We start from the raw sequence: 549,770 nt of genomic DNA, 5'->3' as shown, positions 1-549,770 counted from the left end.
TAGCAGCATTTTGTCCCTGCCCTAGAGATTTGTGGAACTTGGAACTTGAGAGAGATGATTTAGGGTATCTGGTGGAAGAAATTTCTAAGCAGCGAAGCATTCAAGAGGTGACCTGGGTGTTGTTAAAAGCACTAAGTTTTAAAAGAGAAACAGAGCATAAAAGTTGGGAAAATTTGCAGCCTGACACTGCCATAGAAAAAATATCCCATTTTCTGAGGAGAAATTCAAGCCAGCTGCAGAAATTTGCATAAGTAACAAGGAGCCAAATGTTAATCACCAAGACAATGAGGAAAATGTCCCCAGCGCATGTCAGAGGTCTTCATGGCAGCCCCTCCCATCACAGGCTCAGAGGCCTAATAGCAAAATATGGTTTCGTCCGCAGCCTGGCCCAGGGTCCCCATGCTGTGTGCAGCCTAGGGACTTGGTGCCCTGCTTCCCAGCCACTCCATCCATGGATGAAAGGGGACAACATGGAGCTCAAGCCGTGACTTCAGAGGGGTCAAGCCCCAAACCTTGGCAGCTTCCACATGGTATTGAGCCTGCGGGTGCACAGAAGTCAAGAATTGAGGTTTGGGAACACCAGTGTATGGAAATGCCTGGATGCCCAGGCAGAAGTTTGATGCAGAGGCAGGCGCCTCATGGAGAATCTCTGCTAGAGCAGTGCAGAAGGGAAATGTGGAGTTGGAGCCTCCACACAGAGTCCCTCCTGGGGCACTGCCTAGTGGAGCTGTGAGAAGAGGGTCACTGTCCTCCTGACTCCAGAATGGTAGATCCACCAACAGTTTGCACCATGCACCTGGAAAAGCCACAGATACTCAGTGCTAGCCCATGAAAGCAGCCAGGAAGGAAGCTGCACCCTGCAAAGCCACAGGGACAGAGCTGCCCAAGACTATGGGAACCCATTTCTTACATAGGCATGACCTGGATGTGAGACATGGAATCAAAAGAGATCATTTTGAAGCCTGAAGATTTGACTGCCCCACTGGATTTCAGACTTGCCCAGGGCCTGTAGCCCCTTTGTTTTGGCCAATTTCTCCCATTTGGAATGGCTGTATTTACCCAATGCCTGTACCCCCATTGTATCTAGGAAGTAACTAACTTGCTTTTGATTTTACAGGCTCATAGGCAAAAGGGACTTGCCTTATCTTGGATGAGACTTTGGACTGTGGACTTTTGAGTTAATGCTGAAATGAGTTAAAACTTTGGGGGATAGTTGGGAACTGTAAGACCAATAAGTTTGTTTTGTAAATTGTCCAGTCTTGGGTATGTCTTTATCAGCAGTGTGAAAACGGACAAATATAGCTACTAACACTTTTAAGAGTTAGCAATGAGTGGGAGAGGCCAAAAAGAGAGTTACAAAGCTAGAGAGGAGGCAAGGGCAGCCTTTATGTGCTTTATGTAAGGTAAAATGAGAATTCCATCCAGCAGCGAGAGAGCAGAGTCGTGCAGTCAAAGAAAAACAGAAAGGTAATGGTCCTAGTCCATGAGAAGGAAATACAGCATCCTTAGCTTTTCAGAACTGCTGTATTAAAGCCCTCTGTCTCTTCAAAATAACCCTAATTTTTTGAGCTAGCGAGTTGGAACTCTGTGCCATGATTTAGGTATAACCTGAGTGCCAGTGAGCTCAGAGTACAGAGCAGTGAACACTGCTATAGAGCCCCTCCTACAAAGGGTGCTGACTAAATAACTCAGAAGCCACTATCAGTGGGGCTTTACTGAGGTAGGAGCAGGGAATTTGTGCAGGACATACAATTAGTCTGAAATATTGGGTCCTTTCTTCATCACGCCCCTCTTGGGATATTCCTTTAAACTATTACTTACTGTTAAGCTCATCTGTATAAGAGACCACCTGAGCAGGCTTAGTGTGAGCAACAAGGCTGTTTATTCACTTGGGTGCAAGTGGGCTGAGTCCGAGAAAGGAGTCAGCGAAGGGTGGTGGGAGTGGAACTGGTTTCATTGGTTTGGGGTAGGTAGTGGAAAGTTACAGTTAGGGGCAGTTTTTTTGGGCAGGGGAAGAATGTCACAAGGTGCATAGTCACGAGGTGGGGGGAGGTCACAAGGCACGATATCACAAGGTCGATCGATTACTTAGGGTAGGGCAGGAGCATATCACAATGGTGGAATGTTGCAAGGTTGGTTAATCAGTTAAGACAGGAACCAGCTGTTTCTTCTTCTTTAGTGGATCTCCTGTTGCTCCAGGCTTTGTGACTCCAGGAAGCCTATACGTGTGGGTCACAGGGGTCACAATGGCTCGACCACAGTGTAGCCTGTTCAGAGGACCTTACACTTAGTCCCTCGATATTTTTAGGAAGTATCATATTAAATATCTCAACCTGTTGTTCAGCTCTATTGCTAACATAAAACTGTGTTTACATCTGTACTAAAATATTAATTGGCAAGTTAAATTGTGATTTGTGTATGTATTTGTCTCTCCACTAGACTGTGACCTCCAGAACATAAGGCTAGTTTACTTGTCTTTAAATATACTATGCCTAAGACTACCTCTTGCCTGCCATAGGGACCCAGTAAATATGGGAGGAATGAGTGAATGAATAAATGAATGTATTACCAAAGACAGTGTAGCTCAGTAAATGGCACTAAAATGTACTATTAAAGCAAGAATAATGTGAAAATTTCTTCTTACTGATCTAAAGTCACATTCTCTACCTATACTCCCATGAAGAGAATAGGATAAATAAATAGTATATCATACAATGAATACATATCACATCCTCTTTAAGTTGAATTTTGGGGCTGACTTATTGAACCTGTATTGTATAATTTACATGTCATCTCATGGTGCAACATCACTGCTTGCTGGGCCATTGCCATAGAAGCCAATGTGGGTGGTGAGACCTGCCCAATACCTCCCCAACACTTTGCCCAGGTGGTCTGCCCTTTGAATCATGACTGCCTCTACTGACTTTGCTTTATTGAGTGCCTCCAGTAAACGAAAGCAGCTTTCCAGAAACTGGATGCAGGGATTTTTTCCCCTAAGAGTCAGAAGCATTGTGAAAGTAGTCATTTACACAGGAGAAAGGTCACTTAGATCAGACAAAGCCTGCTGGGATTGGTTGGTCAGACCCAATTGTTAAGTTTCCAAGAATTTGTCAAGGCAGTTGCTCAATTCTTAAATGATATAAACTTACGAACCAATTCTATGAAAACCAAAGACAAGAAAAACTCAAAACCATTACTTCCTAATTACTACATGTTGCTATTATCAACACTTATAAAGTTACTTCTATGTATTGTATTTGCACGATGAAACTACTGCATAATGATGTGCTACTGTGCATCTCTTCCTAACTCTGTGTTCAATGAGTCATTTGGTAGCTTGAAATTGGCCTTGGTGGGAGTATTTACACCTTAGAACTCAGCAAACACTACAAATCAGGGCTATCCTCTGCCCCCAGAGCCTGTTATTCATCATTTGCCAGCACACCACAGATGTGCCCTTGAATAAACTCAGCAATATGAGCCATGCCTTTCAATGAGAACTAAACATTCAAATGAGGACAATGCTTTAGAATGCACAGTGGAGGATGCAGTAAACATCTGCTCAACATTCTCTAATCCTTGAGAAAAAAATTTCATAAAACTGCTGGAGCGGAAGCTCCCCTTCTTTGTATTATGAAAGCTAGCATGTGTAGACCCTTACTGCCAGCGACCCTCTCTCTCCCTGGGAAGCACTTTATGGGAACCAAGCTCAAAAGAGATTATGTCTCAACTGCATTTTAATACTCTGGCTACAAACCTTTAATGAAAAAGGCAGAAAAAGTACATTAAAAGCCTCATATTGATCCGTCAGGCTTTTTATGATCATAGACAACAAAAATGAAGTGGTAAAGCAAAGGCTATTAACTTACTATGATAACAACAGGACAAATAAACATAAAAATGTTTTTTTTTAAAAAAGTGTAGGTATGAGCTTACAAAAGCAGATTGCAAGAAAGTCACCACCCTTAAAAGGCCGTCATTTATCAAAGCAATAAAAAAGTCACAATGATTTCAACCAGTATCTAGTGGTTGTAAAATATACAGCCTTACAAATCAGATACTTCATACCCCAATACAATTGCTAACATCTAATTCTCTTGAGACAGTTTGCATGTTTTGAACTTAAACCAAGAAATCATTGCCAGAATTGTATGAGGTAATAAGATTTGTTTTTTGCCCAAAGTTAGGTCACAGTCCAACATATCAAGCCACAGATTACTTTTCTTCAGTCTGGGAGACTATATTGTAAAGAGCCACATTAAAATAAGACAGTAAATGCTTGCTTTTAAAAAAAGTACATTTGCCAATAGCTACAATAATGAAATAAATGCTCACTCAGGTACTATATTAAGTTCAATTGCAGCCATCAGGTCAAACAGATACACACCTTAGCAGGTAATTCTTTCCTCTGGCCAACAACTTTCTCAGTTTTAATGATGCTCTGGGCTCTGAAACTCAGCATCCTTACTTCTATGGATGCTCAAAAAAGTTGTTTTAGGTATTTCTTTGCAGACAGCAAGTCTTGTTTTCTTCAATCAGTTTCCTCTATTTTTGCTAAAGCAATTTTCTTATGAGTTACTGTTAAGTTGCTTATAAAACATTTATGAGGAAATAACGTCACTAATTCACATTAAAAAGAAAAACAATTCGCTAAGAGAAGAGCTGTGGTAAAACAAACAAACACACAAATTTTTTCAATCTCAAAAGAAAGTGTGCTGGTCACTTTGCTCTTCTCTGTTTTTATCTCCCTTTAGTAGCAGCCTGGGAGAAAAATGTTGTATGGTTGAGGGTTGCTTCTGGGTCAACCTGATTATTTAAAAAAAAACAAAGGAAGGTTGTTTCCCCTTTGCTCATGTTGATACTATTCCTGCCCTCATTTCTAAAAAAGAGAGTAAACTCTTTCCTTACCTCCACTTTGGAAAAATATTTGCACAGAAATTTATCTTACCTGATGAGCCTTTAGTCTTAGCTAGTGTGACATTTCTACATTATATGAATTTCCACTGCTGAATCATTTTAGGAAAAATTAAAATATTTTCCTCAGTAACTACATCTAGTCATAGCCTCTTTGCAACATGCTAAATCAGCCTTTGATTCATTTTGATTTAAATTATAACATTTGTGAATGAATGAAAGTATAAGGTACATTCACAGGCTCTCAGAAAAATTTACATGCACCTTAGTAAGGAAATTTGACAACCTTCTAACTGGTCAATTGCTCCCTATCTCTCTACATATACCGTGTTTGGAGGTATTTCTCTTGTTACTGCCTGTTCAGTAACCCTTTGATGGGTCCCTGTGGCCTGCAGAACAAAGTTGAAAATCTTCAATATGGCATTCAAGGCCTTCCAAGACTTGCTTCCAACTTTCTGGCTTTCTTTCCCCTACATTTACCCACAGGTGACCTATGGTACTTTCTGTAAGCTAAGAACTGTGTTCAGCACTTCAAATTCATTAACTCATTTATATCTCATAAGAGCCCTAGGAAGTAGATGCTATTATCACCATTTTACAGAATAAGAAACTGAGGCCCAGCAACAGTAAATAACTTGCCCAAGGTCACACAAGAGGTCAACGGTAGAACCTAAAACTGCAGTATTCTTGTGGCAGTGTTCATGCTCTAACCACTACTCCTTACCTCTCCTGTGTTCCAGATACCTGCAGATCCCTCTTTGCTCTTGCTCAAGCTATCGCTTTGGTTTGAAATGCCACTTCTCCTGCAACTACCACCCTGCCTTCAGGAGCCAGCTCAAATGCTACTGCCTCCCACAGGTCTTCCCCAATCCCTGCCAGCCCCACCTCCTATCAGAATTTTCCTCCCTCCTCTGCCTCTTAAAGCATTTTACTCCTCTGCTCAGAAAATTTTTTTAAAGAGTCATTCACTTCCACAGTGTCTTGAGGGCAGTGCCTATTTCCTATTTTTAATATTCCCCCCAGAGACCTTCCACAGAATCAACGTAATCAATAGATTACATTGTGTCCAATAGATTTTGTTGAGTTTAATTGAACATGGCAGCTTCCTGAATAGTAATCCCTTTCTTAACTACATTGAGCAGGGGGCAGAAAAATCCAGGAAAAATATGTACACAGGATGAAGGCCTTGGGGAAAAACTGGTTCATGCTGGGAGTCTGTGTGGTTAATGATAGAAGATCTTTTTAGTTGGACAATCTGCATTCTGATCCAGGCTCCTCCTCTTCTTAGCTGAATGGTTTTGGGCACATTCTTTAATGTCTCTTAGCCTCACTAAGGTCATTAATAAAATATGGGTACTCATACATGACCCCATTCTAGGAAAATGGCAACCATTGTCATTATGTACACATTCAGTCTCTGGTGACATCTACCATCTTCTCCACCTCATCGAATAGCACTATCGTCCCCCCAAGTGCTTCACCCAAAACTAGAAGCCTTCCAGGATTCCTTTGACTCCTTCATCCCTCATAACCAATATGACAGGAAATCATATTGACTCTGCCTCCTGAAAATATCTAACATTTTTCCATTTCTCTATATCAGATGCTGCCATCACCCTAGTCTAAACCACCACTATCATCTTCTTGCCTGGGTTTCTGTGATGACTTCTAAACAGTTCTTCCTGATCCACTTTATTTCCTTCAGTCTATTCTTCACACAGTATCTAGTCATCTTTTAAAAATGTAATTTAGATCACATCTCTTCCTGCTTGAAACCACCCAATGGTTTCACATCATCCACAGAATAAAATCCAGCCCCTGCATGATCTGGCCCCTACTATCACTCTGACCCCTCATGCCACTCTTCTCATCCTTCTTTCTAGCCTGCTTGCTTTCTTACTCTTCCTCAAACATACTGGGCTTATTTCCATTTTCAAAAGCCTACTGGCTTTCTTACTGTTCCTCAAGCACACCTTCATACAATCTTGCCTAGAAAGCTTTTCCTTCTGGATTTGACATAGCCATCTCCTATTTATTCAGCCTTCAACTTAAATGTCTATCTTCCAATCTATCTCTATATATGTATATATTTGTGGATATAACACACAGGGACACGTGCACACACACACACACGCACGCACACAGTTTTTTTTTATCTGCCCACTAAAATTTAAGTTCTATAAGAGCAGGAACTTGGTTTTCCTCCTTAAAAACTATAATCCTACAAGGTAAACTATTATGTGGCACATAGCATATGCTAAATACATGCTGAATAAATGAATATTTGTTTACCTGAATAATAAGAAACCACATTAATATATAACAACTATAAAATGTCATATTCATATATTAAACAAACATTTATAAAGCACCTATGATATACCAGATATTGTGTTAAGTAATGAGGAATCAAAAGTAAAGCACAATTTCATCCTTTCATGGGGTGAGCTTACAGTCTGATATTAAGTTTTATTATGTTATTGGGACCTTTGTATAATAAGGAAAAAAATATTTATATTACTTTCATGTTTCTTCATCTTTCCGGTTCTTATTGTCCACATGGCCTAGTGAGAAGGTGGGTACTTTAACAGGATACGTGCAGTCTTTAGACTTTTATGGGCCTGGGTTCAAATCTCAATCTTCCCCCAACCAGCTGTATGTATATTAAAAACTCATATAACCTCTTTGGGTCTCCTCACTTCATCTACAAGAAAAGAAATGGAGATTTCAACAAGATGGAAGAATAGAAAGCCCTTGACTCTTCTTCCTCCCACAGACACACCAATTCAACAGCAACACAAGGATCAATTCCCTTTAAGGAAATCTAAAAACTAGTTGAGAGGCTACTGTACTCTGGGCAAGTGAAAAATCAGTCACAATAAAACTGATAGGAAAAGTGGAGACACCTTGTTGCCAAATCCCTATCTCCATCACAGTTCCATATGATCTGGAGGGAACCTCTAGTTCCCAGCTCTTCCCTGAGCAGCAAAGGAGATGCACCACGTATTTAGCATCCAATTTTTTTCTGGTGCTACCAAAGGAATTGGATTTTATCTTGCCTGTTTCAGAATGCTGATGAGTCCTAGTATATGCTAGACTCTTGGGCACTATGAGGAACAAAGTGGAGGTTTGAACAAGTGTGTAGGCATTCACTGCAGCTCCTCCTCACAGCACAGAGAAAGCAAATTAGAACACAACCTCACATCTTCTTCCTGGGGAGAGAAAGAGTTAGACTATGCATCCAGCATTCCAACTTTTTAAGGGCCTAGCCAAAGGATTGGTTTTTGTCCCACCTGTCTCAGAGTGCTGATGGGACTTGGCACTCTGTACACACAGAGTGTGTTTTCTTAGCCACTGCTAAGAAAAAAGATGTCAGTTTGGACTAGCATGAAAATTTGAGAGGCCCATAGAAGCTGTGGCCAGGTTGACTGGTGAACGTGTTCTCCAAATAAGGTCAATTTGTAAAGACTGTAAGAGGTGGCAGGTTTTTTTTCTTTAATGTGTAGTTTCAACACAAAAAATTAAGGAAAATAAAGAAACAAGGAAGCACAATCCAAACAAATGAGCAAGATAAAACTGCAAAACCTAATGAAATGGAGATATATAAATTACCTGACAGAGAATTCAAAATAACCATAATAAAAATGCTCAATGAGCTCAGGAGAACAAAGCACAAAGACAGAATTTAAAATAAAGTGATGGAAAAATTTTAAAATAATCAGGCAGAAATATTGGAGCTGAATAACATAATAACTGAACTGAAATATTCAAAAGAGGGACTCAACAGCAGACAAGAGCAAGCAGAAAAAGGAATCAGCAAACAGGTCAGTTGAAATTATCCACTCAGAGGGGCAAAAAGAAAAAAAGAATCAAAACAGTGAAGATAGCTTAAGGGATTTATGGGGCACCATCAAGCAGACCAAATACACATTATGGGAATCTCAGAAGAAAGAGAGAAAACACCCAAGAGTTTATTCAAAGAAATAGTAGCTGAAAACATTCCAAATCTGAGGAAGGAAATGAATATCCAGATCAAGGAACCCAAAGAAATCCACACTGATACATTTTGATTACACATAAGGAAAAATTAAGAAGAAAAAACCATCCACACTAAGGTATTCAAATTGACATAAATCAAAGACTAAGAAAGAATTTTGAAAGCAGCAGGAGAAAAGTGATTTGTCGCACACAAGGGAACCCTTACAAGACTATCAGTAAATTTTTGCAGCAGAAACCTTGCAGGTCAGAAGGGCATGAAATGACATTAAAAATGCTGAAAGATTAAAATTCCTATCAAAAAATACTATAATGGCAAAACTATCCTTCAAAAATGAAGACTAGGTAAAGACTTTCTCAGATAAACAAAGGTTGAGGGAATTTGTTATTACTAGATTTGCCTTATAAGAAATGCTAGATGGAGTTCTTTGACTTGAAAGAATGCTAAACAGAAACACAATAACATAAGAAAGTGTAAAACTCATTGGTAAACGCAAATACATAGACAAATAAAATACTATATTACTGTAATGGTGGTGGATAAATCACTTTTAATTCTAAAATATAATTTAAAAGAAAAATATATACTATATTATATAATATATAACTATATTATGTATACTATATATAATATAGTATAGTATATATACTATATGATATATACTATTATATATACTATATGATATATACTATTATATATACTATATGATATATACTATATAATATATACTATATGATATATACTATATAATATATACTATATGATATATACTATATAATATATACTATATGATATATACTATATAATATATACTATATGATATATACTATTACGTATACTATATGATATATACTATTACGTATACTATATGATATATACTATTACGTATACTATATGATATATACTATTACGTATACTATATGATATATACTATTACGTATACTATATGATATATACTATTACGTATACTATATGATATATACTATTACGTATACTATATGATATATACTATTACGTATACTATATGATATATACTATTACGTATACTATATGATATATACTATAATGTATACTATATGATATATACTATAATGTATACTATATGATATATACTATATAATGTATACTATATGATATATACTATAATGTATACTATATGATATATACTATAATGTATACTATATGATATATACAATTATGTATATTATAATATATACTATTATGTATACTATATAATATATACTATTATGTATACTATATAATATATACTATTATATATACTATATAATATATACTATACTATAACTTAAAAATATGTGAATAGATACACAATATAAGTAGCTATAAATGACTGCATCAGTAACATAAAGCATAGAGACGGAGTAAAAGTGTCAAGTGTTTGTATGTAATTGAAGTTTACATGTTATAAACTTCAAATAGACTATTATAAGATATTTTAGGTAAGCCCCATAGTAACCACAAAGAAAATATCTGTAGAAGTTACAGAAAAGTAAATGATAACAGAATCAAAGTATATCAATACAAAAACATCAATAAAACACAAAGAAAAATGGCAAGAAGAAAAGAGAGGCAAAAGAACTACAAGACAAATAGAAAATAATAAGCAAAACAGCAATCATAAAACTAACCATATCAATAATTGCTTTAGATGTAGATGGATTAAACTCCCCAACCAAAAGACAGAGAGTGGCTAAATAGATTAACAAAAAACAAAATCAACTATGTGTTGTCTATAAGAGACTCACTTTAGATTTAAGGACACACATACACTGAAAGTAAAGGGATGGAAAAAGTTATTCCAATGTGAATGATAACCAAAAAAGAACAGGGATGGTCTTACTTATTTAAGAAAAGACAGACTTTAAGTAAAAAACTGTCACAAGAGAAAAAGAGAATATTATGTAGTAATAAAAGAATTAATCCACCGGAAAGGTATAACAATTATAAATATATATGCTACAAAATCAGAGCACCTAAATAGATAAAGCAAACACTGACAGACCTGAAGGGTAAAATAGACAGCAATACAATGATATTAAGAGACTTTAATACCCCACTTTCAATAATAAATAGAACAAGCAGACAGAAAAGCAACAAAGGAACAATGATTGAACAACACAGTAGACAAAAGTGGACCTAATAGATATTTATGGACCATTTAACCCAACAATGTAGAATATACATTTTTCTAAAGTGCACACAGAAAATTCTCCAAGATAGATCAAGCTAGGTCATAAAACAAGTCTTAACAAATTTAAGAAACTTCAAGTCACACAAAGTATATTTTCCAACCACAATGAAATGAAACTAGAAATCAATAGCTGAAGAAAAATTGAAAAAAAAATCACAAAAATGTGGAAATGAAACAACAGTTTTTAAAATAACCAATATGTCAAAGAAGAAATCAAAGGGAAATCAGAAAATACCTTGAGACAAATGAAAATAAGCATACAATATACAATAACTTATGGGATACAGCAAAAGCAGTACTACAAGGAAATTTTACAGTGACAAATGCCTACATTAAAAGAGAAGGATCTCCAAAAAACAACTTAACTTTTTACCTTAAGGAATTAGAAAAAGAACAAACTAAACCAAAAGTTAACAGAAAGAAGTAAATAATAAAGATTAGAATAGAAGTAAACAAAATAGAAAACAGAAAAACAGAAAAAGAAACAATGAAACAAACAGATTTTTGAAAAGTTAAAAACATTAACAAACCTATAGCTAGACTAACTAAGAAAAAGTGAGGTGACTCAATAAATAAAATAAGTAATGAAAGAGAAGGCATTACAATGAAAGCCACAGAAATAAAAAGGATCATAATATTCTACTATGAGCAATTATATATCAATGAACTTGTTAACCTAAAAGAAATGGATAAATTCCTAGAATCATACAACCTAATAAGACTTAATCATGAAGAAACAGAAAGTCTGAACAGAGTTTGAATCATTAATAAAAAACCTCCCAAGATGGAAAAGCCCAAGACCAAATGACTTCTTTGGCAAGTTCTATCAAACATTTGAAGAATTAAAGCCAATTCATCTCAAACTCTTTCAAAAGACCAAAGAGAAAGGAATATTTATTACTACAGTTTTATGAACTCAGCGTTACCCCAATACCAAAGCCAGGCAAAGACACTATGAGGTAAGAAGAGTACAGTCCAATATCTCTGATTAATATGCATGCAAAAATCCTCAACAAAATACTAGCAAGCTGAATTCAACGACATATTAAGAGGACCATTCACCATAATCAAGTGGGATTCAAGGATGGATGGTTCAACATATGCAAATCAATTAATATAATATACCACATAAAGAGAATGAAGAATAAGAGCCATATGATCACACAATGAGGAAAAGTCTGTCTCTTCAATAAATGGTATTGGGAAAACTGGAAATCCACATGTGGAAGACTGAAAATGGACCCTTATCTCACCCTTTATACAAGAAACAACTCAAAATGGATTAAAGAGTTAAATGTATGACCTGAAATTAAACTACTAGGAGAAAACATAAGGGAAAAGCTCCATGACATTGGTCTAGATAGTGATTTTTTGGATAAAACCCTGAAGTACAGACAATAAAAGCAAAAATAGATAATTGGGATTATATCAAACTATTAAATTTCTGCACAGCAGAAGAAAGAATTAATAGAGTGAAGAGACAACACACAGATTGGGAGAAGATATCTGCAAATCATACATCAGATAAAGGGCTAATATCCAAAATATACAAGGAACTCAAATTATTCAATAACAGGAAAACAACCCTATTTTAAAAGAGGCAAAGGACCTGAATAGATATATGAAAAACTACTTAACAACTCAAATTATCAGAGAAATGCAAATTAAAACCACAATGAGAGATCACCTCACACCTGTTTGATTGGCTATGAGTATCATTAAAAAGATAAAAGATAAGTATTGGCAAGGATGTGAAGACAAGAGAATCCTTGTACACTGTTGGTGGAAATGTAAATTAGTGCAGCCATTTTGGAAAACAGTATGGAGTTTCCTCAAAAAACTAAAAATAGAATTACCCAATGATCCAGCAATTTCACTTCTAGAGCATATGCCCAAAGGAACTGAAATCAGTATGTTGAAGAGATGCCTGCACTCTCATGTTTATTGCAGCATTACTCACAATAGCCACGATACGGGAACAACAAAAGTGCCCACAACAGATGAATGGATTTAAAAAGTGTGCTATACGGCCAGGCATGGTGGCTCATGCCTGTAATTCCAGTACTCTGGGAGGCCGAGGCAGGTGGATCACTTGAGGTCAGGAGTTAGAGACTGGCCTGGCCAACATGGTAAAACCCCGTCTCTACTAAAAATACAAAAATTAGCCGGCTGTGGTGGCATGTGCCTGTAGTCTCAGCTACTAGGGAGGCTGAGGCAGGAGGATCACCTGAACCTGGAAGGCAGAGATTGTAGTGAGCTGAAATCATACCACTGCACTCCAGCCTAAGTGACAAGAGCAAAACTTCGTCTTAAAAAAAAATGTGTGCTATAAATACATAATGAAATACTATTGGGCCTTAAGAAGCAGGAAATCCTGTCATTTGCATTTGCAACAACACGGATGAACCTAGAAGACATTATGCTAAGTGAAATAAGCCAGGCACAGACAGACAAGTATTGCATGATCTCACTTATATGTGGAATCTAAAAAGACTGAATACATAGAAGTAGAGAGTAAAATACTGGTAACCAGAGCCTGGTGGGAGTGTGGGAGTAGACAGGGAAAGGGGAAATGTGGGTCAATGAGTACAAAATTTCAGCTAGGTAGGAGGAATAAGTTCTGGTGATCTATTGGTGATGATAATTATGATTAATAGTGTATATTTCAATAAATAATTATTGGTCAATTAAAAATAAAAAAATTAAAAATGTATCTTCTCAAAAGTCTTATTTTCGAGTAGCATTATAGCATACTGGTTAAGTATGCAGGACCCCAAGTCCAGACTACCTCTGTTGGATTACCAAATGTGTAAATATGAATAAACTATTTAACTTCCCTGTGCCTCAGTTTCCCCTCAGCAAATGATGAGACCAATAGTATCTCATAAAATTATTCTGAATGTTAAATGAGCATGCTGACATAGTTTGCATGTTTCTAAACTATGTCATGTTGAAATGTGACCCACATTGTTGAAGGCGAGGCCTAGTGGGAGGTGTTTTGGTCATGGGGTTGGGTTCCTCATGAATGGCTTGGTGCCACCAACTTGGTGATGAGTGAGTTCTTGATCTGTGAGTTCACACAAGAACCAGTTGTTTAAAAGAGCCTGGTATCTCTCTTGCTCCCCTTCTCACCATGTGACACACCTTCTCCCCCTTCACCTTCCTCTATGATTGGAAGCCTCCTTTGGCCCACATCAGAAGCAGATGCTGGTGCCATGCTTCTTGTACAGCCTGCAGAACCATGAGTCAAATAGAACTCTTTTTAAAATAAATTACCCCACCTCAGACATTCCTTTATAACAACAAAAAAGGACTACTATACATGCGAATCATTTAGAACAGTATTAAGCACACAGTAAGCACTCAATAAAGGTTAGCTATTCCTCCTGTTACTCTTTGCTCTCCTAACAAATCACTCAAACTTAATAACATAAAGCAGTAATCATTCAGTTATGCTTTCAGGTCTATGAATCAGGGACTTGCAAAGTGAATAATAGGGAAGGCTGATCTCTGCTCCACAGAGAAGGCTCAGCTGGGAAGGCCTAGGCTTAGAGCCTAGGAGCGACTCTACGGCTGTGTGCTCGGATCCTTTGAGGGCTTCTTTCACAGTTCTGGGGGTTGAAGATGGCTGTTGACTGGGAGCTCCACAGAGGCTATTGACCCAAATACCTATATGGAGCCTCTCCATATGGCTTCATGGCTTTCTCCCAGCATGGGAGAAAGTTGCCACAAATCAGTGTCCCAAAAGTCAGGAATCAGAGGCTGTGAGTTTCCTGAGGCCTGGGCCCAGAATTTGGCCCAGGGTCACTTACTGTGTATTCTTCTGGTCAAAGGAGTCACAAAGTCCTCCCAAGTTCAAGGGGAAGGAACACAGATCTCACTACCTAATGGAACATATGTCAATGCCATGTTGTATAAGAGCATATGGGTTGGGTGTATTGTTATGGCCATCTCTGGAAAATACAATCTGTTACAGCTATTACTGTTAATATGATGCCCTACTAGTCATGAAAAATATTTTAGCTCTAAGAGATGCCCTCTCCAGTGCCTAAAAATTGAGATAAAATATAGGAGAAGAAGGCAAGAGAGGAGAGGCATTAACCATTTATATATCATCACAACTTAGAAATTATTCAGTCAAATGCTCTTGTTTAACAAGTGACAAAATGAGGTTAAGAGAAGTGAAGTGAGTTGCCCAAAATCATCCTGCTGGCAGAAGCACTGGGATATTTTGTTTCTGATACACCACAATACCTAGAAGAGCAAAAAAATTTAGTTGGAAGGGGAATACATGGGGAGATGATGAAGAGAGAAAAGGTGAACTAGAGAAGGAAATGAGCAGGAAGACAGAGAAAGAATTGCCAACAGCTTCTTCTGAGACTCCAGTAGTCTTTGGATGCATTCCCATACTTGATTTTAAACTGCAGAGCTGCTTCAGGCCTTGAATAATGTTGGCAAAACCCCTTGGATCTTTTGGATGATTTCTGCTCCTCCCTAACCCTGAGGATAAACTCTGGGCTGGAGAATAAGAGGTGACTGGAAATCTACCAAGTCCTAACTACAGCAGATACCTCTTTCTCCCTGTTATCTTGTTTACTTGGTTGCTTGGGACCAAACTTCCATCTCTCATGTCATTTAAACTCTCCTCTAAATTCAGTCCCCACTTCACCCTCCTCCAAGTGGATTTCTTCCCACGCCTCTCAGTGTGGCTCTGGTCATGTAGTATGACATTGCTTTGATGTCCCATTTAACCTGGTGTTTGGGCTCAGATTAGAACTCTAGGAACAAAGAGCTCATTTTGAAGTTTGGTGTTTTTCAAAGACCCTGCGTGTGGTGGAAACAACACCCACTGGAATCTCGAGGCTGGAGAGCCCTTCACCAGCCTGGCTCCCCTGCCTTGATATAGTTCTGCCCAACCACAGAGAACAGCACCACTCTAAAGGCAACCTCGGGAAGTTCACCTTTCTTTTACAGTCACTTAATGTGAAACCCCTAACCTTCCTACTGGGAAGGCCTTCTTTGTATCTAGCTCAATTATGTCCAGTTACTAAGTAATCCTATTTCCCCTTTTGGTATACTCAATGGCGCTCGAGACCAGCAGCCATAACAGCTAAATGCAATAGACATTCTTGTAATGAATAGAGCAGGTCTTTCCTCATTTTTCTTGAAAATATAATAATTGTTCAAATTTCTTATTTTTATTAGTTCATCAAGCATTTACCAAGCATTGCCATGTTCATTGGGAATACAAATATATATAAGGTACAATCTCTGCCCTCACAGAGTTTACAGTGTAGTACAGAGATTATAAGCTTAGAATCCATGGACTGGACTGAAGGAGTCTATAAACCCCCAAAATTATATGCAAAGCTTTGAGGGGTATGTGCATTTTTCTGATATAAAATAAATCTCTTTTACCAGATTCTGTTCAGGAACCATGACACAAAAGATGAAAAACTACTGAGATGCAGACATTCAAGCAAATGTCACATTCCTGATCACAGACTAAGGGAGATGGGAAGAGGGCTACTGTGTATCATCTCAATAGAGATGAGGTTAGTATCCAGTCCAGGTGGGACTGTACAGGGGAGGTATTATTGTTCACAACCAGCTGGTGGGTGCCTGGTCATGGCTACTGGGATAGGGAGGGAGGTCAGACAGGAAGGTGCTATGTTGAAGGCCCTGCTGCAAAGGAAACCCTCTCACTGTTATGAATATTTTTCACCACCTTATCATTTTCATTATTCTCAGAACATATTTCAAGTTCTTTATATGCCTGTTTATCCATAAGCCCAGGAACAGCCAGGGTTTTCTGGTGATTTACATAACACAAGGAAATTGCAGGTACAGAAGGACCTATAAGAAGAAAGATCTTGGCTCAGTCTGGCACACTTTGGCCAAAGGACTGTAGGTTAATTTTATAAATTATTTGCATATCACTTACACATTCACTTTAAGATCACTATCCACTTAAAATGGTATTACTAGCTTCCAAAGATTGCCATTCTTTGGAGATTTTTTCCCACTGCTGATACATATATATGTATGATATATATATGTAATGATAAATATATATTATATACCACTATATATGTGTGTGTATATATATATATATTCCATGCCTCCTGTAAAGTCTGCAGAACCATGAGCCAATTAAGCCTCTTTTCTTTATGTGTGTATGTGTGTGTGTATATATATAGAGTGGTATATAACATATATCTATCATTACATATATATCATTTTATATAATATATAATATACAATAATATATACCTATAATATATACCTATCATTATACCACTATATATAGTAGTATATAATATATATCATATGATATATGTATATATGTTATATGAAACATTAATATTTATATTTCTATGTATAATAATAATATATTTATATCTTTTCTCATTCAAGCAAGCTTTCTTATAACTAGACGTGGAAAATGGAAAGAAAGAAGAAAATCTGGAGGAAGGCAAAGGGTGAATATTGAATCAATTGAATGGATTCAATTCAAGGGGGAATCAATTTTGTGAAATGAATTTTATCTTAGTGACACTTTAGAGAACAACTCAGTTTCTACAAGCCAAAAGATCATAACAAAGCATTAGAATGGACTTTATTCAGGTTATTTAAGGCAAGTTAGTTTGCTTTTATTCAAAGGATGCTGAAATACTTATCAAGCAAGCAGACAAAGTGTGACATCTAGAATAAGGAGAAGATTGCTGTGAGTTCCTTTGCATGAGCTATTTGGTGTTTCAGAAGAAATTACATTAAAGAAAGCATCTGATCAAACATACAATTCTGTCAGTACAACAGAAGAATCTAAAAATAATTTTGCTCTTACTTCTTAAACAGCCAGTTTTGATGATTTTATAACCTTTGTCACACAGTCAGAAACTAACTTTATTGGAATATATTTAAGTTGTCAAACATTTACTGAATACCTATTATTAGCAAGGTGCTGTACTAAGCTTTGCAGGGGATACAACTATGAATAAGAAATAATCCTTCCTTTAAAGAAGTCACAGAATGGTGAGACTGACTCATATTTATAAACAACTATAAGTCAAGACAGAAACTATTAAATACTATAATAGTAAAAAAAAAAAAATCCAGAATGCTATGGAAATAGAGATGAAGACACCATGTGGACTTGTAAAGCCTGAGAAAGGTCTCATGAAGGAGGCAGAATCTTAGCTGGGTTACAAAGAAGGTATAGATGTTACCAGGTACAGAGACAGGACAAGGTCATTAGAGACCCAGCATATGCCAAGAGGGTGAGAGAAGGGAATTATAAAATATGTCCTGGGAATGGCAGGGACTAGTTTGGTTACAACAAATATCTTGAGATGGAGTAGAAGGCAATACATCCAGAAAATTATATTAGTGTAAGAATCTCATGAGTTTGCAATAGATAGTAAGAAATTTAGACTATTCCAAAGGCATAGTCTATGGGGGAAGGGATTCTATTATTAAAAGTAATAGCACAAAAGGATAGAAATTGGAGGCACAGAGGCCACTTATGAAGTTACTACGATAGTCCAAGTAGTAGAAATCTGGCACTGCGTGAAGATAAACAGCATGAGACTGAACTAGGAAGAATATCTATAAAGGCCAGGTATCAGCATTATTGGCAAGGTAATGGTCTCCAAAGAAAGCTAGTTAGCATCATCCTCAAAGATCTTCTTGGCACAAATCCCAATATACAAAGTAGAAAAAAAATACAAGATCGATGATCCTGTAGATGAGGAGCTCAGCAATATGGACTGTAAACCAGAGCAGCCCAGTGGTGTTGCACTTAATCATGGGGGTCAGTTTGATGTACAGAGTGTTACACAAAAGCTTATCTGAAATTGGAAAGGATAAGATTAATCAGGTAGATTATCCACTGATTATATTTGATTAGTCTAACCTTCATGGAGAATAATTGTTTTTTCAAAAAAGGTATTTAATTGAAGAGCATTTACAGTAAAATCAATTGCAGTTTGAAACTTCCTTGAACAATTACTTGTGAATTCAAGAGATTGCTATAATGAAGGTTGATATAGTTTGGATATTTGCCCCTGCCCCAATCTCATTGAATTGTAATCCCCATTTTTGGAGTTGGGGCCTGGTGGGAGGTGTTTGGATCATGGGGGCAGACCTCTCATGGCTTTGGTCTATCTTTGTGATACTGACTTCTTAGGAGATCTGGTCATTTAAAAGTGTGTAGCACCTCCTCCCCACCTCTCGCTCCCCCTTCACCTTTTGACATGATTGTAAGCTTCCTGAGTCCTCCCTAGAAGCTGAGCAGATGCCAGTACCATGCTTTTTGTAACGCCTGCAGAACTGTGAGCCAATTAAACCTCTTTTCTTTATAAATTCCTCAGTCTCTGGTAATTCTTTATAGCAATGTGAGAACAGCCTAATACAAAGGTCAAAAACCCAGGTACAAATCTTGCCTGTCATCAGTTAACAGTGTAACCCTGAATGGCTACTTAAACTTGATAATTGTTACTTTTCTTATCTGTAAAACATTGATAATAATACCTAACTAATTTGATCATTAGGAGGATAGAGGAGACAATGTATATAGAAATGCCCAGAACAAAGAAGTAGAGTCATATAGGATTGGTATTCTGATTTTGTGTTTCTTTTCTCTTTAATGCATTTGCATTGGAGTGGCCTAAGCCAATTGTAAATCCAATCCATTCAATTCTATGCTTAGGCATTGTGCAGTTTTGTTGGATTCTGAGATGGTGGCCATATGATTGTGTTTTCCAAGTGAGGGATTCTCACTACTACTCCATTCAAAGTTGTCAAATTAGAAGAGGAAAAATTTAGAATATGATTTAAAATCTATTTGACCCACAGTTTTATGTACCTCTTACTGGTCTATTCTGAATATCAGGAATTTTCTGCACCAGTGGGCTTGGCTATGCATCCTGAGATCTTAAAGATGGAGAGGCGGCCTGGTGTGGTGGCTCACGCCTGTAATCCCAGCACTTTGGGAGACTGAGGCAGGTAGATCACGAGGTCAGGAGATCAAGACCATCCTGGCTAACACGATGAAACTCTGTCTCTACCAAAAATACAAAAAATTAGCCAGGCATGGTGGCAGATGCCTGTAGTCCCAGCTACTCGGGAGGCTGAGGCAGGAGACTCACTTGAACCTGGCAGGTGGAGGTTGCAGTGAGCCAAGATTGTGCCACTGCACTCCAGCCTGGGCGACAGATGGAGACTCTGTCTCAAAAACAAAACAAAACAAAACAAACGACGGAAAGGCCAGAGCTGCCTGGTGAGGAGTTTCTTTGAGCAGGGGTCTGCTGGCAACCACAGTGAAGCAGAGAGAAGTATTCCAAACAGAATGAGAGTCACCCTGGCCAGAAAGGGCAAGAACCTCACTTCTCACTTGTAAAGGCTGACTTGATTCCAATAAAAAGAGAGATTGGGAAAAGAAGGGGTTGACTAGCAATTCGTCAATGGTGAAGGAAAGCAGGCAGCAGGTTTGAACATAATTGGATCTACCTTTTTTTTCTTCCTGAAAATAAATCCAGAACCACAGAATTGAGATACTTAGTCATATGTCTCTCTGTCTGTGGCTGCTGGCATTATACTAAGTACAATCAACTATTCTGCCAGATCAGCTAACCAAGGGAAGGGTTTCACACCTCGTAGTAGATTTACTTGGATACGCATTTTAAATGCTATAATCAAACTCTCATTGCAGCTTGCCTAACTCAGAGGAGAAGATTGCGGACTATTGCAAAGAAAAGTCATAAATGGCTATGGTTTTAGGGATGTGTATAAATATGAGATAGAACCAAACTTTTCATCATCTCTCAAAAAGGCAGCATGTCATGGAGGTTAAAAGCAAAGGTTCTAGAACTAGTCTACCTGTATTCAAATTCCAATTCTATCACTAGCTATGTGACCACTGAAAAGTTGTTTAATCTCTCTGTGCCTGGGTTTCTGCATTTGTAAAACAGAGGTGATAATAATAGTATGTATACATAATCGAGTTTTTATGACAAATAAAAGAATTAACATGCATAAATTGCTTAGTAAGTGGTAACTACTATTGAGGTAGGATAAAGAAGTATGTGTAATGAGCATCTCCAAACTAATTGTGGTACAACCCCTTCTTCCCACACAGAATTTTAGGCAGAGTTTCAAGAAAGTAGTTGATACCTCTGTCTCTGAAGACAGTTGCTGAGCAAAAAGAAGGGAAAAAACAAGACTTGGGGTGGAGGGATCAGAGGTAAGAGAACCTGAATAACTGCCCTCTGGAAAATCCCAGATGGCCTTGTCACCCTTCTGTGGTTCTGTGGATGACACCAGAAGTGTTGAGAAGGACAAAAGCAGGTTCAAAGAATAGACACCAGAACTCCTTGATTCACATCATCTGCAGGGGCACTTCCACAGGTATCAGTACATGAGTACAGAACAGCAGACTTAGAGGAGTGAGCACCAATCCCAGCTCACTTGCTGTTAGTAACCACTGGATTCAAAGCAAAGCACTGTCTTTCTTGACAGGATGTTTTTGCATGGGCTTTGTCTTAACTAGATGAGCACTTGTAAACTTGATAAAAAAATAAATAAAAGGCAACTGGAAAACTAGAAGCACATTCTGTACCATAAGAAACAGAAACTGTCCACCGAGCTGCCTGTGATCCTGGCTATGGCCTATGTGAAGAAGTGAAGAAGTATATGCAACTTTGTATAGTCATGCATTATTCTTTCATTTTCTCAACACACAGTTTTGAGTTTCTACTATGCCCCGCACATATTAGGTTCTTATATTGATAATACTTGGCTAAGAATTATGTAGCTCAGTGGTCTGCTGAGCAAAGCAAATACTGCATTCTGTGAGCAAACATGAAGATGACACCTGGAGTAGCAACTCTTCTAGAATTCAAGATAAATGATCAGAATAGATGTATATGTCTATAACATGAGAAAAATAGCAGTAATCATCCATTCTCCCTAGGCTTCCAGGAAGAATAATTTTCATTATCATTAAAAATATTTATAAGCCCATAAATACTCACAGATAAATATTCTTAATAACTTTTCTAAAGACTTCATATGTAGGCAGTACTTTTCCAGCCACATCTAAGACATTTTTACCCACTAAAGTCACATGTTGAGGCCTTGTAGCCTAATTCTGGAGCCATGTTTACATTTGCTATTTAATTTAAACTAAGCTTCTTTCTATGGAGAACTCTTTGTGGTTGCTAAAGTCCTGCCTACCCTTGTAGAGCTCTGTCAGTGATATCAGGGACTTTGATGTGATCAGGGTCTAAACTCAGATCACAAGGAAGCTGAATGATAACTTAAGAATGTCATCAGGCTTGCTGTCCCAGCACAAAGAGAGGCAGAGAGAGAGACAGACAGAAAGAGAAAAAGAGAGAGGGGAAGAGGAGGGGAAAGAGTAAGGGATGAGGAGGCCAAGACAATAGGGGAGGAGAGAAGTACAGTTTGGTAAGTAGGGAAGGGATTGATAACTAGAAAGAAGGAAGCTGATAGGTTATTGACTAAAACCAGTAGCTCCCTACTCAAAAGCTCATATTGTGCAGCATGAGTGTCCACCTTTAGTGAACTGGAATACAGTTCATCTTTCAAAGTAAAAAATTCAGCACAGACTGTAAGGTATTCTAATTCAGTTTAAAAATATGCCATTTTAATCTCAAGCATTGTATTTTGTTTATTGCCATGGACAAACAGCAGGTTTTGGTCAAAGATGGGCTACCTCAGGAAGTAGAGAATTTCCTCTCATTGGAGAGTACTGATTAGAAAGAACAGTCATCCAGCAGGTTCCATAGCATGAGGTGAGAAACCAAATTAGACCCCCTTGACATTTCCTCTCAACCCTGGGATCCTGCCTGTTCTACCATTGGTAGAGTTGCTTTCATTTTCAGACACATCTTTTGCTTGTTTGTTTGTTTTTCAAAAACAGTTCTGGAGGCAGTGTGGAGGATAGATGGGAGGACAGTGTGACCATTTTCTTGGATACCAGTAAGAGGCTCTTTTGATAATCCAGATACAAGCATAAAGACCTAGTTTATACAATACTATAGGGATTTAGCCACCCTAAGGTTAATTAGTAGGTAGTGGAATGGATTTTCAGCTAATATTCTTCTCAGGAATGCAATGCATTTAGTAGGAAGATTTCTTCTTTCATAAAAGCAATGCTGCAAGTCCATCATCTGTGGCATATACATTTGGGCATATCATTTTCCTGTCTGAACCCTTTGTAATAGGGTTCTGCATTTAGAAGGTAAGCTGGCTATGGCTGGTGGTTCAGTTTCTGGCCATGGAACAGAGCCAGGCCAAGTGCTCTTACTGAACCAGTGTCATGAATTTGTCTTTATTAGCATTATTCTTTGTGTCGTTGAGCTAAATAAATGCTTGCTGAACTAAAGGATCCTGAGAGGAGGAGATGTGAATTAGAAGCTAAACTACACACAAGAAGTTCAGCTTCTGTTTGCCAGTGGGGGACTCCAGGCAACTTTCTTGACACTTGTGTGATTCATTATCTATTTATCAGCACAGAATATTTGCCGAGCTCTTCCTGTGCTAGAACCATGCTAGACATTCTCAGATGTCAGGCTGGCAAACAGATCAAAGATGCTGCTGATAGGTACAATAAAAATTCATGTAGAAATAGTACGGGGTTCTTCAGGTTCTACTTCTAAGAAGCCAGAAAAGAGAGAAAATGAGAGTGGGAATTTATTTTAATGCAACAAATGTTTATCAAACACCTACCACAGTCAATGAGCAAGGCACCATTGATGGTGGTAAGGAGGGTGTATTAATAAGCATTTTCCAGAGAAACAGAACCAGTAGGATATAGATAGTTAGATATATGAGAGGGGGTTTATTAAGGGAATTGGCTCCCATGATTATGGATGATGAGAAGTCCCACAAGAGGCCGTATGCAAGCTGAAGTTTCTGGAAGGCATGGCTCAGTCCAAGTCCAAAGGCCTCAGAACCAAGGAAGGCAATTGTGTAACTCTCAGTTCAAGGCCAAAGGCCTGAGTGTCCTGAAGGATACTGGTGCAAGTACCAGAATCCAAAAGCCAAAGAACCTGGAGTTCTGATGTCCAAGGGCAGGAGGACAAGGGTATCCTACCCCAAGAGTGAGAGAGAATTCCCCCTTCTTCTGCCCGTTTGTTCCATCTGCCCTTAGCCAATTGGATGGTGCCTGCCCACATCGAAAGCAGATCTTCCTCACTCACTCTATCAACTCACATGTCAATCTCCTCTGGAAACACCCACACAGACACACTCAGAAACAATGCTTTACTAGCTATTGAGGCTTCCCTCAATCCAGTCAAGTTGACACCTAAAATTAACCATTACAGAGGGGGAGGGATATACAGGGTGAATAATACAGGGATCTGCCCTCTGTGACTAGTTGAGGAAACAGTCATAGAAACAATTAGGTCAAGGTAGAATGAGATAAGTGTTGTCACACTAGTTGTTTTGCATTTTTCATTCTAACTGAGGAGATCATGGAAGAAGTACCGATTGAGCCAGGCTTGGAAGGAAAAGTCTGAAAGATGCACTGGAGAGGAGAGCGAAGGATGGAGGTCAAGAACAGCTGCCTGGCATAGACCCAACTCCATTCTGAAGGGAAAGTATAGCTCTCCTTTTCTGTACTAGGCAATATGCTAGTCACTAGGGATATAATATGAGGAAAACAGACTCAATCATTCTCCTCGTGTACCTCATTACCTAGTGGTGAATATAACATTAATAAAATAATTACACATATAAACACATAGTGGAAACATGGATAAGGTATTTCTGTTTTCCCTTATCAAAAGCCAGTTTTTCTCCCTGTGCTCACCCTTATGGCCCAGGGGAAGAGAGCAAAACAAAAGTCTCCTTAGAAAAAACAAGAATGTAACATAGGGAAATCTGCTACACAGGAAGAGAAGGTGGAAACTCATTTTTTCTATCTTGGTTGGTATAAAGAGAAGGAGACAAAGATAGTGTGAAAAGGTTAGACATTCATGTCCTAGCTTTTCCTCCACTCAGAGTAGAACTCAGATGAAAGATGAGGAAGTGTGATAGACTCATACAGAGAGTGGGGCATTTGGACATTAGAAACCATAGGAGATAGTTAATGACATGTTTCTCTGGGTATAATGCTAGAAGTCCCATTGAAGTCATTTTCCAGCATAGCAAAGAAGACAGGGCAACATTTGCAGAGATAAAATTGGTGTCAAAATTTGTATAAACTGCCAAGACATGGAATCAACCTAAATGTCCATCAATGGCAGACTGGATAAAGAAAATGTGGTATAGTCAAGCCAAGAGCCAAATCAGGAACACAATCCCATTCACAATTGCCACAAAAAGAATAAAATACCTAGGCATACAGCTAACCAGCGATATGATAGATCTCTGCAATGAGAATTACAAAACACTGCTCAAAAATCAGAGATGACACAAATAGAAAAACATTTCATGCTTATGAATAGGAAGAATTGATATCATTAAAATGGCCATATTGCCCAAAGCAATTTATAGATTCACTGTTATTCCTATCAAGCTGTCAATGATATTCTTCACAGAACTAGAAAAAACTATTTTAAAATTTACGTGGAGTCCAAAAAGAGCCCAAATAGCCAAGGCAATCCTAAGCAAAAAGGATAAAGCTGGAGGCATCATGCCACCTGACTTCAAACTATACCATGGGGATATAGTAACCAAAACAGCACGATACTGGTACAAAAAACAGACATGTAGACCAATGAAACAGAATAGAGAGCCAAGAAATAAGTCCACATACCTACAACTGGTTGATCTTCAACAAAGTCGACAAGAACAAGCAATGGGGAAAGGACTCCCTGTTCAAAAAATTGTGCTGGGATAAGTGGCTAGCCATATACAGAAGATAGAAACTGGACCCCTTCCTTATACTACTTACAAAAGCAGATTAAAGACTTAAATGTAAAACCCAAAACTATAAAAACCCTGGAAGACAACTTAGACAATGCCCTTCTAGACATAGGAACAAGCAAAGATTTCATGACCAACATGCTAAAAGCAATGACAACAAAAGCAAAAATAGACGAACGGAATCTAATTAAACTAAAGAGTTTCTGCAAAGCAAAAGAAACTATCAAGACAGTGAATAGGCAGCCTACAGAATGGAAGAAAATTTTTGCAAACTATGCATCTGACAAAGGTCTAATATCCAGTAAACAAAACAAATTTACAAGAAAAACAAACAACCCTATTAAAAAGTGGTCAAAGGACATGAACAGACACTTTCCAAAAGAAGATATACATGTGGCCAAACAAGCATACGAAGAAAAGCTCAGTATCAATGATCATTAAAGAAATGCAAATTAAAACCACAATGTGATACCATCGCACACCAGTCAGAATGGCTGTTATTAAAAAGTAAAAAAATAACAGATGCTGATGAGGTTGTGGAGAAAAGAGAATGTTTACATACTGTTGGTGGGAGTGTATAAGGGAATGCTCATACACTGTTGGTGAGAATTCAACTATTGTGGAAAGCCGTATGGCGATTTCTCTAAGAACTAAAAACAGAACTACCATTTGACCCAGCAATTCCATTACTGAGTATATACCCAGAAGAATATAAATCATTGTGTCATAAAGACACATGCACACATATATTCATTGCAGCACTATTCACAATAGCAAGACATGGAATCACTCTAAATGCCCATCAACAGTAGACTGAATAAAGAAAATGTGATACACATACACATAGGGTACTACACAGCCATAAAAAAAATAAGTTAATGTCCTTTGCAGCAACATAGTTGGAGCTGGAGGCCATTATCCTAAGCTAACACAGGAACAGAAAATCAAATACTGCATGTTCTCATTTACAAGTGAGGGCTAAACATTGAATACACATGGACACAAAGAAGGGAATAATAAACACTGGGACCTATTTGAGGGTGGAGGGTGGGAGGAGGGAGAGGACTGAAAAACTACCTGTTGGGTACTATGACTATTACCTGTGTGAAAAAAAATAATCTGTACACCAAACCTCCATGACATGCAATTTACCCATGTAACAGGCCTGAACATGTACCCCTGAACCCAAAAGTTAAAAAAGAGTATGAATCCTCGTTAGGGGTTATGAAGATGCTAAAACATCCCTTAATCATTACTTAATTAACCAGGATTGCCATGTACTGAATTGTGTTCCCACCACTCCTCCCTTCTGCCTCAAGAATCATGTTTTGAAGCCCTAATCCCAAATGTGATGATATTTAGATACGGGGCTTTTGGGAGATATTGGGATAAGATGATTGGGTTCAGATGAAGGTGGGATCCTGATTATAGGATTAATGCTCTTATAGGAAGAGGACCAGACACCAGAGTTCTCCATTTGCCAAGTGAAGACAGAGGGAGAAGGTGACCACCTAACAGGAACCGAATTAGCCAGCAGTTTGATCTTGGACTTCCCGGCATCCAGAATTGTGGGAAAATAAATTTCTGTTGTTTTAGCCACCCAGTCTATGATATTTTGCTATGGCAGCCAAGCTGAATAATGTGGTTATGGTGCTATAACAAACAACCTCTCAAAACTCAGATGCTAACACAAAAATATTTCTGCTGCTTGTGCAAAGGTAAGCCGCAGTACTAGGCAACTCTACAGAACAACTGCCCTCCCTAGGAAGACTCAGTGATCTAGGGTGCCTTTATATGGTTGCTCCACCGTCTCAGCATGGGAAGCTACTGAGAGGTTTAATCATCTCTGAAGGCAGCTCCTATCAGAGTCTATTCTGGGAAGCACTTCAGTTGATTTAAGTTTTAGGAAGGCCAAGTGTAGTCTACAATAGTCATAAGTTGCAATGACCAAAGTGAACCTCCACCTCCCCAATGAACTTTTATTCATAGAAGGAATATATGGTAGAATCTCTTTTTTCACTTTTACTCTCATGAATTCCTCTGCCACTTTCCTGACTGTCAAAATAATCAAATCGGAAAGAGTCAGATAAATATTCCTCCTTCCTTCTTCTTCTTCTAGTGACCACGTGGGTATGGTGGACCTTCTAAAAAATACCATATCTCTTATTAAGATTTATTTGTTATCTACATACCAATAATTGCTCCAACTCTGCAAATCAGATTACAAAATAATTATCAACACCAAATGTGGTTCAAATTGCCTCTTACAGTTTCAGGCAAGCAGGATGATGGCATTAATTTGCTGCACTATTGAGCAGTGCATTTCTGGGGCCATTAAAATAAATGTTACATCACAGCAGCACACAGCATCCTAAAACATAAGGAATTCATGGCCCTGAAAGTTTCAAATAATATAATTTACCAGTCACATCACATAAACCTCATTCTGAGTCTCTCCTATTATGGATACCAGGAAGCCTGTGTTAATGAGTGTTTGGGCTGTCAAGGGAAGGATATGACACTAAGGATAAGGACATTCCTCTTACTATGGGGTAACTAAGTCTCTGCTCTCTAACAAGCAAAATTAAATACAAAATAGAACTTCCCTTTTTTCCTTTCCCCAGGACTATGCTGTTTAAAATTAAAATTCAAACTTTAATATAATGAATAGCCTTGACTGGAAATAAAACAGGAAGATTAAGATTAGAATTCCTAGTGCTCCCTTTTCCTCTCAGCTATAATCACTCTTTTTCCCAGCAAGTGATGAAGACAGAAGTGATAGTGAAGGACCTAGGGTATGGTGGGAAAAACATGCACATACCTCATGAATTTCTAAAAAAAAAAAAAAAAATAGGTAATACAGATAGAGTTTTCTCTGTTTTTCAAATGGGGAAACTAAAGTCCAATGGAAAGAAGTGACTGACCCAAGATCATATCACTAATGAGAAGAAGAGCCGAGACTAGACTCAAGCTTCATGATGCCTAAGCCAGTGCTGTTGCCACTGTGTTACCCTCCCATGTCTGTTCCGGATTCTAGCAAAGGATTCTGTTTCCAATACTGGTTTCCAAAATATCAAATGAGAGACCAAAAAAAATTTTCATTCATTGAATTAAATTCATTAAAAGAACAAGCATGTTTTTTTTAAAAAAAATCCCCAGCTTTCTTGACTGTGCATGGAAGAGAAACATAAAAGATATGATGGATATCACAGAAAATCAGTGGTGGGACTGGGAGGTTAGATTGATGGGTAAGTAATAAGAATGCTTAGGAAGGAATATTGCAGGTATGATGGTACCTATGTGATTTTTTTTCAAGTCAGGTGCATTTGAGAACATCCTTTCATATGAAAAATGCTAATCATCTTCTTCTTCTTCTTCCTTTCTTCTTCTTCTTCTCCTTCTTCTGCTTTTCCTTCTCCTCTTTCTCCTTCTTCTTTTTTCCTCCTCTTCCCTCTTCTTCTCCTTTCTCCTTCTCCTTCTCTCTCCTTCTCCTTCTCCTTCTTCGCTTCATTAGGAATATGCTCTAGTGGATAACCTTTTAAGATGGTTGCTCTTGTGAAATCCAGTAGGGTCATGGAGCCACTAATGACACTGTGCTGAAAGAATCTTTTAGAGATATACTTTTCAGAAATAAACTATTAAAATAATCAATATCATTGGTCACATCCATGAAGATAATATAAATAAATATATGGGTGATGTCCACATCAGCTGTGGCAGCAGAAGGTACACTGTAGCTATTTGAAAATACAGTCAGATGAGACAAAAGAAAAAAGAGTAAAGAATAAAGTATGCCTGACCAATTTAGAAAATAGCCTCAAAAGGGCAAATCTAAGAGTTAGTGGCCTTAAAGAGGAGGCAGAGGAAAATATAGGGGTAGAAAGTTTATTAAATGAGATAATAACTTCCTAAACCTAGAGAAAGATATCAATATTCATGTACAAGAAGGTTATAGAACACCAAGCAGATTAAATCCAAAGAAGACTACCTCAAGGCATTTAATAATCAAACTCCCTAAGGTCAGGAATAAAGAAAGAATCCTAAAAGCAGCAAGAGAAAAAAAAGAAATACAATGGAACTCCAATACATCTGGCAACAGATTTTTTAGTGGAAACCTAACAGGCCAGGAGAGAGTGGCATGACATATTTAAAGGGCTGAAAGAAAAATATTTTTATCCCAGAATAGTACATCTGGCAAAAAATCCCTCTGACCTGAAAGAGAAATAAAGACTTTCCCAGACAAACAAAAGCGAGGGACTTTATCAACACCAGACCTGTCCTCCAAGAAATGCTAAGGAGAGTTCTTCTATCTGAAAGAAAAGGACATTAATGCATAATAAAAAATCATATGAAGGCACAAAACTCACTGGTAATAGTAAGTAAACAGAAAAACACAGAATATTATAACACTGTAATTGTGGCATGTAAACTATATATCTTAAGTAGAAAGATGAAAAGATAAACTAATACTAATAAAAAATAAGAACTACAACAACTTTTCCAGATAAAGTACAATAAGGTATAAATAGAAACAAACAAAAAGTTTAAAAATGGGGGCACAAAGTTGAAGTGCAGTGTTTAATTAGCTTTCTTTTTGCTTGTTTATTTATTTATGCAATCAGTGTTAAGTTGTCATCAGTTCAAAAGAAGGGGTTATAAGATAGTACTTGCAAGTCTCATGGTAATCTCAAAAAAATATATAAAATGGATACAAAAAATATAAAAAGTAAGAAACTAAATCATAAGACCAGAGAAAATCACCTTCACTAAAGGAAGACAGGAAGGAAAGAAAGAAGTAAGAGAAGGCTACAAAACACCCAGAAAACAAATAACAAAATGGCAGGTGTAAGTCTTCACTTATCAATAACATTGACTGTAACTGCATTAAACTTCCCAGTCAAAAGACATAGGGTGGCTGAATAAATGAAAAAAATCAAAACCCAAAAATCTGTTGCCTCCAAGAAACACACTTCAACTATAAGGACACACATAGACTAAAAATAAATGAATGTAAAAAGATATTCCAAGTGAATAAAAAGAAAAAAGAACAGGAGTATCTATACTTATATCAGACAAAACATATTTCAAGACAAAAACTATAAATAGAGACAAAGAATGCCATTATATAATAATAAAGGGGTCAATTAGCAAGAGGGTATAAAAATTGTAAATATATATGCACCCAACACTGGAGCACCCAGATATGTAAAGCAAATATTATTAGAAGTAAAGAAAGAAATAGACCCCAATACAATAATAGCTGGAGACTTCAGCATCCCACTCTCAGCATTGAATAGATCATTCAGGCAGAAAATCAACAAAGAAACATTGGACTTAACCTGCGCTATAGACCAGATGGACCTAATAGATATTTATGGAACACTTCATCCAACGGCTGCAGAATACACATTTTTTTTCCTTAGCACATGGATCATTCTCAAGGATAGACCATATGTTAGGTCACAAAATAAGTCTTAAAACATTCAAAAATTGAAATCATATTACATATCTTCTCTGACCACAATGGAATAAAGCTAGAAATCAAATAACAAGAGGGATTTTAGAAACTATACAAACACATGGAAATTAAACAATGTGCTTCCAAATGACCAGTGGGTCAATTAAGAGATTAAGAAGAAAATTGAAAAACTTATTGAAACAAACGATAATGGAAGCACAACATACCAAAACCTATGGGATACAGCAAAAGCAGTACTAAGAAGGAAATTTATAGCTGTAAGTGCCTACATCAAAAAATTTAAAAATTTTCATAGGTGGGAATTGAACAATGAGAACACATGGACACAGGAAGGGGAACATCACACTCTGGGGACTGTTGTGGGGTGGGGGGAAGGGGGAGGGATAGCATTAGGAGATATACCTAACACTAAATGACGAGTTAATGGGTGCAGCACACCAGCATGGCACATGTATACATATGTAACTAATCTGCACATTGTGCACATGTACCCTAAAACTTAAAGTATAATAATAATAAAAAAAATTAAAAATTTCAAACAAACAACCTAACAATGCATCTTAAAGAACTAGAAAAGCAAAAGCAAACCAAACCCAAAGTTAGTAGAAGAAAAGAAATAATAATAATCAGAACATAAATAAATGAAACTGAAATGCAGAAAACAATACAAAAGATCAATGAAACAAAATGTTGGTTTTTTGAAAAATTGAACAAAATTGACAAACCTTTAGCCTAAGACAAAAAGAGAGAAAGACCCAAATAAATAAAATCAGGATGAAAAGGGAGACATTACAACCAATACCACAGAAATTCAAAGGGTTATTAGAGGCTACTATAAGCAACTATATGCCAATGAGTTAGAAAACTTAGAAGAAATGGATAAATTCCTAGACATATACAACCCAACAAGATTGAACCATGAAGAAATCCAAAGCCTGAACAGATCAATAACAAATAATGAGATCAAAGCCATCATAAAATGTCTCCCAGCAAAGAAAAGCCCAGGACCCAGTGGCTTCACTGCTAAATTCTACCAAACATTTGAAGAACTAATATCAATCCTATTCCAACTATTCCAAAAAACAGAGACAGGAATGCTTTCAAATTAATTCTATGAGCCCAGTATTATCCTGCTACCAAAACCAGAGCAAGACAGATCAAAAAAAGAAAACCACAGGTCAATATTCCTGATGAACATTCATGCAAAAATTCACAACAAAATACTAGCAAACTAAATTCAGTAATACATTAAAAATATTCATCATGACCAAGTGGGATTTATCCCAGGGATGCAAAGATGGTTCAACATACATAAATCAATCAATATAATACATCATATCAACAGAATGAAGGACAAAGCTATATGACCATTTCAATTGATGTTGAAAAAGCATTGTATAAAATTCAGCATCCCAGGCAACAGAGTGAGACTCCGTCTCAAAAAAAAAAAAAAAAAATCACCATCCCTTCATGATAAAAACCCCAAAAAACACTGGGTCTAGAAGGAACATACTTCAGCATTAAAAAAAGTCATGCACAACAGACCCACAGCTAGCATCATACTAAGTGGGGAAAAACTGAAAGCCTTTCCTCTAAGATCTGGAACACAACAAGGATGCCAACTGTCACCACTGTTATTCAACATAGTACTGTAAGTCCTAGCTAGAGCAGTAAGACAAGCAAAAGAAATAACAGACATCAAAAGTGGAAAGCAAGAAAAGAAATTATCCTTGTTTGCAGATGATAAGATCTCATATTTGGAAAAACCTAAAGACTCCACCAAAAAACTATTAGAACTGATAAACAATTCAGTACAATTGCAAGATACAAAATCAACATAGAAAAATCAGTAGCATTTGTAGATGTCAACAGTGAACAATCTGAAAGAGAAATCAAGAAAGTAATCCTATTTGCAATAGCTACAAATAAAATAAAATACCTAGGAATTAACAAAAAAGTGACATCTCTACAATGAAAACTATAAAACATTGATGCAAGAAATTGAAGAGGACACACACAAAAATATGGAAATATATTCCATGTTCATGGATTGGAAGAATCAGTGTTGTTAAAACGATCACACTACCCAAAGCAATCTACAGATTCAATGCAGTCTCTATCAAAATACTAATAACAATCTTCACAGAAATAGAAAAAACAATCCTAAAATTTAAATGGAACCACAAAAGACCCAGAATAGCCAAAGCAATTCTGAGCAAGAACAACAAAACTGGAGAAATCATATTACCTGACATTAAGTGATACTACAGAGCTACAGTAACCAAAACAGCATGGTACTGGCATAATTGACACATAGACCAATGGATCAGAATAGACAACCGAGAAATAAATCCATACAGCCCTAGTGAACTCATTTTTGAAAAAGGTTCCAAGAACATATATTGGGAAAGGGCAACCTGTTCAATAAATGGTGCTGGGAAAACTGGATACCCATATGCAGAAGAATGAAGTTAGACCCCCTGCTATCTCTCACCATATACAAAAATCAAATTACAATGCATCAAATACTTAAGTCGAATACCTCAAACTATGAAACTACTACAAGAAAACACTGAGGAAACTCTCTAGGACATTGGACTGAGCAAAGATTTCTTGAATAAACCCCACAAGCACAGACAACCAAAGCAAAAATGGACAAATGGGATCACATTAAGTTAAAAAGCTTCTTCACAGCAAAGAAAACAATTAACAAAGTGAAGAAACAACCCACAAATGGGAGAAAATATTTTCAAAAGACTTCATATGACAAGCGATTAATAACTAGCATACATAAGGAATTCAAACAACTCTATAGGAAAAAACCCAATAATCCAATCCAAAATGAGCAAAAGATCTGAACAGACATTTATCAAAAGAAGATATAGAAGTGATAAATAGATATATGAAAAGGTGCCCAATATTGTTGATCATCAGAGAAATGCAAATCAAAACTACAATGAGATATCATCTTACCCCAATTAAAATGGCTTTTATCCAAAAGACAGGCAATAATGAATGCTGGTGAGGATGTTGAGAAAAGGGAATACTGTTGGTGGGAATGTAAATTAGTACAACCATTATGGAGAACAGTTTGGAGGTTCCCCAAAAAATTCAAAATACAGCTATTATATAATCTAGCAAACCCACTGGTGGGCATATACCCAAAAGAAAGGAAATCAGTATGTTGATGAGGTTATCTGCACTGCTATTGCAGTGAAGAGATTATTGCAATACTATTCAAAATAGCCAAATTTTGGAACAACCTAAATGTCCATCAACAGACGAATGGATAAAGAAATGTGGTACATTTACATAGTTGAGTACTCTTCAGCCATAAAAAACAGTGAGATTCTGTCATTTGCAACAACATGGGTGGAACTGGAGGTTATTATGTTAAGTGAAATAAGTCAGGCACAGAAAGGCAAACTTTGCATGTTCTCACTTATTTGTGAGAGCTAAAAATTAAAACAATTGAACTCATAGAGATAGAGAGTAGAAGGATGGTTACCAGAGGCTGGGAAAGATAGTAGGGAATTGGGAGGAAGTGGGGATGGTTAATGGGTACTTATTATGTTCCTACTATATATACCTACTACCTACTATGTACCCACAGAAATTAAAAAGAAATTATTTAAACAAAAAAGAAACTGGAGTTAGAGAAAGCAGAAATCTTCAGATAGGGAGGAAAAATAGTAGTAGCCAGTTCTTGGTGGGACAATAGCTACGAATGTCTGACATAGGCTCCTGACAAGTAAAAACGGTAAAAAGGGGACAGTAAAAAAGGGAAAGAGGGTCTACCACAGTAGCAGTCATCTCCAAGGGACACCTTCTCTAGGTATTTCTCCCTTCCCCAACTCACATTCAAGCCTAGTATATAATTTGCCTCATCAACATGCTGTCATTGTCAACATCATCCACACTCTCAAGCTTCAAATGTCAATAAAAATAAATTGCTGCTCATAATTCAGCTTTGTTAACACATTTGGGAAACTGGGGAAAAGTTTTTAGCCTATTTGCATATGTCAATGACATCAGCCAAAATAAGTCTTGACTTGGTGCCCCAGGGGCTAGAGAGGGCCTAACAAATGTGAACAAATCACTGGGTTCAAACACAAATTCAAAATCTTCCCTTCAACTCTCTATTTCTTTTATCTGATTCTCCCTTCACCCCCACCAACCTCTTTGGCCTCTTCCTTTGGCAATGGTGATGATGATGATGATACTTAAGATAATTCAGCTCCTCCTTGCTTCTGCAAGGTATGAGCCTCCTAGAAGCCAAAGAAATATAGTTTGCTAGTTATGTATGTATAAGTGATATATTTTTAACTATTTATTAAAGCCTAAATATATGCATAAAAGTACACAAAGGTATAAAATTCAATGAATTTTTATAAAATAATCGTATCCATGTAACCAACACCCAGAACAAAAAGTAGAACATTACTAGCACACAGAAGTCAATACTTTGCCCAAAGGTTGCCAGTATTGCACTTCTAATAGCATAGATTAATTTTGTCAGATATGTCCTTTATAAAAATTAAATCCTACAGTATGTATGTTTTGTCTTATTTTTTCTCTCAATATTAAGTTTATGAGATTCATTCCTTTATGTAGTTATTGGTTATTCATTCTCATTACTGTATAGTATTTATTGTGTAATTATACCACAATGTGTTTACTCATTCCAACATCGATGGGTAGTTAGCCAATTTTCATTTTTTACATTGTCTATTATACATAGTGCTGCTATGGCTATTCTTAAATATTTTGGGTGAAAATATGTATGCAATTCTTTGGGTATATTCCTAAGGGTAGAACTGCTGGGTGTTTGGGAATGCACACGCCCAGCTTAAGTAGAATCCACCAGATTTCCAAAATGAATACGCTATATATACTGTTTCAAAATATATATTTTTTGAAACAGGGTCTTGCTGTCACCCAGGCTGCAGTGGCGTGATCATGGCTCAGTGCAGCCTTGAACTCCTGAACTCTGGTGATCCTCCTGCCTCATCCTCCCAAGTAGCTGGGACTACAGGCACGCACCACCTGGCTATTAATTTTTTTTTTTTTTTTTTGTAGAGCTAGGTCTGCTTATATTGCCTAGGCTGATTTCAGACTCCTGGCCTCAAACAATCTTCTTGCCTCAGCCTCCCAAAGTATTGGGATTACGGGCGTGAGCCACTGCACCTGGTCAAAATGAATATACTATTTTGTGTTAACACCAGCAGTATAGAGAGTTCCAGTTCCTCCGCATCCTCCCAACACTTGGCAACTCCCCTTTTAGCCTTTCCAGCAGGTATGTTTGGTTCAGGACTTTTGCCCACTTTTCTGTTGAGTTGACTGGGGTTTTTAATTATTAATGTGTAAGAGTTTTTTATATATTGTGATATGAGATCTTTGTCAAGTGCAAGTATTGTAAATATTTTCTCTCACCCTGTAGCCTGACTTTTCACTATCTTACTGGAGTCTTTTGACAAAATTAGAATTTTAAAAATACATTTAGAATACTTTCCTGCAACCTCACTAATGAGAGGATTAAGAAACCTCAATCTATTCTGCAGGGAAATACATTGGACTCTGCCTGGGTCAGCTGGTAGAAGTAAGGAGGTAATTCTTTGCCCTAGAATTAAGAAAGAATAGCTGATAATAATACCAACCATAAATGGATTGCCTACTATATGTCTAGAGATTATTATATATATTATATAATATCAAAGTTAAAACTTACAACCTTCCTATGACATAAAAGCATTATTATCAACCTCATTTTCAGATGAAGAAACTCTGGCATAGACAAGTAAAGCAGCCATTTCTAAATTTCTACTCTTGACCTTTACTATATACTTTCTTTTTGTCACCTCACACTAAAGTCAAAAATTCACAATATCTCCTGTTTAATAGGAACTTAGTCTAGCTAAATATGGCCTCCAGAGATTACATGCAATGAGCAGTCATTGCAGGCAGCCTGACCTTTAGAGGCAAGGAGGCTTCTGTCTCCACCTGAGGGCAAGGCCTCAAGAGGAGCTCAGGTGAAAACTATTGGCCACTCTCATTCCAAGCAGCTGGGAGAATGCATGCTTTAGTCCTATAGGAAAGAGCTGAGAAGTACGTATATGACTATATGGCATCCACTGTAGTCTATTCCTTGTACTGTCTGTATCTGCTTGCTCCATGTAATAAGTTCTGATAAAATCTCCTCCAGGATTTTGTTGGGCCTTTTTCTGGTAGGAACATATGATGGGAAGGTTAGTGGCATAAACTACAGTCCTTGCCATTGCAGTTGTGCTTCAGGCAACAATTGATATTATCTCCCTCTTCCATGCCTCCTAACCTCCATTCTAGAGTCCCTTCACTATTTGTACCTCTGCTAGTGAAGAAGCTTACATGGTATAGTGACTCAGACCTTCATCCTATTGCTGGTCCACCAGCAGGTGATGAAGCTCCAAAACCCCATATTAGAGTTTCTTGGGATGCTCCTGGTACCAGTTGCTTCAGGTTAACTTGCTCGAGAAGCAGGCTTTAGGATGGAGCTGTGTATGCAGGAAAAGTAAAGGAAGCATAATTGGCAAAGGGAGAAGTTGAAATAAAAATCAGTGTAACAAAGGCCTCAGCCAATCCTACCGGAAGCTCTGGAATTGGATGGCCTTCTATAGTTATCCCAAATGGGGAAAGGAGGCAAGCCTTCACATCTCCACATAAACCAATCATTGGATGTGGCCTGACCCCAAGATGGGGATGAGGTTTGAGGGAGGGGCAGTTCTCTTCATCTGAAAGCTATTGACCAACAACAATTCCAGTCCTAGGTGGGGGTATTCTGGGAAGATCACCATGGCATCCACTGCAAATATTTATGCCTTAGATCTGAGTTGCAATAATTCAGAAGAATAAATTTTGCATTTGAAATATTTGGGGTATTATTGGGCAAGGCAGACTTCTGGAAGGGATTTAGGTAACATGCTTCATACTACCAGATTTCATCAGTTATCATCATCAAGATAGATATCAACAATTTGGAAGATGAATTCCAATTTTATTATTACTTTATATATTATGAAAAAATAAAAATTGCCACCAATTAAATTATGATGCACCATATTATATGTAAGAGGTATCTCAATTTCAGAGATAGGAAAGTGTAAATAAAGCCCCCCTGGATCTTAGAATTGATATGTAGTAAGTTTTAACACCCCTCCTTGCCATACACACACACACACACACACACACACAGAAGAAAATGGTGTTTTTCGTGGTGTTAGTGAATGTTGCCAAAATGGAAGTAAAGTAGGGTAGATTTATTGGCAAGATCATCCTCAGTCCAGGTGTCCAGATAAAGTAAAAGTTGTTCACTGCTTTACTTCCCTACATCGTACCTATGTCATGGTATATGTAGGGTAGGGAGCACATCCCAGTGGATAAATGGCATTTGGCATTCACAGAAAAGAGGACCCAGGGAAGACGTCCAGACCAGAAGGGACTTACTAACCCACTCACTTACTCAGGAGTCCTTCTCAGCTCAGGACACATGTGCCTGGGGTTGGCCATTCTGTCTCTCTCATCCTTTAATCCTAAGACTATAATAAAGGGAAAGGGGCCCTCACTCTTTCCCTAACCCACCCCAACTTTTCCTTTGACAAGAAAGATGTAGAAACAGTGTTCAGGAGTGAGGATACTCACCACTATGCAAGGCACAGTTCATTCTCTCTCAGTCCACGCACACCTCAGGCTCTGCCTTCTCTGTCCCACCTACTCTGTGGCAAACAATTCTTCTCTCTTCAGTCATAGCAAAAACTCTTGACATGTTCCCTCCTTCGTGTAATGTTTTATGATGACCTGAATGAGAATCAATCTTCTTGGTCTCTTCCTTTCTAAACTCCCACAGAGGCCTCTTCACTCATGTTTCTCACTTTAAATGTACTTACATCTTTGCTTGAACAGCATTCAGACTTGGTTTAATTGCAGCATTTTTCTGGGATGTGGCTGTCAGCATATCCTTCACAGGCTGACACATGACCACAATGTCTCTCCCACATTTTCAGCAACACAGATAATGGACTTGGCGGTGAATGCTGATTAAAGTCATGGAGCCTCTTGCTAGCTTCTGTTGCTGCTGCTGATGCAGAGTCAGGATCTTAAATGTACATCAAGATCTCCCAGTTGATCCTACAAGGTCTATCCTGGACAAGGGTGCAGGGTTTTCCCAGCAGCCCTCTACAATGGGATGATTTGCTGCTCGGGGTTGCTCTGATTTTCTAAGATGCTGGGGGGAACTGGAAAGCATCAACATTTATCATGCACTAGAGGGTGCCAAAGTCCTGGGTAACTGAGTCCATCTAGGAAGAGTGTGTCTCACCTTGAAGCCCCAGGAAAGAGAAGCAGCGTCCAAATTTCTAAAGTTCTTAAAAAATGACGAGTTCATGTCCTTTGTAGGGACATGGATGAAGCTGGAAACCATCATTCTCAGCAAACTATCGCAAGGACAAAAAACCAAACACCACATGTTCTCACTCATAGGTGGGAATTGAACAATGAGAACACATGGACACAGGAAAGGGAACATCACATACCAGGGACTGTTGTGGGGTGTGGGGAGGGGGGAGGGATAGCATTAGGAGATATACCTAACTGCTAAATGACGAGTTAATGGGTGCAGCACACCAACATGGCACATGTATACATATGTAACAAACCTGCACGTTGTGCACATGTATCCTAAAACTTAAAGTATAATAATAATAAATTTAAAAAAAGAAAAAAAAGAAATTCAAATAACCAAAAAATAAAAAATAAATAAATAAGTAAAGTTCTGCAGCTGGACTGGGCATGAGGACATCTGCTGGAACACATGCCTGCATTATCAGAGAGACTATTCTAAAACATTCAGTAGATCAGGATCTATACCACTGCTGAAGGTTTTTCAAAGGCAACACCACTGTGATTGAAAAAATATATATTTTAACAGTAGTAATAGCTACCTATTTGCATACTATTTATTGTATGCCATACACTGTTGTAAGCACCTTATATACATTAGATCCTGTCAACAATGCTAAAACATTATCTTCAAGTTATAGATGAGAAAACTAAGGCAGAGCGCTTAAGAAATTTGCCCAAGATCACGTAGCTTGTAAGTGGCAGGACCAGGATTCAAATCCAGGAGTCCAGGTACAAGGCCTTCAACACTCTGCTTCACTCACATGTCAACACAAGTATCAGGCACTCTATAGCCACATTTCTTGTCAGAAGTAAACATAAATTTCCTCCAGCTTCCCTGGTTAGGCAACTACCACGTTCAGTACCCTTACTAGTAGAAAGTTCTTTCTTAACAGTCCCATGAATCCAGTTCCTCTTTTTTACTTCCACCCTAGATTTTTTTTTAATCTATCTATATATATTTTTGCACTCTAGACTTTTTGACCATATTATGGAGTATTTACTGACTGCCCAGCCTCAACAAATGGGGATTTTTTTTTTTTAAGATGAGGTTTCGCTATGGTGCTCAGGCTGGTCTCAAACTCCTTGGCTCAAGGGATCCTCCCACCTCAGCCTTCCAAAGTACTAGAATTACAGATGTAAGCCACCGTGCCCAGCCAATAAATGGCTTCTGACTGCCATGCTTCTAAACACAACTGATAAAATCTTTCTTGGATTCCAACAAGCTGTTGGCCACATTTGTTTAACTCCTATTCCAAAATAATGCTGAAAGTACCCAAGTGAAACGTGACAAACTAGGTCCAATGACTTGGCATTGCATTTGAACTAAATAATTTCACAAAACTCTGAGCTAATGTACATGTAATATTTTTAAAAGGAAGAATTTTTTTTCCTGTTTTTTTTTTATACTTTAAGTTCTAGGGTACATGTGCACAACGTACAGATTTGTTACATATGTATACATGTGCCATGTTGGTGTGCTGCACCTGTTAACTCGTCACTTACATTAGGTATGTCTCCTAATGCTATCCCTCCCCCTCCCCCCACCCCACAACAGGCCTTGGTGTGTGATGTTCCCCACCCTGTGTCCAAGTGTTCTTATTGTTGAGTTCCCACCTATGAGTGAGAACATGCAGTGCTTGGTTTTCTGTCCTTGTGATAGTTTGCTCAGAATGATGGTTTCTAGCTTCATCCATGTCCCTACAAAGGACATGAACTCATCATTTTTTATGGCTGCATAGTATTTCATGGTGTATATGTGCCACATTTTCTTAATCCAGTCTATCATTGTTGGACATTTGGGTTGGTTCCAAGTCTTTGCTATTGTGAATAGTGCCACAATAAATATACGTGTGCATGTGTCTTTATAGCTGCATGATTTATAATCCTTTGGGTATATGCCCAGTAATGGGATGGCTGGGTCAAATGGTATTTCTAGTTCTAGATCCTTGAGGAATCGCCACACTGTCTTCCATGATGGTTGAACTAGTTTACAGTCCCACAAACAGTGAAGAAGTGTTCCTATTTCTCCACATCCTCTCCAGCACCTGTTGTTTCCTGACTTTTTAATGATTGCCATTCTAACTGGTGTGAGATGGTATCTCATTGTGGTTTTGATTTGCATTTCTCTGATCACCAGTGATGATGAGCATTTTTTCATGTGTCTGTTGGCTGCATAAATGTCTTCTTTTGAGAAATGTCTGTTCATATCCTTTGCCCACTTGTTGATGGGGTTGTTTGATTTTTTCTTGTAAATTTGTTTAAGTTCTTGTAGATTCTGGATATTAGCCCTTTGTCAGATGGGTAGATTGTAAAAATTTTCTCCCATTCTGTAGGTTGCCTGTTCACCCTGATGGTAATTTCTTTTGATGTGCAGAAGCTCTTTAGTTTAATTAGATCCCATTTGTCAATTTTGGCTTTTGTTGCCATTGCTTTTGGTGTTTTAGTCATGAAGTCCTTGCCCATGCCTATGTCCTGAATGGTATTGCCTAGGTTTTCTTCTAGGGTTTTTATGGTTTTAGGTCTAACATTTAAGTCTTTAATCCATCTTGAATTAATTTTTCTATAAGGTGTAAGGAAGGGATCCAGTTTCAGCTTTCTACATATGGCTAGCCAGTTTTCCCAGCACCATTTATTAAATAGGGAATCCTTTCCCTGTTTCTTGTTTTTGTCATGTTTGTCAAAGATCAGATGGTTGTAGATATGTGGTATTATTTCTGAGGGCTCTGCTCTGTTCCATTGGTCTATATCTCTGTTTTGGTGCCAGTACCATGCTGTTTTCGTTACTGCAGCCTTGTAGTGTAGTTTGAAGTCAGGTAACATGATGCCTCCAGCTTCATTCTTTTGGCTTAGGGTTGTCTTGGCAATGTGGGCTCTTTTTTGGTTCCATATGAACTTTATAGTATTTTTTTCCAATTCTGTGAAGAAAGTCATTGGCAGCTTGATGGAGATGGCATTGAATCTATAAATTACCTTTGGCAGTATGGCCATTTTCACGATATTGATTCTTCCTATCCATGAGCATGGAATGTTCTTTAAAAGGAAGAATTTTGGAAGAACTGGACAACACAATGTTCTGAACAAAACAAAAAAAAAATTTGAGATGGAGTTTCACTCTTGTTGCCCAGGCTGGAGTGCAATGACACGATCTCCATTCACTGCAACCTCCACCTCCCAGGTTCAAGTGATTCTTCAGCCTCAGCCTCCCGAGAAGCAGGAATTACAGGTGCCCACCACCACACCTGGCACCCCGCTAATTTTTATATTTTTAGTAGAGATGGGGTTTCATCATGCTGGCCAGGCTGGCCCCGAACTCCTGACCTCAGGTCATCCACTTGCCTCGGCCTTCCAAAGTGCCGGGATTACAGGCATGCGCCACGGCCAGCCTGAAATTTTTTTCTTTATCAAAACATTAAATGTATTCTCTCCTGTCTTACATGATTGGCTGAAATTTCTTAAATGCACCCACAATTAATTGAACTTGGATTGTCTCTAAACTTTATTCCCCTCTTGTTCCAATAGCAACTTGCTGTGGGACCTTACCCCAGAGTTTTCTCATTCTGTGGAAAGAGACAGAACTTCTGTCTAAGAGACCCTTCCTGGAAAAGTTGTGGGCCAATAAGATTATGGTGAATTAAATCACATTTTCAGTGCATTTGGAGGAATTTTTTTTATATCATACAAACACTATGATTATAAAATGAGGAAGACTTGTTTTATTCTTATTGATAAATTTCAGTTGATCCATACGGGCTTTTTGAAGATATTTAGGCCAAGCAGATTCTCCTGTAGACACCCTAGCTTAAAAAAAAAAAAAAGGCTAGTTAGGAGGTGGATGGCAAGATGGCCGAATAGGAACAGCTCCAGTCTGCAGCTCCCAGCAAGATCATCGCAGAAGGCGGGTGATTTCTACATTTCCATCTGAGATATCCCGCTCTTCTCATTGGGAGTGGTTAGACAGTAGATGCAGCCCACAGAGGGCAAGCAGAAGCAGGGTAGGGTGTCACCTCATCAGGGAAGTACGAAGCATTGGGGAACTCCCTCTCCTAGGCAATGGAAGCCTGGAGGGACGGTGCCGTGAGGAACGGTGCATTCTGGCCCAGATACTATGCTTTCCCCACGGTCTTCACAACCCACAGACCAGGAGATTCCCTTGGGTGCCTACACCACCAGGGCTCTGGGTTTCAAGTACAAAACTGGGGGGCCATTTGGGCAGGCATCAAGCTCACTGCAGGAGTTACTTTTCATAACCCAGTGGCTCCTGGAACCCTAGTGAGACAGAACCATTCATTCCCTTGGAAAGGGGGCTGAAGCCAGGGACCCAAGTGGTCTAGCCCAGTGGATGCCATCCCTCAGAGCCCAGCAAGCTAATATCCACTGGCTTGAAATTCTCACTGCCAGCACAGCAGTCTGAAGTTGACCTGGGACACTTGAACTCGGTCGGGGGAGGGATGTCCACCATTACTGAGGCTTGAGTAGGCGGTTTTCCCCTCACAGTGTAAAAGCCACCAGGAAGTTCAAACTGGGCAGAGCCCACCACAGCTCTGCAAAGCCACGAGTACCCAGACCGCCTCTCTAGATTCCTCCTCTCTGGGCAGGGCATCTCTGAAAAAAAGGCAGCAGTCAGGGGCTTATAGATAAAACTCCTATCTCCCTGGGACAGAGCACCTGGGGGAAGAAGTGGAGGTGGGCAAAGCTTCAGCAGACTTAAACATTCCTGTCTGCCAGCTCTGAAGAGAGCAGCAGATCTCTCAGCACAGCGCTCGAGCTCTGCTAAGGGACAGACTGCCTCCTCAAGTGGGTCCCTGACCCCCGTGCCTCCTGACTGGGAGACATCTCCCAGTAGGGGTCAACAGACACTTCATACAGGAGAGCTCTGGCTGGCGTCTGGTGGGTGCCCCTCTGGAATGAAGCTTCCAGGCAAAAGAACAGGCAGCAATCTTTGCTCTTCTGCAGCCTCTGCTGGTGATACCCAGGCAAACAGGGTCTGCAGTGGACCTCCAGCAAACTCCAGCAGACCTGCAGCAGAGGGGCCTGTTAGAAGGAAAACTAACAAACAGAAAGGAATAGCAACAACATCAATAAAAAAGACGTCCACACAAACCCCATCTGAAGGTCAACAACATCAAAGACCAAAGGTAGATAAATCCACGAAGATGAGGAAAAACCAGCTCATAAAGGTTGAAAATTCCAAAAACCAGAATGCCTCTTCTCCTCCAAAGGATCACAACTCCTTTCCAGCAAGGGAACAAAACTGAACAGAGAATGAGTTTGATGAATTGACAGAAGTAGGCTTCAGAAGGTGGGTAATAACAAACTCCTCTGAGCTAAAGGAGCATGTTCTAACCCAATTCAAGGAAGCTAAGAACCTTGACAAAAGGTTACAGGGACTGTTAACTAGAATAACCAGTTTAAAGAAGGACATAAATAAGCTGATGGAGCTGCAAAACACAGCACGAGAACTCCATGAAGCATACACAAGTATCAATAGCCGAAGCAATCAAGCGGAAGAAAGGATATCAAGGATTGAAGATCAACTTAATGAAATAAAGTGTGAAGACAAGATTAGAGAAAAGAGAATGAAAAGGAACAAACAAAGCCTTCAAGAAATATGAGACTACGTGAAAAGACCAAACCTACATTTGACCGGCATACCTGAAAATGATGGGGAGAATGGAACCAAGTTGGAAAACACTCTTCAGGATATTATCCAGGAGAACTTCCCCAATGTAACAAGACAGGCTAACATCCAAATTCAGGAAATACAGAGAACACCACCAAGATATTCCTTGAGAAGAGCAACCCCAAGACACATGATCATGAGAATCACCAAAATTGAAATGAAGGAAAAAATGTTAAGGACAGCCAGGGAGAAAGGCCAGGTTAACCACAAAGGGAAGCCCATCAGACTAATAGCAGATCTCTCTACAGAAATCCTACAAGCCAACAGAGAATGGGAGCCAATATTCAACATTCTTAAAGAAAAGAACTTTCAACTCAGAATTTCATATCCAGTCAAACTAAGCTTCATAAGCAAAGGAGAAATAAAATCCTTTACAGACAAGCAAATGCTGAGAAATTTTCTCACCATTAGGCCTGCTTTACAAGAGCTCCTGAAAGAAGCACTAAATATGGAAAGGAAAAACTGGTACCAGCCCCTGCAAAAACATACCAAACTGTAAAGACCATCGACACTATGAAGAAACTGCATTAACTAACGGGCAAAATAATCAGCTAGCATCATGAGGACAGGATTGAATTCACACACAACAATATTAATGTTAAATGTAAATAGGCTAAATGCCCCAATTAAAAGACACAGACTGGCAGATTGGATAGAGTCAAGACCTATCAGTGTGCAGAATTAAGGAGACCCATCTCATGAGCAAAGACACACATAGGCTAAAAATAAATGGATGGAGGAGTATTTACCAAGCAAATGGAAAGGAAAAAAAAAGAAGAAAGCAGGGGTTGCAATCCTAGTCTCTGATAAAACAGACTTAAACCAACAAAGATAAAAAAAGACAAAGAATGACATTACATAATGGCAAAGGGATCAACGCAACAAGAAGAGCTAACTATCTTAAATATATATGCACCCAATATGGGAGCACCCAGATTCATCAAGCAAGTTCTTAGAGACCTACAAACAGACTTAATTTCCCACACAATAATAATGGGAGACTTTCACACCCCCCTGTCAATATTAGACAGACCAATGAGACAGAAAATTAACAAGGATATTCAGGACTTGCACTCAGCTCTGGACCAAGCAGACCTAATAGACATCTACAGAACTCTCCACCTCAAATCAACAGAATATACATTTTTCTCAACACCACATTGCACTTATGCTAAAATTGACCACATAATTGGAGGTAAAACACTCCTCAGCAAATGCACAAGAACGGAAATCATAACGAACAGTCTCTCAGATCACAGAGCAATCAAATTAGAACTCAGGGTTAAGAAACTCACTCCAAACTGCACAACTAAATGGAAACTGAACAATCTGCTCCTAAACGACTACTGAGTAAATAACAAAATTAAGGCAGAAATAAATAAACTCTTTGAAACGAACAAGAACAAAGGCACAATGAACTAGAATCACTGGGACACAGCAAAAGCAGTGTTTAGAGGGAAATTTATAGCACTAAATGCCCACATGAGAAAGCAGGAAAGATGTAAAATTGACACCCTAATATCACAATTAAAAGAACTAGAGAAACAAGAACAAACAAACTTAAAAGCTAGCAAAAGAGAAGAAATAACTAAGATCAGAGCAGAACTGAAGGAGAAAGAGACATGAAAAACCCTTCAAAAATCAATGAATCCAGGAGTTGATTTTTTTACAATATTAACAAAATAGACCGCTAGCCAGACTAATAAAGAAGAAAAGAGAGGAGAATCAAATAGACACAATAACAAATGATAAAGGGGATATCACCACTGATCCTACAGAAATACAAACTACCATCAGAGAATACTATAAACACCTCTAGCAAATAAACTAGAAAATCTAGAAGAAATGGATAAATTCCTGGACACATACACCCTCCCAAGACTAAACAAGGAAGAAGTCGAATCCCTGAATAGACCAATAACAAGTTCTGAAATTGACGCTGTAATTAATAGCCTACCAACCAAAAAAAAACCCAGGGCCAGGGGGATTCACAGCCGGATTCTACCAGAGGTACAAAAAGGAGCTGGTACCATTCCTTCTGAATCTATTCCAAACAATACAAAAAGAGGGACTCCTCCCTAACTCATTATATGAGGCCAGCATCATCCTGATAGCAAAACCTGGCAGAGACAAAACAAAAAAGAAAATTTCAGGCCAATATCCCTGATGAACATCAATGCAAAGATCCTCAATAAAATACTGGCAAACCAAATCCAGCAGCACGTCAAAAAGCTTACGCACCACGATCAAGTCAGCTTCATCCCTGGGATGTAGGGCTAGTTTAACATATGCAAATCAATAAACGTAATCCTTCACATAAGTAGAACAAATGACAAAACCACATGGTTATCTTAATACATGCAGAAAAGGTCTTTGATATAATTCAACACCCCTTCATGTTAAAAACTCTCAATAAACTACATATTCATGGAACATATCTCAAAATAATAAGAGCTATTTATGACAAACCTACAGCCAATATCATACTGAATGTGCAAAAGCTGGAAGCATTCCCTTTGAAAACCAGCACAAGACAAGGATGCCCTCTCTTATCACTCCTATTCAACATAGCATTGCAAGTTCTGTCTAGGGCAATCAGGCAAGAGAAAGAAATAAAACGTATTCAAATAGGAAGACAGAAAGTCAAATTATCTCTGTTTGCAGATGACATGATTGTATGTTTAGAAAACCCCATCATCTCAGCCCAAAGTCTCCTTAAGCTGATAAGCAACTTCAGCAAAATCTCAGGATACAAAATCAATATGCAAACATCACAGGCATTCCTATACACCCATAATAGACAAACAGAGACCCAAATCATGAGTGAACTCCCATTCACATTTGCTACAAAGAGAATAAAGTACCTAGGAATACAACTTCCGAGGGATGTGAAAGACCTCTTCAAGGAGAACTACAAACCACTGCTCAAGGAAATAAGAGAGGACATAAACAAATGGAAAAACATTCCATGCTCATGGATAGGAAGAATCAATATCATGACAATGGCCATAGTGCCCAAGGTAATTTATAGATTCAGTGCTATTCCCATCAAGCTACCATTGACTTTCTTCACCAAATTAGAAAAAAAATACTTTAAATTCCATATGGAACCAAAAAAGATCCTGGATAGCAAGACAATCCTCAGCAAAAAGAACAAAGCTGGAGGCATCAGGCTACCTGACTTCAAACTATACTACAAGGCTACTGTAACTAAAACATCATGGTACTGGTACCAAAACAGATATATAGACCAATGGAACAGAACAGAGGCCTCAGAAATAATGCCATACTTCTACCACCATCTGATCTTTGACAAAACTGACAAAAACAAGAAATGGGGAAAGGATTCCCTGTTTAATAAATGGTGTTGGGAAAACTGGCTAGCCATATGCAGAAAACTGAAACTGGATCCCTTCCTTACACCTTATACAAATGAACTCAAGATAGATTAAAGACTTAAATGTAAGACCTAAAACCATAAAAACTCTAGAAGAAAACAGAGGCAATACCATTCAGAACATAGGCATGGGCAAAGACTTCATGACTAAAACACCAAAAGCAATTGCAACAAAAGCCAAAATTGACAAATGGGATCTTATTAAACTAAAGAGCTTCTGCACAACAAAAGAAACTATCATCAGAGGGAACAGGCAACCTACAGAATGGGAGAAAATTTTTGCAATCTATTCATCTGAAAAAGGGCTAATATCCAGAATCTACAAGGAACTTAAACAAATTTACAAGAAAGAAATGAACAACCCCATCAAAAAATGGGCCAAGTATATGAACAGACACTTCTCAAAAGAAGACATTTATGTGGCCAGCAAACATGAAAAAAAAAGCTCATTATCACTGGTCATTAGAGAAATGCAAATCAAAACCACAATGAAATACCATCTCATGCCAGTTAGAATGGCGATCACTAAAAAGTTAGGAAATAACAGATGCTGGAGAGGATGTGGAGAAATAGGAATGCTTTTACACTGTTGGTGGGAATATAAATTAGTTCAACCATTGTGGGAGGCAGTGTGGTGATTCCTCTAGGATGTAGAACCAGAAATACCATTTGACCCAGCAATCCCATTACTGGGTATATACCCAAAGGATTATAAATCATTCTGCTATAAAGATACATGCACACTTATGTTTATTCAAGCGCTATTCACAATAGGAAAGACCTGGAGCCAACCCAAATGCCCATCAGTGATAGACTGGATAAAGAAAATGTGGCACATATACAACATGGAATAATATGCCCCCATAAAAAAGGATGAGTTCATATCCTTTGCAGGAACATGGATGGATCTGGAAACCATCATTCTCAGCAAACTAACACAGCAACAGAAAACCAAGCACTGCATGTTCTCACTCATAAGTGGGAGTTGAATAATGAGAACATATGGACACAGGGAGGGGAACGTCACACATCGGGACCTGTCAGGGGGTGGAGGGCTAGGGGAGGGATAGCATTAGGAGAAATACCTAATGTAGATGATGGGTTGATGGGTGCAGCAAACCACCATGGCGTGTGTATACCTATGTAACAAACCTGCACATTCTGCACATGTATCCCAGAACTTAAAGTATAATTTTTTTTAAAAAAAGGCCAATTATGTCTGAAACTTGGATATAGTATATTGACAAGGTAGGCAGACTGCTGGATGTAGGTGATACAGTAGAGTCAGAGTGCTTGGATTCTAGTTCTGGCTTTTCCACTTACCGGCTGTGAGAACTTAGCCAAATTACTCTCTCTGTGCCTCAGTTTCTTCATCCACAAAATAGGAATAATAACAGTGAATCAGGAAAAGTTCCTTTATCTCCCACACAGGGCATCCAATGGGAGTGTAGCTCACTTCTTCGGTGCCCGGCTGCTCATATCCCTAGAGGGAGCATGCAGACTGGCAGGCTGTGGGGTTCCAACTCCATGGCAGTGTCTAGGGGTGAATGTTTATAGCTCCTGAAGCCCCCAGTGCGTGTGTGTTACAGGGCACTCATTCAGTTTAGCCATACATAGGTGGCTTGTGTTAGTCAGCTCTATTACACTGCCTGCCTTATTGCTAGGACAGAGGGCTTTCTGTATCCTGGGGTTTCTTGCCTTGGTGTACTGGAAGAATCAGATCACACATGGGCTTGGAGAATGAGTGCAAGGTTTTATTGAGTGGAAATAGCTCTCAGCAGATGGGGGAGCCAGAAGGGGATGGAGTGGGAGGGTGGTTTTCCTCTGGAGTCAGGCTGCTGAGAGGCCAGGCTCTCTTCTGACTGCCCCCGCCAAACTCTACACTGTTTCATCTGTCCATGGCCTGCCAGCTTGCTGGCGTCTGTCAGCATGCTCTTATGCTGGTGCATTCCTCTAGACATCCAGCCACTTGTGTCTTCTTCTGCTTGTGTGTTCCTCTCAACGTCCAGCCCTGTGTGTGTGTGTGTGCCTGCTAGGGTCTTGGGGTTTTTATAGGCACGGGATGGGGGCATGGTGGATTAGTGTGGTCTTGGGAAATGCAACATTTGATCAGGGAAAACAGAAATGCCTGTCCTCACCTAGGACCGTGGGCACAGGTCTGGGAGTGGAGCCCCAGCCAGGGACCTGCCCTTCTCTGCTCAGCACTTCCGTGCCCACCTCCCATATCAATAGTACCTACCTCATGGACTGGTTGTGAGAACTGAATGAGTTAACACATGCAAAGCACTTATAACACTAGCACTAAGTGCTCAATAAATATATTTGTTATTAGTTGCTGTTTTCATTCCCAGTAATACCTAATTGTCTTGGAGGGAGAAGAGGGTGGGAAGCGTACTAAAGTCATTGCCCTTAGAAGGTACAAACAGAATCTGAAATAAAAAGAAAGCAGCTTTCTCAGAATCCCTGTGCATAACATCATCACACAGATATCCTGCTGTCACTCTGAACTCAGGCGAGGACTGGTAAAAACAACAGAATGTTGTTCAGAAACAACAGCAGGTTTAAACTGTTTCTTCGGAGTGGTAGGCAATTCCAGGAATGCTTCACAAAGAAGTCTTGCTGTTTGTACCTGAGTATATCCGGCAAGCAAATCTCCTTTCAGAGTTCAAACAGTAGATGTGGCCATCCATGAGCCCCCAAAGCCTGTGTGGTCTAATTAGGTGGTCAGTGATATCTATGATTTTATTTAATGGAAACACTCTAGGTTTTCAAGAAACAAATCAGCAGTCCTTGGAAAGATCAGAATTGGACCTCACATGTCATCTCATTCTCCTGCCTATAATACTGATTGAAGATAAGAGCTGAGGATGTGAACTCAGTTATAGGATACTAATGGGGATGTTTCATGCTGCTCAAGGAATTGGCAACCAGATCTCGAGAGTGTAGACAAAAAAAGGTGCATTGTAAAATGGCCTCCAGCAATGGCTAGATACCTTTCTCAGACTAAGAGAGAGCCAAAACTGTTTGCTAACACAAACCAACAATTCAGCACCCAACCCACCCACTCTAGTTATTTTAAAACCTGGAGGATTATAGACAGAGATTGAGGGAATCATTGAAACCACAAGTCATAAGCTTGTGAGACATTTTCCCTATCACCAAACTAAATTAAGAAGCCCCAAGAAAATTACTTGTTGAAATCTCAGGTAACTGTGGGAAGGGTGGAGTGATATCTCATTCCCAAATTGTATGTCTGCTCAAGTGGAAGACTTGCTGGTGTACCCCTTCTATTTGAGAAGAAGAGACTAATGAAGATGAAGGTAGGGCAAGGTGGTGGTGGAACACTTTGTGCTCCCACCATTGATCACAGCAAGGGTGCATGAATTTCCTGTGGGCTATACAGACACTACAGAAGGAGCAAAATGGGAGGCACCTTGCTCTCACCCCAACTGAGAGGGCTGGGCTGCAGGGGGAGCAACCCCAACTACCAGAAGTTGCAGGAAGTTTTTGGAAGAGATCAAGTCAGAGGTGGCAGTCCTATGTTGGAGAGCAAAGGAGTGGGGAGCCCCTTCATCTATCCCTACTCCCACCCAGGGTCCCCAAAGTACTGCATTCAGAGGCCTGCCATACAGAGGACTTTTGGAACTGTGAGTGTGAGCTAAGGAGGAGCAGCAGCCAAAAGAGAACCCTGACAGGTGGCTCCCAAGGACAGATTGGGTGCACAGAAAGGATTATTCAGAGATTACCTTAATTTTGAAATTAATATTCCATTTATCAAAAAATCTAGTTCTTTCTGAAGCTTTTAAATTCAGCCTACAGATCTTATTATGCCATTTATAGTTCTAGCAATCATTAAAATTTGCCTTTTATGAGGTCGTTGATTAACATTTAGTCTAATTTACAAATTTAGTTCAACTCCTTTAAATATTTTGTTGCAGTAAATTATTAAATATATTTAATTTCCCTTTTAAGTTCCCCAGTTGTCTGACTTAGCAAAAAGGCCTTCCTAAATGCTTGAATAACTCTTATAAATCTAATAAATTAAACTTATAAATAAGGTAAAACTTAAGACTTCTTAAGTGTGCTAATGCAAATATATACATTTAGTAAGAATTCTACTTAAAGTCAAAAGCTCAAACCAAATACTCAACAATTTTGAATTAGAGTCACAAGATTTACCTGCTACTCTAATATGCCCAATTCTCCTAAACAATGCAAACACCTAAGATAAAAATTTGAAGGGATTCCTTATTTAAAAAATTATACTATGAGTTTAATGTTCATAAATATCTGTATACCTAATTCTAAATCATATTTGGGCTAAAAAGTACTTCCTCACTAATAAAACAACTAGGTCATCCAATAGCTTTGAAGGATATCTTCTCAATTGTTGAATTTGAATCATGATCAGAGAGGAGCAAGGACATGTAGCCCACCAAGCCCACACCATTCAGGTCCCAGTCCACTCATGGAAGTCCAAATGCCTGACCTAGCCATTTCTTCACATGACTGGATTTTGCATTTATTTGGCATCCTATAACTGGGTTAAATTATTTATATACACTCCTGCCTCATTCCTCCTATCTCTTAGGCCACAAAACTCTTACATCTGTAAGAGCCAGTCAAATGAGTTAATTAATTGATATCCAATTAAATTGTGAATATCTCTTGTGGCTCAGGCTGTCCATAAACTTACCACCTTCAAGGTTATTCCATGTACAGGGGCCACTACCTATGATGACCCCTGCCCTCTCTCCTATTTCTACTTCTTAATCCCCAATTCCAAGTAAGCTAGAACTAGGAGGGTAGGAAGAGAGAAAAAGGTTGTTCCCTCTATAGGTTATTGAGGCCACTAGTCAAACCTGAGATGGGAAGACGGAAGGAGATGAGATGGACATCTTAAATTGTACTGGCTTGGACTTTTTAATAACTAGAAATGAGTGGAAAACTGTGGAATTTGCCTGAGATGTCAACAAAGAGAAGGAAAGGGAGATTAACAGAGAAAATATTTCTTTGATGTTTACATGTCATTGAATTCAAACTGTTCAATAAACATGTAACGTTTAAGCAAGGATATTTTACCTCTTATTAAGCCCTAAGAGGTGTCTGGTTCTAATTTTTTTGCTATTTTTAGAATATGTGACACTAGATCTCCCTTATCATCTTCTTTGAATCCCAGTTGCTAATTCTAGAATGAAAAGGAAAAATATCTTTCAGCATCCTGTTATGCTTATCTCCCAAGTGACAATTGACCCCCTTTATAAAAACCTGTAAGTCTCTATCCAGACTTCTGTATTTCTCATGTCATCCCCAAACCATTCTTACCTCTTCATGGTGGTTTTCATGTTGACAATCCCTCATGAGACCAGCATCATTCTTAACTGGTGAACAAAAATTCAGAAAATGTCCTGGATATGGGCCCCTTGCTAAGGCTACCAGAAAGATTGTAGCTACCATCCTGTACTCCCCTTTCTAAGAGCTTTCTTCTTCATTTAGAATCTAGCCCCCCTTGGAGAGAACAGGTGCTGTAATGGGAAAACCAGCTGGCCAAAATCTGGGCAAACCACACAGGCCTAGAGTTGAAGGCTCCTTCAATGAACTATGCCCCAGGATCCAGAGCTTGAATAGGCCCTCTCAGGGCTGTAGGCTCAAGTGTGGTCCCACCCACCCCGCACCACAGCTGTGCATCCAAAATAAGAGGGAAACTTAGGCAAGAACCAAAGTGAGGAGACCAGGAGAGGAAATTAAAATCCTTTAGTTATAGTGTATTAAGTCATTGCAGCACTCAAAGGCAGCCATTCATATCATTCAGGAAGCTCTGAATAAATGTTTCAGTAATGAGACATGCAGAAAGGAGCTTGTCACCCTGTGATAGTCTCTCTGCAAAGAATTTGATTTAAGGTTGGTATCAGAGCATGAACCATGCTGAAATACAATTACAAAAGAAACAGGAATTTCATTAGTGGATTGCAAGGAACAGCTTGGAACTGGGGAGGCTGGTGAGAGCTGATAGGTGTTGGCAGGAAGAAAGAGGGGAAAAGAAGATGTAGTGTGTGATGGGAGAAGCCACCCGTCCCTCTAGTGCCACACTGGGAAGGAAGATGGCGATGTCGGTTTCAGGAAAAGGAAAGGAGAAGATGACTTCCTCTTTTGGGTTGAGAAATTACAACTCTCTTGATATGTAGTTTTTACCTTAAAAAAATAATAAAATTAAGCTTTATTCATATTTATTTGGTAGATTTACAGTAGCTAATTAAGTAAAGTGCTTAGAAAACTGACTAGCACATAAGTAAGTATTATAGATGGGTTTGCTATGACTTTATAAATCACACATGTGTGTTTATGTATGTATGAGATGATGGCTCAAAATTATTTGTAATTATAGATAACATACAATTAAAAATGTTGACACTACTGTTAAGCAATTAGTGATTTAGAGGGACAAGGGGAGAGAAAGAGGGAAAGAAGAATGAAAGAATGAATAAAAAGAAGAGCTCTCACTGGGAATAGGATATCTATAGGTGTACAGTGTTTGCTCAGAAGAACTTCTTACTCTTCTGTCTTCACTGGGCAAAGCTTCTCAAATGTGATCTCTACAGAGCAGAGTTCAGCTTTTGATTATTCTAATCTAAAGTGGTCAGGGAATTTCTATTCCCTTGGAAAGCATGAGTGGCAGGTGCTTTCCTTTAGGAACAGAAGGCATATTCTGAGTCTCATTTTTGTCCCTTATCTCAGGTGGTGGCTATAGGGACAGGTAAACCAAACCTTTAACTGTTTAACTCATCAGGATGAGTGCTATCTTTCAACACACAACTCTTCAGTAGGTCTCTGATGGAATCTCAGAACTAAATAGGATTTCAGGTGCTGGCCAAGATGCAGTAAGCCTACCACAGTTCATCTGTCCCACTGATTACAATAAAAAACTCTAGAACACAATAGAAAAACAACCACACAAGGGCTCTGAAAAGTAGACATTAGCATCCAGATTGGGTTGGGAAGTCAAAACCTGATGAACAACCAGTAAACAATTGGGGAAGCCTTTTGGATATTTGCTCTTTATTGTCATTCATCTTTGACTTGAGTGTACTGCCCCTTTTACCCAGCAATTGTGTAACTGGGTAGCAATGATGAAAGCGAAAACAGTAAGAGAAAACAACACATCACAATGTGTGGGATGTGTCTAGAGCAGTGCTCAAAGTGGAATTTAAAGCATTAAATATTTATGGGGGGCAGTTCCAAGATGGCCGAATAGGAACAGCTCCAGTCTACAGCTCCCAGCGTGAGCGATGCAGAAGATGGATGATTTCTGCATTTCCAACTGAGGTACTGGGTTCATCTCACTGGGGATTGTTGGACAGTGGGTGCAGGACAGTGGGTGCAGCCCACCGAGTGTAAGCTGAAGCAGGGCGAGGCATTGCCTCAGTCAGGAAGTGCAAGGGGTCAGGGAATTCCCTTTCCTAGCCAAGGAAAGGTGTGACAGATGGCACCTGGAAAATCAGGTGACTCCCACCCTAACACTGCGCTTTACCAACAGTCTTAGCAAACAGCAAGGAGAGTATATCCCACGCTTGGCTCCAGAGGGTTCTACGCCCACAGAGCCTCACTCATTGCTAGCAGAATAGTCTGAGATCAAACTGCAAGGTGGCAGCGAGGCTGGGGGGAGGGGTGCCCGCCATTGCTGAGGCTTAAGCATGTAAACAAAGCAGCCAGAAAGCTCGAACTGGGTGGAGCCCATCGCAGCTCAAGGAGGCCTGCCTGCCTCTGTAGATTCCACCTCTGGGGGCAGGGCATAGCCAAACAAAAGGCAGCAGAAACCTCTGCAGACTTAAATTTCCCTGTCTGATAGTTTGGAAGACAGTAGTGGTTCTCCCAGCATGCAGCTTGAGATCTGAGAATGGACAGACTGCCTCCTCAAGTGGGTCCCTGACCCCCGAGTGCCTAACTGGGAGGCACCCCCCAGTAGGGGCAGACTGACACCTCACATGGCCGGGTACCCCTCTGAGACAAAAGTTCCAGAGGAACGATCAGGCAGCAACATTTGCTGTTCACCAATATTCGCTGTTCTACAGCCTCCACTGCTGATACCCAGGCAAACAGGGTGTGGAGTGGACTTCCAAAAAACTCCAACAGACCTGCAGCTGAGGGTCCTGACTATTATAAGGAAAACTAACAAACAGAAAGGATGTCCACACCAAAACCCCATCTGTACATCACCATCATCAAAGACCAAAGGTAGATAAAACCACAAAGATGGGGAAGAAACAGAGCAGAAAAACTGAAAATTCTAAAAATTAGAGCACCTGTCCTCCTCCAAAGGAACACAGCTCCTCACCAGCAATGGAACAAAGCTGGATGGAGAATGACTTTCACAAGTTGAAGAAGAAGGCTTCAGATGATCAAACTTCTCCGAGCTAAAGGAGGAAGTTCCAACCAATGGCAAAGAAGTTAAAAACCTTGAAAAAAGATTAGATGAATGGCTAACTAGAATAACCAATGCACAGAAGTCCTTAAAGGACCTGATGGAGCTGAAAACCATGGCACGAGAACTACGTGATGAATGCACAAGTGTCATAGCCGATTTGATCAACTGGAAGAAAGGGTATCAGTGATGGAAGATCAAATGAATGAAATGAAGTGAGAAGAGAAGATTAGAGAAAAAATAATAAAAAGAAATGAACGAAGCCTCCAGGAAATATGGGACTATGTGAAAAGACCAAATCTACATCTGATTGGTGTACCTGAAAGTGACGGGGAGAATGGAACTAAGTTGGAAAACACTCTGCAGGATGTTATCCAGGAGAACTTCCCCAATCTAGTGAGGCAGGCCAACATTCAAATTCAGGAAATACAGAAAACGCTACAAAGATACTCCTCAAGAAGAGCAACTCCAAGACACATAATTGTCAGATTCACCAAAGTTGAAATGAAGGAAAAAATGTTAAGGGCAGCCAGAGAGAAAGGTCGGGTTACCCACAGAGGGAAGCCCATCAGACTAACAGCTGATATCTCAGCAGAAACTCTACAAGCCAGAAGAGAGTGGGGGCCAATATTCAACATTCTTAAAGATAAGAATTTTCAACCCAGAATTTCATATCCAGCCAAACTAAGCTTCAAAAGTGAAGGAGAAATAAAATACTTTGCAGACAAGCTAATGCTGAGAGATTTTGTCACCACCACACGTGCCCTACAAGAGCTCCTGAAGGAAGCACTAAACATGGAAAGGAACAACCGGTACCAGCCACTGCAAAAACATGCCAAATTGTAAAGACCATCGAGGTATGAAGAAACTGCATCAACTAATGAGCAAAATAACCAGCTAACATCATAATGACAGGATCAAATTCACACATAACAATATTAACCTTAAATTTAAATGGGCTAAATTCTTCAATTAAAAGACACAGACTGGCAAATTGGATAAAGAGTCAAGGCCTATCAGTGTGCTGTATTCAGGAAACCCTTCTCACATGCAGAGACACACATAGGCTCAAAATAAAGGGATGGAGGAAGATCTACCAAGCAAATGGAAAACAAAAATAGGCAGGGGTTGCAATCCTAGTCTCTGATAAAACAGACTTCAAACCAACAAAGATCAAAAGAGACAAAGAAAGCCATTACATAATGGGAAAGGGATCAATTCAACAAGAAGAGCTAACTATCCTAATATATATGCACCCAATACAGGAGCACCCAGATTCATAAAGCAAGTCCTTAGAGACCTACAAAGAGACATAGACTCCCACATAATAATAATGGGAGACTTTAACATCCCACTGTCAACATTAGACAGCTCAATGAGACAGAAAGTTTACAAGGATATCCAGGAATTGAACTCAGCTCTGCACCAAGCGGACCTAATAGACATCTACAGAACTCTCCACCCCAAATCAACAGAATATACATTCTTTTCAGCATGACACCACACCTATTCCAAAATTGACCACATAGTTGGAAGTAAAGCACTCCTCAGCAAATGTAAAAGAACAGAAATCATAACAAACTGTCACTCAGACCACAGTGCAATCAAACTAGAACTCAGGATCAAGAAACTCACTCAAAACTGCTCAACTACATGGAAACTGAACAATCTGCTCCTGAATGACTACTGGGTATGTAATGAAATGAAGGCAGAAATAAAGATGTTCTTTGAAACCAACGAGAACAAAGACACAACATACCAGAATCTCTGGGACACATTCAAAGCAGTGTGTAGAGGGAAATTTACAGCACTAAATGCCCACAAGAGAAAGCAGGAAAGATCTAAAATTGACACCCTAATATCACAATTAGAAGAACTAGAGAAGCAAGAGCAAACACATTCAAAAGCTAGCAGAAGGCAACAAATAACTAAGATCAGAGTAGAACTGAAGGAGACAGAGATGCAAAAAACCCTTCAAAAAATCAATGAATCCAGGAGCTGGTTTTTTGAAAAGATCAACAAAATTGGTAGACTGCTAGCAAGACTAATAAAGAAGAAATGAGAGAAGAATCAAATAGACGCAATAAAAAATGATAAAGGGGATATCACCACTGATCCTGCAGAAATACAAACTACTATCAGAGAATACTATAAATAACTCTATGCAAATAAACTAGAAAATCTAGAAGAAATGGATAAATTCCTCAAAACTTACACCCTCCCAAGACTAAACCAGGAAGAAGTTGAATCTCTGAATAGACCAATAGCAGGCTCTGAAATTGAGGCAATAATTAATAGCTTATAAACCAAAAAAATCCAGGACCAGACAGATTCACAGAATTCTACCAGAGGTACAAGGAGGAGCTGGTACCATTCCTTCTGAAACTATTCCAATCAATAGAAAAAGAGGGAGTCCTCCCTAACTCATTTTATGAGGCCAGCATCATCCTGATACCAAAGCCTGGCAGAGACACAACAAAAAAAAGAGAATTTTAGACCAATATCACTGATGAATATCGATGCAAAAATCCTCAGTAAAATACTGGCAAACTGAATCCAGCAACACATCAAAAAGCTTATCCACCATGATCAAGTGGGCTTCATCCCTGGGATGCAAGGCTGGTTCAACATATGCAAATCAATAAACATAATCCAGCATATAAACAGAACCAATGACAAAAACCACATGGTTATCTCAATAGATGCAGAAACGGCCTTTGACAAAATTTAACAGCCCTTCATGTTAAAAACTCTCAATAAATTAGGTATTGATTGGATGTATCTCAAAATAACAAGAGCTATTTATGACAAACCCACAGCCAATATCATACTGAATGAGCAAAAACTGGAAGCATTCCCTTTGAAAACTCACACAAGGCAGGGATGCCCTCTCTCACCACTCCTATTTAACATAGTGTTGGAAGTTCTGGCCAGGGCAATCAGGCAGGAGAAGGAAATAAAGGGTATTCAATTAAGAAAAGAGGAAGTCAAATTGTTCCTGTTTGCAGATGACATGATTGTATATCTAGAAAACCCCATCATCTCAGCCCAAAATCTCCTTAAGCTGATAAGCAACTTCAGCAAATTCTCATGATACAAAATCAATGTGCAAAAATCACAAGCATTCTTATACACCAATAACAGACAAATGGAGAGCCAAATCATGAGTGAACTCCCATTCACAATTGCTTCAAAGAGAATAAAATACCTAGGAATCCAACTTACAAGGGATGTGAAGGACCTCTTCAAGAACTACAAACCACTGCTCAATGAAATAAAAGAGGATACAAACAAATGGAAGAACATTCCATGCTCATGGGTAGGAAGAATCAATATTGTGAAAATGGCCATACTGCCCAAGATAATTTATAGATTCAATGCCATCTCCATCAAGCTGCCATGACTTTCTTCACTGAATTGGAAAAAAAATACTTTAAAGTTCATATGGAACCAAAAAAGAGCCCGCATTGCCAAGACAACCCTAAGCCAAAAGAACGAAGCTGGAGGCATCATGCTACCTGACTTCAAACTATACTACAAGGCTAGAGTAACCAAAACAGCATAGTACTGGTACCAAAACAGACATATAGACCAATGGAACAGAGCAGAGCCCTCAGAAATAATACCACATATCTACAACCATCTGATCTTTGACAAACATGACAAAAACAAGAAATGGGGAAAGGATTCCCTATTTAATAAATGGTCCTGGGAAAACAGGCTAGCCATATGTAGAAAGCTGAAACTGGATCCCTTCCTTACACCTTACAGAAAAATTAATTCAAGATGGATTAAAGACTTAAATGTTAGACCTAAAACCATAAAAACCCTAGAAGAAAACCTAGGCAATACCATTCAGGACATAGGCATGGGCAAGGACTTCATGTCTAAAACACCAAAAGCAATGGCAACAAAACCAACATAGAAAAATGGGATCTAATTAAACTAAAGAGCTTCTGCACAGCAAAAGAAACTACCATCAGAGTGAACAGGCAACCTACAGAATGGCAGAAAATTTTTGCAATCTACTTATCTGACAAAGGGCTAATATCCAGAATCTACAAAGAACACAAACAAATTTACAAGAAAAAATCAAACAACCCCATCAACAATTGGGCGAAGGATATGAACAGACATTTCTCAAAAGAAGACATTTATGCAGCCAAAATACACGTGAAAAAATGCTCATCATCACTGGTGATCAGAGAAATGCAAATCAAAACCACAATGAGATACCATCTCACACCAGTTACAATGGCGATCATTAAAAAGTCAGGAAACAACAGGTGCTGGAGAGGATGTGGAGAAATAGGAACACTTTTACACTGTTGTTGGGACTGTAAACTAGTTCAATCATTGTGGAAGTCAGTGTGGCAATTCCTCAGGGATCTAGAACTAGAAATACCATTTGACCCAGCCATCCCATTACTGGGTATATACCCAGAGGACTATAAATCATGCTGCTATAAAGACACATGCACACATATGTTTATTGTGGCACTATTCACAATAGCAAAGACTTGGAACCAAGCCAAATGTCCAACAATGATAAACTGGATTAAGAAAATGTGGCACATATACATCATGGAATACTATGAGGCCATAAAAAATGATGAGTTCATGTCCTTTATAGGGACATGGATGAAGATGGAACCCATCATTCTCAGCAAACTATGGCAAGGACAAAAAACCAAACACCGCATGTTCTCACTCATAGGTGGGAATTGAACAATGAGAACACATGGACACAGGAAGGGGAACATCACACACCAGGGCCTGTTGTGGGGTGGGGGGAGGGGGAGGGATAGCCTTAGGAGATATACCTAATGTTAAATGATGAGTTAATCGGTGTAGCACACCAACACGGCAAATGTATACATATGTAACAAACCTGCACATTGTGCACATGTACCCTAAAACTTAAAGTATAATAATTTAAAAAAATTAAATATTTATATAGAAAAAGAAGGTCCTAAATCATATAAGTATCTACTTTAAGAAACCACAGGCCAGGTGCAGTGGCTCATGCCTGTAATCCCAGCACTTTGGGAGGCCAAGGCAGGAGGATCACAAGGTCAGAAGATCGAGACCATTCTAGCTAACATGTGAAAACCCATCTTTACTAGAAAATACAAAAAATTAGTCAAGCATGGTGGCAGGTGCCTGTAGTCCCAGCTACTCAAGAGGCTGAGGCAAGAGAATGGTGTGAACTCGGGAGGTGGAGCTTGCAGTGAGCCGAGATCGTGCTACTGCACTCCAGCCTGGGTGACAGAGCATGACTCCGTCTCAAAAAAAAAAAAAGGAAACCACAAAAAAGAACAATTTGAACGCAAAGCAAGTAACAGAAAGAAAATCATAAAGATGAAAGCAGATATCAGGCTGGACATGGTGGCTCAGGCCTGTAATCCCAGCAATTTTGGAGGCTGAGGCATGTAGATCGCCTGAGGTCAGGAGTTTAAGACTAGCCTGGCCAACATGGTGAAACTCCATCTCTACAAAAATACAAAAATTAGCTGGGTATGGTGGTGGGTGCCTGTAATCAATCCCAGCTACTCAGGAGGCTTAAGCAGGAGAATTGCTTGAACCCAGGAGGCAGAAGTTTCAGTGAGCTGAGATCCTACCATTGCACTCCAGCCTGGGTGACAAGAGTGAAACTCTATCTAAAAAAAATAAAAAAGGCAGAATTCAATGAGAGAAACTTGAATCAATGAAACCAAATACTAGTTTTCTAAAAAGATCAATAAAATGAATAATCTTTTAGCCACATTGACCGAGAAAAAAGAGAAAACACAAATTACCAATATCAGGAGTGAAAGCGGGGAGGACATCACTACAGATCCCACATACACCAAAAAGATAATAAGACCATAGGGGGATTCTGGCAAGATGGCTGAATAGGAACAGCTCTGGTCTGCAGCTTCCAGGAAGACCAATGCAGAAGGCAGGTGATTTCTGCATTTCCAACTAAAGTATTCAGTTCATCTCACTGGGACTGGTTAGACAGTGGGTGCAGCCCATTGAGGGCGAGCAGAAGCAGAGTGGGGCTTCGCCTCACCTGAGAAGTGCAAGGGGTTGTGAAACTCCCTCTACTAGCCAAGGGAAGCTGTGGGGGACTGTGTCGTGAGGGAAGGTGCTATCTGGCCCAGATACTATGCTTTTCCCCCAGTTTTTGCAACCCACAGACCAGGAGATTCACTCGGGTGCCTACACCACCAGGGCCCTGGGTTTCAAGCACAAAACTGGGTGGCCGTTTGAGCAGACACCAAGCTAGCTGCAGTAGTTTTTTTTTTTCCATACCCCCGCTGGTGCCTGGAACCCCAATGAGACAGAACCATTCACTCCCCTGGAAAGGAGGCTGAAGCCAGAGAGCCAAGGGGTCTTGCTCAGCGGGTTCCACCCCCACAGAGCCCAGCGAGCTAAGATCCACTGGCTTGAAATTCTAACTGCCAGCACAGCAGTCTGAAGTTGACCTTGGACTCTCTAGCTTGGTGGGGGAAGGGGCCATTGCTGACATTTGAGTAGGCTGTTTTCCCCTCACAGTGTAAACAAAGCCATCAGAAAGTTCACACTGGGTGGAGCCCACCACAGCTCTGCAAAGCCACTGTAGCCAGACTGCCTCTCTAGATTCCTCCTCTCTGGGCAGGGCATTTCTGAAAGAAAGGCAGAAACCCCAGTCAGGGGCTTGTAGATAAAACTCTCATCTCCCTGTGACAGAGCACCTGGGGGAAGAGGCAGCTGTGTGCACAGCTTCAGCAGATTTAAATGTTCCTGCCTGCCAGCTCTGAAGAGAACAGTGATCGAGCTCTGCTAACAGACAGACTGCCTCCTCAAGTGAGTCCCTGACCCCCGTGCCTCCTGACTGGGAGATACCTCCCAGCAGGGGTCAAGAGACACATCATACAGGAGAGCTCCGACTGGCATCTGGCAGGTGCCGCTCTGGAATGAATCTTCCAGAGGAAAGAGCAGGCAGCAATCTTTGCTGTTCTGCAGCCTCTGCTGGTGATAACCAGGCAAACTGGGTCTGGAGTGCACCTCCAACAAACTCCAGCAGACCTTTTGAAGAGGGGCCTGACTGTTAGAAGGAAAACTAACAGAAAGCAATAGCATAAACATCAACAAAAAGGACACCCATGCAAAAACCCCATCCAAAGGTCCTCAGCATCAAAGACCAAAGGTAGATAAATCCATGAAGATGAGGAAAAACCAGCCCAAAAAGGCTGAAAATTCCAAAAACCAGAACGCCTCTTCTCCCCCAAAGGATCACAACCCTTCACCAGCAAGAGAACAAAACTGGACTGAGAATGAGTTTGACGAATTGACAGAAGTAGGCTTCAGAAGGTGGGTAATAACTCCTCTGAGCTAAAGGAGCATGTTCTAACCCAATTCAAGGAAGTTAAGAGCCTTGATAAAAGGATAAAGGAATTGCCAACTAGAATAACCAGTTTAGAGAAGAACATAAATGACCTGATGGAGCTGAAAAAAACAGCACAAGAACTTCGTGAAGCATATAAAAGTACCAATAGCTGAATCGATCAAACAGAAGAAAGGATATCAGAGATTGAAGATCAACTTAATGAAATAAAGCATGAAGACAAGATTAGAGAAAAAAGAATGAAAAAGAATGAACAAAGCCTTAAAGATAGATAAGACTATGTGAAAAGACCAAATCCATGGTTGATTGGCGTACCTGAAAGTGACAGTGAGAATGGAAACAAGTTGGAAAACACACTTCGGGATATCATCTGGAGAACTTCCCAATCTGGCAAGAAAGGCTAACATTCAAATTCAGGAAATACAGAGACTGCCACCAAGATACTCCTCGAGAAGAGCGACCCCAAGACACACAATCATCAAAATCACCAAAGTTGAAGAAAAAATACTAAGGATAGCAAGAGAGAAAGTTCAGGTTACCGACAAAAAGAAGCCCATCAGACTAACAGCAGATCTATTTGTAGAAACCCTACAAGCCAGAGGAGAGTGAGGCCAATATTCAACATTCTTAAAGAATAGAATTTTCAGCCCAAAATTTCATATCCAGCCAAACTAAGTTTCATAAGTAAAGGAGAAATAAAATCCTTTTCAGACAAGCAAATGCTGAGAGATTTTGTCACCACCAGGTCTGCTTTATAAGAGCTACTGAAGGAGGCACTAAATATGGAAAGGAAAAGCCAGTACCAGCCACTGCAAAAACATACCAAATTGTAAAGACCATCAACACTATGAAGAAACTGCATCAACTAATGGGCAAAATAACCAGCTAGCATCATAATAACAGGATCAAATTCACACAGAACAATATTAGCATTAAATGTAAATGGGCTAAATGCCCCCAATTAAAAGACACAGACTGGCAAATTGGATAAAGAGTCAAGACTCATTGATGCGCTGTATTCAGGAGACCCATCTCACATACAAAGACACATATAGGCTCAAAATAAAGGGATGGAGGAATATTTACCAAGCAAATGGAAAGCAAAAAAAGCAGGGGCTGCAATCCTAGTCTCTGATAAAACAAACTTTAAACCAACAAAGATCAAAAAGGACAAAGAAGGGCATTACATAATGGTAAAGGGATCAATGCAACAAAAAGAGTTAACTATTCTCAATATATATGCACCCAATACAGGAGCACCCAGATTCATAAAGCAAGTTCTTAGGGACCTACGAAGAGACTTAGACTCCCACACAATAATAGTGGGAGACTTTAACACCCCACTGTTAATATTAAACAGATCAATGAGACAGAAAATTAACAAGTATATTCAGGACTTGAACTCAACTCTGGACCAAGCAGATCTAATAGACATCTACAGAACTCTCCACCCCAAGTCAACAGAATGTACATTCTTCTGAGTACCACATCACACTTATTCTGAAATTGATGACATAATTGGAAGTAAAACACTCCTCAGCAAATGCAAAAGCACGGATATCATAACAAACAGTGTCTCAGAGCACAGTGCAATCAAATTTGAACTCAGGATTAAGAAACTCCCTCAAAACTGCAAAACTACATGGAAACTGAAGAGTCTGCTCCTGAACGACTACTGGGTAAATAATGAAATTAAGGCAGAAATAAATACGTTCTTTGGAACCAATGAGTACAAAGACACAACATACTAGAATCTCTGGGACACAGCTAAAGCAGTGTTTAGAGGGAAATTTATAGCACTAAATGTCCACATGCAAAACCAGGAAAGATGTAAAATTGACACCCTAACATCACAATTAGAAAAACTAGAGAAGCAAGAAAAAATAAATTCAAAAACTAGCAGAAGAGAAGAAATAACTAGGATCAGAGCAGAACTGAAGGAGATAAGAAATGAAAAACCCTCCAAAAATCAATGAATCCAGGAGCTGTTTTTTTGAAAAGATTAATAAAATAGACCAGTAGCCAGACTAATAAAGAAGAAAAGAGAGAAGAATCAAATAGACACAATAAAAAATGATGGCCAGGCTCAGTGACTCACGTCTGTAATCCCAGCACTTTAGGAGGCTGAGGCAGGTGAATCATGAGGTCGGGAGTTTGAGACCAGCCTGGCCAACATGGTGAAACCTCATTCCACTAAAAATACAAAAAATTAGCTGGGCGTGGTGGCAGGTGCCTGTAATACTAGCTACTCAGGAGGGTGAGGCAGGAGAATTTCTTGAACTGGGGAGGCAGGGGTAGCAGTGAACTGAGATCGTGCCACTGCACTTCAGCCCAGGCAACAGTGTAAGAATCCATCTCAAAAAGAAAAAAAAAAGTGATAAAAGGGATATCACCACTCTTCCCACAGAAATACAAACTACCATCAGAGAATACTGTAAACACCTTTACACAAATAAACTAGAAAATCTAGAAGAAATGAATAAATTCCTGGACGCATACACCCTCCCAAGACTAAACCAGGAAGAAGTTGAATCCCTGAGTACACCAACAACAAGCTCTGAAATTGAAGCAGTAATTAATAGCCTGCCAACTAAAAAAAAAGCCCAAGACAAGATGGACTCACAGCCAAATTCTACCAGAGGTACAAAGAGGAGCTGGTACCATTCCTTCTGAAACTATTCCAAACAATAGAAAAAGAGGAACTCCTCCCTAACTCGTTTTATGAGGCCAGCATCATCCTGATACCAAAACCTGGCAGAGACACAACAACAATAAAAAAAGAAAATTTCAGGCCAATATCACTGATGAACATCGATGCAAAGATCCTCAATAAAATACTAGGAAACCAAATCCAGCAGCACATCAAAAACCTTATCCACCACAATCAAGTCAGCTTCATCCCTGGGATGCAAGACTGGTTCAACAAATGCAAATCAATAAATGTAATCCATCACATAAACAGAACCAAAGACAAAAACCACATGATTATCTCAATACATGCAGAAAAGGTCTTTGATATAATTCAACATCCCTTCATACTAAAAACTCTCAATAAACTAGGTATTGATGGAACATATCTCAAAATAATAAGAGCTATTTATGACAAACTCAGAGCCAATATCATACTGAATGTGCAAAAACTGGAAGTATTCTGTTTGAAAACAGGCACATGACAAGGATGACCTCTCTCACCACTCCTATTCTACATAGTATTGGAAGTTCTGTCTGGAGCAATCAGGAAAGAGAAAGAAATAAAGGATATTCAGATAAGAAGAGAGGAAGTCAAATTGTCTCTCTTTGCAGATGACATAATTGTATATTTAGAAAACCCCATTTTCTCAGCCCAAAATCTCCTTAAGCTGATAAGCAACTTCAGCAAATTCTCATGATACAAAATCGATGTGCACTACTGGGGCCAAAACAGAGATACAGACCAATGGAACACAACAGAGCCCTCAGAAATAATACCACACATCTACAACTATCTGATCTTTGACAAACATGACAAAAACAAGATATGGGGAAAGGATTCCCTATTTAATGAATGGTGCTGGGAAAACTGGCTAGCCATATGTAGAAAGCTGAAACTGGATCCCTTCCTTACACCTTATACAAAAATTGATTCAAGATGGATTAAAGACTTACATGTTAGACCTAAAACCATAAAAACCCTAGAAGAAAACCTAGGCAATACCATTCAGGACATAGGCATGGGCAAGGATTTCATGTCTAAAACATCAAAAGCAATGGCAACAAAAGCCAAAATTGACAAATGGGATCTGATTAAACTAAAGAGCTTCTGCACAGCAAAAGAAACTACCATCAGAGTGAACAGGCAACCTACAGAATGGCAGAAAATTTTTGCAATCTACTCATCTGACAAAGGGCTAATATCCAGAATCTACAAAGAACTCAAACAAATTTACAAGAAAAAAACAACTGCATCAACAATTGGGCGAAGGATATGAACAGACACTTCTCAGAAGAAGACATTTATGCAGCCAGAAGACACGTGAAAAAATGCTCATCATCACTGGCCATCAGAGAAATGCAAATCAAAACCACAATGAGATACCATCTCACACCAGTTACAATGGCGATCATTAAAAAGTCAGGAAACAACAGGTGCTGGAGAGGATGTGGAGAAATAGGAACACTTTGACACTGTTGGTGGGACTGTAAACTAGTTCAACCATTGTGGAAGTCAGTGTGGCGATTCCTCAGGGATCTAGAACTAGAAATACCATTTGGCCCAGCCATCCCATTACTGGGTATATACCCAAAGGATTATAAATCACACTGCTACAAAGACACATGCACATGTGTGTTTATTGCGGCACTATTCACAATAGCAAAGACTTGGAACCAAGCCAAATGTCCAACAATGATAGACTGGATTAAGAAAATGTGGCACATATACAACATGGAATACTATGCAGCCATAAAAATGATGAGTTCATGTCCTTTGTAGGGACATGGATGAAGATGGAAAACATCATTCTCAGCAAACTATCGCAAGGACAAAAAACCAAACACCGCATGTTCTCACTCATAGGTGGGAATTGAACAATGATAACACATGGACACAGGAAGGGGAACATCACACTCTGGGGACTGTTGTGGGGTGGGGGGAGGGGGGAGGGATAGCATTAGGAGATATACCTAATGTTAAATGACGAGTTAATGGGTGCAGCACACCAACATGGCACATGTATACATATGTAACAAACCTGCATGTTGTGCACATGCACCCTAAAACTTAAAGTATAATTTAAAAAAAATCAATGTGCAAAAATCACAAGCATTCCTATACACCAATAGTAGACAAACAGAGAGCCAAATCATGAGTGAACTCCCATTCACAATTGGAATGTGAGGGGCCTCTTCAAGGAGAACTACAAACCAGTGCTCAACAAAATAATAGAGGACACAAACAAATGGAAAAACATTCCATGATCATGGATAGGAAGAATCAATATCATGAAAATGGCCATACTGCCCAAAGTAATTTATAGATTCAATGCTATCCCCATCAAGCTACCATTGACTTTCTGCACAGAATAAGAAAAAAACTACTTTAAATTTAATATGGAAGCAAAAAAGAGCCCAGATAGGCAGGACAATCTAAGCAAAAAGAACAAAGCTGGAGGCATCAAGCTACCTGACTTCAAACTATACTATAAGGCTACAGTAACCAAAACAGCATGGTACTGGTACCAAAACAGATATATAGACCAATGGAACAAAACAGAGACTCAGAAATACCACCACATATCCACAATTATCTGATATTCAACAAACCTAACAAAAACAAGCAATGGGGAAACGATTCCTATTTAATAATTGTTGTTGGGAAAACCGGCTAGCCATATGCAGAAAACTGAAACTGGACCCCTTCCTTACACCTTATGCAAAAATTAACTCAAGATGGATTAAAGACTTAAATGTAAGACCTAAAATCATAAAAACCCTAGAAGAAAACCTAGGCAATACCATTCATGACATAGGTATGGACAAAGACTTCATGACTAAAACACAAAAAGCAATGGCAACAAAAGCCAAAATTGACAAATGGGATCTAATTAAACTAAAGAGCTTCTGCACAGAAAAAGAAACTGTCATCAGAGTGAACAAGTAACCTACAGAATGGGAGAAAATTTTTGCAATCTACTCATCTGACAAAGGGCTAATATTCAGAATCTACAAGAAACTTAAATAAATTTACAAGAAAAAAAACAAACAACCCCATCAAAAAGTGGGTGAAGGATATGAACAGACACTTCTCAAAGGAAGACATTTATGCAGCCAAGAAACATATGAAAAATAGCTCATCATCACTGGTCATTAGAGAACTGCAAATCAAATCACAATGAGATACCATCTCATGCCCGTTAGAATGGCGATCATTAAAAAGTCAGGAAACAACAGACGCTGGAGAGGATGTGGAGAAATAGGAATGTTTTTACATGGTTGGTGGGAGTGTAAATTATTTCAACTGTTGTGGAAGGCAGTGTGGCGATTCCTTAAGGATGTAGAACCAGAAATACCATTTGACCCAGCAATCCCATTACTGGCTATATACCCAAAGGATTATAAATCATTCTATTATAAAGACACATGCACATGTATGTTTATTGCAGCACTATTCACAGTAGCAAAGACTTGGAACCAACCCAAATGCCCATCAGTCATAGACTGGATAAAGAAAATGTGGCATATATACACCATGGAATGCTATGCAGCCAAAAAAAAGATAAAGTCATGTCTTTTGCAGGGACATGGACGAAGCTGGAAACCATCATTCTCAGCAAACTAACACAGCAACAGAAAACCAAACACCATGTGTTCTCACCCATAAGTGGGAACCGAACAATGAGAACATAAGAACACAGGGAGGGGAACATCATACATTGGTACCTGTCAGGGGGTGGGGCCAAGGGGAGGGATGGCATTAGGATAAATACCTAATGTAGATGACAGGTTGATGGGTGCAACAAACCACCATTGCACATGTATACCTATGTAACAATCCTGCACGTTCTGCACATGTATCCCAGAACTCAAAGTATAATAATGAATGAATTAATTAATTTTAAGAAAGAAAAGACCATAACAACTTTATATCCATAATTTTCAAACCTTGAATGAAATGAAATGAATGAAGATTTTACACAAAATACATAAAATGAGTTGGGAAGTGCTCTCACCTCTTTGCATTTCTGAGATTATATAGAATTGATATCTTATTTCTTTTGTAAATACATAAATGTATTTTTGTATTTTTTTTACAAAATACCTGTGTATTTTACCCAAAAAAATGTAAAATACATTTATGTATTTTAAGATTAAGTCAAAATAGCCTGTAGACCTGAATGTGAAATGTAAAATACTCCAACACTTCACTGATTTTATTTGTTTTTCTCATTTCAGTTTTACTGATTTCTGCTTTTATCTTTATTATTTTCTTTCTGTCACTTGCTTTGGGTTCAAGTTGCTCTTTTTCTGGTTTCTTAAAGTAGATACTTATATAATTTAAGACCCTTCTTTTATATCAGCATTATGCTGACATCAAAACTAGGCAAAATATTGAAAGAAAAAACCATCTGAAACAACCTACAAAAGAATCATGAAAGTAATAAGTGGGTTTGCCAATGTTGCAGGACATAAGGCCACTATATAAAAATCAACTGATAAAAATGTTACCAATATTTTTATTTTCTAGGAATGAGTAATTAGAAATCTAATTTTTTTAAGTAAAAGAGTCATGTTTGCAACAGTGCCAAAATAAATGAAATGCGTAAGTATAAGTCGAACAAAATATGTTCAGGGAAACTGCACAGGAAATATATGTGAAAACTATAAAATACTGATGAAAGAAATTGAAGAAAGACCTAAATAAATGGACAGATAAAAGTCAGGAAGTAATAAGTGACTATTTTCATGAATGAGGAAACAATATTATTGAGATGTTTTATTGAATCTATAGATCCAAATTCATCTATGGATTCAATAAAATCCTAATTAAAGTCCCAGTAGGTGTTTATAAAAATCAACAAGATGATTCCAAAATTTATAGGGAAAGGCAAAGTAACTAGAAGAGCCAAAACAATTTTAGGAGTTGGGGGAAGAACAAAGTTGGAGTACACACATTACTTTACTTCAAGATTTATTATAAAGCAAAAATAACCAAACAATGTCCTAATGACTGAAAGATATATAAACAAATCAGTGAAACAGAATAGAAAGTCCAAAAATGAAAACACACAAATATGGTCAATTGAATTTTGACAAAAATGTGTGGACAAATCACTGGAGAAAGCATAATATTTTCAACAAATGCAAAGGAGGAGGAGGAGGAGGAAGAGGAGGAAGGGGAAGAAGAAGAGGAGGAGGAAGAAGAGGGGCTGCTGGTCACACATTGCAGAAAGATTAAGTCAAAATATATCACAGACCTGAATGTGAAATATAAAGCTATAAGACTTTTAAAAGAAAACATGAAAAAATATCCCTGTGATCTTAATTAGGCAAAGAATCCTTAGATATGACAAAAAGCCTGATCCATAAAACAAAAAAATGATAAATTGGACTTCCTCAAAATTTTAAAAACCTTTGCTCTGTAAAGGATACTCTTAAGAAAATGATTAAAAAACATACACCACAGAATAGGAGAAAATATTTGCAAATCACATATCTGACAAAGAACTTGTGTCCAATATATATGCGCAGCTCTCAAACTAAATAGCAAGAAAACAAGCAACCCAGTTGGAAAATATAAGGAGCAAAATATCTAAACAGGCACATCACAAAAGAAAATATATGTATGGCAAATAAGCACAAGAAAACATGTTGAGCACCATTAATCATTAGAGAAATGCAAATAGAAACCACACTACCAGTGCATACCTATTAGAACAAGTAAAATAAAATAAACTGAAAATGCCAAGTGCTAGCAAGGATATGGAGCAATTGAAACTCAAATGTTGCTGTTGGGAGTGAAAAATGATACAGCCATATTGAAAAAGAGTTTTTGTTTATTATAAAATTCAGCATGTATTTACTGTAAGACCCAGGCATTCCACTGCTACTCCAGGAAAAATAAAACCTTGTATTCACAAAAAAATCTGTGTGTGAATGTTTTCAGCAGCCTTATTCATAATTGACAAAAACTGGAATCAGCCTAATCTTTAACCGGCAAATACATAAACAATTGGTATGTACATACATAGAATACTACTCAGCAACAGAAAGGAATGTAGTACTGTGACATGTTATAACATGGATAAATCCCAAATGCATTATGTTAAGTGAAACAAACCAGACCCAGAAGGCTATGTACTGGAGGTTCAATTCATGACATTCTGGGAGAGAAAAGACAATAGGACTATGAGGGAGGGGTTCACAGTAGAAGAACACCATGAAAGAATTTTGGGAAAAGCTACACAACTCTACGCATTTGCCAAAAGTCATAGAGAACTATACAACAAAAAGTGAATTTTACGTTGTGTAAATTTAAAAATAAATTGGAGAAAAAAGAAACTATCTTGTGGACTAGCCCAGCTTGTTCATCCTCTCGCACAGCAGATGAGGAAGCTGAGGCCACCAAGGGCACAAGACTTACTCAAGGTCACAGGAAAGCCAGACTGTAATCTCAGACTCCCAAAATGCTTCTTGTTTGTTTGTTTTGTTTTGTTTTGCTTTGCTTCTGTCTTTTGGCTATAGGAGCTGCCATCATAACACTTCATGAAATCCCATCTCATTTAGAATGGATTTCTCCCTCCCTTACACCTCCTATAGCCTTTGCTCCACCACTTCTTCCACTTATTATCACTTCCTGCCTTTTATCAGGGATTTTTTTTTCTCAGTTTGCCTCCCTTCCTCCACGGGGTGCATTAAAGAGGAAGAAGGCACAAAGGGGAGACATAGTGCGGGGTTGGGGGCAGGGGGTGGGTAGCAGTACCCAGCAATGCCATGTTTCTATTTCCACCAGTAACAATTTACACTAGATTCCACTGATCCCATTCTTTCCACCCTAACCCAGAAATGACCTGGGGAGAGCCCAGTGGTGAGCTCAAAGATGGTACTACTGAGAGCCTTTTCCAGTTGCTTCTGGAATTCATCAATTCAACAAATACTTACTGGGCACCCACCGGGCAGTGTGCTCAATGCTGTGGGAATAATGGTAGACAGAAAGACAGGCACAAGCCTCACACACCCTACTAGGGAATATTAATCTCATGCCCTCAAAAGAGATCAATAGAATAAACTCCAGCTTACAAAAGTACAGGTGAAAAAGAATATTTTCTTTAAAAATTAGCCAACATCACGGCTCTCTTTGGAGGTTAATTAGCAAAAATATTACACAGGAACGTGGCTGTTTCATGACTCTTTTCTTTCTAAATTGACTCTGAGAACAAGGAAAGTGCTGTTCCTTCCTTAACTGGTCTCCTAAGGGTGCTCCAGAACCAGATGGGTCTGTCTCAACCATTCTGAGTCCCCACACAGAGACAGGGACAGGCCAGCTAAACCACATGCTGACTCAGTTTCATTCTTTACCACCCAACCAAGTGATACTCTAAGGATATATTGGGAGCTGCAGCTACCTTAGAGAAAAGCTCTGAGCCAGGATGCCACTCAGACTCAAGTCAGGATCTGTGGGAGGTGGGATAGGAGGGTCAGCCAGACCTTGATTCAAATCCTTCCCACCACTAATCTCCTCAGTGCCTGGGTCCACTTCCTTAAACTCCCTGCAACCTTAAATTTCTTTCTCTAAGATAGAGATTTAAAAGCAGCAGCGGGGAAACCCTTCTTTCATGGGAATGTGGGAAAATTAATTGAGCTTAACATCAATCAGAATTGCAGAATATGTAATATGTACTTGACAAACGTTAGATTTCTCCCTCATACTCCCTGCTTTTTAGATATGGAAGAGCTATCCTTCTCCAAGGTCAAATGGGTCCTAGCCTTCCTTGAGGGGAGGTAGGCCTTGTAGCTCCAAAATTTCTCTTCAATCGGAGCAGTTTAGACAGAAACCTACAAATCTCATTTTCACCACTGCAAACCCCATTCCTCCCCCAATCCCTTTTCATCCCAGGTCAAGCCTCAGTGTCCTGCCCTCCTGGGATGCCTAACTATTGCAGCCAGTTATTCACCCATGACCCCATGGGCCAGCATGGGTGTTATGTGCATGCTGAGGCTTTCCACCCACCTGGAGACGGCTGCAGGCCTGGGGGTAGGCATCACCTTCCAAATTGCATCAAGTTGTATGGTCTCCAGTAGAATAGTTTGCCCACTGGTTCAGTGAGCCTCCAAGTAAATGGAAGTCCAGGCCATCAAAACTCTTAGAACTACATGTGTGATGCTATATTCACTGTTCCTTGAATAAATAAGAAAGGCATAGGCCCTGAAGAGTTGTCTCCATCCTCTTCCCCAGCCTTAACTGGATCTGATTACACCTTCTTTATGTTCTTACAGGCTTCCTCTGGGCTTATCTCTATCAGTGCACTTAACTCTCTAGACCTGGGTCTGTTTACCCATCAGTATCTCATCCAGCAGAATGTGAACCCTTTCATGGCTGGGATGGCATCTTACTCATCCTTATATGCCTAGTTGCCAGCACAGTGCATCTCACAGTTACTCAATAAATGCATTGAATAAATGGAAAAAGTTCCCTTAAAGGAATGAAAAGAGCCTCCTATAAGCATGCCATCTGAACATTTTCCCTCTGAGCATGCAGGCCTAGCATTTCCTCATGGCATCATGAATGGATGAGGTTCCTGAATATTTCTACAGGATAAACTGGCTGCCTTCTGGGCCTTTTTCTTAAATGCAGACTGCTATCAAGACTGCTAATACCGTTTCCCTGGGTGTACCACAGAGGATGCCAAGCTTTATTAGTTTAAGGTGTTTGCTTCATGTAACAACTTGCTTTTTAATGAGCTTGTTTATCTCACCATCTTGGATGTTAATATTGTTGAGAGGAAAACGTGCTGATTGACTGTTACCAAGTAAAGACCAAAATCTCCAGGGAGAGCATCAAATGCATGCTATGTGCTAACAATTATTCAATAACTGTGCCCTTTTCAAAAGACAAAAGAAAAGAGAGGAAAGGAAGAAAGGGAAAGAATGGTTTTCAGGTAAGCGATAGAAAAATAGTAAGTAGGAAAGTTGCTCACATTTCCTTCTCTGAGCTCCTAGCATGGTCCACGAATTAAATCAATTATTTCAAATTCTGCATTGCAGGTTGAGCCCAGGGGCCTACTGGGCTGCAAGCTCACCTCTGAGCCACCCACTTCACAGGGGAAAATATAAATTCTGAATACACAGGCAAGGAGGAAGGTTGAACAGTCCATCCTATCAATGTTTCCATTTTTAATTCCAGTTTTCACTATTGCAGTCTCCTAATTGAAATACTGTATAGCACTTCCCTCAGAGAATGGTTTCTGTGCTGATAATTCTCTATTTGCTAACTTCCCGTTCCCCATTCCCCTCCCTTCTCTGGCCCTGCTTTGTGACCCAGAGGTTGACTCTGTGGACTACAGGCCTAGGCTATCTTCCTTCTGGCTTTTATTGGAATTGGCCAACAGTCAGCAGCAGGTCAGAGGGTACAGGAGAGAGGTATTCCTCTCCCCTCCCATCCTGCTTCACCATCAAGTCCCGGGGCAGGAGCTGCACGCTTCCAGAGCTACTGCTCCCCCAAGGCCGTTCCACTCCCAGCAAACTCTGATTGAGTTCCAGTAATACTACATCTTCCCCTTGCCCCTGGGGTCTTGGGGAAGTAACTGGCTCCCACTGTGGCTAATGGTGCCTCAGTGGTCTCTTTTATGTTACTTTAACCCTGTCTACATCTCTGTAGCCAGTCCTTTCATTCACGTTTCTTAATTTGAGCCATTTGAAATGAATACCTATATGGCCTACTATTTACTATCTCAAATCAAAAGACGTGGCCCCCTAGTTATTCTGTCATATCATGTCCCTCTGTAGTGTTTTCATGCTTTGCAAAGTGCTTCCAATTCCACCAACACATTTGATCCCCTCAATAATTCTGTGAGGTAGGCAGGGCAGGTTGTTATCCCCATTGTACATATAAGAAAATTGAGACTCAGAAGCTAAGACACTTCTCCAAAGTCACACAGGAAGCTACTTCTTCCAAGAAAAAAAATTTATTGGAAAAATAACATATCAATGTACTTACCAAAGGAGAGTATACTTTGGAAGGCAAAGTATATGCCTACAGATGCAGTGGCTTGTAAGAATGTCTAAAATAAAGACCTAATTTTTTTTCCAGCTGTGTCTTCAAAGCAGGACCATCAGCTGTGGGATGGTGGCAGAGATTAGAGAGAAAGGAAAAAAGTGTAAAGTAGTCATCTCAGAGAGTGGAAAAGTGAATTTTTTCATTTAGAAAGATGTAGTTGGGTTGTCTGGCCAATGTAAAGTATTCTTTTGAGATTTGTGGTAAAAAATTTAAAGCTATCCAGCAAGCAACAAGTTGTGTATTTTCTTTCCCTTTCTTCCTTTTTTCATTTCTTCCTTATTTTCTTTCTTACTCCTTTTTCCTCCCTTCCCTTCCCTCCCTCCCTCCCTTCCTTCTTTCCTTCCTTCCTTCCTTCCTCTCTCTCTTTCTTTTCCAGTGTAGGCATCAAGTAAATGGACTATTGAAACTTTGCCAGCTGTTTACTATAGGGGGTGGGAGAAAAGTTAAGAATTTTTATGAAGGAGTGACTATGATACTAGAATATGGAATCCAGGTGAAAAGGAACTGATGGATGATAAGATGAGGGTGAGGAAGGTGGAAAAACTAATAGGGCCTATGGGTTAGTGATCTTAATGGGATAAGAGGTAACACTTGAGTAAATTAGTTGAAAGGATTGACTTTGTGCTTGAAATCAAGATTCTGAATGGCCTTGTTAATCCCAACGTCTCATTCTTGTTTTTATTCTGAGCATCCAGCCAGTGCTCGGCATATAGCCAGCAGCACCAGAATGAAGTTTGCAAAAGTAGATGAATTGTCAGAGTCTCAGGAGAAACTGAGACGTGAAAGGCAAAAGACATTTTGTCTCTACTGCTTATTTATTTAATAAGCACATCACCGACCCGCCCTTCTTTCCTCCATGCCTCTCTTTTCTCCCTCCCCCACCCCCCTCTCTCACAGGTACTATACTCATGCAACACTGATTTGTTCCCTATTCCAGTGCCTTGTCTGAACCCTCCTCCTTCCCCTTTCCCCCAGCTCTGCCTCCTGCAATGTCCCCTATCATCTCCTCAGCAAAACTTTTCTGAAGTGCTTTAGCCAAAATACCACTCATTTACTCTCATACCCACTGCATATCATTGATGCCATTGTTATGGCACTTTCTTCATTTTACCTTAATGACTGACAGTAGTTGTCTTTGCCACTTGACCATAAGCTCCTTGGAGTGCGTTTTCTAGCCTGATTCAGTTTTGTGTGCCCCACTGTCTAGCACATTGCCAAAATTCCATAAACATTTGTTGACTAAATAAATGAATATAATTCTACAAATGGAAGGTATTGTCTAATCAAATGTTAACTCAATCAGGTTCAGACTCAGGTGGAAGGAAACAATAAAACTAATAAGTAGTGAGCTTTTCTTGAACTCAGAGAAAGTAAATTTCTGTATTCACCAGCAGAGCTAAAAATTAAAATTACCAACTCAGAGAATAAGTCTATTAGGTGAGCATTTCCACAGTGACACAACAGAAGAAATCCTGGCACTCTGCTCCTGAGTATTTCTCTGGCTACTTCTGGATCTCCTGCTACAACAAATCTAGTAAAGTTTGCCCAATGTATTAAAATGGAAAAGAATAATAGTAATCCCAGCTAATATGTGTATAATGTTATTATGTGTTGCCCCACTTAATTCTCACAATGCTGTGAAATTTTTTTTGTAATATCCATTTTTATAAGCAAACAAACTGAGGCACAAAGAGATTATATATTTGTCTAAATAGCCAAACTGTAATCTCAGTTCCAAATCTCATATCCTTTTGATTTTTGATTATTTCTTAATAATCCCCCCTGACTTTTCCAGAAGAGTGGATATTATTCTGAATCTCTCACCAGAGCATAGGGAAATGGAGGCCCTAAGGAAATTGCCAGACACAAACCAATGGAATTCTTGTCTCGTAACTCTTGCCTCTTGTCTCATAACCCAGAGCGTCCTCAGCTAAGACACATCACTCCTCTGTGTAGTAAGAACATGGAGAGCCCCTCTGTCTTTTTGTTCTGAATCCTCTATTCTTCATTAATAAAAGGACCCATATCTTAGGTTATAGGATGATTCATTAATAATGGACCCATTTGGGGAAACCATCACCTCCAAGGAGAAAGTGGCTTCCTCTCTAAGAAAGATGGGCACATAGAAAAGGGCCCTAGAAAAGAGTCATCCTAAGGTCAGATGTGAGGAGGATATCCCAGCTTCTAAGTCTGGAGAACCATGGGGGTGGGGGTGAGAGCTTTACTTATGGGCCTAACACGGATCAGGAGCAGAGACTTAGAAATAAAAAGATGGATAGTGGAAGTAGAGTCTTAACAAGTGCTGAAGTGATTTAAAAAGAAAAGGTACACGATGAATGGCTGGTGAGAAGAAACAAAAGAAAGTAGAAAGATGTAAAAAATTAATGTGCAGAAGGCAGACACCTGAATATGAAGAAATGAGACCAAGAAATTTACCAAACATCTGTTTCAATTCTCACATTGACAAAATCAGACGAGACTATCTTTCTCTGCTTGAGGGGTTATTTTCAGGATCCCACAAAATCACACGGTGATCTTGATGTACCAGGCAGCCAACAATGGGCTTGAGGCCACTAGTAGCCATCTGTGCCTGCCACTCATTGATCTGAGGCACTCGCTCTCAAACCAAGAACCCAAAAATATTCTTGGGAGTCTGAGTGGTTCTACAAGAAATTTTAAATTTTGTGTTTACGTTTTGATGGCAATCTTTAAAATATCAATCCAAGCATTTTTCTAAATGATCTGATGAAAACTTCATGACCTGGTCTTGCCACTTGGTCTCTGGCCCACATGTAGTTTCTGTGTACTGGCTTTGCTGCTTCCTCTTCTTTTCCCTGACCTCTCAACAGGAAAGTGAGCCCACCCTTACTCTGCTGATAGCTCTGACTCTGCTCCTTGGTCTTCTCCTCTCCATTTATACTCATTTATTAGTGATCTCATCCAATCTCATGGCTTTAAAGCTTGTATAATCTGAGATCTCCCAAACACTTAGCCATGGCCCACACTGCTCACCTGAATGTCAGCCTAACTGCCTGCTCCTCACCTGCACCTATGTCTTGGTTGGACTGGGATGGTCCTAGATGACTCCTGTTGTTCCAGCATGATTATTAGTGTTTTCTCTTTTCTGCTATACAGTAACAAGTGTCCTAGTTTGTACAATAAATTATATGATCACCCTACTAATAAGCTTCCCAAATTTAACATGTCCAAAACTGAACACCTGACCTCTACAATCTTCCCTGCCCACTTGTCTTCCCTATTTCAATTCATGGCAGCTCCTTTCATCTAGTTGCTCAAGCCAAGACCCTTAGAGTCATGCTTAGCTCCTTTCCTCCTCTCACACTCCACATTCAAGACAAAGGGAAATCCTGTTGGATCTACCTTCATAACATATGAGAAACTGACCATTAGCTCTAATTCTGTTGCTATCATTTTGCTTGGAACTGCTATCCTCTTTCCCCTGCATCATCATCTCCCCCATGATCTTTAATCCAGCCTCCCCATTCCACAGCTTGAGCTCAATGCAAAAACCAGAATGATACTACCACAATGTAAGTCACATCATGCTATGCCTTGACTCAAGTCCTCCAGTGAGGTCTCCTTTATCGCAGAGTAAAAGCCAGAGATTTTACATTAGCCCAAGTGGGCTTACGAGATCAGGCTCCCTGTGACCTCTCTTGATTACTCTCTCCATCACCTACTGCCATCCAGCCCACTGGCCTCTCCCATGCACTCACAGCCTTGGCACTGGCTCTTCCCTCTCTCTGCAGCTTATTCCTTACCGCTTTCAGGTCTTTGATCAAATGTAACTTTCTCAATGAGGCCTAATTGCACCACAGTTTAAAATTGCAGCACCCACCCATACCCTAGCCCCTGACTCCCAAATCTCCCTATCCTGTCTATTTTTTCTTCATAACACTTAGTAACTTATAACACACTATATTAATTTTATTGTTGATTGACTGTCTCCCACATTACAATGTAAGCTCCACAAAGGCAGGGGTATTTTTGTCTGTTTTGTTCAATAATGCAGCCCAGGCACCTAGAACAGTATCTGGAATATAGTAGATGCCCAGTAAATAATTTTTTTAATGAATTCATTTTAGTGTCAATAATACTGCTTTATTTGTCCCTGACTAAGAAGAAAATAACTCAGGAGGATGTACTATATAAATGGTGTATTTTTATTGAGTGAAAAGCAATGATGTCATAGGGTAAATATTTCACACTGATGTGAATTTTAAAAAGTGGTGATAGACATGAGTCATCGCATGGCCACTCAGAATAATCTTCCCCTTAGTACTCAGTACCTTATTCACATTTAGAGGCTCAATTTAATTTCACAAACCAGCATCATCCATCACATTACATTAACGCACATTTGAATTTCATTGTATTTTAGCTTCATTTAGATTTAATGTATAAATTTGTTCTAGTTTTATAATTGTATGGGAATTCATAAGCATAACGACTTTATAGATGGTTTCATTAAGTTAAAACACACACACCAAACAATTTCAGTGAGTCCTGTGGATCCACATAAATTTTTATCTTTACAAAAGATGCATGCAGTACTAAAGTTTATAAAACAGTGCATATTTGGACTTCCTTTGGCTGCATGTATCAGAGTGACCTCAACCTCCCATCTGTCCAGATGTGAAGCAGATTGGAGTCATTGGTAATTCTATCTTCCAGGTCAGCCAAGCCCGTTACCACTCTAATCTCCTGCGGTTCAATGATTTGCACCATTAGTCCCTCAAACATAATTAAGTGCCCACCCTGTGCTAGGCAGTGACCTAGGTGTTGAGTATGCAACCAGAAAGATGGCAGGTGTCTGCTACTTTGGGCAGTTTTAACACCATCCACACCACAGTCTAGTACCTTATGTGGGAATAGCATTCGTAGTTCACAAAGTGCTCCAAGGTACACTCACCCTCTGAGGCAGGACTGTCAGATGTGAAAGCTGACACTCCCAAAGATTAACTGACTTTTTCAAGATCACATGGCTAATAATGTCAGAACCCAGAGCTCAAGTACCAATTTTTAACCCTTTGCTCTTTAAATTATAGTTTTTGCCTTCTACAACCACACCATCTTTGTCTTCATTTCACTTCCTGATTCACTTCCCTGCTTCCCACCAAGTTTTCCCAGGATTTCTGATGCCCTCCTGCTTCTGAGTGGGAGGATCACAAAAAGAGAATAATGTTTCTTATCTTTTGTGGTCCCCTTCCTTTCTCTGAGGTCTGAGTGTGCAAGGGCAAACATCAAGTCTGCAGTGTGTCATGCAGCCAGGATCATCAGTAATAATGTGCTGTCAAGTCCAGAGGGCTCGGTGCTCCCAGATCATGCAAATATAATCATGCTTATGTGTTTGGGAAAATCACTTTAATGGATCAGGGGGAATAAATTCTGTGTTCCTTTAGTTTCTCATAGCATCACCTGGCAGATGGGACCAAGACTGCATTCTTGGTGCATTACTCAATCTGTGGTACAAGGTCTGCTATAAATGCCTGTCTGCCATCTGGACAGAATGTCACACAGCACCCTCAGGGCATCCCACCAGATATGTTTCTTCCCAGCTTTGGCTAGTGCCAGCACTGAACCCCAGCAAAGCTTTGCAAGGGCCAGGGAACCCGATTTCACTTGGACTTACTGCTGCAATGTCTGCAGTTGTAGCAGGCATGCTTTCAAGCAGGCAGCTAAACCTTTTCCTGTTTCTACAACTCAGGCTGTTCAAAATGTCTTGATGGATTGTCTCCCCCTTCTATCAGTGTATCTGTTAAAAACAGCTAAAATTTGACACTTCACACACATCATCTTTGGATGGGTTTTTTTTCCTGAATAATACTTTGCATCCAGATAGCAATTTTCTCCCAGAGCTTTCACAGACAAGTTGTTACGCTCATCCCAATTTACTAGATGAGAAAATGGATGAGGAGGGAAGAGATAGCTTTGCCTGATAATTATACACTGAGTTGGGGTGGAATTTCCCAAGAAGTATGGTGTGAGCAAAACACTTCCATAAGAAATCCAACCCTTAGGGCAGAGGGCACAGGCCATGGGGATATGCACAATTAGGTTTATAAGAATTACTAGAAATAACATTCAATTTATTGGCAGCATTGGTTGGCACATAGCAAATGCTCAGTAAAAATGCCATAACACTCATTATCTCACTTCAACCTCATAAACATTCTGTGTGGAAAGTGGAACAGGTATGATTATTCTCAATTTGTAGAGAAAATCTTGAGAGGCCAATGATGTGTCAACATTATACAACTCAGGCCAGAACAAAGGTTTCTAACTACACACCAAGGTCCTTAGAATTTGGAACCAGCTTAGAATCCTAACTCCATCACTTACCAGCTGTTTCATTTGGTCAAGGGTTTCCATGGTAGTAAATGATAATAATAATGCTGTTTGGGGAGGTTTAGCAATTATTAGAGATAATTTATGTGAAAGATTTAGCATAATGCCTGGCTCAAAATAGAGGACTAATACAACTCATATTTTATGCTAAACCACCTACAGATATAATCTTTCTTATTAAAAAGCCCCTTATTTTCTTTTTCTTTCTTTCTTTTTTTTTTTTTTGAGACAGAGTCTCGCTCTGTCACCCAGGCTGGAGTGCAGTGGCGCGATCTCGGCTCACTGCAAGCTCCCCCTCCCGGGTTCACGCCATTTTCCAAAAGCCCCTTATTTTCAGGCAGGGGAAATGAAGTGTGCAGAGACTTGTAAATAGAACACATCAAATGGAACTCACAAACAACATCAGCACCCTATGACTGGGGAGGCTAGGGGAAATGGAAAGGTGGGCAGGGGATGCAGGCACAGCCAGGCTTGGGCCAAATGGGACATCCTTGGGCAACTCACCTTTGGTGCCCCTTCCAGCCGCCATCTATCCATACTGCAATCTCTCTGTGACCACGGGCCTTTAAGTAGCCCACACTGCACCTGGGTTTTACTTTAGTTTCTCTTGCATCTTCTTCACACCTTACTTAACTATCAACAGGTGACTCCTTTGCTCAGTCTGATTATCCATAGGCTGACATCCCAGTGAGCTGATGAAATTAATGAAACTCGTGATCCCTAAGATTCACTCTAGAGGGAAGGGATTCAGTAGGTGTTGCGCTGGTGTTGGGACTACAGAGATAGTAGAGACACTGTTGTTGGCCTTGAAAAGCTCATATTTCAGATGGGAGAAAGTCAATATTCCAGAATAACTTCTTACTGCAGGTAGTTGGGATTGATAAATCTTTACAAAAGAGATTATTTGCAGCCACTTCTAATGGCTGCTGTTAATGAGTTCAGATTCTGTTCTATATATTCCACAAAAAATAACTAATTTGATCCTGACAACAACCCTGGAATTATTACTCCTATTTTATAGTTGAGGAAATAGAGGATTGGAGAGGCTAAATAGCTTCTCCAAGGTCAGACAGCTGACTAGCAGCAAAAAGAGAGTTGAATCCACATCTATCCCATCTTTCTATTATGCTATTCTTGGAAAGATGAGAACTGGCAGAAGAGAAAAGATAGGTTCTAGGTCCAAGAGCATAGTTTGGGAGGAGGGACTTTTAATAATCTTAATGATGAATGTGGGGACATTTCTGCACATTTTCATCTTCTTTTCTTTCTTTCTTCCTTCTTTCTTTCTTTCTTTTTTCCCTCTTTCCTTCTTTCCTTTCTTCTTTTCTTTTCCCTTCACTTGCCTCTCCTCCCTTCCCTTCCTTCTTCCTTCTTTTTTTTTTTTTTTTCAGAGATGGGATCTTGCTCTGTCACCTACACTGGAGTGCAGCAGTACAATCATAGCTTACTGTAGCCTCAAACTCTTGGGCTCAAGTGATCCTCCTGCCTGAGCACCCCCAGTCTCTGCGATTACAGGCATCAACTTTCATCCTTTCAAATTTCTCCGAATTTTTCAGCAACATAGGCTCAGGGAGGAGCCCAGTCAAGGCAAGGAGCAGCTGGTTGGAGCATCATGCGCAACAAACTTTAAAGCATCAGAAGAATAAAGCTGAAGACTGGACCTCATGTACCCCTTCCTGAAGAGAAGAACCCAGGCCGTGACCCCTCTCACCAAAGGAAATGATGCTTTCTAATGGAAAGAATAGCATTCTTAGCATCAACCTCTGTCCACTGAGAAGTTTCTTATACCAACATGAAAATTGGTACCAGGCCAAGCCACCCATCCCAAAGACAGTCAGTGATGGCATCTGAAGCAGACCCCACTCTGCTGGAACTCTGAGAACTAATGATTGACACGCGCTGAAGTGCTGCTTACCAGGAAAGACTGATTGACTCCATTAAGTCAGCCCCAAACCCTTTAATATGCCACCCAAAACTTGTCTGATTGAGAACATGACAAAAGAACACTGAAGAGATAAATAAGAAAGCAAGAAATGTTTTCCCTTCATGAAAGCAAGGACTGAGAAACACATATTAAACATTAATAGGATAAGTTTTTCAAGCAAAATCTTTCTGTCAGGTAAATTAACTCTGTCCTTAATGAGTAGTATGTATTAATGAATCCAGTCATAAATAACACAAAAACTATAACACAAAATTAGTTTAAAGTCTATGTTATATTCATGAAAAATTTAAAAAACTACTTTGAACACAAAGAAATTCTGTACTAGTTCTATTTTGACAAGAGCAATAGCTAATAATGAGAACTCACTATGTGTCAGGCACTCTTCTAAGCATCTTACATATATGGACTCTTTTTTTTTTTTTTTTTTTTTTTTTTTTTGAGACAGGGTCTCATTCTATTGCCCAGGCTGTAGTACAGTGGTGAGATTATGGCTCACTGTAGCCTCAACCCCCAGGCTCAGGTGGTCCTCCCATCTCAGCCTCCTGGGTACCTGGGACTACAGGCACATGCCACTATGCCCGGCTAATTTATTGTATTTTTATTTTAGAGACAGGGTTTCACTATGTTGCCCAGGCTGGTCTCAAACTCCTGGGCTCAAGTGAACGGCCTACCTCTGCCTTGCAAAGTGCTGGAGTTATAGGTGTAAGCCACCACACCCGGCCACTTATATGGACTCCTAATCTTCACAACAATAATAAGAGGTGCTTATTACTATTATCCTCATTTTAGAGATGTGGAAACTGAAATACCAGGAGGTTAATATGCCCAAAATAACACAGCCAGAAATGGTAGAGGTGAGATTTGAACTTGAGTGATCTGGCTCCAGGGTCCATGCAAATCCTTTCCTACCTCTACCAAATACATGGTGAGCAGATATGTGAACTTGCTTGCTTCAAAAGGGCATCAAGGTATTAATTCCTGTCTGGCCAGTTTTTGCTTAAGGCACCCCCTTCCTACACCCCTGCTCTAATTGCCTGGGATATTTGGATTCTCAAATAGAGCCAGGAAATCAGGCAGGGAGTTTCCACCAACTCCCTAATCCACCCCAGGAAACGTGGGAAATGATAGACAGCAAAAGCCAAGTAAAGCCACAAGTCTTTGAAGGACAGATAATGTATAAATTCTAACAAAATGCCACCCACCAGGAAACTAACCACCTGGGAGGTGTAGAGGCCCTAGCAGCTTCCTGGAGGGGAGCCCAAGGAATCTAATTGAGTCTGAGAAGAGACTGCAAGCAAGGGATCAGGATCATGGGTCCAGGCTAACACAAGTTTCCAAAGAGCCTCAGAGGCTGCCCGCTTTAGGGAGTGACAGCAAAGAGTTCCATTGTTGAAAGTGTTTACAGGTCTTTCATTCAGAAAGAATTGATCAGACTGCTTCCCTCACGTTCTTTCTCCCAGTGACACAAGATCCCGTCTCCACTGAGAAAAACAGTGTGTTATTATTGCCAGGGTGTGAGAGGAAACCCTTGAAATGCCAATGTAAGGCTCAGACTGAATCTTAAATCCATTGGAATTGCCACAATCACATGATCTTTGGCCACATATATGTTTCCTTTGAATGTGTGTATCTATTTTGCACTTGTTACAAATCAAGCACTGTACTAAGCTCTAGGGTAGACAAGGGGAAGAGAAGAGAATGCTACTCAATAGATGCATATATTCTAATGGAAAAAATAGATGTGTGCACGAATAATATCAGGGGAAATGAACAGAGAAGGAAATGGGAAATGTACGGGTATGTAACTAGCCAAACTCAAGGTTCTAATTAGACACCAATGTTCAACGTGAAGGGGACTACTTTTCAAAAACTCTTGCCTAAGTCAACATTATCTATCCACCTAAGTCAACATTATCCTATCCAGTCTGATAGCAGGTTCTGGGCAGGGAGAAGAAACTGGGAATTGCATAGAAGCCATTAAATTCCTGGCGGGAGGCCTCTACAATCCCTGTCTCTTGGCTTGCTTAGGGGAGTTCAATACTGGCATTGGAACCCATTGAAGACACATTCCATTTTTGTTTCAGGGGCAAATGCACCTCTGATGGCTAGAAGTGAGAGGGGAAGCCCATACAGCATTTTCTTTGTCTTTACTCCTGTCCTAGGGAGAGGGCATTGGAAAGGGAACACACTGTTGGGGTTGTTTCCCTTGTAAAATACCCAGCAGGGTAAGCCTTAGCAGAGAATATGCTTTCAGAAAGCATTGGCCTACATTCCAACTTGTAGGGCCTGTGCTTCCTGAGATAACTGCTTTTGCTTGTTCCATTAATGATGTCTACTTACATCCCTCCTACACCAGGGTAAATGCCTGCCTACTCCCCAAGGTGCATCTGTCAGAAATCATGACAACTAGAAAGTGGGTTCAAGGGAGAGGGGAAGTTAAAATGGACCATCTACTGCCAGAACTGGAGGGGAGAAAGGAAGACACAGCACTGGACAGCGTCTGTGCTTTTGGAGTATGAGGAATTTTCTGGCAGCTTCTAACTGATCGAAGGCATCCCCAGAGACTCCAGCCATAACAGGAACTTGCTGTGCTAAAAGTATTTAAGAATGTTCAGTGGAGCCACTGTGTTCCACGGGCCATGATTTCTGCTTGGTGCAAGTCTATTACAAAAGCACCTAAGTATATCATTCCTCTAAACGTGGGCGTGATTACAAGAGGTGCTGGCTAATGTGCTGATACACACCAGCTCCATGGGCTGTAAAATGTGCTGCTGTTCAACTGCACGGTTATTGCTCCAGGACCGATTTTGTGGGCAAAGGGAATAGTATTCCCTCTAGCAATTCCAGCCACCTTGCAGGTAGGAAAACTTTTAAGAGACAAACAAGGTTATCTGTAACTGTTACAAAGTGCTAGTGACAGTCTGCCCAGGAGGTAAAGCTCACATTTAAACACTTAGGAATTCCTTTACCCCATTTGAGGAAGTCTGGATCACTCACGGGGCTGGACTGGAGAAAAGGAGAACTAGAGCATGATTTTCTTTTCATTTGTTCATTTATTTGTTTTTTCCATTCAACCAACAGTTACTGAGGACCTTATGCATTATGGACTTTTCTAGACATTGAGGACACAAAGATAAATATGATCTGGTCTCTTCTAACTTAGGACGTCACTATTTTTGCAGAGGGAAGATGAAACAGCACATAAACAATTACAATAACAAATTTAGAAGCTCACATTTATGTAGCATTCTCCATGCTTTATTTCATGTGATATTCATAACAACTCTATGGGACAGGCAGGAAAATATTATTGGGTCGGTGCCCATCAGCCAAAGACCACGGGGAACATATCCACAGGAATAAAGTTAGGTTCTTACTTGCTGCAGCAAGGAAGACCATATAGCATGGGGAGCTGTGGGGCCTCTCCAAAGTGGGGGAGTCAGAAAAAGGTCCATATACGGCTTGGGAGCTGGAGTTAGTCCTAGGGTGGGCTTAGCAGGAATGAACTCGGGAGTTTGGAACAGTCTGTGGCTTTGTATTTAGAATGATTTGGTCATACAGAGTCACTGTTAGATCAGTTGTCTGTGGTCTTATCTTGGAGCTCACGGATCTGAACAGACTGGTGTTAAAAGACTGAAAGTTTCTCTAGCTGCAGATGAACACTATGGTTTTGATTTGATACAGTTTATCTGTTTTGCACAATCGGCTTTGAAAAACTGTGGTTTCTATTTTCAATTCTCAGTACCCTCCCTTTAGTCTAGCCGCCAGTGTCTTTTCTCTTTATCAATTGTTGTTAAGATTACTTCAGTTTTACCAGTGGAGATACTAAGCAAGACTCACCAAAGTCTTCCTCATCAGAAGCTGCTGCAGAGGCCCAGCCAAACCCAGGTCTCCAGTGGGGAACACAAATAGACTCCCTTGACCTAGACACGATGTTCAGGCTATGAGCTCTGTCTTGCCTCATACCTATTTGCCTGCCTTTCCTTCTTACCTCCCTAACTGTATGAACGGCGACCACAACTTAACAAAGCTCCAGCCTAGTAAACGAGAACATGGTCTTTGGGAGTGAACTGCCCAGCTTCAGAGCCCGGATCTGTCTTGTACTGGATTACCAACCTCTCTATACTCTGGCATTTCCTCAGCTTTAAAACAGCAATAATATTAGTCTCTCCCTCAGGGGGTTATTGTGAAGATTAAAAGAGATAATATACCTAATGTGCTTAGAGGGGTGCCTGCCATATAGAAAGTGCCCAATTAAAGGGTTATTATGATTATTCTCTCCTGTCTCTGTAGCACCCAGTACGGTGCCCTGCAAACTGACAGCTGTGGTGTACAGCAGCACTTCTCAAATTTTAATTTGCATACAAATCATCCAGAGATCTTGTTAAAATTCTGAATCTAATTCTGTGGTTCCGAGAATCTGCCTTTCTAAGGAGCTCTTGGGTGATGCCTGCTGGGACCACACTTTGAACAACAAGTAGTTCTCTGCTTGTGGTCTGGAGACCAGCAGCTTCAGTGTTACCTGGAAACTTGTTGAAATGCAAATCCCCCCTTCCCATCAAACATGCTGGAATACAGCCAGCAATCTATGCTTTAATAAACCCACTGGGGTGTAGGAAAGAATAATTGACTGGATTCAAAAGTCTTGGATGGCATTCTGGATTTGCCAGTTAATAGTTGTGTGGCCTTGGGCAAGTCACTTAATCTCTGTTAGCCTAGCACTGAAGTCCCTAAATAGTTTATTCTTTTAAACCCAGAATGTGGCCACAAAAGACCCTAAGCTAAAATAGGGCCATGTTTCACCTCCTTGGAATCCCAAATTCACTGCTTCTCTATTGCTTCTGTAAAACTGGACACATTTTATTTACCCTGCTCAGAAGGCTGTTGTAAGGTTCTAATGAGACAATGCAAAAGCATGTGAAACTATAGGATAATACATAATTATTAAGTACTTGAAATATATTTGATAAATGGTTAAATGAAGAATGAAATATCACATATATAACTAAAACACCTTTGGAAAGCCCAGATCATTTCTTTATTAAAAGTCATTTTTTTAGGAGAGATGCATCCTGGGTTTCTTAGGAGCTGCAGACTTCTGTCAGAAGTGGATGTCTGATCATGAATGCTTAATGAAGAGCTAGGATATTTTATTTTAGCACTATTAATAGACCAATGAAGAAAACAACCAGGCAGGTAAAATAGCTCATTTATTCCAAGGTCTAAATACCTTTTATATGAGTATGTTCACATTTTTAAAACTCCGTTAGATGGTTGGGAATTTGCTGAGACACCCAAGTTTGACAGAGGCAGCCATTCCTACCTTAATATCTGGCCTGTCCACCTACACTGGATATTTATGTGTGAGGCTTTTTATCTGACTCTATCAAAACACTCTCCAGCTGGTACTGTCTATAATTAGGCAAACCTACTTATGAATATGACTCAGTTACTTCTACCCCAATCAAGAAGTATTAATTCAGGCTGGGCGTGGTAGCTCATGCCTGTAATCTCAGCACTTTGGGAGGCCAAGGCAGGAGGATTGCTTGAGCCCAGGAGAGCAAGACCAGCCTGGGCAACAAAACGAGGTCCCCTCTCTACTATAAATAATTTTTTAAAAATTAACCTTGCGTGGTGATGTGTGCCCGTAGTCCTAGCTACTTGGGAGGCTAAGGTGAGAGGATCCCTTTAGCCCAGGGATTCAAGGCTGCCAATGAGCTATAATCCTGCCACTGCACACCAGCCTGGGCAACAGAGAGAGATTTTGTCTCTTAAAAAAAAAAAAAGGAAACAAATATTAATTGAGACACATGATGAGAGTTTTATTTTATGTATTTAGTAAATCCCAAAATTTTAAAATAACTATTACTAAATGCCTACTAAGTTTAAGATACAATGATAGTAACCAAGACTTTCTGTAGACCCTCCTGTTGTCACAAAACTACCTAGACAAATCTAAAATATGTGCCTCCCAGACAAACCACACATCTTGCACTTGAGAATAATTTCCTGATACAGCCATCCCATGTAACCTTAATTAACAAACCCAAATCTAATAATCTCAGCAGAAGCAAAATATTGCGATGGGAATGACCCTGAGCTGATCAGAAGGATGAGAACCCAGGTCTGCTATTAACCAGCTCCCAGACCTTCTCTCTGCCATTTGCCCTCTACGCCTCATTTTCATTGTCTGCGAAGTGTGAATTTTGAAATGATCTTATAAAGTCTCCTCCAGTTCTAATATCCTATTTGGTGCTCCTGTGCACGTCTCAGGTGAACATAGATGTGAATTGTTCCTATGCCACTTTTCTGTGTGTTTGCTTACCCTTTTTCCTTTTCCTGTCAGTTACTCTAGATGTAGCCAGCTTGAAGGTAGACACTACAGCCCATGCTGATTTTGAAACATCCTCCGCAGGACACAGCCTCAGGGAGCTCTCAGTTGATATTGCTGGCAAATGGCAAACTATCTCTTTCCATCTCTAGCAAACTCAGGAACCCCACATTTATTCCTGCTAAGCATTTTCTCTGTGTTGCCTTATAGCTGATCCCACTATAGTCTAGTGGGTCTATGTTACAGACCCATCATGAGGTGAGAGACTCAGAGTTGTCCTGCCACCATTTTCAGAAAAAAAAGCTGCAATCCCACTGACAGACCTGCCTTTAAGAAGAGAGAGAGATGTGCTGAGCCCCATCTCAGAAGAGCAGCTCACTCCTCATTGGCAGAACTGGTTGTTGGTAATATCACTAATGTCAAAAGTAGTGGCCATATGTAGAATCACAGCATATCTGTATTGGAAGTGCTCACATAGTCCCTTTTCCCCTTAGGAGGAAACCGAGGCCCTGAGGTGGAAGTGACATGCTTAAGTTCATCTATTTATCCCTTCCTCGACTTTCCATTACTCTAGGAGTTTGAATGCAAGTACAGAGAGAAAATGTGGAAGCGTCAGACACTGCAGACAAGGACAGCTATTTGAAGAGCCTTACTCCGGCCTATCTTTGTTAGGATGCTGAGGCATTATATTACAAGGTTGACAGCACAGAAAAATTATCAGACACAAACTGAGTGAATTTTGATGGGACAAGTGCCATGAAGAACATCAGGGAAAACTGCCCAAATGTAATATGCTATAGAAATATTATACACAATAGAATATTCTCACTGGTTATATGCAGATATAGCAGAGAAATATTACAGTCTCAAGGGTCTAGAAGCTGAACATGAGTCAGCAGCACTGCGATATTGTTTAATACAGCAGAAATGGGATTCGGAAGCAGACAGGGATGGAACATTCTACTCAGCACATTTGAGTGCTCTCGCTCTTTTTTATTATTCTCTAATTGTATCTTTTGTGTAAGTCTTGTCTCCCCAATGAGATTAAAGACTCCCGAAGGACACAGGCCTTGATTCGTCCTTTGTATCTTTTTACCACCAACAAGAAAATATATGTTAGAGAAAGAGAGAGAACTTGGAATCTAAGAGGAGGCCGACGGTGTTTTGAAATTCTATAATTTCAGAGGGAATTTGCTTAAAAGATATGAGCAAAGAGAAATGAAACTAAAATTAAGAGGTGTCTTGATGTCAGCCTAGAAAAGAGATGACTGAAAGAACACACAATGACAGTAATGGCTACCATTTATTGAGTGCCTGTTAAGCTACAGTCAATGAATATCCATTATCTCTAATTTTTACAATGACCCTGCAGGGTAGCTTTTAGTAGCCCCATGTCACAGTCAAGAAAACTAAGAGAACTTAAATAATGCTGCTCATGATTATAAAACTACCAAGTGACCGAGCTAGAGTTAGGGCCAGGGCCGCCTGGTTGTGAACTCCAAGTCCTTTCCATGGGCCCATTTGCCATCCTGAGAACAGAGAACAGGTTCTATCTCTGTTGGAGCCAAGAAATAGACCTTACATAGCAAGAGGAACTTCAGGCCTATGGGAGAAATAGCTTTCAAGCCAGGAGGATGGTCACTGAGAGCTCCATATCTCAGCCTCGCAGCTGTGGAGGCTGACATGTGGGCATATGGAGTCCAGTGCAGAGGGATCTACAGGACCTTCTGGGGCTCAGGCAACTCTTCCTGAAGTCCTAGCGTCATAGGAACATGCAAACCCTAGCTGCCCTGGAGGTGGTCCAGTTCTGTTTCTATTTGTGTCCTTTCCATGTCACTTTGGCTGACTCATCCTCCTCCTCTCCACAAGGGAGCTCAATCACTGTCCTTGTCATAATGAAACAAGAGATCTTAAAACAAGCTTTCCTCACTAGAAGTTGCAGGAAAAAGATCCCTGTTACAGCAAAAAAAAGAGTAAAAAGAGACTGAACAAAATGTTAAGTATTGAATTTAGAGGGTTTGGTTTTTTAATGTCCCCTTAGACTTCTCTGATTTTTCCACAGTCTCAAAATCAAAATGCTCGTCTTTCAAACTAGGCAAAATATTACATATATTTAAAATAATGTAAAAATTTAGGAATAAAATACCTACACAAGTTTTAAGGAAAATACTGAAAGTTATTATGTTCAATTACAACCTTTTCTGGTACTTCCCACTGGTGAATAATCTTATGTTTTCATTCTACTCTTGTGATCTGAAACATGTTCCTCCCATGCCATAAATTAAAACGAATGAGCAAACATATAAAGGCATTTTTTTAAATGTCAACAAAGTGCACATGCTATAAAGTTGACTAACATCAATAGCATTTGAAATAAACAGTTAACAAACTGGTGGTCACAGAGATAACATGTCAGGCAAAGGTGATTCCTCCCCCAAGGAATTTGAGCCAGGCTAGCCAGAAACCTCAGCACACTCAGGAAAGCAGTCTGGGGTTCTATTTGACTGTGATGCTGGGAACTCCCAGGGCAGAAATATCCCACTCTATACTGTCAGTGCTAGGCAGAGAGCAACTCTCCAGGCAACGCAAGATGCATTGACAGCCAAATGGGGACGTTTAGACTTCTTTCATTTCTCTCACTTTGCAGGTATTCATAGCCGGTCTCAAAAGGATCTTTTCAAATAGAAGCACCTTCTCATTCCACTATACCAAAATATCCTGGAAGATGTTTTCGAGAAAGGAAATAGGTGCTCCTCAGAGCCAGCAGACCTGAGGGGAGAGTGATAAATAACTCATTGGTTGGTTCTCCTAGACAGAGATCATAGGTCATAAATTCATAGAGAATTGTCACTGAACAGGATCTTAGACCAGAAATTCTCAAATGTGAATGTTATAGGAATCATCTGCGGATCTTCCAATGCAGATTCTGACTCGGTACCTTGGAGATGAGACCTGAGATGCTGTGTTCTATCACGCCTCCAGTTCATGTTGATGCTGCTAGTCTAAGGACCACATTTTGAGTATGCTCAACTTTACTTATAATAGGAGAACTGCAATTAAAACCATAAGGCTAAATGCCATTTTTCACCATTTTGTCACCACCATATACACTTCACCAATGTATAAGACACTTACAACTGTTGATAAAAATATGGATTAACTGGATCCCACATACACTGCTGATGAAAATATAAAATGTTGCAGTCACTTTGTACAATACTTTGGCAGTTTCTTAAAATGTTAAAATATAAATTGAGTTATCCCTATGTCCTCATTTCTAGAATAACTGACGTAGACCTTTCCCTGGAATAAATACGATTCAGCCAGATATTTTCTATGAGGTTAACTAGAAGTAGCTGTGGTATAATGAAAAGAGGCCTTATTTTGTCAGAAGTCCTAGATATGACTCATAGTTAATCTTTCTGAGTCTCTCTGAGCGTCAGTTTCCTCTTCTGTAAAAAGAGGTCAATAAAACATACCTGACAGAGTTTTGGGGAGATTCAATGTAATTATAGACTGTAAATTGCAGGAACCCAAACAAGTGAAAGTTATTTTGTATCCCGAGATTTACTGAGTGGTGATTCAGTGTACCTGGAAGCCCTGGAGGGGAGGAGGCAAAAGTGGAAAGTATGATACACAATATGGTTTTTACAGTCTGGTCAGGGAGATGAAGCAAGTACAGGCAGAAGGCCCTAAGGCTTTTGCTATTTTAAAAGAATATGGTGTGAACTAGTTATTTAATTACTAAAGAGATTCAAAGAAACAACTTGTTGGAGTTGAATGGAAATAACCTGTGTGAAAACTGGCAGGAAGTTAGTATTGAGCTGGGGCATGAAAGAAATGGGGAGGAGGGGTGGATTGATAGAGAGATGAACAAATTGCTTAAGCAATCTAAGTTATTCTCTCTCTCATCTGTAAAATTGAAATTAAAATAAAACTTCACAGGGCTCTTTTGAGGATTAAATGAGATGATATATTTACAAGTTTAGCACAGTATCTTAACACACACTAAGTACTCGCTGCTTGAATTTTTTAATCTTTACTTTTTTTTATTGGAATGGTTGATATAAATCCATGATTCAAAAAGCCAAACCACCCAGGTGCGGTGGCCCAAGCCTGTAATTTCAGCACTTTGGGAGCCCAAGGCAGGTGGATCACCTGATGTCAGGAGTTCAAGACCAGCCTGGCCAACATGGTGAAACCCTGCCTCTAGTAAAAATACAAAAAATTACCTGGGCATGGTGGCACATTCCTGTAATCCCAGCTACTCAGGAGCCTGATTCAGGAGCGCCTGTAATTCTAGCACTTTGGTGGGTCGAGGCAGGCAGACCACTTGAGGTCAGGAGTTCGAGACCAGCCTGATCGACATGGTAAAACCCCGTCTCTACTAAAAATACAAAAATTAGGCAGGGCGCAGTGGCTCATGCCTGTAATCCCAGCACTTTGGGAGTCCAAGGTGGGCAGATCACCTGAGGTCAGCAGTTCAAGACCAACCTGGCCAACATGGCGAAACCCTGTTTCTACTAAAAATACAAAAAAAATTAACCGGGTGTGGTGGCAGGCACCTGTAAACCCAGATACTCGGGAGGCTGAGGCAGGGGAATTGCTTGAACCTGGGAGGTGGAGCTTGCAGTGAGCTGAGATTGCACCACTGCACTCCAGCCTGGGCAACAGGGCAAGACTGGGCAACAGAGTAGTAAATGCAGTCAATGAATATCCATCATCTCTAATTTTACAATGACCCTGCAGGGTAGTTTTTAGTAGCCCCATGTCACAGTCAAGAAAACTAAGAGAACTTAAATAATGCTGCTTATGATTATAAAACTACCAAGAGTTAGGGCCAGGTCAAAAAAAAAAAAAAAACCACCAAAGTAATAAAGTACATATTAACAAGTCTTGCTCTCATCTCTTTTCCCTTCTAGCAGATTCTTCCTTTCTGAACAGGTAATTACTCTTAGCAATTTATGTAACTTTTCATTGATTCTTTATGCAGATACAGGCAAATACAATATAAATATTCTTATTACTCCGTTTGTTACACAAAGGTAAGGTACTATACACACTGTTCTGCACTTGAGTTTTTAACTTTTTTCTCTTTGTAAAACTAACTAGAGAAACTTTTCTCTGTGTGTTTTTAAAGCTGAATAGTATTCTAATGTATGTTTGCACCACAGTTTATTTATCCAGCCCCCTACTCATGGACCCTTGGATTTCTTACTATTGTAAATTGCAATAAATAACTTTTGCAAACCTGCCATTTTGTATGTGTGCACTTAAGTCAATTGGTTACAAACCTCAGCATCACACAATATATCCAGGTAACAAACCTGTGCATGTACGCTCTAAATCTAAAACAAAAACTGAAATTATAAATGAATTATTGCTAAAGAAATAAAATAAATAAAAAAGTTGGAAAAACATCAAAATTATTAAAAGTAAGAAAAAAGAAAACATAAAGTAGCAATCAAGAGATTCTGCTAACTTCAGTGGGTTGGAAAAACCAACATACATGAGCTCAGGGCTACCCAGGAAGCTGCTAATTAAGGAAAAATAAAAATACTTCAAGATCAACAAATAAAATCTATGCATTAAATTCTCAGAAATGGGATAAATGTATTTGTAATTTTAACAAATATTATCAGATTTACCTCCATGGAATTGGAGCTTGTACCATTTTCTTCCCCACAGCCTTGCCAAGAGAGTGTACTGTCAAACATTGGATTTTGATACCACCTTCACCAATGATTCTACTAAATTCCTTTGTTAATCAATTCTATTTCTGAACTTTCTAGCCTGTGTTACTGTCTGTTTGCCTATTCAGGAATCATTATCTCTCTCTTCTACTTATTGAGATTGTGTAATATGCCTTATTACCTAGAGAGACTAATCCTTCTGCACTGCTCTCATTTTCAGAATTTTTCTTGCTATTCTTGTGTAAGCATTTTTCCATATGAATTTTAGAATCAACTTGTCCAATTCCAGAGAAAGAAGGAGGGGGGTATTTGTTTTTACTTTTATTAGGATTGAATTAAATTTGTAAATTAAAAAGAATTGACCTCTTTGTGATTTCTAGTCTTCCAGTTTTAGAACATGATATGTCTTTCCATCTATGTTGTTTGTGTCATTATTAAGCACATCTCATAGTGAGTAATTGACAGGTAAAAAGGCACGGAGACAAAGACTAACAAGTTATGACGGCAAAGAGCAAACAGATTAATCTGTTCAAAAGTCAAGGAGCCATATCTCTAAATTCTGGCAAAGTGGTAAGATGCAGGATTAAGTCAGAAAGGAAAAAGTGGGAGGAAAAACAGTCATTATTTGGGCTTAGTGATTTAAATTGATTATCTCATTGAATCCTCATTTCAAAGATCATAACAATATAATAATAAAAAAGACCTATCTGTTAGGATTATTTTACTCATAAATGCAAAGCACTTAGCATAGTATGTTCCACGTAGAAAGAACTCAACAAATGTTAGAGATTATAATGCTGATGAGGATGAAAAAGGAGGAGAAATAAAGGTTCTGAATTATGAAATAATATGCCAAACATCTTATAGATCCATAATTCAAACTCAGGTCAGCCAGTTTCTAAAGCCCAAGCTCTTTGCACTGTACTATTCTGCCTCTAGGGAAGTTCATTTAACTCAGTTTAATAAGTGTTTATTACATGTCTGCTATGAACAATTTGAGTATTGTGTTCCATTCCAAAAGTCACACTAGTGAAGGCTTATTAATTTATAAATAATAGAGGCAAATTCAACCTATATAAGTATAAAAAGTGTAAAGGAAGTATTTATCAGCTAATTATGGAAAAGGCTAGAGTAAGGTTGTCCTCAGGGATCTCTAGGTTCAGGGAGTGGAATACTGTCGGGTTCCTTTCTTTCTTGTATCTCTCCCTTCCCTCTGTTTCTAGCTGTTGGTTCTCTTGCTACACCGGCTCTCATCTCTGCCTCCCTGCACTTTGTGCTTTCAGGCTGACTGTCCCAGTGAGTCCAGGCTCACATCATTGCTCCAGGCTCACATCCTCACATCAAACTTTGCTGTCCAGCTCCTGGGGAGTTTTCTAACTCCCCAGAAAAGTTATCTCATCAGCTGAGCTGGCTTGGGCCACATTCTTAGCACTGTGGCCAGAGGGCTGGGGTATAGTGATTGGCAGCTTTGCCCGCTTTGGAATCACATGGTTGGAGAGGGGAAAGAGGAGTGGTCCAATTAAGATGTGGGACTGATACCAAGAATGTTAGAGTTTTAGGCAGAGAGAAGAACGAATGACAATGAACAAAAGTGAATTATAGTATAGCCATTCAATGTGCCATCATGCAGCCATTGAAAAATATGCTTTAATTTTAATATGACATGATAACATGGGAGCATACTGTACCATGAGAGTAGATTAAGAAAAGCAGAATAGGCTGGGCCCAATGGCTCATGCCTCTAATCCCAGCACTTTGGGAGGCTGAGGCAGGCAGATCACCTGAGGTCTGGAGTTTGAGACCAGCCTCGCCAACATGGTGAAACCCCGTCTCTACCAAAAAAATAATACAAAAAATTTAGCCAGGAGTGTAGGTAGGCACCTATAATCCCAGCTACTCAGGAGATTGAGGCAAAAGAATTGCTTGAACCCAGGAGGCGGAGTTTGCAGTGAGTTGAGAGATCATGCCACTGTACTCCAGCCTGGGCGACAGAGTGAGATTCCATCTTAAAAAAAAAAAAAAAAATAGAAAGAAAAGAAAAGCAGAAAAGCCAACTGTATAAACATGGCTATGTAAAAGCTAGAAACAAAAGCTTGGGCATGGTGTGGTGGAGGAGGGGGAGGAAGACTTAAAAAAAACAACCAACCAACCAAATGAGAATATTGTTTATCTTTGGGTAGTACAACAGTCATTTTTCTCCCTCCTGCTTTCTTTGTTGTATTATTGTTTCTGTTGTCATAGTTTATACTTGGCTCCCAAACTTTTCTTTTTAAATTATTTATTTTTATCAAGGCAATGCATGTGATTAAAAGTAATTCCCTCACCCCCAGCACCAGCACATGTAAGTCCCACTGTCCAGATCAGTCACTTTGAACTCTCACGCTGTTTCTTCTAGGGAGTATTTTTAAATCATATACTTATATTGCTATGTCTTCAGTTATAGAGTTTAGACAGTATCTCGTCAATTCTTTTCCTGGTAATTGAGATTTAGTTTTTTGGTTTTTTTGGTTGTGTTTTGTTTTGTTTTTGAGATGAAGTCTTGCTCTGTCACCAGGCTGGAGTGCCGTGGCACAATCTTGGCTCACTGCAACCTCCGTCTCCTTGGTTCAAGCAATTCTCCAACCTCAGCCTCTTGAGTAGCTGGGACTGCAGGCCCCCGCCACCATAGCCAGCTAATTTTTATATTTTTAGTAGAGACAGGGTTTTACCATGTTGGCCAGGATGGTCTGGATCTGTTGACCTTATGATCCGCCTGCCTTGGCCTCCCAAAGTGTTGGGATTACAGGCATGAGCCAATGTGCCCGGCCAAAGATTTAGTTTTTAAAATCATCCAAACACACATATATACCCATTTCTTCTACCCATTTTCCATAACAATTATGCTAAAATTTTTATCTAAATAAGTAGAGAGAGATTATACGATGATGATGATATATATACAATTTACTGATGAGCGAGCAGTGACCTTTCTTCCTTTACTGACTTCTTTCTCTGAAAAGCATCCCAAAGTAGCTCCTTAAAGGATGTGTGAAGATAAATATTTAGAGTTGTTTTATATATATAAATATCTTCTACCTTCAATCTTGATAATAGTTTGACAAAATACAGAATTCTTGATTGAAAGCTACTGAAGGGCTTTCTTCCAATGTTTTCCAGAATCCAATATTACTATTGAGAAGTCTAGTGCCATCTTTAACTTTGAAACCCCATGTTTTTCCTCTCTTCAGAAGCTTCTCTTTATCTCTAGTGGTATAACATTTCAAAGTTATGTCTCTTTTCTCCTCCATTCATTATATCGCACTTGATGGGCCCATTCAAACTGGAGATGCATGCCTTTCAATTTTGGGAAATTTCTGCCTTCCTTGGATAATTTCCTTTCATTTTCTTGGCTTTCTCCTCTGGCAATCCTGTTATGATGATATCAGACATTTGGTATTGATCTTATAATATTACAACTTTTTTCTGCTATTGCCCATTTCTTTAATGTTTTATAATTCTTCCTTTTTTGTGGGGTGAAGGGTGGATTGCGTGGTGGGAAGTTCTTGCTGGGTTGCTGAGGTTGATCTTGAACTACCGGCCTCAAGTGATTCTTCCACCTCAGCCTCTGGAGTAGCTGGGATTACAGGCACGATCCACCATGCCCAGCTCATGTTTTATAATTTTTTTTTTCTGGGATATTTCCAAGGGTCCTTCACTGAGTTAATTTTTAATTTTTTTAATAATATTTTTAATTTCTAGGAGTTCTTACTGCTTTTCTGTTCTTTTATCATAGCATCCTGCACTTGGCTTGTGATTAAGGCATCTTTTTTACCTTTGAGAAGATATATTGTAATTTTGTTGGTTTGTTTAGATTTTTCTGTTCCCTGGAGAAGTATTTGTATTCTCTAGGAGAGTTTATTTTTCCTTTTTTTTTCTTACTTGTTTTCTTGTTATCTCTTTTATATTTAAAGTTTTTACAAATACCTAAAGCTTACCTCACATAAAGAATGATCGTTTATTTTATGTTCATAATTTTGTGGTAGAGGTGATTTTCAACTGTTGAGATTCAGAATAGGGTGAACAAGAAGTAAGGCAGGCTTGTCAATGGATGCCCCCAAATGTCAGTATTGGAGGTCTTTTCTCCAGAAAATAATTATTCAATTTCCAGCCTGGGACAGAGGGAAAAAGAGGATAATTCTGCAGGGCTCAACCTACTGTGGGGAGGAGGAAGAATAGGTGCTGAGAATCTTATGATTCAATACATAGACCGACTCCTCCCCTTTTTAGCACCCTTTCCTTAGGAACTCCTATTTCTGGGGGAAGAGGCAGATTGGGAGGAGACTTGTAGTCACTTGGCTGTGCAGGGTAGGTAAGAGAGTCTGGGGGAAGTCTCACCTCTCTACAAAACGTCTTTCAGTCATTCCTCCTCTCCAGCACTCCAGCCTTGCCTTTATTGCTTTGGGCCACCTTGAGATATTTGCTAGGTGAATTGGTCTCCTTTCCATCAGGATATTCGCTAAAGGCAGTTGAGTAAAACTTCTCCACTCTGCTTGGTCATGAGCCCTCCTTCATCTCTTCATCTGCTTTCCAATTCTGAAAACTTGTTGATTTCTATTATTTTTGTCTTTTTCCAGGTTCACGCTTTTTTTTTTTTTTTTTTTTTTTTTTGCTCTGTCGCCCATGCTGGAGTGCCCTGGCATGATCTTGGCTCACTGCAAGCTCCAACTCCTGGATTGACGCCATTCTCCTGCCTCAGCCTCCGGAGCAGCTGGGACCACAGGCGCCCGCCACCACGTCCGGCTAGTTTTTTGTATTTTTAGTAGAGACAGGGTTTCACCGTGTTAGCCAGGATGGTCTCGATCTCCTGACCTCGTGATCTGCCCTCTTCAGTCTCCCAAAGTGCTGGGATTACAGGCGTGAGCCACCATGCCCGGCAAGTTCACGCTTTTTAAAAAGCATTCCGCAATCATTTTGGTAGACTTTCCAGGGATGATTAAAACAAATGCAGTTGACCCACCATGCATAATTTGAAGCTTCGTGTCCTATCTTTGTGTTCAAATTTTTAAAATAAGTACATGCTGTGTTTATAAAGGGGGAAATACAGTACACTTTAATTTTTTTAAGTTTATAATTAAACATTGATAAGAAAAAAGGAAAAACTAAAAACTAGATAGAAAATGGACAAAAGAGTTGACATGAGGTTTACATACAAAAAGTTTACACATGGCCCTTAAACATAAATTTATGCTCAACTTTACTCCTAATAGAATTGCAATTAAAACTATATCTAGATGCCATTTTTCACAGTTTTCTCACCATATACATTTCAATAACATATGAGGACAACAACTGTTGACAAGGATGTGGATTAACTGGAACCCACATACATTGCTGGTGGAAATGTAAAATACTGCAGTCACTTTGTAAAATATTTTGGCAGTTTCTTAAAATGTTAAACAAAAATTTGCCACATACCCAACAATTCCACTTCCTGGAATCTCCGAGAGAAATAAAATATATGTCTACACAAAGACTTATATGTGAAAGTTTGTAACAACATTATTCACATTAGGCAAAAGGAGAAACAACCTAGTATCTATCATCTGACGAATGGATAAACAAAATGTAATATATTCATGCAATGGAATAGTAGTCAGCAATAAAAAGGAACAAACTGCTGATAAATGCTACAACATGGATGAACTTCAAAAACATTATGTTATGTGATAGAAGTATAATAAATAAACTACACAATAAACCACATGTGTATGATTTCATTTACATAAAATTTCCAGAAAAGTGAAATCTATAGAGATAAAAAGTAGATTAGTGATTGCCTGAGGCTGGCAGTGAAAATGGAAAATGACCATACATGGGCACTTCGTTTCTTTTTTGGGGTGACAGAAATATTCTAAAATTAAATTATTGTGTGAGTTGCACAATGCTGTAAATTTACTTTAGGTAATTAAATTGTGCAGTTAAAACAAGTGAATTTGGGGTATGTAAATTAGACCTCAATAAAGCTATGAAAGAAAGGAAAGTGAGGAAAGAGGGAAAGAAGGAAGGAAAGAAGGAAGGAAGGAAGGAAGGAAAGAAGGGAGGGAGGGAGGGAAAGAGAGAAGGTAGGAAAGAGAGGAAGAGAATGAGAAAGAAAGGGAGTGAAGGAGGAAAGGAGGGCAGGAGGGAGGGAGGGGAAAAGCTCTTGTATTTGGCATGAATTTTTTGACCAGAAAAGTCACCATGCATCTGAAGTTTCTGGTTGAGAGGAGAAAAAGAATTAAATAGAAAAATTTAAAGTGGGATATATGCAAATTCTAAGGCTTCAAAGAGGGGAGAGACTTGGTTTTCTAAGTTTTAGTTACTAGGAAATGAATTTATTTAAAATAAAATATAATACAAAATAATGTTTGGTTAAATTATAGTAACATAGAATATACATACTTCAGATTAAGCTAGTCTTAGTGTGAGTCAAATAACAAACAACAGGAATTATTGTGATGGCAAATAAAAGACCTAAATGGTGCAAGAGGTATCATTTTTATTCATCTTGAAATTGATCACACAGTAACTCCCAGGGAAGTAAATAAAATTTTAGATCTGATTCTTGCAATCTATATATGTTGAAGGTACCATGTCATCAGAGTTGATTTGACCTGGCCTCCCCTCTTTGGGGGAGAGGTTTTGAGGAAAATGTTAAGCCAACTTTGTCTTGAAATATTATAACTGCAAAAATACAGAAAATTCTTTGAAAATCTAAGGGGTAGAAAATCTTCTTGAAAGAACAGACTCTGCTGAAAACTTGACAGATCCTTTGGTGCAATGATTGCACTCTAATACTTATCTCTGCACAACCAGAAGAAATTATTCTATTGGTAACTTCCCACCTATTTCATGACTGGCTGACGTAATGACAGATCCTGGTTAGGGATTATTTCACCATCCAATTTCACTGTTCCATTAAAACCAGAATATTCTTTTTTAACTTCTCAAATCCATCAAATGGCAACAGTAGTTACAAGTATGTGATCTAGTGTCTAACGACTGGGTTCACGTCCAGCTGTATTCCTTATTAGCTGCAGGACCACCGGGAAACTGCTAACCTGTCAGGGTCTTCACCTGTAACATAGAGATGGTGACAATAGAACCTCCGGGGTGTTTGTGAGAGTTAAATGAGATGGTGTGCATGAAGTGTGGAGACAGGCACCTTGTACCTAGTGGGGATTCAATAATGTAGGCTAGTGTTTCTTCCAGAAGTAAAACTTTAATGATGTTTACTACTTATTATTCACTGCTATGTAACAGGCATTCTGCTAAGCACACATCATGTCATTTAATCTTCATAATAACTCATCAAAGTAGGTTTTAATCCCCACTTTTAGATGAGGAAACTGAGTGCAAAAGAAGTTAAGTGACTCACCATAGCTCACAGACTTAGAGATGGGATCTGACCCCAGGTCTGTCTTACACCAAGTTCTAGCTACCTCTTAAAGAGATAAAAATTAAACCAATACCACCGCTCTGACTGGCCACAGCTGATCTTGTGGAACCCTAGTACAAGAATGTAATTCAATCACGTGACATATTTTGTGAAGGTCCTTTTGTGAGTAAAGCACTAAAAGATGCAGTGATGGACTGACATGGACCCATGACCTCAATCCTGGAGTATCCAAGGGGGTTACAGGAAACAGACATGTAAACATATTGTGTTTGGATGAAGCAGAACAGAAAACGTGCTAAACAGAAGTACAAGACAGGGCTGTGGGAGCATGTAGGAGGAAGCAATTAATTCTGGTAGAGTGATAAGGGCAGGCCTCAGGGAGAAGCTGAAAATGAGCTGAGCCTTGAAGGTTGCATAGATTTTGATTAGTGGAGGAAGAAATGGGTATTCTGGGCCTAACAAAAGTGAGGAGGAGTGAACATCACATGTGTTTGGGGACCAGGCAGGTGATCAGTGAAGGAGGCTACAGAATATACTGACGGATGCATTGGAAATGAGACTGGAAAACTGGCAAGGGGTAAGGGCAGCTCAGGAGGCCCCTGAATGCCTGTTTAAAAGATTGAACTATATTAGAAGGTCAACAAGGAGTCATCAAAAGTTTTATGAAGACAACTCTAGCACTGCCTTAAAGATGAGTTGGTAAAGCAGATTGATGAAAACTGGAGGCAGAAGAAACAAAGGCAGAGAAGGGCTTCAAAAAACAGTCCATCTCATTTTTCCAGATAACTCTGTTGTAAACAATCCCCCAAACACAGACACCTGTGTGCATTTATTTTAAAAGTATACTTTTCATAACTTCCTCAAAGGTAAGGTGCTGGGGATGAGAAAGTGGAAATTAGAGAAGACCACTATAATCCTAATTCCCTCTAAATGTCTACAGAGCAGTGATTTTCACAATGTATTGCAGAGTGCTGTTTTTGCACAGAGGTAGTTGGGAATAGGGACGTAAAGACAAAGACAGAGAAAGGGCATCTCTGAGTTTCCCACCCTTTCAACCAGAGCAGCAGCCTGTAATAGAATGTCTTCATAGGGTTTTGCCTCTTGTTCACCACTGTGCCCTCAACATGACACAGTGTTGGGGACAATAGGTATCAATATTTGTTAAATGAGTGAATGGATGAATGGAATCACTTTTGAGATTTTATTTGGAAAAAAATTCATAGAAATAAGTAGAAGGAGGAGGAGGAGAAAGTGAAGAAGGTTTGCAATACTTCTTCTGAGTGAAAATATTTGCCAACTCTCTGGGAATCTCATAATAGTATTTAACGAACTCAAGAGGAAGTTCTTTCTTATATCTGACCTCAACATTTTATTCAGTGGTATAAGCCCCTTTTCTTTCTCTTGCCTCGGTGAAGATGAAGGAGGATTCATCACAATAATCATTTACTTATTGGAGGCAAAAATTAAAAGTTTTGTTTTTGCCTATATTAACCACTGTTTACCAGAGCATGCATTGTATGTCATGAGCACAATGGTGTTCTCTGGGAGAAGATGCTGGTGCAGTTGCTGGGTGATGGGTGTCCGTGCCCATGAGAACAACCCAATTAGGAAATCAAGGCAATATAGTATATTGGAAAGAGTGCAGCCTAGGGAGTTGGCAAGACTGGCAGCCCAAATCAATCCATTTATAGATTGCTTGACCTTGGGTAAGTTACCTAACTTTTCTAAACCTCAGCTTCCTCCTATCAAATGAGAATATTAAATAATGCCCAGCCAGTATAATTGTTTTGGGAAGTACAGCTAAGGTATATCGAACAGCTAGCACAGTTCCCAACACATAGTAGTGCTTAATAAATGTTGACCATTGTTTTAATGGACAATGACACAATATACCAGAATGGATCTATCATTTCCTATAAAAGTTCATTTAAAATATTAGTAAAACTTTTCTTGAAACATAACAAGTGGTTTAAAACTGGGACAATTGCCTACACACACACACACACACACACACACACACACACACACACACACAGAGAGAGAGAGAGAGAGAGAGAGAGAGAGGGAGGGAGAGAGAGATTTGTAAACTCAAAATTTAAAAGAAATTTCAGTTGTCTTAGAATACTTAAGAATCTGAATTTGGCCGTGCCTAAGACTACCTAGAATTCAGCGATGAAGAATGAAAATGGAGATCCTAGGGCAAGGTCACTTCCTAATTTTAGCCTGTGGAGGTACATGAAAGTGGCAGCCTCAGTACTCCTAAGAGGGATTCATGCTTAACAGGGCGGCCCAATAAGGCTGACATCATGGTAATTATGTATTCATCCATTCATTTAATATTTGCTTTATGCTTATTTGATTAACTGAGTTGTCTCAAAGAGTGAGAGTCCTCCAGAGACAAGAAGGGCTAACAACCAAAGGAGCTCTTACTGGCTCAAAGAAAATAGAAAAAGTGGCTGGGTGCGGTGGCTCATGCCTGTAATCCCAGCACTTTGGGAGGCCGAGGCAGGTGGATCACGAAGTCAGGAGATTGAGACCATCCTGGCTAACACGGTGAAACCCTGTCTCTACTAAAAATATAAAAAAATTAGCCGGGCGTGGTGGTGGCTGCCTGTAGTCCCAGCTACTTGGGAGGCTGAGGCAGGAGAATGGAGTGAACCCGGGAGGCAGAGCTTGCAGTGAGTCAAGATCGTGCCACTGCACTCCAGCCTGGGTGACAGAGCGAGAGTCTGTCTCAAAAAAATTAAAAATATTTTTAAAAAAATAGAAAATGTATATGACTGAAAACAATATAAACCAGTCAGTATTCTAGACAGAATTGCTAACCTCTAGCAGTACCCTTTTCCATTCCTATTGCTATGTGGCACTCTGTGGTAGTTTGAATTAGTGGCTCCAATTCTTTCTCCCTCCCTGCATCCACTGCCACTTTTCAGTGTCCTCCCAATCAGACATGAGGCTCGCAGAATCTTGAAAAGCACTCGCAAGATAAGGCTTCCTCTCTCCTAGGCCAAGAGAAGAGCCTGCTCAAACTCGTCCCAGACCAGCCAGCTGGTCACAGGAAGATGGCAGACATATGGCAGAGCAGAGTTGGCCCCAGCTAATCTCTAGACATGTGAGACCAACCAGAACCGGCATAGTCATCCAGCCAAGTGCAGCCTAGATCAGCCAACATGCAGACTTATGAGAATAAATGACTGTTGTTCTAAGCTAAATTTGGGGGCAATTTGTTACATGCTATGTTCATGGCAATAACTAACATGCATACACTTCATTTGCCACAATTATTTTACTTAGGGAAACTATAACATGCAGAAAAATCTGAAATTTATTCAAATTAAAGTTTAAAACATGTCTGCTAAAGCTGAAAAAATGAGAGAATGTTAGGAAGGAGTAAGCTGCATAAAATCGTCTCCTCGAAGGAAAACTCACCTAGAATCGTGATATATAAAATTGATAAAAAGCCAGTAATCTGCTTGAAGATGAGATGTCCTCCCCAGGCCTCTAAGGCACATTTTCCAAAATGCTAGAGCGACATGAGAACAGTCATAAAAGTATAATCTTAAGTGAGAAATTTATTTTAGAATGTAATGCTCTAAGAATCATCTACTTTCATTGGGCTATGCAGAATGAGGCTTAAGATGATCTTTAGATCTGAATCTCCTGGACATGCATATAAGCAAGATTGCCAGGAGATATATAGCCTGGTGTTTTCTGGCTCTCAAGAGACCTTACATAGTTTACATAGTTATGGGTTATTAATTAAAACAGAGTAGATGAGTTCATATGTGGTTATAAGTTACAAATTCAGTTTTCAATTTAACTTATTTATAATTAAGTGATAAGTGAACAAATACAATTTCCTATAATAAACATGTTTTATAATAACCTGTAACAAATCTCATGGTTAAAAGTTACATCTCTAGTGGTTAAAAAAACAAAAGAAAAATTGTGGATAAAACTTGGTACTTGCTCTGCCTTTAACTCTTTCTCTTTCTTTTCATCTTTCCCCTCCCTTCCCCCATAATTTAGTACTGATTCTCTGGGTGACATTAAATGGAACAGAGCAAGGTAGGCATCCATGCTGGAGGGGCATCTGGGGTGGGCTTCAGGGTCCCAAGCAGGGTGTTCTTGCAGGCAAGTGGACCAGCGTGAGGTGTTGAGGGCCAAGAAGGGTGAGAAAGACATTCAAGTATGGGGACAGCCTGACATGAGGTATCAGAGGCCAAAAAGAATGAGGAGGGCACCTATGTATAAGCATAGCCTGGCATGCAAGTTCAGAGCCCAAGAATAGTGACAAGGGCATCCACACCTGGAGGAGTTTTGGTATAGATTGTCAGGAGGTAACCTGGTGTGAGAGGTCAGAGTCAAGAACATTGATAAAGGTGTCCAGGTAGAGGGGCATGGCATAGGGAATCAGAGCCCAGGTGGGGTGAGGAGGTCATCTCCAAGAACAGAAAAAGGACAGTTATTGTGAGGAGTCAGGATCCAAGGGGTAAAGGGGTTGACCCTGAGGAGGGATGGCCTGCCCTGATGAGTAATGCAGGGTGAGGAAGGTGTCCATGTGATGGGGGGGAGTAGCCAGCTGGGGGATGAGAGCCCTAATTCAGTGTTCTTCAGGATGACCTCCCAGAAGAGAGGCATCTGGTAGGGTGGGTCAGTTTCCAAAAAGAATAAGGAAGGCACTCATGCTTGGGGCATTGGGAGTCAGCAAAAGCAAGATGATGTCAGAATCCATGGAGCGGGTAGACTAGCATGAGGTGTCCTGGCCCAAAATGGGTGAGGAGGGTGTTCAGCTCTGGGAGAGGTGGCCAGGGTAAGGAGGCAGAACCCACGAAGCAAGGTGAGGATAAGGGCAACCCAACGTGGGAAGTCACACCTAAGCAGGATGAGAAAGGCTTCCATGCAGAGGTGGAAAGAGTCAGATCTGAAGTAGGCTGAGGAGGGCATCCACATATGGGGGTAGACCAGTATGACAGTTCCAATCCAGCAGGGTACAGAGAGTTCCAAATAGGGGGTAGTCTGGCAAGAGTTTCAGAACCCAAGTTGGGGTGAAGAGGACATCCTTGCAAGAAAAGGGGTGGTGGCAGAGATGGAAAACTGATTTAAGGAGGGGTGTTGATCAAATAAGTAGATATATTAGAGATAATGAGAGCCAGATCTTCACTGTTGAAGAAGAAAATTACAAATACCAGAAGGAAAAAGACCAAAATAAACTCAGTGGGTTGGATTGGACTTAGAGATACTCATGTGAACTACAGACTTTTAATATATTGTATTAGTTATATAAATAAATATAAAAGTAAATGTGCGAATAAATGTATATATTTACATACATATATCCCCCAGCTCTGTCCTTTGAAAGGGCCTGGAAGCAGTGACACCCCAGTTGTAATAAACATACCTGGCACCCAGATCATGGCTTCTAAATCCCATTCTCAAAACTAAAAGAAACCATGGCCCCTTTGGAAAAATTACTGATTTCAGATCTGGGACAGGGAAAGTAAAAGGTGAGGCTAACACACACATTTATTGTGCCAGAAGGCAAGAAAGCGTTTCAGAATGATGGAAACATGTCAAAAGACACAGAAGTCTGCTTCAATAGATTTTCACTGGAAAAACTGAGGACAATTTGATCATCAAAATAAATAATGATAATAATGGGTTATAACTGATTGGATACCATAGGCTACCATGAACCCATAGAGAGATAAGTAAATAATTAGATAAAGTTTGATGAGAAATGGGATATTTATATAGTTTCATAATACCTCCCTACAAAATGCTTAAGTGAAAAAGGGGAAGAATAACCTCTCAGTGGAGAAGTCTGGCAGACACTACCTTAATCGAGTGATTAAAATAACTCATTAGTAATGGAACAAACAAAATTATGTGCCACTGATAATAAGATACAGGAAGAGGAGCACAGCATTGGTTCTGGGATATTCCTGCTAAAGATGCACAACCTGAATCTAAGCATGAAGAACCATCAGTCAGACCTGAATTGAGGGCCATGCTGCAAAATAACTGGCTTGTTCTCTTCAAAAACGTAAGGAGATGAAAGTAAAGAGATTAATGAACCATTCTAGACAGAAGGCTGAAAAACATGACAACCAAATGTAATGTGTGATTCTGAACTGGAGCAGTCTTTTGCTATACCTGACATTGTTGGGCAACTGGGGATCTGAGGGTTAGATGGTGACTTATCAATGTTAATTTCCCTATTTCGTTGGTCAAGTTATGATTTTATAAGAGAATACTCATTTGTAGGAAATACTCACTGGGGTAATTGGAGGTGATGGGTATTGGATTAGCAATTTTTTTCAGGTGGTTCAGGTTGGAAATGTTCTTTATTTTTGTTATAATTTGTAATCATTTCAAAATAAGAAACAGAAAAATAGAACTTTATAATTAAATATCATGGGGAATCTCCTATTCCATATCAGCAAAAGTTAAATAGAGGAGTTATAAATTTGATAACATGATTAAAGCTAAATAAGATCTTTGCCCCATTGGTTTCTGGCAAGAGTCTCTCAGTACTTTATGTTCACGGTGCTCCCACACTCACTGAGGTGTAAATATTCTCCAACCTGCTCTTCTCTATATTGCCGAGAAAGATATTAACCAACATAACACTTTAAGTTCTTAAGTACATATGTCAACAAGATTATTTTTTCTCGTCTTCTCCCTAAAATGTGAACTGTGGTTTCTTTTCATTTGATCCAAGGCTGAATCAAATATCTCAAGGCTTCTAATTTTGTCCCACGAGATGTGCCCATGAAAGGACCCATGGTAAAATGGTCTTGTGGCTGGGCTGCACCCTTAGGGATGTTCCCTGAGATTAGCTATAGGGGCTGCTGATTTGGGAAAGTCAATGTCACTCCTGAGTAAACAAGAGGGTTCAGCATCAAATCTGAAATGGGAGGCAAAGACAGGAAGAGCCATGCTGGCATCCTGGAGACTTGAGAAAGCAGCGTGGTAACGTGACACAAGGGTCAGGAGACCAGTTCCAAGCTCCACTCTCCTATGGGGGAGGTTTCACCAGCTGCCCCTTTTGCATAGAGTCCAGCATGAAATGCAGGCTGGACTGGGCTGCTTAAAGGAGCCAGATGGGGCTGACATACCTCCTGAGTTAAAAATATTTCTTTCTTTGGGACAGAAGGAACTACATAATTCACTCTAGTCCAGTTTGGTCCTAGCTTCCAGGAAGCCTGAAGTCAAACTTATGGCCAGCAAGTCCTCCAATTAGCTGACCTGAGCCCTTCTTTTACAGAAGTAGAGAAGATCCAGAAGACAATGTCCCAGAATTCCCCCAAATTCCTGCTCTCATTTCTCTGCCCATTATACTTCTTCATATCCCCCTCCTTCTTTCCTGTCACATTCTCACATCTACTTAACTCTCCCCTCATTTCCTGTATCTTCATATTTGTTCTTTAGTGGCCTCTATTCTTCTACATTTAAATTTCTCACTTTTTGCTAAATTGGGTCGATTTTTCCCCCATCTTTCCCTTACTTGACTTTTCTATATTTTCTATAATATCACCATGCTTTCTTTAAATTTTCTACCTTGGCTTTCATTTGTCTACACTCTACTGGCTTCCCTCTTTCTCCTTAAGCCATCCCTTCTCAGCAATTTTTACAGGCTCTTTACTCCATCCACTCATTAAGTATTATGCTTCCCAAAGTTATTTTCTGATCTCCTTCTCTTACTGCATCCATATTCTAGGCACACTCTGTTATCCCTAAAGTATCTACAGATGAACTCAAGTGCTCTGTGTATCCCATGAAAAAAAATGTGGGTATGTGTGTGTGTTTGTGTGTGTTTTAAACTTTTTTTCCTGATGAAAATAGCTTTCTTCATATTCTCTAAGGGACTCATGAAAACACAAAGTTAAATCTGGCATATGTTAATGCTCTGAAATCTATATACTCAGATTGTATTTCTCCCTGAACTCCAATTCATATATCTAACAATGTAAGCAGCACGGCCTAAACGAAATTATCCTCTTCCTCTCCAAACCTCTCCCAGTTTCTTTTGTCTTCTGTTGATGGCACTGCCATCAACTCAGTTATCCCAGTTTGATATCCAATCAAACTTCAGAGTCCAGCATTTCTCCATGCTTAAGATCCTTTCACTTGGATGGCTTCTTTCAATCTCTTAGGCATCATTTCATGAAGCAGACTCCTGTTGTCCCTGACACGAGGTTTGCCCCCCTCTAAACCATTCACAGACTAAAACTAGAATGATCTTTTTAAACTGCTAATGTGCTCATTTTCTTCCCCTTCACTTAAAACTCTTCTCATAGAATAAAGGCTAAACTTTTAAATTATAATATATAAAGCACAAAATCATCTGGCCCCAACCAACACTCCTTCTGCCATGCCTTCATCTGCCCAGTAAGCCCTAACATTTCACTCTGTCCTCCAGTCATGCTGAGCTTTTTACAGACCCTGGCAGGTGCCATTATGTTATTAGATTCTGGGACTTGGCACATTTTATTGCCCCAGGATCCCCTGGTTCTCTACACATTCATATCCGATGAAAAGCACAGTGCATAGGTCTTTGATGGTCTATTGTGTTTTCATACTTTGTCAACATGGCTGAGCTGGAATTACTTTTCTCAGAGCTTCATCGCTGTATGGTTCCAGTTTAGAGGTGGCAAAAAGAGAATTTGCCCAAAATTTGGAAGGCAAAAGTGGAGTGTCAGTTATTATGCTGCAAAGGGGACTGTGGATGGAGGTAATGAGAGATGGATGCAGAGGTATGGATGGATTCCAGTTTGTCCCTGCTCTTCCCCATGCCATCTGTCCATCTCTTTTTCCCAGTGTCCCTTCCTGCTGACCAACAACTCAGGCTGTGAACTCAGAGACAGTAGCTATGAAGAGACAGCCTCCGTAGACACTTTCCATGGTCCCGCCGCATTAGGAGGATGTGCCTCGCATCCAGATGTCTTTGCAAGCTCTGACTTGTCCATCCACATCAGTTCTCTGAACTTCCAAATCTCTTTTTCAGACCTTTACTTCCCCCAGCTTTTCCACATTTGTGTAAGGACCAATTCCTCTTATTAATTTCTTGCTCCCTGATAGCCACAGCTCTGCTTCCCTGATTGGATTCCTCAGTTTTGTTGAGTAGTAGGCTTGCACACATCCTTCAGTATGTCATCTCTGGGAGAAGCCCCTCTCACCACAGAGCCATCATGGTTTCCATGAAGGGAAGAATGCAGAAGGCCTCCTCATGGCTACTCCTCATGGCTACACAGCTCCTATGTTCACACTGTGAGACACACACCTGCACTTCCACCCCAAGTGAGAAAAATCCTGGGTCTGATTCCTGGGGCGCTCTTCTCAGGGGTAGAATATCTGGGTGGCCAAACTGACTCCTTCTGTAACTGCCCTGCAAGTGGCTGGCTATTCCCTGAAAGCTTCACTACACCTCATGACTACAGGCTGGGGAAAGAAGAGACATAGGCAGTGCTGGGCACTTGGTTTTGGTAGAAAACTACCCCAGGGAGATGGACTTCAGTACAGGTGGGTCCTCAAAATGCTTCTAGGGACAATTGGCCAGGATCCAACCTTTCCAGGATCGAGACAAGACATCACCAGGAGCTGGAGATGCATTATTTCCCCATGTCAAGAAAGGCCGCTCCAACCTAGAGACAAGTCTGATGCAAATACACTCTGTATGGGGCTGGGAAGATATCAGTAGTGCCTTCCAGCTCTACCTACTCCTACGTCAGCTCTTTGCCCCTTTAATACCCTGATGCCTGCTCTGCCAAGGGAGTAGAACACAGGTAACTCCATCCACCACTCCAGAAGCATCTCTACCTTGATTGTGAGCCCTTCATGGTGGCTTGCAAGATGTGTTCACTATGCCCCTACATTATTTGAAGGCACAGTTAGGAACTGTGAGCTCCTTGAGGAGTGGAGCTATGCCTGAAGCTCCCTTTTAGGCTGAGCAGAGATGCTTTCAGATCACGGCTGTGAATCCCCTCCTTTCATAACTATGTCAGCCGGGCATTGACTTTGTCATCACGAGGCTGTCCTGCATGGCCCAGGTTTGTCCCACTTTATACTGCATCAGGTTGCACGATGCTGGCCAGGCACTTTTGCTAGCTCACATGCCCCATTTCCTCACTTCCCAGGCAGAATAGAATGTGCTCCCTAAACAGAAGTCAGCCTGCTCAGGGGCCTGGCTTCAGACTAATTCTTCAAAGTCAACTTCTTTATACAAACCCTGTGACCACACGTATCTCCCAGCCTGGTGATTCAAGGCTTCCAGGCTGCTGCCTTAATGAACCATGAATTCCTTAGGGTTACATCTGTGTCTACCTTCATCATCACTAGATTCCCAGTGTAGACGCATCACCTGACAAACAGCAGGTGCTGAAAAAAAACATGAACAATTGCATGTGGATATAGATGGAGTATAGAGGCTCAGGAACTTGTCCACCTATGTCTGCCCCTCCCTGTGGGTATCTCCCTGCTCAGAGTCAACCAACAATCCCAGAGAACTGACCCAGTGATGCATGAAGTAACTTCATGCTCCTTTTCCCAGAGGAAGTCTCACTTATGAAATGGTCTTTTTGCCAGGAAGACTTTGCCTCCTGGGGATTCTCCTAGCTTGACTTGATGCTGACTGGCTGCTCCACTTCTCAGTATAATATTTCCAGAGATTATCATTCTGTAGGAGAAAGAACAATGTTTCTCAATGGAAAACAGCCTGGCAGAGCCTTTGGTTTCATCAGGCCTGTACCGAGGTAAAGCCATTATAAGCTGTCCCCTGCCTCATCTTTCCCATCTATAAATGGGCCAACTCTTATCTACCCCCAGTCAATGCACTGAGACTATGAATGTCATTTAATAGGTTTTGAAAGGGATTGCCCCCACCGTGAGCTAGGTTTGATGGCCCACACAAACCCTGTGATTCTCCATCGCAGTATTTACCTTGCTATATTGCCTCCCTTGCCTTAATGATGGTCTCCTCCCACCACTGGCAATGAGCCCTCCATAGCCCTAGAATCTCGAAACAAGCTCATACTTAATATTTAGGGGCAGCCGCATTGGTCAGATGCATCAAAAAGTGTCAGTTTTGAAAGCAGACTGATCTTAGCTCAAATTCTAGGTCTGCCTCTTGGGTGCTATAGGTCAGTACTTTAGACACTCAGTTTTCTCTTCTGTAAGATGGACTACTACATGTCCAGAAGGAGACTATGAAAGAGAAACCACAAGTCATGAATTCCTGTCCTATGATTATATTTTACTTTGGTAACTATTGTTATTTATTAATAAATAAATAAATTCCAAGAAAATAATTCAAAAGAAAAGTAAACACAAAGGCTATCATTACAGCCTTTTCAGTGAAAGAGTAAAATATTTTAAACTTAGCTGCTCAAAAATAAGAGAATGGTTAATTATATTACTGACTCCTTTGGCCCAGAAGTTCTACTTCTAAGAATAGTCTACAAAAATACTCTCACAAAAAAATGCCCATGGATAAGAACATTCATTGCCAGATTGGTTGCAATAGAAAAATTTGGAGATGATACTCTAACATCCCATATGGCCATGTCTAAAAATGAGTATTTTACAACATGGAAGAATATTCATAGTGTTTGTTGAGTGAGAAAAAACAAAAACAAACAAACAAAAAACAAATTGTGGGACACTCTGTATAATGTAAACTCATCTTTGAAAAGAACAAAAGACAATATAAAACATTATATATTATGTACATAGATCATACAGAAAAAGTTAGGAAGGTTACATACTAAACTGCAGAATAGGTGAGGGCATCATATTTAGCTTTATATACATTTGTGTTCTTTGAATATTATAAAAAGTATGCATGATTTTATATTTTTAATATACAATTAAAATGTAAAAAATAAAGTTTCGAAAAGGGGTATGTGACAAGTGAAAACCAAAAAATTTTGCAAGTAGGCAAGCTCAAAGATTAAATGATATTGTCATATGTGAATGCCAAAGAGCTTTCATCAAAAAGGATTGCTTACAGCAGATGCAGATCCTCAACAAATGGCAGCCTCTTACACCATACACCAAGGGTAACCATACCCTAAGACCTGACCCCCAGCTTCAAAGGTCCAATAATGAATCGGTAACGTGTTTTGAGCACCTACCACAAGCTGGGAACTGTGCTAAGTACAGTTGAGCACCACTTCATTTAATCATCATGGCAGCCCTATAAAGCAGTACTATGGTTATCTCTATTTTACAGATGAGGAAACTGAGGCTCAGTTATGGCTAATAAGCAATGGAACCAAGAATGAAACCCAGATTACTCCAGATTTTGAGCCCAAACTCTTAAACACTCAGCTCTAATATCTTCACGATTTGTTTTTTCAGTTCACCCACCATTAGACTCATGAAGATTACCTCATGCTAACTAGACTTATAAAAGTATATAAATTAAATGCCAGTGTAGCATTTATAATAGTCATGCCCACCATTCGGAACACCTCTCTTCCTTATATTAGGTTTCCAGGGATGCTGATAGACATAGAATCCGTGACTAAGAATTGGATAGTTGGGCATATTTCATCCCAGCTAAGGAAAAACATGATGAGAAGGGGGCAGGAGTGCCGAGTGGCTAAGACCAGGACCCTGGAGACAGATGAGCCTGCCTTCATATCCTGCATCCTCTTTGGGCCACGTAGGTGACTGGCTTAGAAAACTCCCGGTGACTGGTTTTCTTGTCAATAAAATGTGGATAAAAACAGTCCTACGACATAGGGTTATTTTAGAGATTAAATTTTAAAATCTGTTAAAGCACTTTAGTATCTATAGGGCTTGACATGCAGTTGGTGTAAGCAAATGTAATAATGAAACCAATATAATTTGTATTGTAACATAATATTGTTTTCCCATCTGCCGCTGCTCACTCTGCAGTGCCCTGCTGAGTGTCCACGTCCTCATGTCTGTCAGTTAGAATTCCTCTATGCAGTTCATCAAAGAACTGGATAAACGCTTTCTGCCCTACTTTCTTTGTGATACATCATACAGACCACACCCTTCACTGATTCTTGTTTGATTATAGCTCTTTGTGGAAACCTGCCCATCTCCTGAATAAACCCGGTTCACCTTGATTGAATTTAGGTATTTGCCAAGTCTCCATAAGTAACACACTCACAAACATTCAATAAGGAGGCTCCCTTCTGCCAAAGCAAGCTTCCTTTTCATTGATTTTTAACCAGGCGTCACTTTGTAAGTGTACCTGCCACTAGCATTGTTAGCTTTGGGGATGGAATAGATCAGACTGGAACAATGATCCAAAATTTACCAATTCAAAGGTAGTTTTTTGTTTTTGTTTGTTTATATCCCTTCCATCTTTCAGAAAGGAAATCAACCAGCTGTTTTTTCTCACCTGGCATGAATCTTACTCTCCTGGATGAGTGGAGTGCTGTACTCAGCATGAAGCACTGGACTGGATGATTTATAGACAGAAAGATTCTTCCAAGCCCGTGTCTGATTTTTTACTGTGGAATCCCTAGGTCAACATTATCCCGGTCTTTGTCCCCTTGGTAGATTCCAACCCACAGAGCTAGATAGACAGAAATGGCTTACAATTCCAGTCCTATGTGAAAGTGTGTGCAGCACCTGAAAAGAAACTTTAAGTTCTGCACAAAGGTAGCATATTATCTGTACAGAGTCACCATTACTTAGCAATCTGACAGCAGTGCTGATGAGCGACCTGCATTCACTGAGCAAAGTACTCATTTGCTGAATGTCAACAAAACTCTTACGCCTCCCAGTGCCCAAAGGAGTCACCAAAGAAAAGAGGCTGACAGGTTCTTTGTGTATAAGGCAAGGAGGGGAAGTTAGGAACAAGGAGGGGGTAATTGGGTGCGGCTTGGCTGTAGCGTCATTAAAGCATAGAATGCAAAGCTAGAAGGTCTTTGTGGAGCACTTGGGCCAATGGTTTTAGGTGCTAGGGAGAGGCCTGCCTGCATTGAAACTACCAGGGCACAGATTAGAAAGACCATTTCCTGGACCCCTTCCACAGAAGATTTTTTATCAGTAAGACTAGCTGGGTCTCTGGAACTTGTATTTTATTTTTATTTTTATTTATTTATTTATTTAGAGACGGAGTCTCACTCTGTCGCCCAGGCTGGAGTGCAATGGCACTATCTCGGCTCACTGTAAGCTCTGCCATACAGGTTCATGCCATTCTCCTGCCTCAGCCTCCCGAATAGCTGGGACTACAGGCGCCTGCCACCATGCCCAGCTAATTTTTTGTATTTTTAGTAGAGATGGGGTTTCACCGTGTTAGCCCAGATGGTCTTGATCTCCTGACCTCGTGATCCACCCGCCTCGGCCTCCCAAAGTGCTGGGATTACAGGTGTGAGCCACCACGCCCGGCCTGTAACTTACATTTTTAACACGCTTCTCAGACTATTCTAATGTCCAACCAGGTTTGGAAAACACTGAGCTCATCTAAAGACCTCATCTTACAGAGGAGACTACGGCCTGCAGATGTGATGGGTATGACTTAGACAAAGTGTCCCAGAGACTAAGCAGCAGTTTGCTCTCCAAAATGTTACCCATAGTAAAGACGTTAGCAAAAATATTCCCCCACATCACCAGGAAAGAGTGTTCATCTGACAAAAAATTGAGAAAAGATGGCTCAGAAAAGCCACCTACCAGAGACCCAGGCTCATGCCACACATTGGGGCTTGCAAGCACAAGAGACAGAGGAGGGAAATCAATTCTGTCAATTTACTGGTGCACAAATTACTCCTGCCAATTTCTTTAAACATCTCCCCATACTGAACTACAGACTGTTTCTATTTGCTCTTCAAACACCTTTAGCTCTTGTTTGGTACAAATGCGGAAAAGCCTTTTTTTGTTGCCATGGCACCGCCACAATAAGCTGTTTTAAAGTGTTAGATATTCTGAAATGACAGACTGTGTTTCAAGAAATGACAATTCTGACAGGGTCAGTAGAAATTGCCAACCTTCTATGTATCACAGATTGTCATGAATCAGTGGTGTCACTATACCAGGAATTTACTCTTGAGACCAAAGAGCACATGTTTTGACAATCTACTCCAGGCCCAGGTGTTCAGTGGACATGCGGGCAACTCTCTCTCCCAGCCATGCACTTAGCTAACTGGCCCCAGATGCTGATGCTCTCAGATCTGAGTCACGGAGAAAGTGCTGGTCCAGTGCAAAATAACCAAGTGTCAATGTCCTTCTCTTAGTTTTTTGTTTGTTTGTTTGTTTGTTTGTTTGTTTGTTTGTTTTAGATGGAGTCTCGCTCTGTCGCCCAGGCTGGAGTGCAGTGGTGCGATCTCGGCTCACTGCAAGCACCGCCTCTCAGGTTCACGCCATTCTCCTGCCTCAGCCTCTCGAGTAGCTGGGACCGCAGGCATGTGCCACCACCCCCGGCTAATTTTTTTAATTTTTTTTTATTTTTAGTAGAGATGGGGTTTCACCGTGTTAGCCAGGATGGTCTCGATCTCCTGACCTTGTGATCTGCCCGCCTCAGCCTCTCAAAGTGCTGGGATTACAGGCATGAGCCACCGTGCCCGGCCCCTTTGTTTTCTTTTCGCGGAGATGCAGCTCCTCCACCACTGAAATTGAAGGCTGACTTCAAGCCTCCCATTCCCAGGATGAGATGGACAAATAGCATGACACTTGTATTCCAAGCACAATCTTGAGGCAACCATGTTTTTGTCCATGGCCTTGCCCTGTAATTGTGGGATGTATACGCGTGCCTTCCTCTCTGCATTGTAAACTCCTCAAGGACAAAGGACATGATTTATTCATCTCTACATCTACCACTGTGTCTGACACATATGAAGCACTAGTTCATGTTTGTTAGGGGTTCCAAGATCAAATTTAAAAAATAGAGTGGTGTGTGTGTGTGTGTGTGTGTGTGTGTGTGTGTGTGTGACATGTATTTTGGATGATATGAGCCTTGCTTAGTGAGATGACAGTGAGACTAGGAAAGAAGAGATATATGAAAGCAGTTTTAGAGGCATCTCCAAAAGTAATTGTTAGCACACTTTTGTTGATATCATAAACCCCCAAGAGTTCATTTAAATAAAATTTGGGTCCCCATCTCTGAAGTTTCTGATTCAACTGGGGTACAGAAAGACCCAGGAGTCTTTTTAATGCAAGTCCCCAGGGCATTCTGACATACACTAAATCATCTGGTAGTAGATGAAAATCAAAGGGTGAAGGATGCCTAAACATTAGTAGTCCTACTTTTAAGCAATTTTATAGCATTTATTAGGAGTGAAAAGCTACACATATTAAACAGTTAGGCATAAAAAGAAACACCCTAGAAAGGAATACACAGTAAGATGCAAAACAATCTGAACCAATGCCAAAATCTGAGAGTCAAACAATAAATGTAATTGTAGCTCTCAGACACCATCAGGGAAGATTCCATGGAGAGGTGAGACTTCAAATGGAAAAGGGCCTTTATAGGCTAGTGCAACTTTCTTGGCAGAGACAGAGGGGGCATTTCAGGACGATAAGTTCTTGAACTCTACCATGTTTTGAAATCCTAGTGGTTTGTGTGCAATATTATATAACCTGGTGAGAACCAGACCAGGAATGACAGCCTTATATTCCTGCTACCACCTGGGGAGTTGGGATACAGTTAGAGCTGCTATACAGCTATACAGAAACATGCATCCTGTTTTCTGCATAATCACCATTTTCACAGTCGGCTCTCAGGCTGCCATACTCCACATCAACCAAAGTTTCATGTAGATATTGACAGAAATGTAGATATATAGACATACATTGATATAGATATAGCATAGATATCTTTCCTGATTCTGTCGTTTAAGGCATTCATTCAGGGACAAACAAGAGAGTTCTTTTAATGTTATCATCAGATGCAGGGAAGCAAGAGCTTGAGAGGAACAGGGAAAGACTGATGTGGCTTTATAAACAAAGTATCTGACATCAAGGCATTAAACAATCATTTGTGCTTAGAAAAACTGAAGGAAGTGGCCGGGTGCGGTGGCTCATGCCTGTAATCCCAGCACTTTGGGAGGCCAAGGCGGGCCTTGGTCAGGAGATCAAGACCATCCTGGCTAACATGGTGAAACCCTGGCTCTACTAAAAATACAAAAAAATTAGCCTGGCGTGGTGGCACACGCCTGTAGTCCCAGCTACTCAGGAGGCTGAAGCAGGAGAATGGTGTGAACCCAGGAGGCGGAGGTTGAAGTGAGCCAAGATCGTGTCACTGCACTCCAGCCTGGGTGACAGAGCGAAACTCTGTCTCAAAAAAAAAAAAAAAAAGAAAGAAAGAAAGAAAAATTGAAGGAAGTAAGGTAAGAATCTGCTGTGTCAGTAAAAGCTTAAAGGGGCAGATAAGGATAGAGAGGGAGACAAAAATAATGGTAATAATAATAATAACAAAACACACAGAAGGGATGAGGAAAAAATAAGGGCTTTTTTTGTATACCTGCCCCAGCCTAAAAGGAAAGAACAGGCAGATGGAAGCCCATTGACAAATGGAAGGTCTATTAAATAAACGATTAATACAAAATGATCCACTCACTGAGCTTCACTCACAGAGAAAAAGAAAGACAAGAAGCTGTGGACAATTAGGAGCTACTGCAATATGATCAGAAAGCTGCAGGGAGCAGCCGCCAGAAAGGGGGTGGAGCTCGGGCAGCTGGGATGCAGGCAAATAAGCAGGGCCCGATTTCCAGAGAGCCCAGGGAAATCGGTAATGAACCTGGACCTGCCACAGCTGACATGTCAGAGGGAACAGCACAGTGGGGTCCCAGGGGGTTTCAAAGAGCAAAAGCACAACTCCACATTTCTCAAGAGGCCCAGGAATTAGTGGCCAGTGCCAAGAAATAATAGCATCCAACAATGTCTATATGTGAGTGCACAGTCCATGGTGATATGTGACACTATCTGTGAGTTAATGCTAGCTAAAGCAAGGCTGATCTGTTTAAGTAAATGCATAAGCAAATAAATAGATAGGACAAAGCATACCAGCCACAAAATTGGCATGCTTTTATAATTGGACTACAGTGATGAGAAATTACAAGTCTTTTATCAGAATGCAAAAGGCCTAAGTTCTATTTCCTGTTATTACTATCAGAGTTGCTGAAAACAATTACCTCTAATTTATCACTTACCACATGCCAAGCAATAGTGCTGAGTACTCTATGTGCAACAATTTCATTCAACCTCATAACCCTTATGATATAAGTTTATTCTCATTTTAGAACTCAAAGTGATTAGGCAAATTACCTAAACTCATATTGCTAATAAATGACAGAGGAAAGACAACCCACATCTGTCTGCCACTGAGCAAGCCTCAGTCCTACCGCCAGCCCACAGTGGAACCCTGACTTGGTCCCTTCACCTTCCACACCTTAGTTATTTTCATCTGTGATATGCAGTGAGGTGGGGTGTTGCTCCGTGTTCTTGAATAGTATATGGGTAGCATCTATGGTAGAAAGTACAAAAGCTTAGAATTTGAACAGAGCTGGGTTTAGGTTCTGCTAGTGCCATGATGCTGGGAACCTATTCCAAACCTAGCTTCCTCATTTAGAAATAAGAAAAATCACAACTAACTCATAGGGCAATTGTAGAGTTCAAGGAGATATTATACTTCAGTAGGTGCCTAGTAGCTTTAATATTCTATGATTTTGTTCTAGTTGTAAACTGACCTGACTATAATTACATGAAAAGCAAAAGAAGAAATAGTAATTCACAAAAAGAAAATCTTTTCAAAATTAATGTAGTAAGTTAAATTTATTGAAAAATTATTAATTTAGAAATATGTTATAGACTGTTAGATACTAGAATAATAAATTATTTTAAGGGTGATGTTCAGCCTTTGAGCTTTCATAATTTAGAGAGAAAAGTTATGAGGGTTTTATTCCCCTAAGTCATTCAAAATTGAATTCTGAATCTAGTAGCAGATTCCAGAGCCTCTGAGGATAATGAGGAAATTATCTTCTAAAGGGAACCTGTTTTCAGTGAAGTAAAATATTATGTGTTACCCAATCACTTTCGGTAGAGGGGTTCCATTCATGTAATAGAAATATTTGGTGAAATTTATACCATTTTGTCCTAAGACAATGAACGTTTATTTTTTAGACTCAATGAGCATTTATCTTTGTAACTTCTTCCCCATACCACTTTTAACTGCTTTTTTGGTCATCATTTACTTCAAGAAATCTGACTAAATCAAATTGAATTTAAGTAGTTTCTTGATATCCTTTATTGTACTTGATATGGTCAAAATTAGTCCTCCTCTTCATCAGTTATTGTGGAATCCTTGCAGACAAACAAACAGGAAATGCCCGATAGCTAAATTGGACCAAAAAGTGAACTTCATTCTCCCACCAAAAATGTAGAAATGCAGGAAATTTAACAGTAACCAAGACTGACATCTTCTGCTTCCTAATGATAAAGTAGGAATGAGAAAATAATGATTTTGGTTCATATGTACTGAACACTTACAATGTAGACATTCTTTCTAAGATTTAGGATTCATATTGCTCAAATCCATCATCACACCTGATGCTCACAACAACCCTATGGAGTGAGTGGTGACTGTCACCCTCATTTTACAGTTGATGAAACTGAGGCATAGATAGGTAACTAACTTCCCAAAGCCTCACAGTCCATCAGTGGCAGAGGGGTGTTTTAACCCAGACAATCCTGCTCTGGAGCCCAAGCTTTCAACCACAGATGCCATGGGTATCCATTGTAAAGGCCCCTTTCAAGATTTTAATTACCATTTTATAATGTAGTATTTTTATTAACAGTAATAATGTGTATATTTGAGTAGCCTATTTATGCTCACAAAACATTTGAGATAAGTCTATTTCCCTGGGCCCTCCTGATATAAACAGTACAAACACCATCAATTTGAGTTACAGAAACAGACTCCAAGAGATGGAATGACTTGAGGATCTAAATACAGGACTTCTGACTCCAAGTCCAGAGTCCTGAGAAAAATCAAACCCTGGAATCTGCTGGTGGGTCTGCAGTCACCAGGAACTAACACCTCACAGCATTTTTTTTTTTTTTTTTTTTTTTTTTGAGACGGAGTCTCGCTCTGTCGCCCAGGCCGGACTGCGGACTGCAGTGGCGCAATCTCGGCTCACTGCAAGCTCCGCTTCCCGGGTTCACGCCATTCTCCTGCCTCAGCCTCCCGAGTAGCTGGGACTACAGGCGCCCGCCACCCTCACAGCATTTCTTGAACAGCAAGACTGATTCTCATTGAACATTTACTTTCTGCCAAGGACTATGTAAAGCATTCTATTAATCTCGTGTAAGCCTCTGTCTTAATACTAGGATGTGAGTTCACTTAACACTTATATTTTTAAAGTGAGGGATTTGAAGTCCAGATAGATTAAGCAACTCATCCTAGGCCACATAGTTCCTAATTGACCTGATAACAACCTAACCCAAGCTGGGCTTGGTATTTGAACACACATATATTCAATTGCAAAATTTTCATATTCTTCAATACTAAAAGATAAACCTGATGAGGGCAGATATGGTGGTGTCCTTCCAGAACCTATAGAACTGCTGGCTACAGTCAGTTTCCAACATAGCCCTAGCACGATATATTAGTTATCTACTGATGTGTGATGATATCACCACAAACATGGCAGCTGAAACAACACTCATTTATTATCTCATAGTTTCTGTGGGTCAGGAATCCAGATACAGACTGGCTAAGTCTCTGCAAGGCTGCAATTAAGATTTACTCCTGGGCTGTGATCTCATCTGAAAGCTTGATTGGGAAAAGACCCATTTCCAAGTATACTTGGTTGTTGGCAGGATTCAGATCCTTACAAGAAATCAGAATGAAGGTCTCAGTTTCTCACCGACTGTTGGCCTGAGGCTACCCTCAGTTCCTAGATCATTTTTAGCTAGAAGCCATCCTCAGGTCCTTGACACATGGCCATTCACTACATCACTTCTAGCTCCCACAAATACATCTAGGGTCTTCTAAAATGAAACTTGACAGCTTTATGTCACATAATCCTGAAAATAGCATCCCATCACCTTTGCCATGTTCTCTTGGTAGAAACCAAGTCATAGGCCTTGCCACACTCAAAAAGATGGATACCACAGATATGAGTATTAGAAGGCAAGGATAACTGGGGATGATCCCAGAGTTTGACTAGGGCCACTCCTTCTGAAGTCCAATTCATACAAGTCTATGGTATGAAGAACAGACTTCTGGTTTGATGCAGAGGCAGAAATGGTGGTCCCCTCTCTTGAGAAACCTTGAAATATCAGACAAGAAAGCAAATTTCTCCTGTTTAATGAAATAGGATACATCTGTAATCCTGAACCTCAATATAAAAAGTTCACAAATAATAGAAAAATCTCACAGGGGTGCATAAAGGGCCAGGAAAATATGCTCATGGTTATAGAAATTAGACAAAGCTAGCAGACAGGAGTTCTCAAAACATGAGCATACCCCAAGGTACAAAACCACAGTTTGCAAATCAAATTTTCCATTGACCCTTTTTGGTATGAAGTCTTGAAAAGCTAGGAAGGTGGCGCTGAATGAAGAATCACAAACAAACCATGTTTGCAAGAAGCAGTCTGTCAGGATGACAGGAAGAAAGAAAGAGACTCTATATTGGGAATATTCTGCTGTGCCAATCTAGTTTGGCTGGGGAGGAATGAAGACGAGAGGAACACACACTTACAAAATCCCATCATAAGGAAGATTCCTGCTGGGCTGGCACAGGGCTCTGGCACCTCCCAGACACAAATTTCCTGCACATAGCTTACCCAGAAACAATTCACCTAATTCACACGTGATTATTAACTTAAAGGAATACATATAAGACCAATAAAGGCATTATAAGAAGAAAGGGTAAAAGCAACAGGAAAAGCAAAACAACTTGAAAACACATGCATAAGAAAACTGTTGCAACAGGGCAGGTGAAAATTTTAACAACCACGTCACAATTTAAAAATAATAATGATCCGGGTACGGTGGCTCACGCCTGCAATCTCAGCACTTTGGGAGGCTGAGGCGGGTGGATCACTTGAGGTCAGGAGTTCAAGATCAGCCTGGTCAACATGGTGAAACCCCATCTCTACTAAAAATACAAAATTAGCTGGGCATGTTGGCACATGTCTGTAATCCCAGCTACTCGGGAGGCTGAGGCAGGAGAATTGCTTGAACCCAGGAGTTGGAGGTAACAGTGAGCCAGGATTGCGCCATTGCATTCCAGCCTGGCCAACAAGAGCGAAACTCCATCTCAATCAATCAATCAATCACAATAATGGAGTAACCATTTCCTTCAAAACAAGTCTTTAGGGCAGAGATTAAAGGCTTCAGGGAAGAAGTGGCAAGACAATGGAAGTTGAAATATGAGGTGGGGGAAAAAACGTGAAAATGATCAAAAAACTGAAAAGCAAATTGATAGCACCATAAATGCAAAGAAACTCTGTTGGAAACATAACAAAGAACAAGAAGCAAAGGACTAAGAGAAAGCAAACAAAACAGTGTGGAAGTTTTTAAAAATGAAATCAGCCTGGGCGCAATGGCTCACGCCTATAATCCCAGCACTTTGGGAGGCCAAGGCAGGTGCATCATAAGGTCAGGAGTTCGAGACCAGCCTGACCAACATGGTGAAACCGCATCTCTCTACTAAAAATACAAAAATTAGTGGGGCATGGTGGTTCATGCCTGTAATCCTAGCTGCTCAAGAGGTTGAGGCAGGAGAATCACTTGAACCCGGGAGGCGGAGGTTGCAGTGAGCTGAGATGGCACCACTGCACGATCTGCCTGGGCAACAAGGCAAGACTCTGTCTCAAAAAAAAATACATATATATACACATGCATAATGTGACCCAAATGAATATAGTTCAAATAAAAGGACCAAAACATCATTTTAAAATGTAATTCAATAAATCTTTATAGTAATTAAACAAATTTCGGCTGTACATATTGAAAGACAAACTGTTCCATGACCGATAGCAGAAAAAAATCCAGTAAAATTACTAGACTCCAAAGTGAAGAATTTTTTTTATCCAGCTAGGCAAAAATATTGGGTCACCTAAAGAGAGAAAAAACTAAAAATTGGCTAAATGGTGAGCAGGCTAAATGATAATTGGGCTAATGCAATGAATTAAAACAAACAAACAAACAAAAAACAGTTAAGTTATAAGTGCTTCCAAAGTCCCTGAGGATAAGATGTGACCAGTAATAAGACAGCAGGAAAATCTTTTATGATCCAATTAAGAAATTAAGGGAGACTAGAGTGGAGAAGAATACTGTTGCCCAGGCTGGAGTGCAGTGGTGTGATTATGGCTCACTGAAGCCTAGACAACATAGGCTCAATTGACTCTTCCACCTCAATCTCCCAAATCGCTGCACCACCATGCCCAGCTAATTTTTGTATTTTTGTAGAGACAAGGTTTTGCCATGTTGCCCAGGCTGGTCTCAAACACCTGGTCTCAAGCAATTCGTCTGCCTCAGTCTCCCAAATTGCTGGAATTATAGGCGTGAGCCACCGCATCTAGGCCATATACATAGCTTTTTGATAAAAAGTCTAAATTGTGCTTTAAAAAACAGATGTGGCTTTAATAATCTGAAACGTTTGCATTTTCAGATTAAATTTTGTTTACACTGTAGTTGATATGTTCAATGTTATACTCTGATATGGCACAACTTGTTTAACTTTGTTTCTACAATCCAACAAGCTCTCATTATATAATAAACTGGTTTAAATTGTAAAAAAAAAAAAAAAAAAGTGTTTAAAAGAAAGAAATTAAGGGAGACTGCAGCAAAAGGAAAGTAATGAGCATTGAATCCGCAACTTTAAGACAGTCTAAAGCAGCTGCGGATGTTATAGTTACAGAACACAAGGAAATGTTACGCATCTTTACAATGTAGATAAGAAATAACTAACAAAGTTTAGGAGGGTAAGTGAAGAGGAATGGTGGCAAATAATGTAAGTATTGATTTCCTTATAAAAATACACTATTCAAAGCTGCTAAACCAAACCATATATATATAAATATATTGGAAAAATAGGAAGTTAAACACTAAGAAAAATTACATAGCAAATGGAAATTGAATGGTGTAGAAGAGGAAGAGTGAGGAGAGAAAAAAGTATGCTGATGTTCTTTGCTTACTAAGGATAATCAAGAGACTATCTGTAGAAATAGAAGATTGGTATAGTATGTAAAATTATAGACACAAAAATGATTACCAGCACAAAATATTTACGGCTCTAAAAATATACATATACTATATATATAATGATTTTATATAACATAATACATATTGTTGTTATGGTTAATTTTTATCTGATAACTTGGCTGGGCCATGGTACCCAGATATTTGGCCAAACATTATTCTGGAGATTGCTTTGAAGGTGTTTTTTGGATGAGATTGAATTTAAATTGGTGGACTTTATCCATAATGAGGCTGGGCCTTATCTAACCAGATGAAGGCCTTAACAGAGAAAAAGACTGACCTCTTCTAGACAAGAAGAAATGCTGCCAGCAGACTGCCTTTGGACTCAACTGCAACTCTTCTCTGGGTCTCCAGACTACAAGCCTACCCTCCACAATCACATGAGCCAATTATTTAAAGTAAATCTTTCTCTCTATATTATATGTATACACATCCTATTGGTTATTTCTCTGGGGAACTCTGACCAATACTATCTATCTATCTATCTATCTATCTATCTATCTATCTATCCATAATCTATCAAATGTTAAACTCAAATATAATACATAATTCTAAAACATAACTCTACTCCATGAAAACTGATGAGAGGTGACAGCGTGCTGGCAGCCCTCACGGCCCTCGCTCGCTCTCGGCGCCTCCTCGGCCTTGGCGCCCACTCTGGCCACGCTTGAGGAGCCCTTCAGCCCCCAGCTGCACTGTGGGAGCCCCTTCCTGGGCTGGCCCAGGCTGGAGCCGGCTCCCTCAGCTTGCGGGGAGGTGTCAGTGGAGAGGCGCCAGCGGGAACCGGGGCTGCACGCAGTGCTTGTGGGCCAGCCCGAGTTGCAGGTGGGCGTGGGCTCAGCGGCCCCGCACTCGGAGGGGCCGGCTGGCCTGCAAGCCCCGGGCAGTGAGGGGCTTAGCACCTTGGCCAGCAGCTGCTGTGCTCGATTTCTCACCGGGCCTTAGATGCCTCCCCGCAGGGCAGGGCTCGAGACCTGCAGCCAGCCATGCCTGAGCCTCCCCCTGCTCCCCCTGCTCCCCCTGCTCCCCACTCCCCATGCCGCCGACCCCCCCTCACCGCCACTCCCCCCACGCGCCCCCGCCCCCCCCACGCGCCCCCGCCCTCCCCGCCTCCCGGCCACGCCCCCATTCCCCCACCCCCGTGCCACCTTGCTCCCTGCCCCCACTCTCCCCCGCCACCCCCGCCTCCCGCTCCCTCCCCCCACCCCCCACCCCCGAGCGGTGGTGGGCTCCTGTGGGGCCCAAGCCTCCCCAACGAGCCCAACGCTCCCTGCTCCAGGGCACCCAGTCCCATCCACTGCCCAAGGGCTGAGGAGTGTGGGTGCACGGCGCAGGACTGGCAGGCAGCTCCACCTGCGGCCCTGGTGCAGGATCCACTGGGTGAAGCCAGCTGGGCTTCTGAGTCTGGTGGGGACTTGGAGAATCTTTATGTCTAGCTAAGGGATTGTAAATACACCAATCGGCACTCTGTATCTAGCACAAGGTTTGTAAACACAACAATCAGCACCCTGTGTCTAGCTCAGGGTTTGTGAATGCACCAATGGACACTCTGTATCTAGCTACTCTGGTGGAGGCTTGGAGAACCTTTATGTCTAGCTGAGGGATTGTAAATGCACCAGTCCGAACTCTGTATCTAGCTCAAGGTTTGTAAACACACCAATCAGCACCCTGTGTCTAGCTCAGGGTTTGTGAATGCACCAATCGACGCCCTGTATCTTAGCTACTCTGGTCGGGACTTAGAGAACCTTTGTGTCCACACTCTGTATCTAGCTAATCTAGTGGGGACGTGGAGAACTTTTGTGTCTAGCTCAGGGATTGTAAACGCACCAATCAGCACCTTGTCAAAACGGACCAGTCAGCTCTCTGTAAAATGGACCAATCAGCAGGATGTGGGTGGGGCCAGATAAGGCAATAAAAGAAGGCTGCCCAAGCCAGCAGTGGCAACTCGCTGGTGTCCCCATCCACGGTGTGGAAGCTTTGTTGTTTAGCTGTTTGCAATAAATGTTGCTACTACTCACTCTTTGGGTCCACACTGCTTTTATGAGCTGTAACACTCATGGCGAAGGTCTGCAGCTTCACTCCTGAGCCAGTGACACCACGAACCCACCAGAAGGAAGAAACTCCGAACACATCCAAACATCAGAAGGAACAAACTCCAGACACGCCACCTCTAAGAACTGTAACACTCACTGGGCGCGTCCACAGCTTCATTCTTGAAGTCAGTGAGACCAAGAACCCAATTCTGGACACACTGAGACTATAGTTTTTCAACATCCCTAGAAACTCAAGAAGTATTTACAAATGTTGACAATTAGGGCCAAAGAAAGTCTCAATATGTTCCAAAATGTGAACAGTACAGTCAACATCCTCAAATTACAATGTGATAAAACTAGAAATCTATTAGCAAGATTAGAAGAAAAGTCTTTTTCTTATGCAACGCTTAGTTCAAAGAGAGAAAGTGAAAGCATATTTTACCAACAAAATAACAATGATCAAAGCGTTGTCAAAATCTATGTGACGTGTTCAAAAGAAAATGTGTAATTATAATAATAAAAAATGCTTATATAATATTTTAATAACATAAAATAAACTTGCATTAATAAATATGAAAGAATAAAAATAAAGCAACTCCAGAAGGTAAAGAAAGAACTATAAAGCGTAAGAAAGAAAACATTATAAATGAAAGCAGAAATTAATAATTTGGAACAGAATAATAATAAAACTAAATGATATCCAAGCCATCGACTAAAATTTAAAAGACAGAATGAAGTAGAAAAATCTTTCCTAAGGGGGAAAAAAAGCGAGAAGACATTTTTTAGCAGATTGACAAATTCCACATAATTTTTTTTTAAATACTGGGGGAAAATATCACTTAAAAAGTCAGAAGCGATTGACAAACTGGTTAAAAAATAAAAGTCCAATTAAAATCACAGATAGAAGGCCAGTATCTGTGGAGCTCCTACAATCACAAAAAGTCAATAACCCAGTTTTTAAAAAGAATGAAGAACATAAACAGAAAGTGAATTACAAGTGTCTCTTAAAAATAAAAGGATGCTTGACCTCATTCATAAAACAAATGAAAATTAAATCTGTTATCTCTTTTTAAATCAATTAGACAATATAAGATCAAAATATTTTGAAACATGTTGGCAACAATGTAGAGAGACAGACATTCATCTTGCATAGCTGGTGGTAATGTAAATTGGTAAAATCTGTATTAAAAGCAACCTGGCAATATCTATCAAAATTATAAAGACATAGATCCTTTGACTCAGCAATTTTTACTTTTGGTACTTTATTCTGCATATATGACAGCAAACATGTCAATGATGTACACCTTATTCATTAAAGCTTTGTTTGTAAAAACAATCCTTTGGAAGCTATGTAAAGAACTATCAATGAGAAATTTTTAAAAAGTATTAGGATATATTCTTATAATTGAATACTACTGTATATGACCATTAAAAAAAGAATGAGACAGCTCAATATGAATTGATATGAACTAATTTCCAAGACACAACACATATATTGTTAAACTAAAAATACCAGAGTGTGAAAGAGTTAGTTCAGATTTCCAACATTTGGTTTTTTAAGCAATAACAAACATATACACATGTTTTTGCATGTGCATAGTGTACATGAGTATCAGGACACACAAGAACCTTATACTAGCAATTGCCTTTGGAGAAAGAAACCAAGTGGCAAGTGCAAGAATGAGAGACCGTCCTACCATTTACCATCAGCCTTTTTGAACATTCTTACCTTTGTACCATGCTCATATATTATTTACTCAAAAATAAATGACTAAATATTTAAAAGAGGGAAAATTATATGAGAGCTGACTGTGGGATTTGAGTTCTAAGCAGGTTGGCTCAGAACTGTTTACCCACCATACCCCTCCCCAACCACCACAATTCAAGAATCTCTGATTCTTAAGGATTTAAAATTTTGTTCTGTATAGGCTTGAGATGTGCCAGTTGGTCAGCTCTGTGGGTCTGTAAATTAAGCCCATTCTGTTCTGACTGTAATACAATGTCATTGACTACTGACACCAAGGAGCTACAGAAATGAGGAGACGTGACCTAGAAGAGCAGGAGGGTATAAGGAAAAATGGGAAGTCTGAGGCCTGTGGCCAGCCAATTACCAACTCAGTAACTGAGAGATGGCGCAGCAAGCTGCCCCACCCTTAAATAGAAGGGTGCCTACCCCATTTTTTATCCCTCCCCCTGCACTAAGCCACCCTGAAATAGATTGAAGGAAGCACAGCTACATATGAGGAAGAATGCAGTGTCCTTTCTCAAGGGCAGTAAATATCATTTATTTGGATTTTGTTGCTTCTAAGATCCATTGTCTCCTGAAATCTAATTTGCTATGTGCCCTAAGCTTATTTGGGGCTCCACGGAACAGAAATTACTGCAAGGTAGCAAAGTCTCCATGCAGGCCTGAACAGGAGGAGATCAGTCCATCTTAATAACCTCATTAATGATCAGAAGGAGAGGACTGAAAGCATATAAAAACAGACAGCCTGGTTGGGAACAGGTGGGAACATTTCTGAGAATGTCCTCTGCTTTTTTTTCACGTTATTAGCACCCAGAGTATTTTTTCTTCGTGAGAGAATTTAATCTTCAGGAGTGTTAACCATTTTTTTCTTAGAGTTGCCATCAGCTCCAATAAAGAGAGTAGGATTATCGCAGAGCAGAGATTTGCGGGCTCAAGGAGGCAGCAATCCAAAGGTGCGCAAAGGAATGCCGTGTGGCCAACCTTCTTAGCCTCCAATGGGTGCTCATCTCTGGATTAGCGCGACTAGACCAGCTAGGAATAGGTTTTATTATTTAAGCCACATTTTGTCTGTCTGCTTTTCAGACCTAGGAGAAGGTATACTCCTGAGTTCGTACTACAGAAAATATAAAAATAATTTCATCTTTCCATTCATTGAATAAAATACTAAATACATATTGAACACAGAGAAGTGAAAGAGAGGCAGCCTGTGACACCGAACAAATGTAGGGCCCATCCCTGCCCACTTGGAGTTTACAGTGCAGGTGGTAAGATGTAAATAGCATGCATGAGAAGAACCAGAGAAGGCATGAGTTTACACTTGATTTTTAATTGACTTCACTGCCTTTTTTGATGGCTGACAGTTTCCTTACATTCAGGCTCTGCCAGGAAGAGTCTCTAGGAGAAGTTCAGGGGACCAACCGGCCTATACCAAGTGTACCACCTTTCTCCTCCAGGCTGCAACATAGTTTTCAAAAGGAGCTCTTCTACGTCCTTGAAACCTAGAGAGAAAAAAGGAAACAAGATCTCTAAGAACAGCTGCATTGTTTCTCAGGATGGTGGGACTATCGGCTGATAAATATCTATAGGCCTCTTCAGGGGTGGAAACCTGGCTTCAGTTCAGGTGTCAAAAATGGGAGAATGACAATCAGAAATTTGTTTGGATCTCACTCTCTGTGTGAATCTGTGTCTGAGAACTGGAACCTCAGAGGACATGGATTTGATCTTCCTTCCGGCATGATACAAAGCATAGTCTTCCACCACCAAAAGTATAGCAAGGATGTGGAAAAGGGAAAAGCCAGTGTGGGCTGGGGTCATCATGGAAGACTGTCTGGGAAGTGGTGGAGGTTTGAGCTGGACTCAGAAGCTAAAGAGAGAGGCCTGGAAAGGGCACTTGAGGCAGGAAAGCCATAGGAACCAAACCTTGGAGGCTAGGATGGACTTGACCTGAGAAAAAAGTTGCAGAAGGCCTGAGGAAGCCATTTGTAAAGGAGAGGGCTTTGATCGGCCTTCTCAGTGAGGGGACAGCAGGAGAACCACAGTCAAAACTCATGCCTCCTCTCTCTGGAATGCTCATTTCCATTCTGAATTCAGAATATCCCAGTGATTTGCAGCTACTGATAAACATCTGAGATCCAAGGCCCTTCCAGTCAGGCGAGCAGAATTAGAAGTTGCTGCAGCACTTCTAGTTCCATGTCATTGACAAATTAAGCAATTTTTCTGGTCTATGAATGAGAATTTTAATATTTACCCTGCAGAGTTTTTGTGATGGTCAAGTTTGAATATATGAAAAGGGTATGACATATAATAGGAACCCAAAAATGGTTGTCATTGTTATTGGAAAAGGTTAAATGCGCTCCTTGATAAAACATAGGGAAGAGAAACAGGGCTCTCTGTACAATATCTGGCACTGCTCTCACAAGGAAAGAAGATTGATACCTACTGTGTGTCAGGGTCCTAGACCTTCTGGGCCACTTAGGTAATAAATATTCAAACATTGGATTATGAGATAGGCTCTACTTGCCAGTTTTGGTATTAATTTTCATATCATTTTATCATTGTAATAGAGCCGTTAGTTAATTATATGATTCAATGTCTTTTAAGATTTGTATTACATAAATTTTAAAATTTATATCCATGGAAATGGAGGGAGAAAATCCCATGGCAGAGGACATGTCTTGATTTTTGTTTTGTAGTTCAGTCATAACTCTGGTCTCTCTATAATATCTAAATCAGGGCGTCCAGGGATCACCACTACCAGCAAGTTGCCAGTTTCCAATAGCCTTGGAATGAGGCTGCTGGGCCAAAAGCCCTCACATGGAGCCAGGAGAGAAACCTTTCTGAAGTCCACAAGTGCATGATGCTACTTCTAAATGGCAGGTGTCACAAACCCAGAGGCTGGTGGCCTAGGAAGTTGGCTTTGGGCTGGCTTCACCAAAGGGCAAAATAAGTATAACCCTTTAGTTTCTGTGTCCCTAAGCATTTAAAAAGACTTGCAAACAAATCTGGCTGCTCAGGGCTGCACTATGATGGTCCTGGACCCTAGGACCATTGGCTTTCGTGGGCTGCTTCCTCCATAGAAAATATCTTAAATTATATTTAACGTGTTCATATAAAGATTATTAATATTGTATATTACACTTTTTGACCTAAACATTTATTTTTTTCTTTTTTTAAATTGTTGTTCCCCTGTATATGATGTCACAATTTTTTGCTGCTTTTGAGATTTTTGTGTGTTTTTATTGATGCATAATAATTTTACATATTTATGGGGCACACATGATATTTTGATACATGCATACAATGTATAATGATTAAATCAGGATAACTACAATATCCATCACCTCAAGTATTTATCATTTTTTTGTGTTGCGCACATTCCAAATCCTCTCCTCTAGCTATTTTGAAATATACAAGAAATTATTAATAACTATAGTCACCCTACTAGGCTATTTAACACTAGAACTAATTCCTTCTATTTAACTGTATTTTTGTACCCATTAGCCAATTTTCTTCTTCTTCTGATTTTAAAAGAAATTAAAAGCTTTGTGGGCCCTAGGCACTGTGCCTACTGTGCATTCTGAATAATTAGGTCTTGATAGGGGTCAGAATTAAATTTTAAAAGGTGATGGCAGGGAGGAAAGAATTGTAAATATGAAAAAAAATACACATCACAGAAGAGCACAGAGTGGTAGGTTAGAGAAAGCAGCAAATTGGCTAGCCAAATTTTGTCAAAGTCCCCAAACACAGTCTTACTTTCTCAGAGGTTAAAATCTCCAGGTCTTGAGAATTTGCTCATTTTACCTTCAGGGTGATTACAGCTTAATGCAAAGCACCACAGCGATCACTTTTCAGGAGCAAATGTTTTTCTGATTACTTTGCATTTGTGTATCTAAAACTAGTATTTCATGAATGCTAACTGCTGCAATTTGACATTCCAATTGAATTGTCAAGTGGTGACTTTGTTCTTTCACTTGTAAACTTCCATGTAGTGTGCATCGTTTCTTTAGCTTTTCATTTTTCCAGTGATTTTGAAGTATGTTTAGAAACACAGTTCCAGCCAGCCGCCCTGGAGAAGGCTTCAGGAAGAGCTGGAGAATTATGGAAAACCTTGTATAGCACTGTGAGAAATTTCATTTTTAACCTGTCCCCAGGCCTGTGTTGTTCTGACCCAAGATCTGAACAGAGTCAATACATTTGGCACTCTCACCTGCCAGAGAGTCTCCAGGACCTCCCGAGAGGAAAGTAAGGGGTGCATTGGAGACACAGTTTTCTGCTGCATATGAAATGACCATCCTGCCCCGTGCTGTTTACTTCAGTGTAAGGTCACCTGCTCTTAATTGTTTTCCCCTTTTTGGAGACAAAGTTACACTGATGTATCCCTTCCCTTTAAACTAGTTCCCACTCCCATCACCTATTGCATGAAGGTTGTTTTCCTCTAAGGAGAGAGAATACTACTTACTGAGCACTTAGTATTAGCCTAAGTTGGTTCTTTCCCATCATTATCTCATTTAATTCTCACACCACTTAGAGGTGGAAGTAATAGTCTTTATAAGATGAGGAAACCAAGGCTGGGAGAGGAAAAAAGTGAGAAGACTCAGCCATAAAAATGAGAAGAAAGATAACATGCACCAGACAATTAAATATATGATTTTATTCAGGCTATTATAAGGAGAATGATCGTTAATGAGAACTTCCTCAAAGAAAAGGAAGGGGACCGAGGGTTTTATGCAAGCAGGTCACTAACGGAGCCATCTGCGAGTCCTACGGGAGTCACGCGCAAGGATGGAGATGAGTCTGTCTTGGAATATGCAAGGGCAGGGTGGTCCTCTGTAGTTAGCCTCCTGGGACACAAAGGAGTGGGGTGGGGGATTTCATAATTGTTGCAACTTTCAGGGAGCACAAGACTCAGGAAAAGTTCAACATTGTCAGTCACCTTTTTGTTCAAGGCAAGTGTCTCATTGCTGAACAACTCCGAGGTGATCATAAACCTCCTGAGAAGGTGGAGCGGGATCCAAGAAAGGGTCTCCAGAGGACTTTGTTAGTGTTGTTCCTGTAAAACCACCTGAACCATCTGTGGAGAGTCAATGGGAAAGATCAGTTGTTTTAGGGTCTGGAGATCGGCTTCTTGAAAGGGGAATGCCTAAAATGAAAAAGGGAAGCATTAATATGAAAACTGGTATTGAAGGAAAGAGCTGGGAGTTGAATCTGAAGGTTAATGAGTCCAATGAGTCCAAGACGTTTGTGGAGGAAACTCTCTCAGTTATCGAGCATCACTCTTTGAGTTTCTTCAAGCTCCAAAGCTTGGATGTCGATGCTGTTGGTGACATCATCCTTGTCTTGGTTCCCTCTTATAAAAGCATATATATGGCCTAAGCAGATCACTGGACCTTCTTATTTGTCCAGATACAATTTGTCTAGAGAGAACTCTTCCTTACGCATGTTCTACTGAAGTGGTGAGCCCTCGGAGGTTTGCACCAAACTGTCAGGCTTCAGCTTGCAAGATTTCTTCAGATCCTAGGGAAAAGAGCCAGCTTTAAGGTAACCTAAAGTAATGATAGAGATCTGATCAGTCAGGTTTTTAGTTCCCAGTGATGCTGAGCCAGGTGGGAGGGAGAAAAATGGAAATAGTTTGGAGGATTGTAGCCAGGTATTGAAGAAAATTGAAAGGATTAAAAATTTGGTAAAAATGGAGGCGGGGAATGGTGGCTCACGCCTGTAATCCCAGCACTTTGGGAGGCTGAGGCAGGCAGATCACGAGGTCAGGAGATCGAGACCATGGTGAAAGCCTGTCTCTACTAAAAATACAAAAATAAGCTGGGCATGGTGGTGTGTGCCTGTAGTCCCAGCTACTTGGGAGGCTGAGGCAGGAGAATGGCGTGAACCCGGGAGGCAGAGCTTTCAGTGAGCTGAGATCACACCACTGCACTCCAGCCTAGGTGACAGAGCGAGACTCTGTCTCAAAAAAAAAAAAAAAAAAGAAAGAAAATTTAGTAAAAATGGACAATATGGTCAAGGTGACAGATCAGTCCAGTTTTGTTCAGGGGTTAAGAAGAAAACCAGTTAAATCTCTACCAGACAAGACAGAGTTGGCACATCTATTATTTACCTGCAATTTTTAAAGATGAGAGATCCCATGAAAGTTTCTACAAGAATAATGCAACTACAAAGGGAATTTGTGTCTGTGTAAAACAAGATAAAAGTCAATCCAAAAAAAAGTTTAGACAAAATATCTATGAATATAATAATTAACCCTATTTTCAAAGAAAAGTGGATATTATATCTAATTTATAAAAATGGATGAACATTATCTTTACCAAAAAAATCTTCGGATTTACTGTAATCCTGAGATATAATATACCATGAAGATACCAGGTATATAGTTTAAAAATACCAAGAATATATCAGAAATACCAAGTGAAGAGATTCTGCAAGCCTACAATAGGTCTTAAACATCTGTATATCAAATAAAACTCCACAGGTAAATGATATTAATAAAACTTCATAGATTAAAAAAAAATTCACTTGAAAACCATGAGCCTAAATGATGTTAGATTCAATTTAAACAAGTAAATTGCAATGCAGTTCACATCTTTAAAAATAACTGAGTTATGACTATACTGTTTTTGTTTGATATCAGGCAAAGCAGCACCAGGACTATATCATAGACAGTGAGAGAACTGACAAATATCCAGGAACTACCCATACAGCATATGATTCTGAAATATTTGTATTAATAATGTTACCTACACAGATTTATCCTAGAAAAGGTTAAGCATCTGCATCCCTTCTGACTTGGCAATGCTTTGAAATTCATCAATGGTAAAGTATCACAACCTCATTATTTCTAGTTTCTCTCTTTTTATAAGGTAAAAGAACAAATCCTTTGTGATTTTCTAGGGTCCCCCTAGGAAATCTCAAAAACATATTTAGGTGCAAAAGACATCACTTAGGAATCAATTTTATAAAGGCAAAAATCAAAAGTTGTTAGGAGATTTGAACACCTAAGATAGGAATTGAATCATGGGTGTCTGAGAGATATTTTACTTCTCATTTCATAGTGACAATAAAACATTTAAAAATAAACCCAGAAGGTAGCATGATTGTAAATAATCTTAGCTCTTTTCTAAATGAGAAGGCTTTGTTTACTTAAATCATCAAGGATATAATAAAATCAACGTAAACCATAAAAGCTTATTCTGTTAAGACACAGAATCTTTGCTATCTAGGCAGATTACACAGAAGGTAAAGAATAACATTTTATAGCCTTACATTATGAGCAGACCAATGATCCAAGGAAATTTTGTCACTTTAGCAAAGATTAAAAACAAATTTTTGCTTTGCATCAGCATAATATAGAATACTGAAGCTCTTTCTGACATCTTATAAACAAACCCGTCAAATCTTAGCTAGCTGTGACAACAATAGATGAAATTTTTTTCCCATGTACCTTCTATAAGTGTTTTTATCCATTCAGGTTTGGTCCTACTCTTTCCTCTTTCTCACTCTGCAATAAGTAGTCATTTTAGTTTAAGACAAAACTACTCTCTGTTTTCATTAACAAAAAACATATCCTGCCTATCTTGCATATATAGTTATTCATTTGCCACTATTGCTCCTAGTGGATCTCATCCATATATATTGATAATAACTTTTAACCACAGTAACCTCTATTCCAGAGAGAAAATTAGGAGGTAGGTAACTGTGAACTGTCACACACCAGCACTTTGCAGCAGGTTAGCAGAGCTTACACTTTCTGTAACCATATACATCTCTTATAATGTCTCAAAATGGCAAAAGTGAAAACATTCATTAACACACCCAAAATACATAGCCTTTCTGCAGCATAGAAAAATTAGAGGCAAACATATATAAACTTAAAATTACGGTTAATAATTAATATTACAATACTCAATCTTACTTAGAAATGATGTCTAATTCAATTTAGCAGAAATTCAAGATTTTAATTTACCTAAAGACCTTGGGAATTATTTTCAAGATAACATACTGCAAAACATACTTACTGTTGAAATAAAGTCTTCAGATAAGGATTCTATTTGGTTAAATACAAACTTACATTTTTCATAATCTTCAACATTAAGTCAAAGTAATCCTAGCTTATTTGATTAGTGAACCTATAATAAGTTTAGAGAGACTACCCCCAAGTAGAATAAAAGTGTGTGCTTCTGTTATACTTAATGCTAATAACTCAGAGAAAGTATAGCTGTTTTTATTGAACCAAAATTATTAGATCGGTTTTGTTTGCCAAATATTTACTTGAATTATGTGAACTTGAACTCACAGAACATTTCTGAGCTAGTTAATATAGCAATACCTCTTTTTTCCACATTGAAACAGTTTAAGCTTTAATTTCCTTAATTTCTGGAAATTCTAGGAATATTAAATTTATATAAGCACTTATTTACCTCTAAGTCAATGAGAACAGAACTCCTTTAAGTATTTTATCATCTAATTTGGTGATAGCGTCCAGATGTAGGATAATATCACAAACTCACACAATGAAAGGTAAAGGCCTTTCCAAATTCCAGACATATAAACACACAGACACACACGCACAGAGAAAACTTATAGCTTCAAGTCTAAAATGTTAGTCATAGGTCAAACACATATGCAAAAATGCAAACCTTACCAGTTTATATCAAAGACCTGTTCTCCTCCCAGTGGATACAAGTTTTTAATTGATTTGAATTGAAAACAGAAAAACAGACAAACAGAAAAGACTAACAAACCATATTCTTTGTCATCTTTTATCCAACAGAGAAAAGATCCGTTTACATTACATTACACCTATTATATTTACATTAATCTGTTTACAGAGAATACCGATTTGTCAGCCCATAAAGCCAAGAGAAGCCAGTACCAGAAATCAAGTACTTGAAAAGAATCAAAGTCAAATACTTACTGTGCTACCAAAAGACCGAGGTCCAGAGCACAGGACCAGGAGTTGGGCCCACCATTGGGTCCCCAAGTCATGAGTAAGGAGGGAACAAACAGGGCTCTGAGAAGCTTCACTATCTAGATGGAGTAAATGAGGATTCAAAGGTGAAGTCTAATCCTATTTAATTCATCATGAAAGTTATGTAACATAAAAAGCACCAGACAATGAAGGAGATTATTTTATTCAGGTTATTCCAATAGGGAGAAAGTCCATTAATGAGTAATGCTTCAAGGAAAAGGAAGGGGACTTGAAATTTTATATAGGCAAGTAATTGAGGGATCATCACAAGTCTTATGAAAGTCTTGAGAAAACTTATTTCAGAATATATTATACAAGAGCAGTGCGGTCCTTTGTGGTTGGTCAATCCCAAGACACAAAAAGATCAGGGGATTTTTAAACCACATTGTCTAAAGCTATGTTCTTTTAAAAGTTCAATCCTTTCCTTCATTCCTCTGGCCTTTCTGGACCTGCTTTGGGATCTGGGCAGGTAGAAGCTGCTTGGCAACTGCTTGTTGAGCTTTCTTGGGTTGACTATGGTGATGGAGGCGCTACCCAGCAGGGAGGACTGCGGGAGGAAGCAAAGGGCCCACTGTGCTCCAGAGAGAGAGGACTCAGGTCAGGCTCTGAATATCAGCAATGAATAAATCCTTGGTTAATACTTTTCAAGGGTTCAAATTTATCTATGCCACTGGGAAAGTTAAATAACTTTACAGAGACTCATGGGTTTTTAAAATTTCTAAAATGGAAATATAATAACATACTTCATAGACTTCCCTGAGCCTTCAGAGATATAACAATAAAATGCCTGCAATATATTAGGCACTCAGTAAAGTGTTTCTTTCCTTCTCTTTCTTTATAGCTTGGTTACAGCTCCATCTCACTGTACTGGGATCTTTCTCTCAGAGTCAACCGCAAGCTCTCTCTGGGCAGGGAGCATATGAAATTTACCTTTGAATCATCTTTTCACAGTGGGCACAGTAAGTACCCAGTAAATGCCAATTTTTATACTATATAGGCAAAGGCTGAGCTGCTACAACAAAGAGCCTCTAAAATAAAGTGACTTACAAAAACAGAAGTTAATTTCTTTTTCACGAATTAGCCTGGAGAGTAGCTATCCAGGCTGATGGAATAGCTCCACTCCATGTGACCATTCAGGAATGCAGCTCTTGTTCTCTTGTGGCTTTGCCTTAGGAGGTTAGCAAACTATATCCCATGAGTGGACCACCTGTTTTGGTAAATAAAGTTGTATATAAACACAGCCATGCTCATTTGTTTATATATTGCTCAAGGCTGCTTTTGTGCTAAAATGACAAAGTTCATAAAAAGACTAATTTCTACAGAGACCATATGGCCCACAAGCCTAAAGTATTTACTATTTTACTACTTACTAACAGCTGACCCCTACTCTAAGGCAGTATCCCCATCTGCCTGGTTGACTCTGGGTGGCTGCAAGGTCTATGTTCCCAGAATGGGTAGAGGACAGATGTTCAGAGCAAGTGGCCTTTGTTTTCATTAGACATGATCAGACTTTGCATGTATCATTTCTACTCTCATCTCCTTGGCCTGAAATTTGCCACATGGCTATACTTAGCGGCAAGGAAAGTTAAGAAGAGTAGTCCCTAGCTAGACAGTTACGTGCTCAGCATAAATCCAAATAGTTAAGCTATAGAAAGAAAGAAGGACTGCAACCACATATCCTACAAAGGACCAGTATCTGGAGCATATAAAGAGCTCTTGAAACTCAAGAAATCATTTTTCATTGTCTCCAAAATGAGCAATCTAATTAGAAAATGGGCAAAAGACATAAACAGGTATTTCACTGAAAAGGCTATACAGATGGCAAATAAGCACATGAAAAATTTTCCACATCATTTCCCATTAAGAAAATGAAAATTAAAACCACAAGGAGTTATCACTACATACTTATCTAAATGACTAAAACAAGAAATAGCAGAAATACCAAATGCTAGTGAGGATATAGAGAAATTGGACTACACATATATTACTAGTAGCAATATAAAATGGTAAGTCTACTCTGGAAAACAATTTGTGAGTTTCTTAGAAAACTAAACATAATAATTATCATAAACAACTATATATAAACATGCAACAATCATACAACCCAGAAGTTGCACACTCGGGCATTTGTCCCAAATAAATGAATAGTTATGTTCCTCAAAAATCTGTACACAAATGTTTCTAGCTTCAAACTGGAAACAACTGGATATTCTCCAAAGACTGAATCTTTAAATAAACTGTGGTACACCCATACTGCAGAAGACTGCTCAACAATAAAAAAGGAATTATTCATACATGCCACAACTTAGATGAATCTCAAGGGAATTATGCTGAGTTAAAAAAAAAAAAAAAAACCCAAAAGGTTACATACTGCATAATTCCATTTAACATAACACCTTGAAATGGCAAAATTAAAGAAATGGGAAATAGATCAGTGCTTTCCAGGGATTAGGGAGACAGTGGGGAGGTGGATGTGGTTATAAAAGGGCAACTTGAGGGTTTCTTGTGATGATGGAATTTTTCTGTACCTAAATATAAGCACAGTGCAGGTAAAACTTGAGGAATCTGTAAAAAGGAAAAGAAGAAGAAGGGGAGGGATGCTGGGGGAGAACTCGCAGTCTCCACCACAAGTGTGTTATTGTTCTGGTGCAGAGATAAGAAAGGAATATTCTTATCACTCTGACTTCTTTTTTGCTCAGCTCTTCTTCTGAACTTGCTAGGTGGCAGAGAATAATACTAGCATGTGACAGCAAGTATCACCCCTTCCCACCCTCCCAAAAAAGGAGAAAAGATGAGAACTGCAGCTTTTTCTTTGTTAATGAAATAAGGAATTTTTATTATCCCATAAGAATTCCCCCATGAAAAGATTAGAGAATTAGAAATAAGAGCACCCCCACCCCTCATTACCAGGTAACAAAATAATAAGCTGAACACTTGAGGGCTTTAACAGAGCAAATAACAATGAGGTTGCTTTCCTTTTTGTAAAACTGGGGTGCATGAATCATTTAAATTGCAAGAGGGGTTCTTGGAAGTGGCAAACAAACTCTTTTAATCATCTGAACAAGAATCACATAATAATGCGTGGTACAGAAGGAATTACAATCTGGTTGACCAGGCTGAAAAAGTACCTTGTGTTCTTGGAATGTGGGCTAGTACCAGTTTGCCCCAGGGCAGCCTTTACTGCCCAGAAACGGTCATTAAACTGTCCATTTGTTGTCGTGCGCATTAATGCAGAGTGTTTTCTCTTTTATGCCAATATGAAGTTTCTTGTCCTAGGCTCCCTATAGGGGGTGTCAAGGGTTTTGACTGAGACGAGCATAGGTGCTAGATCCGTTCCAGAAGCCTGAACACAGCTGCTAAATTGGGGCTGGAGGTGGCAGAGGTGGACTCTGCAGGCTCTTGAATGGTACTTTCCTCTGCTCCATGGCTCCTTTCCCCATGCCAACATACCATCCACTATGTACCATACCTCTCCAGATTAGAGAATTCTCCTCTCTCTTTAATGAGGGTGGATTTATCCTTGAGTGGACCTGGGAATAAGACTCCAACTCCAGGGCCGAAACAAGGGATGGTTTTTTTTAAGTCCCACCTTATCATGCATTCCACAAGTATTTATCAAATATCAACGATGTGGCAGGCAGGCATCATGAGGATGGGATTAGGCTGGGATTAAATAAATCCCAAAGTGACCCTGACAGCTAACATCACAGGTTCTCTGACCTTCATGTCACCAGAGCCTGTGAGAGCCTGAGGGTAGCTGATCACAACTGTGGACAGTGTGAGCAAGTTTGAGCCTTGTATGGGTTCTGCATCCCTTGTTACTGTGTTATTTTTTAGTGGGATTCACTTAGAAAATACTGCTATACATCATTTGCATTGCCGACTATTATTTGTCTAAGTCAGTGATTTCAAAGTTTATTGTATCTCAGAATCACCTGGAGGGCTATTTAAAACACCGTTTCTGATTCAGGAGCTCTGGGAAGGGGCCAGAGAATTCACATTTCTGACAAGTTCCCAGCTGCTGCCGTTGTCTGGGGACCAGCTTTGCAAACCACTTAAAACCATCTTCCCAAGAGTTTCTGCTACTCTTTACCTCACTCTTAGCCATATATGATACAATGTTTGGTGAGGAAGAACTTGATTTTTCCTAAATTCAGCAACTCAGCATTGCTTCTCCGTGTAGGTGGAGCCAGCATGTCCTTTCCACACAGAACTGTATTACAGAAAAATCTCTTCTGGAATCACCCCTCTTGATTATGTAACTCTAAAACCAGGAGGAAGCAATGAAAATGTCTTTGGGGCTTGATGTCTCTCCTAGGTCCTCTTGGTGTGCAGAGCTCTGGGTGGGAATGAATCTTAATAAGAAGCATGGGGGTCTGTTGGTGGGAAGGGACCCCGTATAACCCCCACCTATAAGTAGTTTTCAATTGCTACAGAAAAAATTACCCAAAATTTAGCTTAAAACAACTCCTGTTGACTATCTCATGGTTTCTACATGTAGGTTAGCAGTCCAGACATGACTGAGCTAGGTTCTCTGTGAAGAGGCTGAAATCAAGGTATTGGCCAGGCTGCATTCCTTTCTGGGGTTCCAAGTCCTCTTCCAAACTCACATGATTGTTCACAGAATTCAGTTTCTTGAGGTTGGAGGACTAATGTCCTCATTCTCTTGCTAAATCTCTAATTCTCTTGCTAAATCTCTGCTCTCAGCTTCTAGTAGTGACCTGCAGTTTCATTCCATGTCCCTGTCTTTCCCACAGGGCCTCTCATACTCGAAACTATTCTTCCTCCTTAAGGTAGCAGGGGACTATCTCTCTGACTTCTTTTAAAGCCTCCTCTAATGAAGTCAGACCCCTCCAAGAAACTCTTCCTTTTGATTAACTTAGTCAACTGGTTCATAACCTGCTCATGGGAGAGCTATCCCATCATATTTGCAGAGTCCAGCCACCCTCAAGGAGAAGGGATAATAAGGGAATTGATCTGGGCGAGGGTAGGGTGGACAGTCATGGGGAAGGTGAGGCTTGAGGGCCATCTTAGAGCCCTGACCAGGATACCACCCTTTCCCCTGAAATTGAACATTACTAGATCACATTGGGGTGAATTAGAGTCATTCTGGTCAAGGTCAAACTGATGAGCAAGGACACCAAGGGAACAAAAAGCACTCCCATAAGGAGAAGGAGTTGGAAATGGTGACCTGGGCTCATATGAAGGTTTAAAGTCTCCTGAGATGGGGATCTTCTGAGTCAGCAACTGGCTAAGTACTGTACTATGACTTATTTGGGAACAATGACCAAGAAAAGCACACTAGTGAGGCTAGAGAGGTGAGCAGGGCCCAGATGCTGGAGAGTCATATATGTCCTGAAGGTAACTGGGAGTCATTCATGACTAGGCAAGCAGTGGCATGATCAGCCTTGTGTTTTAGATGATCACTTTGGCTGCAGCTTGAGGAATTGATTGGATAGCAGCAAAATTGGAGGATTATGAAGTCTTCAGTAATCATTCAGATGAGGTGGCCTAAACCAGGACACAAAAATGAGGATGGGAGTTAAGGACACTCAGCATGGTTTGGTATTGGAGAGTCGATGAATGCCAATGCCTCTGCCCTTATTAAGGCCACATCATCTCTCCACTTGACTTTATTAACAGCTCACTCCATTCCTTGTATAATAAGCTCTGTTGTGAATAAAACCAGATTCAAACCTCAGGGTCTGGCACTCAAGGCTCTTTGTGCCCTGGCCTTGCCACTTTCACCAGCTTCAACTTCTGCACAAAGTAACTATGGGGTTACTTTGAATATCTTACAAATCTCTGAACAGGTAAGATCATATCCTCTCAGCCTAGAAAATTGCCAGCCGGCTGCGGTGGCTCATGCCTGTAATCCCAGCACTTTGGGAGGCCAAGGCGGGTGGATCACGAGGTCAGGAGATCAAGACCAGCCTGGCCAACATGGTGAAACCCCGTTTCTACTAAAAATACACAAATTAGCCGGTCTTGGTGGTGCGTGCCTGTAATCCCAGCTACTTGGGAGGCTGAAGCAGGAGAATCACTTGAACCCGGGAGGCAGAGGTTGCAGTGAGCCGAGATCACGCCACTGTGCACTCCAGCCTGGGCAAAAGAGCGAGACTCCGTCTCAAAAAAAAAAAAAAAGAAGAAGAAGAAAATTGCCAGAAAAACTCGTACTCATCCCTCAAGACACAGCCCAAATGCCCTATCCTCATTCTATAACTCTGTAGTTGGCTGGATGATGCCCCCTAAAGATATTGAGGTGCTAATTTTCAGTACCTGTGAATGTCACCTTTATGCTAAAAAGAGACTTTGCTGATGTGATTTGAGTCGAGGATCTTGAGATGGGAAGATTAGCCTAGATCAGATGGGCCTTAAATGTAATTAAAGACTTCTTATAAGAGAGAACAAGGGAATATATGACTATGGGAGAAGTAGGCATATGATGACATAAGCAAGAGGCTGGAGGGGTGCAAGGAAAGGGTCACGAGCCAAGGAAGACAGGTAGTCTTCCAGAGGCTAAAAAAGGCAAAGAAACAGATTCTCCTCTAGTGCCTTCAGAAGGAACCAGCCCTGCTGGCACTTTGACTTTAACCTAGAGAAACTAATTTCAGAGCTTGGCTTCCAGAACTGTAAGGAAATAGATTTGTGTTGTTTTAAGCCACTAAATATCCAAAAATGTGTTACAGCAGCAATAGAAAACTAATATGAACTCCTTCAGTAGTCACTCTCAAAACCTTTTATTTGTATTTCTAATGAAGTACTACCACAGGGTCTAATTACTGGTTTATAAGTCTGTCTTTCCCACTAGACTGTGACTTCCTAAAGTGTAGGGATTGTGTCGTTCATCCTTATATTCTCAGTGCTCTGCACAGTGCTTGGCATATAGTAGGTCTTCAGTAACTGTTTGAGGGAAGAAAGAGATGGAGATGGAAGGAACGAATCAAAGTAAGAAAACTGTTCTATAGAGCACCTTTCCATCATTTTGTACCCCTGTCATCCTTTGTTCATTCCTTTCTATAGGGTTTTATAGCTTCTTTCTGATCCACGGTGTATTAGTTTGCTTTGCGTTGTTATAAAGGAATACCTGAGACTGGGTAGTTTATAAAGAAAATAGTTTTATTTGGCTCATGGTTCTGCAGGCTGTACAAGCATGGCACCAGCATCTGCTCAGCTTCTGGTGAAGCTTCAGGAAGCTTTTACCCATGGCAGAAGCCACAGGGAAGGCAGGCATGTCACATGGAAAAAGAGGGAGCAAGAAAGATTGCCAGGCTCTTTTAAACAACCAGCATGAACTCATGGAGTGAGAATTCACTCACTACTGCAGGGAGGGCACCAAGACATTCATGAGGGATCCACCTGCATGACCCAAACACCTCCTACTAGGCCCACCTCCAACGTTGGGGATCACATTTCAACATGAGATTTGGAGGGGAAGAACATTCAAACCACATCACATGGATATTTAACCATCCCACACATTTAGACTAGGGTATTAGGAACCGAAGAGGAGTGAGAGGAAATCTGGCCAATACTTACTCTTCAAGGAAACTAATAATAGAGTTAATTACCAAATGTCCCCTGGGGAACAAAATTATCCCCAGTTGAGAAGCGCTGTTCTTGAGGTACACTTCCTTCAGGCTATAGGAAATCTATACCACAATAGAACCTCTGTGAAAGCCCACATCCACATAGTTGCTAGATGTGGTGCCCCTAGCATGGTTTCTTCTAGTGGGATTTGACAGCCCAATTTTCATTTCCCAGGTCCAGTGCAGCCTCACCATTTAACAAAACCACTCCTTCCAAAGAATTACTAAAAAGGTGTTAGCTGCAGTGAAATCCAGGCTTAAGGCCACACCCTTAGCTGCAATGGAATATTTCCTAAGTCTTCATCAGCAGCACACGGACAAAACACTTCTCAGGGTGGGCCCCCCCACCGTCTTGATCAAGTGCTTCTACTGCTTGCTGAGTCTCCTTGATTTGTCTCTTAGAAGCTGACCTCCTCTGCCACATTCTTGAGACACCTCACTGCAGGCGCAGACTCCAGTGTTTTGTTTCTGAGCTGAATCTGATGAGTGAAGTATTCACAATGACCATGCAAACAAGTCTGCCATTCTGTACCCGCCATTGGAGATGGTGGTGGGAGATCTTACATTGTTGTGTGCTGAAGCATAAGCATTATCTATTTTATATAGGTTAATACTGAGACATTGGGAAGGCATTATTTTGGCATTGGCTTTCTCTAAGGTGAAACAGGTCCAGATGAGGCGAATTATGAAATTAGATGTGGAAGGGATCCCTAGGCATTTTGTCAGGATGGGTCTGCAGGTGGGAAGTGATGAGCTCTGCAGAAAGACGCTAAATGAAAACTAGAGTTTGCAACCAAATAGAATTAGATAGTCTCCTGGACCAACAGAAAGCTGTGGTCAGCTGAGCAGTAGCCAAAGACATCAGGAAATGGAATATCAGTCTCAGAATTTAGAAGCCAAAAATAGAGGGAGTGAGCTGAGGATGCCTCAACTGTTTTGCAGGTCAGAAGTGACTTTAAAACAAAATCTGAAAGCTAAAAACTACCCTCAGAAGCACATAGTTTTTCATTCTCCACAACTACCCAGTAGACAGGCATCATTATATTTCTTTTATATCATTCCTTTTAGCTTCCTTTGAGCATGAACGTATTCAACAACTGTTGATGGGTACTTTTTAACTGAACCATGATGCAAACATAAAAGAGTATTTAGTAATAAAGAAACTGAGACTCAGGCTCATTTGCAGACCAAGGCACGAAGCCAGGACTCAACTCAAACTCTGGCCCTATGGCTCTAAGTCCATTTTTCCTTTCTGCACAAATTAACGATAATTACATGTATTCCTTTGGCTATATTTTGGCTCTCCTTTTCAAATTATGCCATCCTAAATCTTTTTACTGGAGCTATTAGTAATAAAATGAGTATATTTCATTTTTCATTCTTTTCCTTTGCCTAAGGAGAAGCAAAAGTCATGGGTTCAAAAAGAATTAGGCAAGAGTTCACTGAATGATCAGGAACTGGATTTCCCCAGAAGACCTACCAATTTACAACACCAGGTTAAAACACCTAAGCTTTAATTTAAAGAGCTTCAAGGTAAGCACCAGCACAAATCTGGTCAAATGAAGCACTGGTGAGCAAAGTGCCGTACGAATAGGGACATCTGGCTTTGCATGAGTAGGGACAGCTGGCTCTGTATAAGTAGGAACAGCCAGCACTCTGGAAGGAGAATGGCTACCTTGGGGAAGTGAAATATGAGTTTGATCCCAGTTTTGCCCCTTCCAAGCCATGTGACTTTTCTCAGCCTATTTTTTTTAATCTTCGAAACTGAGCTAACAATATTTACTTCAAAGGATTGTGATGAGGATTACATGAAAAAATAATGGGGACCTTAGATTTCTGATCTGGCATATAAGGGGCTTAGGAGTCATTACTCCATCCTAACAACAAGTAAAAGCCTTAATAAACTAAAAAACAAACAAAAATAAGTCTTATTAATCAAAAAAGTAAGGTCACAAGGCAAACCATTGTCCCCCCAAATTGGAGAGGCAGATAGGCAAATATAGAAAATCACAACTTATCAGGGCAGAAATCCACAAAGAGAAACCTCTCTGGGAACCAGTGCCAGGGGAGGGAAACCAGAACTGTAACTGACAAATTGCTGGAGGCCCAGTGTAGACATATCTGAGAAATAAAACTCCAGAGATAGGTGGGGACCATTCACAGTGGGATCCTGACAATTTTGTGAGTTTCACCTCTAAGAGTTCTACTAGGTTCTCACTGTGAAGATCATGGGGAAAAATTCTCTCATTCTACTGGCAGGGAAAGGAGGAAAATAGCCATTTTGAAATATGCCAGAGCATTCTGTTCTTAGTGAAGCCTGCCCTCAAAAAAATACTATTTACCACAGCCTAACCTATTAGGGTTTAATTAGAAGCCAGCTGATCTGGGGAAAGGGAAATACATAACTCCAGCCCGTTGTAGCCATTCTTTCCCACAAAAGGACAGGGAAAATCTGAGAAGCATTTGTGAAGTTCACAGTCCAGGAGCCTAGGCCCTCTAAAAGACTGAGACCTAATCATAAGACCATAAAATGCTTCCCTTCCCGCACACCTTACCACTATATTACCAAAGGCCTATTTACTGTAATTTCCCTTACCCTGTACATCATAACCAACTATCAAAAAATTACAAGGTATACTAAAAGGCAAAAACACAACTTGAAGAAACTAAATAAGCATCAGAACCAGAGTCTGACATGGCAGGAATGTTGGAATTATCATAAGAGAAATATTTTAAAATTTGTGGTAAGTATGCTAAGGTTCACATGAAAAAAGTAGAATCATGAATAGATGGATAATGTAAGCAGAGAGACAGAAATTCTGAGAAAGAATTTAAAAAGAAATGCTACAGAACAAAAACACTGTGACAGAAATGAAGAATGCCTTTGATGTGCTTATTACTAGACTGGAGACAACTGAGGAGAGAATCTCTGAGGTTGCAGGCACACCAACAGAAACTTTCAAAAGTGAAAAGCAAACAGAAAAAAGGCTGAAAATGGAATTGAATATCCAAGAACTGTAAGAAAACTATAAAATGTGTTTAAAAAAAAACATTTAATGGGAATACCAGAAGGAGAAGAAAAAGAGAAAGAAACAGATGCAATATTTGAAGCAATAATGACAGGAAATTTCTTCAAATTAATGTCAGACACCAAACCACAGACCCAGAAATCTCACAGAACACCAAGCAGGATAAATATCAAAAAATAAAATAAAAAAATAAACAAACTTCACCTATAATATCATAATTAATCTGCAGAAAATCAAAGATAAAGAAGAAAAATCTTGAAAGAAGCTAGAGAGAAAAAAATACCTTACCTATAGATAAGAATTATGTTGAACTTTCCATCAGAAACCATGTATGCGAGAAAATGAAGAAAAACATTTAGTGCTGAGAGAAAAAAAATCAGCAACCTAGAACTTTGTATCTTAGGGAATTATCCTTCAAAGGTAGGAAAAAATAAAGACTTTCTCAGACAAAAACTGAGGAAATTTGTGGCCATTAGACCTGTCTTGCAAGAAATGTTAAAAGAAGTTATTCACAGAGAAGAAAAATGATAGAGGTCAGAAACTTGAATTTACATAAAGAAATGAAGAGTATTGTAGAAGGAATAGTGAAGGTGAAATAAAAACTTTTATTTTTTCATATTCTTAATTGATCTAACAGATAATAGTTTGATCAAAATAATAATTGCAACAATGTATTTGATGACTATAGCTTATGTATAAGTGAAATGAACAGCAATGCTAAAAGGCATGGAAGAGCAGAATCAGCAATTTTTCTTTTCTTTTTCTGTTTTTTCTTTTTTCTTTTTTCTTTTTTTTCTTTTTTCAGATGGAGTCTCACTCTGTCGCCCAGGCTAGAGTGCAGTGGCACGATCTTGGCTCACTGCAAGCTCTGACTCCCGGGTTCATGCCATTCTCCTGCCTCAGCCTCCCGAGTAGCTGGGACTACAGGAACCTGCCACCACGCCCGGCTAATTTTTTTTGTATTTTTAGTAGAGATGGGGTTTCAACGTGTTAGCCAGGATGGTCTCGATCTCCTGACCTCGTGATCCACCCGCCTCGGCCTCCCAAAGTGCTGGGATTACAGGCATGAGCCACCGCGCTCAGCCAGCAATTTTTCATTATTGTAAGGTATTGTACAACCTGTGAAGCGATACAATGTCATTTGAAAGTGAAATTTGATTTGTTGTAAATGCATATTGCAAACTGTAGGGCAACCACTAAAAAATGTAAAAGGAAGTATGATTAATATGCTAAGAAAGGAGAAAAAATCATATAAGTGCTCATATAAAATTATAAAAAATGTTCAATTAAAACCACAAAGTGCAGAAAAAGGGTGGAAAATTAAAAGTAGGAAAAAATTAAAAGGGCAATAGAAAATAGTTATGAATATGGTAAATATTAATCCAGCTATATCAATAATTTCTTTAAACACCAATGATTTAAATACATCAATTAAAAGACAGAGATTGTCAGAGTGGATTAAAAAAGTCAAGACCCAACTATGAGATATCTACAGGAAACCCACTATAAATATAATGACACATATAAATTAAAAGTAAAGGGATGGAGAAGAATATGCCACATTAATAGTAATCAAAATAGAGATGGAGTAGCTATAAAGTCAATATAAAATCAGTCAGAGCAGACTTCAGAGCAAGGAAAGTTAACAAGAATAGAGGTGCGTTACATAATGATGAAAAGGTCATTTCTCCAGGAAGACATAATAAACCTTCAGGTATATGCATATAACAATGAAACATCAAAATGCATTAGGTAAAAACTGATAAAAATGCAAAGAGAAATAGATGAATCCCCTATTATATCTGGAGACTTAAAAATCCTTGTACCAGAAATGGACAGGTCCAATAAACAGGAAATCAGTAAGAACATAGCTGAACTCAACAGTTCCATGAATTGGCTGGATATAATTGTCATCTGTAGACTACCTTATCCAACAACAGTAGAGTACACATTCTTACCAAGCTCACATGGAACATACATCAAGATGCACCACATTCTGGGACATAAAACACACCTTAACAAATTTAAAAGAATACAGTTTATATAATATCTACTCTCAGATCATCATGATCTATGATTGAATTAAACTAAAAATCAGTAACAAAAAGATGGGTGGAAAATTCCAAAACACTTGGAGACTAAGTAGCACACTTCTAAATAACACATGGGTCAAAGAAGAAATTTTCAAGAGAAATTTAAAAATATTTTGAACTGGCTGGGCGTGGTGGCTCATGCCTGTAATCCCAGCACTTTGGGAGGCCAAGATGGGCAGATCACGAGGTCAGGAGATTGAGACCATCCTGGCTAACATGGTGAAACCCCGTCTCTACTAAAAATACAAAAAAATTAGCCGGGCATGGTGGCAGGCGCCTGTAGTCCCAGCTACTCGGGAGGCTGAGGCAGAAGAATGGTATGAACCCGGGAGGCGGAGCTTGCAGTGAGCTGAGATAGTACCACTGCACTCCAGCCTAGTGGACTGAGTGAAACTCCATCTCCAAAAAAAGAAAAAAAATAATAATAATAAATATATATATATATATATAGATGTATATTTTGAACTAAATAAAAGTGAAAATACAACTTAATAAAATTTGTAAGAATTAAATTTGTAAAAAAATTAAATGCTATACATTTAATATGCATTAAATTGAATTAAAGAAAAAACAAAGATCAAAAATCAATAACCTGATCTTCCACCTCAAGAAATTAGAATGAGGAGAGTAAATTAAACACAAAGTAAACAGAAAAAAAGAAATAATAAAAACCAAGGCAAAAGAATCAATTAAATTGAAAACAAGAAATCAATAGAGAAAAATCAATGAAACCAAAAGCTGGTTCTTAGAAAAGGTCAATAAAATTGATAAGCCTCTAGCCAGGCTAAGAAAAAAGGGGAAATGACACAAATTACTAATACCAGAAATGAAAGAGGGAACATAACTACAGCTCTAATAGACATTAAAATGATAATAAAGGAAAATTAGGAACAATACCATACTCACAAATTTGATAACCTACATAAAATGGGCCAATTCTGTGGAAGAAACAATCTGCCAAAACTCACACAAGAATAAATTAAAAACTTAAATAGGCCTGTATCTATTAAAGAAACAATCAATATCTGATAACCTTTCAAAAAAGAAGACACTAGGTCTAGATAGGTTCACTGGTGAATCCTATCAAACATCTAAGGAAGAAAATACACCAATTCTCTGCAGTATCTACCAGAAGATAGAATCAGAAGGAATATTTCCTAACTCATTCTATGAGGCTAGCAAAACCTAATACCAAAACCAAAGACAGTACAAGAAAAGAAAACTATAGACCAATATCCTTTATGAAAATAAAAATAAAAATTATCAACATAATATTAGCAAATGGAATCCAACAATGAATAAAAAGAATTATGCAATGAAACTAGTGGGACTTATTCCAGGTATGCAAGTCTTGTTCCATATTTAAAAGTCAATTAATTTATTTATCACAGGCTAAAGAGGAAAAATCACAAATCATATCAGTAGATGCAGAAAAAGCAATGACAAAAATCCAACATCAACTCACGAAAAAAGAAAAAATGCTCAGCAAATTAGGAATAGAGGGAAATTTACTCAATTTGATTAAGAACATCAATTAAAAAATATAGAGTTAACATAATATTTAATGGTGACACTAGAAGCTTTCACACTAAGATCAGGAGGAAGGCAAGATGCCCCCTCTAAACACTCTTTCAACATCATACTGTAAGTTTTAGTAATGCAATAAGACAAGAAAATAAAATGGTAGGTGGAGCCAAGATAGCCAAATAGGAAAAGCTCCAGTCTACAGCTCCCAGCATGAGTGATGCAGAAGACGAATGATTTCTGCATTTCCAACTGAGGTACCGGGTTCATCTCACTGGGGATTGTCAGACACTGGGTGCAGGACAGTGGGGGCAGCACACTGAGCATGAGCCAAAGCAGGGCAAGGCATCGCCTCACCCGGGAAGTGCAAGGGGTCAGGGAATTCCCTTTCCTAGCCAAGGAAAGGGGTGACAGACGGCACCTGGAAAATTGGGTGACTCTCAACCTAATACTGCAATTTTCCAATGGTCTTAGCAAATGGCACACAGGAGATTGTATCCCATGCCTGGCTCAGAGGGTCCTACGCCCACGGAGCCTCACTCATTGCTAGCACAGCAGTCTGAGATCAAACTGCAAGGTGGCAGTGAGGCTGGGGGAGGGGCGCCTGCCATTGCTGAGGCCTGAGCAGATAAACAAAGAGGCCAGGAAGCTCTAAATGGGTGGAGCCCACCACAGCTCAAGGATCCTGCCTGCCTCTGTAGACTTCACCTATGGGGGCAGGGCATAGCCAAACAAAAGGCAGCCGAAACCTCTGCAGACTTAAATGTCCCTGTCTGACAGTTTGGAAGACAGTAGTGGTTTTCCCAACACTCAGCTTGAGATCTGAGAACGGACAGACTGCCTCCTTAAGTGGGTCCCTGACCCCTGAGTAGCCTAACTGGGAGACACACCCCAGTAGGGGCAGACTGAAACCTCACATGGCTGGGTACCTCTCTGAGACAAAACTTCCAGAGGAACAATCAGGCAGCAACATTTGCAGTTCACCAATATTCGCTGTTCTGCAGCCTCCTCTGCTGATTCTCAGGCAAACAGGGTCTGGAGTGGGCCTTCAGCAAACTCCAACAGACCTGCAGCTGAGGGTCCTGACTGTTAGAAGGCAAACTAACAAACAGAAAGGACATCCACACCAAAACCCCATCTGTACGTCACCATCATCAAAGACAAAAGGCAGATAAAACCACAAAGGTGGGGAAAAAAAAGAGCAGGAAAACTGAAAATTCTAAAAATCAGAGCACCTCTCCTCCTCCAAAGGAATGCAGCTCCTCACCAGCAATGAAACAAAGCTAGATGGAGAATGATTTTGACGAGCTGAGAGAGGAAGGCTTCAGATGATCAAACTACTCCAAGCTAAAGGAGGAAGATTGAACAATGGCAAAGAAGTTAAAAACCTTGAAAAAAGATTAGACAAATGGCTAACTAGAATAACCAATGCACAGAAGTCCTTAAAGGACCTGATGGAGCTGAAAACCATGGCACGAGAACTACATGATGAATGAACAAGCCTCAGTAGCTGATTCCATCAGCTGGAAGAAAGGGTATCAGTGACGGAAGATCAAATGAATGAAATGAAGCAAGAAGAGAAGTTTAGAGAAAAAAGAATAAAAAGAAACGAACAAAGCCTCCAAGAAATATGGGACAAGGTAAAAACACCAAATCTATGTCTGACTGGTGTACCTGAAAGTGATGGGGAGAATGGAACCAAGTTGGAAAAAAATCTGCAGGATATTATCCAGGAGAACTTCCCCAATCTAGCAAGGCAGGCCAACATTCAGATTCAGGAAATACAGAGAACACCACAAAGATACTCTTCGAGAAGAGCAACTCCAAGACACATAATTGTCAGATTCACCAAAGTTGAAATGAAGGAAAACATGTTAAGGGCAGCCAGAGAGAAAGGTCAGGTTACACACAGAGGGAAGCCCATTAGACCAACAGCTGATCTCTTGGCAGAAACTCTATAAGCCAGAAGAGAGTGGGGGCCAATATTCAACATTCTTAAAGAAAATAATTTTCAACCCACAATTTCATATCCAGCCAAACTAAGCTTCATAAGTGAAGGAGAAATAAAATACTTTACAGATAAGCAAATGCGAGAGATTTTTGTCACCACCAGGCCTGCCCTACAGGAGCTCCTGAAGGAAGCACTAAACATGGGAAGGAACAACTGGTACCAGCCACTGCAAAAACATGCCAAATTGTAAAGACCATCGAGGCTAGGAAGAAACTGCATCAACTAACAAGCAAAATAACCAGCTAACATCATCATGACTGGATCAAATTCACACATAACAATATTAACCTTAAATGTTGATGGGCTAAATGCTCCAGTTAAAAGACACAGACTGGCAAATTGGATTAAGAGTCAAAACCCATCAGTGTGCTGTATTCAGGAAACCCTTCTCACATGCAGAGACACACATAGGCTCAAAATAAAGGGATGGAGGAAGATCTACCAAGCAAATGGAAAACAAAAAAAGGCAGGGGTTGCAATCCTAGTCTCTGATAAAACAGACTTTAAACCAACAAAGATCAAAAGAGACAAAGAAGGCCATTACATAATGGTAAAGGGATCAATTCAACAAGAAGAGCTAACTATCCTAAATATATATGCACCCAATACAGGAGCACCCGGATTCATAAAGCAAGTCCTTAGACACCTACAAAGAGGCTTAGACTCCCACACAATAATCACGGGAGACTTTAACACCGCACTGTCAACATTAGACAGATTAACGAGACAGAAAGTTTACAAGGATATCCAGGAATTGAACTCAGCTCTGCACCAAGCGGACCTAATAGACATCTACAGAACTCTCCACCCCAAATCAACAGAATATACATTCTTTTCAGCACCACACCACACCTATTCCAAAATTGACCACATAGTTGGAAGTAAAGCACTCCTCAGCAAATGTAAAAGAACAGAAATTATAACAAACTGTCTCTCAGACCACAGTGCAATCAAACTAGAACTCAGGATTAAGAAACTCACTCAAAACCGCTCAACTACATGGAAACTGAACAACCTGCTCCTGAATGACTACTGGGTACATAATGAAAAGAACGCAGAAATAAAGATGTTCTTTGAAACCAATGAGAACAAAGACACAACATACCAGAATCTCTAGGACACATTCAAAGCAGTGTGTAGAGGGAAATTTATAGCACTAAATGCCCACAAGAGAAAGCAGAAAAGATCTAAAATTAATACCCGAACATCACAATTAGAAGAACTAGAGAAGCAAGAGCAAACACATTCAAAAGCTAGCAGAAGGCAACAAATAACCAAGATCAGAGCAGAACTGAAGGAAATAGAGATACAAAAAACCCTACAAAAAATCAATGAATCCAGGAGCTGGTTTTTTGAAACGATCAACAAAATTGATAGACCGCTAGCAAGACTAATAAAGAAGAAAAGAGAGAAGAATCAAATAGACACAATAAAAAATGATAAAGGGGATATCACCACCAATCCCACAGAAATACAAACTACCATCAGAGAATACTATAAACACCCTTATGCAAATAAACTAGAAAATCTAGAAGAAATGGATAAATTTCTCGACACATACACCCTCCCAAGACTAAACCAGGAAGAAGTTGAATCTCTGAATAGACCAATAACAGGCTCTGAAATTGAGGCAATAATTAATAGCTTACCAACCAAAAAAAGTCCAGGACCAGACAGATTCACAGCCGAATTCTACCAGAGGTACAAGGAGGAGATGGTACCATTCCTTCTGAAACTATTCCAATCAACAGAAAAAGAGGGAGTCCTCCCTAACTCATTTTATGAGGCCAGCATCATCCTGATACCAAAGCCTGGCAGAGACACAACAAAAAAACAGAATTTTAGACCAATATCCCTGGCGAACATCGATGCAAAATCCTCAATAAAATACTGGCAAACTGAATCCACCAGCACATCAAAAAGCTTATCCACCATGATCAAGTGGGCTTCATCCCTGGGATGCAAGGCTGGTTCAACATACGCAAATCAACAACTGTAATCCAACATATAAGCAGAACCAACGACAAAAACCACATGATTATCTCAACAGATGCGGAAAAGGCCTTTGACAAAATTCAACAACGCTTCATGCTAAAAACTCTCAATAAATTAGGTATTGATGGGACATATCTCAAAATAATAAGAGCTATCTATGACAAACCCACAGCCAATATCATACTGAATAGGCAAAAACTGGAAGCATTCCCTTTGAAAACTGGCACAAGACAGGGATGCCCTCTCTCACCACTCCTATTCAACATAATGTTAGAAGTTCTGGCCAGGGCAATCAGGCAGGAGAAGGAAATAAATGGTATTCGATTAGGAAAAGAGGAAGTCAAATTGTCCCTGTTTGTAGATGACATGATTGTATATCTAGAAAACCCCATCGTCTCAGCCCAAAATCTCCTTAAGCTGATAGGCAACTTCAGCAAAGTCTCATGATACAAAATCAATGTGCAAAAATCACAAGCATTCTTATACACCAATAACAGACAAACAGAGAGCTAAATCATGAGTGAACTCCCATTCACAATTGCTTCAAAGAGAATCAAATACTTACGAATCCAACTTACAAGGGATGTGAAGGACCTCTTCAAGAACTACAAACCACTGCTCAATGAAATAAAAGAGGATACAAACAAATGGAATGCTCATGGGTAGGAAGAATCAATATCATGAAAATGGCCATACTGCCCAAGGTAATTTATAGATTCAATGCCATCCCCATCAAGTTACCAATGACTTTCTTCACAGAATTGGAAAAACTACTTTAAAGTTCATATGGAACAGAAAAGAGCCCGCATTGCCAAGTCAATCCTAAGCCAAAAGAACAAAGCTGGAGGTATCATGCTACCTGACTTTAAACTATACTACAAGGCTACAGTAACCAAAACATCATGGTACTGGTACCAAAACAGCGATATCGACCAACGGAACAGAACAGACCAAGCAGAAATAATGCCACATATCTACAGCTATCTGATATTTGACAATCCTGACTAAAACAAGAAATGGGGAAAGGATTCTGTATTTAATAAATGGTGCTGGGAAAACTGGCTAGCCATAGGTAGAAAGCTGAAACTGGATCTCTTCCTTACACCTTATACAAAAATTAATTCAAGATGGATTATTCAAGATGGATTACAGACTTAAATGTTAGACCTAAAACCATAAAAACCCTAGAAGAAAACCTAGGCGATACCATTCAGGACATAGGCATGGGCAAGGACTTCATGTCTAAAACACTAAAAGCAATGACAACAAAAGCCAAAATTGACAAATGGGATCTAATTAAACTAAAGAGCTTCTGCACAGCAAAAGAAACTACCATCAGAGTGAACAGGCAACCTACAGAATGGCAGAAAATTTTTGCAATCTACTCATCTGACAAAGGGCTAGTATCCAGAATCTACAATGAACTCAAACAAATTTACAAGAAAAAAATCAAACAACCCCATCAAAAAGTGGGCAAAGGATATGAACAGACACTTCTCAAAAGAAGATATTTATGCAGCCAAAAGACATGTGAAAAAATGCTCATCATCTCTGGCTATCAGAGAAATGCTAATCAAAACCAGAGTTAGATACCATCTCACACCAGTTAGAATGGTGATCATTAAAAAGTCAGGAAACAACAGGTGCTGGAGAGGATGTGGAGAAATAGGAACACTTTTACACTGTTGGTGGGACTGTAAACTAGTTCAACCATTGTGGAAGTCAGTGTGGCGATTCCTCAGGGATCTAGAACTAGAAATACCATTTGACCCAGCCATCCCATTACTGGGTATATACCCAAAGGATTATAAATCATGCTGCTATAAAGACACATGCACACGTATGTTTATTGCGGCACTATTCACAATAGCAAAGACTTGGAACCAACCCAAATGTCCAACAATGATAGACTGGATTAAGAAAATGTGGCACATATACACCATGGAATACTATGCAGCCATAACAAATGATGAGTTCATGTCCTTTGTAGGGACATGGATGAAGCTGGAAACCATCATTCTCAGCAAACTATTGCAAGGACAAAAAACCAAACACCGCATGTTCTCACTCATAGGTGGGAATTGAACAATGAGAACACATGGACACAGGAAGGGGAACATCACACACTGGGGCCTACTGTGGGGTAGGGGGAGGGGGGAGGGATAGCATTAGGAGATATAACTAATGTTAAATGATGAGTTAATGGGTGCAGCACACCAACATAGCACATGTATACATATGCAACAAACCTGCACGTTGTGCACATGTACCCTAAAACTTAAAGTATAATTAAAATAAAAGAAAATAAAATAAATGGTATACATATTGGGGTGGAAGAAATAAAACTATCTTTATTTGTAGATGACATGATTGTCTATGTAGAAAATCCTAAAGGATCAACAACAATAAGAAGAAAAATCTCCTGGAACTAATAAAAGATTATAGCAAGGTTGCAGGATACAAAGTTAATATACAAAATTCAATCACTTTCCTATATGCCAACAAATGGAAGTTTAAATTAGAAACACATTACCATTTACATTAGCATTCCCCCAAATAAAATACTTATATATAATCTGAGATATATACTTCTGTATATATCTAAAAATATATGTATAAGATTTATACGAGGAAAACTACAAAACTGTGATGAAAGAAATCAAAGACCTACATACATGGAGAGATATTCTATATTCATGGAGAGGAAGATAAAATATTGTTAAAGCATCAGTTCTTTCCCACTTGATCTATAGATTCAACACAATCCTAAACAAAATCTCAGCAAGTTATTTTGTGGATATCAACAATTATGTTCTAAACTTTATATAGAGATGCTAAAGACCCAGAACAGCCAACGCAATATAGAAGAACAAAGTCAGAGGACTGACACTCTGAACTCCAAGACCTACTAAAAAGCTACAGTAATCAAGACAGTGTGATATTGGTCCAAGAATAGACAAATATATCAATGAAACATAATAGAAAAGCTAGAAATAAGTGCACATAAACATGGTCAACTGATGTTTAACAAAGGAGCAAAGGCAATACATGGATAAAAGATAGTCTTTTCAACAAATGGTGCTGGAACAATTACACATCCAAATGCAAAAAAAAAAAAAAAAAAAGAAGAAGAAGAATTTAGCCACACCTTATACCACTCAAAAAAAGCTTTTCCTGCATTTAACTCAAAATGGATCACAGACATGAATGTAAAATGCAAAACCATAAAACACTTACAAGATAGCATAGAAGAAAACCTAGATGACCCTAGATGTGGTGATGATTTTTTAGGTCCAACACCAAGCCACAGTCCATGAAAGAGATAATTGATAAGCTGGACTTCATTAAAATTAAAAACTTCTGCTTTGCAAAAGATATTGTCAGGAGAATGAGAAGACAAGCCACAGACTGGGAGAAAATATTTGCAAAAGACATATCTGATAAAGTGCTGTTATCCAAAATATACAAAGCTCTCTTAAAACTCAACAATAAGAAAACCAACATCTTGATTAAAAAATAGGCAAAAGGCCTGAATAGATACCTTGCCAATGAAGATATACAGGTGGCAAATAAGCATATGAAAAGATGCCCAAAATCATATGTAATTGGAGCAACAACGCAAATTAAAGCAACAATGAGATACCACCTACTAGAATGACAAAATCTACAACCCTGACAATACCAAATGTTGTGAGGATACAGAGCAACAGGAACTTTCATTCAGTGCTGATGGGAATGAAAAATGGTACAGCCACTTTGGAAAACAATTTAGCAATTTCTTGCAAAATTAAATATACTTACCATATAATCTGACAGTCATGATCATTGATATTTACTCAAATGAATTAAAAACATATGTTCACACAAAAATCTGCTCATAGATATTAATAGTAGCTTTATTCGTGATTGCCAAAACTTGTAACCAACCAAAATGTCATTCAGTAGGTGAATGGTTAAATAAACTATGGTGCATCCAAACAATGATATATTATTCAGAAGTTTTTAAAAAAGCTATCAAGCCATGAAAACACATGGATAAAATTTAAATGCATATTACTAAGTGAAGGAAGCCAATCTGGAAAGGCTATGTGCTGTATGATTCAAACAATATGACATTCTAAAAAAGGCAGAAAGGATCAGTTGTTGTCAGGTGTTGAGGGGAGGGAAGAATGAGTAGCAGGAGCACGGAGGATTTTTAAAGCAGTAAAAGAATTCTGCTTGATATTATAATGGCAGTTACATGTAATTATATACCTGTCAAATCTGTAGAATGTACAACACCAAGAGTGAACTCTAATAAAAACTATGGACTTATGTGATAATAATGGGTCAATGTAGGTTCATTTTTGTAAAAAATGTACCACTGTGGTGTGGGATATTGGTAGTAGGGGAAGCTGTGTATACATGGGGACGAAGAGGGTTACAGGCTCTGGACCTTCCAGTTGGTTTTGCTGTGAACCTAAAACTGCTATAAAAATAGTCTTCAAAATAATAATATGAAGAGTAATAATAATAATAATAATAATAGCCAACATTCATGGAGGGGTGGCTTTATGCCAACCATTGTGCTCATGAGTTTGATAATAATCACTGCCAGTATTTGATTAAGTCTTTACTAAGCGCCAGATTATACTAAGTATATTAAACACATATCTCATTTATTCCTCTCCAAAATACTGAAGGGGAGGTCTTACTTCCCTCATTTCACAGAAGAGTCTTGTCCAAGGTCATGATGGAGCCAGTGCACAATCACAATTAGTTTCCTTCCTTTCTTCCATCTGCTGAAAGTCTAAGGCAGGTCTGCTTCTAGACCACAGCAACCAGACCAGAAGTGAAGGTAAGATTCTTTAAACCAAGCATGACCTGGGGTGTTCAAAAGGCCTCTAGTATGAACCCAGAACTCTATAAAGCCGGCAGGCAGAGCAAAGATAGGCAAACCACCTTTGTAAAAGACATCACTTCTCTGCCATGAGAAGAATAAGCCTTCATACAGGAATGGATTTCACTAATAAAAGGCAGATGCCCGAGAAGCACTTTTTGTTCCAATGCTTGATGCCAGCCACAGTCCCAAAAGATGATTAGAATAGAAACACTTCATTGCTGATCAGGTGGGTCTGGTTGGTGAGATTCCCAGCTGTCATATTAGAACATACCAACGTGATAATCACCAGGCCACAGCGGCCACGGTTGACTGGCTCCGCTGCTGGCTCATTCACAACAGTGTCAGACACAGCTTTTCCCTGGAAATTCCCTCCACAAGCCCAGTGTTTCCCCAAGACCCATTCAATCAACTGCTTAATCAATTACTCCGGTGATGTTTTAAATGCCTGAGAGAAACTTGAATGTAAAAGAATAACATTGCCCCTCTGCTCTCAAAGACACTTTCATCAATCAAAGTCTCCCCCAGAGCTGGTAAGGGGCAGGAGAGGGTGTCAACCCCCTCCAGATTCCATGGCCACTACATAATGGAGGAGAGAGATTATAATCCTACAGAATCCAAAATCTGGATGCTGTTAGGCAGGCAGAGGAGGGGCAGGATGCTAGTTAGCAATCAGCAAATGCCCACCACGGAGGGTCTCTGGATTCACTGAGCCTCTCCATTAACTAGATCACCAGGGAAAAGAAGGACATAGATGCCTTGAGAAACCACAGATGTCAAATACAGTCATATATATTACCTCACTTCATTCTCTCCTCAGCCTTGTAAATTAGGTTTAATTTTATCAATTGGCAGGCAACAGGAGGTCGGAGGATTTAAGTATCTTTCTCACGTTGATAGAGGCAGTAGGTACTTAAGCCTAGATTTGAAGCCAAGTCTATTTGGCTTCAAAGTTCTTGCTCATTTTACTGAATTGTTACCTCCCTCAAAAGGCAATGACAAATTTTTTACTGGATTCTGGGACTCAACAGTTAGTGAATAGGAATAGAGAAGCAAATTCTGAGACATGAGCATTGGGAATCAGGGAGAGGTGAGAAGGCAAGGCAGTTAAGTGATTAAGTGTAATGACACTGACAGAGAATACAAGTCCCCTGAGTAGGGAATCTCCATACATTAGTGCATTATAATGGAAATTTAGTTGGGACTATGCCATCCAAAATAAAATTTACATTTCTCTGCATTATATGTGGCCACATGTGGTCATGGAACTAATCTCAGGACAATAAGATGTATACAGAATGCCAAATGGAAGTTTCCAGAAACCTTCCCCAAAGACAGGTGAAATGTCTTTTCCCTTCTTCATCTCTTCCTCTTTGCAGAATGGTTAGGGAACATGATGACTGCAGCTTGAGCAGCCATCTTGGACTACCAGGTAATGGGTGAATAAAGGCCACACACAAGATGAAGAGATACAAGGAGCCCGGGTTCCAAGGACCTCAGGAAGCAAAGCCACCAAACCACCTCTGGACAGCCTAATCTGATCATAGCTGATACACTAATTATAAGAATTTGAATAAATTTCTGAAACACCCTGAATCTCAGTTTTCTCCTCTGTAAACGGGCATAATAATGAGGACAGTAATTGCTAATTTCATGGGTGGTTGTGTGTACTAATTTAGGGAACAGGTTAATTGTGCTGATTAAACAGGTATTTAGTAAGAAACAACCATAAGGACTATCACTAGCTCTCTTTCTACAAGTCAATCTTGGGTACCCTAATTGTTTGGCAATGAGAGGAGAATTTCCTCAGGTGGGATGGCTGCTGGACGCCATATTTCTCCTGCCTCAGCCTCCTACGTGCCACCATGCCTGGCTAATTTTTGTATTTTTAGTACAGATGGAGTTTGCCCATGTTGGCCAGGCTGGTCTCGAACTCCTGACCTCAAGTGATCCACCCACCTTGGCCTCCCAAAGTGTTGGGATTACAGGTGTGAGCCACCGTGCCCTCCCTGTTCACTGTCTTTTGAGATAGGTCTTCAGGTCTCAGCTCCTGTTCATCAGTGGCCACACCACAAGAGGGTCATCTCTTTAGTCTATTTCCCTTCCCTAACCTTCCCCTGATGACCTTCCTTTCTATTTTCCTGAGAAAAGAGAAGCCACCAGAAAAGCACATCCACAAACTTTCACCTCTGCATCTACCCCACTACCTGCATCTAGGCCAGTATGCTCTGCCTTGACTCCTGTTACCATGGATGTATTTTCTGTCCTGCCATTCAAGGTCAACCCCTACTCCAGAACCCATCTCCTTCAGGCCAAAGAAATGACCATTCTGTCTCCTACTCCTCTATTTGTCCTCTACTTCCTCATTTTCATCAGCACACAAATATGCTATCTGATCTTGAAAAAAAATCTCTTGTCCACATGTGGCCCTCCAGGTATTTCCCCACTTCTTTGCTCCTCTTCAGAACACCTGAGTAGTCTATACTTACTGCTATCTTCAAATCTTCTCCTCTTATTTTCTCTGGAGATTCTCCAATTAGAATGTGGTTTAACTAGAAACCTCAAATTATTAAATCCAAAGGTCAATTACCCATTCTTATCTTGCTTGACCCATGAGCAACATTTAACACAGAGGAACAAGCCCTTCACCTGGAAGCACTGTCTTAGAATATTGCCCTCTCCTGATAGTGCCCAGCTTGACCAGCTGCTCACTCTCACCTTCCCTTGCTGACAACTCCTTGTCTCCTTGCCCTCTAACTGTGGAGTACCTCAGGACTCATTCATCAGCGTTCTTCTATTCCATGTCTGAATTTACTCTTGTTAAGAACTCATCCACTCTCGTGGCAAAAAAAAAAAAAAACCAAAAAACTATTTATACACATACAGACAATGCCCATCTTTCTAACTATCTTCTGCAGTTCATTCTGCCTTGTTTACCTCTCCTTCCAGCCTCTGCTGAAAGGTCACCTTCCCAGTGAGGCCTTACCTGACCATGCTTACTTAAAGCTACAACCTACTCCTATCCCAGAAGGGTACTCCCTTTCTCCCTCCTCTTTTATGTTCTGTCATAACATTTTTAATTTTCTAATATATGGTATAATTTATCTTGTGTTTTCCAATGCTGGAATATAAGTTTCATGAGAGGAGGAAATTTTGCCTGTTCTGTACTGCTAATTCTCAGTACTTAGAATTGTGCCAGGCACATCGTAAGTGCTCAATCAATACTATGAAAAGGATGAGTGAGTAAATGTCCTTAGAGGAGCTATTATAATATTAAGAGGTAGAAAAATCATAATTGTAAACAGTCATTTTCACAAAAAATTGGTTGACCTAACTATACATCTGTTTATTCTCACCTCTAAGACAGGTCTCACACCTCGCAGTTGTATTGTACTTTTAGCTTTCAAAGCACTTTCACAAATATTCCCTACAGAATCCTGTGAGCCAGGTATCTGAGCTCCATAGGGGTCAAGGAGATACAAGTATGATAGGCAGAATCCTCCCCGACCCCAAAGGCCATGTTCCAATCCTCAGGAACTGTGAACATGTTACATCAAATGACAAAAGGGACTTGCAGATGTTATTAAGGTTACAAACCTTATGACACGGATGGTAGCCTAGATTATCCAGGTGGATCCAATCTAATCACAGGAGAACTCAAAAGCAGGCAACTTTCTCTGGCTGGAAGCAGGAGAAATGTGGCAGAAACGTCAAAGAGATTCAAAATGTGACAAAGATTCTTGATCTGCCATTGCTGATTTGAAGATGAAGGGAATATGGTGCCCTCCAGAAGTGAAAACAACCCCCAGCTGACAGCCAGGAAGGAAACTGGGACCTTGCTCCTACTACTCAAAACACTGAATTCTGCTAACAATCTGAATGAGACTGGAAGCAGATCCCGCTTCCCGCCCCACCCACAAGCCTCCAGATAAGAGCCCCACCTGGTCAACATCTTGACTTTGGCATTGTGAGCCCATGAGCAGAGAATGCTGCTGAGCCCACTTGGACTTATGCCTGAACCCTGAGATTGTGAATGAGTATTGTTTTAAGCTGCTAAATTTGTGACAATTTGTTACAGTAGCAGTGGAACTGATACAAGAGGTGGCTATCACTGAGTGATAAGGAACCGTGAAATATTTGTAATCAGGGAGTTTTCTTCCATCCAAGAGTCAGGCCCACTGAAAAATCTGGCTTTTGTTGGTTTCCCAAAACATGTCAAACTGATGCTTTGACCTATTATTAAAATGTCACTTTTAGGCCAGGCGCGGTGGCTCACGCCTGTAATCCCAGCACTTTGGGAGGCCGAGGCGGGCGGATCACAAGGTCAAGAGATTGAGACCATCCTGGCTAACACGGTGAAATCCTGTCTCTACTAAAAATACAAAAAATTAGCCGGGCATGGTGGCGGGCGCCTGTAGTCCCAGCTACTCAGGAGGCTGAGGCAGGAGAATGGTGTGAACCCAGAAGGCAGAGCTTGCAGTGAGCCAAGATTGCACCACTGCACTCCAGCCTGGGCGACAGAGCGAGACTCTGTCTCAAAAAAAAAAAAAAAAAAAAAAAAAAAAAAAATGCCACTTCCTTCTGATTCCCCTGGTGTCAGAAATTCAAATGAACTGAAATAGTGGAGGTCATCCTGTATCTTTCCCTAGGTTGTGAGGACACATTTTAGAGACTTTCACTTCTGCATGGATTGGGTCTGGGTTTAACTAATGATCTGAATTTCTATTAAGCTGCAGGGATCATGAGAAATGGCTGCTTTCATAGAATTAGTAAATGCCACCAAAACTAAAGGTCAAAGCAAGTTGACATTAAATACAGTACTTCCAGTGGGGCAATGCAGGGTGATTTAAAGAGCAGCTCCCACAAACCCCTGCAATGCCTATTCACTGAGCTTGTTTTGAGTGCCAATGGAATCCAGTTAAACTCTTTGTCAGTCCCCGTCCTTTCCCACCTGCGACCTACATTAGCCACAATAAGTCTGTTTTCACTGACAAAGCCCCCTCACTGACCAGCGTGGAGAAGGGCCATGTGGTTGGTTCCACATTTCAGACATTACACTCACTCATGCAGGCTGCAGCATCACTGTGAACTGAACATCTGTTTATTCTCTCATATGGCTGTGGAGGGGCAGAGAAACAAATGAGTACCGACACAAGGCAGATTCCAGCTGAGCTGACTCTGCACATGAAATCAAGCTTGAAACAAAGGCCTGGTAACCTAAGAACTTCAAGTAGAGACGCAGACGTGTGATGTAGAGGGAATATGCACAGACTTGGGAACCAGGCTACTGTAGGTGCGAATCCCAGTTCAGCCACTTATTAGCTGTTGGTGTGGATTTAACCTCGCTGAGCCTCGGTTTCCTCTTCTGTAAAATGGGGATAATATTAAGTTAAAAATCAAATAAATACAGAATGTGCCCTCCCAACTTCAGTGTTTTCTATTACCCTTGACTTGCTTTATTTTTATTTCATGGCAATTATCACTATCTGAGGTCTACGTATTTATGTGTTTATTGATTAATATATCTCTCCCCCTACCCCATCCATCAGAATGTAGCCCTGAAAGGCTACATTCATGGTGTCTACAGCCATGAAAAGACAGTAGAGTTTAGTGGTTAAGAGCTCAGGCTCCAGAGTCAGGTTGTTGCGGGGGGTCTAATATCGATGTACAAACTACCAGTTCTGTGAACCTGGAAAAATTATTTCATTTATAACTTCCTCAGTTTCCTCATCTATAAATTGAGGATAATAATGGAACCTCCTTCAAAGGTTTATCCCAGGGATTAAGCTGTGAATACATGTGAAGGTCTTAGAAGAATGCCAGGCATACAGCAAATACCCAAAAAATGTTAGCTAATAAAAATAGTGACGATACCTGGAATATTTATAATAATCAGTATTATTGAATGAATGAAAAATATTTACAAAGCATTTTGAACTATGCCCAGCATATAATAGGGGCTCAGTAAATAACTTTCCACAGTGATATGCTGGTATATGATTTGTTGTTGTGTTATTACCAAAAACTATGTGAATATATGCCGCTGTATGTTCAACAACAGACTCTCAGAGGCAGGAAGATGATTTTTGATGTGTGCCAACATCTGTGGCATAAATACTCCCATCATAGCTGATTTCAGCTACCAGTCTGACACCACTGAATACAGAGTTGAGAAGAGATGCACAGTGGCATGTCATAATGGAGTACTGTTACCATACAAATACAATAAACATATATAAGCTCGAGAACATACATAATCGAATAATAATTAAGTGATGGGCTTTAAGTATTTATTACCTTTGTTTTTAATATAATTATAATTTTGTATAATATAATGTTAATAATGGCTGACTTTGTTTAGTTTTTAATAACAAGCTTCTTAAAATTTAACCATTGGCTTTTGTGAGCCAGAACAAGCTAACTCCACTGGCTGTATACATGTTAGTCTTTCTACCACAAAAAAGTGCCCTTTCTCTGCCCCCCAAACAAATAAATAAAAGCACAAACACTTGTGCAGAAATCTAGGACAGATATCTTGCCCAGCCAAAGCATTGGAATCAGATCCCAAAGAGGAAATGAATTAATCCCCCACCAAATATTTAGCCAACTCTGGTACAACAAGCCAATTCCTTAGGCCATTCCCCTCCGAGGGATAGCCTAGAATCCCTGACTGTGCTAGAATTTCACTGTTTCAAATGCTGCTGGAAATAAATGGGCCATTAGCCTAGACTTGCGTATATCTAGATTATGTGGTCATTAAGGAAACTAAAGTTTAGAGATTTGTCTGGAGGAATGAATAGAGAGTGATAGATTGTAGGGGTGAAAAGTGTGTTGGTAACCATTGTCTGCAGCTGTGAAATGTGCATTCTCCCACTGGTCAGCTCTCTTATACTCTGCTCCACACTCAGGAAAAGAAAAAAGGGTAAGATCCAGAGAAAATTCAGTCAAGTCTGGTAATATTCCACTGACACCAGCCCCAATATTCCACTATCTCAGTTACCCTAGGACATTCCTTGGAGCAGGGACATTATGGTCCTGCACAAATCCTGACAGCCGCCCTGACTTTCCTGGGACTATCCCAGCTTTAGCACTGAAAATCCAGAGTCTCAGGAAATCCCTCATCCTGGGTAAACCAGGATCACCCTATCCCATGGCCCTCAAGGCCAGGATTCTTACGGCTTTCAGTCTGCCAGGAAAGCCATAGACAATGATTCTAGAGGGTTCCTCAAACCAAGAATATGAAGAAGAAACATGAAAAAACCCAAGAGGCCTAGAATTGTAAGTGAGTGGTCATTGTAAGTTCCTATCATTTCCAAAGGATGCCCTGAAGTGGACAGAGACACCCAGCGGTTAAAAACGGACATTTAGTTTGCCCTGTAGAGGTCTTTCACATCCTTAGTTAAGTAAAATCCTAAGGTTTTTGTTTGTTTGGTTGTTTTTTTGTTATTGTTGTTGTTGTTTTGTTTTTGCCGCTATTGTGAAAATAGTTGAGTTCTTCATTTGAGTCTCAGCTTGGTCGCTGTTGGTGTATAGCAGAGCTACTGATTTGTGTACATTAATTTTGTATCCTGAAATTTTGCTGAATTCATTTACCAGTTCAAGGAGCTTTTTGGATGAGTCTTTAGGGTTTTCTAGGTATACAATCATATCACCACCAAACAGCGACAGTTTGACTTCCTCTTTACCGATGTGGATGTCTTTTATTTCTTTCTCTTGTCTGATTGCTCTGGCTAGGACTTGCAGTACTTTGTTGAATAGAAGTGGTGAGAGTGGACATCCTTGTCCTGTTCTGGTTCTCAGGGGAATGCTTTCAGCTTTTCCCCATTCAGTGTATTGTTGGCTGTGGATTTGTCATAGATGGCTTATATTAACTTAAGGTATGTCCCTTCTATGCTGATTTGGCTGAGGGTTTTAATCATAAAGGGATGCTGGATTTTGGGGGGTTGAAAAGGACATTTAAAATTGGACTGAAGCACATCTTCTCTTTGCCATTTGTGCCTTTTCTTTTCCTTTTGTCAGCCCTGCTTCTTAGAGTGCCTATCTGAGCTATTCTGAGCAGATGAAAAAGGCCTTTGTTTAGAGTTAGTGTGTTCAGGATGTCTCTGTGGTCTCTCCCCACCCAGACCACGAAGAGAGTAAGAACAAACACTCATCTGACCCAGGAAGAATTAGCAGAGTTTGAGAGAACTCTTTGAGGCCCACCAAAGAGTAGACAAGGCAAGTGTCATTAGAGCCAAATCAAGCATTGACCTCCAGAGCAGCCTGTTTTCTGAAAATATCCATCCCCACCACCATCATAGCAGGCCTGGTCTTTGCGCTCTACAGTCCACAGGTCCCCATGATTCTCCCTCAAGCATCTTTCCTAGGCTTCTCCAAGATCCACCAAAACTTCCTCCTTTGCCCTAGCTGTGTCATCATGATCATTTACTCGGCCAGCACCTCAGAGGCAAACTCCCCAAAAAACCTTTTGGCATGACAATTTGACACCACAGTTTTTATTTCTAAAAATTCAGTTTGGTTTCTTTTTAAACCCATTTAATCTTTTTCATTTTGACCAGTTCTTGTCTCATGGTCCCTTATTCCTTTGAATATTCATGGTGTGTTCATGGTATGGAGCACTGTATAGCTGCCTGCCAAGGAATTGATCTGGGATTTATTTTTGACCAACATAATTGGTTTTCAAGAGGGACTAAAGCTGTAACACAGACCAAACAGTAATTCTCAACCTTAAAGGAAATAGACAAGTATTTCTCTTTCGTGTACAAATCCGAGGCAAATGGTGTAGGTCAATGGGTTGTTCTGACCCATGCAGTTATTAAAGAACCAAGATTCCTTCTATTTTCCTCTTTTTTTTACATTGATTGAAATGATTATTTTAATAACAATGATACACAAAGAAAGCTAGTTGCCATTTATTTATTTGTGTTCAAACAAATGTTTTATGGGGTCTGGGAATGGTGGCTCACACCTATAATCCTAACACGTGGGGAGAACAAGGCAGGAGTTAGAGGCCAGGAGTTAGAAACCAGCCTGGGCAACATAGAAAGACCTCATTTCTGGGGAAAAAAAGAAATAGCTGGGTGTGGTGGCACATGCCTATAGTCCCAGCTACTGATGAGGCTAAGGTGGGAGGATAGCCTGAGCCAAGGAGGTAGAGGCAGTAAGATTGCATCACTTCACTCCAGCCTGGGTGACAGAGCAAGAACCTGTCTTAAAAAAAAAAAGTGCACAAAAATTAAAATTAAGAAAACTTTTTAAAAAGTACTCTTTAGTCAACCCTAGGGTGTTATCCTCATATGCCTAGTTGGAGCTGGGGCATCACACATCTGGATTGCAGCCAGTGTGAAAAGAAAACATCATGGAGGAGAAACCCCCACTGTCTTCAGGTGCCAGCCCAGAAGTGTCACACATCACTTTTGCTCCCATTGGAGAGAACTGAGCCACGTGGCTACACCCACCTACATCAGAGACTGCGAAATGTAGTGTAGGTGGGTAGTCATAAGCCCAGCTATAATTCCATCTCTGTCAGGAAGGGGAAAAAAGGTAAGGTGGGCAGCTTCAGTTTCTGTAACAGTGGTTAGGAGGCAAGCTCTGCAATGATCAGCTGTTCAAATTTGACTCCACTATTTCCTAACTGTGTGACCTTAGTTAACCAATATTGCCTCAGTTTTCTTATCTGTAAAATGTGGCTAGTAATAGTCTCCAACTCACTGGACTGGTGGGAAGGGCAATACATTAAAGTTCTTCTAATAGTGCTTGGTGCACAGTAGGTTCTCAGTATTGTTGAAATTTTATAGATTCTTATTTTATAGTCTTTTAGAGATTGTTTGACTTTCTCTAATTCTTGGGGTGTTAGTTTTACTGTTTCCTTCCTTGAATATTTTTCCCTCATGGAATTTGTTTCCTAGTATGGTTTGTGATTTTCTTTCTGTTAAGCATATCAGCAACAGAGATTATCTCCTATGGACCCCTCATATGCTCAGGATTGTGGGCTCCTCTGTAGAGAGGTTCCATGGTGGCCTCTGCCAGTTCTCTAATAGTTTTATTGGTTTAAACAGTTTTCACTTCCATTTCTCAAACCAGCAATCTGCAGTATAAAGGTAAGGCAACATTTTGACTAAATATTCAAGCATGATTCATACTTAGAATTCTCATTTCTCTAAGGTGACATTATTTCCATAGAGGGTCTCAAACAGATGGCAAGCTCCCCAGATGATCAGGTTATTTCTAATCTTCCCTTCGAGCAAAGGGTAGCCCTTTGAGGTTCCCAGTTCAATGCAGGTGGTTCCCTTTTAAACCCCCACCTTGCACAGGCCTGAGGTCTCATTTCCCATTTCCAGATGGGAGAAAAACCTCTACCCAGCCCTGAAGGCCTTTATCCGGGTCCTCTAGCATCAGCTCCCTTTTACCCCAACACTTTCCTCTTCTTTTCTGGGACATGAGGATTTTCTTGTCTTTCAAGCTCAGCTATACATTTAAATACAATTTTTAAAACGTTCTACTGAGCATATCTCTGTGCTAAAAGTGGGAGGGGGCATTTTACATCTGCTCTGTCGGACACATTCTTTACCAGTTTGTTTTACAACTAATGGATAGAGAAAGAATTCCTTTCAGGGGAGAGTGCTGTATTTGCTAGAAAGGAATATGTCATAAGCCACATGGGGTAAGATTATGAGATAAGAAAGGTAATTCTGACCACCCACCACTCACTGGTCGGCCTGCATGGGGATTCCAATATCTGGGCCCTCCCCATGCTCCAGAAAAATAAACACCCTCGGCCGGGCGCAGTGGCTCACCCCTGTAATCCCAGCACTTTGGAAGGCCGAGCCTGGCGGATCATGAAGTCAGGCGATCAAGACCATACTGGCTAACACGGTGGAAGCCTCGTCTCTACTAAAAACACACACACACAAATTAGCCAGGTGTGGTCGGCGGGCGCCTGTAGTCCCAGCTACTCGGGAGGCTGAGGCAGGAGAATGGCGTGAACCTGGGAGGCGGAGCTTGCAGTGAGCCGAGATGGCGCCACTGCACTCCAGCCTGGGCGACAGAGCAAGACTCCGTCTCAAAAAATAAATAAATAAATATACCCTTATCTTTCCACAGTCTGGGTCCTACCTGACGGACCAATAAGCCCCACTATGGAAAAAAGGAATTTAATCAGTTCTTTTGTGTTGAAGGCTCTAAAATCAGAGGAATCGAGATGAGAAAAGAAACAAAGAGAGGAAAGGGATCTCAGTGTCCAAGGGTCAGATACCAGACTAAGCATAGAGGTGGATTGTGGCCCAGGAAATACCAGAGGGGCACTGTGTGGCTCACCCCAGCTCTGGGGCCTGAGACAATTTCCAGGACGGGGTCCCGATGAGTGGGCAGACTCCTTTCCCAGCCTAGGCTTTGAGGCTTTGTTCCCTGGCCCCATCACCACCCTCATCTCCCTCCCCCACAATTCTTAGGCCCTTGTATGCTGAGTCCCCTGGCTGGACAGAGATGAGTAGATACCCCTGCTACACTTACTGCCAATAAGAACATTTACAACTATTCATGCAGCACTGTATAATTCATAAAACACTATGCTTCCGCAAGTATTTTACAACTATCTAGTCAGGTGAGTATTTTTAGTTTTATTTTACGAACTAAAATTTAACATCTCTCCACTGCAGAAAAAGTGAAGAGGAAAAACAAATATATACTTTTATAAGTTGTACCCTTTCCCTATACCCATCCTTACTCTATTTTACACAATTAAAAACATCAAAATCAAAAGCTAAAATGTTTTCATTTATTTACTTCACAAACTTCAGAGTATGTCTAAAAAAAAAAAAAAAAAAAAAAGAATCGCTACTTGGCCTATATTCACCTAAATAGAAAAAGGACTCACCAAAGCTATTTCTTTCAGAAACAAGACTCTGCCCCAAAGGCTGACTCTCACTCTTACACTCTTGAGTTAAAGGAAGCAAAATGCTGGTATTCTCAGAGTAGCCCTTTTGTCTCTGTTTTAAGCCAAGAGGGTTCCATAATTTTGACAAGCAGTCTCAAAGCACCTCTTTACACACTCAAGAATTTTAGAAAGTATAAAATGCTGAGCAATTATGTCATCAATTCATTTTACAGTTTGAAAAACTGTGTCCATTTCAATCAAGTGTCCATTTTAATACTGAAATGGCAAGTCCACATTCTACAAATTGAAGTTATACACAAACTGAGTGAGAGAAACCAAATCTGAGCCCAGTCAGACCTTTTTGTCAATCGCTCAGATCTAATTCAGTAATAGGGAACAAGTCAAAGGATTACTTCTAGGACTGTCTGCATTGGGTAGATCCATTCTTCCTGCCTATAATTGTGAAATTTCAAATGTTGGTCATAAGTAAAAAATAAGGGCTTGGGGTGTCAGGTTCTAGCAACTGGCATAAGGTTGTAAACCACACCCAAAGCCATGAATCCAACTAGCTGACACTGTGCTTCTTTCCCATGTTGCAGACTCTAAGCTCATGACTCTGGTTCATGGCTATGGATACTTAACTCCAAGTTCATGGCTCTGAATTTGTGGCTGTGGTTCATAGCTCTGGTATAAGGCTTTGGGTTAATGTCTCTGGGTTTGTGACTCTGGCTTCATGGCTCCTGTTCATGGCTCTGGGTTGACGGCTCTGGTTTCATGCCTATGGTTTGTGGCTCTGGCTTATGGCTGTGGGACACCAGGATCTGGAAGGCTGTGCCACCTGCAGTCCTTGACAAGGCCAAAGTGACCTGAGACACAGCATCATGGGTCAAGAAAATCAAGGAATAGCTCACTTCCTAGCACCTCCAAGGAAATAATCAGTCCATAGTCCAATATTTATTAAAGTCCTGCTTATGCCCCTGCCCAGTTCTAGACCCTGAGAGAATCAGGTGTCAGGGAGTGAAGCAAGGAAAAGAAAGAAAAATGAAAAAAATGAATAGAACACTGCACTGTTAAAAAAAAAAAAAGATGACTGTTCAGTTTGGAAAAGAAGGTAGCTATGAAGGAACATTTAACAAGACAAAATGTAGAAGAGCGAGCCAGAAGAATGTACATGGTGGGAGGGGGTTGTCAAGGGAGTTCAAAGGATGGCAAGTGGGGGGAGAAAGGAGTGTGCCAGACTGTTTGGTTATGAGATCAGTCAAAGAGTTATTATAATCTTTCTACAAGAGACAAGGCCTCCAGTAGACCAATCCAAAGAGTCCTTCTTAGTACAGAAATTATATATATATAAAAAAAGAATGGTTCAGTTATCATTAGACTAGTTGCAAAAAGAATGTTTGGTTAAAGGTCAAGACTCTTGACCGACAGCTGGGTGGGTGGGTGATTAGTTTCCCAGAACAAGTCTTAATCCCATTATAATTTCCAGAAAATAGGTTAAGCATTTTACCAGGAATGCTAATTTCTTCCCAGAACCAAATTCTGAACTTCGTATCACAAAAAATTCTGTCCCAGTCTATGTTTAGGACAATTTTTCTTTTACAACAACCACATCCATGCCTTTCATGGCCTTTTCTTTCCCTATAAGGCAACAAAGACCACAAAACTCATATTTATATTGTGTAGACTTCCTGCCAAAGACCAGGTCTGGACTTGAACATTTGCACTCTCGGGAGAAGGATGACCTTGATTAGTTTGCTCTGATGTGGGAAACATACAAGGACAGATTTGGGGGTATTTGGGTCTAAAGTCTGTACAATTTGGAGGAAACTCATTACTCAAAAAATATAAAATTATGAATATAAAATTAGGAATAAAATGAGCATTTATTTAGAAGGAGAAAAGAAATCACCTTGGTGATTCAGGTCCTATCCTTCAGAAACCACTGTTTCAGAAATGGTTACATAGTAATGCTTCCCAGCTGCACCCTGGATTCCTCTCCCCACCTATATTACAATATCTCCCCGCAGCCCTTGGCTCCCACAGGGACACTGAAGCTTGAGCTTTCTTCTCCTCCCAGTAGGCTCTGATGTGATGCTCCGGTAGGTCCAGTTATAGCTTCCCAGCCCCCCGACTTCTTACTCTGGGCTGTTGGTACCCAGTCACCCTGCCCTGGCTTCACTCATCAACTAAAAATGATAATTTCCTAGAGAACCACGGGAATTATCTGTAGATGGATTCACCAAGTATTTTTTAATTTTAAATTTTATTTTATTTTAAGTTCCAGGATACATGTGCAGGATGTGCAGGTTGTTACATAGGTAGGCGTGTGCCATGGTGGTTTGCTGCACTTATCCCATCACCTAGATACTAAGCCCCACATGCATTAGCTCTTTATCCTGATGCTCTCCCTCCCCCGACCCCACATCAGGCCCCAGTGTGCATTGTTCCCCTCCCTGTGTCCATATGTTCTCATTGTTCAACTCCCACTTGTAAGTGAGAACATTCAGGATTTGGTTTCCTGTTCCTGGGTTAGTTCGCTGAGAATAATGGCTTCCAGCTCCATCCATGTCTCTACAAAGGACACGATCTTGTTCCTTTTTATGGCTGCATAGTATTCCACAGTGTATATGTACCATATTTTCTTTATCCAGTCTATCATTGATGGATTTGTGTTGATTCCATGTCTTTGCTATTTCAACAAGTTTGTTTTTTTTTTTTTTTTTTTTTTTTGTTTTTTTTTTTTTTTAACCATTGTTACATGCCAAGCACTGCTCTGGGGTGGGAATAAACTTTCCATTAATTGAAGTTAACATCTAAGAATATTTTGAGAAGGTAGAGTCTCATTCCTTCATTTATGCCACAGTATTTACTGACAATCACCTATATGCCAGGCTTGAGCCACCACCAACCACATAACGTAGACACAGTTACAATGTTACCATTTTACAGATGAGGAAACTGGGGCTCTCAGAGAAGTTAAGTAGCATGCTGATGGCAGAGCCTGCAGGTGAAGGAGAAGCCCTGGGCCCTCATCCTGAGAGTCAGCTGTGGGATCTTGGGTGAATCACTTCCTGCAGTAAAATTGGGGGTCTAGATTAAATTATTTCTAAGGCCTAATAGTTGTGCCCTCCTTTGATCTTTGGTCAGCCAACCCTGACCATATATCACTTCTCACAGGCCCCTTTTTAGCCGCTTTGGCATATGTGCAGAATAAGAGAAGGAAACAGGTCGGAAGAAAAGGAGAGGAGAGATTTAAAGCAGGGATTGAGTCTACTCAGAGGCAAGAGAAAATTTGCAGCTGCGAGAAAACTCTGAGCTCTCTGGCCAAATGCCCCCAAAGCTGGAGAGTCCACTAGAAACTAAAGTTTGTTTCTGCTCCATAGTTGTCCACAGGCAAACTTTCTGAGCTCTGTCCTTATAGACTGTAGTCTATAAAGTCACCCTTCAACACTCCTCCTCCAGACCCTTCATTCCCTTTCCAGCGGCTAAAAGCAAACTTTTGTCTGTGCTAAATAGAGCCCCTAAGGAACCCCTCACAAGACCAAACTCCAGGCGCTGCTTTTCAAGTGACGAGGGATGCAGGTGGGGTGTGGTCTCACAAGCAAAGGCCAGGATGCCCATGACAGCTCTGAGGGGCTGAGATTCCTGAACTGCATTTTAAGGAAAGGAGGAAACTAATTCCTAAAATATACAATCACTGTCTGGAGAATTTCCTTCCTTTCAGTTGACTTTTTTCTTTCTTAATGTTATATCTTACTTTTCTCTCTCTCTCATTTTTTTTTTTGGTTGAATGCCCCTAAGTGTTTTTATGTTTTTTAATAAGGTAAGATTTATGTAGCATAAAATTCACCATTTTATTTTAAAATGTACAGTTTAGTGACTTTCAGTACATTCACAATGTTGTCCACCAACACTACTACCTAATTTCAGAACATTTTATTTTCTTCTTCACATGGCGTTCTCCACAAATACATATACATATATTTTTCCAATTCAGTTCATCTCGATTCTTCAATCCTTCAGTTTCCTAATCTGAGCTAATAGCAGACTTTAGGAGATGTGCAGACCACTAAAATTGAAATCAGATTGTCAAAAGGATCATGGTTCTGCACAATTACGAGTGATGGCAGCTCTGGCCACAGATTTGTTGAGCTGAAAGAAGAGTTTTAAAAGCTTAAAATTGAGTCACGTAGCTGAAATGGCAGGTGCATGTTTGTACATAAAGGACCTTCCTTCTAAGGTCACAAGCAACTATTTCAATTAGAAGATGTCCTGTGGGGTCAAAAGAAGCAATGCTTGTTTAAAATCCTTGAAATTAATTAGATCGAGAAGAGGAATACAAGTAAATTAATTAGTTGTAAATTTCCTTTGCACAAAGTCCAAAGTTAAATCCATCTGCATCTAATCTAGAACTGCCCATCATTGGGAGTAATTTAGCTATAATGACTGAACAATCAAACCACCTCCCTCTCTGACAGTTAGTCGCCACCACATCCCCCATTCAATCAACTCTGAAGTCACCTGATTCTGTGATTCTGAGTTCTGCCACTCTCTGGAACTTGCCGCAGCCTCAAGACTGGTTTCCGGGGGTCTCCCCTACGATCCACTGGCACATTTCTGCCAGGAACTCCTCTTCATATAATGTATTACTCTAACATTCAGAAAACTTCACTTCCCCCACCCCCAAATACTATAAAATGAAAAAAAAAATACTTAGCCCTTCTCCCTATGGTTTCTCACATTTTAAAATCCAAAGTTCTTCCTCCTTGTTGTTCCCCCATGAACCTCTCTTTAGTTAAACTGTCCTGCTCACTATCACCCAAACACGTCATGCATCACCATGTTCACGCCTTTCAGCTGTCTCCCTTCCTAGAACACCGTGACATATCGTCTTAAACTCTAAATCCTGCCTGGGCTTCCCAAGCCTCATCTTCCCTCTCCCTGGGGCTCTTCTGGGCTATCTCAGTTTCCATGGCTCTTCTGTCTGAATTCTTCACCACATTCTACCCTGTTTCCTCTCTTATGTTTCTATGTCATGTTCTAATTTCGTTTGACTTCTGGTGTCCTCTCACTCTCTCCGACCCAATCATAGTTCTTTGTGGATAAAGCTTTGTGTGCAGCCATTTAGAAATCTCTACCACTACATTGGACGTAGTGTTTTGAACATGGTAGGAATGCTATTTATTGAGAACAGAACACAGGCTGTGTCAGATCTTCCTGGATCAAAATTCTTGGTCCACTTTTAACTTGCTATATGTTATTCAGTTATTTGACTGTTTAAAGCTTCAGTTTCTTCACTTGTTCATGGTAATCATTGTACTTCCCACCTCAAAGGGGTGTTGCAAGGATTAAGTGAGATAAAGCACACAGAGTGTGCAGGACAGTCTGAAACACAGTTCTTCATGCATGCAGGTGAGGCATTGTCATCCTTAGCACCAGCTATTACTGGAAGTAAAGATGGTCCCTTAAGTGAAGATGAACCAACACAACAGTGAGGGAGGCAGCCCTCTCCAACACACTTAAAACTGGAAAAAAACTGAACTCAAACCTGCAGGAGTGTTGGGGGAGGGAGAAGTTCAGAGAAAACAAAGCTAGATAAGCTGGGACTGGATTTATAAAGCTACTTCATACCAGTGATTTTCAACCAGCAAATTATCACCTCTCAGTAGACCCGTGAGACTGCCCCTGCCAGACCCCTTCCCCTTTCACATCCATGGAGCTCTCCACAGGCATGTTCCCCACGTGTGTCTTCCAAATCCCTCCCAACCATCAGTGACTCGACTTCTCAGTCCCCAAACAACTCATGTCACCACCTCGTCTGCCCGGCACCACCATCCCCATCAGTGAGTATAAGAGTTTGAGGAAAATAAAAACACCCTCTCATTAGAGAAACTTGGGGATTCTGTATCAGGCTCAGAGCCCAGAGCTGCTCCCAATAGTACCAGCTAATCCCACACTGTTACAGGTCTGGAGGTGCCTGTGCTTCACACTTGGCATGTTTCTGTTCCTTTAGATTCCTCTTAGCTTTCTTCCCGTGACTGTAGACAACAGGAGGAACATGTGAGTAGCTTCTGTGTATCCCTGTGGAACTGCCTTGTCTCTTGCCTGTTGCTGCTCCCATAGAGTAATGTGAGGCCAGCACCTACTTTTCACCATGTTATCAATGCTCCATCTTTCATGCCAGGGAGCAGGTGCTGCCAAGATGGGGATCACGTTTGTTAAAAAATTAGTTCAATAAGCATATGCCTGGCATACTTCCTAAGTACTAGAAAAGAGTGATAAAGAAGACTTATTTCTTCTAGGTCTAGTATTACCCCTCTTCAATCCACATAGAGGCAGAGTGCTGTTTCTGAAATATAAATCAGCTCTCATCCTTCCCCTGCTCATAGCAACTCCCTGCTCAGCCAGATCATCCTTCAACTTCATCTCCAGCTTATTAAAAACAGACAAGCAAGTGGGGAAACATCTGGGATGTAGAGTTGAGAAAGGTTGGTTTGCCACAGTCCCAGCTCCAGAAGAGCATCTTTAAATGCAGCAATCGCTTGCTGATATATGCAAAAGTCATATGGAGATCGCTGTGGGTGTGCAGAGCCAGGTTCTTGGCCTAGAGAAGCAGAGAGTCCCTCTGGAGGCCATGGCAAAATGAACTTTCTCCCCAACAATGCTTCATCAGAAAGTGAATATTCTGACTCCAGTCTTCATGCTTCTCTCTGCCAGGGGCTCTCTTTCCTGTCAAGTCCTCTGAGTGTCTTTCTAAAAATGATCAGTCATTCTTCTAGGCATTGCACAGACCTGAAAGCAGTTTGTTTTGCTGGGAGCCTCAAGATACTCAATAATGTCATGTATTTCCCTGGAATGTCCTGCCTCCTCTTCACCAGTGCAGTTCCTCCACTTCTCCTGAGATCAGGCTGAAAGGTCACCTCCTCCAGGAAGCCCTCGCAAATTCACACCCTTCATTTCTAATCATTTATCCATTCTGTCACCTTCCAGCAGTTATGTGGTTACGTGTTCAGTTTTGACTGTGCCATTCTTTACTTGCTCATATGTTGTTGTAACTGCAGATCCTTTATCCAAAACCTGTGGAGTTAAATGTGTTTTAGAATTCAGAACTTTTCAGATCTTAGAAAGATGACAGAGGTTCTGGGGTGGCACCCATAATCAAACACATTAATATTTGTTCAGTGAAACTTATGAATATTCATGGTAAGTGGAGTATATAAGAATTGTAATTAGCTTCTTATCAGTTCAGGTCAGGTTTTGCCACAAATGAATCCAGTATTTCAGAAGTGTGGACCTGAGCTATTTAATAACCACCGTTACCGAACCTCCCCTCTTGCTAGCACTCTGCTGTTGTGTGCAGTATCTCATTTAATCCCACAACAGTCCCACATGAAGGAGGTGTTGTTTTCCACACATTATAGATGAGAAAAATGAGGCTCAAAGAGATTATATAATTTGCCCAGGGTCAAATCTCTAGAAAATGCAGGCACCAGCATTCAAACCCAAGCCTGCCATAAGCTCAATGCTCATCGGCCATACAGTTCTCATATTACATGTGTTTCCTTATACGCCTCTACTTACTGGGTTCCATGTACAAAGTAGAACATATAAGTGCTTACCAATGAGGATAAACAGACAGAAGAGCATTTAATTTTTTCTTTGTAATTCACAGGTTGTACTTGTCTTCCTCCAAAAAGACTATACAGCATTTTAAATGTTAGTTAGTTCTGTAGGTCTCAAGCCCCTAGAAGCCCAGAGGTGACCAAGGCAGACAAAGTCGCTGACAAGTACATCATGTGACAGGTCCCAGCCAGGCAGCACATGGGCCCACTGACCATCACATGTATTCCCAGCTCACACAGAATCAATGGTCAACACTTAAAGCTCGGGAGATTTCAACTAAAAGTCCAAATAGGTCCAAATAGTTTCTCTAAATGTTAAAACTATTTTTGAAATTGTTTATAGTTCTTTCTCTTGACAAATTGGATGCTCTCACAACACAGTGTCTTCATTCCTTCATGGCAGTAATCAGATGATGCTGAGTAGCAGCTTTAGACAGAGGAAGCACTCTCCAATTAGCCACAGTTTCTCCACTGCTACACACCTAGATTCTGAGGGAATTTCAGTTTGGGGCCACTGTACCTGATGGAGAGGGCCAAAAGCAGTAAGCTTGCCCTGTCATGCCCCTGCCCCGACCCCCCACCACTCAGCAGGCTGACAGTCTTTTTACCGATTTGAGCAAGATGGATGTGTTGCGTAGTTCCTCCATTACAAATCAAGAACTTCCAGTAAAGATGACACTGTGAGATCACAGTTTCAGCACTACCACAGCCACCACTATGCAGCAAGGGGAGATAGAGAGAGAGAGAGAGAGAGAGAGAGAGAGAGAGAGAGAGAGAAATAGAGAAATAGAGATAAAGAGAAGATGACATTTCTAACTCCACTTAGAAACCAGATATACAATTCCTTGTGCCAGAGACAGAAGAGAAATCTGAGGTGGTAAAGCAGACTAAAGCACAGCTATTGGGCCCAGGAGTCAGAAGGACACAGAAGTGGCCCCTGTGTCAACCCCTAAGAGGCAAAGTTTCTACGTGAAGCAGAGCAACCAGAACCTAGATCACTTTTTGAGCCCAGGCTCCACCACCCTTGAAAGGAAGCAAGAAAAGCTACAACACACAGCTGCTTCAGGGTCATGGCTTATAGAAAGCTCTGTGACTAGAGAATCTAGATGAAGCAGATAGTGTCACCTCAGGAAAAGGCGCCAGCCAACTGCTGGCTCCATGACTGTATCTGTGATGTTCTCAATACTGCCTGAGCCACCAACACAAGATCTGGCTCTGGACTTGGGGTAGTGGGGAGAGGATGGAATGGGGGTTGATGATTGATAGAGAAGGTTAGGTGAGGGCAACTGCAAAACAGCTTGCCAGAAAGGGGTGTCAGGTTGTGGGGATGGGAAAGAGAGTTAGCAAGAGAAAGAAAAGAAATTCCTACTTAAGCTGAGCCTGCAAACAAAAATCCAAAAACACATGAGGAAAATACATAAGCAAAACAGCTAGCAAGGTTGATAATGAGATTTATTCACTTCAGAAGATGAATTCTTGTCCAGAAAAGGAATAGAAATGCTAGAAAACTAGAGTCAGAAAAATTTATAGCTAAGTAAACATTTTAAATATGTTTGAATAACCACCAGAAGAACAGAAATATAATCCCTATTTTCCCAACTAGCAGAAATAAGAGGGTAAGGAAGAAGACGACCAGTCCAACAAAAAGTAGGAAGATGAAAAATAAGAAAGACAGGGGAAATCAAGGAAGAATATACTGGGCAATGAATAAATACTTCCTAGATTTTCCTAGCTTCCAGTATGATCAACCAAAACCCAAGTTTACCAGACTAGTGACCTTTCTCAATGTCAGCAAAAACACCTTCAGGTAGGACCTAGTAGAGTTTACAATGGAATTTTATGTGAAGAGAGGCTAGTTTTCCTTTTAACCCACATTGGGAACCCAGATATTTACCCATTATCATCTGAAGCCCACTATGCAGGAAGCACCTGCCTTAGGACTGTCATTACGAAGCACAACATCCCTCAAGGAGGTAGGTTTGTTTGGTGAACTCTCAGGGAAACTCTAACGAATAAATATAAGGGTAGCACTAAAATCTGGACAACCAATTGTACCAGAGCTTGTCAACGTCACTGTGGGCAAAAGGACCTTGACCAGATCTGCTCAATGATTGCCCTTCCTCTTACAACCAGCCCCACATCCTGTCAGATACATTTATAATTCTATGATTGGATTTCAAGCAAATACTCCCTCCCATCAATACCATAACCTGAATCGGGGCAATGATTTTGTTAGTCTTCTGAAAATTTCCAAATTTTCCAGATCGGTTCAGTTTCCTGGGCCTGGGAGAAAAAGCTCACTGGGCTGTGTGCCCCAGTGTCCTGAGAGATGAGGTGCTTGCCAAGTCTTCTCTCTGGGAGCCAGAAATGTAAAGCAGATAAGGTAAATTGCATTGTTGTTTTGGTTTGGACCTGAGAGGCAAACATCCAATTTGAGATCAAATAAATGGATTCTGGGCCTGAATAAGCTGATTAAATAGGATTCACTCTAGAGCAGTCTGAAAATTAGAAAGAAGCACTGCAAAATTTTGCCTTTACTTTCTGGGCTAAAAAGGAGACGCTCCCCCAAGGAGGGGACCCATTTATACCAGATACCATGTTTTACAATTAGAAAAGTACAACTACAGACTTGGGAAACAGAAAAGAGTCTTATATAATTTTGACTTGAATGAAGATAAGCAGAATTTAAATTTACAGCACCAATGTTTCCAAAATAAAGACAGCTAACATTTATCAAGTGCTTACTATATGCTTGAAACTGTTTAAAGTATGTAATAATTACACAATATTTCTTAACTCACTGCTTGAAAAAATAAAAAACAAAGCCAAATACCCCAAATCTTGTGAGGTAAGTGTTATTATCTCTCCTTTACAGATGAGAAAACTGCTGAAGAACAGCTAATATGTGCTGGTGCTGAGATGCCCACCTAGGATGTCTGTCTGACTCCAAAGCCCATTTACTTCACTATTAGCCTATCTAGAAAATGTCTTACTTTCAATGTACTTAGTAATACTTAACAATGTACAGTATTCGTCAAAAAAAGTACAGGATCTTTGTGTCTCACCTATAATTAGCCCACACCTTGTTTTCCTTCCTAGTAGCTATCCCTAGTCTCTAATTTACAGAATTTCAAGTTGTTTGAGAATCAACATCTCAAAGAGGGAAACTCCTTCGTCCTAGGAGGTGAACCATGATTAATCTGAAACACTAAGGCAATCTTGTTTCTCTTTGCTGGGGATTGGAGGCATGTAACACAGCTCTAGCCACTGAGAACTAGAAAAATTCTGCTGGCAGAATCTGGGGGAAATTTTGCTCCATGATAAACAGATCATGAGAAAGTCTGCTGCATTTTTTTCTTTTTCGAATGTGAGTGTGTAAAGTATGATGCTTGGACTTGAGGCAGCCATTTTAGGCTTGTCTGCCTATGGACAAAAAGCCAATATGCTGAGTATGGTAAAGCAGAAAGGTTTTTAAAAGCCTGACTGTCTAATGACAGATTGAGCCAATAAACCAAACTTGGAATCCTCTATCTCCAGACTTTTTGCTACATGGTATAATTATATATCTTTGATGCTTAAGCCATTATTAAGCATATGTCACTGTATCCAAATGCATTCCAACTTACACATACATCTTTTGTCTATGTATAGGCATATCATATATTTATATACTTTTCACCTTTCTTTATTCCAGTTGACTTTTAGCTGTGTAGCCAAACAAACCCAGTCAGTCAAGAAAGGAAAGGAAATACATTTTGAAAGTAGTTTATCAATACTCTTTTGGAAAAAAAAAGTTCAAGGTTTCTGTACTATCATTTACCAAGCCCCATCCTAAATCCACCTTAAATGCAGTCACTTGCAAGCTATGACTGAGCAGTAAACAAAATAAAATATACCCCCAGGTCCCTCCTTAGTAAAATAATCAGTTTGAACCAGATGATTTTTAGGTAAACTTTAGCACTGACATTTATACTTTAAGAAATGTTTATCTCATAAAAATTTCTAGCAATGACTTATAAATAATGACCACATCTTTAAATACTTCATAAAATAGTAATAATTTATCAAGAGTTTTAAATCCTTTCCCTCTGCCTACCTCAGTTCCTCATCAGAAAAATGTGAAAAAATGAAACTGATGCTCTTAAAGGTTCTTTTCATCTGGGGCACTTTTGAATCTGGCTAGAATCTGAAGTATGTGGTTCTAATCCTCACTGACTTCTACTCAAAGCTTATGCAGTCAGTTACCTGGCAATATGTAAATCATACACAGAACTTTCTGGAACACATACTTACTTTAAAATTAAATTAAATATTTCCTTTCCTTTCTTGAATTAAAAGTTAATGGACTCACTTGGACTGTGTGCTCCTTATTCGCCTTCTGTATCCTCAGTGCCTAACACAACATATAGTATATAGTAGGTACTTCATAATTACTAATTTTCCAATAATGGCTACCACTTTTTGAGCATCTAGTATTTAAAAGACGTTTTAAAATAGGGTTTCTAAAATCCTCACAACAGTCCTGCAAGGGTAGCATTTTTACATTTATAATCTTAGTAAAATTGGGCTGCCTATAGGTCAGTCTCAGCATAGTGTCACATCCAAAATAAATACAAATCCAAACCCAACAACATTAAGAAATTGTGTAGGTCTTTAGTGAAGTCAATTACATTGTAAAACATACAGCAGAAACTCCCTGTACCTGTCTTCCTAAAATCTCACAGTACCACGAAGATCCCCAATCTCCACCTTTTCCAAACTCCCAAACAAAACTCTTGCCTCCTCCCAATTCTAGTTCACCCCATTCGGTTCTCTTCTGTCCTTTGGGGAGTGGTCTCATGCCCTGTACGACCTAAATTGGTTGAAAAGTTTAACCTCTTCAAGCTCTCCAGTTTTCCCCAGTGTCCATTGATTTTGCCAAGTTCACGCTGCAAGAATTGATCGCACTAGCATTTGGACGCAGTCCTCTGATCCAGAGCCAGTGTCATTCCACAACACCATGCAATGGCTGTGCTTTGCGCTGCTTATGCAAAGTTGCTCTGTCATGGATAGATATCCATTAACCAGTGGCTGCCTCCAAACCACCTGAAGAAGTCCTTAAAAACACTTCTGCTCCTCACACCAGTCCCTGTGAGTCAGAGTGTCCTAGGGTGAGACCCAAGATTCCACATTTTTAACAAGCTTTCCAGGTGATGCTGAGGCATAGTCCGGTTTTGAAGCACTACTTTATACTGCAAAGGCTTTAGAATTGAGCTACAGAGTAGCTCATGCCCATAGGAACAGGAAAATTCTACCCATTTTAATGTTTAACCTTCCCCTACAACATGATGTTCCAGACACACAGGCAGTCCTCAACGCCTGCATACCGTGGGTTTAAAAAAATGTTAGTGGTGACGTGCAACTCAGAATGTATTCCCCAGAGAAACTGTAACTGGAGATCCTAGCAGGGCTGAGAGAGGGCTCCAGAGCTTTGCGTTCCTTCTCAAAGTGATTCTGTGAGAAGATATACATAGAAGTCTCCACTGGGGCTATCATGAAAAATTTACCCCTGACCCCGATTCCACTCCTATATCAGGAGCTGATAGCACGAGGGGAAGTTCAGATGGTGACAGAGAGCAGAGAGCTCTAGTATTAAGGGGAAGAAGTCAGAAAAGGTGTCTTCTACAAAACCTACAGAAAGTAGACCCCCTGTAAGGAGGGATACAAACAGCAAGATTTTCAGGGCCCCTGCAGTGGCTTCTTACACAGAGTCAGGGCACTGACAGAGGGAGAAGGCATTCACTGGGCAGAAGAGGCATTTTGAGGAAGGGAAACAGGAGGGCCCAAGGCCTTAGATCCCTCAGGCAGCTGTAGCCAGGGACCCTGTCCAGGATCAGAAAGATGGGACAGACAGGCCTATCCCAAGGGCAAGCCTTTCCTCAAGCAAGTTCTCACTATAGAAGTTCCCTCTCCTGGGTCTTCCTCAAAGCTCTGCTCTCTTTGGAAAGGACTTCAGCATCAAGAGGTGCCATCAGAGACCCCTCCAAGGGTTTTAGTCACTGAAGAAAAAATATTTGGCCTCATTGTAAGGTGATCTTACCACACAGGTTCTGAAGACAGTTTGGGAGTGAGGACTAGTGTTATTTGAAACTCAATTGCAGTACATGATTAGTAGCAATTCTTGTCAACAAACATTTATCAAATACTTACTGATGCACTAGGCCTGGGGAACATGTGGCAAGAGTGAATCAATCCTTGGCAGGGCATCGAGTACCAGAAATCAGAACACATGATCCGACAAGCATAAATGTCCTTATGAGTCTGCTGGAACAGAAAAATTGAATACAGAACTACCTCAGAAATCCCAGACATTTACTTGCTCAAAATAAGGCTGGGAAGGTCAGTGGAATCGTTGATCACAACAGTCAATGTGTGGTTAAATCCAGTGTCGCTAAAACGTAAGTTCTGACCCAACATCAAACATGGGTTCTGTACAGCCATATCTTTACAAGGGAATGAGATTTCACCCCTTCCCTATGGGACTTCCACAGCACGTTGACAAATCAACACAATCACCTCTTGGGTTAGCTACAGGGACATGCACATGGGTAACTTTTTTGTTGTTGTTACTTTATGCTCCTCTACTTCTCATCTTTCCAGGTATACTCCTCACATCCTTTTTGTAGTATTCCTGCCTTCAATCTTGTTTTGAATGCACTGACATTGTTCTTCCTCTCCAAGACTGCTTTGCAGAGTTAATTTAGGCAGTGGAATCCTTTTAGCAGAACAAAGCTTCCATGCAACTTCAATATTTTCAACATAAAAATCCAGATCTCTGGGTCTCTGTCCTGTCTAGACCCTGTCCACCCTCAGAAGCAACCCTGACACCTTAGGAACATAGCTGCCCTAAAACACTAATCAGTACCAATTCTTGCCTGTGAGGCAGAAATTGCAAATTACTGTTCCAGTACCACTTTCTTCTTCTTTCTTAGTAACAGAATTCAGACTAGGGTGGGAATGAAACCAACTAAACGACTGCATTTCCCAGACTGTCTTCCTGCTAGGTAAAACCAGTCCTGTGACTGAAGTCTGGTCAATAAAATGTAAGTGGAACATATGGGACTCCCAGAAAGACTCCTTAAAACGGAGAGTTGTGCCCTTTCTGTCTTTCTATTCTTCTTCCTTCCTGCTGCCTTGAATATGAGTATTATGACTAGAACTTCAGCAGCCATCTTGGACCATTAGATTACTTTAAAGGTGGTGTCTATGATCTAGAGAATATGGGGCAGAAAAGACAGACAGAATCTGGGTCTGGATGACTTCATGGCACTGTTATTCCAGTTATGCCCTGCCTGCCTCTGAACTTCTTTTTAGGTAAGAGAATAAGCCCTGTATGTTTGATGCAATGTTGTTTTGGTTTTTCCAAAATATGCAGCCATATCAAGTCCTAAATGATACAGAATCTGTCCATAGTTAACTTTTCCAGTGAAAACTTCCACTGCAGATCTCTTCTTCTTCTTCTTTTTTTTTTTTTTTTTTTTTTTTGAGACGGAGTCTTGCACTGTTGCCCAGGCTGGAGTGCAGTGGCGCCATCTCGGCTCACTGCAAGCTCTGCCTCCTGGGTTCACACCATTCTCCTGCCTCAGCCTCCTGAGCAGCTGGGACTACAGGCGCCTGCCACCGTGCCTGCCTAATTTTTTGTACTTTTAGTAGAGACGGGGTTTCACCGTGTTAGCCAGAATGGTCTCGATCTCCTGACCTCATGATCTGCCTGCCTTGGCCTCCCAAAGTGCTGGGATTACAGGCGTGAGCCACCGCGCCCGGCTAGGTCTCTTCTTATATACTATATTTGGAAAAGAAAAATTATTAAGAACTAAGATAAGAACATACAGCCATTATGGTATATACTATATGGATCAGATTTGTTTATAAAATTAATAATAATAGCTAGTGTTTACCGAGTGCTTGCTGTGTGTCAGGCTATCTGTAAGCACTTGTGCATACATTATTTTATTTAATGCTCAAATTAATCACATAAAGTAAGTAATATAATGGACAGTTTTCCAATGGGGAAAAAAACGAGGCTGAGAGGAGTTAATAACTTGCCTAAAGTCACACAGCTAGTTAGTTGCCCAGCAGAGATTTGAGATTACATCTCTCTTCCGTAACAAGCTCCAAATATAAGGGGACTTAGAGTCTAAGCAAAATAAATGAGTAGATAAAAGGAACTTTTGAATTACTTTATAATAAAGACAATTTAAGCAGTGTACTTTATCCTAAGATTTAAATTATGTTTACTTTCATGATCTAAACTTTAGATTGAAAAGCTCTGAAATCAAACTGACTTGGATACAAATCCTTGCTCTATGTCTTCCCAGAAGTGTGATCTTGGGCAAAATTCATCAGCTTCTCTGAGCCTCTGGCTGTCATGCACAGTAAGGTGTGAACTGATGAGATAATGTATAAGAAGTTTATGATACAATGCCTGCAATGATGAAGAAGCTATTATCAATTTCATGACACAGGCAAGGTGAAATGAGAAAAATGAGGTAAGAATCAATCGACTTGTTTTATGAAAGAATTTGAAAATCACTCTTTGGAGAACTGGCATAGAATAGTAAAATGTTTATGATGTTTTAGTGCACATTGACAGTGAGAGTCTGAGGAAGATACTTCCTCTTTAGTCCCAGTTTTATCATCTGTAAAGTGGGAAAAACAATATTTTCTACACAAGGTCATTGAAAGAAAGAAATGATTACTGCAAAGTGCTACACCACATTATCATTATTAACCTCCACTAGCCCTTGCCACTTCTTAGTTTTTCCACATGAAGTGATAAAATGTCTATCCCCCTTTCTTGTTTTTCACATTTCAACCTATTACTGGGATTTCTTTCATACTATAAAAAATCAATCACAACACTCATGATTCAGAAATGTTAACCCTAATAAATGTAAAAGAATAAGAATTGGATGATAGAGAAAAAACAGTGGCAAGCACACAAGAATGGTAGTTTTTATAGGAAAAGTGATAATTACTAAAATTATAAAGTCTGTTAAGAGACTGCATCAAAACTTAAAACTTTTATACATCAAAAGACACAATGAACAGAGTGGAAAAGTGACATACAAAATGGGAGAAAATATTTGCAAATTATATATCTGATTGAGGAATTGATATCCAGAATATATAAAGAACTCCTACAACCCAACAATGAAAAAAACCAAATACCTTGATTTAAAAATAGGCAAAGGACTTCAACAGACACTTCTCCAAAAAAGATACACAAATAGCCAACAAGTATATAAAAACATGTTCAATATCACTAATTATTAGGGAAACATAAATTGAAACCACCATGAGATATCACCACAAAGCCATTAGAATGGCTACCGTCAACAAAGAAAAAAAAAACAGAAAATAACAAGTGTTGGTGAGGATGTGGAGAAATTGGAACCTTTGTGCTTTATTGCTAGGAATGTAAAATGGTGCAGCCCATCAAAAAGCTAATCCACCACAATCACCAAATAGGCTTCATCCCTGGGATGCAAGTTTGGCTCAACATATGCAAATCAATAAATGCAATTCATCACGTAAACAGAACTAAAGACAAAAAAAACCACATGATTATCTCAATAGATGCAGAGAAGGCTTTCAATAAAATTCACCACCACTTCATTAAAAACTCTCAATAAAGTAGGTATTGAAGGAACATACCTCAAAATAATAAAAGCCATCTATGACAAGCCCACAGCCAGCATCATACAGAATGGGCAAAAGCTAGAAGCACTTCCTTTGAAAACAGACACAAAACAAGGATACCTTCTCTTACCATGCCTATTCAACATAGTATTGGAAGTCCTGGCCAAGGTAATCAGGCAAGAGAAAGAAATAAAGGCATCCAAAAAGGAAGAGAGGAAGTCAAACTAGCTCTGTTTGCAGATGACATGATCCTATATCTAGAAAACCCCATAGTCTCAAAAGCTCCTTCAGCTGATAAATAACTTCGGCAAAGTTTCAGGATATAAGATCCACATACAGAAATCACCAGCACTCCTATACACCAACAACAGCCAAGCCAAGAGCCAAATCAAGAACACAATCTCATTCACAACCGCCACAAAAATAATAAAATACCTAGGAATACAGCTAACCAGGGAGGTGACAGATCTCTACAATGAGAATTACAAAACACTGCTCAAAGAAATCAGAGGTGACAAACAAATAGAAAAACATTCCATGCTCACAGATAGGAAGAATCAATATCATTAAAATGGCCAGACTGCCCAAAGCAATTTAAAGATTCAATGCTATTCCTATCAAACCACCAGTGTCATTCTTCACAGAGCTAGAAATAACTTTTAAAATTCACATAGAACAAAAAAAGGAGCTCAAATAGCCAAGGCAATCCTAAGCAAAAAGAACAAAGCTGGAGGCATCATACTACCTGACTTCAAACTATACTACAGGTCTACAGTAACCAAAACAGAATGGTACTGGTACAAAAACAGACATATAGACCAATGGAACAGAATAGAGGGCCCAGAAATAAGGCTGCACACCTACAACCACTGACCTTTGACAAAGCTGACAAAAACAAGCAATGGGGAAAGGACTCCCTGCTCAATAAATGGTGCTGGGATCTGGCTAGCCATATGCAGAAGATTGAAACTGAACCCCTTCGTTACATCATGTACAAAAATCAACTCAAGATGGATTAAAAAACTTAAATGTAGAACTCAAAACTATAAAAACCCTAGAAGAAAACCTGGGCAATACCATCCTAGATATAGGAATGAGCAAAGATTTCATGACAAAGACACCAAAAGCAATTGCAACAAAAGCAAAAATTGACAAGTGGGATCTAATTAAACTTAAGAGCTTCTGCACAGCAAAAGAAACTATCAACAAAGCAAATCGTCAACCTACAGAATGGGAGAAAACTTTTGCAACCTATGCATTTAACAAAGGTCTAACATCCAGCAACTATAAGGAACTTAAAGAAATTTACAAGAAAAAAAACAAACACCCCTATTAAAAAGTGGGAAAGGACATGAACAGGCACTACAAAAGAAGACATACATGTGGCCAAGAAACATATGAAAAAAAGTTGAATATCACTGATCATTAGAGAAATGCAAATCAAAACCACACCAGTCAGAATGACTATTATTAAAAAGTCAATAAACAACAGATGGGGACGTTGAGAGAACGAGGAGGAAGGAGAGAAAATGGCATCCATGGATTACAGTACCTATAGCCAAGCTGCAGCGCAGCAGGGCTACAGTGCTTACAACACCCAGCCCACTCAAGGATATGCACAGACCACCCAGGCATATGGGCAACAAAGCTATGGAACCTATGGACAGCCCATTGATGTCAGCTATACCCAGGCTCAGACCACTGCAATCTATGGGCAGACCGCCTATGCAACTTCTTATGGACAGCCTCCCACTGGTTATACTACTCCAACTGCCCCCCAGGCATACAGCCAGCCTGTCCAGGGGTATGGCACTGGTGCTTATGATACCACCACTGCTACAGTCACCACCACCCAGGCCTCCTATGCAGCTCAATCTGCATATGGCACTCAGCCTGCTTATCCAGCTTATGGGCAGCAGCCAGTAGCCACTGCACCTACAAGACTGCAGAATGGAAACAAGCCCACTGAGACTAGTCAACCTCAATCTAGCACAGGGGGTTACAACCAGCCCAGCCTAGGATATGGACAGAGTAACTGCAGTTATCCCCAGGTACCTGGGAGCTACTCCATGCAGCCAGTCACCGCACCTCCATCCTACCCTCCTACCAGCTATTCCTCTACACAGCCAACTAGTTATGATCAGAGCAGTTACTCTCAGCAGAACACCTATGGGAAACCGAGCAGCTATGGACAGCAGAGTAGCTATGGTCAACAAAGCAGCTATGGGCAGCTGCCTCCCACTAGTTACCCACCCCAAACTTGATCCTACAGCCAAGCTCCAAGTCAGTATAGCTAACAGAGCAGCAGCTACGGGCAGCAGAGTTCATTCTGACAGGACCACCCCAGTAGCATGGGTGTTTATGGGCAGGAGTCTGGAGGATTTTCCGGACTAGGAGAGAACCGGAGCATGAGTGGCCCTGATAACTGGGGCAGGGGAAGAGGGGGATTTGATCGTGGAGGCATGAGCAGAGGTGGGCGGGGAGGAGGATGCGGTGGAATGGGCAGCGCTGGAGAGCAAGTTGGCTTCAATAAGCCTGGTGGACCCATGGATGAAGGACCAGATCTTGATCTAGGCCCACCTGTAGATCCAGATGAAGACTCTGACAACAGTGCAATTTATGTACAAGGATTAAATGACAATGTGACTCTAGATGATCTGGTAGACTTCTTTAAGCAGTGTGGGGTTGTTAAGATGAACAAGAGAACTGAGCAACCCATGATCCACACCTACCTGGACAAGGAAACAAGAAAGCCCAAAGGTGATGCCACAGTGTCCTGTGAAGACTCACCTACTGCCAAAGCTGCCGTGGAATGGTTTGATGGGAAAGATTTTCAAGGGAGCAAACTTAAAGTCTCTCTTGCTCGGAAGAGGCCTCCAGTGAACAGTATGCAGGGTGGTATGCCACCCCATGAGGGCAGAGGGATGCCACCACCACTCTGCGGAGGTCCAGGAGGCCCAGGAAGTCCTGGGGGACCCATGGGTCACATGGGAGGCCGTGGAGGAGATAGAGGAGGCCTCCCTCCAAGAGGACCCCAGGGTTCCCGAGGGAACACCTCTGGAGGAGGAAACGTCCAGCACCAAGCTGGAGACAGGCAGTGTCCCAATCCGGGTTGTGGAAACCAGAACTTCGCCTGGAGAACAGAGAGCAACAAGTGTAAGGCTCCAAAGCCTGAAGGCTTCCTCCCGCCACCCTTCCCACCCCCGGGTGGTGATCATGGCAGAGGTGGCCCTGGTGGCATGTGGGGAGGAAGAGGTGGCCTCATGGATCATGGTGGTCCCGGTGGAATGTTCAGAGGTGGCTGTGGTAGAGACAGAAGTGGCTTCTGTGGTGGCTGGGCATGGACCGAGGTGGCTTTGGTGGAGGAAGACAAGGTGGCCCTGGGGGGCCCCCGGACCTTTGATGTAACCAATGGGAGGAAGAAGAGGAGGACGTGAAGGACCTGGAAAAACGGATAAAGGCGAGCACTGTCAGGAGCGCAGAGATCAGCCCTACTAGATGCAGAGAACCCGCAGAGCTGCATTGACTACCAGATTTATTTTTTAAACCAGAAAATGTTTTAAATTTATAATTCCATATTTATAATGTTGGCCACAACATTATGATTATTCTTTCTCTGTACTTTAGTATTTTTCACCATTTGTGAAGAAACATTAAAACAAGTTAAATGGTAAAAAACAAACAAACAAAAAAAAACAGATGCTGGTGAGGTTGTGGAGAAATGGGAATGCTTTCACACTGTTGGTGGGAGTGTAAATTACTTCAGCCATTCTGGAAGACAATGTGGTGATTCCTCAAAAACCTAGGAGCAGAAATATCATTTGACCCAGCAATCCCATTACTGGGTATATACCCATAGGAATATAAGTCATTCTATTATAAAGACACATGCACATGTATGTTCACTGCAGCATTATTCACAATAGCAAAGACATGGAATCAACCTAAATGCCCATCAATGACAGATTAAATAAAGAAAATGTGGTACATATACACCATGGAATACTATGCAGCCATAAAAAAGAACTAGATCATGTCCTTTGTGGGAACATAGATAGAGCTGGAGGTCATTATTCTTAGCAAACTAATGCAGAAACAGAAAACCAAATACCACATGTTCTCATTTATAAGTGGGAGCTAAATGATGAGAACACGTGGACACAAAGAGGGAACAATAGACACTGGGGCCTACTTGAGGGTCAAGGGTGGGAGGAGGGAGAGGATCAGAAAAAATAACTGTTGGGTACTAGGCTTAATACGTTGGTGATGGAATAATTGGTATAAAAAACCCCTGTAACACAAGTTTGCCTATAAAACAAACCTACACATGTACCCCCTGAACCTAAAAGTTTTTTTTTTAATAAAATGGTGCAGCCACTATGGAAAACAGTATGATAATTCCTCAAATAAATAAAAAATGTAATAGTCTTTCAAAAATATTAAAAATACAATTACTCTATGATCAGCAATGTCAATTCTGTGTAAATACTCCAAAGAGTTGAAAGCAGGGACTCAAACAGTTGTGCACCCATGTTCATAGCAGCACTATTCACAAAAAGCCAAGAGGTGGAAGCAACCCAAACACTCATTGACAGATGATGGGATAAACAAAATGTGGTATTTACATACGTTGGAATACGATCTACCCTTAGAAAGGAAATTCTGACACATGCTACGACATAGATGAACCTTGAGCACATTACGCTAAGTGAAATAAAAACAAACATTGTCGCAAAAAACAAACATTGTAGGATTCTGCTTATATGAGGACATACTGTAGTCAAATCCAGAGATAGAAAGCAGAATGGTGACTGCCAGGGGCCGGAGGAAGGAAAGAATGAAGAATTGTTCAGTGTACGTAGAGTTTCAGTTTCACAAGATGGAAAGGTTCAGGAGGTTGGTTGCATAAGGAATATATTTAACACTACTGAACTGTACACTTAAAAATGGTTAAAATAGTACTTTTATGTTAGTGTATTTCATTGCAATAATTTGTTTTAGAAACTGCTGTTAGAAGTACAGCAATAGGAGGAGAGTGAAAAGGACACCCTGGAAGAAAGCAGGTGACAGGAGTGCAGCAGCATTATGTGGGTGTCAGTGATGCATTTGACAACGACCTCCATAAAAGTTGTGCTCCAAATTAAATTGGCCTGTTTTTGAATGCTCTCGTCTAAGTGGAATGCTGGCAGGGTGAAAACACTGCATAATCAGGAGTAAATAGGAACTACATCTGGTTGGGAAGCAAAAGGTCCACTGGGGCATGTCGGAGGCTGATGTCAGAACTGGCCTTGTTTAACAAACTCACTAATGACCTAGAAGAAGGCGGAAACAGCCACTGCTAATGAAATTTGCAAAGATATGTTGGCAATGCCCTGGACTTGGCCATAATGGCATAAGCACTGCTGGGATGCAGAGCGATTTTCCACTAGGTAGTTAATTGGATTAAAACAACGACTTCCTGGGATATACATAAACACTTGCTCAATTCTAACTCTTATCTCCAGAGCAGAAAGCAAATTCTGAAATGTGATGCAGTTCATCAAACTATATGTGATAGAAGCCTGTGGAAGAATAGTGCTTTCCCATAGCACAATTCTGCTTGTGTTATTTACTTCTAGGTAGAAGACAATGGAATCTACACATTAAAAAAAGATATAAGACAGGAGAAGGTGAGAGAAGCAGGGGACATATACTGTTTCTTTCATGGAGGGAGGTGTGGGCAAGATGCCCACAAAACCTAAATATGCAAGGGCTCTGATGCTTGGCACAGGTTTTGCCACCCCCTCTATGCTGCTTAAAACCTGTCAGTGGTTCCCCAGGGCCCTTAAGAGACATCTCAGTTCCTTGACAATGTCCTGAATGATCTAGCCCCTGCCTACCCATCCAGTTTTCCTGTGCCACTGCCCTTCTCACTCATGCAAGAGGCATCTGCTATTTTGCCTGCCCAGTAGTAGTTTCCTTCTTCTGCCAACAGCACCACAATTTTCTTTGGCAGATTCACTCCTTCCCCACTCTGAGTCACCATTCCACCCCCTGTCACTATGCTTGGTTCAGGGATGGACAGCAGACTCAAGCTGTGACCATCTGACTCCATCACAGAACTTTTTAAAGCAACTATTGCTAAGTAGCAGTTCTCCTTTTGATGAGGTTGGCTGCTGTGAGACTGACCTCAGCCTACAGGGTTTCTCAGAGAAAGGTGCTGTTGGCATTTTGAGCAGCACAGTTCTTTGTTATGCAGAACCATCTTGCATGTTGTAAGCATTTAGCATTTCTGCCTCTGTGCACTAAATTCTTAGTATTTTATTTCTATTTTTTCTTTCCTTTGTTTTTTGTTTTGTTTTGGAGACTGGATCCCACTCTATTACCCAGGTTGGAGTGCAGGAGCATGAACCTGGCTTACTGCAAGTTCAATCTCCTGGGCTCAAGAGATTCTCCTGCTTCAGTCTCCCAAGTAGCTGGGACTACAGATACATATCACCATGCCTGGCTAATTTTTAAAAACTATTTGTAAGGGGAGGGTTTCACTATGTTGCCCAGGCTGGTCTTGAACTCCTGGGCTCAAGCAATCCTCCCACCTTGGCCTCCCAAAGTGCTGGGACTATAGGCATAAGACCCTGCTCCCAGCCCTGTAGTACTTTCTGAATCATTGTGACAAAGACAAAAAAACCAATGCCCCTTCACACCCACACCTAAATACCAACCCATGGCTAAGAACTACAAGAAACCATAGAACTTTGGCCATGAGATGAAAATCTAAGAATGAGTCACTTTGCGTGGGCACTACATTCCCATCTTCATGGTCTTCAGCTTGCATGTCACTTCCTCAAAGAGGCCTTTTCATATCTTCCCCATCCAAATTATGTCCCTGTCATGACTACTTATTATGTATAGTATTGTACCAATTTGCAAATACATATTTAGTTGTGTGGTTGTTTGTTTCATATCTGTTTTCTCCCACTAGACTGTAAGTTCTATGAAAAAAAGGGCTATCTATTTTGGTTTCCAATGACTGGCATTCAATAAACATTTGGATAGAAAGGAGAAAGGAAGTTGCTAGGGTCTGAATGTTTGCTCCCCACCCCCATTCATGTGTTGAAATCCTAATACCCACTGTGATGGTATTAGGAGGTGGGGCTTTTGGGAGGTGATAGGTCATGAGGGTGAAGCCCTCATGAATGGGATTAGAGCCCTTATAAAAGAAGCCCCAAAGAGGTCTCTCACCCCTTCTGCCATCTGAGGTTACAGCGGGAAGATAGCTGTCTATGAGGAAGCAGACCTCATCAGATACCAAACCTGCTGGTGCATTGATCTTGGATTTACCAGACTCCAGAACTATGATAAATAAATTTTTGTTGTGTATAAATCATGGCATTTTGTCTATAGTATTTTGTTATAGCAGCCTGAATGGACTAAGACAGAAGGTTGCTTGGAAACTAGTAACATTTAGTGACTAGGGTCTCAAGCCAACCCACAAAAGCCTACTTAATTTAGGAATCTAAAATGTCATCTACACTGTTGTTATGAGAGAAGAGGAAGAACTAAGATTGACCATAGAGTCACAGGAGCCTATCTGCCTTTCCTTAAAACCAGCTCTTAGAATTCCCCTGGTTCCCATGGGAACAGGTCCTACTTCAGAACAGCAGGGGCTGGAAGCTGGAGGTGGAGATTGGGGGTCTGGTAGCAGCCAGCATCCACTCCTCTCCTCTCTCACCCCAGTCTTGGCAGTGGTATCAAGAGCTCCACTAGTGGGGAGAGGGAGTAGGAGTGACAAAGGAATCACTTGACCCACTGTGGAAATCAGACACCTGTCCTTGTTGGGAACATAGGTTGTTTTGTGGTCACCCAGCACTATTTCCCCGCTTCCTAAAACATTTCTCTCCCCCCAGGAGCATAATCTACCCCACTGAAGGTAGCCTTGGTGACATGGGAAATCCAAATCCCTGCCTTCACTCTGGAAGCCAATACATTAGATACCTCCTGCTATGGCTGTCATACGGTGGAGCAATTAGCAGATTCTCTCCTAGGACTTTTAATCTTGAGTGAGCAATATAAAGGCATGAAAAAAAACAAAAACAAAAACAAAACAAAACAAAACAAAAAACCAGACTGAAGAGCATTCATCCAGTAATGTGACTCTGACCAAGATGTTCCTGCTGCTTGACCAGTATTTTCTTCTAGTTTCCTGGCCCTGCAGGGGTGCCCTGACTGCTGCCCATTTCCAAGCCTAGTTCTCTAGGCTTTTCTCAATTCCTGGACAATCAATATCATTCCAGTAAAGTTCTCTTTGTCAAAAATACCAGGGCCAGAGAGTTTATTTGCAGTGCAAGAATCTGGATGGATTTCTGAGACCTGATCAAGTAACTCACTGCAGTTTCACATTGCCATTCATTCGTTCCAAATGCAGCTAATGAAATTTGATTATGCCCCATGTACTGTGCCAGGTGCTGGGTATAAAAAAACAAACATGATTCAAGCCCAGGGCTAAGAGGACACATTCTGCTGAGGAGGCAGAGAAATAAATCAGCAATTAAAATTGAAGTGATATCATCAGTGGCAGAGAGTCCTGGGAAGATGGTGATCTGAACTCAATTCTCTTCCCTTCAGTCACACTTTCTATTTCTTTTCTTTTTTTTTTTAAACTCCAGAGTTCTCTTTATTTTCTTTCCTTTTTTTTATTATTATTATACTTTAAGTTTTAGGGTACATGTGCACATTGTGCAGGTTAGTTACATATGTATACATGTGCCATGCTGGTGTGCTGCACCCATTATCTCCTCATTTAGCATTAGGTATATCTCCTAATGCTATCCCTCCCCTCTCCCCCAACCCCACAACAGTCCCCAGAGTGTGATGTTCCCCTTCCTGTGTCTAGGTGTTCTCATTGTTCAATTCCCATCTATGAGTGAGAACATGTGGTGTTTGGTTTTTTGTCCTTGCGATAGTTTACTGAGAATGATGACTTCCAATTTCATCCATGTCCCTACAAAGGACATGAACTCATCATTTTTTATGGCTGCATAGTATTCCATGGTGTATATGTGCCACATTTTCTTAATCCAGTCTATCATTGTTAGACATTTGGCTTGGTTCCAAGTCTTTGCTACTGTGAATAGTGCCGCAATAAACATACGTGTACATGTGTCTTTATAGCAGCATGATTTATAGTCCTTTTTGTATATACCCAGTAATGGGATGGCTGGGTCAAATGATATTTCTAGTTCTAGATCCTTGAGGAATCACCACACTGACTTCCACAATGGTTGAACTAGTTTACAGTCACACCAACAGTGTCAAAGTGTTCCTATTTCTCCACATCCTCTCCAGCACCTGTTGTTTCCTGACTTTTTAATGATAGCCATTCTAACTGGTGTGAGATGGTATCTCATTGTGGTTTTGATTTGTATTTCTCTGATGGCCAGTGATGATGAGCATTTTTTCATGTGTCTGTTGGCTGCATAAATGTCTTCTTTTGAGAATTGTCTGTTCATATCCTTTGCCCACTTTTTGATGGGGTTCTTTGTTTTTTTCTTGTAAATTTGTTTGAGTTCATTGTAGATTCTGGATATTAGCCCTTTGTCAGATGAGTAGGTTGCAAACATTTTCTCCCATTTTGTAGGTTGCCTGTTCACTCTGATGGTAGTTTCCTTTGCTGTGCAGAAGCTCTTTAGTTTAATTAGATCCCATTTGTCAATTTTGGCTTTTGTTGCCATTGCTTTTGGTGTTTTAGACATGAAGTCCTTGCCCATGCCTATGTCCTGAATGGTAATGCCTAGGTTTTCTTCTAGGGTTTTTATGGTTTTAGGTCTAACGTTTAAGTCTTTAATCCATCTTGAATTAATTTTTGTATAAGGTGTAAGGAAGGGATCCAGTTTCAGCTTTCTACATATGAGCTAGCCAGTTTTGCCAGCACCATTTATTAAATAGGGAATCCTTTCCCCATTGCTTGTTTTTCTCAGGTTTGTCAAAGATCAGATAGTTGTAGATATGTGGCATTATTTCTGAGGGCTCTGTTCTGTTCCATTGATTTATATCTCTGTTTTGGTACCAGTACCATGCTGTTTTGGTTACTGTAGTCTTGTAGTATAGTTTGAAGTCAGGTAGCGTGATGCCTCTGGCTTTGTTCTTTTGGCTTAGGATTGACTTGGCAATGCAGGCTCTTTTTTGGTTCCATATGAACTTTAAAGTAGTTTTTTTCCAATTCTGTGAAGAAAGTCATTGGTAGCTTGATGGGGATGTCATTGAATCTATAAATTACCTTGGGCAGTATGGCCATTTTCATGATATTGCTTCTTCCTACCCATGAGCATGGAATGTTCTTCCATTTGTTTGTATCCTCTTTTATATCATTGAGCAGTGGTTTGTAGTTCTCCTTGAAGAGGTCCTTCACGTCCCTTGTAAGTTGGATTCCTAAGTATTTTATTCTCTTTGAAGTAATTGTGAATGGGAGTTCACTCATGATTTGGCTCTCTGTTTGTCTGTTATTGGTGTATAAGAATGCTTGTGATTTTTGTACATTGATTTTGTATCCTGAGACTTTGCTGAAGTTGCTTATCAGCTTAAGAAGATTTTGGGCTGAGACAATGGGGTTTTCTAGATATACAATCATGTCATCTGCAAACAGGGACAATTAGACTTCCTCTTTTCCTAATTGAATACCCTTTATTTCCTTCTCCTGCCTAATTGCCCTGGCCAGAACTTCCAACACTATGTTGAATAGGAGTGGTGAGAGAGGGCATCCCTGTCTTGTGCCCATTTTCAAAGGGAATGCTTCCAGTTTTTGCCCATTCAGTATGATATTGGCTGTGGGTTTGTCATAGATAGCTCTTATTATTTTGAGATACATCCCATCAATACCTAATTTATTGAGAGTTTTTAGCATGAATTGTTGTTGAATTTTGTCAAAGGCCTTTTCTGCATCTATTGAAATAATCACATGGTTTTTGTCTTTGGTTCTGTTTATATGCTGGATTACATTTATTGATTTGTGTATATTGAACCAGCCTTGCATCCCAGGGATAAAGCCCACTTGATCATGGTGGATAAGCTTTTTGATGTGCTGCTGGATTTGGTTTGCCAGTATTTTATTGAGGATTTTCACATCAATGTTCATCAAGGATATTGGTCTAAAATTATCTTTTTTGGTTGTGTCTCTGCCAGGCTTTGGTATCAGGATGATGCTGGCCTCATAAAATGAGTTAGGGAGGATTCCCTCTTTTTCTATTGATTGGAATAGTTTCAGAAGGAATGGTACCAGTTCCTCCTTGAACCTCTGGTAGAATTCAGCTGTGAATCCATCTGCTCCTGGACTCTTTTTGGTTGGTATGCTATTGATTATTGCCACAATTTCAGATCCTGTTATTGGTCTATTCAGAGATTCAACTTCTTCCTGGTTTAGTCTTGGGAGGGTGTATGTGTCGAGAAATTTATCCATTTCTTCTAGATTTTCTAGCTTATTTGCATAGAGGTGTTTGTAGTATTTGCTGAAGGTAGTTTGTATTTCTGTGGGATCAGTGGTGATATCCCCTTTATCATTTTTTATTGTGTCTATTTGATTCTTCTCTCTTTTTTTCTTTATTAGTCTTGCTAGCGGTCTATCAATTTTGTTGATCCTTTCAAAAAACCAGCTCATGGATTCATTAATTTTTTGAAGGGTTTTTTGTGTCTCTATTTCCTTCAGGTCTGCTCTGATCTTAGTTATTTCTTGCCTTCTGCTAGCTTTTGAATGTGTTTGCTCTTGCTTTTCTAGTTCTTTTAATTGTGATGTTAGGTTGTCAATTTTGGATCTTTCCTGCTTTCTCTTGTGGGCATTTAGTGCTATAAATTTCCCTCTACACACTGCTTTGAATGTGTCCCAGAGATTCTGGTATGTTGTGTCTTAGTTCTCATTGGTTTCAAAGAACATCTTTATTTCTGCCTTCATTTCGTTATGTACCCAGTAGTCATTCAGGAGCAGGTTTGTTCAGTTTCCATGTAGTTGAGTGGTTTTGAGTGAGTTTCTTAATTCTGAGTTCCAGTTTGATTGCACTGTGGTCTGAGAGACAGTTTGTTATAATTTCTGTTCTTTTACATTTGCCATCAGTGTGCTGTATTCAGGAAACCCATCTCACGTGCAGAGACACACATAGGCTCAAAATAAAAGGATGGAGGAAGATCTACCAAGCAAATGGAAAACAAAAAAAGGCAGGGGTTGCAATCCTGGTCTCTGATAAAACAGACTTTAAACCAACAAAGATCAAAAGAGACAAAGAAGGCCATTACATAATGGTAAAGGGATCAATTCAACAAGAACAGCTAACTATCCTAAATATATATGCACCCAATACAGGAGCACCCAGATTCATAAAGCAAGTCCTGAGTGACCTACAAATAGACTTAGACTTCCACACATTAATAATGGGAGACTTTAACACCCCACTGTCAACGTTAGACAGATCAACGAGACAGAAAGTCAACGAGGATACCCAGGAATTGAACTCAGCTCTGCACCAAGCAGACCGAATAGACATCTACAGAACTCTCCACGCCAAATCAACAGAATATACATTTTTTTCAGCACCACACCACACCTATTCCAAAATTGACCACATAGTTGGAAGTAAAGCTCTCCACACTTTCTATTTATTTTCAAAGAATCTCTCTGCCTCTCCCAATTCTAATGACTTCTAGGGCCTATGGTTATCAGACTCAAGTGAAGATTTGGGTACTGTGGAATATCTGCAAACTCTCTCCAGTGGGCTGAACAGGAGCATGGGGAAGCCAGAGTTGGAGAGCTCCAGAGTGGGATCATAAAGCCCAAGATCACAGTAAGCACTGGGGGAGATTGCCTGGGTTTCCTGACCCTAAGAGGCCAAGAAGGATAGGACTGGCAGACTGGGTCCTTCCTTCCCAAGAGGCAGGGAGAGCATGAGAAAACTAGGGAGCAAGGAGGCTGCTTCTGGGGCCCTGGAAATCTGCCAGCCTCCACACTCCCTTAGCCCACAGGATGAAAGACAACATTTCCTTGCCACTATTGAGGCTGCTGCCACATTAAGGACTTAAACAAGCAGCACTTGTTTCTCATCTGGCTGTCTGAGAGAGAAGTATGCATCAGAAGAAACTGAACACATGCATAGCAAAATAGAGCTGCTGAAGAAGAATGCCAACACTTTGCATATAAAAATTAGTACTTAAGTAGATCCAGTGTAGCACACACAGCAACAGCAGCAACAGTAAAATAGTCTTCTGTGGTCAAAGAAAACCTCAACTAAAAGATTTAGAAGAGAAATCAAAGCAGAGGGTGGTCATGGTTAAGACTTGAATTAATGGCCTGGATGATCAAATATGAGAAATATTTTAAGCATGGAAGAAAAAAATAAATAAACATAAATTGTGAAGGAAAATATAAGAGACTTGGAGAATATATCCGTGAGAACTATAGGTGTTCTAGAAGAAGAAAAAAAAAACAGTTATACTTACGTAAAGCCTCTCTGAATTCTGACATGACTGAAAAGAAAAGAGACATACCAAGGAATATCCTAGTAACATTTCAAACTGGGTAAAAAGAAAAGCCTGCCAAGCATTCAGATAAAAAGAGAATAAGCTCTATAAGTGAAAAATAATCAGACTGGCATCAGTTTTCTTCACTGTAGCCTTAGAACCTGAAAAACAGTAAAATAACATCCATGGACACTGGGAGACTGCAGCAAGGATCCTACACGCAGTCAAAATTATTCACTTCTCAGAATGAAAGAAAAATGCATGAGAACATGCCAGGAATCGAGTTTATCACCCCCATAGCCCATCTTAGGAAAAGAATCTACAGAGACTATCCACATACAAAAGAATGAAGTTGGGCCCCTACTTAACACCATAAATTAACTCAAAATGGATCACAGACCTAAAGATAAGAGCTAAAACTTTAAAACTCCTAGAAGAAAACATAGGAGTAAGCATTCATTACCTAGAGTGAAGCAATGGTTTCTTTTATTTTTATATTTATTATTTTTTATAGAGACAGGGTCTTGCTCTGTCGCCCAGGCTGGAGTGCAATGGTGTGATCTTGGCTCACTGCAACCTCTCCCTCCCAGACTCAAGTGATCCTCACACCTCAACTTTCCAGGTAGCTGGGACTACACATGCATGCCACCGTGCCTGGCTAATTTATATATATATATATTTTGTAGAGATGAGTTCTCGCCATGTTGCCCAAGCTGGTCTCAAACACCTGGACTCAAGTGATTCATCCACCTCAGCCTCCCAAAGTGTTAGGATTACAAGCATGAGCCACCACACCCAGCCAAGCAATGGTTTCTTAGACATGACACTAAAATCACAAGGAAAAAAAGTCAAATTTGATGTCATCAAAATAAAAATGTTTGTGCTTCAAAGGATACCATCGTGAAAGTGAAGAGACAACCCATAAAATGAGAAAAAATATTTGCAAATCATGTATTTGACAAGAGATTTGTATCAAAAATACTTTTAAAACTCTTTTCAATTCAATATTAAAAATGATAGACAATCCAATTTTAAAATGCATAAAGGGTCTAAATAGGCATTTCTTCAAAGAAGGTATATACAAATAGCCAATAAACACATGAAAAGAAGCTCAATATCATTATTCCATCATTAGTCATTAGGGAAATACATATCAAAACCACAATGAAATACTGCTTCACAACTACTTCGATGGCTATAAGAAAAGACAATAACAAATGTTAGGGGGATTGAAGCCCTCATATGCTGGTGATGAGAATGTAAAATGGTTTGGTCACATGGAAAATAGTTTGTCAGTTCCTCAAAAAGTTAAACATAGGGTTATCATATGAACCAGCAATTCTACTCCTAGGCATATAGCAAAGAAAAATGACAACATTCATTCACAAAAAATCTTGCACATGAATGTTCATAACAATATTATTTATAGAAATCAAAAAGTGGAAACAATTCAAATTCCCATCAAGATGTGGCATATCCATATAATGGAATGTTATTTTGCAATAAAAAAGAATGAAGTATTGATGCATTCTGTAACATGGATGTACCTTGAAAACATTATGCTAAATGAAAGAAGCCAGCCACAATGGATCATATATTGTATGAAATGCCCAGAAGAGGCACATCTATAGAAACCACAAATATATCAGTGATTGTCTGGGGCTAGTGAGGGTAAGAGGGATGAGAATGGGTAATAGGCTAATAGGCATAGGGTTTCTTTTGAGGGTTGCAAAAGTGTTCTAAAGTTATATTGTGGTGACAGTTGCATGAGTGAACATACTAAAACCCACAGAACTGAACACTTTATGTGAATTATATCTCAACATAGGTGTTTTTAAAATTATTATTATCATTATTATTATTATTTTGAGACAGGGTTTTGCTCTATCACCCAGGCTAGAATGCAGTGGCACAACCACAGGTCACTGTAGCCTCCACCTCCTGGGCTCAAGGATCAATCCTCCCACCACAGGCATGCGCCACTGCACCAGGCTAATTTTTTTTTTTTTTTTTTTGTAGAGACAGAGTCATGCTATATTGCCCAGGCTGGTCTCCAATTCCTGGGCTCAGGCAATCCTCCCACCTTGGCCTCCCAAAGTGCTGGGATTACAGTGTGAGCCACTAAACTCAGCCAAAAATTAATTTTTTCAATTATACTACCCACACTTTCAGAAAATCTAAGGGGAACTCAGCCAAGCGCGGTGGCTCACACCTGTAATTCCAGCACTTTGGGAGGCCGAGGTGGGCAGATCACCTGAGGTCAAGAGTTCAAGACCAGCCTGGCCAACATGGTGAAACCCCATCTCTACTAAAAATATAAAAATCAGCCAGTCATGGTGGCGCATGCCTGTAATCGCAGCTACTCAGGAGGCTGAGGCAGGAGAATCACTTGAACCCGGGAGGCGGAGGTTGCAGTGAGCTGAGATCACGCCATTATGCTCCAGTCTGGGCAACAAAAGTGAAACTTCGTCTCAGAAAAAAAAAAAAAAGATAAAGAAAGAAAGAAAAAAAGAAAATCAGGGGGGAGTCTAGCAAACAACCAATGAACTATAACAGGTACTTCAAGAGGGAGAAAAAAATAAGAGGAGAAAAAACAGTGTAAGCAAAGAGCTGTGAACTAATATGTGAATAAACCTAAGTGGATAATAACTTACTAAGAATATGAAATATATATGTTTTTAAAGGATTTTTGAAATAGAAGGTATATACTACAAGGAAATAATTGTATGTACTTTTTTTTTTTTGAGGTGGAGTCTGTCTCTGTTGCCCAGGCTGGCATGCAGTGGCGTGATCTCGGCTCACTGCAACCTCCATCTCCTGGTTCAAGTGATTCTCCTGCCTCAGCCTCCTGAGAAGCTGGGATTACAGGTGCATGCCACCATGCCCAGCTATTTTTTTGTATTTTCAGTAGAGACGGGGTTTCATTGTGTTACCTAGGATGGTCTCTGTCTCCTGACCTCAGGTGATCTGCCTGCCTCGGCCTCCCAAAGTGCTGGGATTACAGGCGTGAGCTACCATGCCCAGCCATGTGTACTTTTAAAATAGTACTTTAAAGGTTAGAAGTAGAAAAACCCAGCAGTTGAGATAAATAAGGTAAAGTAAAAACTTTTGAGTTCTCATCTTATTAGGGTAGAGTAAAGCTGAGAATAGACTGTCTTGGAGGGGCAAATATACATCTTGGTGGAGGAAACAGTAGAGACATTGTTTTCCAATACTGCAAAAAATGTATGTCTGATTATCGATGTATAGAAAGTGAACCAAGTGCTAATAAAAGGGAAAGCAGCCCGGTGCAGTGGCTCACGTCTGTAATCCCAGCACTTTGGGAGGCTGAGATGGGCAGATCACAAGGTCAGGAGTTCGAGACCAGCCTGACCAACATAGTGAAACCCTGTCTCTACTAAAAGTACAAAAATTAGCCAGTCGTGGTGATGTTGTGCCTGTAATCCCAGCTACTCAGGAGGCTGAGGCAGGAGAATCGCTTGAACCCAGGAGGCAAAGATCATGCCACTGCACTCCAGCCTGGGTGACAGAGTGAAACTCCATCTCAAAAAAAAAAAAAAAAGCAAAGTAGAACTTTCAAATTAACAAGGCATCGGGGGTGTGTATGGGGAATAGGATAAAGAGCAGCTTGAGCAAACCAACAAATATAAGAAAATAACACTATAAAATAACTTTTATATCTCTAATTTGAGTTTCTCTAATGCCTTCTCCATGGTTAGATGGGGCTCTGGGATTTTGGAAAGAATACTACAAAAGTGAAATGCCCCTCTTCTCACATTACATCAGGGGTACATGATATCCACAAAATATCAACAATGATGTTAGTCTTCATCACTTCGTGCTTGCCAGGTCTCCCCGTTACAAAATTACCATTATTCTCTTTCCTTACTCTATTCTTTGGAAGCCACTCACTAAATTTAGCCAGCCCTCAAGAAGGCAGGGGCGTGGGAGTGAGGCAGGAATTAAACTGCACCTTCTGGAGTGGGGAGTACCTACATATATTATTTGAAATTCTGCAATCAAAATTTGTCTCTTCTCCCCCATATGAAATAAAATTTTTTAAAACATAAACATAAGAGGAATAAAGTCATGTATATCAATCATTCTAATAGATGTGAAATGACTGAATTCCCATTAAGAATCAGAGACAAGGCCAGGCGCTGTGGCTTATGCCTGTACTCCCAGCACTTTGGGAGGCCAAGGTGGGTGAATCATCTAAGGTCAGGAGTTTGAGACCAGCCTGGCCAACATGGTGAAACTCCATCTCTACTTAAAATACAAAAATTAGCCAGGCGTGATGGCATGCACCTGTAATCCCAGCTACTCAGGAGACTGAGGAAGGAGAATCACTTGAACCCAGGAGGCAGAGGTTGCAGTGAGCTGCATGCCACTGCACTCCAGCCTGGATAACAAAGCAAGACTCTATCTCAAAAAACGAATCAAATGGCGAGAAACTGGCTATATGCTGTTTACTGTAAAAATATCTAAAATAGTGAGGATATTAATTAATTAGAGGAATAGGCAGTAAAAAACAATTTGTAAAGGCAGGAGCTAATATCAGACAAAGTAAAATTTCCATTTAAAAGTATTAAACAGGAAGAAGGGAAAACATTAGGTACTGAGACAAGGCATAGGCATACTTTATGAAGACAGTATGAATTGTAAACCTGTGTGCTTGAAGTACTTACAGCAGCAAAATATTTAAGACAAAAACTATTAGAAATGCAAAGAGAACTTAATATTTTAATATTAACTTAATATTTTAGATAGTGAGAGACATCATTATACCTCTTTCATAGTTACACAAATTGAATAGACAAAGATTTTAAAAAGGACTTTAAAAAATTAAATAATCAAATCAGTAAAAATTATAATACAGATACATTTAGAACCCAAATCCACCAAACAAAAAGTACTTATTTTTTCTTATGTTCTTTGAATAATTATAAAAATCAATCATGTACTTGGCCACAAAGAATATCTTCTATGCAAATATTTAGGTAGATTTAACAATATTTAGTGGTCTTCATTTTTCAGTCAAAACTCAATAAAAGTAGAAATGACTAATGCAAAGGTAATAAAAAGAAAATCTTAAATTTTGGAATTAAAAAGCTTTCATGACTAATCTTTGGGTAAAACAGAAAATCTAAAAATATATGTAAGCTACAAAGAAAGCAATAAATATTAAATAACATAATACTTTATATCAAAACCTACAGACACAGAAAAAGCTGTACTGTGAGGAAAAAAATGTATAGACCTACTTGTGTTCTAAAGATGAAAATTAAAAGCCATTAGCACTTAAGGAATTTTAATGTGAACAACAAATATATTAAGCAGGAGGAACAAATAAGTATAAATACTGAAGTTAATAAAGTAGAAAGCAAAAAATTATAAAATTAGGATAATGTATAAATAAATAGAAAAGCTGGTTCTCTAAAGATAAAAATAAAATAGGAACCTCTTGTGGCCCAGATTAAGGAAAAAAGCTGGAAAGCAAAAATAGATAGGAATAAGGAAAAAGATATAATAATAGCAACTTTGGAAAATATATATAAGAGAATACTACATTCTTTTTTATGAAAACCCAAAGGTAATAGATAATACCCTAGGCAAATATAAATTAACAAAATTTATCCAAAAATCAATGAAAATTTTTAATCGACAATTTGCCACAAAAAAGGATTGAAAAAAAATAATGACCTAACATTTTTAGTCATCAGGATTAGATAGATTTATGGCTAAGCTTTATCTAAATTTTAAATAGTTATCAGTATTTTGAAAGCTATGCTAAGGCTTAGGTAAGTATAGCAAGAAGGCAATACAACCTTAACAGTAAAACTTGCTTTTAAAATAGTATTACAAAAAACGAAGCTGTAAACCAATCTCACTTACAAATATAGGTGCAAATTTTAAAATAAAAATTAACAAATAGAAGCAAATACTATACCAAAAGATGAAAGGTTTTCTGTTCAACAAACAAGCAAGGCTTGTTCTATGAATACAAGAGCATTCAACATTAGAATCTATCAACACAATAAATTTTATTAACAAATTAAAAAGAAAAAGATCATGTAATTACATCAGTAAATGCTAAAAGGGCATTTGAAATCATTTAGCATGTATTTCTTTTTTTAGAAAAATCTAAGTACAATAGGTATATTATAGACCCATTAGGCAAAATAAATACTATTTACCAAAGTCAACAGCAAACATTATTCTAAATGTTAAAACAAAATTAAAAAAAAAAATCAGAAATGCTTACTCTCAATGTTAATATTATTCAACACCATCTTGGAAGTTTTAGCCAAAGCAAAATAACAATAAAATAATAATAATTGTCATAGGCATTGGAAAAGAAGAGTTAATACTATGTCTTTTTGCCAATGATATGATTATATATCTAGAAAACCAAAGAAAAGCTAGTAAAATTAACAGAAGAGATTTTGGCAAAGGGCTGGACACAAGATAAATACACAAACCCAATAGATTGCAAGAAACGGATGTAAAGAGAAAAATTAGAAATGCAAGGAGAATGTAATAAAAATTTAAAGATGGTGAGAGACTTTACTTCTTTTATATTTAGGCAAATAAAGTAGACAAAGAAAAAACAAATACAATCATATCAACAGAAATTATGTTATAGATATATAATTATAGCTAAACAAAAAAATAAACATAAAAGTAATAAACTGTTAGCTATTCTGGCAATAAGCACTTAGAAAATTTAATGTGTAAAAATGTTTTATTTACAATAGTAAAAAAATTGGAAAATGCTTAAGAATAAAGGTCACAACAAAAGCACAAGACTGATGTAGAAAAATATAAAATTTTAAAGGAGAAAAGTTATTGAAAAATATAAAACAATATGGAACAAATATATAGGTATAACTTATTTCTATCTTAAAATTTAACATCAAAAAATATCAGTGTTCCCAAAATTGGATGTCAGTAAGATAGCTGACTAGAAGCTACTAGAGCTCTACCTCCACAACTAAAAAAAAAAAACCATAACATTTTAACCAAAATAACTGATGGAGTATACCAGAGAACAATAAAAACCCAAAAGAAATCCTGTAGAGCACAGAAATTCAGGATGGCCACATAGCGAAGGGGAGAAAACACCTTTCCCCAGCCACTCTATCCCCTCAATTGGGATCAGCTCAGAACCAGGAAGGACTTCTTTCTGCAAGGAAAAGGTAAGCAAGAGGACCCCAGTAACCCTCAAACCACTGTTGACTCCTACTTCTACTACTTCTATTACTAGAGGCTCCTACAGTTCTCACAGGCTCTGAACCCAGCTGAGGGAACTCTCTGGAGTCCACATGTTGAGCTACCCCCAAAGAAGCCCATGCTGCTACTGCCCTGTGTCATCCTGCAACCAGAGCCACCGCTAGAGTGTGTCCTACACTGGGGACAAGTAGCCATTGCATTCCTCCACCCCTGAGGCTCAGCCACCACTGCATTACACCCACGCAGTAGCACACCAGACCCAAGCAGAATTGCTGCTATGCTCTACTTCCTAGAGCCAATTAGCCATGGAGATACTCCATTCTCCCCATCCCAACCACTGCTGCACACTCCCCTTAGGGCCAACCTGAAGCCGTGCCCCACTATTAGGGACCCAGAGCCTCAAACTACTAGAGCAGTTGTTCCCCTGGTACCACAGCCAAGGCCTACTTCAACCCCTGAGGACTTCAGGACTCCAGAACACTGAAGCACTCACAAAAGCAGACATAGCACTTCATCCCTCAGGGACCTTAGATATAGAACTTTATCCCCCAGGGACCTCAGGTTTTCTGCACACCAGAGCACTTGTGTCCCTGGTGCCACAACTGAGGCAGCACTCCATTCCTCCCACCCCAGGTCTTCAGGTTTCCTGCACACCAGAGCAGTCACACGGACCCCTATGCCACAGGTAAGGGAGCACTCTGCCCCACAAGGGACTTCAAGCTTCTGGCACAGTGGAGCAGTTGCACTCCACAGCACCATAGTTGACATGATGCCCCGCCTCTAGGGATCTAGAGGCTCCACTGACCCATGTAGCTGTGACTTTTCGGGCCAAATAGATGTGGTGCCTCATGTTTCAGGGAATCAGAGCTTTTGTTGAGGTGTCACCCTGCCTTCCAGGCTGAACAGCCACAGTACCTCTCCTACCTAGAATTTCATGAGCTCCTCACAGTTCAAGCTGCTATGGCACTGCGCCTCTCCAGGGAATGGAGTTATCACTGCACTGCTCCCCATCAGCCAAGGCCCAAGCCACAGCAGCATCTTGCCATTCCTGGGTCATTGGTGCTGTTTCACTTGGCCTAACAGAGCCTGGACTACTGCTATGTCCCATTATCTCTGAACCCAGAGTCAACATTGTGTGGTACTTCATCCCCTGGAGTCTAAGCTGTCACTGTGCCCTGTTGGTTCTGGGACCTGAATTGCAGTTGTGCTCTGCTCCCCAGAGCTTGAGCCTCCAGAGCACTCTTTTTTCCCTGGATCAATGCCATTACTTTGTCCCACCTCCCAGGGTCAGAATCACAGCTATATCGTGCCTCCTGGGCTCAAGCTGCTGAGATATGCTGCAGAATGACCGACTCTGGCTTAGTGGGAGAACTGCATTCACTCATACCTTGGAGAGTGAACCTGTACCTCAAGTCTCAAGTGCTGTAGTAGTTTCACAAGACCCTGAGTTCAGAAACCCAGCTCCATAGCACCCATGAGCACCTGTGCCCTGGATTCTAGTGCTGCTGTCACTACCTGTGAGCCATGTCAGACCAATACCAAGAGAGATCTTCTCAGATAAGTCCCCACTGTGAGGAAGACAAAAACAGGAGGATTCCTAAATCCCTTACCCAAATAACCCATGCAGCCACCATCACTGCCACAAATTCCTGTAACCTAGACTACTGAAACCCCCAGTCATTGCTAACATTTATCATAACCGAAGAAGCTGCACAAAAACTACACAACTGTATCCATATGAAACCAGAGCCACTGCATCCTGCCCAACTGAAACCCTCAGGCCCATCTACAGGTGAAAGTCTTTCTCTACAAAAGCCACTCTGTAAAGCCTGGAAGAGGAGACCACACCACCAGATATGCAGACATCAGTGCAGGAACACAAGATGCATGAAAATACCATAGCACCAAAATGCATACCAAAATACAAGGAAACATGACTCCACCAAAGGAACACAGTAATTATCCAGTAACTGATGCCAAAGAAGCAGACATTTATGAGTTTCCTGAAAAGAAATTCAAAATTATAATTTTAAGAAAACTCAGTGAGATACAAGAGAATACAAATAGATAATTAATAAAATCAGAAAAATGATTCATGCTTTCAATGAGAAATTTAACAAAGAAATAGATAATATATTTTTTAAAAGAGCCAAACAGAAAGCTTGGAGCTGAAGAATTCAATCAATGAAATAAAAATACAACCAAGAAATTCAACAGCAGGCTAGATCAAGCAGAAGAAAGAATCTGGGAACTTAAACATAGGTCTTCTGAAATGACTCAGTCAGAGGAAAGAAAGAAAAAAGAATGAAAAAGAGTGAAGACAGCCTAATGGAACCTATAAGATGACATTAAGCAACAAATATTCACATTATGGGATTTCAAAAAAGAGAAGAGAAATGGACAGAAATCCTGTTTAATGAAATAGTTCCTAAAAAGTTCCTAAGTATTGGAAGAGATATGGATGTCCAAATCCACAAAGCTCAAAAGTCCCTAAATAGATTCCACCTAAAGGGGTCCTCTTAAAGAATATTATAATAAAACTGACTAAAGTCAAAGACAGAGAATTATAAAGCAGCAAGAGAATAATGTCAAGTCACATAAGGAATCCTCATTAGACTGTTAGGAGGTTTCTCAGCAGAAACTTTGCAGGCCAAGAGCAAGTAGAATAATATATTCAAAATGCTGAAAGAAAAAAATACTGTCAGTCAAGAATATTATACTCAGAAAAGCTGTCCTTCATAAAAGAAGGAAAAATATAGTATTTCATAGACAAGCAAAAGCTGAGGGAATTCATTATCACTAGACCTCTCTTACAAAAAATGCCTAAGGAAGTTCTTTAAGTGGAAACAAAAGGATGATAATTACTATCAGGAATACATATGAAAGTGTAAAACTCACTATAGAGGTAAATACATAGTCAAATCCAGAATATTCCAATACTGTAATGGTGGTATGTAAATCATATATATCTATATATATCTATATATATATATATATAGATATATATATATATATTTCAAAAAGACTAAAAGTCAAAACAGTCAAAAATAACAAAAGGTACAATAAGCTTTTAAGGAATGCACACTCTAAAATATGTAAATTGTGACATTAAAAACAAATTGTGGAGGAAGACAGAAAAGGCTAGAGTTTTTGTATGCAATAGAAATTAAGTTGTTTTCAGCTTAAAATTGTAGATTATAACTATAAGATGCTTTATGTAAGCCAGAATTATCCCATAAATTCTTTTCTTTAGTAGGCGATGCTTACTATGTGACTCCTCATAGACCTGGCTGAAATTTTTCAGAGCTGCATTATACTCTGAAACTCTTTTTATACAATACTTCTTTTATCCCCCTCTTCTATCAGAGGTATCATACCTGCATTGCATCCTGAAGCCTATTTCTGTCTACTTCTCCTCCCCATTCCATGTTTCCTTCATAGGCACTCCTCCCAAAAATCTCTTAAACCTCTAATTCTATCTTAGCCTCTGCTTCCAGGGAGACCCAAGCTGACACAGATGATCAGAGAAAAACTTTTTTTCAAGGTAACAAATACTTGAACAGATTCATGAAAGAAGTGAAGCCAAGAGGATATCAGGTGAAAGAAACATCCAGACAGAGAAAACAACAAGTATAAAGGCTTTAAGGCAGAATCACAACTGACCTCTGAGATAAATCAAATTATTTTCCCAAAGTCTTCATTTTCTCTCTCTGCTATGTGACCTTGCTGTATTTACCAATAAAATAGAGTACACATCCCTTCCCCATTGACTTTGGGCTTGGCAATGTAACTGCCTTGACAAAAGGATAATTAGAGACAGAATTTAAGGAGAGGCTTTAAATGTGCTTGAGTGGTTTGTCTGGGCTTCTTATGCTTCTGCATTCTACCATGAAAGAAATATGAATGGGTAATCACAGACCCTAGAAATGTTGAATAAAAATGTAGCAGATCTAAACCAAACCTGAGGCTTGGAGTCCAGCCTAGCCTAAGTGAACTACTAAATACCATAATAACAGCAAGAATATGTGACACTTTATCCACAACCTGCACCTTCTCTCTCCTTGTTTCCAGCTCATTGTGATGAATATCCCACTCCATGATTCAGTAAGGCCAGATCATATAAGAAAAATTTAAAAACAAAAAGAAAATTCATCACTAAAAAAGTATGGCCAAAAAGATGAGATTCCCTTTCCCCTAAGCTCCCAGTCAAGGGCCACAGTATCTTCCCAAGAGGAGCAGGCCACCAGCATCTCTCATTACTGTGCACACATGTGCACACACACAGGCACACACGCATACACACACACACACGCACACACCAGTACTATGTTACAGAGGCTAAATTCCATACAAGTATAACCCCTGTTGGTCAGGGGCTTCTGTCTTCCACCCAGCCCACATTCATTTGGTGGAGACTCTACCCTAGACAGAGTAGGCTGAGAATAATGAGATCCCATTCACCTTTAGCCCAGTACATTGTAAGATATATGTTCCACACTAGCAGAAGGAAGCTGAGAAGACCAGAAGCTACCACAAACTCTGCCCAGTAGCCTGTGTGTATAGCAGGACTCTCTCCAAGAGAAGTGGGCTACTATCCCTGTCCACAGCTCCAAAACAGTGGCAGAGAGACTTTTCCCAGGGAAAGAAGCAGGTCATAAAGAAAAGAGCCCCAAGGCTCCCCAAAAGGGAAGTCACTTCAATCAGAAGTCACTGATAGTGTTGGGAAGGTCAAGCCTAAGGGGACTTTCAAAAACAATGAGGATTTTAGTAGTAAGCAGTTTTTTTAATGCTGCTAGTTCCATGAGATGACCTAACTAAACCACAGGCCAGATATTTTGCCAGAGAGAACTAGGGAGGAATACAGCCAAAAGAATCCTCATAGGATTAGAACAAACCTCAAAACCTAGCTCAAAAACAGCTCCTGCTAATAGGCCTGAATTTAATTTGATCAGACTGTGGAGCAATGTTGTAAATAATAAAGTAATCAACCAGCAATTAATGGAGCCCAATATTTAGGCATAATACCTAGAGAGGCAGATAGTTTAACAGAAAGATCAGGGAAAGAGAAAGTCAAAAAGAGACTTGTTAAAACAACTATAATCCCAGGGTGACTGCACATGCCCAAGGCTCTGCCCTCTGGAAGCCAGATGAGAGGTTTCACATTGCAGAAGAAATAGACATACTAAAATATGCCAGCCAAGTCACTAAAATAAACAAGCAAACAATAACATCATGCCACAGAAAAAGGTGGCAGTTGGTATCCAGAGTTGCTACATTATCTAAAATGAGGAAAGTATCACCAAAGTGATGAGAAAAATCAAGATACAAAATAAACACCCACAAGATGACACAAATATTTAACTTAACAAAAAAGACTTCATATATATATATGCTCCTTGATTTATGACATGACTATGTCCAAATAAACCCATTGTAAATTGAAAATATCATATGCTGAAAATGCATTGAATACACCTAACCTACCTAACATCGTAACTTAGCTTAGCGTACCTTAAACATGCTCAGAACACTTGCATTAGCCTACACTTGGTCAAAACCATCTAACACAAACCCTATGTTATAATAAAGTGTTGAATATCTCATGTAATTAATTGAATACTCTATCGAAAATGAAAACAAAATGGTTATGTGGGTACTCAAAATATGGTTTCTGCTGAATGCATATTATTTTGGCACCATTGTAAAGACAAAAAATCCTAAGTCAAGGCATTATAAGTTGGGGGCCATCTGTGTGTATGGATGTGTATATATTTATGTATATATCTCAAATAATCCATGCTTAAAGAAGAGAAGATATGATGACCATATCTTATCACTAAAGAATATCAAAAAAAGACGTAAGTTTAAAAAAAAAAAAAAGCAAATGTAGCTGGGTGCCATGGCTCACGCCTGTAATCCCAGCACTTTGGGAGGCTGAGACGGGCGGATCACGAGGTCAGGAATTCGAGACCAGCCTGACCCACATAGTGAAACCCTGTCTCTACTGAAAATACAAAAATTTGCCGGGTGTGGTGGTGTGGCTGTAATCCTAGCTACTCAGGAGGCTGAGGCAGGATAATGGCTTGAATCTGGGAAGTGGAGGTTGCAGTGAGCCAAGGGAGTGCCACTGCACTCTAGCCTGGGCAAGAAGGCAAGATTCTGTCTCAAAAAAATAAAAATAAAAAAACAGGGGGAGGAGCCAAGATGGCCAAATAGGAACACCTCCAGTCTACAGCTCCCAGCATGAGCAACGCAGCAGATGGGTGATTTCTGCATTTCCAACTGAGGTACCGGGTTCATCTCACTGGGGAGTGCCAGATAGTAGGTGCAGGACAGTGGGTGCAGCGCACCATGTGCAAGCCAAAGCAGGGCGAGGAATCACCTCACCCGGGAAGCACAAGAGGTCAGGGAATTCCCTTTCCTAGTCAAAGAAAGCGGTGACAGAGGGCACCTGGAAAATCAGGTCACTCCCACCCTAATACTGCGCTTTTCCAACGGGCTTAAAAAAGGGCACACCAGGAGATTATATCCCGCATCTGGTTCAGAGGGTCCTACGCCCACGGAGTCTCGCTCATTGCTAGCACAGCAGTCTGAGATCAAACTGCAAGGTGGCAGCGAGGCTGGGGGAGGGGCGCCCGCCATTGCCGAGTTAGCTGTTTGATTAGGTAAACAAAGTGACCAGAAGCTCGAACGGGGTGGAGCCCACCACAGCTGAAGGAGGCCTGCTTGCCTCTATAGGCTCCACCTCTGGGGGCAGGACACAGACAAATAAAAAGACAGCAGTATCCTCTGTAGACTTAGATGTCCCTCTCTGACAGCTTTGAAGAGAGTAATGGTTCTCCCAGCACGCAGCTTGAGATCTGAGAATGGACAGACTGCCTCCTTAAGTGGGTCCCTGACCCCCGAGTAGCCTAACTGGGAGGCACACCCCAGTAGGGGCGGACTGACACCTCACACGGCCAGGTACTCCTCTGAGACAAAACTTCCAGAGGAACAATCAGGCAGCAGCATCTGCGGTTCACCAATATCCACTGTTCTGCAGCCACCGCTGCTGATACCCAGGCAAACAGGGTCTGGAGTGGACGTCTAGCAAACTCTGACAGACCTGCAGCTGAGGGTCCTGTCTGTTAGAAGGAAAACTAACAAACAGAAAGGATATCCACACCAAAAACCCATCTGTACGTAACCGTCATCAAAGACCAAAGGTAGATAAAACCACAAAGATGGGGAAAAAACAGAGCAGAAAAACTGGAAACTCTAAAAATCAGAGCGCCTCTCCTCCTCCAAAGGAATGCAGTTCCTCACCAGCAACAGAACAAAGCTGGATGGAGAATGACTTTGACGAGTTGAGAGAAGAAGGCTTCAGACGATCAAACAACTCCGAGCTAAAGGAGGAAATTCGAACCAATGGCAAAGAAGTTAAAAGCTTTGAAAAAAAATTAGATGAATGGCTAACTAGAATAACCAATGCAGAGAAGTCCTTAAAGGACCTGATGGAGCTGAAAACCATACCACAAGAACTATGTGACGAATGCAGAAGCCTCAGTAGCCAATGCAATTAACTGGAAGAAAGGGTATCAGTGATGGAAGATGAAATGAATGAAATGAAGCATGAAGAGAAGATTAGAGAAAAAAGAATAAAAAGAAATGAACAGAGCCTCCAAGAAATATGGGACTATGTGAAACGACCAAATCTACGTCTGATTGGTGTACCTGAAAGTGAAGGGGAGAATGGAACCAAGTCGGAAAACACTCTGCAGGATATTATCCAGGAGAACTTCCCCAATCTAGTAAGGCAGGTCAACATTCAAATTCAGGAAATACAGAGAATGCCACAAAGATACTCCTCGAGAAGAGCAACTCTAAGACACATAATTGTCAGATTCACCAAAGTTGAAATGAAGGAAAAAATGTTAAGGGCAGCCAGAGAGAAAGGTCAGGTTACCCAAAAAGGGAAGCCTATCAGACTAACAGCAGCTCTCTTGGCAGAAAGTCTACAAGCCAGAAGAGAGAAGGGACCAATATTCAACATTCTTAAAGAAAAGAATTTTCAACCCAGAATTTCATATCCAGCCAAACTAAGCTTCATAAGTGAAGAAGAAATAAAATACTTTACAGACAAGCCAATGCTGAGAGATTTTGTGTCCACCAGGCCTGCCCTAAAAGAGCTCCTCAAGGAAGCCCTAAACATGGAAAGGAACAACCAGTACCAGCCACTGCAAAAACATGCCAAATTGTAAAGACCATCAAGGCTAGGAAGAAACTGCATCAACTAATGAGCAAAATCACCAGCTAACATCTTCATGACAGGATTAAATTCACACATAACAATATTAACCTTAAATGTAAATGGGCTAAATGCTCCAATTAAAAGACACAGACTGGCAAATTGGATAAAGAGTCAAGACCCATCAGTGTGCTGCATTCAGGAAACCCATCTCATGTGCAGAGACACACATAGGCTCAAAATAAAGGGATGGAGGAAGATCTACCAGGCAAATGGAAAACAAAAAAAGGCAAGGGTTGCAATCCTAGTCTCTGATAAAACAGACTTTAAACCAACAAAGATCAAAAGAGACAAAGAAGGCCATTACATAATGGTAAAGGGATCAATTCAACAAGAAGAGCTAACTATCCTAAATATATATGCACCCAATACAGGAGCTCCCAGATTCATAAAGCAAGTCCTTACTGAAATACAAAGAGACTTAGAGGCCCACATAATAATAATGGGAGACTTTAACACCTCACTGTCAACATTAGACAGATCAACGAGACAGAAAGTTAACAAGGATACCCAGGAATTGAACTCAGCTCTGCACCAAATGGACCTAATAGACATCTACAGAACTCTCCACCCCAAATCAAAAGAATATACATTCTTTTCAGCACCACACAACACCTACTCCAAAATTGACCACATAGTTGGAAGTAAAGCACTCCTCAGCAAATGTAAAAGAACAGAAATTATAACAAACTGTCTCTCAGACCACAGTGCAATCAAACTAGAACTCAGGATTAAGAAACTCACTCAAAACTGCTCAACTACATGGAAACTGAAAAACCTGCTGCTGAATGACTACTGGGTAAATAATGAAATGAAGGTAGAAATAAAGATGTTCTTTGAAACCAATGAGAACAAAGATACAACATACCAGAATCTCTGGGACACATTCAAAGCAGTGTGTAGAGGGAAATTTATAGCACTAAATGCCCACAAGAGAAAGCAGGAAAGATCTAAAATCGACACCCTAACATCACAATTAGAAGAACTAGAAAAGCAAGAGCAAACACATTCAAAAGCTAGCAGAAGGCAAGAAATAACTAAGATCAGGGGAGGAGCCAAGATGGTCGAATAGGAACAGCTCCGGTCTACAGCTCCCAGCGTGAGCGACGCAGAAGACGGGTGATTTCTGCATTTCCATCTGAGGTACCGGGTTCATCTCACTAGGGAGTGCCAGACAGTGGGCGCAGGCCAGTGTGTGTGCGCACCGTGCGCGAGCCGAAGCAGGGCGAGGCATTGCCTCACCTGGGAAGCGCAAGGGGTCAGGGAGTTCCCTTTCCGAGTCAAAGAAAGGGGTGACAGACGCACCTGGAAAATCGGGTCACTCCCACCCGAATATTGCACTTTTCAGACCGGCTTAAGAAACGGCGCACCACGAGACTATATCCCACACCTGGCTCAGAGGGTCCTACGCCCACGGAATCGAGCTGATTGCTAGCACAGCAGTCTGAGATCAAACTGCAAGGCGGCAACGAGGCTGGGGGAGGGGCGCCCGCCATTGCCCAGGCTTGCTTAGGTAAACAAAGCAGCTGGGAAGCTCGAACTGGGTGGAGCCCACCACAGCTCAAGGAGGCCTGCCTGCCTCTGTAGGCTCCACCTTTGGGGGCAGGGCACAGACAAACAAAAAGACAGCAGTAACCTCTGCAGACTTAAACGTCCCTGTCTGACAGCTTTGAAGAGAGCAGTGGTTCTCCCAGCATGCAGCTGGAGATCTGAGAACGGGCAGACTGCCTCCTCAAGTGGGTCCCTGACCCCTGACCCCCGAGCAGCCTAACTGGGAGGCACCCCCCAGCAGGGGCACACTGACACCTCACAAGGCAGGGTATTCCAACAGACCTGCAGCTGAGGGTCCTGTCTGTTAGAAGGAAAACTAACAACCAGAAAGGACATCTACACCGAAAACCCATCTGTACATCACCATCATCAAAGACCAAAAGTAGATAAAACCACAAAGATGGGGAAAAAACAGAACAGAAAAACTGGAAACTCTAAAATGTAGAGCGCCTCTCCTCCTCCAAAGGAACGCAGTTCCTCACCAGCAACAGAACAAAGCTGGATGGAGAATGATTTTGACGAGCTGAGAGAAGAAGGCTTCAGACGATCAAATTAATCTGAGCTACGGGAGGACATTCAAACCAAAGGCAAAGAAGTTGAAAACTTTGAAAAAAATTTAGAAGAATGTATAACTAGAATAACCAATACAGAGAAGTGCTTAAAGGAGCTGATGGAGCTGAAAACCAAGGCTCGAGAACTACGTGAAGAATGCAGAAGCCTCAGGAGCCGATGCGATCAACTGGAAGAAAGGGTATCAGCAATGGAAGATGAAATGAATGAAATGAAGCGAGAAGGGAAGTTTAGAGAAAAAAGAATAAAAAGAAATGAGCAAAGCCTCCAAGAAATATGGGACTATGTGAAAAGACCAAATCTACATCTGATTGGTGTACCTGAAAGTGATGTGGAGAATGGAACTAAGTTGGAAAACACTCTGCAGGATATTATCCAGGAGAACTTCCCCGATCTAGCAAGGCAGGCCAACATTCAGATTCAGGAAATACAGAGAACGCCACAAAGATACTCCTCGAGAAGAGCAACTCCAAGACACATAATTGTCAGATTCACCAAAGTTGAAATGAAGGAAAAAATGTTAAGGGCAGCCAGAGAGAAAGGTCGGGTTACCCTCAAAGGAAAGCCCATCAGACTAACAGCGGATCTCTCGGCGGAAACCCTACAAGCCAGAAGAGAATGGGGGCCAATATTCAACATTCTTAAAGAAAAGAATTTTCAACCCAGAATTTCATATCCAGCCAAACTAAGCTTCATAAGTGAAGGAGAAATAAAATACTTTATAGACAAGCAAATGCTGAGAGATTTTGTCACCACCAGGCCTGCCCTAAAAGAGCTCCTGAAGGAAGCGCTAAACATGGAAAGGAACAACCGGTACCAGCCGCTGCAAAATCATGCCAAAATGTAAAGACCATCAAGACTAGGAAGAAACTGCATCAACTAATGAGCAAAATCACCAGCTAACATCATAATGACAGGATCAAATTCACACATAACAATATTAACTTTAAATATAAATGGACTAAATTCTGCAATTAAAAGACACAGACTGGCAAGTTGGATAAAGAGTCAAGACCCATCAGTGTGCTGTATTCAGGAAACCCATCTCACGTGCAGAGACACACATAGGCTCAAAATAAAAGGATGGAGGAAGATCTACCAAGCAAATGGAAAACAAAAAAAGGCAGGGGTTGCAATCCTAGTCTCTGATAAAACAGACTTTAAACCAACAAAGATCAAAAGAGACAAAGAAGGCCATTACATAATGGTAAAGGGATCAATTCAACAAGAAGAGCTAACTATCCTAAATATTTATGCAACCAATACAGGAGCACCCAGATTCATAAAGCAAGTCCTCAGTGACCTACAAAGAGACTTAGACTCCCACACATTAATAATGGGAGACGTTAACACCCCACTGTCAACATTAGACAGATCAACGAGACAGAAAGTCAACAAGGATAACCAGGAATTCAACTCAGCTCTGCACCAAGCAGACCTAATAGACATCTACAGAACTCTCCACCCCAAATCAACAGAATATACATTTTTTTCAGCACCACACCACACCTATTCCAAAATTGACCACATAGTTGGAAGTAAAGCTCTCCTCAGCAAATGTAAAAGAACAGAAATTATAACAAACTATCTCTCAGACCACAGTGCAATCAAACTAGAACTCAGGATTAAGAATCTCACTCAAAGCCGCTCAACTACATGGAAACTGAACAACCTGCTCCTGAATGACTACTGGGTACATAACGAAATGAAGGCAGAAATAAAGATGTTCTTTGAAACCAACGAGAAAAAAGACACCACATACCAGAATCTCTGGGACGCATTCAAAGCAGTGTGTAGAGGGAAATTTATAGCACTAAATGCCTACAAGAGAAAGCAGGAAAGATCCAAAATTGACACCCTAACATCACAATTAAAAGAACTAGAAAAGCAAGAGCAAACACATTCAAAAGCTAGCAGAAGGCAAGAAATAACTAAAATCAGAGCAGAACTGAAGGAAATAGAGACACAAAAAACCCTTCAAAAAATCAACGAATCCAGGAGCTGGTTTTTTGAAAGGATCAACAAAATTGATAGACCGCTAGCAAGACTAATAAAGAAAAAAAGAGAGAAGAATCAAATAGACACAATAAAAAATGATAAAGGGGATATCACCACCAATCCCACAGAAATACAAACTACCTTCAGCAAATACTACAAATACCTCTACGCAAATAAACTAGAAAATCTAGAAGAAATGGATACATTCCTCGACACATACACTCTCCCAAGACTAAACCAGGAAGAAGTTGAATCTCTGAATAGACCAATAACAGGATCTGAAATTGTGGCAATAATCAATAGTTTACCAACCAAAAAGAGTCCAGGACCACATGGATTCACAGCCGAATTCTACCAGAGGTACAAGGAGGAACTGGTACCATTCCTTCTGAAACTATTCCAATCAATAGAAAGAGAGGGAATCCTCCCTAACTCATTTTATGAGGCCAGCATCATTCTGATACCAAAGCCGGGCAGAGACACAACCAAAAAAGAGAATTTTAGACCAATATCCTTGATGAACATTGATGCAAAAATCCTCAATAAAATACTGGCAAACCGAATCCAGCAGCACATCAAAAAGCTTATCCACCATGATCAAGTGGGCTTCATCCCTGGGATGCAAGGCTGGTTCAATATACGCAAATCAATAAATGTAATCCAGCATATAAACAGAGCCAAAGACAAAAACCACATGATTATCTCAATAGATGCAGAAAAAGCCTTTGACAAAATTCAACAACCCTTCATGCTAAAAACGCTCAATAAATTAGGTATTGATGGGACGTATTTCAAAATAATAAGAGCTATCTATGACAAACCCACAGCCAATATCATACTGAATGGGCAAAAACTGGAAGCATTCCCTTTGAAAACTGGCACAAGACAGGGATGCCCTCTCTCACCACTCGTATTCAACATAGTGTTGGAAGTTCTGGCCAGGGCAATCAGGCAGGAGAAGGAAATAAAGGGTATTCAATTAGGAAAAGAGGAAGTCAAATTGTCCCTGTTTGCAAACGACATGATTGTTTATCTAGAAAACCCCATCGTCTCAGCCCAAAATCTCCTTAAGCTGATAAGCAACTTCAGCAAAGTCTCAGGATAAAAAATCAATGTACAAAAATCACAAGCATTCTTATACACCAACAACAGACAAACAGAGAGCCAAATCATGGGTGAACTCCCATTCACAATTGCTTCAAAGAGAATAAAATACCTAGGAATCCAACTTACAAGGGATGTGAAGGACCTCTTCAAGGAGAACTACAAACCACTGCTCAAGGAAATAAAAGAGGACACAAACAAATGGAAGAACATTCCATGCTCATGGGTAGGAAGAATCAATATCGTGAAAATGGCCATACTGCCCAAGGTAATTTACAGATTCAATGCCATCCCCATCAAGCTACCAATGACTTTCTTCAAAGAATTGGAAAAAACTACTTTAAAGTTCATATGGAACCAAAAAAGAGCCCGCATTGCCAAGTCAATCCTAAGCCAAAAGAACAAAGCTGGAGGCATCACACTACCTGACTTCAAACTATACTACAAGGCTACAGTAACCAAAACAGCATGGTACTGGTACCAAAACAGAGATATAGATCAATGGAACAGAACAGAGCCCTCAGAAATAATGCCGCATATCTACAACTATCTGATCTTTGACAAACCTGAGAAAAACAAGCAATGGGGAAAGGATTCCCTATTTAATAAATGGTGCTGGGAAAACTGGCTAGCCATATGTAGAAAGCTGAAACTGGATCCCTTCCTTACACCTTATACAAAAATCAATTCAAGATGGATTAAAGATTTAAACGTTAGACCTAAAACCATAAAAACCCTAGAAGAAAACCTAGGCATTACCATTCAGGGCATAGGCGTGGGCAAGGACTTCATGTCCAAAACACCAAAAGCAATGGCAACAAAAGCCAAAATTGACAAATGGGATCTAATTAAACTAAAGAGCTTCTGCACAGCAAAAGAAACTACCATCAGAGTGAACAGGCAACCTACAACATGGGAGAAAATTTTCGCAACCTACTCATCTGACAAAGGGCTAATATCCAGAATCTACAATGAACTCAAACAAATTTACAAGAAAAAAACAAACAACCCCATCAAAAAGTGGGCGAAGGACATGAACAGACACTTCTCTAAAGAAGACATTTATGCAGCCAAAAAACACATGAAGAAATGCTCATCATCACTGGCCATCAGAGAAATGCAAATCAAAACCACTATGAGATATCATCTCACACCAGTTAGAATGGCAATCATTAAAAAGTCAGGAAACAGCAGGTGCTGGAGAGGATGTGGAGAAATAGGAACACTTTTACACTGTTGGTGGGACTGTAAACTAGTTCAACCATTGTGGAAGTCAGTGTGGTGATTCCTCAGGGATCTAGAACTAGAAATACCATTTGACCCAGCCATCCCATTACTGGGTATATACCCAAAGGGCTATAAATCATGCTGCTATAAAGACACATGCACACGTATGTTTATTGCGGCACTATTCACAATAGCAAAGACTTGGAACCAACCCAAATGTCCAACAATGATAGACTGGATTAAGAAAATGTGGCACATATACACCATGGAATACTATGCAGCCATAAAAAATGATGAGTTCATATCCTTTGTAGGGACATGGATGAAATTGGAAACCATCATTCTCAGTAAACTATCGCAAGAACAAAAAACCAAACACCGCATATTCTCACTCATAGGTGGGAACTGAACAATGAGATCACATGGACACAGAAAGGGGAATATCACACTCTGGGGACTGTGGTGGGGTCGGGGGAGGGGGGAGGGATAGCATTGGGAGATATACCTAATGCTAGATGACACATTAGTGGGTGCAGCGCACCAGCATGGCACATGTATACATATGTAACTAACCTGCACAATGTGCACATGTACCCTAAAACTTAGAGTATAATAAAAAAAAAAAAAAAAAAAGAAATAACTAAGATCAGAGCAGACCTGAAGGAAATAGAGACACAAAAAACCCTTCAAAAAAATTAATGAATCCAGGAGCTGGTTTTTTTTAAAAGATCAACAAAATTGATAGACTGCTAGCAAAACTGGTTTTTTAAAAAGATCAACAAAATTGATAGACTGCTAGCAAGACTAATAAAGAAGAAAAGAGAGAAGAATCAAATAGATGCAATAAAAAATGATAAAGAGGATATCACCACTGATCCCACAGAAATGCAAACTACCATCAGAGAATACTATAAGCAACTCTATGCAAATAAACTAGAAAATCTAGAAGAAATGGATAAATTCCTCGACACATACACCCTCCCAAGACTAAACCAGGAAGAAGTTGAATCTCTGAATAGACCAATAACAGGCTCTGAAATTGTGGCAATAATCAATAGCTTACCAACCAAAAAAAGTCCAGCACCAGATGGATTCACAACCAAATTCTACCAGAGGTACAAAGAGGAGCTGGTACCATTCCTTCTGAAACTATTCCAATCAATAGAAAAAGAGGGAATCCTCCCTAACTCATTTTATGAGGCCAGCATCATCCTGATACCAAATCCTGGCAGAGACACAACCAAAAAAGAGAATTTTAGACCAATATCCTTAATGAACATCAATGCAAAAATCCTCAATAAAATACTGGCAAACCAAATCCAGCAGCACATCAAAAAGCTTATCCACCAAGATCAAGTGGGCTTCATCCCTGAGATGCAAGGCTGGTTCAACATACACAATCAATAAATGTAATCCAATACATAAACAGAACCGAAGACAAAAACCACATGATTATCTCAATAGATGCAGAAAAGACCTTTGACAAAATTCAACAACTCATGCTAAAAACTCTCAATAAATTAGGTATTGATGGGATGTATCTCAAAATAATAAGAGCTATCTATGACAAACCCACAGCCAATATCATACTGAATGGGCAAATACTGGAAGCATTCTCTTTGAAAACTGGCACAAGACAGGGATGCCCTCTCTCACCACTCCTATTCAACATAGTGTTGGAAGTTCTGGCCAGGGCAATCAGGCAGGAGAAGGAAATAAAGGGTGTTCAATTAGGAAAAGAGGAAGTCAAATTGTCCCTGTTTGCAGATGACATGATTACATATCTAGAAAACCCCATTGTCTCAGCCCAAAATCTCCTTAAGCTGATAAGCAACTTCAGCAAAGTCTCAGGATACAAAATCAATGTACAAAAATCACAAGCATTCTTATACACCAATAACAGAGAAACAGAGAACCAAATCATGAGTGAACTCCCATTCACAATTGCTTCAAAGAGAATACAATACCTAGGAATCCAACTTACAAGGGATGTGAAGGACCTCTTCAAGGAGAACTACAAACCACTGCTCAATGAAATAAAAGAGGATACAAACAAATGGAATAACATTCCATGCTCATGGATAGGAAGAATCAATATCATGAAAATGGCCATACTGCCCAAGGTAATTTATAGATTCAATGACATCCCCATCAAGCTACCATTGACTTTCTTCACAGAATTGGAAAAAACTATTTTAAAGTTCATATGGAAACAAAAAAGAGCCCGCATAGCCAAGTCAATCCTAAGCAAAAAGAACAAAGCTGGAGGCATCATGGTACCTGACTTCAAACTATACTACAAGACTACAGTAACCAAAACAGCATGGTACTGGTACCAAAACAGAGATATAAACCAATGGAACAGAACAGAGCCCTCAGAAATAATGCCACATATCTGTAACTATCTGATCTTTGACAAACCTGACAAAAACAAGAAATGGGGAAAGGATTCCCTATTTAATAAATGGTGCTGGGAAAACTGGCTAGCTACATGTAGAAAGCTGAAACTGGATCCCTTCTTTACACCTTATACAAAAATTAATTCAAGGTGGATTAAAGACTTAAATGTTACATCTAAAACCATAAAAACCCTAGAAGAAAACCTAGGCAATACCATTGAGGACATAGGCATGGGCAAGGACTTCATGTTTAAAACACCAAAAGCAATGGCAACAAAAGCCAAAATTGACAAATGGGATCTAATTAAACTAAAGAGCTTCTGCACAGCAAAAGAAACTACCATCAGAGTGAACAGGCAACCTACAGAATGGGAGAAAATTTTTGCAACCTACTCATCTGACAAAGGGCTAATATCCAGAATCTACAATGAACTCAAACAAATTTACAAGAAAAAAACAAAGAACCCCATCAAAAAGTGGGCGAAGGACATGAACAGACACTTCTCTAAAGAAGACATTTATGCAGCCAAAGGACACGTGAAAAAATGCTCATCATCAATGGCAATCAGAGAAATGCAAATCAAACCCACAATGAGATACCATCTCACACCAGTTAGAATGGCAATCATTAAAAAGTCAGGAAACCACAGGTGCTGGAGAGGATGTGGAGAAATGGGAACATTTTTACACTGTTGGTGTGACTGTAAACTAGTTCAACCATTGTGGAAGTCAGTGTGGCGATTCCTCAAGGATCTAGAACTAGAAATACCATTTGACCCAGCCATCCCATTGCTGAGTATATACCCAAAGGACTATAAATCATGCTGCTATAAAGACACATGCACACGTATGTTTATTGCGGCACTATTCACAATAGCAAAGACTTGGAACCAACCCAAATGTCCAACAATGATAGACTGGATAAATAAATGTGGCACATATACACCATGGAATACTATGCAGCCATAAAAAATGATGAGTTCATGTCCTTTGTAGGGACATGGATGAAATTGGAAATCATCATTCTCAGTAAACTATCGCAAGGACAAAAAACCAAACACCGCATGTTCTCACTCATAGATGGGAATTCAACAATGAGAACACATGGACACAGGAAGGGGAACATCACACTCTGGGGACTGTTGTGGGGTGGGAGGAGGGGGGAGGGATAGCATTAGGAGATATACCTAATGCTAAATGACGAGTTAATGGATGCAGCACACCAGCATGGCACATGTATACATATGTAACTAACCTGCACATTGTGCACATGTATCCTAAATCTTAAAGTATAATAATAAAAAAAAGTTAAAAAAAAAAAAAAGAAAATGTGGCTCATATACACCATGGAATACTGTGCAGCCATAAAAAATGATGAGTTCATGTCCTTTGTAGGGACATGGATGAAACTGGAAACCATCATTCTCAGCAAACTATCACAAGGACAAAAAACCAAACACCACATGTTCTCACTCATAGGTGGGAATTGAACAATGAGAACACATGGACACAGGAAGGGGAACATCACACACCAGGGACAGTTGTGGGGTGGGGGGAGGGGGGAGGGATAGCATTAGGAGATATACCTAATGCTAAATGACGAGTTAATGGGTGCAGCACACCAACATGGCACATGTATACATATGTAACAAACCTGCACGCTGTGCACATGTACCCTAAAACTTAAAGTATAATAATAATAAAATTTTAAAAAAAGCAAAAACAAAAAAAGAAGCAAATGTATATAAAGAACTCTTGAATCTCAACAATAAAAAAAAACTGCCCAATTAAAAATGGGCAGAAGACAAATAAACACTCATCAAAGATATATGGATGGAAAATAAGCATATAAAAAGATGCCCAACATTACACGTCATTAGGGAATTGCAAATTAAAACAACAATGAGGTATCACCTATTAGAATCACAAAATCTAAAACACTGACAACACCAAATACTGGTGAGGATATGGAACATCAGGAACTTTTATTGCTTGGTGGGAATGAAATATGGCACAGTTACATTGGAGACAATTAGTTTCTTACAAGGCTAAACATACATTTATCACACAATCCAGCAACCATGCTTCTTAGAATTTACCCAAGTTAAGTGGAAAACTTATGTCCATGCAAAAACCTGTGCAAATATTTATGTCAGCTTTATTTATAATGAACAAAACTTGGAAGTATCTAGGATGTCCTTCAGTAGGTGAATGGATAAACAAACTGTGGTATATCCAAGTGATAATTATTTGAGTCCTTAAAAGAAACTAGCTATCAAGTCTGAAAAGACATGAAGGAAACTTAAATGTATATCACTAAGTGAAAGGAGCCAATTTTAAAAGGCTATATACTGTATGATTCCAACCATGTAACTGTCTGAAAAATGCAAAACCACAAAGACAGTAAAAGGATCAGTAGTTGTCAGGGGTCTAGGGGGAAGGAGGGATGAATAGGGGACTTTTAGGGCAATTATTCTGTATGATGACAAAAATGGTTGGATACATTATCATACCTGTCAAAACCCATAGAAAGCACAATATCAAGAGTGAAACCTAATGTAAACTATGGATGTTGGGTGATAATAATGTGTCAATGCAGCTTTATTAATTGTAGTATATGCACCACTCATTGCAGGATGCTGATAGTGGGGAGGCTGCATATAAGTGGAGGTGGGAGATATATGACAACTCTCTGTACTTTCCACTGAATTTTTCTGTGAACCTAAAACTGCTCTAAAAAAATAAAGTTTATTTTTAAAAAATGGAAATTAGAGTTATAAAGTATAATAACTAAAATTTAAAATTCACTAATGGTTCTCAAAAGTAGATTTCAGCTGACTAAAAAAATCAGTAAACCTGAAGATAAGCCAATAGAGATTAAGAATATTACAGAATAGAAGGTTGGGGGCGAAGTACTTTAAAAAAAGGAACAGAACTTCAGAGAAAGGTGGGACATCAATGAGAACACCAGCATACCTGTACTGTAAGTACCAAAAGAAGAGGAAAGAAAGGAACGGAAAAAATATTCAAAAATGTAATAGCTGAAAATTCCCCAAATTTAATGTAAAACATTAATCTACACATCTAAGTTCAATGAACTTCAAGTAGAATTACACAAGGAGACCCACACTCAGACACATCATAGTTAAACTATTGAAAGAAAATAAATCTTGAAAGCTGCATGAGAAAAATGACTCATCACATAAAAGGGAATCCCAGGAAAATAACAACAGACATATCATCAGAAACAATGGAGGCCAGAAGGCAGTGAGGAGATATATTCAAAGTACTAAAAGAAAAAAGAACTGTCAAACAAGAATTCTACATCCAGCAAACTTACCTTTCAAAAATGAAAGTGAGGAGTAGAGTCGAGATGACTGACTAGACACAGTAGTACATGCCTCCACCATGGAGAGGAGCCAAAATAGTAAGTAGATACTCACAGTTCAAACAAGGCATCCAGGAGAGAATGTTCAGATTTTCCAGAGGAGAGACAGGAAGCACTAAAAGTAAGTAAAGAGAGGGTTTGAGGCACCTTGCCCATCTGGGAACTGACTGATAGCCAGAAGAGGCTCCTGAATGTGGGGAAACAGAGAGAAACCCCCAGGGCTGCTAAATGGGTTTTTATGATTTTGGCTATGGAAGAAACCCTCAACCTACTAGGACCTCAGGCCTGACACAAAGAGCCACCTAAAGATTGCAGAGATACTTCTCCAGAAAGGGAACCCCACACAGAATTCCACAGGCATTTGATCCTCGAGCCACTTCAGTTGGGAGCCATTCTGAGAGCCTAGACATGAGGGATCTGCAGGCATGGCTGCTGCCACTGCACTGCTTTAAGGCGAAAAGGGCAGGGGAGTCCAGCTGCTCCCACACACCTTTGAGAGGGTCTCTGCCACCCTGCTGTGGTCTGCTATTGAGACTGAGATGTGAGAAGACTGCACAACCTCACAGCTTCTTGCCCATGCTGCTGCTTGCCTGGGAGGGACCCTGTCCTCTCAGGGTACCAGGCTCAAGGCACCATTTTGAGACTTTAATGCTAAGCTGCACCTTTCCCTTTGGCCTGGGTCAGGATGATGTGGCTGCAACTGATGCCCAGCCAAGGAGGGACAGGGATACCAGGCTATCCTACATATATCTAGAACAATACCCACTGCCCTGCAATGGGCTGCTGTGAGACTGGGCTGTGAGTGGGTCACACTCTGCTCAGCACCTTGCCTGTGCTGTCTGCCTGGGAGGGGTCCCGCCTTCCCTGATGGTAGGCCCAAGGTGCCATTTTGAGAGTTTAACACTGGGCTGCACCCCATTCTTGGGCCAAATTTCAGTTAATGTGGCTGCACCTGCCACCCCATCAAGGAGGGATGGGAAAGCCAGGCTCTCCTATGCGTACCTAGGACAATACTCAACATCTTGCTATGAACTGCTGTGAAACTGAAACTCAAGTAGACCACACAGCTTCTTGCCCATGCTGCTCACCTGAGCAAGGTCTCTCCCTCTCTGGTCACAAGCCCATTGCTGGCACCATTTTGAGAGTTTGACAAGGCGCTGTGCCCAGCACTTAGGCTGAGTTTGAGGTGATGTGGCTACAGTAGCCACCCAGCTGGGGAAGAGACAGGGGAGACCAAGCTCTCCTAAGCACACTTAGGACAATACAGACTCCCCTGCTAGAGGTGTCTATGGGACTGTAGACTAACCCACTGAACTCATCCCAGCTTCCAGGAACACCAACAAAAACCACTTGGGTCCCAGTGGGTTGCTCCACCACTGCTACTGCCATCACCCACACAACATCAGCTGCTCAGGGGCCTGAGAGCAAACTCACACACCTGGCCCACCTCTCCCACCACTAGCTTCTAAGCAAAACACCTGAAGGCCCAAGAATCAGCCCTCCAAGACTCATTAACACTAGAAGCAGTGTAAGCTGCTCTGGGGCCTAAAAACAGGCACGCTCACCTTACTGCTGCCACCACGGGGGCCCAAACAAAGACTGGCTCAATTGGCATTCAAGTCCCCAGCTAAACTTCACAAAAACTCAACTAATAATTGTACCTTAAGACACCAAGGAAATGACAGAGACCACTAACCCTGCATACTTCCAGAGATGTCATACACAAAGATCACACTACAACAGGCACCCAAAATCAAAGCCAAAGTATCCTAATCAACAACATACATCCTCAAGAAAAAATTCTCCCCTACAAAAGCAATTTCAATAACTTGAGGGGGTTGGGCCCAAATTGTGGACTAGAAACAGCTCATGTGTGCTGCTTTCGTAGGGAGAAAGCATAAGGGCTAGGGAACACTGTCCCTGCAGGCCGATCATCTGAGAAATCATGTCAGGACCTGTCAAGGCAGCAGGGGCACATAGAGGACAGTGAGGGGTGAAGCTGGGCACCAGCCTGTCTGGGCTCAGCATGGAGCCAGGAGAACCTCTCCAACATGGGAAAGGGTTAGTAAGTGACAGCCCCCAGGGGGATTCACACCCTACACAGGGATTTGTGTAAGACTAGGAATAGGAGAATCCCCCTGGCCACTCTGCACCTCCCCACATTGTGCTTTAAGACTGAGGCAGAGAGTTACCCAGATGTTTTGCGGGGGCAACTCTGAAGTCCAACGGGATCATTAAAAGCCTTGGGCCCTGGAGCAGACCAGTACCAGTGCCATAGCCCCAATAGAGGCTGCAGTTGTGGTGCCTGGGAGCAGTAAGATTGTTCCACCACCCCCCTCCCCTTGCAAGATGGGGCTGGCAGCTTCTCACCCAGCAGTCTGGCCACTCCACCCACCCATACCACAGGTAGCCCAGGCAGGCAGTACCTGCTAGAGCTGCAGGCACAGTGGTATTGCTTCTGTGTGAACTCACCTGCAGAGTGCATCTTCCTGTTGTCCCTGGAAACTTGGAAACACCTGGACAGCAGGGTGGGCAACCCTGCCCAACTCTGCCTCTCATAGCCAGATAGGCTACACCTGCTAGAGCTTTCAGCCTAGCAGTCCTGCTTGTGCCTGAACTCTGCAGGCAGGTTCAACCCCATGTTTCCTGAGGAAGCACACAGACAGCATATTAGGACCAATTCAGCAAGGATACAGAGGGAGCCCCATGGACCAGAACACCCAACAAAAGCGTGGACATGGAGATAGTAATCAGAGGAGGCTCCTCCAAAATGCAGAAGTGGACTAGAATTGAAGCCGGTCAATCAAACCCACCTATACCATAATCAAACCCCAAAGGGCATCAAATTAGATAAAAACAAAAAAAAATCAAAAGGACTGGGACTTCAATGATTGAAGGACCATCAGCCCACACAGACAGGAAATAACCAGTGCAAGGACTCTGGAAACTCAAAAAGCCAGAGTGTCTTCTGACCTCCAAACAATTACACTAATTCTCCAGCAATGATTCTCAAGCTTGCTGAAGTGAAAAAACAGAATTCACAATATGCATCAGAAGGAAGATCAACATTCAGGAGAAAGTTGAAATCCAACCCAAGGATTGTAAGATATACAATAAAATAAAACAGGAGATGAAAGATGAAATGTCTGTTTTAAGAAAGAACCAAACTGAACTAATAGAACTGAAAAACTCACTTCAAATGCTAAGGGCCAAGACGGCCACATAGAAACAGCTGTGGTGTGGTACTCACAGAGAGGAGCAAAAGGGATGAGTGAATACAGAACCTTCAACTGAAATATCCAGGTACTCACAGTGGGACTGATCAGGAAAACAACTGGACCCACAGAAAATGGAGAAAAGCAGGGAAGGGCAACAGCCCACTCGGGAGTAACGTGGAGCCAAGGGAACCCCCACCCACAGCCAGGGGAATTGGTGAGTTAATGTGTGAACCCAGGAAACCATGCTTCTCCCACAGATCTTTGCAACCCTCAGATCAAGAGATCCCCTCATGAGCCCACACCACCAGGGCCTTGAGCCTGAGACAGAGCTGTGTGGAATCTCAGCAGAGCAGCTGCTCAGGCATGCAGAGACCCAGGAGCTTTACATACCCTGGCCCCGATATCCCCAGCAAGGTGGGAGGTCTGTATGTACATACCTCTAAAAAGGGGGCTGAATCCAGGGGGCCAAGCAGCATCCGTTTGCAGGCCCCACTTCCACTGCACCTCACAAGATGAGACTTACTAGCTTGGAATTCCAAGCAGCCACCGGCAACAGGGTGGATGGAGCCTGCCTGAGACAGGATGGAGCCCCCGGGGGGAGAAGTGGGCTGTGATTTTTGTTGTTTGGTTGACTCAGCCATTCCAGCCTGCAGGCTTTGGAGAGTCCAAGCAGTCCAGATGAGGAAGGGTCCCCCAAGCTCAGCACAGCTGCTTTGCCAGAATGTGTCCAGATTGCTTCTTTAAACGAGACCCCATCCATTCCTCCTCACTGGGTGGGACCTCCCAGCCGGGGCAGCCTCAAGCACCCCCACTCTCCCATATTCTATAGACAGAGCTCTGATCTCTCCCTAGGGGAGAGTGTGTGGTGGGAGGGCTGGGCCACCACCTTGGTTATTGGGACAACTCAGCAATTCCAGCCTATGGGCTTTGGAGAGTCCAAGCCAACAAGGGCAGAGCTGGTTCCGCAGCAAGGCATGGCTGTTTTGTCGAGATGTGGCCTGACTGATTCTTTAAATGGGACCTGGATCTTGCATTCTAATTTGATGATGCTATGATCTGAGACACTGTTTGTTATTATTTCAGTTCTTTTGCATTTGCTGAGGAGTGTTTTACTTCCAATTATGTCATCAGTTTTAGATTAAGTTCCATGTGGTGATGAGAAGAATGTATATTCTATTGGTTTTGGGTGAAGAGTTCTGTAGATATCTATCAGGTCCACTTGATCCAGAGCTGAATTCAGGTCCTAGATAACTTTGTTAATTTTCTGTCTCAATGATCTGTCTAATATTGTCAGAAGGGTGTTGAAGTCTCCCACTATTATTGTGTGGGAGTCTACATCTCTTTGAAGAGCCTCCAGCCACCCTCACCCATATTCCACAGCTAACAGCATTCTAATTTCTCCTTGGGATGGAGTGCCTGGGGGGAGGCCACCACCTTTACTGTTTGGGGCATCTCAGCTGGCTCAGCCTGTGGGCCTTGGAGAGCCCAAACTGATTGGGGACCAAAGGGATACACAACACAGTGCAGCTGCTGTACCAAAACATAGCAAGACTGCTCCTTTTAGCAGCTTCCTGATCCCATTTCTCCTGCCTGAGTGAGACCTCCCAACTGGTAGGGGTCTCCAGCTACCTCCTACAAGTGTGTTTGGGCTGGCAACAAGTCAGTACCCCCATGGGACAGAGCTTCCAGAGCAAGAGACAGGCTTCCATCTTTGCTGTTTCACAGCCTTCACTGGTGATACTTCCAGGTATTAGAAAAACCGAGGTGACTAGAGTATGGAGTGGACTCCTAGCAAACTGCAGCAACCCTACAGAAAAGTGGCCAGACTGTTAAAATAAAAATAAACAAACAACAACAAATAAAAAACCCCATCCACAGGTCAGCAACCTCAAATATCCGAGGTAGATAAGCTCACAAAGATGAGAAAGAATAAGCACAAAAAATGCTGAAAACTCAAAAATACAGAGTGCCCCCTTTCCTCCAAATGACTGCAACACCTCTCCTGCAAGGCTTCATAACTGGGCTGAGGCTAAGATGGCTGAAATGACAGATGTAGGATTCAGAATGTGGATAAAGCAAACTTAGCTGAGCTAGAAGAGCACATTGTAACCCAATGCAAAGAAGCTAAGAATCATGATAAAACAATGCAAGAGATGACCGCCAGAATAGCCAGTATAGAGAGGAACATAACCAACCTGATAGAGCTGAAAAACACACTACAAGAACTTCACAGTGGAATCACAAGTATTAATAGCAGAATAGACCAAAAGGAGAAAACCTCAGAGCTTGAAGACTGTCTTTTTGAAATAAGACAGGCAGACAAGAATAGAGGAAAAAAGAATAAAAAGAAATGAACAAAGCCTCTGAGAAATATGGGATTATGTAAAGAGACTGAATCTAAAAATGATTAGGGTACTTGAAACAGATGGAAAGAATGAAACCAAAATGGAAAACATATTTCAGGACATCAACCAGGAGAACTTCTCCAACATTCAACAGGCCAACATTCAAATTCAGGAAAAGCAGAGAACCCCAGTAAGATACTCCATGAGAAGATCATCCCCAAGACATAATCATCAGATTCTCCAAGGTCAAAAAAAAAAAAAATTAAGGGCAGCCAGAGAGAAAAGCCAGGTCACCTACAAAGGGAAGCCCACCAGCTAACAGTGGCTATCTCAGCAGAAACCCTACAAGCTAGAAGAGATTAGGTACCAATATTCAACTTCTTAAAGAAAAGAATTTCCAACCCAGAATTTCATATCTGGCCAAATTAAACTTTATAAGCAACAGAGAAATAAGATCCTTTTCAGACAGGCAAATGCTGAGGGAATTAGTTACCACCGTACCTGCCTTACAAGAGCCCCTGAAGGAAGCTCTAATATGGAAAGGAAAAATTGTTACCAGCCACTACAAAAGCACACTGAAGTACACAGACCAGTGACACTCTGAAGCAACCACATAAACAAGTCTGCAAAAGAACTAGCTAGCATCATGATGACAGGATCAAATCCACACACAACAATACTAGCCTTAAATGTAAATGGGCTAAATGCCCCAATTAAAATACAGAGGACGGCAAGCTGGATAAAGAACCAAGACCCATCAGTATGCTGTCTTCAAGAGATCCACCTCACATGCAAGATACACATAAGTTTAAAATAAAGGGATGGAGGAAATTTTACAAAGCAAGTGGAAAACAGAAAAAAGCAGGGGTTGCAATCCTAGTTTCTAACAAAACAGATTTTAAAACAACAAAGATAAAAAATAGACAAAGAAGGGCATTATATAATGGTAAAGGTTCAATTCAACAAGAAGAGCTAGCTATCCTAAATACATATGTACCCAATACAGGAGCACCCAGATTCATAAGACAAGTTCTTAGAGACCTTCAGAGAGACGTAGACTCCCACACAATAATAGTAGGAGACTTCAACACCCTTCTGACAATATTAGACAGATCATCAAGACAGAAAAACAAAGATATCTAGAACCTGTACTCTGGATCAAGTGGACCTGATATCCACAGAACTCTCCACCCAAAAATAACAGAATATACATTCTTCTCATCACCACATGGCACTTACTCTAAAACTGATCACATAATTGAAAGTAAAACACTCCTCAGAAAATGCAAAAGAATTGAAATCATAACAGACAGTCTCTTGGGCCATAGCACAATCAAATTAGAACTCAAGATTCACTCAAAATCACAAAATTACATAAAAATTGAACAACCTGCTCCTGAATGACTTTTAGGTAAATAATGAAATTAAGGCACAAATCAAGAAGTTCTTTGAAACTAATGAGAGCAAAGATACAATGTGCCAGAATCTCCAGGATGCAGCTAAAGCAGTGTTAAGAGGGAAATTTATACCACTAAATGCCCACATCAAAAAGCTAGAAAGATCTGAAGTTAACAACCTAACGTTGCAACAAAAAGAACTAGAGAACCAAGAGCAAACAAACTCCAAAGCTAGCAGAAGACAAGAAATAACCAAGATTAGAGCTGAACTGAAAGAGATGGGGACACATAAACCCCTTCAAAAATCAATGAATGTAGGAGCTGTTTTCTGAATAAAAAATTAATAAAATAGATAGACTGCTAGCTAGACCAATAAAAAAGAAAAGAGAGAAGAGTCGAATAAATAGAATCAGAAATAAGGGGAATATTACCACTGACCCCACAGAAATACAAACAATCATCAGAGAATACTATAAACACCTGTATGTACATAAACTAGGAAATCTAGAAGAAATGGATAAATTCCTGGACACATCCACCCTCCCAAGACTGAACCAGGAAGACAATGAATCCCTGAATAGACCAATAATGAGTTCTGAAATTGAGTCAGTAATAAATAGCCTATCAACCAAAAAGAGCCCAGGACCAGATAGATTCACAGATGAATTCTATCAGAGGTACAAAGAAGAGCTGGTACCATTCCTACTGAAACTATTTCAAAAAATTAAAAAGGAGGGAATCTTCCCTAAATACATATGTATTTATTCTGTGAGACCAGCATCATTCTGATACCAAAACTGGCAGGTATACAAAAACAACAAAAACTTCAGGCCAATATCCTTGATAAACATCAATACAAAAACCTTCAACAAAATACTGGCAAGCCAAATAAAGCAGCACATCAAAAGCTTATCCACCATGACCAAGTAGGCTTCATCCCCAGGATGCAAGACTGGTCCAACATGCATGAATGAATAAATGTAATTCATCACATAAACAGAACTAAAAACAAAAACTACATGATTATCTTGATAGATGCATAAAAGGCTTTTGATAACATTCAACATCCCTTTATGTTAAAAACTCTCAATAAACTAGGTATTGATGGGACTTACCTCAAAATGTAAGATACATATATGACAAACCCACAACCAATATCATACTGAATGGGCAAGAGCTGGAAGCATTCCCCTTAAAAACTGGCACAAGACAAGGTTGCCCTCTCTCACCACTCCTATTCAATATACTATTTGAAGTTCTGGCCAGGGGAATAAGGCAAGAGAAAGAAATAAAGCATATTCAAATAGGAAAAGAGAAAGTCAAACTATCTTTCTTTGCAGATGACATGATTATATATCTAGAAAACCCCATCATCTCAGCCCAAAAGCTTCTTAAGCTGATAAGAAACTTCAACAAAGTCTCAGCATAAAAAATCAATGTGTGAAAATCACACATTCCTATATACCAACAACAGGCAAGCCGACAGCCAAATCAGAAAGGCAATCCCATTCACAATTGCCACAAAAAGAATAAAAATACCTACAAATACAGCTAACAAGGGAAGTGAAGGACCTCTTCAAGGAAAACTGCAAACCACTGCTCAAAGAAATCAGAGATGATACAAACAAATGGAAAAACATTCCATGCTCATGAATAGGAAGAATCAGTGTCATGAAAATGGCCATACTGCCTGAAGCAATTTACAGATTCAATGCTATTCCTATGAAACTACCATTGACATTCTTCACAGTATTAGAAGAAACCATTTTAAAGTTCATATGGAACCAAAAAAGAGCCCAAATAGCCAAAGCAATCCTAAGCAAGAAGAATAAAGCTTGAGGCATCACACTACCTGACTTCAAACTATACTATAGCAATACAGTAATCAGAATAGCATGATACTGGTATAAGAATAGCAACATACACCAATAGAACAGAATAGAGAACCTAGAAATAGGACCACACACCTACAATTATCTGATCTGTGACAAACCTTACAAAAACAAGCAATTGGAAAAGGATTCCCTATTTAATAAATGATGCTGGGAGAACTGGCTAGCCATACGCAGAAAATTGAAACCAGATCCCTTCCTTATACCATATACAAAAATCAAATCAAGATGGATTAAAGACTTAAATGTAAATCCCAAAACTATAAAAATCTTAGAAGAAAACCTAGGCAATACAATTCAGGACATAGGCACAGGCGAAGATTTCATGAGGAAGAAGCCCAAAGCATTTGCAACAAAAGCAAATATGGACAAGTTAGATCTAATTAAACTTAAGAGCTTCTATATAGCAAAAGAAACTGTCAACAGAGTAAACAGAACCCTACAGAATGGGAAAAATTTTTTACAATCTATCCTTCTGACAAAGTTCTAATATCCAGCATCTATAAGGAACTTAAACAAATTTACAAGAAAACAAACAAACAACCCCATTAAAAAGTGGCCAAAGGACACGAACAGACTCTTCAAAAGAAGAAATGCGTGAGGCCAAAATATTAACAAAAAAAAAGCTCAACGTCACTGATCATTAGAGAAATGCAAATCAAAACCACAATGAGGTAGCATCTCACACCAGTCAGAATGACTATTATTAAAAAGCCAAAAAACAACAGATGCTGATGAGGTTGTGGAGAAAAATAAACACTTTTACACTGTTGGTGAGAGTGTAACTTAGTTCATCCACTGTGGAAGACAATGTGGTGATTCCAGTGTGGTGACCTAGAGGCAGAAATACCATTCAACCCAGCAATTCCATTACTGGGCATATACACAAAGGAATATAAATCATTCCATTATAAAGACACATGCACGTGTATGTTCATTGCAGCACTATTCACAATATTAAAGACATGGAGTCAACCTAAATGCCCATCAGTGGTAGACTGGATAAGGAAAATATGTTACATATACACCATGGAATACTGTACAGCCATAAAAAGTAATGAGATAATGTCCTTTGCAGGGACATGGATGGAGCTGGAGACCATTATCCTTAGCAAACTAATGCAAGAACAAAAAAAAAACAAATACCACATGTTCTCACTTATAAGTGGGAGCTAAATGATGAAAACACATGAAGGGGGATAATGCACATGAAGGGAGATAATGCACACTGTGGCCTGTCGCAGGATTGCCGGGGTTGGGGGGTGGGAGGAAGGAGAGGACCAGGAAAAATAGCTAATAGATGTTGGGCTTAATACCTGAGTGATGGCATAATCTGTGCAGCAAACCACTATGGCACACATTTACCTATGTAACACCTGCCTACCCTGAACGTGTACCCCTGAACTTAAAATAAAAGTTAAAAATTAAAAAAGAAAAAGAAAGAAAAACTAACTTCAAGAATTACAGAATGCAATTGAAAGTATTAACAGCAGACTCTCTGTTTCTCTGTTGTTGGTGTGTAAGAATGCTTGTGATTTTTGTACATTGATTTTGTCTCCTGAGACTTTGCTGAAGTTGCTTATCAGCTTAAGGAGATTTTGGGCTGAGACAATGGGGTTTCCTAGATATACAATCATGTCGTCTGCAAACAGGGACAATTTGACTTCCTCTTTTCCTAATTGAATACCCTTTATTTCCTTCTCCTGCCTGATTGCCCTGGCCAGAACTTCCAACACTATGTTGAATAGGAGTGGTGAGAGAGGGCATCCCTGTCTTGTGCCAGTTTTCAAAGGGAATGCTTCCAGTTTTTGCCCATTCAGTATGATATTGGCTGTGGGTTTGTCATAGATAGCTCTTATTATTTTGAAATACATCCCATCAGTACCTAATTTATTGAGAGTTTTTAGCATGAAGGGTTGTTGAATTTGGTCAAAGGCCTTTTCTGCATGTATTGAGATAATCATGTGGTTTTTGTCTTCGGTTCTGTTTACATGCTGGATTACATTTACTGATTTGCATATATTGAACCAGCCTTGCATCGCAGGGATGAAGCCCACTTGATCATGGTGGATAAGCTTTTTGATGTGCTGCTGGATTTGGTTTGCCAGTATTTTATTGAGGATTTTTGCATCAATGTTCATCAAAGATATTGGTCTAAAATTCTCTTTTTTGGTTGTGTCTCTGCCCGGCTTTGGTATCAGGATGATGCTGGCCTCATAAAATGAGTTAGGGAGGATTCCCTCTTTTTCTATTGATTGGAATAGTTTCAGAAGGAATGGTACCAGCTCCTCCTTGTACCTCTGGTAGAATTCGGCTGTGAATCCATCTGGTCCTGGACTCTTTTTGGTTGGTAAGCTATTGATTATTGCCACAATTTCAGATCCTGTTATTGGTCTATTCAGAGATTCAACTTCTTCCTGGTTTAGTCTTGGGAGAGTGTACATGTCTAGAAATATATCCATTTCTTCTAGATTTTCTAGTTTATTTGCATAGAGGTATTTGTAGTATTCTCTGATGGTAGTTTGTATTTCTGTGGGATCGGTGGTGATATCCCCTTTATCATTTTTTATAGCATCTAAAGCAATGGCAACAAAAGCCAAAATTGACAAATGGGATCTAATTAAACTAAAGAGCTTCTGCACAGCAAAAGAAACTACCATCAGAGTGAACAGGCAACCTACAAAATGGGAGAAAATTTTCACAAACTACTCATCTGACAAAGGGCTAATATCCAGAATCTACAATGAACCCAAACAAATTTACAAGAAAAAAACAAACAACCCCATCAAAAAGTGGGTGAAGGACATGAACAGACACTTCTCAAAAGAAGACATTTATGCAGCCAAAAAACAGATGAAAAAATGCTCACCATCACTGGCCATCAGAGAAATGCAAATCAAAACCACAATGAGATACCATCTCACACCAGTTAGAATGGCTATCATTAAAAAGTCAGGAAACAACAGGTGCTGGAGAGGATGTGGAGAAATAGGAACACTTTTACACTATTGGTAGGACTGTAAACTAGTTCAACCATCGTGGAAGTCAGTGTGGCGATTCCTCAGGGATCTAGAACTAGAAATACCATTTGACCCAGCCATCCTGTTACTGGGTATATACCCAAAGGACTATAAATCATGCTGTTATAAAGACACATGCACACGTATGTTTACTGCGGCATTATTCACAATAGAAAAGACTTGGAACCAAGCCAAATGTCCAACAATGATAGACTGGATAAAGAAAATGTGGCACATATACACCATGGAATACTATGCAGCCATAAAAAATGATGAGTATGAGTTCATGTCCTTTGTAGGGACATGGATGAAATTGGAAATCATCATTCTCAGTAAACTAGCACAAGAACAAAAAACCAAACACCGCATATTCTCACTCATAGGTGGGAATTGAACAGTGAGAACACATGGACACAGTAAGGGGAACATCACACTCTGGGGACTGTTATGGGGTGGGGGGAGGGGGGAGGGGTAGCAGTGGGAGATATACCTAATGCTAGATGACAAGTTAGTGGGTGCAGTGCACCAGCATGGCACATGTATACATATGTAACTAACCTGCACACTGTGCACATGTACCCTAAAACTTAAAGTATAATGATAATAAATAAATAAATTTAAAAAAAAGAAAGTATTAACAGCTGAATAGACCAAGCTGAGGAAAGAATCTCGGAGCTCAAACACCAGTTCTCTGAAATAATTCAGCCAGAAAACAAAAAGAAAAAAACAATAAAGCAGAATGAACAAAACCTCCAAGAATATGGGATTATGTAAAGAGACCAAATCTATGACTCATTGGCATCCCTGAAAGAGAGGGAGAGAAAGCAAGCAACTTGGAAAATATATTTTAGAATATCATCTATGAAAATTTTCCTAGCTTTGCTAGAGAGGTTAACATTCAAACTCAGGAAATGCCGAGAACACCTGTAAAATACTATACACAAGAAGACCATCTCCAAGACACATAGTCATCAGATTATCCAAGGTAGAAATGAAAACAAAAATGTTAAAGGCAGCTAGAGAGATAGAGGCAGGTCACCTACCTCCTTTTGTATGCTGTCTTCAAGAGACCCACCTTACATGCAATGACACACATAGACTGAAATTAAAGGGATGGAGGAAAATCTACCAAGCAAATTGAAAACAGAAAAAAAGCAGGAGTTGCTATTCTAATTTCAGACAAAACAGATTTTAAACCAACAAAGATCAAAAAAGATAAAGAAGGGCATTACATAATAGTAAAGGGTTCAATTCAACAAGAAGACCTAACTATTGTAAATATATACATACGCAACACAGGAGCACCCAAATTCATAAAGCAAGTTCTTAGAGACCAGCAAAGAGACTTAGATAACCACATAGTAATAGTGGGAGACTTCAACACCCCACTGACAATATTAGAAAGATCATTAAGGTAGAAAACTAATGAAGATATTCAGGACCTGAACTCAACACCTGACCAAATGGACCTAATAGACACCTACAGAACTTTCCACCCCAAAACAATAGAATATACATTCTTCTCATCTGCATGTGGCACATACTCTAAAATCAACCACACAATCGTCCATAAAACAATTCTCAGCAAATTCAGAAAAACCAAAATCATACCATCCATATTCTCAGACCACAGCGCAATAAAAACAGAAATTAATACTAAGAAAATTGCTCAGAACCATACAATTGCGTGGAAATTAAACAATGTGATTCTGAATGATTTGGGGACAAATAATGAAATTAAGGCAGAAATCAAGAAATTCTTTGAAACTAATGAGAACAAAGATACAACATAGCAGAATCTCTGGGACATAGCTAATGCAGTGTTAAGAGTGAAGTTTATAGCACTAAACACCTACTTCAAAAAGTTAGAAAGATCTCAAACTAACAATCTAACATCACAACTAGAGGAACTAGAGAAACAAGAGCAAACCTATACCAAAGCTAGCAGAAAACAAAACAAACAAACAAAAAAACAGAATCAGAGCTGAACTGAATGAAATTGAGATGTTAAAAAACTATAAAAAGATCAACAAATCCATGAGTTTTTTTCTGTGAAAGAATGAATAAGGCAGACAGACCACTAGCTAGAATAATAAAGAAAAAAAGAAGATGCAAGTAAGGACAATCAGAAATGACAAAAAGGACATTACCACTGACACCACATATATACCAAAAAACCCTCAGAGACTTCTATGAACACTTCTATGCACACAAGCTAGAAAATCTAGAATAAATGGATAAATTCCTGGATGCACACAACATCCCAAGATTGAACCAAGAAGAAATTGAATCCCTGAACAGACCAATAATGTTTTCTAAAATTTAGTCAGCAACAAAAATCCTACCAACCAGAAAAAGCCCAGAACAAGATAGATTTATAGCTGAATTCCATCTGATTTATAAAGAACTGATATTATTCCTACTGAAACTATTCCAAAAGATTGAGGAGGAGGGACTTCTCTCTGACCCACTCTATGAGGTCAGCATTATCCTGATACCAAAACCTGGCACAGACACAACAAGAAAAGAAAACTTCAGGCCAATATCTTTGATGAACATAAATGCAAAAATGCACAATAAAATACTAGCAAACAAAATCCAGCAGCACATGAAAAAGCTAATCCACCATGATTAAGTAGGCTTTATCTCTGGTATGCAAGGTTGGTTCAACATACACAAATCAATAAATGTGATTCACCAGATAAACAGAACCAAAGAAAAAGCCACATCTCAATAGATGTAGAAAGGCTTTAAATAAAATTCAACACCCTTTCATAAAAAAAAAAAAAAACCTCAACTAACTAGGCATTGAAGGAATGGACTTCAAAATAATAACAGCCATCTGAAACACACACACACATACATGCACACACGCACACACACACACCCAACATTATACTGAATGGACAAATGCTGGAGGCATTCTCATTGAAAATCAGACCAAAACAAGCATGCCCTCTCTCAGCACTCCTAGTCAACATAGTACTGGAAGTCCTAACCAAAACAACCGGGAAAGAGTGAGAAATAAAAGGCAGCCAAATAGGAAATCAAAGTATCTGATTGCAGACGATGAGATTCTATACTTGAAAACTCCATAGTGTCTGCCCAAAAGACCTTTGTTCTGATAAACCACTTCAGCAAAGTCTCAGGATACAAAGTCAATGTACAAAAATCACTGGCATTCCCATACACCAACAACATTCAAGCTGAGAACTAAATCCAGAATGCAATCCCATTCACAATAGCCAGAAAGAGAATAAAATACCTAAAAATACAGCTAACCAGAGAAGTGAAAGACCTCTACAAGGAGAATTACAAAACACTGCTCAAAGAAATCAGAGGTGACACAAACAAATAGAAAAACATTCCCTGCTCACGAATAGAAAGAGTCAATATCATTAAAATGGCCATACTGCTCAAAACAACTCGTAGATTTAATGCTATTCCTATCTTTTTAATTTTTTTAATTTTTGTGCATACATAGCAGGTATATATACTTATTAGGTACATGAGATATTTTGATACAAACATGCAAGGTAAAATAATCACAGCATGAAGAATGGGATACCCATCTCCTCATCCAATGATTCTATTCCTATCAAACTACCAATGACATTCTTCACAGAATTAGAAAACACTATTTTAAAATTCATATGGAATGAAAAAAGAGCCTGAATAGCCACGACAATCCTAAGCAAAAAGAACAAAGCTGGAGGCATCACATTATCCAAGTTCAAACTATACGACAGGGCTAGAGTAACCAAAACAGCATGGTACTGGTACAAAAACAGACATAGAGACCAATGGAACAGAATAGACAGCCCAGAAATAAGGCCCTACATCTACAACCATCTGATCTTCAGCAATGTTGACAAAAACAAGCAATGGGGAAAGGACTTCCTATTCAATAAATGGTCCTGGGGTAATTGGTTAGTGATATATAGAAGATTGAAACTGGACTTCTTCCTTACACCATGTACAAAAGCCAACTCAATGTGTATTAAAACTTAAATGTAAAGCCTAAAATGATAAAAATCCTGGAAACAACCTAGGAAATACCATCCTGGACATAGGCCCTGGCAAAGATTTTATGAGAAAGACTCCAAAAACAATGGAAACAAAAACAAAAATTGGCAAATGGGACCTAATTAAACTAAATATCTTCTGCACAGCAAAATAAACAATTAATAGAGTAAACAGACATCCTACAGAATGGGAGAAAATATTTGCAAACTATGCCCTAACAAAGGTCTAATATCCAGAATCTATAAGGAACTTAAACAAATTTACAAGAAAACAAACAACCCTTTTAAAAAGTAGACAAAGTATGTGAACAGACACTTTTCAAAAGAAGACATGCATATGGCCACCAAGTATATGAAAAAATGCTCAACATCACTAATCATCAGAGAAATGCAAATGAAAACCATTATGAGATGCCATTTCAGAATGGCTATTACTAAAAAGTCAAAAAATAGCAAATACTAGACAGGCTGTAAAGCAAAGGGAACACTTATACACTGCTGGTGGGTATGTAAATTAGTTCAGCCACTGTGAAAAGCAGTTTCATAATTTCTCAAAGAACTCAAAGCAGAATTACCATTCAACCCAGCAATTACATCAATGGGTATATACCCAAAGGAATACGAATCATTCTACTATAAAGACACATGCATGTGTATGTACATCACAGCACTATTCACAATAGCAAAAACATGGATTCAACCTGGATGCCCATCAACAGTACACTGGATAAAGAAAATGCAGTACATACACACTATGGAATATTATGCAGCCACAAATGCAGCCACAAAAAAGAATGAGATCATGATCCTTTGCAGCATCATAGATGGAGCTGGAGGCCATTATCCTAACCAAAAGAAAACAGGAACAAAAAACAAGATACCACATGTTCTCACTTATAAGTGGAAGCTAAACATTGAGTACAAATGGACACAAAGAAGAAAACAACAGACACCAGGGCCTACTTGAAGGCAGAAGGTGGGAGGAGATGAGGACTGAAAAATTACCTATCAGGTACTATGCTTATTACTTGGGTGATAAAACAATCTGTATGCCAAACCCCCATGACACACAATTTACCTATATAACAAACCTGCACATGTGTGAACCTAAAATAACGTTAAAACAAAAGGACCACCCAAAACCCCCCAAAATTGGAACAAGTGACTGCTACACCAGATGCACAGATATCAATGGAAGGACACAGGAAACATGGAAAAGCAGAGAAATGTGACATCACCATAGGACTAAAACAATTGTCCAGCAACAGATGCCAATCACAAAAGTATTCCTTGAAATGCCAGAAAGAGAATTCAAAATATTGATTTTAAAGAAGACCAATGAGATGCAAGAGAAATCTGAAAAACAATGCAAAGAAATCTAAAAACCAATTCAGAATATGAATGAGATATTTATCAAGGAGATATCTTCAAAAATAAAAGAAACAAATTCTAAAATTAAAAAATTAATTGAAGGAAATACAAAATACATTTGAAAGCTTCCATAATAGACTAGACCAAGCAGAATAAAGAATCTCAGAACTTAAAGACTGGTCTTTCAATATACTCTTGTACAAAAATAAGAATAAAAAAGAATGAACAAAACTTCTGAGACATCTGGGACTACGCAAAGCAACTAAACTTACAAATGATCAATATTTCCAAGGGGGAAGAGAAAGCAAAAAGTTTAGAAAAAAATATTTGATAAAATAATTGATAAAAATTTTCCAAGTCTATCAAGATAAACATCTAGATATAGGAGGCCCAATGACCCCCAGGAAAATACATTGTAAAAAGGACTTCATCACAGCATATTATATTCAGAATGTCTAAAGTCAAGAAAGAATTTTAAAATTATCAAGAGAGGAGCGTCTTGTCATCTATAAAGGAAACTTCATCAGATTAACAGTATAGTTTTCAGCAGAAACATTACAGGCCAGAAGAGAATGGAATGGCATTTTTAAAGTGCTGGGGAAAAAAATAACTGTCAGCCAAGAATTTTGTATCCTGCCAGAATAAGTTTTATAAATGAAGGAGAAATAAGTCATTCACAGACAAGCAAATGCTGAAGGAATTTGTCACCACTAGATTAGACCTATAGGAAATGCTGAAAGGAGTCTTAAACATGAAGAAAAAAAGTTGATATTCACCATCACAAAAACACAGAAATATAAAATCACATTTGTATAAAACAATCACACAAAGGAGAAAGAGAAAGGAATCAAATGGCAACACAAAAAAATTTCATCAAACCACAAAGACAAAGAGGAAGAGAAAAAAGAAACAAAAACTTGTAAAAACTACATCAATATAACAGAAGCAAATCTTCACATATCAATATTAACCTTAAATGTAAGTGTATTAAATGATCCATTTTTTAAATGTCTTTAATGTCTATTTTATTTAGTATTTATTTTTATTTTTTATTTTTGTGGTACAGAGTAGGTGTATATATTTATGGGGCACATGAGATATTTTGATATAGGCACACAATGCCTAATAATCACATCATGAATAATGGGGCATTCTTCCCCTCAAGCATTTATCCTTTGTATTACAAACAATCCAATTACATTCTTCTAGTTATTTTTAAATGTGCAATTACGTTATTAAGATGGAAATTAAAAAAAAATTGAAACTAATGAAAATGAAAGTACAGCATACCAAAACCTGTGGGATATGGCAAAAGTAGTGCTAAGAGGGAATTTTATAGCATTAAATACTTACATCAAAAAATTAGTAAGATCACAAACTAACAACCTAATGTTACACTTCAAGGATCTAGAAAACCAAGCCCAAAGTTAGCAGAAGAAAAGAAATAACAAAGATCAGAGCAGAACTAAATGAAATAAAGACAAAAAAGTAATAAAAATGATCAACAAAATGAAAGGTTTGTTCTTGAAAAGATAACCACAACTGATAAACCACTAGCTATTCTAAACAGAAAAAGATTCAAATAAACATAATTGCAAGAAAAAGGAGACATTATAACTAATACCACAGAAAAGAAAAGATCATCAGAGATGATTATAAACAACCATACCCTCACAAACTAGAAAACCTAGAGGAAATGGACAAATTCCTAGAAACACACAACCTCCTGAGAATAATCCAGGAAGAAATAGAACTCTTGAATAGACCAATAATGAGTGCAGAGATTGAATATGTAATTTTAAAAAATCTCCCAACAAAGAAAAGTCCAGGACCAGAGAGATTCTCTGCAGAATTCCACCAAACATTCAAAGAAGAAATAATGACAATTATACTGAAACTATTCCAAAAAATTGAGGAGGGAATTCTCCCTAACTCATTCTATGAGGCCAGTATCACACTGTTATCAAAACTAGACAGAGACACAAGAAAAAGCATACTACAGACCAATATGACTGATGAACATATATGCAAAAATCCTCAACAAAATACTACAAATCAAATCCAATAACACGTAAAAAAGATAATTCACCAGGATCAGATGGGATTTATCTCTGGGATGCAAGTATGGTTCATCATATGCAAATCAACAAATGTGATACATCACACAAACAGAACTAAGGACAAAAACCATGTGATCATCTCAATAGATGGCAGAAAAAGCACTTGATAGAATTCAGCATCCTTTCACGATAAAAATCCTCAACCAACTAGGCATAGAAAGAACATACTTGAATGTAATAAAGTCCATATATGGTGATCCCAAAGCCAATATTATACTTAATGGGGAAAAATTGAAAGCGTTCCCTCTTAGAACTGGAACAAGACAAGGATGCCCACTTTCACCACTGTTATTCAGCATAGTACTGAAAGTCCTTACCAGAGCAATCAGGGAAGATTTAAACAAACAAAAAAAAAGACATCCAAATTGGAAAAGAGCAAGTCAAACGATCCCTGTTCACTGATGATATGAGCTTATATCCTAAAGACTCCATCAAAATTTTCTTAGATTTAGTAAATTTATCCAGGGCCAGGCGCCGTTGCTCACACCTGTAATCCCAGCACTTTCGGAGGCCAAGGCAGGCACATCTCTTGAGGTCAGGAGTTTGAGACCAGCCTGGCCAACATGGTAAAACCTCGTCTTTACTGAAAATACAAAAATTAGCCTGGCGTGGTGCCGGGCACCTGTAGTCCCAGCTACTAGGGAGTCTGAGGCAGGAGAATCTCTTGAACCTGGGAGGTGGAGGTTGCAGTGAGCCGAGATCGTGCCACTGCACTCCAACCTAGGTGACAGAGCAAGACTCCATCTAAAAAATAATAACAATAAAATAAGATAAATGCATTCAGTAAAGTTCCAGGATACAAAACTAACGTACACAAATCAGTAGCATTTCTATATACCAATAACAATTTAGCCAAGAACCAAACCAAGAAGGCAATGCCATTTACAACAACTCCAAAAAAAAAAAAAAAAGAACAAAAAAAACCTCAATACCTAGGAATATATTTAACCAAGGAGGTGAAAGATCTCCATAAGGAAAACTGCAATACAGTGATGAAAGAAATCATAGATGACACAATTTTTTTAATTCCATGATCATGAGTTGGAAGAATCAATAAAATTATCATGCTGCCCAAAGCAATCTACAGATTCAACACAATCCCTATCAAATTACCAATATCATTTTCCACAGAATTAGAAAAAACAATTCTAAAATTTGTATACAACCAAAATAGAGCCCAAATAGCCAAAGCAATCCTAAGCAAAAAGAGCAAAGCTGGAGATATCACATTACCTGACTTCAAATTACAGTACAAGGCTATACTAACCAAAACACGTGGCACCAGTATAAAAATGGATACACAGATCAGTGTAAAAAAATAGAGAACCCAAAAATAAAGCTGTATATCTAAAACCAACTGATATTCAATAAAATCAACAAAAACAGACACTAAGGAAAGGACACTCTATTCAATAAACGGTGCTGAGAAAATTGGATAGCCATATGCAGAATGGAATTGGACCCGTACCTCTCACCATATACAAAAATTAACTCAAGATAGATTAAAGATCTAACCATAACACCTGAAACTATAAAAATCTTAGGATAAAACTCATGAAAAACTCTTCTGGATATTGGCCTAGGAAAATAATTTATGATCAAGTCCTCAAAACAAACACAACAATAATAAAAATAGACAAACAGGACTTAATTAAATGAAAAATTTTCTACACGGCAAAAGAAACAATCAATTAAGTAAACAGACAACCTACAGAACGGGAAAAAATATTTCCAAACTTTTCATCCAAGAAAGGTCTAGTATCCAGAATCTATAAGGAACTCAAACAGCTCAAGATGAAAAAAAACAATCTCATTAAAAAGTGGGCAAAAGACTTGAACAGACATTTTTCAAAAGAAGACATATAAGTGGTCAACAAACATATAAAAAATGCCCAACATCACTAGTCATCAAAGAAATCCAAATTAAAACCACAATAAAATAAATAACATCTTAACGCCAGTTAGAATGGCTGTTACTAAAAACTCTAAAAACAACAGATGTTGGCAAGGATTCAGAGAAAAGGGAATGCTTATACACTGTTGGTGGGAATGTAAATTAGTACAACCTTTGTGGAAAAAATAGTATGGAGATTTCTCAAAGAACTAAAAATAGAACTACCATTTGATCCAGTAATCCTACTACTGATTACATACCCAAAGGGAAAGAAATTGTTACATCAAAAAGATATCTGTACTTGTATGTTTATCACAGCACAATTCACAATAGCAAAGATACAGAATCAATTATATTAGGCCTATCAATGGAGGATTGGATAAAGAAAATATTGTGTGTCTACATATATACCATGGAACACCACTCAGCCATAAAAACAATGAAATCATGTCTTTTGCAGCAATATGAATGGAACTGGAGGCCATTATCTTAACTGAAATAACTCAGAAACAGAAAGTCAAATGCCATATGTTCTCATATAAGTGGAAGCTAAACAATTGATACACATAGACACACAGAATGGGATAATAGAATTAAAAACCACAAAAGGAGGGAAGGTAGGAGGGGGTTGAGGGTTGAAAATTTCCTATTGGGTAAATGTTCAACATTCACGTGATGGTTACACTAAAAGTCCAGACTTCACCACTCACTACTCAGTAAATGCATGTAAAAATTCTGAACTTGTAACCCCCAAATACATAAAACTTAAATGAAGTTTAAAGCAAAAAAAAAATGAAGGTGAAATAAAGACTTTCCAGATAACAAAAACTGAGAGAATGTGTTACTAGCGGGCCCATTTTACAAGAAGTACTGAAAGAAGTTCTTCAGGCTGATAGCGGGTGACCCCAGACAGTAATTTGAATCTATACAAGAAAACAATGACTACTACTAAAGGTAATTATGTAATCATAAAAGATAGTATGAATGTGTATTTGTTATCCCTTTTCTCTTAACAGATTCAAAAAATAATTGCATAAAAGAATATGTATGTAATTACATTATTTGACCTAAAACATATAGAAATATATTTTAAAACAATAGAACAAATTGTGGTAGCAAAGCCATCCTGGAGTAAGGAGATGACATGTGATGACAATTCAAATTCACAAGAACAAATAAAGAGTCTGAAATGGCAAAAAGGAAAGTTAAAATAACAAACTCTATAAGTATATATTTCCTCCCCTTTCTGCTCTTGACTTCTTTAAAAACATTAAATTATATAATGTATATAATTATAAAAATATGTTTAAGGGTTTGTAACATATTTATATTTAATAGCATCAAAAGGGAAAAGAGAGAACAGAACTCTATGCAACAATGTTACTATATCTCACTGAAATTAAATAATATGAATCAGAAGTAGATTCTCATAAATTAACATGTATACTGTAAGCCCTAGAGCAACCACTGAAAAAACCCTCAAAGACTATAGTGAAATAATTATGAAAATAATTTAAATGTTGCACTAGAAAATATTCACTTATTGTAAAAAGAAAAAGCAGTAAAAGAGGAACCGAGACCCAAACCATGAGATATAGAAAACAAAAAGTAAAATGGCAGATATAAATCTAAGTATATCAATAATTAATTGACTAGAGATGATGAATTAAACAATCCTATCAAAAGGCAGAGATTGTCAAAACAATCCAGCTATATACTTTCTACAAAACACACTCTTTGGATTCAAAGTTGCAAGTAGGTTGAAATTAAAATGGGAGACGTTAACACCCCACTGTCAACATTAGACGGATCAATGAGACAGAAAGTTAACAAGGATATCCAGGAATTGACCTCAGCTCTGCACAAAGCAGACCTAATAGACATCTACAGAACTCTCCACCCCAAATCAACAGAATATACATTCTTCTCACCACCACGCTGCACTTATTCCAAAATTGACCACATAGTTGGAAGTAAAGCACTCCTCAGCAAATGTAAAAGAACAGAAATTATAACAAACTGTCTCTCAGACCACAGTGCAATCAAACTAGAACTCAGGATTAAGAAACTCACTCAAAACCGCTCAACTACATGAAACCTGAACAACCTGCTCCTAAATGACTACTGGGTACATAAAGAAATGAAGGCAGAAATAAAGATGTTCTTTGAAACCAATGAGAACAAAGACACAACATACCAGAATCTCTGGGACACATTCAAAGCAGCGTGTAGGTGGAAATTTATAGCACTAAATGCCCACAAGAGAAAGCAGGAAATATCTAAAATTAACACCCTAACATCACAATTAAAAGAACTAGAGAAGCAAGAGCAAACACATTCAAAAGCTAGCAGAAGGCAAGAAATAACCAAGATCAGAGCAGAACTGAAGGAAATGGAGACACAAAAAACCCTTCAAAAAATCAATGAATCCAGGAGCTGGTCTTTTGAAAGGATCAACAAAATTGATAGAATGCTAGCAAGACTAATAAAGAAGAAAAGAGAGAAGAATCAAATAGACTCAATAAAAAAATGATAAAGGGGATGTCACCACCGATCCCACAGAAATACAAACTACCATCAGAGAATACTATAAACACCTCTATGCAAATAAACTAGAAAATCTAGAAGAAATGGATAAATTCCTGGACACATACACCCTCCCAAGACTAAACCAGGAAGAAGTTGAATCTCTGAATAGACCAATAACAGGATCTGAAATTCAGGCAATAATTAATAGCTTACCAACCAAAAAAAGTCCAGGACCAGATGGATTCACAACCAAATTCTACCAGAGGTACAAAGAGGAGCTGGTACCATTCCTTCTGAAACTATTCCAATCAATAGAAAAAGAGGGAATCCTCCCTAACTCATTTTATGAGGCCAGCATCATCTTGATACCAAAACCTGGCAGAGACACAAAAATAAAAGAGAATTTTAGACCAATATCCCTGATGAACATCGATGCAAAATCCTCAATAAAATACTGGCAAACCGAATCCAGCAGCACATCAAAAAGCTTATCCACCATGATCAAGTGGGCTTCATCCCCGGGATGCAAGGCTGGTTCAACATACATAAATCAATAAACGTAATCCAGCATATAAAGAGAACCAATGACAGAAACCATATGATTATCTGAATAGATGCAGAAAAGGCCTTTGACAAAATTCAACAGCCTTTCATGCTAAAAACTCTCAATAAATTAGGTATTGATGTGATGTATCTCAAAATAATAACAGCTATCTATGACAAACCCACAGCCAATATCATACTGAATGGACAAAAACTGGAAGCATTCCCTTCGAAAACTGGCACAAGACAGGGATGCCCTCTCTCACCACTCCTATTCAACATAGTGTTGGAAGTTCTGGCCAGGGCAATCAGGCAGGAGAAGGAAATAAATGGTATTCGGTTAGGAAAAGAGGAAGTCAAATTGTCACTGTTTGCAGATGACATGATTGTATATCTAGAAAACCCCATCATCTCAGCCCCAAATCTCCTTAAGCTGATAAACAACTTCAGCAAAGTCTCAGGATACAAAACCAATGTGCAAAAATCACAAGCATTCTTATACACCAATCACAGACAAACAGCCAAATCATGAGTGAACTCCCATTCAAAATTGCTTCAAAGAGAATAAAATACCTAGGAATCCAACTTACAAGGGACATGAAGGACTTCTTCAAGGAGAACTACAGACCACTGCTCAATGAAATAAAAGAGGATACAAACAAATGGATGAACATTCCATGCTTATGTGTAGGAAGAATCAATATCATGAAAATGGCCATACTGCCCAAGGTAATTTATAGATTCAATGCCATCCCCATCAAGCTACCAATGACTTTCTTCACAGAATTGGAAAAAACTATTTTAAAGTTCATATGGAACCAAAAAAGAGCCTGCATTGCCAAGTCAATTCTAAGCAAAAAGAACAAAGCCATGGGCATCACGCTACCTGACTTCAAACTATACTACAAGGCTACAGTAACCAAAACAGCATGGTACTGGTACCAAAGCAGAGATATAGGTCAATGGAACAGAACAGAGCCCTCAGAAATAATGCCACTTATCTACAACTATCTGATCTTTGAGAAACCTGAGAAAAACAAGCAACGGGGAAAGGATTCCCTATTTAATAAATGGTGCTGGGAAAACTGGCTAGCCATAGGTAGAAAGCTGAAACTGGATCTCTTCCTTACACCTTATACAAAAATTAATTCAAGATGGATTAAAGATTTAAACGTTAGTCCTAAAACCATAAAAACCCTAGAAGAAAACCTAGGCATTACCATTCAGGACATAGGCATGGGCGAGGACTTCATGTCTAAAACACCAAAAGCAATGGCAACAAAAGCCAAAATTGACAAATGGGATCTAGTTAAACTAAAGAGCTTCTGCACAGCAAAAGAAACTACCATCAGAGTGAACAGGCAACCTACAAAATGGGAGAAAATTTTCACAACCTACTCATCTGACAAAGGGATAATATCCAGAATCTACAATGAACTCAAACAAATTTACAAGAAAAAAACAAACAACCCCATCAAAAAGTGGGCAAATGACATGAACAGACACTTCTCAAAAGAAGACATTTATGCAGCCAAAAAACACATGAAAAAATGCTAACCATCACTGGCCATCAGAGAAATACAAATCAAAACCACAATGAGATACCATCTCACACCAGTTAGAATGGCAATCATTAAAAAGCCAAACAACAGGTGTTGGAGAGGATGTGGAGAAATAGGAACATTTTTACACTGTTGGTGGGACTGTAAACTAGTTCAACCATTGTGGAAGTCAGTGTGGTGATTCCTCAGGGATCTAGAACTAGAAATACCATTTGACCCAGCCATCCCATTACTAGGTATATACCCAAAGGACTATAAATCATGCTGCTATAAAGACACATGCACACGTATGTTTATTGTAGCACTGTTCACAACAGCAAAGACTTGGAACCAAGCCAAATGTCCAACAATGATAGACTGGATTAAGAAAATGTGGCACATATACACCATGGAATACTATGCAGCCATAACAAATGATGAGTTCATGTCCTTTGTAGGGACATGGATGAAACTGGAAATCATCATTCTCAGTTAACTATCACAAGGACAAAAACCAAACACCTCATGTTCTCACTCATAGATGGGAATTGAACAATGAGAACACATGGACACAGGAAGGGGGACATCACACTCTGGGGACTGTTGTGGGGTGGGGGTAGGGGGGAGAGATAGCATTAGGAGATATACCTAATGCTAAATGACGAGTTAATGGGTGCAGCACACCAGCATGGCACATGTATACATATGTAACTAACCTGCATATTGTGCACATGTACCCTAAAACTTAAAGTATAATAATAAAATGTTTTTTTAAAAAAGTATCAACTAGAGAAAAATTCATTAAAAATAGGTTTATATAAAAAGTTTAAACAAGAAGAAGGAAATGAAACAATTTCTACATCATAGAAACATATCTATAGTGTTGAGTCAAAATTAGCAATATTTTGGTTATTGTCTTAAAACTGAGCACATTATAAATATTTGTCAGAAAAAGTCAGACACAGAGAAACAGTAAAAATTGCCCAAGCATTTTTTTCATTTACTCTTCATTAACAGAGATTGGAAAGGGTTTTTTGGGGGATAGTTATGTCACCTATTCTAAGATTATGTCTGTGTTTTTATGGTGCCAAACATTTGGATTGAAATGAGAAATGGCACAGGTCTCTTGATTGTTCATTTGGGTAAACTATCATGGACTAGACTTTTTTCCCTCTTTATATGATAGGCCTCAGGTTACAGCTAACCTATAATACCATGGGAATGGTAGGAATTGGAGGGGCTTCTTATGAAAACACACTGTTAGAGTGGTCCCTCTTGAACCTTTGTGAGAAGAGGAAAGAAGAGTATTTTTTTAGTTAGAAAAATAAAGCATGAAGTTATAATCTAGTTTCTTCATATATAGCCTTTCAGGCAATAGAAGAAAACAGTTTCATTTGAGTCACTTTAATGAAATACTGAACTATAAAAAAAAAAAAAAAAAAAAGAACTTGGAGTCCAATATTCAGGAGTAGTAAGCATCCAGCACAGGAGAAAGACGTAAACTGGGAGGCTAGGCCCGTCTCTCCTTTTCACATTTTTCTGCCTGCTTTATATTCGCTGGAAGCTAATTAGATTGTGCCCACCAGATTAAGGTTGGATCTGCCTTCCCCAGCCCACTGACTCAAATGTTAATCTCTTTTAGCAACACCCAAACAGACACACCCAGGATTAATACTTTGTATCCCCCAATCGGATCAAGTTGACACTCAGTACTAACAATCACACTTCCCACAAAGAAAAGCCCAGGTGGTTTCACTAGTGAATTTTATCAATCATTTAAAAAACTTAACACCAATTGTTTATAAATTCTTCCAAATAATAAAAAGGGAATATTTCCAACTTTTTATGAGGCAGTGTTTCCCTCATACCAAAAGCAAAGAAAGACATCACAAGAAAACAATAAACTAACATAATTTAGGAATATAGATGCAGAGCTCCTCAACGAAATACTACACAATTTAATTCAGGAACATATAAAAAGGATTATACACCATGACCAAGTGGGATTTATCCCAGGACTGTTAGGTTAGCTAACAATCAAAAATTAGTTAATGTAATACACCATATCAACAGAATAAAGAACAAAAGCCATATGATCATCTAGAGTTAAAAAAAAATTTTTAAAAATCTAACATATTTTATGATTCAAAAAAGTTGGTCATCAGGAAAATGCAAATCAAAACCACAATGAGATACCACCTCATACCCACTAGGGTGGCTATAAATAAAAAGACAAGGCTGGGCATGGTAGCTCACACCTGTAATCCCAGCACTTTGGGAGGCCAAGGTGGGCAGATCACCTGAGGTCAGGAGTTCAAGACCAGACTGGCCAACATGGTGAAACCCCGTCTCTACTAAAAATACAAAAATTAGCCGGTTGTGGTGGCACATGCCTATAATCCCAGCTACTCAGGAGGCTGAAGCAAGAGAATTGCTTGAACCCAGAAGGCAAAGGTTGGAGGTTGCAGTGAGCCAAGATCGTGCCACTGCACTCTAGCCTGGTGACAAAGCAAGACTCTGTCTCAAAAAAATAAAATGCAATTAAAATTAAAAGATAATAACACATGCTGGAGATTATGTGGAGAAGTCAGAACCCTCATACACTGCTAGTGGGAATGCAAAATGGTGCAGCCACTTTGGAAAACAGTCTGGTATTTTCTAAAACAATTAAACATAGAGTTACCGTATGACCCAGCAATTCTACTCTTAGATATATAACCAAGAGAATTGAAAACAGGTACTTTAAACAAATACATGTATGTTATGTTCATAGAAGCTAATAAGCAAAATGGGCAAAAGGTGAAAATAGCCAAAAATCCACTAATGAATGAATGGATAAACAAAATATGGCACATTCATACAACTGAGTATTATTCAGCCATAAAAATGAATGAAGTACTGATACATGCTGTAACATGGATGAATCTTGAAAACATTATGCTAAGTAAAAGAAGTCAGATACAAAAGACCACATATTGTATGATTCCATTTATATGAAATGTCCACAATAGGCAAATCCATAGAAATAGAAAGGAGATTAGTGGGTGGTCTTCTGGAGCTGGACAGTTGGGGAGAAACGAGAAGTGACTTAGTATGTATGGAGTTTCTTTGTGGGGTTATACAAATATTCTAAAATTAATTGTGATGTTGGTTGTACAAATATGTAAATATCTTTAAAACCACTGAATTGATTTCCTTAGAAATACAATTCTCAGTATATAAGAATATGAATTCAAGGATGCTTATTACATCATTGTTTACACTAACATGATAATAATTAGAATTAAAGTCATAGAAACATAGTGACTGTCCACCTGTGGGGATATCTGGATTAATATAATACATTCATACCATGAAACATGATACAGCCACTAAAAAGCATGAATTCATGCCCGAACAAGTGCCTTGATGGGATTTCCATGTGTTGTTATGAGTAGAAACATCAACTACATAATCATGTATATAGTGTGATTCACTTTTTGTAAAATAAACAATGACAAAAACTTTCTTCCTATGTGTATATTTGTATATATACACAAATAGTACACATAATCAACTGAGCATAAAGAGTGATGTGGAATGATGCCCCAGGAATAAGTGGGTCATTGGAGTTGTGAAATAAAATAATATTGGAAAGAAAATAATTGCCAACCATATACTGAAGTGAGCTACGTGTTTGATACTTGCGCTTAAAATGGGAATTTTTAAAGCTACTAAAATTTAAAATCTGTATAATTACTATGTAAGCTCCATGGGATCCAGTCTCTGCCATTTGCTAGTTGCGTTAGCTTGGGAGCACTACTTAACCTCTCTGTGCTTCCAGTTTCCTTATCTGAAAATAAGGAAGTAGAAATAATAATAGTATCTACCTCACAAAGTGATTGCAAGAATTGAAAAAGTTAACAAGCATAAACACTCAGAATTGTGCTATTTGCTATTTATTATTACTCTTTTTATGGCTAGTTCTTTGCTGCAAATATTGTGCAAAACCACAGCCTATATCTGTTTACTAAGTAGAGAGATGGATATTTTTTTATCGCGTTAACTTTTTCTTCCTCTTCTCTCCATCATGTTCCCATAATGGAAGAAAATGTACTCTGTGGCTGGTTCTGTGGCCACTCAGAAGTCATGGCAACACTGAACTGAGAAGTAGACCTAGTGCCAGGCAAGGCCAAATGATAATATAAACGGACTTAGCAGATTAGAAATATGAACAGCACATAATGAAATGAGATTTATCTTGGGAGGAAATGCAAACTAGTTTATCTAGGAAGAAATAGTTCAATATATAGTCAACCTGGAAGCAAAGAAGAGTGCATCTAAGGGAGGCAGAGATAAGGAACAAGGAGAGTGAAGGACACTGGCAGGAATATGGCCAGATTGTCCCTGCTGTATACAGCATGGCCCCAGGGTAAGAAGATAACTCCTCATGAGGTGCTCACTGATTAATATCTTCTCATCTTGTGAGCTGTCCATTTTTGCTTGATTTATATTTCCCAAATCTAATAGAGACCAGCGGTCAAGTGATTGATGTAATTGTGCACCAAAAATATTTTTCTCAGCTGTGTTAGTCATTATTTTGGCAGTTTTAACCACCAAGCTGGACCAAGAAGAGACAATCGGAACCACTTCTGGGAACTGTGCCCTCATGACAAGCACATATATACTCAATCTACTAAAGAGGCAAAACCTGGGCAACATTGTGAGACCTTGTCTCTACAAAAAATAAAACATTAACCAGGTGTAGCAGCATTAACCAGGTGTAGCAGCATGCACCTGTAGTCTCAGCTACTCAGTAAGCTGAGGAAGGAGGATTGCTTGAGCCCAGGAGTTCAAGGCTGTAGTGAGCTGTGATCACGCCGCTGCACTCCAGTCTGGGTGATAGAGCAAGACCCTGTCTTAAAAGAAAAAAAAAGATACTAAAGAGGCAGGTCTAAGTCACAGTGTATAGACATAGCCTTGGCCTCTAAAGCTACTTTCCAAAACCATGCTCCATGCCGGGATGGTGCTGGGAGCTGAGGAACACAGTGCTGTGGCTGCATCTCTGAACTGATTGCAGCTGGAGACTGCCTCTCCTCTCCTGGTGGGTCAGGTCACCTCAGGAAGCTTTGTGTTTGTAGATAGGAGCGACAGACTCCTTGTAATTAAGAACTAAGGCTTTAGTACAGAATAATCAAGAAAGAGACAATCCTACTTGAAATGCCTCCCATCTTAATTGGCTTAAACTAGTATTAACAGCAAAAAAAAAAAGAAAGAAAGAAAAGAAAGAATGCCAAAGCATAATTAGCTCATAAAAGATGGGGCTCTAGGGACCAGGAAAGAAGTAGATCCAGCAGAGGCTAAGACCTGAGTGGGGGCTACCCTGGTTGTACCTTTACCAAATTCTCCCAGGGAGGCAGAACTCCAGGGGAGGGAGATCACCACCCTCAGAGCTCAGAGACCTCAAGAGTCAGAGGGCATCTTGGATACCCAGAGAGAGACTCATATAATCAGAAGGATAACTTCCCACTTCCTGACTAGGACAGAAGAGGGTCCTCAAGGATTGGATTTACCTTCAAAACAGGTCATTATGTTCTCTCAGTTCTTCCTTAAAAACATTTCTTGGATCTGTCCCCAACTCATCAATAGCAGTGAATGTCCCTTAGTTCAAGTCCCCACTGTATAGGCCTCCAAACTTCCCTCCCTGCCTCTTGCCTCCAAATCCCCTACCCTTCAGCACCTCCCCCAACTTCACTCATATTCATCTTTTAGTGTTTTGTTTTTGTTTTGTTTTTAAGACAGGGTCTTGCTCTGTCACCCAGGCTGGAGTGCAGTAGCATGATTTCAGCTCACTGCAGTGTCAACCTCCTGGCCTCAAGTGGTCTTCCTACCTCAGCCCTGCAAGTTGCTGGGACTACAGACCTGTGCCTCCACACCTTGATAATTTTTGTATTTTTTTGTAGAGACAGGGTTCCACCATGTTGCCCAGGCTGGTCTCGAACTCCTGAGCTCAAGAGATCTGGCCCACTTCTGTATCCCAAAGTGCTGAGATTACAGCTGTGAGCTACCATGCCTGGCTCATATTAGTCTTGACTTTTGCCCTTTGAACAATAAAATGTATGTACCCTAGGTGATCTATCTAAAGCACAAATCTATTATGTCAGCCCCTCAACCCCCAACTTAAAAACACCCAGTTAGTGGATCCAGCAAAGCTTTAATGTGTATAGATGTGTCCCCGGCACTGTGCTGTGCACTGAGAATTTGATGATGAAAAAAGCAAAGAAGCTATGCCCTCATGAAGCTTGGAATCCAGTGGGGAGAAAAGACAACAAAACAATTACACAAAAAAAGCTATGATTAAAGTGCTAGGAAGAAGAGGGGTTATGAGAACCTCTATCAGGGGCTCAGTCTAGCCTGGGAGGTCAAGAGAAGACTTTCCTATAGATGCAACATGTGAGCAGAAATCTGAAAGATGAGTAGGAACCAACTAGGCCAGTGGTTCTTGCAACCTCTTAATAGGTCAAGGAAATTATTTAGAGTGTCACAACTACATCTTTTAAAATGAAGTAACAGACTGGACTGCAATACAATAGAAGAGAACAGAACAGAATGGAAAAAAATAAGGAATAGATCAAAATGTATTGAAAATTAGCAAAAGTTAGCATTACTTCGTGAAATGTTTGTCGAGCATTACAATATAAAATGTATTTCTTACTACGGGTTGTGAACTAGACAGTGGAGGAAGCAGGGAGGATGGACACACTTCCCAAAAAGAGAACAGCCTCTGCAAAGGCTCAGGGGGTGAGAGAAATCATGAGGTGTTTAGCCTCAGTTTTAAGTTGGGAGAGAAGCCAATCATCATCCAAGCAGCAGATACCATGGACATCACAAAGAAGAGCCAGGCATGGTTCCCTGTCTTGTTGAGCTTACATGCCATCAGGAGAGACAGACCAGTATGTAAATAAACATCAGACTAAATTTGAACAAAAAAATGTAGGAACAAATAAAATATAACAAGGATATAAAGTGTGAAGAAATTACTTCCAGCTAGAGAAAATCTCAGAAAACTTGACAAAAGAGGAGGCTTCTTCTTGAGGCCTACAAAGATGGGTAGGAATTCAATAAGTGAAAACGTTGGCAGTGGGAGTTGGGGGAAGAGGGGTGCAACCATTCCAGATGAAGAATAGTGGGAGTAAAGGGACAGGAATATAGAGGATATGTTAGGGGAATGGTAAGTTGGGCTGGAACAATGGGTCTAAGAGTGGAAAAAGAGAGTCATGGAAAATAAGGCACAGGATTTTAGATGGAGACCAACTCATGTAGGGCCTTGCCTGCCTGGCTAAAGAGTTTGAACTTTGCTTTCAGGAAAAAAAAAAAAAAAAACAATGGAAGCAACACGGAGTAGAATAGATTAGTGGGAGTGGCACTGGGGAGAACAACTAAGGGGAAATTGTAAAATTCGCCAGTTACACTGACTAAGACCTCAGCCAGGGTTGGGGCAGTGGGGATGCAAGGGAGGGAGGACATGGTTAGGTGCATCAGCCAGGTGTGGGTGTCGAGCCTCTGGGACACAACAGCTTCTCATAAGGATCAGGATGGATCAGGATCTGTCTCAGCCTCTAACTGTGACAACCCAGGTAGGTCCTCTAGCCTTCTCTGCCTTAGGTTTTTTCCTCTGTGACCTGAGGGAATATTACTCTGGCTTCTGATACAATCAGCAGAGACTGGGAAAAATAAAGTGCATTCAACCACGTAAAGTGTTTACAACTTGCTGGAGTAAAAGTGCCCTAAATCTACAACGATCTTAGCAGCCCCAAAAAGAAAACCAATCATTAAAGAGTAACAAGATTAATGGGTAGTATTTTTCAGTCCTTAAATCCTTTTTACTGTTGAGCTGCCTCAATTTCCTTTCCAGGAAAGCTTTTCCTTTTCAACGTTGAAAATTAAAAGAGCTTAGGGCCACCATAGACTAAAGTGAGCATAGAATCAGGCATGCTTCTATAACTAATCATATCATCAATACACCTTGAAAATGATAGAGTCTATCCCGAAGTGGTACTACACATTGATAAAGGGGTTTACTGTCAAAATTTGCTGATTTCTTTTATCTCTATGGGTCCTGGATTTTTGATTCACTAAAATCTATTAAATTATAATTTCCACTAGGAAAGCAAGCTGAGCTATCTTGTGCACCTGCCATTTCCTCACCACCCAGCATAAGCAGGACCCAATCATTACATGAATGAATGAACCACAGTGTCTCCCCTCTGAGTACAAAGTGCATTTCACCAGTGAGCTGTCACCAAATTATTTCAATCTGACCTCTCCAACATCATAAGGAAAAATGTCCATTTGACCCAAGCAAACTTCTTCTAGAGGAAAAAGTTATATATTTAAATATGCATATATTTCTAAAATCCTAAACCTTATTTTTCTAATTCTAATTTTCTTAAGTCTCTGTACATATATGACATACTAAGGCAGAAAGGTATGGTGACCAGCATCATCATTTGAATCAGTACTCTTGGTTATAAGTGACAAAATCCTATTCAAACGGCTCACACAATAGAAAAGTACAGGCCCAGGCTTGTCTTTAGGCACAACTGAATCCACGTATTCAAACAATGTCAGCAGGAGTTTGTCTCTCTCCATCTCTTGGCTCTCTTTTTCTCTGTGTTGGCTTCATTCTCAGCTGGGTTCTTCTTCAGCAGTGACAAAGAGACCGGAAGATCTAGATTTAGTATTTTAGCAATCTAAAAACCCAAGAGGACAAAGAGCTTTTTTTTTTTTATTTCCTCCTAATAGTTCCTGCTAAAGTCCTAGGGTTGCCTGTCTAGTTGACCTAGGTTGTCTCTCTAGTTGACCGAGAGTTGACCGAGCTTGGGTCACATGCCTATCCCCGAACCAATCACTGGAATTCTAATTGTCCAGGCCTAGCTCCGGAGCCAGGGAAATGAGACCAGCCCTACTTGAAACACAGAAAATAAAAGCAGAGATGGGAAGGGGTGCTGCCCCAAAAGAAAATCAGGTGATATTAACAGAGATGGTAAATGAATGTGAAAAAGACCAGAAAGACAGATGTCATCATCTCTAGCTGTCTAAAATAAGGTTGAATAGAGCCACATATGATGGGCTATCAGAAAGAAAGTTATTAAGCCTTTTGCCATTATCAATGCTATGCATGTGCTTAATGATAATAGATGAGATGCAGTGCCAGTGAGCAGTGGCAGGAAGGGAGCCAGCAGGGCTGGGAGTGGAAGCCAAGTAGCAATTCATCTTACAGCGTTAAGAGTTCCCCCAAGTCGGTTTTACCAAACAAGATGCCCAAACTGACTCAGGCACTTTTCAAGTTGCAAAACTTGCTCTCAGACTCAGCAGATACATTTGAAACAATTTTATGACCAGCAGTTAAACAGGAGGAAATTAAAGGTGAAAAATCAAGGATACAGCTTCATGCATAAAACTCAGCCACACAATTAATGGAGCCCACATTAATCACACATCAGTTAGGCCTCAGTGGTTTGATAGTTATTCGTTGGCAGAAACAAACCGCATTCTGATAGGCAAAGAGGACTGATGCAAGTATAACTGAAAGACTTAAATGTAGGGTTCCTATCATTAATTAATCAAGTAATCACTCTCTTTGTGGTACTTGTGTGACATTTCGTAATTAGTTTTTCAGTGTTTCTCTCGCTCTAGCTTAGTTCTTTATTACACCCCACACTCCTTTATCTAAACGTTCCAGTGGAAGATGAGATGTGTTTTTAATAATAATAAGACCTTGTATTTGTAGATCACTTTGTACTTTATAAAATGGCTCACCGGAGTCTTCCAGCAGCCTTTGGAGATAAGCAGGACAAATATTATTCTCCCAAGTATCTACTGAAGTGTCTTGCGTGGAGTCAGACTCAAATAATTGCCATCAGAACCTGATTCTCTTGCAGGGGGATTGAAGTGCCTTCTCACTGTAATAGTGGAGCAAATGGAGCTTTGGTTCTGGGATAAGGTGCAGACAGGTGGGGCCACATCATCAGAACAGAACCACCATCAGAACTTACTCCTGAGGTCATAAGTCAGTCATGCATCACTGCAAAGGTGTTAAATATAATTGGGCTTCAAGGGAAATCTCCCTGGCTTATTAATAATAATCCTATACAGAAGAAAGTAAAGCAATAACATGGAAAACCCAAATAGTTATATTTCATAACATAATTTAAAAGTACTTTAATGATGCTTCCTGTGGTTTGGATTTCTTCATATCTCTTTGAAATGCATTATCCCATTTAGTTCTGAATCTATATAGACTGGCAATACCTGTTTCTCTATGACTCCAAAAAATATTATAGGACAGAGGCAAGGTCTTGCATTGCTAGGAGACCTCCCCTATCGTTCCTGTATTTTCAGCTCCATCTCAGAGCTGAAAATACAGTAAATGTATTCAGGAAGTGGTTCTTTGTTTTAAGTAGAAAAAATATTGCTTCACTGAATTAATGCTGGTTAGCTTTTTGCATGACTCTGAGGTCTACTGTTAGAACTACCATCCTTAAAATAATAGTTATAAAAGCAAAGGCAGCTGAATTCACTCTAAATTGTTCACTTATTCAATCAGTCTACACAATTTTTCAAGGACACAATGCCAGATTCTAAAGTGAGACAGAGTAGATAAAGATGAAATGTTACAGTCACTAACCTCAATGGCTGGACATGCAAGCTAATCATTACAGCAGCAGCTACAACAACAAATAATAATAGCATATGTTTCTGAGCACTTACTGTAGGCCAGTCACCCTGCCAAGTGCTTTTCCTGTATTGATTATCTTAATTCTTACCATAACCACTGAGGTAAGTATTATTATTAATGTCATTTTACAGATGAGTAAACTGAGGATCAAAGTGGGTAAGTGGCTTGCCCAAGTTCACATGGTCAGTTAGAGGTGGAGCTGGAAGCCAAGCTCAGACAGTCTGACTCTACACTCATACTCTTCACTCCACACCATGAATACGCTAGTCATGGCATGGATCAAGTTCAGTGGTTGCACAAGGAAAAGAAGCAGCAAAATATCCATTTTGCTGAGTTAGCTAGAAGGAGTTAGCTAAGCATCACAGGAGACTTAAAGGATTGATAACATTTTGTCCAGGGCAACTAGATTGGAAAAAGGATTTCAAGAAAAGGAAACAGCATGGCTGAAGCACAAACCAGGAGGAAGCCTGGTGTGTTTGGAGATACACAGCTAGATGTGAGTGGCTTGGGCTTTGAGCGAGGTTGGGAGGAGTGGGAGCCAAGACCAGTGAGGAAGGCAGGATATGTATCCATGTCTTCATTGTATAAGATGCCTATGTTATCATTTTCAGATATAAAACAAATCTGTCATTTAGTTTCGGCTAGTAGTTAACAGCTCTCACTGAATAACAGTGTGAACTTGACTTCAGCTTGCTGGGATCTAGTTTCCTTGATGAACTGGCTAATTTTACTGCCACTATTTAATGTCAAACATCTCTCATACAAAGACTTTAATATGTTTGTTTTGTTCTTCTTTTCAATCCTGATGGGGATGTAAAATGATAAAAATTATGTATGGAATCTAAGCTAATCAATTTAGATTCATGAATTTGAATGCACCAAAATGTATCCTAACTCAACATAATCACAAATGTGTATAAATGTAATCAATTTTAAAAGAGTGAAGGAAAATATACCAATAGTTTTAAGAATTGCCTTTAAATACTGGACAATTTTCCATATTTTCAAACTTTTCCATAATAAGCATGTGTCAATTTTAAGAATATAGAAAAAAATTCTAGAATGGAGAGCAGACTTTTTTTTAAGTCAAAGTAATGAATGCACATAGTTCAAAAGTCAAATTTTGCCAAAGAACTAGCAACAAAAACAATAGTTTGCCTTTTGCTCTCACCTTCAGTCTTACCTTCCCAAAGTCAACCCACTAACTCAACATGTTTATTCTATAGTCACATAGAAATACTGTAGTTCTTTTGTGGTTCTATGGTGTATATGAGTTTCTAAAAGATTTAACTCATTTATATCACCTCCCATCTTTCCTCCCCAATTTCCCAATACAATTATAGCACTATATTTAGTTCCTGGTTCCTGTATTGTTTCCTTCCTTTTGAAAGTTTAAGTAATAAACATACACTATGTCTTCTTATTTTGCCAAACATAGATAGTCTCTCTTAACACTGCAGTGGGTACAAAAAGAACCCTGGTGCTCTTAGCCTTGCCCTAAGCTCTTCTACCTCCCATCTTCAGGATTGCAACCTTAGAGGATTCAAGTTGATAACATTTACATTTGGCTTGGTAATCATAATTCCATCATCAATACTTTTTCCAACAATTCATTCTAAAATACTAAAACTAATAACAGCATTTACAGTATTGTGACTATGTAAACGTTAATTCATGGAGGAGCCAAGTAGTATTCTATGAGTATAATTTCTTTCCTACACGTTTTTATTTCTCCTGATTCTAACATTATTTTTAAACTTTCCATTATATCAAGTTTTCTAGGAAGTCCCCCTTTTGCCCAGGAGACCTCTTTCCCCAGGCTCTACATCCCTCCGCTTTGACCTGGATGTTTTGTTCTGTACGTGTCATAGAAAGAGTGTGGTTGATTCCCCCATTACATTCTTAGTGAGGATTTTCCTGAACACCTTCCCTAAAATTTAATCACCCTCCCAAATACTACCTAGTCTCTCTTCTGCTTTGTCTCACCAGCACGTACGACCATATAGCATACAGATATTTTACATACTTACTTTGTCTATTGTCTGTTTTCCTAAATCTGAGCTCTGTAAAAGTTGGAAGTTTTGTCTGTTTTACTTTCTGCCTTATCATCAGTGCTTAGAACAGCGCCTCATACACAGTTGACACTGAATGGAAGAATCAAAGCTACTCCATCTCCTTTGCTAGACACTTCTGGGAATGGGCAGCTGTAGGCCACTTTGGGCAAATGGGATGTGAGGAGAGACTTGCTGGGAAGGAGAAGTCAGTACTCTCCCACTAGGTACAAACAAAAAGCATTGCTTAGGTTGCTCTGGCAGTCATCTTGACCAAGAGGAAAAGCAGCCTTTGGAGAAGCCAATACCAAGGATGGCAGAACAGAGAGACAGTGAAAGCCTGGATCTTCATTGATCTTCGAACCATTAAATCAACCTGAGAGCCCTCCCTGCCTTTTTGTTATCGTTTTCATGCCAATTTGAGTTGGATTTTCTGTTACTTTCAGTCAAAGAAGCTTACCTGTTACCTGAGTTCCACTGAGCACACGTCATCTTAGGTAGCCCTTAACTGATTTTCTGAACCTGAGTCATACTATCATGGACCCCATGTCTTTCTCCTTTGATTTACTCCCTGCTTTTACTAGAACACACACTGGATGATTTTCTAAGATATGTATTATGGAAATAATGTTTCTGAGTCATTGAATGTCTTTCAGTGTTTTAATTTCCCCCTTATACTTCGTTGATGAGTTGGGTAGATATGGGATTCTGGGTTGAAAAATGATTGTGTCTTGGAATTTTGAAAGCAGCACTCATATTGCCTTTTACCACCCACTGTTACTGATGCTATATTTGGGCGATCTAGCTTTATTCTAGGAAATAGGATAGACACATTTAGCAAATAAAAATACAGAACATCTGATTAAAATTACCTTTCAGATAAACAATGAAATATTGGGGACGTGCTTAATCTAAAAAAAAATTATTCATTGTTTATATGAACTTCAAATTTAACTGGTGTCCTATATTTTATCTGTCAACCCTACAAGGAAAGTTTTTAGTATATTCTCTTTATCCTTGATGTTCTGAAATTTCACAGTATTTTTAATTGTGAGGGTTTTAATTTTTTATTTTTTAAAAGCTCATTATATTAATGCCAAATGTGCCCCATGAAAGAGGGTATAGTTCTTGTTGACATGTTTAGTGGGTGGATCACCACAGTCTACAGGCTCCAGCCCTCTGTCAGCTTGGGTTTGAGGAACCAGAGCAAGAAAAAATATATATAAACAGTTTCATCAACTCCAGAGTTTGAAAATCTTTAGAGAAAATTCCTTTCAGAGCAGAGCCATGGGGAGATTGTAGTCTACTCCCTATAGGACCCTGTAGTCTAGTGGAATTATCTGGTTTCAAACCTGGTCACCCAACTGGCATTTCACACAAGCATCAGTGAACAACTTCAGAAAAGGGCCAAGAGTTCAGGCTAAAGAGCCTTGCTTTGTAAGTGTGAATAATCTGGACACATCCCAGATTTGCCACGTAATTGCCCTGCTGTTAACCTAGCAGAGAGATATACTATCTCCAAAGAAAGAGACAATTTGTTTGTGAGATACATATTTCCTGGGCTTATCTTTGAGTGAACTAGCTAGAAAGTAAGTGATAAGGCAGAGAGATAAGAAATAATCAATTTGGAAAGTAGGGGTAAAATCAGGCAAGGTAAAAATAGGTCAAAGAAATTAGGAGGAGAGCTGCAGAGTCAGTAGAGAGAGGAAGTTTTTTAAAATGACTTCAGCATTGACTAGACATGACCTTAGAAATAATCTAATTCAGCCCCTCATTTTACTAGTGACTATACCAAGGCTAAGAGAGTGGAAGAGACTTGCCAGAGTCATGGAACCTGTTCCCTGATTCCCAGTCCAGTGTTTATCCCACTCTATTGCTGCTGTTGCTTGGGACCTATTGCACAACAGCCCTATTTAATCATCTTGACAGCTTCTGAGAATGATAAACCTTCTCTACAATGATCTCACTCAGCTCAGGCTAGCAGCTTCACCAAATGTCCCATTAAAAGGCAAATGACTCCAGGTGGGGATTTCAGGGAGCTTGGAAAAGATACCCGTAACCAAAAATATTGCCCATACTCACCTACCTATGTGCCTAAAATTATACCTTGAAAATGTTGTTGAAATGCAAATGACTACTTTTTACATTTTGCTTCGATCTTTGTAGAGGCTTCTTAACAAAGAAGGGTTTGATGGTATGTGACACAGGACAAATGCATTTTGATTGGACAGAGGTAGAATGATTAGATGTATTAGGATCCATCAGGTACAAATGGCAGCAGGTGCCTACTTCACCATCACTATTTCATATAAGAACAAAGCAACAGATTGCTTTGTGCTCTAATCATTTTCTTGTCATCAGACTTCACTCTTGGTGTCTGATGTCACAGTAAGATATTTTAGTAGACCTGGTTTCCTTGATTACTTGAATAATTCACATTTTGTATCTGAATATAGGATGCTTTCAGCAGAATAAAGTCCCTTTAAATGGCAATTTTGATTTCAGCATCAAGAATTGCTATGTCTGGAGTCAAACTTGAAAATGTTACTTATCATCCATGAAGGTCATTGCCTTCTTGTCTAAAAGTTAAGGAAGATGAAGTTTGAAAGTTGTCCATTGGTTTTGTCAATGAAGAGAAGATTTTAACCAGAGTAGGTGTAACAAAGTAGTAAAGGCCAAATTAGACTGCTATATTTGTTGTTAGGAAGTGAACCCAGGTGAAAAAGTGATGAGATTAATGTAGACAACTTTTAAGAAGCTTGACTATGACCAAAAAGAGAAAATATTTTATTGAAATGTTTGATTGAGTATTGGTTGGCTGGTTCGTTCATTGGTTGGTTGGTTGGTTGGTTGGTTGGTTGGTTGGTTGGTTGGTTTTTAAAGGTAGGAGACACTTGAGCATTTATTTTAGCTTGGAGGGATGAATCAGGACCTCAGCTCCCTCATCTGCATATTGCAGACATGCTAACCACCATAAACAAAGAGTCTGTCTAAGATCACCTGGCCAATTGGCCAAAGTACCAGAATTAAAATTTAGGTCTTTCAACGCTTTGTTCCCTTGGGCCCATGTTGTCTCTCCATTTTGCAAATATTCTTGGTTTTCAGTGGGTCATAAGAGGATCAGGAGGTCATTTCTATACAAAAGCATTTGCAAAGAGCTGTAAAGTCCTCTTGGGCAGGGCAGGAATAAGGAAAGCAAACACTTGATGAAGTAAACACTTTCCATATGCTAGACACTAGGGTAATCACTTTACTGGTAATAAGTTATTCAAACCTCACAGCAACTGTATGAAGTAGGTAAAGTTATCTTTCTTTCACAGATAAAGAAACTGAGGCTCAAATAAATTAAGTGACTTGCCCACAATCACATGGTTAGTAAGAGCCAAAACAGAGTCTTAACCACTAGATTACACTATCTCAGGGGAATGCAGAGTAATACTGATTTAGTATCACTAATTAATAATATCTTAAATTGTCATAAGTCATTTTTTCTAAGCACAGTCATATTTACTTTCCTTTTTTGTATAATTTTACTTTCAGAGCAACCCTGTGAAACAAGTAAGGTAGAGAACACTATCCCCATCTGAGAGTAAGGAAATTAAAGCACACACTCTCTCTCTCTCCCCCCTCCCCCGCTCTCACACACATACACACAACCATTAGGGAGGGCAATGACAGAGCCTGGGCCAGCTCAGTGGCCAGATTTTCTACAGAGCTACCAAGAGCCTAAAGGGGAGAGATTCACTCCTCTGCTGTCTTTCCCAAGTAGCAACTGGTGTCCAGGGTTGAGAAAATAAACCCATTCCATCAAAATGCCAGAATATAGGCCCTTGAGCTACTGTATCAGAGTTCCAAGTGAGAGGAGTCATAAGTAACAACCAAGCAAACTATTCCCAACTGGAATTAACTCTTAAAGAAAAAATAATCAGAAGCAGGTTTTGACCACTACTAGACTTCTTCCCTCTTCTTTTTTTTTTTTTTTTTTTTTTTTTTTTTCTGAGACAGAGTCCTGCTCTGTCGCCCAGGCTAGAGTGTGGTGGCGCGATCTCGCCAAGCTCCACCTCCCGGGTTCACGCCATTCTCCTGCGTCAGCCTCCCGAGTAGCTGGGACTACAGCCACCCACCACCACGCCTGGCTAATTTTTTTGTGTTTTTAGTAGAGACGGGGTTTCACCGTGTTCGCCAGGATGGTCTTGATCTCCTGACCTCCTGATCCGCCTGCCTCGGCCTCCCAAAGTGCTGGGATTACAGGCGTAAGCCACCGCGCCTGGCCGACTTCTTCCCTTTTCAAAATGACCTACAGTCTCTCGAAATTGTAGGGCTGTTTGGCAAAATAGTAAACACAAGCAGGTCCCACATACTCTTTCTGGTTTGTTTTGTTTGAGACAGGGTCTCACTCTCTTGCCCAGGATGGAGTGCAGTGGCATGATCTTGGCTCAATGCACCCTCCACCTTCCGGGCTCAAGTAATGCTCCCACCTTAGCCTCCCAAGTAGCTGGGACTACAAGCGAGTGCCACCATGCCCAGCTAATTTTTGTATTATTTGTAGAGATGGGGTTTCATCATATTGCCCAGGCTTGTCTCAAACTCCTGAACTCAAGCGGTTCACCCGCTTCAGCCTCCCAGAGTAAAGTACTGCATCTAGCCCAAACATAATCTTTTTTTTTTTTATTTCAAGTTCTGGGATACATGTGCAGAATGTGCAGGTTTGTTACATAGGTATACATGTGCCATGGTGGTTTGCTGCACCTGTCAACCAGTCATCAAGGTTTTAAGCCCCGCATGCATTAGGTATTTGTCCTAATGCTCTCCTTCCCCTTGCCCCCCACCCGCTGACAGGCCCTGGTGTGTGATGTTCCCCTCCCTGTGTCTATGTGTTCTTATGGTTCAACTCCCACTTATGAGTGAGAATATACGGTATTTGGGTTTCTGTTCCTGCCACATCCACTCTTAATACATTAACAAACTATTTTAGAAAGCAGTATCTATCAGTTGAGAAAAGGAACCACTGGTTTGAAAGTTCAGCACAGGTATGATTTGTTGATAATTTTGTGGCAAGGGCTGTACCTTACTCATTTTTGTATCCCTAACACCTATCATGATGTCTGGCAGGTAGTAAGTGCCTAATAAATTTTGTGTAATGATTGATGAACACTATCCAGGATATAATGATGGCCATGTCTACCACCTGTGCTCTAATTCTCAAAACCAATGATTATGCTAATAAAATCTACTTAGTTGGGTAGAAAGAAAATTGAAATGACACCAAACAACTCTGGCCTGAATTTCTCAGGGAATTGCCTCAACTTTTAACTTTTTAAATATTTAACATTCGTAGCATTCTGATTTTAAGAAGCAATTCTCTTATTGCTGAGTAAGTTTCTAGACCAATCTATAAAATTTTTTTATTCTAACACAGAATAATAATAGAGTCCAGTAGCATTATAGAACCATATTCTCATTATGTCAACCCTAATTTGGAATTCCAATATGAGATGGCAGTAAGAGCCCATTTCCTAGAGTCACAGCTTCAGATTCAGGAACTTCTTTTTAACACTCTTTTCATTCTGTCTGACCTTCCACTATGTGTCCCCACCCACCCTGCTCTGCAACTAAATGAAACCTGCTTCTTCTCTTGCTTTCCGAATCTCCATGAGTGGCATCACTAACTACCCAGTTATTCAAGTTTGATGCTCTGGAAACATCCACCCTGAATATTCCCCACACTCCCACAACACACATCCACGCCCACACACATATGCCTAATATGTGTATCAGGTACCAATGATTCTACACCCACTATCACTGTAGTTCAGGACATCATCTTTCTGGACTATTACAAAATGTGTCTGGGTTCCAGAGAGAAGGAAGCCTTAAGTTTTAAGAAGAAGGTAGTAAGCCTTGCCCCTTTTATGCATCTAAAATTTACCTGAAATTGTAAGTTTCATAAGGAAGCACGGCTATATTCAGGACCTTGGAGAGAACCAGACAAAGAAACGGATTTTGAGGAGCAGAAAGCAGGCAAGTGCTGTGCCAAGACCAGGGTTGTAAACAGTTCCAAATGCTGGAGAGAAGTCAGGCTACGAAGTCCAGCCACACAAGTTTTCTTTTTGATCTTTGAACACTTCAAACCCATCTCTGCCTTGAGGCTTTGGCCCCAGGTCTGTTTCCTGACTGGAACCCTTTGCATTGCTGCCCACTTTACACTATTCAGGTTCCCACCCCAATAACTCCACAGAATAGCCTTCCCTTCATCACGTTATCACATTTCCCCATTTTACTTTCTTCATAACAGCGATCACTATTTGAAACCGTCTTTTTTATTCATTTCTGTACTTGACTATTTTCTTCCCAGCTGCCTCAGTAGGTGTAAGCTTTATGAGAGAATAGGCTATGTCTCTGTGATTCACTGTGATAGTGTTAGTGTTTAAAACTGTATCTGATACGCAGAAGCTGCTCATTAAGTATTTGACAAATAAGCAAATGAAATAAACAAGCAATGAGAACAGAAAATTTAATTTGAAGTTGAAGAGACTTTTGAGGACCTTGAACTGAATAGTTTGAGCCGATACCAGACACTTATTTGGGGGTTAATAAATATTTTGGGGTTTGAAGAAACGCATATATAGATGTGTTAGCATGACCCATATAAGAATGGGCATCTAACACACTCATCAGATGGCACTGCCAATACTATGTATCATATGTGTATATATATGTGTGTGTGTATATATTATATATTATATAATATATATTATATATAATAATACATATATTATATATATATACATATTTGAGACAGGTTCTCACTCTGTCACCCTGGCTGGAGTGCAGTGGCAAGATCAACACTATTGCAACCTCTGCCTCCCAGGTTCAAGTGATCCTGCCACCTCAGCCTCCCAAGTACCTGGGACTACAGGTGTGCACCAACACACCCAGCTAATTTCTGTATATATTTTTGTAGAGATGGAGTTTTGCCATGTTACCCAGGCTGGTCTTGAACTCCTGAACTCAAGTGATCCGCCTACCTCGGCCTCCCAAAGTGCTGGGATTACAGGTGTAAGCCACTGCATGCAGGCCTATATTTTAATTTCTAGAATAATTAATACATTTCTAACTAATAAAAAGTAGGCAAAGGCAATCCCTTTTTGGATCGTCTTAAAAGCAACTACTGTTTCCCCATTTAGTCTAGTAAGGGATTTTTATTTTCTCATGATGTCAACTGGAGGCTGACCAAGAAAATAGTTGGGTGATTGTTTGACCACATCATAGAGGTCAGTTAGTAAGAGCCACTGCACTCAAGGCTCTTACTTACAGAATTGTCAGAAAATGAGAAAATCCCGTGGCTGAGGAGCGCGGATACCATTATCCCTGACCATGAAGAAGGCACACACCAGGGTGACGGGGCAAACTGCCCAGGAGTTGAGTCTAGTAAACATGTTTAGTTTGGCCCACACAGTGGTTTTACATTTTTTAGTTGATCACCAACATTTTAAAAATCAGGAGATTTTGCACAAAATTAAAGATTTCCAGCATCTCTTGAAAATTCAGAAGTTTTAGAAATACTGGCCCTTGAATTTCCACATGACCACAACCATCTGACATAGCAACTGCCCCCTTTAAACAGGATTTGTGGTCTCAAGGCTGCTATAGTCTCCCCTCCTCTACCTGTGTAACACCCAGCCTGCTTCACTTATTCATACTGATTGCATGGCCTGGGAACACATTTGAATTTGAGATCCCTTATTATGAAATATAATGATCAGATAATTCTAAGAACTGGGAACATGCAAATTATTAGAAAGAGAAAATATCCATGAATCACAGTGTCCATTTTCCCAAAGAAGCAACTAATTGCGACAGGCATGAAACTTGTAATTGTATGTATTATAAAGATATTTATGAGGATATTGTACACTATTTCACACATTTCTAGGTAAAATGTGTGTTGGGTTTATGTGTGCATGCATGCTTATATGTATGCATATAGTGGGTGCTCAATAAATATTTACTGAATAAATTAATATGAGGTGCAAGAGTGTTCACCAAAATTCTGAACCCTAAAAACACTATGATCTACTGCTACATAATTTACAATTTCTGAATCCACCATGCTTCTCTTTTTTTCTCTTATTTTCCCCCAGTTTCAGCCTAAGACTGAAAATAGAGCAGAGGCTTCATTAAAGTCCATCAATAATTATAAATAAAAGCTGATTAATCAATCATCAATGAGTGTGTTTACATCAGCATGATGAGGTTTCACAGTGCATTCACTGCATTAGTGAAGCCAGGACTTCTGGGTTCTGGCCCTGGCTCTGCCCTTAGCGACAGTGATTCTGTGAGCAAGTCCCTTGGCTCCCTGGTCCAAAGTGTGCTCATCTATAAAATTATATGATATGCAGGGCTCCTCTCTGCTTTATGGTCTCTGTTTTTGTGAAAACAAAGACCTATGAGCCATAAGTTGACTGGAAGCTCAAAGCCATTAGAGTCTAGCAAGGAAAAACCAAGAAGAGATTTTTTTTTCCTCCAATAATTAAGGCAGGAAGGTCTGCAAATGCCTGGACAGTAATTCGTGGAGGGCCAAGGGTGGAACGTGAACTCATTAGCAGGATGTTGAGTAACACTCAGAGAGGAAGAGAGGGTGATGGGAAGGGAGTCCAACTGAAGACAGAATTTTAAAGAGAATGTAAAATAGTGCTGCTAATTACGTCATTTAAAAACTGAACAACTGAGTGTAATTCTTGCTGAAGTAATAAGAAAACAGTCAGGGGATGCATAATAGTTACAAGAATATACGCTAATAGACAAAAACAGGATCCCCAACTAACTTAGGACAACAAACCCCATGTGAGCTAATAGAAGTCAGACGGAAAACAGTACCTGAATTTCAACCCAATCTCACTTGAGTACATAGATTTTAAAGTTATATAAAAGACATACATAATAAGTACTCAGAAAATATTTGTTGAATTATATTACATTTTTAAAACCTCAGGAATACTTCACTATTTAAAAAGTCTAACCTGAAGAAAATGAAAAATATGACACATCTCAGAGTAGTTATTTCTTTTATGAAAGGATTCACTACAAGTATATTTTAAACATAAATATTTTGCCATTAAAATGGTTCTATTTACAAAGATTTTTCACCAACAAACATATATAAACAAGATAGAGTTTAGAATCCATGCTTTATTTAGCTTTGCATCTATTTGGCCTAACACAATATCAGGCACAGACGGATATCAGGCACCAATGGATAGTTAAATAACTTTCAGTAAGTGAATACATATGTTTCGGTTATCTATTGCTGCAAAGAAAACCACCCCACTCTAATGACTTAAAAAGACATTCATGTTCTTATCTCTCACAGTTCCATAGGTTGGCTAGGCTCCATGGGAAGTTCTTCTGTAGTCTTACTTGGGTTCTCACATGTACTTTCCATGAAATGGAAACTCAAATAGCATGGAGCTTCTGGAAGCTCACCTGACATGCTGGGATGACTTGGTCTCTCTCCCTCTTTGTGTATTCTCAGGCCTCTCCCCCTCTATGTGGACTCTCTGTGTGGTCTTTCCTGTAGGGTAGATAGACTTCTTACATTCTTAGGAATCCCAAAAGTACAGAATCAAGACTGTACTCAGAGCTTGATTCTGCCCAGAGCTGGCTGTGTTCCTTCTGCCATCTTCCATTGATTAAAGCAGGCCACAGGGCCAGCCCAGACTCAGTGGGTAAGGGAGGGACAGGAGGGCATGAGTACCAGGAGGCATGGTTCACTGAGGCATGTTTGAGGTGAGCCACCACAATTTTCTCTTGCTTTGGGCCCCAACTTCCCACAGGGCAGAAAGCAGGATTACAGATATGCAGCTACAAATGTGCGCCATTTCTGTGACAAAGGAAGTATGACTCAGAGGCAGAGCTCGAATCCCAGAGGGTGAGACCAAAAGCTGAGCAGAACCACTTCTAAAGAACAAAAGTGAGCCTTCATCAGGAATATCCCTTGCTTCAAGTCAGAAAAATTGGGACATGTGTCAGGCTGGATTTCAGAATTGCTATGAATCAGTGACTGATCATCTCTCCTTTTTTCCCCTCTTTTTGAACAGGAAAGTCAATTGTCATTTTCTTGTCTCATTTTCAACTAACTAAATGTTAGTGAGTGAGATATAGATACTTGTCCTTTTCTTTCCTTGGTCCTTGCAACTGAGAAAATGCACATAAGGAACTTCATCCCAAAAGCCCCATTCTGGGACATGATTTAGTGCACAATATCCTGGACTTCAAGCTGATACCATATTGGAATGAGATTTGCAAGGGTGAGTGTATTTTTTATATAGGAAGTTCACGAATCATGAACAGCCACAGGCAGTAGCTCGTCTCCAAAGATGGCTCCCAATGAGCCACACCTCTCCATGTTCACACTTTTATTGTGAATTCATTAAATTTGGGCTTCCCTGAGATTTGATTTAATTAACAAAAATAGCAGAACTGACATGGTGCCAATTAGAGGCTTATGTGTTATAAGCCTGGAAGCTTCCACGTTTACATTTTTGGAGACCCTGCACCTCCACATAAGAAGTCTGGCTGCCCTTCTGGGAAGACCACATTGAAAGATGACCTGGAGAGGCCACATGGGGAGACACAGGTTCTAAGCCTACAGGAAGAGAGAAAGAGGCCCCACTGTCCCAGCAAACCAGCCAAGCTTCTTTCTGACTATCCCTGCCTAAAAGAACCCAAGAGAGAGGGCAAAAGAACTGCCCAGCTGAGCCCAATCAACTCACAGAACTATAAAATAAGATAGTTGTGTTTAGCCACTAAATTTTAGGATAGTTTACTAATGTAGCTACAGATAACTAAAGTGGCATCAATGAATGAATATGGGCAAATTATATCATTTAAGGAAGTTATATTTTCAAACACTATCCAAAAGTTATTTTCTCTATTCAAGAAATGTCTGTTGGGCCCCTAAACTTGTCAGCTCAGCCCTCTCGGGTTTGGAGGAAAAATGGTGTTTCTTTTGCCCCATTTACATGTTTTCTCCTGAACAATGAGGCTTAGACATAGATCTGAGAAAAAAATCTTTAGTTGGAAGCTGGGAGCTTCCATATCATTGGCTCTAGCCTCCTCTGGCCTTAAGAGAGGCTGTCGTGATGCAATAGCGGCAGGAAGCAGTTGCAGATTCTCAGGGGAGACATAACATGATGAAGGTGGTGTTCAGGAAGGTTCATTTGGCAGCAGAGCACAGATGGGTTATAGGGAGTGTGATGCAAGCTGACCTGAGTCCAAACCAGGGCAGATAGAAAAGAAAAGAACTTGAATAACTACAGAAAATAAAAGAGAAAGGGCTGAAGATTACTCAGACTGGGAGAATAACGGTACCACTAACATAAATATGTAAGAATGTGAGACATTTGGAAAAGGAGTTGTGTGTGGGAATAATTGATCCACCCAGAGTTGGACTTATGCATTTGGACAAGAAGACAACTGAACAGAACCATCTTTTTTAAAAAACTTTATTTTTTATTTTTCCGTAAGTTATTAGGGTACAGGTGGTGTTTGGTTACAAGAGTAAGTTCTTTAGTGGTGATTTGTGAGATTTGGGTGCACCCATCACCCAAGCAGTATACACTGCACCCTATTTGTAGTCTTTTATCCCTCGCCCCCCTCCCACCCTTCCCCCCAAGTCCCCAAAGTCCATTGTATCATTCTTATGCCTTTGCGTCCTCACAGCTTAGCTCCCACATGTCAGTGAGAACATATGATGTTTAGTTTTCCATTCCTGAGTTACTTCACTTAGAATAATAGTCTCCAGTCTCATCCAGGTCACTGAGAATGCCATTAATTCATTCCTCTTTATGGCTGAGTAGTGTTCCATCATATATATCTCTATATATCTATAGATATATATATAGATATATAGAGAGATATATATAGAGATATATATCTATAGATATGTATATAGATATACATATAGATAGATATATATAGATATATAGATACATATATAGATATATATAGATAAATATAGATAGTGGATAAACTATGAGATATATATATCTCATATATATATATATATATCTCCACTTGTTGATTGATGGGCATTTGGGTTGGTTCCACGATTTTGCAATTGCGAATTGTGCTGCTATAAACATGGGTGTGCAAATATCTCTTTCATATAATGACTTGTTTTCCTCTGGGTAGATTTGAAGGCCTAAGAGCCACAGAGTTGAGGGCAAAAGAATATTGATGTCCCAGCTCAAGCCTTCAGGGAGAAAGCCATCAAATCCTCCCTTCCTCTACCTTATTGTTCTATTCTAGCCCTGAAAGGATTATATGAGGCCCACCTACATTGGGAAGGGCTATCTTCTGGGGTTTTTCATTTGTTTGTTTTTGAGACAGGGTCTCACTCTGCCACCCAGGCTGGAGTGCAGAGGCACAATCATGGCTCACTGCAACCTCCACCTCCCAGGCTCAAGTGATCCTCCCACCTAGCCTCCCAAGTAGCTGGGACTACAGGTGCATACCACCATGCCAGCTAATTTTTGTATTTTTTGTAGAGTCAGGGTTTTGCCATGCTGCTCAGACTGGTCCCGAACTCCTGAGCTCAATTAAGTGGCTGGTCTTGGCCTCCCAAAGTGTTGGGATTACAGGCATGAGCCACTACGCCTGGCCAGGGTGATCTTCTTACATAGTAAAAAGATTCAAATGCTAATCTGTTTAGGAAACAGCCTGAAAGAAACAGCCAGAAATAATGTTTAATCAGAGATCTGGGCATCCTGTGATCTAGTCAAGTTGACACACAAAATTAACTATCACAGTCCCTGAATCTCTGCATAGCGATATACATATATAAGTATTATCAAGCTCAAGCTAGTCTTCTGGAGGATAAGATACCACATAGAGCAGAGACAAGACATCCCAGCTGAGCTTTCTTATATTAACCAGCCCCCAGCCAACTCCGCAGCTGATTGTACATGTATAAGACACTAAATATATATAACTGGACCTTGACATGGAAAAGGAATACATCTTTATTGTGTTAAGCACAGAGATTTTTATGTTGCTTATTATACCTGTTACCCCACCTTGACACGGTGGCATGATTTGAAGTCAGTTGACTCCAAAGCCTGTGCTCCCAAAGGATGGAGAGCATGATTGGTGTCCCACCTCCTAGCCTAGGATCTATTATCTATTAATTTCACCCAGCTTTATAGAAAACTGTTCCTAAAATCTCAAAACACATGATCTCACCAGTGGTACTAGACTCTAGAAAAACCTTTGGGGAAATATCTGTGTTTAGTAAGGTTTTACTATACAACAAACCACCCCAAAACCAAGTCTCTTACAACCCAAAACAAACAAACAAACAAACATTATTTTAGCTCACAAATATGAGAATCTGCAATTTGGGCTTGGCTCAGTGGGGCGATTCTGCCAGCCTGGGCCAGGCTCAGCCAATATAAGCTGGATTCCCACACACGTCTGTGATCGGCTGCAGAGCTGGCTGGTTAATCAAATATGGTTCAGCTAGGACAGCTTGTCTCCGTTCCATGTGGTGTCTCTTCCTCCAGCAGGCTAGCTTGAGCTTGATCAAGCAGTGGCAGAGGCAGAGGCTGCAAGAGCAGCAGAAGGATAAACCCTAAAGCACAAGTTCTTTTCAAGCTACTCCCTTTGACAAAAGCAAGACACCTGGCTGTACCAAAAGGCAGTGGGGGAGATCATTATCAAATGCACGAATGCAGGAAGATGGGAACAAATGGGGCCATTACCACTATATACCCAAATAACTCAGGATCCCTGTGCGGGCCAGAACACAAAACAAGTATGTCACAGACTTTAAAGCCTCCAGAGTTATTTCTTCCAGCCTCTGATCTCCAAATCTCCAGCAACTCAACAGTAATAGAATCTATAGGACAGTAGCATCAATTTACTTTTTTGGGAGAATAATAAAACCCATGCTTAGAAAGGAATGACCGATTCGTTGTTTCTGTAACTGGTTTGGCAGAACTCTGGAGGCAGAGGGCTGTCTCTACCTGACAGAAGGATTATTCCTGTGTGTGAGAAATCTTCCTGCAAAAAAGTGAGTCATTACAAGAAGAATGCCAGGCCTCCCTCGTACTCCTCAATGTGGTAAGGAGGATGTGACCAAAACGCTGATGAATACGCTGAATACACTCCCTTTCCCGAAAAGGATGGCAGGAATAAATGAAAGTGCTACTGGATTTGCTGCCCAAGTTGTAACCCAATCTGTTCTCTGCTAAAATGTCCCTTTTGCCTTGAATTTCTGTGTCCAAGCACTTCTCTTTGTGGCTTGCTATTGTTTCTATAAAAATACCTTTCACTTGGCAACATCTAGCCAAGAAAAGCAAAATATCTAACAGAGAAAAACACAGTTTGTCTGTTATTTCAGTGACTTGAGAACAATAATGAGTTGTTATGGTGTGATTTGGGTGCCCCACCAAAATTAGTATGTTAAAGTGTCAACCCCCAGTACTTCAGAATGTGAACTTACTTGGAAATCGGGGCATTACAGATCTGTTGAGATGGGGTCATACTGGATGTGGACACAGGGAGAACTCTATATGATGATATAGGCAAAGATTGGGGTGACACAACAGAAGCCAAGAAAACCAAAGATCGCCAGCAAGCCACCAGAAGCTAGGGGAGAGATGTGGAACAGCCCTCAGAAGGCACCACTCCCACCAACGCCTTGATCCCGTATCTCCAACCTCCAGTACTGTGAGGCAATAAATTTCTGTTGTTTAAGTAATTCAATTTGTGGTAAATTATTATGCTAGTCCTAGCAAGCTAATGAATGAACAACCACCTATGTCATGGGCCCCTTCACATTCAGTCTCTTTTTCACCTCTTGCTCCAAGATTGTTTGTCCCAGTTTCAGATGAAAACACTGAGGCTAGCTTGCCTATGCTCAGTCAGCATGGCCAAAGGCCAGACTCAAGCCCAGGTTCCAGACCCTGTCCATATACTTTCCTTTGCATAGTGTTGCTGTGTGAAGGTTGCTGACAAGGCAAAAATTGGAGCTGCAATTCTAAAGGGAGCTACACCCCCATTGTGCAATAGATTGGTTTCTAAAAGAATTAGTTCTTAATCGATTCCTTATAAACTCAATGATATTTTAAGTGCTCTCACAGAGTTTCCTATTCAAAAGAGCCCTGTGGGAGATCCTTTGGTATAGCTAAGGGTCTTTTTGGATTGTGAATTATCACCTGTCTCCCTTCAAATTTATTTAATTTGCAGGCATAATTTGTTTTTGTATGAGAGTCTTTTGTGAAAGTGGCCCTGCCTTCAATTCTGCACCTCTGCCTTGGCTGGTGGGGGTTCAGTAAATGCTTGCTGTTACCGTTGTGGTTAATGATAGCAATGAAGAACGCCCACAAGTGGCACTGCCTTTTAAATACACGTGGTGTCTGGAATGATTTCCTCCCATTTCAAGCCATTTTGGGCATTTTCAACTTAAACTCATTGCTTGGGTAGAAAAGGGGGAAAACATCATTTTGTTAAATGCCAATGTTTAACTATTAATTACTCAACTATTAGTGAGCTCTGTGTTAGTTACTATTCCAGATATCTAGGTGTTTGTAAATTAGCAGGTACATGTAATTTCTTTTTCTGGGTCTGCCTTTAAGCTGCCTGTGCAGAAAAATTCCCCTGGGGGGTGAGGGTGCCTTTGGCCCAGTGAAGAGAAGACATGTATGGTTGGAGTGAATAGAATCGTATTACTTTAATAACAGCCTCTATTTGGAAGTGCAGGTTCCCAAAGTTTTAGATTAGTTTCAAGGTTCTTTCCTGAAATTGCTTTTATGATTGATTGATTAATTAATTAATTTCTTAAGAATGAGCTGAGTACCTACTAAGTGTCAGGCACCATCCTCAGCCCTGGAGATTCATAGATGAAGAAGACTCCAGCTCTACCTCTCACATCCTCATCGTCTAATGGAAAGATACATGCTTCAGTCAATAACAACACTGAAGTGGTTAAGTGATATACTAGAAGAATGGGGAATGGTGCCTTGGGAGCAAAGGGGGGGAACAAAAGCACTTCACGTTGCTGGAAATGGCAGAATCTGTCTCCCAGAGTTGGTGGCATTCTCACAAAATCTTGAAGGATGAGTAGGAGTATGCCAAATGCATGATTTGATAAAGGACATTTCGAGAAGAAAGAGCAGTGCACTCTTAAGATGCTGCAATGAGAACCTGGTGTTTGGAGACTGGTGGGTGGCTGGACACAGGAGATGATGAGAAAGTAGCAGGAAGTGAGTTTAAAACAGTTGTCTGGGGCAAGATCACAAAGAAGCTCAAAAACTCGTCTCCTCCTAGAAGGGAGAGTGACCTAACTAAATTGAGTGACATGGAAGATGGCCTGAAATGTGAAGAGGCTAGAGGCAGGGAGCTGAACGGGGAGGCACATACTATGAATGGAGGTCTAAGCCAGGGCAGGAGCTGTCGGGATGTGCAGAAGAGCAATAACTTAAACAATAGTAATGAAATGAAATTCTAGAAGCTTGTGACTGGGAGGTGAGAGAGAGGAAGAGTCTGGGATGACTGCACGTCCCTGGCTTGGGTATCCAGGTGTACTTACCAAAACTGGATGGTCCAGGCACAGAAGCAAACTAATGTGATTCATTCTGAGTATATTTAGAATGCAGAAACTGTAAGGAAGCTTTCAGAAGTGAGATTTCTACTCACTCCTTCAAGGGTAATTTGGGACCTGCTTGCTCATTCTGACCTAGCAACCCTTAGAAAGTTGTACCTTGAATCACAGAACAAATGAGTTTAATTTGCATTCACATAAACAGGAAGCACTGGCCCTTAACAACCAACAACCAAGAGGAGTTATCTATCAGGTTCTCAGTTACACATAGCAGAACCGCCTCCATTTACCTTAAGCAGAAAAAGAATTTATTAAAAGATATTGGGTAGCTCAGAAAACCTCCAGGAGGGTCAGAAAGCCAGGCTTGGAGGTAACATGATCAGGGAAAACACTTGGACCACACTGTGGTTGGCTCCAACGGAGACCACAGCCCTGATACTGGGCCCTGGAAGCCCAAAACTCTGCCTCTGTTACCCCTAACAACCAAGTGCCCCATAGTTATCCTCATCAGAAAATGGTTACAGCCCTTGCTTCCTCACTCTGTTCTTTCCCTAATTGAAGTCTTCCATCCATGGGTCTGATTGGCAAAACTTGGATCTGGTAAATATGCTCTAGCTGCAAGGAAGTGGGAAAGCAAATATCTGGCTTTCCTTTTAAGGAGGTGAGATTTACAATGCAGAAAATGTCCTAAACATAGGAAGGGTTTCAGAACATGCTGATTAGAAAACAGACAGATAGTGCCGCAGAGGGCTACTGTTTAAGCAAAAAGATAGAATGAAGTGATCTCTTTCTCCAGGGACTTGTGAGACACTGCTTTTGTAGAGATGACAACTTTGTACTACAGTTTTTACTCCCAGAATGGAAAACTCCCTGTGGCAGGTGAGGTGTTTTGAGTTTTGTATGACACATTGTTGGTGCCATCCACCCGGGAAGAGCTCAATAAACATGGCCCTGTCCAAGTCCATGACAATTATGGAACTCTCTGGCTTGTTCATTCAGTGAGCATTTGCTATATACCTATTGTGTGTCCTGACCTATGTTGGGCACTGCTGCTGATTCAGAAGCATTGAACACACCTGTGCTCATACTCTGTAATCAACAGGGCCTGCTATGTATTGTGCACAGAAATGACACCTGGTGTCTGTCATCACTACAGTAATGTATCATCATTATAGGAACCATCACAGTTTGCCCTAACAAAAAAGGCTTCATGGTCACTCAAGGAGGCGGAATCTTCCCTTGTCATGGCCACCCTGACTGCACCTCCTTGATATTGGTTTCTATTCAATTCTATTCTCTGATTCAATAAAAAGAAACTGGAAGGGAAATGATATTGACTTCCAAGGAGTACCAGAAAAGAATCTTCTAGGCCATTTGGCCAGACTCTCTGAAACAAGGATTCTAAGCCTCGGGGAGAGGCTTAGCCTCCTGAGAATTCTATTTCAAGATCTTTTTCCCAGAGGGCAGTCATCAGGGATGCTCAACCATCCAGGCCATCAGTTCCCCTACAGCACAGGAAGCTGCCCAGCTCTTACTCCTTATTTCAACAGGTCCCTCCAACCCAGGAAATCTGAATTTCTGTAAGGAAAGAAAGTAATTTATCATAAGTCTGCTGCTACAGAGTTAATTGTGTTTTAAACTCACTCTGTCCTACTTCCTCATCATCTCCTATGGCCAGCCAGAATTGAAGCCCTGGGAGGATGGCTTCATGTCTCAGTCTTGAATTTTAATGTTGAGGTGTTAGTAGGCCCCATGGGGCTCAGGCCTGTTTCCCTTGAAATGTGGGTAGAAATAGTCTTCAAGGAAACCAGGCAAATCTACTGCGACCAGGGCCCTGGGTGGGGCAGGTGGATTCACTGAAATGAAGGGTAAGCTCAGAGCCTCAGAATCCAGTGATGACTGGGGGCTCCTCTGTCTTACTCTAGCAAAGCTTTCAGCAGGGCCCAGCATGTGCTTCTATCTGAGGCAGAAAGGAACAAACTGTGCAGATTTTAGGCATGTTGAGATTGTCCTCTTGCTCCCTAGATACTCTAGGGTTTTCATGTTCTAGGATTTCATGAACATGGCATTATTTTTTGAATCTGAGGCTCCATAAAAGTCAGATCTTTAAGCAATTTCACCTTAAGCTATTTTATGTCTACTTTCACTTCCAACCAAGATGGAATAAAAATAGCCTAAGTTTCTTTCCCTCCTTAAATAATTTAAAAACTGAACAAACTTTATGAAACAAGATTTCAGACATTGGACAACAGGAAGTAAAGAATAGGCTTTCCTGAAAGAGAGGAAACAAACGAGGAGAGCCCTACAATTTCCCGATTGATGCCTGGAAAGTTTACCATTTTACATCTTAGAAATCATCTAATCTTCTGGACAAAGCCTGCCAGTTCCATGGTGACAGTGGCTTCCACCTGGGTGGTGTTGGGGGTCACTGCCCTCGTCTAATGTGCCTGGGAGTGGTTTTCTTGTTGTTTGGCACATATCTCATCACACTAACTTCCCAGTCTGTTTTTTGGTTTTTACCATTTCTGCTCAGATGTCTTCACCTTTACACATTCTGCTCAATTGTTTCTACATCCCTGTAAACCTTAGATCAAATACAGAAGCCCGGGTGCTGTGGCTTAAGCCTGTAACCCAAGCACTTTGGAAGGCCAAAGCAGGAGAATCACTTGAACTCAAGAGTTCAAGACCAGCCTGGGCAATATCACAACACCTTGTCTCCACAAAAAAAATGTTTAAAAATTAGCTGTGCCTGGTAACACATGCCCGTAGTCCCAGCTACTCAGAAGGCCCAGGTGGGAGGATCCTTTGAGCCCAGGAGGTTGAGGCTGCAGTGAGCTATGATCGCACCACTGCACTCCAGCCTGGGTGGTAGAGTAAGACCCTGTCTCTAAAATAAATAAATAAATGAGAAACAGAGAAGATCACTTTGGCTTTTGCTTCTACTCCTTACCTTGAGAACTTCTTTAGAATCCCCTTTTCAGGACCCATCACTCTCTCTCATCTAGAAAAGGAGCTGAATTGCCTCTGATTGGTCACTCATTTTTTTCATAAGTTTAATGTAGTATTTTAATTTCTTTTTCAAGCAGGAAATTGCTCAGTCTCTCTAGACCGCTGCCAAATTGCTCAGCTTTGCATTTATTTTAGCTATTACCATAGCATGCTCAGGAAGATGCTGTCCCATGGGGTGGCCCTTGATCTCCAACAAACAAGAATAAAAAAAAATAACCTTTGTGTAATGCTTTCCAGATTGGAAATTGGGTGATAAAGTCTGGGACACAAGCAGAGAAGGCTTTAAGTCCCCTAAAATAGTAACAACAATATCTGACATCAATAATCTTTTCACATGCATTATTCTTCTCAACTCATGACAACCATATAAGGTAATCAAGGCAGGGCAGTTTCTAGCAGTAATAAAAATAATTACTCATTCCGAAGGTGGTGTCCACAAAGATTTCTGCTCTTGTGTCATCCTTATTTTTCTCATTTTATATGTGACCCAGGTGTGCTCAGGTTTTCCTTCTCCTTGAGAAAGATTTAGATTGACTTAAATTCTCATCCCATGTCACTAGGAAATCCAATTTCCTTTTCAAGATTTCTGTCAATTTCAGGGGGCTTATGTCCTCATAGTCTCCCTTGACTCTGACTTCATGTAACTTCTCAACTCTTGGTCTCCACTTTGTCTCATAGTTGTTTCTATAGATTTGCCCTAGAATTAACCCAGCTTTAGAACTCATTCTTATTCTTCAATCTACGTACAGACACACACATATACATGCAGGGACTGTGTATGTAAAGCATACTGTGTTGAAGACTTGGAGATACGGAGAAGTGGGTCTCTCACATGAAAGTATAATAGAAACCACTTAAAACTGAATATCGGACCTCCCTATTCTAATGGGTAGATCTCCATACACATCTTAGTAGGCCATTCACTCTCTCCTCTCTCCCTTGTCTTCTCTTTATCCTAGTCTCTTCCCATCCCCCAAACTCATATTCATTTCTATGAAAGAACTGACTAGCATCTTTTTATGAGATCTCAATTTCCTTATCAGATACTCATCTCTTGTCCTAGGCAGTTATCAAGGGGTTTCCAAAGACAAAAACAGGAGGAAATCTGGAAACAGCCATGAAGATATTTTTGAATTACAAATGCAAACAAAGAAGCTGAGGCTCAAAGAATTTCTGTGACTTGCCCAACACCAAAGGAGTTACTACCACTACCAGTCCTTTGTTAATGGAAAGGCAAAAAGTCTCAGATGCACACTTTCCTATAAAGCTCCCAGTGCCAGCCTGAGGGCTTATGTAAGACATAATCAATTGTGCTTCAAACATTTTAGGGAAATAGCATAGCCTTCCCCATCTAGCACCACGAGGGGCTTGGGAAATGAAATTGTGCTGTGTGACCTGCTCGATGCTTATCTCAAGTCAGTGCAGGATTGTGGCTATTGTCCCCAGCCGCCTCAGGAAGTGTAAACACTAACGTTATTTTGCTTCCACTGTGTGTGATACTTATTGAGTGATATAGATAAAATTAGTTTCTCTTCCAGTAAACACAATACCCAACGTAAAGGGATTCTCAGGTTTTCTCCTTCCCTTTTGTATTATTTCTTCCTATTTATTCCTTTCTTCCTGCTCATTCCATTTATTTTAATGTGATTTGGACTTCCTTTCTATTCGTAAATCAATAGTTTCTAGCAGTAATAAAAATAATTACTTATCTTAGTGGTAAATGCCATGAAGGTTTCTGCCCTCATGTTGTGTTTATTTAGCCTGAACTGAGGCACACGTTGCATTTTCTAAGTAAACACAGCATACAGCAGCACTCCCTGAACAGTCGATCCCTGAAGATCCCATCACTGGCTTCTCGAATCCTCTTGTTGTGTCTGCAGACACTTGACCCTGACACAATTTGGATGGGGCAGACCAGGAGGGGTGGGACCTGGAACTAATGTGGAGATCCCAAAGCAAGTGCAGAGAGAAATGTTTCTAGTCCCACAGGTATAACACGGCATCAAGGAGCCCTGGCCTTGGCACTAGAGCTTCCAAGATGGAACGATGAATATGCCCTGGCAGGGGACATAACAAACAGATCCAGGAGCAGCCAGAAGCAGGTAGTGCGAAGGAAGTCTGAGAGTAACTAGCATGGCCCCTGCACTAAGGTGGAGTTAGGGGATCTTTCTCCCACTCAAGGGAGTGAGGGAGTGTTGAGAGTGAAGTAGGACAACGTCTCTAGAAGGACTGGGATACTAAGCAGGTTACCAAGACAAGGTCTCAACCTCATTCATTTATTCAACAAATATTTTCTCAATAGTCACTAGGTATCAGGCATTGTTTTGAGGGCTGGGGAAACAGCAATGAAAAAACTAAACATAGTTTCTACCCTCATGAAGCTTATAATCTATCAAGGAAGACAGATTAAATAATTGCAGGCCAGGCGTGGTGGCTCATGCCTATAATACCAGCACTTTGGGAGGCCAAGGTGGGTGGATCACCTGAGGTCAGGAGTTCAAGACCAGCCTGGCCAACATGGTGAAACCCCATCTCTACTAAAAATATTTAAAAAATTAGCCAGGGATGGTGGCGCACACCTATAGCCCCAGATACTCGGGAGGCTGAGGCAGGAGAATTGCTTGAACCTGAGAGGCGGAGATTGCAGTGAGCTGAGATCACGCCATTGCACTCCAGCCTGGGCAACAAGCATGAAACTCTGCCTCAAAAAAAAAAAATTAATTAAATAATCACAGAAATGATTATTTAATTACTCATATAAGTGCTGAGGGAAAGAGGTCCAGAGGGCTTTAAGAATGCACAAAAATGAGCCCTGGCTGGGTGTGCGGGGTTGAAAGCATTGCTGAGGGTACAGCATTTAGGTCGAAGTCTAAAGGATGAGTTGGCTATGTGAATGTGCAGAGGCTAGAGGGTGGAGGTTAGAGGTTGGAGGTCAGGACAGGGGTACAGGAAGAAGACTGATCTCACCAGAAGAAAGAGTTTGCACAAAGGCCTTGAGGTAGAAAGTGAGGCTTGACTCATTCAGTGACATGAAAGAAGGAAAATGTGCAGATGGAACAGATGAGACAGAACATGGTACAAGATAATGCAGGAGAGGCAGCCAGGAGCCAGCTCATGAAGTAGCTTATCACAGTCACACCACATGGTAAGACTGAAAATGGGGTCCCAAGAGAAGTAGGAAGCCATTGAAATGTTTTTTGAGAATAAGTGACACAATCTTATTCCAGTTTTTAAAAGATCATGTTGATTATTGTGTGAAAAAAGTAGGTTAGGGGCAAAGGAGAAGGGCAAATGTGGAGAATCCCGTTGGGACACTCAAGAAAACAGAGGGATGCCAGTTCTTAGAAGTGGGGCATAGGGTAAAGAGTGGATCCTAGGAAAGACGTGGAAACTCTGTGACAAGGACCAGAGACCAAAGTGGGCCTTGGGAACAAGGCTCTAGATCAGATTCAGCCCACAACCAGGATACGCTGGCACTGCTAAGGCTCAGAGGGTGTCGCTGGGCCTCTGGCACACCTTAGTCAGGTGTAACTTAATTGTCCAGGCAGGGGTGATGCTGAGCCTGCAGGGAGGAGCTGGTGGCCTCAGCTGAAGTCAGGGAGATGTTCCAGTTTCCTACGCTGCTGTAACAACAAAGCACCACAAACTGCATGGCTTTAAACAACAGAGATTTTATTCTCTCCCAGTTCTAGAGGCTAGAAGTCCAAAATCAAGGTGTTAGCAGGGCATGCTCCCTCCGAGACTCCAGGTAGAATCTTTTCTTGCCTCTTCCTTTTGGTGGTGACCATCCATCCTTGACTTTCCTTGGTTGCATGATTCCAGTCTCCGCCTCTGTCATCACATGGTATTCTCTCAGTGCACCGGTGTCTTCTTATAAGGACTGACGACTCATATTAGATTAAAGGCACACTTTCTCCAGCATGACCTCCTAACTAATTACAACTGCAACAACACTGTGCCAAATAAGGTCACATTCTGAGTTACTGGGGGTTTGAACTTCAAGATCTCTTCCAGGGGGCAAAATTCAATACTTTACAAGAGGGTGATTGAAGGGAAGACCACCAGGGCCTGACCTAGCCCTTTATACATCACAGTTTCTCTACCCAGCAAGATCTACAAGGACATCAGCTTTCACTTCTTCCATCCCCCTTTCCTTTCTGAAACTATTATTAAATATTTAGTCTGAAATAGGCACCAGGATATAAAAATGAAAAACATATAGTGACAACCCCAGAAGGAGCATATACACTAGCAGAAGACACTGACACATAAACAAGCAGTTGCAGGACACCCTGGCAATTGCTAATGTGGAGGAATATTCACCAGAGCAGCCAGGAAAAAGAGCTCACTGTGCATGGGAGGGTATGTATGTGGGGGCCAGGGAGCAGGGAGGCTTCAAGGCTTCACAGAGGAAGTGACTTTTAAAGGGTGGACAGACATTCATCAGATAGAAAGACCTCAAAGAAGAGGAATCAACATATGCAAGGCATTCATGCATTCAATAAATATTTAAGTGTCCACTCTATGTTGGGTGCTGTACTAAGCTTTTGGGATTAATTAGTGAACAAAAAGGCAAGGACCCCTGCCCTCACAGAGTGTACATGCTTGTGGGATGAAAAATAAAAAGCACATGGCAAACTGTTTGGGCAACACTAAGAACCCTGATGTGGCTAAATGTGAGTGGAGGGGTGAGAGTTTAGGCTGTAGGAAGGGGCCAGATTACAAAGTCTTTTTCACCACCCGGGGGAGCAGGAGGTCACAAGGAGCCCTGAATTCTGTAAGGACAAGGGCAGTATCTTGTCTGTCTTCATCTGTCCAGCACCTCATTCAACGGCTGACAGATGGCAGCTGCTCAGCAAGTGAATGAATGAATGAATGCATGAATAAGTGAATGAATGGCTTCAGATAAGCCAGTGAACAATAAGAAGTGTGTTTTTGAAAGATAATTCAGAGTGTAATATAAAAAAAAGGATTGAGATGAGATCAGTTAGAAGGAATTGCAATTGTCTAGATCAGTGGTTGCCATTTAGGTTTATTTATTTATAAATGATATATGTCAGTAGCACAACACTGATAAATAAATAAAACATACATCAAATATAAATTTTAACATAAAATGTTTAAAATAATGGAAAATAGAAATTCTCTTATATCCTTCTTCTCCTGCAGTGTAGACCCTTTGGAGACCAGTGGATCTCCTAGTGAATGAGGATTGAATAGTGGCAATGGCAAGGGAGTTGGAGAGGACAAGGGGTGACTCTGCCTTCCACACAGCAGCAAGCTGGACAGCCGCCAACCCTGCTGATGAGGAACGCCTGCAGACATGCACCAGCACTGAGCTGCTGCTCTAATATGACGCTGGATAAATCCTCAGACTAAATCCCAGTCTCTGACCCATGCAGAGGGATCACGGTAAAATACACCTTATCCAAGATCAGACAGTGTTTGGTAGGGAAACCTATGGGTGAAGTAAGAAGAGAAAAAAGAGGAAAGGTGACTAAAAGAAATGTGAATCAGTCCAAAGCAAATCCAGAGAAGGTAATGACCTTCTGCTGATGGTTTTAGGGACCTGGGTTTCTCTGCAAGTGGTAATCCCACCCAGGGCCTCAAGCTGTGCAACCAATTGACTATTTACCCACGTCAGTCATGAAACTGAAACAGGAAAAATGGAGGGGCCATAGCCAGGAGGCTCATTTTGGAAACGGACCACTTTGGAAATTCCTATAGGCAGGGATTATGTTTTCTCTATCACATTGTCCCTCACATGCAATGGTGACAATGCTCACTACCATTTATTGAGTACCTACCACAGGCCAGGCATTGTAGTAGGAGATTTACATTCAGCTCATGCACATGACAATCTCATAAAAAAGACATTGTGTTCTCCTTATTCTCATTTGATAGACAAGGAACATGAGGCCTAGGGATACGGAAAGCATACAGCTATTACTTGTCCAAGGTGAGATTAGAACTCATGTATGTCTGAGTCCAGTTGCATTAGCTTTTCACTATACCTCCCACTGCCTCATGTAGACATTTGGATCTGTAGGCTCTGGTCCTTCTCTCCCTTTTTGACCTTACCTCTCCCCATCCCTGCACCCCATGTGCTATGCTTGCCATACTAAACTTCCTGCTTCTCCCTAGAACATTACCCCTTCTATCGAGCTTCTTGAACTTGAATGCCAATGCTGCTGGTCCTCAAACTACATTTTGAGTAACAAAGATCTAGAAGCTCATTTGAAATGCAGAATCTCAGGCCCCACCTGAGACCTACTGAATCAGAATCTGCATTTTAACAAGATTCCCGGGTGATGTGTATGTGCATAATAATTTGAGAAGCACTGGTCTTAACCTGTAATACCCTTTCCCCTACTCCTCACCTCTTACTCATTATCATTTGAGCACACACAAAGTGCCAGGCACTGTGCTTAGAACTGAGGACAAAAAATCAAATTAAATACAATGCACAAACCCAAGACAATGATAATGTATTCACGAGAGAGACATGTAAATAAATTGTATTTTTAAAAGTGTGAGTGCTATTAATAAGGTAAGAACTACATGTAGTATATTATATGTCTCAGAATCTCTAAGCACCATCATAACAACAGGCACTAAGAAAAGGCTTATTGATATTTCTGGAAGAAAGTAAAGAAGGGAAAGAAAGGGATAGAAAGGAAAGGAGGGAGAAACAGGAGAAGGAAGGAAGGAGTTGTACTAAGCTATAATTTCTAAAATGACCACTCAAACAAGATGTGTTCATTAGTGACTTCCCCTACAGGGTATCTTCACTTGAACACTTGGATACTTTAACATCAAGATCATTGTAGTTCTCAACCCACTAAACTCTCTTCGTCTCACGTGATTCACCTTGACAATGGTATTACTGTCCTTTAAGCTATTAGCCTCTTGGATTTATCCTTGATTCTTCCTTCTCCTTTGAGCTTTCTATAAATCTATTACAAAACCTTGTTATTTTATTCATTCAGGCATCAGTTACTCAGTTCTACAGGCATCAGTTATACATGTTCTTAGCAGGACTCTAGGGTGGGAAAGATCTTATATAGCTGAAGTGCTCCCAGAAGTTCTCACAGGAGCTAGAGGGTCATTAACGTGTGGTCAGATGGAGGTCTGAGTCCTAGCCTGGCCAGTTGCCAGTTGTGACCTTGGGGAAGTTCCTTACTCTCTTTTCCACTGTACCTTTATATGTAAAAGAGGATAATGATATAGACTTATGCCAGGAATAAATGAGATACACATGGTTATTGTAATTGTCATGGAACAGGGTGGGGCTTAAACATACAGTCAGAGGACATGGCCTAACCAAAACAGAGAATAGGAAACTGCTGAAGGACTGGTGAGTCATCTGCTTGACCTGAGGCCCAGGGTGGGCAGGAAATAGAGGGAAAGAAGGCTAGAAACGCAGGTTGGTTGGGGTCCCATCATGGTGCAGCACTTCAATACCAACCTGAGGGATTTGTGATGAATTTAATAGTAATAAGAAAACACAGAAGGTTTCCACAGTAGGGAAATACATGATCAAAATTTGCTCTGACTTGATGTGTTAGATTGAGTGTAGCAAAGATGAAGAGGGAGGAGCCCAAGATGGTTCTGGACTTTAAGAGTAGGAAGACACTGGCGCCTTCAGCCAGGAACAGGGTAGTCCGGAAGAAACAATGGCTCACAGAAAGAGAGGTATCAAAACTCATTGTGATGGAGGAGGATACAGCAGTACATCCAAATGAAAACATCTAGCAGGCAGATGGGTCTGCTGACCTTGAGTTCAGGAGAAATGCTGGGCTGGCAAGACAAACTTGGAAGACATCCATGAAAAATACCAGTTAAAACATGGATAAATACCCTGAGGGAGTTCAGGAAGAAGAGGGGAGACCCTTAGGAAGTATGACCCTGGAAAATGAGGAAAGCAAGAGGAGTCAGAGAAGCTAAGAGAAGAATCAGGATTTGCAGAATCACGGGATTAAAAGTAGTTTTCTTTCAAGAGTGCCAAATCTGACAGATCAGGACAGAGAAAAGGACTTTGAAAGCAGCAGAGATAGGCACAGCAGACCTACAACAGAATAGCTGAGGAACCAAGGTATCCTTCTTCATAGTTTCTGTGGCCTAATCTAATGCAAGGCTAGTGGAAAAAGCTTGATAAATATTGACTACTTGAACCACACAATAGCTGCCACATCTTGGGCTGAATGACTTCTGCAAAGTGCCTGAGTCCCTTGCCATATTCCACTCCATGTTGAGTTTCTTAGCCTGTTCTAGAAGAGAAATTAGTAACCCTGGCTCTGAAGTAGTGGTAGGGAGAGCTCACAATCAAGAAGGAGCTGTTTCCTCAATCCTGCAGTCTTGGGCCTGAGGCTAACCTCTTGCCTGTCTTTGGGCCATCTAAGTGAGACGGAAATCCATGTCTGTTTTTAACAGCTCCAGAGGCAATTCCTCAACATCTCTTGGTAGTCTGTTCTATAGTCTCTGAAAACCCTTGCCAAGGTCAACTAGAAAATAGGCCCTTGTGACCCAGAGTTTCTAAAAAGCTCACTTGACAAATTGAGTAATGAGTCAATCAAGAGGAAAAATAAAGTCAGAGATCACCCTGCTTCTGGAAGGACCGAGTCATCTACAGCTAAAGGAGTGGATTGTAAAGGGGACACAGAGGCCAACATCCTGGAGAGTGCACAGCACAGCTCTAACTCAGGGAACTGAGGAGCTCTGTCATGCCCAAGAACATCAGAAGCTTGAAGTACAAAGGATCATTTGTTCTGTGCCCTGAGAATGAACTCCAATGAAGTTATTCACAAGGAATGATTGTTGTCAAGGTCTTGTCATTGGAGCTTTCCCATTTTCGTGGTGTCTAGAACTGATAACCCTTGAGATCATGTATAGTGCTCGAAGACAAAGGGCATCACTTAACATCAAGGAGCCACATTAAGAAAAGAGTGGGGGGACAAAGAGGTACAGTGCAGAAAGAATTAGAATAAAAACATATGCTTGCTGCAGGTATTGAGACAGAGCTTATAGGGAAGCTTATAGGGAATGTCAAGGGTCCATGTCTGTGAATCATGTTACATTTTATTGGCATTCTACTAAATATGATGTATGGGAAATGTTGTATTGGATTTTTAAGAATACTTTTAGTCATTCAAATGTTTATTGAGCAGCACCTAGGTGCCACGCACTAGGCTGGGCAACAGGGCACGATGGTGCATTCTCTTGAGGAGTGAACAGCTTATTGGGAGAGACAAGTGTGAGCAAGGAACTGTGAAACAGCTTTAAAGGTGTTAATAGAAGCAAGGGACTTACCATGAGGAGACAGAAAGAGAAACTTAGAAGAGCAGCACAGAGAAACTGTTGCAAATTCTGGGGATTTCATTTGAGCTACAGATAGCCCTGCATTGGCATTTGCAGACTGAATATGCATGAATGATAAAAACCCCCAGTGAGTAATCCAAAAGGTCCCTGTCATGAGGTAATTTGCTGAGACACAAATTTGAATGGGGCTGCCAGGAGGCCAGAGTGTACTTGCCAGCCACTCAGCTAGTGAATGACCACTCCTAACACTGGCATTTGTGTCCCAGTACCACTTAGCTCTCCTTACTTTCTCATCGACATCCGCACAATAATTCTCATACTGTGATCAATTTTTTCTTCACAGAGTCAGGGAAATAGGGCGTTAATAAGGTAAAGATATAAGGTAATGAAGTAAGAAGTTTATTTTAATGGCAAAATTTATTTAAGTAGCTTTAGAAATTACTTTGGCCCCATATTCATAGAACCATTAAGAGTCTAAAAAGATTCTTTACATTTTTCAGCTACACTTTACCGTACTTTATGGTGGAAATTATATGCCATGATGACATTCATGATTTTGGAGACTCACCAAGGTCATGGATGAACCCTCTGAGAATGTCAAGGGTCCAAGTCCATGAATAATGTTACATTTTATTGGCTTTACTAAATATAACAAAATCTTATTTTAAGTTTGAAAAATAAGATATTCTTCCTTATGTGATTTCCCTATATTTTGGGAAAGGCTGCCATTCCCCTCCCCGTTTATGAAGGTTTAACATGTGTCACCAGAAGACAAAGGAGTTATTTATCCACAAAACTGCAGCCTGACAAGCAACTCAAATTAAGAAACATAACTACATTCCCCAATGAAATGCTTTCCTTTTGGTCTATTGCCTGGAACCTAATAACCACTGAAACTCAAACTCTGACCCCACCCTGCCCCCCAAATACCTCCAAGAACCTCGAACTTAACATGACATCACCCACAGTCCCAAGCTGCTTCCCCTTCTATCACCTTGTTCAGTTACCAAGTAAATACATTTACCTCCTAAGTGATTCTTAAATGCAAATGCAGCCAGGCCTCTCCAGCCCCACAGCACTGCCCCAAGCTAGCCGAGGGTCAAAGTATCTGTCATCACAATATTCTGAAACGCTGCCTCCTCTATTCTCTATATGGATGCAGAGTAATTTTTCTCAAAATGCATGGCTTGCCTTCATTGGCTTCCACTGAAGTTTAAGATAAGGTCCTATCAAGAGAAGACACTGGGCCCTACTAGAGGGTGAAGGGTAGGAGGAGGCAGAGGATAAAAAAAAAATACCTATTGGGTACTATCCTCATTACCAGGGTGATAAAATAATCTGTCCAACAAACCCCTATGACATGCAATTTACCTATATAACAAACCTGCACCTGTACCTCTGAACCTAAAAGTTAAAAAAATTATTCACCAAACCCAGTGATCAAGGTTAATAACACCAGTAAAAAGTCATATTGCTATCATGTACCCCTGACATAATGCAATGAGAAGGCACTTCATCTTCATGGTATTCATCCCCCAAATCCAAAACCCTGGTCTAATCATGAGGAAACATCAGATAAATGCAAATGAGGAACAATTCTACAGAATATCTGACCAGTCCTCTTTAAAAATGTCAAGGTCATGAAAAACAGAGAAAGACTGAGAAGCTGTCACAGATTGAGAAGAATAAGGAGATGTAATGACTAAATGCAACATCATATCTTGGATTAGATTCTAGAGAAAAAAAGACATTAGTGGAAAAACTAGTAAAATCAAAATAAAGTCTGTAGTCTTAATTTTAAAAAGAAAAAAGATATGGTCTATCAACAACCAATTGATTCTTGGACAGTGATTCTGATGCCCATGGTCGACACATAACACCTTGAGAAATGCCTTGACTGTGAGTTGTTTCTCCCCCTCAGTACAGGATGAGTTCTTTCATATCTCTATGCATTTTGCATTTGCCAAATGCTGGTCCTGTACTACTCATTCACCTTTCTCTTTTCAGTGAGACTCTACAGTCTGTCAGTATTCAATTTAAATGTCACTACTTGAGCAAAGTCACACGTAAATCTCTCAGTGGCCAGAGAGCCACTGAGTGGCTCTCTGACCACTGAGGGATTTACATGTGGCCAGAGATTTACATGTCTGGCCTTCCACGGCACTGGATACACAACCCCACTAAAGCAGGTGTCACAGTTTACTATAATAACTTGTTAACAGGTTTATTTTCTCCAGTGATCCATGTGCTCTTTTTCAACTTTGAATCCCTAGTACCTAGCACTATGTTTGGCTCCTGCCAGGCAGGCAGTCAGCCTTTGCTGAATGAAAGGACCAGTGATTGAGGTCTGTGGCTACACGGTAAAATGAGAGAGACGAGTCATCAAAGGGAAAAACTGCTTTTTTGTTAACTATAAAGTGAACCAAGGTGTCAGAACAGTTAAAACAAGGATGAAGAGTGCTTTTAGATCTCAATCAATTTTTAAATTACTCGTCACACCTGTCCTAGCTAAAGACTAACTCTAGCACCTCCTGCGGCCTGTTAGTCAGTATTTCACACTTGGGCAGCAGATCCAGCAAATGTTCAATGATCGCAGAAGAAATACTTAGAAGCTATTGGCTTTGAAAATAAAAATGTAAGAAGATGCCTAGTAAAAGCATCTGCTAAATATTCTTCCTGTTTGGCACATTAGACTGCAGTATCAGACACATGACCGTGGTCATACTGTACACAATGCCCAATGTCTGCCAAAACTCTGGCATATGAGAGACTTAGTGCTGGAGTACGGAGGGATTCTTCCGGTATCCCCACTACACACAGTGGTGGAAAGAAGAGCTTCCAGAACAAACCCAGTCAGGCAAAGAGGCAAATACACTGCATTTAGTAACGCTGCTGGAGCCCGCCCTTCACCCTTTCTGAAGGTAGGATACTAAAAGGGCTCAAGCCTAAATCTAATCCAACAAGCTATATTCTGAATAACGACCAATCTCTGATAAAGCTGTTCCCCTAACCCTTCTGCTGCCCGAAACACTCACTCTACAGCCCCTACTGGGCTACCGGGTTCCCCACTGGACTCTGGACAGCGCCGCGCCCTGCTCGGCCTCACCCACCCGGTGGCGCTTGGGCCCGCCCTAGTCCCCCACCCCCACCCCAGGGCACCACCTACCAGGGCCCCGCCCCGCCTCAGCCCCACGTGCGGGGCCCCACCCCGGCGCTAGCGGCCCTTTAAACACCCCCACCCTTACACATTACCCCCCCCCCACCCGGACGGCAGCCGAATAGGGACAAAACTCATGGCGTACAGCCAGTTTCCTCCGCGGAGCACGTCCTGTGCTGCTCCAGCCGTTGGGGCTCTCCACCCCGGGCCACAGCCTCCTGGCGCCCCCCGGGCCGAGGCAGCCGGGCCGAGGAGTGTCGGTGTGGTCCGGCTACGGGGCGGGGCCGGCGGGAGCTCCGGTCGCCGCCGCCGCCGCTGCTGCCTCCGCCTGCCTCTTGGGCCGCCCGCTCGCCCGCCGCTGGGTGCGCTGCACGCGGGGGGCAGCCGTGGTGCAGAGGTTCATGCAGCGGCGGCGGCGGCGGCGGCTGCTGCTGCTGCCGCCGCGGAGGCAGACAGACCGGGCGCTGCCACCGCCGCCCTCCCCCGGCTCCATGCCGCCGCCGCTGCCGCCTCCTCCTCTCCGGCGAGGGGCGGGGGGCTCCGGCCCGGGGTGGGCACCATTCCTCGCAGCGCCGCTCCCCTCCCTGCCCTCCGCCCGGGCGCTGGAGCCGGCGAGGGCACCCGCCGCCTCCTAGGAGTGCACCCTCCGCGCGCCCTGCCGGAGCGAGGGGGCGGGCGTGGGCGGACGTCGGGGCAGCGGGGACCCCGCGCGGCTGCAAGAGGAGGGGGCTTCCCCAAGGATGCCCGGCGGCTCCCCGCTCCTAGGTGCGAGCTGAGTCTGACCGGGAGCGAGCGGCGCGTCGCCATGCCGGCGTGACGGGCGCCCCCGGCTGCCCGCGCGGGCCCCCGCGCTGCCCCACGCCGCGCCGTGCCGGCACCGGGCTGCAGGATGGGCTGTATCCAAAGCATCACCTGCAAGGCGCGGATCCGGCGCGAGAACATCGTGGTGTACGATGTGTGCGCCACCATCGACCAGTGCCCCACGCGCATCGAGGAGACCTCGCCCATCGTCCTGCGCTACAAGACCCCCTACTTCAAAGCCTCCGCCCGCGTGGTCATGCCCCCCATCCCCCGCCACGAGACCTGGGTGGTGGGCTGGATTCAGGCGTGCAATCAGATGGAGTTCTTCAACACCTACAGCGACCTGGGCATGTAAGCGACTCGCCGCGCGGCACGGGAGCGGACTCTGGGCCCCCAGCTCTGCTTGCCACCTTGACCCCCCTCCCCAGCTCCTTCCTACTGCTGTCCCCATCGTCTTTCTAAACCTTCCTCCCGCCTCCTCTCCCACCTCCCTCCTCCCTACGCTTTTGTTTCAGTGACAGGGCGGGTGTAGGGAGGCTCCTTGCGAAGGCATTTTCTCGTGGTTTGCTTCTGACTTCCCAGAAACGCGAGGAGAAAGGTGCGGGGCGGGAAGAACGCGACAAGGAGGGTTCGAGAGGCGGAGGTGGGGATGGCTGGCGAGTGCCTGGCGAGTTTCAGGGCGCCGTCTGTGCTTTGTGGGGCTCCCCGGGAAGAGTTTGGGGGAAACCATAGAGGAGTGGAGTGGAGTGCCGGGGGCGCATGGGCTGTGCCGCGCGTCCTTTGGAGAAACCGGAGCGGGCTTGGAAGAGCAGGTCCCGGGCATCCGAGCGGGAGTTGGTAGTTCTGTCCTTGCCCTCGCGACTGTTGAAGTTTCGAACCCTTGTCCCCCGGGCCAGGGAGCCCGGAGGCGTTTCCGTCTGGAACCACAAGCCGGACACAGTTGCCTCTCTGTTTCCGCGCCCCCTGGACCAGTTCTGGTGGGGAGCTGGAAGGCACCGAGTGCGTCCCGGCCAAGAAGGGCGGATAGCCTTGTGCGAGCAGCGTTCGGCTGGCGCGGCGCGGGGTGTTTCTTATGCTAAAGGAAAGGATGGATCTCTTGTCTGTCTAGGGTCCTTACTTTTTAAAACTTTCCTAATTGCGGCACTGGAAGGGATTCCCCTGGCGCCCACCGCCGAATTCTATCGGCGAGCTGGGAGCTCTCCAACTTTCAGCAGCGCCGGTTGGTGCGCGCCGGGCTTGGCTGCTGCGGTGAAGACCAAGGATCGCCGCGGCTCCTCAACCGCCAGGGGCCGCAGGCTACGGGCGGTCGCGTCCGGGACTTTTATATTTACCAAATTTTCATAACTCCGCACCCGCCTCCTTTCAGAACTAGACTCTGAGCAGGTGGCAACGACAATAGCTAAAAGGTTTAGGGCCTGCCTTCTACCTGCTGTTACAATGTAGGTCTAGAACACCCTAATTAGCCAGTCTGCAGCCTACAGGGAAACCCTTTTTCTGGAAATTCAACCTCATTTCACTTATTAATCTAAAACTCTAGAGCTCCCAAGGTTCGTCTATTTAATATGGATATGGGGTGGGGGAGTTCCCATTTTAAAAGGTCAAACCATCTTTTTAGCAGCAGTTTGCAGGCTTTTTATTGCACTCTGAGAGCATGTCAGTTAACACTAGTCATAGGCGCTAAAAGAAATTTGACAGGTCGTTGTTTTCCTTTTTTCCTCCCAAAGATTTTGCACTTTTCTCTTTAAGCACAAAAGCTTAATCCTTGAGAAAACTCAATTCCTAGTGAAGAAATGTGAGGCCCAGTTTCCAATATGCCTCAGCACACTGTATTCTTCCAGAGAAGACAGCTAGATGTGAGAAATGGGGGATATTTTATTTGGGGCGAATCATGCCATTTAAAAACTGACATACCCTCAAAAGAATGATTATATGTGAACACATGTGTCTCTTAAAACTGCTTTTTAAAATAAATCCATTGTTTCCAGCCAAGTCAGAGAAAGCCACAGGCAGGGCAAGAGCCCTTCCTCTCATTTCCCTGGCCTCACCCTGATGGCAGTGGGTTGCTGGAGGACAGCAAGTGCTCCCCACAGCAGCCTGGGGCCCCTGGTAGAGGAAGCCAGGAGTGACTGTGCAGAAGCAGCCTCACTTTTCCCAAGACTGCACAGCGGAACTCTCTGTTGCCTCAAATCTCTTATGAATAAGTAAAAGCAAATATATAAATACAGAATTATTTCCGTAAAACTTACTTTACCTTAGGAGAAGTCAAGTTGAGATATAAACAGACATGGTAGTTGAACTTCCTGGAATCTATAGGGAAGGTATGTCCTCACTGGAACCAACTTTAATGGATATGAATCAGTGACAGGATTCCTGACCCTTCCCCACTGAATCCTTGCATTTGGGATTTGGAAAGTGGTTTTGTTTTTAAACTGCCACTTTTGATATTTTAAGATTCTTGGTTTTCATGTAGATGTAGGAGAGCAAAAATAGACCCCCAATAAATCATAAAGCATATTATTATAGATTTGTGTCCACAGTCTACCTGTTTCTTCATGGTTGCAATAATTGCTATGTGTTAAAGGCCACTTTGGAGCCCAAATTTGAATGAACCAATTTCCACAAGATATTTATGCCTGGAAAATTTTGCTAGTGTAAACTTTTTAATGGGAATTCATATTGCATGAAAGTTGCTGCAGTCTATTAGTTATTATGTCTACTTTAGCCAATATCTGGATTGTAAAAAATAGCATGGAGTGATTTTTCACCTCTGTGCAGTGTTCTGTCACATGAACCACAATATGGTGAAAGGGTTTGGATTAGAAAACTGCCTTTTCAATATTTTGAAAAGGATTGTGCCAGAGGAAATCCACAACATAAAATGGCAAGAAACTCCTGTTTACAGGATTGAAAGAAAGCCTGAGGTTTTGTGGTTTAAATTGTAAACTTTTCCAAGAAGGGGTAGGCTTCTAAAAGAACATTTGAAATAGTTGATGGCTATGATGGCCAGAGCTTAATTTGAACTTGAACTCATTTCCATGGCACTTCCTCGAATGATTCTATAGAAACCAGGCTGGTGAAGAGTTGTGGCACCTATTTATTTCTCATTTGGCCCTGGTGAATCTTGCTAGTGCAGCCTTGAACAGACTGCTGCAAGTCTTCATCCCTCGGGGAGGAAGGGCTCCTGACTCTCTCAATCAACCTGTCAATATACAAACATTTACCAAATGCTTCTGCTGTGCAGGCAGCAGCACCAAAGAAAAAGGAATATGCAGGCAGTTTTCACTGCTTCTCATTATAAGACGACAAATGCAGAGAAAAGCAGCGCTCTTTGGTGGTGTGGAAGAAATGCCTGAGAGCGCTGGCGGGCCAAGCAGGGTGTTCTAGAGGTGAATGGACTCAAGGTGAACTCTGAGGTATGGGTAATATTCAGGTAGGCAAGGAGGAGGGACTAATTCCAAAGGGGAAGACCAGCAAAAATATGGAGGTAGGAAAATAGAAGGTGTTTTAAGGGGGCATAAGTGGGCCAGAGTGGAGTGTTCAAGAAGGAGAACAGTAGGAGATGAGGTTTGAAAGGTAGCTTGGGGTCTGTTGGGTGGGCCCAGAATAACATAGTCTGGAAAAGGAAAAGATTAAAGTCAGATCTTGACCAGACAGAGGATGTCAGGAAGCTCTTCCTATCTTCTTTATACCTCTTGAGTATGCAGAAGCTTTCCAACAGAAGTGGAAGACGTTTATAATGGAACAGTTTTGAATGCTGGAGTACAACGCTGAAGAGGTTTCCTGAGTAAGATTTGAGCAAGGAATGGGGCTCTTGTGCCAGGGTTGAATGAGATGAAGACAAGGTCAGGGAAAACCAGCAATAGCTAAAGCCCCTTCTCATTCTCTTTGAGTCTTCTGGGGCTATAAGGGAACTTTTAATGGTCAGGCTGGGCTGATAGTATGGAAACCATCTCCACTGCCAATTTGGAAAAGTTTGGCCTGTGTGAAACTTTAGGAAGTCATAGCTCAGTCATAGCTTCAAGAGACAGGTCCTGCCTGTCCCTCTACTCCTCCTTCAGAATCAAGATTATTGAGGATTTGGCTGTACCCGCTCACCTCTGTTGCCTGTTCAGTTTAGTCCAAGCTGATCTCTATCCATTCTGAAACTGCTCTTGCTAAGTTCGTCTGTGATTTCCATGTTGCCGAATCCCTCAGACACTTTTGAGAGACTCACCGTTTCAGCAGCATTCCTTGTAGACGGGCTTCTCTGTGTGGAACTGCTCCCATCTTTTAACTTCTATGCTATTTTTCCGCTGTTCCTGTAACTCCATCTTACCTCAAAGTACAGTTAATGGGACTTTTTTCTTCTTGTTCTATGCTTTCCTTGGGTAATTTCATCCATCCTAATGGTGAGAGATAACCTCTATGATACACAGTCACCTCCAGTCCAGATGTGTGTGTGTCTTCGCACAATGATGACATGACACAATGAAAGACATCTCAAGCTTAGGGTATCCAGACCCGAACTCTCGATCCCCACTATAGCTCCCACTCTAAATCTGCACCTTTGCCATTCTTCATCTTAGTAAACAACACCTCCACTCTTTGAGTTGCTCAAGCGAAACCATCTGTATGTCACCCTAGATACTTCCCCACACATCCAGCCCATCATTAAATCCTACTGATCCCATCTCCAGAATATGTGTGTAATCCAGCCACCACTCTCTCTGTCTACTGCTACCATCTCAGGACATGTCACCATTAACTGTCACCTGTTCTTGTAGAGACTTTCTAACTGAACCTGTCACCACCATTCTTGTCCCCCTCCAGTCTGCCTCCCACATAGCAGCCAGAGTGATGTATTAAAAATGTAGATGTTATTAGTTTCTTGCTTAAACCTTTTAATAACTTACCATTGCAATTGGAATAAAATGGGAAAATCTCTTGCATGGGAGGCCGAGGCAGGTGGATCACTTGAGCCCAGGAGTTCAAGACCAGCCTGACCAATATGGTGAAACCCCATCTCTACTAAAAATTCCAAAAAGTAGCTGGGCATGGTGGCACACGCCTGTAAACCCATTTACTCTGGTGGCTGAGGCACGAGAATTGCTTGAGCCTGGGAGGTGGAGGTTGCAGTGAACCAAGATTGCACACTCCAGCCTGGCTGACAGAGCGAGAGTCTGTTTCAAAAAAAAAAAAAGAAAGAAAATCTCTTTCTGTTCTCTGATTTTCTGTTCTTAAGCCTTGTCAGCCTTCTTCCAGTCTTTCAAAAGAACCAACTTTATCCCAACTCAGAACGTTTCCATATGCCGCTCTCCATCTGAAATGTGCTTCCTCCCTGCACTGCTCTAGCTACTTCCTGCCCCTCATTCCGGTCTCAGCCGCTATCTCCTCTGAGAGGCTATCCCTGATCTCACAGTTGAAATTGGGATCCTCCTGTTCTTTTCCTTCAAGATGCGCTGTTCTTATACTGGTTACCATTACTAAGAATATAATTAGTGAGAATATAATTGTTTACTTAATTTCTGACTTGTCCATTACAGTGTAAATTTCATGAAAGCAGATGTCATGTCCATCTTGTTTATGAACAGTGCATGGCCCATAGCAGATGTTCAAGAAACATTTGATACAAAATAAACGAATAAACTATTTTTCTGACCTCAAATAGTCTGTCCTCTTCAACAAATAATGTCTCTTCAAAGTTAGCTTTTCATGTTAAACCTAAGCCTGAACCCACAAAGATCTTGAACCCAAGACACTCCAGCAGTTACTTAGCACTAATATATAGTTTAACTCCGCTGTGCTTTTGCGTTATTTGTCCTGTGTTACCCCACCAGATGGTTTGTTTCTCAGCACAGGGCTTACTTCTGTCACTTCCTCTGTCTCCCTGAGGTGTTCTGTACACTGGGAGTGGTGTTCAGCAAACACCGAAGCCTTGCTCTCGTATCACCTACATGCTGTAAAGTGGCATTCAGTGTGTACCCAAGGAGACCTTGTTGTGGCACTGTTCCACCTGCATCACTAACTCATTAATCCCGGACTTGTGGAGGAGAAGGCTAAAGGCCTTGGCTAGTACAGTTATGTCCCCCAAGCTAGAGCTCCCCTTTTTGTTACCAGTTACATGCTGCTACATGCCCAGTGTGGCTTTAAGTGTGACCTTCATTGGTGACCATAGAGATGGTCACACAGTTGGGCATTTTGCTCTCGAGGACCAGATCAGCCCATCTGTCCAGGGAGCCTGATGAGTCTCCAGGCCACTTGACCAATACCCATTCTCCCCCCGCCATTTCCATTTCATTCCAATCAGGAGGCTCACGGTCTGGAAATAACCAGAACTGCTTCTCAGCAGAAACACTGGGGATGCCAATCTAGAGCATCAGATGGGAAAGCAGGATCCAGTTCCTTTATTAAAGTCCTGAGTGCCCTTGGAAGGGAGATGACCCTTTGCCTTTAATCTCCTCCATCTCTGCAAAAGAGGAGCAGCAGAGGATTAACTGGTCTTATCAGGGAAGCATTAAGCTCACTGGAGATAAAGCACAACTCTGGAGTCAAAGGAGGAGTTGGAGAGATAGGGGAGGAAACAAATGATTAGGGAAAGATGTAGAGGGGGAGAAACAAATGGGAAGTTAACAAATTGTGGCTTGTGTAGCCTGGGATATTAATCTGCATTCCAGGGCACTGGATGGGTTGGGGAAAGCAAGGACAGGAGATGGACTGTGAGGGCATCAGACTGCAAAGTATCAGTGACCTTCCACAGGCAGCAGGGACAAATGCTGTTTTAGGGGCAGGTCTGCAGAGGCATCATGTTCCAGGTTAAGGATGCAGACTGGCAAGTGAAAGGGAAATGCAAAGTCTGGTGTGGGGTGTGCAGTCCCAAATATCCCCTTTCCTTCTAATTCGTACTGCATTCTGATCTCATCTGACCCCCTCATCTGACCCTCTCATCTGATCCCCCTGGTTCTTGGGAACTAGGTACTATTGTCATGCTGATCTTACTGATGAGGAAACTGAGTCTCAGGGGGTTGGGTAACCTGCCTGAGGCCATACATCAAGTAAGTGGCCGAGCTGAGACTGCAAGCCATGTCTTCTGACCCTGTGTCCTGGCTTTCTATATACTGCCACAGTTTGGCCTGTGAGGGGGACAGGTCAGCCCTCCATTCATATCAGCACAAGAAAAGTTAGTAGTTATGGCCGCTGTTACTGTCATCATGCACCTAGCTCTTTTCCTCAAAGCTTCTTGCAAGGAAGCCTAGGGTTGCCCAAAGGCTCCAAGTAGTTGATAGCATGGCTTTCTTCTTACCCAGCTTCCTTCCCTGGACCACTTTGATCTACTGATAAGAAAAAGTTGTCACAGATAACAGAGGGGCCACAACTTCTGTTGTGTTAACACCAAGCAGGCCACAAGAAGTGGCTGTCATTTATAAGTTGGTTATTATGGACTCCTTTGAGAAGATAAATAACAGGAAATTAGCAGTAGCAGAGCATCCTGGTGAATACTTACAAAGAAGCAGAGTCCTCGTGGTGCTGAGGGTCCGTGGAAGGGATTGGTGCCTGCCTGCACACCAGCAGCAGAACTGCCCACAGAGTGGGATATTCCCCCACAGAGGCAGAGTCATCAGGCAAGTTGCCTCTTATTCTCACTAATCCAAATCAGTGTGGTATTTAAGGATGGTTCTAGAGTTGTTGTTGTTGTTTTGGGTTTTAGTGAAGAAGGTGTGAGTGTGCCTGTGCCAGGAGAGTTGTCCAGATCGAGGAACGTCTGGAGATGCTGTTTGGGAAGGAAAAGAAAGAGAAGGGAAATAACACACGTGAAAGGTCTATGTGCCCGGCACTGTGCAGGGTGCTTTCCATGCATGGCCTCATTGAAATCTTACCCAGTGAGGGAAGTTATCCTATTGTGAGGTCCAGGGATGCTCAGTAGCTAGCTCAAGGCCTCATGGCCAGCAAGGAGCCGTGCCAGGAGTCTAGCTCATGTGCTCTGACTACTCTGGTTCTTTTTAAAAATTATTTATTTATTTATCTATCCGTCTATTTGAGATAAGTCTTGCTCTGTTACCCAGGCTGGAGTGCAGTGGCACAATCACAGCTCATTGCAGCCTGGATCCCCTGGGCCCAAGTGATTCTCCCACCTCAGCCTCCCGAGTAGTTGGGACCACAGTCATGTACCACCACACCTGACTAGTATTCTGTTTCTAATAGATGATGGCCTTATCTCCCAGGAAGGGGGTTCTCTGAACTTGCTTTGCAAAATAGTGATAATGGACCTAGCTTTATTGGTTTTCTCTGATTTCTGTATTTCCTCACTCCTTTGGAAACAGAGTAAGTTGCTCTGAGATCATGTGTGTGAACCTCCTTGCATTCCCCTTGAGAATGGCATTGGTGGTTAGCTGTAAGAGCCATATCTTTGTGAGGGGCCAGGAGTAAAGACAGCAGGGAATAAGCTCCTTTCATGCTGAGGAGCACATTCCTTGGGAGCAGGGGGACGACATCCTCAGTTCTCGGGCTGCAAGCTGGTTGGTCTGGGCTGTAGCTTTTAGCCGTGTGCCTACACCTTCAGGCCCTAATGGGCAGCCCTGGGCCCCAGCAGACAGTCACCCAGACTACCCAGGTACTGGATATGGATAGCTATTCATCCCTCAAACTCTCCGGGCAGTTGCTGTTCGGGTGGATGATTAGGAAGAGAAGGAGAACAAGGATTCCCATCTGGTGGTGGAAGGGACCCCTGGCTTTGTCATCAGCTCATTGGACATACCTCTGGCTCCCAAGAATTCCTGCACTGTTCCTTTTCTCGAGGCCCATGTGGACCCTGCTCCCTCATTAGGTTCTGGGGTACATGCCAGTTGGAACTGTTCACTGTGCCAGTGGAAGATTTAGCTGCTGGTTCCCCAGCGCAGGGTTCCAGTCAGAAGATCTGGGTCCCAGTGCCAGCTGCATGACCTTTGGCAGGTCCCTTAATAAGCCAGCATCTAGTTTGCCTGTACATAAATGGACAGTAATAAGATCTCCCCATCCTAATGCCATACGGATTAGGAATCAACACTTGTGATTTTTGTTATTACAGAGCATGCTCGTTATTATTGCTAGAGGATGACTGTGGATCAGCCTTAAGGAACAGGGAGGTTGTGGCTGTGGCCCTGCAACTTCCCTGGACAGAGAAGCATTCAGACTCTGGAGAGGGGTCTCTGGCATGTCAGCTATACAAACCTCCCCTACAAACCCACTCAAAGATAGAGGGGAGGAGAAAGGCTTGCTCTGTACATCTGGAGCCAGGGCTGTTTTCTGTTCAAACTCAGAGGAAGGCATTGGAGCCCCCCCCCCCCCTCCGCCGCCCCCTTGACGTCATGTCACTCAGAAGTCACCCTCCTTGTTCTCCTCTAAGCTGTAGACTTTGGGAAGCCTCCAGGACCCTGGCTGCTCCTAATCCCTAGGCATGATGCCTGCAGCCTAGCCACATCCTTATGGGGACTTCCTGTCCTATCCCTGAGCCCTTCTTTGGTAACAGTATCACTCAGGCTGGGGGAAGGAGCTACAGTTTGTCCAAGCCAAGGACTTGAGGGTGGGGTGATGCTGGAGCATGTGAGCCATGCTGTTCATGCTCAGGAAGGTTGTGCAATTTCCACCTTAGGGGGACAGTGAGACCAACACCTGAAATCATTTGTGTCCAAAGCTATTTTTAAGGTACTTTATTCTTTGCAGGTCCCTTTCATGATTTTTGTTTTCTTTATAAGGGGACCTCTCATAATTAACCTCACAATAATCATGAAACATGTAGGACAACAGTTATTCCTATTTCAGATAAGCAAGCTGAGGCCTAAGGAGATTAAATTATGTGCCCAAGGTCATCCTGGCAAGCACTGGTAGACTCAGGCCTGATGCTCAGGCATCCCACCTCCTCTCCCAGTGCCCTCCATACTGAGTCCATGATCAGCCAACCAAGAATGGGAGTCAGGGATGGGAGAGGTCATCCTCAGAGCCATGTGCATTGGGCACCTCTGGCTCAGACAGCATGTGGACACTTTTAAGGGCATCATTTATGATGTCTGAAGACAAGAGAGGGTAAACAGGACCACCTAAATGTCTTCAACAAGCGCAAAGAGAAATTTTCAGGCTGTCAGATTAAAACAAGATAAATAAGGCCATTTTGTTATTAAAACAAAATAAAGGATGGCACATCAACAGGGTCACTGTGCGAGGCCTGCCTCGCAAAGCCTCTGGCTGGCTCCTGCTCCTGGGGCCTGACCTTTCAGAGCTGGCTGGTGGGCCTGTGTCCGGCACAGGCTCTCAGAGGCTGTTAGAGGCCTGGCTAATGGGAAGCGGTAAATCGGCATCCGCAGTCAGCACTTTCTGCAGCATCCCGAAGGAGCAGGCAGAGGCTTCTGGGGCATGTGTGGCGGCAGGTACAGGCTTTGGCAAGTCCAAGAGCTGCCAGAAACAGGCAAATTAGATGTTGCTTTGCCCTCTGCATGGGGGCTCAGGCTGGGATATGTAGGGGAAGAGAGGCGTGAAGGGAATCAGACATGCCCGTTCTGTGAGAGCAGGATCTTACTTACCTTCTATTCCCTCTCCCGAGACCACACACGCTGAGCCTCCATTCCAAAATGGCAGTCCCCACACCTGAGCTGGGCAAATCAATTCAAGAATAGATTTTTTGTTATCACTTAATGATTTGAGAATCTGTTTCAAGCTTCCACGAACCATCTTCACTTTCTTTAGGAAGGATGAGTGATTTGTGCCACAAACTAACCCCCAACCTCCTGTTGAAGTTATTTTCTTGACGTTCAGAACCAAGGAGCCTGTCTTTTGCTAAGAAACCTGCACACACTGAGTGATGGGCAGCTATGTGCTCGTCTGTCTCCCCGTGAAACCATGAGCAACTTACTCAACTTGATGATGATAACAACTAGTGTGTGCCAGATGCTTTAGATGCACTGTCTGTAAAGTAGGTAGCACCATTATTTTCCTCATATTAGAGATGAAACGGAGGCCTACAGCGGTCGGATAACATGCCCAGCATTACTCAGCTAAGTAGTGCCAGAGCCAGATTTAGAAAGCAGGTCAAACTAATTCCTGTGACTCCTTATGATGTTGTACTGCCTCATAAGGGTTGAATGAATGAATGTCCAAATGAATGAATGATCAGGAAGTATTCAGGATATTGCTTGAGTGTTTGCTTTCGTCCTTGCTGAGGAGACTTGGGAAACAAAAGGTTTAAATCAAATTGGAAATGACTAGTCTCCTTGCCTCCCAGCTGCCTGGTTCACTCAGCTGCTCAGGATGTGATAGTAATGAAACCAGGGTCTTGGGATCAGACCCAGGGGACCATCCCAGCACCAGAGGCAGTCCTCTGTCCTTTCAGCTACCTCACAGGTGACTGTTACCAGCTACCAGTCACAGCAGGGTCTTGATTAAAGAGTAGAGAAATGGCCAGAAGAATGCAAGTGGTAGATCAACAGAATCATTTTTAACTTACAGGGTGTTAGGATGGTGCGGGAAATCATCTAGCTCATTTGCTTCTTTTACAGATGGGGACGCTGAAGCCCAGAAAAGGGCAGTGCCACAACTAGTGAGGGACAGAACCAGGATTCAGACTCAGGTCCATGGGCCTGGATCACTGGCTAATTCTGTGGGTCAGGGCTGGAGGCACCCAGCACACCTAGTCTTCAAAGCAGCAGTCAGTGGTCACCTCCCCCTGTTTTTTCATCACTGCCTGCCCCTGCCCCCCAGCCAGGTTTGCTGAGGGTCCAGGTCTTCAGGCAGAGATGGCCACCTGCCCAGGAAAGGAAAGTGCACAGGGTGCAGGAAGAATCCATCCCTTGGCAGCACAGAGAGGAACTCACATCAGCCCAAGGGATGTCTACACAGTTGCCAGGAGCAGAGAGTCCAGCCTGTTTTCAGTGTCTATATGCAGTGATTAGCAAGCAAGAAAGAAGAGGGTCTCCCCAGAGACACCTGTCACAGATGGCAGGAGATGGGAGGGCTTGGCAGCCCAAGGGAAGGGGAAAGTATGGAGAAATTGAGATTTAGCCGGGATTCCCAACAACCCAGAATCCCTTTCTTCCACCCCTCAATACCCCCCTTACCCTAGCCCTGGTGCTGATGGCATGCATGGCCCTCCTGGCCCCTACCCACACACAGGCAAGGTATCTTCCTAGCCCCTGGCAGCTCTAGAAGAAATAAGATCCAAGTAGCGTCAAAGATGACAGATTGTGAGGGGGCCAGGGGCCCTCCCCTGACAGCAGGGCTCAGCTGGGAGGCCTCTGTGGAGCAGAACAGATGGGAGAAGTCTGAGAGGGATATCCTAGCAGCCTGGAGACCCTGTCTCTGTTGTGGCTTTTAGTTGGTTTCAGTCAATTCTTTTGTCATTGTTTTGTTTTATTGAGGCATTTCAGCATAGGGGCATGATCAAATGGTGCTGTGTCTGCTCACCCTAAAGGAGGTGGGGTTGGGGAAGAATGGGAGGGAACAGGTCTAGGCAACACCCCATTTTGCTTTGCCCTTGTTGGGATCTAAGGGGGGTATAGAGGGAGGACTGCAGAGGGAGACGAGTATATACCTCCGAGCATCCTGCCATCACTGCCTGCCTGGCTTACTCTAAAGCTGTAGTTTCTGTACCACTCCACACTTCCTGTCATGAGGACTCTGGGAATCCAGGGCGATGTCATGTGGTCCACCTCCCCCTTACATAGTCCTGTTGCAGCCTGGCCCTCCTTCTCTAAGCTTGCACTGGGACCAGGCTTCTACCCTCCCTGGAGACCTGCGTAGAGGAGGAGGCATCCTCATGTTTCTTGGGCTATGTGGACCCTTCACTGTTGTCCTGCCTGCCTGGCATGTCCTGTTCCAAGTCCTATAACTCACAGGGCTCCTGCCTGTCTGATCGATTGGCCCTGCTGCCTGATTCTCAGTATTTGTTGCCAGGTTCCTGCCTGCCTTTGAACTACTTGTTCATCTTTGTGTCCATCCCAAGTTCTACCGGCTTGGTTTCTGACCCTCTGCTTGTCTTGGGATAGTCACTCTTTCAAGCTGCAGGGCTTTAGCCAGATGCCCTTCCCCAGACCCCTGGATCCCCCCACTTCTCATTGACTCCCTGACTTGTGCTCCCCCTCTCTCTCTGGAGAGATAAATATGGAAGGAGCCACAGCTGGAAGAGCAAAGCTGTTCTCCACCCTTGGAGCAGAACCATTCACCCTTCTCTTGGGAGCCCATGAGTCACTCTGTCTTCCACGTTGCCTCCAAGCCTGGCTGGGCGTCTACTTTCATCTCATGAGTGGGTTTCCAAAAACCATGGATGATCTTTATAAAGAAAATTACTTGTGATCTAAAGGGGCAACTCAGCTAGAGTTCTGGATGTCTGGTGAGGAAGCTGGGAACAGTTAAAACCAGAGTACCAGCTGGGCGCACTCACGCCTGTAATCCCAGCACTTTGGGAGGCCAAGGCAGGCAGATCATGAGGTCAAGAAATCGAGACCATCCTGGCCAACATGGTGAAACCTCGTCTGTACTAAAAATACAAAAATTAGCTGGGTGTGGTGGCGTGCACCTGTAGTTCCAGCTACTTGGGAGGCTGAGGCAGGAGAATCTCTTGAACCCAGGAGGTGGAGGTTGCAGTGAGCAGAGATCACGCCACTGCACTCCAGCCTGGTGACAGAGCGAGATTCCATCAATAAATAAATAAATAAATAAATAAATAAATAAATAAATAAATCCAGAGTACCAAGAACTTCCCCTGAGCATGTGGGGTTTGGAATCCAGGGAGAGGGCACAGGTTAAAGGGGGATTGATTCAACAAGTGTCCGGGGCCAGTTCATCCACAGCAAGTCTGCAGCAGAGAGGGAGTATGAAAGAAGCTTAAGCACATGGTTGTCCTCTGGGCAAGCATCTTAAAGGCCTGGATATCAAGAGTAGATCCTAAAATACGGAAAAGAGAACAATTAATGGGGTGCAGACAGGGCCAAGGGAAGCTATGGTGGGCCTAGTTTCTCACGACAAGACCAGACAAATTCTTGACCTTTGGTCCTGCCGCATCCCGCCAGCGTGGAACTGAAAGGCCCGGGCAAGGTTAGCAGCTGCTCCCATCCCTATCCCTGACACCTGAGAACAACAACCACCACGGGCTTCTCTGCTGCAAAGCTCCCTGGGGTAACATCTCCAGCTGGATGGCTGAGCAGATGGCTTTAGCTAGAAGATTCCAGAGAGGGGAGGAGCTAGGAACACTGAAGGGCCCTTTATAGCCTCGGTGGACATCCTCCTCTCTGGCCAGTGCCTGGGCTGCTGGGATTCTAAAATGTCTTTGAGAAAATTTGTCTTTTCAGAACCTGTATCTGACAGAGACTCTAGATAATCTGGGTACCTGTGGGGTTGCGTAATCACAATTGAAAAGTCTTTCAGAGATGGGACTGTTGTATAATTAGGCTGAGAGTTGGGCCCGGGGTAAAGTTAAGTACTGGTATGGATTTAGTGCTAATGGGCTCATTCCTTCTACTGGGCCGTCAAAGTTGAACAGTAGGGGAGAGGTAGCATTTGTCTACATGATAAAGTTTTTGCGGAAACCCTATCTGTTGAACTTGAACCTTGGGATCTGTACATAGTTACTTTTTCATGAAGCAGCTAATTCTCTTTAGCCGAATGGTTGAACAGTTGAGTGGGTCTGGCACTTGAAGCAGAGACATTTGGGTACAGCTCCTACTGAGGAGTATTTGTGAACACCTGGAAGCTAAGATGGTTTCTTGTCCACTTACATCTGGCCATGGTTTCTGTGGCTGTATCAATGACTTCAGATTGAGGGATCCTAGGCCAACAATTGGACAAACTCACTGCTGAGCCAAGAAAAGCAGGATGCTTCTGGATCAGAACCCAGGAATGTTTAGGGCTTTATTCTAAGAGGGAGAGTCTTCCTTGGATGCTGGGAGGGTTTTTTCAAGATTTACCTTCAACATCTGGTGCTTCCTGAAACGTCTGGTCATCAGAATTAGAATCTAGAATTATACCCTAGTACTTAACGACTTTCCACTAAAAGGAAAATCTTGGAATGTTTTCATGCCATCCTCAAAAAGCAAAAACATTGAAGAAATGTTCTATCAGAAATGCCCCTGGTTAAACTGAAGCAGAGTAACCAGAGAGAAAGAAGTGGACGAGACAGTCAGATTGTCTTCATTGAGACATTTCAAAAGCACAGGCCAATTTACAGGGTAGCATTGAACTCTTGAGCTATTACAAGTCTACGTGCATTTGTTTCCAGTCTCAAGTGTTCAAATTCTTCTCTGATGCCATCCTCTATAACCCAGCACAGAACTGAGGTGAATCTCTCTGCAAGCTCCTTGGCAAAAATCAACTTCTATACCAGATTAAAACCCCAGTTCTGGGTCATACCATCCAACTTCTAAACATTTCTGATTTACCTCTATTATATATTTTAATTTTTTTTATTTTTTAAATATAGGTAGAGACAAGTTCTCACTGTGTTGCTCAGGCTAGTCTCAAACTCCTGGGCTCAGGTAATCCTGCCTCAGCCTCCCAAAGTGCTGGCATTACAGGCATGAGCCCCTGCACCCAGCCTGCTTCTATGTATACTTTAAAAGAATGTGTATTTCTTGTTGTCCATAAGATCCCATTTGCTAGTTGTATTGTACAAATGTTCTATATTCTTGGTAATTTTTATGTTTGATCTATCATTTGAGAAGAATGATAGAAATTTGTGTATGAAATTTGTGTTGAAATTTGTGTATGCTAGTGTGGTCGTAACTCTTTTTGCAGTTTTTTCACATTTTACTTTGTACATTTTGAGGATGAGGCTGCTTACCTCTTGAGTTGTGGGCTTCCTCTTCATTTTTGACCCCTAGGAATTTATTTTTGCAAATTCAACTGTGTATTCAAGAAGAAACTTGCAATGTAGGAGTTTTTCAGGAGATTTAGTCTATTATGATTTACTTACTATATTCTTCTGTTCCTCAATTATAGAGAAAAGTAAGCTTTTCATGTCTCCTTTTTCTGGTTTGAATGACTGTCTTTCAAAGCAAGCTGCCTATCTAGGCAAGGCTCTTTGATAAAAAGAACTGAGGTTTCTTTTTACTTAGCACTCCACTGTTAGGGGTGAAGGGGGAGCCAAGGCACTGGGAGGGTTTGGGTCTAAGGCCAAGGACAAGAGAGTCCAGCACGTTGTCCCACTGTGCACTAGGCACAACCACCTGGGGTATACTGCTGCCTCAGCAGACCCAGTTTCTCTGAGATGCATTCCTCAGACATCACAAACCCCCCCTGAGGCACAGCCATCCTCATTGTCCCTATGCAGTATCAGAGTCCGAAGTAGCTAGCTCCAGGTTTCTCTGCACCTGTTCCCTGACCTTACCCCCAAGGCTCACTTTGCACTAGCATTTGGCTTCTGGCAGGCAGGAAGCTTGTTGCTTTCTTCTCTTCCAGGTGGCTCTAGGAAGGACCAGCAGAGGGAAGGGAGGTGGGAGAGGAGACCAAGAGGCAAAGCAGTCATTTGGAAGGTGCAGCCAGCAACCCCCAAGAAGGCACACATGCCTAGTATCACCCTGCACTCAGCAGGCTGACACTCTCCAGAGGTGGGGATGGAGCATGGGGATTCCCTGTGTGGAGGTATTCTACGATATGGAGCTCAAGGTGGTTGGGGCCATATAAACCTTGAATGTAATGAAAAAGGCTAGGCTTGAACTTTAATGTTTACAAAAATGCTTCCATGTATGTTACTCCTATTGAGCCTCACACTCAACTTTTAGAGATGGTATTATTGTTCTCCATGTAATGAGAGAAAACCAAGGCTCTGCATGCTGAACTGATTCAGCAGGTTTACGTGGTTAGGAGGTGGCCACACTTGCCATCCAATTCCAAATTGATTACTCCCTTTAAGTAGCTGATACTGGAAAAGGGGAAAGTGATAGAACTTCTGAAGCTGAAAAGACCTTGGAGATCCCAGTCTTCTTCCTTGACTTTACAGGTGAGAAGACATGTAAAAAGAGGTAAAAAGGAATTGCCCAAGCTCATACAAAAAGCTAAGAAATCCTCAAAGGATGGAGTTTAAGATATCTGTTTTCTATAACAGTTCAATTCAGTGAATGTAATTTTTTGTTTGTTTGTTTGTTTGTTTGTTTGTTTAATTATACTTTAAGTTTTAGGGTACATGTGCGATTCCTCAGGGATCTAGAACTAGAAATACCATTTGACCCAGCCATCCCATTACTGGGTATATACCCAAAGGACTATAAATCATGCTGCTATAAAGACACATGCACACGTATGTTTATTGCGGCATTATTCACAATAGCAAAGACTTGGAACCAACCCAAATGTCCAACAATGATAGACTGGATTAAGAAAATGTGGCACATATACACCATGGAATACTATGCAGCCATAAAAAATGATGAGTTCATGTCCTTTGTAGGGACAAGGATGAAATTGGAAATCATCATTCTCAGTAAACTATGGCAAGAACAAAAAACCAAACACCGCATATTCTCACTCATAGGTGGGAATTGAACAGTGAATGTAATTTTTATGAATGCTTATCACTTATGTGAGGAACCCACTCTGTGGTGGGATGACAGTCTACAGGAATAACCTAGCTGAATGGACAACTGCATTGGGAGAAAAGGATATGAGCTCCCTTTGTCATCTGATCTTCCTGGCTCAAAGTGACAGCACAGGTTGTCTCCTCTCTCATTTCCGTTGAGTTCCCATTAGAAGTCTGAGCTGCATCCCAGCTGCCCGCCTGCCATTGGGCAGATCCTTTTCTAATACAGATTTTCATCATTGATTCATCACCTAATGAGCACAGATGAACATGAGGTGCTAGGCGTTTACACAAATGATATCTCATTTAACACTTATTCACATTATCTCTGTTTCACATATAATGAAACTATGGCTCATGAAAGACCATGTAAGTTGCCCAAACTTTCAGTGCCAGAATCAGAATATAACACCAGGTTAGAATAATTCCAAAGCTAGGCCTCTGCCTACCATCATGCTTATATAGATGCTTCACCTGAAAGAGAAAAAGGAACCTCAGATTCTGAGCAGGGCTTGGGAAAGCTGGGCACAGCAAATAATTTGAACATACCATGGCAAAACTATTGCAATCGCTCTTGCCAAATTACTGTACCAAAAGTATTTCAAGATTTATCTTTTAGCCATAAGACACTCCTTAAAACATCTGATTAGAGTTGAATTATTTGCGTTACCAGCTCTCTAGACCCCTCATATCTTACTTTGCATTCATCTGTTTCTACATGGGTTTCTACAAAAAGTGAGAGATTCACTGTTGTTAAAGTTGAAGTGTTAGATTAACAGGAAGAGTGTACCACAATGGAGAGGAGCATGAGATTCAGAAGCCACCCGTCACCAAGAATTAATTTCCTTTAACCCCTCTTTGATTGCAGGCAACATTAAAAAGCACAGACTTTGGGTCAAGGAAGTGGCTCATGCCTGTAATCCCAGCACTCTGGGAGGCTGAAGTGGGAGGATCACATGAGCCCAGGAGTTCAAGACCAGCCCAGGCAACAAAGCGCAAGACCCCATCTCTACAAAAAATGCAAAAATTAGCCTGGGGTATGGTGGTGTGCACCTGAAGTCCCAGCCACTCGGGAGGCTGAGGTGGGAGGATTGCTTGAGCCCAGGAGGCCAAGGCTGCAGTGAGCTATGATTGCACTGCTCCACTCCAGCATGGGTGACAGAGTGAGATCCTGTCTCAAAAAAAAAAAATCATGGTGTTTGGAACCTTAGTATGTGAGTTCAAATCCTGCTTGCTTGCACCATTTACTAGCTGTGTGATTTCAGGCACATTAACTGTCTGAGCACGGGGAACGCAGTAGACCCATAAAAACACCTTGACAATACTGTAATTTCCCATCCAGCCTTCTCCAGGCAGACTTGTGCCAGTTCTCTAAAGCATCCTTATGGGTTCTAACTTATTCATCCTTTGGACTCAGTTCCCCAAGAAGGTCTGGCCTGAGCTGGCTGCAGCCATGAGAGGACATCCCTGGGCCTCCTGCCCACTGATGCTCATTTAGGCGTTATCATCCTGGCATTGCCTGCTTTTTGTCTCTGAAACCACAGCAGGCCAGTAAGAGAGGCTGACTGTTACCTTCAACAACCCCTAGGACTTTTCTGACTGTGCTCACCACACACACAACCAGCCTTTCCTATCCTGGTGTTGAGCAAGTTTCCCCTCCCTGTGTCCACTGCTGCACTTACTAAGCTGAACTTTGTTCTTTCCTGACCACCTCTCCTAGGGTAAGGCTCTTTCGGATTATCTCCTCCTAGATCAGGTCTCTCATGAACTCCAGTCAAGTGAGTACCAGACCCAGAACTCAAAGCTCTGGGATGAGGTTATGAGCTTAGAATGTCTAGGAACCTTACAGCTTTGTGTGTGTGCTTGGTGATGTGAGGATCAGACCTGCAAGGAGAGATCGTAGGTTAGTCTCACAAAGTGGTGAACCAAGCCTGCACATTCAATACAGAGGGAAGTGAATGATCTGAAGCTTGCAAAGAGGAAGCTCAGGATAACTCCTGCCAGCACAAATGAAATGAATGCCAATGCTCAGAAGGCCATTTCTACTATTGTTGAAAGGTTGACTGAGATGTTCCCTAAGACTCATTATCTATGATTTGTCTACTTTTAACATCCCACTTCCCCTCTGCCTTCTGAATTTGAGCATCAGCTTAATGTGCCGCCCTTGACCCATTGTATATTCGCAACTTCCCAACCTCCTTTTTTTGAATGTGGGGAGACTACCATAGGCAACCTCAGACCCCCCTTGCCCTTGGCCTAGTAGAGCTCTGACCTTGGAGTGCTTTTAGCCCAGTTAGGTTATAGAAATCTCCTCCTAAAACTGGTAAACAAGAGCAAGTTTCTGTCCATCTTCATTTCCGTAGGACTGCATCATCCTACCTGTCCGGTCAGCAGCCCTTATTTATTATTTTATCAAGTACCAGCTTTATAGCAAGCACTGTACTTGGTATGAGAGGACTATGAAAATCAATCAGTTTGATTCAACATAGAAGAAATGTCTCAGAAAGTATCCTAAATAAACATAATGCCTTGTGATCCCAGATGCCGTAAAACCCTGAGTGAAGAAAATAGAAATTGGTCATTGGGTCAGAAGTCTTTTCAACAGAATGACAGTGGCACTGTGAGACATGAGTCCATTGAACTAATGTTTTAAAGCATCCCCCTGAATTGTCCTCAGGGAAGATTCTGGACCTTTCAAACAATGTTAATAATAACCATCCTTCATCCTTCATACAGGTAGTAGAAGTTTACAAAGTGCTCTCATTCACATTTCTTTTGCTCCTCACAGTAGCTGTGAGAGGAAGCAGAGAAGCTATCATCTCTCCTTCGCAAATGAAAAGAACTAAGACTGAGACTTAAGGGGCAAAGCCTGGCAGAGACACAATAAAAAAAAGAGAATTTTAGACCAATAACTTACCCCTTAATATATTTATTGTCCAAAGCCAGAAGGAGGAGACAAAAGACTAAAACAGTATCTTCTGACTCATTATCCAGTATTTGTTTACTTTACCACACTACTGGCCTTCAGGTTGTGAATTTAACATCAGTTTAATGTGCAGCCAACCAAGAAAAAGTGTTAGTCACCTTTCATTTGAAAAGCTTGCGTGGATGGGCTTCATTTGATGCCAAAAATGTGTCTGACTTGAGATTGTCTTTGATAAGTTACAGATCCAAGACTAGATGTTTTGCTGGATTTTTGCTAAGATAATGCATTGTGGCCTGTCTTAGAGTCCTAAAGCAGCTGGAAGAGAATTTTGGAAAACATCTGACTCATCCCTTCCCCTCCTCCATGCAACTGAGAGGCAGGCAAATATCCTGTACCTTGCAGGCCCTTACATCCTCCTCTTTGCCCATCAAAACGCCCTCTTTCCCTTTGAAAGCATGGGCAAAGTGCTGCTGACATGATGGCACCTGGTGCCAACCTACAGGATGCCCTAATGCACCCTGGGAACGTAGGCTTCAGGCAGGGAAGTGAGACAGGTGGAAGCACACCCAACATGTAAAATCTTGCTTTGGTACCATGTTTAGGAGGCACCTTTGACTTGCAAAGATAAACTTGATGGAAGCAGCTTTGATGGAAGAGGTGGAAGTCTGAGGCAGGGATGGTGATTCCTGCAGTGCTTGGCCTCCTTAGTTTGTGGATATCAGAAGCTGAGAGGGGTTCAGCTTTTTTGTCCCAGGGCCAACCAGTTGGTACAATCTTTACCATGACTGGAATAGACCTGACCCAAGTTGAGGGCATTTCCCCCATCCTCCCACCTGTCTTCTTTGGTGTGGTTTGAGATTCAAGGAACTGGGGACTGATGTATCCTTTAAAATGATAGTCAAGTCTGGTAGGTGGTGGTGAGTCCTCCCAACCCTCACCCCATCTCTGTCTTTTCCAAAGAAACCCCAAACTTCTCCCTTCCATGGACAGGAAATCAGAGGAGTGGGTTGCCTTTTTATGGAAAGATTGATGGGTTCACAGCAAAACCCCTGGGTGAGGTGCCATGGTAAAGAACAGAAAGGGGGTTTAAGTGGCAGGTCTCTCCTTCTTTTGTGGGCTCTATACCTTTGATGTGCTTTTCCCCTCTTGCAGCTGAAGATTTTTTGCCTTGAGGAAAGTTAGTTTACACCTTGTTGCTGGAGAAAATAGCTGAGGTTTGAGAGATAAACAGCCACCCACTCCCTGTCTGTCAAGAGCTAGTACAGTTTAAGATGAATGGGGACCTCACTCTGCCCCCCTTTCCGCCCACCCTGTTACTCTCTGATCCTTCCTGCTCCATCATGAGGACAACAACCAACCTCTTTCTCCCCATCCCTGTCTCCCACCTTTGGACAGAGACAGATCAGAGTTGAGCTAATCCTTTCAAAAATATTTAATGTTCATATGCCTTCCTTGCATAGAAGCAGTTTAAGGGTTCCTGTGATTCTGGATTTAAATCTGTCTCTTTCATTTCCTACAAATGTATTGCCATCTGTTGATTTCATTCCTGTGACACCCACATCAAGATCATTCATAAGGAAAATCGGGCCCATTTCTAGACCACCCCCCCACCACCACTCCCCAGCCTTACTCACAGCTCTCCCCAGTCCAAATGCCTGAGCAGGGATCTGTGAAAACGCTAACACACACACAACAGACTGACAGGAAATTTAGAGTTTGGCGTTCATCTCCTAAATAATTGAAGTGGGCACCCACCAAGCCCTTCATCCCTGGGAACCCTGGTCACTGGAACCACATTAATTTGGGCCCAGGAGTTCTCTGGTGCCTTTTGTCAGCTATTTTGGATGCGTCATCATTACTTACGCCTTAATAAAACCACCCTCCTTTTTTATTGTCATCAGATGTGTTAGCAGTTTGTATCTCATCTATCTGTCCTTCAGCTCCTAAGGACATTCTGGAGGAGGGACATTCCCTCCCCATCCTGCCCCCAACCCTCACACACACTGTGGTTCATAGGGTTTGGGTAAAGACTAAAAGAGTTGCTCCATGCGAAGTGTTTGGCACAGGGGCTCACGTGGTTAAGGGCTCAATGTATTGTCAGTTATGGTGTTTTAGTATATGCAGTTCTGTTGTTTAACCTCTTGATCTTTCTCAGATCTCTGCTTCCCTCTCCACCCCACTTCCTTAGAGCAACCCTCACTGCCTCTCACCTTCATTACTGCCATGGCCTCCCATCAGGACCCTCTTCCTCCTGGTTCCACATGCTTCCCCTCCACCACCTGTCCTCTGCACCACAGCCCGAGTAGGCAACTCAGAATAGAAAGCTGATAATATCACCCTCTCCTATTTAAAAGCCTCCTAAGGTTCCCCATTCCCTTCAAGATGAAATTTACACGCCTTAGCAAGTAATGCCAAGCCTCTGTTGGCCTGACCTTTCCTAGATAGGGAACCAGAAACATCTCTGAAACATCTCTGGCCTGTCTTCATCTGCCAGTCTCTCCTTGGCACTAGGGCAGAGCTACACCACATGGCATGTAGCTCCCAGCCGTGATACCTCTAGACTTTTGAATATGCTGTTCCCCAGCCAGGCTTACCCTCTCCTCTCCTAGAAGACACCTGTGCATCTCCCCAGAGCCCTCCCTGGCACCCTTCCCCCAGTCTGAATTAGGCCTCTTCCCTGCCACTGTCCCAGCCTCTACTATATATTAATAGTTAATACATTTGCAAATATTTTATGTTTTAACTCATTTAATCCTCACAACAACCCTATATTGGGTACTGTCATTATTATGGCTACTTAAAGATGAGGAAATTGAGACATAGAGAAATTACCTAATTTGCCCAACATCTCACAGCTCCTAAGAGCTGAGATTTGAACCCAAATGATCTGGCTCCAGAGTCTACACTCATAACCACTGGGCTCTATGGCCTCTTACACTACTGTACCATTGACCAAACCATGGCCCTCTCTGGACTGAGCTCCCTGAACTAAGAAACCATGTGCTGCTCATGTTTGCACCCTGTGCCCTGACACAGGGCAAGAGCACAATTCCTTCTTAATTAACCCTTCAACCCATTCATCCTTCTAGGCCTGTGGTATTCAGTAGATTTAAGACTAGCCCACTTTTTACGACCCATTACCCGTACATCATTTCATTTAAAAAGTGCCTAGAGGGCCTTTTATGTGCTACAGTGGTAAGGGTAAGAGACTTAGAAGACAAGGTTCCACCCTTGAGGAACTTATAATTTGGTTGAAGAGATAAAGATTATACCCAAACCTGAAGTAATGAAAATGATTCCTCAAATCACAAACGAAACCAGTTTCTTTGTTTTGTGGTCAATCCTCAAATAAAAATAGTCTTCCTCTTTTCCCACTTAGACCTCAAGATCCTTGAGGGGAGGAATCCCATTGTGCACCATACATATGTCAATGCCCAGTGCTCAGTAAGTGCTGGTGCTAATGCACCACTGACTCTGTCTGTGGACTTCAGGCTTCTGCTGCTGCCCCGTGTCCTAGCCTCAGCTGTGCAGTCTTCCCAGGCCTGGGTGGTAGCTGTCACCCAGAAGACTTAGGGCACAGGGAGAGTCTGGGAGAGTCTAGGTTGGAAGTAGATTTTTGGGTGCAGAGTCTCAAGCTGCAATAGACCCTAGTGGTTCAAGACACTAGAACCTCCTTTAAGTGCAGTCTAACCCTCCACTCCCCAATAATGGTTTTCCATTGCATAATGTCCCCTAGTGACCTGCCTGGGTATAGCTCTCCACAAGGCAGCTGTCCCTTCCATGCAGACTGTCCCAAGTCAGAGCAGGGCTGGTCACCATGCCACTCACCTTCACAGCCAGTCTGATCATTGAGGAGCTGTGCTCAGGGCAAGGACACCTGGGACCTCTCACAGGTGGCATGCCCTTCCAAGACCAGGAGAGAACACCACAACTTTGCAGGACCAGCATCTCTCAGCCTGCCTCCTCCCTTTCTCCATATCAATATGATATGGATGAGTACTCATCCAGCATTGGATGATATGGATGAATGGTCATCCATCCCAGAGCACTGTCCCTACTCCAGTTCCAGGGCACTCTTAGTCTGTTCTTGGCACATACAGCTTTGCATCTGTCAGTGTCCATGCAAAAGCCAACACAAGCTGTGATGGACTGTGCATTGGGTAGCCACCAGAGGTAACTGCCACTTATCTATCAGTCAGCCTTTGACAGGCCTCACATAGATACGTACCTCCCATCACCTCCAAGCTGGAATACACTTTACTCATCTGTAAAATGGGTATGAACATGCCTCCTTTGCAGAGCTTTTTTGAAGATTCTGCATTTACTAGTTTAACAACTGTTCAGTACCTATTATGGGCCTAGCTACCGGCACATAGTAAACACTCAGTTACAATAGCTTTAAGAAAATCTGTCTTAGACAAAGGAGTTTCAAAACTATGTGAAGAATATACAAGAAGTAGTAGTCCAAACTGTTTTTTCAGTTGTTTAATGATCTCTATGATAAAGATGTTCAGGGAGAGGAATATCTTGCGTGATAACTGGAGTAAAACCCACTTAGATTTCTATGTCCCCAAACCTCTGGTGTGGTCAGGGTTGGCACCTGCCCTCTCAACCATTTGTCTCACTGTACATGCATCTTGTCTATGTCTTCCACTAGAGACCATGAGGGCAGAGATCAGACCTATGTACGTTGCACATTGCTGTCCCCAGTACCTAGCACAGCACCTTGCCCCAGTACGCACTTCATATATATTTCCTGGACTACGGCAGGTGAGCCCTTTGTGAGGGTTCCACCTGCCCACTGGCCTGGCCTTTAATGTCAGGGGAGCATTTCTGATATATTAATGCCCCTCTAATTGTGCTGCATTCGTTTACATAGGCAGTGCAGCAGCCTGGCTTTGGTGTTTAAAGACCGGATTGCAGTCAAAGCTCTGCTGTTTGCTGGCTATGAACTCCAAGTAAGTTGCCAGGTTCCTCTGAGCACTAATGATAATATTACCTGCCTCACAGGGTTGTTTTGAGAGCAGCTTCTGCTGCTGCCCCATGCCCCAGAATTATGGAAAACCATTTTGTAAACTTCAAGTCACTTCCTCTCCATAGTACAGATCAATGGTAGACCAGTGATCAGGGAGGATACAAATCATACCCCCAAAAAAGGCTTCTTTGTTGTATTTTGCCTCAAGTGTTTTCTTAGAGAACCTCAACAAACCACACTATTTTCTAGTAATCAGCCACTTATCCCACCATTTGCAGTAAGGAAAACTGAGGCACGCCTTGATGGCTTATTCAGCATCAGCAGCCTCACAAAAGACAGAAGTCTCCTTTGGATTAGCTTTATCATCTTTCCCTTAAGCAGAGATGATGGTGCCTTTCTCGCTGCTCTGGCTCAGTTAAGAAGTCAAGTCTGATTTATTGGTCATCCTAACTATCGTTTCCTGAAGGCCCGAAGCCCTGTAATGCTGTTGTCTGGCTTCCCAGATTTATGACCATGGTTTCTGGCCCCCAACAATATCTGGAGTTCGGTTTACATATTCACTTCCACCATCCAATCCAAATCCTCCCAGGCAGCAATCAAGCTGGGGCTGATTCCTCATCCATTTGTGGGCTCACTTTTTCTGGCAAGTCAGCCTTCATTCTCCAGGACGCTTAGAAGCCGCATGTTGGCGGTGGATTGTGCTACGGGAAAGAGTGAATGTGTAGCCTGCACATTTGAAGCCTTGCTGGGGTAGAGAGCAACGCTACTGCTCCTGGAATGTCCAGGCCACTGTTAGAAAGGCCATCTTATTCCTTAGAAGAGTCTAGCCCTGCTGCAGGCTTCAGAAACGTGTGCTCTAAGCTCGTTCCTGCTCATTTGAAGCAGTCTTCTGAAAAGGTCTGCAGAAACCTGCCTTTACCCTCTCCCTCATCCTGCGTGGCCTTTGTCACATCCTTCCTCCAAGGTTCCTCTGGTGGTGGTAGTAGGGAGGCTGCCACCTGGCTTTGCATGTGGGAAAGCCCAGCCTCTTCCCTCCAACCTCACAGCAGGACAGCCAAACTTGGATTTTTTCATGAGGAAGCAACTCTTATGAGCTCTCTGGTTCAGCTCTCTGGTTAAAAGACCATACTGTGCTGTTTCTGGGGCAGCACAGACCTGGTTGATCGTGTCCACAGGAAGAACAGCCTTTGGGATTCATTAGTCTGGTTAAGACCAGCCCTGCAGCCTCCTCTGCCAGCTATAGAACTATGTGTTAGAGTTGGTGCTGAAGCCAGTCACAAACCCATCCCAGATGCGTGTGGTCTTGTTGATGTTCAAATGCCACCTCCTCCTCCAGGAAGACTTCACCACCTCCCCAAGGCTGCCTTATGGGCTCCTTCTCTGTTCCCTCTCGACTCTGCCCCTCTATCACTATGGCCATTTTATAGAATTTTAATTATTGTCTCGGGTGTCTCCACTAGACTGTAAGTATCAAGTGTGTAGAGACTTTTGTTTCAACTCTGTATCCCCAAAATTCAGCATAGTTCATAGCACATACAGTACTCTCAATGCCTGTTGAATGAATAAAGAGTCTGCTTGCATGTAAAACTACAGTGGTTTGGTCTTGGAGACACTTGTTTTGGAATTCTTCTACTGATAGGGACAGCATCAAGATGATGGGAAATGTATTGGTCTGGGATTTGTTTTGCCTACAAAGTTTCTTATGTTGGCTCATCTCCAACTAGATAAAACCCTGAGTCTAGGCTTCCCCTTCTAACAAAGCTGCTATACCTTTATGGACCTCCATTTTCCTGTCTGTAAAATGAGAGTGTGGGCTAGCTAGAAAAATTTCTGGTGTCCCCCTTGCTGCTTTGTAATTCTGGAGTACGTTCGGAGAACACCCCAATGTGACAAAGGATCTGGAAATTCTTCATAAAATATTCAGGGAGGGAGACAACTCAGGGAACATGACAACTGTCTGGAATTATTTGAGGGGTTGTCATGTAGAAGATGAAAAGGATTAGATTATCTTGAAAGGCCCCACAGGTTATAAATAAGACCAATTATTAATTCATTCAACAAATATTTGAGTACCTGCCATGTGCAAGGCACTATTCTAAGCAATAATGATGCAGTAATGAATACAACAGACAAAAATCTTGTTGCCTTTATGGAGTTGACATTCTAGTGAACAGAAACAATTCAAAAACAAACACAATGGAGAGGAGCTTCTTGGACCCTCAAAACGAGCTGCCTGTGAACTATTGAGCTCTTTGTGTTCAGGAATACGTTTAGTACTTAGAAATCTGCTTCCAGTGGCTGCTTAGACTAAATGACCTTGTTAGGTTTTTTTAGCCCAGCAATCCCATGAATCTAAGGCTAGCGAAGATGTGTGATCTCTTTATTCTAACACCACTAAGCCAAATCATGACCTCCTCTCAATGGTAACTGTCACTCTAAAAAGAGAGATAAGGTAGATGCAGTGGGCTGTTCTTATGAAAAGGCACCTAAAAAATAGTACTTTAGAAACATGCATTGTGGTGGGGGTCTGGGTGGAGGGGTTGCTTTTTCTTGAGATCCCTGTGATATTGAGGATGAAGAAAGAGAAACACAGGGGGTGGGCAACTTCCTTGAAGGACCAGAGAGAGTGAGTCATGAGGAAGAGAAGGAGGAGACAGAGAACAGGAGAGTTGGGGATGAAGCCTTTGATGAGGGGAGTGAGGAGGGGCAGAAGTAGGAGACAGACATGAGGAAACCACCAACTGAAGTCCCAGAAACCCAGCCTCCGTCCCCTCTAGGTCCTACTGCCGTCATCCTCTTTCTGTAAAGGTGAGAGTCTAGGTGCAGTGTCCCAGGTTCCAAACACAAGTTCATACTCATTGACTAGTGGGATGCCCACTGTGAGAGCAGGAAGGAGGGCTAGAGAGATCTAAGAGGGCAGAAGCCCTGCCCTGCCAGTATTTTTTGCCTCCAGCCACCTGCTCTGTTCTGAGACATGCCTGAGACCAGCTGCCTACAGGGGGACCAGGGTCTGTTTCTGCTGTTAACCTTGGTTCCCTCCTGCATTCCTGCATGTGGGGATGTAGACAGGAAGCCTGCAGGTATGGAGCAATTGAAGCAGAGTCTAGATAGAGCCCAGACTCCTTACTTCCCATAGTACTATTCTGCATTTTGTAGTGCTGCTTATGCTTTTCAGTGTTTCCACATCTATTTACTAATAACATCATAGTACAACAGCAAGAACATGGCCTCAGAACTCAAAGTTCTGGAATTCTAATATTTTATTTGATTGTCAGTATTTCTGTGAGATAGATAAAATAGGAATTATTTCCTCTGATCTGCAGGTGAGGAAACTCAGTCACAGGGAGCACATTTATCCATACTTGTGGAGCTATAGTATAACTAGTATTAGGACAAGGATAGCCAACATAGTTAAAAAAAAAAAAAGTACTGGACTTACAGTCAAGAATCCTGGGTTCACATATCAGCTACTGTCCTGCTATGTAACTTAGAATACATCTGTTTTCTGATGCTTAATTTTATTATCTATAAAATAAATAGGTTGGACTAGAAAAAGAAAATATGGCGGATGGTGGACATCTTTAGTCCTTTCAGTCCTTTGCATGCCTGTGGCAGACATGGCTAATTGATCATAGCTCACTGTCCTGCTGAGCCAGATGCAGCCCAGAGTCCTCAGTACAGGGCTCCTGGGAGCCAGCAACCACTGCTGAAAATCAGGGTTAGCACATAAAAGGAAATTGCTTGCCATTCCTCAACTAGCTCTCCAAGTTTTTTTCCAGTCTAGCATTCTGGGCATAGAAAACTGGTCTCCTCCCTTCCAACCTCATGCTCTCTACATCACGTCATCCTGGAACACTCCTTTTCTATAGATCTGTAGGAAAAGTAAAGGACTAAAATAAGATCTAGGTTCAGGCCCCTTCTCTTTCCATTAGGAGCTTAGTATCCTCACAGAATGTAATAACACCTACCTCACATGATAGTTATGAGCCATACGAGTGCATTCAGTTAGCAGACGTCAGTGCTTGACAACTGTGTGCCAGGCATTATGCTAACACACAGCAACTTGAGCTCCCCATCAGGCATCTTCTAGACCCTCTTCCCTCTCAGGAACTGAGCAGGAGCCTAGACTATTGACCATCCAGGCAAGCTGTGTTGCTGCAACTGCTCTAAATCAGAGTCACCGGCCCAGTTAGGGGCAAGGTAGCCTGGAGCCTCAGGTAGAGGTGGATTTTTTCATCTCATAACGTTGCCTTCCAGGAGTTCATTGCTTTTTCTTTTTGGTAGATCATCCTGTTTCCATTTACTTGTTCATCTGCTCTTTGGTGCCTTTATTTTTTTGCCATTACTTATCGGTAAAGTTATGCTGTTGTAAAGAGGGGAAGAGGAAGGGGTCCTGGTTCATAATAACACTGGAATGAGAGTTGGCAGAGACAGCAGCAGCTGTGAGGGCAGAGAGATAAGGCATCTGGAGATGGCTGCTCTGTTACCTACGTCACTGATCCGCTCATGGGGGCCAGCACACAGCTAGAAGTCAGCTTCCCCAACCCTCACACCCTGTCCCTGCAGGCTCAGGCTTTCCATCACCCAGGCTCTGTGAAGATTAGTGTGTCATCTTTAAAGCACTTGGCACTTCTTGGAAAAAGCCATGCTGTGAATTCAGGCATGGCTAAAAGATTGAACTCTTATTAAATCTCTGACACCCTCCATGCATCAGAATTCATACAGTCTTGTTCTGTTACATCCTCAGTGTCCTTTGCTAGTTCCCAGCTGGTCCCACAGACAAGCAAATTACTGGCAGGTTTGTTTAAGACACTGTACTTAGCCCACCTAGAATACTCATGAGTGACAAGTCCCCTTTAAAAGAACTGTTTGAAAAAAGTTAGCATTGAGGCTTGCAATGTTCCTTCTGCTTCATGTTGAGAATGCAGGAACCCCTGGGGATATTCTAGGTCTTAGGAGACTAGATCTCTTGTTAATATGTCAAAAACCAACTTCTGGAAAATAAGTCTGGTCTGTACTGATTCTAAAATACCTTGGATTGTTAACTTTTGCACCATCTTTGCAGAACACACACAGAATGTGACTATTCAGAGGAAGAAAAATTCTTTCGGCATAGACCTCCCTTCCGTAGTTGACAAAGTCATGGTGTTGAGTTAAAAGTGCTATGGCTGCTCCTGTGTTGTTTGGGGCAGGTAGTCCAGAACCCTGAGACCATGGTGGAAACAGCTCCATTTGGAATTCTCTCTAGTTTGGTTCTTTCTCCTTTTCCCCACCTGCAAAAGAATACTCAGAGTGCTATCTATCTATGTCCTTTCTTTGAATCTTTAAGGAGAATGTCTTCACCCAACATGTCTCATGCTACTGGACTGAGTAGAAGAGCAATGGAATCTTGTTACTTATTGCTAGTGAAACAGACAAGGAGCAATACATGATACACGCTTTCATTGTAAATCCTGATGTGGAAGGATTCAGGTAGTGCGATGTGAATCATCATCAGGATGATGCTTCCTGCTATGCCATCTCCCAGCTTTAGCTTTAGATGCTGGAGTTGGTTAACCATTACCAATGTACCCTTTGTCCAAAGAGGAATTGTTCTCAGAGTTTTGGACTTTGAAAACAAAAGAATGTGCTTTCAAGATGTCATTGCTGTTATACTTTATAGTTTATACATTCCTGCCCACTGGTCTTGCTTTTTTTCACTTTTTCTTCTGAGGCAGTTATAAGCCGTGTTGATACAGCTGTTTAGAGAAAATTCCTATGGAAGTAGTTCTAGCTGGAAGTCATCTGGGGAAAATTAACCTCTGTAGGTGGACTGAACTTTTTCAGGGAACGTGTAGGGACCTCACAATTGACCTAATTAATGTGTTTGCATAGTAACATACCTGTTTTCATTGTACATTTAATTAGCTTCTTTAAAAATAATTCTTCAGGTGAAAGATGTTAAAGGCTTCTCATCCTGCCCTGCTGAGCAGAGCCAAAGAGCTTGATAGTTTTAGGACAAATAAAAGGAAGCAGTACTTTACGCTGTAGGTAGTAAATGTGTGAAAATCATTACTCCTAGAAACAGTATGTGTTGAAATTATCAATAGATTCTAGACACGAACCTTTAGAGAGCATCATGGATGACAGATATAAATTGAGTTATTAAAGGGACATTAGAGAGCATTTTCTAATCGTTTTAAGTTATCGTTACGAATGGATCCCCCATATTCTCCGGTGAGCCTTGTGACACCACAATCAGGAACAGAATGTTAGGTGGATGAATGCTGGTCTGACCTACTGAGGTATTATTAAATTCATATGCTCCAGTCAAAATTTTTAAGCCAGTTTAACCTTTTTACCTATTTATGCTCCAGTCTTTTTAGGTCAGTTTAACCTTATACTTATTATTATTATTATTATTATTATTACTACTTTAATGTTCTGGTGTCTTTCAAATGGCCACTTCTTCAGAACTCTCTCAAATGATTTGGAAAAGCTAGGGGGTACTCAGCCCAACCATAAGATGGGAAACCTGAGCTGCAGTCCTGCCTCTGCCACTAGCTAGTTGCTTGACTAGGGGCAACACTGCACTTCTGCTTCATTTTTCTGCAAAGAAAGGGAGTTGGATTAAATGCCTTCCAAGGCCCCATTGGCAGCAAAATACTGTGGATCAGTAAATAAATATTATATGCACACTCATTCAGGGAGTCCCTAGAATAAAAGAATAGTGGGGTCGGGGGTGGGATGGGGGACTGCTTTGCCTTATTTTCCAAAAAGGATAAAGTAGAGCATTTCTCCCTTCTGACAGGAGAAACTGAATGTTGTAGGGACAGTGCAGAAAAACCCCTGACAGCATGGGGAAACCCCCCAAACTTTCTTTTCTCTGAACCTGAGGAGGGAGGTAGTGGGGAGAACATACGGTGGGAGTTAGGCAGGTCTGGGCTCAGTCACTCACTGACTCTCAGTCTCCCGTTGGTAAAATGGAGGTAAGTACATGTAACCTTTGGGGTGATGAGGATGAAATGAGACAAGTGGCATGAAGTTATCTCACTTAGTTCCTCGTATAAAGTAAGGGCTCAATAAATAATAATGTTTAGAGAAAGGAGATGGGAGTTCCAAAACACGGCAATTATAATGGTAAGCACCTCGCGAGTGGCCATCAGAGAAGGAGAAGCCAGTGCAATTGAAGCAGACGGCCTGAGAAAGGCCGTAGCCTGAAGCCCACAGGTGTGCAAAGACCTGCTCTAATTAATTAGGCATAAGATTAGCACTGGAATACATTTCTAACCACCAAAAATCAGATTCACTATTTCACATTATATTTACGGTTCTTTTTTTTTTTTAAGATTGCTCAACTTTACAGATTAATATTATTTAAAAGTTGCAAATATTTTAATAAATCATTGAAATTAACAGTTACACATTTGTGGGATTTGCAGAAAGATCCCCACATGAAGCAAAGACATCTTGTGTTTTGTTTCATATCGCTGTCACCTGCTGGCAGAATATGCAAATTGCAGGTTTGGTTTTGTCTAAGAAATTCTACCTCTAACATACATCTGTCTTTAGGAAAATGTAACTCTAAACCTAAAGTTACACAATAACAGGTATCCTCTCTTCTCCTGAGAATTCCCATAACCAGCTCTTGAGGAAGACCAGAGTGGACCTTGTGAGGAGTTTCCGGTACTACCATGAAGCTGCTAGGTCAGGATATGCAGCTGTGCACAGCTCAGCCCTTATTCTTCCTCCAGGAAGCCAGTAGAAAAACACTGGGGTCTAACCTCTAGCAGAAATAATGTGCTCAAAGAGAAAAGCAGGGCCACTCTGCTATTCTCAGAGTCAGCAATCTCCTTGCCCTGCCAAGATCCTACCAGTTTAATGAACAACTCATACCTTTCCTCGTTGTTGAAAGCTCCAATTCCTCAACAAAGTCTCAGTGCTGCTGATAACCTTAGATCAGCCCCAGAGATTGTTCTCATATCCCAGAGGGCATAAATATGGCAGTTACACCCCTACAAACTGCCCTTATCATTTTAATCATGGTTCATCTTGAGAAACCAGCAGATACTATGAAGCAGTTTTGTCACACTCATAAGCTGGTACTGTAACTCAAGTCACTGTTTATCTAACAATATGGGGCATAAAATAACAAAGTTGGCCTTTCTGGTACACTTAGCTGATGTAGTATTATCTTTGTAGTGGTTTCCTCACAGAAAACAACTAGAAGCAAGTGGCTTTTGAACTTGGTGACTTCATCCTAACATGAAAATTTTTGTCTAATTAGGTGGAATGATTTGGCAAAAGAGAGCAATACTTAGGTGGAGATTCATTCATTGGGAGGATGGAGGGAATCTCCCACTGCTGTACAAGAAGGGAGATGGCATATGGTAAAGCCCTTTGTCATAATGGTTGACATTCACAAGCCACTTACTTTGCACACACCTGGGTTTTTTTGCACTTCACAAACATCTCACTTAATCCTCAACAATTACCCAATAAAGGTAAGCAGTAATATTATCCCCATTTTGCAGATAAGGAAACTGCAAAATAAAAATTACATGACTTTCCCAGGATCACACCGTTAAATCGCAAGCTAGATTTTGCTAGTCAAGTCCAGTGTGTCATGTTCTTCACACCGCGAGGGTTAGGGGAGAGGGGAGATTTGGAACCACTCTTCTGGGTAGCAAAGAGAGGACAGAAAAACCAAAACATATCCTTTCAGCTATTATGTGAACTGCTTAATTCTGGTGTTACACAATAGTAATGATAGGACATCACTAAACATGTCATATTTACTTTATTTTATGATGACAGCTAATATGTTTCCAGTCTTCATAGCCTGTTGCTCTTACTGTAGAGGTATCTGCTGACAAGTTTTTAAAATTGGAGAAAATTGTGCTTAGGCCTTGCCTTTTATATGGCCTTCCTGACATTCAGCCTCAGATTGCAGCAGAAGTCTCTCTCAACTGAAGTCAACAGCTTTCATCAGAGGGAGAGCAATGCATGTACACCACTGTCACTGCAATTTAAGACCTGGGTCTTCTGCCCCCAGCTGACTATTTTCTGCCATGTGAGGGCAGGATTTTTTCAGGTTCCATCTCCCACCCCTAGACAGCCCTGCCGCTGGGGTCTTCAGTTCAGGACCTCCAACTAGTGCATAGCCACGTAACCTTACTTTTTTTCATAAAACATAGTAAAAATATGTTTACTATTTTCTTCTAAGGGACACTCAGTGTCCTGAACCCCAATGACATGGAACTTTGTGCCCTTTTAGATAGTTCTCCCCAGTCTTCTTCATATTGAGCCCAAATCAGTCAAATTTTATTCTTCATGCAGCCCAGTTCTACCCAGCAGAGCCCCCTAAGATAGGTCTTCTCACAGACACACGTACCAGGAAAACTAACGTTGCTGTTGCTTGGTCTCAGTAAAGTCACTGTCTGTTGGAGGGTTCAGCTGCCCACTACTGTGAGGTAGTTTGCTCTCCTTTAACCCCCTCTGTAACGTGGAACAGTGGAGTTGCTTTAACTCTGGAGCAGTTTTGCCTGGTGTACTGGGATGGGCCTTAGCTGCCTGCTGGGCTTCTGACATTGCCTCTCACTGTCTTACATAATTTGGAGACACTATTAAAAAGCACCTAGGGGGCTGGGCACTGTGGCTCACTCTTGTGGCTCACTCCTGTAATCCCAGTGCTTTGGGAGGCTGAGGCGGGCAGATCACTTGGGGTCAGGAGTTCCAGACCAGCCTGGCCAACATGGCGAAACCCCATCTCTACTAAAAATACAAAAATTAGCCGGGTGTGGTGGCACGCATCTGTAGTCCCAGCTACTCAGGAGGCTGAGGCAGGAGAATTGCTTAAACCTGGGAAGTGGAGGTTGCAGTGAGCCAAGATTGCACCACTGCACTCTAGCCTGGGCAACATGTTGAACAAGACTCTTGTATCAAAAAAAAAAAAAAAAAAAAAAAGCACCTGGGGAGATGCAGATACACCAAGTTATTCTACCTCCTGGGCCCGCAGCCTTGTGACATCGGCCAAGCTTAGTAATGACAGCATTCTTTGTTGGTTCTGTTTCTTCTGAGTTCTGCCACAGTGTCTGGCTGTGCAGATGTACACACAATGCAGGAGAAAGAGCACAGGTCTGGGAGTCAGGGAACCGGGGCTTAGGCCTGTATCTCCCACTTAAATAGTTGTTCTATCTTGGGCAATCCACCTCACTTGTTTGTCAGTTTTTTCAACTTGATTAATAATACTTATTTTAATTAATAAGTATTCAGGGTTTCTCAATAGCAGTACTATTGACATTTTGGCCTGGTTAGTTCTTTGTTGGAGTGGCAGCAGAGGGCTGTCCTCTGTATTGTAGGATGTTAGCAGCATACCTAGCCTCTACCCACTAAATGCCAGTAGTACCTTCCAGCTGTGACAACCAAAAGTGTTCCCAGACATAGCCAGGTGTCCTCTGAAGGGCAGAATTGTCCCCAGTTGAGAACCACTGCATTAACTCATAGGATTAGCAGGATACATTAAATAACTGTGTGAAAATATAAGACATCATGGTTGTCTTCCTCCTTCTCTGGCATTCCAGTCTTCTCTGATTGTCTATACTTACGTAGAAGCAGAAAGAAGAAACAGCATATTCTATCCACATCCCTATGTGGTCCAGCAAGTGACTTGTTACGTCCATGCTTTCACATCATGCGATTCAGGTAAGTTTGTCCTTTTCTAATGGGCTTGATATTTACTGTGTGTGAAGAGCCACAGAGGTGAGTAGCAGTGCCTGTTTTCATGGATGACACATTCTCATGGGAGGAATATTTAAGCACAGAAATGACTAAGACCAGAAAGGCATGCTCAGGTGTCAGAGAGGAAGCACTTCACAGAGGAGGTGATGTTTGGGTTTCAGTAGACAGAGATAGGCTGGTATAGCCTGAAGGGGCTTGAATCAGAGGGAGCAGTGACCCAGGGTAGAAAGCACATAGGATTAGATGAGAAGGTAGCAAGAGATAAGACCTTGTGATCAGTCTACGGAGGCTTGGAATGCCAAATGTGTTCATTGTCCCTAATTTAGCAGTGACATGGCATGGCCATAGCTGTGTTGAAGAGGGTCATGTGGCAATGGATTAGAGTAAGGAGAGGCCAGCACAAGGTGGCTTGGGGACCTGAATAGAGTGATTGTGGTAGGAGAAGGGAGGATGAGGTTAATGGAAGAGAAAGTGCAGGAGAAGAAGCAGCAGGGTCTGTGAAGGTGAAGAAAGGGAAGAGGACGAGAGGACTACAATTTTGACTCTGGAGCTCAGAGAAAAGGGTTTCCCAGAATAGAACAGGAGAAGACAAGAGGAGGAACCAGGAATCAGGAAGTTCGAGCACTGGAGAAGGGCCAAGGTAAAACATTAAAATTGAGGGTTTCCTAAATTCATCCACATCCATGCCTGAAAAGGTCTCACACACTTCCTGGGAGAAAAGGCACATGAGTGTTTGCTTGATGCTTTGTTCATTGCAGAGATGGGCTTCTTGAATCCATTTATCGTTTAAGGACTATTTATATGGCCCTCAACAAATAACAGTAAGAAAAAAAGAAAAGAAAAGCAACTCAGCCTGGGGCTTTGGTTCCTGTGCAAAGCACTTTTTATAAGCAGAAAGAATCAGACTTTGGATTTAACTAAGTTAACAGCAGGAGCAGAATTGCATGCGGAGCACATGCCATATGCTGCTTTTTCCTAATATTCTAACAATACACTGGGATGCTCTAAATCTATATACACAGGAGTGCGCCCACAGCAGGGGCTCTGGGCACTGAATTGGCACAGCTGGGCCTTCTGCCACTGCTCACACACCCAGACAGAGAAGCATAGCCTGGACTCTTGAGGATGTGAGCAGGATCCCCACATTTATGTTCTCAGGGACAACTCAATCACATTCGCATCTTGGCCCCCCAGCAGGTGACCCAACTTTGGTCTGTTTTTCCTCCCATGAACCTTGCTTCACCTCCTCCCATGCTTTCTATTATTTCATTCCAGCACTCTATACAATTAAGATATTGAGATCCTTAAATGCATCTAAGAAGGGACAATCAAAGTAATGGCTCCCAGGACACTCATCTATCTTCTACCCTGCATACATATTTAGTCATTAATATTTATCTACTAACCAGCCAAAGAGATGCTCCATGTGTCAGTGGGTCTGCCATAGGGAACCAAGTCATACTGCCTCACCCACTGTCTCTCACAGACTCAATGCCATGTTCTCTCCCAGTGGGAAAGTGGAAAGAGATGCCCGAAGACCAAACCTCCCTTGGCTTCAGCTTGTGAATGTTAGCAGTGGTATCCAGCTGTGAAACCTTCTCTCCTCTATTTTCTGACTTACAACCAAAGAACAGTGATTTACATGGGGATAGCCTTTCACAATTAGGCATTTTCACCAACATTAGCGCATTCAGTTGTCACAGTGAAAACTAATTCAGGTGTTAACTGCCTACTTTATAAGGGACAGAGTGCAGAGAGGGAGGGATGTGATTCAGTGCCAGTGCAAGGACCAGACCCCAGGTGTCTGACTGCCAGCCCAGGCTCTGTCCACCTGCTGACTTCTGCCATGGCCCTTTGCATCTCTTCTTTCTCTTGCTGCAGGCTTCCTCCAGTCCATTGAGTGCTCATTATGGCCTTTGTGGAGTGAGGAATAAATAAAGGAGGAATGAAATAAATGTATAAAATTAATGAGGAAAGTATAAAATGAATGAATAAATAAAAGAGGAATAAAAGGAGATGAACTGCAAAGAAGAAAAGTTTAGCTCCTATAGGTAATAGGGTGTCAGAATTACTTTTGTTGGCTTAGCTCTCCTATTTCTCAGTTTCCACATTTCCTTCACTTCCTATGTTTTAGGCTTTTATTTACTATAAGTTTTCCAGTGCTCCTACAATAAAGCTTATACTACTGAGGCCAATTTCATAGGTGGTTTTTATCAACTAGCAAAATATCTTGTCTGACATGGTGGCTCTATGTTTTATATCTGCTACTTCTAAAATAATCGTCAGTGTGTGCCAAGTAATTATGTGTGGATCCATTTGCCACCCGATGGACCAGGGCTATTGCAGGTGAGGTGTGATCTTGGTACCATCCTTAGCCTTTGGGTTAACCTCAGCAGTGGTCTGTGTGCTCTTTGACCTTGGTGTGTTTGTTTCACTGCATCCACCCCCTCCGCCTGCTACAGACACACAGTAGCAGTCAGACACATTTTTGAACTAAATTTGTCTTTCTCTTTTCATCACCAACTTTTCCTTTACCAACATCTGTTCAAACTGGCAATACATTTTTGGTAGCAACAAATTCAATTTCTACTAGTACTATTATCAATAACAGCTATTTATTGAGCACCTAATATGTGCCTAACACTTTAAACAGAGCTGTGAGCACATACAGTAGGCCCCAGTTGGTAGAAAAGGGACTGCAGAGTCTCAAGGTTAGAGACTCCTCAAGCACCAGATCCTGAGTCCCCTGGAAGGAAGTTGGACTCTCCATGTAATAGAGACAAAAAGGGAGGTGGTCTTCCACAGTCGTAGGTAAACCCTTCTGCTCAAAGTCTGGAGAAAGACTTAATTCCAAGCTCCCTCCTGGACTGGTGGTGATTGGGGTGGAGGCAGCCAATATATATGCAGTCTCTGTCTAGGGCAGAATTGAACTTGGAGATGGATTGTCAGTGATTGCAGCTGCCAAAAGCTGGGGAAGTGGTAGGAAATGAAAGAGGAACTGCAAGCACTTTTCAAAGCCCTTGGACATGCATACATTTCAATCTTCACAACCCTGTAAAGCAGGAGTGATTTTCTCCATTGTTCAGGTGAGGATACTGACATTCAGAAAGTTTAACATTATATGTCACCCAGTAAGAGAGAGAAAGACCCAGCCTTCAGCCTCAAAATCTTTTATTCCTTCTACCATAACAGAATCAGGTGAGATCTCTTGGATTCCTTCCAGATCACAAATATCTGAGTCTTAGGTCCTACTGTGCCTAAGTTGGTTGACAGGGGAAGATACCATGAAACATCTTGGTTTCCATGTGTTAGCGTTAGGATGCACACATAAGCTCTGAACTGAGACCACCTGGGTGCATTCCCAGCTCCAATACTTGGTTATGTCACCTTGGACAAGATATGTAATATTCCTTTGCCTCAGTTTCCTCATCTATAAAATGGGACTAATATTGGTACTCAATATTGTAGCCTACATAATGCAATAATTATCATGTATTATTGTGTATATTACACCCCATATGATGTGGCCCCTCATTGTCTGTCATCCTCATCTTCTCCATCATCACTCCTTCCCAGCCTCACGTGCCCTCTTACCACTCCCTGAGCACCCCAGCATGCTCTCACTTTTAGACCTTTGCCCAGAATGCCCCTCCCCCAGATGGCCAACTCCCTCACCTCCATCAAATTTTTGCTCAGTTATCGTCTTCTCAGTGAGGCCTACCTGGACCATTCCCTGGCACTCCCAGTCTCTTTTACCTGCTCTACTATTTCATCCATACTATTTCTCCCTAACCTACTACATGGTTTACCTTGTAGTTTACTACTCATTTATTGTGTTTATTGCTTGTCCATATACAAGTCAGAGATCTTTGTTTTATTCACTGCTGTTTCCCAAGTGTCCAATATAGATCCTGGCATCTACAGGTACTTAATCATAACTGTCAAAAGGATTAACACAGACTTGTGAAGATTAAATTAGGACAGTCAGCCCTCTGTATCCATTGGTTCTGCATCCAAGGAGTCAGCCAACCATGGATTGAATATATTCAGAAAATAAAAAAATTGAAAGTAATAGGCCGGGCACAGTGGCTCACACCTGTAATCCCAGCACTTTGGGAGGCTGAGGTGGGCAGATCACCAGGCCAAGAGATTGAAACCATCCTGGCCAACCAACATGGTGAAACCCTGTCTCTACTAAAAATACAAAAATTAGCTGGGCATGGTAGTACATGCCTGTAGTCCCAGCTACTTGGGAGGATGAGGCAGGAGAATCGCTTGAACCTGGGAGGTGGAGGTTGCAGTGAGCTGAGATCGCGCCACTGCACTCCAGCCTGGCGACAGAGCAAGACGCAGTCTCAAAAAAAAAAAAAAAAAATTCAAAGTAGCAATACAATAATAACAGAAATTCAAAATGCAATATAATGTTGCAATTATTTACATAGCGTTTACATCGTATTCAGTGTTATAGGTAATGTAGAGATGATTGAGAGTATACAGGAGGATGTGCGTAGGTTATATGCAGATACTGTGCCATTTTATATATGGGATTTGTGCATCTGCAGATTTGGGTATTTGGTATTTGAATTGGTCATAAAACCAATCCACCACAGACAGAGAGGAACAATTGTATTTGTTAATAGTTTAGCTCAATGCCTGACCCATAGGAAGGACTCAATAAAAGGCTTCTCTCATCATATCTGACTTTGACATTGATAAATTTGCTGTCAGGTTGTAGTTAAGTTTCAGGTCCCACTGGCAGGGAAGATGGACCGTGTTTAATGACTGGCCATAATGATTGCAGTCCCTCCCTCTTACCACTAGCTTTCCCAGTGGAGACAAATAGGCTCTCATACTGAGCTCCGAGGCCCATTGAGGCAGGTTATTAGACTCAGCCTCAATATGCAACTGGAGAAACCGAGTCAGGGGGCATCCAATGGCTTATTTAAGGAAAGACAGTGAGTCAGAGACCTGCCTGGCGCTTGGTCCCACAACCATAGGAAAAAGAAGCTAAACTGAGGGATTAGCTCAATTTAGTTAATGGGTGAAAATCAGCTCTGAATGAAAACCACTCCAGAACCTGCATACCCCAACATAGGCCTTATCAAGTTATGCATGGAAAAGTACTGCAATTGTGAGAGCTCAGTGCTGGCAGGTCTCAGTTGACCATAGGAGAAGCCAAATTTGCTTAAAGAATAGGAAACAAGTTGGAGAGAGAAAGTATAGCTGAGTTGGGAAGAGACATTTCTCAGAGGTGACCTGGTGGGTGTAGGGTACTGACCAGCTTGCTGGGTGTCTGTGTCCCTTCTCCCACACCAGGTCTGCCAGGATGCAGCCAACCTGGGACTGACTCCAGTGACTCCATTCCTTCCACAGCCCTCTATGATCCCGCTTCCAAGGGCCCAAGTGGCCTTTTCTACTTCTCTCTTCCTCCTGCTGCTGCCCAACAGAGGAGGTTCCGTTCAGTTCTGTCAGACAGTATTTCATGAAGGACTCAGCCAATACCAGCAGTGCAAGGATGGCTGTCACAGTATCTGCCCTGGAGGGCTCACAGCCTAGCCAGGTAGACTGAAGCCTGTTAAATTATTTCTAAAGCAGAACTCAGAGCTACACTTCCTGGGTTTGAACTTGGCTCTGCTACTTATAACTCTGTGATCTCAGGCAAGTGATATAAATTATCTGTGCCTCAGTTTCCTTGCTTCAATAAAGCAAGCTCCACTTGCTATTAGTAGTACCCACCTCATAGGGTTGTTATGGGAGCAAGTGAATTAAAATATACCAAATGCCTAGAACAGTGCCTGGCATATAGTAAGTGCTACGTGTGTTTGTTTTTGTTGTTATCATCATTGTTTAGTGTTATTCTATAGTAACTACAATAAAGACACACAGGTGTGCTGAGAGCCCAAAAAGAAGCAATCTAGTCTAAGAGCTCTGGGAAGGATTCTGGGGAGAAGCAACTGTGAATTGAATGTGGAAGGATGACTGCATTACCCAACCAAAGAAGGTGCAAAAGATGTTCCAGGAAAAGGGTGTTGAAACCCATGAGCCAGACATAGAAGCATAAAGCAGACTGGTGTGTGCTGGAAACTACAAGGAGATTGGTTTTGCTATGGTGGCAGCCTCGGGGTGGGGCATAGTGAGTGATGAGGCCAAAGCAGGGTCAGATCATGAGGGGCTTTTGTCCTCATCAGTTCAGCACCTTCTCCTGGCTTCTGCAGCCCAGATCCCACTCCTCTTCCCACTTTGGACTAGGCCTGGGCCTGGGACCTGGGTACCAATCACATTCCCCATTCTACTGGCCGCAATAATTATCAAGCGATGGGCATGCGACCCAAGCTGGCCGATCATAATGTTTGCCCAGGATTTTTGCTGGAGCTGGGGTGGAAGAATTCAGCTTGCCCCTCATGGCGTGTTGCTGGAGGAGTGTGGTTGTGGGTCTCTAAACACCTCTTCCTCACCCCATGGAGAAGGCCCCTGTCCTGACCCCTGAGATCCCAGGAACTGCCCAGTTCTTATGGTTCTTTTCTGCTAGGAACTTTCCCAGTATCCTACCAATAAATCCTTTCATTGTTTATTAATCTGAGCTTCTTCAAGTTGGTTTCTGATATTTGCAAATGAAAAAGTCCTGACTAGTAGACTAAGGAGCTTGGATTTCATCCTCAGAAGCCATTGAAGAATATTAAATTGGGGTCGTTGTGTGTTTTAGAGATGTCACTCTGACAGCACTGTGGAGGATAAATTAGGTTGGAGACGAGGATACCAGTGAAGGGCTGTCATCTTTGTCCAGGAGAGAAGTGGCAAGGGCCTGACCTGAGGTCATTGAAGTAGGAATGGAGAAGAGGGGTTGACCTGAGAAACACCGTTATGGGAGCGGCAAGGTGGCCAAGAGCCGACAGAGCCAGAGACTGAGTCAGCTGTGTCTTCATCTATGAAGCCCAGCCTGGGGCCTTCTGAACCAGCTACAGGTGGTCCAGGGTGGGGGAGGCCTGGCCTGGCTTTGAAAAGTCAAGGCCCAGAAGGAGGCAGCTGCCAGAGGCAGCCAGAGACATCTGTTCTCCACTTGCAACCAAAGCCTTTCTGCCACATCACACTGTTACCTGTCCGTGCTGGGATCTACCCCCTGCTGCTCTGCTGTCCCTGCCACTGAGGAATTTCTTTTAAATGTATTTATCTAGTTTCCTGCCTTTCTTAGAGTAGCCCCTGATTGAAATCAGGCTCTGCCCTCTGCTGTGTTTATACCTTCGTCCTGGAGCTCTCAGCCGGACCACGTTTCCCTCATATAAAAGAGGGGCCTCAGATAGCTGTGAATAATCCACTCTATGGGATCCTAAAGATAACCTGAAAACAGAGGCTTCCAGGAGGGAGGAGGAGAAGGTGGAAATGGCCAAAGAAGGGGGAAAAATAACATTTTTAAAGCATATTTTATATACCAGAACATTTACATGTTATTTCATTGAATTCTCGCAATAATCCTGTTAGATATTTTCCATCCCCATTTGGCAGCTAAGAAGCCAAGGTTCAGAGAGATCAAATAACATATAGAACGACACACAGATGCTAAGAGAGAGAATGAGGATTTGAACCCAGATTCAGGGTGATTCACACAATGCCCTTTCCACATTTGGAAAGATTTCTTTAAGCATTTGTGAGTAGGTTGTAGCAAATCTCTATTCTGAGGCCTGTTAATATCTGAGATATGAGTTGGCTTATATAATGTTGGATAATAAGCTTTATAAACATGTATAAATATCAAACTGATGGTGTTTCCTTGGCATTTGATTAGTTACCCAATTTAGATAGAGGTGGCTTAAGCTTTCAAGAGAACTGAGATCTCTTTTCTTTGGCTTGTACTTTCTCCCAATTCAAGGGCAGCTATCATCACTGGCTGTTAGAAACCCTACTCATCTGGGGTGTTTTCCATCTCTCCTGCTTTCAGGCTGATCTGTGCCCTGGGCAGAGCAGCCTTCTCCTGATTATCAGCTGTGGCATCAAACCACCGATGCCCTCAGACTATGCTTATCTCCTCCCCTAGGGATGATTTCATTCCTTATCCTGGCTAAGGCAAGGAAAAAAAGCCATCTCCTGACTCACTTCCAACTTTCCAAAATGGTGCTTCAGCAAACCTACTGGACAGATCTGGGAATTAATCTGTGATTCCGAAAAGCAGTCAGAGGTGTGGTGATGTGATGAAGAGTTGTCCCAAATGTTCATGAATATAGGCCATGAGTACACAATGGGTGCTCCGTAGTGCCTGGTTGGGAGTTGCCTTCAGGGCTGAGCTGTGGGAGGCTGCCCTGTAAGCCAGTATGTGCCTCAAAGGTGGGCCCTGCTGTGTGTACAGGGGATATGATGTAGTCAGTAGGAGTGAGGACCTGCAGCCAGATGACCTGGCTCCATCACTTACGACTTTGGGCAAGTTGCTTACCTGCTCTCTGTCTCAGGTTCCTCATCTATAGAATGACGGTAGTAATAGTACCTACCTCATAGAGTTGTTAGGAGGATTAAACAAGTTAGCACATGTAAAATGCTTGGGACAGCTAAACCTTGGCACATGGTGCTAATTATTAGAGGCATTATTGGTACATGGGGCTATCAAAGGTCATTACCACTCAGAGCCCCTTGCCCTGGGACCCATGCTTTAGAGGGCCCTGCTCTGGCCCTTTCTTAAGTCCCTTTCCACAGGGTATGGAGCTCTGAAGGGCCAAGAACACAGACCCATACCCTTCCTTCTAGACCATTCTTCAGTGGCAGCCAGGACCTTGGAATTCCCTGCTTAGACAGTATAGAGCTCCCAGAACCTGTGTGGACACTTTCCCTGGGTCTGCTTCCTCAGGGTGGGCTCCACTACCCTGTGAACCCTCAGGGGTCCAAGAGTGACCGAGGTGAGGGTGTAGACAGAGCCTGGTCCTGAGGACCTCAGTATCCCACCACAGCTACACACCTGTGGTGGGATGCTGAAGTCCCCAGGACCATATGCATGTGGCCCCTTGTGGACCTTGATGGTGTCCACACCGATGTGTGTTCCATCCCTTGCCACCATAGTGCAACATGTCTTTGATTTAGCATTTGTAGGCTTGATTTGTAACTTTTAAATATTTAGTCATATGATAAGCGGGCTTTTAAAAAAAATTGCCCGAGGCTCTACAAATTTAAAGAGTGCACCTGGTGACAATAATCTTGCTAGTAAAGAATGAGATCAAGAAAGGTCACTCTGAGTTGAAGCTCTGGTGACAACATCCAGAAGTGATAGTGTTACTGTATTGACTTATGTTCACACTTCTCCACTTTGGCCAAGTGGATGAAGGGGAGAGTGTTGGAAACTTAGCTGTAAAGAACAAGACAAATGGTGTTGGCGGATATGGCCAGGGTTCTGGAGTCTCCTGCCTAGCGCATTTATCCATTGCCCCTGGTTAACTGTGAGTTCACCGTGGATGTCCTCTGCTCACCACGTGCTCCTGCTCTTGGGGACAGCCCTTAGCTCCTCCTGTTTTCATCCACCCACCTCACTTCAGATTCTGCTGGAAGCTTGTGTTTTTGCTATATTCAGCCTCCCTTGCAGTCGTCCGCAGGGACCCCTCTTTAGGACCCCTGTTATCCAAATGAGCACTGTTGTCTGTACATCTTCTATTTCCACACAAATTGGGTTTGTTCTTCTCTCATTTCACTCTTCTGCCTTTGCTCTCCAAATGATCTTCAGCTCACCATGCTCTCGTTTCAACATGATATACAGCACACTGAATGCACCTGAGCCTCGACCCATGTTCCCGCAGTTGCTGGGCACCCTGCTAAGTAGGCGTGGCACGGTCAGCCCGCAACTGTGATGAAAGAAAGCCTCCAGGCTTTGGATATGGTGCAGTGTGATGGAAAGCACACAGGCACACATGTGAGTTTGAATGCCTGGCTCCACCACTAACTTGCTGTGTGCCTTTGGACCAGTTACTTAACTTCTCTTGAGTTGAGGGTACTATGTGTATAAAATGAGGAAAATAATGCTGACCTTATGGCTGTGTGAGGATTTAAAGAAATGGCATATGTAAAGCCCCCAGCACAGCACCTGGCACAGATAGATTCTCAATAAATGTAAAGACAAGGACTTTATTTATCTTTGATTCTCGGCAGCCCACCCAATGCCTCACATAATCCTTGCTGGTTTTCACCTTTCAGCTGTGAGGAGCTGACTTTATGGGAGGGAGTGGGCTGAATTCAGAGGCACAAGGAACAGTAGATCCACAGGCTGAGCCCCAAACAGAGCTGCCTCTCTTGGCGCATCTTCTCTTTCATGCTTAGCTTCCCTCTTGTGGCTGGAAATGTCACCCTTGAAATTCAGGCGTGTGTCTGAGCTGGGCAGAAGCTCTGTGGGCCTGGAGAACCATGCACATGTTCAGTGTATTGCCTTGGCAAGGCTTCAGGGAGTCTCGTGTGGCCACTTACGACACGCGTCCTTTATTCTTTTGACCACTTATGTTAGAACTGCTGATGCGCTTTAATCTCTTGGATGAATATTCATTCCTGTCTGTCCAAGAGAGATGTGTAATAGAAGTGGAAATGCAGAAACTGTAAAGGCTTGTAAATGGCAAAGAGGAGGAAAACAGCTCTCTTAGGGAGGCAGCTGGAAGAAGGGTTAAAGTGGGGTCGGCTTTCAACTGATACTCTCCTGGACAAATGTAGAGCATGCTAATGGGCTGATTGATTCTTGTCGCTCTGGGAAATCTCCCACACAGAAAGCGGAGGCCCGATGTGGGCCTCAGATTGGCTGTTTGTTCTTTAAATGTGATTGTGGGTAGATAGGGCTTGTTTTTTACCATGTGCGTCGTCTCCTTTGGAATCACTCATGTCAAAGAAAGGTAAATATCAGGTACTCATATGTTTTGGTGTTTGTAGCAGATGCCACTGAAGGAATTGAAGACAACTGGGTGTGTTAAAATCATTTTAGTCCAACAGGGCTGCTTGGAGTAATTTCCCTGGAAACCTGTGAAAAGGGTTTTCAAGTTGAACTCGAGACAGTTGTAAATGTGTCCTTTTGTTGGAAAACAGAAGGTGAATGCTAATGCTGAGAGAGACTTGGGGAGCCAAATGAGTTCTTGTCTTCAAAGCTCTTAGAAGCTCTCTCTGCCTTCCACTCCTCTCTCTCTCTCTCCTACTCCTACTTGGAGTAGCAGTTTGAAGCCGGTTCTGTAGGATCAGAACTTGGAAGTGTGAGGCCTGTCCTGTGGCCAGCAGACAGGCGTAGTGACCCTGGGCCAGTCACTTCACCTCTGCCCCTCTGTCCTGGTGTCTGCAAAATGACAAAATGGAATGGCGTGAAGAGGTGCACATCAGCAGAGGAGCTGGGGATGGGACATTGGGAGCAGAAGTGGAGAAACAAAGGCCTGGGTGTCATGTGTCATGGTTCTTGCCACAACTCAGTCACCACCTAGCTCCCTCGAAGTAAGCCCTTTACTTTGAAGGCCTCAGTTTTCTTATCTGTATAATGGAGGGTTAGATTGCATCAAAGGGTTGCAAACATTTTCTCTGAAGGGCCAGAGAATAAGTATCTTAGGCTTAGTGAGCTGTAAGGTCTCTTTTGCAACCACTCAGCTCTGCCGTGATAGCCTGAAAACAGTCAAAGAGAATATATAAATGAATGAGCATGGCTGTGTTTGAATAAAACTTCATTTATTAATATAAAAACAAGCAGTAGGCCATAGTTTGTCAAGTGCTGGATTAAATGACACATAAGGTTATTTCTAGCAATAAAGCTATATGTTTTATCTTATGAAGACAAAACCTATTAGTGTGTGAAATTATTGGTTCTTTTATTTGCTATGTGATTAACTGAAACTATACATTAGATAGGTATCTTGGTATAGACTTTTTTAAAATCTCATGGAATTTCAGACCCTTAGAGCCCAAAGAGATTTTAGCAATCATAGAGTCCCACGGCACCCTTCATGCTGAAAGCTCCTCGACAAGTTCCTAACTCCTGGTTATCTGTATTCTGCAAAGAGCCTGTCATCTAAGGAGGCAACCCACTCCATCCAAGCTCCTGTCTGTGAGCAGGTTCTTAGTGAAGGCAGAATCTGCTTCCGTGTAACTTTCTCCCAGTGGTCCTAGTTATGCCTGCTCCTTCATTCCACATTTTCTTTCTAGCTTTGTCTCCAGGAGTGGAGCTGTGGTTCTCTTACAGAGTCCATGAGGTTTGCTTCAAAGGACCACCTCAGTTCTGCCTCCTTCCCTCCAGTCTGAACCTGACTCTGGGCCCATCACCCCCGCCCCTCCCAATTGCGTCATGTCGGGTTTGCTCACCCTTGCCCAGATTTTTAAGGTGAGCAATTCTGTGGGACTGTCTGCTTGGCTTTCCATTCCAGCTGTGCTCCTGACTCTGTCTTTTAGAACCCGCTTGACTCAACCTCTGTGCTCTTCCCAGACACCCAGAAGCCCTGCTGTGTCCAGCCCCTAGGTCCCAATTCATTTAGGAAAAAGGTTTAGAATATACCATAACCCTTTAGATATTTTAAGTGCATTCTTTCAGACCAGTGAGACCTCCAGTGCCTTCCATGTACCTATAAAACCCATAGGTCTGCCATTCCTGCCTTGAATAAAACAACTAACTACCTTCTTGATGGAAACCTATGCTAACAAAGCACATATCCATAGAAAAATAAGTGCCATTAAGACTGCAAAGAAATGGGGCCCCTAGAAGCTGCACTTTTCACATGGGAATTAATGGATAGGAGAAATAGCAGCTTCTGCTGATGAGGAAATGTGATATGGGGTGCTAAGACTAAAAGCTGGTTGTCTAAATTAAGAAAGGAAAATGTGCCTCACAACTGATACTCATCCCCTTACAAAAAAAAATAATAATAAAAGAAAAAAAGAGAAAAAGTGTGCTATTTGGAAGTCTGTTAGTCTGCTGTTGTATTTACAGCAACAGCAAACTACATGTCCCACAAGATACAAAATGCAAAATAGATAAGTATCCTACTCAGGGATTGTTGAGTAGGATTCTTGAATTCTACTGGAATTCAACCAGAATTCTACTCAGGGAGATCATATGTCTCCTTAAACTAAGGGGGAAAACAGCAGAAAGAGACCATAGTGCAACACAGAGTTCTGGGGGGTCTGAAAATTCTAAATTTGAATTTGGTCTTCCAGATATGAGGATATAGTTGTCAAAGTAGGAGAATACCACATATTTTATTTAGCATTTATAGGTTTCATTTATTACTTTAAAAGGCAGAAGTCAAGGTCAACATCAAGGGATGTGGTGACCCCTTAGCCAAGACAGATGGCAGGGCGCTGCCATTAGAGACAAAGCGTCATGGGATCCTAGAAGGCTGGAGCTGGAAGGAACCTTAAGATTCACCTGTTCTTAATTCTCCCATTTTACAGATAGTTGTTGAGGCCAAAGGGATGCTCAAGGTCACAGAGCAGAGCCAACACTTGAACCCAGCCAGTGTTTTCCCATAAGTCGAAAGGGGATTTTTCAGCTGAAGAGGGTAAGATTACTGTAGGACAACTCCAATTGGAAAAAATACACTGGAAGATGAAATACATTAAAGCCTCGGGGTTGGTGAAAATAGACTCTTCTTTCTGAAGGGTCCTAGAGAAAAAGAACTTTTTAACCCCAGAGAGGGCAGGTGGATCATGCTGCAATCTGGCTTTCGTTGTTGGGGGTTGTTTGATTTTAAACCATAACCTTGCCAATCTGCTGATGGAAATTTACTCCCCCAAAGTACCTTCTTGATAGAGAGGGCAGACGCTTCTCTTTCCCTGGCTGAGCGCCTATCACTACGGAGAAATGTTGCCCTGGACAGAGCCAAACCTGGCCTATGTGGGAATAGCATCCCCCTCCTGAATACAGACAAACAGCAATGCAGGGTGACCAAGCACCTGCAGCCTAGTGGCCACCTCTTCTCTGGGGCCTGGAAAGCAGGGGCAGGATCCCATCTCTGGTTCTGGTCAGAGAGAATGAAGAGCCCAGAAGCCAACAGGAGTCTGCACACATGTCTGAGCAATCCCAGTTAAACAGCGGAGAAAATGCCACAGGGATGTTGTCTCCAGCAGCCCCACCAAGAGCCACAGGACACATGAAAGCTGCAGAATGCAACCAGGCCTTGGGCCAAGAAGCCTGGCTTTACAAACTGACCAGCTTTGCTGGGTGCAAGGAGAGGTGCTAGGGGCCTATGCACTTAGCTGTGTGCACTCACACACAGTCACAGGTCTGTAGGAAGAGAAAGCACTGTGGTGAGATAGTAGGAGTATTTTACATCTCTCTAGAACATTACAGTCTTGAAAAGACCTTCACACCTTTGACCTTGTTTTCTGTTTAGAGAACAGGTATTGTTATTTCCATTTCTTACACAAGGAAGTTGAAGTTCAGAAAGATCCAAGGATTTGACTGAGATGGGAAATGGGCAAAAGTGGCTCCAGAACATAGCTGACTTCTGGCTTATTTCACAACTGTTCCTTCCAGCTTTGGTGTCATCTCCTCTGGAAGCCCTTTCTTGAGCCCTCAGCCGCTCCAAATGCCTTTCAGCACTTACAACGGTGTCCTGGACTCACCTCCTTCTTTGTCAACCTTTGATAGATCATAAGCTGCCCCGGCGAAGGTAGGGATCATGACATGTTTTTCTCTGCCCTCAGGCCCTAGGACATCCCCGGCACACAGATGCTGCACAATAAGTACCCAGGGTCCTCTCAGCATGGCTTCCAGGGCCCATAGGATCTGTCCCACCACTGGGCTGCTACCTCTTTGACCTCACCCCTACCTACCTTCCCAAGTGGAGCTCAGATGCACAAAGCACTCTCTGGTCACCCCAGGGCCTTTGCCCTTGCTTGTCCCCTCTGCCTGGAACACTCTGCCTCCAGATAACCATGCATGCTCTCCCTCGCTCCATTTGGGTGTTTGCTTAAAATGACAATGTGACAACATTCTCAAAGAGGCCATCTCTGCCTTCTGTCTTAAAAAGCAGCCCCATCTCTCATTACCTTTATCTTGTTTGTGTATCGTCTCTTTCTCCGGCCAGTATGTAAGCTCCCTGAGAAGTGGGAGCTTTGTTTCGTTTACTGCTGTGAGCCCAGAGCTTGGAGCGGTCTCTGGCACTCAGTAGACTTTTGTCAGATGAACGAACAAACCATGCTGTTTCATGTTCAGGCAGCCAAAGGTGTTTTCTGTCACATCTTGAGAGGACAGTCATACCACATGCTCCTCCCAAAACTCTCTCACCCTTTCCCCTCTAAAATTTGAGAATCACCACCTCTATGCTATCAATGGAGAAGGCTAAAGGGAACTTGTTCCAGAAGACCAGACTATCTCCCTGGGAGTGAGGAGGCCCCAGGATACACATGCATCAGATGTAGTCTAACTCTAAGCTGTTTGCCAGGGTGGCCATGGTTTCTGAGTTTGGGAAGGAAAAAGAGAACAACAACAAAAAAATATGCTATATTGTTGTCTCTTTTAAAGTAAAGATTCCACATTGGTATTCTCTTCTGGGAAGGCTCCTCATCTTCCCCTCCCGTGTCCTCTGAGGTAACTAGCACAGGGAGGAATGAGTAAAGGCCACCTCCTCCCTACTCCCACTATCTGTTCTAATGCAGGATGGACCAAGTCTTTTCAAGTCCTGCTGGAAATCTCCTGGCTGGAAACCTTCCCAGACACCCAGTTTTCTTGCTTGCAGTGCATTTCTTCTTTTCTCCTTGAAAATTGGTTCTGGAGAATTTGTCTCTATTATAAACCCCTTCCTGGGGGGAAGTGTAGTATTCAGTATTCACACAGAACTTTCTAAATGCCAGTCTTTCCAAAAGGTGGCACATCTATTCCAAACTGGATCAAAATTAATTCTGAAAAATTTGAACCATTTTATGAATGAATGAATGAACCAGTCGGCTTCAGCACAAGCTCTTGTCATTTAATAACTATGACCCAGGGCACCCTCCTTCCCTGAGCCTCAGTTTTCCAACCTCTAAATGGGCATTAGACTATGTTCTGCACAGGTTTGTGTCAAGAATTTAGTTGGATCATGCATGTGTTAGCACCTCAAAAATTCGAATGTGCAATGGAAATGTATTTTTATCATCATGCACCCAAAGGTGTGCCCAGCATAGAGTGTGCACAGAGGAGGCCTTTGGCTGAACAGTGGAAGGATAATTGGTGTCTATGTGATTTATTTATTGTCCCATGTCTTGTTTTGTAAAGGATTTGCATGTCTAACAGGTGTCTTCAGGTTAGTGGGCCCTAATGTGGTGGGCAGTGCTAAGGGTTCTGATGGGCTGCTTTCTTTTGACCTGTGTTTGACCTTCACTGGTTTTCACCAGTTTGGACCCTGACACTGCCCCTGCGAAGATGGCATCTTCTTCTGTTCTCCATTCCCCACTGAGGAGAGAGCTGAATAGAGGCCTGTTGGTCTCAGAGGTACACCCATCTGCACACTGGCCCATCTCCTATGCCTGTTCAGCCTCCCTTCTGTCCCAGGAAACACCCTTTCATTGCTGCCCAGGGCTGCTTAAGGCAAAATACTTAAGAGAGTTCAGGGAAAGCCAGCTGGGACACTATGGCAGGACATGCCTTGCAGAAGGGTGGCAGGTGTGGCTCCAGTCCTTCCAGCCAGCTGGAGGAATTTTCAGGATTCCTTAACTTCTGATGCCACATACACATCCCACTAATTTGAGCATCATTTGTTTGCAGATATCCTTGGAGGGTAAATCCTAATGGGCATTCACACCCCAGTGAAAATAAATTTAGTTGTATGCTTAGTCGCTAATGTTTGTAAGGCTTTCACACGTGCTGTCTCATCACACATTTAATTTAATCTTCATAGTTCTGTGAAGTAGCTGTTAGCCCTGTTTAACAGATGAGGAAACCAGAGCTGGAGCAGTGAAGTAATCTGAACATGCACCTGCAAGGAACAGAGTTGGGATTTCAAACCCAACATTATCCCCCTGGAAAGTAAGTCTTTTTCTCCCAGGAAGTCTGTAAGGAGGCAGAACACTGACTAGGGGATCCACAGGACCCACCAAAGGAGGGTCTTGGCCAAGGCCAACAAACCTGGTCCAGAGGCCGTGTTGAGAGTCGGTTTGCTCACCTCCTCACCTTGACCAGGACAGCATGTGCAGGGTCTGGGGCCATTGAGCATCTTTCGACTGAGTGACCATCAGACAGCATAGCTGAGCCTCTTTCCCTACAATAAGTTTCTGTATTTTTATTTTTTTAATTAGAAAACAGATTTTTTAAAATCTCTCATCTCTCTAACTTAGCTAATTGAACAATGCACTTTAAGTGGATTTCCCAATAATATAGACATGAGTGTATTTCTCAACTCTGGCAATTATTAGTGATATGACTATGGCAAATTACATAACCTCTCTGCACCTGGGTTTCCACATCTGTAAAATGGGAGTAATGCTAGTATGTACCTCATAGGATTGTTGGGAAGACAAGTTGACTGTGTAGTATTTACACAGGGCCTGGCATGTAGGAAGTGCTCACAGAATCCTAGGTGGACCATAGCCTTGCTGCCATATCTCCATCTGTTATTGGTTTGAGAGCAGGGGTGTGGATAATGCCTGCCTCATGGAGTGATGGAGCACCAGCATATTCTAGCCACTCCTTGAATAATAAGGCTCCTCAGAAAGGAGCAGCTGGAGTGGGACGTTAGTGTGTACTCCTTTTGTCATCATTAGAATCCAAGAATTAGTATCTTTTTTTCAAGGCCTTCCCTGAGGCCGACCCATGAGAGCACTTGGTCTTGCAGCATTTGGAGGCAGATTCTTTGGGAAGGTGCCCTTTCAAACTCCAGAGACTTCACTCCTAGACTAATTCAGACTGTTGACCTAAAAAACCTGATTAGTACTTTTTAATAAACAGGGTGAATTGAGGTGAAGATCACAAGAAATGAAAACGGCTGGGCTTCATAGAATTCTGCTTTGCTTTGGGCTCACACCTTTATTTTCTTCATCCTTAATCTGTTTTGTGTCTGTCAATCCAAGGACCAGGGTTGTGAGCACAATTATAATAGAAATGTGGTAAATAAGTAAGAAGGCTAATCCCTGGTAAATCTGTTTTGAAGATGGGAATGACCAAGCCAGAAGAGAATTGCAGAGCAGTGGACAGATATACCCCAAGAATTTAGGCAGGGGCAGTGATGCCAGAGAGGCTAGGCTGCTTCTGGAGATGAAACTGCAGAATTATAGCCAGGGAAGGACACAGCACTGAGTCATGTCTTCTGATGTTAAAATAAAGAAAACGTGACTTCGAGAGCCTGGATCACACAACTTAACTGAACTCAACTTATATTCTCTTAGGCAAAATCTCTATGACCTGGATGGAAATTTAGCCAGAGAGCAATAAGAATGGAACAGGCAATGAAGTATAGCCTCTGGGAAGCCAGGGACGCTGCTCTATGGCTAGTTGTTTCTTAAATGTTAGAGGAAATTAGATAATAATGCATATTTGCTGAGTGCTTATTATGTGCCAAGAACTATGCTGTGAACTTTGATGACCTGCATTCGTTGGATCCCCTGAAAAACCCCCATGCAGAGGGCATCCCAGTCCACTTACCACTTGACAGTTTTCTGTTATAAAGACGTAGACTTTGACCTTGGGAGTTTGACTTTTCCCCCACTTCAGGTGACCAAAAGGAAGTGATATTCCCAGTTAACTTGTAACTAAAGCAAGAGACTTTTTATATTTCCAAAATAGACTATAAGCACAGCAAGGACACTGTCTGCGAATCACAGTCAATGTGTTACTGCTGTAGACAGCTGCTCCAGCCTCTGTAACAGGTAGCCCTGTACTTATCTGAGATTTCTAACTTGTTCTCTACACTTGTGTATTAGGCCTCTCAACTTGATAACCCAGCTCTGAAAGCAGAGGCCCATTGGTGGGAGTGCAGAGAGCAAATATGAAATTCAATATAACCTTACCCTTCCTATCCCTGCCTATCAGTCCTGGAGAGAGTTCCTATTTCTGACAACTTCGTACATTTGGAGTGTCCTTGATGCAGAAGGCAGCACTAATCCGGATGGATCCTAGCCACCTGGACATCATGGTTGCTTGACCCAGAGGAGATATGAAAGAGAAGGGCCAAGTCTATGCTAGTGTTTGTGGGATGGTCAGGAGACACCTATCTACAGTGGCCCCGTCAGCTTATCTTCACACAGAGACCTTACACTTTCCATGCTCCAAGCTGGGTTATCCAAGATGGTAGTTCATATTGGTCATTTTATTCACCCCAACTCCTGTATCCTCCTTCATATTTGCCCAGCAGGGACATTTCAGGTTTCTGTCATTTCTATATACATTTATAGGGGCACAGACTTTCCAAAGCTTGATTATATAGTGCCAATATATGCTCACACTTGTAACTTCTTAATTCACAGCCTGTCCTAATACCTTTTTATCTCATTATACCTTCTGCCTCACTCCTCACAAGTCTAAATATGCTCAGTTGCACAGAGCTCTGCCAGATGCTCTGGGAAGGTATCACAAGCTGAGTCTCTAATAGTTGGGCGCATAGGCTCTACTCTCTAAAAGCAGAGACTCCTCAGGTCTCCCTGTGTGGCTCCATTCAAAGCTGGATACCATCTTAAGTCACTGTTGCCCACCAAGCCACTAGCCAGTGTGCACAGGTGATATAGTCACTGTTTCTGTGACAGGCAAGCAAGAAAGCAGTGGTGAAGTTAACTCTCAGCTGGCTTTGGGTACTACCACATGGGAGAAAAAGACATTGATTGCTTACCACTTGTGTTGGCCTCAGCCACAGGGAAAAAGAACAATAATAATAATAATGAGTAATGTCCAAAACAGCAGAAGTGAAAGCTCACTTGCTGTCTCTTACTGCCTGACTCCTCAAAGATGCCCAGCTCTGCAGAGGGAGGATCTGAGGTTGGGATTTCATGATACCCAGGGAATAGCAGGATCAGGGCCAGTGATAAATCCCCATTCTCTTTCTTTTTTTTAATATTTTTTTCTTAAGTTATTGGGGTACAGGTGGTATTGGGTTACATGAGTAAGTTCTTAAGTGGTGATTTGTGAGATTTTGGTGCACCCATCACCCGAGCAGTATTCACTGCACCATATTTATAGTCTTCTATCCCTCTCTCCTCTACTTCCCCCCAAGTCCCCAAAGTCCATTGCATCATTCTTATGCCTTTGTGTCCTCATACCTTAGCTCCCACATATCAGTGAGAACATACGATGTTTGGTTTTCCATTCCTGAGTTACTTTACTTACAATAACAGTCTCCAGTCTCATCCAGGTCACTGCAAATGCTGTTAATTCATTCCCTTTTATGTCTGCATAGTATTCCATTATATATATATATATATATATATATATATACATATATACATATATATATATACACATACATATATATATATATATATATACATATATACATATATATATATATATACATATATACATATATATCACAGTTTCTTTATCCACTCGTTGATTGATGGGCATTTGGGTTGGTTCCACAATTTTGCAATTGTGAATTGTGCTGCTATAAACATGCGTGTCCAAGTATATTTTTCAAATAATGACTCTTTTCCTCTGGGTAGATACTCAATAGTGTGACTGGTGGATCAAATGGTAGTTCTACTTTTAGTTCTTTAAGGAATCTCCACACTGTTTTCCATAGCAGGCTGTACTAGTTTACATTCCCAACAGCAGTGTAGAAGTGTTCTCTGTTCACCGCATCCACACCACCATCTACTGTTTTTTGATTTTTCATTTATGGCCATTCTTGCAGGAGTGAGGTGATACCACATTGTGGTTTTGATTTGCATTTCCCTGATCATTAGTGATGTTGAGCATTTTTTGATATGTTTGTTGGCCATTTGTATATCCTCTTTTGAGAATTTTCTATTCATGTCCTTAGCCCACTTTTTGATTGGATTGTTTGTTTTTTTCTTACTGATTTGTTTGAGTTCATTATAGATTCTGGATATTAGTCCTTTGTCAGATGTATAGGTGGTAAAGATTTTCTCCACTCTGTGGGTTGTCTGTTTACTCTGCTGACTGTTCTTTTTGCTGTGCAAAAGCTCTTTAGTTTAATTAGGTCTCAACTATTTATCTTTGTTTTTGTCACATTTGCTTTTGGGTTCTTGGTCATGAAATCCTTGCCTAAGCCAATGTCTAGAAGGGTTTTTCCAGTGTTATCTTCTAGAATTTTTATAGTTTTGGGTCTTAGGTTTAGGTCCTTAATTCATCTTGAGTTGATTTTTGTGTAAGGTGAGAAATAAGGATCCAGTTTCATTCTGCATGTGGCTAGTCAATTATCTCAGCACCATTTGTTGACAAGGGTGTCCTTTCCCCCACTGGATGTTTTTATTTGCTTTGTCAAAGATCAGTTGGCTGTAAGTATTTGGATTTATTTCTGGGTTCTCTATTTTGTTCCATTGGTCTATGTGCCTATTTTTGTACCAGTACCATGCTGTTTTGGTGAATATGGCCTTATAGTACAGTTTGAAATCAGGTAGTGTGATGCCTCCAGATTTGTTCTTTTTGCTTAGTCTTGCTTTGGCTATGCATGCTCTTTTTTGTTTCCGTATGAATTTTAGGATTGTTTTTTCTAGTTCTGTGAAGAATGATAGTGGTATTTTGATGGGAATTGCATTGAATTTGTAGATTGCTTTTGGCAGTATGGTCATTTTCACAATATTGATTCGACCCATCCATAAGCGTGGGATGTGTTTCCATTTGTTCATGTCATCTATGATCTCTTTCAGCAGTGTTTTGTAGTTTTCCTTGTAGAGGTCTTTTGACTCCTTGATTAGGTATATTCCTAAGTATTATATTTATTTTTTATTTACTTATTTTTGTAGCTATTGTAAAAGGGGTTGAGTTCTTGATTTGATTCTTTGCTTGGTCACTGTTGGTGTATAGAAGAGCTACTGATTGGTGTACATTAATCTTGTACCTGGAAACTTTGCTGAATTCTTTTATCAGTTCTAGGAGCTTTCTGGAGGAGTCCTTAGGGTTTTCAAGGTAAACAATCATATTGTCAGCAAACAGTGACAGTTTGACTTCCTCTTTACCGATTTCGATGCCCTTTATTTCTTTCTCTTGTCTGATTGCTCTGACTAGGACTTCCAGTACTATGTTGAAGAGAAGTGGTGAGGGTGGGCATCCTTGTCTTGTTCCAGTTCTCAGAGGGAATGCTTTCGACCTTTCCCTATTCAGTATTATGTTGGCTGTGGGTTTGTCGTAGATGGTTTTTATTACATTAAGGTATGTCCCTTGTATGCCTATTTTGCTGAGAGTTTTAATCATAAAGTGATGCTGGATTTTGTCAAATGCTTTTTCTGCAGCTGTTGAAATGATCATGTGATTTTCGTTTTTAATTCTGTTTATGTGGTGTATCACATTTATTGTCTTGTGTATGTTAAACCATCCCTGCATCCGTGGTATGAAACCCACTTGATCATCACGGATTATCTCTTTGATATGTTGTTGGATTCAGTAAGCAAGTATTTTGTTGAGGATTTTAGCGTCTATGTTCACCGAGGATATTCAGTCTGTAGTTTTCTTTTTTGGTTATATCCTTTTCTGGTTTTGGTATTAGGGTGATACTGGCTTCATAGAATGAATTAGGGAAGGTTCCTTCTCCATCTTGTGGAATAGTATCAAAAGGACTGGTACCAATGCTTCTTTGAATGTCTGATAGAATTCTTATATTAATCTGTCTGGTCCTGGACTTTTTTTGTTGGTAATTTTTAAATTACCATTTCAATCTGCTTGTTATTGGTCTGTTCAGGGTATCTAATTCTTCCTGATTTAAGCTAGGAGGGTTGTGTTTTTCCAGGAATTTTTCTATCTCTTCCAGATTTTCTAGTTTATGTGCACAAAGGTATTCATAAGAGCCCTGAATAATCTTTTGTATTTCAGTGGTGTCAGTTGTAATATCTCCTGTTTTGTTTCTTAGTGAGGTTATTTGGATTTTCTCTCTTCTTTTCTTGGTTAATCTTGCCAATGGTCTATCAATTTTATTTATCTTTTCAAAGAACCAGCTTTTCGTTTCATTTATCTATTGTATTTTTTGTTTGTTTCAATTTTATTTCGTTCTGCTCTGATCTTGGTTATTTTCTTTCTTCTACTGGGTTTTGGTTTGGTTTATTCTTGTTTCTGTAGTTCCTTGAGGTGTGACCTTAGAGGGTCAGTTTGTGCTCTTTCAGTCTTTTTGATGTAGGCATTTAGGTCTAGGAACTTTCCTCTTAGCACCGTCTTTGTTGTATCCCAGAGATTTCGGTAGGTTGTGTCATTATTGTTCTTCAGTTCAAAGATTTTTTTTTTTACTTTTGTATATGTTTTTATTGATGAAAGTTTTTTGATATAACTTCAACTTTTATTTTAGATTCAGGGGGTACATGTGCAAGTTTCTTACATGGTATATTGTGTAATGCTGAGGTTTCGGGTATAAGTGATCCCATCACCCAGGTAATGAGCATAATACCCAATTGTTAGTTTTTCAACTCTTGCTTCCTTCCCTCCCTCTCTCCCCCTCCAAGTAGTCCCCACAGTCTGATGTTGCCATCTTTTTGTCCATGAGTACCCAATGTTTAGCTCCTACTTAGCAGTGAGAACATGCAGTATTTGGTTTTCTGTTCCTGTGTTAATTCACTTAAATGCCCTTAAATGCTCTTAAATTCACTTAAATGCTCACTATATGACAATGACCTCCAGCTGCATCTGTGTTGCTGCAATGGACATGATTTCATTCTTTTGTATATTGTATAGTATTCCATGGTGTATGTGTACTATATTTTCTTTTTTTTTTAATTTAAGTTTTAGGGTACATGTGCACATGATTTCATTCTTTTTTATACTGTATAGTATTCCATGGTGTATGTGTACTACATTTTCTTTTTTTTTTATTTAAGTTTTAGGGTACATGTGCACAATGTGCAGGTTTGTTACATATGTATACATGTGCCATGTTGGCGTGCTGCACCCATTAACTCATCATTTACATTAGGTATATCTCCTAATGCTATCCCTCCCCCCTCCCCCCACCCCACAACAGGCCCCGGTGTGCGATGTTCCCCTTCCTGTGTCCATGTGTTCTCACTGTTCAATTCCCACCTGTGAGTGAGAACATACGGTGTTTGGTTTTTCGTCCTTGTGATACTTTGCTGAGAATGATGGTTTCCATCTTCACCCATGTCCCTACAAAGGACATGAACTCATCATTTTTTATGGCTGCATAGTATTCCATGGTGTATATGTGCCACATTTTGTTAATCCAGTCTATCATTGTTGGACATTTGGCTTGGTTCCAAGTCTTTGCTATTGTGAATAGTGCCGCAATAAACATACGTGTGCATGTGTCTTTATAGCAGCATGATTTATAATCCTTTGGGTATATACCCAGTAATGGGATGGCTGGGTCAAATGGTATTTCTAGTTCTAGATCCCTGAGGAATCGCCACACTGACTTCCACAATGGTTGAACTAGTTTACAGTCCCACCAACAGTGTAAAAGTGTTCCTATTTCTCCACATCCTCTCCAGCACCTGTTGTTTCCTGACTTTTTAATGATCACCATTCTAACTGGTGTGAGATAGTGTCTCATTGTGGTTTTGATTTGCATTTCTCTGATGGCCAGTGATGATGAGCATTTTTTCATGTGTCTGTTGGCTGCATACATGTCTTCTTTTGAGAAGTGTCTGTTCATATCCTTCGCCTACTTGTTGATGGGGTTGTTTGCTTTTTTCTTGTAAGTTTGTTTGAGTTCATTGTAGATTCTGGATATTAGCCCTTTGTCAGATGAGTAGGTTGCGAAAATTTTCTCCCATTCTGTAGGTTGCCTGTTCACTCTGATGGTAGTTTCTTTTGCTGTGCAGAAGCTCTTTAGTTTAATTAGATCCCATTTGTCAATTTTGGCTTTTGTTGCCATTGCTTTTGGTGTTTTAGACATGAAGTCCTTGCCCATGCCTATGTGCTGACTGGTATTGCCTAGGTTTTATTCTAGGGTTTTTATGGTTTTGGGTCTAACATTTAAGTCTTTAATGCATCTTGAATTAATTTTTGTATAAGGTGTAAGGAAGGGATCCAGTTTCAGCTTTCTACATATGGCTAGCCAGTTTTCCCAGCACCATTTATTAAATAGGGAATCCTTTCCCCATTGCTTGTTTTTGTCAGGTTTGTCAAAGATCAGATAGTTGTAGATATGTGGCATTATTTCTGAGGGCCCTGTTCTGTTCCATTGGTCTATATGTCTGTTTAGGTACCAGTACCATGCTGTTTTGGTTACTCTACCCTTGTAGTATAGTTTGAAGTCAGGTAGCATGATGCCTCCAGCTTTGTTCTTTTTGCTTAGGATTGACTTGGCAATGCGGGCTCTTTTTTAGTTCCATATGAACTTTAAAGTAGTTTTTTCCAATTCTGTGAAGAAAGTCATTGGTAGCTTGATAGGGATGGCATTAAATCTATAAATTACCTTGGGCAGTATGGCCATTTTCACGATGTTGATTCTTCCTACCCATGAGCATGGAATGTTCTTCCATTTGTTTGTATCCTCTTTTATTTTGTTGAGCAGTGGTTTGTAGTGCTCCTTGAAGAGGTCCTTCACGTCCCTTGTAAGTTGGATTCCTAGCTATTTGATTCTCTTTGAAGCAATTGTGAATGGGAGTTCACTCATGATTTGGCTCTCTGTTTGTCTGTTATTGGTGTATAAGAATGCTTGTGATTTTTGCACATTGATTTTGTATCCTGAGACTTTGCTAAAGTTGCTTATCAGCTTAAGGAGATTTTGGGCTGAGGTGATGGGGTTTTCTAGATATACAATCATGTCACCTGCAAACAGGGACAATTTGACTTCCTCTTTTCCTAATTGAATACCCTATATTTCCTTCTCCTGCCTGATTGCCCTGGCCAGAACTTCCAACACTATGTTGAATAGGACTGGTGAGAGAGGGCATCCCTGTCTTGTGCCAGTTTTCAAAGGGAATGCTTCTAGTTTTTGCCCATTCAATATGATATTGGCTGTGGGTTTGTCATAAATAGCTCTTATTATTTTGAGATACGTCCCATCAATACCTAATTTATTGAGAGTTTTTAGCATGAAGGGCTGTTGAATTTTGTCAAAAGCCTTTTCTGCATCTATTGAGATAATCATGTGGTTTTTGTTGTTGGTTCTCTTTATATGCTGGATTATGTTTATTGATTTGCGTATGTTGAACCAGCCTTGCATCCCAGGGATGAAGCCCACTTGATCATGGTGGATAAGCTTTTGGATGTGTTGCTGGATTCGGTTTGCCAGTATTTTATTGAGGATTTTTGCATCAATGTTCCTCAGGGATATTGGTCTAAAATTCTCTTTTATTTTTGTGTCTCTGCCAGGCTTTGGTATCAGGATGATGCTGGCCTCATAAAATGAGTTAAGGAGGATACCCTCTTTTTCTATTGATTGGAATAGTTTCAGAAGGAATGGTACCAGTTCCTCCTTGAAGCTCTGGTGGAATTCGGCTGTGAATCTATCTGGACCTGGACTTTTTTTGGTTTGTAAGCTATTAATTATTGCCTCAATTTCAGAGTCTATTATCGGTCTATTCAGAGATTCAACTTCGTCCTGGTTTAGTCTTGGGAAGGTGTATGTGTCGAGGAATTTATCCATTTCTTCTAGATTTTCTAGTTTATTTGCATAGAGGTGTTTATAGTATTCTCTGACAGTAGTTTGTATTTCTGTGGGATCGTTGGTGATATCCCCCTTATCATTTTTTATTGTGTCTATTTGATTCTCCTCTCTCTTCTTCTTTATTAGTCTTGCTAACGTCTATTAATTTTGTTGATCTTTTCAAAAAACCAGCTCCTGGATTCATTGATTTTTTGAAGGGTTTTTTGTGTCTCTATTTCCTTCAGTTCTGCTCTGATCTTAGTTATTTCTTGCCTTCTGCTAGCTTTTGAATGTGTTTGCCCTTGCTTCTCTAGTTCTTTTAATTGTGATGTTAGGGTGTCAATTTTAGATCTTTCCTGCTTTCTCTTGTGGGCTTTAGTGCTATAAATTTCCCTCTACACACTGCTTTAAATGTGTCCCAGAGATTCTGGTATGTTGTATCTTTGTTCCCATTGGTTTCAAAGAACATCTTTATTTCTGCCTTCCTTTCGTTATGTACCCAATAGTCATTCAGGAGCAGGTTGTTCAGTTTCCATGTAGTTGAGCAGTTTTGAGTGAGTTTCTTGATCCTGAGTTCTAGTTTGATTGCACTGTGGTCTGAGACACTGTTATAATTTCTTTTCTTTTACATTTGCTGAGGAGTGCTTTACTTCCAACTATGTGGTCAATTTTGGAATAGGTGTGGTGTCGTGCTGAAAAGAATGTATATTCTGTTGATTTGGGGTGGAGAGTTCTGTAGATGTCTATTAGGTCTGCTTGGTGCAGAGCTGAGTTCAATTCCTGGATATCCTTGTTAACTTTCTGTCTCATTGATCTGTCTAATGTTGACAGTGGGATGTTAATGTCTCCCGTTATTATTGTGTGGGAGTCTAAGTCTCTTTGTAGGTCTCTAAGGACTTGCTTTATGAATCTGGGTGCTCCTGTATTGGGCGCATATATATTTAGGATAGTTAGCTCTTCTTGTTGAATTGATCCCTTTACCATTATGTAATGGCCTTCTTTGTCTCTTTTGATCTTTGTTGGTTTAAAGTCTGTTTTATCAGAGACTAGGATTGCAACCCCTGCCTTTTTTTGTTTTCCATTTGCTTGGTAGATCTTCCTCCATCCCTTTATTTTGAGCCTATGTTTGTCTCTACAGATGAGACGGGTTTCCTGAATACAGCACACTGATGGGTCTTGACTCTTTATCCAATTTGCCAGTCTGTGTCTTTTAATTGGAGCATTTAGCCCATTTACATTTACGTTAATATTGTTATGTGTGAATTTAATCCTGTCATGATGATGTTAGCTGGTTATTTTGCTCGTTAGTTGATGCAGTTTCTTCCTAGCCTCAACGGTCTTTACAATTTGGCATGTTTTTGCAGTGGCTGTTACCGGTTGTTCCTTTCATGTTTAGTGCTTCCTTCAGGAGCTCTTTTAGGGCAGGCCTGGTGGTGACAAAATCTCTCAGCATTTGCTTGTCTGTAAAGTATTTTATTTCTCCTTTGGTTATGAAGCTTAGTTTGGCTGGATATGAAATTCTGGGTTGAAAATTATTTTCCTTAAGAATGTTGAATATTGGCCCCCACTCTCTTCTGGCTTGTAGAGTTTCTGCCGAGAGTTCAGCTGTTAGTCTGATGGGCTTCCCTCTGTGGGTAACCTGACCTTTCTCTCTGGCTGCCCTTAACATTTTTTCCTTCATTTCAACTTTGGTGAATCTGACAATTATGTGTCTTGGAGTTGCTCTTCTCGAGGAGTATCTTTGTGGTGTTCTCTGTATTTCCTGAATTTGAATGTTGGCCTGCCTTACTAGATTGGGGAAGTTCTCCTGGATAATATCCTGCAGAGTGTTTTCCAACTTGGTTCCATTCTCCCCGTCACTTTCAGGTACACCAATCAGACGTAGATTTGGTCTTTTCACATAGTCCCATATTTCTTGGAGGCTTTGTTCGTTTCTTTTTATTCTTTTTTCTCTAAACTTCCTTCTCACTTCATTTCATTCGTTTGATCTTCAATCACTGATACCCTTTCTTCCAGTTGATCGAATCGGCTACTGAAGCTTGCGCATTCGTCACATAGTTCTTGTGGTATGGTTTTCAGCTCCATCAGGTCCTTTAAGGACTTCTCTGCATTGGTTATTCTAGTTAGCCATTCATCTAATTTTTTTTCAAGGTTTTTAACTTCTTTGCCATGGGTTTGAACTTCCTCACCATGGGTTCAAACTTCCTCCTTTAGCTCGGAGAAGTTTGATTGTCTGAAGCCTTCTTCTCTCAACTCCTCAAAGTTATTCTCTGTCTAGCTTTGTTCCATTGCTGGTGAGGAGCTGCATTCCTTTCGAGAAGAGGCGCTCTGATTTTTAGAATTTTCAGTTTTTCTGCTCTGTTTTTTCCCCATCTTTGTGGTTTTATCTACCTTTTGTCTTTGATGATGGTGATGTACAGATGGGGTTTTGGTGTGGATGTCCTTTCTGTTTGTTAGTTTTCCTTCTAACAGTCGGGACCCTCAGTTGCAGGTCTGTTGGAGTTTGCCAGAGGCCCACTCCAGACCCTGTTTGCCTGGGTATCAGCAGCGGAGGCTGCAGAACAGCAGATATTGGTGAACAGCAAATGTTGCTGCCTGATCATTCCTCTGGAAGTTTTGTCTCAGAGTGGTACCTGGCCATGTGAGGTGTCAGTTTGCCCCTACTGGGGGTGCCTCCCAGTTAGGCTACTCAGGGGGTTAGGGACCCACTTGAGGAGGCAGTCTGTCCATTCTCAGATCTCAAGCTGCATGCTGGGAGAACCACTACTGTCTTCCAATCTGTCAGACAGGGACATTTAAGTCTGCAGAGGTTTCTGCTGCCTTTTGTTTGGCTATGCCCTGCTCCCAGAGGTGGAATCTACAGAGGCAGGCAGGCCTCCTTGAGCTACGGTGGGCTTCACCCAGTTCGAGCTTTCCAGCTGCTTTGTTTACCTGCTCAAGCCTCAGCAATGGCAGGCGCCCCTCCCCCAGCCTTGCTGCCACCTTGCAGTTTGATCTCAGACTGCTGTGCTAGCAATCAGCAAGGCTCTGTGGGCATAGGGCCCTCTGAGCCATGCATGGGATATAATCTCCTGGTGTGCTGTCTGCTAAGACCATCGGAAAAGCACAGTATTAGGGTGGGAGGGACCCGATTTTCCAGGTGCCATCTGTCACCCCTTTCCTTGGCTAGGAAAGGGAAATCCCTGACCCCTTGCACTTCCTGGGTGAGGCAATGCCTTGCCCTGCTTCGGCTCATGCTAGGTGCACTGCACCTACTGTCCTGCACCCACTGTCTGACAATCCCCAATGAGATGAACCCGGTACCTCAGTTGGAAATGCAGAAATCATCCGTCTTCTGCATCGCTCCTGCTGGGAGCTGTATACTGGAGCTGTTCCTATTTGGCCATCTTGGAACTGCCTCCTCAAAGAATTTTTAGATTTCCATCTTGATTTTGTTTTTGACTCAATGCTCATTCAGGACCAGGTTATTTAATTTCCATGTATTTGGATGGTTTTGAAGGTTCCTTTTGGAGTTGATTTCCAGTTTTATTCCACTGTGATCTGAGAGAGTGCTTGATATAATTTCAGTTGTCTTAAATTTATTGAGGCTCGTTTTATGGCCTATCATATGGTCTGTCTTGGAGAAAGTTCCATGCACTGTTGAATAGAATCTGTATTCTGCGGCTGTTGTATATCTATTAATTCCGTTTGTTCCAAGGTATAGTTTAAATCCATTGTTTCTTTGTTGACTTTCTGTCTTAATGACCTGTCTAGTGCTGTCAATGGAATATTCAAGTCCCCTACCATTATTGTGTTGTTGTCTGTCTCATTTCTTAGGTCAATTAGTAATTGTTTTATAAATTTGCAAGCTTCAGTGTTAGGTACATATATGTTTAGAATTGTGATATTTTCCTTTTGGACGAGGCCTTTTACCATTATATAATGTCCCTCTTTGTCTGTTTTAACTGCTGTTGCTTTAAAGTTTGTTTTGTCTGATATAAGAATAGCTACCTACCCCTGCTCGCTGCTACCCCATTTGCATGAAATGGCTTTTTCCACCCCTTTAATTTAACTTTATATGAGTCTTTATGTGCTAGGTGAGTCTCCTGAAGGCAGCAGATAGTTAGTTGGTGAGTTTTTATCCATTCTGTGGGTTCTGCATCTTTTAAGTGCAGCATTTAGACCATTTACGTTCAATGTTAGTATTGATTTGTGAGGTACTAGTTGCATTCATCATGCTCTTTGTTGCCTGTGTACTTCGTTTTTTTGTTTGTTTGTTTTTGCTTTTTAACTTGTATTTTTGTTTTATAGGTCCTGTGTGATTTATGCCTTAAAGAGGTTCTGTTTTGATGTCTTTCTAGAATTTGTTTCAAGATTTAGAGCTCCTTTTAGCAGTTCTTACAGTGGTGGTTTGCTAGTGGAGAATTCTCTTATCATTTGTTTGTCTGAAAACAACTGTATCTTTCCTTCATATGTGGTGCTTGGTTTCTCTGGATACAAAATTCTTGGCTGATAATTGTTTTGTTAGAGGAGGCTAAAGATAGGGCCCCAATCCCTTCTAGCTTGTAGGGTTTCTGCTGAGAAATCTGCTGTTAATCTAATAGGTTTTCCTTTATAAGTTACCTGATGCTTCTGTCTCACAGCTCTTAAGATTCTTTCCTTCATCTTAACTTTGGATAACCTGATGACAGTGTGTCTAGGCAAAGATCTTTTCGTGATGAATTTCCCAGGTGTTCTTTGTGCTCCTTGTATTTGGATGTCTAGGTCTTAACTCTAGCAAAACCAGGGAAGTTTTCCTTGATTATTCCTCCAAATATGTTTTCCAAGCTTTTAGAATTATCTTTTTCCTCAGGAACACCGATTATTCTAAGATTTGGTCATTTAACATAATCCCAGACTTCTTGCAGGCTTTGTTCATATTTTATTCTTTTTTCTTTGTCTTTGTTGGATTGGGTTAATTCGAAGACTTTGTCTTTGAGCTCTGAATTTCTTTCTTCTGCTTGTTCAGTTCTGTTGCTGAGACTTTCCAGAGCATTTCACATTTCTGAAAGTGTGTCCAAAGTTTCTTGAATTTTTTATTGTTTTTTCTTTAAGCTGTGTATTTCCTTGAATATTTCTCCCTTCACTTTTTGTGTCATATTTTGGATTTCCTTGCACTGGGCTTCACCTTTCTCTGGTCCCTCCCTGAGTAGCTTAATAACTAACCTTCTGAATTCTTTCTCAGGTAAATCAGGTGTTTCTTCTTCGTTTGGATCAATTGCTGATGAACTAGTGTGATTTTGGAGGCGGCGGGGCAGGGCTGTTGAAGAGCCTTTTTTTATCATATTACCAGAGTTGGTTTTCTGATTCCTTCTCATTTGGGTAGTCTCTGTCAAAGGGAAGGTCTAGGGTTGAAGGCCATTGTTCAGATTCTTTTGTCCCACATGTGTTCCCTTGATGTAGTACTCTCCCCCTTTTCCTATGGATGTGGCTTCCTATTACCCAAACTGCAGTGATTGTTGTCTCTCTTCTGGGTCTAGCCACCCAGCGAGTCTACCCGGCTCCAGGTTGGTACTGGGAGTTGTCTACACAGAGTCCTGTGATGTGGGTCTATGGTTCTCTCAGCCATGGATACCAGTACCTGTTCTGTTGGAGGTGGCAAAGGGGTGTAGTGGACTCCGTGAGGGTCCTTGGCTTTGGTGGTTTAATTCTCTATTTTTGTGCTGGTTGGCTTCCTGCCAGGACATGGCGCTTTCCAGAGAGCATCAGCTGTGGTATTATGGGGAGGAACTGGTGGTGGGCAGGACCGTGTAACTCCCAAGATTATATGCCCTTTGTCTTCTGTTACCAGGGTGTGTAGGGAAGGACCATCAGGTGGGGGCGGGGCTGGGCATGTCTGAGTTCAGACTCTCCTTGAGCTGGTCTTCCTGCAGCTGCTGTGGGGATGGGGGTAAGATTCCCAGGTCACTGGAGTTGTATACCTAGGAGGATTATGGCTCCCTCTGTAGAGTCATATAGGTTGTCAGAAGTTGGAGAAAGCCAGCAGTCACAGGCCTTACCCAGCTCCCACGCAACCCAAAGGGCTGGTTGGTCTCAGTCCCCAAAGGGCTGGTCTCACTCCCACCATGCTCCCCGCAACAGTCCCCAGACCCTTTCCAGTTGGAGAGCCATATGGGCTTGAAAACCTGCCCCTGGCTATCTGCCTCTCAGCTGCAGAAGAAAAGGGGCTTGGTTCTTCCGCTTGCCTGTGCAGTCTGTATGCTGGATTTGCACCCTCCCCTGAGTTCTGGCCAGGAGGCTTCTCGCCCTATTCAAGTTGTTGCAGAGTTAAGCTAGAGAATTCCTTCCCCCTGTGGAGTTTTACCCACTGCTCCTCTCCCGTTGGATCCCTATGGTGCCAGGCAGGAATGGCCTGCTAGGGGACCCAGCAAGCTCCCAGGGCCTTTCTGCTGCTTCCTCTACTCCTGTATTTCTCTCAGCTCTCCAGACTGACTCAGCTCCAGGTAAAGTCGGAAACTTCTCCCACAAACAGACCTTCAGCTTCTCCGGCAGGGGTGTGTGTTCAAGAGAGGAGCGTCTCCCTTTCCTGCTTCTGCAGTTGGGGCACTCACAGTTTTGGGGGGTGGTCTCCTGGGTCGTGCAGGAGCAGTCCGCTTCCTTCAGAGGGTCTGTGCGTCCTCTCAGGATTGCTGGTTTGTTCTTGCAGTCGATCTGGACCTACAGCTTACAGTGTGAGCCGCCGCCCGCTGCTCTGTCCAGAGCTGCAATCTAGTCTTGCCTGCCATCCACCACGATCTCTCTCCCCTCGCCCCATTCTTTTTCTTTTGAAGACAACTCTTCATCTTCTCTGGATCGTAGGACTCCAGGCTGGTTTCTGGAGTCAAAGGTCAGCCTAGGGTGGGATGCAGGCATAGCTGCCATAGTAGGTATTCAGGGAGGAAGACCAACTGGGTAAGGAGAGGAGGACAAGAACATTGAGGCAGGCCTCTCTCACTACATCAGGACAGTTGGAGATACTCTCGTTCTACTTTACAGATGAGGAAACTGAGGCACAAAGCAGTCAAGTGACTCGCCCTAGGTCACATAGCTAGGACTTCGCAGAACCAGGAATGAGATCTATTATGGAGCAAGTTTTCCTTCTTAACAACAACAACAAAATGCTACCACTGACCAACCATCGAGAGGTTGTGCACATAAAGTCGTTTTTCTTGGAGAAGAGATGGATGTAGAGTGATCTATGCATGGGGCTGTTTGGGTTGGCCAGTGAAGTGAGCTACCCATCCACAGATGTAAGCAGCCCAAGCTCACTGTGTTATGCCAGAGTGGCCAGGCCATGTGCTGACCAGTGACCAGCCTGCCCTCAACAGTGGCTCCTGGGTAATAGTAGAACTCCAAGACCCAAGGGAGAGCTGAAATCCAAACTTATATTCTCCCCAGCAGTCAAAGCAAGTCAAGATGAAAATTTGCTGAGAACAGCAGAGGTTCGTGGGACGACTGGCAATTTGAGTTTCTTAGAGACAGATAATATGTTGATACCAGATGTCATCTTAAGCTAAAAACCTATGGTTACGTTGCTTAGATGATCTTTTTTATTTACTCTAACCCATAATCCAGAAGCCATTCTAGATTGAATGTGGGGCATTGAGCATTCCTGTGAGAACCATAGCTCAGTATTTTTAGGTGCTGCCATTTCCAGCTGGGGAATTACATTTCTGTCTGCAGCTTCCTGCATTTAGTATTTGATTTTCTCTGTGTTTAATCTTTCACTGATCCTGGGAGCCAGCACCTTACTCCTCTGTGCCACTGGAGTGTTGCCCCCCTACTCGTCACCACCCCAACACACACACACAGAACAGTTCCTGAATTGTTCATCTACTCAGGTCCCAGAGACCTACCTGGGTTGGGGGTGGGGGTGGTCTGTGTAGCACTTACTATCTATCACGTAAGCAATTCCCTGCCCTTTTCCTCCTGCCCCCTTTTTGGCAGGATGAGGAGAGGGGACTCTGAGGAGGCCTGGGGTTCCTGCGGGCTCACAATGACTGGGGCAGAGGTGGAGGGGCTGGCCATAACGCTCCTATTAAAAACAGTATGAAGTTCCTAATCTCCCTTCCCCTGCCCATGCCCAGCATTGGCTAGGAAGAGTACACATGCCCCCAAAGGCACCTGAACCTCTGGGCAGCACCAGGCCTATTTGAGCCTCATCAGCATTCCTGTCTGCCTGTCCTGGTTCCTGGCCCACTGGCTGTACTGACCACTCTACCCTCCCCTCTGCCATCTTTAAACCTGTCCAGACTGTTCAGCACACCTCTCTTCTCACCCATGATAGCTTTGCACTCTTCTGCTGCCACCTGCACTCCGGCTGCTCTTGCGGGGCTGCTGCATCGAGTATGCCATGCTCAAGGGAAGGGAGCCCACTCCGCACACAGGGCATGGGCAAGCCCTTTGGGAACGGGGAAATGCAACCACCCTGAGGACGGACCTTCCAAGCCTCTGAGGGCAGGGTTGTCAGCAGACTTGCTTCTGCAAGGATGGTGATGACTCTGCAAGGACTGGTATGGACAGACAGAGTCATCATTAGACCAGGTCTAATGATGAAGGCAGAAGTGTCCTGAGCATCAGACCTGTCAGCTCAGCCACCTGCTGATTTGGTCACCTTAGACAAGTCTCTTCAGCTCCCTAAACTTATTTTCTTATAGACAGAACCAATCTAATAATATCTACTAGGCAGAAGGGTCATTCTGAAGGTGAAACAAAGAAATTTATGTAGCATGCTCTAAACCCTCCAGCATTCAATAGGTGTATAAACCTCAGTAAGTGTTACTAGCACTGTTATTGCTGTCACGACCAAGGAAGTTCTGTCTTGTCCCTCCCGGCATGTCTTAACCTCACTTGGTATCCAGATGTCCTCCTTATCTTTTCAGGGCTCCGTCCAGAATATGTGACCATTTTGATTCATGGGAGCATCCATATAGGGTCAGAATATTCACTGCAGAAACATTAAGGCACATTCTGTCTCCACATCTATAGGGCACTCCTGCATTATCAGTCTTCTAAGAAAATTGCAGACTGTTGGAAGTCAAGGAACATCTGCCCTGACAGATCACAACAGCACAAATTTACAGACTCATCACCACACAGTGCAGCCTGGCCACAGGCAGTTCTGGGTCCATAGTGATTGGGAAATGCCCACTGCAGCTCTCTGTCAAAGAGCAGGTGTCAGCATTGCATGCACACTTCACAGTGGAGAGCCCCGCCATGGCATGAGACTGAGCCCTACATGGAGCACGGGACACAGATTCTCTTTATAGCTGTCCCAAAGCAGGGTGGTAGCCTTCTGCTTCTGTCTCCAGACTGCAGCCTCCTGCTCCATCAGGGCCCACTTGCCTACAGTCATTCCTGCCACCTCTGTTCCTGCTCCTTGCTTGCCATCATTTTTCCCTTGGCTGTAGGCATGGGCATGTTCCTAAGTGCTATCTGTTCTGATGGCTTCTGCTCCGGGGTTGCATTCGGTGCTTCCTGTTTGGGATCAGCCCTGCATCCCAACGTCCTGCTTCCTTCCCCTGCTGCACCACTGGCTCAATAAAGCAGAGATTCAAGAACACCACACACACACACACACACACACACACACACACACACACACACAGTCATTCGCAAGCCCTGTGTGCCCCTCTTCCCTGTCCCCCATACCCCCACCCTGCTCCTCTCTCCCCGTGCACCGTCATTGATCCTGGGCCTATGCAAGTCCCTCTGCAGCAGCCCTATTCTGTATCATCCTAGCCAATCAGGACACATCAAGGTATAATTCAAATCTTTCCTAAGAAAATCAATGCTTGCCTTACCACCAGAGCCCAATCTACAACTGCGAATTTTATTGCTTTCTTTAAAAAAAAAAAAAAGTGTTTCCCATGTGACCTGCTTGTCTGCTATTTACAGGCCCTGGAGAAGCCTCGGCTGATCAGAATTCTTTTATTCTGCAAAGAATTGCCCTGAAATACTTTTCTCTCATGAGTTTGTCCTCAATTAATTTGGCAAAGGTTCAGTCTCTTAGCGCCTTTACATGTGAGAAGGAATAGAAAGATATTTTATGTAAAAGAAGGCAAGCCCCTGGCTTTAAAATGGGGATCCATGGTCCTATAGGGCCAAACATGTCAGGGCAGTAATGTTTCTGTTTCTTCTCTTCTGTCTTTGACCCAGGAGAAAAGGATATAAAAGGAGACAAATGCCCTGTCGGCCTCTTGTTTCCTGGTGGGAGCAATGGGAAGGGCAGGAACTTGGAACCTCTGCTTGGAGATGAGGATTTAAAATCATTTTTATCATTTTCCTGCTGATTACAACCATTGTTCACACCTGGAATGTAGACATGACTTGGCCATGTCTTCTTCCCACCTTTCTGCCGAATATCTGTTCTGGACCATTTCTCACAAACTGCATGCCCCACTTTGAGAAGCTGGAGAGATATATATTTGAAAAAACATAAAACAGGAAAATTTAATAGGTGTTTATTTACATATTACATAAAGCGTTTTCTATTCCAAACAATACTTCTCTCAGGGCTCCTTTGAGGAGTAGCTACCCAAGTATATTTTTTTATTTTTTTAAATATATTCTTAACTAATATTGTTGTTATAAGTGGATTTGTGTGAGTGTAGGTTTGGGGCTCAGACCCAGGTTTGATTTCAGCCCGGCCACTTAACGGCAAGTTAGAATGTCTCTGAGATCCAGTAAGCTTGTCTGATGATGATCATATCCACCTAACCAACATTGTTGGGAGGATTTAACAAGTGACTTATTCCTTCATTTATCAAAAATGTGTATTAGAATGGCATTTCTGAAGGCCTCTTTTACTCTCACTGTATCACACAAAAATAACTAACTAGACAGATGTCATCAAATTTAAAGAGTATGTTTGGGATGGTTGGACCTAAAATGAAAGCTGTGCTGTATACACAAAATTCATATTGGGGAGCCCACGCCCTCGGGTCACAGGGGTCAGGACTGGAGTTCTGGGTGGGCACAGCCAGCTTGCAGCTGAGGAGCATGGGATAAAGGGGAATCAGAGTCTGCAACCTTCATGACAAGATCAGGCTTAAGGAAGCTTGAGGCTTAAAGACCAGTAGGCATAGAATAGGCAGAGAACCAAAACTGAATCCACAGCAAGGGGCCTACAGAAGAGAAGAGGCAGGGTAGGACTAACTAGGGGTGGAAGGAGGTAGAGGAGGTGTTGACCACTTGGAGGGGCCCGTTTGAACAAGCCCCTGGTGGGCAGGTGTGGTTAGCAATGCCAGGGAGGGTTGGGGGTGCAGGCTGCACATAGGGCAGGACAACTCAGCATCCCCCACTGGAAGGAGGAGGGCTGTGGCTCTGCCATCCAAGGGATACTGCCACACTTTTTATTCTCCACATCAGTGCTCGCTTCCATTGGCACAGATAATTAACAAACATTGATGGTAGCTCATTAGCTAATTATTTCTGGCTCATGTTTACCAAGTATACTACAGGTATTTTGGGCAGATCATCCTGCTGAGAGCTAAGTTCTGGAAAATTCCTCAGAAAGATAGACTTTTGATACATAAGCTTCCCCCACTTTTTGTTTTGCAAAAAAAAAAAAAAAAAATGATGGCTCAATCATGTTAACCACACAGTGTCTGTCCAGGTTCTCCTGCTGTCTTGCTTCATTGAGAAGCAGGGGTAGTGTGGTAGAAAACGTAACAGAATGTGGATGTAGGTTTAAGACCTCTGTCTCCATCACTTATGAACTGTTGGACTTTGAGAAAATCACGTAACCTTTCTGAGCTCTGGTTTCCTTGTTTTTAAGGTAGAGGACATAATACCTATTTCATAGCATTATTGTGAAGATTAAATGAGATCATTTATGTGGGGATTGTTTTGTGAAATGTAAGGTACTAAGTCCATATCTGGTTATGGTTACCTTCCCATGAATTCAGCCTCCAAATCCTTATGGAGGATCTCCGTGGCAATGTCAGGTGGCAGGACCAGTAAAGAATTAGGCTTGAGATACCATCTGTATTAGTCTGTCCTCATGCTGCTGGTAAAGATAGATACACCTGAGACTGGACAATTTACAAAAGAGAGAGGTTTATTGGACTTAGAGTTCCATATGGCTGGACAGGCTTCACAATCATGGTGGAAGGCAAGGAGCAGCTAATCACGTCTTGGATGGCAGCAGGCAAAAAGAGCTTGTGCAGGGGAACTCCCCCTTTTTAAAACCGTCAGATCTCGTGAGACTTATTCACCATCATGAGAACAGCAAGAGAAAGACCTGCCCCCATGATTCAGTTACCTCCCACTGAGTCCCTCCCCCAATATGTAGGAAATCAAGATGAGATTTGGGTGGGGACACAGCCAAACCATATCACCATCCTTCTTGCACCAACCCAACCAGACTTTCATGGGGGAGCTGTCAAGGCCACCACCTCCCCTTCAGCCTTGACTTCCCTCACTCTTGGCCCAACATTGTGTTTAAGAAATACAGAAACAAGTAGTTCTACCCTTCCTGCCCGTGCCACACCTTGAGGCCATTGTTCATGCTGCTTCCTCCTCTGCTGCTCATCCTTCACCCAGGATGCTGCTCAGGAGCCAGTCAGCCTACGTTCAAATCCTGTGTTGCCCTAGGCCAGTTTCTTCACCTCCCCAAACCTCAGTCGCACCCCCACCCCAACTTTAAAATGGAAATAAAGTTAGTACCAGCTTCACTGGGTTGTTGTGAGGATTGATCAGTTGGTGCATGTGAAGTGCCATGAGCAATACCTGCACAGAGTAAGCCCTCAATAAACACTAGCCATCATTATGGTCACCATCATCCACCTCTTCCCAGATGGCCAGATGGCTTTTGCTGCTGCCCCTGATGACATGTCTCTGTCCCCAAATATCCCACATTGTATTGAAGTGATCTGCTCTAATTCTGTCCCAGAATTAGAGCAGGGACACCATTTCATGAGTCTTGTTGTCGCCTGCACCCAGGACAGTACCAAGCACATGGCAGGTGGTGAAGAAATCATTCGAACTGATGGCTCATGAGCCATATCTCTGAGGTGGCTTTTATTACTGACTTTGATTGGGACTGCATTCCCTTCAAAGGGGTTAGTTTTACCCATGAAAGGACCGAGTTAATAGCCTGTGACCTTGGAGAGCTCTCATTCCATTGTCCTTGGAGTGGCCTCCTCCTTTGGTTCCTGACACCTACTTCCCCTGTTTTGTTTTTTTCAGCCTAGTCTTCCTGTTGAGTAAGGGTTCAGTTTCAGTGAGGCATTGCTCTGCCTGTCCGGAACCTGAGAAGGTTCATGTGTCAGTGTGTGGACAGATGATTGTGATGACCAGGCTTAGAAAATGTTGTATGTTTGTTTGTGTTTACGTGCTCAGAAGCCCTAAAAAGTGTTGCATGGGGGATTGGACTTTTCATTTCTTAGTTTTCACATGGACATCTTTTGACCTGTACTGGAGTTCAGGGCCAGAAAGTAGACACTGGGAAGAAGATTACAGGGCTCTGGGAGGACAGGAGCAGCATTGTATAACTGACCTGGGTAGGAACCTCAGGACCTCACTTTTATTTTGAAAGAGCTATTTCTGCAAGAGGCAATTATTGGCTTCCTGTTTGGCTTTCGATCCTCCCCTGCCTCTGCTGTTCAACTTTATAATTGCTGCCAGGAGGGCGAAGAGCCCCAGTGTGGCTCAGGGACAGTGGGAGCTGAGTCTCGAGGAGTCTGTGCAGCGCTGCCAGCCACAGGGCTCTGTACCACTGAGGGAAAGCTGCTCTTTAACCCCCACCGCGGTTATGTTAACAGAGTTCCCTTTTCCCTGGAGAGAGCTCCCTCCTACTGAGTCCAAGGGATACTGGTGACATCTGGAGTGCAGGGCCACCCCATAACACAGGGACATAGGCACCATCGGTACCCTCCCCCTCACCCCCCATTCCAGAGCTCTCTCTTATTTCCTTGCCAGTTCCCAGTCCCAGGGCACTCTGGATGCCCTAACTGTACAAAACTCCATCACAAGGCTGCATCTTCCCCTTCCTAGGAGCCTCAAAACAGGCCATGCTTCATGGCTGCCCCTCTGAAATCTTAAATGCAAACAGCCCACTCTCAGGTCTTCCTCCTGACCCATTCTTTCACTTCCTAGAGCCCTCTGCTTTTTCCCTGCTGCCCACCGTGGTACCTCTCAGGCACATCACTGCCACCACTCCCTTCCCACTCTCCTCCATCCTCTTGCCCCTTGTCGCTACCTGTTTCATGTAGACATTCACTCTTCATACACGCTGATGGAATACCACTATATCCGAGGCTGTGGTGGATCCTCGTCAGTAGCAGTGATCAGTTAAGGTGTTCCAATCCACACGAAGAGAGACACATTAAATCATAAATAGGTTCACATGTATATAATTACAAATGGTGATAAGTTCTATGAATCAGGAGAAGATGCAGTTCTATAGCAGAGACCTAGTTTCGTTCAGCGTGGGAGGAGGTGGTGCATGGATCAGGGGAGGTATCCCAGAGGAAGTGACACTTGGGTTTAGACCTAAGGATTACTCAGTTGCCCAAGGGAGCAGTGGGAAAAAGTACCTTCCAGACAGTGTCTGCCGAGGCTCTGAGGCAGGGAAGAGCCTGGCATGTTGGAGGACCATAAGGAAAGCTATTGGGGGTGGAAAGCTGTTTGCAGTGGAACACTGAGAGCATGGGGGAGTGTGGTGTGAGATGAAGCTGGGGAGTCAGAGGCCAGAGGATGCAGGACTGTGTGGAGCACATTAGAGGTTTGGGTGGTATTCTACCAGTACTGGGAAGCCTCTCAAGAATTGTACACTGGAGGAGCCCACTAGCCCCACACAGCCCAAAGCCCAGATTCACCCAGTGTCTGCCCCCTCTGCCCCTCCCCGTGGTTGGCCAAATACTTCGGGTCAGTCCTACATCCCTCCAGAAGTCAGGCAGGCTGGAACAGTCAGGAAGCCCTTCACAGAGGATTGAAGGGTGGGAATGACTTGGCCATAGCTGTATGCCAGTCCGTGAGGCCTGGAAATTGCAGTAAGTGTGACACCTACCGTTCCACATACTTCTCATGTAACCCACATGGCAGCTCTGCAAGAAGGCATTATTATCCCATTTTACTGCTCAGAAGACTGAGGCCTAGGAGAGCCTTCGTGACAGTCATGCTGCTGAGTGACAGACCAGATAGTGGGCCTGGATCTTCTGAGTCCAAACCCAGTGCTCTTTCTGCCCCACCCAGCAGGGTCTGCAGATGGGAGAAAACTCCCTTGGGAGGGAGTGAGGAGAACATGGAGCACAGTGGAGTAAAGGGCCATGCAGGGATGACACTGGTGTTCCTTTTGAATCCACAGCAGTTCCCATGCAGCGTTGATGGGCTCCTGAATACAGACGAGTCATAAAGCACCTGATTTCAATTTAACATCTAAAGAGCGTGAGGTTCCAGAGGCCTCTGTTGCATAGCTGTTCCCCTGCTGGTTCTCACATGGATGCCAGAATCATCAGAGCAGAGATGATCCATCCAGGGACAAAAGCCAGTCTCTTGAGTGTTGGAAGGAGATGACCAACAGCTTGAGCAGAATTGGGTCAAAGCATCTGCAGCCTGGGCTTTGCGTTGGGGCAGGCTGACTTCTGAACCACCCTCCCCAGGGTGCAGAAGGTAAAAGCAGCAGACACAAGTACCCTCTGCCATCCCCAGCACCCCAGAATGCTCTCCAGCCTGAGCGGCACTCCTCCCATTCCTCCTTGCACTGTAGTCATTTACTTACGGCTTATGCCTGCTAGTAGCCAGGTCAGAGTCATCTTTGTGTGTCTCCCTGCCCACCCCCTGCCCACATACTGTCTTAGATGCCTACACATTTCAAACATCACACGTTAAAAGAATTAACCAATCAATTAAGTAATGTAACTTTTAAAAATTGACAACACAACACAGTCATGTGTATGTCTCCTCTGGGTTTAAGTCCCAGCTCTGCCACTTACAAGCTGGGCAAAGAGAGACACATTACTTAACTTCTCTCCATCTAAGTTGTTGCATTTGTAACACAGGACTTACAGTGCCCCCTTCACAAGGACTTACGATGACCAAATTAGTTAACCCATACAAAGTACCTAACATGGTGCCTGAAGTACGCTAGGTGCTCAAGACATGGTAGTTTTCCTTCCACAAGTACTTAAATTTGGCCTGTTGAGGTATCTGTTAGGGTGAGAATCCTGCCTCCATGGTTTACTCCAGTTGTCATCCTTGGTGTCACTGTGTCTCAGTTTCCTCCTTTGCAAAATGGAGATGGTGGGCTGGGCACGGTGGCTCTTGCTTGTAATCCTAGCATTTTGGGGAGCTGAGGCAGGTGGATCACAAGGTCAGGAGTTCAAGACCAGCCTGGACAACATGGTGAAACCCCGTCTCTATCAAAAATACAAAAATTAGCCGGCATGGTGGCGGGCGCCTGTAATCCCAGCTACTTGGGAGGCTGAGGCAGGAGAATCGCTTGAAACTGGAAGGCAGAGGCTGCAGTGAGCCGAGATCGTGCCATTGCACTCCAGCCTGGGTGAAAGAGTGAAACTCCATCTAAAAAAAAAAAAATGGAGATGGTAATCATAATAGCCGCCCGGTAGTGTTGTTGCAGATTAAATGAAAGCCAGTGTGTGTACCACTTTCATCCACAATCACTGAGACAGACATCTCACCTGGGCCACACTGCATGTGGCCACACTGCATGTAGCCACACTGGGGGAACATTTAGGCATCCCTAGAAATTTTGCAGTCTCTCTGCCCCTCTAGTTTGATAATACCCATGTGAATTCCTCTGTCCACACGTGTGGACAGTGTGGCCCCACCTCTGCCAACTGCAGACAGGCACTCCTTTTGTGTGCTAAGCTGGCATCTGCCTGGTAAGACATGTCTATGGTCCTGTCACCAGGGTACACACTCAGCTGCCAGCATCTTTATATCTCCTGCCCCAGCTCAGCTGCTGCCGGAAACTCCCCACATCTGCTGCCCTACTCAGCATGCAGTGAAATGTGGCATGCAAAGAACACAAAGTGGAAAGTTAATGAAAACAATAAACTCTGATTTTAAAGTCTGTGCTGCTAGAGCACTCCATCCTCAGCCTCTCCCCTTCTGTTTTCCTGTGTCTGCCTCCCTCTGCCCCGCTTTCATGACCTTGACCCTTCCCCCTACACCTTGAGCATTATTTGGTGGAAACTGGGAAGCCCCTTCCATCTTCCCACCCTTACCCTGCCCAGCGCCAGTGAGAGAAATGAGAGAAATGACTGCTCCAGCAGCAGAGTCCTGCCCTTCTGCCACTGTGCTTTCTTTGGGGACATTCCTCTGCTCTAGTGTCACCTATGAGGAAACCCTGTGCTGTGGGGATGGTGGGGGAGGGAGAATCAGGTTAGAGGACCTGGGTCAGTACTGGCTGCAAAAGCCTTTGGTTTTGACCAGGAAGAGGGGTCAAAGGTACCGGAGAGCCAGAGGCCAGAGTTAAGTTTGTCCCATCTCTGCCACTTATTTGCTTTGTGACAATGGCGAGTCATTTAGCCTGAGCCTCAGCTCCTTTATGCAAAAAAAAAAAAAAAAAAGAGTAACATAGTACCTACTTTGAAGGTTACTATAGCAAGAATTTAGTAGACTGCCTGGAAGCCTTCAGTAAATATTAGCTCCTCTTACCTGTAGTAGCAGTATTAATAATACCTGACATTTGAGATTCCTGCCTCTAGCCTGTCTTGATCTTCTCAACTTTGTCACCACAGATGTTTTGCTGTGTGACTCTCCTGGCCTTGTTCTTGCCCTAGTAAACACATCTCTTTATTTCCTGGTTTCCAGACTTTGGATTTCCTGGTTTCCAGACCACTGAGGCCAAGGAGCCCCCAGCCCAGACTTGGCATTGACTCCCAGGTACCCAGACCCTGTCGGTTATGTTCTTTCTGGTCATAGTCACTTGTCATGGGGTCACTGAGGCCTCTAACCAGGGAGGCAGGAGAAAGGCAAGAATGCTGTCTGATAGAAGGGCTGATAGTGCCCTGCACTCCTGCTCACACGCTGTGCCCAGCAGACCTGCCCTGGTTCATTCATTCATTCAGCTGATAAGTATCTAGTAACTCCTGATTGATCTTGGAGAAGACTTGACAACCATGTCTTTATCAGTGTCTCCTTGACCTTGAACATTTGTTCTCCTTAATGATTCCCAAATCAGATGGGAATAAATTGCAGGAAGTGCTGTCTAGGCCAAAAGATCTGAAGAGATCTTGAGTTCTGACCCCACCCTCCGAAGCTAGCACATCAGCTTTAGGTCCAGATGGGAAGGGATGGTACAGTGGCCCCCCTTCCCCTGAGCTGCCCAGGGTCCCCAGCCAACTATGCTCAGTGTTCATTATCTCCATCAGATGCATATGCTGCCATTAGATTCAGCCACAAAAAAACTAGTCGTGTCTTTACAAGTAACAGTTAAAACTGCAGATGTTCTGTGCTAAAACAGTCCATGGGATGCTAAAACAGTCCATGAGATGAGGATGCACTGCCAAACTGTGCCAGTTAACCAAGACAGGGTAAATGGCGGAGGGCCCCAAGAGCTTCTCTTCCAGGGATCCACCAGAAGGTTCCATACTAGGAGTCTTCCTTGACAAATAAGGTAAAAAGAAATAAGTGCACCACACCTTCTCTGTCAATGCCCAGGCACAAAGGGAAAAAAATAAGAAGAAAGGCATTAGGTGTTCACGGTGTTAAGGCCTTTTATAGCCACAGGACCTGCAGGATTGTAGACTCCAGGTACAGGCACCAAGGTAAGCCAGGCTTTGGGGCTGGGATCCAGGCCATGTGCAGGCAGGAGTGGTGCCCCACTTCCACCACCTGATGCGCAGGTGGCAAGCCTGACAAGCAGCAAGTCAGAGACATCCAGCAGGGCTCAAGAGCTGTAGTCCTCCCAGCTGCAGGTGTCACAGGAGACTCATTCAGGAGGAGCTAGAACCCTGATAGGAGAGTAGACGTGGACCCAGGTGCAGGGAAGCCACTCTGAATCCCTGGGAGCCTTACAGCCTTACAGTGTGGTGTCCTGTATTCTGGGAGAAGCAACTCATCCCTTGGGAATAACCACTATATTTCTCTTTTCTGAAACCATAACTCTTCCCTTGTGGCCCTGAAAATTGCACTCGCCATCAGCACAAGGACTGAGGTCTTTGGTCAGAGATTATAGGAGCTGGACATATCCTTATCCATGAGGTTGTTTATTCTACTCTCTGTTTTATAGATGAGGAAACTGAAGGTGAAAGGGCTCACTTTGGAGCCCAAAAGTCATGCCAGAAAGGGCATCTAGGCTGGTAGCTTCCAGAGCAGATATTTTTAGACTTGAGACCCTCACCAGATGAAATTATATGCAAAGAGAGAGAGAGAAAGAGAGAGAGAGAGAGAGAGAGAGAGAGTGTGTGTGTGTGTGTGTGTGTGTGTGTGTGTGGTTTCTACATCCTCTGTGTTATCCACAAAGTCTAACACAATGTTAAGAACAAAGTAGGTGCTCTTTGTGAAAAGAATACTATCTGTGGATGTGCGTCTTTCTTGGTGCATGCCATGAATGAATCATTTCTCTACTTCAGTGTCCTTATTATGTAAATAAAGTGTGGCCATCTACCCTCCTGTTACCTTGTCAAGATGGAAGGGAAATACTCAGTTCTTACTTGCGTAAAGGGAGGAAATGAGTCCTACCCTTTGAAGAAGCTCAGGTCCCAGCCAGCCAACATCCTTTTTGAATGAGCAATACCCATAATAATAGTTCTCATTTGTGAGCTGTTATGTGCCACGCAGGCATGATATAGATTAGTTTTCATAGGGTTCTCATTAAAAAAAAAAAAAAAAAAAAAAAAGCTGGGTGCGTGGCTCACGCCTGTAATCCCAGCACTTTGGGAGGCCGAGGCAGACGGATCATGAGGTCAAGAGATCGAGACCATCCTGATCAACATAGTGAAACCCGTCTCTACTAAAACTACAAAAATCAGCTGGGCGTGGTGGCACGCACGTGTAGTCCTAGCTACTCCGGAGGCTGAGGCAGGAGAAGCACTTGAACCCAAGAGGCAGAGGTTGCAGTGAGCTGAGATCGCGCCACCGCACTCCAGCCTGGGTGACCGAGCAAAACTGCATTTCAAAAAAAAGGAAAAACCTACAGCGTGGGTTTTGTTATTATCCCCATTCACATAAGAAATGAAAGCCCAAAGAGGCTTAGTGATTTGTCCAAGGCCACGTGGTAGCAGGTGGTAACATCCAGATTTGCATGCAGGTCTTGGGAGTCCCACCCCGCACTCTTCCCCTACCCCTCCTCTCTCTTTCCCTGAAATGCTTCATATTCATTCTATGTAATTCTGTGAGGTAACTCATTCCTTTTTATTACAGAATAAAGACAAATTAATTTTTTTAATGAGAATATTCACAAAATAAAGAGAAAACTCCTATAGTCCCACAACTATAGATAAGCACTTTTCACATTTTGGTGTATCCACCCAATAATGTCTTTTCTCAGGTTAACTAAGGTTTGCCTATAATAGCAGAATTCCAAAATAAGAAGGAAAAAAACACACATCCACTCCCCATCTCCTCTACCTGCCATTTGTCTGGCTTCAAGGGCTGCAAGTAGAGGATACAGTCTACTGCCATGGGCTGGATTGAATGTGTGTTGCACCCCCATGCCCCTCAATGCCACCACCCAGCCCCTACATCCTCTCCCAGCTTAGCTGGGCTCCTATTTAATGCAAGCTGTCAGAGGAAAGGCACTTAGTACCTTGCCAGGAGCCCCAGGGACACTCGTTCCAATGTGTCTGCATTCAGTCCCTTCCCATCCCTTCGGCTGTCACGTGGGACTCTCCCCTAGACTCCAGAAGAGCCTTCCCCATCTTACTCCCTCTGCAGCTCCCTTGAACTCACCTCACAGCCAGCCCTACCTGCTCTTCCAGAAACACTTGCCCCATTCATTGCGCTGCTTGAAGGAAGCACCTGTTCTGGGCTCTTCTGGAGGTACTGAAGATGCAGCAAAGCCTGTCCTCAGGACGCATGCAGTCTAGTGGAAAACTGTCATAGACACAAGCAAATCAGCACACTGAAATGCATATGCAATTGGAAGCCACTCTCAGAAGGTGGCCTGGAGCTGCAAGTTGAGGATGAAAGGGAGCCAAGGGTGGTGGCTTATGCCCATAATCCCAACACTCTGTGGGGGTTGAGGCAGGAAGATCATTTGAGCCTAGGAGTTCAAGACCAGCCTGGGAAAGGTAGTGAGACCCCATCTCTATTTTCAGAAAAAGAAAAGGAGTCCAGGTTGTAAAGAACTGAAAGAAAATGGTCCTGGGCAAAGGGAACAGCAAATCCAAAGGCCCAGCAAGTCCAGTGGGAGGAAGCTTATCTTGTTGAAAAGTGAAAAAAGTTGAAGTTGCTGAAGTCTAGAGAGCCAGAAGGGAGGGGGTGAGGATGAATGAGGCTGGAGAACTGGTGGGGCAAATAAGGAAACATGGACATCTGGGTGCAGTAGAAAACCATCATAGGATTTTTCAGAGATGAGACATGGCCTGATGTACATTTTATAAAAACCATATTCGTGGCTTGCAGGGGCAGCACAAGCTTGGAAGCAGTGTCCCAGTGAGGAGAGGACCTGCATGGTCCCGGATAGAGGAGAAATGGCTTGGAGAAGGGTGGCGGCCATGGGGTTAGACAGAAGAGACAAATTCTGGCCATATTGTAGAGGCATAGTGGAGAAACATGTTGGTCTAAGAGCAGGTGAGGATTGGGGCATGGTGAGGGACAGGCAGGTCTCTGTGCTCGCCACCTGGAATGCTGCCCACATCGATTCCCCCTCATCTTTTGGGGTCCCACTGCAGCCCCATTTCCCCTTAGGAGGCCTGCTGACCTCTACCTCCAGCCCCAGTTTCCTCTGCTTCCTCTTGGCACCCCCAGAGCCTGGCATAAGCAGGGCCTTACTCCTGTGGGAAGGCATCTGACCTGCCACCTTGGGTGGGCTGTGACCTTCGGGATGGAGAACAAATGCCACTGGGCCTGGCACAAGTCCCAGTGACTGGTAAGGAGCCAAAAGGGCTTGCTGTGTGGTCAGGGGACACGACCCTTGTAAGGGACACAGCCTGGGCCTGCACGGCGCTCTGCAGGCATTAGAGAACACTGCTTCTCTGTGTGGGGTAAGGCGCTTTGCTCCAAGAAACTCAGAATTGGAGTCGGAAGTCAACCATTTTCAGATGTGACCTAGAAAACTGGCCAACGACCCCAGACCTCAGGGCTGTCAAATTGAAACAAGTCAGCAGAGGACTCTGAGAACCCAGCTGGGGCAACTTACTTAGAGGGCACAAGGTAACCTGACCTCCACGTGGTGAAGGTTAAATACACAGTGAGAAGATGTCTCTAATGCTGGAAGAACTCACCCTAAACAGGACGCAAGAGTGGTAACAAACATGAAGCCTGTCTCTGCACTGATGACTCTTGAAAAACACTGCAAATGATCTTTTCTGCAATAGGAAAAATGCCTCCTTGTGCGCCAAAAAGAAAAGGATGTGGTCAGAAAGGAAGTGGGCGGAGGGGAAAGTGGGAGGGGGGAGTATTTACAGGCTGCTTGGAGTCTGATATAAACAGTGCGGAATGAGGAAAATCCTAATTTTAACACTTACTCTGTAATCATGGTTGCAAAGCATCTGAGAATCAGGACCTCTGCCAGAGGCAGGGCTGGAAATTGGTCTCAGGGGCCAGGTGGCTGCCCAGGTGACAGGCGCCTGGCCTGGCTCCCCTCTGACCCCAGCCTTGTGTCAGACTCCACCTCCGTGCCTCCTCTCTCTTCACTGTCCCACCATGCACTGTTATTTCCAGCTCCTCCTGTGGAGGGGTTGGGAGGAGAAAGTTGCTGCAAAGTCAGCAATGACACGGAACATGAGACTCACGTGACTGGGAGCACATTGCTCTCCTTCACGTTAGATGAAAAGCCTCAATGCTCAGGGTGTGGTGTTCTCTTTAACTAAACTTGCCACATACCCAAATAGTAGAGCCTTAGGTTCCAGCCATGAAGATGAAGAGAAAAGGCAGAAGCCTCTTTTCCCACCCTCTAAGTGCAGTAAAGTTAACGCAGCAGTCAGGATTCCTTTAAAGAGTAGGCTGAACATAGCGGTTAGACCACAGACTCTCAGGACAGTGCCTGGCATTCAGGTTAAGTGTGAGCTATGATCAAGATGATGTTATCAGAACTATTAATATACTCAGCTTTAGAACCAGAGCCTGTCTTGGAGATCCCCTGCTGTGCCTGTGTAAACACTTTAGTTGATTAATTTTTGGAGACATGGTGGTGGGTAGCTGAGGAGGAACCTGGGTGGCCAAAGAGAAGGCATTACGGGGAGGGAGAGGGGTCGTTTAGCAATTGTTCCAAAAATGTTTGAATATTTTAACAACTGGCATGGTCATAGCAGTGTGTATCAGCTAATCTCATTCATGACTTTTATTATTTTTCAGAGCTTTTGGACTCTTAATTTTGTACTAGGGAGGCATCATGAGAAAGCATGTGTTTAGAATCAGACCTTGGGTTCACAGTTTGATTCTGCCCCTCACTAGCGGAAAGATCTTGAGCAAGTTCCCTACTGCATAATGGAAAATAGAAAGATGCCCACCTCATGCAATTGATGTACAAAGTAGACGTGACACTGATTGTAAGGGTGCTTTGTGCATGTTAAGACTAAACAAGCAGCAGTGAAACCACACGTAACAAAAGGAAAACATTCCAGGTTGGAACTGTCCTGGGTTCCAGAACTGTGCATCTAGATCTCCCAGCTCTGCCCATCCCTAACAAACATTTGAGGCTTCGGAGTATGAATACAAAGGCCAGGGTGCCATATTTCTCAGTATTTATAAGTTATAGGTCAGACTAACAGAGGGCTGAATCAAGTAAGTTCTATCCTCCTACCTAGACAAGTATACCTTTGTAAAAACCTGAAGGCTATGTTTACATTGAGGATTCTTGGACTCCTCAAAGTTTTGTGCCAGAACCTAGCAGCATAGGAACAAGTGACCCTCAGCCCCTAGCTCCACCTACTTCCCCTCCCACCCCTGGCTCTGTACCACATTGAAAAAGATGTTCCATCACACATTTGCATGTGGGCACCCAACACATGGTCCCAAACTCCATGCACACCCCCAACAAACAGCCACCCTCTGGCCACCCCGTGGGCCCAAAAGTGCATACACAGTGGAGTGGACTGCCCTTGGAAAGACAGGACAGTGAAAAGGCCTGAATAGACTCTGGAGGTATGTTTAGGGACATTTGGGCTGGAAATATTGAGATCCTAGGTACCCAGAGAGTGTTCTCGAAGGAGGGGCCACCCTCTCAGCACCACAGACTTCTTACCCAGTGTGAAAGAGCATGGCCAGAAGATACCAGAGTGGGTCTCTTAAAAGGGTAAGGCCAGCCAGACACAGTGGTTCATGCCTGTAATCCCAGCAACTTGGCGGGCGGAGGCAGGAGGATCCCTGGAGGCCAGGAAGTCAAGACCAACCTGGGTAACATAGCAAGACTCCATCTCTTTTAAAATGTTTTAAAATTAGCTGGGCATGGTGGTGCATGCCTGTAGTCCCAGCTACTCCAGAGGCTGAGGCGGGAGGATCACTTGAGCCCAGGAGTTCAAGGCTGCAGTGAGCTATGATTGTGCCACTGTGCTCTAGCCTGGGTGACAGAGTGAGACCCCATCTCTAAAGAAAAAAAAAAAAAAAAACATGTAAGGCCAGGCCAGGGCTCCTCTCACCTGGGTCTAAGGGTAGTACTGCCGCAGATTTCAAAATCTGCCCTAGAAGCTCTCCAGGCTTAAAACCGTCAGTCCTCCATGTGTGGTTCCCCCTGACTCCCAACCCACACCGCATCAGGGGACATTAGTATCAGTAGAGTCCCTGCATAACTGCCCACTCCCTGCCTCCAAGAATGTTGCTGCCAGCCTCTCCCCAGACTCCCCAGTGACTGCAGGGCTTCAGGGGGAGCAAAGTGGGGTTCTTTTCAGAGAAGTTGCTCTGCCCCTCAAAGGCAGTGGGAGAATTTGTTGGGTCTGAGTGGAGTCTTGACCTTAACCCATGGACTGCTTATTTGAATGAAATGCTTAACATGATGTTTGATTGAAATTTACCTCTTTCTTCTAAAAATGGGATGCAGAAAGCATGAACGTTGCCATAATCAATGTTTTCATTATTAGGCCCATTGGCAAGTCCATTAGCTGTGAGCTTTGGGTCAATAGCTGATTGTCTAAAGCAAAAACACTGTTTATCACAGTGAGGAGAAGGGTTATAGGAGAAGGAAGGGAATTAGATAATAACTAATATTGACGGCCAGGCACGGTGGCTCACGCCTGTAATCCCAGCACTTTGGGAGGTCGAGGCAGGCGGATCACCAGGTCAGGAGATGAGACCATCCTGGCTAACATGGTGAAACCCTGTCTCTACTAAAAATACAAAAATTAGTTGGGTGTGGTGGCACATGCCTGTAGTCCCAGCTACTCGGGAGTCTGAGGCAGAAGAATTGCTTGAACCCAAGAGGCGGAGGTTGCAGTGAGCCAAGATCATACCGCTGCACTCCAGCCTGGAAACGGAGCGAGACTCCATCTCAAAAATATATATAGATATATTTTATTTTGTATATATATTTATTATATATATAATTATATATATAAATTATATATATTTATTATATATATAATTATATATATAAATTATATATATTATTATATATTTATTATATATATAATTATATATATAAATTATATATATTTATTATATATATAATTATATATATAAATTATATATATTATTATATATATAAATTATATATATTTATATATAATCTACATATAAATATATATAATTATATGTATTTATTATATATAATTCATATATAAATATATGTAATTATATGTATTTATTATAATTTATAAATATATGTAATTATATGTATTTATTATATATAATTTATATATAAATATATAATTATATGTATTTATTATAATTTATATATAAATATATAATTATATGTATTATATATAATTTATATAAATATATAATTATATGTATTTTATATATATAAATTATATATAGAGAGAGAGACATTGTGTGCTGTAGTTTACAAAGCATTTGCTCCTACATCATCACTTCATTTGATTTCTGTAATAGTTCTGAGATGTAGGGAGATCTGGAGTTATTTTTCTTCCTGTTTTACACATGAAAGTATTTAGCTGTGCTAAGTACTTCCCATTCATTATCTCATTTAATTCTCATACCAAGTACATCAAGTAAGTACTGTTATTATCTTTATTCCTTATTTCTTAGATGAGGAAACAGGTACAGAAAGTTCACACAACTAGTAAGTAGTAGCACTAGGTTTACAGGCCTAAGCAGTCTGCCTCCAGAATGCTGCTTTCAGCCATGATGCTGGACCAGCTCTCTACTTCATCTCTCTTCTCCCCTTTGTTGCCCAACTTCTTCTCGTTTTTTTCTTGTGCTTGTTAATTCCCTTGCAGAATGGCTTCCACCAGCATATCTTTACTGCTGTCTTGAAAATTAACAAGTCGAATGGCTTTTTCTCTTCAATTTCTGTGGCTTTTGACACTGCTGACTCCCTGAAATTCTCAACTTTGGAAATTAGTTCTCCTTTTTTGCTGGCTATTCCTTTGCTTTTTATACTCTTCTTTGTCTCTGGCCATGTGACAGGTCTGTCATCCTCAAAGAGCTCACCCAGCACCTGATCCTCTCCATGCAGATGGTTGCCAAATTTACATCCCTAGCCCTGACTTTCTTCTAAGCTCTGGACCCAACTTTGCAATTAACTCAGACACAGTGTCCGCCTATTTAGTCAGTTCCGCAAATGCAGCAGTGTCTAAATTGAAATTCATGGTCTCCACTCATCTTTCACTTCAGATCAATTTGATATGTATTCAACAAATGATTTTGAACTCCTATTTTCCCAGCACTGTTCTAGGTACTGGAGATATAGCAGTGAATAAAATATATAAAAATCCTTGCCTTAGGGATTATATTTGGAGAGTAGGGTGAGGGGAGACAGACCGTTAGCAAAATAAGTAAGTTATAGTGTATTAGAAGGTGCTGTGGAGAAAAAATAAAGCAGAGATGTGGGATGGGGAGCACTGGGGCAGGAGGTTGCAATTTTAAATATGGTTGTTAGGAAAGATTGCAGTGAGAACGTGGTATTTGGGCCAAGAATAAGGGAGGCAAGGGAGCAAGCCTTTCAGATATCCAAAGGAATATTTTTCCAGGCAAAATGAACGGTAAGTGCAAAGGCCCTCAGGTGGGAGTTTATTTGGCATGTTCAATGAACAGCACAGAGGCCAGAATGGGCAAGAGGGAGAGAAAAGGAGATACAATCAGAGAGGAAATAGGGAACCGGATCATGTAGGGCCACATGAGCCATTTTAAGTAGCTGAGCTTTTCCTGAGTGCTTTAGGAGGCATGGAAACACTTTGAGCAAGAAAGTGACACGATTTTACAAATATTTAACAAGATCACTGTGGCTGCCATGTTGACAATAGAACAGGGACGCAAAGTTGAGTAATTAGCAAGGAGACCAGTTAGAAGGCCACTGCAGTAATCTAAGAGAGACAACTCTAGCTTGGACCGGTGTCATGGTGATGGGGATAGTGGAAAGGAGTTGAATTCTAGATATATTTTGATTGCATCCACAGGATTTGCTGATAGGTAGCATGTGGAATGTGAGAGAGTGGCCAAGAGTGACTCCAAAGTTTTTGGCAAGTGGGCAGGTGAATATATGGATTTGGAGCTCAAGGGAGCAATCCAGCCTAGAGATACAAATTTGGAAGTTGTCACAGTGCAGATGGTACTTAAAATCATGAGACCAGATGAGATCACCAAGGAAATGCAAATAGATAGAAAAGAGAAGAAGACCAAAGCCTAAGCCCTGGGGCCCTCCAATGTTAAAAGGTTGAAAGATGAGGCAGAACTAGCAAAGGACACTGAGAAATAAATAATGAGATATAAAGAGAAACAAGATTAGTAAGTATGCATCATGTGCCAGACACCATGCTCCAGACAAAGGATGCAAAGACAAACACAACCCCGTCCTCATCATCCTCATGCTCTAATGCAGCAGTCAGGTACTACACCTTGAAATACCATTGTGATTGGTTCAGGGATGGGTGTAAAATGTCAGGGACAGTGAGACCACAACCTTGTTACTTCTGTGAATGATTACACACACACACACAATCAGCCATACTTGCCTCTTCTGAGTGATTCTTTTTGTTTATTTATTCTTTTGTCTCTAACAGGCAATTGGTTACCAAACCTTGAAGAATCTACCTTTGTAATATCTCTTATATGTGACACCTCCTGTCCATTTTCTCAGCCACCAGTCTAGATGAAGCCCTCATTAAAGATCACCTGCAGTGTTGCAGAAGCTCCTAAACATCCTCGTTCCCTCCCTTTAACCCTCTAATCCTACTTTTTTCATTACTCTTCTTCCTCGCAGTTAACTCTCCTGAGCAAAAGTCTCACCACCTCTAGGATGCAGCCCAGGTGCCTAAACCCGTTATTGAAGGTGCTCCACAAACCGATACTACCCTGCCCCGCCAGCAGTGTCTTCACTCTTCCCAGTGTTCTCTGTTTCCTGGACACTCACATCCATGCTTGGTATCACACTTTAGCCTGTGACACAGACTCCCACCTGGAATGCCTATCTCTATTCCAAAGTGTTCATATGCCATTTCCTTCACAAAGCTTTTCCCCTGCTGTAGCCTGCATGGTTGTCTGTGTCTCCAAATTGCTGTATCACTTGGAGTCTCTGACACTCATTTTTGTATGTAGGTATATGATGGCACGAGTAGTCACTAAAATACATTCATATTCACTACTTCATTCACTTTCATTTAAATGTGCCTCCTCCTTTTAAGGATAAGCAACTTTCCGTGCAAGGCATGATACTATTCTAATAATAGATTCTAAATGAATAGATGTTAGATTTTTTTTAAAGGTGAGTAAATATATAAAGTATAAGACTGTAATAAAACACTTTGTCGTATGCAAGTTCTACCAAGCTCCAGGAATATAGTCATGAAAATAATTCAAATAAAGTATTTACTCTTTTAATAAATAGTTATTAAGTTTTATGTGCCAGCCATGTGCAAGACACTAATGATTCAAAAATAAGTCATAATTCCAAGGCTCAAGAAACCTGTAATCTAATGAGAAAGACATACAGATCGTTATAATATAATCTGACACCTGTAGTTGTAGATATATCTATGAGTGCATGGAAGAGAAGGCTTCCTGGAGGAGGTGATACATATGGTGATTCTCAGAGGATGAGTAGTAGTTCGATACAGTGGAAATTGAATAGGAGGAGGAACAGCATAGGCAGAGGGCACAGCAGTGGAGGTGAGAAAGGCATGGTGTGTGGAGATGGGGAGGCCAGATGATGGAGAGCCATGTATGTCCTGTTAAGGTACTTGAATTTTACCCTGTGGGTGATGCCAACGATGTCCATATAGAAAAGCCTTGGAAGGATTTTATGTATAGAAAGAGCATGATCAGATTTGCATGTTTGAACACTTGGACAACCTAAAAGATGGATTTGAGAGAGACCAGAGTTGGATGCAGAGAGACAAATTATGCGCCATTCCAGTAGACCAGGTAAGAGATGCTGAGGGCTTGGATTAAGTGAAGGCAGTAAGAGTTGGGTGGGGAAAAGGAGATAAATTCAAGTATCACTTATGGGGCAAAATTCACAGGATGCAGTGATACAGTCACTGTGGCAGCCTAGGGGAGGGTGTGGAAAGAGCCAAAGATGGCCCTTACTTCTGACCTTGAAGATTGGGTGAGCAGTGGGCCACCCCTTGCAGAGAGACAGGGGAAGACGGCTTGGTTTATGGTGGAAATGATGAGTTCAGTTTGAGCCATATGGAGTTTGAAATGCCTCTGGCATTCCATTCAAAGTAATCCCCTTAAATGGTCATTGAGTGACTCAAATAGTGCTACTGTTCTTGGAACTTTTCAGAGACTTCTCGAAAAACCATTACCAAAGACATTTTATCAGCTACATAAACTAGTCATGCATTTTATAGACACAACTCTCCTTTTGGAAAAAAAAAAAAAAAGAGAGAAAGAGAAAGGAAGGGAGCGAGAGATAGAGAGAGGGAAGAAGGGAAGGTCACTGCCTTGGGGTGTACATTAGTATCTATTTTTCATAAAGGAAAAATTTGATATTTTTCAGATAGCAACTCCCTATTCACTAGACTTAAATCGTAATGAATTTTGGCTGTTTCCAAAATCAAACCATCCCTTAATGATGTAGTCCTAATTCCCTAGGGCTATGGAAGAGAACATGCCTCTGACCTGAGGAATTCCCAAAAGCACAGTTGCAGAAGTAACAACAGTGTGGATGGAACTAAAGTGTAACCTCCAATGTCACTATTCCCAATGACTACATGTGGCCAGATGTGTTTGTTCTGATGTGATGATTAAGAAGCCTGTTGTATTTCTCTGTTCCAGAAACTCCTCCAAGAAAAGGGTATTTTCCTTCCCTCCTGAGATAGCCACAAGAGTGTGTCTTTATTGTATTATCTCTGTTTTTTGTTGTTTTGTTGTTGTTGTTTTTCAAAAAACCTAGGACCAAACTAAGTTTTATGATTTGTCTTACAAGGCTGACTTGCAGACCCTGGGCCCAAGTCTCTGCTCACACAGCTCTGGGCAGGAAGATGGGAGGCAAAAATATGAGAACTATAAAGACTCTATAGACAAAGCAAGATAGCCTGAAAAGGACTGTGTTGTAACAGAATAAAAAGTACATCCACTCAAAACCAAATTCCCCAGGCAATACGCCACAGTAAGCCCTGTGTGTAGCGGGGGAGAGCAAGAACAGTCTGCCACTGCTCGGAATACCTGCCCTCCAATTCTAAGAAGGAACTCAAAGGCCAGCAGGGACTGGTCACAGCCAAAGTGTAAAACAAGATTTAGGCAACACAGGAAATAGATGTATTGTGACTGAAGAATTGTCTTAGCCCTTTGCTTGGGGGCATGAAACCGACTCCAGTATGGTTATTTCATGAACCCAATGAGCAGATTGGATCTCTGCACAACCTCTGACCCACTCAAAGAACATGTACTCCCTTTTGTACAGTAAGAAATGGCATAGAATTACCTGGGAGCTACTACCCCCCAGCTGCAAAAGCATATGTAGCAAAATGAGCTCTCTCTGACTTTCTGCATCAGGTCAATTCCTTACTTAGTGTCTGCCAACCATGATACACTGCAGCTATTCCCAGCAGTTACCAAGGGCATGACAAGAAAAAAGGCTCTTGCAGCTGTGGGGTCACCTCCTCCCCAGGCAGCCAAGCCCTCCCTTCACTTCAGGCTGGGGCTGACTGGCCTAGGAGGTACTGTAGGGGGTCAGTAGGAGGCAGTGGTTAGTGTCTCCATGTCCCCATGTGATAGTAAGGGTGCTGAGATGTTAATCAGCACTAGCTTGACAATGCAATTCCCTTTAAGACAACTTGTATAAAACCCTGCAGGATCTTCTGTCACCTCATAGGAGGAAGAACTTTATGTCAAAGAAGACCACTGCCTCTTAGCTGATGAATAAAGCAGTCTCATCTCTTTAATTATTAAATTCTAGTGCATTATTACCAAGCATCATCCCTGGTACCCGGAGCGAAAATATGGAGCATGCATCAACACTCTGCTGACTAGACTTCTGCCCTTACTGGGGTCCAGTCCAGTTCTCCATGACTGACTGGTCTTGGAGCTGCTAACTCATTAGACAGCCTGAGTCCTCTCCATTCTAACTCCCTCCAGCGCTGTGTAAGGGTACTTTGGGAGGCAGTATGATACAGTGGCCAAAACCAGGGACTTTGAAGTCAGACAACTCTCAGCTTCACCTCTTGGAATCTTTAGGACCTTTGTCATGTACCTTAACATCTTTAAGCCTTCATCCCCTTGTGTGTAAAATGGAAATAAAAATGTATTTATCTTGTGGAGTATTTTGAATACTGACTGAGATAATGTACTTAGCACAATGGTTGTAATAGAGTAACACTCAATAAGTATCAGCAATTATTATTAGCAACAGTCTACAGCAGGGGGTAGAGACATTGGTTCCTCCTCCTCCTCCTCCTGTACAAGGTCAGAGACAGCCAGGAGGAGTAGGTAGGTGCCAGAATGGCAAGTTTGCCAAACTAAGCTGTGAGGCTTCCAGGCTGGACTGGAAGGCAATGGGAGAGCGGTGCATTAGAGTGTATGCCAGCCTGTAGAACAACTTTCACATTCAGATGGTTTCCAGAAGATGACCATGATTTTCTCATGTTATGATTTTCTATGCCTAAGCGATGAATTGGCTGATGCCTAGAATTTAAACAACCCTCTTTGTTAAGTAGAAATTCTATTACTATGATTTCCTAAGAAATTAATATAACCTTTAACTTTGCCTCCTTTTGCCCTTCTTTCCACCAGATACTGCCTTCCAAGTACATCGAATTTCAACCATCATTTCTTCCCAAAAAGCAAACCTTATTCACATTCATATTTCCAAGAAAGTGGTTCTTGTAATGGAATTCCTCTAAACTGCTGATTACCATCATCTAACTAGTTGATGTCTCTTTGTGGTCTCACAACTGCCTTTTTGAGCTTCCTGTTCTCAATTGGGTCAGCCATGGTTGTATTTAACTTGTTTTGGCATGGCTTTGTTATTTTTATTTTGGTTTGTTCTCATTTAATCCTGAAACAGCACAGCATAGAACTTTTTGCCCTGAATTCCCCCTGTGAACTTCCCATTTTGCCCAAGTTGACTATGTTAGTAAGCAGTGAGCACCTCTCCAGCTTTTGAAAAATTCATTCAGCCTCTTCTTTTCTTGTGCATGTCTTCTGCTTTGCCAGGTCAAGCTGGGAACTGCCTGACTTGAGGGAAGGGAGAGTAAAAGCCATCAGTGACTCAGATGGGGTGAGCTACCCTTGGTACGGGAACACCACAGAAACTGTGACCCTGGTTGGCCCCACCAACAAGATCTCCAGGTTCTCCGTCAGCATGAATGACAACTTCTACCCCAGTGTGACATGGGCAGTGCCTGTGAGTGACAGCAATGTGCCACTGCTCACAAGAATCAAGAGAGACCAAAGTTTCACGACCTGGCTGGTGGCCATGAACACCACCACAAAGGAGAAGATCATTCTGCAGACCATCAAGTGGAGGATGAGGGTGGACATTGAAGTGGACCCTCTTCAGCTCTTGGGGCAGCGGGCCCGGCTGGTGGGCAGGACTCAGCAGGAGCAGCCCCGGATCCTGAGCCGGATGGAACCCATCCCCCCTAATGCACTAGTGAAACCCAATGCCAATGATGCCCAGGTCCTCATGTGGAGGCCCAAGCGGGGGCCACCTCTGGTTGTGATCCCTCCTAAGTAGAAGCAGACTGGCCTGACTGTGTGTGGATCACACGCCTCTGAGACATGCAGTGAGGGTGCCAGGGGTGGCAGGAGCCAAACAGAGTTTCTGAGCCAAAGCAGACCTCTCGGTTTGCCAGCCTTTGCAGCCACTTTTGAAGAGTAGGGCTGCTCCTTGGGTGGTAGAACCATAATCCTTAGGAAAAATCCCTTCCTCTTAGGAATAAAGAAATCACTGATTTGACAGACTTGCTGTGATTACCATGCAAGTAGCCATATTTTGGAGCTGACCAGGATGATTCTTTTATCTGAACTATTGACCATTTCTTTCCTGTGAGATGCAGGGGATGGAAACGAAATTAAACAGTGCCTGTGGCAAATGCTGCTTCCCAGCCAATTAGAAGTAGGAGTGAAAACATCCACACCAGGTGGTCGTAAGACAGACTCCTGCTGTCTGACTGGAGGGTGCTGGGGAAATGGGTGGTGAAAGAATGGGTGATGGGGAGAGGAAAGAATAAGGTTTTATGACACATTAATACTTCTGCATTTATTAGTTGATAATCAGATCAACACACTCAATGGAATGAATGCTTAGAAAACTAGACAAATACTGATATTTGCTCCTTTCTGAGGGAGAAAGCCTCCTTGGAACTGTCCAAGGTGCTGATGTGAACTAACGGAAACACTTCATTAGTTCCGTCTACCCACCTCTTTCCAAAAAGATTGCTTATTCAGAGTATTTTTAATCACAGTATTTGGCTTTGTAATTCCCACATTCTGCAATAGTTATGATATTTGGGGCCCTGTCCATGTTTTAGTGAAATCCTAACTAACTTGATTTTGTTTACAGCTGCTTATTCTGTTCCCATGATTAGCCCTAAATTTATATTTAAAAAGTTATGAGCCATGAATCCATGTAAGGTTCAAGAACATTTCAGCAAATAAGAACAGCATTTTCATTCTGTTTCTTTTGAGTTTCTGAATGATCTGAACATATGGAATGGACACGTGTATGCATAGACACACACACACACATGCACACATGCACACATGATGCATATAGCATAATTACTAGCATATTTGCCACCAGTGCCTACATATCTACCTGTAGCCTTTCTATGTACATACGCTGTATATTTTTATATATATTTATTTTAGCTCTATTTCACAGAAGCTCAAACTTGAACATTTGTGAGAAACTACTTCCTAAGGCTTAACTTAACTTTAGAGCTCTTCAAAGAAAATCTAAGCTACTCATGTTAAGCAAGCCTGTATTGCTAAGATTTAACCAGTAAAGATGAGAGGCCAGGTTTCCTTTAGTCAGGCCAATATACAACTTCTTTTTGAGGGTTTCCAGTCTTTAAGTGAGGATTTTTGCAGTTCTAGCTTGAATCACCCTTCCTCCCCCACCTCAAAAAAAGAGCTTTTCCCTTTATTCTCAATAATTCAACCATATATATGGTTGTATATATATTTGCTTGTTCACCACCCCCTTCCATGCAAACTAATTATAAAACTTTCACATTGTCATTGTGGATTTAAGAAGTAGACACTGCTAGCTTAATTTCAGAGGGAGAAATTTGAAGTTCAGAGCAGTTTTACAATCTCATGGTTGGCTCCAAAGAGCTGTCTTCTACTAGAGTTTGTGGATAGAGAATAAAAAGCAGCAGGGTTTATTACTTTTATTAAAAATTCAATTTAGTCTAATTTATTTCAGATTCTAGTCCCAGGGGATGGTACTTACTTACATAAGAGTGCTAAGAGATCTGCTCCAAATTATGTAGTGTTAACTTCACACCCCAACCATCAACTACTCTGTTATAGATTAGTTATTGATGGCAAGTTATTTATAACAACACATTAATAATACATCAGTGGCTCACAGAGGACCTGGAGACATTCATTTAGAAATAATTCAGCTGTTATGTTTGGCATTCTCTGTCCCTTCCCATGTTTCCTTGTTTTATTTGGGAAAGGCAGTCCCAGAGAGCTCCATGGCTAAAGTACAAAGCAGCTTATTTTCCATGCTGACACCACAGGCAGCACTCTCTCCCCCAGACTGAATTAGACTCCACCCCTATGGGATCCTGGGGAGTGGATACTGACCCTAGAATCTAATCCATGTGGCCCCACTTTAAGAAAACCTGGTATTTTAAACTCCAAAGTTGTAACAAACAACAGATTAATTAGAATTTACATTACAAAATGCTATACAAGATTTATGTTTGCAAATTCCCCTAGTGCATTAAAATAAGATATGACTTACACAACTATATTTACAAATAACTTTTTCAGAAGCTTATCTATATATCTAAAGCAAGGTGTAGCATACTTAGCTAGGCTTGTTTCCCATGAAAAATCACAGTTTTTCAGAGTTTTAAAAGAAATTACCCCCACAGCAGTTTTCTGGGAAGTTGTATAATGACAAAATGAAAAAAATGGGAAAGTGCTTATGAAAGTTAAAAGCACTGTATACATTGTGATTATTGTTATTGGTACCATTGTGAACTCTACAGTTGGGTGTCTCAGCTCTGAAGTCAGCCTGGCAGAATGCTCTATTGCCCTTTAGCCAATTATTTTCAAGTTACTGTTGTTTTACAAGGAAATGACCCCTTTTCTTCCTGTGATTTGTGGATCATTATCTTTCAGCTTAGTCAGGATATTGCCAAATGAAAGTCTCTTGTACAAGAGAGAATTAACCTTGAAATCTCTGTTGAGGTCACCTCTGCCCTCCCATCCAGCCCTCCTTCCCCTCAAAATGCCTGGGCCTGACGCCAGATGCCATCAGTTTAAAGGGGCTCATTTAGTGCCTTGATTAAGTTTTAGTTGGGTGGTCTCAGGACTTAGACACACACACAACACATGGCTTCTTGGTGGCACTAGAGTTTTGAATTACGTAGGAAAAAGCATTTCATCAGGCCTTAAGTTTTCTTAATCAGGTCCTTTGAGATCTTTTAGTCCATGATCCCGAAGGAATTTGAGGCCTCGTTAAATTAGGTCATCTATTCAGAATGGTATACCTAGCCAGCTGAAGAGCCAAGAGAAGGCCCCATCTCCCAAATTTCATCTCACAACATGGTAACACTTAGCTAGAACTCACAGCCTCTTGTCTCCAACCAAAACATTATCATCATCCCTAATCCATTCACCCACAAACCAATGAGTCTAAAACTAGAGACAATTGGATCCGTCCTTTAAAGAACAAGAGGAAATCCTTGTTACTATTATGTAAAAGAAAATTTGAATGTTCCAGATTCCCTTTATCTGTGACAGCTGTTTTGAGGTTGAACCCTTAATATGGGCCCTTCGCTGCATGCAGTTTACATTCCTGGGTCATTGCTGTAGCTCACATACCTAGCCAACTGAAGAGCCAAGCACATCTCCCGAATCTCATCTCACATGAGATGGGGGCACATGAGAGAGTTGGAGACTAGTCCCCTACCCACCTCCCATTCTGTGGACCTTTTTACAACTCCCTGTTTCCTGGTGCTGGAATGATAATCTCATAGGTCAAAAGCATGTACTAAGCAGCAATTCTGATCAGTAAAATAAAAGAACTATGATTTATAGAGTATTTTTACAAAAGCCTTCCACATGCATTTTCTCATCCCCAGTCTTACGAGTGTAATACTGATGAGTAGTATTATTCCCATTTTCAGATAATAAATTGAGACCAAAGAGGTTAAGTGGCATATCCATGAGTACACAAACAAAATGTCAGGAGCCAGGATTGAAATGGGGCCTTTTGGCTCCAACTTCCATGCCCTTCCACTATCCTGTTCTGCCTCTCCTGTTCATCCCTGACTAGAGGGCACAAAAGAAAAGGAAGGAAAGGAGAAAGCTAGTCCCTTTCATCTACACTGTCATGTAGTCTCTCCCAATCTATTAAATGGACATACTAAACATAGGAGAACAAACACTGCTTTCTTATGCAAAGAAACCCTTTGGGAGGTTATCCCAGAATATAATGCCTGACAGGGGCTGCAGTGTGGGTGAGCTAGCTGTCACTCAGCAGCTCTTAGCAGAGTACTTAGTAATTGGAGTAGGAAATCTGCTCTCCTGGCATCAGAATCCTTTAAGCACCACAAGGCCAAAAAGGGGAAGGAAAGCATGCATCCTGCAACTGAGGTCCCAGCTGAACAAGGCCCTGCCACCCGCCGTCCCTCAACATGGCAGGAGCAGCCTTTGGGGTGTGAGCAGTGGAAACAATGGCTTTCCAAGCCCTGGTTAGCACATTGAACGTGCTTGTTAGAACTGAGGGCACAATTAAACATTGCAAGAGCCAGCTCCCAACTGAGTTGCAAAGAAAGATGTAAACACACACACATACAGAGACCTGCCACACTCACATACTCTTCAAACTGAAAAGAAAATTAATCAAAAACCCAATGAATGCCTGAACTCTATAATTAAGCCTAAATGATCCTTAGATAGAAAGGGAGCTGAGTGAGCAAGCTCTGTGCACACAGATATTTTTACCCCAGAGTCTTATTGCCATTAATTTCTTTTGAGATCTTGAGTACATCTGGTTCCAGTTTCCCTGGTAGGACATCTGCCTATGGAAGGCCATCAGAAGAGTTGCCAGTTGCCAGATGACAGGAAGGCATCTGGGGAGATGGAGTGTCATCCCCACCCAGGTCAGCGGTGCACCTGCCCATGACAGAGCCCATCACCAACCTTAGGGTCCTAAAATTCCCTTTATGTATAAGTGCTTTACAGTTTATAAAGAGTTTTTCATTTCCTTTGTGTAGAACAAGAGGCATCTCTGTTCAAGATGGAAAGTCTTAGTATTGGCCTGATCTGTCATTGTTGTTATTAATAGTAACAACACCCATCTGATTAGTATGTTACAGTTTACATAGTACAGACACAAATATTTTGCCATTTTATCCTCAACAATCCTGTAATATTTTGGCATTATATCACCACTTTATGAGGAGTTTGAAGCAGAAAGCTCAAGTGACTTGTCCAAGGTCACACTAAATTGGTGGTGCCCTAAGAACTTGAGCCCTCTGCACACAGATATTTTTACCCCAGACCTTCACTCCGTTGTCACAGAACATTCTCTCCCTGGTTAAATGCAGGCACCCTCCTCCACTTGTCCAGCCACTACTGTTTATCAGGCAGGGCTGACTAGGAAAGAGTGCCCTAATTGATCTCTGGATGCACTTTAACCAGACAGAATAAGCTCCACTGAGGAGTCAGGGTTCAGGTGGCCCAGGCTGTGCCTTCAAGTGGTTTCTCTCCTATCCCACATTAGAAGGGAGGCCCAGTTGGGTGCTCTGAGGTAGAAGGCCAGAACCTGGGACATCAGCATTACTTGAGATCTTGGAGGTCCTGCTGGTAGCTGGACTTGAACAAATCATTTAACTTTTCTGAGACTTGGTTTCCTTCTCTGTTACCTGAGATATTAATACAGCCCAGCCAACATCACGATCAGAAAGACAAAGTAGGACAGTGTCTGAAAATAGTCCAAATTGCCTAATGTGCTGCCTCATGTAAGATATTGTGACTTGAGTAGAATCACAGGGCCTGAAGCTGATGGCAGGCCCTCTGGCCTCATCTACTTGGAAGCCCAAAACCATCTCAGGAGAACTCACTCTTACTGCCAAGTGAGGCCTGGCCCCTGCGGAGAGTGGGTCCCATTTCCCCCAGCCACCTTGTTTGTTCAGGGAGGCGTGAAACCTGGTGGTCAAGGAAAGAAAGATTTTTGCATAGCACTCCAGGAAGCAGCTCTAGAAAGAATGTGTAGCTGGAACTCCAAGCGGCCTTTTGGAAAGGAAAGGAGGCTGGAATGTCAAGTCTAGGCCAGACTTGAAATCCCAGCCCAATTTGCCTAGTTTAAACCTAGAGAAGCCAGCCAGGAACAGCTGCATTTTTCCTGTTATGGTCTCAGACAAGAGATTCAGAGGAAAATATATATATATTCAAAGTTTTATGTGGGTCTCTACACAGTTTTTGATGTCCCAGATCTTGGCTGGGACCCCACAGTTTAACGGTGTTATTTCAGATTTGGCCGTGTGGGTGCAAGTAAAATGAAGAAATAACTTTTGTACCCTACAGTCCCCAGGCTGTCTCACCACACTGGAGGCATATATGATGATGGCTTCTCTCTGCACCTGCCCGAGGCAGCCCCATTCCCCATGGCCCTACATGGACCAGCCACACAGTTCACCTCAGGGCTGCTTCCCAAGGGCTCCCTGTCCCCATACCCCAAACTGTGCCTCTCCCAGCTGGGCCTGGGAATGGCCCCTAAGAGAACCTAACCAGCTCTTCTCACCAGGACAAATGTGAAGCCAGGCCTCTGGGCAGCAAGCCATGTGGCCAAGCATAGGAGCCCATCCTCTGCCTCCAGGCCCACATATGTCCTTGGCTAACCCAGAAAACAGGTTGATCCTCAAAACAGCTGAGTGCTGGGTCAGAAATGCCCGGGAGAAGGGAAAACACATTAGAATTACAGCAATGATGGGAGAGGCCAGAGACACAGAGCACAACCCAGTGCCACATGGACCTTACTGGGGACTATGAGGAATACAGCCAGTGCCATGAAGCATTTGGATAGTGAGATCGCTGAGCCTAGGGCCAGCATTACTAGGAACAGAGAGGAAATATAAAGGAGGAGAGATTGTTTGCTTCATGCCAGTCCTGGGACTGGGTGAGCCAAGCAGGCACTAGGATCCAGAATATTTTTATTATTATTTTTTCACAGAGCTGGAGTCTTGCTATATTGTCCAGGCTGGTCTCATAAGATCCAGTGTTTAAGAAGGCACTCACTGTCAGGCCACGCACAGGCCTGGGAGTAAGTCCCTTCTTAAATACTGAATCCTGTACCCACCTGCCCCTGTGCAAGCGAGCCTCCTTCAGTGTTTATCCTAGGCACCTGGCTTGCCTCCCCTAGTCCCAGCCCTGCTTCATGCCCACCTCCAACTCACTCCTCTCTTCACAAGAAGATCAAGCAGGGAGGATGTTGTGGTATCCCTCTGAATACTTGTTCTGTCAACAAGTCTGTAGTGAGTGTCTTCTATGTGTCAGGCTAAACAGAGTCCTGCCATCAGGGAGACAATGCCAACAGGAAGTTTTGGGAGCTGCGCATTTTCCCCCTTGGGCTCATCCATCAGAAGGGAGCCCAGAACCTGGGGAAATGCCTGCTTAGTTCTCTCTATCCAGTGCATCAGCCAGTGTGCCTGTAAGGAGATATTGCCTTCCTGGCCCAGGGGCTCCATGAGGATGGGTGAGGTTGACAGGGAAGGACTTCTCTCGAGCACTTTGAGCCCTTTGAAGGAAAGGCGCTAGGAAAAACCTACAGCCACGTCAGTATGTGCACAGACACTGGGGATGAAAGAAACAGCTGGTTATCTCTCCATCTGCTCTTGTCCCTTCACCCCGCCCTTCAATTAGAATATTCCACACAGACGTGATCCAATGAAATGTTAATTGGAAAAATAACAGGAAAGATAATACATGCACTTCAGGCTGAGAACTATTTCATTAAACTGGGCTTTGAAAGCAAGACAGCCAATTAAATTATTTCCCACTTCACTCCCTCACGTACCAGAAACTATGGAAAGCTATTACTTCTAATTAGGAAAGAAAGAAAGACGCTGCACATGCATATCAGATGAGCAGGGACTGAGAGGCTACGCCACCCATTTCTTTGTACACGCACATGCACATGCATCAGGGAACTAAAGACTCATCTGTCTCACCTGAAAAATTTCCTAAGTCTTCTGAAATAGCAAGAAAGCATCTGTTCCCAGGAGCCACTCACAAAATCAAACAAAGGAAAACGCCTTCTTCAGGCACGTTCATCAGAAGGGAAATACGGCATTTGCTGTGAAAGAATAAGCAGCTTTAAACTCAGTTGGATTCCAAACCTTCTGCAGCTTGACATGATCCTGTCTTTTTCTCTTCAGTAGAATTAGATCTTTCCAAGCCTGCTTTCTGTATCAAATGCAGTGTTCATTGGCACAGGGTGGTCTCATGGACCAGAAGACCTGAGACCCCTGAGGCCTGATTTTGGCTTGATGGTGGTCTGATGCAGGCCATCTTTGGGATCTTCACTTTTCCATCTGTGAAATGGGAAGAAGGCCAATCTCAGTGCCATATTCACCCTCAAAGTTTTTAGGCTTGTGAGAGCACATTTGATGGAGAGCTCTGAGCCTCTGTGCCTTGCCTTAGAGAAAACTGATAGAATCCAAACGTGCATTTAAAATATTTTCTGGAGAAAAATTTTCCTCACCCAGAGACACCCTTATTGTATAATAAATATAACAGAAATAATATAGTGAAATAATGATGACATAAAGCAGTCATTGTGGTGATGTGACTGGCACACAGGCATCTCTCCAGTATGGTCCAGGAGCAGCAGGCAGACTCAGGGTGTCTCAAGGCCTCTGCACACGTGCAACCACATTGTGCCCCACTCATTCCCCTCTATCCCTGCTGTGTCTGTCATTCTGTGTCACACAAGGTATTGAGGGCTGGCAAAGCCTAGCACAGTCAGTGCCTCTGACCAATTCTAACCAATCTCATTATTGCAGGAAGGGGAAGTGGCACCAAAGAGCATGGCAGCTATTCCACAGCACAGGGAATGCAGAGGAACACTTTCTAGAATGGCTTCTAGGCTGTTACGTCCCCAATTATATATGTAATGGCGCATTGTCTTCTAGGCTGTTAAGTCCCCAATTATATATGTAATGGCGTTGTCTACTGACTTCAAACAATTGGAACAAGTTTTTTTTACCATCTGCCTAAGAATTTGAAATTTGGTTTTCTCCTAAAATTGAAACCATGCATACAATCTGAAAAGGCAACATATTAATTAATTTATAATCATAAAATTTGTGTCATTATAGCAGTACATCCCTGTAAGCAGACAGAGCATATCAAAAATTCAAAGATACCAAACAGAAGAATGATCAAGAAAAAAAAAGAGAAGGATGCCTGATGCTTGGCTTTACCCTAGAGCAACTATCTTCATATGTTCAAGACTGCTTTTTTCTAATTTTAAAACTTTAGTTCACCCACTTTGTTATGGCCACAACTATTACATGAGAACTTCAAGTTGAATAACTGAATAACTTCAGTTTTCTCTAATGTTGCATATTCAAGAAGTAAGTTTTATCTCATGTGATTTGGACTCTGGAATAAAACAGTAAGTTTTAGCTCAGTCGTGGTGTGACCCCCTTGCACAGGAATGTTGGGTGAGCTACAGAGCTCTGGTCACTCAGTGATTCTTGCAAGTCCCTTTGTGCTTTGGATGCTAAAAAACAATGCCATTGGGGGTCTCAACTTCCCCCCCATTTCTGAGGATTGCCTGGTGACTTGCTAATGGGTTACACATATAAATGACCTGTAAACCTTTAATATTATTTTAGTTTTTAATCTTTTTAAAATAACCATATGAAAGTTATATATTCTTTATAGAGAAGTGCATATGAAAATAAATACCAAAAATTTTTTGTAAAATTTCAGGGTCATCTCCCCTTGAAATCTATTAATGGAGCCCAGATCATGACCATCTGCTTTTAGGGAATGACATTTCTTTGATCACTGTCTTAATGCCCGCTTTATTTACATGTTTCCATGTCCACATACAGGTCTCCTAGTAGGACAAGGAAAGCCCAGCAAGCACAACCACATGGCAGAGACTGAGAAGGAGGAAGTGAGCAATGGCTGGCGGCTCCAGAAGCTGAATCCCTGGACAGCTGATTTCCCATTAAAATGTGTGCCATCCTGCCTACCTCCTCGCCTTCCTCCCGTCCCGTGACCAGTCCCTCCTACCCACCCTCCACGAGCCATGTGGCACTTGCCCTGGGCTGATTGGGCTGCCTGCTTGGCCCATGGGGAGCTGTGTTAAAGTGAGAGTTGTGCCTGCTGTATCTTTTTGTGTGTAGAAAGATGGGGTTCATTCAGATCCCAAGTCCTTTCCCCAACCCTCAAAGTGAAGCCTCCTAGGGATGAAGAGCTGGTCAGCCTGGACTTTAAATACCTAATGTGGCCCAGCCTTGGTTCCCAAACCCTGCCTTCCCTCCCTATGCTTTTGGGTGGGAAACGGGGGATTTGTATCTCCCTTCCTCCTCCTTCTCCATGTGGGTGGCCTCTCTAGGTTTCTCTGTGTTCTCTGATCCTTGGAGAGCCAGAGCCAAGGCAGTCATCTTGTTCCCCCTTCCACGGCCAGGCTGGGTGCCTTCAGGTGACCAGGGGCAGAGTGTAAGTCACCAGGTTCAATGGGGTGAGGGGAGAACCACCTTAAGAGGGAAAAAATGGTGTGCATTGGTTTATTTATTGGTTTATTTATTGGCTTGCTTACTGATGTATTTATTTGTATTTATTATACAACACAAAATCCATTTCCATTTTTTAAGCATCAGCCCCAGAATTTGTCTTCCTGGGCCCATAGAGCACAGCGAATTATTTCTCTTTGAAGCTTCAGAATAGAGAGGGAAATTTTTCTCCTTACGCCCAAACACCTCCACCTCAGCCACATTTTCAACCAGACATGGGATTAGAAATCACCAGCTAACAAGGCTGTAAAGTCACACAAATCAGCAGAGGCTTGACTGTCTAGATAGCCCTCAGAATCCGGCCTCCACCCCAACCACCTTGCACCAGTCTTCTCATTCTCCTTTACTCAGGTGGGGATTGACCAGCCATCTTCAGCCTAACAGTGCAGAACAAAACTTCTCATTCTGCTCTGATGTAGTATTCTAACATCAGATGCACGTTAGAATCATCTGAGGAGCTTAAAAAATATCCATGCCTGGTCCCCTGCCCAAACCAATTATAGCATCGAAGGGTAGATCCTGGGCATCGGAGTTTTTTAAGTTACCCAGATGACTCTAATGTGAAAATAGGGTTGGAAAGTTCTAGTATCACCTCTCCCTTGCCCCTCCCCACCCAGATTCTTTCATCTCTACTTCCCAAGCTTTCTCTGGAGTCCTCTTCCCGTTCCTCCAGCCCCTTCTCCTCTCTGCACCTTCCCCATCAGCTCAGCCAACCATAGCAGATCCCTGGAGAGGGGGCAGGTCCCATGAGTGGTACTCTGAGGCTGGTTCCTGCATCCAGCCTGCGGGCTGCTCCCAAACAATTTCCAGCTTTTCTAGGAGCAGAAACCTACTCTCTGCAGGATTCTCTGTTCACCTGCACCTTCTCCAGGTTCCCAAACTCCAAAAGTTTAAAGGGCACTTTGGCGACATTTCTGTCTCCAAGCCCCAGTCTTGATGGTATGGCCCATGTAAGTCTTATAACCCAAGCCTTGGCCATTTCTGCAGAGCCACCTGAGTTGAATGAGGATCTACTGTTAACAGAGAAAGGGGTCACAGTGCTCCCCCAGCAAGTCCTTTTTCCAACAACCAACCTCCTCAGCCATCTAGGATTTGGGTCCACAATGCAGCAGCTACTGTGCATTCAAATCCTAGATGGCTGAGAAGAGGCATCTCACCCTTCACATCTACAAGATCTCCACTGCTGGGTATGAGTAAATGTGTGTGTGAGTGCGTGTACACGTACATGTGCACACACTGTCTACATACAAACCATCTAGATCTATAGAGATGCCAGGCTTCACTTTACATGTGATTACATTCTACATGAAAACAGTTGAGGGCTTTTGTTATCTTTCACTTGATGGAGTTTCACTGTATTATGTTCATGATGGGCCCCAGTGAACTCCATATCAGGTATATACATAGAATGTATAATATATACAAACTGTTAGACACACTACACACACACACACACACACACACACACACACACACAAAGCCTAGGGAAACCTGTGATGTGGGTAAGTTCATTTTGCCATCCCATCTCCTCCATCTAAGTAATTTCCCGGGGCAAGCATTGTTTCACACACTCCCCTCAGCTGCCCAGCCATTCCCTCTCCAGCGTCCCATACCACCAAGCCTTCTTTCCCCATCAGTCCAAATGTCCCTGCCCTATGTCCCATCTCTCAGGGTCCTACTCTCTGATAGGTGACAGTTCAGTCAGTGGGTGCTAAAGAGTCGAGTGTTACCCTTCCCAGGTGACATTTACATTTTAATAGGGGCTACAGATAATGCCTTAATCAGAAAGAGTGGCTGTAGTGGTGGGAATTTCAGGCCCAGAAGTGGGCCAGTAAGGGAGATTCTTTTATATCAGGAGGGCATTTTAGAGCCCCCGAGTCATACCTGTCTGTAAGCGCAGCCCTTCATAAGTGCATGAGCACAAGCAAGCACACTTGCCTACATTATACCCTCCATAATTTTGAGATACCTCCCTTGCATTGGCCCTATCTTTAAAAATGAAAAAAAAAAACCCAAAAAAAACAAAAACAAAACAGGGAACTAGCTAAATTAATTTAGATCTCGCTGGGAAACGTAGCCTATTTTTTCACCGGCTGCCAGCCATCTGGCCCACCCCACCCTGTTCAATTTCCCTTCTGCTCTTTATCTTTTCAGCTATGACTGACTATATCAGTTAATTTACTTGTACGTGTCCTCTCTGCTGTCTCCTTACCCTGCTCCCCTACACCATGTATTTCCTTCCTTTACCATTTCCTCCTTGGAATTGTGCTGTGTTTCGTTGTCCTGGAGGACAGAAGAGCAGGTTAAGGCATGAGCATGTGTGTATCACTTTGAAGAAAGAGAAACCAGGTATTCTGCTACAGTTTGGAGAAAAACCCAATGAAGGAAGAAATGAAAGCTGGCTCTGCAGAGTGCCTTAAAAATGACTTTAATTAGGAAATTCTGAGTTGTCAGTCTTCAGATGTTACATAAACTCAAACAGATGTTGCATTTCACTTCTCTGGGATTAAAAAAAGTTAAATACAGTGTGTATTCAACAACAACAACAAAATATGTTTTCTCTTTAATTTTGTCCTCAAAGATGCAGTGCCTGGTTTTCTACAAAACCTGGGGATGGCCCCAGGAACAAGCAAGCTCTGGAACATACAGAGGGCAGATGCAGGAATCCTGCCCAGCTAGGAAAGCTCTGGCAGGCTAAGGCATAATGTTGCCATCAAATTTGGTCCAAAAGACAATTCTAAGATGGGAAAAAGCATGGACAACTGTAAGGGGAAGAAAGGGATCCTCACCCTTCTCCCTAATGACACGCTTTGGGCTTAGTCTTTTGGGGCTGCTATAACCAAATATCCTAAGTTGGGTGGCCTATAAACAACAGAAATGTATTTCTCACTGTTCTGGAAGCTGGGAAGTCCACGATCAAGGCTCTGGCAGATTCGATGACTGGGGAGGCCCTGTTTTCTAGTTCGTACTTGGCACCTTCCAGCTGTGCCCTCACGTGGTGCAAAGGACAAATGAGCTTCCTTGGGCCTCTCTTACAAGAGGTCTGTCTTCATGACCTAATCACCTCCCAAAAGCCCCACCCCCTAATACTATCACCATGGGGGTTAGGATTTCAACATGAATTTGTGGGGGATACAAATATTGGAACATAGCACTCTCCTCATCTATGATTCGGTGCTGTGAAATTGGGAGAAAGAGAACATTCTAGAATCAGAGGATAAAGTTTGCCCTTCCATCTCTTTCGTACTACCATTTCTTCCTGGAACACCCTTGACCAGATTCTGCTTTGCTTTTGCTAAATTATTTTACTTTAGCTTAATGTTTGCCACCTAGGATCTGATCAAAACAGGTCATCTTAAAGTTTGAGTTCCTGAGGCAGTTAGGTTTCTGGAATGTTGCCTTCTCTCCCTGAGTGTTGGTATACGTAAATGGTCAGATTCATCCAGGCAAGAGTGGGAACTGCAGGGTTGGAAGAGAGGTCTTGAGGTGTACTTGGATTCTGAAAACTATGGAGGTTGACAGGACTGAAGACCTAGCCTATTAGAGCCCTCCTCCTGCCCGTCCCCACCACCTGCACTCTGATCTTTCCACAAGATATATGACCCTTCTGTGGGGTCCACAGTTTTAAGAGGGCTGAAAGTCACTAATTCACATTCATTCATTCATTCATTCATATTCTCTCTCTCTCTCTACACACGCACACACACACACCAGTCAAAAGAGGGAGAGCAAGGAGACCCAGATATTGAAATAAAAAGTGGTAAATAGTGGTTATCACTCCTGGAAAAAAAATTTAAGAAAAGGGCCTCTGCCATGCATGTCATGGGGTGAGGGAGTATTTTTAAATATACATATGTCTAACTAAGACGCCTCTACCCTCACCAGGTGGCCTGAGCAGCACATGCTCAACTCTGGAGCAAGCAGCTTTGCAGACACATTTTAGAAAAGGGATTCCTGCATCTTCTCTATCAGAATGCATGATCTCTGGAAAGAACAATTGGCACTTTTTTCTTAGTTCATTCATTTCAAGAAATAAATAAGGAACTGGCAATTGCTGAACACACTGCAGTATGTATGTGTGTATATATACAGCACAAATGTATGAGTGAGGGTTGGTAGAATATAGTGACAGTTGAGGCAAACTGAAAATACAAGTGGTATTTCTTTCTCACTTAAAAAAAACTGTAAGTTCCATGTTAACTTGGAAAAGGGAACAGGGATGTGTCTGATTTTTTGAAAACCAAATTGTCATATATTTAATGAAGTTACTTGGGGGAGCAAAAACAATATTCAAACAAAACTATATATTTATTGTTACCTACGTGAAGAAATGGTATAGCCTGCCATGTTACATATATGGTCACATTTCTTTTATTTTTGAAATTAATTACCTGAACCATCTTATGTTTTGTTAACAGAGAGCAAAGTAATCCCTTTTTAAGGTTTTCCCAGCCCATCTAATTCCAATTTCTCAAAAACCCTGGGTCCTGAACTCAGTCCCAAGAGATTCAAAACCCCAAGCAGAAGCCGGGCATACTAACCTGTTCCTGCCTTCCCTGCCCACTGCATAAAGGAAGATGGCAGTTCATTGCAGCCAGGAAGCCCAGGACACAAGTTATCACCTTGGTATAGCTTCTGGCATACCAAGTCATTATTCTCAAAGCAGAATGACGCCAAGGGGCCAGTACTGGAGGCCTGTCCAGAATCATTCCTAAGTTGTGCTGAAACAGACTCCCTCACAAATCTCTTAAGTGTGTTCATTACACCCAAGTCAACAACCTAAACCACTGTCCTCCCCAAGTTGGTGACCTGCCAATTTTCTTGGGCTCCCAGCCCAGGTGTGGGCCCCCTTGGAGCTCCCATGGGAATCCCTGTTTCAAACCTTGACGAAGAGGAGCTGAGCTGTCAGTTCCTTGCCTTGCAGAAAGTTCCAGCTTCTAATGAACTTTTCCACGTCCTCCATGCCTTCTTCTCCCTGAAGCCCTACATTTTCATAGCTAAAGATCACTGGAGTGATCTGCAGAGCAAAAGGATGTACTATTTCAGCAAGCACTTATTATGTGACTGCCATGTGCCAGACTTTTAGATGCTAGGAACTCCTCAGCAAACCAGACAGACAAAAATCCATCCCTCCTAGAACTTCCATTCTAGTGAGAGGAAAGATAGACTGTAGACATAATAAATAAAGAAATTTGTATGTTAGGCAGTGAGAAATATTATGGGAGAATTAAAAAACAAGAACAGATGAGGGGAACCAAGAGGACAGAGTTGTTTCCTTTATGTCTGGGCTATACCAAGAAGCAACTACTAATTATTACACTTAATAAAGATAATTTTTGGCCTCTCCAGGCACCTCCTTTATGCATTAACAGGCATCCTATTCCATTAGAGGCTTCACATCTATGCTTTATACATTTCAGAGCAGAATCAGGTTTATCATCTACTGTTTTTACCATAATCCATGGAGAGTCCATTTACTGCAGCTTTGAAAAATAAAATGACGTTCTCAAGTTCACACAGCTGTTAAATATTAGAGTGAGGATCCCAGTATGGCTCTTTTGACTTCATCATATGATTTTCTCAATGCACTTGTAAAAAGCACAAAACATGAAGCTGGAACATCTAAAATAGAGACCCAGCATTGCCTCTTACTAGGTATACAAAACCTTGAAATGTTCCCTGCAAACATAAGACTGGATGTGACCGGGTATGGTGGCTCACACCTGTAATCCCAGCACTTTGGGAGGTCAAGACAGGCAGATCACTTGAGGTCAGGAGTTCGATACCAGCCTGGCCAACATGGTGAAACCCCATCTCTACTAAAAATACAAAAAAAATAGCTGGGCCTAGTGGCATATGCCTGTAATCCCAGCTACTCGGGAGGCTGAGGCAGGAGAATCTCTTGAACCCAGGAGGCGGAGGCTACAGAGAGCCAAGATAGCACCACTGCACTCCAGCCTGGGTGACAGAGTGAGACTCATCTCAAAAAAAAAAAAAAGACTGGATGTGAAATTACATTATAAATCATAAGGCACAGTACAAATGTGAGGCTTTGGGGCAACTCTGCAGGCTGTCTCAAAACTCCACTCACCTATCATCTGTGTGATTCATTAAGTAAATAAATATAATTAAAAGTTATTTTTATAACACACTGCACACAACTCCCAAAGCAATCCTTACTCAAGTTGGAAAAATTAAAACAGTATATATTTTCTGTCTGTAAACTAATTATCTGATTCAAATGGATTCAAAGCAAGCCCACTTCTAAGGTGTTCTCTAAAAGCATGTGCATAATTACAGTAAGTGTATTGAAGAAGCACCAACACGTGGCCTTTGTGACCAGCCTCTGAGCACTCACTGTACACAGTGCAAGTGTGGAGAAATGGCCAAGCATGTGATGGTTCCCTGGGGTGTAGAGGTGGCTGTGAACAACCAGTTGGATTTATTCCTGTTTCAGGCCTCTTCCTCTTTGTTATCCTAGTCATTGGAGAATGCCCACCAGTGAACAGAAAAAAGTGTCGCATTGGCCTGCAAGGCAGCTGGTACCGAGTCCATCAGTCTAAGCCAGTAAATAAAATTGAATTCTGCTTAGCAGATCTTAGAAGGGAGATCTTAGGAGGTACAAACTATAAGAGGAGAGGCATACTCTACTTTCTGAAAAGCTTCTGAAGCTTAGCTGCCCAATCCCTGTGCTTCTACAAAGGGAAGGTTCTTGCCCTCAAAAAAATAAATAAATAAATAACTACAAAAATAAAAGTGTACCTTCAGAGAGCTGCAAATGTCGCCTTCTGTCTTCTCCCCTGCCACACAGCTACAATCCTGGCTCTGAATCCTAGCTACAATCATAGCTCTGAACCCATGGTCAGAGTGGGAGACTTTAGAACAAGTAAAGACTGGTAGCTCCTCAGCCATCCCCACCCAGCCTGGGGATATGGAAAACTATCCTATCCCTGCCTCTGAGGCTCCTCACCAAGATTCCAAGAGAAATTGGATTAAACCCCCCAAAACAAAGATATCTTGATGAGCCTAGGTTCAAAATGAAGGGAGTGAGGAAGTCTCATTTTCAGGAGGAAAGATAGAGAATGAACCAAGATAGAAATGGAGTAACTTCAGGAGTAAATAAAATGGAGATGAAAGTCAGGTATGGTGGCTCACACCCATAATCTCAACACTGTAGGCAGCTGAGGTGGGAAGATAACCTGAGCCCAGGAGTTTGGGACCAGCCTGGGTAATATATGGAAATCTCTACCAAAAAAATTAAAAACCAGGAATGGTGACACATGCCTCTAGTTCTAGCTGTTTGGGAGGCAGAAATGGGGGGATTGCTCAAGCCCAGGAGTTTAAGGCTGCAGTGAGCTATGATCTTGCCACTGCACTCCAGCCTGGACAACAGAGCAAGACCCCATCTCTGAAGAAAAAAAAAAAAAGATATGAGGATGCTAAAATCATGATGATCATAGTTTCCAAACCAAAAATGTCTGTCCCTAGCCTGATCAAGGCATAAAATAGTTTAAATCAAATCTATCCCCCAAATTCTAGAATGTGTCTTTGTTTCAGCTCAACAGCTAGTCCGTGGTAATTTTTCACCCTCGTAAGACTATCTACATTGAAGATGAGGGGAACCAGTTATTTCCCATCACTGAGGAAAGATAAATGGGCTCCAACTGAAGCCCTAGGGACCCTTTGTTAAGATTCCGAGAGGATGAAAAAAAATGGTACCTGGTGGAGAATTTTGAGTTTTTTCTGTTCCTCACATCCCTTTCCCACTCGGAACAGAGGAGTCCATTAAGTCAGTGGCAAATGCAGCAGGGTGAAGAGTTCATCCCTGGGCAATTCTGAGTTGACTCTCCACTTCTGAATTCCAAAATATTAAACTGATGGCAGAAATGATCCCCCAAATCATACTTCTTCCAGAGATCCCAACCCCTAGAGGAGCAGTGCCCCTCAGTGGGAAGTAGGAGAACTTAGGGCGCCCATGACCAGGCTACATTTCAAGGTTATCAAGAGGTGGCTTGCAGTCTGATTCTCTTGAGTATTTAATGATACACAAATATCTCCTCAATGTCAAATAAATAGCAGCCATGAGGCTGCCATCCACTTGCAGAGCTAAGCAATTTAGTTTAAAAGAAAAGTGAACAGGCCTAGCTCCCCAAGAGTTAAGATCCAATATGTCCCCTGACTTCCATGCATCTCTCTTTCTCAGATTCAGAGATTCCTACGCCCTCTCAATTGTATAAAGCCTCATGGCTTACCAAGTTTTGACACATATAGTGGTACTTCACTTCATCCTATCAACAACCCTGTGGGTGTTACTAGCCCTGATTTACATATGAAAAAACAGTCTCATAAATGTCAGAGCTGGGGCTTGAGTTGAAGTTTCCCAATCTTGTCTATCCAGTGTGCTTTTCATGGCTCTGGTGTGGAAGTTTAAAGCTGAGAAAGAAGCCTGCATATTATGCAGCCATGCCATTTTTCAGAGAAGAACACTAAGGTCCAACAAATAAGTCCATTAGCTTAGCCACATAGCTTATCCTGAGCTCAGCAAAGAGAGACATCCTCTGCCCCTGCTGTTAGCTAGCTGGGGTCTTGCCGACTCAGGGATGGAGAGGCTGCCACCCCAAGGAAAGGCCCTTGAGAGAGGACTGAGGGTGGGGTGAGTTTCAGCCCAAGCTTCTCCCTCCCCTTTCAGGTGGGAGAGAGGCAGGGAATGCTCCAACTTATTCCACTGGGTTTTGTGCCTCCATCTGTTCTGCTTCCAGCAGAGATAAGCCCTCCAGGCAGTGTGAGCCTCCAACATAAGAACCTACCACACAGCTACAATCCTAGCCCTGAATCCTAGCTACAATCCTAGCTGTGAACCCATTCCAGGGGCATGGAAGGGCTGAGGGGCTTCTGGGCAGTAACAGTAAGTCACCTATTTCATGTGTGGCCTCAATTCCATGCCAAAAGCTACCACAGAAATGGGAGTGCCCCAGAAAACCACTTCCCTTTAGGATGTGAGACCCCTATGTTTCCCTCTTTCTAAATACCATTGAAGCCCCAGGGAGTATCAGTGATAGTCCACTGATACACCAATTCATCCACCTACCAGCTCAGTCAAAAACTGGGCCCCTCACCACACGCCTCTCTAGCTGAAGGCTCCTGCTGCCTTGGGAAGTAGGTGCTGAGGTAGCTGTGTCAGGGATCCTTGAGAGTGTCCAGAAGCCCTGCTAAGGTCTGGAAAAGACTGAGGGGCACATCCCATCCCCAGCCCTGAGGAAATCCCCCTCACCTGGGCCAATTCTAGGAAGGTTGATTTCAAGAGAATTCTAGGCTGATTCACGTGCTCTATGAAGAAACACATTTTGGAAAAGAGGTCCAATCCCAAACCTAATCCCAGCTGGCCCTGTGTTCTTTTCTTTCCCAGGCTTTCCCCTGACAGTTTGCTACTTACTGTGTTATTCTATCACACAGTCCCATCTCCCCTAAAGATGGAAAAGACACCAGGAGGTCTCAGGATGGATGGGCTGAAGCTCATTGCAAAGTGATTGCGTGTGCATGCACAGTGAGTCCGAGTGCTGAGTTACTTAGTGACCACTCATCCTGGGATCTTAGAGGCAGGGAGGCTCCTACCAAAGTCGCAGGAAAAATAGCATGAAAGCTGACAGAGGGCTCCAGCTCAGTAATGCCTCCTTCCCTCCTGAATGAAAGATTTTTCTGCTGGTGAGCTCACTTAGGCAGAAACCAGAAGCTATGAACAGGGAAATTCCTGTATCTCTGTTTAGCTCCTTTGTTACCAAATCGCACTAGGAGGCAGGAACTTGGAAAGGAAGGCAGCCCCTCAGAGGTTCAGTATAACAAACATCTACTGTGTTAGGCTGTTGTTGCATTGCTATAAAGAAATCCCTGAGACTAGGTAATTTATAAAGAAAAGAGGTTTAATTGGCTCATAGTTCTGCAGACTGTACAGGAAGCATGGTACTGGCATCTGCTCGGCTTAGGGGGAGGCCACAAGGAGCTTTTACTCATGACAGAAAGTGAAGCGGGAGCAGGCATCTTACATGGCAGAGCAGGAGCAAGAAGTGGGGTTTGTGCCACTCTTTACTACAACCAGATCTCGTGAGAACTCAGTCACTGTGGTAAGGACAGCACCAGTACATGAGGGATCCTCCCCCAGGATCCAAACACCTCCCACCAGGCCCCACCTCCAACACTGGAGATTACATTTCAACAGGAGGTTGGATGGGGACACATTCAAACTATATCATCTACTATACAGGGGATGCAAAGAGGAACACGGCATTGCCTTCCCAGCCCCAAGGCTCCCGAATGACTCTGTGAAGATGCCTATGACCTAAGTCTGGTAGAGGGACATGAGGCCTCTAGGAAAGAGGAGAGTGGGTCTTAGAGTCGACGGAGCAGGGGCTTGAAAACCAAGCTGAGGAGTTTCCCAGTAATTTCTCTTGTGGTCCACAACCAAGTAGACGCGAAGAATGGGCCCAATTACCTCTCTTCATTTCCATTATTCAGCCCTCATAAATATTCATTTATTATTTATTCAACAAATATGTAAGGCACACCTACATATACACATACACCTATGTAGGGCACACCTATGTAGGGCACACCTATGTAGGGCACACCTACGTAACACTTATGTGACAGGCACTGCTCTAGGTGCAGAGGACACAGGAGTGAACAAAGCAAACAAAACCTTCAGGAGCTAGCATTCTAATTGGGAGTTAGGGAGTGATGAAGAATATTAGTACATAAACTATATGTCGTGTTAGTGTAAGTGCTGTGAAGGAAAATAAGGCAGGAAATAAGAATGCAGTTTGTTGAGGAGCTTAAAATAGGGTGGTAAGAGAAGGTAGCAGATGAAACACAGACTTAGATGAAGAGTCATGCAGATACCTAGAGAAGGCACTTACCAGGAAGAGGAAATGAGCCCTGCAAAGGACCTGAGGCTGGATCGAGCCTGATCTCATCAAGAGCTGTAGAGGCTCAGTGTGGCTGGAGTGGAATAGGCCTTATCCTTAAGGTTCAGCTTGCCAGGGGCTCATTTGAGTGCCCTTCTGAGTTTGAAATGACACATCCCACAGGTTTTCTTCAGAAACGGGGATGTTCTGGCTGGATAGCCAATTTCCCCATGAAGATACTTCAAACTAGTAGTTCCTAGGTCCTCAATGGAGGTAATGAGTTCAGAACTCTTATTCAAGAAAGGAAGGAAGGGAAAAAATAAGGAAAAGTAATTATAGGACACTCAGAATATTGGAAAGACTGTGGATGTGTAGACAGAACTAAGTTCTGTGCACATGCTGTGCTGTTCTCGTCAGGCCTTTGCCCAAGCTGTGCCCTCTGTGGATGCCCCTTCCTCCCCTTGCCCCAGCTCATGCTGCAGGGCTCAGCCATTCCGTCTACTCACACATACCTCTGCACTCATGTAACTGTTCTGCAGTTTGTTACAGTTCCTGAGGCCAGGAGCAATACTATATCCCCTGGACTTCAGAAGAGATGTCCATTGAGCAAATGGAAATGAGATTCTAGAATCAAGAGCCTAGAACCTGTGCTGTCAGGGCAATTGTTGCAGTCACGTGGAGGAAGCATCTACACAAGGCAAAACAGTTCCTTTTTGGAGTTACTTTTCCTTCTCATTGGCTCTGTGAGTTGACAGACAAGCCTGGCATAGGGCCCTTGAAACAGTCAGTCAGTCCCATTCCCCATAGGTTGGGACTTGAAACGCTTGCAGTGGAGCAGCACCTTCCCAGGGCTGGAATCAACTGGACACAACCAAGCTCCTTGTCTTCATGAGGACCTTGCAGGAGTCATGTGGCTGAGCCTCTCCTGGGGAAGGAGGAAAGGGTCCCATCACTGGTACTAAGTCCCCGTAAGATGAACCCAAGCAGGAATCTACATCAATGGCATTTTTAGGGACCCAGAGGAAATGTTCCTTGGCTTTGGCTGCTTATCTTTTGCCAGAGATTTCAGCTGTGGCATTTGCTACCCCAAGGGTCCAGAGGCTTGCTCTCAAATGCCCCTGTCACTAAAGGCTGTTTTGCAGGAGCCAATTACCAGGGTAAGTCACACTTGAGTGAGAAAAGGCAGTGGGGCAGGTGCAGTGACAGCCTCCTCAAATGCCCACGGAAGCCCACCTCAACATGGCACCTTTCACACCTCATAACTCGCAGCTCCGGCTTCTGCCTCTCAGTATCACACAGAAGCACAGCAGCAGCCACTCAAGGTGCCAGCAAGGCAGATGTAATTGTCTGGGGCATCAGGGTGTGAGAAAACAAATCCTTTGTAGAACAAATGTGGGAAATGCTTCTTTATTTGTTTCAAATCATGTTTTCTGTAAAACTGGCTCTCAGGCAAGAGAAAGCAACATAAATATTTTGGAGGTTGAGATGATTAAAGCACAAGAATGAAATAAAGGAGATTCTGCAATGTAGCTCTTCAAACAGGAGGGACTAACCTTATTATCTTTTGAGAGAGGGGGCTTGGGAACTAGGAGGATGGGTAAGAAGGAGATCCATTTTTTTATAGATGCCTTTTTTCCGTATTTGAATTGTTTCTGTGTATGTGTAATAACTTTTCAAAAAGTTTTAACTCATCCTATGACTATATACACCCTTTCCCACATTTGATATGGGTATTTATACTGCTCCTGTGTATTTCCCGTTCAAGAAGCAGCAAACACTACACTTACTGAGCTTACTAAGTGCCAACTGCTTCAACCTTCCTCAGTTCATCTTCATGACAACCCTGCAAGGGAATGGAATGACCATAGGTTTTATAGGTGAAGAAACTGAGGCTCACTGACATTAACTCACTCCAGTGCACTAGGTAAGTGGCAGTATTGTACTTAAAATCCAGGTCATCGCACTGCAAAGCCCATATTGGACCTTGTTCTTGACTTCTGTTTATACCCTGAACCAAGGAGATCTGGATTCGATTAGGAGGAAGGTTCCAGAGAAAGGATGCTCTGTTTATACTGACTGAGAGGCATGAAGATGAAATCGAACCCTCTCCTCCCTCCTCTGTCTTGGAAATAACACTTCCCTTTTCCCCATCTGCCATTTCCCTTCTGGTGTTTGTTTCCTCCCGAGTCTCAGCAATACCTAATGCTGCATTGTCTCTCAGACCCTGGTCAAGACAGCAATGAGCTCTTCTCACCTGTGAGTGTTAACTGTTTCATAATTCAAGCCTATATCCATGATCCTTCCCCTCTCTCTCTCTCTCTCTCTCTCTCTCTCTCTCTCTCTCTCTCTCTCTCTCTCACACACACACACACACACACACACACGTTCTGCATCAACTTTCAAAACTGTCAAACCAACACTCTTACACCAGAATATTGGCCCTGCACTAAGGCCTAGAGACTGGAATGAACCATTTGCCCAAGTATAGGTAGGATAGGTAGGGGCAGAATGAATGAGTTGGAGTCATAGTGAAGCCCTGCATACCCAAGGCCATATTCCTGTGTTCATGGACCTAATGATACACTCATGGTCTCATCTTAGGAGCCCCAGAAAATGCTACTTCCAGCACAAATATCCCCCAAGAAACTACTCTCAGTGGGAAATGCCAGGATTTCCTTTTGCTTGAGGCTTTGATCCTGTTAGAATGTACTTCCCCCTGGAAGGACAGCCTGATGCCATAGAAAGACAGCCCCTTTCCCACCTCCACTCAAGCTGCATGCCTGGTTCTGCAGTCCGTATACCACACAACTCTAAGGGTGCCATTTACATTATAATTATTATTGATTTGTATATTTTGTGACAATTTTATGGCAGATGGCAAAGGTCTAGCACTGGTGTTGCTCACCCCCAACAGGACAGAATCCACTTTATCCTGACCCTTTGCTGCCTTGACTTATACAGGGAATGCAGGCTCCATGAACCTTGTCTGCCCCATTCTCTTCTTTCTTCAGGGGTTTCTGAAGGGAATGGGGCAGACAAGGTTCATGGAGCCTGCATTTCCTCTATAAGTCATGGGGCTCCTAAGATGAAACCATGAGTGTGTCATTAGGTCTACGAGCACAGGAATATGACTTTGGGTGTAATGGCTTTGGGTGTGATGTCGTCTTTCTGCACTGTAACTGGAGCCAGGGTTGAACTCTCTCTAGGAGACCTTGCCTGGGGACTCTAGCCCAGGACTTCTCACTCAGAGTGAGCAGGGATTGGAGAAGGACATGGGAATGTATCAGAATCATGGAGGCGGAGGAGGAGGAAGAGGAGTATTTCAAAATACTCAAAGCTGGGACCCCTCACTTAAATTTCCCACCGACACAGGAGGAGAGGAACCAGGCCCATGCATTTTGAAAAGCTCCCCATAGCCCTCAGCCCCACTTCTATTGGAAAGCGTCTCTCTGGCCTGTGTGGAGGCAGAGTAGACACAGGCCTGAAAGGCTTCAAGGCACCAAAGCATCTCACTCCTGCCTCACCAGAAGGCCCAGAATTCTCCCCCTGCTCACGCCTTTGGGTTAAGGCATCAAATCTAAATGTTATGTTGGAAACAAGTACACTAATGTTAACTGGCTTTTAATCTAATTGTTGTTAACATTCACCCAGCTCTAAGCAGAAGGTTTTGATAGGTGACCTCATTCAGTCTTCATGGCATATGCTATCTTTATCCCCTCCTACAGAAAGGAAGACATAACAATCATTTCTCCTATTGCCCCTACTGTTCCTTCTGATTGGACAGCCCAAATCCCAGCATGGCTCACTTCCTCCCCTTCAAGTCTTTGGTCAAATGTTACCTTCTCAATGGGACTGGCCCTGACCAGTCTCACTAAAAGTATCATCACCACTCTTCATCCTCAGCACGTTGCTCCACTTTCCCCCATGGCCCCCATCATCTCTAACTTACAGATAATTTGTTTATTGTTATTGTCCTGTATCTCCATCTCCATCCCCATCCCAGTAGCAGGGAAGTTCTGTAAGAAAGTCTTTCTCTGTTTTTTTCACTCAGTATTCCAAGCACCTAGAGCAATGCCTGAAGGTGGGTACTCAAAAAGTGATAGTTGAATGGATGAGAAAGAGGATAAGCATTTCCTCAGGGTGTTCCAGCTGTGAGCAGAGGACAAAGGACAGACTGGAGCTCTTATCCACACTATGCCACTATTTTGTTGAGACCTCCCTCCCTCAGTTACAGCAGAGATTTGCTCAAGTAGCCTCAAATAAGGAAGAGTTTACAATAAGGAGCCATATGAATGGGAACCAAAATTAGAACTAGAAACATCTCAGGGACCAAGTTAGCCATGGGGGCTGCCTACGTTTATTTTTTTAAATTATTTTATAGACTTAGGGGGTACAAGTGCAGTTTTGTTACATGGATATATTATAGAGTGGTGACATCTGGACTTTTAGTGTAGCAATTACCCAAATATTATACATTATTCTCATTAGGTAATTTCTCATCCCTCACCCCACTCCCACCCAACTACCTTTCTGAGATTTTGATGTCTATTATTCTACACTCTATTTCCATGTGTCTGCATTATTTAGCTTCCACTTACAAGTGAGAACATATGGTATTTGACTTTCTGAGTTATTTCAATTAAGATAATAGCCTCCAAGCTGGGTGCCATGGCTCACGCCTATAATTGCAGCACTTTGGGAGGCCGAGGCAGGCAGATCACAAGGTCAGGAGTTCAAGACCAGCCTGACTAACATGGTGAAACCCTGTCTCTACTAAAAATACAAAAATTAGCCAGGCATGGTGGTTCGCGCCTGTAATCACAGCTACTCAGGAGGCTGAGGCAGGAGAACTGCTTAAACTTGGGAGGCAGAGGTTGCAGTGAACTGAGATCGCACCACTGCACCAGGCTGGGTGACAGAGTGAGACTCCATCCCCACCCCCAAAAAAAGATAAAAGATAGTAGCCTCCAATTCTATCCATGTTGCTGCAAAAGACGTGATTTCATTCTTTTTTGTGGCCAAGTAGTATTCCATGGTATGTATAATCACACTCTCTTTATTCAGTCATTCATTGACAGACACTTAGGTTGATTCCATGTCTTTACTATTGTGAACAGTGCTGCAATAAACATATGAGTGCAGGTATCTTTTTGATATAATGAGTTATTTTCCTTTGGATAAATACTCCATAGTGGGATTACTGGATCAAATGTTAGTTCTATTTTTAGTTCTTTGAGAAATCTCCATACTGTTTTCCATAGAGGTTATATTAATTTACATTCCCATCAACAGTGTATGAGTTTCTTTTTCTCCACATCTTTGCCATTATCTGTTTTTGTTTTGTTTTTTTTTTTTACTTTTTCATGATGGCCATTCTGACTGGTGTGAGATGGTAACATTATGGTTTTAATTTGCATTTCTCTGATGATTACTGATATTGAGCATTTTTTCTTATGCTTGCTAGCCATTTGTATGTTTTCATTTGAAAAATGACCGTTCGTGTCCTTTGCCCACTTTTTAATGGGATTATTTGCTTTTTCTTGTTGAGTTGTTGGAATTCCTTGTAGATTACGGGTATTAGTCCCATGTCAAATGCATCATTTGCAAATATTTCCTCCCATTCTGTAGGTTGTCTGTTCACCCGGTTGATTATTTCTTTTGCTCTGCAGAAGCTCTGGGAACTGCCTACTTTACCTCTTTCATGGGCTACTTAATATTTCTCTTTCATGGCCTCTCTCTTCAAGGGTGTACTCTGTTCTCTCTCCTGCTGAGTGTGTCTGCTCCTTTAGTTTCAATCTGCCCATTGACTACGTGGCCTCTCTGGTCCCTCTCCTTTGGTTCCCTCATGCCCTTTCTGCTTCAGCTCCCACTCCTGATTGCCACCTGCTCTCTGTATTTCCCTTTTGATTTGCTGGGAGAAGCCTGTCTGATTGGCTGATGCATGTCGGTGATGGTAGGCTAGCCAATAGTGGCTGCCCTTAGATCAGGTAAACCCCCTCACCACCAGAGAAGTCAGGGAGCTGGTGTCTCAGAGCACAAAGCACAGGCAATAAGCAGGGGCTGTAGGTGTGACTCAATCTATAACTTGTTCACTAGAACTATTTACTGGATTCTCTCTAACAGAGATAAAGGTCAGGAGGCAAAGGGACATATCAGTTTTGATGGAAAAGGAGGGTTGATGAGAGGTCTGGGCACTGCATGTGAGGTTTGCAGACCTGTGGGCAGCTTCAGGAACTGGGGTACCCAGAAGCTCTGATGGCCAGGAAAGTGGGCAAAGCAAGTTCTAAAGAAGAATGGAGGGGTCTGGGCACAGTGGCTCATGCCTGTAATCCTAGCACTTTGGGAGGCCAAGGTGGGTGGATCACTTGAGCTCAGGAGTTTGAGACAAGGCTGGGCAGCATGGCAAAACACCATCTCTACACAAAATACAAAAAAAAAAAAAAATTAGCCAGGCATGGTGGTGCATGCCTATAGTCTCAGCTACTTGAGGGGCTGAGGTGGGGGGATGGCTTGAGCCCAGGAGGTCAAGGCTGCAGTAAGCCAAAATCATGCCACTACACTGTAGCCTGGGTGACAAAGCGAGACTTTGTCTCAAAAAAAGAAAAAAGAAGAACAGAGGAGTAAAAAAATCTTGGACACCTTTACAGTTCTACCTTAAGCTAGGCTTGTTCTAATACTCACAGTTTGTCTTTCTTTGACCACCTAGATTCTAATGACTTCTTTTTTTCAGCCTAAAACACCAGGTATTCCCAGGTGGTCTCCCATCTGTGTACTAACCACACCTGACTGCTTAGCTTCTGAGATCAGGAGCATTCAGGGAGGTATGGCTGTAGACTGAGGGCCCTGATGACTTTTAAAGAATCCTAGAAGGAGCAAAGATTCCAGGTGTGTTGACAGAATTCAGATGCTAAAGTGAGAAACAGGTGTAAAACAGTCCTCCTCTCTCTCCAGAACCCCTTTTCCCTTCCAGGGACCTTTGAAAGACCCTGGATCAAACTATGGAGCAGTGCAACGACTATTCAACGCCTTCTGGTGCTAAGGGCCTCTTCTCCTTACCTTGAACTGACACCCATTAAGGAAGCCTGGCCCAGGAACAGTGCCTACAAACCTGCAGATTACAGGGGCATTTGACTTGATGGTGGCCTCAGGGCATTGGGATTAAGGTGTTAAATGGAGAGTGCCCCCTGCTTATCCCTGAATGCCCAGCGGGCAAAAAGTTTAACCTGAAAGAGTGAAGATGCCTGTATGTGTCCAGGGACTGTATACCCTGCCTGACCCTCAATTCACCAGGCTAGACAAGCCTTCCCATAAACAACCGAGGGCTGTGGCTAACCCTCCCCCTGCCACATAAATGGTAGCAGAAAAAGCACTGGCTCTAGGTCCCACCAGGTGAATCCCAGTAATGCAAAACCTCCAAACCTCCTCTCTTCTCAGCAGGTCCAAGGGAGCTTTTGACCAACACAGTCTCCTTTTGACCACCACAGTCCTCTGGAGGTCCAGGCGATCTCATGCCCCAGCCTGATTGCCTTTAGTGGCTTCTGCCATGCACTTGGGATCCCTTGGCTCTTCTCATCACCACTAGATTTGGTGTTGTCCCCTTCAGAACCACAGTGATGACCAGAGTTATCAACACTGACATGGCCAGGCTTCTGAAGGGCTGTCTCCATCTGTTACAACTCCCATTGTAGGGTTCCCAGAATGGTGGCTTTGTGCACTTGCTTTTTCTCTCTCTCTCTTTTCTCTCTCCCCACTCCCCACTTCCTTGATTCTTATAGCTTCCTTTCTTAACAAACTCAAGACATGACCCAAGATCCTACATTACAGGCATTTGTAGGATGCCCACTCCAAAACTATTCAACCCTCCAATAATCACTCAGAGTCCCAGGACAGACCCAAGGCACCTCAGCTCCCTGTTGCCTCAGATGAATTCCCAGTGCATCGAGGTCATCTTCTGGAAAGGTAGGGTAACATCTCAGTCAAGACACCTACATCCAGTGCCTTTGAGTCTTTCATTCTCACTATCCTTTTTTATCCATGGAACTTTTTCATTTTATAAGGTTTATTTTATGTGTTTTTAATAAAGAAAGGCATGAGATTGTCCCCTCCTCCTCTCCCACACTCTTTCCTACACCTGTGCAGACCACATTTACTCTAGCCTTCGGGCTTTGCCTATAAACGGGCTCTGGCAGCAGCCTGGCTCTACAGACTCCCTAGGTGGATACAGAGCCACACCTCCCTCTACACCCTCCTTCATTAGGGACTGTCTTTAATAGCTCTTTCTCGGGGTTTCTGCCTTTGTTTCACACAAAAGCCTCTCAGGGCAGGCAGAAGCCTCTGTTTAGATGGGGCCTGTGTCTCTGGGGCATTGCTCTGCCTATAGGAGATTGTTATTTACAGCTTTTTAATATCTGCTTTCCATTCCTAGCCTCTCAAGAAGCAATAAAACGGGAGATACACTTGCAGCTGCTCTAAAAACTCACCTGGCTTTAAACAAAGGCTTCTGGTGACTTGGTTCCCACCCTCTCAGTGGGCCCAGGTCGGGGGTTCCCACATCCCTGTAATTATGCTTTCGGTTCCAAAGGAATCTGAGGCCACTCCTTTGAATTGCCTGAAACAAGGTGGTGTATTTATGTGTAAGCAAGCCAGAAAGCCAGAAAGGGCAAGCCCACGGACCTTCCAGGTGGGAGGGCCCCAGTGCCTTGAATAAATCCAGGAGCCTTCTAGCACTCAGGGCAAGGAATCCATCAATAAAACATCAAAGGCCAGTGCCATTAGAGGAGGTAAAGCGGGATATTTTATTCATGACTGTATTTTGAAGGGGCTTGCTCATGACTCACAAATTATTCATGAGCTTTTTCTATTTTTAAATGTAAATTACAAGGGTGTTTAAAGGGGCGGAAGTCCTACACCCTTCCCTTTGGTACCACTCTGCTATTTTTGGGAAAGACTGCCTCATTTCAGGTAGTCCTGTCTCATGGCACGCAGTCCCCATTGTTATGACCGAGGGCCTCTCCCAAGCAATTGGAAGGCAGGTTGAGCATCCGCCCCCAGGCCTGCCTTTCTGCTGCTCATTGTACCCACAGCTCCTGGCCAATCAGTACCAGAGACCATCACTGTGACAGGGGTCATAGTGACCCAGAGGTCATCTCCTACATCAGTGATGAAAATACCATCTGTAGACCTGCTTCTGAATCTCCCAGGGCAAATCTGTTCAAGGTGCAGATTCCTGGGCTTTCGTCTGACTTTCCAAACTAGAATTTCTGGGGTAGGGTCCAAGGATCTTCATTTAAATAGGTTCCCTGAATAATTCTTATACACATTACAGTTTCAGGAGCACTGGGCTAGTCCCATGGTTTTCAGACTTTAATGTGTGTGTGTATCAGCGTTACCTAGACAACTTGTTAAAACACAGATTGCCAGGCCCCACCTGTAGAGTTTCGGATCCAGAAGGTCTAGGGTGGGGTCTGAGAATTTGCATTTCCAACAAGTTCTGAGTCAGTGCTGATGCTGCTGATCTGGAGACAGCACTTTGAGATATGGAGACTGCACTTTGAGAACCGCTGAACTAGTTTATCCCCTCCTGAAGTCTCTTGAGACCCAGGTAAAGGATGAGTTCGATGAGAATGCAGGTCTCCCAGCCCCCAGGCCTATAGGCCACTATTCACCATTGCCTCTCATCACATCCAGGAAGCCTTTCTCACTTTTGAGCTTGTTCCCAGGGCCCTCTGACCGGCCAGAATATGGCCGGAGCAGAGACATCTGTTGAATATCATGAAAACTTGAAGAAAAATTTGCAAAGTCCTTCTCTTCAATCCCTAATCCCAGAATGTTGTGCATATATTATAGAGGCACCTGCTTTAGAGGGTCCTACCTGCATTTCTTCATCCAACGTACACCGATTAAGCACTTACTGTGTATCCACCAGGAATGCAAACATACAGAGTTCCTTGCCTCAGAGACCTGACAGTACAGAGGGACCAGCACAAGCCGATCATCTGAACATGTTGCAGCTCTGGGCAATGATGGCGTCTATGGGAACCCTAAGAGGGCCACGTAAGCCAGCCTGGGTTGAGGGCGAAGAATCCCTAAGCAGAGCAGCACTGGAGCTGAGTGTTGAAGGATGTAAGGAGTCAGCTCTCAAAAGGAGTGAGAGGCTAAGCAAAGGAACAAAGCTGAGAAGTAGCACTGGTCAGGGCCGGGCCCAGGAGCAGGGGCGGGGCATGGGTGGGTGTGCTGCAGGCCCTCAGTCTGTGGTGGCAACATCGCTGAAATGTCAGAGCAACCCATCCAGTCCCTGTGGAGGGCATGGTGGGAAGTAAGCGGGTGGGATTTGGAAATAAGGCATTTCCTCAGTTTTTGTGAGCTGGGCTAGAAAAGAGAAGAGTGTGGAACCACGGGCCTATGACACGCCATGACCTTCACCTTGAGCATCAGCTTTTGGAAGAGCATTGCTCCAGTAGGGAGGGAGTGAGGACTTGGGTGGCAGACAGGAAGTTAGCAAAGTTTTCTGGAGAGACCCTGCAGCTGGGCTTGAAGAAGCCAGATCCACTGATTGGCCTTCAGGAGAGTCCTCAGACTCGTGTATGCAAAGGGCTTCTTCTGCCCCTGCCTCCCTGTGTCCAGATTAAACCCATTCTTCAGGCCCAGCTTAAACATGTCCTGTCTCAAGAAGACTTTCCTGCTCCCCTATTGAAAAGTAAATTTCCCCTCTTATCTATGAACTCCTGTAGCATTTTATCTATGCCTCCCTTATAATATATATAATTTTCTTGTGTGCTTGTCATTTCCTCAACCAGACCAAGTTTCCTGAGGACAGAGGCTGTTTGTCATTCATTTTTATGTCAGACACATAGCATCTGGCCTAATGCCTAGCACATAGTAGGCGGTCAAAAGATGTTGAATAGATGAAGGAATGAATTGAGTAAATACATGAATTAAATTATTTCCCATCATGGCCTCATTCCCAGGAAGCAGACTAACCACCATGTGGTTGGAATGAATATCCAAGAAGAGCTTACTCTTGATTATTGGGTGTTGCTCATAGACAACCAGCCTTAGTAAGGAATGAGGCCCTTACCAAACCTCCCATAGGCCAAAACCCTGAAAGAGTGATGCAAAGCTGTTCAGCCAGAGCCCCTAGTACCTAACCAATAGACAAGGGCCTGCAGAGTCCCAGATCCATCAGCAGCTGACAGATCACTCCATACATGCTCTGCAGATAATTAGCTTGTGAGCACTGGGGACTGCAGGCATTTTGGGAAAATAATTACAACAGGTTAAAAGCCCCATCAGAGCAAAATCAAAATGAAATCAAAGGGACTGCTGAGGTCAGGCAAGGGATGCTCTGGTCTTTGAAATCCCATCAAAGTAATTAGGAAAGGAAGGTTGGGGTAAGAAGGGGAAAGGATGAGAGAAGAGGAACAAAATCAAATTCCTGTCCTTATTAGATTGTGGAATTCTGGGTAGGCGCAGACCCAGCCTGCCAGATAACAGCCCATTTCTGTCTCCTCCTACAGTCAGGAGCAGTGGGTGTGCAGGTGCGACTCACGCACATGACCCCTCTTCCTTCACTATCCACATACACACACACACACACACACACACACACACACACTCCAATCCCTCTCCTCAAAGCAGATCAGGAGGGATGACTTCAAGGGAAGAGCACTGCTGTGGAATTGCTGGGAAAGGAGGATCACTCTAATTATTAACTCATGAAATCAGGCAATTCTCTGTTAAGTGGCGATTGCGAACCCAGGATTGGGCCAGGCTCAGAAGGAGCGGGTAAAAACTGTAAGACTCATTCCAGCCATCAGTGACTTCTCCCTCACTAGGGGAAGAAAACTAAGGCACATGAAACAGTTGCAGAAACCACATGGCAAGCTGTGAGTCACTGTGAAGCCATGGTGTGCCAAGCAGGTGGGTGCACTGGAGCACCCATCCCTCCCAGTGCACACAATAAGGGGGTACAGTGTGCACTGAGGATTTAGAAACAATAGGGTGACTCAGTGGAGGTCTGCTTTTTCTTATCACCATTTTTACAACTCTTATTATCTGTGATAAAATATTCCTCCTCACAGGAACAGAAGCCCTGCGGCACCCTCTCTCTCCTCATATACCTCTCACGTTAAGATTAAGATTGCCAAAGAAGAGGAAGTTAGCATAGATTAGCGTAGTTGGTAAGGCTTCTCAGATGCAGAGGACCAGAGGTTAAACCTTGATGTGTGGGGAGGATTTGAATTGCGAGGGGTAAGTGTAAGGATTCCAGTCAAGATTGCACTTCTGTGTCTGCTGCGTTGAGGGGCATTTCCTAAGCCAAGGTACTCCTGATTGTCATGAGTCAGGGGAGTAGGAGCCTCCTGACTGGCACTCTGGAGCTCTTTGTGGGGCTCTAACGTAGAAGGAAGAAGCACGTCTCTTTCTAGCAGGCCCTGGGGTGTGCCTGGGGCACATAAGGGAAAACAGGCAAGATACTTGGAAGAGAAGCAGGATGTAGTAGGGAACTTTGATTGGGTCCCAAGGTACTGAAATGAAATGAGAAAGCACTTTTAAGAAATAGAAAATGGAACAGACAGCAGAGGGTATTGCCTGGAATCCACAGAGCAAGTAGCAAAAACTGAGAAGTCTCTGTCCTGGGGACAGCCTCTCTCTCAAGGCTCAGAAGCTGTGTCACATCTCAGCAGGAGGACCTGAGAGGCAGCTTCGAGTCACTGGAGGGCTGTCAGGAGGAAGAGAAATGAGTCTCGCTGTGTAGCTTCAGAGGCAGAATTAGGCTCTGTGGGTAGAAATTATAGGGAAGCTGATTTCAATACAACATTAGCCTGATGTTTTTTCGCCATTAGAGATGTCTCACAGTAGGGTACACCATTTGAGAGGTGGTGAGTGCCCGGGCACTGTGCATGCTCAAACAGTAGTTGGACGGCCACTCATTGGAGGATTGGAGCATGTTGTAAGGAACATTCTGGCCAGGAGCATGGGTCTTGGGAGTCGCCTGCTGATGCATAATGCTAGTAATAGCTATTCATTTGGAGGAGGGTGTTGCATGACTCAGTCTCCAGGCTTAGCCTTCCCTTTTGCATAAAGAGTTTGGGGGGTCCTGAGATTTTTTTATTTTCCTTTACAGAGGATCGAAGGATGCTATTTTCCTTTAAGAGGATTGAAGGGGACATTCTAGCAGCAAGCATGGATCTCAGATTTCTCTTTAAGTCTGAAATTCTGTAATTCCAAGCCCCATCCTTGACCAAGCTCTTGCATTTATGCTACTCAATGTCTAGACTCACCCAAGCCAATCCTGGGAATATAAATGACAATCTTCAGGGACATGCCACCCCTGTTGGTCCACCACAGCCTAGCCACCCATCACTAGAGGAAGGCCAGAGAACCATGTGCTTTCCTATTTATTAGCAGTTAGGGTGAATCATCTAAGGTCAGGAGTTCAAGACCAGCCTGGCCATCATGATGAAACCCTGTCTCTACTAAAAATACAAAAATTAGCTGGGCACGGAAGCACACACCTGTAATTCAGATACTCGGGAGTCTGAGGCAGGAGAATCACTTGAAGCCAGGAGGTGGAGGTTGCAGTGAGCCGAGATGGCACCATTGCACTCCAGCCTGGGTAACAGAGTGAGACTCCATCTTAAAAAAAACACAAAAACAAAAACAAAACAAAACAAAACAAAACAAAAAGGGTTAGTAAAAAGAACGCAGCCATGGGAACAGGAGACCTAGGTTCTGCCTGTCCTTAACGAGCTCTGGAACCTTGGGCAGATCTTTTCTCTGGTCCTTGCTTTCTTTATTTATCAAATGAAGATGGTTCTGAGTAGTCCTCTCACTCTTGTCAGGTCAAATCAATTCTCTTATTCTCATCACACTTTATTGAGAAAATAAAAGCCATCAGATAAGAATTGCCCCACCTTCCCATCTGCCTGCCTCTAAAGCTGCATACCCTGTCTCCTCCTTTGTTTAGTTGGAAAAGTATCTCCACTCCTCTCTAAAGTCAGCTTCTCCACTTGTGCTCTGGACCCGGCATATTCAAGAGCACTTTAATCCTGAATTATCCTCTCACTTTCCTGCATCTACAGCTTTCTCCTCCCTATCAGGTCATTCCATCAGCGTACACACATGCCAAAACAGCAACAAAATACATTGTGTGGACCTTATTCATGTTCTGATTTTTTAAAATATACCTCATAAAACCATTTATAAGACAATCAGGGAAAAGTAAACTCTGACAAAATATTTGATAGTATAAATAATTTTTTTAATTTTAGGTGCAATAACACTCTTATGTAATTATGTTTTCTAAAATGCTTTCTTTTAAAATAATCCAAGGTACAGGACGAGTAGTGGGGTTATGGGTGAAACAATTTTTCATATGTATAGATAATTGTTGGCATTACAGGATGGGTACATAGGAGTTCATTACACTATTTTCTCTACCTTTGTATATGTTTGAAATTTTCCAGAATAAAAGTTAAAAATAATAAATAAATAAGAGGCCAGATTCTCAGCAGGTTTTACACCACATCTTGGTAGGACCCTCCCAGGGTTCTAGATGTTTTAACAAGGAGAATTAGGTTGGCTGTATAGACAGGAGGTCCTATTCCCCAGAAGGCATGTCCAGCAGGCAGAGAAATGGGTGGTGTGCCCAGGCTTCCTCCCTGCAGCCCTGAGATTGCAGGATCCCCAGATCCCAGCAGAGGAAGTAGTCAGGTCTTACAGAGAGGTCTCCAAGCCAGGAGACCTCCATCAGCCTGCCAAGCTCTCAACCCACCCGAGGGCCAAGATAACTCCCATTTATCCAGTGCTTTACCACTTTCTTACAAAACCTCACACATGCCTAATCTCATTTCATCCTCACCACCCCTTTGAGGTTTTCTCATACTCCTCCATTTTGTTAATGAGGAAATGGAGGCTGAGAATAAAAAAGTGACTTGCCCAAGGTTATTCAGCTGCTAAAAAGCATAGCTTGGACTTGAACCCAAGTCTTTCTCTACAAAAGTTGTACTCTTATCTCCATACTAACTATAAACTCCTTGAGGGTAGAGACTACGTGTTTGTTTTCATCTTTGAATCCCAAATGCAATAATCGTTCTGGGAATATGGTAAGAGCTCAGTAAAAGTCTGCTGGACAAATGGATGGGTGTGAGCTGTGCCCCTGTGTTCAGTGTAAATACTTCTTCTCTTAAGCAAGTGTTTATCACATTCTGTGTTGCAGGCATAATGTGTATGGCTGCTGTCTGCCCTAGTGGATGGTAAACTAGTGGCCAGGAGGGGCCTTCCATGCCACTGTGGCCTCCAGCAGACCTGGGTAAAATGGTTGGGAAAAGAGGGACAGATTCCTTGGGCATGGTAGTAGTAGGAGTCTCCATAAGAAGACACTTAATATACTTGTTATTTTTCTCTCAATGAAAGATTTTAGTTTTATTGTTATAGAATAGATAGAACCATAATTTTTTACTCACATGCTGATTTCTTAAGCTGTTGGCATATATTACATATCACTTCTCTGACTTTTATAAATTATTTCCTCCCTGTCATTGAAAAGTCCAATTGGCATGTGGGCAACCACATCCCTTCTTTGTCTGTCCATAGGCCCCTCTCACTTCAGGGTCCAACACTGGGCAGGCTAGGATCCTTCTCCATGGGATAATGTTAGATTCTCTGGGCCCATCAGTGAGTTGGCAGAGGCTCAATGGGCATCTGAATTCACCGAGAACTCCAAGCACCATGGTCCTGGCAAGTGGCAAGACTTAGCACTCTCAGGCGCACACTGAACAGAATCGATTGGTTAACAGGAGGTAGGGAAGGCTGGGGAAGTGCAGTTTAATTTCCTTCTCTGGCGCCCTGCCAGCTGGATATGACAGCAGCTGCTAATATATTTCAAACAGGCAGTTTCATGCAACGCTTGCAGTGTAAAAGCTGGGTTTTTGTCAAACCCTGGGAAGCTAAAATGGTGAATTGTGAAAGCCTAGGGCTGGCAGAGTCCGGGTGGGCATGTTCACAGGCCTTGACCTTGGCAGCTCCAGCTGGTAGTGGCTCTTTGCCAGCCCTGGCCTGAGGTCCTCCCACCTGGAGTGAGGTGTCAGAGTGTCTGCCAGGAACAGCATGTCACCGAAGCTACCATGCATTTTGAGTCAGGCCGGAAAATTCCTAGGGATTTCAGGGACAGAAGACATCAGGAGAGCTCAGATACAAATCAGGCACAGAGCAATCAGGGTTTTTAATAAACAATGACATGCCTGTGTGCCTCTGACCCATTCCTGGCACATCCACAGTATCTGTCTAGGATGAAGGGTGGGACAGCTAGGGTTTGGTTGATTTGATTAAGACAATGACCATATAGGGTGGGCCGACATCTAACCACGTCATTCTAAGACAGTCCTCCCCCACCAAAGAACTGGAAGAAATGCATACTGCAAGTTCTCTTAACACCACTGAGGAAAGAACCTATGGTAAGATGGAGTCAATGCGAATGGAGAATCCCTCAAATTAACTTCTAGCTCAGCCCCTTGAGGAAACTGTACCAGGTTCCTGCAGAGAGAAGGGCTGTGATTAAAAGTGACGCAAATGGAGATTTCCAGCTCTTGAAACAATAAGAGCCTACATTTTCCTGGGAGAGGATTTGTTGCTTTCAGCAGATCCTCCAAAGGGTGTGTGTCCTATAAAAGGCTAAGAATCACTGACCTACAGGCAGAAACTGGTTGGTTTACAGATAGGCCTAATGATCTGGCAGGCCTGCCCAAGTACAGATTGATGCTGTTGACCTTAGATATGAAGACAAACAAATTAGAAGTTCCCAGATTTTCACTGCTTTTGTAATTCATCAAAACTACTAAGCCTGATCTCCCAAAAAGCTTGCATGGTTTTTTTTTCCTCAGCCTGTTTATTACAAAGACTGGTGACTTCACATTTGCATTGCAAATAGCTCTTTTTTGTTGACATTTCATTTGGTCTTGAAGGGCCCATAATATTTTTCCAGTTTGGGTGGGGTTAATGGCTCAAATCCAGAAACCAGTAGATATTCATGTACTCAAAATGTAACAGATGCTCAATAACTATAATTTGAATGAATGAATAAATGAATGAATGAATTTGAATATAGGTTTCCAACTGCACAATAGCAACACACATTCAGTTGTCTTTAAACAATTATAAAGTTAAAATGTTTTGTTTTTAAGATTAAATACTTTTATTCATCATTTATTCATTCATTCAACAAATGTTTGCCCAATACCTCATTTAATTATTGACTGAAAACTCTGTGACAATAGGAAGCCTGAGACTATGTCATACTTTACATCTTCAGTATCTCCTGGTACATATGAAATGCTCAAAAAATATCTGCTGGGTGAAAAACAGGAATTCTGGATGTCATTTTTTTTTTCAGGGAATTGTCAAACACACTCAAGCTAAGAATTTGATTTGTGTACCCACTTCTTAAATAAGAGTAAAATATTAGAAAGAGGCAGCGTTGGTAGCCCTTTGGATATTCATAGCATATAGACTTGAAAAGTTGTAGCAACCCATTCATGTATTAATTCAACACATGTTTATTAAGCACCAGTCACTACAGAGCCACAGAGGACATAGAGGTAAGCCTGAGCTGTGGATGACCAAGTCATTTCAGCAAAGCCTTATTGATTGAAGGAGAAGATGAGTGGAGAATAAACAGCAAAACTGAGGGAGGAGGTGAGTGAAGATTAGTCACAAGACTAAGGGAGGAGTTGAGAAGAGAATAAACAGCAAGACTGAGGGAGGAGGCGAGGAGAGGATAGCCAGCAAGACTGAGGGAAGAGGTAAGGAGAGGATAACCATCAAGACTGAGGGAGGAGGTGAGGAAAGAATAACCAGCAAGACTGAGGTAGGAGATGAGAGGAGCCTGGCCAAGACCAGCAGATCTGAACCTGTTTCCCAAAAGGTGATCTTTAGCCGAGATTAAAGGATGAAAAGGAATGAGAGCCGGGCAGAGGGGGCAGGGTCAGAGGTGTCACAGGGTACATCCAGGAAAACCCAAGATCAGACCTAAGGAATCCTCCATCCACAGCCGTTCAGACAACTGAGAAACCTAAGAGTCAAAAATCAACCAAGAAGGCCTAGGAGTAGTGTGAAAGGAAGCGACAAACATCTTTATCTGATTCACCTCTACCTGCCTCTCCCTTTCTTTCTCAACAATAAGATCTACAGTGAATGCTGAGAAAGGGCTTAACAGGGGGAATTTTTCTTTGAAGAGGAAAGAGCTAGTGTGAGGCCTGAAGGTAAGAGCTAGCATTCTCCATCAGAGGAAATAAAAGAAGGTCAGTAAAAGGAAAGGGTGTGAGGCTGGAGAGGAAGTAGGGTCAAAGCCCACAGAGCCCTTTGGGCCATGTAAAGAATTTGTTTCAAATCCTAAGAACAAGAGGATGTGGGAGCTGAGCTGGGATGTAACATCCCCCATATCTGTACTTTTGAACTATCTCTCTGGCTGCAGATTCTTCTTATCAAGAAGCAATTGTACAGCTGAGCAATGATGGTGCCTGAGGCTGGGGATGGCAAATATAAGGAAGTGAGTGAATTCAGGAAATATTTAGGAGATAGAATCCAAAGAGTCTAACGATTTCTAGAGCACTTTTTGAGTTCCTGCTATATGCCAAGCACCTTCCTTTTTTAATTCTCCTAACCATTTTCTTTATTTCTATTATTATCTCCATTTCCACAAAAGAAGAAACTGAGACATTAAGCAAAGCAAATTTTCAAAGACCACCAGTTTATAAATGGCAGAGCTGAGATTCAGGACAGGCACAAAAGCTCCAATCCTCTTATCCTTCCCTCTTAATCATCATGTCATACAATTTAGGTTTCTGGCTTAGGCAATGGAAAGAATGGTGGTGTCATTTACTGAGGTAGAAAACACAGGAGGATTTGGAAATTTGGGTGAGAAGAAAATTATGAGTTCAGCTTTCAACATGCTTGTAGGACATCCAAATGAAAATGAGCAGTGAGTAGTTTAGAGCTCAAGAGATAGATTTGGTGGGGGGGCAGAGTAGACATACAGATTTGAAAGTCATCAGCAAATAAGCAAGAATCGCACTTCACAGGCTTCCTCCTTGGGAATGATGCTGAATTTGGGAGCAGATTCAATGCTTTCCAAGTGAAGAGGAAGTGGGAAGATGTCAGTAGTAATGAGCCCAGCTGAGCCAGGGCACCAGGAGCTCCAGCAGTGTCTCATCCAGCTCTGCTTCCAGGTCATGCCCAGGGGACACTCAAAGGGCATGACGTTAGGGCCCTGGTGTTCTGCAGCCCCAGCCTTCCCAGGCAGTCTGTAGCACTGCTGCATGCCTGTGCCGTAGGAGCTGCCTTAACACTGATTAACTCTTCCTTTAAAAAGTCACGTTTCTACGTTGCCTGCCAAAATGGTAACAGACAGATAATGTACTGTGTCACTAACACATCCCTGTCTATTTAAAAACCTCCAGAAAAGCAAGCAGATGAGCCTTGGAGTCAGCTCAGTGGTGGGAATTATTGCTTGGCTAATTATAAGCAGTGTTCCCAGAACTTCAGAACATGCTCAGGAGGGTACAGTCCTTGTCTTCCTTGAGGATCTATGGGTGACTTTTGAAAATACTAACAACACTCAAGACACAGGAAGTCAAGTGGGGACATAACACCCTTGCATGATTGTGAGTTGAGGAATAGGCCCTCATTTGTGGGGTAGTATGTCAGCTGGCCACCAGTGATCCTCTTCTCCTGATATTTGTGCCCTGTATGGTCCCTTCACCCTGTGAATCAGGATTGGCCCTGTGTGGCCAATAGAATATAGCAGAAGTATGTGAATTTCAAGGATAAATCACAAATGGCATTGCAGATTTCACCTTGGTCTCTTGGATCACTCACTCCAGGGGAATTCAGACACCATGTTGTGAGGTTACTCAGGCAGTCCTATAGAGAGGCCCATGTGACAAGAGCTGAGACACCTCCCTCCACCCCGCTGCCCCACTGCCAACAGCCAGCACCAATTTGCCATTAAGGAGTGAGACTTCTTAATGTTGAATGTTCCCTCTTCAGTCAAGTCACAGCTGACATCTGACTGCAACCTCATGAGAGACTCTCAAGCCAGAACCACCCAACCAAGCCCCTCCCAAATTCCTGACCGACAGCAATTGTTAGAGAAAGTAAATGATCATTGTTGTTTCAAGTCACTACGTTTTGGTGTGATTTGTACATTAACGAATACAGTCAATAAAAAGATTGGGTCCTGAGTAGGGAAAGAAATATTAATTGAGTCCCTGCTGTGCCACAGGGACTCACGTACATTATCGCATTTACCAGGCCCGCTTCACAGATGAATAAACCAAGGCACAAAATATATACAATTGAAAAGCCTGCCCAGTTCTACAGCTAGGAAATGCAGAACAAGGATTTGAATCCTGACCTGCCTGCCTTCAAAGCTCTGGCTATTTCTCCCACGTATTCTGCCTCCCTGGAAATAAGCAGCCCAAAACACTGGTTCTAGCTCTGCCATGACATAGCTCAGTGATTTGGGGGAAAGGTTCATTCTCCCCCAGCTCATTTTCTTTCCTGGAAAGTGGGGGAGTTAGAGTCGTGTTGTCTGTTGAGGTTCCAGTTAGCTCTAGTATCCTTTGACCCTGTGGCTCCAGCTCATTGCTAACAACATCTACCTTCCTCCAAGGACAGGTTGTTCTCAAAGACTTCCCTCCAGCTCTGGCTGTTCTCCACTTATCATGAGGAATTGGTTTCAACTGTAGCAAAATGGTCATAGGTTAGCCCTTAAGAAATCCCTAGAAGTTATGGGAATCTTAAGTTACCAAGAAAACTGAAAAAACTTTCTTCCCTGGAGGCTTTTCAAAATAATATTATTCAGGGTTTGTCCAGGAGCTTTTAGGTTAGCTGAGCAAATTACAAAGAAATGAAGCCAAGTCCAAAAGAAACAGGGTGGTGAGCTTCTAGTATTTCTGGCTTCCATATAGTAAGCATCTCAAGGAGAATTCATGGACTGAATACATGAATAATGGGCCTTTTTATTGTGTTGAGTAGAAATGAGATGTGTGACAGAGGGCAAGTTACTCAACCATTCTGAGCCTCCGTTTCCTTATCTACAAATAGTAAATTAACTCAAAGGGACTGTAATAAATATAAAAGACAATAATGCATACAAAACTTTAGCAGGATGTCTGAAAGATAGAACGTGCTTAATAAAACAAGTCTTTATATTCTGTTAAAGAAAAATGACCATATTCATTCAACAGAAAATGAAGGACACTTCATCGGTATCATCAACAGTTGGAGTGCAGGTTCTTTTTGGTTCTATAAACCTCTGAGAAGCATTGGCATCTGCGGAAGGGGAGTGAATTTTGGAAGGAGAAGCCCAGATGGTAGACTCAACAATCGCTCCTGCCACCCTCTAGCACCTTAACAGCACCTGCCTGCTGGGCTTTCTTGCTCCAGCCCCCACTTTTGCCACGTCCACCCTCAAAATCCATCTGTGACCTCATCACTTTGTGCATTTAAGTGCCACCCACCCCAGTTTGCTCTCTCCTGACCCAAGATTTGGAAATCTATCAGCTTTACCAGCCAGATTAAGAAGCTGACTCTGATTAATGGCCACTTCTGCCAGGGACTCCAATAAGTGACCAAAATCAGGACCTTCCCTTCACAAAAGGGACTTTCATTCCCACCAACTGCATAGTGTAGCAACCATCTGTGTACGTCTCCCAGGGGAACTCCAAGAAGGGGCTGCTCTGTCTTCTCCCTCCTGCCTGTCTTCAGATCAGACCCTCAACACCCACCCACTCAGAAGGCCGAGTCTTGCAGTTCAGTCCACACAAGGAAGTTTTCAAGAGTGTTAGATTCCGTACAGGTCTCTAGGAGGTGGACCCATAGGTGTACTAATTCCATTCTGACTCTGAAGATATCATAAATGCTTTCTGATCACTCGCTTAGCTCAGGAAAGTGAGTTTAGAGAAAGAATGTGGCCCTGGCATTATTTTTATCAAGCCTATTTAGTCCAAAAAGAGATCTGTCAGGCTTCATCAGGGACTGTTGATGGGCTAACTCAGTTAAAACCTTTCATTTCATTAGGGGGAGGAGACCATAATGATATCTTGAAACCCATAAGTAAAGGATTATAATAGTTTAATAAGTGAGGAGGGCTCCAGAACATTCAATAATACAATTAGGTTATGCTCTGGAAGAAAATATGATCATTGGATAAAAGACAGCCCTTGTTTTTCATTAGACCTCACTAGCATTGCCAGTGGAGATGATTTGTTTTCCACTCCTCTCATTTGACTCTAAAGAGTATCCTATTTCCTCCAATATCCTGTCATCAAAAAACAGCATGAACCTTGTTGAGGTTAACCACCTCCCACAAAGAAAAAAAAAAAAAAAACAGCCGTACTTTAACCATGAATCTTATATCCAGTTTGGGGATAAGAAAATCAACTCAGCATTGACATGACCACATATGTGTGCCAGTCAATCCTCCCCAATCTGTATTGTCCTTTACCATTAACAAAGGCTTGTCACCTGCGTTATCTCATTTACTATATTCTCACAACAGCATCTACTCACGTTTTTCAGGTATAGAAAATGAGACAAAGATGCTTGGTTCAACATTTATTGAATATCTCCTACCTGTCAAGTGGGGGAAGGGGTGTCACACAGATGACTGGCCCAAGGTCATAGATCCAGTAAATGTCAGGGCTGGGACTTGAAACTTGCTCTTCCACCTCTTAATCTGGGTTGGACTTTGGTCTTGAAGCTGGGCCAGCAGGATCAGGCCCTCTGACTACAGGAAAGATATCGAGTGTTTGATCCCACAGATAGGTACACATCTGTCATCCTATGGCTCTGATTCTGTAATTTGAAAAGATCCATCTTAAACTATTTAGATGAAATCAGTTTTAAAATAAGAGATTTATTCTCTTTTTTCTCATAAGAAAGATGAGGATCCTGGAAAGATAAATGAGAATGTTCTGAAAGAAAATTTAGAAAGTCTCGTCATGTGCATCATGTGAGCATCAGGACTTTGCTGTATTCTGCATAATAAAACTCTGCTTCCTGTTATAAATGGTTTTCAGTGCCTGGACTTCTCTGTTTCAGGGATGAATATTTCTCTATAGAGAATCATTCAATACCACAAAATAGATGTCTTGTCAACAATCATTCTGTTATATGTACTTATCTCCTATGGGTTTGTCACACTTACAAGACCATAAGTTCCTCAAGGCAGCAATTGTGCCTAGCACAGTGCTGACAAACATTTGGAGCTCAAGCAGTCTTCATTACATTGAAATGATCTCTACAAAAACATCAGTGTGTTTTAGGTTCTTCAATTATAGAACATTCCTGGAAAATTAGGTTTTGTACATGTGAGAAAATTTTTCAGTTAACTTGAAAAACACTCCTTTATGCACCAAAACTTTTCTCACCAAAAAAAGAAGAGAGAAAGGATGAAAAGAGGGAGGGAAAGAATGAAAAAGCAAAGAAGGGAGGAAAGGAGAAAGGAGGGAATAAGGGAGAAGAGGAAAGAGAGGGAAGGAAGGAAGGGAGAATAAAGAAAGGAGGGAAAGAAGAAAAGAAGGAAAAGAGGGAGGGGAGAAAGAGAGAGGGACAAAGGAGCTGAGGGAAAAAGATGGGAAGAAGTCAGCTGAAAATATTGGAGAGCTAAGAGGATAGTGAAAAATCACCAAGCCAATACGTAGAAGATTGGAAATATAGAGAAGTGAGACCAACATCTTTCCCTTAGGTATATTTTCTAATTTCAGAAGTTTTGAAAGCCTCCAGGTAGTAAAGGGAACAAAATTTATGAGGAAAACCTAATAAACTCCTCCTGTTTTTGTTTGGAACCTTGAAATGCTGTGAGGGTGAACCAGGGGTGTACCAGCCTTTGCAGTGACCAGTTCAACTTCCAATCTACTCAACCACTGAAATAGGATTAAGGTGACCCTGATTGCTCAGGCCCCCAGGTGCCTCAAAGAAGCAAATGAAAATTCTCACTGGAGGCAGCAAACAAAAGTGAATTTAGAATAAAAGCATTTTCAGACAAACAAAACCAAAAGAGTTTGTCACATCCAGATCTGCCTTAAAGAAAACATTAACATGAGTGTTTCAAGTGGGAGAAAAATTATTCCAGATGAAATGACACAGATGTGGAAAGAAATGAAAAAGGAAAATATGTGTGCAGAGTTGGCTATATAAACCAACATTAAATATGTCATTGGAGTTTAAAATATGCATAAGCTAAAATACATGACAACAATGGCATATAAGTCAGAAGGAGGTAAATGGAGTTTAAGTACCTTAGATCTTTGCATTTTCTGGGGAGAGGGTAAAAGTGCCAACTGATGGTGAACCGTGATAAGTCAAAGTTGTCATCTCTTAGGTAATCAATGAAAGAATAATAAAAGTATATAACTTCAAAACTAATAGAAGAGGGAAATGCTTTTTGAAAAATCAATCTAAAAGAAACAGAGTAAGATGAGAGATTTAAACCCACATGAATCAATGGCTATATTAAATGTATGTAGACCCAGTGCTCCAATTAAAAGCGAAGATTATCCACCTGGACATAAAAACAAAACACAACCATGTGCTCTTCACAAGAGATACATGTAGAACTGGAAACAGAGAGACTGACAGTAAAAAAAAAAAAAAAAAGAAAGAAAACAAAACAAAAAATATGCCATACAAAAGCTACCTTGAAGAAGGCTGATAAGTTCTATCATAGAGCTAAAGGCAAAAAGCCTTTTACTAGAGATTAAGAGAATACTTCATTATGATAAAAGGCTTAATTTACCAGGAAGACATAACACTTTAAAATTTTTATGTACTTAATAATGTAGTTTCAAAACAAATGAAGCAAAATCTGACTGAACTACTAAGAAAGTAAACAAATCTATAAAAACAGTGGGAGATTTAAATACACGTCCCTCAGAAATTGATAAAACAAGCAGGCAAAAATCAGTAAGGATACAGAAAATTTGAATAACGTGTAACAAACCTATCCTAATTGACATATTTAGAACACTGCACCCAGAAACTGCAAATTACACATTCTTTTCAAGCACACTCAGAACACTTTTAAAAAATTTACTATATGCTGCACCATAAAGCAAATCTCAACAAATTCCAAAGGATAGAAATCAAACCAAGTGTCTTTAACCACAATGCAATTAAGCCAGAAATCAATAAGAAAAAGATTACTAGAAGCCCCATAAGTTTAGAAAATAAGAAATACACCATCTAAATAACAAAGAAATCACAATATGAATTAGAATGCAATTTAAATAATAAAATAACTCTACGTGTCAATACTGACTTCTGGGTTCCAGCTAAACCGCTAATGCACTGGAAAAGACGCTAAAAATAAAAAAATTCTCAATCATACTATACAGTTGCAACTCTTCCCCTAACAGACCTGTCCCAGTCCAATCTCCTGAGCCAGACTCCAGGACTACTTGTTGGATTTTGTCACTTTCCTGGGTTGGATCCTCCATATCCTGGATCTCATTTCATTCTCTTAGTTTACTTCTTCATTTAGATGTAGTACATTCTCAAGCAACTTCCTAACAAAGGTGCATGGGAGATAAAATTTTCTAGTCTCAATCCAAAAATAATTCTACCCTCATATTTGACTATTAGTCTAGGTGTAGAACTTTAGGTTAACTTTTTTTTCCCTCAAAAACTTGTTGACATTTCTACATGGTCTACCAACATGATCTACCAACATCTTAGCTACTGCTAAGTCCAATGCCAGCCTGTGTATTGTTTCTTTGTGGACACTCTATTTTTGTTTGTTTTCTTCTTGGAAGCCTTTAGGAATTTCATCCTTGAGTGTTACATTTCATGATGAGCCATCAAGGTTTGAGTCATTTTGTATTTGTTACATTGGGAATGTGGTGGGCTCTTTCAATATGGAAACTTCCCTCTTGGGCTCTAGGAATTTGCTTCTATTATTTCTTTGACAATTTTCTCTCCTCTATTTTCTCTACTTTCTTTTTTTACACTAATAGGACTTTTTATTTGCTACTACTGTAAGTCTGAACTTTAAACACATTTTGGACTGGTGGTTCATATCAATCAGCTCGTTTAACTTTATCAACTGTCTCATCCCCAGTAGCTTTTCCCAAACTACTACCTTCCCCATGAAACTCCATGAGTCTTCTCAATTCAAACTCAGGCTTCTTGAGCAATTTTACTCCCCTAACAAAGACATCATGGGGAGGATAAGTAGATTGGCAAGACTTTTCTATGTCTCTTCCAATGCTGTCTGGATGAGGCAATTTATTGCTTCAATTATTGAATCAATTTATTGACCACTTCTTTCATGTTATTTGTCTGCACCTCTCCGGTCATGATTTCCAAATCTTCTTCTGGATTTATCGGACCTGTTGGTGTTGAACATAAGTGGTTTTCCATATCTGATTGTTGCATTTTTTCAGTAAAACCAACACAGAACAGATTAAAGAAGTAGCCATCATTAGTCTTGACATCGACATGAGCTTCAATCATTGTCTGCCATTTTTTGACCATGGAACACATTGTGTCATGGGTAAGATCCATGCCATGGAAGTTAGTCAGGCAGTTTTTGCCCTGAACATCTTCAGTAATCATCTTGAATTTTCTAAATACAACTTCATCATTCTGAAAATCAGCATGACTCACTTCATATGACCCTTGAGGCCATCAGATACAATTTTGGTTCCTTGGGTCCTGGTGACTAGTGTCCTTCCAATATTTCTTATATTAAACATAGCAGGTGCTTTCACATCATAGCAATCTTTCTTAGAAAATGGATCAACCACCTTCTTCTTGGCTCCCTTTTTGCCATCTTTAGTAAGATGCTGGTTCTTACCAACCACCATGGTGCTGCTCAGAAAGCCAAAATGGCTCTACTTTCTTTTTGTAGGATTCCTGTTAGTCAGATGTTGAACTTCCTTTATTGGTCTGCCATACAGTTCATTTCATTTCCTTAAAGATAATCCTCACATTTTTTGTGGTTTTGCTTGTTTGTTTGCATAAGTTGAGGGGGTGAAATGCCGCGATGTTACTCTCCAGTGTGGGGAGTGAGGGAGATGTTGACTGTCCCATTTATAGTTCCAATTATTGCCTCTGTTTATAACCCCACATACCACTTCACCCTCCATTATGCCTGATGTCTTCAGTTCCTATGCCTCCTTTTAGCTCTGAATTTAAGTTGACATAACACAAGTTTTCTCCTTAGTAGTAGCCCCTCCTTTCCTCTACTTCACCAGGTATCACCATTTCACCTATTTTCTTTCTTCAAGAAATTTGCTGAAATTTCTCATTCTCTTCAATATAGAGAGATAACTTTTTATTATTATTTTAAAGGATCTTGCAGAAAGAGGAGATACATCTACATATAATCTATATGCCCAGTCTTCCATCTTTGCTTACAAGCTCAGCTTTTGTTTCTTTATCTGTTTGCCCACTGTAGAGCTGTAAGCAAAGAGCAGCAACGTAGCATTTTCCTCTTTAACTTTGGGGCATAACACACAGATGGCTAACCATCATTCCCTAAATGTTTGCTGAATTTCATTGATTTGCCTAGTGCAGGTCGGGTGCAGTGGCTCATCCCTGTTATCCCAGCAATCTCCACTTTGGGAGGCCAAGGCGGGTGGATCACTAGAGATCAGGAGTTTGAGACCAGCCTGACCAACATGGTGAAACCCCATTTCTCATAAAAATACAAAACTTATCCAAGTATGGTGGTGCACGCCTGTAGTCCCAGCTACTCAAGAGGCTTAGGCTGGAGAATCACTTGGAATTGCTTGAACTCAGGAGGCAGAGGTTGCAGTGAGCCGAGATCATGTTTGCACTCCAGCCTGAGCAATAGGGCAAGACTCTCTCAAAAAAAAAAAAAAGAAGAAGAAGAAAAAAAAAGAAAAAAAATGAATTGCCTAGTGCACATTAGGCATGCTCAGTCACTCTACGATAATCACCAAGTCCTTAAGGAGACCTATAAGGATATCCCTATAATAACCAGTCTCCAAAATGTAAAAAAAAATTGATAAAATTTCAACAATTGCATTGAGGAGGACCACAAAGTGAACATTTAAAATGTAGAGGATCCTGAGAAATCTAGAATTTAACCTACTACTTTACTGAGTCTTCAGCACGTAATACAGTGTGCTTTATATGCAAGAGATGCTGTTGGTGTTGCTTTTATGTATATATGTATGTATATATATATATATGAAATAAAGTTAGAAGAAATGTCACTTAATTCTGAGAATATGAGGTATTTTTCTAAGTTGAAAACAAGAACTGCTTCTTCTCTTAGATTGAATAAATGCTGACCATTTTCTCAGATGTTGCTGCTTTTATTATTTAGAGTTGATAAACTCTCAAGATGTCAATCAATGAATTGAGGGGTTTTCCCTCTTATCAATGATTTAGGATCCAGCTAATAGCTGATGAAAGAGTTTAATTCACAGGAGATTGGCTTTCTAGATATTTAGAGGGAAGCAGCCATTCAACTTCCAGAAAGAATAATAGTTCATTTTTCTCCCTTTATCTGAGCTGGCTGGTAACTTGGGAGAAGCAAAGAGCAGCCCAGATTGAAAGGTCAAGCTGGCAGTGTGTACTTAACTCTGATAGAAGAGAGAGTGTAAATCTTTGAATGTCCTGAGATAACAAAAGCCCAGTGAAAATACAAATAAAGTCATGTGGATCGGTGTCTAAATCTGCTGCCAGCCGCCTCTAGTACAGATGCTCTGTGGTACAGCAGGAAAAGCAAGGGCTTCAGATTTGCACAGATTCGTTTAACCCTGTTGCTTTCCAACTGTGTGATCTTGGGGGAGCTTTCTCAACCTTTCTGAGTTTTGCTTTCCTTATATAATGAGATTATTGAAGAAAATTAAATGAGAGAATGAGTGTTAAAGAGCATGTCCAGCATAGTAGTTGCTCAGTAGATGCTAGTTCTACTTTTCCTTTTATGTCTCAGGAAAGTTAACTACGGTGCCTCACTGTGAGAACACTCCTATGAGAGACTGCCTTCTCATGGATCACACCTCTGCCTTGGTGATCAGAGGGCAGATTTACCACAGCATCCCCATTTTAGGATATACCCTCACTATTCTTCCTTATGTTTTTTTTTCTCCTCTTTTCTTTTCTTCTTGCCCTCCCTTTCCCCAGCAAGTCTCATATCAAAGGAGTTACCTGTCTGAGTGCTGTCATTGCTCTCTCTGGCTATTGAGAACCCCTCGGTGCACTGAATTTTCCTTTGTGAACTCTTGATTCTGCTCTTTCTTGGGACCAAGGTTAAGCGATCAAGAGTGGCAATGAATTTGGGAACATTGAAAAGCACAACAGCCTCTGACCCTAGGGACCAACCCAGGTGGCAGATTACCTCTCCCCAGATGAAACCTCTGGAGGAAGTCTCTCTGCTCTCTATCTCCTCAAGAATAAAGACCACAGCTCTCAGGGGTAGGAGAACCCCAACCATGCTGCAGTCTTACCTCAGGTCTTCAGGAACAGGGTAGCCAACAGGTATTCCTAGGACCACGTCGGCCATGGATCTCCATGGCTCAAGCTCCCTGCAATAACTAAGTTTTGCTCCAGGGCTTTCCCTTATCTCAAGGCTCCTATCTTGGCCAGAAGGCTGAGCACTACTCCCAGACTCCTATGGAGCACAGACCTTCAGCTGGTAGTTGGATTTGAGCTAGGGTAAAAAGGCTGTAGGATACATGCTTCAGCTGCCATCATCCCAGAATTTCCTCCATCTCTCTCCCATCCACTGTCATCTTCCTGGACCACGCACCACCATTTCTTCCCTAAACTACTGCAATAGCCTCCTAAATGTTTCCATTCCTACCTTCCTACAATTCATTCTCCCCTCTGCACCCAGATAGATCTTTAACAAGTAAACAAACAATAATCTGTTCATCTTTTTCTCCTGCTTAAAAATCTTTCAATGACTTCTCAGAACTCCCAGAGAAAAGACTAACACCTCTGACATAATCTACCAGGTCTTGAATAATTTCACCTTCTTTGAAGCTCATCTACTTCTAGGCAAGGGAAGAGGTTGTAAACAGGGGTCTCTTTCCAAAAAAGAGGAACAATGCCTCCAGAATCATACCTAGAATGTGGTCCTGCTTTCTCCATGAATCAACTGAGTTTCCTGACTAATGTGCTTCATTTCTCCAGACATCTGCTTCTTCATCTAAACAATGGTGATAAAGTCTGCCTCACCTTCTTCAGAGACTTTTAGTGAGGCTCTCATAAGAAAATGTTTTCAATGTCTGTTTTGTAAACTGCAAAGTAGTATAAAAATTGTAGCTGCCCTACTAAGTAGTGTGAGTTTTAGGGAACTATAAACTGAAAACATGACTTCAACCAGCTTGTCACAGATACCATAATTTCTACCGTGAAAGTTTCTCTTGTGGACTGAGGCATTATGACTCCAATTACTCACTGTTAAAATGCACAAGATACAGGCAAAGGAAGAGAAAAGGATAAAGCATGAAGTCATTTTGATTCAGTGCTATGGAAGATCCTCATAGAATTATCACTCAGATTGACTGATTCTGAGGGACTGGGAGACAAGAGAGGTAACATTTTATAATTGAGAGAAGGGAGGAAAAGATCCAAGGTGATACCCAGAGAAGAACAGCCAGGTAAGCACAGTGTTGGCATTCCTTGGCCAGTGGAGGGGCAGCAACAAGGCCAGCACCCCATATCCTTCAGTAGTGCTGGTCTTCCTCTTAACTTTATTTTGGGAGGTGTTTCTTCCTTTCAGACAATTATCTTCCTCCCAATAGTGCAAAAAAATTCATATATAATGGAGAAAAATTAGAAAAAGGCATTCTAGTTGCTTCTCCTCAACCAAGAATGCTATAGAATATTTTATTCTATTTATCTAATCTAAGATGCCATCAATTATATGAAACATAATTATGTGTAATATTAAGAAAAAACGTATTTCTGATTTAAACTATGAAATATCAATGATAAGTTGTATCCCAGTTTCAAAGATGATAAATGTGAAAAAATGTATATTTTAAAATCCATGAACTATAACATCTGTACGTTGATTGGATCAATATGACTAGTCTGCTGCAACTGTGTGACACAATACCATCCATCTGCTAGGATGGGGATTACAATGTGGAATTCTCCATACGCTCAGAGTAGAAAACAGTTACTTGCTATCAAGGATGTTTTGAGAATGTTCATGGTGATGGTACGCTGAACCATCCAGTTTCTCCTGGAGTAAAATGGGAGAAATCCTATATACATTACAGATAAAAAGGATTTTTTAAAGGATACAAATAGCTTTATTCCAGGTTATAGATTTTTTAAAAGATACAAATAGCTTTATTCCAGGTCATAAACAAATTTGGTTCTGACCACTATTTCTCAAATTGTGGCTCACATCCCACCTGTAGACCTGAAGAGCCCTCCAAGGGTCCCTGAGAGTGCAGTAAGCATTCCAGACCCTCTGTGAAATCCTGCAGGGGGCGCACTGCAGTCCACAGGCCCCAGAGACCTCCTCACTCATCACCCTGACGGAAGAACTGTCTTGTCCCAAGGGTCCCCCTATGCCACAGGGACATTTAATTCATCTCCTCTTCATTGAATAATGACTATGTGCCCAGCATCAGGTAATAGTTAATATTAGAAGTAAAAAAGAAGTTGACCGCCCAGTACTAGCCCTACTGTTCACAAAAATCCCAAAGTAGAGAATAGATTCTCAGCACATGATGAGGTCAGGACGTGCCCTGGAAAAAAAGCTGACAGGATCCCTGTAGTCAACATGGGGAGGAGAGGGAGGATGCATCATTACTTTAGTGAATTCACCTACAATCCACTCTCTGGCCCTGGGTCTTGTAGGGTCAGAAACGTGACTTGTCAGCACAGTGACAGCAGTTGCATCTCTCAGGGTCAGGCTCACATAAAGCAGGACTGATGTACAAAATCAGAATTAAAATTAATTCACTTACAAGAGGAAATTATACCTGTTCCATGGACTTGAATACTCCAGTTCTCATCACCTGTCAACAAGCCTATGTGAGAAACCAAACCCCAGCTGGTGTTATCTGGAGAGTCTTCAAGCAGGATAAGGGGAGGATGGCAGGTAGATCAAATGTACAATGGCAGCAGGCTAAGGCAGCCTCTGGGGCACTTGCCTCCACAGCACGGTCTTACCCATATGACTGAAAATGCTGAAAATCGGCCAGGCACAGTGGCTTATGCCTGTAATCCCAGCACTTTGGGAGGCCGAGGCAGGTGGATCACGAGGTCAGGAGATCGAGACCATCCTGGCAAACACTGTGAAACCCCGTCTCTACTAAAAATGCAAAAAAAATAGCCAGGCGTGGTGGCGGGCGCCTGTAGCCCCAGCTACTCGGGAGGCTGAGGCAGGAGAATGGCATGAACTCGGGGGGCAGAGCTTGCAGTGAGCGGAGATCATGCCACTGCACTCTAGCCTGGGCAGCAGAGCGAGACTCTGTCTCAAAAAAAAAAAAAAAAGAAAATGCTGAAAATCTACTGGCTACAACTCTTCCTCACATTTTCACTTTAAACATGGCCATGATCATGGGACCAAAATAACCAAACTTTCATGGCTAAAACACCTCTCTTCTGAATGCTACTTGGATGGGCACTGTTCTAAAATTTACTTTTTTTTTTTTTTTTGAGATAGAGTCTCACTCTGTCACCTAGGCCGAAGTGCAGTTGTGTAACCTTGTCTCACTGCAACCTCTGCCTCCTACGTTCAAGCAATTTTCGTGCCTCAGCCTCCTAAGTAGCTGGGACTACAGGCATGTACCACCACACCCAGCGAATTTTTGTATTTTTGGTAGAGACAGGGTTTTGCCATCATGGCCAGGCTGGTCTCAAACTCCTGATTTCAAGTGATCCACCTGCCTCAGCCTCCCAAAGTGCCGGGATTACAGGTATGAACCACTGCACCCAGCCTAAGATAGGCTTTTTATTGTTATTCTGGGGCTGACCAGCCCCCTTCTGTATTTAGATATAGTCATTATTTCCATCATATTTTACTCTGACCTGAGAACCATTCTGTGTCTTTAAGTCACATTCATTCACCATTCACTCAACAATTACTAACTGAGCAGCTACTATGTTCCAAAGTTCAAATCAGAAGAGTAAAGAAGTATGATGGCAAGTGCTACAACACATGAAGTACAGAATGGAACTAGGAGCACTGTATTAGTCTGCTGGGGCTGCCATAACAAAATGCCACAGAGTAGGTGGCTTTAACAACAGAAATTTATTTCTCACAATTTTGGAGGCTAGGAATCTAAGATCAAGGTACCAACAGGGTTGGTTTCTGGTGAGGCTGGTCTTTCTGGCTTGCATATGATACTTTCTCTCTGTGTCCTCATATAACCTTTTCTCTGCGTTCATGGAAAAAGAGCTCTGTGTTACTTCTTCTTCTTCTTCCAAGAACACAAATCCCTATAGAATTAGAGCCTCATCTTTATGACCTCACTTAACCATATTTACCTCCATAAAAAACACCCTATCTCCAAACATAGTCACACTGGAGACTAGGGTTTCAACACATTAATTTTGAGGGGACACAATTCAGTTCATAACAAGCACACAGGAGAGTATCTGGAAACAGACTGCAGGGAAGAGGAACATTAGAAAGTTGTTTTGAAAGTAGCCTACAGAGGGTTGAAGGGCCTATGAAGAAGTCAGAAAGGCAGATTGGGCAAACAAAGAAGCTGGCCAGCAATGCACTTGCAGCTGAGGCCTCAGTCAATCCAACAGGGCACACTAAAATTGAGACAGCCCTCAGAGGGCTCCCACATCTAAATAAACACATCTTTAACCAACTTATTTTCTGATCCATCACATTCCTGGGTGCATTATAGCCAACTCCTGCAGCATACAGTCCCTCTCCTTCTCAGCAGGCCCTGCTCATTCCATCAAGCTGTGCTGGGATGTGGCCCTTATTGGTCTGATTGCTAGCAGAGTATACAGAGGTAGATTCTGAGGGAGCAAACATCATTTCATAAGACACTCTCCTTAATGGAAGCCTCCATATGATCCGAATCTGGTAACAAGGGGGAGTGGGCCACATCTGTAGGCCCAGTGACTTCAGAGAAGTCTACATTCAGGGGTCTCAACTGCGTCTATTCAGACATCCCCATCCCAAGTCTGAAGTTCCCACTCGTACTCTATTAAGACCCTGACTTTGGTATAAGACTCCTACCAGGGCCAGAATTCACCTTTCTCTGAAGCAGCTATCCCTACAATTTAGTGCCAGGACTGATTTTCCATTCTTTGTGACCCTACTGCAAGGAATTAGAGTTTCCTTAAATGCTGCCAAGGAGGTCCTCTGGCTTTCAGATTTTGCCTAGAATTGGTGATTAATCCCATTCTGACCCTGACATAATCTCTCTTCAATGGATCAGTGGCATTCAGTGGCTGTCACCCAATTCCACAGTCACCATTTGCCTCAAACTTCTACAGTGCCCAAGGTATTGCATAAGCCAGTGCATCTACTTTTACTAGCATCCTATCTCAGTCTTAACAATTGCACTGCTACACACACCAGGAGCTCTCCTTACTCCACCTACCACCAGTGTTGAGGACCTCATTGACAGAGGACTGATAAGTCTGATAAGTGGATCACCAAGATTCTATTTTAGAGTCTTTCTCCCAGGGCCACTCCTGGTACAATCACCTTAACTTGGCTTTCTAGGAAACACACTAAGATGGAGAAATGTGTACAGAAAATTGAATGGAGATTTTTCCAGGAGATACACCAGTAAGAAATTGAAGAAGGTGGGACAAGGCAGGGAGAAGCTGGTCCACAATGAGGCTAAAACCAAGGCTCCTGCAAAGCCTATAGAGAGCTCTGGAGCTGATGGCTCTGCAGAGACCCTGCTGAGGCAAGGCCACTGAGCCTTTGGACCCCCAAGTCAACCAGTCATGGGTTGTGGGCCACCCTCTGTGGAGGGACAGGACGTTAGGGAGGCAGTTCCCAGCAACCTAGCACAAATCTCAGTGACAGCTTCAGCAGGTGTTGACATTACCAGCAGCAGGGAATGAGTGTGCTGACCCTAAGGAGGACATCTAGGCAGAGAACCACAGTTTCCATTGCAGAGCCACATGGGACACAATCAAGAAAAGGGGTCAGGAAGTCAAAATGGGAGCAGGTGCAAGAAGGAGTGTGGGAGTATCTCAGCAGAGGAAGGACCATGTCCCAGACAGGGAGGGCAAAATCAAAGATTTTCGGTGAGGCTGGAGCAAGGAGAGGTGAGGATGGAAAGGGAGCGGCAGAGGGATCCTTGGCTTTGTACTCCCATGGGAAACATGGTGTGCCTGGTGGCATGGCGTGCTGATTCCACCAGTTAGCCTTTTGGAGGGCATTCTTATTTCTCTCATTTCTAAGTTTTGGTGACAGTGAGTTACTACATCCCCAAGTATTGATAAGAGAGTCCCTTTTGAGAAATTAAGGCTTATGGACAAAAAAAACAGAAGAGCTCAACACTTGGCAGTATAGGAATGGAATGCTCCAACATCGTGCCGGGTAACAAACTCTGTCCATCTTATGCTGTTTTCTGTGGGAGAGGCTGCAATTCTTTCTCTGCCTTAGTGCGTACAATTACAGCCAGACCTGAGGAGGGGACTTTCCCTGGCCCCCCTGGGACCACATGCTACACAAAGACAGCTGAGAACAGACAAGGGCTGCAAAGCAAGGGAGAAGGTGATGTGAAAGAAGGAGCGTGACAGGAAGATGAAATCAATTCAAGGCCTGGCTCTGTGGGACTTAAGGAAAATTCCTATACCTCTCTGGACTCCAGAGGGTAGAACTAGATTCAGTCCTCTGAGTTCAATGGCACTTGGATTCTATATTACTTAGTAAATATTTTATAACATTAAATGAAAGCAAGATACCGCCCAGATCAGTCCCGGGTCTTCTTTTCTTTCAGGTGAGGTTTGTGATGGTGAAGCATGAGAGCAGCATGGAACCTGCCAGTCCAGGCTCCTTTCTGGATGGAACACTGGCTTTCCACTGTGGCATCACATCCCTCAAAAAGAGAATGAAACCCACTTGCCCATTCTTACCTCCAACTCTCACATTAGCAAGCAAGATTCCCTTTCTGCTCTCACTCTGACTTCTTCCCTGGTGCTTTTCCTCCACACTCCCCTCATTTTATCCCTGCCTTGCAGTACACATTGCTTGATTCACAAAAATACTGCATTCTTAACCCAGGAAAACATGTGGCAAGACTTTGTCTATGCAGGGGGTAGAGAGACTAATACAGAATTATGGATTTAACTTTGTAAAACAATGATTAATCTATTATTTATAACTAAGAAGAAAACTATTAATTCCCTGTCCTCAATTTGCCATAGAGTATATCTCTGCCTTCAACAGGTTGATTCTTTTAATAGATGTTAGTTTAAGATTGGCTTACTGCACTAGGCACCAACGCACATTAGCAGATTATACATATTATTTATTTAACCAGTGTATTTCTTTGGCGGATTCAGCTAACAATATATTAAAACATAATATCTATTTAGCAGGTGTTCACCTGCATCAAATATTTATTCCCAATAGTAAATTTGCTTTACAAAAATCCCATTGCCTCCCAGAGTAACTAATTCTGGACTGTCAGCAGCAGCAGCAGTGGCTGGCAGTGTCTGTTGGTCAAGCCAACCAGGGATCTCCCACATAGAGGATGTTCTCTATGGTGTTACCCACCATCCTTCCTCCCATCAGCAAGCATCTGATGGGCATCTGCTCTGTCTCCAGGCTGTTGGGGAGTAGGAGACACTGTAGGAGGCAGTGGAAAGAACACAAGCTTCTGAAATCCCCAAATCTCATTACAGTCCCTCTGCTGTCTCTTGCAAGCTGCATGAGCTTTGGCAAAACCCTTCACCTCTTTAAGCTTTTGTTTCCTCACTTGAAGAATCAAAACCACAATGAGATACCATCTCACACCAGTTAGAATGGCGATCATTAAAAAGTCAGGAAACAACAGGTGCTGGAGAGGATGTGGAGAAATAGGAACACTTTGACACTGTTGGTGGGACTGTAAACTAGTTCAACCATTGTTGAAGTCAGTGTGGTGATTCCTCAGGGATCTAGAACTAGAAATACCATTTGACCCAGCCATCCCATTACTGGGTATATACCCAAAGGATTATAAATCATGCTGCTATAAAGACACATGCACATGTATGTTTATTGCGGCACTATTCACGATAGCAAAGACTTGGAACCAAGCCAAATGCCCATCAATGATAGACTGGATTAAGAAAATGTGGCACATATACACCATGGAATACTATGCAGCCATAAAAAATGATGAGTTCATGTCCTTTGTAGGGACATGGATGAAGCTGGAAACTATCATTCTCAGCAAACTAGCACAAGGACAAAAAACCAAACACCGCATGTTCTCACTCATAGGTGGGAAATGAACAATGAGAACACATGGACACAGGAAGGGGAACATCACACACCGGGGACTGTTGTGGGGTGGGGGGAGGGGGGAGGGATAGCATTAGGAGATAGACCTAATGTTAAATGACGAGTTAATGGGTGCAGCACGCCAACATGGCACATGTATACATATGTAACTAACCTGCACATTGTGCACATGTACCCTAAAACTTAAAGTATAATAATAAAAAAAAAGAATGGGCCCACCTACAGCACCGTTATAAGGGTCAACTACCGTAGTGATGTGGATGTGCTTGGGAAAACTGAAAACCACCCTCAGAGGGCGGTCATTGTTGTTGTTGTCATAACACATAAGACAACCTACTCTTTCAGTTTTCTATTTTCAGTTAAATCACCAGTTACTCCATGAAAGAGCAGAGAATATCTTTTTCATCTTGTATCTTTAACGTCTGGTACAGTACCTGGCACATCTCTGACACAATAATTATTTTGTAGATAAATCTCTTCATTAATAGTGATCATTTAATTTTATTTTTGTTATCAATTAAATAAGTTGCAAATAAAATAATTATAATAATGCAAATGACAAGTGTTAATATACAGACAATCCTTTGACATAATTAAAGATAATTATACCTTATATTAATTCATTCAATAAATAAGTAAACATATATATATAAATCTACTGCTAAGTGCTAAGACCTGTTGCTGTTCTGGGTGCTGAGGACAAAATGAGGACAAGACACACAAGGTTGCTGTTATAATATAGCAGGGGTCCTATAGAAGGGTAAGGCAAACAATAAATAAATACATAGATATCAAGATAAATCCAAACAGTTGTAATAGAGGGAGGTTTCAGCTACAGAGTGACTTATCAGAGGAGGTGATATTTGATCTAGGATTGAAATTTTAAAAGGGAGCTCAACCCCTGAGGTTCTGGAGTTCGAATGTGCCAGGCAGAAGGAACAAGTACAAATGACCTTAGACAGGAGCGAGTTGGTAAGTTCAAGATATAGGAAATAACTGAGTGTGACTGCAGTGAAATGAAAGAGGGAATGAATGATATGAAATGAGGCCAGAGTCTGTACTATGTTGAGCTATATTAGGGATTTGGGATATTAATTTAAGCTGAGTGGGAACCAAGCAGAGGCGATATGATCCACTTTACATTTTTAGAATTTCAGTCTGGCTAATGTGCAGAAAAAGATTTATAGGGGGATAATAGGCTATTTCAGTAAACTAGCATCTTAGTTTGGGTTCTCCCAGAAGCAAACCCTGAGACAAACTGTATTTAAGAATTGCAGGAAACACCTTGACAGAAGTGGGAGGAAGTGTTATAGGAAAGGGAAGGCAAGCAATGAAGAGTGTATTATTAACCCGTCTACTATAGTGAGTGACCAGAGCTTAGTCCTGCAGGGAAATTTGGAAAAAGGGTTCCAAATACAACTCAGACTAGTTCCACCTGAAAGGCAAGGCAGCTGGGGTATTTATACACCAACTCCAAAAGTCTTTGATTGAGGTTGCTGTTAGAGGGGGCTGAGGGTACTAATTCCCCAGCACTTCCAGCCAATAGCAGGTAGGCAGAGTGACCTTTCAAGATTGGAGGAGAGCAGCCCTCAAGCACCAACATGTAAGTACTGGCAGTGGGAAGTTGACTGGAACAACTTGGAAAGGTCTGAGGGACATGAGTGTGCACTGACATCGCCCACAAGTAATGATGGCTTGAAATGGGAGATAGCAGTGGAGATGATGGGAAGTGGTTAGATTTGAGGATGAACTGACAAGAATTGCTAGATGCAAAGGGATATAAAGAGGAATCAAAGACAAATCCTAGACTGGGGCTTGAACTATGGGATAATGGTGGGACCATTTTATGAAATGGGAAAGATTACAGGAAGAATCAGCTTTAGGGGGAAGGAATCAAAAGATTTGCTTTGAGATGCATATAACACATCAAAATGGAACAGTCAAGTAAATGATTGGATTTAAAAGTTGAGCTCAAAGATGGCCGTCTAGAAGCAGCTAGTGTGTGCCACTCTCATGGAGAGGAACAGAAGGGGCAAGTAAATATTGCACCTTCAACTGAAATATTCAGGTACATGAATTAGGACTAATCAAGGAAACAACTTGACCCACAGAGAATGGAGAAAAGCAAGACAGGACAATGGCTCACCCAGGAGCAACATGGAATGAGGGGCACCTCCCTCGCCCAGGGAAGCAGTGAGTGAATGAGTGACCCAGGGAACCCATGTATCTCCCACGGAGAAGGATCTTTGCAACCCTTGGGTCAGGAGATCCCCTCGTGAACTCACTCCACCAGGGCCTTCAGTCTGACATACAGAGCTACGTGGAGTCTTGGCAGAGCAGCCACTGAGGCACATGCAGAGACCTGGTAGGCTTAGATACCTGGGCTTCCTGGCAAAAACAATTGCAACTCCAGTGAATTGGGAGGTTAGACTATCCCCCCAACAAGGTACCCCCAGAAAAGAGGCTGAATCAAGGGGGCTGAGCAGTGACAGACAACAAGCCCCACTTCCACAACACATTACAGGGTAAGACCCACTGGCTTGGAACTCCAGCCAGCCACCAGTAACAGCATTATACCCCCTGAGACAGAGATCCCAGGGGGAGGGGTGAGCTGCCATCTTTGCTGTTTGGGCTACTTAGCTGATCTAGCCTTCAGGCTTTGGGGAGTCCAAGGTGACCGGGAGCTGAAGCAGACCCCAGCATAGCAAAGCTATTTCATGAAAACGTGGCCAGACTGCTTTTTTAAGCAGGTCTCCAATCCCATTCCTCCTCAGCAGGTGGGACCTCCCAACTAGGGTCTCCAGCTACCTCTGATAGAACTCAAACTTCCATGGGATGGAGCTCCCAGAGTGAAGGGAATGCCACTATCTTTGCTGTTTGGGGGAATTAGTCATTCTACCCTTTGGGCTTTGGAGAATCCAAGGCAACTTGGGGCTGGAGCAGGCCCCCAGCACAGCACAGCTGCTCTACAAAAACATGGCCAGGCTGTTTTTTTTTAAGTGGGTCCCTGATCCCATTTCTCCTCACTGGGTGGGACCTACTAACTATGGTCTCTAGCTGCCTTCTACTGATGCTTTCAGGCTGGCAACAGCTCTGTACTTCCCTGGGGCAGAGCTCCTATAGGGAGGGGCAGGCCACCATCTTTGCTGTTTTGCATCCTTCATTTTTGATTCTTCCACGTACTAGAAAATCTGAGGTGACTAGGGACTTGATGGACCCCCCAGCATGCTGCAGCAGCCCTATATAAAAGTGGCCAGACTGTTACACGGGTGCCCATTCCCATATCTCCTCACAGGCAGATCCTCCAGGCCTGGGCCTCCACCCACCACCCACTGGGGCTATCAAGCCAGTAGCAGGTCAGCAACTCTCTGGACAGAGCTGCCAAGGGCAACTGAAAGCCTCTCTGCCACTGCCCCTGCAGTGGAACTACCCATGCTACCCTCAGACTAATAAAGGAGCAAAGACCCTACGTGCCTTATGCACACCTCCAACAAGCTGTAGTCGACCCAAGGAGAGGAGGCCAGTCCGTCTCCCATGGGTCCCACCCAACCACCCCTGCTCATCACCACACAAGGAACGCCCCCCAGCTTGGGCCCACAGCACAGACCCTTCATCCTGAACTGATTGCACTGAGCAATTGCTGACCTGCATCTTTCTGGGGTGGAGTCCCCAGGAGACAAACAAAAGATCCTTGGCACAACCACTACTAAAGTTCCTTCCTCTGCTTCCTCCAAATTAAGGAAGGAACATAAACCTTGAGATTGCCCCAGAGATGCAAGGGGGAGCTCAGGAGTGGCAAGCCACGATCTACAGCCAGCACTCAAGAGAGAGAGGAGCCCATACTTTTAGAACATCAAGAGGGAACACAACTGCAACTGTGAGAAAATATAGGGGAGCCATACAACCAAGCAAGAGACTATCAACTGACCAATATGCCTAAGCACCACCTACTGGATCACACCCCTCAGCTTCAACACCAAAAATACCTCACTAACATAACCCCTCTGAAACCAGAGCCAAGAAGTCAGCTTCAAATAAAGAACCTGCACAAAGCCTTGGCCCTGTGAAAACATCCAGAAAAGAAGTTTATTGGCTGTACTCAATCTGCACTGTAGTTAAAGGAATACTCACACACAGAGATGAGAAAGAACCAATGCAAGAATTCCGGTAACTCAAATGGCCAGAGTGTTGTATGTCCTCCAAATGACTGCACCAGTTCTCCAACAAGAGTTCTTAACCAAGCTAACCTGGCTGAAATGACAGAAATAGAATTTAGAATATGAATAGGAATGAGATCCTTGAGATTCAGGAGAACTGCAAAACCCAATCCAAGGAAACTAAGAATCACAATAAAATGATACAGGAGATGAATGACAAAGTAGCCCAATAAAACAGACCCTAATGGATCTGACAGAGCTGAAAAACACAACACAAGAATTTCACAATGCAATCTAGGTATTAACAGCAGAATAGACAAAGCTGAGGAAAGAATCTCAGAACTTGAAGATTGGCTCTCTGAAATAAGACAGTCAGACAAAAATAAAGAAAAGGAATAGGCCGGATGCAGTGACTCACACCTGTAATGCTAGCACTTTGAGAGGCCAAGGCGGATGGATCACCTGAGGTCAGGAGCTCAAGACCAGCCTCGCCAACACGGAGAAACTCCATCTCTACCAAAAATACAAAAATTAGCCCGACATGATGGCAGGCACCGTGATCCCAGCTACTCCGGAGGCTGAGGCAGGAGAATCGCTTGAATCCAGGAGGCAGAGGTTGCAGTGAGCCAAGATCATGCCATTGCACTCCAGCCTGAGCGAAAGAGTGAAACTCTGTCTCAAAAAAAAAGAAAAAAGGAATGAAAATAAATGAACAAAACCTTTGCAAAGTAAAGGATTATATAAAGAGGCCAAATCTATGAATCATTGCATCTCTGAAAGGGAGGGGGAGAAAGCAAACAACTTGGAAAACATATTTCAAGATATTGTCCATGAAAACTTCTCCAACCTTTCTAGAGAGGCCAACAGTCAAATTCAGGAAATACAGAGAACCCCTTTAAGACTACAGAAGAAGATCATCCTCAAGACACACAATCATCAGATTTTCCAAGGTTGAAATGAAAGAAAGAATGTTAAAGGCAACTAGAAAGAAAGGGCAGGTCACCTACAAAGGGAACCCCATTAAGCTAACAGCAGACCTCTCAGTTGAAACCCTAAAGCCAGAAGAGATTGGGGGCCTATATTCAACATTCTTAAAGAAAAAAAAAAATCTTCAACCCAGAATTTCCTATCCAGTCAAACTAAGCTTCCTAAGCAAGGAGAAATAAGATCTTTTTCAGGTAAGCAAATGCTGAGGGAGTTTGTTACCACCAGACCTGCCTTACAAGAGATCTTGAAAGGAGCACTAGATATAGAAAGGAAAGTCCACTATCAGCTAATACAAAAAGACACTTAAATATAGAGACCAGTGACACTATAAAACAGCCACACAAGCCAGCATAATAACCAACTAACAACACAATGACAGATCAAATCCACACATTTAATTCTGAGGGCTAAATGCCCCCACTTAAAAGGCACAGAGTGGCAAGCTGGATAAAAAAAAAAAGCATGACCCAATGGTATGCTGTCTTCAAGAGACCCATCTCACAATAACAACACCATAGGCTCAAAATAAAGGGATGGAGGAAAGTCTACCAAGCAAATGGGAAACAGAAAGGGGTGTGATCCTAATTTCAGATAAAAACAGACTTTAAACCAACAAAGATCAAAAAGACAAAGAAGGCCATTACATAATGGTAAAGGGTGCAATTCAACAGGGAGACCTAACTATCTTAAATATATATGCACCCAACACAGGAACACCCAGATCCATAAAGCAAGTCCTTAGAGACCTACAAAAAGATGTAGACTCCCACACAATAATACTGGGAGACTTCAGCACTCCACTGGCAGTATTAAACAGATCATCGGCTGGGCGTGGTGGCTCATGCCTGTAATCCCAACACTTTGGAAGGCCGAGGTGGGCAGATCACAAAGTCAGGAGATCGAGACACTCCAAGCCAACATGGTAAAACCCCATCTTTGCTAAAATACAAAAAATTAGCTGGGTGTGGTGGTGCACCCATGTAGTCCCAGCTACTCAGGAGGCTGAGGGAGGGGAATCACTTGAACCTGGGAGGCAGAGGTTATAGTGAGCCAAGATTGCACCACTGCACTCCAGCCTGGTAACAGAGCAAGAATCCATCTAAAACAAACAAACAAACAAACAAAAAACCAAAAAAACAGATCATCAAGTCAGAAAATTAACAAAGATATTCAGGACTTGAACTCAACATTGGACCAAATAGATTGATAGACCTCTGCATAACTCTCCACCTAAAAACAACAGAATATACATTCTTCTCATTGCCATATGGCACATACTCTAAAATTGACCACATAATTGGACATAAAACAATCCTTAGCAAATTCAAAAGATCTGAAATTATACCAAACACACTCTCGGACAACAGCACGATAAAAATATAAGTTAAGACTAAGAAAATCACTCAAAACCATGTAGTTACATGGAAACTAAACAACATGCTCCTGAATGACTTTGGCATAAATAATGGAATTAAGACAGAAATCAAGTTCTTTGAAACTAATGAGAACAAAAATACAACATACCAGGATCTTTGGGACATAGCTCAGGTAGTGCTGACAGGGAAATCTATAGCACTAAATCCCCACATCAAAAAGTTAGAAAGACCTCAAATCAACAACCTAATATCACAACTGAAAGAATTAGAAAAGCAAGAAGAAATCAACCCTACCAGAAGACAAGAAATAACCAAAATCAGAACTGAACTGAAAGAATCAAGACATGATAACCATTCAAAAGAACAATGAATCCAGGAGTTGTTTTTTTTTTTGGAAAAAATTAATAAGATAGGCCACTAGGTAGGCTACTAAAAAAGAGAAAATATCCAAATAAACACCATAGGAAATGTTGAAGGGGATGTTACCACTGACCCCACAGAAATAAAAATAATCATCCAAAACTACTATGAACACCCCTATGCACACAAACTAGAAAACCTAGAAGACATGGATACATTCCTGGATACATACATCCTCCCAACACTGAACTAAAAAGAAATTGATTCCCTGAACAGACCAATAATGAGCTCCAAAATTGAATCAGTAATAAATAGCCTACCAACCAAAAAAAGCCCAGGACCAGATGCAATGACAGCCAAATTCTACCAGTTCTACAAAGAAGAGCTAGTACCATTCCTACTGAAACTATTACCAAAAAATTGAGGAGGAGGAACTTCTCTCCAACTCATTCTGTGAGACCAGCATCATTCTTTTTTTTTTTTTTTTTTTTGAGACGGAGTCTGTCACTCAGGCTGGAGAGCAGTGGTGCAGTGGTGCGATCTTGGCTCACTGCAAGCTCTGCCTCCTGGTTTCACACCTTCTCCTGCCTCAGCCTCCAGAGTAGCTGGGACTACAGGCACCCACCACCACACTTGGCTAATTTTTTGTGTTTTTAGTAGAGAAGGGGTTTCACCATGTTAGCCAGGATGGTCTCGATCTCCTGACCTCGTGATTCACCCGCCTCAGCCTCCCAAAGTGCTGGGATTACAGGCGTGAGCCACCACACCCAGCCCGAGGCCAGCATCATTCTGATATCAAAACCTGGCAGAGACACAACAAAAAAAGGAAACTTCAGGCAAATATCCTTGGTGAACATCAATGCAAAAATCCTCATCAAAATACTTGTAAACTGGATCCAGTAGCACATCAAAAAGCTAATCTACCATGATCAATAAGGCTTCATCCCTGGGATGCAAGGTTGGTTCAGCCTATGTAAATCAATAAGTGTGATTCATCACATAAACAGAACCAAAGACAAAAACCACATGATTATCTCAATGGATGCAGAAAAGGCTTTTGATAAAATTCATCATCTTTTTGTGTTAAAAATGCTCAATAAACTAGAAATTGAAGGAATATATCTCAAAATAATAAGAGCCATCTATGACCAACCCACAGCCAACATCATACCAAATGGGCAAAAGCTGGAAGCACTCCTCTTGAAAATCGGCACAAGACAAGGATGCCCTCTCTTACCACTCCTATTCAACATAATATTGGAAGTCATACCCAAAGGAATCAGGCAAGAGAAAAAAATAAAGGGCATCCAGATAGAAAGAGAGGAAGTCAAATTATTCCTGTTTGCAGACAACATGATTCTATGTCTAGAAAACCCCATAGTTTCAGCCCAAATGCTCCTTCAGCTGATAAACAACTTCAGCAAAGGTTCAGGACACAAAATCAATGTACAAATATCACTACACCGACAACAGCCAAGCTGAGAGCCAAATCAGGAAGGCAATCCCATTCACAATTGCCGCAAAAAGAATAAAATACCTAGGAATATGGCTAACCAGGGAGGTGAATGATCTCTACAATGCGAGTTACAAAACACTGCTCAAAGGAATCAGAAGCCACAAACATGCCATGCTCATGGATAAGAAGAATCAGTGTCATTTAAATGACCATACTGCCCAAAGCAATTTACAGATTCAATGCTATTCCTATCAAACTACCAATGACATTCTTCACAGAACTAGAAAAAAACTATTTTAAAATTCATATGGAACCAAAGAAGAGCCTGAATAGCCAAGACAATCCTAAGCAAAAAGATCAAAGCTGGAGGCATCACGTTACCCACCTTCAAACTATACTATACTGCAGGGCTACAGTAACCAAAACAGTGTGGCACTGGAACAAAAACAGGCACATAGACCAGTGGAACAGAACAGAAAGCCTGGAAATAAGGCCACACACCTACAACATCTGATCTTCTATGAAGCTGACAAAAACAAGCAATGGGGAAAAGACTCCCTATTCAATAAATGGTGCTGGGATAACTGGCTAGCCATATGCAGAAAATTGAAACTGGACCCCTTCTTTACACCATATACAAAAATCAACTCAAGATGGATTAAAGACTCTGATGTAAAATCCAAAACTATAAAAACCTGGAAGACATCCCAGGCAATATGATCCTGGACATAGGCATGGGCAAAGATTTCATGACAAAGACACCAAAAGCAATTGCAACCAAAGGAAAAATTGACAATGAGATCTAATTAAACTTAAGAGCTTCTGCACAGCACAAGAAACTATCAACAGAGTAAACAGATGACCTACAGAATGAGAGGAAATATTTGCAGACTATGCATCTGACAGAGGTCTAATATCCATCATCTATAAGAAGCTTAAACAAATTTATAAAAGAAAAGCAAACAACCCTCATTAAAAAGTAGGCAAAGGACATGAATGGACACTTTTCAAAAGAAGACATACATGCAGCCAACAAGCATATGAAAAAAAGCTCAATATCATTAGAGAAATGCAAATCAAAACCACAATGAGATATCATCTCACACCAGTCAGAATGGCTATTATTAAGAAGTCAAAAAATATTAAAAAGTCAAAACATTATTAAAAAGTCAAAAAAGTTTGAACTAATTTACACTCCCACCAACAGTGTATAAGTGTTCCCTTACACAGAGAAAAGGGAACACTTATACACTGTTGGTGGGAGTGTAAATTAGTTCAACCATTGTGGAAAGCAGTATGCAATTCCTCAAAGAGCTAAAAACAGAACTACCATCTAATCCAGCAATCCTATGACTGGGTATATACCCAGAGGAATATAAATCATCCTACCACAAAGACACATGCATGTGAATGTTCACTGCAATGCTATTCTTGATAACAAAGACATGGAATCAACCTAAATGCCCTTCATTGACAGATTGGGTAAGGAAAATGTGGTACATATACACCATGAAATATTATGCAGCCATAAAAAAGAATGAGATCATGTCTTTTGCAGGAACATGAATGAAGCTGGAGGCTATCGTCCTCAGCAAACTAACACGGGAACAGAAAACCAAATACCACATGTTCTCACTTATAAGTGGGAGCTAAGTGATGAGAACTCATGAACACAAGAGAACAACAGACACTGGGGTCTACTTGAGGGTGGAGGCTGGGAGGAGGGAAAGGATCAGAAAAAAATAACTATCAGGAACTAGGATTAATATCTGGGTGATAATCTGTACAACAAAGGCCCATGACACAACTTTACCTGTGTAACAAACCTTCACATGTACACCGAACCTAACATAAAAGTCAAAAATACACAAAATTTAAAAATAAAAGTTGAGCTCATAGAAGCTTCAGTTATGCAAGATGAATAAGTTCTAGAGATGTGCTATATAACATTGTACCTATAGTTAGCAATACCCTATTGTACACTTAAAAATATGTCAGGAGGGTAACTCTCATGTTAAGTGTTCTTAATACAATAAAATATTTAAAAATTAACAAAAAAAAGTTTAAAAGTAGAGCTTATGGAAAATAAGCTCCTTGTGCTCAGCCTCTGAGCTCCAATGAGAATAGCATGGCTAATACCCAGTTTCAAAGTTGGTTTTCTTGAAAGAGCCATCTGAATTAATGACTCTGGATTCTGCTACCTCAAAGATATTTGCAAACCACCTACAAGTTAAAATAGGTTAACAGCAGAAATTTGAGATCAAAAATTTACTGAACAGCTATTACATATCAGGCCTTGTACTCAGCTGTGTCACATACATTTTCTTATTTAGGTCTCTAATAATTCCTTCAATAATTATAATACAGGTTTTATTATTGCCATTTTGTAGCTGGGCAAACTGACTCAGTGAGGCTCGGTGACTTATCTAATATCACACAGCTAAGAAGACAAGAGGAATCCAGTTCCCAGGCCCCAGATCCACGCTCATTGCCCTGCACCATGTTGCCTGGTTCCATAATCAAAAGCTGGCCCTGCACTCCAGCTTGGATCTAAGACTTTGGTCCTGAATGATTTGGGCACCACTTCTTGGTCATTTGTTAGAGATCCTACCCAGAAGAAATCAGAAAGGAAGGTAGCCAAATAGCATTTCTCAGACTGCGTCTGAGGAGCAGCATCTGCCCAATAAAGATTCCATAGTCATCAACCAGAGAAAAGACAACATAGTATATCCCTCTCTTGGAGAATCACAGTGCACATCAGAATGTTAGCGATGCTGATAACACTGCAGTTAAAAACAAACAAAACCTGTCTACGTTGGTTTAACATAGATTCCCAAACCTCCTCTGCCATTGCACCCTGATTTTATAAGAGCCCTATTAGTATCTCAGAATGAGTGTTCTGAGAAAACTCTATATGAAACTAAGTCAGCATACCGGTTTTCATCCTGTCCCCTCTGCCTTTGATTGGTTCTCTGTCTTTGAATATTTTTTCACATACTGAGCCTCCCCTGTTCTGATGATGGCATCCATAACCCTTTCATTCAACTAATGTTCGTTGAGCCTGTGCCAGACCCTGTGCTAGGTCTGCGCTTTCAATGTTGAAGAGTCGGCTCTTGACTCCATGTCTCCTGGTGCTCGCCTCTGAGAAGAGGCCACCTGCTTATCACTATGCCATCCCCATAGCTCTATCTTCTATAAGAATTCACTCAAGTCTTTTATCAAAGCAGGCAAGAAAAATGATCCTTTTTCTACAATGAAACCTAAGGCCAGCTGAGAAATAGCCCTGAGAGCAGGACTAGCCATATATCTTGTGGGGCCAGTGCAAAATAAAAATGTCAGGCTCCTTATTCGAAAAGCAGGGGGTGGCAAGTGTGCAGCTAAACATACTAAGATATCAAGCTTTTTCCTTTAAAAATATTGTTTTAGGAAAAAATGTTGTATTAATTATAAAACACAATGGGGTAATAGTGATACCTGTATAACAATATAAATTTACAAATAGCACAAATAAAATATGTTGGCATAATAATTTTACATAACACAATAAATAATAACAACTAGCATGATATTTTGATTGGCCATGAGATTTTTCTGGCTCATTTTTCTGGAAATTCATATATTAGGTTTGTAGCAACTTCACATACTGAAATTTATAGAAACTTCATTTTCAATTGATATAATTGAGAGCAACATTCTTTCTTGGCAAGTGCAAGATCACACATAATTTTTGATAATTTTTAATTCTGAGAAGGATTTATGCTGATGTAACTGTTACTGGAACTATTAAGAGTGTTTTATAGTTTATGACAACATTAGAATACATTTCTGCGAAATTATTTCAAAATATAAGTTTTAGTACATCTAGAGCTGATGATTTTTGCAAAACAATGTTTCTGAAAAGATTTAACTCTTCATTCAATTAAGTTTTTGTGTACATCTGAATTTAATTTTCAATGGAAATTTTTATCATGGCATTTTAATGTTTCCTCTGAAATTTATTTTTATTTTTATTTTTTTAATTTTTTTTGAAATTTTTTTGTAACTTGTAGAAGATGTACAAGAAACTGAAGGTGGCAATATGATTTGTGTATCATTCAAAACAGCTGTGTCTTCAAATACAAGGAAAAATTAATTTTTAAATTGTCTCCCTCACTAATAATTGATTCAGCCTGAGTATCATGTGAAAATAGTGTTCTTTTCCCTTGAATATATGATCTTTAAATTCAATTTCTATTTCTAAACCTGTGGAGCTTCCTTTGCAATCTGAAGCAGTTTTCAAGCCCAAAAGTTCTCAACTTTTTGAAGAATTGTAGTAACTCTCTTGTATGCCTTATTGCAATGTCCATGTGTATACTTTTATTTTGTATAATTTGTATAATTTGCTGACAAAGTTTACTGCATGTGCACCTGCAGTTCCTATTCTGGTGCTCAGGCTGGAGAGTTAATATCTGTACAGATGCCACAGGGACAGACTAGGGATGAACAGACAAGCCAACCTCCCACTGGAGACCCCATCACTACCTCCCTATAGTGTTCTCCTCTCTCTTATAGCCACATCACTACTGCTGCTGCTTATGTTATTGCTGCCACCACCATCATCATCTGGGCCTAGGTCCTGGCCTGGCCAACCCCTCTGGGCTCTGCAGCACCTAGACAGCTCCAGCCATGTGTGTGGGATGGCTGGGCCAGCCTACTGTGTTGAGGAGCCTGGGCCTACCCTGCACGTGTGCTGCTGGCATCTCTCCTCTGCTCATATGCATGTTCCATTGTACCATCAGGTTTTCTTACAAAACACAAGTTCAAAGACAAAATTATTTAGAATTTCAAGATGATGACAGCTGAGCATTAAGCCAAGTGTCTGGCTCCTCCTGAGAGTAGGACCCTGTTCAACTGCCATAAAACCAGCCCTGCCTGAGAGGCATCAGAATTAACACTCTTCTTCAGGTTGGCCAGAAACCCTATGACATTCTTCCGCATCAGTTTTGCAAAGCTACTATGTGAGCCTGTCCTGAAGAACTACACTGACACAAATAGCTTGGCCTGGGGCCCTCCCATCAGATCCCATCCTTGCCTGCGTCAAACTAAAGCATTTGTCCTCATGGATTCTTCAGGACCAAACCTTGTCCATCTTCCTTTGGCCTCTGATTCATCCCCTGTGCAACAGAGCACTATTTCTAATTTTGAAATCTTCTACTGATGGTTCACCTGATCCTAAGATGTCATCTCTCCTGCAGGTTCTTCTCACTTTGCTTTGCTGGCATCCAACTTGGTTTTTCTAATGGCAATAAGAATAGATTTAAAAATAAACAAAAGAAATAATAAATGTGATAAGAATTAGCCAGGAGCAGTGACTAATGGAGGTGACAGTAGATTAAGTGACTAAGCAGTCAGTAGGCCAAGTAGCTATTATGTGATAAATTTCAGCTAAGATAAAAAGAAAAGCATTTTGCTTCTCTGGCTCTTTTCACCCAAGAGGTCTCCCCTCTCTCCATTCCTCTTGAAATGTTGAATTTTAAATAAGAAGAGACATCATCTTGCTCACAATAACTGTGAAAGAATGGGAACCAACATTTTTAAGTATCCACTGTTTATCAAGCACAGTGCTTTATAAAATCTCATTTACCCTTTGTGGCAATCCTGTGAATCATCTGACCTCCCTCCTAGAAAGGCAGAAGCCAGGACATTCAGTAAGCCTGGTTCACAGTGACCCAGGAGGCTGGTTGGGCCTGTTGATGTGCTATCTTATGAGGGTATGTGGCCAGAACCAAAGTGCTAGGCTGAGGTAGGGTCACCAAATCCCACTGGGCCTGCCAAGACAAGAGAGATGTCCAGCCGAGAGGGTGACTTGCCCAGGGAACTCTCCATATGAGAACAGTTGAAGGGGATGGAAAGAAGTCAACAGTTGGAGGCTCCCTAAGCCAAGGTTTAGGGTTGGACTTATATGGTACCCGCAGCTGCTGGTGTGGGCAGGCTGGCAGCAGTTAAGGGAGCCATGGGAGAGCATTCACAAAAGTAAGGCTTTTATCACCATTTTATCACAAAGACTCATAAAGGTTAAGTAGATTGCCTGAGATCATACAAACAGAGCCTGAGTTCCAATCTGGATCTGGTACATTAAGTTTCTACCATTAACTGGACATGACATTGGAGCAGAGGGCTTGTTCTGTTAGCTTTTCTTCCCATCAGCTCCAGTACATGAGAACATAATCCTTTACCTTGGTCTTAGCAAATGCACCCCTCAACCAAGCTAACCTGGCCAGTCTAGGATCCCTGACACTCAGAATTATGAAAACAATTCTAGTCCAAGTTATCCCACTTACAACAAGAATAAAAAGAGGCCAAGTGTGTTTCTCTGGATGTCAACACAGCTTATCAGTCTAGTTCTTGCAAAATAGTTGTCAGACTACTGTCTCTGCTGTGGGTTAGACTGTATTTTAAAACAAAATTCTACTTTGAAACAAAACTGAGTAGTGAACCCTTTGCTAAGCTGTCTTCTTCCAGAAGCAACGAATACTATTGATTTCATCAGCAGGGGCCCTTGAGGCAATTAGGAACTAGGAGCAACCAGGACCTATCAAAAATAAAAATAAGCCAGTTTAAAAATAAATATTTCAAATAATATTATCCATTCCATATTTATGGAGGACCTCAATGTGCCAGGAAGTGACTGAGGGAGGTAGTTGGCAAAGGAGGCGACAAGTAAACAGAGTAACACTGAGGTGCAACTGGGACAGCGTGGAAGGATGACATCTACTGGGGGACGCTTCTGTTGGCTCCTGTTCTTTCCTTTCATGTGCAGTTGTGTCACTCCTGGCATCTCCCACCACCCATTGCTCTTCCCTGGGAGAAAAGTATGGCTTAATCTGATTCGTGAATTTGAGAGGAATAATCTGGTCATTCTCATCTTAGCTACTTCTTTTATTTCTGTTGGAAGGGTCAGCTATGGAGAATATGAGCTCTGCTCTTCTCCCTGGGAAGCCTGCCTTCGTCCATGCTGCCTGTGGCTGAACAGATACGTCTGTCTAGTTGAGGGGTTTAATTGGCTCTCACACTATGCTAAGTCCTCCAGCTTAGCCTTTATCAGTAATAAAGGTGATATTTTGGCTCTCACATGCTTACTCTTTTATCTTCTATCTCCACTTGCTCAGAAAGCCGATTGAGAAGATGGAGCCTCCTCAGAGACCACAGCTCTCAGGTTGTTTACCAAGACACATCAGAAATGGGCACTCAACTCCCTTCCTTCTAGAGATATCTTGCAGGCCACATTTCTTCACCTCCACAGGTACATTCTGAGGAACCACATCAACATCTTGGCTACGTCATTTGTCTCATTTGCTAACCTAGTTCCTCCTCACAAAAAGAGTGTGGGTTCCTCCACTTGCCTCACCTGGTTTTTGTTGTTGTTGTTGTTGTTGTTTGTTTGTTTGTTTTGAGACAGAGTCTTGTTCTGTCACCCAGGCTGGAGTGCAGTGGCATGATCTCAGCTCACTGTAACCTCTGCCTTCCAGGTCAAGTGATTCTCCTGCCTCAGCCTCCCGAGTAGCTGAGACTACAGGCGCGTACCACCATGCCTGGCTCATTTTTTGTATTTTTAGTAGAGATGGAGTTTCATCATGTTAGCCAGGATGGTCTCGATCTCCTGACCTCCCTCACCTGTTTTTAATGAACTCATGCCAGTTCCAAGGGAACACCATTCCCTCTGCTAAGCCAACTTCTACTTAACAATAGGCTCTGGAGTCTTGTCAAGTGTCGATATCAGGTCTTGAGACCTAATCCTTTTCCCTTTCAGGAGGATGGGAGGCACACAGTAGTGTGGCCTCTGCATTCTCCATCATTCTTGAGTTCAGGACAGTGTTTCTGAGTTCCAGCTCCCTTGGAAGTAATTCATCTGGGTTTGAGCTCATTCAGAACCATGCTGTACTGTCGCCTCACCTGTTTTAGTTTTCAATTCACTCTTAATCATGTTTGTTCTGCTCTTTTTGGTTTTAAGGATAGATTCTCTATCATCTTGATAGAGAATACAGAGGCAAAATAACACTGCCCACTCTGTCACCTGTTAACATGATCCCATCTGCCCCAAGCAGTGGGCCTATCATTCAACCCTTATTTCCACTTCTGATTTCAAAAGTAACTTCAAAAAAATTTTTCTTTCCATTCATAACAATTTTGCAAGCTGCAGCTCATCCTAGGCTTTACCCATTCTGATACTATTTTTGTACATCTGTACCTCTCTTGTTTCCCTGGTTATTTGGCCATCTTTCCATCTCTCATACATGGTCTTTAAATATCTGAGCTCATCTGGACCCCTGCGTATGGTTACTTTGATCCCCTAGGTATCCTCCTGCCTCCACCCCACAATTTTGCTTCCTCATCCAAGTTCTTTGTGCTGATGTATTCTCAGAAATCATTCTGTCATATTACTTTGTATTAAAATGTTGACATTTCTTTATTTATCCTCCATATCTTGCACAATACTAGACCCAAGTCTGAAGCTATAGGTACTGTTTTTATCACACTTTGTTTCCTCCTCCTTAGAATAATGACACTTCCACTATTCTTATTTCAATGTCACACTCCTTGTCCTCTGCAGTTAATAGTTGGTAGTCTGATATTTTTCTCCTTATCCCTGAATTCCAGATTAAAGCCACCTCAATCAGGTGAACAATTCTCTTGCTACACACATTCTTCCCCATCTCCTAAGCATTCTCACTTGCTACGTAAGTGTTGAGCAGCCAGGATACTCAGGGGATAAGCACTGGATCGGGTGTCCATGTCCCTTCCCAACCCTTGCAAAGTCCCTTCACCTCTCCAAAGACATCAGCTTCACTGTCCGTAACATGGGTAACTACTACTTCCTGCCTTTTATTGTTTTGTGACAATTAAATCAGGAGAAATCTACATCAGTCTATGCAAATGCTCCCACGAGTCCATCTGTCTTTCTCCGTCATCTGCCCTGAGCAGCAGGCCTGTCAGTTCTTGTTTTATTCTACTGCATATGTTTCTAAACCACACCCCAGTCCCTGACACTATCTATACAGCCAGAATCTAAGTCAGGTATGGGTGAGACTGAAGGCAATTCATCCTGAGGCAAAATTCCTCTCTAGCTGTGAACGTGTAAAACTAGACAAGTTATGGGCTTCCAAAATACAATGATGGGACAGGCTTAAGATAGACATTTCCATTCCAAAAGGGAGAAGTAGGAAAGAAAGAAGGAGTGGCTGGTCCCAAACAAGTCCAAAACCTAGCAGGGCAAATACCATTTAATCTTGAGGCTTGAGAAAATCCTCTTTGGCTGAATGCTCTGTGCTTCAGGCCCAGTGGGGTAGCAGCATCACCCCTATATTCCTAGACAGTGGTCCTACCCATGGCTCTGCAGGGAGGTCCTGCCCCAAGGCTCTGGACAGTCTCATTTAACCCCACTCCCAGTACCAAAATCTGTGTTAGTCTGCTCAGGCTGCCATAACAAAATGCCATAAACTGGGTGATTTAAACAACAGAAATTGACTTTCTCACAGTCTGAAGGCTAAAAGTCCAAGATCAAGGTTCTGGCCAATGTTAACCCCTGGAGGTTTTTCCTATAAGAGTCAATAAAAACTAACACAATGTCTCCCAGGTAGACAAGGACCAAGCCTGTGCTTCTTTAGCATCAGGGTGGCAGGGTATCACAGTGGTTAAGGAAGAGGCCTTTGGAATATGCAAGACTTGTGTTCAAGTCCTAATACTGCGTCTGCCTAAATAATGACCTTGAATACATTATTTAAATTCTTACTTTCAGCCTCCTCATCAGTAAATTGGACATAACAATTCCTACCTCACAGACTTGTGAAGATTAAATGAGAATATGAATGTAAAGTGCTTAGAGGCTGGCATGTACACACATGCACACATATGCAAACACTCAATACATTGGTAGCTACTATTATTTCTCACAGTGCCTAGCTGGGAACACAGCACAGAGAAGGTGTTTAACACATTTATTTTATGCTTCTTCAATTCATTGTTTTGTTTCCAGTCCCCAGAGACCCAGTAGAGACAGAGTGTGGTGAATGCTTCTCACCAACTAAGAAACTCTAGTGAGATTTGGCCAACATTGATGGGTCTAGAATGGGAAAGTAGAGGTGATGGGAGGAAAAAAAATGCACTTTCATTAGTCATTGATGCCTCTTAATATAAATACAAAGAGAAGTTCCACAATGGTCATCCTCTTATCCCCCCAAAAGCAGAAATTATTGATTCAGAAACTTGACTAACAAAATGCCCCAAAGAGAAACTGTTGTACAAGTCAAATGAGTAAATAATCTCAGCACTTTTCAGTTCTTTCCTTTACTGGAGGCCTGGGGGTCTCAACTAGACCAGCATTTCCCCAACACAATTGTTGTTAAGTATAACTTGGGGAATAAAGGGGAACCATTAGTTTGCACAGATTGAAAGGGAGGCTCAATGAAACCCAATGCACTGTTCTGTACCCAGGAAGAGGCCACACTGGGGGCTCATGTTTTATTATTTCTTCCAATTTATTAGACAAGCCTTGTCCTTAAAATCAGTGAGAGTGAGGAATGGCTTCACAGAGGAATATGTTGTTTGAATCCAGCTGTTGAACTGTGGCAATGTGTAATTAGTCGATTTGCTCCAGAGGATGGACTGAAACGCCCCGGACTAAAGACCAGGTTTCACCATTTGTTTTGGAGTTCAAATTTCTTCCTCCAAGTCCTAAAAAATTTAATGTCTCTTTTTTACTAAAGCATTGTCTGGTCCTAGGAGCCCTCTCTTCTGTGGTATTTGACACCCATTAATATTCTAAAGAAAAAGCAGTAACAGCAAATAGCTACACCCTCCAGTCTTCCGCATCCCTCTTTCTTTAACTCCCAAATATGTTTTCAAATAATAACTGCTAGCATTCATTGAGAATTTACAACATACCAGGAACTGTTCTAAGTAATTTACAGGTAGTATTATTAACCCTCATAATAGCCCTATGTATTAATAACAACATTCAACAGATGAGGAAACTGAGCCACAGGAAGTTAAATAACTTGCACAAGGTCATAGAATTGAAAGATCCAGAATTTAAACACAATCTAACTCCAGTCCCCACTGTCTACCATTATGCCACATGCCTCTGGTCATGATACACACTGCCACATCTCCGTGCCTTTGCCCATACTTTTCCCTTTGTCTAAGATCCCCTTCTTGCCCCGATCCATCATTTAGAAAGCTACTACTCATCCTTTGAAATTATGAAATCCTTCCTTGACTCCACTGGGAAGTTTAGGCCTGGGCTGTCCTCTTTGCACCCACAACATATTATGCATAACATAGCCACGTTTCTCCTACACTACTGTGATCATGGTTCATGTATCTGTCCCCACTAGACCAGATGAGACTGAGGATCCTCAGAGGTAGATCTATGCCTTCTTCCTCTTTGTAACCCCAAAACCAAACATACATGGGGCTTAGCAGATTATTGCCATTTTTAAGGTTTTTGTTAAAATTAAATTAAAATGCAGGATTTGGTAGGAAACTGTTTGAATTCAGCAAACTCAGTAAACTGCTTGAGTTTGAGGTCTGAACCTCATTATGAAACAACTGTCATCAATTTTTGTGCTGCAGATTTGTCATGAGTGAAATAGGATCCCAGGTCCTGTCTACTTCCTGGAAATGTTTCTTCCTCTACTTTACCACCTCCATCCCCAGTTCTTGCCTGAACAAGCACTGTGGCCTCCTCTTAGGCCCCTGGCTTCTTGTTTTACTCATTGCAATTTATCCCCTTTGGCACAACTAGAATGACCTACCTAAACAGATTCAACCGTGCTATTTTCTGTCACCCTTTCAACGCCCCCACCTCCCCCTCTACTTCCACACACCCAAGGGTGACCATCATACTTTATTGTGGGTGGTGCAGTCTCATTTGCCTAGTTGCAGCTATGCATTTTAAATATTTAAATAATATAACATTTCAACATCAGAGTGCATGTTTGGAGGAAGAGGCTGAAATCATCTAGTAGGCTCAAAGCACAGAAATCATCTACTAGGCTCAAAGTGGAGAAATTTAAAACTCGTTGGTTTTTCACATTGACCAAGTTCCACTTGGCTGGAAGCAAACAAATCTATTGCATCATTTTTCACTTAATTAGCCTTGAAGCTGCTGGCTTGGGCATTCTTACTGCCAAGCCAGCACAAGCCATGCCTTCTTCATTCTCCTCCTCATTAATCAGTAGAGGTTGTCACCCCTCCACCATTAACTCCAAGTCCTACAGTTGCTTCCCCTGAGCTTCTTAGCCCTTTTCTCACATCTATACTGGAAGCTTTTCTCACTCTGCCCCATGAAGTAGGTGTCTGACTTCCCACGGGGCTCTGAGTTCTGAAGATGTAAAGACAATGCCCACTCATCATTTTTCCCCAAGCGCTGGCATAGAACCAGTACCCAATTAATTTCCAATAAATAATGTCACATCCTGGAGTGAAATTTGCAAGGACCAATCTTAAGAATTACATTTAAACTTCTTGTTCTACTCACATAATTGAATGGGGTCCCGCTGTCCAGAAGCGCAGGGACCCCTCACCAGCCTTTCTCTTTAGGTAAGTATGCAAACACTCTCTATGTGTCCAGCTGCTGGAATTTAAAGCCAAGTCCCAGTATTTGACTGATATCCTCTCCCCAGCCCATGTGGATTAACTTCTTTTTGGGATTTTTTAAAACAGAAGTAACTGGCCTGGCACAGTGGCTCACACCTGTAATCCCAGCACTTTGGGAGGCCAAGGCGGGTGGATCAATTGAGATCAGAAGTTCTCAACCAGCCTGGCCAACATAATAAAACCCCGTCTCTACTTAAAATACAAAATTAGCTAGGAGTGGTGGTGCACGCCTGTAATCCCAGTTACTCGGGAGGCTGAGGCAGAAGAACTGCTTGAACCCAGGAGGTGGAGGTTGCAGTGAGCCAAGACTGTGCCACTGCACTCCCACCTGGGCAACAGAGCAAGACTCTATCTCAAAAAAAAAAAAAAAAGTAACCAGCTTAATATCTTGCTAGTCTTCGAAGCATTCAGAGAGTTAAAGGACAATTATGATATGTGTGGTGAGGAACAGGAGTGCTGTTGTCATGGGTCAGTGGTGTTTGAATAGTCCTAAGCAGAATGAAACTCATAGCCCTTCCTTGATTCTGGTTGGCTCGTGAACCAATGGTTGACAACAATAATTCCATTTGCGCTCCTAATCTAAGGCCAACCTCTCCATTTATCCACAGTATCTCATTCCCTCTCACTTATAGAAGGACATCATTCTAGCAATTTATCTTATTCTCCCCTGCATCGTTATATTTTTCTCTTTAAAGGATCATTTCCATCATTATACTGAAGCACTGTAATATCTTTCATATTTAACAAAAAAGTATGTTCCCTGGACTCCATGTCTCCTTCCAGCTATATGGTTATCACAAAGCAAAACTTTGGAAGAGTTTCGCACACTCATTTTCTGCACTTTCTCTCATCCTTTCCTTTTGAACCCATCCTAATTAGGCCAATATCCCCAACATTCCACCAAAACTGTGCTAATCGGAATTACTAATGACCTCCATGTTGTCCAAAACCAATGCTACTTCTCAGTCTTATCTTACTCGATCTATCAGCAGCATTTAATATTGTTGATTACTCCCTCCCTCTTTCCTCACTTTGCTTTTTGGATACCATTCTCTGTTTTCCTTCTACCTCACTAGTCACTTCTTCTCAGTCTCATTTGCTAGTTCCTCTTTGTCTCCTCAATTTGTGCATGTTGCACAGCCCCAGGGATCTGTCCTTAGCCCTTTTATCTTTCTTATCTACATGCACCAACCAGCTGACTACTAGACATCTCCCCTTGAATGTCCAATTAACACCTCAAGCCTCATATGACTATTGGTAACTGACCTAAGACAATTTGGTCATGCACAACACTTTGTTTCTTTTGATAAAGAATGATAGCTGCCCTTGAGGCTCTAAGGCAAATGAATGTAAGCTACTCTCCCATACACTTATTATGTTCATCATGTACAAGCTATTGTTCATCATGCCTGGAGTTGGGCACCATTTTGTTCACAGCATTGTTTCTGGTACATGCCTGTGTTTAACTTATTAATAATATCACTTATTAATAAGTGATATTATAGTAATAATATTAATTATTACTAATGTTATTAATAATACTACCTCCTCAGTCTGTACTCAGTGGAATATGCACTGAGTACGAAAGTGAAAACTGTATTCTAGACTCACTTACTAGTAAATGCTTGGGTGACTTCTGGCTCCCTAGAGCAAGACTGCAAGACTGAGGTCTCAACACCTCAGTTCCCCAGTCTATAAAAATGGAAACCATGAGACAGATCTGGCAACAAGGCAGACGGGCTTAAGCCTGCCTCCCTGAGGCCTCTACATAAAAATGCCATATAAATATATAACCAAGAAAAACATTTACACACATAGCCAGGCTGGAAAGAAAGTGAAGTCTTTAAGTACTGAAAGCAAAGAAGAAATTCAGAGCCAAAGCAGTACACTCCAAATAGGCCCACAGAGAAGGACTACGAGGGCACTGTACCTAGATGTGAGCTCAAGGGGCTGGGACATGGAAACCTAAGGCCATCTCCGGGACGGGGTCAGCCAAAATAGGGAAATGAAGCCAAGACCTGTAAATGTAAGAAGCTTTAAGGGTTTCTATGTCCATGTAGAGAGAACCAGAAAGATCCCATTTCACTCCCATACCTCTAGTCTAGAGAAGTAGTTAGAAAGTTTGGTCTTTATCAATCTGAGCTCTGTCTATAGCCATGTGAGGGAGCCTACATGTCAACTTTCCCCCTTGTGGAGTCTTGGGATGACTGCAGTCCCACCAGACACATTCCTTGTAGCCCAACAAGAGAACCTGACCCAGCAGACCCAACTAAGATGCATCTGGATTCCTCACCCAAAGAAATTGTGAAATAAGGTTTGCTGTTTTAAACTGCTAAATGTTGAGGTAATTTGTTACATGACAGTAGATAACTAGTACAACTGCTAACGGTATAGCAAAGTGAGTCAGACATCTGCTGTACAAGTACTAAGAATATACAACTTGAGAATAAAAATCATTTATAGGGTTGAGCTTAGACTTTGTATTCTGAAGAACAGTCATTTTCCCTATGGATATTTTTGGTTATTTCCTCCTCTCAATGGTATTTATTCCAAGGTCTACACTGCAATGCCATTTTTTTAACAAAAAAAATTATTAAATAAAATGGTCAGAGAAAAGGCTAAATAATTCATGCTATAACTCACAATTGCATAGCAACAAAGAATCACATTCCAATATATAAGCCTTGGTCCTTCATAACTTTTTAACCTCATTTTTTTCATCTGTGATTTAGGGATAAGATTACAACTCTAGAAAATCAAATAAAATGATAAAAATGCAAAAAAAGAAAGTTTAGTCTTTATCTCAAACTCTGGATGGCAAGGACAAAGAGTCATCTAGATATTAAAACCTGAACTACTTGAGTTTGTAGGACCCACAGCACTGTGCATCAGTTAAGATACTTGACTGCAGGTATCAAAACTTTAATTCAAATGGGCTTTGAAATTAGGAAATGTATTATCTCTATTAATTAGAGCTCTAGAGAAAGTGTAGCTTCCAGACAGTTGTGCTCAACAGCTCAGTAGTATCAAGTTGCTTTGTTTGCTTACCATTGTGTGTGTGCTTGTTCATTTATTTTTATAATTATCCTAATTTTCACTTTATCTAGTTTGATACTATATTGTTATACACATACAGGTTCTGGATTGTTATATTTTCTTATAAATTGTTATTACTTTTATTATTCTGTAATAATGCTCATGGTCCCCCAGTAGCACCTGTTTTAATGTCCATTTTGTTTAATCAATATTAATTGCTATACCAGCTTTAATTTGGTTATGGTTTTCCTAGTATATCTTTTTCTATCTTTTTGCTTTTAAACTTTTTGTGTCACTATATTGAAGGTGTTCATTTTGTAAAGAAGTTATATCTCTTTCAACAAATGAGTTTAATTCTTTTATATTAGTGTAATTATTGCTATATGTAGCCTGCTTTTACAGTTGTATATTACATTTTTTATGTGCCACAGGATTTTTGTCCTATTTTGATTTAATTTTGCTTTTTTCTATTTTGATCAATTTTTTTCTTATATTTATTTAAGAATGAAAGCTCCACAATTTATGTTATGAGATTAGTATTAGGCTACCTACACTCAACATAGAAAATATGTTTTTAAAAATTGCAGATATATATCCACAAAAAAAAAAATCTAAATACAATATAGCAAATTGAGTCAAGAAATGTGTAAGGAAAATACAGGCACATATTGGAGATAATTCAGCTTTAGTACCAGACCACCACAATAAAGCAAATTCACAATAAAGAGAGTCACACAAATTTTTTAGTTTCCCAGTGCATATAAAAGTTATGTTTACACCAGAGTATAGTGTGTTAAGTGTGCAATAGCATTATGTTTTAACAAACCATGTACATATTTAATTTTAAAAATATTTAGTTGCTTTAAACAGGCTAATAATCATCTGAGCCTTCACCAAGTCATAATCTTTTGGCTGATACGGTTTTTTGCCTCCATGTTGATGGCAGCCATGTTGATGGGTGATGAAGGTAGGAGTGGCTGTGGGCATTTATTTAAATAAGACAACGATGAAGTTTGCCCCATTGATGGACTCTTCCTTTCACAAAAGACTTCCCTATACCATGCAGTGCTATTTGATAGCATTTTATCCACAGTAGAACTTCTTTCGAATTTACAGTCCTCTCAAACCCTAATGCTGCTTTGTCAACTATAGTTACGGAATATCCTAAATTCTTTGTTGTCATTTTAACAATGTTCACAGCATCTTCAACAGGAATAGATTCCATTTCAAGAAACCACTTTCTCTGCTCATCCATAAGAAGAAACTCCTCATCCATACAAGTTTTGTCATCAGATTGCGGCAATTCGGTCACAACTTCAGGCTCCGTTTCTAATTCTAGTTCTCTTGTTATTTCTACCATATCTGCAGTGACTTCCTCCATTGAAATCTTGAACCCCTGAGAGTCATCCATGAGGATTGGAATTCACTTCTTCCAAACTCCTATTAATGTTGGTATTTAGACCTCTTCAAGTGAATCACAAATGTTCTTAATGGCTTCTAGAATGGTGAAGCCTTTCCAGAAGTTTTTCAATTTACTTTGCTCAAATCCATCAGGGCATCATTATCTATGGCAGCTATAACCTTATGAAATGTATTTCTCAAATAATAAGATTGAAAATCAAAATTACTGCTTGATGCATGGGCTACAGAATGAATGTCATATTAGCAAGCATGAAAACAACATTTATCTCCTTGTACATCTCCATCAGAGCTCTTGGATGATGAGGTACATTATTAATGAGCAGGAATCTTTTTTTCTGAGCAATATTTCTAAACAGTGAGTTTAAAATGTTCAGTAAACCATTATGTAAATAAAGGTACTATCATACACACTTTGTTTTTATATTTATAGGGCACAGGCAGAGTAGATAGATGTAGCATAATTCATAAGGGCCCTAGAATTTTTGGAATGGTAAATAAGCATTGACTTCAACTTAAAGCCATCAGCTGTATTAACCCCTAACAAAAGGATCTGCCTGCCCTTGGAAGTTTCGAAGCTAGTCATTGACTTCTCCTCTTTAGCTATGAAGGTCCTAGATGGCATCTTCTTTCAATAGAAGGCTGTTTCATCTACATTGAAAATCTGTTGTTTAGTGTATCCACCTTCATTGATTATTTTAGCTAAATCTTCTAGATAACTTGCCACAGTTTCTACATCAGCACTTGCTGCTTCACTTTGCATTTTATGTTATAGAGATGACTTTTTTCTTTAAACCTCATGAACCAGTCTCTGTTGAATTCCAACTTTTCTTCTGCAGCTATATCGCCTCTCTCAGCATTTATAGCATTGGAGAGAGTTAGGGCCTTGCTCTAGATTAGGCTTTGGCCTAAAGGAATGTTGTGGCTGGTTTGATCTTCTATCCAGACCATTCAAACTATCTCCATATCAGCAATAAGACTGTTTTGCTTTCTTATCATTTGTGTGTTTGTTCACTGGAATAGCACTTTTAATTTCCTTCATAAACTTCTCCTTTGCATTTGCAATTTGCTAACTATTTGGCACAAGAAGCCTCACTTTTGGCCTATCTTGGCTTTTGATATGCCTTCCTCACTAAACTTAATCATTTCTACCTTTTGATTTAAAGTGAGAAACATGTGACTCTTCCTTTCACTTGAACACTTAGAGGCCATTGTTAAGGTTGTTAATTGGCCTAATTTCAATATTGTGTCTCAGGCAATATGAAGGCTCAAAAAGAGGGTAGAAAACAGAAACAGCCAGTCAATGGAACAGTCAGAATACACACATTTATTAAGTTTGCTGTCTTCTGTGGGTGTGGTTTGTGATGCCCCAAAACAATTATAATAGTAACATGAAAGATCTCTGATCATAAATCACTATAACAGATATAATAAAAATGAAAAAGTTTGAAATAGTATGAGAATTACCAAAATGTGACACAGAGACATGAAGTGAGCACATACAGTTGGGAAAATGGTGCCAAAAGAGTTGCTTGACACAGGGTTGCCACAAATCCTTAATCTGTAAATAGTGCAACATGTATGAAGCACAATAAAGTGATGCACAATAAAATTAAGTATGTATGTATGTGTATATTTATATAAAATAATATAATTTATCTGAGGACATGAGGATTATTTAACATTTAGAAAATCTAACTGCATAAATCATATTAACTAATTCAAGGTTGATAATTGTTATGGTTTGAATGTGTCCCCCAGAGTTCACTGCTCTGGAAGGTACAAGCTGTAAATCTTTACAGCATCCACATGGAGCTAATTCTACAAATGTACAGAATACAAGAGCAGTAGGGGCATGGCTTTCTTCACCTAGGTTACAAAGGATGTTATGGACAGCCTGGAGGCCAGGCAGAGATTTGTTACAGGGGCAGAACCACCTCAGAAAGTCCCTGTTAGGGCAATGCTAAGCAGAAATATGGGGTCAGAGTCATCACAAAAAGTCCCCAGGAGGGCAATTCTTAGTAGAGCTGTGGGAGTAGGGCCATTCCTGAGACCCCAGAACCGTAGAACTGCCATGTTGCAACATCAGCCTGGAAGAGCTACAGGCATGAGACTTCAACCTGTGAGAGCTTCGGGGTGGACCGAGCCTAGGAAATTTCCAGAGGCTGGTTACCAGAGACCTTGGGGGCCCAATCCCCACCCCAGTGTGTCCAGGATGCAGGACATGGAGCCAAAGGAGATTACTCTGGTGCTTTAAGACTTAACATTGTTTTCCCTGTTGGGTTTTAGACTTAGTTGGGAATTCCTCCCTTTTGGGATGCAAACATATATTTTATGCCTGCCCCAGCATTGTTTTGGAAGCACATAACTTATTTTGGAAGCCTATCACTTGTTAATTTCATAGGCTCACAGCTCACAGTTAATTTCATAGGCTCACATGAATCTGCCTCAGGATGAAATGTGCCTTGAGTCTCACCTGTATCCAATTTAGATGAAACTCTGGACTTTAAACTTTTGAGTTGATATGAAAACAAGTTAAGACTTTCGTGGCTATTGGGATGGAACTGATGTATTTTGCATTGTGAGAAGGACATAAATGTGGTGGAAGAAGCAGGGGCAGAATGTTATTCAAATGTGTCTTCCAAGGTTTATGCATTAGAAACTTAATTTCCAATGCAACAGTGTTGAGAGATGGAGCCTAATAAGAAGTGATAAGAGTCTTGGAGGAAAATGGTGAATAGGAGGCAGGACTAAATTGCAGCTCCCACTCAGACAGACAGAGCAGTGTGCGGAGACTCACATCATGAACTTTTGCTCCAAGACCTATTGCAGGTACATATCAGGAAATTCAAGAGAATCCACAGACCCTTTGAAGGAAGCAGATTGCTCCTGCAGGCCCTGGGAGACAGCCCAAAAGCTGTGAGTGCACAAAGTGTGAAAGGGAGATCATCGCCCATGAAGACACACCCTCACTGGGGAACCTGAAGGTCCAGATCACAGGAGAAGGATTTGACCTTACCTGGAGCAGAGACAAATCTAGAGAGCAGAGCAAAATAGAGGGTCAGAAGTAGCATCAGGAAGAGCCCTGTGGGCTCTCTCGGTCCCCAGGGAAGCCATTTCTGACTTTGTCTCACAAAGGTCCTTGGGGAGGGCTACCAGGGGAACTGGGAAAAGACCACAAGGAAAAGGGAACTTCCAGCTGAACATTATAACAATTTAACTGAACACAAAGTTTCCTGGACAGAACTTGGCAGAGGGGGTGAATCAGGAGAGCAGACACAGCAGAGAAGCCATGGCAGGTGGAGAGGTACACAACCTGAAAGCCCTGCTTGCTTCACAGCCGGGAGGCTGGTAGGCTGGGGCGAGTTCTCAGCTCTGCTCACCCACTGCCTGGAAACAAATTGGGGCATGGTGGGAGTGAGACTGGCCTGTATAGTAGCTGGGTGAGGCCGGTCACTGCCAGCTTTCTCCCACTTCCCTGGCGACCTGCATGACACAGCAGAGGTAGCCATAATCCCCCCAGGAACATAACTCCATTGGCCTGAGAGCCACACCCCACAGCAGCCACAGTGAGCCCTGCCCAAGGAGAGTCTAAGCTCAGGCACACCTAACCCTGCCCTCACCTGACAGTCTTTCTCTACTAGCCCTAGTAGCTGAAGCACACATTCTCTTGGGAGCTCTAGGGCCCCTGCTCACCATGTGATCCTCCCATATACTACCACAGCTGATGCTCTCTTGAAAGTGCCACCTCCTGGCAGGAGGCCAACCAGCATAAAACTAGTACAATAAACAAAACTATAACTAAGGACCCTCACAGAGTTCATTTCACTCCCCTACCACCTCCACCAGTGCAGGTGCTGCTATCCTCAGCTGAGAGACCTGAAAACAGCTCACATCACAGAACTCTGTGCAGACACCCCCGGGTACCAACGTGGAACCTGGTAGCTCCTCTGGGTGGCTAGATACAAAAGAAATAACAATCACTACCATTTGGCTCTCAGGAAGCCACATCCCTAGGAAAAGGGGGAGAGTACTACATCAAGGGAGCACCCTGTGGGACAGAAGAATGTGAACAGCAGCCCTTGAGCCCCAGATCTTCCCTCTGACATAGTCTATCCAAATGAGAAGGAACCAGAAAAACAATTCTGCTAACCTGACAAAACAAGGTTCTTTAACACTCCCAAAAGATAACAGTAGCTCATGAGCAATGGATCCAAACCAAGAAGAAATCCCTGAATTGCCAGAAAAAGAACTCAGAAGGTTGATTATTAAGCTAATCAAGGAGGCATCAGAGAAATTAAAATGTAATTTAATGAAAAAAAAAGATACAAGATGTGAAGGGGAAAATCTTCAGTAAAATAGAAAGCATAAATAAGAAACAACCACAACTTCTGGAAATGAAGGACACACTTAGAGAAATGCAAAATGCACTGGAAAGTCTCAGCAATAGAATCAAACAAGCAGAAGAAACAACTGCAGAGCTCAAAGACAAGGTTTTCCTTTTTTTTTTTTTTTTTTTTTTTTTTTTTTTTTTTTTTTTTTTTTTGAGACAGAGTCTTACTCTGTCTCCCAGGCTGGAGTGCAGTGGTGCAATCTCAGCTCACTGCAACCTCCGCCTCCTGGGTTCACGCCATTCTCCTGCCTCAGCCTCCCAAGTAGCTGGGACTACAGGCACCCACTACCACACCCGGCTAATATTTGTATTTTTAGTAGAGAGAGGGGTTTTCAAATTAACCCAATCAAACAAAGACAAAGAAAAAAGAATTTCAAAAACTAAACAAAGCCTCCAAGAAGTTTGGGATTATGTTGAACAACCAAACTTAAGAATAATTAGTGTTCCTGAGGAAGAATAGAAATCTAAAAGTTTGAAAACATATTTGAGGGAATAACCAAGGAAAACTTCCCCACCCAGCCTTGCTAGAGATCTAGATTTCCAAATACAAGAACCTCAAACAGCACCTGGGAAATTTATTGCAATAAGATCATTGCCTGGGCATAGAGTCATCAGGTTATCTAAAGTCAAGACAAATGAAAGAATCTTAAGAGCTATGAGGCAAAAGTACCAGGTAACCTGCAAGGGAAAACCTATCAGATTAACAGCAGATTTTTCAGCAAAAACCCTACAAGCTAGAAGGGATAGGGGCCCTATCTTCAGCCTCCTTAAACAAAACAATTATTAGCCAGGAATTTGTATCCAGCAAAACTAAGCTTCATAAATGAAGCAAAGACAGTCTTTTTCAGAAAAATGCTGAGAGAATTTGCCACTACCAAGCCAGCACTACAAGAACTGCTGAAAGGAACTCTTAATGTTGAAAGAAATTATCAGAATACACCAAAATAGAACTTCCTTAAAGCATAAATCTCACAGAACCTATAAAACAAAAACACAATAAAACAACAACAACAACAAGATATTCAGGCAACAAATAGCATGATGAATAGAATAGTACCTCACATCTCAATACTAACATTGAATGGAAATAAACAAAACTATAACTAAGGACTCTCACAGAGTTCATTTCACTCCCCTACCACCTCCACCAGTGCAGGTGCTGCTATCCTCAGCTGAGAGACCTGAAAACAGCTCTCATCACAGAACTCTGTGCCTAATTAAGTGCACCTAAATGGTCCACTTAAAAGAGATAGAATGGCAGAATGGATAAGAATTCACCAACCAAGAATCTGCTGTCAGGAGACTTGCCTAACACATTAGGACTCACATGAACATAAGGTAAAGGTGTGGAAAAAGATATTCCATGGAAATGGAGTCCAAAAGTGAGCAGGAGTAGCTATTCTTATATCAGACAAAACAAACTTTAAAGCAACAGCAGTTTTTTAAAAAGACAAAGAGGGACATTATATAATGATAAAAAGACTTGTCCAACAGGAAAATGTCACAATCCTAAATATATATGCACCTAACACTGGAGCTACCAAATTTATAAAACGATTACTGCTAGACTTAAGAGATGAGAGACAGCAACACAATAATAGTGGAGGACTTCAATACTCCACTGACAGCACTAGACAAGTCATCAAGACAGAATGTCAACAAAGAAACAATGTACTTAAACTATACCCTAGAACAAATGGACTTAACAGATATATACAGAACATTCTACCCAACAACTGCAGAATATACATTATATTCATCAGTACAAGGAACATTCTCCAAGAAAGACCAAATGACAGGCCACTAAAGAAGTCTCAATAAATTTAATAAACTTGAAATTATATCAAGTTCTCTCTCAGACCACAGTGGAATAAAATTGGAAATCAACTCCAAAAGGAACCCTCAAAACCATGCAAATACATGGAAATTAAATAACATTGCTCCTGAATAATCATTGGGTCAACAATGAAATCAAAATGGAAATTTTAAAATTCTTTGAATTGAATGATAATAGTGACACAACCTATCAAAACCTCTGGAATACAACAAAGGCAGTGCTAAGAGGAAAGTTCATAGCCTTAAATGTCTTCATCAAAAAGTCTGAACCAGCATAAACAGATAATCTAAGGAACTAGATTCCTTAGATTCCACCTCAAGGAACTAGAGAACAAGAACAAACCAAACCCAAACCCAGCAGAAGAAAAGAAATAACAAAGATCCCAGCAGAACTAAATGAAATTGAAACAAAAAAAATACAAAAGATAAACAAAAAGCTGGTTCTTCAAAAAGATAAATAAAATTGATAGACCATTAGCAAGATTAACCAAGAAAAGAAGAGAGAAGATCCAAATTAGATCAATTAAAAATGAAACAGGAAATGTTACAACTGATACCACAGAAATATAAAAGATCATTCAAAACTACTATGAACATCTTTATGTGCATAAACTAGAAAACCTAAAGGAGATGGATAAATTTCTGGAAATATACAACCCTCCTAGTTTAAACCAGGAAGAAATAGAAACTCTGAACAGGCCAATAACACACAAGATTGAAATGGTAATTTAAAAATTTCCAATAAAAAAAGTCCAGGACCAGATGGATTCACAGCTAAATTCTATCAAATATTCAAAGAAGAACTGGTACCAATCTTATTGACATTATTCCACAAGATAGAGAAGGAGGGAATCCTCCCTAAATCATTCTATGATGGCAGTATCACCCTATTACCAAAACCAGGAAAGAACATAACAAAAAAAGAAAACTACAGATCAATAGCCCTGATGAAAATAGATGCAAAAACCCTTAACAAAATATTAGCTAACTGAATCCAACAGCATATCAAAAAGATAATCCACCATGATCCAGTGGGTTTCATACCAGGGATTCAGGGGTGGTTTCACATACACAAGCCAATAAATGTGATACATTTATTGTTAAATGTTAAATACATTAGAGTTAAAAACAAAAATCACACGATCATCTCAATAGATGCAGAAAAAGCATTTGACAAAAATCCAGCATCCCTTTATGATTAAACCCCTTAGCAAAATCAGCATAGAAGGGACATACCTTAATGTGATAAAGCCATCTATGACAAACCCACAGACAATATGATACTGAATGGGGAAAAGTTGAAAGCATTCCCCCTAGGAACTGGAACAGACAAGGATGCCCACTCTCACCACTTCTATTCAACATAGTACTGGAAGTTATAGCCAGAGCAATGAGACAAATGAAAGAAATAAAGGGCATCCAAATCAGTAAAAAGGAAGTCAAACTGTTGCTGCTTGCTGATATGATCATATACCTAGAAAACCCTAAAGACTCCTCCAAAAAGTTCCTAGAACTGATAAATGAATTCAGCAAAGTTTCAGGATACAAAATTAACGTACGCAAATCAGTAGCTCTGCTATACACCAACAGCGACCAAGCTGAGAATCAAATCAAGAACTCAACTCCTTTTACAATAGCTGCAAAATAAAAAATAAAAGATTTAGAAATATACCTAACCAAGGATGTGAAAGACCTCTACAAGGAAAACTACCAAACACTGCCAAAAGAAATCATAGATGACACAAATAAATGGAAACACATCCCATGCTCATGGATGGGAAGAATCAATATTGTGAAAAAGACCATACTGCCAAAAGCAATCTACAAGTTTAATGCAATTTCCATCAAAATGCCATCATCATCCTTCACAGAACTAGAAGAAAACAATCATAAGATTCATATGAAACCAAAAAAGATCCCACATAGCCAAAGGAAAACTAAGCAAAAAGAGCAGATCTGGAGGCATCACATTACCCAACTTCAAACTATATTATAAGGCTATAGTCACCAAAACAGCACAGTACTGGTATAAAAATGGGCACATAGGAACAGAATAGAGAACCCAGAATTAAAGCCAAATACTTACAGCCAACTGATCTTCAACAAAGCAAACAAAAACATAAAGTGGGGAAAGGACACTCTATTCAAGAAATGTTACTGGGATAATTGGCAAGCCACGTGTAGAAGAATGAAGCTGGATCCTCATCTCTCACCTTATTCAAAAATCAACTCAAGATGGATCAAGAACTTAAATCTAAGACCAAAAACCATGAAAACTAGAAGACAGCATCAGAAAAACCATTCCAGACATTGGCTTAGGCAAAGACTTCATGACCAAGAACCCAAAGCAAATGCAACAAAAACAAAGATAAATAGATGGGACTTAATTAAACTAAAAAGCTGCTGCACAGCAAAAGAAACAATCAGCAGAGTAAACAGACAACCCACAGAGTGGGAGAAAATCTTTGCAATCTATACATCTGACAAAGGACAAATATCCAGAATCTACAAAGAACTCAAACAAATTATCAAGAAAAAAAAATCCCTTCAAAAAGTGGGCTAAGGACATGAACAGACAATTCTCAAAAGAAGACATACAAATGGCCAACAAATATATGAAAAAGTGCTCAATGTCACTAATGATCAGGGAAATGCAAATCAAAACAACAATGCAATACCACCTTACTTCTGCAAGAATGGCCATAATCAAAAAATCAAAAGATAATAGATGTTTGCAGTGAAGTGGTGAAAATGAAACACTTTTACACTGCTGGTGGGAATGTAGTACGATCGCTATAGAAAACAGTGTGAAGAGTCCTTGAAGAATTAAAAGTAGAACTACTATTTGATCTAGCAATCCCACAACTGGGTATCTACCCAGAAGAAGTTATTATACAAAAAAGTCTTGCACACATATGTTTATAGTAGCACAATTCACAATAACAAAGCTATGGAACCAGCCCAAATGCCCTTCAGTCAACAATTGTGAGATATATATATATATATATATATTTTATATATATATAAATATCTCCCATCAAATACTACTCAGCCATAAAAAGGAACAAAATAATGGCATCCACAGCAACCTGGATGGAATTGGAGACCATTATTCTAAGTGAAGTAACTCAGGAATGGAAAACCAAATATCATATGTTCTCACTCATAAGTGGGAGATGAGCTATAAGGATGCAAAGGCATAAGAATGATAAAATAGACTTTGGGGCCTTGAGGGAAAGGATGGGAGGGGTTGAGAGATAAAAGACTACAAATTGGGTAGTGTATACTGGTTGCATGCACCAAAATCTCAGAAATCACCACTAAAAAGCTTATTCATGTAACCAAACACTACCTGTTCCTCAAAAACCTATGGAAATAAGAAATAAAAATAAATAAAATTAATTTTAAAAAGAGGCAGTTAGGTCATGAGTGCCCTCATGAATGGATTAGTGTTAGTATTACATGAGTGGGTTGGTTATCAGGGGTGTGGGCTTGTTATAAAAGCAAGTTTGGCCACCTCGTGCTCTCTTGCTCTCATGCCCTCTTGACTGTTCCTCCACCATGGGATGATGCAGCAGCAGATGCTGGTGCTATGCTCTTGGACTTCTCAGCCCCCAGAACTGTGAGCCAAATAAATTTCTGTTCACTATAAATTGCCCAGTCTGTGATATTCTGTTATAGCAACATAAAATGGAGTAAGATAGAAAATAAAATTGAGTAAGACAATATCCATATAATACTTTCAGTTGAAACAGAAAAACATTTGACAAAATTCATATATTTCTCAATTTAAAAAAACAGCAAATTAGTAATTAAAAATAAAAAGGCATGGTATATGGTTTTGTTTTGTTTTGTTTTGTTTTGTTTTGTTTTGTTTTGAGATGGAGTCTCTCTCTCTCTCTGCTGCCTAGAGTGCAGTGGCACGATCTTGGATCACTGCAACCTCTGCTTCCTGGGTTCAGGGGATTCTTCTACCTCAGCCTCCCAAGTAGCTGAGACTACAGGTGCATGCCACCATGCCCAGCTAATTTTTGTATTTTTAGTAGAGATGGGGTTTCACCATCTTGGCCAGGCTGGTCTTGAACTCCTGGCCCCATGTGATCCACCTGCCTCAGCCTCACAAAGTGCTAGGATTACAGGCATGAGCCACTGCACTGGCCACACTGTATGTTTTAGCAGGATAGAGGATATATACCAAAATTTATAACATAGCAAATATGACACTAAGTTGTGAAATATTTAAAGCACTTCCATTAAAGTCAAGAACATGATAAAAATCTCTGATTTTGCCACAGATTTTCAATATGTACTCAAGGTTTTTGTTTTTTGGTTTTTTGTTTTTGTTTTTTGTTTTTTGTTTTTGAGACGGAGTCTCACTCTCTTGCCAAGGCTGAAGTGCAGTGGAACAATCTCGGCTCACTGCAACATCTGCCTCCTAGGTTCAAGTGATTCTCCTGACTCAGCCTCTCAAGTAGCTAGGACTACAGGCACTTGCCACCACACCTGGATAATTTTTTGTACTTTTAGTAGAGATGGGTTTCACCATGTTAGCCAGAATGATCTCAATCTCCTGACCTCGTGCTCCACCTACCTCGGCCTCCCAAAGTGCTGGGATTACAGGCGTGAGCCACTGCACCTGGCCTCAGTACTCAAGGTTTTTAACAGTGCAATGCAACAAGAAAAGAAAGAAAAAGAAAGAGGGAAAGAGGGCAAGAAAGAAAGAAAGAAAGAAAGAAAGAAAGAAAGAAAGAAAGAAAGAAAGAAAGAAAGAAAGAAAGAAAGGGAGAGAGAGAGAAAAAGAAAAGAAAGAAAGAAAGAAAGGAAAGAGAGAAAGAAAGAAAGAGAGAGGAAGGAAGGAAGGAGGGAGGGAGGGAGGGACGGAAAGAGAGAGAGAGAAAGAGAAAAAGGAAGAAAGAAAGAAGAGAGTAAAAGAAAAGAAAGGGAGAGGCGAAGGAAGGAAGGAATGGAGGGAGGGAGGGAAAGAAAGAGAGAAAGGAAGAAAGAGAGAGAAAGGAAAGAAGGATGGAAGGAAGGAGGGAAGGGGAATGAAAGGGGAAGGGAAAGGGAAGGGAAGAGGAAGGAAAGGGAAGGGAAGGGAAGGGAAAGGAAAGGAAAAGAAAGGAAGAAGGAAGGAAGGAAGGAAGGAAGGAAGGAAGGAAGGAAAGGAAGGAAAGAAAGGAAGGAAGGAAATGAAGAAAGGAAAGGAAGGAGAGAGAGAAGGGAGGAAGGAAAGAAGGAAGGAAGGGAAAGAGAAAGAAAGAGAAGGATTCGGAAAGTAAGAAATGAAATTTTCATTACTTATGGATGATATGATTCTCATATGCTTATCTACATATAAAGCCCAAACAACAACAGAGAATAATGAAAAGAGTTTAGCAAGACTTCTATATTTTTAAAAAACAAAACAAAAAGCAGCCCTATATTAGCAATAATTTATTAGAGAAAATTAATTTTTAAATTATATGACACTTAGGAGTAAAGCCTGAGCAAGGTATTTTGTATGTAATTATAAAGCCTAACTTGATGACATAAAGAAGACAGACTTCAATAAATTGAGCAATATACCATAATGGGTATGAAGATTCAATATCTTAAAGATCAAAAACTGTTTCCAAGAACTCTCCACCCCAAATCAACAGAATATACATTTTTTTCAGCACCACACCACACCTACTCCAAAATTGACCACATAGTTGGAAGTAAAGCTCTCCTCAGCAAATGTAAAAGAACAGAAATTATAACAAACTATCTCTCAGACCACAGTGCAATCAAACTAGAACTCAGGATTAAGAATCTCACTCAAAGCCGCTCAACTACATGGAAACTGAACAACCTGCTCCTGAATGACTACTGGGTACATAACGAAATGAAGGCAGAAATAAAGATGTTCTTTGAAACCAACGAGAAAAAAGACACCACATACCAGAATCTCTGGGACGCATTCAAAGCAGTGTGTAGAGGGAAATTTATAGCACTAAATGCCTACAAGAGAAAGCAGGAAAGATCCAAAATTGACACCCTAACATCACAATTAAAAGAACTAGAAAAGCAAGAGCAAACACATTCAAAAGCTAGCAGAAGGCAAGAAATAACTAAAATCAGAGCAGAACTGAAGGAAAGAGAGACACAAAAAACCCTTCAAAAAATCAATGAATCCAGGAGCTGGTTTTTTGAAAGGATCAACAAAATTGATAGACCACTAGCAAGACTAATAAAGAAAAAAAGAGAGAAGAATCAAATAGACACAATAAAAAATGATAAAGGGGATATCACCACCGATCCCACAGAAATACAAACTACCATCAGAGAATACTACAAACACCTCTACGCAAATAAACTAGAAAATCTAGAAGAAATGGATACATTCCTCGACACATACACTCTCCCAAGACTAAACCAGGAAGAAGTTGAATCTCTGAATAGACCAATAACAGGCTCTGAAATTGTGGCAATAATCAATAGTTTACCAACCAAAAAGAGTCCAGGACCAGATGGATTCACAGCCGAATTCTACCAGAGGTACAAGGAGGAACTGGTACCATTCCTTCTGAAACTATTCCAATCAATAGAAAAAGAGGGAATCCTCCCTAACTCATTTTATGAGGCCAGCATCATTCTGATACCAAAGCCGGGCAGAGACACAACCAAAAAAGAGAATTTTAGACCAATATCCTTGATGAACATTGATGCAAAAATCCTCAATAAAATACTGGCAAACCGAATCCAGCAGCACATCAAAAAGCTTATCCACCATGATCAAGTGGGCTTCATCCCTGGGATGCAAGGCTGGTTCAATATACGCAAATCAATAAATGTAATCCAGCATATAAACAGAGCCAAAGACAAAAACCACATGATTATCTCAATAGATGCAGAAAAAGCCTTTGACAAAATTCAACAACCCTTCATGCTAAAAACGCTCAATAAATTAGGTATTGATGGGACGTATTTCAAAATAATAAGAGCTATCTATGACAAACCCACAGCCAATATCATACTGAATGGACAAAAACTGGAAGCATTCCCTTTGAAAACTGGCACAAGACAGGGATGCCCTCTCTCACCACTCCTATTCAACATAGTGTTGGAAGTTCTGGCCAGGGCAATCAGGCAGGAGAAGGAAATAAAGGGTATTCAATTAGGAAAAGAGGAAGTCAAATTGTCCCTGTTTGCAGACGACATGATTGTTTATCTAGAAAACCCCATCGTCTCAGCCCAAAATCTCCTTAAGCTGATAAGCAACTTCAGCAAAGTCTCAGGATACAAAATCAATGTACAAAAATCACAAGCATTCTTATACACCAACAACAGACAAACAGAGAGCCAAATCATGAGTGAACTCCCATTCACAATTGCTTCAAAGAGAATAAAATACCTAGGAATCCAACTTACAAGGGATGTGAAGGACCTCTTCAAGGAGAACTACAAACCACTGCTCAAGGAAATAAAAGAGGACACAAACAAATGGAAGAACATTCCATGCTCATGGGTAGGAAGAATCAATATCGTGAAAATGGCCATACTGCCCAAGGTAATTTACAGATTCAATGCCATCCCCATCAAGCTACCAATGACTTTCTTCACAGAGTTGGAAAAAACTACTTTAAAGTTCATATGGAACCAAAAAAGAGCCCGCATCGCCAAGTCAATCCTAAGCCAAAAGAACAAAGCTGGAGGCATCACACTACCTGACTTCAAACTATACTACAAGGCTACAGTAACCAAAACAGCATGGTACTGGTACCAAAACAGAGATATAGATCAATGGAACAGAACAGAGCCCTCAGAAATAACGCCGCATACCTACAACTATCTGATCTTTGACAAACCTGAGAAAAACAAGCAATGGGGAAAGGATTCCCTATTTAATAAATGGTGCTGGGAAAACTGGCTAGCCATATGTAGAAAGCTGAAACTGGATCCCTTCCTTACACCTTATACAAAAATCAATTCAAGATGGATTAAAGATTTAAACGTTAGACCTAAAACCATAAAAACCCTAGAAGAAAACCTAGGCATTACCATTCAGGACATAGGCGTGGGCAAGGACTTCATGTCCAAAACACCAAAAGCAATGGCAACAAAAGCCAAAATTGACAAATGGGATCTAATTAAACTAAAGAGCTTCTGCACAGCAAAAGAAACTACCATCGGAGTGAACAGGCAACCTACAACATGGGAGAAAATTTTCGCAACCTACTCATCTGACAAAGGGCTAATATCCAGAATCTACAATGAACTCAAACAAATTTACAAGAAAAAAACAAACAACCCCATCAAAAAGTGGGCGAAGGACATGAACAGACACTTCTCAAAAGAAGACATTTATGCAGCCAAAAAACAGATGAAGAAATGCTCATCATCACTGGCCATCAGAGAAATGCAAATCAAAACCACTATGAGATATCATCTCACACCAGTTAGAATGGCAATCATTAAAAAGTCAGGAAACAACAGGTGCTGGAGAGGATGTGGAGAAATAGGAACACTTTTACACTGTTGGTGGGACTGTAAACTAGTTCAACCATTGTGGAAGTCAGTGTGGCGATTCCTCAGGGATCTAGAACTAGAAATACCATTTGACCCAGCCATCCCATTACTGGGTATATACCCAAAGGACTATAAATCATGCTGCTATAAAGACACATGCACACGTATGTTTATTGCGGCACTATTCACAATAGCAAAGACTTGGAACCAACCCAAATGTCCAACAATGATAGACTGGATTAAGAAAATGTGGCACATATACACCATGGAATACTATGCAGCCATAAAAAATGATGAGTTCATGTCCTTTGTAGGGACATGGATGAAATTGGAAACCATCATTCTCAGTAAACTATCGCAAGAACAAAAAACCAAACACCGCATATTCTCACTCATAGGTGGGAATTGAACAATGAGATCACATGGACACAGGAAGGGGAATATCACACTCTGGGGACTGTGGTGGGGTCGGGGGAGGGGGGAGGGATAGCATTGGGAGATATACCTAATGCTAGATGACACATTAGTGGGTGCAGCGCACCAGCATGGCACATGTATACATATGTAACTAACCTGCACAATGTGCACATGTACCCTAAAACTTAGAGTATAATAAAAAAAAACAAAACAAAACAAAACAAAAATAAATGGTTACCTGAACAAATATCAAAGCATCAAAAAAAAAAAAAAAAAAAAAACTGTTTCCAAAATTAATCTATGCAGTCAGTGCAGTCACAATCAAAATCCTAACAAAGTTTTTGGCAAAACTTTATAAGTTGATGCAAATATGTATACAGAGGAGTAAAACGCCAAGAATAACCAGAACACTTTTGAAGAAGAAAAATAAGAAAGGAATGTACTATATCAGTTGACTTATTATTCCACAATAAAAATGAAAGATAATGAGGCAGGCATGAAGGTTGCCTACCCAAAATCCATTCTCCCCTATGAATCTCCAATAAAACTAATTTTATTTTAGCAATGTAAACAGTTAAAATGACTCACTTTTCAGACTCTCTTGCAGATGGGGGTCCATATGACTCAGGTCTAACCAGAGAGATACGTTAACTGAGTTTTTAAAAAGAAAAAAAAAAGCTGTTATTTCTCTGAAAAGCAAAGGACAGACTTGAGGACATTTGCCGTTTTTTCTTTGCCTATATCCTTTTTTCCTCAATAGAATGAAAATGCTGAACATAAAAGTGCAACAGCCATCTAGTGACCATGAGAAAGAAAAATACGTAAGACTGATAGAGCGGAAGGAATGATCTTGGATTCTTTTTTTGTTTTAATTATACTTGAAGTTCTAGGGTACATGTGCACAACGTGCAGTTTTGTTGCATAGGTATACATGTGCCATGTTCGTGTGCTGCACCCAGTAACTCTTCATTTATATTAGGTATTTCTCCTAATGCTATCCCTCCCCCTGCCCCCGACAGGCCCCAGTGTGTGATGTTCCCCGCCCTGTGTCCAAGTGTTCTCATTGTTCAATTCCCACCTATGAGTGAGAACATGCTGTATTTGGTTTTCTGTCCTTGCGATACTTTGCTCAGAATGATGGTTTTCAGTTTCATCCATGCACCTGCAAAGGACATGAACTCATCCCTTTTTATGGCTGCATAGTATTCCGTGGTGTATATGTGCCACATTTTCTTAATCCAGTCTACCATTGTTGGACATTTGGGTTGGTTCCAAGTCTTGCTATTGTGAATAGTGCCGCAATAAACATACATGTGCATGTGTCTTTATAGCAGCATGATTTATAATCCTTTGGGTATATACCCAGTAATGGGATCGCTGGGTCAAATGGTATTTCTAGTTCTAGATCCCTGAGGAATCGCCACACTGTCTTCCACAATGGTTGAACTAGTTTACACTCCCACCAACAGTGTAAAAGTGTTCCTATTTCTCCACATCCTCTCCAGCACCTGTTGCTTCCTGACTTTTTTAAATGATCGCCATTGTATCTGGTGTGAGATGGTATCTCATTGTGGTTTTGATTTGCCTTTCTCTGAGGACCAGTGATGATGAGCATTTTTTCATGTGTCTGTTGGCCACATAAATGTCTTCTTTCGAGAAGGGTCTGTTCATATCCTTGGCCCACTTTTTGATGGGGTTGTTTGTTTTTTTCTTGTAAATTTGTTTAAGTTCTTTGTAGATTCTGGTTGTTAGCCTTTTGTCATATGGGTAGATTGCAAAACTTTTCTCCCATTCTGTAGGCTGCTTGTTCACTCTGATGGTAGTTTCTTTTGCTGTGCAGAAGCTCTTTAGTTTAATTAGATCCCATTTGTCTATGTTGGCTTTTGTTGCCATTGCTTTTGGTGTTTAGTCATAAAGTCCTTGCACATGCCTATGTCTTGAATGGTATTGCCTAGATTTTCTTCTAGGGTTTTTATGATTTTAGGTCTAACATTTAAGTCTTTAATCCATCTTGAATTAATTTTTGTATAAGGTGTAAGGAAGGGATCCAGTTTCAGCTTTCTACGTATGGCTAGAAAGTTTTCCCAGCACCATTTATTAAATAGGGAATCCTTCCCCATTTCTTGTTTTTGTCAGGTTTGTCAAAGACCTGATGGTTGTACATGTGTGGTATTATTTCTGAGGCCTCTGTTCTGTTCCATTGGTCTATATCTCTGCTTTGTTACCAGTACCATGCTGTTTTGGTTACTCTAGCCTAGTAGTGTAGTTTGAAGTCAGGTAGCATGATGCCTCCAGCTTTGTTCTTTTGGCTTAGGACTGTCTTGGCAATGTGGGCTCTTTTTTGGTTCCATATGAACTTTAAGGTAGTTTTTTCCAGTTCTGTGAAGAAAGTCAATGGTAGCTTGATGGGGATGGCATTGAATCTATAAATTACCTTAGGCAGTATGGCCATTTTCATGATATTGATTCTTCCTATCCATGAGCATGGAATTTTCTTCCATTTGTTTGTATCGTCTTTTATTTCGTTGAGCAGTGGTTTGTAGTTCTCCTTGAAGAAGTCCTTCACATCCCATGTAAGTTGGATTCCTAGGTATTTTATTCTCTTTGAAGCAATTGTGAATGGGAGTTCACTCATGTTTTGGCTCTCTGTCTGTTATTGTTGTATAAGAATGCTTGTGATTTTTGCACATTGATTTTGTATCCTGAGACTTTGCTGAAGTTGCTTATCAGCTTAAGGAGATTTTTGGCTGAGATGATGGGGTTTTCTAAATATACAATCATGTCATCTGCAAACAGGGACAATTTGATTTCCTCTTTTCCTAATTGAATACCCTTTATTTCTTTCTCTTGCCTGATTGCCCTGGCCAGAACTTCCAACACTATGTTGAATAGGAGTGGTGAGAGAGGGCATCCCTGTCTTGTGCCAGTTTTCAAAGGGAATGCTTCCAGTTTTTGCCCATTCAGTATGATATTGGCTGTGGGTTTGTCATAAATAGCTCTTATTATTTTGAGATACATTCCATCAATACTCAGTTTATTGAGTTTTTAGCATGAAGGGCTGTTTAATTTTGTCAAAGGCCTTTTCTGCCTCTATTGAGATAATCATGTGGTTTTTGTCATTGGTTCTGTTTATGTGATGGATTATGTTTATTGATTTGTGTACGGTGAACCAGCCTTACATCCCAGGAATGAAGCCAACTTGATTGTGGTGGATAAGCTTTTTGATGTGCTGCTGGATTCGGTTTGCCAGTATTTTATTGAGGATTTTTGCATCGATTTTCATCAGGGATATTGGTCTAAAATTCTTTTTTTTTGTTGTGTCTCTTCCAGGCTTTGGTATCAGGATGATGTTGGCCTTATAAAATGAGTTAGGGGAGATTCCCTCTTTTTCTATTGATTGGAATAGTTTCAGAAGGAATGGTACCAGCTCCTCTTTGTACCTCTGGTAGAATTTGGCTGTGAATCTGTCTGGTCCTGGACTTTTTTTGGCTGGTAGGCCCTGCTTTGGCTTGCCCTCCGTGGGCTGTACCCACTGTCCAATCACTCCCAATGAGAAGAACCAGGTACCTCAGTTGGAAATGCAGAAATCACCCGTCTTCTGTGTCGATCATGCTGGGAGCTGCAGACAGGAGCTGTTTCATTCGGCCATCTTGGAATGGAATCTGATCTTGGATTCTTAAGATTTCCTCAAGCTGCTGCACTAGTCATAGGCTACCTACTTCTGTATTTCTTGTCACAAAAGGAAAATAAGCTCTTATTTTATTAAGATGTTTCAATAAGCTTCTATGTAACTGAGTACAATCCGAATTGATAAAGACAGAATGGTGTTAACATACAAATTTAAAAATAGATCAATGAGACAAAACTGAGGGCCATAATAGATGCATGCATTTGTGGAAACATAGAATATGACAGAGAAGATATTACAAACCAGTGTAAAAGGATGGGCAATTCACAAATATTGATGGAACAAATACCTTTCCATGGGAAAAAAATATCAAGTCAGAATTATACCTTATATCATACACATATAAAAGTACAGAAAGATTAAAGTTTTAAGGCAAAACTTTTAAAATTTTGGAAGGAAACATGTATAAATCTTTATGATATTGGGATAAGAAAAGATTTCTTAAATAATACACAAAAGCATGGGTCATAAAAGAAAAAAACCCTGTGAATTTAACTGGAGTAGTTTAAAATGTATATGTAACAAAAGTTACCCAGTAGCAAGAGGCTGGGATGGAGAGTATCGAATGAAATCGTAAGTTAGATACGACAATGCGAGAAGGCCTTTCTGTAGCAGTATCGTGTAAACTGAGAAGGAAAGGACCATGTGAAGAACATGGGAGAGGCTCTTCTAACAAAAGGAATATAATCTGCAAAGACCCAGGGAGGGAAGAGCTTGGAGGTTATACAAACAAAAAAGACCAGTGTGCCTGGAGGTAGAAATAAAGAAGAATAGTGATGGGCAATATAGTTGGAGAGACAGGCAAGAAAATCCCACAGGGACCTGTAAGCAATGGTAACAAGTGTGTGGGAAGCTACTGAAGGTCTGTGGATAAGGAGAATCACAAGCCAATCTCTTGTAGCATCATGCAAATAATGACTGAAGAAAAATGATGGACAAGGAGCTCTGAATTCCTTCTTGCAACAGCTAGACCAGAAATAGGAGAACACATTGTTTAAGTCATCAATGATCTCAAAGAAGAAAGAAGAGTTCTCCAAGAATGATACTACCTCCCCACCACTGAAAAACAAACAAATAGCTGAAAGGACTTTTGGGGGCCTGAAGTACTGAGGACTTACAGTGGGGACAGGCAATGTTGGGCAGTAAGGACTGTCAGACAGTGAGAAAAGTAAGGTTTTCCTAGCTTATTTCCAGGCTACTGAGGAGATTTTTAAATTTGAAAGAATAGGTAGGTGAAAAGGCTGAGCCTGGGACTCTTGCTCTGAGCCAGAACTCTTTAGGTGGCTTATGTGGTTTTGTCTCAGGACAACTCTTCCCCATTGGCTGAAGCAAAACCAAAGCAAATAATCTCTGAAGGGAGCTTCCCCACATTAGGTCTGAAGACTCTCACAAACTGAGATCAAGAAGTGAGTTCACCTTTTTACACGTATGTTCCTCAAAAAACTAAACACAAGATTACCATATGACTAGCAATTCCACTTCTAGCTATATAATTAAATACAAAATAATTGAAAGCAGGGACTCAAACAGATATTTGTATACCAATCTCCATAGCAGTGTTTTTCACAATAGCCAAAATGTGGAAGCAACCCAAATGTCCATCGATGAATGAATGGATGAAAAAAATGCAGTATATACATACAATTTCAAATTATTCCGCCTTAAAAAGAAGTGAAATTCTGACACATGCTACAAAATAGATGAACTCTGAAACCATTATGTTCCACTGAAGGAAACCAGGAACAAAAGGACAAATATTATATGACTATGACTACACTCATATGAAAGTACCTATAATGGTCAAATTTAAAGACAGAGAGTAGGATGGTGGTTACCAGATACTACTTTGAGAGGGAAAAATTGGGAGTTATTATTTAATAGGTACAGAGTTTCAGCACAGGATGATGCAAATGTTCTGGAGGTTGATAGCAGTAATAATTGCACAACAGTGAATATACTTAATGTACTAAATTGTACACTTAAAACTGTTAAAATGTTAATTTATATATATAAAACCACAATAGAAAAGTAAATACAAGAGAAACCACTGTGAGTGAAAATCAGCTGAAACATGAAGCAATAGATTTTGAACCCTAAGGATCCCAAGGATGTGAGACAGTTACATGCAGAATATTTTTTTAAATCTATGTATAATGTGTTTAAAGAAATAAATGATTCAAATGGTATTTTACCATTTGACCCAGCCATCTCATTACTGGGTATATACCCAAAGGATTATAAATCATGCTGCTATAAAGATACACACACACGTATGTTTATTGTGGCACTATTCACAATAGCAAAGACCTGGAACCAACCCAAATGTCCAACAATGATAGACTGGATTAAGAAAATGTGGCACATATACACCATGGAATACTGTGCAGCCATAAAAAATGATGAGTTCATGTCCTTTGTAGGGACATGGATAAAGCCAGAAACCATCATTCTCAGCAAACTATCGCAAGGACAAAAAACCAAACACAGCATGATCTCACTCATAGGTGGGAATTGAACAAAGAGAACGCTTGGACACAGGAAGGGGGACATCACACACCGGGGCCTGTTGTTGGGTGAGGGGAGGGGGGAGGGATAGCATTAGGAGATATACCTAATGTAAATGACAAGTTAATGGGTGCAGCACACAAACATGGCACATGTATACATATGTAACAAACCTGCACATTGTGCACATGTACCCTAGAACTTAAAGTATAATAATAAAAATAAAATAAAATAAAATAAAATAAAATTTATATGACACTTTGGTAGGCCAGGGCAGAAGCATCACTTGAGCCCAGGAGTTCAAGACCAGCCTGGGCAACATAGCAAGACCCCATCTTTACAAAAATAAAAAATGTATATGAATTGAAAAAAAAGAAATAAATGATTCAATTACAAAGATAAACATTCAACAAGAAACCATTAGAAAAGAAACAAGTTTTAGAGGAAATGGAACTATTAGTAGTGAAAAATATGAAAATAAAAAAACTTGATGGACTGGCTAAACAATAGTTTTAGACTCAATTTAGGAGATAATTCATTAGCTAGAAGATATATCCAAAGACTTGGCAGAAGGTAGCCAAGGGAAATGAAGAAGAAAATATAAAAGAGAAGTTAAGAGGCATTGAAAATAGAATGAGATAGCCTGATATACATGTATGATTAGAATCCCAGGAGGAAAAAAACAGAGAATGGAGGAGAGACAATATTTAATTTAATGGTGATTTCACAAGTTTTATAGTGCTAGTAAGAAATATAGATCCCAAACTGCAGGAAGTAAAACATTCCAGATATGATAAATAAAAAGAAATCCACACCTAGTACAGTAGAAAGCTGGATGACACAAAAGATGAAGAGAAGATTTTGAAAGGAGCTTGATAAGAGGAGAAATTACTTACAAAGGAATGGCCATTAGAATGACAGCTATCTTCTCCCTAGCAACAACAGAGACTAGAAAACAGCAGAGTTACAACTTAAATGCATTGAGAGAAAATAATACAAAATTACATACCCAGCAAAATGATCTTTTTAAGAGGGTAAAATAATAACATTTACAGATTAAACAGAAACTGAGTTTACTGCCAAGAAACTGCTCTAAAAGACATACTTCTGAAATGAAATGCAGTTCCTGTAATTAATAAAAAATATTTTTAAGATATACTTTGGAAAAATGGGGAAGAAACAGAAGGATGATCTGAAATACAAAAAAAGTATAGAGAGCAAAGAAAATGGAAAGCAGGTAAAAAAAATTCAAACTGACACTGTCTAAATAATATAATAATATTATGTCTTATTTCTGGGATTAAAAAGTTAGAACTGTAAAAATGAACAGTAGTAGATAAATAGAACATAGATTGAAAATACAGTAATTCTTAGAATATCTGGAAATGAGTGTCAAGATACTGTTTAATTTTTTTAATGATTGAATTGTAGAAAGGCAGGAAATTTGGAGTTCCATTAAGAGGCTGTTGCGTGAGTCCAGAGGAGAAATGATGGTCCCCTGGACTAACAGGTGGCAGTACAAATAGAAAGGAGATAGTTTCAAGATGCATTTTCGAGAGAGAAAGAATGGGAAGAACCAAGAATAACTTCCAGGTTTTGGACTGAGTAACTGAGTGGAGGGTGGTGCTAAATGAGATGGAAAAGCTTAGATCAGTAGGGTGGATGAGAAAAAAGTCAAGTGTCCCATTTTGATATGCTAAATTTGAGAAGCGTGTGAGTCCATCAAGAAGGTAAGCAACGGGCAATTCTGTAGTTTTAAATAAAGTTCCAAGCTGAAGAGGACAATTTGGGCAGTATCAGCATAGAGATGTCTTTTAAATTCATGGAATTGGATAAAATTACTTAAGAAAAGAATTTAGAGAAAGATTAGGAGGAGGCTTAAGGCAAGTACTAAAACACACTGGCTTTTAGAGATCAGGTAGAGCAGGAAGAACCATCAAATAAAGCAGAGAACAAGGAAGGTTAGAGAAAGAGAGGAAAGAGGATCAGGGTCACCAGGTCCAAGAGGGGAGAGTTTTCAAAAATGATTTTAGTGCACTAAGAGGTCAGGTGTGATGGGGTCAAAAACAAGTACAACCTTGACAGAGGTTTATTGGAAGAAGTATGGTGAGTGTTTAGGGTTTTTTTGGACTTTATGCAAAAAAATTTTTTAAGTTTTGCACAGTAAAGGATACTATCAACCAAGTCAAAAGGCAACCCACAGAATGGGATAAAATACTTGCAAATCACATCTTTGTTAAGGGATTAATATCCAGAATATACAAAGAACAATTCAACAAAAAAACAAACACTTGATTTAAAAATGGGCAAAAAACTTGAATAGACATTTCCCTAAAGAAGATGTAAAATGGCCAATAAGCACATGAAAAGCAGCTCAACAGAAATAATCATTAGTGAAATAAAAATCAAACTCCAAATGAGATATCATTTATTTTTTTGTTTGTTTTGTTTTAACTTTTTTTTAAGTCCATGGGTATAGGTGCAGGTTTGTTACATAGGTAAACTTGTGTCATGGGGGTTTGTTATACAGATTATTTCATTACACAGGTATTAAGCCTAGTCCCCTTTAGTTTTTTTTCCTGATCCTCTTCTTCCTCCCAACCTCCGTCCTCCAAAAGGCCCCAATATGGGTTGTTCCTCTCTATGTGTCCATGTGTTCTCATGATTTAGCTCCCACTTGTAAGTGAGGACATGTGGTATTTAGTTTTCTGTACCTGTGTAAGTTTGCTAAGGATAACAGCCTCCAGCTCCATCCATGTCCCTGCAAAGGACATGATCTCATTCTTTTTTATGGCTGCAAGTGAGTGTTTAATTAAATGGGAGAGAAGGTAGTAGAGAAGGTGTGTGAGATGAGTTCATGCCAGTTGGGTATGAAATGGGACAGAGAAATGTAACAGTACCTGGATAGAGAAGTGAGGTCAATAAAGGGGTTTTTGATATTTGGAGATGTCAGGGTGTTCTTGTATAGTATAGGGATGACCCAGCAGAGAAAGGGAGGTTGATAATGCTGGAGAGGATGCAAATCATCAAATAAGTGCAATCCTTGAGAGGATAAGAAGGGATGAGATCCAGAAGATAATGGAAAGATTGGCATTTAGTAGAAAAGGAATACATACTCTATTGTTAACAGGGGGAAGAAAATGTATTAATGTTTTCAGATTTAGTGGCAGGAAGATGAAGGAGTTCACATCTGAAAGCTTCTAATTTCTCATTATAGTCAGAAATTTGATGAAAACCTAAGGGTTAGGGAAAAAGGAGCTATAAGTAGCTGGGGGTGGAGGGAAGGCATGAAGTAGTATTCCCTTTCTTCTACATTACAACACTCCACTTGGTTCCTTTGTGGCAGTTATTACAATCTTTAAGTATTTTGTTTATTTTCCATTTACTCATTTATTATCTGCCTGCCCTATTAAAATGTAGGCTCCATGAGGGGCAGGAACCAGGCCTGCCTTGTTCACAGTTAGAGTCAATGCCTAACAGAGTGCCCAGCACACATTACATCCTGAAAACATATTAGCTGAAAACTGGATGAATAAACACAAGTGTATTCAGTGATCAATAATTATTAGAGAATTTTAAAACTCCTAAGTGGAGGTCACACTACTTGAAGTCATTGTTGAGTCACCTACCAGAGACACCTCCATTCTCAGTCCATTCCCAGTCTCAACACCTACTCCACTAGGGCTTCGGGGATACTCAAGTTCCTCTTAAGATTCACCCATCCTCAGCACCTAGCACAGAGCCCCACACACAGCATAACACCTGGCACTGAACCACCCTCGCCTCCTACTCTGACTGGCTGGCATCCAAAAAGTGACAGAACATTAAGGAAGATCCTCAGAATTTCTGACATTGCCAAAAAGTGATATTTTTCCTTTCTCTTAGGAAACAGATAGAATTGAAGAAGATCCTGTCTATTGTTCTTAAGTAAATTAACCAGCATCAGGTGCCCATATCCCTGAAGAGAGGCTGTCTGAAAAAGAAGAAAATGTAACAGTGACAGAATGTCTTCTAAGCCTCTTTATTTAGAAACCAGGCTGGCTTGATCTTTATGCTTATATTAGCATCCCAACTGAGGTAAGAGAGTTATAATTCAATGTGTGACAAGCCCATGATTTCTGCCCCAGGGAAGGCAATAAGTGGTGTCATGACCCCTTCCCACTGTCACCATCACCACCACCACCTCCACCAGTGCTAATTGTGCCCACAAAGCTTGACTGTGAACTGTGAGCAGATCTGCCTGGATCTGCCTTCAAGAGCCCCAGACTGTTCAGACACTTGAGAAAATTCCACCTTTAACGGAAGCCTGGAAGAAGTGCAAATAGTATCTGACTATTGCTCGATGCTGGGTTGGAAAAGGAATAAAAGAACAGTGTGAACCTTCTAACAATCTCTTGGCTTCCTGAAATGTCTGTCTTGTTGAAAGTCAAAGAATTAAATAAGACTTGGCCCTAGGAAGGGAGTCATCCATATTTTTGACAGATTCTAAAACAGCAACACACAAGAACACAAATATGTTCACACACACGCAAGCCCCAGCTCCAGCAAGGTTATGAGCAAGCTAGTAGTTAGCAGGCTTGACTAATACATCAAGAATGAAAGAAGACTCTTCCCACACATATAGGGTGGAAAGGACTGCATCTCACCCACCACGTTCACTCCATTCATGTCATTGCCTTCCTCCTGCCCAAAATGTCCACTCCATACTCTCCCCTAAAATCTGCTTATCCTTCAAGTCTCACTCCTTCTGTGAAGCCCTCTCCAAATTCTCCAACACTTCTCTGAACTTCTACATTACTGATCCTAGTCATTGAGTATACACAGCCTCTCAGTGCTGTTTGAGAGTTCCGGATTTTTTTTTTATCTTATCTTCCCAGCAAGAACAGGGAAGCTCTTACATATTGCATTCCCCTAGAGCCATCGGAGTGCGGGCACGCTGCACATATTCAGTAATAATTCAATGTATATTTTTCTACTAGTCATTTGGTCAAATGGGCATCTATGTGGACAGTCCCATAATAACAACAACAATAGCTATTATATTTAAGCATTTACTACAGAACAAGTCCTATGTAAGTATTTTCTATGTATTACCTAATTTAAATTTCTCAATAACTCTATGAAATAAGTACTGTATTTATTCCTACTTTATAGGTGGGGAAATTTAGCCTTAACTCAAATTTATTGGTTAACTTTTAACCAATAAACTGATTCCAAATGTGCGTGTGTGTATTTATAACTTACAAAATGTTATTTACTTATTTTTAATTTTTTTTTTTTTGGTAGGGGGGATGGAGTCTCACTCTGTCACCTGTGCTGGAGTGCAGTGGAGCAATCTTGGCTCACTGCAGCCTTGACCTCCCAGGTTCAAGTGATCCTCCCACCTCAGCCTCCTGATTAGCTGGACTATAGGCGTGCGCCACCATGACTGGCTTGTTTTTGTTTTTGTTTTGTATTTTTAGTAGAAACAGAGCTTCACCATGTTGGCCAGGCTGGTCTCGAACTCCTGACCTCAAGTGATCCACCCGCCTTGGCCTCCCAAAGTGCTGGGATTACAGGTGTGAGCCACCATGCCTGGACTTATAAAATTTTAAATAGGGCATTACAGGCCCTACTAATACTTACCAAACAGACTCATGGGATACTAGCCCCAAAAGGACTTTAGAGCTCATCTAGTCCAACTGTCTGGTCTTACAGATGATGAAAACAGATGTCAGGAATGTGAAATGACCCTCCTAGGACTAGACAGCCAGTAAGAAGCAGAGGTAAGGCTAGAGCTATGAGTCCCTTACTCCTGAGGTGTGTGACTTCTACCGCTCACAATTCTACCAAAAAATACATATATTGTCTTTTCTCCTCCCCAACACAAGTTCAACATCTTTGAGTTTTACATCTAGTAGACCTGATGCAGGAATCTCAGGTGCAGCGGTTATTAACAGCCCCTCTGGAATGAGCTAGGCTCTCTTCAGCCTTACTTTCCCTTTCATCCCTTCCCTGCCATCTTCCCTCTCATCCATCTTCTCCCCCAGCCTGGACCCCAACCCCAGGTTGCACTGCCCCTGCCCTCGCTCTTAACCAAAGCTTCTCTATGGCAGGTGAAACCATTAGAATGCTGCTGGGGCTGCCAAAAAGCAGAGAGTAACACAGACTGCGACACAGGCGGCCCAAGCGTGCCTTTGACTAGATAGAAATCAAGTTACCCCCCATGCAAGACAGAGGGGATTTATACCCCTGCCTGCATCTTGCCCTGCATGGCAGCCTCTGCCCACAGTGGGAGGAGGGGAAGCTAGAGAAGCAGCTAATTGCACTGGGGCCCTCTAATCCAGTCACAATTTAATCAAGCTTGGGGCTGTCAGTAGCAATGCTGTTTTCAAAAGACACTTTGATCTTATGAGTTGTCACTGCCAAGGCTGACCACATCAATCCTTCTGGAGCCAGAAGCTACCAGACTCATGTACCCATTAGACCAGGGACAGGAAAAAGGCCAGCACTCCAGACACACCAAACTAGATTGGAACAATTCCCAAATGTTTCATTCTATGGGGAAATTGGGCATAGGCCCCTTAGGGAAGAGCATGGCAAGAGGCACAAGCAGTTTTCAGGTTTCCAGGAAGTAAGTATTTTGCTTTATTTGTAATTATTAGCACTGATTGCTTTATTTCTAATTATTAGCAAAATAAGTATTTTGCTTTATTTCTAATTATTAGCATTTGAGTGACAAAATGTTTCCCAATAAAAAGGCCAAAACAGCTCTGCGGAGAGTATCTTTCTTTCTTCAAACTTAACTGGGAGAAATATAATAATTGACTTCCTCAGGCTCCGATCTATCCTCTCTCCAAATCCATCCTTCAAAAAATAAATTCATTTATCTATATTACAAATCCCGCTTAAGCACCCAATCCGTGGACCCCTGAAGAACAAATAAGAATAAGAACTGATCCCCGGGAGACCAACACGGAGCAGGCCATTTCAGTGCATTCAGTATGGACAATAACGTACCTATGAAGCAGGAAGCTCAAGGGGTCATGTCACTGTCAGATACAAAAGCTTAGAAGCCCACCCACACCCTCTCTACTTGTGGCAATCAATGATTTTCACCGATATCCCAGTCCTCTTCATTCCAGGCCCATGGTGGGAATGTCTTTCCCTCCTCTTCCCACGACCATATGACTAACCTTGACCAACAAAATGTGAGTGGAAATGACACACGACTTTTTTTTTTTTTTTCTGAGACGGAGTCTCACTCTGTGTCCCAGGCTGGAGTGCAGTGGCATGATTTCTGCTCACTGCAACCTCCATCCCCCAGGTTCAAGTGATTCTCACGCCTCAGCCTCCTGAGTAGCTGAGATTATAGGCACGTGCCACCATGCCTGGCTAATTTTTGTATTTTTAGTAGAGATGGGGTTTCACCATGTTGGCCAGACTGGTCTGGAACTCTTGACCTCAAGAGGTCCACCTGCCTTGGCCTCCCAAAGTGCTGGGATTACAGACATGAGCCACTGCACCCAGCTGACACGCTACTTTTAAGTGGAAGCCTTTAAGTACTGATGTGCAAATTTCTATGTCTTCTCCCTCCAACTGTCTCAAAGTACATTTCAGAAGGTGGGAGCTCCATCAGCATGATCCTGGAGTGAGAAGGACAGGAAGCAGGCTTCCTGCTGACCTGTGATGGACTTGTAGCATGAGCAAAAATTGAGCTTTGTTGATTTAAGCTTCTGAGGTTTTAGACTTATTTGTTTTTACAGCATAATATAGCTTACCCAAACTCCCTAGGCTGGCACTCGAGGACTTCCCATAAAGCAAAGCACCTATTCCTCTAGGCCTTTCTTTAATAATACTTCCATGAATTCTACACTGAAGCCAAACTGGTCTATCTACCATGTGCCAGCCATATCCAGACCATCTAACAAGCAGACCTTGTCTCATGCTAGTCCCTTTGCCCAAAATGCCCTCCTCCCATCTAAATCCTACTAACCTTATAAAATCTAGCTTAATAAATCCCTCCTCCAAGAGGCCTTCCTGAATGACCTAAGTTAGAAATGAATCCTGTGAATTATGATAGCCCTTTAAGCATCCCAGTCATGGGTATTTATCTTATAGAATTTTCTAGAATATTTGGCCATTTATTTGTCTGTGTCTCTGCTAGACGTAAACTCCTTGAGAATGGGGCTTTGGGGCTCATTGGCCTTCATGACCCACACTCCATGTAACCTGCATTTTGAGTGCCTTCCACATGGTAGTCAAATGTTATCATTTGCACAGGCTGGAACATTCCTTACAGTGCCTTTGAATCACTTTGTCTCATTTCTATAAAGAAAATGTGGTGAGCTCTCTCAGTTGCATTATGAACCTGAGCCACTGCTAAATCCAACCTCCCAGTTTTTATCTCAAATTTCTATTTTCTGGTCCACCTTCTTGGCCCTCATTATTTTCTTTTCACCTACATCCTCAACACTAGTAACTGGCTTTTTTTCAGAGGCCATTTTCCACCAAAGAACTAAACTATTATTTCAAGAGTCATGACTTCTGAGGGATCGAGCTGCAGGCATTTAGCAGTGAGCAAGCCTCCCTCACCAGGCAGGCAGCTTCCCTCTGCACCCAGCCTCTTAGCAAATGGAGCAAACCCAACATTGCAGGTTGCTGCACCACATGGACCTCTGGGGTACTTGGGAATATCTGAAACTGTAAGTGATAAATACTGTAACTCCCTCCTTGCAGGGTTCCTATGAGGATTAGAGACTAGCCAGAGCAATGCCTGGTACACAACAGGTATTCAATGAGTGACAGCCATTGTGTTAGAACAAAGCATCAGACCACACAAGGGCATATGTATGTCTGAACATAGTGGCCGTGGAAGATCTAAGGGATGGCTGGCAGGGCTTTGCTCTTCTCACCATGCCCCTCCAGCCCTGGCTCAATCTGTCACACACACGTAGTCTCCCCCAACGCTCTGTCCACTGTTTGAATTTCCAGTGTTAGAAAACCTATCTTGTATGTTTTAAAATACTATATCTGTCCAAGAAAGTCCCCTAGGACAATGATAAGTTTATGTGACAACTTCTATCATCTAACACATCATAGAAGATTCAGTAACCAGAGGCCAATCCAGGGAATGGAGCACAGGCTCAGGGACACTGTCCCATTGTTGGGATAATGTGGGAAGAGACCCACAAATACAGAAAGAGAACATGGACTTTTACAGAAAGAGACCCAGAAATACAGAAAGAGAACTTGGATCTTTACAGAAAAGATCTTGGAACTCATCTAGGTCCACCCCTTATCACATGTATGAGGATGCTGAGCCCAAGATATGTGAAGTGACTTGCCACAGCCCCAGATGCATTAATAAAAATGCTGGTTCCCAACTCCAGACCTCCTGATTCCCTGTTTACTGCTGCTCTTTCTACACTAGGGATCTCCTGGAGACAAAGGATGTTAGGCCCCAAAGATCATTTTGCTGGGTCCCAACCTGCTGCACCCTCACTGTCACCCTCTCCCCACTTGCCCTTTCCTATATCATCACCATTGACAGAAAATTTCAGTAATTAAAAAAAAAAACGTTGGTGAGGAGGGGAGGAAGAAGAAAAGGGGCTTCCTACACACATGTATAAAGCCCTGGCAGGCCCCAGGGAAATATACAGCTGTTCTAGCTTTCTGATTTGAGCTGTTAGCGGAAATTCCAGAAATTCAGCTGCTAACCACAGCAACAGAAGTCTTGCCTGCTCAGCCTCCCACATCTGTTCCTGGGCTCCAGAAGTGGGAGGGGAGGCCCAGCTTGGGAGGCTTCAGAGCAGATGGCAGCTCCACTCCCTGTGGATGACTTCACTTGGGTAATTAGGCCCAATGAGAAGGTTGGGAGGCCTCCTTGCTGATGATAATTAGCCAGGATAAATAAACTGAGCCCTGCTTGGAGGTCTTGGGAGTAGATGAAAGATTAATATTAGTGACTATGGGTCATAGGACACCTACTAAGTGCAGGCACTTTACAAACCATTTTTTGGTTAATCCTCCCTACAAGCCTGTAAGGTATAGGTTTTATGATCTCCATTTTGCATGAAAAAAAAAAACCCTAAAGCTTAGAAAATATTAAAGCAACACACCCAAGATCACTCAAGCAGTAGGTAACAGCTTCAAGGTTCAAACCTTAGTTCAAATGACTCAGGAGCCTGTGATTTTTCCTGGTGTGGCACACACATACCCTTGATGTCACTGGTGATCCAAAACAGGGGTCCTTTAACCAGTGTGAACCCAGTCCCTACTCTCTGACAGACACTGACATTCAAAGACAATAAGCCATCAGCCCTCACCCAGGGGTTCATAATCAAGAGGAAAAACAAAACAGAGACATCAATGAGAATTACGCCACCAAATGGGAAATTCCTTTGCAGAGGTGGGTAGTCACCAAGATCATTTTTGTTGTTGTTGTTTACTTCCTTTCTATTGTCCCCAGGACCCCAAAGGCCATGGAAAAATAGCAAAATGTTTTTTAGAGAAAGAAAGAAAGACTTAATAAATGCAGAAAAGAAAAGGGAAGTACAGTATATATCTACATTTTTAGAACAAGAATCTCCAAACTAAACAAAGGGCATACTATAGGGACTTCATTCTGTCTTGGGGAGGTTGGCTACCAATGACCATGGCTTGCTTCCATGGCCCAAAGACGTTTATGGTGGATAAGAGATCACTCCAGTTAGACATCTCCCTATGGCTCTCTTTATGTCTTCATACCCTTGGTCTCAAAAAGTCATCAGGCCTCCCATTGCAATAATTTTCCCCCGGAAAAGTAAAGAGAAGATCTTAGGGCTAAAACTGGAAGTAGAGAAATTCCATACACATACCAGCTCCTAGAAAAATCTTCAGATGCTGGGTGATCCCAGCAGTTTGGGAGGCCGAGGCAGGTGGATCACCTGAGGTCAGGAGCTCGAGACTAGCTTGGCCAACATGGTAAAATCCCATCCCTACTGAAAACATACAAAAAATTAGCCAGGCATGGTGGTGGGCGCCTGTAATTCCAGCTAGTCAGGAGGCTGAGGCAGAAGAATCGCTTGAATATGGGAGTCAGAGGCTGCAGTGAGCCAAGATCGTGCCATTGCACTCCAGCCTGGGCAACAAAAGCTAAACTCCATCTCAAAAAACAAGAAAAATCTTCAGAGACTGGACAGTCATCTGCCAGGATGGGACAGGAGGCTTCCTGCACTGAATAAGTCAGGAAACTAATCCATAAGGTCCCGTTCCACTCTGAGGGTCCTGTGCCATGTAAGCTGATCCCAGGCACAGAAAAGGATGAGAAGGCATCCAATTAAGGCTTTGAAGTTATTGGAAAACCAGACAAATGACCAAAAATAAAAAGGGAATATAATAGGTCATTCTTATTTGTGAATATATTTATTAAGCACCCATCATTCACTAGGCAGCAGTTCTGAGGAGCAGTGAGCCGGACAGACCAGAAATCCATGCTCTCAAGGCACATACGTCCTAGTGGGAGGAGACAGACAATCAGGGCATAAACAAAGTAATTTAAGTTCAGGTATAGGAAAATTCTAAGAAAATAAGATAGGATAATGTAATCAAGAGGTATTATAAAGCTGCCTAACTAGAAAGCTCAGGAAGAGCCTCTCTAAGAAGGTGATGTTTGAGTTGGGTTATGAATAATGAGAAAGTAATAGTCCAGAAAAAATCTGGGAGAAGAACATTGTTCTGTGACAGAGTAAGGCTGGCATGCTCAAAGCCAGTGCTATTGGATGGAACCAGGGGGAGTATGGAAAGAGAGCTGGGTGGGAGTCAAAGAATAAAAGGTCTTACAGGTTGTGATAGGAAGTTCTATGTTATTAATGGTAAATCAGTGAAGGTGTTTAAGCAGGGGAGTGACTTGATCTGATTTACACTTTAGAAAGATAAGTCTGGCCACTGTGTAGAGTTTGGACTAAAAGAGTAGAGACAGGAGAACAAGTTGAAATATTATGAATGGGTTCCATACATTAAAAAATAATCAGGCCGGGCGCGGTGGCGGTGGCTCACGCCTGTAATCCCAGCACTTTGGGAGGCCGAGGCGGGTGGATCACCTGAGGTCCAGAGTTCGAGACCAGCCTGACCAACATGGAGAAACCCTGTCTCTACTAAAAATACAAAATTAGCCGTGCGTGGTGGCGCATGCCTGTAATCCCAGCTACTCCGGAGGCTGAGGCAGGAGAATGGCTTGAACCCGGGAGGCAGAGGTTGCTGTGAGCCGAGATCGTGCCATTGCACTCCAGCCTGGGCAACAATAGCGAAACTCCATCTCAAAAAAAAAAATCTCCAGTGATACAGCAAAGTGTATCCCATAAATATAAGGCCAGTCCAACACTAAGAAATCTATGAATATACCTTATCACCACTTATCAGTCACATATCACTTAATGACAGGAATACGTTCTGAGAAATGTATCATTAGGGGGCAAGCGTGGTGGCTCATGCCTGTAATGCACTTTGGGAGGCTGAGGGGGGCAGATCACTTGAGGTTAGGAAATCAAGACCAGCCTGGCCAACATGGCAAAACCCCGTCTCTACTAAAAATACAAAAATTAGCTAGGTGTGGTGATGTGCACCTTTAGTCCCAGCTACTTGGGAGGCTGAGGTGGGAGAATCACTTGAACCCAGGAGGCGGATGTTGCAGTGAGCCAAGATCATGCCATTACTCTCCAGCCTAGGCAACAGAGTGAGACTCCAGCTCAAACAAACAAACAAACAAAAAAGAAATGTATCATTAGGCGATTTTGTCATTATGCGAACATCATAGAGTGTACTTACACAAACATAGATGATAGAGCCTACTACACACCTTGGGTATATGGTATAGCCTGATGCTCCTAGGCTACAAACTTGTACAGCATATTACTATACTGAATACTGTAGGCAACTGTAACACAATGGTAGGCACTTGTGTATCTTAAACATATCTAAACACAGAAAAAGGACTGCTAAAATATTATAATCTTATGACACAACTATAGTATATGTGGTCTACCCTTGACTGAAACATCATTTTGCAGCACATAACTGTCTATGACAAAAGTATATGACTGGCCGGGCACGGTGGCTCACGCCTGTAATCCCAGCACTTTGGGAGGCTGAGGTGGGCAGGTCATTTGAGGTCAGGCATTTGAGACCAGCCTGGCCAACATGGTGAAACCCTGTCTCTAAGAAAAATAGAAAAATTAGCTGGGCATGGTGGTGCATGCCTATAATCCCAACTACTCAGGAGGCTGAGGCATCAGAATTGCTTGAACCCAAGGGGCAGAGGTTGCAGTGAGCCAAGATTGCACCACTGCACTCCAGCTGGGCAACAGAGCAAGATTCTGTTTAAAAAAAAAAAAAAAAGGCATATGATTATTTCAATAGGGCATTTAATAAAATTCAAATGCATTCTAAATAAACATTTTAAAATGCGAGAAGAGATGAGTCATTTCTCAATATGATAAAGAGATTCTCTTTCCAACTGACTTTATTTTTAGCTGTAAAATACTAGAGGCCTCAAACAAAGATTCCCATTATTTCTATCATGGTTTATTATTTTGTTTATAAAATTCTAGACAATTCAATAAGATGTAAGACATAAATAAGAAGTATCAGTTTGGAGAGAAGAAAATTATCATTATTGATAGAGGGTTTGATTTATGTCTCTGCTGAGAATCTAACCTTGACATGGGGCTACTGTGTGCCTGCTGTTTACAATATGCTACTTCACTGAATCCCATGACACATTAGGGGGTCACGTCTTTCTCCTTATTTGATAGACAAAGATGAGTAACTTTCCTACCTATGAAGCAGGGAAGCTGAGATTTGAACATAAGTTTGTGATTTAAAAGCCTGTGTTCTTACACCATGTTGCCAAAACATTAAAAGGTAAAGCCAGAGGCTGCCAGAAATTCTTCTTTCCTATGGCTCCAGAGCTATGGAAATTTCAGCCTGCCTCTGGGATCAAGGTAGGACCTAGAGTTTGCCAGCATCTCAAAATTCTTGGTGCCAGAGGAAAGCAGCTGCCTCCTTCCCTGCGTCCCCTGTGCCATTCCAGCTGGAAGGAGGCCCCAGAGCCTCAGCTTCTCTGCATAAAAAATGTCAAGGAACTCCGCATTTCAGTGTGTCTTAGTCCTTCCTAAGAATATTTAAGTATCAAAAAGAGATGTTTTTTAACCCAGCTGAGTCTACTATTAGTTGAATTGTGTTTGTAGTGCTAGAAGATAGTTACTCTTGCCTCCAAGTTTTCGCCACATCATTGTAGTGCTTCATCTGCACAGCACAGCCGCATCATTGTAGTGCTAGAAGATAGCTAGAAGATTGGCCTCTGCCTCTGGAAGTGTGCTGACCCTGCCCAGAAGCTACTGTTGCTGCATGAGACTTGAAGAAAGAACCCAGGCCCCTGAGTTATGACTGTACAACCTGACTGTCTCTCTGGACTCAGACAAGACTTAACCCTACACACAGGGATGCTGAGAGGTTTCCTGAACCAAAGAATTCTGCCACCTGAGGCACTGAGTTCCTGCTGAGAACATGGAGCTTTCTCTTTTCATCTTGGATGTGAGCATCAGAATAAAACGTATCTCTTCTCATTTTCAAATGAAACCCTCAATTCAAAGAATTGAGGCCTATTGCCTCTCTAAGATAAAGTGGACTGACATCTCTCTACATTTTCCTCATTACTCTTGAAATGCCAATGTCATGGGCAACAGGCAGTTCACCAGCTGCCTGAATTCAAAATTGGCAAGCCCAAACTGGCCTCTTCCCAGCTGCCAGTCACTTTGAAGCTTTTCACTTTTCTGTGGATGCTTTCTCTCCTCCCATCATAAACAACACAATGCCCACCTGCAAGTGGCCTCTGTATCCTGGCCCTTGTCCCATCTCAGCCTTCCACTGTGCAGCGGGTGTGAAGCGTGGGTGTGGTAGAAAGGAAAGGAGAGGGATGGGAAGGACAGGATGAGGGGAGGAAAAGAGAGGAGGAAGGGGAAGGAGGGGCACCTGAAGAAGGGCTAAGAGGGTGTCAGCAGAAGACTGAACCCACAGGGTGGTGGCATGTGGCACCATCTCTGCAACGCAAAAGCATCGGCACTAGGGGAAATCTTTATTGTTGCCTGAAGCATCTTTCACTGCACCATGAGGGCCAGGCTTTCCCCAGTTGTCTCAACTCATATTCTGACCACATACCTGGGCACTGAGGAGTGTGGCATCTCAGTTTGGGAACCTTGGGAAATCTGTCCCCAAGGAGGCTTCCTCTTTCCTCCTGACCAAAGCTCACCACAAACTCTGGAAGAATGCCCCACAGTGTCCAGAGGCCACTGTGCCATCCTCTCCCCAGCCACAGGACCCTGGACAGCTCCCTGCAGCCCCTGGGGCCCCTCCCTTTGGAGGTTTCCAACAAAGTTACAGTTTGCCTCTCTTGGATTTCAGTCACATCAACAATAAAGACAGATTTTTAAAAATAAATTTGGGGCTCTCTGATCCACAGGCAGGGTTGGTATTCTGAAGAACACAAGGCTCTTTAAACATGGCTCCCACGTCCCCCTCGAGTTGCCCCATTTATCATTATGACAAGATGTTTATTAGCAGCACAGCAGTAAATGGTGAGTGAACATCTGAAAACAGGGCTATAAAATTCTCTAAATCACAACTTCGCACAGGCAGCCACCAGCACTGGGATGAGCCTTCCCTTCATGGCTCTGGAAAGCAAGGCCGATCTCCATCTGCACCAGGGTCATTTACCCTGCTTAGATGCTGTGAAGGGCTTTTTCCTAGGTAGACTCACTTTGTCTCTTGCCCATTTCATTTACACAGTTCCTAATATATGCCAGACGCTGCACTCAGTGCCACAACCTGAAAATGGCCCTAGACTTATGGGAGCTCACAAGATATATGCAAGTGGCAGAGCACAAACACAACAGCATCCTTTGCTCTCTGAAGAAGCCAGGCCCCTCTTTGTGTGTGTTTGGGGGGGGGGGGCTCCATTTATTTATTTATTTGCTTCTTTATTCATTCATTCATTCATTTTTAGAGACAGTGTCTGGCTCTGTCACCCAGGCTGGAGAGCAGTGGTGAATCACAGCTCACTGTAGCTTCAAACTCCTGGTCTCAAATGATCCTCCCACCTAGTCCTCCCAAAGTGCTGGAATTACAGGCATAAGTCACTGTGCGCAGGTCCCCCTTCTTTCTGTCTTTCTGTCTTCTACTAACCACCACGCCCCCTATGGTCATACTTCTTAAAGAGGATCTAGTTTGTATGTGTCCTGAGATGAGCTTAGCCACTTATTCCTGGTCGGTGTTACTGGCGATCTTCCAGAAGGCTCACCTGGCACTACCACATTCTTATAGGCCACAGAGAGGAGGATTTGGTTGGTTGTAGAAAGATTCATGGAGCTTCTATATTATCTTCATAGCAGAGGCCACATCATTGTAGTTCTTCACCTGCACAGCCTGCTGGGCTTGCTCCTGCAGATGCTTCCAGTCTCCCATGTCACTCAAGACACAACGTGGCAGGACACCTCATGCCTCACATGTCAGACTTTGTGCATCCCATCTCCCACACTGCGGGACCCACGGAGCCACCCACCCCAACCTCCTAGGCACACACACTGGAGGGCCCCTGAGGCTTCTGCTACAGGCAGGAAGGGAGGGTGTGCCGCTAGCTCACCATGGTCTACCTTATGAGTTCTTCCTTCCCCAGCAGCTGCCCAGAGGGTCCAGGTAACACAACTTAGAAATATGAAAGGGCGAAGGCCCCATGGGGAAGAACCTTGGCTGATCAGAGTAGGAAGATAGGGAGGAGAGAGTGGATCAGTTCTCCCCTCCTCCCAACAGACTGTTCCCAAACAGTGTTTCTGTTCAACCTCTCCTGAGACCTACCATTTGATGGCGCAATAGCTGGGCTTCTTGGTTAAACTGTAGCCAGTTTGGTAAAACAACTCTTTGTATTTGCTTTTTCTCATTCCCATCTCATTTCCCCTCTTCCCTCACTCTCACCTCCCTGGAATTGTACTCCCACACCCCTACAGAGCATGAGCTCATAAACTTTGCTTCAGGTTCTGTTTCCTAAGAAATTCAGGCTAAGACACCTCTCAACAATAAATGACCAAAAATAACTTCCTTCCTCACAACCTTCTATTTACCCTGCTCAGCCACTCTCCTCAAGCCTGCTCAGACTTTGCCTGGCAGCCAGCTCCCTGCTACAGGGTGGAAGAGGAAGCCAGGAACTTTTCAAAAGGAATCACAATGGAAGGTGAAGAAAGGTCACTCTTCAATAAATGGAATGAGATCCTTTATCAGCCTGAAGGACCAGGCTCCACACTGATGGGCAGAAGCATGCCCCAAGCTGGGGCTTACACAGACACGTTTCCCAGGGATGATGGTTTATGTTGGGGAGAAGACGGGAAAACCATGAGGTCTCCTTCAGGGTGGAGCACCATGAGCCCAGCTGACCTGGGATGGGGCAGTGCCAGCCTTGGTGGTGCTTCTGACATGCTTGGCACTTTGCAGAAGGTACAAAAGTGAATAAGCGTCACGCTTCAAAATTAGCTATTTTTAGCATCGTGTGGCTTTGCAATTATCTTTGTCTGTTTTGTTTTATTTCTTTACCAGATTTAAATAACTAGAGGAATTTTCTCCAACTTTTTTTCCTTCTCTAGCAGGTATCCCCAGCAGTCAATTAATGATGAGCCACTATAAAACGCCTAAATTAACCAATCTTCAGTCTTCCTTTACAAGTTTTTTTTACTGTTTTTAGATGAATGTACGATGAGAAATTCAACAATAATTTTGGATTTTCTTATAACAAAAAAAGAAAATGAAGGACCTGAAAGCACCAGAACAGTTTACCAACCATTTTGAATTTATTTACCTTCATTTGAATGTCTTCCAGAATATGTAAAAAGTAATAAAATGTATCTTCCATACTACATGTACAATAAGAACTTCTATAATTATATATATACGCCTTTGATGTATTTTCCCCTCAAGATTATCAACTGTGTGTTTGACAGTGAAAATTAAATCTGTTATCAGTTGAAATTTTTGGTTATAAATGTAATAAGAATTGTTTCACAAACAGAAAACATGTAAAGCAGTATTAAAATTTGGCCAAACAAGGGTTCTGTATCTACTCTAATAAGTGGTTATTCTTTTTTTAAAAAAATAGCTATTTTTGGCCCACACACATCCCAAACCTCATCAAAACTGATTCAGACCCATAGTCAGGTCAAGCTCCCATTGTGGTAAATGACATGCTCTTACAACACAACTCTCCGATAGACAGGGAAAAGTGTTAGTCCACAAAATGGCCCATGCTCTGAGGTATAAGGTGAAAGGCCACATTTGCAAGAGGAATCTACTTTCAAAACATGTATTCTGTGCTTACTATATATAATCAGCCTAGAGGCTGAAAATCCACAGATGTATAAGCCCCCAATTCTGACTTCAAAAAGTTTACAACTATTTCAGGGCACCAACACGCTCACAGTTTTAATATGACGTGGCATCATAATAGAAATGCAAAGTGGGAGCAAAAAGGAGGGTATCAGGTCTAATCAGGAATCTAGGTGAGCTTTCTAAAAGAATGTATAAGAAGCAACCTGATAATATCCGGTGATACAGGACAAGGGACTGGCATATGCAGAGGCTTGAGGAATTAAACCATTCTGAAAGCTCCTGCCTAACATTCCATGGAGGGTTCCTCATTCAGAAGCCCCTTGCTGCTGCTACTGCTGCCGTTCCCACCACCACCACCACCACCAGCAGCCACACTCTACAGTGACATAATCTAGGAACCTCCACGTCTGTTGGGGGTACTACTCACCTCTGGCCTTTTCTCCCAAAGCGTCCATGAGTATTTACTCTACTTGTTACATGGAATACTGGATTGGCCAGGCAGATACATAAGAGGCCTCACATGCTCCCACCAATAACAGTGGCTCCCTAAGGCAGTGATTGACAGTCTCAGGGGGGAGGGCCAATAAGGCAAGGGATTGGAACATAGGCAGTATGAAAACAATAAATCCTAGGGGAGTTACTGGAAAGGTCATGAGGAAACTTTCCAAGAAGATGGAAAAGTTCTATATCCTGGTAGAAATGCAGGTTACAGAAGCATACATATTCATTTGTCAAAACTGACTAGTTAAAATATATGTAAATACATTTTGTATACATTTATTAAAAGGTAATATTTATCTTCAATGTATATAAAGATTACCTTTTAAGAAACTGTAAAAAGATAACAATAAAACCAAGTGGAGTGTGGGTAGTGGGTCACAGGATGGATGAAACAAGAATGGCCAAATGTTGATAATTGTGGGAGCAGGATGATGGATTCATATACCATTGTGTTTATTGTTTAGTGTGTGTGTAAAGACTGTATTCTTTGTCATGCATGGCCACTGAAGTCTCTGTTCTGTTATGTTAAGTGGTCAGCTACTGAGATGACAGAGGTGTCCTTAAACACCTGGAGCCAAAGAAAAATGAAAAACTATCCTCCCAGTCTTTGTATATTGGTTCTGTGATGGGGCACTTCTTCAAACACAAGCCATTTACGATTCTGCCTTAGCCTTCACTTCCTGCTTTCAGGGAACCTACAGGTCAGCCAGAAGTGAAAGCTTGGGGTCTCCTCAGGTCTTCCATGGGCATGTGTCCAGCCCTGAGTACGTGGTGGCCTTCTAGATTCCCCAGTATGCACAGGAGCTTTTCAAAGCCCTTACTCCCCCATGTATCTCCTTCCCTAGCCACCTCTTCCTTCCTAGGATTACCCATCTACTGCTCGCCCTCACTTTTATCCCTTGCCACAGGTGGCTGCAGCTTTTAAATGCTTTCGACCAGCCGCTTCGGCCCTGAGAAAGATCCAAGTCAAGAAAAACAAAGGCAAGCCCTGAGCCTATCTTTCAGGGAGCCACCGGGCAGCTTAAAACATACAACCAAAATTCTTTGAAAATAAGAATAAGATCATTGCTCCTGCTAGTACCAGCAACCTTTTCCAGGAATATAGATCACTGTCTTCACAGCTGCTGCCGAACTGAGTGGGGCTTGGTGAATAAGTTAAAACAACCCAGTGCTCTCTTCCCCAAATTCAGCAGCTTCTTTCTTCATTCATTCAACCAGCATTCACCTATTTGTTGTAACTTTTTTTAATTGGATTCCAGAGCTCTGAAAATTTTGATTCTGACAGTTTTTGCCAGTTAAATCACTGCTTTAATGGAAACAGATTTTTAAGTTCCCTAGTCATTTTCAGTGACATCACTCTTGTTTATTCTGTATGTGTTTTGATTCTTCTATAGTAAAAAGTTTTATAAATGCCTCAGGTAATTCTGGTAACAATCATTTGCCCTTATCAAGGTTTGTTAAGATCACTAGTTTAAATGAACTCTGGCTCTCCTTGTGATTTGAGTAACCTTTTTTAAGAGACCAGTCTTGCTATGTTGCCCAGACTGGTCTTGAACTCCTGGACTTAAGCCTTCTCCTGAGTAGCTAGGACTACAGGAATGTTTTGCTGTGCCTGGCTATTGATTTGAGCAATTTTAATTTACACTCCCTGTCATCTTTAGACTTAACCAGCCCTAAAATGACATTTCATAAGTGTCCCTGAAGCCTCCAGGCACCTCATATCCCTGTGTCCATCAGGGCAGCCTGTGTCAGCCAGTTCTGGAGCATCCAGAAATGATGAGGCATTTCACAGACCCCACCAAGACTCAGTGGATGGGTGCTGGTATTTCTCCTGCCCAATTCTTTTTTTTTTTTTTTTTTTTTGAGACGGAGTCTCGCCCTGTCACCCAGGCTGGAGTGCAGTGGTGCGATCTCGGCTCACTGCAAGCTCCACCTCCTGAGTTCATGCCATTCTCCTGCCTCAGCCTCCCGAGTAGCTGGGACTACAGGCACCTGCCATCACGCCCGGCTAATTTTTTGTTTTTGTTTTTGTTTTTTCAGTAGAGACGGGATTTCACTGTGTTAGCCAGGATGGTCTCGATCTCCTGACCTCGTGATCCACCCTCCTCTGCCTCCCAAAGTGCTGGGATTACAGGTGTGAGCCACTGCGACCGGCCTCTCCTGCCTAATTCTAAGCATACCCCTCTTCCGTCTTTCTGTGTCCTTGCATCATTTTTATCTTATGACAAGCAGTACACAGAGGGAATTGCAATAAGCACATCCACAATACCAAGGACTACTTATTAGTAAACATGTTTGGTTTTGTCATTGTCTTATTTTTATCTTAATCAGTGTGAATGTTACTTACTCCAACTTCCCAGAATCTTCACCCGACCCTCAGCAGATAGGGACCTGAAGGATTAGGCTTTTCTCCCCCTGAACACACTTCCAGGAAACTTTTCAAACAGCCACATACACAGCTAAGCAACTCAGTATTTGTGAATGCTTTTTCTGACCTTCTCTTTTTCTTTCATTTAACTACTTTAGGGGATGTTTCTGGCCACCTAGAGGGAACTCTGAGTAACAAACAGATCTCCATGTGGTTGTTTTTCCTGAGCCAGATGCATGTAACACCTGGCAGCTGAGTCATTTGGGGAAAACAGCTTCTTGTCACACCTCTCTGATTCCACCAGCCCAGGGAATCACTGGAGAATCCAGAAACAGTGGCATGGAGCTAGGCATTGCCAACTCTTACTTTTCACAGAACTATGGGGAGTGTGAAATGCTGCAATCCTTCTTTTCCTTTTGTATAGCTTCTTGGTTTCATCTCAGAAGAACAAGATGGGAATGCATTCCTTTCATTTGTTAATATTTTATTAATGTGCAACTCTACATACATAATGCACATCATGCTATTCCTATGCCAAAAAGAAACCCCGAGTGTCTCCTCACTGCCAGTAAATTAAGCCCAACATCTTTTCAAGTTTCAAACAAGCTAAACCTGGTATATTTTTCTAATTCTATTTTGTAGTGTGTAGAGTGCTGTAATCTAGGCAAATCGACCACCATCCGCTTTCTCTTTTGCCCCAGACTGTCCCTCTTTTACGATTTTGCTCATGCCATCCCCTCCACCTCAAGTGTCCTCTCATCCTGTTGTGGTGACCATGTACCCAGCCATCCTTCTGGAGTCAGGACGACCCCAACCAACTCAGGGCTCACCTTCTTCTCAACCCCCATAGCACCTTGGGGGTGCCTCGCTTACTCCATTTTACATTCTGCTTTGTATTGCAGTTTTGACGAGTCTGTCTCTTCCACTGTGTTAAAAGTTTCCTGAGGGGAGGGAAGGTGGCATAGTCACTTTTGCTACTGACAGTATCTCCTACGTACCAGGGATTCAAAAATGTTCACCTGAATGAATGTTAAATGAGAAGAGAATTAAATGGCATGGCAGTCATTTCTCTTGGGCATCAAGCATCCCCCAAGTGAAACTAAATTTGCCTTCTTGCAAGTGCTTATTTAGTGCCTGTGAAGCTCTTGCATTTAGTTCCCCAGGTCGAAGTCCTGACCAGCTAGTGTAGTGCTCATGGAATTGACTGATCAATGCCTAAGGGATTAGAAGAACTCCATTCAAGACACACTGACTCTTCTCTTACTAATTATCTTCAGTGTCTCCTGAACAAATTGCTCTGTAATCAGTAACTTCATCCTCTGCACAGAGCCTGGGCTTAACTTAAGATGTCTGAAAAACAGCTTTGTCCTCTCCCACCTCCAACAGGGATAAGAGGGCGGTAAGCAGGCCTGAGAATGGGGCCTTAACACTAAGTGGGTTTAACATACAGACAGGAAGGCTCAAGAGCTCAAAGGACCCTTCACGACTATCTAGCCCAATACTCTCATTTTATTAGGTTGCTGCAAAAGTAATTGCTGTAATACACACTAGGAAAATGCAGACGGAGGAAGGGGGCCACTTCCCCAAGGTTATGTGGTTCCTTAAAGGTAGAACTAGAACTGGAACTCTGGAGGCCTGATTCCCAAGACCGCGCTACCATTAATTACACAGGTATTTTCCCTAATCCACCTCAGCACGCAAATCAGCTGGTGTTTTTGTTAAGAAGAAAGAATCATGAAGACTTTGTTCTGCGGGATTATCGGAGTCAAGGAATACAGGCTAAATAAGTGGCAAGTTTCATGCTTAGACGTTCCCGCCCCTCAGCCTGGCCCGGGTTCCCCCTACATCCTGGCTGCCACTGCCTGGGTGCCCATCTGCTGCCCTCGAGGAGCTGGGCCGTGGGCAGGGAGGCGCCCCAGCGCTGCGCGTGACGTTTCCACATGTCTGCTCGGTGGCCTGAGCCTCCTGCAGCCACTGACCCAGCTGCACCTCCCAGTGTTCCTGGCATCTCCCGCTCTGCCCCCTCAACTTCGGCCTCGGCGGCGTGGAGAGCTCGTGCTGGCCCTTGCTCGCTCAAATCTCCTCCAAGGACCTCATGGTCCCGAAAATGCTTTCATTGTGCTACTTGGTCGCATGCGCCTCGCCGCATTCTCCGGCTGACCGAGAAGCACACGAAGGCAAGTCCCAGGCTGGAACAGCGGCTCTGCATGGTCGGCACATCGCCTTCTCAGCACTGGCTGTCTACTTTGGGCATGTGTATTGCTAGGCTGGGGTGTGCACCGTCTTTGCCCGCCTGGAGTATGCTGTCCTCCTAACCAACATAGGGTTCAGCATGGTGGGACTTCCGGAGCGAAGAGCATACCCTCTTGACCTGAGGAAAAGCTATTCTGAACCCTTCAATCCTGCTTGGGAGGAGGCAGCCCACTGCCCGGAAGCCAGAAACAAGGTGCTGCTCTACTCTGGTCTTCCCCACCCCGCGTCCTCTCTTGTCCCTACTGAAGACAGAGGTGGGGTGAGACAGAAGGGCAGAGGCCAAAGCTGACTCCAGTGCTGCTGGCCTCTCCCCGGCCCTCAAGCAACAGCAACCCTACCTGAGAAGCCCCAAGAAGTTGAGCTAGCAGAGACCTCCACCATTTGGTGCTGAAAAGAGTCCAGAGGCTCATGACCACCATCCAGTTTTTGGCCTTTACATAGCCACCTTTTGCTGAGGTCAGGCGCCCCTGGGCAGTGGCTGCTCCCTGACAATCACAGCCATTTCTCTCCACAAGGTCATTCACATGTCTGATGTATCTCATGATATACTGTGCATATCCAGGCCTGGGGCCACAGTCCCCTGCTAAAGCTGCTCAGGTGGTGTAGTCCTGACCTTGCCTTTTTGATTTGGGGTGTGCCTTAGGGTGCATATCCTTCCCTATCTGAGCCTCAATGTGTCCATGTGTGTGATGGGGGATGGGTGTGTTATGTGATTTCCAAGGCTCTGCCAGTCTGTGGTTCTGATGTCATCGATGAAGGTGGTGTTCTGTACCTAAAGGATGACCCATTCCAGAAAAAGCACCAGCACAGCATATATTTCCCTTCCCTTCTGAAATTTCTGGCTTATAGACCTCCCCTCCTTTACAAAGGTATGGGGTGGAGGGATCAGACCCACAGGTCCCTACCCTGAAATGGGCTCCCTGGTATACCCCTGTCTTCCCTACTGCTCCAGGCCCTGAGCTTTTTTGGTTGTACATTTTATTTTAAAGGAAAATAATGTTTTTTGCCAACAACAACAACAAAGTTTCATGCTTAGGAGATGGTAAAGGAGGGGCCTTTAAGAAGAAAAAGAGAATTTGTAGGTTGATGGTGGAATTGCAGAGGGGAGTGGAGAGGAGTTCAGTTTTTGAAATGGTACTGCAAGTAACATAGTAGTACAACAAAGTGTTTTATGATCTAATTGGAAAAACTAGACTAGGGCACTGCAGGCCAGGTCTTAGAATTAAGCACTATTGGCAATGGAGGAGCGAAAATGACCATGATTACTAAATGACTAGTAAAAGCTTCTTGGAGGAGGTAGTGTTTGAGCCAAACCTTGAAGAAGAGCAGGACTTAAATGGGGCCACAGAGGGGTGCGGAGCAAAGGCAGTTGGGCGGAGGGGTGATTTTTAGGGACATTAGAGACCAGCTATCCTCAATCAAGAGATGAGGAAGTCTGGAGAAAAAATGTTACAGTCAAAACGCTAAGAAAACAATGCTTTTCAGTGGTCTATCCCTCTTCCCTCCTCTTGGTGCAACTTACACAACTCTGCACACTTACTTTCCCGCCAATATCACCCAGCACCTGTTCAGAGCAACACCCCACTTGGATCCCTCCTGCCCTAGACAACTCCCATATTCTCAACCTGCTCAGTCCCTCTCCCCACTAATTAGTTAACCAGTGCTCAGGCCTTACTGTGTGCCAGAGCTTGTGCCAAACAAATGACATGTAACATCTATTTTGGTACTCACAGTTTAGCACTTAATAATAGTTATTATTATCTGCATTTAACAGAATAGTGAATCAGGTATGGTAGGCCAAATAATACTCCTGCCTCCCCCAAAAAAATCCACATCCTAATGCTTAGAACCTATGAATATGTTATCTTACATGTTAAAATATGTTGGCTGGCACGGTGGCTCATACCTATAATCCCAGCACTTTGGGAGGCCAAGGCGGGCAGATCACGAGGTCAGGAGATCGAGACCATACTGGCTAACATGGTGAAACCCCATCTCTACTGAAAAAATACAAAAAAAAAAATTAGCCAGGTGTGGTAGCGGGCACCTGTAGTCCCAGCTACTCGGGAGGCTGAGGCAGGAGAATAGCCTGAACCCGGGAGGCAGAGCTTGCAGTGAGCTGAGATTGCGCCACTGCACTCCAGCCTGGGCAACAGAACAAGACTCCATCTCAAAAAAAAAAAGTTACAATGGCACTTCGTAGATGTGATTAAGTTAAGAATCTTGAGATGGGAGATGATCCCAGATTCACTGTGTGGGTCGATGTAATCACAAGGGTCCTTATAAGATGAGAAGTAGAAGCATCAAAGTCAAAGGGAAAATTGATGATGGAAGCAGAATCACACAATTAAGTCATGCACCTGAAGATGGAGGAAGGTGGAAGCCAAGGAATGCAGGCAGCCTCCAGAAGCTAGGAAAGGCAAGGAATTCAATCCTTCCCAGAGCTTCCAGAAGGAACACATCTCTGCCAAACATCTTGATTATAGCCTGTAAGACCCATTTCAGACTTTTGACCTCTAGACTGTAGGATAATAAATTTGTGTAATTTTAAGTTCCTAAGTTTGTGGTAATTTATTACAACAGCAGTATAAAAATAATACCCTGGGTTTACACAACACTTGCGCTTTAGCAGAGACTTTTACTACCTTAACTCAGTACAGTTTCTTCAAACAAAGGAAATTTTGCAAAATATGGCAGGCCAGTAGGGGAGACATCTCTGTGTGTGTGTCTGTCTGTCTTGCAGAGTATGCGTGAGACGGTGTTGTAAGAAGTAGCTGTAAGAGTGTTTGAAAATTCATCATAATGTCAAACAATCTGTTCTAATGGAGAGAATTCCCCAAGCAGTCAATGCCACACCTGGAATGAGATTCTAACCAAAGTACCTAAAGAAACCTGGTCAGGGCTGGGTGCAGTGGCTCACACCTGTAATCCTAGCACTTTGGGAGGCCGAGGTAGGTGGATCACCTGAGGTCAGGAGTTTGAGACCAGCCTGGCCAACATGGCAAACCCTGTCTCTGCTAAAAATACAAAAATTAGCTGAGCATGGTGGCAGGTGCCTGTAATCCCAGCTACTCAGGAGACTGAGGCAGAATTGCTTGAACATGGGAGGCAGAGGTTGCAGTGAGCCGAGATCGTGCCATTGCACTCCAGCCTGTGTGACAAGAGCAAAACTCCATCTCAAATTAAAAAAGTAACCTGGTCAGAATGCACCACTCAGAGACCTCCCTCCTACTATGGTTTTACATCCCTCTCACTGCCTTTGTCCTAGAATCAGTGGCTGCAGTTTTTGTTCTCCAGGAGCCTGCTGTCAATCTGACTAATTAGGTAGGTGCAATGATCAGGAATGGGAACCACAAAAGGAAAATTGCTGAGCAGTTGGCTGCCCATTAGAGAAGAGCTATGCCTATCACTCCCCATTAATAAAAGAAAGGTGGGACTTTGCATGAAATCTCAGCTCTAATATTGCCTGGCTCATTTTTATCGTCCATAAGAGAATGTAAGCAGGAAATTCTGGGACAGTTCAAAAGCACCGTATTATATAAGATTTACTTTGCATTCAACAAGGCAAAGTAAAGTTACTGTGCTGATGGTTAGGTGCTGAGGTACCTGACCATTTTGTTTTCAAGAAAATGTAATCAATTACTTGGGGAAAATACAAAGATTTACCTATGATATGATGAAAATAACACTTTGCCCCCTCTGGTCTTCCTCCCAAAAACCCATACCCTAGTCTAATCATGAGGAAAAAAATCAGATAAATCCCAATTAAGGGCATCCTACAAAATAACTGACCAGTTCTCCTCAAAACTACTGTATGGATTGGCAAGTACAGAGATTGCCATTTCCATAGTGTGTAAAAGCTCTGGCTCCTGCCTCCACTGGTCCCTACCACAAAGCCCTCTGCAAATCTTAGCCTCAGGGTCCATGTGGGCAGCTCTCCTAATTTCAGAAATAACCACCGTAAACAAACACAAAGACTTACCTGTGCAGGATTCAGGAGACATGATCTTGAGCAGGTCATCTGCCCTCTGGAAAGCCATCTCCTCACTTGTAAACTGAAGAAATTGGTTTAGGTCAGCACTTGTCAATTCTAACTGCATACGAATCACCTGAGGACCTTGTTAAAATGCGGATTCTGACTCAGTAGATTTGGAGTGGGCCTCAAGAGTCTTCACTTCTAACAAATTTCTAGATGAGACAGACGCTTACTGGACCACGGACTGTATTTCAAGAAGCAAGGGTCTGGATCCTTGGTTCTCAAAACTGGGACGATTTTGACCCACAGGCAGACATTAGGCAATGTCTGTAGACAGTTTTGGTTGCTACAACTGGAAGGCAGACCTACTGGCATCTAGTGGGTAGAGGCCAGGGAAGCTGCTAACATCCTACAATGCACAGGCCAGTCACCACAACAAAGAATTACCTGGTCCAAAATATCAATAACACTGCTGCTGAGAAACCTTAGTCTAGATCAGTTGTCATCAGAATCACCTGGAGGATCTGCTAAAGCACTGATTGCAAGGCCCCTCCCCAGAGTTTCTGAATCAGTGAGTCTGGAAGGGGCCTGCGCCTTTGCATTGCTAGCATGTTCCCAGGACGCAGTTGGAGAACCGCTGGTCTTCATGACTCAGATCCTTGCAGCTCCAGCACGCTTTGCATCTCCCACTGCCCACACACCAGAGGCCATGACTCCTCATTCTAAAACACCTAACACAGCCAGAACTTGTTGGCTCCAAGGTAGGAACTGGCATCTTTCCCCTGTGACAGCTTTAGATCCCGAGATGAGGCAAAATCAAGGGGGAAACCAACTCCATCTTAAAGAACATTCCTGGTACACCTGGCCCTGTGTGTAGGTGGATCCACTTTTAAATGAAACTAACAGCCCTTCTCCTCCTGAGGCTAAAAACAAAGCAATGGAAGGACAGTTTACACCCAATTTTGTTGCCCCCTGCCCTCCATTTTTGTTCTCCACAGATGACTCATTAAATGTCAGAACGATGTACAAGGAAACAGCTAACAAGCAAATAAAAATAGCTGTCTGTCTAGGATGACATGTTGGCAGGCCCATGAGATGGCACACAGTGAGACTCCCCACCCAACCCTTCCATTCTCACATGAAACAGCACAGAAAAACTGTCCCTATTAATCCAGGTGACCTAGGAGTGAATACACATGCCCTCACCTCCCAGCTTGCCCACTTCTCTGAGTGACCCTGGAGAAGTCACTTCACCTCTCAAAACCTTGGTTTACAATCTGTAAACGAGAATGATACAAGTACTTCATGGGTTACTGTGAGGCTTGATGCATGAGGCAGCCTATGTTATTGACCCCAACTATGGGCCAGCACCATGTTAAGCACCGGGGCTATCACAGTGAACAGAACAGACTAAAATCCCTGCCATGCTGGTTCATGGTAGGTCCTCGACACTTCTTTTTCAAGATGGAGTTTCACTCTTGTTGTCCAGGCTGGAGTGCAATGGCACGATCTTGGGTCACTGCAACCTCTACCTCCTGGGTTCAAGCGATTCGCTTGCTTCAGCCTCCCAAGTAGCTGAGATTACAGGCATGTGCCACCACGCCTGGCTAATTTTATATTTTTAGCAGAGACAGGGTTTCACCATGTTGGTCAGGCTGGTCTCGAACTCCTGACCTCCGGTGATCTGCCCGCCTCAGCCTCCCAAAGTGCTGGGATTATAGGTGTGAGCCACTGCGCCTGGCCCGACCTCAACATTTTTTGTTAAATTTACCTTAGACAAATTAATGAGGGCTTCCTCTCCCTAAGAGATCAGTCAACTTGCAGCCTCCAATCCACTCAGAAAGAAAAGCTCCAACAAGCCAGGTAGCCCGAAGCAGAGGAAATGGAGTCAGTGAGGCCTTTTTCATGATTAATTATTTTTTGCTCAATATGGCATGGGCCGCAGTTCCCTGAGCTTTAAATATTAAGGGTTTTATTATGACTATTTCATTACTCTGAGCAGTACATTGCAGGAGACAAAGTTACTCAGTGTGACCAAAGCAGGAGGTGAGGCTGGCTGGTGTCAGATGCCCAGTGCTGTTGGGTGGACAGGGAACTGGGAGCTGGTGAACCACAGTCAGCTGAGAACTCCCAGCTGGCAGTGGGGAGGACAGGATGTATCTCGTTCATCAGTGGATATATGGAGCAGGCCCCATTTGTGCCAGGGACTGCGCAGGGCAGAGGGGACACAGCAGCTCTCTGGGCACAGGTGTCAAGTGGTTGGCTCTGCAGACGCCTGCCAGACCCAGGCCCAGGACTCCCAAGGGCCAAAGAGGACTTTCTGGTGAAGGCTCCATTTAGACAATGGCTGTGAGCTCTGGCTGGTCAACACAGCAGGTCAGTCTGAGCCTCTACAGGCCCCAGATCATGGATTCTGTCAGGGGGCCAGCAGCCATGAGCCAGCCTGCCCTAGTCCACCTCCTTTCTTCCAGCACCCCAGTCCCCTGGCCTTTCTCTCCCTGTTGCCCCTTCTTCCAAGGGAACCCCCAGTGTTCGTGGTCTTTTCAGTGATTACCCTGCCTTTGTCACTTTCTCCCTGGACCCACTCCCTATGTCTAACTAAATGTGACAAACTCTTCCCCAGGGCTGGGATCAGAGGATGCTGACTTGCTAGTGTTATTCCTCTGAAACACTGATTCGGTAAACATATATTCACATTTTTCGTATAGGTCTTCTGGAGGCTATTTTTTAACCCCAGGGAATGATGGATGCAGAAAGTTGCAGCACCAGCGAACAACGTGAGGGGACAAAAGGTCAGATACGGGGAGGAAAGCATTTGTTTCCTGCCACGATAGGCTGCTAAGGTCACAATAACCGTAAGAGGTAGATATTATTTAGGCAGATTTTTGCAAATGAGGAATCTGTGGATAAGAGAGCTTTAAGGGACTTTCATAAGTGTCACGCAGCTAGGAAAAGACCCAGCCAGGATTTTCCTAAAATCACATGCCCCATCATCCATGAGAAGCCAGCTCTTTAGCCCCATGTGCATGGCCTCCTGATAAAGTTTGGGATTAGGAAGCCCAGAGAAGTGAGACCTCTCTAATACACGTGCTGAACCTACTCCCTCACTTTCCCTCCTAGCCCCCCAAAGCCCCAGCATGTGGTTGTAGCTATAGCAATTGGAGAAAGAGGTCCAGCAGCAAGGTGCAGCCTGTGCCCATGCAGGAATGAAAACTGTTCAGGTGTCCCCTGACAGGAATCACAGTCCAGACCCAGGTCAACTCTACCTGCGAGTCTGAAGGCCAGACCCTGATGCAGGACAGCTGGCCCTTGGCATCACTTCTCCAAGCCCTGCCTGGGGAAGCGGGGCTCACTGAAGCTAAGCTGGCCAACTAAAGCCAGTTTCCGCCTAACAGCTGGTGTAGTGCCTTCATGTGTCTGCCCTCCTGGGTCACATTTGCATTTTAACAGCCACCTTCATGTTGCCCCACTGGGGGGCAACAGTTGCAGGGCAGGGGGCAGGGTGGGGAAGATGTGCTTGAGAGAAAAGGGCGGCCTTTCCTAGACCTGGAAACGTTTTTGATTTCCCAAGAGCTATTTTTCTATTTCCTACTCAAGCCTTTTCCCCCCTAGGCTGCTCCTCGCTTTCTTTCTACTGCAGCAGGAAGGGCTCACAGCTTTCAGGGCCCCCTGCCTGTCTTCTCTCTGGCAAGGCAGCTTAGCCTCAGCTGGGGCTCCCAATTAAGCAAGGGCTCGGGCTAATGGGCTCCCTCAGCTCTCCCTCAGGGCAGTCTGGGAGGGCTCCCTTCCGCCCTTTCTGCTGCATCCCTGACACTGTGCCACTCTCCTCTACCCTAGCCCTACCACACACCTCCCCAAACCAGCCTTGGATTCCCGTATCTCAGATCAGTGCCTTTGACTACTACACCCCTGCCAGCTCCAGGACTGATTGCTGATCATGGCCTCCACTGACCCCTCCCCTGAATTAAGTGATGACCAAATCACGCCCCCCACACCCTTACACACCCATAGTAAAATTGGAGAGGCTCTGGGTTTGGTGCTTGGTGATTCAGGTGTGACTCCCAGCTCTGCCACTTGTACGAGTGACCTTATTCAGGACATGTCATCTCTAAGTCTCAGTTGACTCACCTGAAAAATGGCAAGGCAACCAATACCTGCCTACTTCATAGAGTTGTTATGAAGGTCAAATAAGATTATGCATTTAGGAGCCCAATAAATAATACTCCTGTCTTCTCCTCCTGAATTCTGAGAGGAGAAACATGATTTAAAAAAAAAAAAAAAAAAAAAAAAGACTAAATTGAGGCAGAGTACGTTTTTTAAAATCAATCAGTCTTGGCTGGGCACGGTGGGTCCCTGTAATCCCAGCACTTTGGGAGGCCGAGGCGGGTGGATCACGAGGTCAGGAGATCGAGAGACCATCCTGGCTAACACAGTGAAACCCCATCTCTACTAAAAATACAAAAAAAAAATTAGCCAGGCATGGTGGCAGGCGACTGTATTCCCAGCTACTCAGGAGGCTGAGGCAGGAGAATGGCGTGACCCCGGGAGGCGGAGCTTGCAGTGAGCAGAGATCACGCCACTGCACTCCGGCCTGGGTGACAGAGCGAGACTTCGTCTAAAAAAAAAAAAAAAAAAAAAAAAATCAGTCTTATTAATAGAGCTAAATTGAAGAACATGGATTAGATTTGGGGCCAAGGGGGCTTCCTGGTATGTCTCTCCTGAATGCACATGTGAAAGCAGAAGGCATCACAGGCCTTCTGGCCCTGCAAAGCCCAAGCCTGTGGAGTGTAGCTGTGGCAATTGGAGAAAGAGGTCAAGCAGTAAGGCACAGTCTGTGTCCATGCAGGAATGAAAATAGTTCAGGGGTGCCCTGACAAAAATCACAGTCCAGACCCAGGTAGCAACTCTACCTGCGAGTCAGAAGGTCGAACCCTGATGCAGGACAGCTGGGTCTCTGGGCATCACTTCTCCAAGCCCTGCCTGGTATAATGGAGTATACCATTTTTATCTCCAATATACACATCCAAGACCTGTGGCTATTACTTGTTACAGAAGAGGGCACTAAGGCCCAAAGAGATGAAGCAACTTACCTAAGCCCACACACCTAATAAGCTGCAGAGCTGGGATCTGAAGCCAATTAGTTGATTCCAGGCTCTCACCACTAGTCTGGGGAATGCCAGGGCCTGGCTAAAAGGCAAGTGACTTTGCTGCAGTTGGAGGCGGAGGCATGGGACAGCAACTATCTCAACCAAGGGATCATGCTTATACTCTTCACTTCACCATCTCACTGCATTCACTTATCCATTCAGTAAACTTCTATCGAGCACTGTCCTGTGCTAGACCATCTTCTAGATCCTCAGGACGCAGTAGAAAACAACATAAGTCCCTGCTTACATTCTGGCGAGGAGACAGACCCAGAAGAACTATCCGCAGAGGAAAGGCAAGTACACAGATAGAGACTAAAACAGATAAATTCAATGAAAAACTAAATCAGGGTTAAGGGATGGGCCAGTCAAGGATGGCTGCTGTGAGTGTCACATCCAGCAGAGACCCAGTACAGTAAGCAAGTGTGACTATCAGGGGAAGAACATTCCAGGCAGAGGGAACGGCCAGGGCAAAATTCCCAAGAAGGAAGCAATGCAGTCATCAAGTACCAGCCAAGTCCTGTCAAGTAAGGCATTGCGGCTAAAAAACAGCAAGGAGGAGAAGGGTAGGAGGTGATGTCTTAGAGTTAGTAGGGAGTTATGGGGCATGGATAGGGGTGATATGTAGTCTAGTTGATCACAAAAAGGACTGGGTTTTATTCTTCAGTGTGTCAGAAACTGGGGGATTATAGAACCAGTGAGTGACTTGATCGAATTTACATTTTTAAAATATAGCTATGGCTGTTATGGGGAGAACAGGCTACAAAGGGCAATAATGGAAACAGGGAGCCTAGTCCAGTTATGAAGCTATTACAGAATTTCATCTGGCACATAATGGTGGCTTGTACCAAAGGGTAAGCAGTGGAAATGTTGAGAAGTGGTTGGATTCTGGATGTATTGTGAAGGCAGCAGGGTAGGTATTGTCCCCAGGAAAAAAAAAAAAAGGGAATCACAGAGCCCAGAAGTAGGAAGGGAGGATGAATGCACCAGGTGTAGGGTATCCAGTTATCAAAACCTGAGCCCACTCTGGAAGCAGCTCCCTGAGCCTGGCCTGGGATCTCTACATTGGATGCACCAAACAACACCGAATGTCCAAGCCAAGGCCCAGCCCCAGCCATGGATCCACCCCTGGTTCCTCACCCTTCTCCTGTCAAGATGGCAAACCAGATGCACCATCTAACACTTGCTGTGTATTTTTCAAATGACATTTTCCCAGTAGTGAAAACACAACATGGCACTTTAATGCAAGATGGTGGAACAAAGGAACAACTCTGGGGGGAGGCATCTCAAATCCTCAAATTCAAGGAACCACACCATATATCCCACAGAGAAGCCGGTGACGCTGCATTTCAATCAATATCCCTGAGCACGGGCTTGCCAGGTGCTTGCTGCAATACCAAGGCACACATTACAGAGGGCTGTGCTCCTAGCCTGATGGTAGAGAGAAAGAGAGGGATAAACTAAGGGTCCAGTAGACTGTTCACCAGGGGCTGCAGGGACACAAGATAAACAAAGGCTAAAGCGAAGGATAAACCCAGGGTAAGGAAAAGAGTCTTCAGTGTGTGCCCTGAATGAGATTTGGTGATGGGGGTCCAGGAGGAGAAGATCAGGTAGGGCAGTGTGTGAGCAGAGACCTGGAGATGCAAAAAGTCATGGAAGCAGAGTAGACCCATGCAGGGAGTAGTCTAGTGCATCCTGAGCAACAGAAGCTACAGCAGACACTAGTGTTTACTGAGCAATATGCTAAGCCCTGTACTGAGAGCCTGTAGGCATTCGCTCATGTGTTCCTCACCACACTGTGAGGCAGGCATTATCATGGCCCCATCATGTGGGATGAAGAAACTGAGGCTTGGAGAGCTTAAGTGACTTGTCCAAGATTATACAATTAATAAGAAGTGAAACTTGGATTTTTAAAAAATAAATGTCTTTTATTGAAATATTTTACAGAAAAGATTGCAAATCCTAAGTGTACATCTCGAGAGAGTATCACAAAGAGAACACACCCAGTAACTACCACCCAGATCAAGAAACAGAATCTTACCATTCTGAAGCCCCTCTCATGCCCCTCCCCAACCCCTTCCCTTCCCTCCTCCCCACAGTAAGAACTATCCTGACTTTTAACTCCATAGACTAGTTTTTGGAGTTGAGGTTTGCATCCAGGTCTGTGGCCAGGATCTGTAGTAGGCACAGTAATAGGTGGATGGCTGTCTGCAGTCTGATAGGGTCTGTGCAGGATTGCCAAGATTGTTTTCCCCAGCTGCATCCCATTCTGTGCTGTTCTCCTTCAATTTCCTTGGGGGGGTGGGGGCGGGGGCTTGTGGGAGACAGGTGCTAGCTCTAAAGAGGACCTCTGGAAACAAGTGAGGGAGCCACCTGTGTCCAGTGTGGAAGAGAGTCCCTTCCTGTGCTCAAGGAGCTGGCTATGCACTAGGCTGCAGTCAATGAGGTTTGCTACATCCCATCTTTAGGAAAATATGATTTAATGACAAGAATGTCCTTTTGGAGAGAGCAAATCAATAGCTCTGGGCAGTATCTTTGGACAGGTTTAGCCATATTCTCAAAGTAAAGGGTTTCAATCTGTGAAATGTGAAGAAAACTCTATAGTCATTACCAAAAAAAAAAAAAATAGACTTCAGTTAGTCAACTGGATAATAAGACTCAAGACTCACTCCCACCCCTCTATCCCACCCCCTGGCTCGTGTTCTGAAACAAAAGCAAAAAATAAGCACAAATTGTGCTGAGAAAATGATTAGCTTGGGCTCCTTTGAAGCCCTAAGTCACAAGCATCAGCCCATCTGCCGCTTGCCTTCACCCCATATTTTAGCCAAATCTTCACACGGAATTCCATGGTCCCAGGCTTTGCTGACCACTCCCCTCTCAGGAAGTCTTCTGTTTCCTCTGTCCCATCATTCAGATCAAGATGGACCTCTAACTTTCTCAAGTGGCCTCCAGCAAGATTCTGCTCTCCTTACCAGACAGTCCTGACTGGGGTGCTGTATTGCTAACTGGAAATAGCTTAAAGGGTTGTCCCTCTCGGAGGCAGCATCCTTCCTCTCAAAAGCTACTCTGAGTTTAGGGAACAGCCACCTTAAGGGAGACTTAGGCCAAGCCACAGAGACAGGTAAAATGAAATGTGGATGCTTCCATAGCATCTAAGTTGGAAATGTGCCTTTAAAATGCAGATATCAGCTGGGCGTGATGCCTCACACCTGTAATCCCAGCACTTTGGGAAGCCAAGGCAGGCGGATCACCTGAGGCCAGGAGTTTGAGACCAACCTGGCCAACATGGTGAAACCCCATCTGTACTAAAAATACAAAAATTAGCTGGGCATGGTGGTGAGTGCCTGTAATCCCAGCTACTCAGGAGGCTGAGGCAGGAGAATTGCTTGAACCTGGAGGGCAGAGGTTGCAGTGAGCCAAGATCGCACCGCTGCACTCTAGCATGGGCAACAGAGTGAAACTCTGTCTCAAAAATAATAACAATAAATAAAATGCAGATATGAATGACAAGGTCCCAAATAGGGATATTATAAGGAAACACAAACCCAGGCTAAGGGCCGAGGTGCTCACCTGCTGGTCAGGTGAACAGGGACTTCCACGGAGTAGCTCCGTGGAGAGCCGAGCACTGTAAAGATATCCAGGAGGGAGAGGGTTGGAGAACAGAACTCAGTCTTTGAGATAGCATGACATGGGGGAGGCAGCAGGGTGTAAGGGTATTGGGTTTACATTCTGCAGGCAGAAAAACACGGGTTCAAATTCCGGCTTCTCCATGTATTGCTGACGACATAATTTACTTAACATCTCCTAAAGCTCAATTCCCTTTATGGAAAGAGGGGTAATTCAATCTACCTCACAGGATTCAAATGAGGTTTAAAACAAAACAATGCATTTCAGTGACAGGCATACAGTAGAGGCTAACTAGATAAATGGTTGATGAACGAAATGAATGCGAGAAATTACAATTGCGCCCCCTGGTGAGGTTTTGAAGCCTAGCACATTGGAGAATGACAAGCACATGGGAGATAGTGTCATTACAGGATGTGTCAATGTGTCATGGCCAATACTTACACACACACACACACACACACACACACACAGTCTACCTCTGCCAGATTCTCCTTGCTGCTACAGCAGCAAATAGAAATGACCATGTATTAGTCCTTTCTCCTTATTCTCACACATACACAAATGCAACCAAGAGAAAAATCTCCACATCTAAGTGTGTCCAAAAGTCATATCCAAGTTCTGTATTATCAAATATCTATTAGCAAACTCAACAAAAATAAACGATGGAGAAAAGATTCCCTATTCAATAAATGGTGCCGGGATGACTGGCTATACATAGGTAAAAGAATAAAACTGGACTCCTACCTATCACCACATACAAACAATAACTCAAGACGGATTAACGACTTAAATGTAAGACCTCAAGCTATAAGAATCCTAAAAGAAAGCTTAGGAAATACCCTTCTCAATATTGGCCTTGGCAAAGAATTTATGACTAAGTCCTCAAATGCAACTGCAACAAAAACAAAAATTGACAAGTGGGACCTAATTAAACTAAAGAGCTTCTGCACAGCAAGAGAAACCATCGAGGAAGTAAAGAGACAACCTACAGAATGGAAGAAAATATTCACAAACTATGCATCTAACAAATGTCTAAGACCCAAAATCGATATAAAAACTTAAATCAATAAGCAAAAAGCAAATAACCTCATTAAAAGTTGACAAAAGACATGGACAAACACTTCTAAAACGAAGACATACAACCAGCCAACAAACATATGACAAAATGCTCAACAACACTAATCATCAGAGAAATGCAAATCAAAACCACAATGAGATACCATCTCTCGCCTGTCAGAGTGACTTTTGTTAAAAAGTCAAAAAATAACAGGTGCTAGCAAGGCTATGGAGAAAAGGGAACACATATGCTGTTGGCAAGAATGCAAATTAGTCTAGCCACTGTAGAGAGCAGTTTGTAGATTTCTCAAAGAAGTTAGGCTGAACTACTATTTGTCCCAGCAATCCCATTACCAGATATATGCCCAAAGGAAAATAAATCATTCTACCAAAAGGATACATGCACCCATATGTTCACTGCAGCACTATTCACAATAGCAAAAACATGGAATCAACCCAGGTGCCCAACAACAGTGGACTGGATAAAGAAAATGTGGTATATATTCGCCATGGAATACTACACAGCCATAAAAAAGAACAAAATCAGCTGGGCGCGGTGGCTCCTGCCTGTAATCCCGCACTTTGGGAGGCCGAGGCAGGCGGATCACGAGGTCAGGAGATCGAGACCATCCTGGCTAACACGGTGAAACCCCATCTCTACTAAAAATACAAAAAATTAGCCAGGTGTGGTGGCGGGCGCCTGTAGTCCCAGCTACTCGGGAGGCTGAGGCAGGAGAATGGTGTGAACCTGGGAGGCGGAGCTTGCAGTGAGCCGAGATTGCACCACTGCACTCCAGCCTGGGGGACAGAGCGACACTCCGTCTCAAAAAAAAAAAAAAAAAAATCATGTCCTTTGCATCAACATAGATGCAGCTAGAGGCCATTATCCTAAGTGAAGTAACACAGAAACAGAAAACCAAATACCACATGTTCTCACTTATAAGTGGGAGCTAAACATTGCATATACATGGACATAAAAATGCCAACAACAGACACTGGGGAATATTAGAGGAGGGACTGAGGGAGGGGCGCAGGGGCTGAAAAACTACACATTGGGTACTATGGTCTCTACCTGGGTGATGGATTCAGTCATACCCCAAACCTCAGCATCACACAATATACCTTTGTAACAAACCTGCACAGGTACCCCCAATTCTAAAATAAAGGCTGAAACAGAAAAAAAAAAATATCTATTAGCAAACCAGATGGTGCTGTTGGTGCTGTTGTTGACTGCATGATCAAATAAATCTCTAACATAAAACAGCAGAGAACAGGTTAAAACCCCCTCAGAGGAAATGCTATTCTAAAAATAGTCTCTCTTTGGTCCCCATTCCCACCCCAGCAGCCCCCTGACACATGCACATACACACACACACCAATGTGTGTGCATGGAAAGCTCACCTTAACTGAAGTTTTAAAAACACCAGTTTGATCAAATCAATAAAGACATTTTTAAAATAGACTCTGAAAGAAAATGGCCCTAAGGATCTCGCTGGGGTGTTCTTTGGCGCAGCAGGCGATAAGCATGGTGACTGACATTTCCAGTCTTTCCTCCTCCCCTCTCATGCCACCAATCATGAACAGGCACTTTAAGTCTCCCATCACCTTGAGAAGGGGTCAGTCTCCTTTCCTCAAGCATGAGAGAAGATGGCAAAGCTCTCTCTACCATTCAGTTCCTTTATTGGTCCTGAAAAGTGAGTGACAGTGGCTTTTCTTCTCGGAAGCTTATCTCAGGGGTTAGAGCAGCATCATACCACACCCATTCTTAATCTCCTCTTCCTCAGGGTCCCTGCCCGGAAAAGGAAAGTGCCCCTCTCCACAGTCTGGAGCATAACCCTCCCACAGGGCCACCCTTCTTGGATGCCAGGCTGACACCTCCCCAGAGAGTGTCAGAGCACAATGTTCAGCCCAACACTTTAATGACACTGCTGTTTCCTGGCTCTCAGATTTGTCCGAAACTGCCTGGTATACCTCGGCTTACTGTGGGTCTCCTCTTCTGGAAGAGTGTACATTCTAGTTAATTCAGTAAATGCCCATGGTGCACCCAAACTTCCTAGACTCTGAGGGCATTTTAGGGAAATTTATATTAACAATTATTTTAAAGCTTCATAAATATATGGCACTTATGAATTTTCAAAAGTACTTTGATCTTCATTACTTTGCTTAAATCTGACACAATCCTATGAGGTAGAAAGGACTTGATATTATCATCCCTAAATAAAGAGATTAAAGATTAGAGAGTGGTTAGTCCAGGGTTATGCAAATAGTCTACTGCAAAGCCTGGGTGGTCTCTGGCAGGCAACAGTAAAGCCATATGCACATGAAACAGGTGTATGAAGAGGTGGGTGAGACTGAGACTGAGAGGGTGGATGGTGCAGGTCCTGTAAGTTTCCTTCTCACAGACTGACCAATCTGAGTTCTACAGGAAAGCCACCCACAGTTCCTCCTTGTTGAGACCCCCTAGATCTAGGAGTTGGGATTGTACCTCTTTGTGCACATTCCATTCTGCCTTGTACAAGAGTTGTGTCTATATGTGAGGGGCCACTGGCCATTTATGAGGTCCTGGAAGGCAGGGAGGGCTTGGCACAGTACCTGGCACATGATAGGTGCTCTCTAGTGTGTTTGAATTGACCGTCCTCCAGCTGTTCTGAAGGTTAAAACAGGACTTTGCTGTGCTGTGGCTCATTCTCACCCTCTAGTGGCCACTTTTAAGAATAACGGACCACAGATGGAGCTGAGCTTCCAAAGCCAATCAGGAGGCACTGCCATGCCTAGGCCACAGTCCACCTTCTGGTCAGGAGAAACTCAGTTATCAATGGAACTCTTTAAAAATACATGTGCATCTCGGGCCGGGCGCGGCGGCTCACGCCTGTAATCCCAGCACTTTGGGAGGCCGAGGCGAGTGGATCACGAGGTCAAGAGATCGAGACCATCCTGGCGAACATGGTGAAACCCCGTCTCAACTAAAAATACAAAAATTAGCTGGGCGTGGTGGTGCGCGCCTGTAATCCCAGCTACTCGGGAGGCTGAGGCACGAGAATCGCTTGAACCCGGGAGGCGGAGCTTGCAGCGAGCCGAGATTGCACCACTGCACTCCAGCCTGGCGGCAGAGCGAGACTGCATCTCAAAAAAAAAAAAAAACAAAACAAAAAAACGTGTGCATCTCTGCTAGCGAGGCGTCTGGCTCTAAAGCAAAAGTCAAATAAGGAAATCAGCCAACTGTTTATCAGGCACTGACTACGTGGCAAGTACCCTGCCAGGACACATGAGATACAGGAAACACAGTTGCTGACCGTAAAGGAGCCCACAATTTAATGTGAAGTAACACTCCACCGCCCAGGCATCCCAGCATGCTTCACATACAAAGAACAATGGAAGTTTTAGAACTCCAAGCAACATTTGATGCTGTGAACAAAGCAGAATTTCTCTGGAGGAGAAAGTTTGAAAAAACCAATGAGACACTTTTTTTTTTTTCATTATCATGGTTCAGATAACCAGAAAACCTTCCTGCTACAAAATACCTACAAGTTCCACATAAAATACAAAAAAGATAATAATAATGAAGTCCTGCTTAATGCATAGCTGAGCATATAAGAAAATGACATTAGACAAGGGCCAAGAATAGCAATTTAAAACATTAGTATAAAACACAATCAAAAATCAACAAGCA

The 549,770-nt window shown here is 41.6% G+C and overlaps 1 protein-coding gene, 2 long non-coding RNA genes, 1 other non-coding gene and 4 pseudogenes across 9 annotated transcripts, besides 23 other annotated features; 4 read left to right on the top strand and 4 right to left on the bottom strand.

The window, feature by feature from the left end:
* Positions 89,787-90,607: an enhancer, noted in NCBI's record as "OCT4-NANOG hESC enhancer chr1:166352300-166353120 (GRCh37/hg19 assembly coordinates)". NCBI's record gives its function as "activates a minimal SCP1, AML or CMV promoter by ChIP-STARR-seq in primed H9 embryonic stem cells {active_cell/tissue: H9 hESC(primed)}" and the evidence as "EXISTENCE:reporter gene assay evidence [ECO:0000049][PMID:30033119]".
* Positions 120,690-120,856: a silencer, noted in NCBI's record as "fragment chr1:166322051-166322217 (GRCh37/hg19 assembly coordinates)". NCBI's record gives its function as "represses an EF-1alpha promoter that drives an FKBP-Casp9 reporter gene in an ReSE screen in K562 erythroleukemia cells {active_cell/tissue: K562}" and the evidence as "EXISTENCE:reporter gene assay evidence [ECO:0000049][PMID:32094911]".
* Positions 129,680-130,180: an enhancer, noted in NCBI's record as "H3K4me1 hESC enhancer chr1:166312727-166313227 (GRCh37/hg19 assembly coordinates)". NCBI's record gives its function as "activates a minimal SCP1, AML or CMV promoter by ChIP-STARR-seq in primed H9 embryonic stem cells {active_cell/tissue: H9 hESC(primed)}" and the evidence as "EXISTENCE:reporter gene assay evidence [ECO:0000049][PMID:30033119]".
* Positions 132,770-307,793, bottom strand: LOC112268276 (uncharacterized). Its single transcript, XR_002958633.2, has 3 exons — positions 307,616-307,793; positions 138,205-138,342; positions 132,770-134,770 (listed from the first exon to the last, which is right to left on the bottom strand). It is a non-coding gene; the product is annotated as an uncharacterized LOC112268276 (long non-coding RNA).
* Positions 166,165-166,841: an enhancer, noted in NCBI's record as "NANOG hESC enhancer chr1:166276066-166276742 (GRCh37/hg19 assembly coordinates)". NCBI's record gives its function as "activates a minimal SCP1, AML or CMV promoter by ChIP-STARR-seq in primed H9 embryonic stem cells {active_cell/tissue: H9 hESC(primed)}" and the evidence as "EXISTENCE:reporter gene assay evidence [ECO:0000049][PMID:30033119]".
* On the top strand, positions 196,034-198,216 carry EWSR1P1 (EWSR1 pseudogene 1; annotated as a pseudogene).
* Positions 291,093-291,222: a silencer, noted in NCBI's record as "silent region_1510". NCBI's record gives its function as "represses an Ori minimal core promoter by ATAC-STARR-seq in GM12878 lymphoblastoid cells {active_cell/tissue: GM12878}" and the evidence as "EXISTENCE:reporter gene assay evidence [ECO:0000049][PMID:35858748]".
* Positions 297,210-297,379: an enhancer, noted in NCBI's record as "experimental_1002 CRE fragment used in MPRA reporter constructs". NCBI's record gives its function as "activates a minimal promoter by MPRAs in K562 erythroleukemia cells, with activity observed for both the introgressed and non-introgressed 1:166145613 variant alleles {active_cell/tissue: K562}" and the evidence as "EXISTENCE:reporter gene assay evidence [ECO:0000049][PMID:34662402]".
* Positions 303,415-303,494: an enhancer, noted in NCBI's record as "active region_2025". NCBI's record gives its function as "activates an Ori minimal core promoter by ATAC-STARR-seq in GM12878 lymphoblastoid cells {active_cell/tissue: GM12878}" and the evidence as "EXISTENCE:reporter gene assay evidence [ECO:0000049][PMID:35858748]".
* Positions 304,335-304,394: a silencer, noted in NCBI's record as "silent region_1509". NCBI's record gives its function as "represses an Ori minimal core promoter by ATAC-STARR-seq in GM12878 lymphoblastoid cells {active_cell/tissue: GM12878}" and the evidence as "EXISTENCE:reporter gene assay evidence [ECO:0000049][PMID:35858748]".
* Positions 306,429-306,918: a silencer, noted in NCBI's record as "silent region_1508". NCBI's record gives its function as "represses an Ori minimal core promoter by ATAC-STARR-seq in GM12878 lymphoblastoid cells {active_cell/tissue: GM12878}" and the evidence as "EXISTENCE:reporter gene assay evidence [ECO:0000049][PMID:35858748]".
* Positions 306,669-417,752, top strand: FAM78B (family with sequence similarity 78 member B). 4 transcript variants are annotated; one of them, NR_135199.2, is made up of 3 exons: positions 306,669-307,684; positions 402,907-403,838; positions 413,007-417,752. NR_135199.2 is itself a non-coding variant. In NM_001320302.2 (2 exons), the coding sequence occupies exons 1-2, from the start codon at positions 307,422-307,424 to the stop codon at positions 413,059-413,061; spliced, it is 318 nt and encodes a 105-aa protein (NP_001307231.1). In that variant the 5' UTR covers positions 306,669-307,421; the 3' UTR covers positions 413,062-417,752. The 4 variants fall into 4 exon arrangements, 2 of the variants coding, with proteins under 2 accessions (NP_001307231.1, NP_001017961.1); NR_163271.1 differs by having other exon boundaries at positions 306,915-307,684; positions 402,907-403,835; NM_001320302.2 differs by lacking the exon at positions 402,907-403,838.
* Positions 306,900-307,802: an enhancer, noted in NCBI's record as "H3K4me1 hESC enhancer chr1:166135105-166136007 (GRCh37/hg19 assembly coordinates)". NCBI's record gives its function as "activates a minimal SCP1, AML or CMV promoter by ChIP-STARR-seq in primed H9 embryonic stem cells {active_cell/tissue: H9 hESC(primed)}" and the evidence as "EXISTENCE:reporter gene assay evidence [ECO:0000049][PMID:30033119]".
* Positions 306,959-307,018: a silencer, noted in NCBI's record as "silent region_1507". NCBI's record gives its function as "represses an Ori minimal core promoter by ATAC-STARR-seq in GM12878 lymphoblastoid cells {active_cell/tissue: GM12878}" and the evidence as "EXISTENCE:reporter gene assay evidence [ECO:0000049][PMID:35858748]".
* Positions 307,409-307,458: an enhancer, noted in NCBI's record as "active region_2024". NCBI's record gives its function as "activates an Ori minimal core promoter by ATAC-STARR-seq in GM12878 lymphoblastoid cells {active_cell/tissue: GM12878}" and the evidence as "EXISTENCE:reporter gene assay evidence [ECO:0000049][PMID:35858748]".
* Positions 307,559-307,728: an enhancer, noted in NCBI's record as "active region_2023". NCBI's record gives its function as "activates an Ori minimal core promoter by ATAC-STARR-seq in GM12878 lymphoblastoid cells {active_cell/tissue: GM12878}" and the evidence as "EXISTENCE:reporter gene assay evidence [ECO:0000049][PMID:35858748]".
* On the top strand, positions 318,872-318,927 carry MIR921 (microRNA 921). The gene has a single exon (NR_030626.1). It is a non-coding gene; the product is annotated as a microRNA 921 (primary transcript).
* Positions 323,449-323,618: an enhancer, noted in NCBI's record as "experimental_978 CRE fragment used in MPRA reporter constructs". NCBI's record gives its function as "activates a minimal promoter by MPRAs in K562 erythroleukemia cells, with activity observed for the introgressed 1:166119374 variant allele {active_cell/tissue: K562}" and the evidence as "EXISTENCE:reporter gene assay evidence [ECO:0000049][PMID:34662402]".
* Positions 335,559-335,728: an enhancer, noted in NCBI's record as "experimental_966 CRE fragment used in MPRA reporter constructs". NCBI's record gives its function as "activates a minimal promoter by MPRAs in K562 erythroleukemia cells, with activity observed for both the introgressed and non-introgressed 1:166107264 variant alleles {active_cell/tissue: K562}" and the evidence as "EXISTENCE:reporter gene assay evidence [ECO:0000049][PMID:34662402]".
* Positions 344,765-345,266: an enhancer, noted in NCBI's record as "OCT4-NANOG hESC enhancer chr1:166097641-166098142 (GRCh37/hg19 assembly coordinates)". NCBI's record gives its function as "activates a minimal SCP1, AML or CMV promoter by ChIP-STARR-seq in naive H9 embryonic stem cells {active_cell/tissue: H9 hESC(naive)}" and the evidence as "EXISTENCE:reporter gene assay evidence [ECO:0000049][PMID:30033119]".
* Positions 357,082-357,251: an enhancer, noted in NCBI's record as "experimental_946 CRE fragment used in MPRA reporter constructs". NCBI's record gives its function as "activates a minimal promoter by MPRAs in K562 erythroleukemia cells, with activity observed for the non-introgressed 1:166085741 variant allele {active_cell/tissue: K562}" and the evidence as "EXISTENCE:reporter gene assay evidence [ECO:0000049][PMID:34662402]".
* On the bottom strand, positions 382,103-392,934 carry FAM78B-AS1 (FAM78B antisense RNA 1). 3 transcript variants are annotated; one of them, NR_184317.1, is made up of 3 exons: positions 392,418-392,934; positions 390,922-391,065; positions 382,103-386,583 (listed from the first exon to the last, which is right to left on the bottom strand). It is a non-coding gene; the product is annotated as an FAM78B antisense RNA 1 (long non-coding RNA). The 3 variants fall into 3 exon arrangements; NR_184318.1 differs by having other exon boundaries at positions 390,939-391,065; NR_184316.1 differs by having other exon boundaries at positions 392,661-392,934.
* Positions 403,971-404,171: a silencer, noted in NCBI's record as "peak439 fragment used in MPRA reporter construct". NCBI's record gives its function as "represses an SCP1 promoter by STARR-seq MPRAs in K562 erythroleukemia cells {active_cell/tissue: K562}" and the evidence as "EXISTENCE:reporter gene assay evidence [ECO:0000049][PMID:32103011]".
* Positions 409,203-409,702: an enhancer, noted in NCBI's record as "H3K27ac hESC enhancer chr1:166033205-166033704 (GRCh37/hg19 assembly coordinates)". NCBI's record gives its function as "activates a minimal SCP1, AML or CMV promoter by ChIP-STARR-seq in naive H9 embryonic stem cells {active_cell/tissue: H9 hESC(naive)}" and the evidence as "EXISTENCE:reporter gene assay evidence [ECO:0000049][PMID:30033119]".
* RNA5SP64 (RNA, 5S ribosomal pseudogene 64) lies at positions 431,320-431,426 on the bottom strand (annotated as a pseudogene).
* Positions 432,681-433,880: an enhancer, noted in NCBI's record as "CDK7 strongly-dependent group 2 enhancer chr1:166009027-166010226 (GRCh37/hg19 assembly coordinates)". NCBI's record gives its function as "activates an origin of replication core promoter dependent on BRD2, BRD4, P300/CBP, MED14 and CDK7 cofactors, with strong dependence on CDK7, by STARR-seq in HCT116 cells {active_cell/tissue: HCT116}" and the evidence as "EXISTENCE:reporter gene assay evidence [ECO:0000049][PMID:35650434]".
* RPS3AP10 (RPS3A pseudogene 10) lies at positions 450,595-451,480 on the bottom strand (annotated as a pseudogene).
* Positions 484,535-484,674: a silencer, noted in NCBI's record as "silent region_1506". NCBI's record gives its function as "represses an Ori minimal core promoter by ATAC-STARR-seq in GM12878 lymphoblastoid cells {active_cell/tissue: GM12878}" and the evidence as "EXISTENCE:reporter gene assay evidence [ECO:0000049][PMID:35858748]".
* Positions 524,011-524,211: a silencer, noted in NCBI's record as "peak438 fragment used in MPRA reporter construct". NCBI's record gives its function as "represses an SCP1 promoter by STARR-seq MPRAs in K562 erythroleukemia cells {active_cell/tissue: K562}" and the evidence as "EXISTENCE:reporter gene assay evidence [ECO:0000049][PMID:32103011]".
* LOC100420658 (post-GPI attachment to proteins 2 pseudogene) lies at positions 531,902-532,432 on the top strand (annotated as a pseudogene).
* Positions 545,288-545,397: a silencer, noted in NCBI's record as "silent region_1505". NCBI's record gives its function as "represses an Ori minimal core promoter by ATAC-STARR-seq in GM12878 lymphoblastoid cells {active_cell/tissue: GM12878}" and the evidence as "EXISTENCE:reporter gene assay evidence [ECO:0000049][PMID:35858748]".

Source organism: Homo sapiens, chromosome 1, assembly GCF_000001405.40.
Source record: "Homo sapiens chromosome 1, GRCh38.p14 Primary Assembly".
Classification (NCBI taxonomy): domain Eukaryota; kingdom Metazoa; phylum Chordata; class Mammalia; order Primates; family Hominidae; genus Homo; species Homo sapiens.
Note: the sequence above shows the minus strand (reverse complement) of the source record. Positions and strands in the feature narration are given on the sequence as shown.

Bases quoted from the DNA above. Each gene is read 5' to 3' on its own strand.
- FAM78B (NM_001017961.5), top strand. From the start codon at position 307,422: ATGGGCTGTATCCAAAGCATCACCTGCAAGGCGCGGATCCGGCGCGAG. The intron at 307,685-402,906 runs GTAAGCGACTCG...CTGCTTTGCCAG, and splicing joins ACCTACAGCGACCTGGGCAT to GTCAAGCTGGGAACTGCCTG.